This window comes from Strix uralensis, chromosome 3 (assembly GCF_047716275.1).
Source record: "Strix uralensis isolate ZFMK-TIS-50842 chromosome 3, bStrUra1, whole genome shotgun sequence".
Classification (NCBI taxonomy): Eukaryota; Metazoa; Chordata; class Aves; order Strigiformes; family Strigidae; genus Strix; species Strix uralensis.
This window is the reverse complement of record NC_133974.1, coordinates 130,920,731-131,497,446: the sequence shown is the minus strand read 5'-3', so window position 1 is coordinate 131,497,446 and position 576,716 is coordinate 130,920,731. Positions and strand designations below refer to the sequence as shown.

The following is a 576,716-nucleotide window of genomic DNA, read 5'->3' as shown; positions in this document are numbered from 1 at the left end:
CCAGTTCTAAGACTGTGTGAAGTTGTGTTGCCTTAGCTTCAGTATTGTCTTAGATTCAGGTGAATGGGAGGTTAATTTTAATTATGCCCACTACAGTGCAACATAACTTGTCAATGAAGAACTTAGAGAAAGGAGGCTAGGCTAATAAGAACAGTTGATTTCCTTGAGTGAACTTAGGCTTGATTAAATTTTTGAAAATATAATGAAACACTAATAAAAAATTTAAACTTTGACTGAGGTTAGCTCTTTAATTTCCATTGGAATAAAAGCAAACAGATGTCTCTAGAGTAAAATGAACAAAATAAAAAATATTTTAAAATTGTACCAAAAGTCCAAATCTCAGTAGAGAAGCTGTACATGCAGTCCCCATTCATATTAATTGTAAGCATTTGTCTAAGAAAACATATGTGTGATCAGCTGCTACAGCTCAGCTGATCACTGGCAACTTGATGACGTGATTGACACCAAAATCTATCTAGAGTCAGCCTCTTGTGCTGGCGGACAGAGCTGCCTGAAGTTTCAAAGAATGTTCATTTCAATTCATATTGAGGGTGTTCAGGTTAAAGAGCAAATATTAAAAATGAAAGCTGATAAAACTCAAGATACAATCGTTTCAGGGAGGAGAGTCCTCCCCACCTTTTCTATTTTGGGTAAAACTGCTCTGATTACTGGTAAGGCTTTTCATGACAATGATGTAAGAATCCCAGGTCTGGTCTCTCTATAACATAGAAATGAGTTACTTGAATTCAAACAATCTAGTCCTATCTAAACTCAGACTAATATTAAAGAGAGACATTTCAGTCACTCCCAGACAGTTCAGACTAACACGTATTAACAAATTTGGGGACCAAGGGAAGGCAAAAAGGCTTATACAATGCCTTGACTGAGTCAATATTACTATTTAACTTTCAGACTCGTAACAAAAGTCAACCAAAAAACCCAAACCACTAAATGGCCAGATTCTCTTCTGGTGTGAATCAGTGTAACAACAGCTCAGGTACAAGGTGTTTGAGATCTGACTCCTTGTTCCAGGTAAGTATTAGATCCATATTACCATATCCCTACAATATTTTTTTTTTTTATTTTAAAAATGTCACAAGATTTTGGCCCAAGTGAAAAAAGAAAAAAACCACTTATTTTATTTTAAAACCTCCATGCTATTTTTCTGGTCATAACTTTGTGGTTTTAACATGACATTTATTCCTAGATATCAGATGTTAAGAAATATCAGATCATATTAAGAGGCAAATTAACTTGATTTTCTTTCCAGGTCTAGATCACCCGACTTGGGCCACAACTACTGAAGCTCATATCCTGTTCTATCATAAAGGTCAGTATTTGCTGATTCCGCCGCTTTTTGTCGTACTCAGCCTACAAAGCTTGCTTGAAAATTTCTGAGAAAATACATGGTTTGTTTGGAAACACATAGAAATAGCATACTTGGGTGTTACTTCTCTGAACCTAATTTATAGATTAATTTAAATATTCTGGACTTGTTCTTGCTTAAAATCCTTCCCCAACAGAGCACAGCAATAGTGCAGGAGGCCTTGGGGTGGGACCCACACCATGGTGCACTATGGTGCAACTGAGCTACTGGGAGCAACACAGGGTTACTGTTGGGAGCAGGGAAAGTTTAGTCCAGAAAGGGAATGGAGGGCAGCCTGGAACAGAGATCAGTGTCAAGGGGGAATCCTGCTGCGAGGAATTTACTGAGCCCAGAAACTGTCTCTGTTTTTATTACTATTTATAATTATAAATAAGTGCTGGTAATTTTTAAAACTTTCCTTTCACAGCAAAATCCCGAGGTCATGGGAATCACTAGCGCCACAAATAGATGATTGAGATGAAGATATGAAAACCTGCAGCTGCAGATGGTCTGTCAGCTACAGGCTTCCATTCCTTCTCCACCTCACCTCCACTGCCCGGACTCACTGTGCACTGTAAGGTAAGTGCTACCTCAATACTAGACTCGTGCAACACCGGCAAATTTAAGAGTAACTCCAGGTTCACAACATGCCAGGACACCCCTCTTGGTGCTTCCCTGCGGGATCCTTTTGGGTTAATCCAGGCATTCATTTGACCTCTGCTCTCTCCGCTTGATGGTAATGTCACTAGGATTGCCACAAGGCCCTTGGTCGTCAGTAGGGGCTGGGATTAGACCCCAGTCCAGACAGCACGTCCTGAGTAACAGCCGTGCCTGGAAGAGCACTTTAGCTGAGACCGTAGCAGTTTCAGGAGAGAAAGGGAGTAGACCAGGAGAAAAAGCCACATCTGCTTTGAGTGATGTCAAGAAAAGAGCATAAGGAGAAAACAGCCATGATTATTATGGCAGTCAGGCTTCCCTGATAGACTGGCTTCTTCCCTGCCCCTCACCTTCCAAATTTTTTTTCCTGCAGATCCCAACCTTTTAAAATCTTCACATCTTTCATCATTTCTACTCCAACACTTCCCCAGACAACCAGACCAACCCAAGAGAAGATTGTCCTGCCATGTACTGTTTGCTAGTATCTTAGTCACATTACTTTCACAGCCACTGGAGTTCACCATCCTCTTTCTCTGCTGAAGGGAGGTTCAGCTGCCATTCAAACTACCCAGCTCCTGGTCTTTATCAGTACTCAAATGTAAAAAAATATTCTGCTGGAAAGTTAGGAGCCGTTTCACTTTGAGTGAGAGTGAAAGCCCACAAACTACCTTCAAATCATCACTAGTAGAGCGTGCAGAACCTCACATAAACTTGCTATGAATCAGTTTCATTATTTGCAAAAAAACAGTAGCACTTTCTTTGCTGCAGGTCCTAGCAATCATGGCTGTTAGATCACATAGCTCAATACAACACCTCACATTACAGAAGTTACGAAAACGAGGTGTTTTGTGGCTGCTCCTGCACAATGCAAAGAGTCTTGGAACAAAAGTTACTTGTCTTAAAAGTAACTTGAAGCTGGACAGCTTGCAATGAACACAGCCCTATGCCAATCCCAGGACGTTCTGCCTGCATGAGACCTACTGGAATAGCTTCACTGTCACACTAGGGAAGCTCATTCAGAAACAGTTTCTTTCAAATGTGTGGAGCTGGTGGTAGGAAATCCTTCCACCTAAAGCTATCTGCCCGTCAGAACAGTTCCTTCCAAATGGAAGCTTTGCTTTCTGTAGAAAACTGCAATTTTTCATCAGAAGAGCTAAGATCCACTCAGCAAAATGATTTTCAGCTTTTTAGAAAGGCAAAAGTTCCCTCAAAAAATAAAACATCTCCAACATCAGCACCATGTACAAATTGCCTGGAAGCCCAAGACTAATTGGGCCACTGTTTTCCTCTGTAGTGATTCCCTGGGTGTCTCTCTATAGCTCTAATCCCCAGCTGAGCCTCCAGCTAAGAAATCATAACATAACACCCACCATGAGTAAGCATTACAGTTCAGTGATAATTTCCCTCAGCATTTGTTCCTTTGTACATGACTAATCAGGGTATAACTCTAAGGTATTTTCCCTACCCTCTCTTTTTAAAATACAGGCAGTACAGTTATAGTGGAAACATTACTCCAGCAACTACTCTTACCAGTAGACACACACATTCTCCTTTCCTCCTATCTGTCCTGAATGTAACCACTTACTAGCAGGTGCCACTGATTATTTAGTGCTTACAGAAGAGCCTACATCCAGCTACGAACCAACAACTGACAAAAGTACCATCACAACCAGCATTTCTTAATTTTGTTTTACCTTCTTTCAGGCTCTGTTTTCCTAGTCTGCCTTGCAAACAAGCCTTGCTTCCATGAGCACCATGACATAGCTTTTCATGTCCCAGTAAATCAGAGTATCACCTTTTAAACCCCACCACCTGGGATGGCAAAACCCCCACTCCTGTTTCTTAAAAGTGAGCCAGATCATACTCACCTGCAATGTTTCACTGATACTATTGCTTATGCGGCTGTCTGAAAGTAGGAAAAAAATATTTTGTGTGTATTTATAAATCTTTTCAAGTTGCACAACTACTGCATTTTATTTGGCTTATAAAATACAGGGGGAAAGGTACCAGATTTCCACTAATCAGCAAATATATCTCTGTGAGCAATTTCAAGGAAGACAAGAAGACAGCTAAATCTGAGAAAGACCAGAACAATATTAGTCCGGGTATTTTTTATGTTACTACAGAACAATGTAAATGAAGCAGAGAGAAATTCAGGATCAGCTTCAAAACTGTCTAAGAACACATAGGCACCTAGTAGGGTTTTTCCCTATAGAGGTTAAGGTTCTAACTCCCTTTAATAACACAAACATTTAGCACATCTACATTTCCGCTGAAACACCAGTGAGGCCATGAAAGCATTCAGAAAGACATATACCTTTTCCTGCAACTCCTTAATGCAATGTTACATAATCCCATGTAATGATTTAATGTAGTAAAAAAAAAAATAATGTAGATGCCATTTCCACAGGAAGAAGAAACATGTATCTACTGTAATCTTGACAGGGCAATGATGTTCAAACCCTTACACTGAAAAAGTGTACTGTGATCTAACAAGGCTAAGAGCCTACACAAGCTGTAACTCTGAAGATATGGAAGGTGGTATGTGCTGTAAAACTGCTGTAGAATAAGAGTTTATGAGAATTTTTTTTGGTTTCTGTGGCTACAATAAAGCAGATTTTAAAATGTGAACTGAGCTCAGAAAAGTTTTTCATTTTGTCAGGACTCCAAATTTTGCTGTTTAATTCCATGTTCTAGGTCCAGTTGTAGCCAGAGTAACAATGGTGTATCTTACTATCTGTGGGAACATGCACAAAGCAGTGAGCTATCTCTGTTTTTTTCTATATCTGATGTGTTTACTTCAGAGGTGCCATTTTATTTTACAGTTAAAAACTCTAAGATTTCCCCCCCGTCTCTTAAAGCAGAGTTTGGAAAAGAAAACCCCTAACGTGTCACCTGCAATGGATATGCCATCTCATGTCTAACCGACTGTTGCAGCAGACATCTAGCTACACTCAGGCCAGGTGACAAACACCACCTAAATGCTCCGTCTTCGAACATCTCACAGTCTATTCAGGGAGCCTTTTGCTCACACCAGATAAAATTCTACGCACAGAAAGGACCTGGCTGAGGGAGGGAAGGAGAAATAATATGGGATTTCCCATTCCTTTTTCAGTCACTAAGAAAATATCTTTTGAAATAACAATCTTTAAGGTGAAAAAACATTTTTACTGCTCCAAGATGTGATTTTTACTTTTTTTTTTTTTTTTTTTTAAAAAAAGCAGAACAAGAATCATGAATGCTTTGGTCATTTGTGAGCCCTGACAGGTTTCAGAGAGGTTTGAAACTGCGATATACAGTTCTGTTCCTTCATCTGCAGACTTGCTACAGGGAGACCCTTGACAGCTGAAGAGATCTCTCCTGTGCCTCTCTACAGGGTCCTAGCACTGGAGCACCAGGGGACTTTGAATGGTAGCACCATCAAGACTGACCCTTTTCAGCCCAAACGTGCAGTTTAGAGGTACCATTAAATCCAGTTCTCACTTCCCAGACACACAAAACCCAGCCATGTCACAGCTGAACAGCTAGAATAATATCTGCCCTTCCCTTATCCTTCTGGCAGACAAATCAGTCCCCAAATCAGCAGCAAACAGCAAGTTGCAGAGGCAACATCAAATCCAAGGAATTCAAGTTCAAATGTGTAAGTGATGGGTAACTGCATGGACCATACTGTTCACATACCTGCTCAGAGACAGGAAAGGTAAAGCTCTGCTAATGCACCCCACTGAGATCCCAGCTCCAAGTTCCTCCATGCCCTTCCAGGGAACTCTGGTGCTCACACAATTATGTTTCCATCTTAACATGGGCAGGGAGAATTCCCTATTTACTCATCCTTATTTTTACATGGGGCATGATGGGACCCTGACATCAGCTGGGGTTTTTTGCTTCTATTGCAACACTTACAGCTTTCATTTTTAAAGGATGTCATTTTTTTCAGTTGAAGTGATCCTGAGGCTGATTTCCCGTTCACTACAGAGAACAGAAGACAAGTCCCAAAGTCTTAGTAGTGACCTGTCTTTTTTTTTTTTTCTTCATGTCAGCCGAGAAATAACCCATCCCTGTTACCACACAAGGGCACTTGTTGAATATTGACGGAGAAGGAAGTGTACCACCTACTGAGTCACCAATGCCACATCCTAAACACCTGGCTTTTGCCTTGCTGGGCTTCCATTTAAGCATGAATCCACCCTGAGTGGAGCTGTAGAAAAAGTCTATCATAAAACCTCAAACCACACAACACTTTCCTGGATGGGAGGTATATTGTGATCTGCTAAAGTTCACAGACTTCCAGAAGAAAACTGAAAGCCTTTCCAAAACAGATCCATCTGCTTTGCTTTTGTCCAAATTTCAGAGATAACAGCTGTGCACGTCACATCCCAAAGCAAGGTATAAAATTAAGTTTTCTTGAAGTTGGAAATAAAATCACAGCTACATTTTTTTTTTGTTTTTAAAGTGACTGCACAAAGTTATGGCGAAATCTGCCAAGGTTTTCGATGCCTAATCTCCCACTTAACCACCTTTGTGAAAGCTCATCCAAATTCTTATAATTCTCACAAAACTTCTGTACAAAAAATGCAGATCTCTTAAAGCCAAAGTAAATACATTTCTTACAAATTAAGTTCTCATCTGTTAGGCAATGAATCATTTGCCATCCACAGTACATCCCATAGCTAACAAAGCAGTAGTTGCCACTCTATTGCAAAACAGAGTACGACATATTTTAGGAAACGATTCTTCATTAAAAACCATCATCTGGGGCAGTACAATGCTGCAGGAGTCACACAAATGTGCTACATCCTGTGACTTGCTCTGAAGTAAGCATGAAAATGGTTACAAAACATTTTGGGGGCAGGAGGAAGCACACTCTTTTCTATGGGACATCAGCTCACAGATGGGCTCGCTCACCTTTGGTTTGTCCTGAGTCAGACCGCAATCCCTTTAACCCGCGGGCTGAGGAGCTCAGCCTCTTGGCAGCTCTCCCACAGGCAGGATGATCTAGCCAACACCCTTCCAAGGCACTTTCTGCAACGTGCTGCCACAAGGCAGTGCCTGGTTTCCACAACAAAATGAGTATTTATCTACCTAAAGCTTTGCTTCCTTCCATATCTGCTACCTGAAGAAATGAAACAACTCTGTGGTCAAGCTCAGAGACCAAAACCATAAATGAACAGCTTGAAGGGAGGAAGAGGTAAGCTAAGGAAGACAGTATTGACAAGGAGGGACATTTCTGTAATTTGCATCCTTTTTAAATCCAGATTTCTTATCTCTTTTAAACTAATGCTTGCAACGTGTAATTTTGAGAAAACTGTATGTGCTGCAGGATGTATTTGCAACAGCTGTGCTTTTTTATATATAAAGTATATCAGGAGCATCACCCAGGTTAGTGCATCACTGCACACAAGGGAAAGAACCCAAGTGCATGCAGACAGTTCCAAAAGCAAGATCACCTCAGTACATAGCGCCAATAAAATTGCCAATAATGCTTCAGTGAGATGTCCCAGCACAGACTGAATAAGGGAAACCACTCCTCAACAAGAATACAGACTTGAGCTGTTAATGCCAGTAACAATGCATTTTCTTTTCTGAATGCATATCCTTTTCCAATTGATAGCACTGTACTTAAGTAGTAATAGGCCCCTGCATCAGCAGGAATACAGTATTGCCTCTCTCAAGAAGTACCCAGCAAACCACAGCAGAAAATTGTTCTCCAGGAGAAATACCACTGACAGAATATCCTAACAGAACAAATCAACTTAATCAAGACTTAGCTTATGTGCATGCCAGGAAAATAAGAATCCCCTAGTAGCATAAGAATTCTCTATATTGATATTTCCCTGAGGAAAATGCATCAAAAATTAAGTCATCATAGCAACTTCCTATTTGCTTTGTTTCTTTATTTTGTTTTTGTACATAATTTTAAAACAAAGGTAAAAAATCCCACCCCACCCCCCTTTTTTTTTCTTCATTTTGTCAAAATAAACTTCTGTTATCTAGGAGACTTACTGAATTTTCCATAACTGTCCAATTTTCTCATAGAATAAATCTTTTTATTGTCACTCAGACTCAGTCTAAAGCCATATTCTGAAATCTAAAAATGCCAATTTAAACAAATTATTTGTCTTTTGTGCAGAGCTCAGCTTCTCCAGACCCTGCACATGAGAAGCCACTGCAGGGAACCATCCTTTCACAGTCCAATTCCTAGCTCCTCAAACATCTTGGAGTAGAGATATGGACAGCCACATCAGAAGAGGGCAGAAAAACCACCTCACAGCCACCTTATCCTGCAAAAGGAACACCAGCACCCATTCCCACACAGATACGAACTCCTAATCTGCATCATACATACAACAAATCCAAGAATGATGGAAAAGATGAGATTACGTCACAGGTTTTGTCTGAGCCATAGCAGGACCCTCCAGCTGGGCTGCAGGCCCTGACACCATTTGAGGCTGCTTCACCTCCGCAGCACCCTCTTTCTTTCTTGCATGAAATCCACCTTTTCTCTGCTAAATCAAAATAAAGACTACAGCAGAGACCTTAAATTTTGTGTTTGTAATAGGAATAGGCCCCTTAAACAGTTACATTTTCCCTAGGTTACAGACTAACTTCCAACTCCAGCAGCTTTAGATGCAAAGCCAGAGCAACCTGGCTTTAGGGGAACTACTTCACATTTCAACCTGACAATTCGAGTTGTGGGGAAAAGGCTATCACGTCAGCACTCTTGCTTAACATTTTGAGTCACATATTACGTTAGTCACAAGACACAGTAATTGTCTTTCCATCCTTTTTCCCTCACTGAGATGAATAACTCCTCTTAGGGGGCAGGTTTTCCTAGGTGCTTTTGGTTGGAAACAAATGGGTCACCTTCCAAAAAGGCAAAAAGACAATAAAAAACCCAAACCCAGAAACCTCCATACACACCCCTGACTCACAATTGTCAACTAATCCTACAGACAAAAGAAAAGCTGCAGATTGCCATTTACTTGTGCCCCTGGTGCAAACAGCTCCATCTCCAGTAAGGCCCCTCCACTCCGTGCCAGATCCCTCCACTTGCTCCCCTGCTGTCTGGTAAATCATGCACAAGTTATCCTTCTTGTTCTTTTTGATTTGTTGTTTTGATTTTTTTTTTTTTTTTTTTTTAATAAAAGAAACTGAGGGCCTTCTCACGTGCAACCTCCGCACTGAAATAACTTCCACGTTTTGGATTACAGCAATGAAAAGACAGAGAGCAGCCGGGCTTCGCCTCTGTCCTCAGCTCACTCTGCTGCAGTTCAGTGCCAGAGGGATCAGGGAACAGGCTCAGATCTCCAAGCGTGTTGTTGCTCTTCCCTTCCGCTGCTGTGATATTAAGCCATCCAAAAAACGGGGGGGAAAAAGTTCAATTTACACAGAATGCCCCAAGCGCCCATAAGCGGGAGACGCCAGTACTCCCGGCACATCCCTTGCTTTTCAAATCATTTTTCAACTTTACAGCTCGGTGGTATAACAAAAACAGCTGCGCAACATTGTCGGGTCCCTCCCCAAGCATATTTCTCCCTGTCCTTGCTGCTGCTGCCTGCTGGTTAGCAGCTCCTCGACCCCTTCTCCTCATGGCACACCATCGGTTCACAGAGCACCTGGCTGGCAGGCAGGGACAATCTCACAAATAAATGGCAAACATTTTGAGAACTTACCTTTTTCCACAGGGGAGGGGAAAAATAACCCATTGCACCCACGCCGGTCCTGGTTTACGCCGCCATGTTTTGCAGAGCCCTTCCTGCACGTAAACACGTCCTGTCTTCTCATGGTGCACTGTGTGTGTTTCTGCACCTCGATCCAAACTTCCCCTTTACCTCTGTTGCCCTTTTTAGGGGGGTTTTTCCTCAGTATTTTCACCCCACAGGCTGGAGACAGGTGGTGGAGGCAGCAGTTGGGTCGTCTGTTTCCCTCAGACAAGAAGCGCCAGAAGCTTCTGGAGCTCTGGGCCATGCTGACAGTAGAGCTGCAGCGCTAGGCACAAATTCACCACTTTTTGGGGGTTTTTTTGAGGTATTTTTAAAATTTTTGTGGAAAATTAGGCCTTTCCCTGTGTCCCAAGCACCTCCACTCCAAGTTGCGGGCACAAATCCAGCACCAACAAAAGCGCTGAGAGGGAGTAAGCCATGGCCGCCCTCTCTGAGGGGCACCTGCCAAACTGAGACGTGCTGACGGGCAAACGCCTCACTGTGGGGAAGGCTGAGCTGGGCAAAGTGCCGGGGGATCATGGCTGTCTTGCCCTCCCCACATCTCTCCCCAACCACCCCTGAGGAAAGGCACGCACCTTCCCCTCACCCCATCACCCTCCGCACCCTCATGGCCACCCCATCTTGCTGCTGCGTGAGGGAAGATCAATCCTAAAGGCCCTTCTGCATCAGAAATGTTTGGAAAGAAGGAGGAGTGGGACGTTCATCCTCCGGGGTGGGGGACAGAGCTGCACCGTCTGCAACCGCACATTTCTGACAGGGCCTGGGGGAGTGTTTTGCCTCAGGGGTTGGGGCTGGTGAGGGGCAGCCCCTAGTACATCCGTCCCAAGTTTTTCCCGCCCAGGGAAATAAATACTCGATGTATTGCAGCACCATCTGCTGGTGTCTGTAAATTAGACACGTGGGCATTTCCCCTGAGGGCGGGAAGCAGCAGAAGGGCTTTGCAAGTGGCTTTCATGGGGTGCAAGGCCCTTGTGGTTTCTTGCACATAGACATTTCCTGAAGGTTTTCCTCCTTGTAAAGGAATTAAGGTACCTCTAAATAAACAGTCTAAGAAAAGCCGCCTCCCAGAGAAACAACAGACAAATTGGTGCTGAGTTTAGGAGTATCACTGAAGAAGCACATAAGGCAAAATCTAGGCTTTTCCCTACTCCTCTAAAGCAGAGCCTGGTAAAATTTGCAGAGCCCTTTGGGAATGATTTTCTGAAGTGACCAACTGATTCTGGGCACTTCTATTCTTTCGATATATCTAACTGAGGCTGCCTGCCTTATAGGCGCTTGCATTTCATGAAGTCCCTGTGGTCCTGTGAAGGCTCAGCTGGGCCACCCGCAGCCGACCATTACTTCAGTAAGCTCTAGCTGACTTTCAGCAGTTACTTATTTCAGCCGGTTTCCTTCCTGGGCTTGATTCATCCCAACAGTGAAGTCATGTTCACGAACTTTATTGAAAATTTCTCCTTGCTGTTAATTTACAGCCTGCTGAAGGCAAAGGGAAGAGATTTGGATTTTTTTTCCCCTCCATGAGTGACTTGAGATAACACAAATATGAAGAAATACGTTAACTTTGAAATCATGTTAGAGGAAGGACACTCACCTCTTTTGCTTCCTTAAAATTCAAGTGCAGTACTAACTAAACCAGTAACACTGGAGACTGCTGATACATGCAGAAATTATTGGGGAACTAATGTCTTGCAAAAAACAGCATAACTTCCATTTTAACCAAATATTTATTGCCTGCAGCAGTTAAATGCAACCAGTGTTTGTGCTGAGGATTTGTGCAAAGAAGAAAGCATAGCTGGCTTTTAATCTTTCCCAGCTCTGTGCCCAAATAAAATTTGCATTTCCCCTCATCTCTGCTTATCAATAGCTGTGCAGCAACTTGTGGGACAGATGTTTGGTTTCAAGTGTGTTCCTGGCACAGGGGATGAGCCTTCAGACCCCACCACAGCTGGGCACAGTCAAGCACTACAGGTCAGTTCAATAATGACACCTCCAGTTTAACCCTTTCCATACCTGTTACTTTAGTCTGCCTTGCAGCACCACCTCAATACCCATGCCACCCTGTAAGCACTTCACATTCCTGCCTGGCCCCCTGTTTTCCTAATGATGAGATCCTGTTCTACAATTAGTGCCATCGCAGCAACGACTAAACAAAATAAAACTGGTTAGCTTTGTAGCGTGTTTGATTTGAAGGAAAAAAAGTTTCCCTTTACAGGGCCCAGCAAATGTCCAAGGTTCAAACAAAGTACGAGGTGCTAACGAACAGAGTCTTGACAAACCTTGTTTTCCTGCACAGGGGCTCAGTACATAATGATTTCATTCAGCAGCTACTGTTCAAGCATGGAAAGTGTTGGTAAAGAAATCCCACAGAGTTCAGACAACCATTTTCCTAACTTAAGCTTCTCCCTCTACTCCTCCCCCCGTCTGCCTTTCGGGCCTCTGCCAGTCATAACATAAATATTCATCAGCTGATATTTGCAGTAGCTGTGAAGTTATGAATGAGGCCAAACGCCTTCCCTCCTGCCCCATCTGCAAAATGGCAGCTTCTGGTCTTAGCTCATGGCCAAATGACACTTTCCAAAATCCCCAAAGTGCACTTGCAGGCTTTTCAAATTCAGTCGGGGTTTTAATGTGCAAAGCAGAAATGCTGTCTACCTAATATTTACCCTGGGATTACTGAAAAAAATATGTATATTACTTTGCTATGCTTTAAACTGTGCGATGCCTTGACGTAATAGACAGAAGTGTTGGCAGCTCAAAATGTTGGTTGGTTCATTTCAGGGGACATGACTGCTGCAGGTTTCCTTTCTGAATCAAATACCAGACACTTGAACCATTTGTTGTGCAGAAAAGAGAAACAGCTTTTATTCTTAATGCTGGTTTCTTAACCACCTGGGTGCTGTCAGAAGGAGCCGCATGCACTGGAAAACACTTTTAATAAGACTCCTTTAAGCCTGTCTTAAACCCTGGATCCTGAAAAATGGAATCCCCACTGCCTGTCATATGTTCTTTCTCTCTGCAGATTAGCGAGGGACTGCTGCTTTACAAATGTTCCGTTCTCACAAAGCCTGGAATTATGCTCTCAAATCTACCGGGGGTCAGCAAGACAGCGAGATGTCTGACGTATCCACACCAGCAAAGTCAAAAGCCGAGATGACAGAGAAACAAGACATAATTAAGCAGAGCCTTAATGAGTCTAATTCAGCAAGGTACCACTCCAGCCAAAGCACTGTACTCAGGGACCCAGGCAGGGACCTTAAGCCAAAGTATCACTGGATTTTAGACACTTAAAACTCCTAAATGCCTAGAGTCATTGGGAAGTTCTGATAAAGAGGCTCAGCACCATTCACAGTCAGAGATCTGGTACACCTCTTCGTAGCTTGGCTCACACAAATCAATCATGCAAACCGCCCTATCTTGCCTGATTTACCACAACCACAAATAAAAAACCAAACACCAAAAGCATCAAAAGGGAAGTGATAGTAAGTTTTAGGGATGTTGCAATCATCTAATTTGATTTTCACCATGAACAAAACAGAACATTTCACCCAACAAGTCTCCAATATTTTGTGGCTAAAATAGAGCATAATCTTCTCAAAAACCATCTATTTTTCATTTAAATACTACAAAGGACAATTTACCACATCTCTAGGAACATTGCATAACACTTGCTGCTAAAAAAAAACGCAACCACAATGTGTTTTTAATACCTTCAGCTTTCAGCCACTAGATTCTGTATACCTTTGTTTTGAGAAGAGCGAGCCCCAAAATCATCTCGCTGGTACCTCTAGACCAAGATCAGGTATTCTCTCCACCTTCTTAACAACCAGCTATGTACACTTCTTGATATATTTGCACTGACACAAAGGCTGCAAAGGTGTTAGGTCCTGCATGGCTTCCACTTACAGGAAAAACGCAGGCTTTATCTCTGTGAAATCAGACCCGAGTTCAGCAGGTTCAAGTGAGGACCTCAGGCAGCCTTTAGCTCATGTGTCTCAAGAGCAGTAAAACCAGTAAGCCCAAGGATCTGCACATTGGCTAGGGCTTTAGTCCTTAGAGCCGCTCAGCTACGGACATAAATGAATTCCAAAAAGTCACGATCAGGGCAGAGAAAATTACAAGGCAGATGTCAGGTACATACCTTAGCATGGCTCCTCTGCTTCCACATACAAGTAACCACTTTGTGTGTGGACATGTCTGGGATGCATTTACACATGTAAGATCAAAAGGCAGCTCCTTAGCCAGACACATGCAAAGTTTGGTTTTGCAGACTTAAATCACCTGCTGGAATTGACTTAGGATCACTTGATTTGGAAGATTTTAGTTCACAAAGAGAAAATAACGTATCAGGAATTGCTCCTTTTGACACTAAATGCCCTGTAAAGTTACATACTGACTGTTTTCGTGCAGCAAGTTACACCACACCCAAAAATCCAAAGTTCTTACTAAGTTGATGACCCTTTTTTTATCAGCTGTTTACATACTATTGTGCTGCTTAAAAGCATCTTGTTGGGGTAATGGAAGTGTCTGTGACAGCATAAATGAACAGTAATTAATTGACACACTTCACTGAACATACTAATATTGAAATGAGCTGTTCTGGCATTTACCATGATGACACTGCACCACAGGATGGTCTAACTATTGCCAGCACTAGAAACAAAAACAAGGAAAAAAAGATTTATCACAGCAACACCTTCCCACAGCCAATGAAGCAGTGGGGAAAGAAGTGTACGCCAATTCCGAGTAGAAAAGGAAAGAGAAACTTCGAGGAATTTCACCTTAGCCATTTTCTCAAGAGGGTGAGAAGGTGAGGCTGAAAAAGGCTAACTGTGAAGAAAAGAACATAACAGGACTGTTTCCTCTGCAAAGACACCTTTATTTTGATGCATTACGTTATATGGCATGCAGACGCTTTGCTTTTTAAAGATTTCAAACTCTTTGGAAAACGTCAATCAGTCACTGCACTTTTCTAACCATCAGAAGGAACACAGCTCCAGATACTGTCTCCTGGGTTCCCATGTAGTAACATACATATTACTTTTCCTGTATTAATAACCAAAAAGCTTCTGATAGAGGCAATAAAAATCCCCCAAGGTCAGTTAGCCAGTGCGTTGCAGGGCAGATTCAGTCAGAATGGAAACTTTCTCCGTGACTGTGCTGCAATCACAGCTCTAGGGATCGTGGCAGCAGCGCGCAGTGTTGGCTTCGAGATGCTTTACGTTGCAGCCAACATCTTTTCTCATCATATAGTAATGAAGATTTCCAAACACATCAGAAAACAGCAACACAAATTAATAAACGGGCTTATGGGTTGGATGTACTCTGTAGTTCCTTGTTCTTTGAATGCACTCTATAATAACTGACAATTCAACTCCTATCCATATCAGAGAAATAATGGAAAAAGGATTGAAAATCAAAGGGAATACTTTTTTATCTTTTTATCTTTATGGTAAAAGGGCCTTTCTGTGATAGATCAAAAGTATGTTTTTATGCTTGCTAGGGGGACACATACACCCAAACCCAACACACTTGAAACTGATAAAAAGCAGAGCATGCAGATGGTTGAACTGTCTGGGTTTACTGTTCATTAGCATGCCAGCAAATTATTTAAGTCGTGTGTGGTTTTGTAGTCTGTTATGCAGCAGTTACGAACCTATGCATAACTACTTGCAAGTGACTATCCATAGACTAAAACACGAGAAGACACTGTTAATGATTCACCACAAGGTCTTCTGAGTTTCTCTGGCACCACTGCATAGCCAGAAAATAAGCTGGAGCTAGAACTATCAGAGACGTCTTTTAGGCCTGCTGTACAGCTGTGGCAGTCTTCCAGGTTAAGAGTGAGCACATAAAAAGGAAAGGTTGGGAGACTGAATCCAGTTAAGTTATAGGTTATGGATAGATAACATGGAGAGTGAAGTACAGAAGTCATAAGGCACTTGTTTATTTATACATTAAAATGTGCATGTCATGCACCAGCGCTGTTCATTTTTCCATTTGCACAAGATGGTCTGATATTCAGTATCAAATCTGTAATGGTTCAACCTTGGCTGGGAAATATCAGCAGCACTGAGAAGGTATCTGTCTGTACAAGCCTTGCCAAACTAAGAACAATCATGATGGCCTTGCCGCGGAACTTGCTGCTTTCCTCCAGCTGTTCTCAAAATTCCTGATAAAAATGGCAATCACGCACCTCACGTGACAGCTGCAAGTCCCACAAACTCCAATACTATGGGCCTGATGGGATGCACACAAAACTTCCAGTGAAACCGATGAAAACTTTAGTGTTTCTTGGGAGGGTAGAGAGAGATGGTTCAGATTCTCAGACGACAGAGATCAGTACAACTCCACAGATTGCAACAGAGCTATGCTAGCTCACAGTTTGGCCCTAAACATTTTGGACAAAGATCGTATCAGCATCTAAACAGATGAAGATGAAGTGGAAAGAATGTTGTAATGGTAGTGGGCTTCTTTATTTACTCAAATGCATGACCCTTAGAGAAGTAGTTCTGTAATAGCAAGCCCTAACCTCCCTGGCCCCAGGACAATACTGAGCAAGTAACATGAGCACTTTAAGGTCTCTGCTAGCCTCCTTTTTAACTTCTTTGCCATGGCTATAGGTGGTGTGTAGCCTGGGAGCCAGGGACTGGGTTCCTCTGCCTTGAGGAGTTACTCGGCACTTTCTCAATAGATGTAAAGTGCTGCTGAAGCACTATAGGCCACCTATGGCTTACACCAAACTCCCACCTATGCAGGTTCCCTCATCCCATCTGGCAAACCACTATAACTAGACTTCAACTTTAATCCTGGGTAGGGGGCTCTTGAGAAATGAAAAAAAGCTCTTACCTTCTGGCCAAAAACCCTTCACCAACACCCACCCCTGTCCACACCTCATTTCAAAGTATTGCCAAAAGGGAAAGACTCTGCTCAAAGGTCCCAGGCACCTCTCTTATCCCAGCTTTCCAGTGAGATGAAAACCAAGGACTTCGCAGCAAAGGCTGGTGCAGACACGGCAGCAATATGCAGGATGTGATGAGACACAATGCCACAACAAAGCAGAGATGGATACTGGCACCCCTGGACCCACAGCCATGGATTAGCAGCTGTGGAACAAACTCATCAGTAGGCAGTAAGGAAATGAGGTGGATTATTGCCAACTCTTATTCTTTATTTGCAGATATATTCTGTTGTTGTGCTTTCCTGAGACTGTGACCGAGTTTTCTTTTCCTAATATAAATCTCTCTGTAACTCTGAAAGAGAGCTTGCCAGTGGAGTTTCTTGTATGAAGGGCACATTTTTACTTTTTCCACGTTCCTGGGTAGAGACATAAGCTTGTCAAAGTGAATTTGCTTATACCAAATCCAGTATTTTTTTGCTGCTCTTAACTACCTGATGGGAAGGCTGCAGATGTGTAACTCTGGAGTCAGTAACAGTTTGTAACAAAATTATAATAGAGACCCCACCTATACTCTTCAACACACCGGGCTAGCTTATCTTTGATAGAGCATGCACGCAGACTCAGAGGAAAGCTTAGCTATGTGAGATGATCCTGCTGTTCAGATTTCCATCTCTGATCAGCATTCAGGTCTCACCTGTTATGAAGATTGTTTCTCTCACATATTGCTGGACTTCTGGGTCCAAGCAACGATACATGCTGAACTTATTTGCTAACCACACCAAGTAGAAATGTGTACAATACACATCCTGAAGTTGTGTAAGAGCTAACTTTATGCCACATTGCCTTATTGAAGGATCCTTGCACCTTCTTTTGAAGTCTTTGTGACCATTCTTGAAGATTAGGCAAATCTCATGTGAAATGAACTTAACCATGAGTACCTGGTCTCCAGGATCCTTTTTAATAACAACTAAGTGGTTTAAATCCAATAATTTCAGTCCTCCTAACAAGAAAATCTAATAAAACACAGTATACAGAACTAAAGGGGTTAGTATACTGAGGGGCTTGGGGAGAACCCAAATAAAATCATGTTATGCCATTGAATTATAGATAAACAGCAAGAAATAAGAGGCTTCCCATTCCCATACTGCAAAGCCACCACAATCAGATTTTGCTTAGCAACCTGGCAGAGCGTAAGCTACAGTCCCAGTTGTATAAGGGGCTCCACCTTCTGCAAGAAAAAAATACACAGATTAAAGGCTTGGCTGTGGCCCAGCTCTACTTCTGCTCTGTAGTTCATCAGTGGACCTTCCCCATGGTTGTTGAGTATTTGTGATATGTGATGTCCACCCCAGAGTTATCTGCCTTAGGGAGAACAGCATGATTTATAATTAAAGCAGTAGAAGGGGAATTTGAGGGACCTAACTGGGGAAATCCATTTGTTTCTACCCCCATTTTGGAGAGGGAGACTTTCTCTTCCTGTGTCTGTCAACTTACACTTACAACTCTGTTGGGTAGAGACTGCTGCTTGCAGAAAAGCATCTTTGCAGTGCACAAAGCCATCTTGACCTTGACTGGAACTTACAGCTGCTGTTGTCATAAAATAACCTTCAATATTAATCATTGTCAGTCTAGTTCTATGAATGTCTTCCTCTTGGCTGAACAAACCATCTGTATGCATCTACCAGCCTTCCATACCATAAAGGTGCTGCCAGAACAATTGATGACTCAGTATGGTTAATGACCTGAGCACCCTGCAGGACTGGGACAGAGGAGATATATTGATGTTCTTGAGACATTCCTATCAGGGTGCTCCTGGACAGGTCATCCTGCTCATCTGAAATGATAACTTAGGAGCTGGAAATCCCTAAGGGGGAATCAGATCTGGGAAGTTCAGCTGGGACAGCCTCTGGGTGCCCCTTCAAGAGCTCCAGGCCCTGGAGAAACATGGGGCTGGCCCTCAAGGGCATTCTTATATTGGCATCTAACCAACATACCTATGCAAAGAAAGAAGCTGAACTACAACACAAAGACATTTTGCATCTGGAGGACATGTTCTCAAAGCAGCAAAACATCTTTGTTATGAGTGTAACATATGTGGTACTCTCCCTCTGTTTGGCAGAAGATAAGAAAAACAGAAGCAAGGCAAAAATGAAAACAAAATGGAGTGTATAGGCATCGTGAAACAATTACAGTGCTGTGTCTCATTAGCATCTAAATCTGGGATTGCCAGTCTTGTTTTAAAAACAGTTTTGTTGAACACTCAGTGACAGAATTTAAAAGCTGACATATCTTGCTGTATTGTGGGCCACAGTCACAGCTGGTGTAAATCAGTATAAACTAATGAAGTCAATGGAGCTTCTCTGATTTACACTAGCTGAGGTTATGGCTCAATAAGGTTATACTTGCTTTCTAGGAGTGTTCAAGGAAGCCAACTTCTGTGTGTCCTGTGATGAAGTGGTTATTTATAATGGCCTTCAGTGTGGTTTAGAGCCAAATTTCCACATCAAAAGTAGCTTTATAAGAGATATCCTTACAGTGAGATTCAGTGCAAAATCATGACTTCAGAAGCCAGCTTTCCTCGTGCTCTTAAGTGTTTGATTTCAGCCTGAAAACCATTTGAGAAGCCAAGAAAAGCAGAGCCATTCCTGCCTACTTCCCCAACTCTGCTTCATCTTTGAGTTGCCTGCATATCCAGCAGGCCCCGACCCACACTGCCCATTTATCAAAGGGAGTTACTCTAAGTGTCTGTTTATTTATGTTCAGAAATTCCCAGTAAGACAGACAAGTTTCACGCTTAACCTGAAAAACTGGGAATGGAGGTGGAGTTCTTACCAGTTCCAGAGCTATTTGTTTGACTTGGCCACTAGTAAAATAAAACACAATAACGTGTCCCATAGTCACAGTGAGAGGTGGAGGTCACAAGAAAACAGATCATGTCTTTCACAGCTCTTCAGCTTCAGAGCACTGAATTATGACTCCTAGTATTTACTTACTGGATTCTGCACCCTGTGCGTGGGCTCCAAGCATTCAAAAAGCAGCAGGTCTCTGCTTCAAAGAGCTAACAGGCTAAACAAGAGCGTAAAATCTGTCCCAAAGCTACACTAACCTCTGCATCCACTTTTTATCTGAAAGGTCAGATGGTCTCACAACCCTTGGCTGATTTCTGCCATCTTCTGCTCATCAGACTGCCATGCCTGCAGCCCTGCACCTCTGCGCTCTTCTCTGCTGCATGAAACTGCCAGGCTCTTGTGGCATATACATTCCCAATGCAGACAAACTTGTTCTCTGGGCACGAACCACCTGTGTCCTTCATCTCAAGGTGGTCTTTTTCAGAAGCGTGCTGGATTTTTCTTAGGAGACCCCTGCTCCCTGCATCTCCAGCCTTGATGTGCTCTATCATATGTCCAGACAATGTCACAGGCTCTTTCACTGACCTTGTCACTTTGAAATAGATTGTCTTCAGAAATGGGTCTCTTGAGTCCAGTTACTGAGATCCCAAATCAGGGCTGAAGCCTCTCCAAATCTCCCGAGTGGTTTCTACACATCCTCTGTAGAGTGCTAGGCTCTTCCATATTCTCTTCAGTGGGTTTAATCCTTTGTGTGCTCACTGGGACTAAGGAGACAACTTTGTGGGGATGCTTCCAAAAAGGGGATCTTCTAAACTGACAGCACCAGAGAAATCCACGTTGGCTGAATATGAAACATCAGTATGTAAAAGCCTGCCTCACATCTTAGCCTCTTGGGAGGTACCACTTTCTCCCAAAAAGTACAGGATCCTCCTCTTCTTTCATACTTTCAGGTTTTGCTTTTGGTCTCTTCTCTCTCCACAAAAAATTTGCTAAATATTCTCTCATTAACAGTTGCAATCTTCTTTTCCAGGGAATGTTCCTGGTCTACCTCAGAGGTGGTTAGGGAGCCCCATTCAGTTACTGTTCAGTCACCAGCCTCCCAAATGGGTTGTTTTTTCCTAGGCATCCAAGCACACCAGTTGAGTGCTCTTTCTGGGTTCATAAATATCATTCACTGTTCCTCCCTTATTAGATTTTTTTCTATGTAGACATTTTTTCTTGTTATCTATGACTTAATATGGAGCCAAGGTAAAAGTCAGAAAATAATTTCACAATTAAAACCATCAAGACATTATGTTTGTTCTTTGACATGTGAATAGGGAGATATACTAAAGCATCAGATATGCAAAACACATATTCTGTGTTGTGTTCCCCCCTCCTTTTTGCCTTGATCTGAGGACTGTGACTAATTGTTCCAAAGAGTTTGTTGGGTTCACTTGTTATTTTAGAGGCAAATATTGTATTTTCTACTTAGCATATCTCAAAGACTTATCCTTTTTTCTGTTATATGGCTTATATTCTCCTCAGAAACACCCTCACAAACTGCAGAAAAATCTACACCACCACCACCTGTTATGTGTGCTATGTCTTCTTCTCAGCTTCTCCCGGTGAAGCAACTGTGAGGCAGATTTTTTTCTTAGCCTGGGCATTGTTCAGCTTTTAAAATGGTTGAGGGCATTCAGTCTTTCTGCTTTCTAACCCAAAACAAAAACCAAACAGATTTCCTACCTTTTTTTGATAATTTCCAGAAGCAGTTCTGTTTGGTTGTATCAAAATCAAGGGAATTTCTCTTCACTGTGGAATATTTTGAAGACAGAAGTCTACCAGGCAAATGAATTTCATTTCTGCTAACACTGTCTCACAGCCTTTCAGTATTTGGCTCTAATTTCAGTTTTTAATCCATGTCTGTTCCTATTAGGGTTGAACTGAAGGCAGTCAGACAATTCTCAGATAATAAGCAGGAAAAAACAACATAAACCCACGATCCCAAAGGAACCAGGAATAGTTTATTACGCACAAGTAACGAAACTGGTTTCCTCACCATCAGAATTTATCCTGGACCAGAGAGTTACAGAATTTTCCTTGAATCTGGTTGGGGCAAAGACAGGAAACTGCATCTTCTAAACTTTAGAAATAGATCTTAGACATGTAAACATGAGATATTATGCCCCTATCTTTTAAGTAACATTTATATTATCTAAAATAAACAGTCTTTCTGCAGTCATTCTGTAATTGACATCTGACACAGTCCACATTGCAACAGATATGATAAGTGCAGTAAACCACAGAAATTATGCTCCTCTGTGCTCTGAGAAACATTCATATTTCCTTACACAGATAAACTTTACTTTGTTGCTATGCAACCCTCACACAACACACTACATTCTGCAGTAAATAAGAGTACAAATTTTACAACCGAAGGGCAAGCATTTGGCCTTTTGGGTTTTCTCCCCATTTTGAGTTCCAGCCCCAGCTTTAGTTCACATTGTAATATTCCATCATTTTATTACAAAGCTGCCTCTAAAGCTCAGTAAGGGATATTTCAAACAGAGCAAAAAGGGAGAGTCAGAATGCAAGAGTCCTTCTGACGCTGATGGGAAACAAATGGTGGAGCCAGTGATGTCAGTGACAGTGGAACAATGAAATCAAGGCTTTTTTTTTTTTTTTTTTTAATCCTCCTTAAAAATGAACATTAAATTTCCACAAGATTTTCAAAACCTTTCTGCAGTGGCCTCTCCCTGCTCTCAGTAACATTGCTATACCTGCAACAGAAGTGAGACAGATAGAAAAGCCACTCTTAGTTTTACCCAAGATGAGATTAGTAGGTCTTACCTCCTCTGCCTGCTCACTTTGGGAAAGGTTACTTTGCAGCATGAAGCTATTCCTTTGCTCTTTAGAGTTGCAAAATTTCTCTGAATTCAGTGGGTATTTGGATTGTTCAGAGAATAGAGGAGCAGATCCTGTATGTCTCTGTATACTCGTCATAAGCAGAGTGAATAACACTAAGATTTATCTGTCTGAAGGACGATCATGGAAACTGAATAGAGCCACTAGGATCTTCCCAAGTTATGGATTAATACCTCAATTATTCAAGTTTTGCTTTTTTGCACATGGCCGCAAATCCTACAAACTCTCCCAGGTAGCATCAGCCTTCGCTTGCCACTGTCAGCAAATTAATCCAGGTGAAAAACATGACTCAGGGCTCCAGCTGGGTGCAACTGGCACAGTTTGGCCAAGGCAACAGGGCTACAAGGATTTGTACCAGGCAAGGATACCTGATGTACATACATAAGGGTTGTCTGATTGCAAAAGGGTTTGTGTCACTGAAACGGCAGAACTTCCCCAGTTTTGCTTTGCTGTTCATTTCTTTACAACTACGAGTCCTCTGAGATACATGCTGCAAGCCCACACGCTTATAAAGGAATAGCACATAGTCACTAGGGAAATGGCACCACGTTCATAAGAAAGCAAGATTTAATCTCTATGATCTACAATGTAGTTTCTCTAAACAGTGAGCAAGAAATATCTTTTAAATTTTAAATTTCTACATTTTGATAGCTGTTTGCTATCAAAACATTTCTGCTTATAGTTTCATTTTAACAGCTAACTTACAGGCACTTAAGTTAATATTAGCATTTGTTGCAAAACACCTCCAAGTTTCTATGTTGGTCTTGTATAAAGGCCCGTCTCTAATCAACTCCCAGTAGAGCAGCTTTCCTTGAGAGCCCAGGAGAATACTGAAACAGCTGTAAAATTCGTTTCAAGTACTTTCTTCAATAAGAAATCTCCTGCAGACTACCCCTTGTCAGCCAGGATTGCAGGATAAGGCCCAAAGAGTGAAGGCAGTTGTTTTTTGACTGGTAGCACGCTTTCTGCACAGCAGGCAACACATGAGGCAATGGTCTTCAGACCTAAATCCTGGAAAACAGTACTTGATGTCTTCGTATCAGTGTCCTGCCAATTTCTTCTACTCTCTGGCATCCTGGAGGAGAAGCTACATATCAGTTGAAAGCCCTGCTTTCCCACTCTAAGCCTTTTCTTTTTCTATCCCATAGAAATGTACATTCTGTCCGACGAAATCCACCCCTTAGTGACCAAGGATTTGCCACTACATTTTACAGATTTATTGCTCTCCTTGGGAAAAACATTTTTACTTGTTTTTACTTAATCTACTCAGTTCCCCATCTATAAGACAGGGATATCAACAAATCCCTTTCCCATCTCTCCATAGCCTAATCTGTTTATATCGCAAACATTTCCATCTCCCTTCTCTAGGTTACAATAGCATCCTGCCCAGGGCAAATGAAAGCTATGAGGAAACGTGAGACAGAGGTAGTTATTGCTGAAAGAAAATGTTGATGTCTCACCTGTCAGTGCCATTGCCAGGCGAAACTCTTCCTTCAGCATCTGAAGAACTTCTTTTGCTCCTTCTTCACCCTGGGAGATTAGGTGACAATATGCACTATTATGTGTACATATAGCTCATGTGTGTAGATACAGACATGTATACATGGGCCTAAGTTTTACATACAACCAGAACTCCCCAGTACTTGTCATAGCAAATTTTAGATTAGATGGTCTGGGTACACACAGACACACTCAGATACCATCACACACGCAAACCCTATGTGCACACATACACGCATACACTAAGCGTAAGCAACAAGTCTAGGTATCTAAAAACAGAAATTTGACCTTTTTTTTTATAACTTACTTGATAAACCAAGCCCCAGATGAGAGGTCTTCCAATGAATACAGCTTTGGCACCAAGAGCTAATGCTTTGAGAATATCTGTGCCTTTTCTTACACCTCCGTCTAGGAACACCTCTGCCTTCCCCTCCACAGCTTCCACAATTTCAGGCAAGACATCAATCTAAAAGAGTGAAACCAGGAATACACCTTGTCCGCTTCTGTAACCCTATGTATTTTTTGAATGAGTTTCTACATATAGGATCCAAGCTTTAAATAAGCTAAATGAGCAATTGCATGCCTAACTGTATGCATAAATTACACAGCTTGGTATTGAAAACCAGCAGTGACTTAGCACATTAGCAGATACATACAAAGGTCAAGTTTATTTGGAGAGTCACATATAGAATGAGAATCAGCAGGGTCACGCCAAATGGCCCTCTGATCCCATGACATGTCTCCAACACAAGCCAGTATCAGATACCCGTGAAGAATATAAGAAACAGCAAGCACAGAGGAGGTCTTTCCTTGATATTACCCCCCAAACTTCCAGCGTTCACTAGTCTGGGGATGAAATTGAATCACTGTCACTTTTTAAATAACCATCTCCACTTTCTTGTTTGAATTTATTATTCATTTATACTAAAGGCCAAGCTAGCATCCAGGTACCCAGAGGCAGGTGTTGTATGTATAGACATGGAGTAAGAGAAAGATGTGCCCTGAGGAACTGCGAGTTGGCTGAAAAATTTTAATGAATGTATTTTTCCTTTTAGAAAATGCATCTTGATTACAGGAATAATTGCAAAGGAAATGTCTTCCTATAAGAAAAAAATCAGCTTTCCTCCAAGTCTTGAGCAAGATGGGAAATGCTTTCTTTTAATGCATACACATGTTACTTTCACCAACCTCTAATTATCCCTACACCAGCGATAAAGGTAAGGGGGAAAAGGATTTTTACTGTTCCTAAGTTGCAAGTAATTAACCAGCGAGCTAAGTAATATGTCCACACCACACAAGAGGTCCCAATGAAGAGATGAGCCTCCTGAATTCAAGCCTCAAACATCAGTTACAGGGCAACCATTCCTAGAATGCCTAAATAGTTCCTATACCTGAAAATCAGGAAAGACACAAAACTGGTAGCCAAATACTAAGGAGACTGGAAACAGTGTGTGGTAGTAAGACGAAAGGCACACAAATTCATATCTTTCAAATACGGATATAATTCATTTCCTTTCTAATGAATAAAAAATGACTAGGAGATGAGGGGAAAAAACTTGAAAGTACAGTTTGTTTTTAGATTTGGAGTAAAATTTTCTTGAAGTTTGGCACTTGCTGTGATTTTTTCCCCTCCCTTTGGTTTTGCTCTCTTGCCAAACATATCTATTTCCATATACAGAGACTGCTTTCTACATCCTGACAAACTGTACCAGCACTGAAGTGCTATAATAACTAAAGTATGATGCAAACCATAATTAAAACATAGATTTCCTCGATGGGTAACTAGACACTAGAAATATTAACCAGCTTGGGTTCAGCTCACATTCTGAAAACCCATGAAATTAAAGCAAATTATTATGTTTCTAAAACAGAAACATTTAGCATGATCCGACACAGATATTTACATTGTGAAAACTGCATTGTGAAATGTAGTTCTTTGTACGATGAAATCCAGTGAACACATCAGCCTTTAGTGCCTTCTCTTCTGCACTGTTGTGTTGCAAAGGAATAATTCATAAGAAGTAGTTTGCAAGTTTAATTTCTGTTCTATTGCAGTTGGTAAAAAAATAATTCATAGTTCTTGAGCTTTCCGATTTCTCAAAATGATCTTTTTAATATCCTCATACATTCTTCCTGTTGGACTACCTCACACAAAGACTTGCCCAGGATTTTCAAATACTCTTAGTGAAATTAGGGAATACATTCTTAAAAGGAGACAAGAAGATAAAGAGCACAGAAGTTAAAGAAGAAAAATTCATTTCAGAAGTATTAGGCACCCACATTCTGAAAATTCAGTTCTCCTTAAGGTGTCTAAAACTGAATGGCTGCACACTCTCCAACAGCACAAAACCACGTTTGAAAAAGAAAACTGTCAGTCTCTTTTGAAACTGGAGAAGTCCTGACGTCAGGGGGTGTTTTTCCTACCAGTACCCAGAAGTACCTGGAGACAGCCTGGCAAGAACATCTCAGAGGATCATGCCTCAACTTCATTAACCATTTAGAACACCATTTGTGCTGGCATTTGGCTCCCCAGGGCAGGACTTGGCTGGTGAAGGACCAGCCAACACAACCAGGAGACCAGTGGGTCCACGTGAACACCTCAGAAAATCAGCAGGTGAAGGAATTTGGCTGGGGAAATCCTCAGCTGCCCCTGAGGAGATGAGCAGAGGGTGAAAGTGTTCCAGGGGAGGGGGACACACACCAGTGGGACAACAGAGCTGAGCAGATAAGACACTCTGCAGCAAAAAAAGGCTTACCTGTCCCCCTCTCCCTTCACAAAATCATCATGGAAACCGGGAGGTTTTTCATCAAGGACACATTAGGAAAGAGTCACAACTGGGCTTTGATTCTCCTCCCTTTCATTTTCTTTTCACTTGTGCAGCTTTCCCACACCAAATGAAGCAACATGAGTGATGACTGGAATTTTGGGGTTTTCCTTCAGCCTGAACACATATTTTTTCATTTTCCTTTACTTCTTTCTTTTCTGCCAGTTGAGAACTTCTCAAATCCCTTTCACCTTTGGAAAAGGCATGGGGTAGCACGACAAGGAAAAGGAAAAAGGAAAAAACCTGTAATTTAACCACTCTGTACCTTTTCCAAAGGTGAAAGGGATTTGAAAGGAGAAAAAGGGAGAGTTTCTTTATGCCTTTAAGCTGTTCTGTAACTCTGTCATTTTTCAGAAGTCTCTGAAGAATATTAAAAGGGAAAAACAACTCTAGAACAACCTTCAGTGAACTGCAAACAGCAACAGGGGGTTTTCAAAAAAGGATGAGAAAGGAGAAATAAAAGAGAAGACTGGAAAAAGTTTCTTAAAGACTTTCCAATTTCTAAACATTTAACTGACAATAATACACTATCTGAAATTGCTCTTCTAGATTTCCATGCAGGGTGCTGCAGCCAAGGAGAGGGTGCCTAGGTATCTTGAAGAAACATGAACCCTCGTGTGTTTTTTTGAAGGGGAGGCTGTGTCTAACTCAAAATATGATGTGACATACATAGAGAAGTGGAGACAGATTACTGCTCATGGGTTAAGACACACACATGTATTTACGGGTTTTTCCTCCAGCTGCCATGTGTTCAGAGAAAGCAAACAAGAAGCCAAAAGGTAGAGAAAACCAGACTATTGGTGCATATTGGCACCAGTACTTACAGTTGCAGGGACCCCATCAAGCTGTCGTGCTCCGTGATTTGACACCAGGATACCATTTATCCCAATCTTTACAGCTTCTTTAGCATCATCAGCTAGGAAAAAAACCCCCAAAACCCAAACAAGATATGTCCTTCCATAACTGGGATCTCATTGTCACCGTCATGAAGGAAATTTTAGCATCACTTAAACATTGCCAGCTAATTCAAAGCCACCCAAGGGCTTCATCCTTCCAAAGCCCCATCTCAACACAGAAAAAAGTTTTATCTTTAAGCAATAAGACCGGAAAAGTCATTTGGAATGTTGAAGCAGAATGTTTTACCACTTTGGATTAGCAGCCACTTTGGTTGCTAGCCTTTATTTTCTCTACCATGTCCCACAACCCATCACTAAGAAATTATTTTGCTAAATTATTTTCTCCCAGCCAGAATTATCAGCATGATTACAGTAATAGCCCATACTTAATGAAACCACTTCACTGTGTTCAGTACTCTTTTGACAAAATGGAAATCCAGCTTTCCTTTCAGTAGCATACAACCTCGATCAGAGTTAGACTTTACAATGGACAGAGCACGTTCAATCTCCCTGGCTGCATCTGATTTCAGCTCTTACTGCTGTGACTGAAGGCTACCAACTGACTGGTGAGCAGTGGCTCTGGTCCCTACCTACTGAACATCGAGGTAAACACACCCAGCTGCACAGCCACACAAACCATCTGACAGCTCCAGGTATTTCTATTAAGCAGTTGCTTAAATAAGCTGTCTTGGTTGCTGGGTTCCTAACCATGCATGAGGAAGAGAAGGTTTTTCCCCTTTGCTTGCTTTTGGGTCTGGTTTTGGCAAATCTTCCCTATTTAGCACAAAAATACAAACGTGCATCCCACCATATTCCATATCAGCGAGGCAGATGCTTGCTATTAAAAAGTAACGCAATTTTATGCAGTACTACAGAAATTTCCCCATCATTTCCTTCTCTGGTGCCTCTGTGAGAAAGGACGCCTTGCCTCCCCCAGGGGAAACGGCAGAGCTACGCACCCCTGAGGATTCCTTTCGCGACGATGGGCAGCGAGGTCAGCCCTCGAAGCCATTTGATGTCCTCCCAGTTGACACTTGCATCAATCGCCTCAGCTACGTACACAGCCAGTCCGCTATTTTCGCCGAAGTCTTTCCCTGAGGAGAATGCCAGGTCGTTGCTTGAAAAGTTTTTTAATCTAAACCAACAAAAGACATAGAAAAATAGTCACAAATCAGTCCCTAATACCAACATTCAATATACCTGTGTTAAAGCTTTGCCGGACTGCAGGACAGGAACAAAAAAAGCCCATCACTGCATGTCAGATCACAGTCCTTACTAAGCCGAAACCTTCAGCTAGCAAAGCGCTTGATAACATTGGTGCAACTTTCTCTGCCCAAGGCAACAGTCCCAGTTATTTCAAAAGAACTAGGATAAAGTCCAAAATCTAAATGTTCACCATCAAATCTGCAATCAGGAGGAAAACCCAGCAGTGAGAGCACTACTCTGGGCTCAAGCATCTGTCCTCCCGTAGACCTCCCACGTGACATTGGGCACAACACTTAACCACTCCTTGTGCCTCCATAAAATAGGAACAACGGTATCTGCCAGCAGCAGTGTGAGGTTAAATGCATCAGAGGCTGTGGACATTCAGACCCTAGAGTGGTACAGGCTGCATGTGAGAAGAGAATATCAATCTTGCTTGACACAACCCAGGACCTGCTGAAGTCAAAAGGTGCACCTCTACTTAACAGTAAAAATCCCCAAAAATCCCCTTAGCTTTCATGCAGCAAATTTGGTTTTGCTTTTTTTTTTTTTTTTTTTTTTTTTCCCCCCAAATCCAGGGGATTCAGCTAGTGGAGGAATAGTGGATCACGTAGGTGGGAGGAGAGAAGAAAGAAGGGAAATTTTGTTAAGCTCCATGAATTTTCGGGATCTGCATGAAGCCTTGCAAAGAATTCAGAATTTTCATCTGTCCAACAAGGCCAACATCCAGTCAGTTCACCTTCTGTCTTTTTGCCTGTTTCCTTGTAAATTGTGGGGGTGGGGAATGAAGTTCATATAAAACATTAGCTATTACTTGCTCTTTAGCACCAAATCAACCTTAGCAGTTCTAGGAACTGAATGGCAAGTGACAGCCCCTGCACCAAAGAGTTCACAGACTTACTAGACAAAGCAGAAGGGAAAAGTAGGGAAAACAGAGAAATTCAGGCTGTGCTTGTATTGGAAAGCTGAAGCAGCCCAAGTGCTCACAATCATTAAACCACCATTGGTGACACCAGTACCGCCAAGGACACCCACATCCCCCCCAAGGCTGACTGCTCTTCTTCAGAAACCGTCTCTCATTGCACATTGCATTATTTTATACTTATATTCCACATTTTGGGAAATGCACAGGGTTTTTTGCACAGAAACTGGCTCCTTTCACTGTCGCTTTCATGCCTGCAACAAGCAGCATTTCACATGGCTTTTCTGTTCAACTTCAGGCCCAGAAGAAAATGAGAAAGGAGCAGGCACTCAGCAAGATCCAGCTTTTCAGCTGTTGGTTTGTGGAGGGTGGGGTACCCAGAGAAAAACAGAACCATGGATAAGATTATATAAATAACTGTTGTTTTTCTTGGCCTGGGAAATGCAGATCAACACTTGAATGAATGTTGCCTTACATACATTTCTGAGCACAATGCCACCTTGTTGTTGCTTTGAAACTTTGTTGAAAACCTGAAGCCAAGAAAAAGTTATCACATAACTGAGCAGAGCCCCGCGCTAGGAGAGTTTCACCGCCGACTCTGCAACAAAACACTGTCCAAGTGTCATTCTGAAATCTGAAGTGATTAATTCAAACCTTTAAAGATTATTGCAAGTTCATATTATTTCATATGGTTCACTCCAACAAAACGTTGTTGCTGTTCCATCAGCGGGGTCAAAGTGTTTCAGAAAGGCTCTATCGCTTTCCTTGAATATTTTTGGGTTATTTGACTCACATTCAAAAACTCTTTAACCCCAGGTCTTAAAATGATACTGCCCCTAAAAAAAGCTATTTAAAGATTTATTCTTTTTTAGGTAAAATGACAGTGTGTATTGACAATGTTTTGTCAATCACAGATCTATAGCAGGATTACTATATGGGGCATATGTGTACCAGTGTACTATATTTTCATCTTAGATGTGTCCAGGATTTTTTGTTTTCTGGTGCTTTCCTCATAAGACTGTTCTTCAACACAGAAATCATAGGCAGAGTTAAGGTTGTTCTGTCAACCTTCATCATATCATCTATTAGCTTCAAGTACAAGCATATGGGGGAGATCCAACACCCCAAGCTCTGGAGGGTTTTTTTTGCCTGCAAGGTGAAGAATCAGATTCATTGCACAGTCCCATGGCTTAACTTTCAATTTGAATATTATGAAAAAGAAGACTGACCTGAGGATGTGATATTATATTTCTTGATATGTACAAGTTACATATGGTATGTACATAGTATAACGTAACAGTCTTAGGAGACATAGGAAGAGCACTTCAGATCCATTGATAATATTCAAAACTAGCTTTCACCCAGAACTCAAATCAAAGTTAATCTGTTTCAAAATACGTTCAACTATCCTTTATTTTTTATTTTTGTGTTCATTTGCAGCCTCTGAATAAGAGCAAACACAGCAGTCCTAATATATGCTGTGGCAGACTACGGCCACTACCAAGACTTCCTTGCAAGATTCTCTCAAGATTTTTATCTCCATTTTGCAAACCCAAGTCCTGGATATTCCATCCACTAAGTACTCTTCCAGCCAGTCCGTGGCTGCTAACACTGTGCCAGCACTTTGGCATATGTTTATCAGGGTGGTCTCTACAGTCTACCAGTTTATATTTGCAAAAGGCTAGTGATATCCGTGTCCTTACAACACCACTGGGTAGCTCTGTTAAAATTAAATGCTGCAGAGGCCCTGCAGTAGAGAGGAACTAGAATTAGTGCTGAAGTCAATCATGAGACAACAAATTCTTCCAAGATACAGAAAATGTCCCAAAACACACTTGAAGTTAGAAATTGCCCTCGTGGAGAACTTAGAAAGACTGATACCCGTGTGTTTCTCAAGTTGAGTAAAAGAAGAGTTGAAGTTGCTTGGAAAGGGGCTCTGTGGTTGGTAGCAACATGGCCCTGGACCCCAGAGCAGTGTCATAGGATAACATAGGTTAGAAGGGACCATAACACCATTTGGAAGGGACCTTTGCTCCACTTATTTCAGGCCCCCGTTCAGAGCACAGCCAACTCTGCAGCTAGATCCAAGTTCAAAGGCAGAGCAGGGTGCGCACGGGGCTGCGTCCAGCTGAGTTTTGAAGGCATCCAAGGATATATTGACAGATGTACAAAGAAATACCCCATCGCTCTAGCTTCATCGCCTGCAGCCTCGTGTTGCCTGGCACACAGAGCCTTCCACAATCTGCAAAGAGCCAAGAAAGCTTAGTTTTGACCCAAAGCAGATCACAGCCCAAGCGCAGCAAGAGATATGTGCTCAGTTCCCAGATATTATCGCCCAGTACAGTGTGTGGCACCTGGAAGAAATTCCTTGTGCCACAGACAAGTTTCTGACACAGCAGGTCATAGTGACCATGGCATTGCCACACGCCCACACCACACCCCATCATCAAGCATCTACCTGAGGTGGGGAGGAAGCTGGAACTTGTTGCGCACATCGTCGAAGCGTCTGCCGAGGAACGGTGTGTCCACCGTCACGAAGATCCCTTTGTAGCCTGCTCTCTCCGCACGCTTCACGAGGGATTTGGTAACCTCCCGGTCCTTGTACACGTAAAGCTGCAGCCAGTGAAGGCCAGCTGGAGCTGCTTCAGCCACTTCTTCAATGGAAGAGGTGGCCCAGGAGCTCAGCATCATCCCTGTCCCCATTGCCTGGCAGGCTGGAGGAACACAAGGTTATATTTGAGATTATCCAAACCAGAGACTTCTCTAAACAGGAGCACTTGGCTCACCAGAGTGTGTTGGTGCACGTAATTTCATCCTGCCTTTCCTCAGTGTTAATGCATTTTCAGCCTTCGAGGGAATGCTACGTTAATAGCAGTTACTAACAGCGGTGGGCTGCTGCGAGCGCTTTACGGCTTATTTTCTCTCTTTATAGGCAAATTTCTGGTGACTGCTGTCTGCATGCTCTTTGGGATGATCCCTGCTCCAATACTGGAAATAAAAAGATATTATGATCAAACTAAGCCTAACCCATATTAATAATTCTTTATCCTATGGGGAAGCCTGTTTATAAGCCCCTAGCATCTGGCTTGTCAGAAACTCACCACTTGTCAGAAATTTTGGCACATACATTCAAGGACATATATGCACATGCAGTTTTAAATAATCGAAAAAAATATATATGTGTGTATATATATATACACATATATAAGGCTTCCAACTTTCTGAACACTGCCACATTGCTGCAGATCGGTGTTTCAGGTCTGTCATTCTCGACATTGCTCTTCAGTCCTCCTCACCACTACCGCACGCGCTCCCTTGAGCATTTTGATCATGGCATTTTGGCTGCTTTCTCCCACCCCCAAAATTTTCACTAGCATTAAGCCTATGTTTCTTGATGTGCTCTTCTAGTAAATGCCTGTTGTCATCCCTACAGGGGTATTTTGGGGTTTAATAAAAACAGAAGGACACAGTCCAGCAGAAAACCTCTTTTAAAGACTCAAGGGGGAAGCTCCACTGTTCTTTGCTTCAACACTTTGGCTGTCTGTCTCATGACCTGAAGGAAAGGAACGCCACATCCATTGTGTGATCCCACACATAAAGCTTGACACTTCCATCAGTAAAAAAAAAAAAAAAAAGTTCTGATCTTACTGAGAGTTGGAGAAACACATCCCAAGTGGCAGTCCTGACCAGAACACCCCAAAAGTAGATACAAATATGAGCAGGTACAACAGACAAGTGGTCCCCAAAGTCTTCGCTGGGGCCAAAGGGATGGGTTCTCATGCCCAATGTGTTTTGACCTCTCCTCCTTTACCTTCAAAAAGCTGTGGAGTGAAATCACCCCCAAGGTATGGGCAGCCCCAAGGTTAAATGTCATTGAACAATCCCAGATGGGGTCAAGCAGCCGGAGGCTCTGTGCTGGCTGCCTCCCCCGGGGTGATTTCCAACCCAGGCTGCACTACAAACCAGCTAACCTCATACAATTATACTTTTATGAATCTATCAGTTATGCTTTTTGGAGCAATCTGTCACTTAATGTAAAATAAAGGAAAACACACTGTAAAGCTAAAAAATATTATATAAAGCCTTATTTTTCTTGGTCTACTGCAGTATGCATATTTTTAATGTAAATGGACCTCTGTTTCAAAACGTCATCTCCAGCCCATCGAGGAATTAAAAATTGGTCTTTATGACAACATTTTGTTAAATAAGGATTACAAGTCTCTTAGAGTGGAAACTTATGAACAGCTTATTCAAATAAACTGGTTACGCCCTCCCAGGGCCACTATGCAGCTTTCAATCATTGGAAATACAGTAGCAATGACCCAAAACTCTCTACGTTGTAGTCATTTCATTTCTCCCCTTAAAATTATTGAAAATAGTTCCCTCTCACAGATTAAGTACCTAGAAATTAGCTTCTTCCGAAGAACCTATACATACTCTGAATGCTTAAAGTCCTGTTAAAATCAGCTGTGGTGGGTTATCTCAAATCCCGTAAGTGATTTGCCAAATCAAGTCTATTAAGTGATGCTAAGAAATAAGGGATCCACATTCCTGTTGCTCTGTCAAATACGAGTTCATGAATGAGAGGGAGGGTTGCTAACCCAGCAATTGCAAAACCCTCAGATCAGATAAGGGAAAAATGTAAATGTTATGGTTCAATCTGCCTTTAGGTATCCATTTATTTCCATGCTTTCTTTTATTCTCAAGTCTACTTCTACAGCCCTACGGACACAAGAATAGTTGCAAAAATAAAAATTAAAATAGAAACTGCGCAATAAAATATATCCCTTGAGTAGAAGATTTAAAACCCAAAATACCACCATATCCTTTCGACTTATCTGCATATGTAGCAATAGAGAAAATAATGCTTTAATCTTATTTCAGATCAGATTTAAGCGGTTTGGTTCAATCAGAGTTCAACTATCCCAAACTGGGTTAGGGCATTTTCACAAAAGCATACTCACAAAACTCGCCTCATCTGTCCTGTAAAGTTAACAGCTCTCTGGTAAAGCACCAGCTCAACACGCGTATTTCGGATCTGCACAGCCAAATTCAAAGTTCACACACAGAGAATTTTTCAAATTTTAGAGATTTCAAGTTCCAGTTTTGGTTGATCTGTGCTTTATCTTCATAATTTTAAAGCTTATTATGACAATTTTTTAGACTTTCAAAAACAGATGATGCATGGTCCTCAAGTGTTGCCAGGTTCTTTTTTTTTTTTCCTACCTCAAATCAGGTTTTGCTAAAAATATTCTCCCACTTCTTGCCCATTTAGCTGCAGTTGAAGAAAACAGAAGCAATTCATTTCCTCCAACAAGTATATTTTACACTTCAATTTTGGGGTGCTGTAAGTATGTCTATTTATTATTACAAATCAGTACTACTAGATCCAGATTCCCACGGGATGCTCTTGCAGCAATATGTGACATTTGCCAGAGTTTAAACATCAGGTTTTTGTAAACCAGCCTTTCCTCATGCCATTTCAGATTGCTTTTAGCCTTTTTTTTTAATTTTTTTTTTTCCTCCCCAGGTCTTCTTGTAATCCCGAGCATTGCCCAAAGCATACATTTACCTTTGTACACACTGCAGGCTCCCATCGAGGTCACTGACAGTGCAGAGAGCATGGCATTAGCTGCACACAGCAGGCTGGGGAAGTTTTCAATACCAGGATAATAGAGCTTTGAGTTGTTTGTACCCCACCTTGTTTCAGGGCCAAATGCAACCAGAATTGGGTTATGGTGGGGTGCCTAGGAAAGGGGAGCATCACAGCCTTTGCTCCTCGGCTGCCTTGAGTGGGCACAGGTTTTTCAGCCCCACTGCTATCTGCTTGTACTTAGCCCAGGGAAGCCAGGAACAAGGACAAACCTCATCAGGGAACATAAACCTCTATAAAATGGGACTTTCTTCATTCTTGGGGAATTCAACTAAAATATTTTACATATCAACAAATCAAGGCTGACCATGGCACAGCACCCACTTGGGAAGTCCACAGGAGAACAGAGCAATAACGTTTTTTAACCCTTTTTTTATCCTGAAACCTCAGAGTCTCCTTTCCCCATCTGATGGAGCATCACTTCATTAAGTGGCTTGGGAAGGGTACGGAGTTTGTCCCTGCGGGCAACCCAGAGGCAACATACTTCAGGAGAGGACACTGGAGAAGAGCCCAGTTTAAGCTTGCATATTTTGTCAGGGTTACCTTGTATGGGAATGGGAACTTGCTATTTTTCTCTAGCTGTGTAAATTCCCATCATTTCCCTTTTAGGGGCATCTCCAAAGCACAGCAGCCAGACTGCCCCAATGTGGTCATTTTTCCCTGAATCTACCAGTGAATCCACTGTCCCCAAGTCAGGGGCCAGAGGACGTTCCTTGGGATCAACACAATGTCCTTTTGGCAGGGTGGTATTTCTCAAGAGAAGTAGCTATGTTCTTGGAGCTGCATCTCCTAAGAAACAGTTGTTTAAAGTACTTAACATTACTCTCTTGACAAAACACACTTGGCTGAGAAATCCCCTGCCCAGCCTTACCTCACTCACCGCTTACAAAATGCTGCGTGCGAGTTGTGCCTATAATGTTTTTGTTGACCCAATGCATTTTGTCAGCTGTGCAGGAAGGCTGGAGACAGAAAATGGGTCTGGCTGGTCTTGGAGGGCTGTCGTGCCACAGTGCCTGCCCACACTTGCATCAGAAAGTCCCCTGGACATGCTGGTCTCTGAGGGGAGTCAGGGCCAGGTCAGTCCAGGCCATGTTGTTGCACATGAATATTGTCCTCTCGATGACTCTGGAGTAGTAATACCTCAAAATTAACATTTTTTGTGGAACACCACATAGTTATCAGGTGGAAGATGGATGCAAAGTCCTGCTATTTTCACTGTGGCTGAGCACAAAAAGCAAGAAACTGCAAAATCCCTCCCTCACAGTCACAAGAACATCCAATGAGCACAAGAGACCTGAACTCAGATGTTCAGCAGCAAAGCAATCAAAAAGCCCAGTAGAAGTCTGTTAAGAGCCAAAGGAACAAAGGTGTTGCTCCCTCTCTAGTGGAAATGATAGACCTGCCAGGAACTCAGCTAAAACAGGGGAAGAAAAAAATATCTTTTCAGTCAATATTCCTATTCTCTATTTGGCAAAGCAAACTGTGCAGTCACATCACAGGTGATGGTGAAACCCTTCTTGCGTCAGCAGTAACCCAGAAAGTCGTTTGAGAGCAATTGTAGAGGGTAAACATAAAATCGCCGGATCTGAGCAGCTAGGATTCAAAGTTTTCAAAAGATCTGGCCAAGAAAAGAGTCAAACTGTTCCGCCTGACTTCAAGCAAGTCAGAGAGAAGTCAGGTATCGCAATAGCCCTTCTGGGTTAAAACAAGAGAACGTAAGGTAGTTGGGCAGTAAGAGAGCATTATGTAATTAGCAGCATTATAAACACAATAGAAATCTCAATAAAATAATGCTACATATCTGTTTATAATCCTTTAAGGTTTGAAAAGTATTGCTACTTCTTGCTCAGCAGCTGGATGGTGCACCAGATTTTTTTCTCGGTGTACTTGAAGGTGGGTCCTATTTAGAGGAGCACGAGTAGCGCTGCACTGCCAGGGAGATGACATGGGGATCACATCGGTTCGCAAGCACGGCCTGCAGTTGGGACAGCAAACAAATGTCTTTGCGTGGAGGAATAGTGAATCTTCTGATGGACAAGCAGAAAAAAAAAACCTTGTAGAATCAGAAATGTTCTGTTGAAAAGTGTTTAGAGAACAGCCCTTTGCTCTTTAATGGTGGCTAAGATTATTCATCAAATCTGGCAAATATTTTTAGTTAAAGAGGTTGAAATTGGAGTGGGAAGGATGAGAAAAATTCACCTAAGTCAAAATGTCATGTGTTGATATTTTCAAAATGGAAATGTTTTCTTCTGTGCTAACACTTTTGTTTCAAAACAGAACTATGGCTAAAAGCATTAGCTAGTAGGAAAATGAAATAAAACATTCTGGTTTGGATCAAATTAAACATTTCAGTTAATCCAAAACAATTTTCCTCCCAATTTTTCAGTTTCTACTGAACAGAAAATCCATTATTTGGAAAATTGCCACATACACTGATGAACTACAACTAAAATGCTAGGGAATATACTTCAATAAAGACCTGGAGAGACTGGGACAACTGCCAAGGTCCATGAAATTGTTTCAAGGACAAGAGAGCTTTCTCTGTAAGGAAGGACTCCAGGTCCATTTAAATGTGACAAAGAAAACTGAGGAGCAACCTTATTGCAGCCTATACGGACAATATTTTTTCTTTTTTTTTTTTTTTTTTAATCTAGCTAATAGAAGCATAAGTAAAACCAACATCTGGATTTGAAGCTGTACAAGTCTTGACCATGATTACAGCTTCTTCTGCTCAGAGTGGAGTTAGTTAACCCTTGGAATAACTTGTGTTGGGTGGTCTGTCACCAGCAACTTTTAAGGTTACAATTTAACATTTGTCCCCAAAAAGAGCCTTTACTATAGAAACAGAATTGTCAGTGAAGGTGTGTTTAAGGCAAGCTGCCACACTTTGCCCTGTTTCAGGTAAGATGCATTCTCCTTTCCACCAGCTTGATTGCTGCAGGAGAGCATCCCTCAAGGAGCAGCAGCAGCGAGGGGTAGCAGCTCCCAAACCGCTGACAAGCCCCAAAGCAAGGGGTTGCGAGGGCAGTGAGTTTTACCTAACGAGACATGACATGCCCTTGTCCTTAGAGAGGACGTTTACACCACGAGGTGCTGGCAAACCTGCTGGAAGAGCGGAGCAGTTCAAAGCAAAATGCTGTCGATTAAGGGAATTGCTTGAGGGTATCAGACATCGCTCTCAAAATAGAAAAAGTTAGGGGAAGGAGTTGTTATTGCTACCTGCACTGCCCTGCTCTGCAGGTCAGGATGGTGCGAACCCAAGATCATCTCTTGAGGTTTAACCCCAACCAGGCAGACATGTGGCTTGTGGCAGGGCTGAGAGGTGCCCGGGCACACACACGTGCACACTGCTGGTGCTCTGTGGGCAGCTGCCATGCCCCCCGACGCGAGCCAGGGCACTCACTGCTTCCCTGGCTGGGAAGGGGCAAGCCTCAGACCACGCCGTGCTTTTCAAGGATTGTCACAACAGCAGAGGCACCACCCCACACGTTGCTTCCAAGACACCTGAGCCAAAAGTCAAGTTGACAAAAGATGCCAGGCTTTGCAAAAGCCACAAGACTATGGATCGGACTTTCTTGGCTTGTGTAAATTGGTGGAGCTGAAACAAAAGCTGATTTAAAGCAACCAACAATCTTCTCACTTATATTTCAGAGGTATCGCAGAGTTTAAGAGAAGTTGGATGTAGCAAACCCCCTGATCCCGAATATCTCAAGTCTAAGGGAACCTTTAAGCCAAACAAGTACTTTACAGCTAATCCCTGTCATCTTATAAGGTCAAAGAAAAAGCTTGGCACTGAATGTCCCACTCCACCTCTAACAGAGCACAAAACCAAAGCCGGATTTTTGCTACAAGAAACGCTAATGCAATACAGAGGGTGTGATTTTAATTACGCTCCGCTTTGAAAGTGATGAAAAATTTACCAACTCCCATGGATATGTTTATCTGACCGCACATTCAAACTGTTGCCAGTACACCAAGCTCTCCTAGCTTGAAAACCCAAGAACATTAAATGCAATAGTCATATGTTAAAGTTCGAAAATGTAAGTGCCCAAAAGTCAGGAAATTCCAAAATTAAGTTATCTACCACAACCATAACTCAGCGCTGGTAGTCAGCCTTATTGTACTACTCAACTTTACATGCCATTATAGATTTATGTCTTAAAACGTGGCCGGGCCATAGCATCAGTGGGAATTTTTGCTAAGGAACATGCTGAATTCTGTGTGTTTCGAATCTCGCTCTTAACATCGCATTAATATGTTTGCACTTAACAGTATAATGCTTCAGAGTTTCCTCCCAGCATAACCTGGGCCAGAAATAATCTGCAAGAGCTGCCAAAGGACAGGGCAGCACCAAGGCGTCCCACCAGACGCTGCTTCGCAAACCAATTCAAGGTATTCGAGCTCCATCGTGTGGAACGCGCCTGCACATACAATAGGCACAAAATCTTCGGCTTCCTAATAAATCTCTTGGGAAGCGGGGGGGGGGGGGGGGGGGGGGGGGGGGAAAACGTATCCCCAAACATACTATAAAATTTGAGAAATCTGCTTTTATGGAGATTGCTGCCGGAGCTGTGCTGCAGCCCGTCACGGTGCACATCGCAGCAACACGGCTTTTTAACGAGACCTGAGGCCAGCTCCCACTGCAGGGCAGATAATTAGACTCACTTCACACCAGCATTTGCTGCATTGGTCATGGAAACACTGTTCGATGAATAGCTCAACCATGCACAGGATTTTTTTTTTTTTTTAAATATTGCCTATTCAGGATTTGTATCCTTTTTCATTCAGTGCTGAGTACTGAAACACACAGCCCGATCCAGTTTCCATGCAACAGGCACACCGTGTGACCTTCCTCAGATTTTGTGTCATCCTGCAGCACGTGTTAAAGGAGTTAGAAGCCATTTCACATCTGAATTCTGGTTAACATCCCATTTCTTGTAGCCTTTTAGGCTGCAGCTTCCACGCTGGCAACATCTTCGTGCAGCATCTAGCCCAGAGGGGCCCTTATCTCCCTGGCTCCCTGGGATGCTCTCAGAGAGCTCTCTTCAAAGCAAATATTTTTTCCCAGCCAAGCAAAGACTTCTGAATTTCTAGAAGCAGTTCTGTAACAGGAAGAACACTGCCGTGACAATATACGTAGTTACATTTATAGAATGTATAGAGACATATATATAGTTTTCAATTTTGTATTTCTTACAAATGATTCCCCTCTTACATACTGCATTTCTCATCCCTGTTTCATCATGAGGGAGAACCCGCAGACAAAACAGGCAAAGGAAAACAGTAAAAAACAAACCCAAAAATAGACCCAATTATCTGAGCAGCAACTCAAACCTAACCTGGCCACAGCATCAGGAGCAAGGAACCAAGGTGGGCTGCACCCCCAGCAGGCACAGGATTACTCTGCTCATCTCGAACTCACTGCGGGGGGGCTCTTTGCATGGTTTACCCTTAGCAGTAGCCGTCTCTCCATCAGCATGAGCCATGCGCTGCATAGCGGTCGCTCCGACGCAGACTGGCATGCTGATTTTCTGCCCCAAGACTGAGGTTGACAGGTCCATCACCGACACATCCCTGAGCACCCGGGGGTACAACTTCCATCTACACAAAGAACGAGAATAAAAAGCCAGCATCATCAGGGTTATTTACAGTTCCCAATGGACAAGCGCAGATTTTCCTGCTGTCAAGAGAATCATGGTGAAAGCTGTGCTGGGGCTGGAACATCGTTGTGTGACCCAGAGCTGCAGCAGGACCCATGAAATGCACAAAGCCAGGAGGGAGTGGGCAAGGAGGGACCAAAGTCTGCGGAGCGTGAAAGAGGCAAAGAGCCTTTGAATATTATTGGTGGGTATCATTTGAAAGAAACGACAGAGACTGCAAAATAATAATGTTCATGGTGAGTCTCAGACTCCTTGAAAGCCCTGGGCAGAACTGGATGACAGCGGGCGTGCGGGAACAGGAGAAGTCATCAGCCCTCCTCAGTTATTCCTTCTATGGACTAGGGAGCCAAAAGACATGGGATTTTTGCATAAAACTAGCCTGGCCAGCATGCTTAGCCTTCCCTGTGCCTGTGCTCCAGGTCTCTGCAGTGAGACTACAGAGAAACGAGTTGCCACGTGGGAAGCAGGATGGTTGCTCTGGCTTTCCTCAGCTCCAGGGTGTGTGGAAATCCACTGCACCGCATCTCTGCTGGCACAGAGACCGAGTTGCTTTGCTCGGAGAGGTCCCGTCTCCGGCAGCCACCAGCCACTGCACAACACCTAGTCCCTGCAAGTACAGCTGCAGCCCCAGGGACAGCCCATTGTACCGCAGGGACTCCAGACTTCCAGGAAAAGAGCAAACGCGGCCACTGTAATTTGGTGCAGGAGAAGACCAAGTAGTACAGCTGCCTTCCCAATAGGGAAAATTATGGTCTAGTCCTTGAATGACGTGGCCCAGCATCTGCTCGACTCTTCCCAACATTGCTTTGCCTCCAACGTGTCTGCCAAAACCCATGTCAGCCCAGAGGTGGCCTTATTCTCCACTGGGGTCTTCAGCTTGGGTACAAATGAAAGCTGTCTCCAAAACAGAGCAAACTAAAACACACTTAATCTGAATTGCAATTCATTGTAGTCAGGCTGGACACCACATGCTTGCACACACAGAAATGTATCTTCCCCCCCCCCCCCCCCCCCCCCGCACAACAGCAGCACAACAGTATCACAATCCCTCTTATGGGGTCACATAGATGACACTGCAATATCCAAACCTCGGGATAGGGTCACATTCCTGAGGGTACCTGTGAAATTGGACTTTTTCTGACGATCCAGGCAATGCTGCAGCCAGCAACAGTTACTACAAGCCACAAGAGGGTGTGCATTAGCAGGGACATGGGTGTGCATGGAGCCAGGCCAGACCCTCTCTGCAAGCAGGAGTAGGGTACACATTAACCTCTCCCTAAGGCATCCCTCCCTCTGAAAGGACTCTGATGGCTATTGAATTTTAATTACAGAAAATAATTAAAAGCTTAAGCTCTAGTACTGCTGAACCTGACTACCTGCTCAGCACTAGAATGTCTGAGACTGATAATATTGTTATTATTAGCATGGAGATAGCAACCAGAGCCACTGTTACCCTCAAACTATGCTCTGACAGCAAGTACTGATCAGCTTAAGTTTGCATATTAAGCTGACAGGTTAGGGGAACAAAAAAAAAAAAAAAAAAAGGAAGCACACAATCTCTTCATTTTATAGAAAGATCAAGAGACATTTCCATAAGAAGCCTGGGACAGAGCCAGGACAAGACCCAAATTTCTGAAGCCCTAGAGCAGGGGGCAGTGCCAGCTCTCCAGAAAGCTCTCCCCAGGAAGGAGAAGGACAGTTATGATGCTTGGAAGGAGACATGTAGTTGTGGGAGTCAGCTGTATTATTCAACGCCAAGACACACACTGCAAGTATGTCTCCTCAGACTTGTTTTCACGTTATTGTATCGGTTTGTTATTTTTCAGGGGAGGATGGGCTGAGGGTGGGACAAAGAAAACATGACTTTTTTCTCCCCCTTTCTTCCTAATCCTCATTCCAAAGGCTTTCTCCCAGCTCTAAGACATCTTTTCCCAACAAATATAAAGAAAACAGAAGAACCTTTAATAACCTGGCTCATTTTTACAGTCAAACTCAAAGACATAAGAATGTGAAGTATCTCCCTCTTCCCCAGCCTCCTAGTTTCTCTGCTGTCCCAGACCTGTCAGATTTTTGCCCGGTGCAAACCACTGCCATCTCAAAGCACACACGTGAGGGTCAGCCCTGAAGTACCAACATTTCTGTAACGGTTTTAGCAGGGAAAAGAAACAGAAAGAGCAAAAATCCTCCCAAGAGTGTATGCAAGAAAAATGATGCTGTTTCAAGCAGCGATAAACAGCCTCCTTCTCACTCACATTTATGTACCATCCGATTACTCCATCCATGAGCTATTTGGGGTCCTCAGGCTCATTAGCCCCAGACTTTCAATGTAAATGAATCGTCCAATGTCTTCTATGGTTTCTCTTCCCCTTGCACCTTATCAGGTTGCATCCTCTAGACCAACATCAAGTCAATACTCATAACTGAGCATTTATTGGGTCCCACAAAAAACACCAAACGGGATCACTACCTTAACATTATACTCTTTAAATAAAACCTGACCTTGCTTTGGAAACATGGGTGTTTTCAGCTGTGACTTTGCTGGACTCTTGAAGCCAGTCATTTTCTGGACAAGCCGTAGGGAAATGCCCTTAACATCAGCAAGCAAAACCCAAGAGCAGGATTTCTCAGTAACCGGAGTGTGCATTCGTTAGGCTGCCACACACCACCTGCTTCCTCCAAATTCTTGAGTTAAAAGATTTCCTGAATGTTTTGTAAAAATCTTGGGGTTTTTTTTGACTTGCCTTCTCCTCATCATCCACATATTTCCTAGCCAACTCCACACTCACATGCTGCAATCAGCAATTGCAAGTGAGTACATCTTTCTTCCTAGTTGGAAGCAGGGAGATGCTGCAGCGGGGCAGGCAGCGAGCACCCCAATTTAGGCAGCTTCAGCTAACTGCCGTTTGGAAAGAAGGATGAAAGGGAAGAAGAGGGGATTAGTATTTTTTGGGTGTTCTTTGGGTTTTTTTTTTTTTCCTTTTCCCTCCTTGCTCAAAAATTTCAGAATGTAAATTATCTTACAGTTGGGTAAGAGGGAAGCACTTGCTGTTTCCCCCCCCACTCATTCTCAGCTGTGAAAAATGCTGAATTTTTAAAACTGCAACACATTTTGAAGCAGCTCCTCTTGTTTCCCTTCCAAGTCCGTGCTAAATAATCCCTTCATGCTGCATCGCAAGTGGCACACTTGGGCAAGGACACACCATTCAGGCAGTCTCCATCCCAACTCCAATCCACTTTGCTGCCTTAATCTCCCCTACAGCTTCACTTCCCATCAGAAGGGGCAGGTCCTAGTGCTGTACAAGGCTCTGCAAGCTGTGCAAAACAGCTGCTTTTGCTTGAGGAAAATCCTTTTTCTCTCCCAGGGTGTCTTGCCATCCACATAGCAACTCTCTTCGCAGCACTCTGCGAATCCAAGGTGAAAGACATAGCAGAAATGTAGCTAACTTATTATTATAAGCATTCCTTTCCTTCTCTCTCCCCTACAACTCCACATGCTTGTTTGACCCCAACCACATTCTCAGCCTTGCTTTTTTAACCAATATTTAAATTATTTATACACCCAGTCGATTTTACACCCTTAATACCTATCTATGAAATGACGCTATGTTTGCAGAAAATACGCATTGATGCTGTCCCTGATAAACAAACGACTGCTGTTTCTTGTGCACGACAACAAAATGCATCTTCTCCACAGGCCGCCAGGGAGTCAGTGGCAGAACGTGTCACGGCAGATTAGCAGAAATGTGTTCCTACACACACAGACACCCCCCTTCATTAAAATGCCGAAAGGGGAGATTTCAGATTGATTTCTTGAATGCCATCAAGCTAAAGGCATGCCGACCTTGTCATAAAATCTAATCTCTATTCAGGCCCCTTGGTTCTTTGACAACTTGAGAGTGAATTTAATCACCAGACGACACGGTGCTGGAAGGACACGTGGTGTTTCGGGACACAGAGCAAATGCAAGGTGAATGCAGCCAGACGCCATAGGGAGCAACGCATGCTCTGACATCCCAAATCATCATCTTTGGCCTTAATGCCTCACGCCAATGTCATCTCCACGTCATTTGAAAACCATGAATAAAAAAATAATTATCTGGCCTCAGCAGGAACACACTGATCTTGAAACACGAGCTCCGGTTCTCTGCGCCAACCTCAATCCCAGAAGAGCTGGAAGCTAGAGGAGAGTCACCGTCCCTCGTGTTAACCTCATCTTAAACACTGGCCTTTTGGAGACATTTTGTACTCTGGTATCTGATTGCAGGTTCAAAGTACTTTAAGATCCTATGCTGTCAAAAGGCCAAGACATGCATTTTATAATCTAACAAGTATGGATTGTGCCGCTCCCAAAATTTCATGGGCCATTCCAAAGGTATTGCAGCATCTATCAAAACTACCATTTGTTTGCCAGATCAGTCCTTAATAATAATCTATTTATTTCTCTGTAAATGCAACCATTCAGTTGCCAAAATAATAAAGAGCTCACGGACAAATCCAACACTGATTTTTCTCCAAATACCATGTGGCCCAGCAGTCTCGCTCACCTGAGTAATTTTGCACCACAAAGGTATGGGCAAACAATTTATGCTCCTGGTGCAGTTTCATGCTTTCTTCTCTTCCATTTAAACATAAACACTTACACCTATATCTATAAATATTTAAATAAACTGTAAACATTTTTAATCAGGCCGGGCCCTGCAACTGAGCTTCTGACTGTGGAAATCAATGGGAGATGAAGCTGAACATACTTGTTTCTTTCACAAGCTCTTGTGATCTTTGTGGTTCAGGGGTGTAAAGTCCATCTTACTTTATATTTACCCACAAGCTGTGCTCAGGAACAGGGAGGAAACCAGTAACATGCTCAGGGACACACAAGGACTGTGTGAGATTCAGAGTGAGCAGTCCTGCGTCCTTGACGATTAGGCCGTGCTCCTCCCAACAGCATCAAAGAAAATAAAGAAAATAGGAATCTGCCATCATGTGTTCTGTCTCAGCAGTGACAAGTGGGAAATAGGTAGCTATTGAGATTGAGCCCACAGAGCCCTGTGCTCAACATGCTTCCAAAAAGGTTCAAAGGCCCATTAAAGGGGCTCACCTTTGCAGAGAGGAAAGTCCATCTGGCTGCAGGCAGCAAGTGCACGCTGCTTAATGGAAATATTTTGATTTGCAAATAGACAGGAAGGCACTAGAAACATTGAGAATGATTTAACTTATGCTTTAATGTGTTATATAAGTGCTATTTTTAACTATGACCGCCTTTACAGAATCATCTAGGTTGGAGAAGACCTTGAAGATCATCCAGTCCAACCATTAACCTCACACTGACAGTTCCCAACTCCACCAGATCCCTCAGCGCTGGGTCAACCCGACTCTTAAACCCCTCCAGGGATGGGGACTCCACCACTTTACTATCATCTCCCTCTTGTTATGGACAGATAAAAGAGCACATTTGTCCACAAAGCTGTAAATGACTATATCCATGCTCCAGCCCTGCATCCTCTCCACTTCATACAGGTAAAGCTGGTAAGCCCCAGCAGGTGACTTCAGCTGCGATGCCCAGCCCCACAGTGGCCAGAAAGGAGGGGGCTGCGTGTCTCACCAGGGGAGTTGGGTTTCAGGCTTTGACCCCAGCTCTCCCACTGCCCTGCTGGGTGACCCCCAGCACCATCACCCCACTTGTCTGCGCTTTGATGGACAGCCAGAAAGAGACGTAGATGTAGAACAATGGAAAGGTAACAAGCAAAGCTTTGACTTCAGTATTTCTATCACGTGACCTCTCTCTTTGGCTGTCAACAAGTTCAGTTGTTTGATGGTTTAATAGAATAAACCCCGTTGTCAAGTCTTTTAGATTTTGTAACTGCCTTTTTAGAAGACGCTTAAGTGGCCTAAAGCTATTGCGGAAATCAGATCTTGGTTCCTTTAAGACAAATATACAAAGGAAGAGGTAGCAAACACAGAAACACAGCTTCCATCCCCATTCGTACCTTCACTCTCGAGGGGCAGGAATCCAGCATCGAGGGCCTTTCAGCCACATCAGGACCTGGCAAATTTAATTTGCCTTTTTTTTAATGTCTCAGGCTGTTCAAGCACAATTAATATTTCCTTCAGTTCCAGGCTGCCTGCAAGCTCCTCAGTTTTGAATGCCTAAAACTGGGGGCTTTTATTAAAAATATGATAGAAGGTGGCCGGAAAGAGGAGGTGAGCCTGAACCAGCCCGATGCAAGGAGGTTGTCTTATCAGAGGAATCTGCCCCTGCGGTGGGAAACAGCTTCAGAGCAGAGCTGCTCTTATCTCACCACTAACATATAGCTTCGCTGATACCAAAACAGCAAGTGGACATACCCAGCTTTTTGTTGGCCTGTCTCTGGGCAGATTAGACCCAACTTTTGCTTGATCACAATCAGCTCTAGCAGTTCGCAGTAAAAAGTTCACTACTTCCACAGATTATTGTCTCTGAGCACTTTCTTTTGAGTGTCCTTTCCTTAACACCTCATTTTGTTTTTAAGAGGACAAATAACATCATAGCATCCGGAAGCGTTAAAAAAATAAAATTAAAAAATAAGTATTAGGTGAGCACTACTATATCCCCTCCTGCTCCTATTTATCCCTTGAAGCCAGAACAGCCCTTTGGCTTATGTTCGAGTAGCCCCAAGTGCAAGAGGATTTACAGTCTGCGATGGGGGCTTCTGCAAAGAGCTAAGACATCTGGAATAAGTGGTCACAGGGGAGGTTTGTCATTCTCTTCTCCTGACATTATAAAGCTTTTTTATAGTGTCCCTAAAATTAAGGTTCTGAGCCGATTTCTGTGATTCGACCTTTGAAATCCCGCGAAGTGAATTACCACCGAGTTTCCTCCAGCCTTAAAGCTGTGTGGGATTTCCAGCTGAGTTGCTCATAGCCTATGGAAAAGCAACTGGAGCAGTAAGTAGGATTGCTGCTCTGGAGCAGAAAAGCAAAGCGGGGAGAGAGAAAGACTAAAAAGAAATCGGAAAAAAACCCCTAACTTGTTTTGGTTTGTTAGTCTCTGAGGGATCTAATACAAAGCCTTTAGAGATTAGCAAAGACAAGTGCAGGGGGGTTAAATGTCTGCACCAACACAGCACCTGAAGGAAAGAGAAGCCACCAGCTGTTTAAGCAGCTTGACTGGGCTCATCCAGCTGAGGTGATCAGCCTCCAGCTGCCTTCTTTCCTCCGCAGTGCTCAGGCTGATCTCCAGGGGCAGAGCAGCAGCAGAGATTCAAGAGGTGAGGAACCAACTGACCTGACGAGAGTTTTGACACTCTTCCACCGAATCTGACAGCAAAAGCCGACTTACTTTGTGTTGACCTTGTACTTCTGAGAGAAAGCGTGACCCGGGTCCAGCTTTTGACAACAGTTCAGGGGGCCAATCTAAGTCAAAACTGGTTTATAACAGTCCCCATCATTTACAAGATTTCCCGATGAAGTGCTGACCTTCTGCTGGAACACCCCTGAGCACGGCTTGGCCACCCAGGACTGAACTCTGGCTTTCAGGGCTCGCTGCAGAGCTAGGATACACAACTCCTTTTTGCTAGGCTATGCGGCTTTGACCTAGCAATGCTGCACAAGCACTTACTGGGGAAGGCTGCGTAACTAATTCGGTTCAGGAAGAACAAGCAAAAGGCAAAACTGACTCAAGACATAAGTAGAACCCCATCGCAAGAATCCCTTGCCAGCATTCTAGCCCAAAATGTAGAAATTACAGTTTTATCAGCTGATTAAACGTTGGAGCTGAAAGGACTCTTTAGAGAATTTATGGTAACAAAAGCAGCAAAAACGCAGGCAAAGCTAGAGATTCTAATGGATTTTAGGGACTGGTTTTTGGCTGAAAATGTTGGGTGGAGGAGTGAAAGGGAAGAGACAGTTTTTCTGAAAGTTATCTGAGTCTTTTTGTTAAAAAAGAAAGAAGTTGCAGAAAAATTAAGTTTTGTTCACACAGAAAAATTTAACGTTGCACCACATCTACTAATAAAGCAGAATTTACACCCCCTACCTCCCACCCCAGGCCTTAAATCATCCTCCTACCTTGAAAATGCTGCTATGTTATCTGCTAGCGTTTCCTGGTCATCTGCTCCGGATCGGTAATAATCATACACTGATTTGGGGAGAAATTTTTTAGCATACTCTTCAAAATCAGCAATGCAAACTGGTTTTCCAGACATGTTTGCAGATGTCACTGGGTTAGTTTATTTCTACTTCCCTCTCTTTTAAGCTCTGTATTTTTGTCTGTAAATCATTAATAGGTGACTTCCATCAGGATTCAACTTACCTACATACCAAAAAAAAATAGACCAACTTCTTGTGTCATTTGGACTTCAGCACCATGCTTTATTTCATGTGGTCAAGGCCAACCTAAAACATAATGGAATAGATTATGGTAAAAAGAAAGAAAATCGATCAGCAAGGGAAGAAATATGTAGGTGCAGCATGCATGACTTAAATCTGCAATAACAGGAATGAGAGTCTCTCATGTATGCCTTTATCATCCAGAATATCCAGGAGACTGAAACGAGAAAGATACTTTTTACTCCCAAAAAGCAAAATCTTGATTTAGATTACTTATAAAAGCATGTTCCGACCTGGACATTTAGGACAACACCTAACACAAGCAGGTTTCCAGTTATTTTCATTAAAATCCTGGATACTGAGACAGGTTGCAGGGATCCAGGTGCCAGGCAGCTCGGGCATCTAAAACATCCTCAGGCAAATGGCTCCTGATTTTAAGGTAATTACACCTCCACAACCCAGAGAGCTCTAGTTACTCTTAAAATGTTACGAAGTCAGATGCATCCACCAGGTGGAAATAAAACTAGTTTATCAAAGGGATGACAGTCAAAGTGTAACAGACTTGGTTAAGATTTTGTGATCGAATCTTGACTTTAAATTTAACAAATCTACACCATTTGCGGCAGTTATACCTATTTGTTTGACAGGGAAAAATTACAATTTGGGGAAAAATTACGTGTATATAATTCGGTTTTCCAGCTGTGCACATTTCAATTAACACCACCATTTTATTAAAACCAGATTTGGGGGAGAGAAGGGAGAAATTGATACCTTAATTGGAAACAAATCCCCAAAGCACAGAGCAAGGCGTGGCAGACTTTGCAGCGTGTGCAGGAGCAAAGCGGCGTGCTCACCGCACACCCCTCTGGTGCAAGCAAACCAGGGAGCCTGTATTTTGCTCACTGTTCATTATTTGTGGTGCACCGAGACAAAGAGATGCAATGCAATACAAGCACAGCCGTGCCTCCCTCCCTCCAATAATCTGGGGCTTTAATTGACTTGATTTTTTCATTCTTCAGCAAGGCTGAAGAATTCAGATAACGTCTAGTTAAATATACATGTACCTCTGAAAACCACAGCCATCTTCCTTGCTGCTGGTTTATAAATAACAACTAGGAACACAATATTCTGCAAAGAGCGAGAAAAATGCTTAAGATTCAAAGGAGATTGTCAAATATTTTTGGAGGGATATCTCAGGGGCTGAGGGAGGAAGGATGATGCCAGCTGTAAGCTCAGTCTCAGGAATCATTTAAAGGGAACGATGGCACTAAGATTTGCAGCTATTTCTCTAACGGCTTTTCCAATGAGAGCGTCTCAGATTAAGTTGTACAGGGTGTGCAGGGGGTCAATTTTCTAGCTGCTCAGGATATTCATGGGAGGAATTACTGGAAATTAATATCAATATACATACAATTGCACCACGAGGCACTTATCGCACATCAGTGCCAGATATATTTTAAATGCAATTTAATGGCTTAACATTGACGTTTCTCGGCACTCTCAGCACAAAACTGGGGACACATCTGCTTTCATTTATTTAAAGTTTGCATCGCCTGTGCTAAAAACAGGTATTTATCCCAGAGCATGAGACAGTAAGCACTACGGGATAGCTAGACATTCTAATACGTACAGATGAAATCAACCTTAATGAACTCAAAAGCTTTTAATGTTGGAAAGTTGCACAAAAATTGCTGAAGGTAATGATATTGTTTCACCACTGGTGTGTGTCTTCCTCCCCTGCCCTTTTTCTAATGTTCACTTAAAAAAAAGAGGTAAGCTCTTCAAAATCCTTCCCACCTTGATCTTTCTCTCCATTTATATGTTCATTTGCCACATTTGCATGGTATCAGTGATTTACTTTACTGGTAGTTATTTGCCACTCGGGCTAAAAGTCCCTCTCCCTCCCCTATCGTGAAGCTGCTCACACGTCACCCTTCACGGATCCCCCACAATGTGCCAAGCACGCACCAAAGCCCAACTGGCGTCACCGACTTCTCGCTGCCACCCAGCCAACACGCCCTGAGAAACTCCACAGACCAGGAGCCCACCAGGAGCTGGAGACTCTTCTACGCCAGCAGGACCCCCCCATCCTTCCCACTGCTGGCCAGTTTGTGAACTGGGGTGCAGTGGGAGGTGCCAATGTCAGGACCAAGGAAGGAAAAAGAGAAGTTTAATCTGCTGCTGAACTAGGACTACTTGGTCTCTCGTGGGTGTAATCTCTAGGAGAGTGCAACCAGCATCTCCCCAGTGCACCTGACACCGACACGGCTCTGACACAGCTCCCCTCCAAGTAATTGGCTCCTCGTTTTAATGAATCTCTCTGGATGAGAGATTTCCTCCGGCCGCTTAACGAGACATCAGCTGTCTGAACTTTAACCTTGAAACAAAAGAACAGCATCTGACTTAACAGCAAAGAGTTTGCCCAGGCACCCACGGCAAACCTCACTGATAAAAGTCAATGTGTGATTCAACTGAAATGTTCAGATGTGATTAGGGCAGAGAGGAAAAAAAAAAGCCCAACCAACCAAATCCAAACACGATCAGGGTAGCGTTACAATCCTTTCCCATATCTACTGCTTCTCACTTGTTCCTTTGGCAGGTCACTGGAGGATTACCAACGGAGAAGGGTGTCACATAACTGGAGCTCAGCTGAACCAGGCTCTGCAAAGGAAACCTGAGTTTCCTTTGAGTTCAAAAAGGGGTATCACAAATTCTAGAAGAAAATCACCACAGAGGGCTATGAAACACAGAGATACAATTTCTGGCTTAGAAAGCGCTCCCATCAAAAACCAAGAGAGTTCTAAGAAATATCACAAGGTGCTTGTTATTTGCTAGGGAGGGAGATCACTACACAGCATTGTAGTCCGAACCACTGTGTCCCACTGCAGGATCAGACAGACAATGTCGATGGTCTCCTGTCAACACGCAAAAACCTCCATAGGGGAAGGATGAGACAGCTGGGATTTTCTTACTGCAGTTAACTGCAGTAAAGATTAACTAGAAAAGTTAACTGCAGTACATAATTAAAATATTTCAATGTCCCAGTGATCACCTATTTCTCAAGACTGTTGTGCAAAGTTGTTTTATCAAGTCACTTACATCAGTCAATGGTTATTGTGACTTCCAAATTCTCCATGAACATTTATGAATTTCTCCAAATAAAGTCAGAAAATACCTATTTACAGATTGTGTTTTCAGTGAGTATCTCGTATCAGAGCTGAACCAATTTACTTTGATCCCTCTGTGTCAGTCAGAAGAATCCACAGAAAATTTGTGGCTCTTTTTCCCAGCAGCCACCTGCGACTTCAGCATGAGACCGAGTCAAAAATGATGGGCCCATTGCAGGGATGAGGACAGTTTCTTGGCCATTCCACATAGCCAGTGAGCAGGTGGCCCTAACAGGCCCCTGAATGTCTATTTTGGGAAGCCAGCTGGGAAGTCTGGGGACTGCTGGGGTAGAGGGAGAGTGGAGCCCCAAATGGAGGACCAGCTCTCCCGGGAGGATCTGGATGACTGAGTACAATGAAGACAATCCAGAGACGGACAAAGAGGTTCTCAGAGCCCTTTATGGCCCCCCAACTGCACAGCAGACAAAAAGTGCCCTTCTCAAGCATGTTCATGTCCTTGATGCAGGACCAAAGGTCAAACACTTTGAATGACCACCGTCGTTTCTGCATCCTCTGCAAGCGTGAGAGCTACTGGCGAGATGATCGGCGGCGTCTTATGTTCAGCCCTCACACCCCACTGGAATTCAGATTAACTGAAGTACTAGCAGGCACTGAGAAATTCTAATGAGCCAAGAAAAATGGCCTTTCCATATAAAATGGAGATTTAAAGGAAAATATTTGATTGCTAAATCCCCATTTGTTCCCTGTATGTTTAAATATGGAACTTTCTTTTCTCCTCAGCAAAGACAAAGTAAAAGTAGAGTACACAGAGTTTTTAAAGTGTTTTTCTACTGGGAAAGAAATGAAGATGTTTGGTTAAAAGTATTCACTACAGTTTTCATTAAAGTAAAACACACTTTTTTCTTCTGTAGGGAAGGGAATGAAAGAAAGGGATCAGCAGACTTGGCTCCCTGGCAAGTGAGCTTACAACTGAACCACTGCTGTGTGATGGGTTAGGAGTGGAAGGGTAAGCAGAAAATTGGGAGAAAAGGCAGGCAGCTCCAGGGAAAAGCTGAAAAAAACATCACAGGGTAAATGTATTGTTTCCTCCCAGGCAGCCCTTCACAGCCAAGCATCCTGGTGTTTGGTGTGTGTGTGCATGGGGGGTGTTTAATACTCAGAAAAGGGAAAAGGAGAGGATCCATTCCATTCCCACAACCACACTGCAGCCAGAAGACCTCCTGCAAAGAGGCCAGCAGCAGCCATCCAGCTTTCAGTTTTTAATGTGTGACCAGCTCCGAGGAAGAGGCACACGCTACTTGGCAGCCCCACTGCCGGAGCTGGGAGTTACCACTGGTCCAGTTCAAACCTCTAAGGTAGAAACTCAAGTTTTTCTACCGCTCCAGTACACCCACCAGAGAGGTATCTTCGTATTTCCTCTATAAAAATACACTTATGTTTGTCTGATTGCTTAAACAAAGTAATTTTCAAAACCTGTAGTATTCCACCTGAAAATTTCATATTCTCACATCATGAGACAGAACAAGAAGCAGCTGATTAAACAGTAAAACAAAGCACTTGCAAGGCCTGCATTTGATACCATTCTGCCTTCAACTTTAACATGAGGAAATCAACACGAGGGGAAAGAAGAATAAGCCAAGTGAATGACAAATCACCCGACCCACACAGCAGCTCCGTTCAGGGTCAAAGGCAGTTTGGGGAACTCACCTGATGAGAATGAAGCTGTGTACTGGGTCCAGCCGTCGTTCACGTCATCCAAACACGCTGCAGCAACGGCTCCTGGGAGTCACTTCTCCCTCCAGCACACCTGGCCCGAAGGCCTGCTGCTTTAACAGCGACTGCTTGCTGGGAACTATAATCAGAAGACATGCTGTTCAGATCTGTACATGTCTTTTGGACCACATCACACAGAATCACCTAGGTTGGAAAAGACCTTGAAGATCATCCAGTCCAACCATTAACCTCACACTGACCGTTCTCAACTCCACCAGATCCCTCAGCGCTGGGTCAACCCGACTCTTAAACCCCTCCAGGGATGGGGACTCCACCCCCGCCCTGGGCAGCCCATTCCAACGCCCAACAACCCCTTCTGGAAAGAAATACTTCCTAAGAGCCAGTCTAAACCTTCCCTGGTGCAACTTGAGGCCATTACCTCTTGCCCTATCGCTTGTTACTTGGTTCAAGAGACTCATTCCCCCTCTCTGCACCCTCCTTTCAGGTAGTTGTAGAGGGCGATGAGGTCTCCCCTCAGCCTCCTCTTCTCCAGACTAAACCCCCCCAGTTCCCTCAGCCGCTCCCCATCAGACCTGTGCTCCAGACCCTGCACCAGCTCCGTTGCCCTTCTCTGGACACGCTCGAGTCATTCAATGACCTTTTTGTAGTGAGGGGCCCAAAACTGAACCCGGTAATCGAGGAGCAGCCTCACCAGTGCTGAGTACAGGGGTAAGATCCCTTCCCTGTCCCTGCTGGCCACGCTATTGCTGATACAAGTCAGGACACCACTGGCCTTCTTGACCACCTGGGCCATCAGTAGGGAGAAATATGCTGCTGTCCTCCAAATCCCAGAGAGCCAGCACATGATCTGCAGAATTAGTGGATTTCTCAGGAGAGGGGCGGGGAGGGGGGGGAACTAACCTAACATAAAGGTACAGAGGTAAAGCCCTCAAGGGTTCAGAGTTACACTTTTTGAGCCGCAGCTTCATTTTACACCTTTGAGAGCACACTGCTCAGCCCAGAGCACCTACAGGGAACTCTCAATCTAGGTATGCTTCTTCCAAGTGTTTTTTCACTCATGTAAGAAGGAAGCAAGTCATTTATGTACAGGCTAGTTTTAAAGAGTTTAAGGAATCTTCACAAATCACCACCTCTTATTAACTGGAAGATTGGTATTAAAAAAAAAATCTTTTGTTAACTACACAGATGAGCCATCTGCACACTGAGAAAATGAAAACTAGCTACAAGATGATAATAAATACAAAATTTATATGGAATTTAAGTAAAAATAGCCATAGTATAAATTTGCAACACTTTCATATAAAAGACAATCCTGTATAACATCTCCATGAAGAAAGCCCACATAAGTGCTGCCCAACACGGGTGCAGCACATACAGAGTATTCCAAGACGCGCATACAAGTTTCACACAAATCTCAAGGACAGTAGTTTTGAAAGGCTGTATGTATTTCTAGCCTCTTTAAAAAGTAACCCAGCGCATTTTCTGAATGACTTGCTTTTAAGCATTCATGTTCAGATCCATCAGGGACTGGTTTTCAGAGTAGCATGCATCCCATTTGAAATTTAAATTGGTTCTCAAAAAAAAAATCTTAAGTCATTTTTGACATACAGCTCTAGTTTACAAGTCTTACAGCCCTATCCTTAATCAAAACATTTTGAACAGTGTTAGCAGCAGCTTCTCCAAGGACATTTTGTCTATACTGAGGTTGCAAGAACAAGTTCCATCTTTTAAAATTAATCACAACAGAACAGAGAGAACACTCAGATTGCACCAAAGGTTGATAATGACTTTTTTTTTTTGGAAACACACCAAGTTTAATACTATTGTAATAGTCTAATTAGGACTATACTTGCATAATTCAATTAAAATGTGTTTTAGTAGGAAAAAACCTGATTCTGGGAAGTAGAGTAACATTACACTTCTACTGCATAGCTAGTGATCTTTCTGTTAAACACATATTTAGCCTTTACAGTGTTTGCTACTTGTTGTTTGCTGCATAAACATTACTCAGAGTTGAGTATCTCCAGTATCACACTATGATATTTTTCCTACAAATGTAAAACTAAGTTGGAGATATCAATGGTTGCATAGCACCTTTTTTCCTAAAGTCCTTATCACAATTTAGTGTTCTTTGTAACAAGATATTCCAATACATGTCAAATACAGTCAAACCCAAGTTAGCACTATTATTCCCTACTTTATTAATGAAAACACAGGAGCAATGACATACACATTATGTTCAAGAAACCTTAAAAGCCTCGTATAGCTCATTTCCAGATTCACAAGACAGATCTATGAAGAGATGAGCTGCGGTCACTTGGTGCCTGCTTACTTAATCCCTGCTCATCAGACAGCGATCCTACAGTTAAGTATTCTGCATCATCATAGACCTAATATCTTCATTTTAAATAATCTGCATTTAACAGGTGACATACAAAAACTGAGGAAACGTAAGCAGAGACTTCAGAGAATCACCACACAAAAGAGCTTCTGACATTTCTCACAGCATCTCATAAACCACGTATTCTGTAGGACAAAGTGTGGTTTTGTTTGTTTTTAAATTCAAAGACCATACTGAAATCCACCTCTTGTGAGAACGCCTTATTTGCCTAAACATTCAGAAAGCCCAAATACCTCCTCTTGAGCACTGAAAAGCGGTACACTTGACTTTTTAATGCTTCATAGTCCCAACAGCATACAAGACAACACTGTGAGGTGTAAGGATGTTCTGTATCTTTGAAAGTTAAAACCTCTTTAAACAGCTGAAGAGGATATTAGAAGACTGGCTCTGCAATAGTACAAAAGTGAATAGAAATTGAATCAGAATTTAATACCAACGTGCTCCTTCCTACACACTGAGCATCACAAGACCCTGTACAGAGTAAAAAATATCCTCTTTGGTACACAACCAAAGTCATCACTGCCCTCAATCTGTGCTGGACACAGCCCCACATATTTTTCAGTGTCTGGTAGTTTTGGATCCATGACTGAGGGGATATGCCTATTCTTACCCTTATCCAAGTTCATGTACCTGAATATACACACTGACTCCTGCCTCTCTCATGAAATATGGTTAAATTTTTGTTTTTCTTTTAGACTTTTATGAGGTCCTGATGCACAGATAATGAAAAAAGCAAATACATCACGGAAACAACAAATCTGTACTCTGAGCTTTTAGGTGCACAGTTCTTCCCTCAGAACTACAGTGGCCGAAAAGTTTTCTTAATTTTTTCAACCAAAAGCTTAGCTTGAGTTTGGGGTGGTTTGGGTTTTGTTTTTTAAAAAAGCTGCTACGTACCTCAACTGTTACTGAGTTCTGCTGTCTGTAAGCTTCTAAATTGCTCATTTACGTGGGACAATGCCCAATTAACACAAGACAAACTGTTCTCATTATAGTGCAATATATATATTATCAACTGCATGCTTTCGCATACGTGGAAGCATATTTACATGTGTCCACTATATGAAATTCAAGCTCCAGACTGAGAACGTTCCTTAAGAAAATTAATATTCAATATATGCAGTGTAATTTTGTTCTTTACACAGCTGTAACAGACAAATGCAAAGTTTCTACCATACACTTCCAAGACACAATATGCAACAGGACACTGACAGGAAAAAGTTAAGCTTTCTTAGTAAATATGCTCTTTATGAGCATTTAACAAAAAAAAACCAAACAACTTTCAACGCAAATTGGCCCTATTAATCTCAGTCTCAAAGGAAACCAGCATTTTGCACTTGCAACTTGTCTCTTCTAATGAGAGATGACTTCATCTCTGATTACTCTTTATTCTTGAGGAACAAGATGAAATTCATGCATGTTAGCAAGGTTTATGCAATATATATATATAAAAATCAAGATTAAGACACATCTTATGCACATGAACACACGTCAACAGAACAGGAACACACAGGATCTCCCTGTAGGTATTCCTTACCAAAAAAAAATCCTTATATATTAACCAAGTCAAAGGAGGGAAATAACGATAACCTTTAAGGACTTAAGTCTTCTAACCACACCTAACGCTGCCTACCTGGCATGTAATTTTCACTTTACACAGTTCAACAGACACACGTTTATCTTGACATAAGTAGCAAAAACCAAAAGCTTCTCCCCACTACCCACCCATGCCCCTCTTTTCCTAACGTGCCAATTCCAGTGACAAAAAGTAGGAAAGCAATCAAAGGTAAAACCTTACGTGCCTCTTCAGTTAATATTACTAAAGCAGTTTGAGTTCTGCCAAAAGCATTCTGAGTTGGAAATGGCAGAACTGCACTGCATATGACAAGCCTGTATTGGCAAGAAATATATAACTTACTGACTGCAAAGTGAATACTTCTTGCTACAATCTCCTGAAGTGGGGAAAAAAAAGAAGTCATGCTTTGGCAAAAATCCCCCCTGACCAAAATAATTTCCTTTAAACCTTTTAAAAGTTCAAACTTATTTTAAAACATCTAGCTGCCACTCTTTCTTGGCCTGAGGTTTTCAATTACTCAAACTCCTTGGGTCAAAAAACTCAGCTGACAAGCTTGAGCTGTGCAGCATGCCTCCGAATTACCAAAAACTGAAAAATCTGGGGGTGTGCTGTATCCTAAACTTTCAAAACAAACATTAATAAGAATGAAAGAGAAAGGTGCTTCAGTTGAAAGTGATAGAAATAAACCCATCATACATAACATTTTAATAGAAGACTAGTAAGGTGCCTTCTTTCACTACTGCATCACTTATCCGGTGCTTCTGTGGCATTTGGAAACCACAAATGTTTAGACAGAAAAGTCACAGTCCTGCCAAGATACTATAAAGAGTTAAAAGTCCTGATCTTGCTTAGGTCGATACTTAAAGGAAGACAAGCACAGATGACCGTTTTACAGCTGGTGAACTGGGACTGTTACACCCCTTTTCTCTTAAAAGACTTCAAACAGATAAGATACACTTATTTTGATTGTCATGGCTAAAGTTATACAACACACAGCGTACGTGCTTATAAAACAAACTAAGCAAGTATTAGCTTAAAAAAAAAAAAGAAAAGCCTGCTGACAGAACAGAGGTTTTGTGTAAACACAAATGACAAATCAAGTGTAAGCTTCAGTTTCAGACCCAGGGTCTGATACTTCTTTGGTCCAAGTGTATAAGCTACACCACCGAGAAAAGCTATAGTCCATTATCAGCCACCTGACTTTTACGCTGTCTTACTGAGCTTTCAGTCTCTGAATCAGCTACAGGCCGTTCACTTAAGTCTTCAATTTCTTCTTCCCCTGATTCCTTTCCAAGTGGTAAATCCTCCTCTGAGTCATCAACACTTGAATTTGCTGCATCTTCTCCATCCGAGAGATCTTTTACGCCTGCAGTCTCCTCCACATCATCTGCGGAAAGGTCTGCAGCCTCCTCTGGTTCTTCTAATGCTGCATTCTCCACGTTATCCTTTGTAATTGCTTCTTCTAAACAAAGGAAGAGTTTCAAATACTGAAGTTAGATTGAATCTCAGAACAATGTCTTCTACAGTTACATCACCACATAAGTATTCTGCAATATTCACGAACATTATTATTGAAAACTTGTAGGGGACTGTATTTTCCTTATTTTTCAATTATTTCAAATAAATCTTCTGTAGTATTTCTCCTCCATTTTCATTTGTTTTTCTTGCATATCAGGCACAGATAGCTTTCATTTTGTTCCACCAAGTTACAAACTAAAGACAGACCAATTATAATTCTACCTTTTCAAGGAGTCAAGTATCAAACAAATCATTGGGAAGTGGTATGATACCGGTAAGCTCTGTCGGGTAACAGCTGCCGTTGAGTCAACCAGCCAGCTGGATAGCACACTGCACAAGTAGGCAGAGGTGCGTTTTATTTTTGATAGTGAGGAACAACTAAGATTTTGAAGATGGTAATTTTGCACACTTATGAATTCTAGATCTGGCAAAAGTCTTATTGGCAAGGGTCACAGATGCATCTTCATCTTCAACAGCAAACCAATACACAAAAATGTACCCAACTTAAAAATAAATTTTTCATTACAGTTAAGTTTTGACTCCACTTAACAGCACAAATGTACCAAAAGGTGTTCTGGAACTTAACACACATCTGGTGCTGACAAGATACTTTATTTCGTGTGCAAGTTTTTGCCTCTCATGTTCATAGGGAGCAGAGTACTATTCAGAAGACTTCTCACTAAGGATCAGGAAGATGTATGTTTTCTTCTTTTGTTTGAAGGAGATGCAACACCTTCCCCCATCCCCAGATTCATTTGATTCCCTCTATCTCCTCCTTTCCCCAATCAAGTTACACAGAGAATTTTACAGGTTCAGAATACTGCATCTCCTAAGGCAATATATAGAGTGCATATTAGCATGTGGAAGTGTCCTGCTAAAGCAAATTCCTTTCTATAGTTAAGCAACAGGTTTAGTGATTGTGCACCTGCATAAAATACACAAACCCCACTATCTTTCTTCAAGACTTCCTCATTTTGAATGCATTTAGCCTCTTCACAGTTGTGGAAGCTAGAAAAAATTTCTTGTTGTGTGTTTTTTTTTTTTTCCCTTCTGCTTTGTTATCAATATTTTAGAGCCAAACACATCCATCTTTGTCAGTGGGACTAAAATGAATACCTGGATTACTGGTTCACATCTAAGTTCTTGTATTTCCCTCCCTCCTTCCTACAAGTTTACATTTAAATCTACAGTGTCTCACCCACTTAAAGAATTCTTACCAGGTGTTTCAGCTCTGTATCTTGACTTGGATGGGCAAAGGCAGTCTGAAATCAAAACCAGTATCTATGTAAAAGAAAAAAAGGATTTTATTAGCAAATCATCCCAGGAGCCCCTGCACTATTAAGTATTTTCCTACTCATGCTTTTTAAATAGACATACAATAAAATTTAAAAATTGTATTATCTTCCTCAGAGATAAGAGCTAAATAAATATATGGAAAAAAGTGCATTCTCAGTGTACACCAACCAACATTCTCTGCTTTCTACTCCAAATTTTCTGCCTACTACTTCCCCAAATTTATTCGGTATTGAAACGACTTGCATCTTAAGAAGAAAGGCCCAGAACACAGTTGAGGAATTTTTATTTATTTAAAGTTTCTTGGTCAAGATTTTCTGTATTTTGGGATGTTATTCAATTCCTACCCCAGACTCCCCAATACACAATGTGAACTTCCACCTTTTGTGCTTGATTTTGTCTTTTAGGTTTTTCTGTTCTTCTTATTCAAAGCAGCCTAGTGTAGAACACATACAATCAAAATGCAAAAAAGATTATTTGTGTCTCATTGTCATGTGCTAAGAGCAATGCAGAAGAAAGAACAGACAGATGATACCATCTTAAAAAAGTACATTTCAATCACTGAAAAGCTTTTTAGAAAAATCTGAGTGATTAACTTTACTTTTTTTTTCAGGTTTGTTTTTTTTTTTAGTGAAGGAGGGAAGTTTTTTTTTTTTTCAATCATCATATTCATTTGCTCCTAGTTACACTAACTTGATTTGCACTCATTTGGTGATGAAAATCTACCATCTAGAAAAATACAGCTGTTTAAATTGTACAACGAAAGACATTTGCTCATATATACCAGTTCTGTACACATACTACGTATAAAAATGTGGTTTTGCCTAAATACACACACACGCTGCTTTGAAATCACTTTCCTGTACTACTGAGACACACCCTCATGCATTTTTTTCTCTTTATTTCACTAACACTAATATTTTGGCTGAAGGGCAGAGATCCAAGTGCCAGAAACAACCTTTACACTTCCTACATGGAATAGCAATTTAGCAGCTAGTTAAACCAGTTAACAGCATAACTGTTTTAAACTGTCTTTGCAATTGCAGAGTATGCTTGTGGACCAAGCAACTAGTCTGAAAGAACTTCTACTCCCATCTTTATGTCCTTTTCCAGCTCAGTCTCTCATCTAATATTGATATTGAAGAGGTCATAGAGCCACATCATTCAAATATTCTGAGAGAAAATAATCCCAGCTCCACAGGTAAAGCAACTTCGAACTGTTTCCACTGATGAAGCAACATAAAGCTCAGGATATGGTGCTTAACATTCACATACATAGCTAACAGGTTTGTGTGAATAACCTTCCTGATGTTTTGGAGATTGATATATGAACACACCAGTTCTGGTTACTAATAAGGGAGGTCAGATTTTTTTTCAATTACTAATGAGAACTCAAATCAAAAGATCATGGGGGAAAAAGAAGTGAGATCAGATTTTATTAAAACCAAGCTGTAACCACAAAGCTATGCTCTGTAATAGAGTAAATCAATTAAACCCCCAAATCAAAGCCTTTAAAAAAAATATTTTCATCCTTTCATTTTGAGTAACAGTGCAGCAGCACACTTATGTTGCTAACTCCCACATATACAATCCCACTCCAGCTAATAAAAATCTCTATAAAGTCTGTGTTTTTAGAAAGTTGGGAGTCTTTACACAATTCTGACCACACACATTCAATCCTTAAGTAGAAAAGTCTTAGATACAAAAGGCCAATATAAAAATCGCTTGTTTAGTGGACGGACTAAAATCTAAATTAAAGCACGTTTTCCATAAAAAGGTTAACTTACTTGAGTGAACCAGTATTAACCTTTACCAGAAGTAGGTAACAACACTAGAGAGTGGATCTGCAGTACTGAATACTTAAGGATTTTAATAGAAGAGAACAGAATAGCCTGTTTCAGTTGGAAGGGATCTATAATGATCATCTAGTCCAACTTCCTGATCAGTTCAGGGCTGACCAAGTTAAAGCATGTTGTTCAGGGCACTGTCCAAATGCCTCTTAAACACTGACAGGCACAGGGCAGTGACCAGCTCTCTAAAAAGCCTGTTCCAGTGTTTGACCACCCTCTCGGTAAAGAAATGCTTCCTAATGTCCAGTCTAAACCTCCCCTGGCGCAGCTCTGAACCGTTCCCATGTCTCCTATCACTGGATACCAGGGAGAAGAGATACATCATTCAAATAAGGTATTTCAGTATATCTTTATGAGTGAAATTTATTCTGTTTTTCACAAGTTAATGCAAAGCAAAAGTCCTAGGTAACTGAGAAAAAGAAAGTAATGTGCTTTCTTACCAAACCCAGGAACAGGCCAATCAGTAAGGTAGCTAAAATGAAGATTGCGTAAGAAATCCAAACATGAATTCCAAGAGTGCCAGTGAGGTAGCTATGAATTTGCTGGAAATGAGAAGACGATACTTAATAACTTCATACCTAACACCACATATAATTTATACTGCCTTCACCATTACATAAATTAATAGCTAATTAAGACCTTCCATTTAACAGTATTTATACTAAAGCCTTCCCCCTCAAGCCCTAGTCATCCTTCAATGTCATACTAGAACTGTTTTGATACCATTAAACCTTGTTTTTCTTTACCGAGTTGTTCACATTAAAAGCCTTTTTAAGCAAAGGATGCACAATTCCTTCTTCCTAAGATACTCAACATTAGAGATGCCATACGGAATCTCACTGCAGATAAACGTATGAGGAAGCTTCAGCACAACATTCTTGATCTTTCTACTCTGAAAGAAGGTGGCAACTGTGAGAGACAGACTGTAGATGAACCCACAGCATGAAGCTGTATGTTCATTCTTATGAAATCTGTCACAGGAAGGAGACCATAGAGCCAGCATCCCTGATAGTGACAGTCATAGCACCAACAGAAGTCTATGAAGCTGATTATTTACAATAACTTAGAATTTAAACATTTCAGAACCAAAAAAGTAACCAAGTCGGGTTAAAAGCAAGCGTCCTCTTACATCCACTTCACAGGCACACCATCAAGTGAAAAAAAATGCAACTGCATGCAGAGCTTTATCCCCATAATTACATCTGGGAAGCAGAATGGTAGACATTTAAAGTTGCACAAGATGCAAATACATACTTAAATTTGGCAATTAATTTATTAACTAAAATTGAGCCATTTAGTTCTTACACAAGCTCTTTAGCTCTCAAAAGGAGCCACCCATTCTAAGCAGGTACCGAATAAATTATTTCACTTATAAGTGTAAAGAGAATAATCTAAATACAATATTAAGATTTCTTTGAAACTGAAGCCTGTTATTCAAACCAACAAATTCAACTGACTGAACCAAGCATCACATCAAGTCAGATAGTCTGGTAGGAAGTAAATTATGACATTAGATCTCTTCCAAGAGTGTATCCATTAGAAAACAAACCACAATCAACATTTACAAAAGTTTAAATATTGAAATTCCAGGGTCGTGGGTTTTTTTTAAATGTTAGAACAGCTTCCAAAATTTATTAAAGCATATGCAAGGACAGCACGGCAAGAAGAGTGAGGAAATGTACAGTTGAAATATTCACCAAAGCAAAAAGCAAATTAGAGAAGGTTCCTTCCCAGAGCATTTAATCTTTCAGGAAGGAAACTAGACAGAGGCAACATCATTACACAGCAACCATGGAAGAGAAACACCAGAAGGCTAGAACAACTTAAAGTACCCAGTGAAAGAAAGAATCAAAGATAGCTTGCACAGGAAACCTAATAACTCAAAGTTTGGTTTGATTCTGGGTTAGTTAGAGGCTTACTGGAAGTGATACAAACTCTGTTCAAACTCCCTACTACATTTATTTTTTGTAGCACGTTACAACATTAAGACCTTTTGCTACAATCAAATACAGTCTTTCAATCTTGGCTATACTTGCAAAGATTTTAAGGAAGCACGTTTCCTAACCAGAACTGAAAGGTCTGAAAATTTTCAGCATTTGCATGCTACAGGAAAAACTTTGATAGCTCCCAAATGAAAGTGTCTTGAAAGATTTTAAAGTTCAGAGCATATTGCAGAGTACATGAAGCATTTCTCCTTTACTTCTGATAATTACTCTACTGTCCAAATTTGTTGTGCTCCTATAAAAAGCGTTGACAGTTTGAAATCCAGATGCAGAAATTCTTCCTAAAAAATAAAACCATTACCCTCTCTTCTCCTGTACAGTACAGCAGATGTCAATGAACTGCAAACCAGCATGACTTACAATGCTGAAAATGAACCTGGATATAATCTTTAGGAATCGTGTTAAGTGAGAGAACCTGGTAGATACTAAATTATGTTTACAACTATTTTTGCAGCAGCTCTCAAAAAACTACTTTATCGTGTTAGCACACTGTGATAGAACATTTTAACTATACCAAGATGATAAGAACAGTAAGTTTTTTCAGCACTGATGATAATCTTTACAATCAAACTGCCATTTTTGGCATAGTCTACAAAATTTATAGTGCAAAGTCTACACCCAATGTACAGTAGATGTAAGGAAAATTTCTCGTAAAAGGATAATAGAACTATTCAGTTAGGTTTTGACTTCTAAACAGATTATTATTCTAAGCATAAAAAGGGGTATGGAAAACACTACCACGTAGTTACTTACCCTGATCCATCCAGAGAAGTGAAATAGCCCCGCCATACCATGCATCCTAGAAAACAAAGAAAAGGAAGGAACAGGTTCTCAGACAGACAGGAGTTGAAATACACAGCACACTGCCCAGAAACCAGAAAAAGATTCTATCTATAGAGTTTCAATACCATTCAGTCCCTAGTAATTATCAGATAAATACATTTTCCCTGTACTATGTTCATTTAAAGCCAGCTGATTGCAAAGCACTGAAACAGTGCCTCTAAAGATGACATCTGAGCGTAATCAAGAAATACCAATTCCAGTCCTGTAGCTCCTCTCCACCTTACTAAATATCATATAGCTCTTCCTCATTCTCAGATGAAACGTAAGGACACCCCCTGGATCTTTGACATGAACTTACACATAATAGCTTTAGCCAGAATGAAATGCAGGTCATTCACATCTTTGGTTCATCCTTTATATCATGCAAACACTCTACACTACTTCAAAGTAAATTCAGTGCTCTGAATACGATCTGTGATATATTGTGTAAGCACTACACCATTTCCTATTTTAAAGGAGGATGCAAGACTTCCTTGTAAACAAATAAACAAGAAATCCTTAAAGCTAAAGGCTGCCTTGCCCCAAGTGGCCAGAAGTCACGAAGTAATAATCTGTAGAAACACACATTTGATTCCAGCACTCAGCAGATATTGACACTGACACTTATATAATGCTCAGTGGCTGTACATTTTTCTTTATATATTTTCAAAGATTATATAAACAAGCCTCAGTAGGCATGAACAAAAGCAAGTGCAAAAAATAAACTGCTTTTAAAGGTGAGAAACTGAAAAGCAGGTTGTCAATACAGATTGCTTCTGCAAAACCTACATGTCTAGGGAATTAAAGGCCTTTGGTCTCTAAGTTGTCAACATAGCACCCTTAATGAATAATGAGCTATAAAACATGTTTCTTGTTAATAAAAACAAAGTGTTACATTATAGAAGATGGAGACTTCCATCCTGCTACAGGCTCCACAGCTTCCCATTTTCTCTCCAAAACATAACCTTGAAGATCTTCCAATGTCCGTGAGCCTCGGTATCTGCGAAATACTCCATCGTTTGCACTAAAAACCAGAAATATGCATTAACAGTCACCCCTTAAACCGTATCTGTGGTAAAAAAAAACAACCAAAAAGCCCATATACATAATAGATTTGACTTGCTCAGAAAGTTGAACGCCTAATCATTTTCAATATGTTTTGAAACTGTAATCCATGATGGAAGGTGCCAGTTTAAACAGCATGAGCTTTTGCCATTTATTAAAACTGCTAATTTTCTTAAATATTCACTTGCATCACAGCAAACACAAAGCACATGAGGTTAACCACCAAACCATTTTTTAGACACAACTCAGAATTAAAAGTGTGCATCTATGTATATGTGTGTGTGTGTATATATGCTCGACTCACAATACCATGACTTAATATAGGGTTCAATATTTAAAAGATGACATCGTTTTATTGGAGAAGAGATACAGCAAATGTCTTTCCTGATCCATTTTTAACAGGGGAAATTAGTAAAGTCACTTAAACTAAAGAAAAGCCTCAGATGAGTACTATATCAGTGCAATCAAAGCTCTAAACAATAACCTGAACTTAAACCAAAAATCAGTATTCATTCATTTTTACCTGCATTTCAAAGTTACAGTTTAAAACAAGTGACAGGTGGGAGTAAACAGCTACATATTGATACTGAGTCAACAGACGAGGGATTCTAGTAAATAAGAGAAGCAGTACAACAAACAGTGGAAAATTTCTGTACTGGTTTATCTGCAACCTATGCAGTCAGTTATTCAAATGAGAAATTTTAGTGACACTTACTTAAGGTCAAGTATGTCTGCTCACATACGGTCAGGTTTCTAGAAGCCAATACCAATTCTTGCATCATTTTTTACAAGCGCTATCAAATGACGTTTCCAGAGTGAAAAAGCATGGCTTTTATCTAGGTACAAAACTGTTTGGAGGAGAGCCTTCCACCACAAGTTAAAAATACATCCTTTATGTTCATTTAGTGCACTGAGCTCCCAAGAAATGTTTTACATATTGACAAAAGTGAAATAAGCCAGGTGTTCATTACATCTTCCATGCCACTGTTCAAACCGGACAGGAAAAAAAGAAAATATACCGAAACAGACAACTGTTTCTAGTATGACGCACTTACTGGTAAATTGTGGGAAGTGTTGTGACAAAGAAACGACCACTCAAGCCTGGAAAGGGAAGAAAAAACCACATCAAACGGTTAAGCTAAACTGGAATTTCTCAGCATTCTGACTTATCTATAAATATCTACAGATCTGTATTTGTAGACTAGAAAGCAGCAGACTGCAGAGCTTTTACCACTGTTTTGTAAATACAGCTTTACAGTTTGTCTTCAGAAATGCTACAAACAGTAACAGATACTAAATAAATGCTGGCAAATTAGGGAAAAATGCTTACCTTGAAGAAAGCTTACTACAAGGTAGTATTTCTACATGGATTTCACTAACCAATATTTGCACACTGCTTAAGTTTTTGACCAGACTGGCAGCGTGCACCTCCAACTAAGAGACAGAAGAGCCACACAAATGCACCCACATTCTAGGAGGCTGTGTGCTTGTGTCTGCGCATCCAGACAACCTTTGTTTCATCTAGAAAGCTGGGCCACTAACGATAGCAATGACAACAATGGCTTACAAACTCTGGCCCCTGATTTTAATTCATCCTCTAGCTGATTTTAAATGATTTAGAGCCGCACATTTCAGATCTCAGGTACTTCAAGTCATTAACTAAATTAACCTCCATATTTGCTTGTTTGCTTCTCCAAATAATCCATGTACGCTGCACAATCAGTCTGTTCTTATGTCCTGTAGGAAAGCTCAATGTTTTGGATGTTTCTAGGTTCTTATCATACATCATTCCTCTCTCGTTAAGTACAAATGGTATGCAAACAGATTGATTATAAAGCTTGGGATGTCTCAGCACTATGTTTCATAAAATATTGCAAATTTAAGCCATGAGAATAATTTTTTACACCATCCAGAAGGGTGAGTCATGTCAGCATTTTGAGCATCAGACGGAAGACCACAGAAAGGACAAAGAAAGGTTGAAGTAGGCCTTCAAGAAGCTGACTTGAATTGATCCCCACACTGAAAGCGAGTGTTTCACTGACTGGCAAATACATAATAATCTTCTTACAAGTATCACCCTAGACAGTGACAACATAGTGCAACTTATAGGACAGAGAAATTATCCAAGTCATCAAAAAGCAGCTTGTGAGGGAAAAGGGGTTTGAAGTTCTCCAGCCTCGCACTTCATAGTGCTACAGAGTAATATGTGCAAAGTGCTTCCAGCTTCATTGCTGTGCCAAGTACACCAACAAAGATCTCCCAGCGTATGGTTTCATCGCAAACGAGTTGGTGCTGAAGCAAAAAACTCCCAAACATCTCATAAGCAGGCTGTCTGTATGACTCAACTAGCTAAGCTGTCAGGTGAAGACATCGCTCTTTCCCCTCTGCTCCCAAATCTGAGGAAAGTCAGGGCTACTTGACACGACCACCTCCTGACAATCACAAAACCTGCAAGTGAGAGGAAGATCTCACCTTAGTGCTTCATAATATTATTTACTATTCAACACATCCAACTTAAAAGACTGCAGAAATGAAAAATGTGCTATTAATGCAGTCCATTTTGGAAAAAAAATACAGCAGACTTCAGAGATTATCAACCCCTAGACAGGCAGTCTAACTCCATTAGTAACGGCTACGTTCCTCTAGTAGCAATTGCCATTCATGTAAAGTACCAGTGCAAAGAATACAAATCAGTTATTCAATTTTTCCTTTTATGAAGTTCTGTGATAATCTTTTGGGGAACCAAGTCTTTATTCAGCCTTCAATAAAGTAAACAACTTTCTGCATCAGGAAGCTAGCCATGGAAAAGTACTATAGCAAGAGAGTTGCTGCCTTTGGAGACAGAGATGTGTCAGACTGAACTAAGCCAGGTATTTCTGAAAGTTTCAGTAGTAACAATTTTCCGTGTGTGAATTTCCCTATGGAATAGGCAAAAAAGCATTGTGTGGTTTTTTTGTTGTTTGGGGGTTTTTTTGAAGATGTTTCAATCAAACCAAGTGCAAGCATCTTTAAAGTTCCAAAATGGAAGTCTTCTTGATTTCAACTTTTCAGCTTTCTGCCTTTATTGCTATGAGAGACAGGGTGGTGGAAAACTTTATAGAACAGCTAAAAGCTGTGCCAGCACAGGAAGATATAAAGTAAACAAACACACAAGTGTAACAGTAGAATTAATCAAGCAGAAAGCACAGCTTCACAAGAAAAACTAGGTGGAGAGCCATAAAACACATAAGCAGCTTAAGAGCAGAGAAAGTCATGGGAACACTGAAAGACTCTCTGAAATCTTACTTGTATTTCTTACAAATGCTAGTCAAGCAAACAGAAAACAAAATAGCTAGTCTAAGTCTCTCTTACCAGTAGCCTGCCCTAGAGCAAGTACCAACAGTCTCAGAATGAACAATGAAATCTATAAAATATAAAATCTGTTACCAAAATGCATCTAAGCATCCCTAAAGCTCTAGTTGAAGGTTCATTGCTTATCTAAGGCACCTCCTTAGAACAGTAAAACCATATGCGAGTCAGCTACGAAAAGCTAAGAACAGACACGAAATTGTTTTGGTGCCTGTTTAATACGAACTTGAACTGGCTAGTAGTTTAACCTGAAACACAGTTAAGCATCTGTCTTTGGAAATCAAAACCTGACATACATCCATTATGAAGTCAACAGCTATTCAACAACAGGAAAAACTTCAGTATTTGCACACACACACACACACCCCCAATACACAGAGAATATGCCATCTAAAAATACAGCTGCTTTCATCAAACTACTACTCAAAGAAGACTACAGAAGACCCAAGAAGTCTTATTATAAATCACAGGTAAATGTTGTGATTGGGAGCTTAAAGGCACCACAAATACATAGAACTTTGAGATCCAGAAGCATCCCCGTTACTTGAAATACTGAACGTTTCAATACAAAGGATAAGGAAAGAATAAACACTTTAAGACTAGTACATCAAGTCACTGAAATATGCTGTAAATCCATTAGGGCTCTGGTGGATTTATTCTTTGGGCATGTGCTGTAATTAAGCAACATGAACACCTACTTTCTCCTGCAGGTTTTGGAAGTGTAATTTTACACAAGTCTGCACTCATCTAGTGGTTTTCCCTGAATTTAACACATTTTGACTACTTCCAATTTGATGAAGGGGTTACATAACCAAAGCTAATTAAGGTACCATCGTGCAAGCAAGAACAGGAGATAGAGCGCTTAATCACACCAACTGAAAGGCTAAAGCATAAGCCTATAGTAAAAATACCTCAATAACTTTGGAAAGATTCCAAAGGAGCTCACATACCTTCAAAATCACATCAGCACCAAAGGTCAAATACGTAATAAATCTTTGTTTTCCAGTTGACTATTCATTAGTTTTAGAAGTGGCTACAGTTTCCATGCTTTGTGCTGAACTGGATATTGTAGGTTTATTACTCATGCTTTGGTACAAATTCAACATTCTGGGTCAGTCCTTTGACTTGCATAAGTCAAACATCCTCAGAGGTCAAGACTCTTGCCATTAGAAATTCAAATATTTAAGGAACTTCTGGTTAAAAGTCACATCGAAGGTCTTAAGAATCTGGCATCACTCAGCAGTCAGAAAAATTTATACCAAAAGAATCCCTGTCTAATCAGGAGAAAATAACAGGATAGGATTATAATGGTTCCCCATTTGCAGCCTTAACTCCAGAGTAACCATTACTTTGTTAGTGTGAAGAAGCTGGCTTTAGGTTCACACCTATGAAAAAAGTTTTAATATTCAAACTCATCTGTTTAATAAACTGTTAATGATTAATACATGCACTAAAGGAATGCCCCACATCAGCAGCTTTTTGGCATAAGAGTTTTTGTATACCTGAAACTTTTAAGAAAACATTAACCTACTCAAGGTCTAGAACAGCTGGCATTTTCTTGTGAACTTAAATCACTGTATCTGAGACCAGAGTTTAAGTAATTTCCCTGCTGTTAATTTAATACTGTTAACTTGTTTGGCACATTTTCAATTAACAAAACAGACACATTTTCCACATGCTTTATAAGGAAAAAAAAAAGATCAGTAAAGCTTAGCCTTTTTATTCTAGTAACATCTCTTCCTAACTTTGTCAGTCTTTTGATACCGCTGATCAAATCTTTCATCCCCTCAAAGCCAAAACAAACACGAAGCATTCCCAGGAGATGCAGAGGTTTAAACAATATTGGTACTGCTTACACAAACACACGTTCAGAACTCTGAAGGGAGTCACTAAAGGAATAAATAAGATGGTATTCACGCTTCTGTGGATAGTTAGGAAACTCTTTTTGTAAACAGATTTGCATATGCACATCACCAACAGAAAACAATAACATCTATACTTCAAAGCACTAGTACAGTTAAACAAGTCAATAACCCAGCATCATCATGGAAACAGTTAAGAACTTACTAAAACGGTCTCACACTGTGGTAATGCTACCACACCCTGAAACTCTCAGTAACTGGAGGCTACAGAACTGGATTCTTCTGCAGACAGTTTGGAGGAGAGAGGAATTAGACAGGCAACAGCTTTCAGTGAAGTAGATTAAAATAGAGAATAAGCCCCTTTTAATACAGTGTTAAGCCAGATCACTCCCCCAATTCTTTAATCCTTCAAATTGAGTTTATAAACTTAGGCTCACAGATATGAACTATAAGGAGAAATAAAATGTGGATAACGTTATTTTGATTTAGAAACCTGTTTTCTGACTTGGCTGGTATCCCAGGTACTCCAGTAGAATAACACACACTCCCAGACACTAAGTGGTGCTTAGACTGAATAAATCCTTTTACTCAAACAGTCTATTTCATACTATACCTGGTTCTTGAGTGACATCCACCTTTCCCACAGTGACATCTAGATGTTCGCTTTCCTTTGCAAAGCTCTCCCATGTCAATTCAATCTGTTGACAAGCTGGACACCAAGGAGCATAGCTAAAGGGGGAAAACAGGTTAAATATTTTAATATTCTTACATTTATAGACATTCAAACTGGTTTACTGTACAGAGAAAATACAAACACATCAATAACACAGGAAAAAAACTCTGCAGTTTTTCTTAATCAAGTCTACTGAATAAGATAATCAAGTAGTCTTGTATCAATCCTTACATTCGTCCTCATGTTATTAAAACAAAGCAAATCTCCACAGATTTGAGAAATTCATATCCAAACCCCTCACCACTCATGATTACATATGAAATAAATCCATTTCCATGGCAGCTATCTGAATTACTGAAGTCAGGCTGTCCTCTGAAGCCGTATACTTCAATGTAACATTTTGTATTGATTTTCCACACCTCAGAACTTCCAGAAATTACATTTGCCTTAGCCCACTACTCAATACATCAAAGCATGACCTTTTTGTGAGCGCTCTCTTTAGAGATTTAAAAAGAGTGCACATAAAATTCCTACTGCTCATATTGCCTGTTCTTCTCAAGTCTTGTATTTTCTCAGAATTTAAGAAAAATAAGAAAGCATGGTTCAAGAGCTGAGTTTTCTATACCACCAATTGGAATAATCAATTTTGCCATTATTATTAATAATATCAACATGGAGAGCAAACAGCTAATATGAAAGAATAATATTAGGTAACACTTAAATGCTGATAAAATCCTATTTGCCATCTTTATGCATTTTACCCTAACTTGGTTGACAAGGTCTGTGTCAAACTTTTGCAGGTTGCAATGGTCTGTCATATCTCACAGAACAGCAAGGTACAGCATGTAACTGAGCCATGGCACTTGCCCATGAACAGACTTACCCTTTTACAAATCAAAAGAGACCCTGACATGGCTTAACTTAATTTACTGGGTGGGTGGGGGGAGGTGGAAATGTATATAGTAGCAGAAGTAGTGGGTGTAGAGACACACCACTTCTCACAGTACTCCATATATGCTACCATGCTCCTCATCCATTGTTAACAACAGATTTCTTCATGGGCAAAGGCCAATATCCTTAATAGCCCACATAAACACTACACTCTAACTGGGAACCTCTACAAGGAATCCCTTACTTCTTCAGTTTGTCTGCCAGAACTACTATCTGGCCTAAAAGTGGCACTCCCTACTCTCTGGCTGTCTTCTGGTCAGGAATACTTACTTAGTGGCTGAGGACAGAGATCTCCCCAGCTACATGCAGATGTTTCATGTAAATAAGACTGAATCTAAACCAGGTAATTTCTCACAGAAGCAGCAGAATCAAATTTACCCTGTATGGTAGCTTTGAAACCCAAGTATTTAAAAAAGGAAATCTTGTCACTGGAAGTTAAAAGGATACAATTTAAAAATATGTGTTGTATTTTACCGTACTAGGAATTTTTGATTTTAAGTATGAACGTTATTACTGTGGTTTTTTGAATCAACAGCACTTCACGTGAAACTATCTGAAAACAATACATAAATCTTACCCTTCAAAGAATCAGCCCCTCAGTATCTTTTAAAAAGATGCTGGAAACAAGTCTCGCATGCAGAGTTGTTTCCCATTGTGCTGGCCTATAGAGGGCTTTTAACAATAGTTTGACAGATACTGTACTTGAGTATTTTATTACAGTAGTTTGACTGGTAGGTAAGAAACTGCACTCATCCATCAGATAACGTCGCTGATGTTGCTCTAAAATTAAAGACAAGTCAAAATGTTTTCTAAATCCAGCCTCTCTAGATGTGTCAAACTCACGCCACGAGATTTTGAAGATTAATATACCCTTTGGCCTGTTTAAGGTACTATGTGATCTTGAAATAGAAATTTGGCCCACATCAATATTTATGTTTACATTTTGCATTCATAAGCCTTTCTTCTAAATGAAATTAAGTGGAATATTCAACACACATGGCTAACATTCATATGATTATAAACATTTTCTTTAGCCTAAAGCAGCATTAAAACACACTCATATCACAGTGTTGCAGTGACAGAACATAACAATGAACTTCACAAAAAGCCTTAGTTGTTGGCTTCCAAGTTTTTATTACCAATATTGGATGTGGGATGGCAGCAGTCACATATGATACTACAAGATCCAGCCACTCAAGCTGAACACTGGCACAGACTTAAAATATTTGCTTATTAAAATATTTAAAATCAGGCTTAATATTTGCTTTACATTCCTGAAATTACACATTCAGTTTTTGCCAGCCAGGAAACACCCTGTCCCCACATATACAAGAAAGAACTTGCAATAGACATCAGAGTTTTGCAAGAGTTATCACTGCTGTTTACTTCAACATCCTCACTTTTCTGAAGCTTTAATGACTGCATGTTATGCAGCATTTGAAGCACTAAGGAATTCAGGAGTGCCTCCCGGAAATCAAAAAACATTCTGTTGCCAAAGCCTTATTGTGCCTCCCTCTCAGTCTTAAAATACTTCCCCTTACACTTTCAGTAAGACACAGAAGAGTAAGATACTCAGGTCACCTTTATTAAAAGTTTCAAAAAACTTTTTGCACCCTGAAGAACTGAAGCTTAAGGAGGTACTTTATTTCAACGCAGGCTTCTAATGACTCCTCTAGAACTGCGGCTGATTTCTGTTTCTACAGGAGTCACAGCACAACTACCATTCTTACATTCTCCAGAAAAAAAAAAAAATAAGTCTGTCAGAGCAGGAAAGCAGATCCATATGTGTGCTGTGAACACAGTTTTCATTACTTTTCATCAAGTCATAATATCCAAGACCTCGTCACTTAAAAAGCAGATGTAGCCAAATTTCTTCTGCCATACTCCACAGACAGACCAGGAAATAATCCTCAACACCACCACCAAATTTTGGGCTGTTACTCCTCTAGCTTTTCCCTCTGCGCAGGGTGTACCTTTAGCTGTTAACGTGTTGCCCTATGCCCTCCAAGTGTGCCAAGAAACAGGACTCAGGTCTTTCCAATTCAAAAAAAAAAAAAAAAATCTAAGTCCACTTCAATTTAAATCAAGAGTTCAGCAGTTGGTTAAGGAAAGAAAATTTTCAGTACCCCATTACAGATTAAAAAGCAATTTACCGATCTCCAACATTTAAGGATCAGACTGAAAACACCGCATACCTATAAATTACACGTTGCCAAGTTATTCACCGCAAGCAGGTAACACACATCTCTCAAAATACACCTCATCCGTGGCATTGCCAGACCTCTTACATAGCACAAAGTTTCACAAATGAAATATCCTCATGCACTGTCGACCCTCCGTAAATAAGGCAACTAACATCTATCTACTGGTCAGGTCCACTGCAAGAACAATTGACTTCAGTGGATTAAAATCACTATTTCAAAGCAGCCAGACATTTTCCAGTTCCTACTCCCATCCATTACAGTATCTGAAGCTTTTTCAGAGGGCATCAAGAAAGCAATCCAAAAGCAAAATTTTAAGCTCTTAAAAAGTCAAAAGCAAAGTCTGTGTCTATCTCTGATCTAAAAAACAAAAGACCAAGCTTTGGCTTTCAAATATCAGCAACTTCACTGATGACTGCAATACAAAAAGAAAAAAAAAAACCAAAACAAAACTTAAATTAAAACCAGTTTGAGCAACCATGCCATTCAGCCATATCACTACAGAGTTGATCAGTAAACACAGAATGACTTTACTAAGATTTACTGATACACAGTTTCAAACTCCAAGCCACTAATCTCTCCTCTTGTAACTGCTTGGCTAGAGAATTCACCAATTCACTCATTTTCAAATGAATCTAACTGCCTCCTTTTATCTGTTTTTTCACTACCATTATCAGTAACTATCAGCGTTGAACAAACGTAACCTCGAATAGCATTCTACACTTCTGCTCTGATGGCAATTTCACAAAGTTGCAAGAATCTAGGAACAAAGGAGAAACAGCTTACAGATACAGGCTTGAGAGGATTTCCTGAAGAGAAAACAGCAAAATAGGTGAGATGAAAGTTTCCCCGTTTAGTCTAGTTTTTCTCAATTCAAGACACACAACTTTTTATAAAAGGTACTGCTTACAGTAAACCAAGCTATTTGCTGGATTTCAGATTGGGAGTACTATTAAAATTAGAGGTGCAAATGCTGAGACAGTACCTAATAGAATGGTAGAAACAATACTGGAATGAAAAAATTATTACTTTAAGTAGTTTTGCCTTATTGCTACAGACTTCATAAACATACAAAAAAAGGACAGTGCCTGATGTCTTTGGTTGTTACCTTAAGACTATCAGTTGATTCATTCTCGTTTCTAAATACAAATAGTTCTTGAGGAAGGATATGCAACTTTGTAATTTCAACAAAAGATAAGCTTCAGAAGAACAACTACATGGTTTTAGTCTACTTTTCAAGTGAGCAGGTGGTAGTCAAAGATAGAGAAGTTAGTCCCTGTAATCTACCAAGACCTGTATCACAATAGTACATGCCCTGGAAGCTGACAAGAAGTTTCCTCCAGGGTGCTAAACCCCCTCCAAAACAGACAGGGAAGATTTCCCAACACAAAAACTGTTGCTCCACAGAAGCTAAACACGTTGGTTTTGGTTTTGTTTTTTTTTTTTTTTACAAATTGCTGAAGCACCAGCTACCTCAAAGAGCAAACAGAGGAGGTTTCTTCCCTGGATTCTCCTGACAAGCTTCACTCAAATGCCTTAGATCACAGATGGGCCCACTGAAGTGACAATACACTGAGACACTGCTTTGGGGACTTTGTTTCAGGGTGCAAGCTCAACCTTGCAAATTCCCATTCTGCTGTATTTACTTCAGTAACCTGACATCCATCTCTTTTTCCAATAATACCTGAATAAAGGGGAAAAGTAACTGCATACCATTGTGGTGTGATGCTCTACAAGCCAAAGAAATTGTACTCTCTGAGATAACATTTCAAGTGCTACTTTCCACTTGTTCTACAGCTCAGTAATGAAATACATTTTAAACTTCCAAGAACAAGACAAGAAGCAAAGCAGGGTATACCGTAATTATTCCGCTCCCTAGTTTCAAAAACAGGAAAAGGATGAGTACCATCTGCAATTAAAAAAAAACCAAAAAGACCCCAACAACTTTCCATTCACACGCTTTTATTTTTAAAGATTGAGAAATTATTTTTAAAATAGAACGCAAATCAGTCATTCCAAAATTATGTGAAATCTTCTAGAACTTCAGCGGATTAAGTTCCATCATTCTACATGGTTCTGTCCCCTTCTAGAATAGTAAAACATCTGCTACCAAGGATATTTCAGTTTCACACTTTCTCAGCTTCTGTTCAGCCAATGCTCAGCACAGTAATTTGACGCACATTCAGTTATTAAATAAGAGTCCATAGATAATTCGGTCACTTCCTCTGAACTCAGTCAGGAGGGCTACAGAAGCTTCAGAACTAAACCAGAGTTTTGGTAACTTGATTTTCATTTCCCCCTTTTTGTGGTTTTTTTGAAGAATAGGACAAAGAATAACCTGGATATTACAAGTCAAGAACAAGTAACAGCCTATCCTCTTACAAGTGACAGAAACTTCGCAATCTTATTGAACTCTCAATCTAAGTTACAGCAATTGTTAAATAATTTATGGAATTATTCAGGAGTTTATTGAAACAAAGTGTTTTATGCCAACTGTTTAAAACCATGTAAATACTAAAACATTCAGCTAGATTTTTAGCCCAATCTCTTGAAACTACAGACAAAAGTGCTAGTGGAACGGCTGAACCCTTGTGATAATCCGGCCTACTAGACAGTGGGACAATGTTTAACGATAAATGACAATGAGAAATTAAAGTATGGGCCTATACTATAGGTATGAGAAGTCTTGAAAACATGACTAATTACTTACACTATTCTCTTAATTTTCTATTTTAATTCTAGCCAGGTGAAAATCAAGACATTCTTTTTCCAGTACACACAAGCACTAAGTCTGTGCCAAAACAAATGGGAACAAACCATTTAACAACCTGTGTGGGAACTAAACTATAGATTTTCCCAACAGGCAAGTACCTCAAGGACTGTAGATGCAATAGGAGCATATGAAATATAGTCATTTGTAACCAGAGGCATAAAGACAACAAGTTTATTGTTGGTGGGGTTTTGTGTTTGTTTTAATCTATCTCAATAAGAAGAGGCTGTTAAATTAAGATCAATCAAGCTTGGAACAAGCTATGTTTACAAATGCAAAATGCACTCTTAAACAGACCAGAAATTAACTTTCTATATTTTTAACATTGTGTCTGTTAGGAATAAAGACAAAAAGGAAACTCTTCATATTAACGAATCATTATCTTGCAGCCACAGACTAGAAATAAGTCAATAAGGAAACCTTTTTTAAAACAGCTCGTTCCAGCATCACACTCGCAGCACTTCAGCCCGGATCTGTGCGCTGCGATAGTAACAGTAAGCCAAAAGTGTTGCAGTGTCTTTCAGAGACACAAAGTTACCCAGAACATTTTTATCAATGAAATGCAGCAGTGCTTCCAGCGCCTGCAATTTTGCCAGCTATGAATAACCAAGTATTTAGTCAATCAAGTACACAGACTTCTGCTAGGAAGGATGAAGGAAGAAAAATCCTATTGCACTATAAATCCTGTAGACAAGTAATTTTTGACTTCATTTTCTTTATTTGTGCACCTGAGAACAACAAAAAGGTAGTAACATACAGTAACTCGCCTATACTACTCTCACAAATAGAAAAACCTGACATTAAACAGAAGTAGTAGTACACATTCCTACCAGGGCAGAAGGCTCCAAGGCAGTAACCTAGAGCAGGTAACAAGAATAAATATTTTTTTCATAGAGATCACAGAATCATCCAGGTTGGAAAGGACCTTGAAGATCATCTAGTCCAACCGTTGAGATCCTATAACAATATTTGCATTAAAAAAAAAAAAAAGTACTGCTTGGAAAACAAAGGTCTTCTAAACAAACAGGAAGTTCTTCAAGCAAATGAGGGTTTGATGAACAATACTGCGTTCTTGCCAACAGCATGGAAGGAATCAATGAACTGACATGCAGGACTCCTGTCCGGATCACCAGTTCTAAACCAGATAAAAATCAGTAGAAGCTGAAATCCATCACCATGAAAACAGCTGCAAGAATCATAAGAAATCAATACTAGATCTCAAACTCCTGTTTAGACACAACTGGGAACCTCAAACTCCCACTAATTCAAGAACAGCAGCACTGAGTTAGCACCCTCGATAAAGACAAAGGTTCCTTCTCAGTTAGGAGAAAAGCAGAAAGCACTAGAAATGTACCACAGGAAGTAGCATGGAGAACCAAGGATCTTTCACACATCAAACACTGTATATAAAATAAAAGTGTAATTCCAGCAATGCAGCATATTCAGCTAGCACTAAAGCTAACTTTGCCACCATTGCTATTGGCAGCTACCTGCAACTCCAAACCAGAGTGCAATGTTTCAAGTGGAGTAAAGACTCACAACGAATTTTAACTATTTGCTATTCCAACCACTTCCAATTTCAGTCAGTTCCTCTCTTCTTTCTTCCTCAGGGGCATACACCACTAACTATTTAAATATTTTCTCTTAGAAATAAAAACTTTGAATCACCATAAATAACTTTTTTCCTCCTTAAGATATGAACTCACATATGAATCAATAACTTTCATACAATAGCTTCCACATAGGACTAGGATGTCGGAAGTGGAAAAATTTCAATTTAAAAAATAAATTTATTTTCTCCCACCTCAAGATCATCCCTTCCCCCACCTTTTAGAACACAATAAATGACAAGGGAAAAAAGGAAACTCAAAAATCAAACCTCAATCCTTAGCCACAACAGGGGGCATATCCCCAGGTCTCTCTCAATCAGCTGTTTCAGGATTGTTCCCATCTATTTGCTGATTAAAACCAGGTGTCCAGTAGGATCCTGAGCCGTAAAGCCCTAGGGAAAGTGATAGTCCCTCCCCCTAATAAGAGACTGGAGGTAATTCAAATTCAATACTAAAACAAAACTTAAAGCAGCTGAGCAAGTATTCATGAGGGAGTACAAGTTCAGATGTTGATGGGCAACCTAGTCCGTTTCAGAGGCTACCTAGTCTGTTTCAAACTGTTCCAGCTCAAGCACTTCCACAGAGGAACAGCACATGTTGCAATAAAATCCTATTTCATAGCTGCACAGCACACAGGTATCACTTGAGCATACACCCTACTTAAACTACTTTCTTTTGGTAAGTGCTGTCTTAAAAAAACCCTCAAGTTACTTTTCCCCCTTCTAAATACAAGCAGATGAGCAAGCCTCCAAGAACAAAACGTCACGTGCATTTCAGGAATAGTATCATGTCACAAGCAACGCCGTGACACCACTACAGTTAATGAGAAGCACTTAAAACCCCAGCCAGCAATAGGCAAGCCGCTCTTTAGCTGTCACCAGGAGAAAGCAACAGCAGCACTGAAAAGTTCATGAAATCTGATGCATCTTCCTTGAACACCACGATCTCTAGAGCAAGGCGGCTGCAAGCGAGGGCGTACCAGGGTGTTATGTAACACTTACCACTTTGGAAAACTACTCCTGCTAAAATATTGCCCACCAAATTCAGCCTTCCTAGCTTGCACAGAATCCAAGGAAAGTCCCAGTCGGGTAAGCAGTGCAAGGGGCAGTGCCTGACACTCTTCCCCAGCTGGCCGTTACCGTGGGGTCACCGCTGACACGCGCCCACTTTAACCTTGGGGCACTCGAGGGGCTGTGCCCGCGCAGGACGAGAACCTGAGGGAAAGCTACTTTTAGCAGATCGCGATATAAGGCGAGCGTGTGCCTGCAGGCTCAGGGCCGACAACACTCGGTGTTAGAAGGGATCAACGGCATTAAGCGTCCCTCTGTGGCCGTCCTCCCCTCCCCGGGCGGGGGGAGGGAGAGCTCCCGCTCTTCCCTTCAGGGGTCGAGAAGGCCGGCACCGCCCGGCCCCCCTCTCCCCGCACCAGAACAGGCGTTACGGGCCGTGCCCGCTCCCCGGGGCAGGCGCTGAGGCGGGAGACGCCGGCCCCCCCACCCACCCCGGCTCGTTACCCCTGAGGCGGGGAGAGGGGACACACAGCGGCCGTTACTCACAACTCCAACATCCACTGGCCCTGCAACACCAGGCTCCAGTTGGAGCCGCCCAGCACTTGCACGCGGCTCCGCGGCTCGCCGGGGCTGCCTGCCCGGGGGGAGGAGAAGGAAGAAGAGGAGGAGGAGGAAGCGGCGGGAACCAGCACGGCCACGAAGAGCAGCAGAGCGGCCGCGGCGCAGAGGAGCCGCCGCCCGCCCCAGCCGCCCGCCGCCATGTTCAACCCGCCCGCCCCAGGAAGTGGGAGCGCGAGCGGGCGCCGCGGGGGCGGGGCCTGCGCGGGGCGGGCGGGGAGCGCGCGGCGCGGCCGTTGGGCGCGAGGCAGTTTGGGCGGGAACCGGCCGGCGCCTCCTGAGGGGAAGGGGAGGGCGGTGCCGCGGCTCTTCGTCTCTCACAGGGAGCAGCTCACTCGGCTCAAGCCCCAGCTCCCGCTCGACAGCAGAGCCACCGGGCAAGGACTCCGGCCCCGCCATCGCTGCGGTTTCAGTGCACTCGCTCAAGGTTCATGAGTCTTTCTTGTATTGGGGCGCCCCGTATTCAAGGTGCGGGATCATGTTTAAGCAGGTGCCCACTCAGCCCCCAAGGGACTGTTTGCCCCAGCCACACAGCCTCTCTATCCCAGTGCATTGTTGAGCCCATCCCTGACGCAAGACTTTGTGTTTTTCCATCACTTGAATGAGATTCCCATCAGCCCCATTCCTTTGGCTTGCCCAGGTCCCTCTCTGAACGACAGCCCTGTCCTCGAATGGAAAGATTGCACTCTCAATTAACAGTAATTAGGACAGTAAACTTCCTTAGTTAGCCCGGTAAATTGATCAGAAAAAATAAGAAGAGATCACTGTACAGGTCTGAGCTGCCTTCCTGTCTGATACACAAATTAGTTCTTGTTTGGCTGGAGACTATCCTAATTTGGAAGTATCTTGTGATAAAGAATTTTCTAAGTCACACCAAAAGTAGAAAAGCCTTGTTGTTAAAACATTTACACTCTTTTTTTCCCCTCAGTAAACAGTAGGACTTACTACCTCTGGATTTTGTCACACTTTGCTCATTTATGAGGCTCCTTTACATTGCTCCCATGTTTCTCCATTGGAATCTGGGCTTTGATCAAACCATTCCTTAAAGCCTGAGTATATGTCTGGCCTTTATTTATTGACACTTAAGTGGACTCAGCAGTAGCATCTGGGGACAGAAGCAAAAGTTTGCTCCTAGTCAGAAGGAGTTTAGCAGCAGCTATGGGCTTCCACTGTTCCTCCAACACTGAGCAAGCAGGGAGACAGGCCCGCCCATAGCACCACTCACACTATCCAGAAATGAAACAGCAACAGCAATTTTTTTCATTTGCTACTTCTCAAGAGTAGGTCACCTCTCCCAATGACTCAGTGATATTCTCTCCTCACTAGGTATTCAAATAGTACCAAAGAAGATTTTTGTCAACAGCTTCGCAGCATGTTAGAGATCCCTGCCTTTCTGAGCTGTGAGCTGCTTGCCACCACAACTAATGTCAGCTGAGGATTAAGTAAGTAAGAGCCTCACAGAACACATATATCTTCTATGTCTACTAATATCTTCCACGGGATACATATAGACTGAACTCAAAGTCTCCACATGACAATTTTTCTAATCCTTTAGCTATTCTTGTGGTTTGTAAAAAAAAAAAAAAAAAAAAACCACCAAAATAATCTTTAATTTATCAGTGTCCATCCTGAATGGATAGTTTGAAAATTGGATGTGGTATTTTAGCAATGTTTAGACCTGAGATATGCAATGAACAGAAAGAAATAGAGCAGTAGAGATTATTTGACAACACACACACTTGACTGAAGGTCCCTTGTGAGGAGATAGTACAGAAACGACTTTTTTCTGCTACTCAGAACTGGGGAAACCTGAGGGAAACATGCTAGTTTGTCTATAGGTTCTTTGGGCACTGGCGGGGGGAAGTGATTGGCCAACACCAAGAGAGGTCTGAGATCTGGTGGAACCAAATTAGGAGAATTTATGTGATAAAGAGCTGATGTGCAAAAGGGAACGTTGAGGAACATTTTATTGTGTGGGACAATGTGCTAAATAATTATATTTGTGTCCTCAAAGAATATGCAAATGAAGGGGGTGGGAAAAACAGATCTCCATGAAGTGGCTGAGGAACATGTAAAATGATGGCTCCAAATATAAGGGGGTGTTCCTGTGAATTCAAAAGGACCAGGAAAGAAAGACTTGAGGATTAAAAGAGTAAAAGACTTACTTTATAAGTCATTTATAAGTAATTTCTAGCCACATTAAACACAGAGGAGGTTTGCAGTTCAGACAAAGTCTACTCGGAAACAAGGCAGAGTTGCTTCATTCCTAAAGCACAACAGAGTGTTCCTAAAACAGGGGAGACATGTCACGGTGCTGCTAATCCCTCTGAAGTAGGTCAGGCTTGCAAAAATGGAGAAGATACACCTCATTTGAACCTGATTAGGAGCATGAATTGAGAAATGGACAAAAAGAGAAAACAAGGAGGGACAGTTAGAGAAGACAACTGCCTGGGCCAGGCCATTTATTGCTTTTGTGATTACTTCAGTTACTCTGTCCCTTGCAAAACTTACTTTCCTTTAGCTTCATTGGGCTTCTGTTAAATCTGTACATCTTCAAATTTTACCCTATATGTGTGTGTTGCTCTGCTGGCTTTGCATAAATCTTGAGAGCCTTCTAACTTCCATACTCCCACTACTGTTACAAAAAAGGTTTAGGAATCAAGCTGTCAGTTTAGATTTCAACAGCTGTTGATGGAAACTGTATCCATTAACCACAGCTAAGTTTTGGACAGAATTTGGAAAAAATGATTTATGAGTTCAATTCTGTAGCTGTTTGTTTTAATCTTGATTACAAAATGGAAAGTTCAACTCTAATATGGAAAGAACAGGTAACTGTAGCAGACCCTAATGAAAGGAGAGATGCCAACAACATATCTTTCTCCTGTCCTGGGATACTGCAGGCACTCATGGCACAAATATTTCAATAGCAGCATCATAATTTACTGTGGTGACCAGTCCCTGCTCTGCACAGAGGACACCACCAGAACACAGTTTCCTAGACTTCTCTAGCAGTAATTTCAGTGTTTCTCTTGAAGGACACAAGGAAGACCGTGCTTTGCACTCCATGAGTATTTTCTCTGTGTCAAGTCTTTATGGTCACTGAACTAAAATTTAGCCTTCTGTGAGAGTGTGGCTTTCCACCGGAAAAAGAAGGGAATTAAACTCATTGATTTTAGGTGTGTGGTGTAGAGGGTATAGTTAGAAAACTTTTCTTTGTAAGTTTGTTTCCATTAGGTTTATGTGTGGGTGTCTCGTGGTGAAGAAAGGTATTCCAGCATTCTTGATGTGTTTTCTTTCACCGTGTGCCATGATGGATTCATGATGCTGCCTAGAGCAGAGTAAATTACTGTAATACGTGTTTTCCTAAAATATGTCTAATAACACCATCTATGTCTTTTTTTAGTCCTATACTGAATTTCCAGAACCACCCTCCTAAACTTTTGGAATTTGTTTTTGATGGACTGTTTGTAAAACTAGAAAATAAGATTATTATCACACAGACAATAGCAATTTCGATATTTCAAATTTTCATTTAATCCATACATGTGCCTAACGAAATAATAGTTGCAATATATTTTTCACTATGTGAACGGTAAGAGTTTGAAACTTGGTTTATAACTTAAGACAAATAATGTAGTAGAGAATAAAGAATATATGGCCAGAAATAAGTATTCCATGTGTGTTCTAACATGGATTTGTTGACCTTAAAGCTTGTTATATTTAAGGAAAATAGTGTAGTTTAAAACAAATAGATCAGTAAATACACAGCACTGTAACTAACTGTTGGAAACTCACCATAGCTCAGCCTTTGATATCTACTTAAAAACAAACAAAACCTTTTATACAAGGGTTTGACTTTTGACCAGGAATGTTCGTATCTGTCCTTCATAAATAAGTCTTAAAATAAATATACATAATACATAAAGAGCTTTCTTGTTCTTATGAATCAAGTTCATATGAACCTAATGACTACCCACCAAAGGGTGGGTATATAATGACAAGAGGAAATCATATTTTGCACCTTCATAAAGCAAGCCAGTGAGGGTACTGTGCCCATAATACTTCTAGTTAAATGTCATTTTCAAGAACATCTCTGACTAACTTTGAGTTTTGCTGTCCTGCGTAAATGTGAAGAACTAGAGTTGTCCTGTCAAACCCTACAATTTGAAGATAAGTTATCAAAAGTATTCAGCATTGAGAAATGTATCTTATCAAAAAACCTCACCGCTCATCTGTTGTTTATGTTTCTTATACAGGGAGGTTCATGTGCATCACTGTAGGCACATTAGTGTGCACTGACAGTTCTGCTCTACCTTCCTGCACAGCTGCTCTTGATCTTGTATTATTAAATAACATAAAAAATATGCTTCTTCATCTTGCCTGCACGTTGAACTACAGAAGACACTCGACTACCAAGGTGAAGTTCATCATACAAAGACAGGAACAGGAGCACACCAGAGTACAGCAGGGCTCAGTGTGCTTCCTGCAGCCAGAGCCATCCACACCCTCCAGGGAGCAGAGGTGCCCTAGAGCACCTGGTTCAGGAAGCATACATGGGAGCTAGAGGAAGAACTTGCTGGCTGCCTTTGAAAAGATGACTGCTCAGCAGGGGAGCCGGGACAGAAAGAATGAGATTTGGAACCGGAAGGGCAGCCTGTTTCTGGTGAAATATCTTTGTATTGGTATCTTTATTTGTCTTCCAAGGTACAAAATGGAGGGACAGGAAGTCATTTGCAAGCCTTATGCAATATCCAGTCCTATAAAGAGGTGCATGCTGGGGGATTCCTGTACCCACACAGCTCTCCGCCATGCTGGCATGCCTCCGCATCCTTATCTTTGCATAACTCAAGCATAGACCTCCTACAAGATCATCTCCCACCTCTAATGTGCATCTGTTCATTTTCTGCCTGTCAAGTCTCTTCAGAATTTAAAAGATGTTGCAAGAGATAGGAGAACAAGCTTTCAAGTTTGAATGCATCAGGACAGATCTGATAAGAAATGTGAATTTTTATTGCCTGACTTACTTTTCTTTCTTTTTTATTTTTCCAAAGTGGAAAGGAGAAAGAAGAACTGCTGTGTAAGGAACTGTTTCTTCCAATATATTTTCCCTTAGCAATAAAAATATCTCTAAGGCAGAAGTAACAATTCTCTTTTTAGACCTGACACCTCCAAAGCCCGATATATGTGGCTGAGTTAGATGAAAAGGTATTATTAGGTTTTTATTAGATTATGATGCAAGCTCAAGCTGGCTAGGCTCATCAGAAAGTAAATCTAGTGCAAACACCTGTGGCCAAATTCTGCTCTCATAGATGTTGCTGTCTGTGGTCAGTATTCCTCACTACTGTGATAATGGTTCCCTCTGTCAGTTGTGAGAAGGGCATGATTTACAATGGAAACAGTCACCGACATAAAATAATTCTGATTGTGCTCCCAAATTAAATCATAAATAATGCTATTAAAGGCAAAGGAGTTATTCTTCCTTACACAATACACAAATCCAAAATTCAGGCCTTTATCACAAGACTAAGATTTGTTAGACATGGCATGGGTGTTTATTTATACATGGCTTTTTACCATCACTGACTTCTTGTTTCAAAAATAACCCTTCTCCAGCTCCTTTCTGGCAGTTGCACGTTGTGTTAAAGTGAATCAAACTCTGTTAAAGTCAGGTAGACATGGAGATCTTCTATTGACTTCAGCAGGGACTGCACAGGAATTGGGTATCCAAAAGCCACGCTGGGTACTGTGAACACAGCAAGCACTTTTTTCCTTTCCAGGCAGAGTGATAGTCTCACTAACAGTAGGCAACTCTCTTCACAGTATGTCATACTCGTTTTAAACCTGCTCAGAGTTCTACAGGAGCTCAGCAGTGAAGCAGCCTGCCCAAAGGCACAGATGTAAACCCAGGCTAAGGTCACAGATGTTATATGGCAGAGTATCTACTGTGCACTCTAACACACAACACAGATGCTGTAGGTTTTGTTTTTTTGTTTTTTTGTTTTTTTTTTTAAAGGTCTCAATACTTCAAGACTTCCAATGAAAAGAATAAAAGCTCACCTGAAAAGATGGCATGTTTGAGAAAATGAAAACTATCATATCAAAAGCTAAGTTCCTGCTTGTAGTCAATTTTTGGATAAGTGTCTCAAAGACATATTGCAGCAGAGCCACAAATCCAGATGCCGTTGCATGTAATTCTCAAGCCAAGCTTCCACAAATTCCAGCCTTTGCAAATATCTTCGTATATTAATCTGAATTTAGTGCTGAGATAAGCAACAAGAAAGCAGCAAGAGATACATGAAACAATAAAGAAATCTTTTCCGATATATCTGCACTACCTTTTCAGAGTTTGTAGTCATTCTCTCCCACAGTAAGAAAATATGTCTTCATCTAAATGCAGTGAAAAATAATATTTCTGGCCCCGTCTGAAGAGTTAATGGGTATGTTGGCTTGATATGTATGCCAGTATTTCTGAGACTTCTGTGGGACTTGTCTTCTCTAATAATTTAAGTTTTAATAAAGTAATGTTCATCTCTCTCCTTCAGTATTTCAAAACACGTATAAAATCCTTATTCTGGACCTCCTGTTTAACCAGTGATTACCTACAACTCTGGGCATGTTTTTCCTGTTCCTTTCCCACTGACCTGTGCGTTATGTAGACCAAGGGCAATGGACAAGTAATGCTCAGTCTTTTTTTTTTTTTTTTTCCTCCTTTTTTTCCTGACAGCCATTTACAGAGGGTAAACAATTAAACTAGACATTGCAAGGCACAAAAAAAAAGAAAAAATCTACGTATACAGAGAAACTTACTGAAATGCACAATGAATGTAAGAAATGTAATTATGTAACTATATTCTACCATAGCTTTGCCACAGTAATTGTCCTTGCTCTCCCTTTCCTGGGGACACTTTAAAATAAGTTACTTGAAAGAAGAATTACATTGCAACACAATCTGAGTTTATCTCATCACTCATCGTGCATCACTTGTGTCCAATAGACATTTCAGGCCATTTGTTCGTTGGACAATGATCTCAAATTGTTCCTGGAATATTAAGAACAAGATCACTTTCAATCACAGTCATAAAATCACCCCACTGATTTTAGAGAGGTTAGTTACTTGAATGAAAATAAGATTTGATCCAACAAGTTTTCTGTATTCAAACGTAAAGCAGGCTGAGTTCAAAATTCTTGGTCCCACCAGTGTCTTTTTCATAACCAAAAATCCAGATGAAGAGCCAGCTGAAACAAGGCAATTTTATCACCATTGACAGGCTGGACTGTCTCTGCAGCATTGCTACAAAATAGAATGAGAAGACTGCTTACATTTTACAGTAATTTATGTGGCCATAGAAATATTTCCCTCTGCTCCAAAAAGAGGTAGCATATAGATCAATAAGCCTCTGCAAGGACACATTTATGAATGGGCCTCTGCTGGTGGTGACTTAAATGCTCTTACAGGTGCCAAAGAAAATGGGCCACCCAGGTAACTGCTTTCAGCCTGGTCTCCATCTGGTACAGAACATCCCCGTAGCTCACCGTGCCGCCTCTTGCGTGTGACAGTTGCCAGAGGCCCACACGCTGGTGCTGTCAAAAGACCCTTTTAGGGAGTTTGTCATCTGGGGGTTGCAGTTGCCTTTCAGGTAGTGGGACCGTGATCACGAGCCTGCAGTGGTAATCCCTGTTTGGGCAAAACTGTTAGATTTGGCAGGAATTTTCCTTGAAGAGTTACTGCTGGATTAGGCTACAGATTGTTATACTGAGAAGTTGTATCTTGTTGCTGGGACATAGGAAAGCAGAAGTCTTTTTAAATGCAAATCATCTGAGAAAAAGACTACTCAAGCTTCCAGGAAGCTGAAATTCTGGTCTTTTATTTGCCAAGGCCACAAAAACCTTCAAATATACCATCAGCAACCAGTTATCGTCCCGTGATTAAATGAAACTTCCAAAGTGTCCATAAATATTTAAGCCTATTGCAACTTTCAGACATGTGATTTGATAACTAAGGTGATCAGTGTAAAGAAAATTACTGATTTTTCTCTGGGGGGTTCCTGTGCACTTGTGTGATCCAGCCCTAGAATACAAGGGTGTCAGGCACAAAGTCAAGCTAATATTTTCCTTTTGAAAGAAAGAAGAACAACTGTAGGGGGTGCACATTTATCTGAAGTGTGGGCTGATGATAGGGCTTATTTAAAAGTTTATTTCAGAGCTACCCTTTTGCCAAAGAATGCATTAGCAGATATCTAGAAATAGCATGTTTTGTGTGGAATATGAATGTTGAAGTTGGTAAGTGCTCAAAGCCTTATTTGCCAGCCTGTTCCTATTAAGTGGACAATGAAAAACAGATATGATCAATAAGTGGCTTATGTATGGTAACAATCTAAAGGGTGCTTTAAGAATATAAACATGTAGTCTTAAAATGGCTCATTCCAGAAGAGCCCTGTACTGAAAGTTCATTTTTATTGCTGAAATATTCCTAGCCATAGTGCAGCTCTGTAAGTGGCTACTGTTTCATGTTCCTGGTCTTTCAGCTTCATCCATAAACTCTTAAGCCTGACTTTCCTGGGCACCTTTTCCCCTTGAGAGAAACCCAAAACATATTGTGCACTTAGAAAGGTTTACATATCTTGAAACATCTTTTTTCCATCTGTAGTATCTGATTGAGTAAGAACCAAGTTACCGTGCTTTGCAAATGGCATGTATTTTTTTATATCAAAATTACTGAAGAGTAGTTTTCAGGGACCCAGACCTGACTCTGTTGGTGTACGCTTAAGCACGGAGAAATGATGCAATTTGCAAAGTAGAGACCTTCTAAGTGGCAACTGCTGAAGCAAGTCCTCTTGGGTTTTAGGCCCCCCTGTCTCTGGCAAGAAGAGTGTAGATCTAATCCCTGCATTCTAGTCCTGTGGCTCTCTGGTCACTCGCAGAGAGCCCTGTCCCTGAAGCACATATACCATTTGGCATACTTGACCCTAATTATAGCTCATGTTGCAGCTCCTACCCAGCAAGAATGTAACTGTCCCACTGCTCAAAACACTGTGAGAGGGTGGAATTCCTATTTCTGTGCCTCGCCCAGCAGAACAGCTTTTGATCCAAGTGCTTCTGTAGCACAAGTGATGGATATTATTTTAGCTGATATTTTACATTTTGTTCTCCCATTTCTGTGATTTTTTTCTGTGATAAATGAATATGTGAAAATGGGAAAGCACAAGACAATGATGACCTTCTAATATGACTTCTCAGTTTATAACTAAAACCCCACCAGCAGGCATTTTTCTTCTGTCTCAGAGATGCATTAATCTAAGAAAACCACCAAGACTATAAACCTGAAGGCAACTGAAGCCAAAGGCATCTTGAAACAACCACGTTAAATGGCTGAGCAGACATTTGTACTTGTAACACTGACAGAGCCTTGGCCATAATAATAGGAAGATTACTTTGATTTGGCTTCAGAGAGAGTTATACTTTTGGCAAACCGTTAGGATATAGCTATAAATTACCTATTTCATTTTGATCTAAATACAGATCCGTATGCGTAGAATATGTCCTGCTAAATCACAGCTTCTAACACAACAGCACTCTTGCTCCTCCTTTCACCCATCTTTATGAAGAAGCTGAATTACATGCCTCATTGAGGTAGAAGAAAAAAAATGCTTTTTTTGCACTTTAGAAAATAGTAAAAATTATTTTAAATTATTGAACCCTCCAAGCAATTTCTTAAATACAAGCCTATGATTTCTGTTACAGAAGGCAGAAAAAAGCTGTAAGAATATGCAGGGAGTCACCTAAATCACACCACACCCTAAGAAATGAGTTCTGCTGACACTCTCTAAAACAGAGGGCTGCCATTTAGAAACGTAACAGATATTTTTTTGAGTTGTCTTAACTATCTGCCTACCATTTGCTGCTGCTTGTGGTTCAGTTATTTCCCAGTAAAATCTGTTCTGTGAACAAGAGGCCAGACAAGTAGGACAACTTTTTGGTTACTAACAGGTGCTGACTGCTTCCTCTGCCTAAGAAGAGTTGTGGGGTTTATGCCCAAAATTTTTTTGGAGACTTAGTACTATCACTTCATGTACATATCAAACAAAATATCAAATCTTAGTAGTGCTTGGGGACTGCAGAGAAGGTGTAGCCCCTCCCTTGAGGTTACTGTAGCACTAATCTTCTACTGTTTTCACATTCTACACTTGTTTTCCAAGGGGCTCTGGTAGAAATCCAAACAACTTTGAAATGGCCAGTCCTCATGCTTATCAGCAAAGTAACCACCAGAACCTTCCTTAAGCAGGAAAAAGGTATATTACAGAAGGGGCTTAAGAACAAACAAATCCACCTGCTACTTTTAGCTTTCTTAAAGTCTATTTGATTAGCTAGAGAATCTTAGAATTACAGGCTCCAAATGTGCAGAGCATTATCAGCTAATCCAGGCTCTGTAGAAAGGCAGAGACCATTGTAGTAGGTGGACAAGCTAAAAACACCCTAATGTTAAAAGCCCTTGCAGTAGATAGAGTGAAGAACCATGGCATTTAAAAAATAGCATTCTCCTACTCAGAGTTATAAAATTAATTACATGTTCATATAACCAACAGTGAGAACTAAGATTGTTGGCAAAAGTTCATAGCTACTAGCATTAGTAAAAGTTTGCTGGATGCAGTAGTGAACACAGCTATGAAAAAACAAACCTCAATTATATTTTAACACAACATACAAAAGCCTGTTGTGAGCTACGGCCCACCACACACCAGAGTCTCTCTCCCCAGATAAAAAGTATCTTTCAGGTCTATGTACTTACAAACTCAGATGATAATTAACTACTCCAGAACCATCTTCTTACAGACAGCTATCTCAGAACCCTGAGGGCACTCATAAACCCTGTTGGCCCTGATCAGCCTCACCTGGGGCCCCTGCCACACCCCTTCCCATAGGCCCTTGGGTCCCATTTAAGCTGAGGCCAAGGCACTGTATGCTGAGTTGTAGGAGTGCTGGTGTCTTTAGTGCTTTTGTTTCAGTATTGTTTCCTGTTCTTGTTTGGGCTACCTGGATGATCTCTGGGCCTGGTTCATTCTCTTCCTATGTCTGGGGCTGTTGATGGGTTTTGGTGCCTGCACATTGTACCATGTGCCTTGTTCAGGTTCAGCAGGATGGTGTGGTTCTTGGGTCTGTGTTATGCTCATCTTCAGGTCCTGGCTCAGCTCTACTTGTGGGCTTTTGCTGTTTTTTGCTGTTACCCAATGTGCTAAATAGGCAGATGGGCAGACTAGGACTGGAATGAAACTATAGAGAGCAAAAGTTAGTGTCATTTTTTTAAAGTTGAGCTTAGTTTTCTGAGATTTTTAGTAACACTAAGAAGCATCTATTCTTACTTTGAAAGTCTTTAGAAATGGGTAATCCACTGTTCCCCTCACTTAAATTTTCTAGAGTTTGATTTGCCATAGCAAGAGAAGAAAGTTTCTGAAGTGGTAAATACTGTGTGGTATTTTGTACAATAGGATGCATGCTCATCACAGACTCTTGTCAATGAAACCAACAGGATTAGAGAGTGTGATTTGCTTCTGTAGTTCAGAATAGACTGTTCAGAGAAACAGATTACTGGATGCTAAAGTAATCTTTTGAAAGAACCTATTTACTCTCAGCCTGGAGAGGAATGAAGATTGCTGACAGTTTCTCAAGAGAAGTGAGATGTTTAATGTTGTCTACAGCTAGAGCTTTTTGTATATTTTGAATGTTTGACCAGAAAGTATGAATACAAATGTCATATTCAGATCAAACATCCATTTGAGGAGTATCTAATCTCTGCCCAGCATGTTCCTGGAGAAATCAGTTAAGGAATGAGTCTCTATCACTCTACCTAGGCCAGATGCAGTTAAAGCTTTTGAAAGTATTGTAGTTGGAGTACTCATTGAGTTGGATTCCAGTTAGCATCACTGTATTTTTCTGCAGGGTAGCATAGCAAACCTGGCATACTTAGTAAGATTGCCATGCTGCTTTCACAGCTTTAACTGTCAACCTACTTTTGTTCTGAAGAAATGGAAAGACTGTTAAAACACAAGCTGGAAGGAGGAAGAAAGTTAGAGGGGATGTTTGGACTTCCAAGCTTTCCTGAGGCCTGAGAAAACAATGGGAGTGTGTAAGTCTCCTCTGCTTTCTAAGGATGACTGCCCAGTAAAAACGTCTCTTCAGATCAAAATTTCCTTCCTCTCTGACTTGAAACAAATGTATTTCCCTCTGCTAGCACATTGCTGTTTTGTGGCAGTTTGCAGTATGTCTTGCTACCTCGGAGCTGCTTTGCAGTCTCTGTTCTGTTGTCTGTTTCTCAAGTCATCCAGGTGAGAGTAGCATTGTGAGGTACTTAATGTTAATGAAAACAAAGGGGCAAATCAAACAGTTTCCTTTGTAGCTTCTGGTTTTAAGAGGCTTGAAAAGGTCTGTGTAAGCCCTCTTACACATAATGCTGTGTGCACACCCTAAATATATTTTTATCCTGAATATCTCAGTAAGGTTAGTGAAGCTTGTGCAGATTGAGAATGACTGATGTAGCCCAAGGTCACCAAGCTCATCTGAGTAGAACAGAGTTAAATGTGCTTCCTTCATTGTATTCTTCTAACAACTCAGTTGTGTTTTCTGCATGTCTTCTCAGTACTTTATTTATTTGGACAAACAAATACCTACTACTCTTCAGTTTCCAAATAGCCATTCATCATGCAAAGACAAATGTTGCATTGTGTTTGCTAATAGGATTTTTGCAGCTTATTTTTCATTTTGTCCTCAGGAAAGATTTTTCCTGATGCATGTAGGAGTTTGGTTTGAGATACACTGGCTTTTTTTGGGTGGTGTTCTTCCTCTATGTTCAGATGTACTTGACAAGCTGTTTAATATTAAAAGTGAACTAAAGGTTTTATCCAATACCTCCCCTTCATTCCTACTGGTCCCTAACACTTTGTACAGGTGACTGCCTTTAAAAACACTTGTGTGTCAGAATACCCTAGTGAGGGATGTTAATATTATTGCTGTACTTGCTTACAAATTGGAAATTATAGCAAATACCATGTGGCAACTCATCCTGAATCTATGGAGTTGAAAGAAAAAAGTTACTAAGATTAAGTGGATTTGTGGCATTTCCCTTAGTTACCTGTTTATGAACTCTGAGACTGTGTCTGTCTTTCTCATCCAACTAAAGCTATGTATAAGAATTGCAAGGCTGGATCAGACAAATTTCTGTCAAACCAAGGGTCCTGTCTCAATGTTGGGCAGTGACAAATTCCTAAGGCAAGAGTACAAGTTCAGGCTGTGCATACCATCTTTGTTATCTTGGAAACACCTGGTACTAATAAGGGTTTCTGGAGCATTTGATTTACCTTTAATTGTCAGCAATGGACTTCTGTGAATTTGCTTATCCCCTCTTTGAACTCATTCATTGTTCTTGGATCCTTTAGCAGTAGGTTCCACAGCTTAACGATGTATTGTAAAAGTAGTACCTTTATTTGCTTAAGACCTGTGGTGTCATAACCAGTGAGTTGCCTCTTTGATCCAGTACTGTAAGAAATAAATAACAATTGTTTCCTTCGCCCTCCTTTTTAGCATTCTGTAGACAGAGTGCTGCTCCACTGACTGTGGTGGAATCTGAGCTGCTGATTTTATGAAGTGAAAGCACATGCCTGCTCTAGATGCAAATGCAACTTGCATTTCCTACCTCTCTCCCAGTTACTTGGCATTGTAGTATGTTAATGACAGCTTGAAGCAGGTGTGATTTCCATTTCTGTGTGATGAACCAGTTGTGTACTTATCTTTTGAAAACGTGATGACAGATTGGGAATGCATCCAGTTAGACAACCCATGTCCTCCTCAACACTTGCCTGTGTTGGTGGATGCTGTGCTCAGTCAATTAACAGTTTGTCAACAGCTGATTACAGGATAGCAAAATTAAGATAGCACCTCCTGCTAAGTAGATTTTGCTTCTCTTAGGATATCGGCACCTTGGTAATGACATTCTGTTTTCAGGCTGAGCTCGGTTTCCTTGCTGGTACTGCTAGCCTCTCTTGCTGTGCAAGAGCCTCAGTCTGAGCAGCAGCTTTGTTGCAGTTTCTGAGACTCTGCAGATTTTCTCAATTTTCCTTCACAATGTCAAGGAGTTAACACTGCCTCTGAAATGTCTTAGCAACAAATCAAACCTTAAGTCACTGTAAGACTGTGGAAAAATACTCTGCTCGCAGAAGGTGAAGGGACTATTTTAATCACGGAGTCATAGAACAGCCCAAGTTGGAAAGGAGCTCAGAAGATCACCTGGCCCAGACTTTCATGGAAAAGGGAGCATAGATGAGATTATCTAGCACCCTGTGCAGCTGCATCAAAAACCTCCAGTGATGGTGACTCCACCACATCCCTGGGGAGGTTTGGTCTTGACTGAGCATTCTTGTGTGGTGTAAGCTTATACAGGAATGTCCTGTGTGCTTTCTCTTTAGCAGAACCGTGGGTTTTGAGTATTTCTACTTGTCCTTGTTGCCACAAGGCTTTACTCCCCGGTGTTCAGCTGTCTCTTTAAGATGCACCTGAGGTGTCTATTACAGCAAGTAGAATGACTGGCTCTCCCTTCATTGTGAATGCTCACTGCCAGATCTCTGTTAAGAAATATCTGTATTTCTAGACACCTTTTACATTTTCTTTTAGGTGTTTTCTGATGTTAAGCTGATACTTGTTTTTTCCAGTCTGTGCTCCAGTGTGGCCAGACTGTTCTAGCATCTTCTATTTATTTGTAGTATTTTAGAGTGTATACTTACAGATCCAATTCTCTGCAGAGTACAGGTACCAGGCAATTGATTACGCATTTCCTTAGCTTATAATAACAGACAAATAGAAGCATGGAGTGCTTTAAGGATAAATAGTAATAAACTCTCTTGAAATTTCTGTTTCTGCACTTAGTGCAAGGCAACGAGAGCTGTATGGGCTAATGGTATGGCCAATATTTCCATTAATGTAGAGTGTGGGGAAAAAAAACCCCTATCAAATGGGAAAGGCAGCATTTAGTGCTCACTTTTTTCCAGGGGTATATAAGTGTCTGGGCCTCTCCTGGGAGGGTAATCAGTCCCTGTGAGAACATCATTATCTGATTGTGTGTACAAATTAAAGATGGCTTCCACTGTCTAGAAATTGTAGGTCACTAGCATAAATAGAATTTGTGGGCTCAAAATGAGACCACTGCCTTTCTGTTCTGCCTATTCTGTGTTGCCAGAGTAGAAATGGGAGGGGACAAACTTTCTTAAGCCTGGAACTGAGATGGCAGCTGCAAGGCTGCCATGGAGACTCTCTTCATATGCTGCACTGTAAAAAGAAGCATCACAGGTTGGAGGCAGAATACTGAACTTTAACTGAGCATCTCTGCAACTCATCTCCAAACCCATGGTTTGGAGAGCCTGTTGGAGTTTAGGCTCGCTCTCAAGACCAAGTTGCCTAGAGATCCTTTTCACATCCATCCTTCCATCTCTGCATATGCACACAACTCTGCATGACTGAGGGCAGAAGCAGGAGTTACCATCTTTGTGATTTCTTTTTTTTTTACTATTCATGCTGCTTATCTCCTTTACCTGCCTTGCTATGCACAACTTGCATTCTGCTTTTGTTAGGGAATAGTATGGGTAAGAGTGTGGAAGGAATGTTGAAGGGGAAATATGCTAAGAGTTCGTTTATAGTAGTTCACGTCTGACCCAAAAGGTTTCAAGACTTATTCAGAAAGCTTAGCATGAAGCAATTGAAAGTGTAAACTTTCAGTATGCCCGCATGAAAGCATATTGAACTGATGTTAGTGTACTCTCCTTCAGGGATAAAATAATCCCTAATACAGCCCTAAATCTCTTGCAAGATCCATCAATTCCAGAAAATACAATATCATTCTAAGCATTGAGATCTGACTTGAGCTTTTTAATGTTTTGAAATTGTCTGTCTTGACTTTGCTTTTGTGAGAGAAATGTGGTGGTGAACCTTGTTTCAAGTCACTGCAGAAGACTGCAACACAGTGAAACCTTTATTGAATACTTTATTGATGTTTTTTCCCCTCCTTTCCCTCTCTTCCCCAGTCCTTTATGGCAGAAATCACTTCTGCAATTTACTTTAATGGGACTTTTCCAGTTCAGGGAGAATTGCTACAGGACAGGTATAAACTTGAATGATCTTTGTGTCATGCTGAGTGCTTGATGAACCTCATGTTCAGAAACACTTTACCTTGATAGAGCTCCACTGATTGCAGTGGACTGGTTTCTAACATTCCCATTTTTAATGGCATCAGAGCAATGGAGTCAGTATCATTAGGTCCTATAGATCTGAATTTTCATATGGACCACAAACATTCCTTTGACTTTTTTCTCATTTATCTACTTGTGTGTTCTGGAGAGTAGAAACTGTAGGGGACAGTTCCATGTAGGTCTTGCATTGCAGTTAAACTATACTGACTTAAATCATAGAAATGGATGTAAGAATCTTATTAAAACTAAATAGTGTTGTTTCTTCTTGGGACATTGTGAGCTCATTATTGGACTTCTGATGGATGTTACTCCAGTGTATGTTTAGAAAATTCTTTTGCTGCCTCTACAGAAGTAATGAACTTGTTTCACCTTGTGGCCTTGTACACATTGTAAATGACAATCCCAACTAAAAGTAAGACCAATAAAATAACACAAACTAAATTATCTGCCTGCATGTTCAGCAACATTTTTTCTTATTTTAAAAACAAGGGGCATAAATTGAATATAGCAAAATGTGCTGTGTCTGGATTTTGCAGCTCCCAGCTTTTGACAGTCAGTCTACATTCTCTGCCCTGGAGAAAATTCAGCTACACATAAAGATAGGAAATCAAATTACTTCTTGGAGGCCTTGGTGTTAAACAGTCTATGTTGGCTGAAACCTGGCAGAATGCTCACAAGCCTCCTCAACTTTATAGAAAACAAGATCTGTCATTATACTCTATGAAAAATGAGTCCTCTTTCTGGAATCATCTCCATTAATTACCAGGTTAAAGCTCAGATTTCCTTGCTAAAATGAATTTGGACTTTGATAATTACTTTAAAAGGAACAGTTTCATAGTCTTGTCTTGATTTTTCTTGTCAAAACATTGCTTCTTAATGCATTACTTCCATTACAATAAATTGAAGGAAAAGAAAAACGGATGCTAAAAAAGCAACATTAAAACTCTGCAAGGCATGGTGACAGATTGAGACTTCAATTATTGCAGAGTCTTGGAAGGAGTGAAAATGCCCCCTTCACTCTCTGCCACCAGCTTCTTCCACTGTGTGCCTGGAAGCATGGCAAGAAACATACTTGCCTGTTTCTTTTCCTTTGAGGTGACCAGCCAGGAATGTGGAGATAATGGTAAAAGGCAGACCTTCAAATTCCTCTCGCATACTCTGGCCTAAGAGTGGGTGAGCCACCAGGAAGCTTTTATGGATATAATCTGTGGTCTTAAAAATCTCAGTAAATATTGAGCACTTTGTATCCTGCATCTTATTGAAACCCAAGAGAATTAGGCTCTTTGCCAGGTTTAAAAAGGTACTCAGGCTGAGCATTTGAAATGAAGCTTTTTCCTGTGTGAATTTTGATTCTTAATTTTAAATTACTTTTTTTAAAATCAAACAGAGTTGACTTTGAATATGTTACACAAAGACATAAAGGGTAAGATGGAGCAAAAAAAATATTGGGGATTACAGTAAGGTCTGAGCTGAAAAGCTTCTGCAGGCTACTTTTGAGGCACGTTCCAGCTGTAAAATAACCGATACTAAAAATATCTTAAGATCACTGTGTAATTTAGTCAGCTTTGAATGTCAGATCATACAATGGAACACATGTACATATCTTATTTTAAGAGGACTGATAAAATTAGCCCATTTCTTCTATTACTTGAACAGATGCTTGCTTTGAGCTGGCATCGTCTCAAGTGTGTAGCAGTGGGGATCAAGCTACCAGCTGGGTGAGGAGAATGGGTTCTGGTCCCTTCCCTGCCACTCTCAACAATTCACCTCACCTCCTGGTGCATTTGCTTCCCTGTCTGCAAATGGACTGCAGAGCACAGATAAAAAGCTCTTTGTAAAAGATACATGAGAGAATAATGATACACTCCCAAAGGTTTTACTACTGTTATGCTTGGATCTTGTATTTTTCATTTAAGAAAGAGTATAGTTAACTAGCAATGACACAGTCACTTGGCATTTTCAAGATAAATACACAGTATGTTCTTTAAGTAGTGTAATAGTCTATGGACAGTATCCTAATTTAACTCTCATTGTTCTTGAAATACTTTAATGAGAAATTATTTTTAAAAGCTTCAGTACAGAGTAACTTTATTCAAATACTAAAAAAACCTATGTATTCATGTTTTGTTGCCATACAAATGCTTAAACCATCCTATAGAAATTCATCATTTCTTAAAAACAGCTTTCTCTGAAAATTGCCAACAACCTTTTGGATGAATGTAAAAGTGCACTTACTGAATGACAGTGTGCTAGGCCCTTCATCTTCTGCAAACCAGAAACTCTTTTTACAAAGTAATGAGTTCCTGCTGCTTTCGTCTTGGAAATGGATGGCACAATTCATCCCCTATTGCTCCATGCTATCCAATTTTCATTGTTATTAAATAAAGACAAATAGTCACTAGTTCCCTTAGCGGTATGTTCTTACACAAGCAATCTGGGACTGATAGTCATGGCAAAATGCTGGGTTCATGGTAGAAAAATAGAGAAATATCCACGCTAGTGAAACATTGTATGCAGATGTTGAAATGGAGTACTGAAAAATGCTAATCTTTTCATTTTAGTTTCCTTTTTTGCATATTCACTACTATCAGTTCAACTTGATTTGCTGATGTACACAAGTTCCTGCATTACAAACTGTTGAGAGGTGCTTAAAAATGAATAAGAGGTGGAAAGAAGAGTGGTGTTGCCTTTGAACATCCAAGGAGAAATGACAGCCCGCAGTGAAAATCTCTCCTGTCACAGGCCTTTCTGTAGAAACAATAGCTCTTCTTAATATATCACATTATCTTTGGAGAAGGGCAGTGGAACAGAGGATACTGTTTTAACTTTGTATTAATTTATGTGCAGAAAGCAATTATTTAGCCCATACAAATGGGAATATGAAAGTATTAATTGTTGCCAAACTTAAGTGAATAAATGCTTGTTTTTAATTAAAGGATTTGATCCCAACCCTACTCTGGCAAGACTGCCATTTATTTTAGGAAAAGGAGAAATAGACTCAAATTGTGTAGGAAAAATCAAAACTCTGAGCACATGAGTAATACAGGTTTTTTTAATTGTTTGGATATTGGATACTTTTGAAGTTTTGGGTGGGAGAAATGCATTTGAGGGGAAGAATTAGAAGAATTAATTTAAAATGTGTTTTACAAATGTACCCTTGAGGGCTAATGCAGCGTACAGTGCACTAGCATGGGCAAGTTTACAACTCTTGACTTTCAAGGCTTTGCTTATACTATTTTTTTTCCTTTTTGCAGCATGCGTCTTCAATTTCTTGTGTATTGGGAGTACATTAGCAGTGTGTAGGCATAAGGAGTGGCCTAAGATTTCCAGCAGGAAAAATAGAGAAGGAGCCTAAAAATCACAAATGGCTTATCCTTTCGCCAATGTTAAAGTTGAAGCATGTTATGAGCCTTCCAAGCTGGTGCGGGGGAGCAGCAAGAACTGGCTGGTCTGCAGAGAGAGAGGAGCCAGGAGTGGAGCATGATGACAATGCAGGCAGGAAGGGTGACCAGGAGGGATCAGGGTCATATGTAGACCAGTGACCATCAGCAGTGAGGAAGCAGGTCTGAGGCCAAGCCAGGAAACCTGGGCAGAGTCAGGGAGGCAGGAGCTTGGGCACAGATGCACAACTGTGATGGAGCAGAGGCAGGGGCTGACACTAAAGCCTCCAATTAAAATCACTTTCCAAGGAAAAGAGCGACAGGCCCTCATTTCTAGCTTTCTTCGCAGCAGCCGTTATCAGCAAAGGAACTGACCTTGCACTTAGACAGCTAAACAACTTAATTCCCCCAGTATGCACTCCTAGGACGGGAATGTGCTCTGGGCTGACAGCTGAGTCCTTCATTTCCAAATTATGTTAACTGGGAAGCTGTTTCATGTACTTTGCCACAAGCTCAGAACACAGATGACTACAGCAGAATCAGATTAACACAGCATTCTGCTTACTGCCTTCTGCTATATTTTTAATATTCTTTGCTGTGAATGGTGCTTGGGATCCAATTCAGAGTCGGTTGAAACCAGTGGAATTGATGTCATTGACTTTTCCAAACACTGTATAAATACTGTAGGTGTGATAATATTCAAAAAGCTCAGAATTGTATTTTTTAGAACTGAAACATATTCTGGCTGCTTTTATTCCTGCCTTCTTTGGTTTTGTGTCCACAAACACCAATTTAAATTCTTAGCAATTGCTACATTAGGATAAGAAGAGTTTTCAAACACTTTAATATTTTGGACATCACTGGCAGAAACTGGGCAACAGTTGCCGCACAGAAATTGGCCATTGCCCTGCCAGCGTTTTAGATTACAGTTCTCCTAAACTTGCACAACGTCTGAAAGGATTAAAAACTGGCATTTAAGATTGCTGTGCTCCGAGGCTTTGAACCTGTAGTCAATTAGAACAAAAATTAAAAAAAAAAAAAATTCTCGCAATTAATAGAATGTTCTGTGGGGCTTGGGGGAGTGAGTTTTATCGGTTTATTTGGTTCATGCAGAGATGATGATGAACTTTTTAAAGTTTAAAGATTACTTCATAGAAAATGTAGTGGCCAAAGCCATAATGATTTAAATTAGTGCTTTGAAGGTCAGTAAATTAGGCATATCTTCACAAGTGAGGTAGAGATTTTCTAAAAACTTTTCATCCCTAAATAATGTATTTCAGCTATGAATTGTCATCGAAGTGACTCAGTCATTTCTCCCTTTCTGGTCTTTTATATGATTGAAGCTGTGTAGTGAAACTTTCTCTTGTATTTTCATTTTGGGCTAATATTTACCATATTTCAGGCATTCAGTGTTTATTTGGAAACTGACATTTCTGCCAAAAAAAGTCTTCATGAAAGATTTTAAAGATCTGGATTTCCCTTGAAAAATTTACTTTCTGATAAATTTTCTGTCAGCTCATGAGTCATAGCAGATCTATTCCGTCTGAATAGTGTGACTATTCAATGTTGTATGTTTTTCTGATGCAATGTGGATTTTTAACTACTTAAGCCACTGCAGTTGTAGTTCTAGTTGGAGGACTGTCCTACCTGGAAATAGGAGACGTTTGATTCCATATGTATGATAACAATTAGAAAGTGTTTTTCCAGAGCCTCATAAAACTCTCTTAAGAAATGCAGTACAGAATTGGATCTAAATGCCTAGACTGGCTCAAATTGAAAATACTGGGGGCAAGGTAGTTATGTGTGCCCCCAGTAGAAGAGGGGCCACTGAAAATGTCTTTTAATGGGGGATTCCCCACAAGGAAAACCTGTTGTTATGGGTGTGTGTGTAGCAACTCCAAAGGACAATGAGTGGTTCAGTCAGGCCAAGAAAAAGACAAAGGGAATTAGAACTGGAAGCAGGCCGGCAGAATGATGGATAGCTAGTGGATTAGTCAGTCCATGGAAACTTTATTTGGCATTCATGTAGTTTTCAGTCTCAAAGAACCACAATGTTCCCTTGGGAGATTATTTTAAGATCCCAAAGAATGTATGTGCTGTTCTTTAGTGTCGAGCAATTTCGTGACGTGCTCATCCAGCCGTGTTTTTTTTAATTCAGAAGTAAAAGTGCAGAGCATCCCCTGGATGTATAGTTACTGCTGTTCTACTGGGAAAAAAAGGAGGGGGAAAAAAAAAAGTATTCTAGTTTCCAGCTCCACAGTAAGTTATTAGCTTCCCCCAGGATCCATTTTGCAGCACACTACAGCCTTTGATTCTCTCACTTATTTTACAGTCATGAGTTCTCTGCCACTAGAAAGGCAATAGAGATTGCATTTGGCATAATGCCATTTATGGGAAATTATTTTAGCAGCTAAATAGAAATCCAGTTCAAATTAATTGTAAAACTGTTTTCAAGGTTAACTTTCAAGCAGAATTCTTGAGTCTCACTCTTAAAAAGTGGGCATTTCACTGGTTTTGTTGTGTTAGTATTAAATAGTTTGAGTTACCGAACCAAAATGGATTTGAATTGCAGCTGTACGTAATATTGGCATTTGGACTTGAAGATCCAAGTAGTTATGATATCTGAAAAGTCACTTTCTTGTGAAATACACTTTTACCAACATTACAGCTAAATTACGGTTATGCCAACAATATTAGTTTGTTATTAGAATATCAAAACTATAGGTTATTGTGGAGATGATGCACAAAAATAAATAGAAGTTTCACTAAGGAACATCAAGCCTAAAAAGTCTTGTCCTTATGCCTGATCAGAGGTTAAAATAAAGCATGATTTACTACCAAAAACTGGGTGACAGATATGTGCTGATTCAAGCAGATTAAATGAGAAAGGGGTGTTTTTTGAATGCTGGAACAAGAAAGACTTAATGATAACACATACTCATCTGCTTGCACTTGTTAGCTGATCTGTATAATCAGATTACCTATGAAGTCACATCCATGAGGGCAAAGTTGTATGTACTGTCATATAACATTGCTGCTTGTTTCTCCTTATAAACATTGAGTAAAGCTGAATATATATGAGTCTGAAAAACAATTTGAAACCTGTTGTAAAGAACTTTGGCAAGTATTGATTTGTCAAAATAAGATATTAACTCAGAGTTTTACTAAAAGGAACAATTCCAGTTCACTCTCCTGTCGGTGTTGACTACTGTCAGTGGCCGAGAGGTAGGCACAGGCAAGAGAAAGATTCAATACATCTTTCATTCTGGCAGAGAAGCTTAACTGAGATCCAAAATACAATTCCATTAAAATTAACTGCTTAATACTGCATAGATGTCAACCTTGAGGTTAGTAATGTCACAAGACATCACCCTTTCTTTTTTTTCCCCCTCTATCCTTATGTACATGTGCATCAGAACCCAGACCTGAAAGGAACAAAACTACTTGGGACCTGGGCTCTGGCCTTCTCTCACACTGATCTGGAAGAATTAAAGCTGTGCTCAGGGTAGACCTAAAAAATAGATGTTATTGCAGTTTTGTTGATGGTGTAATATGGAATGTGAGAGTACAGCTGAGAGCAGCTTGCTAATGGACTAGGATATTTGTAGTCTGTCAAAAAAAGACGAGGTCCATGTAAGCTACCTGTAATGTTATAGGATGAGGGTGTGCAGGCTAGCAATGGTCAAGGTATAGCACTTAAAAATATACAGCATTAATTAAATACATGGTTGTACTACCAGTGATTGTGAGTAGGCTTACTGTTTGGGTGGAGTAACTGAACTACGAGGAGGTATGTGACAGTAGCTGGTAGAAGAGTATAAGGAGAGAAAATGTAAAAGTAAGTGGTTGACTGTGTACCTAAGGGAGAGAACATGGATTTTTTTTTTTAATTTGGCTTTCCAATGACTGGACTCCATTGTGCCTGCTGTTTGGCCATTGTGCGTAGTGTTATGCTTCGGGGGATTACGGTCTCTGGGATGTTGACAGTGCCTAGTGGGACAGAGCAGCCAGTGTAACAGACTCAGTGGCAACAGCCATGAGGGGCCAGTTCTGGAGACAGCAGGACTTTCTTAGTCTGCCACAGCCTAGGATAGGGCTTTTTCCTTTGTTTCTGTCATTGCAATAATGGACAAAGCCAGCTGACCTCGCCCTGTGGCAGAACATGCTGGAGGTGCTCAACATTCCTCTATCTCCCATACCTTTAAATTCACATCTCTAATAGATTGCTGGAAAAGCAAGGCATATGTCAGAAACTTGGCAAGAGTGTGCAGTGTGTTTCTCTGTTGCCTGACGTAAGGGGAGAATGCTGTAACTAGGCGATCCTGTCACTAGAGGACATGCTGGACAGAACAGTCTAAAGGGACTGAGTGACGACTTCCAGAAGCCGTGCAAGACCAGTAGAATTGGTTATAACTGAAGTAAACAAATCCTACTACCTCCAAGTTGGGGCTGTGACTAGCATTCTACTTGAAGCCCATGCCAGCTTTGGAAGCCAAGTTCTTGTTTTGCACAGTACTGCACTCGTACTAAAGGATCATGCTGAACCTGAGCTGGGCCTACCCAGAGACAAATCTCATGTCTGCATCAGGACCTATGTGCAATAGATGGCACTGTTAGTTTATAGCTTGGGCGAACCACCCACAGACAAGTGGGAGTTGATGGTAACCGCAGTCCAAAAATAAATTTATGTATGCTGGGCTGAACAGCAAGTGAAAACTGCTATTGCAGGTCAGGGGATTGATTGACAAGCATGTTCAGCTTCTTGCAAAAGTCAGATGAGATGTGTAGAAGCAAGCATCAAGTGATCCTCTGAGCCATGGATGTTATAAACCTAGTTCTCCCTTCAAATACCACCTGTGTGATTCCTCAAAAAAGATTAGCAAAACTTTCAGTGCCTGACATAATGCAGAGCTTCAGGTTCGGATTTTTGCTTTTAAGTTCAAATCTGGCAAATATTCATGCTTTGTTCCCTCTCCTTCTTCCACTATTTTCTTCTGCAGCTTTAATAACTGCTTATGCCCCCTGTTCATCTCTCCAGAAAGGGAGGTTTTTGAAGTGTGCTGTGATTCTCTGTTTCTAAGTGACTGTATTTTAAATTTTCCACTGCTGTGAATGACGTAAATGACTTGAGCAGAGGAATTGTGTTGCTCTAGATAGCCAGTATACTCATCAAATGCCATGTATGATTGAGATACGTAGATATTATGATTTCAGGACAGCTGTGCTAAGTTCTACGTGCTGAATAAACTTCACACTCTACATTTCAGTAGGTGAAAGCTCTCTATGCAGGACGGATACCCAGTGGAGACAGACTGTTCCAATTTTTAAAACCATGAAAGGCTTTTGACACTTGCTCTATTAATTTTCCACCAAGAACAGAGAGTCCTTAAAATAACTGTTTAGCTAACCTCTGTATGAACGGGCTCTGCTTGTTACTACTAAAATTGGAAGTACTCATTGTACTAATGGATTTTGGTGGTTCTCTGCTGCTTTATCTTTTAAGCATAGATGTTATTATTTGAACATTGGTTTTCTGAGTAAAAAGATAAAATGTGCATTTTAAATTAATCCTCCTTATCCTCTTTGCTGCCCTCTCCCCTTAGAATTTCCTCTTAGAAGCTCGGAACTACTGAACAACAGTGCCATTGCTAATGTGCAGCCTTGCCAGCTAAACCAACACCACTGAGACTTTGCCTAGCTTTTCTAGTGTGCCTGTTCCTAGGCAGTGGCATTTTTTAGCCTGGCTTCTGTGGAGTCTTCACTCTCAGGACATGACATTACTAACCCAGTTAATAAAGCTAGAGTCCTCTATTGTGAATTACGTAGAGGTGTGTTGACTCAAAGCTTTGTGCTGTCAGTGTATTCCCAACTATTTCTATGCATTAAGTATTTCATCCTATTTTGATTCTCCACTCCACAAGTTTTAAAAGCTCAGTGTGAAGGCTTAGGGCTGTTTTGATGGACAAAGTTAATCACTGAGGTGATTAAAGCCCCCTGCCTGATATATCAAGCCTCAAAGATGTATTTCCTTGCTAACCTCAAATCCTAAAATCCCAACTGAAGTATTAGCAGCAGGCTTCAAACTGATTTCCTGACTACCTAGAAGGGGACAAAAATCAGCTGCAGCTGTATACAAGGGGGCTGAGCTGAATCTTGGAGTTGCATCAAACATTTGCATGCAATTAATTTTCATCTGATTTAAGATATCAAAATCTTTGAAAAGAAAAAAGATTGCTCTTCAGAGACTTTCTGTAAAATTGCTTATCTTCCATATGTCTTTTTGGGAGGCAGAGAAAGCTTGTTCTAGAACTTGAAGTGTATTCTGTGAAAAACGTAGATGTAGCCATCCTAACATAAGACTGTTCATTGACTACATTCAAGAAAAGTTAGATAAAAATATAGAGTATGAATCTGCAGTATTTGAATTAATGGTTAAGTAAATTTTATTTGAACATCACCCATTTGGAATCAATAATTCCCAAGATGTAGCACATTTAGCAACTAATAAAAATTCTGAAATGAAATTATCCCTTTAGTTCCTGGTGCATGCTCTGAGGACTGTCTCAAACATTTTTAATACTTTTTTTCTCAAAGATATCCAATCAGAAGGTGCTCTCAGATTAACATTAGGTCTGACATTTTGTTCTCTCTTTTTAATGAGCCTTTAGTGCAAACAGTGCCTTGAAAAATATTGCTGTCTTTGCTTGTGTTGAGGCTCCATTTTTTCATTTCTCTGTCATGTCACTATTGAATTGCTGTGGTGTCTTCTAGCCTGAATCTTTTCAGCACTTACACAATCAACCTGTGATTGCTGCCTGATGTATTTCAAAGTGTCGATATTAATCTCTTGAGGTTGTCTTGGCCTGTTTCTAGCAGCACTGGTTGGCCCTTGCCCAGTATTGTGGCCAGGACATCCCCCGGCTTGTGTGGATCATGTGGTGAAGGCCTAGTAACTGAGGAATTTGCATTCCTCTTCTGGCATCCACGGTGACTTTCACAGCACAGCTCTTGCACCTCTAAGTGTTTATTCAGATCTGTCTCTAACAGACTGAGTGTGGAGGTGACAGAAGAGTACATCTAGTACTTGTTGAAACTCATGAAGACCTTTCCATGAGCTTCAGCGGGTGTTACATTAGAATCAAACTTTAACATCCTTTCACTGAAATTCAGGCTACCTATTCAGATGCCTGTATATGATTTAGCAATATATCCTCTGTGGTTTAAAGAGGATCAGTGCTATAAAACAGGGCTTGTCAAGCTGAGTTTGACAGGATTGCTGCTGATAAAGTCCAATATACCATTCAGCAATTGCTGCAGCAATTGGCCCTCGTTTCCCCTCTAACTGGAGAAGTGACTCCCTTCAGTCTAGCAGCCATCACCATTCAGACACTGGTGAGTGCCTGCAGATGTTTCATTTTGACATGAGTGGCTGCCAGTGATCAGACCCTGCTCCTGGGTAGGTGCTAACCAGAGCCACAGGGTGAGGGGCTGTAAGAGGCAAAGACAGTGCCTGTGTGCAGGCACTAACAGTGACTCAAACAATGCCTGCACAGAGGCAGCAGGGAGCAGTTACAGTATAGATTGTTCACTCTCTATGGTGTGGGTGCCTCGGCCATCAATTGTGTAAGTGTCATTAAGAAGCAAAGAACTGAAAAAGCAGGTCGCTTTTGAGCAAACTGCTACACTGACTGTTGAGAGGTGTCATCTAGCCCTGCACTGAGTGGGAACAAATGCATGAATAGGAATTTAGCTGGTGTTCTCTGAAGGACTATGAGGATATTGACTATTTTAGATGTGGAATAAGCACTTGAGTTTCCAAAGTGAATTAAAGGGTGTTCCAGCAGCGATAGGCAGTTCCTTAGACACTATTTACAGAGCCTGCAGCTTCTGTGATACTCTCCACCATTGACCCTTCCTTTTTATTGTGTTTTCCCAGCTAGACTGTGATAGGAGAGATCTGAATGTCCACTGTTCTTTCGAGGAGTAGAAATAATTTGAGAAGGTTGCAAGCTAACTGCCTAAATCTGTTAGCTGGAGAAAAAGTACTGTTGGCATTAGGTAAAGGACTGATTGATTTTTTTTTTTTTTCCTTCTGCAAAACATGCCTTGAGTAACTGTGTTTCTGTTAGAAAGGCAAACAGAAATGGCCCCATTAATGTCTTGTCCATTCTGAAAACTCTGCTGTGACCCTGTTGTACCAGGAGTGTGCTATTTTAGAGTGTCTTGGCCACTCACAACTAAAGCTGACGTAAAGATAATTTCCTCTAGAATAGAACTGCTTTTGTCTGCAGTTAGGATGGTTGATGGGATGGAGGTTATGTTTTGACTGTAAATCACAATAGGTTTCAACTGGAAACAATAAACCCCAGCCTCCATAATTTTTTTAGTGATAGGAAATAATTTTGAGTCCTTCATATGAAGGTATGAAGAAACTGAGAGTTGTAACTGGGTTACTAATTCACTACTGAAGTTTAAAATATCAGCTAAAAAAGATACATGTCCCTGCCCCTTAGGAAACTATGTATGTCTGTGTTGGGTGCTTTTTAGTTCTCTTGCTTCCAGCTTATTTTTTGAGAGATTTAAGAAATGTGTACTTCCCAGTACTTAAAAGAAGTCACACAGTTGTTAAATACTAAGTATCAGGGTGCGGGGTGGACTGATACTGGCTGGGGAACCAGGAGCCGCAGGGGATTCCTGGGCATTCCTTGTCAGTTAGGGCCTGTCCCACTGTCCCCAGGGCAGAGCAGGGGGTAGCCCCTGGCCCAGGACAACAGGCACCTCTGGGACAGGCCAAGGTCAGCTGGGAAATCAGTCCATGGATCTGTGTCTGGATCAAGGGATCCATGACCAGGCATGGGCATGGCTGGGTGATACAGCTGAGACATAGCTCAGGCAGGGGACAAGGGTGAAAGCTTCAGCTTGGAAGAGAAGAACAGGGGAACCCCCCCAAGATATCTTAGCAGAACTACTGAGGCAGCCCCTAGCTTTCTTCACAGAGCTTACCAGCTCACTAGCCTTTTGAAGTTTAGGGGGGAGAGAGATGCTCTAGGCCCTGACATCAAAAGCCTGTGTAAATAGGCTGAAAATAAAAAGGGAGAAAATCCCTGGGATTCCACTGTGCTGCTAACTCGCTGCATGCTTGCTCCTTGCATGTTGTGCAGAGTAGTCATCAATCCAGTAGTATATACATTAGGTCTGCAGGATTTTGCTTTGCTAGTATTTAATGTATACAAATCATTGTTTTAGTTGCACTGATGAAAACTTAATGTGGCTGAAGAAAGCTTTTGAATTGAATTTTCTATGTCTTACAGTACTAAATAAACCATTTATTAGAAGGAAAAACATATGGGGGGAAAGGAAGTTTCACACTGCTTCTGTGGTGTGAATGCTATTCTTTTCTTGCTAATTTCTTTTGGTGGTTGTTATTACCCCTTTCAGCCCATGCACATGATATTTTTAAAAAGACATACCCCTTAGTTGACAAATTTTAATGGAAATATTTTCACTAGAACATTCATCACTGCTGAGAGCTCTGAGCTGGTGCCAGTCTATGGTGGCAGCTCACGTGGCCAGGGCAGCACATTAGCTTCCAAGAAAACAATCCCATTTCCTTCAGCGATTGTCATAGTTGGGGAAGCTGGAGTGCAGCTAAGAAGAATGGCAGTGATTCATAACCAATACTAGTAGGTATGAGCAGGGAGAGTGGATTAAGATGGTTTATGCTGTCATATCGGAATTAGCACACTTGATGACCGGTTGGTGATAGTTATTGGGTATGCTGAATAGCTAATTTCAGTGGGACTGTGCTGGGGTAAGGTACTTGGAGCCAGCAAGAGTACTGGAGTCCATTTTATCTATATTATCTACTGGATAATTTTATCTATGTTTGTTTATTGTATAATTTTATCTATATTTATCTACTGGAGATGCATTTTATCTACATTTCCCACCATATTAAGACTATTGTGTGTTTGTAGACCACACAGTTGTTTGACAAGCATGTTCTCAGGCAGTACATCTGAAAGTACGCTACTTTATAAATAAATCTGCCATATGGTTTGTCAGGTAGGTCTTTGACGCCTTTCACACTTGCTTAGTCAGAAGTGTATTACATACAAGCCTTTGCACATGACAGAATAAGCATCTGTTTTGTGACAGGACGACATGTGAAATGTAAGTAAATCACTTATAGTTTGTATTACTGGAATACTCATCAGCCCTATTTGTGTATTGGAACTGCTCTCTGCCAGGCACTGCGCAAACAGAACAAAGACAGTCCCAGCTCCAAGAGCTTTAAAAGTCTCAGCATGCTGGATTTGAAAATGTACTAATATGAAAATCTATGTAAGGAAGAGCCTCTCACATTATTACATTGAGATCAGCTCAGACTACTATAAAATATTCAAATATTCTGATCTGCTGCAAACCTGGCATAATTCAATTGAAAGAGAAGTTATCACAGCAAGGTTGATCTTGCTAAGATAAATGCTTTGTTCTAATATAACAGCTCAGTCCAACCTCCTCTGTTGCAGCCAGAGAGTCTGCAAAAAAAAAAAAAAAAATTTAAGAATCAGTCTTTCCTTAGTAAGCCTTAAGATTGCAGCTCAGTTGTTTTAGATGTTATTTATTAAATATTGTTTAATTAAAACCTGGTTTAACTGATTTGGAGCCTGAAATAATTCCCATTAATGCCTTTGAGAATATTTTATTCAACTTTATTAGCTATTAGATCTAGCCCTTAACCCTTTGGAAACTGCCACAAATGCATATTCAGGAAAAGCAGCTAAGTATTAATTTGGTTGGCTGTCTAGAGACTGCAAATGTTCCAAGGATTAAATAGATGATTTTTTTTTTTTTTGCCACTGGGCAAAGTTGTCTGCCAAGTTCTCACCAGATGCATGTTAATAAAGCTGGGTTTTATAAACCGTTCTGATGCAGAGCTCAGCGCAATCCGAGTGACTCAGCTGCTAACAGGGTAAGCAGAGTTCTCCAATACCTCTCTTATCTCTGGTTTGAACTAAGATGCAAGCTGTAAGCAAATCAAATTATTATTTGATGGTCTTTCCTGAAAACAGTGAGAATCAAGCCCATTCTCTTAGCTGGCAAGTGGCATATCTCAGAAGAGCTGTGTATTTGGCATTACCTGACATTTTGGGAAACCCTCAGAGAGGACAAGGACCAAATAATCATGAAAGATTAATTGTCTTCATGACTGTCCTGGGTTTGAGTGAGTGGTGGGGTTTTTGGTAGCAGAGGAGGGGCTACAGTGGTGGTCCCCTGTGAGAAGCTTCTCGAACCTCCCCAGATCTCAGCTGGACCCGCCTCTGCGCCAAGGCCAAGCCAGTTAGCTGCGCCTCTGCAATAACATATTTAAGAAGTGAAACCTGGGAGGAGTTGTGGGAATTGTGGGGCAAAGCTGCAAGGAGAACACCTGAACACCGAGGTCAGTGGAAGGAAGGAGGAGAAGGTGTGGAGGTCCACTGGTGCAGAGACTCTCCTGTACCCCCTGGTGAGACAACAGAGCCCCCCCCCACCACCACCACCACCACCACTCGTGAGGGTCTGCGGTGGAGCAGAGGCCGACCTGTGGCCTGTGGAGCAGGTGACTGTGCCCGAGGAAGGCCAGGAGCCTGTGGGAAGAAGCCCTGCTGTTGTAGTTTGGCACTAGGAGGATTGCAACGTGCAGGGGTGACTCACACTGGAGCAGCTCAGGAAATGCTGTAGCCCGTGGGAGGGACTCGTATCAGAGAAAGTTTCTGGAGAATTGTCCCCTGTGAGAGGGGGCCACGCTGGAGTGCCAAAAGTTCTGCCCACCCACCTCGAGGTGGAAGAAGCAGCAGGCAGGACTGACTGCACCCCCCATTCCTTGTCCCCCGTGCCACTTGTAGGGAGGAGGTAGAGATATCGGAAGCAAAGCTGAGCCCAGGAAGGAGGGAGGGATGGGGGAAGTGTTTTCAAGATGTGGTAATGCTTTTCACAGCCCTACTCTGTTTGTTAAGTGTTGTTGTTAGTGTCTGAAATAAATTTGTGTTCTTTTTTCTTACCCTAACAAGTCCGCCTTTTGCCCATGACTGTAATGGGTGAGTCAGCCCTCCCCATCCTCATCTCGATTCCAGAGCCTTTTGCTTTACTTTCTCCTTCCCAGCACTGGGGGAAAAGGGGGGAGTGAGCAGCTGTGTGGTGCTCAGTTTTCCTCTGAGCTCAAACCACAACAATGGCAAGCAGCAGTGTCCAGGTCAGAGTGCATGCATTGTCAGAAGACGGTGGGAAAGGTGATGTTCCTGTCCGCAGAAGGTGTTTTGGGCGGTTGGTGAGACGCTAAGAGGATCAGTGCTCTTTCCTGAGCACAGGAGTCAGATCGGAGTGACGCTCACTTCGCCAGATGCGTTGACAAGCTCAGGCAAAGGTTTAAGAGCTGTAGACAGACTGAGGCCAGCTTGCAAGTAGCACCAGTCCATCTGTAGTTCAGAAAGGGCCTGACACTGGGTTGTCTAAATCAATTACATCCTGCTCTTAAGGTTTAACACCCTCAGTCTAAGCATGTAGCAGCTGTTAATTACAGTAACAAACTCAGAGGTGGGGACTAATGAGCGGAGAAGCCTAGGAGGCTTGCAGTTTCATTTCCAATCCATTTCTGCTAATAGGACAGCAAATGGGCAAGTGGCTTTTTCTTGTTCTCTTATGTTTACAAGCTCAGGTAGTGTGCATGCAGGTATGAGAGTGTAAGGTTGGGAGGAGGATTCCTATCTCCTGTTCTTCCTTTTCAAGGACTCAGAATTACTTGCTCCCTGAAAATCATAAGATGTTGAGTTTCAGTGGCAAAGATGACAAGAGCCTTCTATCACCTTGTGCTTTGTTACAACTAGTGTGGGTGAGAGTCCTAAAGAACTACCAGTCACTGAAGCAAACCCAGAGCTGAAGCTGAGTCAGGATAATCTCTCCCAGAATTTACTAGCAGTGCTAGCTGCCCAAGAAGAGAAATTTAAGTTGGCTGAGGAAATATATATACCTCCTGTGTGGCTCCACAAATGTCTGGGTCTTATTTTAGAAACTAAGAGTCCCTTCCAGAAGCCAGAGTCCTTATTGTCTGCAACTATAAACACAAAAGTTACTGTGCATGATTGAGGCACCAGATTTTCTTGTTATGTAAGTGAAATAAAATCAGGGCTTCCAAGACTATGCTGCTTCTCTTCCACAACTGCTTTTCCTGACTGGTCTTGACAATCCAGGGAGTTTACTGTTAGGGACATCTTTCCACAAATGTTTATGTTTCTGTTGCAAATTCAGACTGGTGTGTTTTGACTCATTTACCTCTCTCCTACTACATTGTCTGCTTTTTAAAATACTAATAGCTACTTCCTTCGCAGTTATGTATCTCCATGTGACTGTTCTGGAGATTTTAATTCTTGACAAATAACAAGATAAAACAATAGCTATATCAGAAAGGAAATCCTTTGATAAGACAGAGCTGGAGGTGTGACTGCTAACCAACAATTTAGGAGATTGACCAAGTTTTCTAGCTCAGTCTGGCCCTTATTTCATCTCGGGCAATTAATTTAATTCACTTCATCCTTTTCTTTTGTTCTTTGTAAACATGGGGATGATACTCTTTATAAGGATGTTATAATTGTTAACTTCTATAAAGCTCTCAAACTGCATTGCTATATGGTATCTAAGTACAATTTACTCATGTAATCAGAACAACATTATTACTCCTTCACTATTGTTGCATTTTATCCAAACTGAATGAATGCCAATTTAATTTTGTTGCATGTGAACCTTTCATAACTCATACTATATTAAAGAAACAACTTTTATTACCATACTAACAGCAATCAAAGATGGGGGAGAATAAAGATACATATTTTACAATCTATTAATTCTGGACCATTTTAGAGAGCAAAATACTTAGTGGATTACTTAGGCTAATATCCTTTCTCTAGGCTGCTCAAGGTCATGTATAATGGATGATGTACCTTTTTGTGTACATATGCATTATGCATGGTTTTTGGACAAGTTGTAATCAGGTCTAGGAATTATGCCAATTTGTTATTGGAAAAATTTATGGTATTTAGCACTTATGTAGCCCTTTACGTTTTTCAAGGGGAATTATAACTAGTTAACCCTTGCACATCTACAGAGCACAATTGTTATCACAAATGTGAAATACAGGTACAAGAAGTGATTTTTCAGAGTTAATACTAAAGTCAGAATTAAGCATCAAATTGCTTATTTGTTTTGCGATCAATTTAATAGGTATTCCTTTATCTCCAATAAAGAGTTGCTAAAACAAGGACTGGATTAGTAGAATCCAAGAGTCTTCTGGCTTATTTGAGGGCTTGACTCCCTCAATATTACAATCTGATGACAGAGATGAGCAAGTAAATATCAAATGGAAGTATCCTGTCATCAGGTCTTACACTAACATCTTGCTGTTGCTTAGCAAGGACCCAGTGCTGCCAGGGGAGTGGGGTTTTATTTCTTCTTTATAAATTTACCCCACTTGGTTGACTTTTGTACTCCCCAAACACACGAGACAAGCACTTGCAGGTGACCAAGTAAAAAGTTGAACGCTACACAGAATGTAAGAGAAAGGAGAGACTGAAAAAGTATAGGAAAAGCTTCTGGGCTAAAAAAAAATTGTTGTTGTAAGTCATTATTGCCTGGACTTGCCCAAATCTTCTGACAGTTTTCTGTTTGCTAATTACCCAGGACTGTAGGAATGTACCTCTTATAAAGCCAGTTTCTCTTCTCTTTCTTGGGAAAAAAACAGTTACGGTTTTAATGAACAAACCTGTAGCCCTATACCACAGAAGTGAGAAATAACAGCTTTAGATGAAGATCCTAGATGCCTCTATTTTCTTTGTGCTTGCCACCAGCAGATGTGCCTTTTTCAGGGAGAGGGTAGAGTGTCCTTTTTGAAAACCCTCTAAAGTGTTTTACTTAAAAACAATGCATTTCTCAAAATTGCCATGCTGTAGGCTCTGAACTGTCATGGGTATAAAAATCTCTGACTTTTTTCCTCTTTCTGTGTGATTCCACTGACTCGATTGCAATGCAACTGGTATTCTCATTTTCTATTTCAATGTTGCAGGGTGTCTTTTCAGTGTAAGGTAGAACTGAATGAATGCAATTAGACCCGATGGCACAGATTTGTCTGATCTAACCCATATCTAAATCCCACTGTTTCCCAAGCTCCTGTGGAGCACTAGAGCCAACCAGGAAGAAACGTCAGACACAATAAATTAAGCGGCATCTAGCCCTTAGTTATGTTCTCTGCACTGCTCATACAACCTGAGTTCCTTTGTGACTTCTGTTAATCAGGCTGGAACACCGTTTAATGCTAGGCTTTGCATCCTTCTTATGAAGGATTTCAATATGCTAGTAGTATATGATAGGTAAGCATACTGTTTTGTTGTTATTTTTCATGACTTCCAACTCTGTATTCAGAGGGGCTCTTTCCTGCATGTTCTTAGTTCAAACCTTCTCCCCGTTGGCATGTATTGATCTGTCACGTTTGTGTATCAGCACGTAGTGGTTCTCTCCTTGTTCAAAGGATTTAGCTGTCAAATGCCCACCTGCTAAGGTTCTGCTGCTGCATGCCACAAACTGTCACGGGTTCCTTTCTCAGCATTTGTACATGTCAAAATTTGCACGTATGTACCTATCTCTGACCTGTCTATTCTTTGCATGTCTGAGCTTGCAGGGATAGAGGTAATCACTTGCCTGTCCTTTGTATACTGTTGTATCTGTTTCTTTTGCTGAGCTGTCTAGAATTGCCCGATTGTTTTTTTTCACCAGTGTCTTTCTGCCTTCAGGAAGCAGAAAGTTTGTTTTCCCTCAGGGGTTTAATTTGGTTTGATTTTTAATTTAAAAAACTCTAAGATCTTGATTTGCATGGATTCTTCTGACCTTATTATTGCTTTTTAAGAGATTATATATACTGTCATTCTCTTTCTCTCATGGTTTCTACTTATTTGTAAACATTGGTAAGTGTTATGATAACATTTGTGCCTGCTCCTTTAAACTTTCCTCTTCTTTTTTCATCTATGAGATTGTGAAAAAAGAGCTTTTCAGGAAGTCTTTCTTTCAGTCCATATTTTGCTTTTAAGTCAGTGTATCTTTTGAAAAATGGGTGGGATGTTCTTATCTTATCTCCCATACCAAGCAACCAGCAGATACTCCAGAGGAAGATGAAGAAAAAAAAAAATCACAACAAAAAAACAAAAATAAAAACAAACCAGAACAAATCTTGTCCTCAGCTTCTGCAATTAAAAAAAAATCAATAAAGGCAGAAATACTAGCCCAAGTGGATAAATTGTGCTTTGTTTAGCTTGCCAATTTATTTTCTCTGGCCTGGTATGGTCAGAGGTAAGTTGAAGTAGTCAACCTAGTATAGCTGTTGCTTGGCCTTTGCTCATAGACCCAGAGGAAGTTGAAAATCCTGGCCAGACTCCAGCATGGCCTTGCAGGAGTGCAGTTGTCCCTCTCTACCTAGGTGCTGCTTTGTGCATTTTAAGAATGCTACAAAGGGGTAGTTTTTCTCCTCTTGAAGCATAAGCTGACTATATTGGGATCTACCTTAACATTTTATCTTCACCCCGAGAGGACACTGGCTGTTCTAAAGGATGAATGTCTTGTCTTCATAAATGCTATTTATTCTAGTCAACATTGCTGTGGCTATTCATATTCACATTAAAGTCCAATTCCTGTTTCCTAACAGATTAGATTTGAGAATAAGTTGTGTCTGCAGAATAAACCAAGTTATAATGAAAGCTAAAAGGACCTCAAAATGGCTTAGGATCTGATGTGCATTTGAGGTCACCCTAAGTACTGTTTTAAAGTTGTAACAATGAGAGAATGACAGTATAACGTTACCGTGAAAGCATAATTCATCTGGATGTCTTTTGGTTCCCCACACTATTAGGCCTATTAAGAATCTGAAACACTCTGAAGAGGCATTAAAAATTGTTGATGAGAGAAGTTCCCATCAAAGTCCATTAGCATAAATGAGTGGTCACAGTAGCTGGGGCTGGCATATTTCATATTATTTTCCTATAAGAGTAAGTCTGAACTTCTGAAGAGCTTTCAGGCTCAATCTTATTCAAAGATGATCTCACATGCCACTTAGCATTCCCATCATTTTTCATGCACTTTTGTGTGAAGAGCAAGCCTTCTGAGCACAAGGCATACATTCATTTTAGTAGATAAAATACAGGTGGGAGGAGGGGAAAGAATTAAAGCATGGGAAGACAGTTTCCTGGATCCTCAGCTCTGCGTATCTGTGGACTGTCAAACCTCAAAGTGGTCACTAGGTATTCTATAGAAAAGAAAGAAAAACTCAAATTCTGTTGTCAGGAACAATATCAGATCCTTGGAAACTAAAACACCATGTGGATGCAGGAGTCACCATAACTTTGATTATGATGATACTAAACCTGATACTAAGTATGGTGATACTTAGCATTTCAAAACAGGCTGAGCTACATAGAAAGGTCACTGAGCAAAATCTGTAGCTTTTTATCAAAAACTGAAACTAATCAATCATAATTTCCCCCGTTCTTGCCTGTAGCAGAAGCCACCTCAACTAATTTGGGTTTGTTTGTAAATGTTCATATCCATAAAAATTAAAAGGACGCAGTGTGCTGGCTCAGCCTGCTCGTGGCAAACAGCCTGGATAACACCACCTGCCAAGGTAGGAGCAGCAGCGTAAATGGGGTGTGTGGCTGGGCTTCACAAAAAGGCTGTGAGCACCTTTGTCCAAAATCACTCCTGTGAAAGTGGAAGACAACCATCAGTCAGAATTACCAAGAGACTTCTAAAACAAAGAAGCCATCAGCTTGAAAAGTCCTGTTAAAAAAAAAAAAAAAAAAGCATAAAAACTTGCAACAATGGGGAAGAGACCTTGAAGCAGAAACAGCAGCTGCCAGAACTGGGTTTGGCACTGCCAGAAGTTTTCCTGTGGCATCAAGACCTCCCCATCTGGGCCTGGCCGAGCATCCTCTGTGGTGGACACCAGGAGTAGCCTGCGCCAAGGTAGGACACCGTCAGTACAGAGGGCAGCAAGTAGGGGACCCTGCCTCGGGAAGGGGTGTGCATGTTGGTGTGTGTGTTGAGTGCTGTATTGTGTTTTCTATTGTATTACTAATGAAAATACAGCCAGTGGAAAAGTCATGAAAAGTTTTCTAGAACACAGAGAGCTTTAAAGAAAATTTAAGTTGAATTATAGCTTCTTGCTCCCATCCTTGAGGCAGGTAGGATGTTAAAGCAGAGATGCTGAATAGTTTATTGAGCTTCATTTTCAAAAAATAGCTCAGCATCCAAATCGGAGCCAAATTTCTCCATACAGGCTAGACAGTTAAATACCTGGCCACGTTTTCCAACGGACATTTTGTCACTGAGTGTTCATGAAGATATGGACTTCTTAGGGAATGCCTAACTGGGTATCAGAGGTCTTCTGAAAATCTCGATCCAATTACAAGCACAGAGCATGTGCAGATCTGGTCTAGTGCTTACTTAATCTCACTTAACTACACACAGGCAGATCATTATTTTTAGCTGTCTTACAGTAATTACAGCAGGTTTTGTGCTTATTTAAACCGTGCCATGTGAACAAATTTTAGAGGAAACATTTTTGTGTCTCCTTAAATAACATTGAAATTCATTAGGAAACGGAATTTTGTTTTACTTTTTGTGATAAGTTCAGAAGTATCTAATGTAAAGAAACATTAAGCATTTTATTTGTGTATTTATACATTTAAACTGTTTATACTCTAAGCAAATTTTGAATGTTTATTTGTTATTATGTCTTAAAATGATTTGCTTAAGGAGAAAGCTTAAATCACTTGTATATTAGAAGGCATTGCTTATTCATGTCAGCATAAACATGTAAAGTAAGGAATAAAATTAGTATCCTTAATTGCTGACAGTAGAACAGGAATATCTGTAATCATGCTTATGTTTCTTTGCCAGTTGGTCATATTGTTCTGATAAATGGCATTAAACAGAAACAGAATTTTATAGAATTAGCCACTGACTAATGCCTTGATATTCCATGCAAGCATGGATCCTTGAGAGGCATATACTGCATTTTTTATTTGTCATCTTCATGACATCTCTCTGAAAAAACTGTACCAGTTACCAAATGCTGTTCCAAATAAGATGGTTTATATAGGTATCTTCCTTTCTCCCTGTTTATATATAAGTTTATAGCTTTAGGATACTGTACAAATTGTCCTTTAGGTAATTATATGCCCTTCAGTGTGTGTCGTTCTTCCAAATGTAATAAATGAGATAGGCTAGAATTTGTCATAATAGCATTGTGGTCCTTCTACTGTCCTTGTCCCAATAACAGATGGTGTTTCTATTTATATGATTCATATGTTGATCACAATTCTTTAATAATTTTTCCAAATTATTGCTATAAATGTTAAGTCTCAGGTTCTGCCTTTTTTTAACCGTCATGTTTTGTCTCAGAAGTTGGTTCTGTGTTGGGACTAGTCTGTTTGCAAGAATATTAGCTTTTCTTGACTAAAATGAGTTGGATTTTATTCTGGATCTCTGGGGGTTATGAATTAGTGTTGCTCTGTTGCTTTGTACCAGTTCATATCACTTGAGGATCTTGGTTTACTTCTAAGTGGCAAATTAATTTTAATGGAGAAAGACCTAAAATATTTACTATTTATTTAATCTTTATCTAAAATATTTACTGGAAGAAGGCTTGTGGTAAATACTTATACTCTCACCTCTTGCTTTCCTCTCTGAAGTTTTGAAGGCTGTATGTGCTTTATATATGTCAGCAGGCCCTTACTATGCATGCTTTTACTATATGTTTTTATAGTCAGTTCTTTCAGTATCCCTTTGGGGTTTTGTTCTTGCCATTTTCTTATAATCTTGCAAATTGCCGAAGCTACTGTTCTAAAGTTGGTCCTTTTGCACAAGTTCTGGCAACACCATTTTTGCACTTTTCCCATGCTTCTCAAGATAATACATTTGTCACGAGTTTCAGTCATGCGAAGCCACAAAACTTGGGGTACAGCCTGATTAAACAGCTGGGAAACTTGTCCTGTTAATGGAGACAAGCTCTGGTTATCTACCTTTTCTTTCACACATCACAGTTCTCCTCTGGAAAAGACTTGTTCACCATAAATGCCTGTTGACTGGCAAGTTATCCAGAGCAAATATGCATTAGCTTCTGATTTTATTGTCATTAAGGAAGCTCTCAGCTGAAAGACTGACTTATGAAAATAATTAAGACTAAACCTGGAGTAGAGTAAACATGTATTATAAGTGCAATCTAAAAATAATATATGCCAGAATTAAACTACAAAGACTTTGATCATTTGAGAATAAGTTTAATTTAAATCCAAGTGCCAGTGCTAGGAGCCTTATTTCTGAAATATAAAGGAATTATTATCGCTGTATTTTAGAAGTATTCTGTAATGAGTAAGGATCTTTCTCTTTTAATCTGATATATTGTACTCCACTGGTTATATTTCTAATACAATACTTCTTGAATATTCATATGTAACTCCTCATAAAGTTCTCTTAAAATCAATACTAAAGGCTAGAATTATTTGAGATGTGGCAATTACTGACTGCAAGAAAATTGTTCTCTACTGAACAGTTACAACAAGCAAATCACTGCCAAAATACTACTGTTAGAAAGAGTGTTAAATAGTAAGTGTAAATCATAAAGCTATTATGGTGTTTTATATAAAATAGTTCACTAACGGATCACAAACTGTGGCAGTTATATTTATAACAAGCAGATTCCTGAATTTAGACAAATACTAGGGTGTTTTATTGCATGAGGATTTGAAGATCACGATGTTCCTTAATCACTGGGCTATTTAACAGTTTACAAGTAAGCCTGTGAATTAGCTTCATTGGGTGACAACTCTCATGCTTCAGAGTGTATATTTGACTATGTTGCCAAATCAGGCACATTTTTAAGACCTAGCTCTTTAGGTTTTGATGCAGCAGTGTCAGCTGGATGCATTTTAGGAGCGCACCAGAGCTGTTTTGGCACAGCCAACCAGGATGGTTTAGAAGGCCTTTGGAGCAGTTTAAGCTTAGCTTGTAAGAGTGTAAGGGCTCCCCTTGCATGCAACCTCCCCTTTATCTGTGAGTATCTAAACCGGTTTCTGCATACTGTGGTGGGTTATACTCATTGCTGCAGAAGAACAAGTTTTTTCTTGCTTACTGATGTGGGGATGGGCAGATGGAGGTGTAGAGGTACCATCAATTTCATTTGGATATTCTGGCTGCACTCCATATGTACTTTGCTTGGTAACCTCTTTTTATTCCATGTGGGCTATAACTGACCAGAATGGCTGGCTTTTAAATTACAAATGGAGGGGGTATGTGAGTATATTTTTGCAGACACCTCACTAATATTTATCTATCCACAAAGTTTCTTGTGAGAAATATGTAACAAATTTTTGACTCAAATGTGTGATACAGGTAAAGCAAGCAGAGCTAATCAAGAATGAATAGTAATCCCATGGAAAATGATCACGAATGCAATGTAGCAATTTCCTACTGTATCTGGGGAGACTCATTTGTATGCTATGGCACAGACGAAGCACCCCTGTTTGCCACTGTGTCAAACCTAGTTAGCCCTAGAGAGTCTTCACAGATTAAATACTGCAGTATAACAAATCCACTAGAGAGCAAAAGAGTCTCTATGCATGTAGCACGCCCATTTCTGAACGCCTGACTTCAGGAAAGGCAGAAAAATGTCATGCCAAAGGGTGTTTATTGCAGACAACTAAACACCCAAGATCAGAAAGTTAGAATGAAAATATGTTCAAAGACCTAAGTACAGCAACTGTATTACAGTTACACAATATCTTCAGTAGATACAGTTCACTTTGATAATGTCATTATTTTTCATGCACAGCTGATCTTGCATCATTTGTATTAAGGGACACACATAATATCCTTTTAAATATTTAATAGTATTTTCATATACTGAAATCTGTCAGTGATATTATATATTATACATAAAACAACCTTTCATTTTTCATTTTCTGCCTATAAAGATGTGTTGTATGTGTTTTCCTCTCTCAAATTTATAACAGAGACGATAGGTTTCTTTCGGAGTAGCTGTAGATATAAAACACCTAGCAGCAAAATGGCTTTTAACTCATTTTTATAGCACTGTAAGGCAGTATCTTCCTAATAGCCTTTTCTCAGACCATAGAAATGCTACCATTAGAGGCGGGCTGTGGCTGTCTGTATCTGTTAGAAAGAAGGAAGTCTTCCACAGAGGTTAAGACTCTTCATTAGTGTACACAACTTTATATATTCAAGCAAAAATCTAAGTCCTGTTTTTTAAGCTTTGAGACATTTTAAAAAAAAGAAAGTTATGCAGAAAAGTCTGTTGAAGCTAAACTGTTGGAAGCAGTACGGGCCAAATTCAAATAGCTATTATATGTAGTATGTGCTACCCAAGTATGAATCTTCCCCTTTTGCCAAAATGTCAAGTTTCTCCAAATACATTCCCCAGTTATCGTAACAGGCATCCTCTCACTCAAACTTTAACTGGATTTCTCTGCAGTAAAGCAGCACTTTTTTAGCAGCATTCTGTGACGCAATTAGATATTAATTACAACTTGCAAGATACTTATCAGGTAATACCCGTGTCCATTTTTTTAGATCAGTAATTTGAGGTAGGAGGAGGCTTTCACCGAAGAACAGTGGTAGAGAAAGGAAAGAGGCAGGGAGCTCTGACTCTGAAATGCCTGCTTCACAGAATATAGAGCCTACCTTTGTGCAAATACAGTCATATTAGCATCTTGCATCTCCTAACAAAAATAGATGCCCATCATTAACTTGCGTGTAAAATTCAGGATTTTTAAATCCAGAGCATCCATGCTCAAGGCCTCTTGAGTTCCCATGTCTCATTTCTATCTGTGAAAATCACCTTTTATGAACTGATCCCAAGAAGAAATCAGCTCAGTGGAAATCAGTGAGGGCCAAGGAAGATCTGTGCTGTGTACGATCAGGCACTTGGATTTGAAGCTCTCAAAGCAGGACAGACACGGCTCCGGCTTTGGAGCGATGAGCTCACATTATTGAATTTTTGGTGACTTTGTTTGAAATGACAAGCTGAAATCACATTTCTGTTTCTCCTCTGCTTTCTTTTATGCACTTTTCCTGAACTACTCTGCAAGGCAGCTATGCTTTAATTGAAATACTTCAAGAATAACTTCTATTATGTTAGCTTTAAGAGAGTATCAATGGTTAGAATTTTATTGACAAACTTGGTACCAAATAATATTAAATGCTAACCATTGATTGATGTTTATACAGCATTAATCACAAGATCCTTTCCCCCACCCTATACTGCTGTTAGTTCTTGCTATTGCATCATATCTAAAACATCTGTGTTTTTTTGTCAGTGCTGTGAGGCATGTAGGAGAACAGAGAAACAGTATTTGATTAGGGTTTCTTGGAAATCTGGACTCAGCTTGTCTAAGACTTCTTCTGAGATCGTGGTCTCTTAGGGGAGTGATAAGACGCACCCTGAGCACACTTCCTCTCTTGGTCTACGTTGCAGACTTAGATAGTAATAAACAGCCCTTGTCCAAACAGCTAACAATGTGTATGTGCAAAATGCTATACTCATGGTTGAATTCTTGGTGTATTACAAGATTTTAAAGAAGTGAATGTATTCTTGGCCCTGTAAAAGCAAATAAAGTCTATTGTTCTTGGTTCTTCTGTTGAATAAATAAAAAATATACTTTCTTTAATTGGTATTTGCATTCAGATTAATTTTGTAAGCAGACAGTCTGTTTGCAGATGATCTGTGAAATACTGGCAACACAGATGGTGGGAATATTAATTCAAATCAGTGCCTGTGCCAGGTATTACCTGTGACTACTGCAAATCTCGCTGAGTTTAGAGAAGTCAAGAGATAGTCTGTGATGTTCACTTGTAGCTTTGTTTTGCTCGCAGTTCTGTATCTGTTGGCTGCTCTTAAACATGAGATTTCTTTACAATAATTGCTCTTTCTTATTTGAAATTATATGTCATGACCTTTTATATATTTACAAGACTACTGGGAAAATGAATGTTGAATCCTAAATTAATCATCAGCTGCTTCATCAAAACTGTGTTGCATAATCTCATAAAAAGATAATTGCAGGATAATTTATGTTATTTGCTTTCAAAGGGCCTGTTTGAACTCCCATCAAAGCTGATGGAATGACTTCAGCTGAAATGTGATCAGGCCCTTCAGTTTGACCTACTAGTCCTCTTCATCTCTCTTCCTGGAACAAGAGGACTTTGGGTATTGTGCGGCTTCATGTCTAATAGAAAATGTGAAGAGAAAATGGGAGTAAGGCGACCAGCACTGTTTGGTGATCTTGTACTGCTATGGAATAGGCATTGCCTGTTTTTCCCTCTCCTCTTCCTGCTAGCTATGTTTTGCTCATAAATACCAAGATGTAGCCTGTGGTGGTCTTTAAAAAAGGCATTTTTCCTCCTCCATTTAACCTCCTACCTTTCTCTGACAATGCCTTTATGCTTCTAACAATGTCTTCTGGTTGGGAGGTTGGTAAATGTTATTTCTGATTGCTCAGCAGGCATCCTGTTAGAGCAGATTGCCTCCCAGACAGCCAAGTGCTTTACCTGTTAGTGCTTTTCCTTGCCACAGAGTGACAGTACCATCAACTGAACCTGTATTTCTAGCTTCATAGCTTTTACCTAAATCCTAAACAACTGCAGCAGCTACTGTTAGTTCCTGGTGAATGGGGCTCTATTTTATTCAGGAGAACGCACTAAATCTTGAAAAATCCTTACTGAAATTATTAATGATTAGGCAGCATAAGAGTTTGGATAGGCCACAATAGCTTTTAGCTTATTTGGTTCAGCTTGAGCTTTATGGTCATGGAGGATATTGGCATCCTTAGTTAGTCTGACTTCAGAAGTTGTGCTTAAACTGCTATTAGATTGTAGGAGACTAACTAGTCCTCTCTTCCATTAGATGGTTATCAGTGACCAGAGTTTTTTTTAGATTAGCAATGTTAACTGAATGAAATTTGAATCAGCTTCTCTGAAATGTAGCTGGGAGTTGGTTTTTTGCCAGTAAGAGTTACGATTCATTCTAAGAGATACCGTGGCTCAAGATTTACATCACAACACAATTGGTCCAAGTCTTAGAAATATAGTTTAGAACAACTGTTTTCAACTACGTAAATGGTGTTCTGTTGCTTTGTGACTAATGGTTTGTCAGTTGTGGAATTTCACCCTTTACAACTGCAAGTTCTGTAAAATAGCCAGAATGGGAATGAGAGTGTGATGATTCAGAATAGTGTATTACAAGAATACTTCTGAAAAGAGAATAGAGAAAATTGTTAGTGGATTATAGCAAGACACAGTATTTTGAATTAGCTGCTTTACTTCAAGGTAAGGTATACCATCAAAATCTTTTTGGCTTAATTAGCGATGAGTATCAAAAGACACAACAGCACTAGGGAAATCTAAAAAAAAAAAAAAAAAAATTGGAACTATGTCAAATTGCCAATGCAACAAACTCAACACAAAATTTCTCCTTAACTTTTTATCATCTGAAAGAATTGTAAAACCCATTCTATAACTGTTTAATGGAAATGAAGTATGCCCGCTGGTTTACAGACCCTTAAGTTTTAGGCTACTTAAACCAAGCCCTGTGCTATGGTGGTCTCTAGTAATCCAGGGCATGTATATGCTGGGCTGCTTGCCTTTAGGAACTAAGTGGGTAACAGATCGTCTAGAGGGACCTGAAAGATGACGTAATTCATTTTAGTTTAAGGAAAGAAGATTGGGGCAGATATGAGAACATGATTCACTTTTTCAGATTTATAATCTGACATCCTTTCTAAAGAGAAACCATCCTGCCTCCAGCTTTAATATATTAATTTTTCTAAAACTGTATCAAACTTGTAACCTAGGCCTAAATTCATTAGCTTCCATGGGACATGACTCCATGGTGGTAAGGGGAAATACAGCTGAGGGCTATTTTCCCTTTTCCTAGAAGCAGAATATTGTTCTGTCATAGCAATACATATAATAGTTTTGTGGGAATTAGAGGGGAATCCGGAGAAAGTGTACACTAACTCTCTATGCTTCTAAAACATACCATGAGAGGATTTCTGTAATTTTAAGGGACTACAAGAAAAGCATAAACCAGGCAGTCTCCTCTTTGCATGAAGCACAGAGATCCCATTAATTTGGCAGCTAGAGACTCCAGAGCACGTAATTTTTGGGTTCTAAAAGAGTTGGGGACTTTTTCAAGGCAATTTGTGCTTTGCAACCCATTTGATGTTTTTGTCTTTTAGTCCAACTCACAGCTAAACTTGGATGTAAATAAAAGCAGGTGAGACAGTCTGCTTTCCAGCTGGTTCTAATCTGACCATATAGATGGGACACTAGTTAAGAGCTAGAAGAAAAAAAAGGCAAAGGTGCAGACATTACACTGGTATAAAAAAATGCACAGCTTTGAAGTCAGTGGACCTTTGACAGTTTACACCAGCTGTGATTTAACAAACCTGGTAGGCCGTGAAGTCTTTCACAGTTAACTTCAGCATTCTTAAATGTGTTGTATGTTTTATGGACTGGTTTTAACAACCTGCAAAAAATGTATTATGCTATAAACTTAACAGGGAAGCAAGAACAAGCTGTATTACATTAAAAAGGGTGAATTAACACTTTCTAGGGAACGCACCTACTGACTTTTTGACTTGTGATTCTAACGGTGCAAGTACTGCATTAATTTAGTGTTCTTCTGGTAATAGCTTTTTTAAGATGTAGAGGTTATATAGGTAGGGAATGTCAGGGCACCACAAGGGCCAGCATCTCGCTGGAGGCCAGGATGCTGGGAGCCATGGGGGGGTCCTATGGGATGGAGGGGCAGCAGAGAAGGACCTTGCCAGCCCGAGCCCGTCCCACCATCCCCAGCAAAAGAGCAGGGCAGGCTGAGGGGACAGCCCCAGCCCAGGGCATCTGGCACCTCCGTGGGGGCTGGGGCAGGATGTCAGCCTGTGGGTAGGGCTCAGGGTCAGGCCCAGTGAGGAGAAGTGGGGTCAGACACAGCCCCAGGACAGCAGGACCATGGGGCTGGGCGGAGGCCAGGCCAGGATGTCAGTCCATGGGCTGGGCCCGGGTCGGTGGGCCCCTGGCTTGGGCAGGCCTGTGGTGGAGCTGCAATGTCGCCAGAGCAGGGACTAATGGCCCTAGGTTGAGATGAAATGGTGTCCTAGGCCATGGGACAGCCCCCAGGGAGGAACTGACCAGGGCCATTATAGCCTGTTAGTGCCCTCAGGGCTGTGAAGGGGTGAGGGAGAGAAAAGTTTGAGTAACAGTTAAGCATTTCCATCCAGAGCAGTTTCAGCTTCTGATTCTGCATATGAAATGCACCTGTGAAAAGCATGTGCACAGAGCTTTGCTAGTTGCCACAGTAATGGATTAATCCGACCATGACATGAAAAGTGTCATGGTGGAGGTCTCAGGTGCCAGTGGGTGAGGAATTCTGTCTGGCAGCATCTTCTGTCCAACCATCAGGGGTTTGTTATTCCTCAGGTAGGGTGCTGTACGGAGAAATGTGGACTGTTCCCTGTGGCACAGAGATCCAGAGGTGCCAGCTGTGTATCAGGTCAATCCATCCAGAGTAAAATACAGTCCCAGTGAGTGTAGCAGTGACTGGGTCATTTCATATACACAAAGACACTATTTGTGTCATAATTTCAAACATTGTGCATTAATCTTTATCCTCCCAGTATTTTAAAGACATTTGTGATGCTGATATGAAGGAAAAAAAAATTTGAAATTATTTTGACAGGAAATGGACTTTTGTACAAGATTCCCCCTCCCCTACCAGTTTCTTTTTGTGCAGCAGCTGCTGTTGCCAGGCTGTCTTTGTTGCTATGGTGGTGTTTTGTGTGCCAGAATTTTATATTCACTCTTGAAGAGTCACCTGATTGAGTGGCTGTGCCACATAAGTTATCAGTCTCACTCATAAAGGATATATCTGACTGCTGTTGTTATGTACATATGACATCTAGTAAATGGATCAAATTAAATATAAACATATTCCAATGGCTGCTGGCTGTGAGTTTATGGAAGTCTTCATTTAACAGGTGAATTCTTTTAGTAAATGAGTGACAAAGAAAATATTTATGATCTCTCTTGGGACTACTGCATTTGGTAGGTTTCGTTTCTTAACACGACAGTCACACACAAGGCAGTTTGTTGGCATTGGTAAGATTAGAGTTCTACCATCTGAGTTATTTGAAAGGTGCTTTTCTCAGAATGACTGAGCTTTTATCAGAAAGATAGGGTCAAATTTTCTATATTTCTTTTCTGTAGAGTTAGTTGTTCTGTAGAACTTAATGATCATGCTCCTGCTGATAATAAAAGTATAATTTGGCCCACTTTAAAATGAAATTAGGATGATATACTTCTGGTGAAGATGAGTTTATCTTTAATCCCAAATCCTGCAAACACTGCCCCTTATGTTTAACTCTTAGTACGTTAGGTGCACCATTGCACTGAAGCATTTTCAAGGCTGAGGCTGTAGACTTACACCAGTGAACTCAGGATAGCAAGTGACACCGAGATATTTCATACATATTTCTCTGAAATCAAATTTAAAAGAGTACATTTTATTTGTAGGGCATTTCTCATAGCCCTTCGGTATAGCTTTTGCCATTTCTTCATTTGACCTGACTTTGATCAACATCATCTGTTATTTAAATCAGTTATTGCTGCTTTCTCTTGTTTGTTGACATACATTTCCACACGTGTATCTAAAACATACTGTGTATTCAGTTTATTCCCCTGGAAAGGAAATATTCGTACCTAAGCATTATGTAAGAAATAATGTTTTAGATGTAAATTGCAGTCAGATAACTTGTATTATTTACACAGGGCAACCATTTTACTGTCCAGGCTGAGAGTTTTGAGCCTACACCAATGAAAACATCCAGAAATCAGTTCCTGCAGCAATATAAGACCAGCATGTATTGCATCTGATGTGTACAATTTTGAATAACTATGTGAATAAGCCCACTGCCGAGTCTATTCCTAACAGTGCATCTTTCCTTTGATTTCATGGAACTAAAAGGGGCTAAGTCAAGAAGAAATGGAAGATATACATAATACTTCAGATATTTAGTGAGGTTTACTGCACATTTGGAGAAAGGTGTCTGGTTCTTCTTTTGCCAGACTTGGTCCAATCATCTGAGGATATGATGCTCGTACTTTTTCTGGGTGTAGCGATCCTGCTGTGTGTAGCCGGTTTCCAGGTCACTGATCCCATGCTTTGTGGAAAAGCAAGCTTGAATCTACACATGCACTGAATTTAAGTGTGTACTACGCACCAAGAAATGTATTCTTAGCTGGAGCAGATGCTAATTAAGCAGTAGCGATAATGCATAAGCTAGCTATCTGGGTTGAAGCTAAAATTCCCACTGATTTCACTAAGCCCAGGATTTCAGCAAAGGCTGAATCATAAGCACTGTCCAGAATTGTTGTTTAAAAGGCACAGTCATAGCACCATTTCCTTTTGTGCTTCTTCCTTTTGATGCAAAATCCATTAGATACCTGCCATATAAAAGGCATGGTTCTCTTCAGCCAAATACCATCAGATTAAAATACTCCAGTCTGAAAAGCCACAAAATTGATCAAACAATATTTCATATCTAAAATACTGGATACCAGGAGCAGCCTATACTGTTCTATAGGATCACCTCTTCCGTGTTCACACTAACGGATTGACAGGAGTCTGTGGTGTCATCAGATACCATCGTGAATTGTGATTGCTTTTCCCTAACAAAGACTGTAAATGTGGCCAGGCCAAGTGAAAATGTATTATGGACTTGTGGAGAAAACTGCCACAGAGGTGCCACCATCCCCGGTACTTCTCCTAAACAGTTGATTTCAGTAGACTGCTGTGAAATCAAGTGCTTTAAGGGATTACAGCTAAATACTGCAGCATCAGTCCTTTTTTGCTCTTATTTTCTGGGGGATTTTAATATTAGTATTTTATTTTTATTCCTTTACATACTGGGATGAAAAGGCCATTGTGAAAACGGTACTGAAAATCCCTCTCCCCTACCCCCTATCACAGAGCAATCCTGTTTGACTGCAATCCTGTCAGTGCAGTCAAAGCCAGAATTTGTTATTGTTTCTTTAAGTCGTGGCAAATGAACGGAAATGAAAGCACAGCAGTGAGAGAGCAGACTTTCATCCTGACCAATGTGACACCTGCATTTGCATGGAAGGTTGGTAAGAATAAAAAATAGATCAAATGGATTAATTGGCCTTGGAACGTGTACGCTGCCTGCACGGACTATCATAAAGGAGCAGATTCAGCTCCCACTAAAGGCAATTAAATGTTTCTTACTGAAGGGGAAGAAGTTGGAAGAGGCCCAGAGGAAGAGCTTTAACAACTCTGTAACTAACAGTAAGAGCAAATCAGGAGTCCAATACGCCAGTTTTGTAGCTTTTTAATTAAAAAAAAGAACATCTCCCCGCTCAGATTGTATATACTTTTACCTAGTAATTTTTTGAAATATCATTCCCCTGAAATGGAATCAATTTTTCTTCAAAGACATTCTACATTGTTTGCTTTGTCTGTAGTAGAAGTTTGGCCTGCTGCCCCAGAATCATAAGGGTCAGTTGGAAACCTCTGCAGAGAAATTAGAAATCTCATATGCTGTGTCATCTGATGCTTTATCTCTGCTACGACCGCACAGCGGCTCTCACAGAGGGCAGGTCATCTGTGGAGCGCATCGAACTTTGTTCTTCAAAAACCTTTCCTTAGAAACGCTGGCTTCAGGATTTCGCTGGGCGAGAGGGCGTTTTGCCATCGTTATGCCGATCGAGTTTAGTATACCTAAAACTGAATTAAGGTCACGCTCTGAGGAAGCCCCTTCATCTCATGAGAGCAAAACGCTTTGCTAAAGCAATCCCTGCGCATTGAATGCGGGAAGTCTAGACGGGGATTGGCTGTGCCGCTCGCTTTACATTTTGGGCATCCCATTCCTCTCTTCGCCTGCCCTTCCCCTCTGCTTTTTCCCACATTTCTCGGGAGGAAAATAGACTTGGAAGAAGGCTGGGATAGGCCTCCCCCCCCCCCCCCCCCCACCCCGCTCCCGCCTTGTGCGGAGCCCACGGTCCGGCGCGGCCGGTCCCGCGGCGATCGCCAGCAGGTGGCGCCGCGGTGCTGCCGGCGCGGCGCGGGGGCACCTCGGGGGGCCGAGCCTGGCGGGGAGGAGGGAGGAAGAGGAGGAGGAGGGGCGGGAGGGGAGCGGAGCGGAGCGGGCAGAGCCGTTCGCTCCGTGCCCCTGCGTGTGCGTGGCGAGCCGGGTGTATATAGAGGATGTGCCGCTGCACGGCTCGCCCCGGCCGCTGCCGCGTCAGGTCCTTCCACGGCCGGCGGTGAAGCCTTCCTCGCCTTCGCCGCCTGGGCAAGCCGCTTCGCCGCCCGCTCCAGGCGCGGCTGAGCCCAGCTACCGGCCTCTTTCCCGGGGCCGTGTTCGGCGCTCCGGCGTCCCCCTCCTGAAGCGGCCGCCTCCCGCGGCTTCTCCGCTCCGGGGGGAGAGCGCGTCAATGCGGTGCAAATGGCCGGGGCACAGCCAGGGGTGCACGCTCTCCAGCTCAAGCCCGTCTGCGTCTCCGACACGCTGAAGAAAGGCATCAAATTCGTCAAGTGGGACGATGTGAGTGGCTTCCCCCGCGCCTCCCCCCCACCCCCCCCGCCCCTTCTCTGCTTTCCCTCGGGTTATGCAACGCGCGGGGCACATCGATCGGGCAGGAGGGCTCCAGCACACATGTTGCGGTCGCCCGGGCCCGGCCCCGGCCCCGGGAGGCAGCGGGGAGCCGCGGCGGGCCGGCCCTTGGGGCACCGAGCGCCCCTCGCCCCGGGGAGGAGGAGGGCAGGTGCGGGGCGGTGGGGCCGGGAGTTGGAGGCCGGTCGGGAAGGGTCGCGATGGGTCTCCCTGCCCGAGGCGGGCGGTCGCCCCGTGGGGGCCGGGCCGGGCCGAAAGGCGTTGTTACACCGCCGGCCGGCTGCCGGGCAAACTTTCTCCGAAGGTTCTCCCGGCGCTCGGCCGGTGCGAGCTGTGTGGAGCTGGCGCCTGCCGCGGGCGCCGTCCTCTCCTGACTCCCTCGTTCTATCGTGCACGTTGCCACCTCTGTCGCCGTAACGTAGTTGTTTCGACTCGTGCCTTGTCTTTCTTGTTCCATCTCCTGTTTCCTCCTCCCAAACTCCTTCCTTCTGGCTCCTGCCCGCCTTGTTGTCTCTCTGGTGGGGTTGTCAAGCTCTGGACACGCTCTCCCAGGGCTCGCTGTTTCAGTATCCCCGCTCATCTTCCTTCCTCTACAGAAGGCACATCTTTTTTTCTTGGCTCATTAGGGCATGAGACTTCCCTTAAAATCGCATCCACTTCCCCCTTACCACTTGCTGCTTCCCACCCCTTTACCCTTGTATTGCCTCATAGAGGAGAGGAGCGTGGTTTTCACTTCACCTTTGGCAGCACAACTCGCAGGCTATGCCCGGGACCGTCTCAGAGAAAGGTAGCCTTTCTCTGTTTAGCTTTCCTTTTCTCAGTGCACGAAAGTAAGCCTGCTGTGCTGCACAGAAGGAAAACGGAAAGGACAAGACCTCTGCTAGCCTTTGCGTCTACAGTACACTGGGTGTTTGTGTCTCAGCTGTGTGTGGAGGAACGGGTGCCCCAAAAAGTCTCTGCGAATGGTGTCTGGAGGCAGAGGGGCATAGGAAGACTCGAGCTGTGGTGGAGGAGTGGTTGGGAGGGAAAGCAGGTAGTTCGAATGTCAGAATTGTTGAGGATAACTTGTTTTGAGAACCTTAACGTGGCTCTTACTTTGTTGTGGATTTGGTTGTGCTAAAGACATCTGCAGCAACAACTGGAAGGACAACAGAGAGGGAGAAGGAGCAGTTCATGTGTCTAACAACTGTTCTTGTCTTCTTATGTATCACTGTTTTGCCGATGCTTTCAGCCTGTCCAGCAGCCCAATGTATGAGCCTGACCTCTATAAACCTGTGCTAAACATTCAAGGAGGGAAAGAACACAGAAAAACTGAACAGCTTGTAGTGTGAAATTTTATTTACAATAATAAGCTAATATATTTTTATAAGCTCAGCAACCTGACCTTGTCCGTGGTAGTAAACATTGGCTTGACACAGGTTATCCATGTTCGGGAACTAAGCTTGAATGACGTGCCTGAGAAAATGTTTTCCTTGGTTTGGTGTTTTCCTTAGTATAGGAAAAGGCAGCACAACCTCAGCGTTGTCATTGCAGTTGTTGTTTTATTTCTGGTAAACTACCAAGAAATTTCCACAGGTATATGTAGAGGTCAAGTTAACAGTGATTTAAGTCTCCAGACTGAAAGTCCAAACAATTAGGCAACAGTTTAAATTACTAGCTTAAGTGTTATTTCCCAAGTAGTATATTGTATACGTAGAATTTGAAGAAGAGGTGTTCTTCATGCACAGTGTATGTTCAGTGGCTGACCTGTCTGCTATGGACTAACTGGAAGACAGGTTTTCAGTTGTAAACCTGAAGGCTGCAGTAATAAAATACAGCTAAATTCTGGCAAAAGATGGGCATTTCAGGTTAAAGGTGTTACTCAGCGATACACAGGTATTACCTGGACTGTGTGACTGAGATGAGAGAGAGTCCGGTTGTGTTAGTGAGTGCTTTCATTAGCAACCTTGTGAAAGTTGATGCCTATTTAGCCACGCTGTGTGATGAAGAATACTACATTAACTCATTGTTGACTGTGCATTGTGTGGATATGTATGCATTTCCCACCCCCAGCCCCTCTATCTTGCCCAGAGTGTTTCTTTTCAGCAGTGGAAGCCCCACAGAATCCAAGATTTCAAGGGAAATGAATCTCCTTTGGCAGTCTGGCTGTAAGAAGGTCTTCGGACGAATGCACGTTCGGTGACTTTGAAAAGTGTTTGCCATTGAGTAGCCAATAACCACTTCAGAGACTTTGTTTTCTATCAAATTAATCTGCCTGAAGGGTTTGTAAAAATGATGATTATTAATCTGAACCTCTGTGGTCTCTCATGTAAATAGGCATGCACAAACTCTCTAGTGAAACAATAGGCTGTAATGAGAAATAGTAAACTACAAAATGTAACAGTAAAATAGAATAGACCATAATGAGTACTTTGGCTCTGCTGTGCTAACAGGGCTGTTGAGAGGAGCGAGGCTCACATACTGATGTTTATTGCACACCATTTTCTGTTTACCGTTTCTGAGGGAGAACGGGAGTTCAGTTCTTCTGCTCCGCCTGTGCACCAGGGCAGCATTCATTCCCGGCCAAGGCATACCCTTGTAGTACACTCCCTGCTGTTCTGTTTTGCAGTTTAAAGACAGCTCTATTGACTTTGCCTCGCGTTTCATAAAGCAAAAGAGTGTTTTTGGTGAATTCCTATGACTTGTACCAAGTTTCAGCCCAAAGCAAAATTTTTCCAGCTGAGTTATAGACCACTGAAAAGTAGTGGGTTTTTTAAATGGGAACGCTGGAAGGATTTAAACCAGAGCGTGAGAGGCTTGTAAGGAATTTCATGGTGTATAGAGTAACAGTTGTTAAATAACGTATTTGCCAGCTTTTAGAAGGATGCTGCAGCGTGGTCTGCAGCACAGTCTGACAAAAGCTGTAATGATACAGACTTTAAAACCGATCTACCCATGCACTTCCCATCCTGAGCTTCTAGTAGCTCTGTGCCTAATTAGTAACTCGGAGGCTGCTGATCAGTAGGTGTGGTACTGACATTATATGGACCTCCTCTCCGAGGAACCGCAGTGAAGTCTGCTACATGCTACACATGAACCTCACACAATGCCTGCTCCCCCCTTTGCCTGAGTGACGATGATCCAGTTTGAAAGAGAAACGCCTTGCCTGAGCTTTGCTAAGAGGAGAGGAAGAGGTTACATCAACCGCTCAAGATCACATACAGGCAGGAGGTGGAAGGCAGGCAGCTCGGGAGCCTTTTAATTCCATTTCCTCTGCGGACCATCTTCAGTTTCTAAATTGTAAAAGCATTAAGATCAATTAAAAAGTTCCGGCTTTGCAAGACAAGTCGCAGTTTTGTGCATCAGGATCGGCTGCAGTATCACTTACCCCATCCAATGCCTAATACAGTCTAGTCACGAATTCTGTTTTGGATCAGGATATAAAGCACTAAAGTCAAACAGATGATTGTGGTCCTGTAACTGCTTTTCCTCACACTGTTTCTGTTTTATTCTAGAACAGTGTACAGGTCGGAAAACAAGTTTTAGAGTTAACTCGTGTTGTTGATGTGTAGATTAGGTTCACAAGGCACGTAACAGAACTAGCTGATGTTTGAATAGGTGAAAGATAAAAGTGCCTGGTTGCTTGGGTGGGTTTTTTTGTGGACGTGTGCGTGTGTGTGTCTGGTTTAAGATGCTGGTTGGCTGAGCACTTGCTTCTTCAAGTCATGTTTCTTCATGCTGCCTTCAGTTGGGCCTTAATAACCACTTCTTCCTTACTACTGGGAAGAGACTCTGAGTCTCTTAAGTACTGGTCTGGTCTTTGAACAGATGCACTCTCATTCCTAGAGAGAAGTGATAGCTGTGAGAGAGGGGGAAGGCTTAAAGAACAACTGACTTGATCCACTCTACTCTAGTGAAACACAGGTTATAATAGCTTTTCCTGATGAGAGTTTTAAAACAGTTTAATAAATAAATAAAAAGAATGCAATTAAGTTCATGGGTGAAGCTTTTTTGTAGGGGATTAAACTTAATGTAGCAGAATGTGTTGCTAACTGAGAAGGTTAATGAAACCTGAGTATAAAGGGCAACTTCTCTCAGGACTGATCTGATGTCTGAAGGGGCTGAAACCTGCCTTGGCTGTCTTTTTTTTCTTTATTTTTCTCTGGCCTGTAGTGGGAACAAGCTAGACATAACTGAGTTAACAAATAGCTCAGCAGCTAGAGCACAGCTGAACCGATGTTTTCTAAAAGCAGTAATTGGCACACTGAAGCAAGTTAATATGATGGTGTATATTCAAAAATAGATTTGTTTTCAGTTCTTGCTTAAAGGCTTTCTTATCTTCCCTAGTGATAATATGTACTTTGCATAAAGAATTTGACTGATCTCTCTGTGGCTTACACTATTTACTTTTACTTGCAAGTTAACTATATCAGTAAGGTAATGTAACTCTACCTAAATTGAGGGACATGATTCCAATTTTACAGCCTTTTTTTTTTTTTTTCCTGAAAACTTTAGTGATGTAAACAAACCTCTTGATAGGTAATGTTCAGTGGCTACAGCACCTCACCAGGTCTTCCAGTGAGCAGCAAAAATGAACGTAGGTCTTTCAAGTTCTATTTTAATGCCTTTCTCTTAGAACACTTCATCGTATTTATAAAACATTTTTGAGCTCAGGCGGTGAGTGCTATGTAAAGTTTTGGGGCTTCTTTATTTGTTTAGAATCTTTTAAAGAAGATTATCAAGAGTATGAGATACATCCCCTTTAACCTTACAAGTAAATATAACATCAGAGTATCATTATTATGGATAAGCTGAGATCAAACAAAGAAAAAACCTAGAAATTTTTGGAAGTGATTTTAAGATGTTGATGCTCAAGTAACTTGGGCTTTTTCCTGCCTTTTTTTGGTTGTTTTTAAACTCTGCTCAAGTCTGTCACTACAGTACATGACTGAGGCCATGAAAAATGAACAATCATTGTTCTGTGCATATAAAACAATAAACTGAAAAGAGTTTGTTTTTTCTGAATGTTTTCAGTCTGGAGGGAAGAAGTTAGTCAAACATTCTAGAGGTTTTGTTGCTTTTTCTTTCTTTGTTGCTAATCTTTATGGAGTAAACAAATATCAGCTCTGTGCTATATAAAAATATTTTATCTAAATGAGTAGACGTTGTGGTTTTGTTTTTTTGCAACGTAGGAAAGTAATCAGATTGAGTTTAGAATCTCCCAACAGTTAACATTTAGTAAAGAGGAAAGCCTGAACTTGGTTAACTGCATTGGAAAGCTCTTGCTAACTTTATCTTGGGGGGGAGAAAAGATTTGGATCCCCTACAGAATGGTTAGATGCCTGCCTTAGAAGATCTGGTGAAGACTTCACATGTTTAAGTTGCAGATAACATCTGTGTTATTGTAGTGTCTGAGCCCTCTGAAGTGTTAGTAGATAGTAGGGAAACTGAAAACCAGAAAACGACTCTTAAGTAAATGAGGAATTCTTTGTGAAAGGGAAGGTAATGGTGAATTTAAGTTGTGCACTGTATGCTTTCTTCACTTTAATGTTTCAATGCTGAAGACTTTTTTTTAAATAGTGAAATAGAGTTAACTAATCATTATGGAGTCTTTTATCTATTATAAAGTAAATGCTTCATAAGCTCTTTTATTTTATTTTCACAAGAACAGTGAGGTGACAAAACGTGTTCCCAGTTGTACTGTTACAGGTCCAGAAAAAGAGACCAACATAAAAAATGACTAATTTTAAATCTGTGATTAGATGCCTTGGACCTAATTTTCAGACTGCACAGCATTATACAGTCAGATGTTCAGAATGCCTCCTTAGTGACTTCAGATGAATTTGGGCTCAGCATCTCTGAAAATTAGAAAATGAAATGTGGAAATGCAATTCCAGTAATCCCTCAAAATCAGAATATAGCATTTATGCCCATGAACAGACTGGTTTAAATGATTTGCTCAGCATCACATGAGAACTCTCTGGCAGAGATAAAAATCTTCCTGGTTGGCATTTGGCTACTTTTGCTGTAAAGATCTCCCTTTATTCCTTCTTTCTTGACTGCATAATTTGCAACATCTACAACAAATAAGGACTTGTGCAGACAAATCAAGACTACATGTGGCAAGGCTATAATGAGCCCAAGAGTACGGACATCCTGAGAAATGACAGGGTAGTCTGCTTCTGAGAAACAAATCCTGCTCAAAGTAGCTCTTTTAAACTTGCAGGAAGTTAGTCTTTAGCAGAATGAGGACTTCTGTCTTGTGGTTGCCATCATCAGAGTTTTTCCAGGGTTTAACCACTCTAATAGTGAAGAATATTTTCTTGCATGTTCTTATTGAACAAGTGGGATTTCATTTTATGGGTCCTGTAAACTCAATTCTTGTTTTGATTTTTTTTTTATTTATTTTTTTTTTCCCCTGCTTCCAACCTTCAGCACTCCTTTCACCTTCTCCAACATTTCCTTCTTGCAGCCTGATCCTTTACATGGCAGATTTGGTTCTTCTGCGCTCAGTGAAAGAGGGCATCTTTACCCTTCCAGATTATTTCAGGGCTTCATTGCAAAACCAGGGGATGGATACTCTCGCCCTCTCACTCGAGTTCAGCTGTCAGCCTAAAGAAATTCATAGTGCTAATTGTTCGGGTAATCCTGCTTAGTTCCAGTCTGAGTACACCCGGCTGTTATGGAATTTAACAGCTAATCTATCTGCTGACCATGTGCAAACTGTGGTTTTGCTATCCCTTCTCCTTTACTCCTTCTCCACTCCTCCAAGCCTGCAATCCCCCTGGCTTGTGGGGTGGCAGGAAAACTCTTTGCAGGGACTCTCCCCACACCTGTCCCACAGCCTTACACCCTTCCCTAACCATAATTCAAGCCTTTTTGCTAAAGTGAAAGAAAAGTTTCAGAATATTTTGCCTGTGCCAGAAATAATCTGTATTTCTTAGCTTTGTGTTGGAAAGCAGTTTGGCAGAAATTTTCCAGGAGAAGGTTCAAGCAAATGAAATAATGATGTGTGTAAAAGTTTTCAGGTTATATTTGGGGATGTTTGATGTCTCTCAAAATCTGAGGCAAAACCAGGAAACAACAGTCTGGTTTAATAAGACAGTGCCCTGTTGTAAGGGCTGAAGATAAAGGCTTGGTCTGCTTTTCTTTTAAAAATCTGTTGACATGAAATTTTGACTGCAGCTGTTTCTAAGAAACATCCTCATTATCTATATATGATTTATTAAAACACATATTCGTCTGACTCATGGTCTTGCTAGTTGACAAGGTACGTGTAGATTTTCATTCCCCTGTAGGTACTTTAAGATCCATTAGGAACTTTTCATCTATGGCAGGACTGACCTGCTACTTGCACTGCAGGCACACTAGTCCTAGCCTGTGACATTCTCTGATCATTTTAACACTGAACTGTGCTTGGCACAACACACAGCGGCAGTAGTGTTATGCCCTTGCCTTAATGCACACTGAATAAAGTACAGAGAGAGTTCTGGGAGCAACGACCAAAGCCTGGGGTGTAGGTGGCAGAGTGGTGAGCCCTTACGGAGCCGTTCTTTCTTAATTGTGTCTCTTCAGGTCTTACCAGTGGCGGTTGAGGAGTAGGGTAGAAGGCTCCATCTCTTGTGGCTGGATGCACAGCCTGGTCGTGGGGGTGCTCTGAGGACTAGGAAGCATGGGCGTACAGTCAGAAAGGAACTAAACCAAGGTTTCCACTCTCTTCACTGTTTGGCTTTGTATGATAGTCTTTATTGGTCAGTAATAGCAAAATGAAGGTGGCACTTTTCGCTCGCTGATGTAAGGTGTAGTCTAGGGGACCCACACTTAAAATCAAATGTTGAAACGGTTACCTAGCAGGAACTTAAATATGGATTTGTCCATTGATCTTCTGTGCCTGTGTTCTGCTTTGCCTCATTGGTAAGGATCCCAGAGTTCTCTGTGGCACTTTGTGGGCATAAATTTGAAGCCTTTTTGTTTAAAAGTACGAAATAAAGCATATTGCTGATGCAGGATCTGAGGTCGTACAGCCAATTAGGAGGCAACTTAACAGAATAAGCATAGAACAACCACGTTACTTATTTGAGGCTGGAGGAAAATAGAAGATTGGCCCTAAGTCAGCAAATAAAAAGGTGAGGAGCTTTTGAAGGTGAAATTAAAAGCCCCTTAGAAAAAGTATTCACTTAAGTTTAGACTGGTGTGATACGCTGCACACTGGGACTGCCAGGTAGTCTTTCTGTTCAAGGAATTTGCAATAACAATCTGTCGAAAACCAACCCACAAGCACCCACGGGTGGCATTTCAAAAGCCTGATAACCCACAATCATTTGCATTACTGACTGGGACACTGTCTTTCTCTTCTTCCTCTCCCCTTTCTGGTCACAGGTGATTTTTGCCTTGGTCACCTCCTCCTTCTTTTCTTAAATACTTGGAAGTGTCTCAAGAATCTGGGGCTCCTACCCAAAGGGCTGCTTGCTTTGTTGACATCCAGAGGATTGCAAGAGCTGTGCCCCAACTAGACATTTAAATAAGTATTAATTTCAAAACCCATCAGCTTTAGAGATGCACAATGCTGACACTTCCCCCCCCCCCTCTGTTTTACTCTCAAGTTCTGTATCGGAGCGGGTTAGGGAAGAAATGACCATCTGCTCCCTATTAGTTTGTCCTTCAAGTTTTGTTTGGTTATTTTTTCCCTTTATATATTGTGTCCTGTCTGTTACCCTCTTCAGAGTTGTGTATGGTTAGTAAATCTCTTCAGGGAAGTTAAAAGATAGGTCAGCTCTTGGGTGAGGAAATTGAATTAATAGGCTTCAGGGTACTCTCATGAATGGCTGCAGGTGTGTCTTCTGGGTAGTAAACCACAGTTACTCCCATATAGTACAATAGTTCTTGTAAATAAATGTACCAGACAATTGGCATTTGAAACAAGTTTCTATTTCAGACCCTTGAATTGCTCTTCTTCTTGAATGTGTACTGTAGAAAGGGTTTTTCATGTATCTTTTTGATTGTTGCCTGCCTTTGCAAGCCCTGATTGCAGAGCGGTATTAAAAGCAGCAGACCTGTTCCACGTGAGAAAGGACTCCATGTTACCGTGAGCTGGGGAGAAGGGCTTGCAGAGCTGACTAGAGAAGTTTATTTCCATTTCTCTACACCCAGAACTAAGAAGTGTGGCTTTTGGTGGCAGGGACTTACAAGAGTTATAGTTAGCTTGTAGAATATATAAAACATTGTGCACATGCTGCTGTTAACTGTGTGGAAGAGTTCCTAAGACACATTACACAGTTACACATACAAAGTTAGTCTCAGATCCTACATTTGTATACAGCATGACAGTGTGGGGTTCTTGTGTTCGTCAGCACGTTAATTGTGCTATGCTTAATGTCACAGTAATATAGTTAATTTAGAAAAGAGGCATTATCCACAACTGCCTTTTTTTAATTTAAAAAACCAAACAACTTCTGGAGCACAGAAGATCTTAAATTAAAGCTCATCATTATTCCTGTCATGATGAGGTTTCTTTTACGTCACCTGATAGATACTGAAGGCTCTTTCCCCTCATCATCTCCTTCTTTGAGTCTGATTATAGTCAACCTTTTACAATCCACACCTACAAAAGTATTACTTCGATAACTGTATGTCATCAGCACAGGCAAATCCAAACAGCTTTTGGGTTGAAGCAACTGATTTGAAGTTATTAACCAGCAAAAATTGTTTATTCCTAGACATAATCACTTCATGCTTCTTTTTTTCCCATCACTTCCTTTTCTTCCCCCTAAAAGTTGTGTATATCTCATCCGACGGCAGAAGGTCACTTAGTCTTTTTCTTTCCTCATTTTACATACTTACACACAGGCTGCATGGGACATAATGAAATAAACTGAAAAGGAGAGTTATACCTCCAGAGCAGGTTTTTTTTTTCCCTCTTTTTGAATGGCAGAGGTTTAAGAACAGTTTTGTAGGAGCTTTTGGATATAGGCAGCCAGTCAACATCTCTTCGGGGCCTGGTGTATTTTAAAAATAAATTTGCCTGTTGCACTCAAACAATACCTGACTCTCAGGTGTACAAGAGGCTAGAAACTATGGAGAAACAGGCAAAAAAAAAAAAGTACAAATTCTGTATGTCTTTTCTCTTAGGGGAAGTGCATACAACACTGTTTTCTTGTAATGAGGAAAAGGGTCAGTGGTGTGTTGTGAACGAGCTCTGATCCCAGCTGGGGTGTTCCTGTAGCAGTGTCTGGCACAGGTACAGCCGCACTTGTTCCCAGCCTCTGAAAGCTCACGTGGCACCCATTTGGGTGTCAGTGTACCTGTGGCACAGTTAATCCACAGCCCAGATCTTCCAGTTATAAAGAGAACTTTTGCACTCATTTGTTTATTCTTCTACTTTTTCCCCCTCAGGCTTCTGACTGGTGCTGGGCCTGTCACTTAGCTTCTTTGAGTCTTTTTTTTTTTTTCTAGCTGTAAACTGGGAATAGTTCAACTTCCCTGTTTCACAGATGCCCGTTGCTGGGAGGTTGGTACTCTGTCACAAAGGACTGTACTGGTGGCATGATATAGACAAGTGTTGCTGTCTTGCATTGGAAATGGCACTTGCATAAGTTAGTTTTTATTTATGTATGATAATGTCACTTCTATCAACATTATTTGCACTTGAAAAAACCCCACACTTTGGTTTAAATTTGAGCCTATTAGAGCCCATTTTTTCCTTAAAGGAATATAGACTGACCTCACATACTGCTGCTTTGGAAATAGGTGAATGCTAAAGCTGTAAAATACCTGTAACACTTCAACAGAAATATGCATCCTTTTTGAGGAGGAATTGTGTGTTTAGCCTGGGTTCCTGTGGAGATAGGGCTTAGGCAATTTTTCTGTCTGCCTGTCTTCCTCCTCCTTACTGTGCTCCCTCCATAACTTTTAAATTGAGTTTGGCAAACAGGTAGAGGTCTCAAGACAACAGCATTTTTACAGTTGTCATGAAAAATAGTGGAGGAAAGAGCAGAAGAATCCTATTAGGACCAGGCTGCACTGATGTCAATTATTGTTAGGCACCAGGGAATCCTGATGGGTAAGCAATGTCACGAACGCCCACCTACAGAAAAGGCTTCAGTTAGAGGTTGTATCTCCCAAGTCAGGTACCTGCTGTCAGTCAGAAGGCAGGAATATGTAGGTAACAGGCTGCTTTACTTACAGTACTTACAAATGTGCTTGGTTTTAAATGACCTGAGTTACCCGAGTAGACAGGTTTTCAACTGATTTGAAGGTAGGGTGGAATATATATATAGTCCCAGTAGTAAAATCTTCATAGTTTGGTTGTAGAAGAAATAGAAGAATACTAGTGGAAAACAATTGTCAGAGGTCTTAATGTAGTGGATGCTATTCCAGGTCTTTTAGGCAAATTCAGTCTTTGTATGTTAAAGTCAAGCTTACAGGCATTTAGCTCTTGTCTATATCTGAAGGTTAATTTGGATCAAGGTGGGCAGTGGACTTCTTATATCTATAGTATTTTCCTGTGTGGGCTCTAGTTTGACAGTTAGTGTGTTATGTTTGTTTAACTTCATCTACTTCCAGCTTTTCTGGAGTAACTCCATGTGTTGACAAGTCTGGAGTTACTTAGTGCTGTCTTCTCAGTAATGGAAATACATTATGTCAGAAAAATGGAGATTAGGCAGGTGATATTAAATTCTTTTAGTGACATCTTGCTAGTGATACCTTCAGGGTAATTTCTAGATGTTGCAACTCATTAATATAGGTGGCAAAGCAGCTGGTGCATAATTGTGTGTTCTGTGTGCTGACATGGATTTTTTTGTTTGTCCTTTTTTTCTTCCAGGACTCCACTGTTGTGACTCCAATTATTCTCAGAACAGATCCACAGGGATTTTTCTTTTATTGGACAGATCAAAACAAGGTAAGAGAAAAGCTTCCTGCTCCAGAATGGTTCTTTCTGTTTTCTGTGGTGTGACAGGCAGGCATCAGGAGGCTTTGCGTGCCGGTCCTGGCACAGCAGACAAGCATTACATCAGCATACGTTCCTCCGCTCTTCTGGGGAGCAAATACAACAGGCCTGTGGCTCATCCCTGGTGCACAAAACGTGGAGAGTTGGATGGTAATGTCTTGAAAATTTCCAGCCATGTTAATGATCTGATGACTGGTGAGGTGTATAATTGTGCTGGTTTACAGGCAAGGATCCATTTGGGATGCTTTTGTGGTTCGTAGTTGGCTTGTGGTTTCTCTGTCTTGCCTTCTGTACACTGAGGATGTTGCTGTGGTGCATGGCAGACCCAGGATTCCCAGAGGCCAGAGCTCCTTTTGAATTCTTCCTCCTGAACTGCTGTGTGCTCCCTGGCCGTGCCTGGTGGGCCACGTCACAAAGTTCTTACTAATCCTCGCTGGACACTTACTTTCTTTCAAAAACATTCCGGTATGCTTAGATCACTCTTACGGCTGGGGAGCTGTTGGGAAAGCTCACGGCCTGATTCATTGCTGCGTTACTCCAGTTTCACATCCGTGTCACCCCTTGAAATCAGCACTGTCATGTTTCCAGCTGTTGGAGACTGTAGAGCTGAGCTGGGGTGAGAGAGTGTCAGTACCCTGAGCAATTTGGTGCAGTTTGTTTCATATACCGTATCAGACATATAATAGAAAATTATTGGTGCAATTGTTATAGCAAAATACTGTATCAAAACTAGGAACTGAACGAGCTTCCTCCTTCTTTACAGATGAAATTTCAAGTGCTTATGAAGTAAGTGCTTGTACCGGTTCCCTGTTGAAAACGGTGTTAGAACTTGGTAGTGCTTGAGCTTTGGCCTTGTGTTGGAGTATATGCCAAAATGAGTAAATACCTACTTGTAGTATTCTGGCTACGGAAACCTGGTTTACCAGTTGTGTAGCTGTTTTTCAGGAGTTCCTGTTGATTTTATGTTTAGACACCAGTGCAAAAATTGCTTGAGGAGGTGGCAACCATTAAATGTGCAGACGGAACAGGCAATTTGCTATTACATTAGATCATATTTATCTTCCTATGTTTGCTTTTTAGAGGAGATGGAGCGCAGTTTTGAGTCAGTGTATTTGGAAATCATATCATGGAGTTATAATAAAAATCTTGTCTTTGCTTGTGCTGGTACAAGGTTGTGGTGGGTAATAGTGGGTTCATCATTGATAGTCCAGAGATGTTAAATTACTGCCCAAAGAAGTGAAGTGAATGCCCTCAGAAGTTGAAGGCTATGACTGATTTACACCAACCCAGTAGCTGTGCCAGAACACAGTACAGTCTTCTGTTTTGTTCCTTCCCTTGCATAAACTAATTGTATAAGCCAAAAAATAACGGTGAACTTTGTAATAATAAATGGAAACCCAGAGTTGATTGGAGAGTTTATTTCACTTTTAATATGTTTGGCACTAAGACCTCCTTCAGTTTCCTACTGTCGTCTGTAAAAACAATGTCTTGAAGCAGTTCTGTGAAGAATAGCTATTTATAGAATTGTTGTTCTCCTATTGGTGAAAAAATGTATTTGTAATGCTCAGAGCATTTTCTAAAAGGTTGGGTATTTGTACGAGACACGTAAGTGTCAGTTTGATTTTTAAACTTGCAGATCAAGCCTCTGCAAAGAGGCAACAAGAGGGATTTTTTCTGGTTAATAATTCATGACAACTAGGTGAAGCTTGTTGCTAAACCCCATCCTAGCAGTGTCTATCTAAAGAAAGAAAATTATTTTTATTGGGGTGCTGATAGTGCAAGGACCAGGAAGGAAATGCCACTTTCTGCTTTTGCAGAGAATGGTTGGGTTCATGTTTATTGTGAAATTACAAATATATTAAAATGGAGGTTATATAGGAAATTCTCTTCATTTTCTTCTCTTTGTGTAAAGTGATCCTGTGATGACAGTGGGACTACATGAAGAAATAATAGCAGGGCAATGTAAACTCTGTGATTGCTTTCTCTTTTTTTTCCCCTAATTATTATTTTTTTTAAGCATTTTCTTTTATCATAACCAGGGCCTGTTATTTTCTGCCTATGGAAGGATAGGCCTTGCTAAACAAAGGGATGAACCCAGAGAAGCCTGCCTGCCAGCATCCTTGGTCAGACACATTTTCCTGGGAGCTGACTACGAACAGGTGTAGAGATGAGGCACGAGTAGCAGTCATTTTTCTAGCCATTTAACTGTCCCATGTGCCAGTTGCTGTGCAAAGCAGTAAATTACTGCTGGATGATGATATGGCTTTTAAATTAGGAATCTGGCTCCTTTGGTTGCTGCTGCCTTATCAGTAAAGTTACACAAAAATGACGTGAATCACTGGAGGGGAAAAAACAAACAAAACAAAAAACCCCACTCCCCTGTGCTAAGTTTTTATTTAGCTTAAGGAAGTGGTGGTTGTAGCTCTGCAGCTTTCTCTAACTTATTGGCTGGTTGAGCTGCTTCTTGCATTGTTTTCTTATTCCCTTCCTTTTCTTTCTTCTTTGTTGCAGAGAAAGGAAAATAATATGTAGCGTCTGTTGTCCAGCAGGATACCTGGACAGTCTTTTAGATTGTGCTTTGTGCAGTCAGAGCTCAAAGTTCCTGGTAAAGATGCATGTTGACTGCAGCCCTCCATCAGTGTAACTGACCCCATCTTGTAGTTCTCCATGAATCAGCAACCCTTGCAGGGTTTCCAGCCCAACTGGCGAGTCTGGATAATGCTGGAGTCGAACAGATGATGGGTCAGAAAGGCTGCCAGTGAAGTCATTCTTACCAAGAAGTTTTATATATGTGACCAGTGTGGACTCTTAACTTACTGTCCCCTGTAGCTTTCTGATAAATTAGTAGCAAATTTCATACTTTGCTTGCAGGAGCCATATGCTCCTAATAAATCATCCTAGGTCTGTGGTTTCAGCCCTGTGAAGATCCATCCCACTTAACGTTATGCTGAACGGGAAGACTGTAAGGGCGGCCACTCTAGTGGTATCAGTGGCAGTCAGTGGCAGCTGGGCTTAGTGGTGCCATCTTCTCGTCATTTGCTTCTAAGAGCAGGAACAGAACTTTAAAAGAAGGCAAACTGAAGAGGGAGAGAGCCCCCAGAAGCCTGTTTTGCAGCAGAGTGGCCATCTGACCACTTACAGGCAAGGCAAAGAGTAGACTAATTGCTCAAGACTCCTTCACTGCAAAATAAGTATCCATGTGTCTTGCTCGTTTCTTCATGACTGTGTGTGATTTGACCATTGAATTATGTTTGGGCTGGCTCCAATGAGTCCTGCCAGGTACCCAGGTCCAGCACAACTGCTTTTTGACATTAACAAGAGCTGTATTCAAGTGGTTGATCAGACTTCTCTGTTTGATGACTTTATCAGCAGAGTAAACAGTATCCTGTGATGGAAATGTATACAGGTTCTTCTGACCACGTGCCATTTCTTTTTGATTTTTATGTGCTCAGTTCACTTTCGGTGCCCATCTTAGTATGGTCATAGCTGCAGAGAAGGTCTGTTGAGCAAGTTCATTTAAGCTCAGATCTTACAATTTGGTAATAGTAATGTGGTAGCCTGCAGTTCACAATGCTTACTGTGTATTTGCATATTTAAGTATATTTTGCTGTCACCAGTAAAGATAATCCTCCAAAATAAAGTTGTACATAGCATTTTGCTATCTTCTGATAACAAAAAGGAAATTTAAAACCTTTTGTTTTAAACAGATGGCAGGACAGCTTTCCAATTTTAATTGTATTTTTCAGTATGAAATTCTTTTATTGCTGAAGGTTCTGGAATATTTTCTTCATCTGTATGCAGAGTGCTGGGTGATTTCATATTATTACTTGAATGATTCTCAACATGAGTTTTAAAAAAGAAAAATTAATTAATGTGACAAGCTAGCATCTGTTACATATCTTATTGTTTCTGTAATGTTTCTTAACTATAGCAAAACCAGACAGTATTCATTGCATTGTCTTATTTTTATGACCCGACTAAAACATATCTCAATTTCTTGCTACTTTTTTTTTTTTTTTTAAATGGAATGCCATTTCTTCCACTTGTTCTTATTCTGGTCATGAGTGTTGAAGAAAGATAAATCACAACTCGACCAGGTGAACAGAAAGTCTGCTAGAATAGGAAGGAGTGATAATAAAAAGCGTTTCTCAGGAGATGAGAAGAGACTGGAAGCATTTGGTGTGTTTAACCTAGCTAGCAAAGCAAAGCCAGAGAAAGACTGTGATTCTGTCTGTGAATAAATGTATCAATGGATGCACGGGCAGAGTAGGAGAAGAAATATGTATTGTCAGACAGTTTGTGCGTTATTATTCTTGCATCCTTTAGCTGGAAGTTATGTTGCACAATCAAATGGATGTCAGGAGAAGACACTTAGCTGTTGACTCAGTGTGGTTCTGACACTGCCCGAGTAAAGGAGTAAAAGGAGAAAAGCAACTAACTGCTTTTATGGTGGAGCCATTTAGTTTTTTAAAAGGCTGAGGATGGTGTAGTATGCTGTCCTCTTCATCTCAGTAGCACATACTCATTTATTCCAATTTATTTTTAGAGCTAGGTAACTACACTGACATGGCAGCATGCTGAAAACACAGAGGATGCAGACCCAGTCTCTTCCACAGCACTATGGAAAGAGATCAGCTAACAGTCTGTGTCATGAAACTAAGCATAAGCATCCAGTCCTGGGGACTGAACAGTGATTTCTCATACCTTCTGCAGAAATGCTGTTGTAAACAGATGGTGATCCCATTTGTCCGAAGGAAGTTTTGTGCTGAGAAACTACTGTGAGTGCTGAGGTGATACCTGCTCCGTAGGAGGAGACGTTGTGGCTGAAGCTTCCCTCCTCTGCTGGTTGCAATTAGAGCAGTAGCACAGCCCAATTGAATGGTTTAGTGAGAAGGAGTCCTTGCTTCAGAGGCTTGCTTGCACAATTCATACCTCAAGCTTTTATGTATATATGTGAGAAGGTGGGGTGGTGAGACCACAGTGGTACAGAAGTACCTACAGGCAGCTGTTTCCCCCAGCTCTGGCTTGCTCAGACTGACAGGCTGGGGATGTCTGAAGACAGAGAGACTCATCTTGTACAGCTTTTTAGTAATGACAGTTTTGCAGTTTTCAAGGGAAGGAGTGTAGGGGTAGTTTCTCCTGATACAGGGACAGGCTTGCATTTATGTGTGAACATCACTGGCAGAACTGGTACTAACGCACTGTAGCTTAGCCACAGAATGTGAGCTTGCTATATGAGCCTGTAGCAATAATTCTGTGCCTTGAGCTGGAGCTTTTTCATTTAGTGAGGCTACATGAAGTGGTTCCTTAGGATAAAAGAGAAGAGGATTTTTCTGATCTGGAAGGTCCTTTTCCCTCTTGTGTCATGAGGTGATCATGAGTTTCTTGGGGCCTGAAAACCCAACACAGACCGCAGAGCGAATGTGTGAAGTGGAGCTGAGGGCTGCAGGTAGAATTCTGTAGGATTAGGCTTGGCTTCAGTACGTTTATAAATTCTCTGTCAATCCCATTGCCCTCATCCAAATGAAAGATGATGTGGCATTTTTCCAGCTGCTGGAGATTTTGGCTGTGTTATTTAAGGGAGTTCTTTTGTGTCTGTTTTGAATCAGGGCTTTAAAACAATTGGGTCAATATTTGTCCTGCCCTATGGATCAAAGATCTTTTCATTACATCTGTATAGTTTTTACAGTGCATTTGACAAGCACACAATAAAGGCTGAAGTTAATATATCAATATTTAAAATATAGCTAATAATTTAATGAGAAAAATGTAATATTTAATAGTACTAGGTTTAAAAATACCTGCTCCAAACCCCAACTGTTTGGCTTAATTTCTTCAAGAGCAAGGTTACTCAGTGATGCATCTCACAGCTGAAAACATCCAAGAAGTGCATCATTAAACATGTATTCACGCTTCCCTTTCCAGCATGTAAAAGGGGAAAAAAAAAGCTGAATAACTAGACCCTTTGAAGAACTGAGATTGTAAATATCGTTAATTGAATGAAAAAAGATGGTGCATGTCTCTTCACATAAGAGATTATTTTAACATGTACAATGAATAACTTGCTCTTTTTCCTCATTCTTTTATCATTTCAGCAGTCAACATCTCTTATTGTTAATTCTGTTTGATAATGGATATTGGATACATGGGCCTCTACCACATGGTTTGTTATACAGATGGATTTGCCTTTGCTTTCGGTGCAAAACACAGGAGTCAGAACGACTTAGATCCATGTACCACACGGGCATTCTACTGGGCATTGAACAAGACTTGTATATATTGAGGTCTTTTTGTAGTGGAGTTTTTTTGCTGATTAGTAGCAAATTCTGTATTAGACGACTTGTGTTCTTAGTGCTCTAGTACTTGTGGTGCTTCTTCATGGACTCCTGTAAAAACATTCTGTATAATCTACATATGCACATTCTCTAGTGTCAAACGGGCATGAACAGAAATAATACCAAAGGGAGGAAAGTTTGTTACCAGAAGGACCCTTTTGATAGCCAATTATAATCCTTTCCTGCGGAAGGGGAAGTTAAATTCATTCCATGAATGATGTTGCTCAAGACTTGCTCCCTGTGGCACTGTTCCTTTATGCATTTACTTGCATGTGTGAACTGAGTGCGAAGCTACAGATGGATTGCCTTTGATTTTTGAGGGTGGGGATTACTCACTATATTTCAGTTGGAAATTGAAGGCGTGTGAGGGGTTTCAGGCTCTTGAAGGTGGAGGAGGTCCCGTGGAGGTGATGGTAGTCTTTTGGCACAGTTAGATGGAGTTGGGATGGTATCTGTTTTTCAAAACAAGTCACATGGTGGAAGAGGTGACACAGAGTAGTTTTCACTGGAAAGCTGGATCTGGACTCCCCTGGGACAAGGAGTTGGGGTGATGCGAGGTTTTGCTTCTCAATGACACTGGAAACTGGGAGTAAACCTGAAGCAGCTAGTAAAATAATAGTGGTGGCACAGCAAATAATCTGGGCCTTCTCCTGGGTTTTGCAGTCTTTTTGGTTGATGTGGTGTAATGTTAGGAGCCACCATAGTGGCATTAGAAACTTGAGACCAGGGATGATGTTGCTGGAATGCAAACGGAATTTTTGGGGGTAAGAAAATGACCCGTAAATATTGACATCCAAAGTTGTGTGGCTATCAGGGTTTTAATGGGAAACAGAATAGAATCTCTTCAAGGATGCAACTGCTTGCTAAGGGACTGTTGTAACCATTAGGCTAAGCAGTGCAGAATTGGGAGGTGAAATCCTAAAGGCGAGTTCTTCCCCCCAGTGAAGATGCAGTTATGCGATATGCAGCATAAAAGTCAACTTGGCAGAAGTAGAGAAGCTAACTGATCTGTAACAGGAGTTCTCAGCTTGGAGGTCCTGACGCTGGCTTGGAGGAGCTGAGGGTAAAAAGTATTCAAAGGTTGAGCTTCTACCTCTGATAGCAGCCCGAGTAGTAATCCTGGAAAGTTCACCTGTGTGCATTTGCTTTCTCTTTAATATAGAAATAACTCCTCACCTGTATCTGTAAAGGCAGTACCTAGGAGTTCAGGAATAAATACCAGTACATGAGCTAACACCCATACTGATAGGTACATGCTGGAAATGGTGTGCCAGTGGCCTTTTCAGTGAAGAACACTGCCTCCTTGCTGGCTTTCTGACAACAGAAAATGTTGTATTTTGAAGTGAGGAAAATTTCTGGCTCCACAGTTAACACAGTAGGGGAGTCAGTCTAGCAACAGTTCATGGTCACCTGAAGGTTGCAGCCCATATTTTTTCACAACTGCTTAAAAATCGGCATGTGAGTGGAATGAAAGAAGACAGGGAAAGTGGTAGGGGATTGCCACAGGTAGCGAAAATGGGAGGAAATATTTCGTGGAAGTCAACTTCCCATCAGACTGCTGATTTCATTTTTAAAAGGAAGTCTCTCTGCTTTCAAAACATGGAAATTGTTCAAGGCCCATTAGGGAAATGGTACTACATCAAACACGGAAGATCTCTAATAAGCATTTCCCACTGCTAAATATCTCCCTTATTGTTGTGAGGGAGGCAGGAATAGAAAATTAGTTTTGGGTTTAATCCACAACATAGATCCGGTTTCTGAAATGAGGAAGCCAAAAAACTTCAAAAAGGGAAGATGACTCTGGAGTCAGCCACATTTAGAATGGTTGAATTATCAGGTACTAAGAACAGTCCTAACATATTTTGTGGTATGCAAGAATCTTATCCTTGCTGTCGAATTCAAAGTGGGCTGTGACTTTCCTATGAAGATGCGATTGTAGGTCATCTTTTGTTTTGATGGGCTAAGACTTCGTAAGCTTTGGTTGTAGATAGCTGTAAATGTTAAATGCTCCAAAAATTGGAAACTTGAGGTTTTGTGTAAGAGACCTTTATGATCTGGCTGCTGGAAGCTGTTTTGTTGTTACAATTTTCAGCTTAAATATTTCAGGGAAGAAAACTTGTGGCCAAGTCAACTAGCACACATTCAAGTGACTTCTTCAGTGGGTGTCTGTCAAGCTTTCAAATGCTGTGTGACTTAAGTAAGAGTTTTCTTACAATTTGCATCTCATCAGGTCGTAATATCATTTCGTGCAGCAGTAGATACTAGGCCTTAGCTAACAGGAATGTGTGCTTTTAGGAAACAGCTGGGAGTCGGGAGACCTGGGTACTTGCCTCCTCTTGGTCGTGATTTGCCATAGTTCAGCACTGGGCTGCTCCACCTTCCTGTGCCTGTTTCCCCTTCTACCCTGACTTGGTCTGTTGGAGAAGCCCTCTGTGAGTAGGGCTGCACCAGGGACAGCCTGTTACTGCCTCATTATCACCTGGTACAGCGTGGTTCCAACCTCCGGCAGCAGGAGTGCTTTGGTGTTGGAGATGTTAATGTCTTCTAGCTGAGAAGGGCTCCTGGTAAAAGAAGACAGCGGTGTGTAATGAGCTAGCCTTTCAGTCTCTTTTCTCCTCCTTAATTAAAAAAGTCTTTTGTGTTCATGCCTGCAGCTTGTAGATAGATTTGGTTGAATATGTAGCATCAGCTTTGCTGACTGACCTATTATTAGCACGGTTCAAAAATTGGCTGCTAGGACATCAGCTCTCCTGATCGTTGGGAGGATAACTGATCTCTCGGCGTGCCTGTCAGATTGCCTTCTCTGCTGAAGCTCTGCCAGTTCCGATACTTCTCTTTAATGCTTCATATCCTAGCTGTTTCCCCTCCCCACTATACTTTTAGGCTTTTGTGGTTATTTTCGTTTTTAAAAGTCTGTTTAAGAGATAGTACACTGAAAATAATGACCTTTAAATAGCATATATGCTGTCTCCATACATGTGATATTCCTGTGTGAGCGTATGCACTCCGCTAGTAATTGGTGTTATGTGATAAAGGTGTTTGGAAGTTTTGGTTTGGTGGCTTTGCTTGCTTGCTTGCTTGCTTTGTTTTTAAGGAGTTTGAGAAAAGTTCTTGAAGTACAAGTGACTGGTAAATAAGGCAAGTGTTAGTGCAAAACTGACATTTACTTGCTTTAAGACTTTTTAACATTAAAAATGTGGACTTGACCCTTCTTTCCTCTCCTGCCTTTTGCTTACCCCTGCAGTCTTTGTATTTTACAGCAGCTCTGCACACTTGGCAGCTGGCATCACACAGAGCAGAAATGATAAAGCCCTTGGTCTGTATGTACAGTAACAATGTACTCCATAGTTCAACAGTGCCTTCCTGTTTGATTTGGGGTTAGTGTGTAAGGACAGAAGATGCTCTGTAGGATCCTTTCCTAGAGAATCTTCTTTCAAGTCCCATCTTCTTGGCTTTAATGACAACTTTTATTATATATCCCAGTACTGGGAAGACACACAAACCACCTCATGCTACAAATCATAGGAGTTTTAGGTTCACTGTGTGTGGCTGTGTGGCTGTTATTTTTGAGCATTTCTAACTATACAGATGCTGTTTACATCGCCAGTCTCCTCCAAATATTCTGCTGGATTAGAAGGTCTGTAAAATCTGCAGACAGCCTCTGCCAGTGGTGGGTATATTATCTTGTCTGCAGCCTGGCTTTCCGTTTTCCTGATTTTTTTTGTGCTGCTGTATGTCCTCCAAAGGCAGCAGTTTTGCTGTGAAAATTCTGAACTAGCTCTGGAGGACGTGAAACCCCCAAAAGAGGGGAGTCTGTATCTGAAGCAGGTGTGCCTTCCCCTGGCTGTGTGTTGTGTACGTGTGCATGTGCATGTGCTGTCAGTAGGCAAACATCCTTTTTCACCTTTTCAGAGTTAGGGCTCTTCACCAGGCAGGAAATGAGTATTCACCTTCATTACTTCTTCTAATTAATCTTTCTGTGTAGGCACGTTTTCCAGTTTATTATGACTTCTTGACGTCATTGTCGATCACTTGCTTATTAGCAAAACCCAATAATGAGCGTATGTTCTCCTCGCTGATACCTAGTTTATGACATTGTAGCTCTACTGATGTCAAGTCCTTCCTCATGCACTGGTGCTGGGGGGAGGGGGTAGGGCCTGTGATGTAGAGTATTTAGGTTTCTGTTTTCATTCATATCGCAGGAAAAGTAATTTCCAGTATCTGAATTTCTTAGTGTGGAGATTGAGCCTGCTTTTAAGACTGGCACGTGCCTTTATCCAAGATGCATTCCTGTGAGAGGAACAAGATGTACTATTGTACAAGAGAATTGTTAGTGGTTGAAGAACATATTTAAATTCTGAATCTCCGGGGCATGTTAAACCCTTGGATGTCCAATTAGCCCAATAACAATTTTCTCTGGGGCGGTATATATAACATTGCTATTTCAAGGCTGCAGTTATACACCAAAAGTGAAATTCTACCCCTGTACCACATCCCAAAGAGCTCTTGTACTGTCTGGGGGCTGGGGATTACCAGAACCTACCCTTGATTTCAAGGCCGGTCACAGTGCGTCTGTAGAGCTTTACTGAGCCTTTTGCGACCGCGGTGGCTGCAACCGATGCAGACCCCATCAGACTGGTGGTGTGCTGCTGACTGGTTAGCACTACATCTCTGCCTGCTCCAGATGACAGAGTCTGCCTCAAAACCAGACAAGTCCATGGGTTGTTAGCTGATACCGCACAGCTGTGCTGCCAGCTATTTCAAGTACTGTTTATGGAAAGCTAACTCGCAGCTGACCTAGGCGAATGCTGTCTTGCTGATGGCAGTATGTTGAATAAACTGTGTGAATTGTAAAGTATTTACTTGTACAATTGTCCTCTTAAGAGGACTATGGATAATTTGGAGAGGTGGTTTACTACCCAGGGAGCTGATTATCTCCGATTGATAAACAGCAGTAAATGCTGTTTAACAAAAGTAATAATAAAAATATTGATTAGCGGCGTACAGCTCTCTGGTACTAAGTGATGCTCACTGAAGCCCCTGTTAAAACGGTAATGAAATTCTGAAGGAAGATTTTGTCTTTTCTTCTAGCTGCTCTGGGTTTACTCATGACAGTTAGACATAAGGCCTTATTTAATAAAAAGTACTATGAAGTGGAACACTAATGCCTGAAAGTTAGGAATATGGCCAAAAAATATTCAGGGAGTGCCATTAGAGAAACTTAGGTAATTTATCTTAGGCACTTTCAATGTTGAGACTGGGAAAAATAAGGAATATATGTATAAGGGAACTTTAAGAACAATATGGTATCTTACAAAAAGTGTCTTTATTCTGTAATTTCCCCCAAAATAAAATAAAATGGAGGTGTTTTTTCTGCTTTTAATCCAAATTTGCTTTGGTAAATAATAAAATAAGCATAGAACTACATTGTTCTTGAAGGAAATCCTTCTAAATGAAGGCAAGACTTAGGACTTCCTGAGCTGTTTTTCCCCTTGCTGCTGAAGTTCGTGTTGCGGTGGTGCCTCTTGCAGTAATCTGCCAGGCGCTTCTGCCAGCCAGTCTTCCATAACCAGATCTTCACTCCGTCACTAGCCCATGCTGTAATTAAAATTTCCCAAATGTGCTTGAAGGGAAGCTGGCATCACACGTGTTAAGCAGCAGCAGTGCTGTTCCAAGGACAGTGAGTCTTGCAGTTGTCGGCCCCTTCTTAGCAGTCACATACCGCAGTAGAGGACTAGACTAGATCATTAAATATCATATATGCTTCCCCTGCCCCAGGAAAATACCTGGTTGCTGGGATACTTTGGGGATTGGAAGATAGCCCCTAGCTTGGGGCTTTTCCCCTGAAGATGAGTTGTCCTTAGTTGAGGATCCAGATGGCTTTTTACTAGCATTGTCTTAAACTTAGTGTGTGATTGGTTATAATAATACAATCATCGAGAATTCAGTGAAGAGGCTAATAAGTAACTGATACTTGACAGCAAATAAAAACGCTTTAGCAATTGTGTTTTAAATAATATGTGTCTACTGGTGCCCTGTAAACATTGTATTCAAAGGAACTCAGTAGACAGTGTGCTTTCTGTAGGTGCAAAGTACATCCTCTCCTCAGTGCGTGGTTTTGAGTTGGTTGTAAACTACTTGGATGCAGAGTAAGTTGGCTTATTCACATAGAATGTTATCAGTAAGTGTCATAGTCTAAAATTACCTCAGATAAATCTCTGGCTTTTCATTGTACCCTTTTGCACACATACCGAAAGACCCAAACCTGTAGACATTTTTGCCAGTGAGAGTTGCAGGGAAGAGCCTGTCAGAGTGCTGCAGTAGTACTCTTTGAGCATAATGATGTCATACATACTAGCTGGATGAGGTGAAAAAGCTTCTCTCATTAGTCTTGCATACAGTATATTTTAAAATGTGGAAAATCAGTTTGAAAAGTGCCACTGCTTTGCTGCTGCCAGAAGTAGGTTTTCAGTGTACTGACTGCAGATGTATCTTGTCACTGACAACTCATACCAGTGTCTTTTGCATATCAGTGTGTTGCATATCCAGATTTAGATCCCTTTTTCACATATGTTGAACTTTCAATCAATATTTTTACTGAAATCAAGAAGGGTACACAGGAAGAGGGCGTAGGTAAGATAAAGAACGCTGGAGGTCGAGTCAGCCATTCTGACTTGCAGATTGAAATATTTGCACTCATCTCTATAGTGTTCCTACATTTCACTGACAAAAGTAATTTTGGCTTCACAGCCTTTGTGTGAGGGGAGAATTATCTACCCTTTTGTAGTACAGTGACGGGGGAAGTATCTTAGCCTCTTCAGAAGCCCTGTTGCAAAGCTGGTTGTTGAAAGAAGATCTCTTAATTCCTTGAAAATGCCTTTTCTCTTGATTGAGAAGCAGCATAAGGCATTTCATAATTCAGAGTGAACCACCCTCCGCCCCCAGTGTTTCATTCAGGATTTACTGGAGTTCAGGCTAAAATTGCATGTCCTTCTTCCTCTCATTGCTCCTCTTGCCTCAAATTCTGCTTTGTGCAGAACCGGTAGGATCTGTACGCTCAGCTCTGATTGGATTCGTATCTGAGTTTCCTGGGCTTGTCCTGTTCTGTCATTTTTTGAGGACATTTTGCCTGTGCAGAAGGATAGCTTTTGCCATTTCTTTCCCGGTTCTTGGGTGGGCTGTACAGTGCACATGGGCTGTGCAACTCTGATACATTCATGTTATGTTAAAACAGCTCTTCACAGATTGTCTTCAGAGTAGGTTTAAACTGTGAAAGAGACTTCCATATCCTTGGACTGGCAATTAGAAACATAATTGTATATGACATGTCACTTTGTGTCACCTTCTTTACAGTGCTCAAACACATGTATAATATTGTAGCTAAAAATGTGAGCCTGGAAATAACAATGTAAGGCTCCTACCAGTGAAGAATGCAGGCATTTAGCTGCAGCCGTCCATCTAAATCCTTTGGATTTAGGCTGGTACTTGGTCATGGCCACTCAGCAACTTCCCTGGATTTATGCCAGGAAGATGGCTAATGGAACAATCTTTTTATGATCTGTTTAGCTAAATGGCTATAATAATGTGGGATATTAGAGTAACAGATGCTGTTGACCATCCTGCAGTAGATCAAAGTTTGTGTATACAGGAACTATGCACTTCCTTTCAGAGTCACGGGTATAATTTGGAGCTTCTCATTTGTTGCTATGGTATTATATTATCAGAACAATGAGAAACAGAAGTGGTAATTTTAATGAATTAAGTCAAAAGTGCCAGTCTGCAGCAGTCTCGGCTCAGGGCCTAAGGAATAGTTCATTGCTATCAGTAGTAACACAAAAGGGTGCTCTATAGATGACACTCAGACATTGGTGGTATCTGAGGATTTCAAAGACTTGAAATACAAGTCCAAACTTTCTAAAATGGTCCTGTGTCATAAGACTTGGGACATGTTTGGCTCACATCGTCATTGCAATTTTGTGTGGCCTCAGACGTAGCCCCTGAAGCACAGATGACCAACACCTGGAGTTGGCATTCGCCTCCTGGGATTCTCAGGCTTGAGTCCAGCATTCAGCTTTAACTGCACAGTGCAGAGCATGGTGGTGGCTGGTAGGTCACACCTCCTGCTTCCAGAGTGGGTTGGCAGGGGAACAGAAAAAGGGAGAGATGGCAATGAAGCATCCAGCTGGTGACTGATTCGAGTTTATTCTGTGAACCTTTTCTTAAAGAGAGAGAGCAGCGTACTTTACATTTCCCGTTGTATAAAATAAAAGAGCGACTGACCAATACGAGATCTCTCAGGGTCTAGAGAGACTTACAGCCCGATCTCACTCTGCCTGATTCAAAAGAGGGATTTGAAGCATGGAGCTTGAACAGCTGTATCTGAGATCGGTGAAACTGAGCTGTTTCAGCTCTGTATTAATTTTGTACATTTGAATTTAATCTACATGATGATGACACCAGTGTGAGAGTAATCTCTGAATCATGAGGGTGTTATGAATTGGCTTGGCTTTATGTTTGGAATATACGTTGTTGGGTGGTCTGCATGTTCATATATGGATATCATTAATTATGCTGTTAATGATTTACAGAATTAGCCTGAGAAGATGGGAACAGGCATGTTATGAGCCGTGGAGTCATATGCCAAACAAAATAGCACCATTTCAAGTCAAACACTCAAACTGAAAAGGCTACTTTTGTCCCTGTTGCAGGTCTAATAAATATAAGACACAAATGTTGAATCGTTTGAGAAAACATTTGCCTTGTGGCTTGCTGAATAAAAGCCCCTTTTTCTCACGTCTGTGTTTTTTATCTGCAAAGGTGGAGAGCTTTCCTTTTGCTGGCTAGGCGATGAGATCTTCATAAACACTGTTCGCATGCATGGAGTTTGATTGAATATACCAGTAATGAGTTTCTGCATAAAAGGGGTGTGTGCAAGGAGAAGGTACCAGGCTTTGAAGCTCAATAACATCTGGGAAATGACAAAGCTCAATTTAACCAGGGTGTTTCAGCAGAATGGAGATTGGACTGAATAGAATTACCTGTGAGCATCAAAAGGACTCCACTTAAGGGTCAAGGGGGTTATTACCGGTTAGTTGATACTGTTCACTTCAGCATTTTGTTTTCTTTTTTTCCCCTTCTGCCGGCTTGCAAGCGATAATTTTCTATGCGAGCGTAGCTCTCACGGGCAGTGACAGATGATCGCTTGCTATCATCTGTCATTGCCCCCTGCCATCAGATGCACTAGGTTGGAAAGAGCTCTCGGAGGGAATCTTGCCAGTCGACCTACGAATGCATCCTGCTAACACCGAGAACTGATTGCTGCCTAAGGATGCAACTTGCCGCAGCTGTGGCTTTGCTATTTATTATGGAAGGAAAACTGTCTGACCTGTCAACTGGGGGTGGTATTGTAAGGGCCATGCTGCACATGGCCGAGGAATGGATATGGGCTTTCTGAGTGGGACTGGTAGTTGCCCTGATGGTTGTGGTAGGGAAATTGTAGTTACCTCTTGTTTAATCAAGGAGGCCCAGGGGTTACTGTGACGTGTACCCCCACAAGTTGTATGGGCACTGGAGGAGATTGGACGACTACTTATAGCTCAGGCTCCCACCTGCCCTGATTGTTAGGGGTGTGGGGGAGCTCTTCCTTCTTGAGAGTGGGTCTTGTCTCAGGAATGTTTGCAAAGCAGATATACTCCCTCATTTTGATAGCTGGGGTTTTTTTAAATTATTTTTTCATACTTGATTCTGTAGCTGTATATAAAATTAAATAGGCTAACTTGCAGAATCAGACTCATTACTTCCAGTGTAAGGAAGCCTCCTTGCACAGAACGGAATGCTTTTGGAAATCTTGAATGTCATGTTTGACTTCAGTTATAGTCATGGGGAGTAGGAATAGACATTAGTATCTGCTTACTGTCATGTAAGGCAGAATGAACAATTCTGGTTTAAGTCCAAACTTTTTTGGATTTTGTTAAAGACAGATATTATGGTGTTATTTCTATCTACATCTGTACTTTTCCCTGCACGTGTTAGTTGAGGTGAAGATGCAGTATTCTCACCTGGATTTGCTTGAAGACATAGACCGTATTCTAATGTGGATTAATAAAGTTATGTTCTGTTTAGTTTGGAGATAGATCTAGACACAGGAGATATGATTTGCCTGGTTTTTTTTTCCAAGAGATTGTCTAAAAGGATATTCTGGAGTTCTAAGTGTGCTGCAAACACAGACCTGTGTGCATGTGCTTTGCTTTTTTTTTTTTTTCCTCACTCCCACACCAACTAACAAGAAGTTAATATATCTGTGAAATGAATGATCTCCCAGAACAGACTTGAGAATCTTTCGCTATTATGATACGGATGGCAATATTTGCTCCAGAGACTTAATTCCAGTCAGACAGCTACTAATTAATAAACCATTGTGTAAATCAACAAGATAAGAAAATATACGATATATTGCAAGATACTGTATGATCTGGAAGTCTTTTTTTAACAATGTATTCTGTCAAAGTGATGTATCAAGAAGTGAATGAGATGTATTACTTGATACATTTGCAGAATGTAGAAAAGCCTTTTCCTATTGCATAAAGTGTTGTTTTGGCCTGTCCTCTTCTTGAATGTCTTCTGCATCCTCTAGTCTTTTTTCTATCTTACTTATAGAGCAAGTGACTTAGTAATGGTGTATGAGAGATGCTTCAGTAAGTCAGAAACGTGTTGTGGAGTGACATGGTGCAGTGTTGGGCTGCTGACCGTAGTCAAAGTGCTGGTGTGCAGGGGTGAGAAGCGGAATTGGGGGTGGAGGGAGTACTGGTTGTTATCTAGCAGTCTCAGCTATAAGCTGGCTTTTGGTTTGCATCCACTTCAAAATGTTATGCTGCTGCTGATAAACAGCTTTTGGAATTGAAACCTTAGATTGGGAGGCAAATAAAAACACAACCCCCCCGTCCCCCCCAAACCAAACCAAACCCACCAAAACCTCCCTTTGTTAACCATGGGGAGATAGAGTGTTTTCTTTGAACTCCAAAATCTTTTTCAATTAGACCATTTTCTAAGTAGTCAAGCTACACTGTGTGGTTTTTAAACTTCAGAGTAAGATGAAGATGTATAGATGTACAGTTGCACAACTGGGCACTGGAAAGGTCCTTCACTGAAGTAGGGAAACATGTTTGGGGTTTTTTTTGGATTTCTTTGTTTGTTTGTGGGTTTTTGTTTTGGTTTGGGTTATTTTAAGCAAGAAGTGTAAATTTCTGTGCCTCTGAAAAGTGAAAGTCATGCAGTATTTTTTAAGTGGGCTCCTGTTACACATGCTGTCAAGATAGAAAGACAGTAATAAGGCTTCGTCTTTGAAGCTTAATTGATTTCCAGAGATGATCTTTCTTTGTTGTCTTAGATTTGTGCCCAGAGATTTCTTCCTTGCAAGGGAACTTCTTAATAGAAGATAACTTAAGTGATAATTTGCAAGTATCCCCATCACCAACACACACTGAGGTGGAAGTTCCTGCTGTCTGGCCCTTGAACGCTGTCCAGCCTGCTGTGTAAAATGAGGGGTCGTGTTCAGAGGCTTCTGGCTTTTGCTGAATTTGCAGGGCTTGATTTGGTGTCCTAGTATACCAGGAGTGTTCTTATTTTATGGTGGTCAATTTTTGTAACGCGTACATGGGCTGACCAGCTTCCAAGCCCTTGTTCAAGTACTGCATACTGTGAGGTATTGCTTACAAGCTGCAAACCCTTCAGTTACAGTTCACCTGTGCAAAATAATTCCTGTGGCTTAAGGGAGGCCACCAAATGCTCCCATCTAGCAGGCTTTGCTTGAAGATGTAGGTGACACTGAGGCCCAAACAACTCCCTACAAACTCACCTGGGGCATTAGACCTGGCAGAGGGAGAGTAGCCTGGGTGGATGTTGGCTCCAAAGAAGGTGGCATGTGGGAGCAAGGATGAAACATGCTGATAGGACTGTGTGTGTGGCAAAATTACCGTGGCAGTACCCTGAATAAACCAAGGGGCTCACATTGAAAGTTGGGGCAGCCTTGGTTCTGTGACTGTGTCTAGATGTGCAAGTATCACATCCCCAGAGGGTGTCTAACATAGCTGTTACACTCTGAAATACATTTATTTTCTTGTAGATAAAAGTCATAGGCAAACTGTTTAAGGGTTTTCTAGTATCAGACAGGTGCAGATTTTTATGAAGCATCGTGGCTATGCTGTGCCACACGCTGCAGGCACACATGAGCACATGGGCTAGCTCTGATCCAAAAGCTAGTCCTGGGACATGGGGCTGAGCTGCAGTTAGTAAACTCTCCTGAGCATCCTTATTCTTGATGATAGGGAAAAGTAATTCATTTAGTGTACAGCTGTATCATTAATGCAGGATTCACTGCACCTCATGAGTTTGGGGAGGGAAGAAGGCTTTGCTTTTTTCTTTTTTTTCTTTTTTTCTTTATTTAAATCCTGCTTCTCTTGGCATTCTCTCTGCAGCCTGCTTACCCTGTATGTGAGTAAGGCTTCTTGTTGACTGATATCATAGCTGTTGGCTTAACTCCTGCCTCTCCCAGCTGGCTGCCATCAGACAGGGTCTTCTCTTGGAATCAGTCCTCCTGGCAACAGCATTTCATTCTTTGACAATTTAAAAGTCAATGAAAGCGATGCAGGTATTGATGCAGATTTCCTCATGACCTGTAGCTGTTTAGTCCTGGAGCGACAGATCAAGTGCTGGCCCGAATAATTCGAACCTTTCTTGCAAAACTCTCGAAGCAGTGGACGAAACTTATTTCCTTCCTCATAATTCTACAGTAGATGTAGGAAGGGGTCTGGTGAGGCAATGTGGAACATATTAAATATTGATAGATTATTTCAACCCTGACTATATTTTTGCTAGGCTTTTTTGAGTCTTCCGTAGTTAAATTAAGCTTGGCTTCATCTGTCATTTGCCCTTTGGTAGAAAGGCAACATGGGCCACCAGGCAGCCTCTAACAGAAGCCTGAAATTCTCACCCAGAAGCTAAATGTAGTTGTTTCCCAGTGGCGTCTTCTGGGAGACAGTGCTTATCTTCCTACCCAAGAATAATTTCTGCAGAGGGAAGGCCTTGTTGTACGGTCTCCTGGCTGTGCAGAGAGCATTACAGGCTCCTGGGACTGAGAGATCAGATTTTCCTATCTGAGATCTTGGCACAAAGTAACTCTTCGGTGTCACCGAAGATATGGCTGTACCACTGCTGCAGGAGCAGTCTGGCATGAGCACGTTTGCTTCAAGCCCTTGAAGGGTGGGTATAAATGCACTTTTAGAAAGTGGAAAGAAAGTGTGTGCTTGGGTAAGGCTAGTCTGAAACCATCTGAACCACTGATATCTTCATAAGGGTGTGTCTTGTTTGGCAGGGTATGTTTTCTGCCTGTATCACACCTGTGTGGATAATCATTAGCTCTGTGTCTGAATCTTCTCCCGAGGGCATTGGGCTTCCTGTTTCTGCAGGTGAATAGCAATGAGGCATAGTTTAGCAGAGGAAAGGATTTCTGCCAGCTGTATATAATCCACACCTGTAACTATGAGTGTAATCATTAACTTGGCCTTTTAAAGTAACTGGAAATAATTATCTGCGCAGAGGATATTAGGTGCTAACAAAACTCCCAGGCATGTTGACTTCTTTTATGGCTGATTGTGTGTAACCCTTGAGACTTGTTGAAGTTTTGTGCTTAATGACGCTGAACTTCTCTAGCAGTGTAAAAGCGAAACTAGAAAACTTGTAATCCAGAGAATGACTTAATTTGCTGCTTTCTTTGTTATTACTGCTATTACAGCTTTCTCTGCAGTTCAGATGATTCCATTGTGTAAGTCTTTGCACTCTTGTGGAAAGTGGAGTTGGGAAAACTACAAAACACATGAACTGCTGTTGCATGAGTGTTGTTTGCAGCAACCAAAGTTAAAGGGTTGCACATGTGGTACTGCAGCCACGTCAACACACCCGTGGAGTTGCATTTGCTAGTAAATCATGTGCTGAAGTTACGCCTTTTGAGTCCTCAGGATAGCATAGATACTAATGTTTTGTCCAATTAAGTAATGCTGTAGTTTAAAAAAAGCAAACAACAAGTCAAAATTTTAAAACTAAAAGTAGAACTATAATGGAAAATGCAGTAATTGTAGCTTTTCTGGTATTGTCATTGTCTCTGGAGAAATAAAGAGAGACACTGGAGATATGAATGATTTTTTTAAAATTTTTTTTGGCTGGCACGTAGAATTATTTAAACTTTCTTGAAAATGGGAAGAACAGTCTTAGGTTTAAATCTCATTCATAATTCATCCTCTGTTAAGTGTGAAGGGAAAATGACTTCATTGTGTGGTTACAGAAGCAGTCTCATTTGCTGTGTGAGCTGGTACAACTTCCAAAGCTCAGGGTGCAGCTCACTCCACCAATTGAAGAAGAATTCTGTAATAAATTAATGAATATATTTGCTTACTTTTAGGATGAATGACCTGTTAGTTTGCATGGGTAGGGAGATTCAAACTGAGGCTGGGTCCAGCTAAGAGGGAAAGCCATGAATTGATCTGTGGAAGATGGGAGAGGAGTCGCGTGAACGAGGTACATCTTGCTGGATTGCTGCCTTTTCATGTCAGTTTGGGAGAGAATCATTCTGATAACCAAATCCTAATTCTGTACAGTGTCCTGACATGTAGGTCATAAATCTCACTGTGAGATCGGTGGTTCATGTTAGCTTTTGTGTATTTGGAGGCAGTAATTTCACTTTGAAAGGTTCTTAGCAAATTGGGCCACTGCTGCAATCTGTGTGTTCAATGAAGAAAAGGAGAAATATTAGGTGGAAAAGTTGACTTTCTTCTTTATGATTGACTAGAGTAATTAATGAAAATAAATTAATATCATTAAAACTGACAGAAACATAATTTGATGTCAAGTTCATTGGCATTACATTGCAAGAGACTGAGTGAAAGTTCTGGGGAAAAAAACCCTGTAATTGTATTCCTAGTAAACCTACAGCATTTGTCTTTAACTCATCAAACAGTGCTTATTGAAAACGTCCCAACATGCTTTCTATTAGCCTTAATATTGCAAAGCTTTGTATTTTTAAGGCAAAATGTCCATTTAAAAATTTTTCTTAACTTGGACACGCAAAAGTGAGATAATTCATGGCTACAGCTGAATGAAGGAAACTTACATTCTTCAAGATGTTTACAGACTACAGCTATTGTGGCAGATGTTACTGTGTCCTTTTGAGATACTAAAGCTTTTATAGATGGATCTATAAGAGCTAGACCAATAGAATTCAAATCCTTCGCTTTTTGAGTATTAGTTTTATATTAGCAGGTGCTTCAGTAGGTAGAAAATACTCCTAAGACCTCACCTTTAAATTCAGTGTGAGTCAATGGACATATTCTATTACTTTGTGTTGGCTGCTACCTGAGATTTGGGAAATGCTGGGCTGTACTGTTTGTTTAGTTTGTGAAAATATGCAGTTCAGGTGAAGCAGTAAAAAGTTGTTTAATCATACAACATTGAAGAGTTAAATATAGACACTTTAGGATATTTTTAATAGAAATCAGAGGGGAATCTTGTTTTATAATGTCCACTTTGATATTTGTGTTCATTCGCAATGCTGATACTCTGATATGGTGTCATGTACTGTAAAATTCCAGGATTTTTAATGCAGTCCGTGAAAATTCATAGCTAACCTTTACTCAGCAGAGTAAGATTGAGCCTGTCCCTAATAGAGGTTCTGTCCTTCAGATGAAATATTAAACCAAGGTCCTCTTTGCTGTGAAGAAATAGTTCCTTCAGAAAGGGCAGGTTATAACCTTGGCAGATGGGCCAAGAGTCCCTCTCTGTCAGGTTGTAATGTTCAAGGCTGCATGACAAATAATATAGTGCTGTTCTCCTGCTCTCTTCCAGTCCCAGCTGTAAACTAATTGCATACTTGGGAGAATGGGATCCTGACCTGTGACTGGGCATCCTGCGCCACTGCAGTGCAAATAATCTATTTTTTTTTTTTTAAGCAATCTCTAGTGTATGTTTAATATTTGAAGCCTCAAGCCAAATGTAAAAAGGCCCTTTAATAGTTGTCAGTTGATTGCTTTTTTGTTAGCTATTATGCTGTTTCTCACTAGACATTTAGAAACCAGTGGACGTTTAGGATGAGAGGTTTTATTTAAAATGCCTACCTGAAAGAAATTCAGTAAGTAGTTGGAAGGTGTAGTAGTGTATGGTGTTGGGGAGAAACCTTGGAACTCATCCAGCATTTCCATGTAATCATTACCTAAATGATACCCTTTCAAGAATGAAAACATTTTTCTAGTTGATGCAACATTTTTGCTTTTTCCCTTATGTCAGCTTTTCCATTAGATTCAATATATATTTCTGATTATAAAGCATGCTATCGTATTTTGCATAGAGAATAATAGTAAACAAATTACTGTTGCCTTCTGTTATGTATCATCTCTAGAAATTTCAGCCATTTGAGCCCTCAGCTTGTTTTACTGTGTGTATTTGCTTGTATTGAATGCGTTCCAGTTCTTCATTTCCCAGGGCATATAAAATTGGTGAAATTCCATGGGAAAGGATTGTTTTGGGTACATAAACATACTGTCAAGTGTTTTTAGAGCTCAGGAAGAGCAGGCGCTTAAAAGTTGTGGGAGTCAAACACATCCATATAGCATGCTCATGCACCTTCCTCTAGGCACTGTATTGTGTTGGGACATCAGAAGACTCATTTTTTCAGAGATTAACTCTTCCCCATGTTGATGAAGTCAGGGGAAAACAACTCTGCTGTTATTTCCTGGATGATATGTATTTACCTCCTAGAGAAGTTATGCAATAAATAAAGCAAGACTTGGCCTGGCCAAGGTTGGTGGAAAGTTCCAAAGGAAACGTCTGTGTATGGTTAGTGTTTTTGTTGAAGTTTTTGTTGCACTTGCTAAAAAGAGAAGTAGACATGTAAACAAACAAGAAAAGCTTAAGTCAGGCTAAACATAGAGATTTATTTTCCAATTAATCAGATATTTATTATGAAATGTGTAATTTGCAAGTACTTCTTGGAAGATAAACAATAGCTGCCGGGGAAAACAGCAAATTTAAATGTATTCACTGCTGTCCCAAACATTCAGTTTTCCAACTTGCATGTTGTCCTTAAGCCAGTAACCAAACCTTAACATGGCATGCTAATTTAAAGAATATGTTTTGTCTTTTCTGTGTTTAGCAGTTGCTCAGTTTGGCCAAGCCAGCCCAATTTTTTCCTGTGCGCCTTCTGCATGTGGCTGTCAGGCCAACCTCTGTCTCCAGCTGGTCCCGTCAGACATCAGCAGGTGTCCGATGGTGTATTGGGTGTGTTGTGCTGGGAGCATTGGCTGGGGAGGATGGCTCTCAAATGGAGCGGGCTGAGTGGCTCCCCACCCAGTCAGTCTTCTGAACATGCTTACCGGGAGATCCTCCAGCATGCATGAGTCTCTCCCTCTCTTCACCAGGATACGGTGAAGCAAGCAGAGATTTCCGTCAAAGTTCCCAGTCCCAAATACTGAGTGATCAGAGAGGGGAGGATCTGTGTGCCCTGAAGACTGGATCTGTGACCAACAAGCAGAAAAATTTAGCTCGTTGGCTCTTTGTGTGTTGTGAGGGCTGCCAAATCCCTGCAAGAACAGAGGTGTTTTTCTGATTTTGTGGGGATTGTGTTTGAAGGTGGTGGTGGGCACAGAGGCTGTTTACTCGTTTGCTTTTAATAGTGGTAAAAGGGTTTTGCAGAAAGGCAGTTAGTCTTACAAAAACTTGCTTTTGCTAAGAACCTTGTAAGAAATTACCATAAAAGTCAGTGTGCTGTTAAGTCCTCCTTCTTCCCACCATCCTGCTGCCACTTTCTTATTTATAGAGCCGTTCCCAAGAAACTTCTTGTAGTCCCACCCTTATATGTCTTGTATGTGTAAAAGTGCTGGAGAAGCAGTGCACACTGTCCAAAGCACAGTGCTTTTTGCTTCTTCCAGTCTTTACCATCCTGAGCGAGAAAAGGAGTCACCTTTTATGGGGCTTTTGATAAGCTTTAGGAAGCTTTTGTCCTCACTGATGTCCTTTAATTTTTTTTTCTTCCAAAAGAATGAACTTTGAGATAATTGGACCTTGAAAATTAAGTGATTATCTTCCAGATAGCATGTCTGAAATGTATGTGTCTGTGTTCAGAGAGCAATGCCTCAGATGCTTAACATTTTAAAATGCCATTGTAAATAAACAGTCTTTGGAAGTGTTCGCTGGAGATGTCACCGCCAAATTAAGGTAAAAATCATGTAACAAGATGTCTGATGTGAGTGGCAGGGAGAATGAAAAGTTCTGCATTTTTGTGGCTTTTTTGGAGACCTGGAAGACTTGCATCAGTTCTCAGACAGGAAAAGGATTTGGCTCCATGCACCAAAATACCCACAAATAGCAAATTTACTGCATGCTAGAAGAGGGAAGGCAAAAAGGATATGGTCCCTATCTCAGAGATGCTCGTCTCTTTGCAGTTTTTGAGATAAGCACTTGAACTGGAACTCCTGGGGTACTATGAATAGGGTAATCCTTCTGGAATATTTTCAGAGGGTTGAATAGGCTGCATAGGAATTTTCTGGGGGAAAAAAAGGTGTTTTTTTTAACAAGTAGAATAGCATTAAAAAACAATATAGAGAAAGGCAGAATGCATATAAATAGAGAGGAGAGAAGCCTGGGATGATCACTGGAAAAGGCAACTGCTGCTGGTGTAATTTTCTCAGGTGACAAGGGCGGGAAGTGTAGTGACAGAATGTTGACATTTGCAAGAACTTCCATCTTTTTGACCAGCAGAAAATGCTGTCTGTCTCTTGAGTGGTTTAGGTGGGTTTCAGATATTTTTAAAGTAATTTCAGCAGGTGTTTTTAAAACAGCCACAGCAATTGATGGAACAGGTTTTACTTGGAGATTTCCAGGTAGCTTTCCAAGTCAAAATGGTAGAAATAATTGTTTACTTTAACGTAAATTTGTTGACGTTCTGTTGACAGCCTAGTCATGAACATTTTCAGTGATTTGATAGTTCAGGCTAGAAATACCAAGGCTTACAAAGCTCTCTTACTCCTTTGAGCAGCACGCTGTATCTTTTGTATGTGTAATCCTCAACAGTGCCAGAACCAAGTTTATAATATGCATCCTCAAGTACTTTGAACAGTGAGTTCTTATTTACTGGAAGATAAGTGCTCCTTGAGTGTCTACAAACTTGGAATGGATGTGGAGTACCAAATTTAATGTGGCCTTGTACTGACACTAATAATATTGTTGAGCTATTGGGCATCAGTGTAGCTCAAATGCTTCCTTGCTCCTTTTCTGCACGCTCTCCCTACAGCACAGTAAATATCAGTAATTATCCCCACATTATTTTAAATGTCATTGCTAAGGCCAAGTGTTTTGAAATGCCAGTTCTACTTAAACTTAAAGATACTGTAGTTGTGTTTAGGCTAGAAGGAATTGTAAGGAAATAAATGACCGGTGGCTTCATGAAAGTTTAAATAAGCAATTTCCTTTGCCAGCAACCAGAATCTTGTTTATCCTCATGCGTGCTTTCAAAGAAATATTAATACTTGGAATACAATTTTTGTACCTTTATTAAGATGTCTATTTTATATAAGAGAAAATAATGATTTAGAATGGTGAAATCAAATCCTCAGGGGTTTGTAGAAGTTACTTTCAAGTTTACCATTCTAACTTTTTTTAAAATAAAACTTCTGGTTTTGAGGACAAAACAAGCTAGTAAAAATTCTGAGCAGACTTATCTGGAAAGCAAGCCACTGGCTATGCTCAGTCATCTGTCTGGTTTCATCAACAGCATGTTGCTTGAATATTTCCAGATTCTGGAAGTGTCCTGGTGATAGTAGGTCTCATTCTACACAGAACATGCACAGATACGCTCATCTCTGTGTGTAGCTCTTCACCAGCCTTCATTGGGATGGTCAAAGTGGGAATGACCTTTTTCACTGCTCCCTGGTATCTTGGGTGATCTCATGTGATGTGTGTGTTCATATTTAGGAGAAAGCGCTTTTAGGGAGGAAAGACAGGTAGGGTATTAGTTTTCTTTGGGAAACTGCAAGGACTGGGAGCATGTGCCAGGTGAGCTGATGGTTCAGTCAGAAAAGAAACCCCCATTTCTGAGGAGCAGTGGGGATGGAAGGGCGTGTTTTGTTGACTGTCAAGAACAGTAAGATCTGCAAACTGTTGTCAGTTGGAGCAGCGTCATCAAAATGCACATGGAAAATGATGTTGGAATTTTTGCTTCATAATAACAAGCTGGAGTGCTTCTTCTTTGCTCTCAATTAGTAGTTAGATGTTTTTGTCAGAATAAAATAACTTTTCTGTCATTAACATTGTGGACTAAATATGTCCTCAACAGCAAGCACTTTCAGATTTCTTTTTTTTTTTCCTATATACAGCCTAGGTGACATGGTAGAAGAGGAAGGAAAGGAAAAATCAGGGAGAGATGTGGAGTATTTTGGTGACTGTCTGCTAGCAATGTAGGAGATGACTACTGCATCTTAACGGATGAGTTTCTGTCTCCTGACTGTCACAGATACTCTCTAGGCCAGTTTACAGTTGAGTTTCAGTTCATGTTCTAGCAACTACTCTTTCACTCAGGATACAGACCAATCTTAGCCTTTTAAGTGTAGCAATTTTATCTTTAGAAAGTGAATTTTCTTCCTTTTTTTTTTTTTTTTTTCCTTTCTATCTGTTCCTGGCCTGCCTGACACTTCTAAGCCATAATTTAGTTCTTTCCTGTTTTAAGAAAAGCAGCTCAAAAGAACATGGGTCATTGTTTTCTGGATGCAACTATAATATTACTAACACAAAGTCTTCAAATATATCAGATTAGTGAATCCAGTTCCATGATATCATAATTCTAGATTAGTCTGATGCCCAAAGGAAGGACTTGACAGTTTTGCAAATCCAGTGTCTAGTCATTGTGTTCAGGGGGATGAAGTAAAAGCGTTGTCATAATTTGTGAGGTTTTAGTTGGGGGGTGTGTGGGGGGGTGGTTGTTGTGTATGGTTTTTCTTGGGTTGGTTTTGCTTGTTCCCCTAAGGTGTTCAGAGCAGCCACTTCGCTCATAATGGGTCCTGGGTATCATCAGTTCATCACCCTAGAAATGTCTTAAATGCCATTTTGGATATGGACTGATGGCAGAGATCTAGTCCAGCAGTGTAGCAAGAACTAGATTAGAGCCTGACCTAATCTAGTTTTAAGCACCAGAGTTACTCCACTTGAAGCTAATACTACAGTATTTGTGTCCAGTGCTTCCTGGGATTGGTGAAAAGTGACAAGCTCCTGGTATTTACTCACATAAGCTATTTGCTCCGGTGACTTACACAGTAACCTTCCCGATGCTTCTGCAGGGAGCTGCTGTACCCGTACAGGGTTCAGCATCTCACTGCCAGAGCTCGACACTACCCACTGTCACGTTCAGTGCTCTTCTGAAGCTGATTTCTACAGTGGTATTTGGTTCAGAAAAGGGAAACCCACTGAGTTTCTTCACTGCACCTAAACTCCATGCTTCAAGGCGTCTGGTGTTCAGTCCAGTTGCTTCAATGGCATGGTATGTCCTTATCAAATTATATTGTCTGATAGCTTCTGAATTACTAGTTTCAGAGGGAAGGAAACTACTCAGTTGCACAAATACAGGGCTACTTCCACAAATACCCTTCCTAATAGTGTGCATTGATATTCCTTCTGTGTTTGCATCATTCTGAGAAGTGACAGTCTTCCGAGCCACATGCATATCCGTACTTGAACTAAAATAAAATGTTATTTCCAGAATGTCTACTGTACTCGCAAGGTTTCACATCACTGGAAAAAGAAGTTTGCATCCACAGACCTTAAAACTAATATTTGGTTTTCACATCAGTTACATGACATGTGTGATGTAAATGGTTTTATGCACTGAAATTTCTTCATCCTGTTCTGCTCCTTGATGCTGACAACTTAAAAGACCATTTCATGAGGTTATCTAAATCACTTATCCCTGTTGTCTGTCCACAGCAGATGTGCATTCTCTTGCTAAAATAGTGTGCATAAAGGTGTTAGGGGGGACTTTAAAAAAGGCTGGAAGAATGATTTATGCTGGTAACCTAGACTACAACTGCACTATCTACCTTTCTATCTGTTTGCCATTGGCTAAATTGACAGGCAACAGTCAGTCAGCCACCTCAGCCAGCTAATAAATATTGTACAGTTAACAAAAGCTGAACTTCTCAATCAAAAGTTTCAATTTCATCTAACGTCAGCATGGAATTTGCTGTTGTCGTTTATAAGGTTGAGTGTACCGTGGGTTTCAGAAGGTACTGGCAGTAAGTGATCGTCAGAGGTGAATTTTGAGAATATTTTTGAAATGTGATTGAATATCACATGCCAAAGGCATTTCTGTTAGTTTGTGGCACTTCTGATCTCTGCTTAATTAGAAATATTGGTTTGTTCTGGCGTATTTACAAACAGACTTTCAGCGCACAAGTCCTTTTCTCTGATATCCATGTTCCAGTTAGTGCTGTTGTCTCTGTAACATACGGTAACTGAGTGTGATAGTGGAACTAGGTTTCAGAGTCTTTCCACTTTCTACTGTCTGAGGCATGTTACTCACTGAGGTACGTAATAACAGTCACAGTCCACATAGCTCAAGAGATTAAGTGGTGTATCAGCCATTAATCTAGAATTGCGGTTGAGACGTTAATTGCCAACTATGAGGACAATATAGGGTATGTCTTTTAAGTGCATTTAATACATGTAATATTGTCCTGATTTGGCAGGAAAGACATTTTTCCTTTCTACTTTACACAGCCTCTGTAGCTGCAAGGACAGTGTAAAATCACATCTTTGAAATTTGCTTTATGTTCTTTAAATTCTGTAGCTTGCACATGCAAGGCTTTCTGGTATACTTGCTGTGGAAAGCATCTGTCACACTAAAATTAATTTGTCAATGACATGATTATTAGAATGTCCTGTTCAATTAAAGACATTCTGTTTTCAGATCAATGTTAGGGGCCTTGTAAGAGTAGGTCTTAGGTATGGAGCTGCTTCAAGAGCAAGAAATATAAGACCAGAGTTGGTTTGTGAGAAGCTGACCTGAGTAATTGTTTATTTCTGTGAAAACTGCTTTTTATATCCAGTAGACAGAATTAAAGCTGCAATTACTGGAATGAACAGCCTCACTGCCATACAGGTAGAAGACAGATTATAAAGATGTATGGGATATTGTAGTAGAACCCCTGAGAATGAATGGTCTAATCAGGATTAAATCAAATTGTCTGGGTGCTGTAATGAGAGGACTCAGGTTTGCTTTTATCCCTCCAGCTAGCTGGGAAAACTCTCCAGTGCAATTTGCAATGAGAGATTGTGCTATCATTTGGAGATCATAATAGTAGCAACAAAGAGAATGCAACCTATCTCCAATTTATTTTGTCCCACTTAGTCCAGCATTTGATGTATCTGATATATTGTTTACACTGTGAAGTTAAATATTTCATCTGTTACATTTAAATGAAAATAAACAGAACCTACAATGAGGAAAAAGGCATGATAAGTAAATACTTGGGGAAAAATATTCCTCTGTACTTACAACACTTTAACAGGGAAGGAAAAAAAAATGCCTGTAATGCATTTTTGTGATGTTTCTTTTAGTTTTTGTTAGCTAGTGAGTTAACGCAGTGCCTTATTCTAGAACCCGTGCTGCCTCATGGGTTATGGAAGTACAGGATTTTCCGTGCTCTCAAATGGATTTAACCTATAGCTGTGAAAGTCCTGTGGCAGACAAATACAGGCCTTTAGAAATGTGACTGCCAGGCAGATCTCCTCTCTGCTGTGATTCATGTGAGCACCATTAGGAGGCTCTGCAGGTTGGGTGCCATCCATTTGGCCTTGGTTTGGCAGATGGGCGAAGAGAGGAGGGCGGTGATACCTTCTTAAGCTGGTTGAAGCCACAGGATTCTGCTTTTTGCTCATGGCTTTCGACATCCTTCCCGTGATTCCAGTGACTGGCCAAGCTCTGGGACCTCCATTTGGCCTGCTCAGCTTCTGTCCCCAGGCAAGGCCATTGACCACACACGGCCAGTCCTGCTGTGTTGTTCAGCTTCTGCTCTAAGCCAGGACGGATGATTTTCAATCGTTTGCTGTTAACTCTGTAGGAACTACTGTTTAATGGATATCATTATATGAATATAAAGAGAACTCCTGGAGAATCTAGATGCATGTTGCTGGTTTTCTGAGCTATGAAAGTTGTAATTTTCAAACAAGTTCCTTTCCTCCATGAAATATGGTCGATGCATTGAGCAACACCGAATTCATGTGTTTATGTATGGTGATGTAAAAGGAAAACTTTCCCCCATATATTGCAGAGAGGGATATTATACTTAACTCTTATTTGTAACTTTGATAAATATTTTTAGCATGAGGAAGCTGACATTTAATGCTTTTATGTCTGTTATGTCAGAAAATGTCATTATCAGTGCTGGTGGCTGCATTTTCTAATGGCAAGCTCTCCTTTTAAAACTCTACATGGTGTTGCTGCTGGTTTTTCATCTTTGCTGTCTTTCACCAAACAGTGAGGCTACTCCAGGGGTCCCAACATCCCAGCTGGTGTCTTGTCACATCAGACAAAAAAAATGTATTAGTTACCTGTAAACACACTAAAACCTGATATCTGACATTGTGGCATTTCATATTCAAAGACCAGCATGATGTTTCATTTATAACTGTGGTACAGAGCTGGGGCTCACTTGCTGCAAAGCAGGTGTGAGCACTAGCCAGGTGGGGTGACCAAATATCTTGGGTCTTCTGGTGATGTCTCCCAAAAGCTGCATTAATTAAAAGAATTAAAATTAACAAGTGTAACTTTTAACTTGTAACACAATCATTTACAGTGCAGGGGTGGAACAGGTATGAATGCCATAAAAAGTTAGGGCAAAGTTTGTCCAGCCTGCTTATTTTTCGAAGAAAATTCTCTGAAGTTTAAATTGGTTATACTTGGTAGAAAAGGGACTGGGATCCACCTTCAAAAGTATTCTCCATGCAAACGAGGACGACATCTGGATGAGTTGCCTTCCTAGCTACAGAAACAAGAGCATTTCTGCCCTGCCCAGACCTGTGGGTATTGAGGTTGATTAAAACATAGGACAGTTGTCTTTCATATGCTCTAATAAAAAGTTAAGTTTAACCTGTAGCAAGTAAATATTTTTTCTGAATACATGAAAACCACCTGAGTAGATCTTCTGGTTGACATACTTTTTTCTGCTAGAAGTACCTCCAGCAGTAATGTACAACCAAATTCAGTGCTTTCAATGGGATAGCCAGAAACGGACAAAAAACATGTGATAGTGTTCCGGCTACTGTTGCTGAGACGGGAAAAAATAATTCTGAAACTTGGCAGCTTCAGCCATTCAGTTGCCAAGCGTATTTTACACATGACTCTGGGTATTAGCTTCACTGCGGAGGAGGATAAAGGAAAGAAGGTGTGAAGGGATCAAATTCATTTATAGTTCATTGTCTCCTTCTACCATGGGCAATGTTAAATAGCTTATACTCAGTCTGTGTCAAAGTGGTGTTTGCTATGGCATTAGTAACAAAAAAAGACAGATTTGTTTCTAGAGGAACACTATCTGTTCTCTTGCATCTGGGGATTTGTAGTGAGATCCGTTAAAAGAGCTGTGAAGATTTGAAGGTGAGAAGATAATAAATTATTAAAAAAAAGCCATTCCACCTTAGTGTTCATGCAGCACATTAGCAAAAACTTAAGCATTCAAAACCATACAGGATTCTCATACTGAGGTTTCTCCTTTAACACTGAAAATATTAATCTATTAACCTTGTTTGTTACTGTTTTTCATCTATGCTGTGAACACACAAAAGCATGCACTTAAGAAACAAAATGAAGAGTGGATCATGAGGTTATATGGATCTGAGACTGCAGTTTAACATTTTAAGATAAAATGTTACTATTTTTGGAGACACTTCACTTCCTCAGAAGCAGAACTTATTTAGTAAACCAGGGAGCCAGCAGATTTATAAGGTTATCCAATTCCAACTCCACTATGAAGTTTTTAAGTGTGCTGTTTGTACAGCTAGAAAGGCTTCACACTACTGGGTATACTGGCAGTGGGTGGGCATGGGGGGAGGTTGGCCTGGTTACTTTAGACATGACTTGAAACCCCTCTTAGGTTTCATTTGCTCATTCATTGCCCTTAGAATCTGTTCAGTTTACTGCTGTCAAGTTCTCTAACTGGTCTGGTGGAGTCCTTCATACCAGGCTTCTGGAAAACAACATGATGTTTCACAGCAAATTTCATAAATGTGTAAGTAGTATCTTTGTTTGCTGATGAGATACCGCTGCTGTCTGTAGAAATGTCTGCCTGCTTTTCTGAGCAAAAATGCATGATAATCTTCAGAACCCATGCACCCCTTAAGCTTGGAAATAAATAGCTAATTGCAGCTCTGGGCTTTGCCACCCGCTGCTTGGTAGCTACTAAAACTTCTAAATACCTGCAGGTGTCCCACGTTACAGCTTCTCCTGCTGAAAATACCTGGAGCCAAACCCTTGTAAGTCATTCCACATTCTCTCCTCAGTGAATTTAGCTTGCTTTCCTTTTTAAGAACTCAACATCTGCCATTACAGACAATCAAGTGTGTACTTTTCAACGTATTGAATGGATAACTTCTTCAATGACTGTTAATGAGTAAAGTGTGCTTAACATCCGACCCTCAGGCTGTATTGGATGTTTAGGACCTCCATTATGTAGCTGTTCTCCCTCTTGATGGTAACTTCTGATACAGCCAGGGTTTCAGTTCAAAGACTAGGACTTGTAAGTTCAGATCTCATTTCCGAGAATCTTCAGTAATATCACTTGAATTCAAGATTTCCATTAACTTCAAGCTGTATAAATTGTTCTCCTAAAGTGCTCTTGGAAAAGACAATGAAGGCAAGCCAAGCCTGGTCCTCTGAGCTTGAGAGAAGGCTGAAGGAGTGCATTCCTGTCATCTGTGCCGCTGAGCACTTGAAATGAGTTAGAATGAAGCTATACAGCATGGAGTTTCAAACTATTTCTGAGAAAATGCCTCTGTCATAAACACTAAAATTTTGTGGTGCAGCTCTGGCAAGGCATATCTATTCAGTATTCGGTGAGTTGGTATCAGAAGGCTTGAGACTTACGCTGCAATTAGTTTGTGCTGAGCCTGAGCTAATCAGCTTCTCCATGGCCTTGCCTGGGCTGGGTCTAGTGCTGACAGAAGCACAGAGGATGGCCTCTTAGAAACTGTGGAGGCTGTGTAGGCATCCCCTTAGCACTCACCTTTCAGGAGGGAAGAAGGAACACAGGGGGGATGTAAGACACCTTTGTGCTCCTTGCTCCTAAAGTTTAGCAGAACTGTTTAGTGGAAATTAATGTTATATTCTGGAAGACCTTAAACGACTCGCCTAAGAAATTTATTTCGTCGATGGCATTACATAAGGGTTGGTAGGACTTTGAATGTGGCTTCGTCTGATCGTGGCTCAATTATATGCAAATGCAGAAGGTGTTTTTTTAAAACATTTTGTTCATTTTTAGCTGACATTCTTATAAAATATTTACAGCTACATTTGTATACTTGGTGACTAATTCTTGCGATGCTGTAACATTAGAGCAGGGTTGTTTTCTAGTTTTTTTCTATATCTACATGGTGATTGGAATTATTTGCATAGTCTTCTTTTTAATCTGAAGTTCCCAAGAAACCGTAGTTAATCTCCTACAAAAACATTGTCTTTACTCATACTCCGAGGGACTTTACTGTCATGACTTTAAAACGTGCTTATGCTGTGACCAGCTGGTGATGCTTGTTTTCAAAGATTCTGCATTTATTTTGCATCCATTCCTATCTTAGCTTCAAGCACTTTGAAAGACTGCAGAACAGGTCACAACTATATAGGGTGACCCTGTGAATTTTATGGTGTGGAAGTCTGTCGTATACTTGCTGGTTGTAGTAACAGTGGTGTTATTCATGTTCATTATTAATCATGGTTCCTAGATTTTTACACATGAAAGCAACTCTCCAAAGCAGAACATTTCTTTCTTATGGTCAGGATACAGTAAGACCAGTTAATATGCACATGAAATAATTTACCTCTGGAAAGATCTCGCTGGCTGAAGCGAAGCTTCAGGTGCATATATGATGACCATTTGATGAGCCTCTTCCCACCTGCACTTTATTGCTTAATAATAATTAAAATGCCCAAGCAGGTGTATAATGTTTTCTGAGGAACAACTAGTATCTTAAACACAAGATCTAGGGAGCTTTCATCCCACGGAGTGATTTATGAGCTGACACTGGCTAGGAGGCACTACTTGAATACAAGAAATCCAGTGTGAGAAACAATATGAAGGGAAGAAAAGACAAGTGCTGATACACCTGCTGGTGTTTGACAGACTGCATCGTTTTCCTTCAGTCTCTTAATGCCTGCAAAGGGGAAGAAAATAAAGACAACGTCAGAAATGGGCAGAATGGCAGAGGAGCGAGCGGGTGGTGTCTGTGATACCGATGCACATCTTGAACTTATTTATTTATAGCTTACATGTCTCATGTATTTGGAAATAGAAGAGCTATTTGGTCACAGTCCTGCAGTATGCATGCTTGGTAAGGTGGAATAATTTAGGGTTTGTTTGGGTTTTTTTTTTGTTTTTGTATTACTAACAGTTTATAACAGTTTATTAATTTGTTTCTTTTAAGGTGCATGTGTTTCTCCTGAGACTGACAGATGCGTACTGTTTCAGAATCGTATAAAGACAGAGCTCTTATCTTAGTTTTCTGGTCTAAACTTCAGATGTGTTTTCATGTTGGCAAAGGGATAATTTTTGGACTGTGTTCAAGGTCTCAAGATTTTACCATATCTGGATGTCCATTTGCCTGCGTTTGTTCCCCTTTGGCTTTCATCTTTCAACAGCTTACTGGCAGCAACACTGAAGGAAAGAGCCAATTTAGAGTGACAGACATGGAGTATTCTCAGTAAGGGCTCCCTGAACGAGCGAGTACAACTATTCACATCAGAAGTTTAATTCCCAGAATTTCTCTTCTTCATTTGGAGAACAAGAAGGATGGTTTAATGGCTGTGCAGCTGATTAAAACTAACCGGGGCTATACAAATTCAGAGTTGTAGACAGCTATCAGTTGCCAACTGAGCTAAAACAGATTGTTAGCCAGCTCTGTTGATTTGATTAATGACCTGAATCGGTTGTTTTTGAGCATATCGCTGCCAAAGCGTGCTAAACAATGAAAACGGGAAAGTTGTGTGTCTTGAATCTCTTTGCTACCGTGGTGTCACCAGACGTGATGAAATAGAGGCTTTGCTGTGCATGGGCTGAACAGCGTGGAGAGGAAAAGGATATTTTAAGGACTGATTATACCTCTGCTACACCCAGGCCATGGACCGCTCTGAGATGAGGGAACTGGCAATGATCTGTGAGGAACCACCTGCTTCCTTGAGATTGCAGGGATATATCTCAGCATTTGCTCTCTGCCCCAACATATGTTTCCTGCTCTTGAGTTTGGGACTGTGAAGAGAGTGTGGCTGTAGGAAAAGGAATTTCAGAGTTGTCCTTGGAGCATCTTGGAGCTGCATATCAAATGTGCAGGGCAGCAGGACTTCCTTCTCTTTCTGTTGTGCCAACAGAGAGGTAGAAGGGGAGTAGGACACAACAGAGAATGTGTCCTAGTTATGGCAGATACTGGGACTGAGTGGCAGAGAGGAGGAAGAATTCAAGTTTGTCGATTGGAAAAACTCCTTATAATTTTGGTTGTGACTGTTACGAAGTTAGCACCGGTTCTTGTGCAGGCAAACCTCTTCTGAAGCATCCCAATATTCCCAGGAAAGCTAAGGGTGTTTGCCTTCTCCTGTAGTTGCTTCAAAACAGAGTATGTTCAGCATTTGCTAAAAACTTTTACCACTGTATAAGTGACTTAAGACTGAAGTTGCCGATGTCCATGGCTGCATTTTTCACAGATAGCTTTTGCAAGGCTGGTAGAGCAGAAATGAGTAAACGTGAGATAACCATTCTGATCCCTGTGGCTGAATGTTGTACGAGTGACTAGTAATGTTTCTTACCAGTGTAAGTTGAAGGTGCTGTGAGTAGAAGGCAGAGGATATAGTAGGTGTGAGTGGGTCCTTCTTTATCTCCTGTGATACCCCCTTTCATTTTCATCTGTGTGTAAAATGTTATCACCAGCTTCTATAAAATACTTTGTATTAAAGCACAGTACTAAATGCAGCAGTGATGATTAAGTAATTTCTAAGGTTATTACAAGTCTAAACCCTGAGAAGGTTTAAAATGCTTTTTATGTCTAATAAACAAACATACTAAATTAATAAATTATTCTTATGTAAACATCTGAGGGTAAGACAAATACAAGTCTGCCTGCTGATAAGCCAGGACCAATTACTTCATGAAAGAACTGGTCAGCCTGTTAGTATAAATACATTGAGCACTTTCTTTTCCCAGAGGAGCTTTTTTGTGAAATCAGTTCCCTGGCAGACATGACCAGCATCTGTTTTTCCACGCGTAGTGTGGTAGCAAGCAAGATAGTTGAGTTATTCTTTCCAGTACCAGGCTACAACACAACCAGGTTAGAACAGTTCCATTTCCAGGCTTTTAAGCAAAAGACTCCTCAATTTTAGGTTTTAATTAAGTATTTTCTTCTATTAAGCTGTAATGGTCTTAATGGTAATTTTTTTCCTTTGAATAAACTGGCAGTTTGTATTGTTAGTTTACTCAGATGCACGTGGCTTAAATTAATGAACCTTTCCTGGTGTTCTTGTAGGAACCAAGAGCAGTCAGGCAATAAAGTAAATTGTTGTACAGGATCAGGTGGAGAAGACTTCCCCTGCCACCATTCCAAGCACATGTACTCACAATTCTCCTGGTAGATGTTTTACAGCTGTGTAAATATTCGATTATTATGTGCTGCTGCTTATCTAGCTTGCTTGCTTAATTTCTAAAACTATAATACTGATCTTAATTCTGTGTATGTTTCCCCTACCAACTCAAACAACTCTTTCCCTTGAGTTCATGTTGTTAATTGCAGCTTTAGATTAACTCTCTCCTTTTTAATGTAACATTTCTTTCCTTTTGATCTTGATACCTACTTCAAACATGTTGTAATTAAGTATGCATCTGCCACATCCTAAACATTCAGTCTGAAAAACTGCTGTAAAGCTGAAATTACTGCCTGTTCCTCATTCAGTGAGCCAGGAAGGTCTAAAGAAAAGGGAGTCTACAAACCACTGATTTTTTTTTTTTTTCACTGTTATTTTGGGTGTTATATTTTTAAGCCCACTACTTCTAGTTTACTTGTTATAAGCGCTGCTGACTTCTGTCAGACTCCAGAGGGCAGTTGTCAAAGCACTCAAAATAGCTTGCAGATCCATCCGATAGCTTAGTTTTGAATGTGGCTATTATGGGAATATTTAAAGAAAATGCAGATTTCTGTGAGGTACCCAATTATGTGCTGTTGTGCCCCATTTCTTCATGACGCATGAGCATGTAACTACGTGATCTTATTCATCCCAGTAATGGTGGGTCTGGCCATGTTCTGCTGAGAGCTGGATGTCCTGTCGCAAGCTGTGTCTGACTTGTTCAGGAGTGCAAGGGCTAGCTGAGAGTACTTTATTATTACTAGCTTATCTCTGATAGGAAACCTGAATGTCTCTAAAACACATGACACGTTCTGGTGCACGGACTGACAGATGTGTGTGTTGTAACAAGGTACTATAAAAATGCATGTATGTGCCCTGCATGTTTAAAAACTCTTTGGTGAAGAGATGTTTCTTTTATAGATCTACTGAGAAACCTTCTCCACCTTTAGTGTCATGGTGTCTGCAGACCTTCCGTGCAAACGTGACCGAAGGGAAAGTATTTGACTGAAGTTTAAAATGGTCTAGGAAAGAAAGCAAGCGGTACTTTTGGAGTGTTAGAGATTACCTTTGCGCTCATTTTGGATTCATCTTCCCTTGTTCTTTCTCTGTCAACAGGAGTTATAAAATACAGTAACCACTGGGCCAGTACTCTTGAGATAGTACATGTCAAATCATCCTTTCAGCCTTACTTAACTGCCTTGTCTTTTCCTCTGAGCTGTTTGATAATGATTTAACCATTATTATTTGACTTCCCTGAATTAGTCTGCGTGGAAGGCTATATAAGATGCTAGTCTTATTATAGCTGGAAACATGCTTTGTGTTTCTAGATATGGAACGTGCTCTCTGCTAATGAAGTTACTCTGCCTTAAAGCAAAACCAAAATGTACTTCAAACCCCTCTTCCTACCCCCTGAAATACCGTACTAGATGTCACTCATCAAATTCTAAAAAAGGGTGAGTGCTTTTGTAGTCCTTTAGCATAACTCACTGAAGTACCACAGCAAAAATATTGTTTCCTCTGAAGCTTGATGACTTTTCTAGGGAGCTCACATTAATATTTAGTGATTTCTTCACACTAGCAAGTGGAATTGTACAGTTTGATAAAGTGATATTTCATTTAATCAGATTAATAGTTTGAAAACTATAGTGTTCCTAAAGGATTTGTCAATGAATGGACCCATGGGAAAACTAATATGAGTTAATTTTTAAAGCAGCTTGTTGCACTGCATCAAAACTCTGTGTGGATGCTTTTCTTCACTATTAAAGTGGCCTAATTCAATTTAGTTTACTTCACTTCCAAACTTAAGTAACGAAATCATATTAAAGTCACTTTAATTCTGAAGGAAAGCATCCACATAGAGTTCAACTAATCTTCTTTAGGTCCTATGTTAAACTAATGCCAGTTGACTTCCCTGAGCATCCCTGTGAAGTCATGCCCTGAGAGCTGCAGAACTTGTCTGAGAGCTTCCATCAACTTCAGTGACAATTTTATTGCAGTTAAAGGTGGCAGTCAGGCCCAACTGTATAATGTTATAGTGTGACTAAAATGCAAATATGTCATTAATTTCTACCCTGTAGATATGCTTGCTGTATCCTAATTTGGTTTAATACTGAGTTAATGAAGCTCTAAGGAAATGTTTTTCAACTAGTATGTTACAATAATTTGTTTCATCATTATGCGTGTTGGGTATTGCATCCCTTTGAAATAAAAATACATCCAAGGTATTTAAAGTATGCTTCACATTTCTGTTACAGGTGAGACAGAGTACCTGTTGGCATGTATTACTGGTTTGAATGTAAACATTAGGGATTGGTTGCAGTAAAGTAGCTGTAACCCATTTCTATAGTTGATTTGTAGGTTTTAAAAAATGAAAAATCAGGCTTTATATAAGTGCTTATTCTTTCTTTGATTGGCAGGATCTGAAAAAGACAAATGCAGATGTGTGTTTCCAGGCCACTGGAACCACCTCGTTGCTCTAACACAGCGCCACCCCAATAGCATGCAGTCACAGTGGGTATTTTATGGAGAGGCTATGACCCAGCTTTCAGCGTATTTTGTATGTTGGGGGGGGGGGTGGGGGGTGTGGGTGGAGGAGCACGCAAAAGGTAATGAACAAGTCACAGGTTATGAAAGGCTCCATGTAGAATCCAGGGGATGGTTGTGTCCATCGCATGGGTCATTCGGTCATGACTAATCCCCTGTGGAGAGGGTAAGCTCTGCTCAGTACCAACATCAGTTATTCTGTATTGTTTGGCCTGTGGCCAGGGATCACTCCTGAAAATGGGTGCCTTTTGGAGTACCAGTGCAGCAGCCATGATGTATAGGGAGGGTCCTTTTACACTCGCCTGCCCAGTATAATCAGTACAACATCAGCTGAGATCTTAACATCCAGAAAACAAGAAAAAGTTGAAAACATAAGGCACACCACTTAGTAAGTGCATTCATAAATGTCTTCTATTGGTAGGTAATCATGTGATCGAATGCGAGAAGATTTTCTAAGTCTTGGTAGTGATGTCCCAGGAATGTTTAGCAGAGGACAGGCACAGGTTTGTTCAAGAAGTTGTATCCAAGTGTTAAATTTTCTTTCTTTTTGTGTTTGTCCTAAAAGGCTGAAGCTGGAGCTTTAACAAAGACTTGCATTGACCTCAGTGGTATTTTTGAAGCAGACCTCAAACCTCAAGAAAAATCCTTATGTTTTGATATATTCCTGTCAGGACGCTCCAGAAAGAAATAACTTGAAAATATTTTGGCAGATAAAAATGTTAGAAGTACGTGAATGAAGCCTCCAAGGGATCCTGCTCTAGCCAAGCTGGCCCTCTGTTTGGCAAGCAGAAATCCGAGGAGATGCACACCATACTACGTGCACCCTGATCCCGACCATTTCTGACAGCAGCTCTAGTCGGTCTGTTTTTTTTGTTTTGCATCATCATGTTTTACAGTGCCCCACTTTAAGGCAAAGCAGTGTTGAAAATGATCATCAGAGAAAGGGGGGAATGCTGAATTCCCAGGTTCAAAATGTTTACAGGAATGTTGGCTTTGACTTTGGCATCCTGTGATTGGGACTGTGTGTGGAAACCAGTGTTTGCAAGGCATCGATAGAATTGGGACACGAGCTACAAGAGCTCAGTGTACTTCTGTTAACTTCCTAAATGTGCAGGGGAAGTGCTGGCATAAGAATCGGTAAACTTGAGTCCTAATTTACCATACAGGCAGTCTGAAAAATGCCATGGCAGGGAGGGCTTGTGCCTTACTTCATTGGTTAATTTGTGAGATGAGGAGTTGTTTGCAATAGTGAGATACTGCCCCGGAGATTTGTCTGTGGCTACTGTGTGCTGCAGCCTTTCCCAGTTTAGAGACAATCCTTGCAGTTGATCTCTGGCCTGAGAGGAGAATTTATAGCCTGTAGTATGTGCTAATTGCAACCATCAGCAATCACAGTCCCATCCATAGGTGACATGGTGGCCTTGAAATCCTGAAATGGGTCAAAAGCTGTGTCACTTCAAATTGCCTTTGCAAGTGCAGAGCTGTCTGGCAAGATTTACCAGGCAAGTGGGACAGAGTTAGCATCTCCTCCTGATTTAACCCACCCTTGCACCTGGTTATGGGTTATAAAAGTCTTTGCTCTTTTAGTAGGACGGTTACCCAGGATTCTGGCATGTTCTCTTGGCCAGACCAGACCAGATCCAGTGTAGCCCTGTCTGGCAGCTACTCGTGCTGACAGTCTTGTCATCTCTTTGAAGACAATCATCTATTTCTTGTCATGATGGGGATCCTCCTCCCTGCATTACCCCATCTGTTCATCGCACTCTCACCCACTAATAGAATCAGGTCCTGGATTTTTCTGTTTGCTTGTTAAAAAATTGTTCCAGAGCTGTCAGTGGAGAATTCACTTGTTTATTGCATTTCTTGGAGTTGGTCAGTGTTTCATGATGCGGATGATCTGATAATGGGGACTCTTCCAGGCTAATACAAGTCTCCCATCTCTCCAGATTCTGTTTTCTGTGTGTTTGTGCTTGTTGTGTTTGAAATATATGCTCTTTTGTTTCCCTGGGTTGTTAACAGTGCCGTTGGCACGACTAGATGCTAGTGTGAAACACATTGCCATTAGCGTAAACGTGCATGATACTGATATTTTGACTTCTAGGAAAGTTGGGTTTCCAGATGAAATAGTAAAGGAGAAGAATGTTTTGCAAGTGATTCATCATTTGCTGAGATGATTATATATCTTCCTTTCTTCAGGCTGTGTGAATGAATGTCATGTATTCCTCTTGATAAAAGAGGAACCTTCCTAAAATAAAAGGTACAAAGCTAAAATTGTACACCTTTAAAATTGCACTCTGATAGTATAAAGAGATTAGGTCTTGTGGATCAATATCTGAGGAAGCTGAACGGATAGTCTTGTTTTCATTTCAGCTACAGAGCTTTGGCTTCACCTTGGGCAGTTGACTTCATCTGTGGCCACATTCCCAAGAGTGGAGTGAAAGTAATACTTTCTTTTTCCTTCTGTAATTCTTGATGTAATTTGTAAGGTTTCAGGGTAGGGACTGCTCCTTACCCCGCCCCCAGTCAGCACTCACTACTTTTGTCTCATGGCAGTAAGAGGCAGGAGAGCGCAAGGATCTTTAACTCTGTTTTCATCACCTTATACTGATGAAAGCCCTGACATAAACATTGCCATACCAGCATAAAGATGTTTTGTTTAGTTTTTCTTGATATAGCTCATTTTGTTTTGCTGAGTTTGACAAAGCTGAACTATGAATAGTTACAGTAAGTTTGTCTATAATAAGCATATTTCCTGATGAGGTGTTGTGGCAGAGTTTATTAAATATAGACTTCATCCTAGTGCGTACACAAAGCTGAATGCAATTAAGCTGTGTCACGGGTGAAGCCTTATTATACTAACAGATAAAATCCTGAAGCTGGTCTTGCCTTTAAAATTGCACAGCCATGCTGAGCGACAAATAATGCAGTACTTCACTCCAGCTGAGGTGTTTATCCAACCATCTTCTCTTCTCCATGAGGAACTTTTTAAGGTAGATGTGCTTTGCAGTCTATCGCCAGAATTGATACAAGCAGGAGGTCTCCCGTGGCATGAAATGCAGAGTTAGTGGATTCCCCCCGAGAGCATCGTGCTGGCAGCACTCTCCCCTCTCTGTCACACTGCAGTCCAACTTGGTGACCTTTGGTTTTGCACAGACAGGAGTTTAATCACATCTAGACTGGTACCAGCTGGTTAGATCTCTAAATAGTTGCATAGCGCTTGACTGGAAATAGTGTGGTTCAAAAAGGAAAAGTTGTTTTTTTGTCAGTTCAGTAGGATACTGCTCTTGCTGAGACATCAGCCAGATTGTGCGCCAGAGGCAGCTGCTGGGAACAAGACCCTTGGGTCAGGCCAGCCTCTGCTGCTTCAGTGCATTCCCTAGGCAGCACTTCCTAGCTGTAGCCCAAAAGTTACTGTGCAGACCTGAAATGGAGGCGAATAATATAAACCTTGCTCCTCTGCACTTACGGGGTGAATCTGAGACCGCAGCCTCTGCGAGTACAGAGCATGCAGGTAGCATGTGTTGTACTGGTAGGAAGCACGAACGTGGCTGGTCGGTCAGCATAATGCAACAGAAGACTCTTGTTAGAGGCAAACAATCTCATGTGTCAGTTTGAGCCGTCACACGTTTTATTTGTCAATACTTACGTGAGAGAGAAAAGTGCCATAGTTTGCTCTCCCATATAGCAGAGTGAAGGTGGAGTAATTCTGTGGGCTTCCTCGGAGTTGCTCCTTATTTGAGTGGGTGATGTAGACAAAAAAGCTGGTTTTGAGGTATTTTAAATGCTTTGGTTGTACTTTGTTTCTTTGCATCCAAATCAGAGAGAGAAGCGTTGGTTAAGAAGGTGGGAGGCTGTTGCTTTCACTGGAAGAACAAGCAGTTTTTCATAGGGTTTCAGTGCTTTTTGTCTGCTAACTTCTTTTCAGCACTGGACCTGCTTATAGCATACTGAATTCTCCAGCAGAAGTTTGTAATGGTACGCTGAGGTAGGGATGTCGGTATTTTTGTTAGATAACATTATCATTCCTCACCTTACAAAACCCTTTGGTTTTAGTTCTGAATTTTCTGCTGTGCTTATCTACTGCATTTAGCTCACCAGAGTGATCCCATGCTCTTGTTTCTAAAATTGGGCTTCACTGACATACCTTGGAGTTCCTCTGTACACTGCACAGTTAGTTCAACAAATACCCAGTCCTTTCACTGGGAGTATTTTCTTTGCAAGTAAAGACCTGACGAGATCTTTTTTTTTTTTTTTTTCCAAGCCACAAACCACTATCTGTTTATTCATTAAAAAATGAACAGAAAAGATTGAGGATGAAGCCTTTGCTATGTGACAAAACATCCCTTAGGATGAAGGTAGTGCCTGGAGCATCTGCGAATTTATTGGGAAGAGCTGGAGTACTAAATGCCCTGGGGCTGTTTATCAGTCTCCTGAAACCCCTGGCTTTCTGAGGGGCTGGGCTAACCCACTTTGAAGGAAACGAATCCCTGACCTGGTGACTTGAAGAAACGCCGTGAGCTGGCTCTCAGATGTTCCCCCCGCATTACGGCATTTTCTCATCTAACTGAACACCTAACTACGGCGAGGCTGTCTCTCTTAACCCAGTTTGTCAAACAGAAATAGGCATAAACTGTCTTTTTTTTTAAAGTACTTACAAATTTATAGTTTTGAGGGGCTAAATAATTTCCGTGGCTTAGACACAGGGTTTTTGTCGTGGTAACTACACTGATTGGAAATACTGACAGTCTGACAATGAGCATACCAAGCGTACAGCCACTATGCCATACAGGCGCTGCATTTTCATGGCCATGGTGTTGACTTCTCCTTGAATGGGAATCTCAAAATGAGCATTATAATATTTCACAGTCTTTGAAAAATATTTATTTGAACTTAAACTTCCAAATAGTACCTCTATGAGTGCAATACATTTATACAATAGCTTTAGTTTATTGAGAGTTTGATTAATGCTAAATTTGTAGAAGTAAAAGAATTTCTTCCAGTGACTTAACTGTGATAACTGGGAAGAATAAATGTCCTAATTTAATATTTACGTAGGTGTCCTAGTAATAGGCATCCTACGTCCTAATTATATAAGAAAGAAAAGTATCAGTGCTGACATGAGATCATATATACTCACAGGATAAGAAGCACAGATAGATTATCTATCCCTTATTTTACCTCCTTGCATTAACACATCATGAAATGAACAAAACCTTGTGATACATTAAATTACAGCTGGTTGATAATGATACACAGTTTCGTATTTTGTTATATAAGAGACTGTTGCTATCGTACTCAGCATTTCTCAGCTTACAGATTGCATTGCCTTTCTTCCCCCTCTCCCCCAAAAGATATCACTAGGGTCATTGGAGAAAATATTTATTCATAAGGCATTTGTACTTTAACACATCTTAATTTTCCAGCTCTGATATCTTTGGAGTTTTGATATTTGATCTATTTCTTCTGATTTTCTTAATTTTACAAAGTGTAGCTCTGATAGGCAGAAAATAACTCCGTCCTGTATTTATGGATAAACCAGAAAATAATTAGCTGATTTCTGCTGTTTGGTCTTGTTATCTAATTTTGAGATATATTGGGCCCATTCATTTATGGGAAAACTTGTGAGAGAGGAATGTTACCAACTTCAGTGTATTTAAATCCAGTAAATTGGAGGGAGTGAGCATGTTTAGGATTACAGTGCTAGCTGTAACCTGACATGAATTTTTAAGTCGTTCAAAACCAGAGGTCTTTCTAACTTCATTCATTGTGGCCACTTCTTTTAGGGAGAAGTTTTTAAAGGCACACATGGCTGTTTTCTAGGCAGTGTAGGCTGCTTAAATGTCCTTTTGTGCCTTTGAAACCTCTGCTAAAGTTTTTATGAAACATAAAACAGAGGGAATGCAATTAATTAGTGCAGCCTCTTATCATTCAGCAGCAAAGAGGAACTGTTAAATGCTTTTAGAGCACTATGTTATAATAGAAAATTATTGTTATTCTTTAATACCAAGCTGACAAATCAGGGAATACAGGGTTTAATTATGAAGGATGGAAAACAATCACACTTTACAAAGGCTTTGTTTACAGCACAAGTTTGCCTGTCAAAGCAGACAGGATAAAGCGACTAAATGATGTAGAATCTCATGTACTCCTAAAGTCACTGGTTTTTTTTAGTTGGGAATTAATGCTTCTTTGTGACTTAGATAAATCCTGTAAATCTCAGGTGCTTTAAAACAATTGTCTTCCTTTTAAGCAGTGCTCTCTGCTTTGCAAATTAAAGTCTACCCAGTGGTATAGAGCAGCTAAAGGTTTTGCTGCGTTTAATGAAAATAAACAGAAATTTTAATCAGGGCAGGATCTTTGTCTGAATAAGGATTGATGGTTTGGTTCAATTTGATGTTTTTAGTGACTGTAATGTCCTGATTTGGAAATGCTTTCCAATGTCAGGACGTAGCGTTAGAACACAAGTTATGTTATGTGCTTAACCTGTTCCTGGGTAGGGATGGAAGCTGTTGTGTTCATATATGTTTCCCTGGGTATAGTTGAGAATGAATGAAAGCCAGTTTGATTAAACAGGTCTGGGTAGTAAGATGACTGCGAGTCATACCTAATGGCTCAAATGCATCTAACCATTTTTATCCATGGCAAAATTACAATGTGAAAAGAACAAGCTAATTTCACACAACGTTCTTTAGCGGTAACAGCAGCCTGACAGTTGCTTTGTAAACCATTTCAATCTGTTTATTTTGAAGGAGCTTTTGGGGCGGTAAGAGATGATCAAATGTTGCTTTGTAGGTTGTAAGTCTGATGCAGCCCAAGTCCTTGTCAGTGCTGAGAGGTGCCTGAACATGTAATAAATGTACTCATCTTTCATGAATACTTTTAGCGTACCTTGACTGCAAGGTTAACACTTGAGGTTGGAGGGCAACCTGAATGCTAATAAAAGGAAACTGGATAATGTGGATTCAATAGGGGAAGACTCAGGCTCTATTAATGTTGGTACTAAAATTCCCACGAGCTGTGACAGGGCGGGCTTTTTGTTCATGGTACTTCATGTGTATCGTGATATAACAAAACTTTGGGCTGGGACTGGAGTTTTCATATTTTAAATAATTTGTGACCAAGTGGAGCTTTTCAGTTTAAAAACGCAGTGGAAATATATCATCAAAGTCAATATTACATCTGAAGGGCAGTATTTTTTCATAGTGAAAGGAAGTCTTGCACAGCTGTTCTTCGTGTGGATCTCATTTTGTCCTCCCACACAGCTCTAGCATGTACATACCCACTCCCTAACACACTCACTGTGAAATCGGTGCTGTAGATCAGCTGAAGAATACTGTTAAGTGTATTTTACAAGGTTTCCAATTCAGCTTTACATTGTCATAGTAATTGACTCTACACAGAGAATACTTTTCCTCTCAGGATCTTAAAATGCTTCAGAATAAACCTTATGCTGCACTAATGTGTTATGTTATACTGGCACACGCTGACTTTCATAAGAAAAAGCTCCTGCTATCAAACATCAATTTGCTCTATGCTTCACTTATTTGCAAGATTATTCGTATGGTACATTGCAGATGTGATCGCCTCCGTTACCGTAGTGAGGGCTGGTGGCTGTTATTGTCAAGTCATTTGTAATTTCTGCTATGCCTTTTTTTAAAAATAAAATAATAAAAAGAGAGGGAGAGAGAGAGAAAGAGAGAAACAGTCTGCATCTAGCTTAGGTTAATGCAGCCTTGCTAGTCAGTGCAGCTCCACGGAATCAATGAGGCTGTGGTTCAGAGATAGCCCAGATAAGCTCTGTGTCACAGTGGCTGCAAAAGAAATAATGTTTTAAATGTTTTGCTCCAGATCATTGCTTAAAACAATTTTGCCTTTTGAACCAGCTATAATCCTAGCCTGGATGTACCGTGAAATGTACAGATACATACATGTATCTATGCACATACATGTGTATGTGTGTGTATATATATGTGCTTGTGTACACAGACACATAAATCCACACACACAGAGTGTGCTGGAGTTAATACTGCTGCGTTGGCATTATACCATATGCCGTGACTCCAGCAATAACTGCATATTTTAGTTGTAGTCTCTCCTGACTAATTCTTGTTTCTGAATGTGATCTTCTGTGCATTTGAAGAGCTTTACTGTGAGGTTACTCCTTTTTTTCTTAAGTAGAGTTGGTAGAGCATGTTCTCTCCAAATGTTTGAGATGGCAAATTTTTTTAACAGAGATTGCTTAGTTCATCAGATAGACAGCTTTTATAAAACACTTCTGTTTTCATAAGAAATATGTACGGTTACACTGGAAAACATGGAACTGTTCCTTTTTTTGGGCCACCAAAGTGAAAATGTTTCCTTTTTCAGCAAGAAAATATTTATTTATTTTTTTTTTTAGAAAAGTCTGGCAACATGTTGTTTTTCATCAAAATTTCTTGTGAGAAAAATTTTTTGCTTACTTGTCAACTCTTCCCCTAACCTGGGGAAAGGGCTTCTTGTGTTGCAGCTTCTCCTCTGTTAGGTGCAGCCTGATCAGAAATACAGGCATTCCGTGGCCTGATGAACAGATGGCGATGTCCTCCTTGGGCAAACAGGCATGCACTCTGGCAAGGCGATTGGTGGGAAGAGACAAGCTTTGGGGGTACACAGTCCCTTCGTCAGGTCCGTCCTGTCCGTGCCCACTGGCTTGAATAACTTACTAAAAGCCATTTCCTCTCCTGCATCCTTAAATCATCACCAGTGCAACATCACTACTCCTATAGCAGTGAGGATGTGCATCGTTTTTACTGTCAGTGGGCAAGGGCAGTGTTTTATTACCTGCCTTCAGTTGACCTCACCTATTTTAACTTAACGATGTGTCTTTGCTTGCTTTTCACAAGGTGGTGTCTGTATGCTACCTACCCCTGGCAGAAAGGTACCTTCCGTGGCAGAGAAGATAACCCGTGTAGGTGTAAAGCTGCCAGCACTGCAGGCAGTAAATGACTTGGGAAGTGACATGCTGATTGTGTGGGTGGTGGAGGCAGGTCTGCAGCGCCATGTGCCTGTGTAAGGAACGGGTACGCTGAAAAGCCACGGCGAAAGTTGTGGGTTGGTTTAGGATGTGTTTGGTTTGTTTTAATCTTTAGCGTTTTCTGATCTGAAATGTCCTTTCTCTCTGTTTAAAAAGAGCGAGGGGGAGAGAAAGTAACTCACCACAAAATAATATTTTCCATCCAGAAAAATCTATTCTTGCTCTGACTTCCTGTTTATTTATTTGAGAAAATAAATACGGGAAATCACTATGGCAAGTACAAAACAGACTATGTTTTTCAGATGGGTACTAGCAGGTTATTGTTGGGTGGTGTTGTTGGCAATAAATACTTAAAATGTAGAAATAATTAATTTAAAAAAAATGCACTAAAAGTTTTATGTTCTAGTTTTTATTTGACTTTAAAAGGCCTTTTGAGGAGGAAGCAATCTTACCCAGGGTATGCTGGTTTGGGCTGCGGAGAGACGGGGAGAATTGTGAGGACAAGGCTGGTGCTGATTTTCCTGAAGTTTTTTTTTGGGTTTTGTGCATTCATGTCGCTGACAAGATAGTTACCTCCTCTTGGTATTAGACTTGCATTTCACATTGATGTGTTCTGGGTATAAGTGCTATTAAAAGCACTTAGAGCTCACCATAGTCATTCTTTCATGTGCTGCCTATAAATCTAGGTATTAACAAAATAGTAGAGCATCTCTGATGAATGGTTGTAGGACGAGGGCTTTTTCTCAGCCCCCTCCAAGTCTCTCCTGCTGCCAGGAGAGAGGGACTAAGAAAGAGGCCCAGGTCGGTGGGGCTGGAGAGTGATTTTTCTGCTTTTGTTTGCTAGCAGAAAGATTATTGCCCTTTTTTAATTCACCCAGTATGAATTACCTTAAACTCATTTTATTGTCCTGCTCATTTGCTGTTGTTTTTAAAGAACGCTCTTGTGAGTGGGCCTGAAGAGCTGATGCAGGGAGGCTCTGGCTGATGCTCGGTGTGTTGGACAAGTCCTGCTGGTTTGAAAGGACTGAGTGTAGCCGACAGCGCAGGTGAACTGAATCTCTCTTATTTTCAGGCAAAGTTGCATTTTTCTGCATGTTGAACTATTTATTAAATCTGTTTAATGAAACTAGCTAATGTTATGAAAAACACTCTGATCAAGATGCACTTCAGGGTTTATTTGTTGTTTGTTTGGTGAAGAAGTCCTGAAGGGGTGGGGAGAGGTAGAGAGGGAGAGAAACTGATGGCTGTGGTGATACTGGGGAATTCTTGATGAATGTGATGTCATGAGGCCTAAATACCCTCTGTTCTTAAAACAAGGAATTTCATGGGCGATTCTAGATTCCTGTTGGAATTCAAATCATCGTAGTTACTTGGATGTTGCAAAACAGTTTTCAGTAATAAGCCACCTCACTGAATGAACCATTTAGTTCCTTTATATTTTGAGTATCTTTTCAAAGTACTTCCATGTCAAGTACATGGTTACTTTTTCGTGTTCTCCATTGCTCCATATCTTTTAGCTACTCCTTCTATTCAAAAGCAGACACTGGGACTGAGATCATCGTTAAATAAGCAGCAGACATGAACTTCCTTTCAGCCAGTGCCTGTCAATAAGTCCATTTATTAGTAGACTATTTGAAACTGCAGAATTTCAGAGATTACAGTACTTCTGTCTATTCCTTTTCTTCTTTTTTTTTTCTTTCTTCAGTGTACAGTAGAGCTTGTTGGTGTTTATTGGCTTTTTATAGTTTTCTTTTTTTCTTTTAAATGCACTTAACAGTTTTTTTAGAGAAGTGTAAGGGAGTACATGCAGTGAAATTGCCTGAGTGTTTGGAGCTTTTATTAACATGCTCCATCCCACAGACGAGAACATGTCTTCAAGTTCTTGAGTTCAAGTTTTGTCTGGGCATGAGACCAAGGACTGCGAATTTACGTCCAAATTTTATATCTGATCCTATGTTAAACACATCCAGATGGTAGGTGATATTCTAATGTTAACAATCTGCTTCTCCTCCCTCTGCTGCCTTTCCAAGAAGTTGCTGACAAGTCTTTCTGACAGTCTTTTTTTAAGTAAATGAGATCAAGTATATTGAAGGTCTTTTATAGCAACAACCCCTGAGAAAGATTAGGCTTTGCAGTAGTGCTGCAGAACATGTATTTGTTTATACTCTCTCCCTGCACAAAACTTGCAGCTTGGACTGGTCTGTGCCGTAAACTCTGGCCACCCGGACTGAAGGAGCAGGGATTTGCAAGCCCTGTAAACTGCTACCTGCTGTGAGCATTTGCTTTTTCCCAGTTGTGATGTGAAGCCAGGACTAGACGCTCTTGCTCACGCGCTGTGCCTGCGTACTGCACCCACGGCCCCGCCGTGCGTGCCAGCGCTCTTTTGGGTCCTGACCTTAGCGTTGCACACTTAGCAGCAGCATGGGTTAGAGACGGTTGTGTAGGTGTTTCAAGGCACTTCTGGCATCTCACATCGAGTCCAGCAGTCTGCGCGGACGCGGCTGTGAGACATACCGTGGTAGAGAAGGCCAAATGGGATAACATCAAGATCTTACTTGGCCCTACTCTCCCTGCTTTGCAGATCTCAAATCCTCAGGACCCGCTGTGTGTGTTTTGGGGGACCGTGGCAGAGCTGGCTCTTGAGGGGATCGTGGGTGGCACAGCTCAACCCAGGGCTCCTAATCTTAAGGCTTGCTCTGGTCCTTCCACTCTGTAGATTCCATGCAAACAGATACCATTCACACACTTTATTGATAATAAGTTGTAAGGTTTTTAATAGATAAACACGTTTCTGCATAAAGCTGTACAGATTTTCATCCGCTCTGTTGAAGAGCACTTTTTTCCCTACTTCATTTGATTTTGGTTTGTCCTGAATATAAACTCTTGTATCTAAATTATGCAGATTAGGTGATGTTATTCTAGTTCATTTGAAGGGTACGGAAATTAAACATTTTTCCTTTATGACCAGAATATAAAAGAGACGGTCTCTCTTTGACAAGGATAATTTTGTTTGTTTTCATTTAATGATTGTCCTGATCTTACTGCATTTCAGCTCTTTAACTCCTTATGTCTCTGAAGTTAATACAGCAGTATGTTAGCTTTTGTGCTTACCATAGTCTGATATTTAGGTGTATGTTAGAAGAGCTGCATTTAAATTACTCGTCATCATTGATACCTAACCATTCACAAAGAGATGCTGTCCTTGGTAACACGCGTTTCTTCACTTGGTTTATTCTGCATGTAGGGTAGGTCTGCCCCCCGTTGCAGTTCTACCCTGCTATGCAATTACAAAGCCTTACATACCCTGAACCTCCATTTAAGTCTTCCATGTCTAGTTTTCTGCTCTGAAAGTCTTCAGGGATAATTGGCCAAGAGGAAAATGGTGCTTTGGTGGAAGTTAGGCTAGGTGAGCCCTTGCCTTTACTTGCTCTTTGACCAACCTGATGGAAAAATGCATCAAACCCCACTATGATTCCATGCCAAGTTTTTAACAGAGCTGATATCCTCTGCCTTCACTGAAACCACCTGTAATCCTGAATGCTGCATATTTTAAAATTAGCCAGTTTGTATACTCTGAGGTGGCATAAAAGCCCTTATTTACCTCCTATGAACCTAGTGTGCAGTGGTGTGAAAGCAGTTCCTTTCCTGCACTGATTGGCTGGGTAGCCATTGTATGTCTGTTGCCTTTATTTCTTTTTGAAAGAAATACATGGTAACTAATCTGTAAAAGTACGGGTGAACAAATCCTCCATGGGAACATTTAAAGTGTGTTTCCTGATGTGTAAGATTTGTTTTGTTTTGAAGGTTTAGAATTCTCAAGGAGTTTTATAGAAATGTTTAGAAGTGTTTAGAATTATTCATTTTAAAATGGCACTTGAATACCATGGGCTCTGACTTGAACTTTACAAATGGTGATGCCTGAAAGTCTGCAAATGATGTTCACTGCTGTTGGACTATGTCCAGCTATTATTCTGACTAGGTCAAGGGTTTCCATCCAACCGGAGAAACAAACGTTGCTGACGGGACAGGAGCAGAGCTCAGAAGCTCTTTGGAATACACACTGACTTGGCAGGACTCACTGACCACTTTCAGGTATGCAGCAGCTCCTGAGCAGTTGCCATAACAGATGCATTCCCCTGTCAGAGTGTACAATGTGCTTTTATAATCCAAGCGTAGGCATTTTCATGGGCAAAAATATTATTTTGTAACTTGATGGTGTATTCTGCATATATAAATAGACATCAACGCGTAGGGAAATATTCTCAAAACGCTGCACAGGACTGTAAATGTGTCATATCAGCAGTAATTAGAGACGTACATCAGGCGAGTGGTAGGTGTCAGCATTGCCAGCTGTCACCTTCACAGCCCGAGCGCTGTACCCAGACTGACTCCTGATGGACTTTGAAAGGCTTGCTGCAAACTGTGATGTCAGGTCAACAAAGGGTTAAACCTCTATATGTTTTCTGGAAATACGCTACATGCAACTCTTTTTGTCAAACTTGAGCTATGATGTATTGACAGGGGTGAGTCATCTCTCTGACAGGGAGACTCAAAGCAAAGGAATACGGGTTTATTCATTTCTGTCCTCTCAGGGTGAAATAGCTTCGCCTGTCAACTAATAGCAACTTTTCACTTTAGAACTAATTCGTATTGATTTAATTCCAACCTGGCTCTGCAGTTTCCTCGTAAAGCTCAAACCCGTATGTGCTTTCACGATGGGGATTACAGACAATATATAATGCACAGTAACTTTTATTTAGGTTAAGGTGAACCTTGCAGCTTCCAGGCTGCAGAGCTATCTGTGACGGCTGATCAGCTCCTGAGAAGGTAGCTGCACTTCAGCAGCTCCCTGTAAGCTCCTCAGATTAATTCACATTACTGCAATCATCTGTCTAATTGTCTTTCCTTTAAGCCGTTCATTTAGTGGGTTTTGCATCACTCCGTTTGTGTCCCTGAACAAAGATAAAGATAAATGCACTAGAGTTACAACAGTGCAGCAAGTGAAACAAGCCGCGTGTACATTCTGTGGATAGATGATAATTTATTTGCCCGTGTGGTGGCAGGAGAGGGTGGGTCGGGGAAAGGCCAGAAAAAAATGCTTAAAAAGAAGATCTAAAATAGCATTTTTATCTACTCCTTTTTTTCTGTGTACATCTGTGCTCTGTCTCCTGCTATGAAAGATTTACTGATTTGCCTGTGTGCAAACGTTGAACTAAAATTCCTGTAAGCCTTTGTTAGTTGGAAGGAAGTCTGGTTTGTGGCTAAAAGGCTGGACTGGAAATTAGGAGACTTGGACTTGTTTTCCAGGCTAGATACAGACTTCCTGGGTAAACAAGAAAGGTTCACTTAACCTTGCTTTGCTTCAGGTCTTGACCCTCCAGTATGGGGATTAATAGTACTTCCTTTCCCTCTTCCTTAATGTCTTGTCTCCATTGATACCTCTTTGAGACAGCACTTAAATTGATGCAATCTGGGTCTCATGGAGACCCTGTAGTCATAACTTTTAACAAAAATAAGTTATGTGCAAAAGGCAGAGAAGCCGCTGACTTTCTTGGAGAGCAGACTCTGTTAAAAAGTTTATACTTATTTGACTGCCAGTAAAAAAACAACTTCAGCTTTTCATAAGATGTGGGAGTACCATATGCCAAACTAAATCTCATCATTTGTATATGCCAGAAAGTATCTCCTAGGTTGTTTCTACTTTGTGGCTTTTTATTTGTGTTTTTGTGTTTCCCGTTTAATCAGCTGGTGGCCAGTTGGCATGAATGCTGGTCTGGGCTGCTGACAGATTTCTCCTTGTCTTTGGTTTGTTTGCTTAACGCTACTTGCACAGTTGGGTGTTTCTGTTAGAAATGGTCGCTATTTGAATTTAGCAAATGGAGTTTTCTGACAGGTTCTTCACTGGTTTTGCTACTTTTGATGATATAATTGAAAATATGTGGGGTTTTTTTGTTGTTGTGTGTGGTTTGTTTTTTTTTTTTTTATTCCATAGTCATAGGAAATAATTGTTCTTCAGTTGTTGCTGAGAGGTAGAAAATTAAAGCAGCAGCAAAACAATCTGCAAACACTGCTGTGCTCTGAGCAGTACCACGCAGAGCTGTGGCTTGCCGGGCCCTGTGACAGGGATTGACACATACTTCATTGATTACAATTTTGTCAAACACTGGCCCTTCCTCATTTTAATGCACCAGCAATGTTGCATTTAGTCTAACACTCAGAGCACCATGTGATTGAAATAGGATGTAGTTAATTGTAAAGCCTCCAAGTAATAGGACCTTAATTACTGGTTTACTGGTAAAACACAGAAAATGGTTCTTTAAAATTGGATAAGTAATGACAAGTGAATTTCAGGTGTGATACCATGACCAGCTAAAAAGTGATTTGGAGCAGATGCTTTTCATCTGCAAAACATTTGAAAAAGCCTTCAGAAAGTTTTGAGGATGTAACATGATAAATGTAAGGGGCTGATGCTGGGCTTTAACGGGTCATTGACATCTGTGAGAGGAAGAGAGTGAAAGGCTTCAGTTGCTACTGGTGAAAGTTCTTTGGCAAATACTGGCAGCTCACAGAGCAACGTATCTGGGAATATGCAGAGCAGATAAAGACAAATAGGGTATTTTGGCATCCTGCATGGAGAGTAGTGTGATGCCAAGCCTGAACTTGTGCCCTCTGCAGCATGCAAAATTCAGATTAGTAACTTTCTCAGCAAGGTTCGAGTGTGGCTGGAGTCTGCATGATGATGCAAATGGCCTAAATAGCTTTTAATGTGGTAAACTAACTCATTGCTGGTTAACCGTTGACGTTCTAGCCTGGCTCTGTGTTGATGCTGCAGTTTCAAAGCTTCATCATGTTGCACTTCTCCCTGTGTTGAGCTTTCCTGCCTTCAGAGTAAGGTGTGTGAAGTTGATGTTAGACAAGCTTTGCCAGAGACTACATTCCCTTTGTCAAAAGTCACAATGTGTAAATGAGCAGTCCTGCCTGGTTTAAACGAATACATGTGGAGAGGAAAGTACGTCTCCCGCCGATGGTCCTGCCTGCAGCTGTTCTAATAAGAATGGGGAGGCTCCAGAGGAGGCTGGTGAGTAACCATTTAATAAAAATCACTAGCAGGTAACAACAGGGTTTGCTGTCAACTACCCAGGCTGGATTAGCATTGACTGCCTGCAAGCAGAAAGCTCATTGTCCGTCTTCTGAGCCTTCCGATTTCCTCAAAATGTTTCTTGAAGTTGGGCTTAAACTAACTATTCATAATTATCTCAGGATCTTTCCTGCCTGTTAAAGCTTTCTTAACTCTGCAAACACACAGAGTTAAGTTTGTTAAACAAACAGCCCTGTGTCTCCAGAATATTCTCCAGTTTACTGGAGAGAAAAAAGGTGATTCAAAGGTTTTACTTTAAATTCTTTCACTGATGCTACTCAAAGCATTATTTTTGTCTTTACAGCGTGCGTTTTCTCAAATCCTTCTGCTGAAACTTAGAGGAATCTGCCCAGTGTTTAATTTCCCTTCTGGTTCTGAGTCTGAGGTGAAATAAGACTCACTTAGGCGCAAACTAGTGGTAAGGGGGGAAAAAATAAATACTAACCAGAATCAACCTCTGTTCCCATCTGTCTGATCTACAAACTAGTCCATTCTGAATTCACCATGAAATATTCCTGCTTCCTTTTCATCTGGGATAACACTTCATGGTCACTGTTACCAGGTGCATTAAATAGAGTCCTGTAAGTGAGCCCACCTCAGGAGAGGGGTTATGTGTGACTAATAAATACCAACTGGAAGCCAAAGACAGAGCTGGTTGATTCAAGGACAAAGAGCCATGACCGGAAATACTTGAGTTTCTCACAGTATGCAAACAACCCCGATTAACTGGGACATTTGTCAGCCAAGGTCATCCATCTGACCCTGACTTTGCACACTTATCTCCTTCTTTAGACTCTATCAAAGTGCTGGCATAATACTTCAGAAATACTTTACACTGTGATCAGCAAGATTGAGGAAAAGCTGTCTGCCGGGAGCATTTCTTGTCCTCTCGTGTCCTTTTTCACCTGTCACAAGCAATCAGTATGCTACAGTGATGAAGTCAGGACTGAAGATGCCGAGAGGCCTGTTGTACCAATTGTCGAGGAATAGACACTGGATAACGTGCATCCTGTCAGGTTGCTCTTGCTCTCTCCTACTGGCTGAACTAAGTCTTTCTCCAGACCTCTCACGCCATGACAGAGGAATCTTAATGGTTTAGGAATTGAAACATAACATCTTTTTCTTTCCCCCACTTCTTTTTTCTTTAAATACCTCCTTTTAATTCTCCCTTTGTGTCCTACCTGAATTTCTACTAAAGCATTTATTAATTTTGTGGAGTGTGCACGAACTTGAGAGATGATACTTCATTACACATTTGCAAAATGAGATTCTCTTCATGGACTAACAGATCTTGCGGTTTACTTGAGGCTAGGGTAGTCGCTGGATTTGCTGAAAATTTTTTTCCTTCTTTATTTAATTTCTGATGTCATCATGGCTACATTCCTTCTATTCATAAAAGCAGCGTGTTGCTCTTCAGTTTGCAAAAATTGCATAACGTATGTATTGGTGATTAAACAGGAAATAGCTGAGAGGGAAAGAGGTTTGGAGAAAGCTTGTGGCACCAAATGAACATTGTGTATTTCAAGAGTTTTGCTTTCCAAAATATCTAGGCTTCACATCTGTTTGTGATGCATCAGTCTGACGGTATGTTTGACTGTGTATAGGAATTTGGTTGATGTATAATGGTGCTGAGTCAATACAACAGTTTCTCCATTGCCCAGTAAAATTTGTGGGTTTTTTTAAAAAAAATAGAGGAGGAAGACTCCTCTCATGGTCCAGATTATTTACTGTCCTAGAGAATCAAGGTATGAATCTACAGTCTCAGAGGATGTGCAGATCTGGGCATCCTTGTTGGGGTGGCAGTTTCTCATTCATCACCAGGGAGTTCAGCTCGCAGTAGCGGGGTGCTTGTGACCCCAGGCTTCACGTATATGTGGCAGGACACAATTAGATTTGGAGCAGACAGTGATGGGAACTGGCTGGTAAAGCTGGTAACTGTTCAATGTGGGCAGACCACCTTTGACACTGGTGGCAGAGGCGCAGAGTTACAGGTTGTTACCAAGTAGGCTCAGGCAGACTGGTCACCTCTAGAAATCATGGAGGAATGCTGAGACGGAGAGCAGAGATGGCACCAGCAGCCAACATCTTGTGCTTGGCTCCCTTGTACAGTTATACTCCTAAAAGTCTGGGAAAAGCAGACGTGGTAGTAACACAGGAGCCCCGAGGCTTGCTTTGTTTGGTGTTCATTAAACATCACACTTTAATTTATGTACTCCGTGTGGTTTTCCAGAGAGGAGGTTTGTGCTGTTTTTTCTCAGAACTGCTCTTTCTCAGAAGCTGGAGGCAGCTCCCCTCTCCCAGTGAGTCTTCGCTTGCTCCTGCTGCGTTTCCCCAGCTTGCAGATGCCTGTAGTTACCTTCCTTTGGACTGAAAAGTGCTAGAAGGGCTGCTCCAAAAAATTGTCTTTTTTTTATATCTGTGTGGGACAACACAGAGTAGCATCGCAGTTTGCTTGGTCCCCAGTCCTCAAATGCCCTATTTTGACAGTGCAACTTGCAGTTTTTGAGGGGAAGGAGAGTCAGAAGGCCAGAGCTCCACCTCTGCTTTCCCCGGTGGCTTTTCACTGTTGTTCTGCTCTGTGGCCCTGTTACAACCTCCTGACAACTTTAAAAATGAGTCAGATAGTGCTGCAATCTAGTGATTTATGAGTAAAGCCATCCGCTAACAATAAGTGGCTGGCCATCAGTGTAGTCACATCTGGTTTCAACTCGTGTTCTGTCAGTAGCCCAAACATAGACAAGTAGCTCCTCCACCAGTTGCACAGGGGTGAGATGAAAGACTCCATCTTGGCTGTGGTGTGTGGCAAGCCCTCAGTGTTGTTAATGGAAGCTGACAGTATAACATCTTGCTCCATCTGCTCCCAATTTATACCTTGAGATTTATTGTCTCTTGAAAAGATAAAATAAAGACTTTGCGAAACAGAATTATTGGTTCTGAAAGCTGTAGGGGAAGTGTAGCGTATCTCCCCTTCTGTACCTTCAAAGCTAGAAGGCAGAAGAAAGCATTTTTAAACGAAAGCAAAGCTCTTTGACAAGGTCTGCTAGGGATGGACCATTGCCTGTCCCTCACTCAGGGTTTGTGGTTGTCGTTTGGCTGATTGGCTTCAGGAACAGGAACTTTCAGGTCTCTTGTGTTTCTACAGCCTGAACTTGAGAATGTCATTCATTTACAGCTGTAAGAGATGCACCCAGTATCCTGGCCAGACCCAGAAGCCCAGATATTCTGGGGAGGATGCCAAAGCTCTTGTTTCTTTGGCATTTTTTTCCCTAGAAAGGGTTGACCCCTGTAGGTACAGAGCAACATAACATCATCATGGTCCTTTATGTCAGTGAGAGCCAGTGCCCATGTTCAGGGCAGAAGGGAAACCCCGCCGAGGTTTCAGTTGGGAGATGGCAGTGAGCTCCTCTCTGCTTCGAGTCTGGCTCCTGTCACTTGGGAGCAGAGCCCATCCCAGGCTAGGGACATTGTGTCAGGAAAAAGTCGATGGGACCTCAGCAACAGGGTGAGTTCTTCGGCAAGCAAAGCAGCTGTGGCCAGGAAGGCTGGAGGCAGCAGAGACCACTTCAGGCTCATGCTGGAGCTGTTTGTGGGACTTGAGGAAAATGTTCAGGAGCTGGAAGTCTGCCAGAAGGCTTTATACGCTCTTGTCAAGTTTATACAGCTGCAGGTAACCTAATGCTGGTTCAGCTGTGGATCGAAGTCCCCAGCTTACAGCTGTGGGAAGTGCTGGCATTTGCAAAGTGGGTGAAGCTCTCACGTGGTGGGCTTGAAGGAGTCTTGCTGAGCTGCTCCAAATTCTGCCTTTCCAGTGGTGCAGAGGGAGGGGAGGGCAACATTAATCACTGAGGACAACGGACGTAATAAATGAAGCAGCAGTTGGGGTGTGAAAGGAAAAGGTGACATGAGAAAAGTAATTGCCAAAGTTCTCATAAATATCACCTCCATTTTACCTCCTTTTCCGTATGGTTGTGTTTGAAAGTTTGATTTGATGTGCCTTTATAACAGGAGAAACAGCTTGAAAAAGAAAAAAAGTCTATCAAAGCCAAAAAGCGCGGGGGGGGGGGGGGGGGGGGAAGAAGAAATTGTTGCAGTAACCACTTCTGTGTTTTTCTCTAAAATCTAAAAGAAAAAAATGTAATCCAAAAAGTAGCATCTGGGTATAGCTATTTCAAAGTAACAGCTGTAGATTTTGCAACCTTGTGGGATAGTGCATAGACAAAGAATTAATGACATGGGTATGACAAACATCAGTTGTATAGAATGAAGCTGAGAAATTTCATGTTTATTGCTACTGTGCCTAGAAGTTAATATATTCACACCCATCTGAAACACCCAACACTATCTCCCCTTACTGCAAGATTTAGGCATTTGAAAAAAAAAAAAAAAACCCTCAGTAAAATTACTAATCTAGAATTGCCTAATGACCAGGGAGGAAAAATAGCCACAAGGGAGAACAAGTGCTTGTCAAAATTTTTGATTTGTGGAAGTGTCAGATTGTTTTAGGAGAACGTGCTGTTTCTATTAGAACAGTGTGTATTCAGCTCCATTGAGTTGCTTGTATTAACGTGTAATTTGTTTATACTACTTAATTGCCCATTATTAAATGACACAATTTAAAGTTTATCTGTTCTGCTGTAGGAAGTGAGCAAAGTTTCTATAAATAAAATGTTAGCATTTTTATTGGCAGAACAACTTTAAACTTTTTTTTCTAGAGGTCTGAGTCTTAAATGTGCAGAACTCTTTTCAAAACCTTAGAACAAAAATCTGCGTTAAAAACGGATAAAAGATTTTTCACGGTCCTGGTCACAGCTGGTTGATAGCTTTTCCCCAATCTCCGTGGCATTCCAGGTGAGACCGATGTGTTTAGTATGTTTCCTTGCAAAAAAATCTAGACTTTCTGACTTGACTTACTTTGCAAATGTAAATAGCAAATCTGAAGTCATAGAAAGTTTGTTATCCTTAGCCATGTACTTTTAGTAATGGGAAAAATACCTGAAAAAATTTTAGTTAAACTGGGACATTTGCTACAGAACACGCTTTCTTATCATTAAAGAGATTTTAAAGAAGTGATGTTTTTGGAATATAAATAATACAATGATACTTTATATATTTTCATATTCTTCTTGTTGATGACCAAGATCATCCCAATTACACCTCATGTACACCACTTAAATGGAAAGTAAAGAGAGTGCTCGGCTTCTGCTGACCAGGCAACTAAATTTTTTCATGAGCCTCTCAGCTGGGCAGCTCTTAGCCAAATAAGTGCTACTTCTGTGTCTCAGATCTGTGAATTACAGAATATGGGAACCTTGGGCTGATAAATGCTGAAATCACCTTCCGTTGTCTTCAGGGAAGGTTTGAATCAGTCTTATAGTGAGAGCAAAACAGGAAATCACTGATTCAAAAAGCCAGATTTGTTGAGTAATTATTGAAATTTTGCCATTGGTCATTTCAGTAGAATTCTGTATACTGTATAAATAGAAATGGTTAAAGGTGTCCTGTTGCAGTTAAATAAACATGTTGTTAGAGAATTTTAGGAGAAGGGCTCAGGAATGTAGCTGAAGTGGCAGCATCCCCCTTTTCTTTTGGGTTTTGGTGAAAGGCTCCTTGGTTGTTTTGGTTTTGTTTTGGGTTTTTTTGGGGGGTTTTTTTGGTGCTGTTTGAAGGGTTATGATTTAAAAAGAAAGAGGAACGGGGGACACGCACCTCATTCACAGAAGGGGAGGTTTTCACATGAACAGATACTCATTAGGGACCAGATTATGAAAATGCCTCAATTCTCTGGATTTCAAATCTTAGGTCTTCTAACCACTACCTGTGCACTTTGGGGTTTCCCCCCTCCCACCCTCTCTTTTGTGGTTCATTCTCAACACTTGCTCCAGGTAACCTCTGCAGCAGGTACTGTAGCTGCAGGGTTTCTGGGTGTTTGCCGCACAGAAGAGCGTGTCAAGTGTGCTGCCGCGCAGCATTTATTTTCCTCTGTAGAGCCTGGTAGTGGTACAGAGCCAGTGTCTGGCTTCATAACCTCAGGCAATTTTTCTTGCTGCTACTCAGCTTGGGTGTCTTGGTTCTTGGGGTATTCAAGATGAAAAGCCCTGGGAAGAATTTTTTTTTTTAGGGGGGTGGTGGTGTTTCATTTTGGTTTGGTTTTAAGGGAAAAAAATCCCATGTTTTCTTTGCCTCTCATTTTGAAGATTCAGAATATTACAAATGTCCTTTGGAACTTGAAAACAGTAAATATCTTCAGTGGGACTTCAAATATATATGCATCATCTAATTTAAGGCAGAGTTTTCAAAAACAAAAAGCTAAGTCTTTTAGAAATTCTCACCACCTTACAATAGTGCTGGTAAAATAGTAGTGAAATACTTAGGAGAGGTGTTAAATGGCTAATTTCTCCGATATTTTTGGCATGCGTGTTTGTTAACAGTTGACTAGTTACAAGATTATCAAACATTACAAAATAAATAAGGCTAGAAAACCTTGATTGATGCAACCCTCACAGCCCATTGAGCTCAGAGGGAATTTGTAATGTTTTCTATAATGCAAGTCGCACTGTACAGTTGCGCTGTGACAGATGTCTGGCAGTAAACTTTGGTGGTTTTAGACCTCACTGACGGCAGAATGAGCAGAAAGGCTGCTGCAGGTCAGTCTGGCACGATAGCTAAAATTTATCTCCGCTTCTGGTTTAAGGCCTTGGGTTGTGCCTTGAGTGTGGCACCTCACTCCTCTCCCCTACCCAGCGCCCTGTTATCTTCCAACGGGGCAGACGTCTGTGGAGAGTGCAGCACGTTTCACCGGAGAACATCTGGCAGGGCCTTTGCCTGCCTCTTGAGCATATGTTGCCTCTTTTTTCTTCTCACTTCATCTCTATTATATTCACCTCTCTCCCATTCTGAGCTGATAGCGTTCAACACTTGCTCTGCAATGCCGCGAGTGATCAGAAGCGATGCCGAGGAGCAGGCTTCCCTGAAGTCTTTGGTTAGATGTCACAGAGACCTGCGGGAGAGAGAAGCAGATGTTTGCATCTGCACGGAGCTAGAGGGGGAGGCTGTCCTGCTTGCAGCTCAGCACGCTGGGGAAGCAGTCGTTTGCAGATTTGTTAAGATTCCTACCAGCTTGTGCTTGGAAACAAGTGGTTTGTCTGTTGCTATTAAAGTTAGAAAGTGCAGTAGAACAATACACAGGGGCTGCTCTATTTTCTTTTTCTGGGAAACAAAAGGGAAAGAAAACAATATGCAGCTGTTTAGGTTGTATTGCATGGAAAAGTGTAAAATTACAAACTGTAGAAAGTAAGTAGAAATGACTATAGAAATGAAGAGATAAAGCTAAAGCTGAATCCTTTATTTCCCCCGACTGCCGGTCGTGCCATTGCCCTTTTGTTATCTGGCCAGGCAAGTGATAACATGGTAGCTAATGATGAAGCAACAAATTTCTGTCCTGATTTTTAAATAACATATTGCAGTATTAATCTGAGCTGCCCTGTGAAATGCAATCTATTTAAGTAATCCTGCTGACAGCTGTTTTCCTCAGCCCTTGATTCACTGCTCATCTGGTGACTGCCTATCGCCCTTACCACCGCCCTGGTATTTCTCTGTTTCCATGGCACTGCTTTGCATATGGAAGCAATGCTGGAGTGAGTGCCTAGCACGTTTTTACTGTGTTAATTGGTCTCATCTGGGAGAGAAATATCAGGTCAACTGGTTAAATGAAGTTTGCCAGAAATGAGGTACAAATCAGTAACTTCAACTTCCCAGCACCCTGATGCCAGGGACTGAAGACTTGCTATGGTATCTCTAAAAAATGTGAAAGTAGTTTTGTCTTAGAACAGGCTTTGCTTTGCTCTTTCCTACAGTTTGGGGTTTAAGCTGTAAGTTTAGGGTAAAAATTTCAAGAATCTTAATGATTTAGAAGATTAAATTCCTATTTTAAAAGTTGGGGTTTTTTCCCCAGTGATTTAGAGTCCTGAGTTTCAATTTCAGCAATCCATTTGATGGCACAATACTGCGAGTGTTGGCTCTGGTGCTTCGATGAGAACAGCTGCTGTGCTGGTGGGCACATGCAGCAGACAGGAGGGGATTAAAACATCCTAAATTGAGAGAAGTATTTGCCATGGATGCTTTGTGGCTTGGAAGTGTACCCCAGATCTTTCCTGAAAAGAATGATGACTGCCTGACTATTTACAAGTGTACACAAACTCTTTCACTTACACTCTCCAATTAAAAGAAAAAAACCCCAAAACTCTTGAAATGGCATAAGAAGATTATTCAGTCAGTAAATTGAAAGCTTAGAAATGCCAGAAGTTGAAGTTACTTTGAGAACCTACCTATAGGCTTCTTATATGTGTGCATTATGTTACAGTCTTTAATTATGTGTTTCTGCATTAGCTTTTCTATGGGTTCTACCTCCTCGTCCAGAGCAACAAGTAGGCGATATTCATCAAACGGACAGAGATTATCTGACATTTTGTTTTCATCTCATTGCTCAGTGTCCAGTATCCATCTATTATACAGGACATTACAGTAAAGCACAGATGACAGCAGTGTTAATTGTCTTGTGATACGGTATATGGCATACATCACTCTGTGGTATCAAAGAGAACCTTCACAAAGAACTGATCTCTGTTTACTGTTCCACTGTCACACAGGAAATGTTTTCACCTCAGTTATATTAAGAAATTAGGGCACAGAGTAAGGAGGCAAAATATGTCCCTTGACTTTGAGACATGTAGGTAGGATTATTTTACAGGCTTCTTGAAATTAGGCAGCATTTTGTATGCTCCCAGCACAGCTCCCATTGGCTTTGGTTGGAACTAAAGATAATGGCCCTGCAGCAAATCAGTTGTACAGCTTCCCACAATGCATCCTCTCCCTTTCCCCTGAAATGGGGAATGCATCATCGACAGCCTTTTATGCAAGATTAAAAATACGCCTTACTGCAAAGTTTCTGGGGCATTTGGCGCCCAGTCTGCAGGGCTCAGGTGTGCTGAAAACCCATGTCTTAAGGACTGTGCCCCCTGAGGTTCTCCATGCAGTGGTAAGCTGAGCTGCCATATGATTCTTGCCCATGAATGATAGGATAAACGCTTGCCTTTCCTAAATACCAGGGAGACTGGGATAGCATTGGAGATCAGCAGCACTCGGGAGGGCTAATGGATGTCTCTGCTGCGGGGAGGACCGAGTACGAGCCAAAATACAAATGGATTCTTGGCATGTGCCCATCGTGCTACCCAGCCAGCTCACCAAGGTCACGCAAGAGTTGTGTTTGTAGATGAAAAGGGCTTATGACCAACCTCTGCACACTGGACTGAAATAGCTTGGCTATGCAGGGCTGCCCAGGGAGGTTGGCCTGGTACCTGCAAGAAACTGGAGAAAAGAGGGCTGCTGACAGCAAAACTGAACTGATTTTGACCATAAGACTTCTGCCTGTCTTCCTGCATTTCCCAGCGTCATTTACCTGTTCTCTTTCAATTCCTCCCAAAATAAAGCAGAGATCAGCAGGCAGTAGCCTCTGTCCCTGCACACCCTGCAGTTGTTCTCCCTGTTGTTCATGCCCTGGGCGAAGCGGATCTTTCTTGGGATGGCTCCAGTTGGCAGAGCCTCCGGTGCAACCTGTGCCTCTCAGGCCAGGCGAAGCAGAGACACGGAGATGAGCTACCATAGGATTTATGGGACTGGAGAGGAAATCTTTAGCATTGCAGTAAGGGTTTGCAGTTACCAAAAAAAGGAATTACTAGAGAAAACTGTAAGTAGTGTTCTCTTCTCCAATCAAAAGTACTAATTTCGCATTAAAAATATATTAAAAAAAAAAAAAAGGCATTTGAAATGCCTTGTTCTCCTTGTGAGATCACCCTATAGATACAGTCCACTTAATTGCAGTGTGCTTAATTGAGACAGCCACTTTTACTGGGACATCTCCCAGGGAACCATCTTAGCCTAATGATTATCAATGCCAATGGTTGTTGCCTAATCAGGTCAGTGCCATAAATCCCTCTTAACAAGAATGTGGGAGTATCAAGTGATTAAACAGTCTTTAAAGAGGTGTTAAGTAAGTGTGGGATGCCATGTTTAAACGCAGGAAAAACCAAAATAAAATGGAAAGCAATAGGTGTGAACCTAAAAAATAGTAAGTGCTATCTTTGTCCTTTCTTTTCATTTAGTATAGGACTTTCTCTGATGAGTCCCAAATCTCATTTGAAATTTTTCATCTTTCATCATGGGGTGAGTGGTCCTGTGAATGAAAGCCAGCCTGATGCTTGGGGAATTGGCACTAGCTCCTGACTGTTCTGATTAGGTTTACCACTCACATAGGACTTCCCAAAGATCCTTAAATACTGCAGGAATTTATGTATCTTCTTTTTTGGGGGTGGGGTGGGGGTGGGGGTGGAGGGGGTACGTTGCTGAAAATATGTAGCTGTAAAATAGATAGAGATGCTATTGGAATAGCTGAATCCTTCTGCCACTATTGATTTGAGAGTCCTAGAATAATGCAGAAAGCCAATAGTGTGTAGTGCTGGTATGGACTGACAGAATACTTGTGGTTTATGTTCTGCTGCTGCCTCCTTGTCGTGAATACAAATGGCATTTGCTGTCCGCCTTTGTCCCCCTGTACAAATCCAAGCTGGCCAGAAGTGCACCTCCTTTTCCCATGGCACAGCCTACCCCTTAATGGGGAGGTTTATTGTATCAGGATCCTGCTGTGCCCATTGTGTTCTCCATTTTTGATCTGATTATGTACCCTATAATCCCTGTTGATTTATAACAAAATACAATTGTGACATATTTTGTGAGTATGCAGTACTAAATTAAATTTGGGAGAGAAGCTTAATCAGCTCTCTCTGTAAAGATTAGGAACAAGAGGTGTGTATTTTCCAAGAGAAAACTACTATTCAATATCTGATCAAAATTCTACGACATTGAACTGAAACCTCTGGAGCGTGGGGAACTTCATGGCAGCCCTGGAGGCAGTAAGTCCATCCCTCTGATGTCACATGAAATGTATACAAGTCTCCATGTGCGTCTAAACAAACCACCTACCCACATCTGCCTTTCTTCATCTTAGTCTTCTAAGAAACAGGTCTCTTTTTTCTGAGCATTTTCATGTCCCTTATTGCTCTAACATTTTGTTTGAGGACTTCTAGGTTTTCTCAGTTGTTTTCCTAGCAACCATGCCAGCTTTGAGAGTAGTCATTTTGCATTTGTTCAATTGCAGTACAGGAAGAATCTTTGGAATTATGGGGGGAAACTGCACCATTGCTTCAGATTGAAAGGCAAATTTTATTATTTTTATTTTGACATGAGGTTAGATCCTGGTGCAAAACAACTGCAGTTCAAGGAAGTACCAGCTGTCCTGTCTTGATGCAGTTCCTGGTATTTATTAGTCAGTGACTGTAGTTCTGGTCCTTTTGTGAAAGTTTATTTTACCTTTGAGTCAGATTTTATTTTCTCTTTGGTCTTCAGTAATGTAACGACTTTAGAAGATCAGTGAAAATTTTCATCTTTTACTCCAGAACAATTTTTATGCATCGAATACCTCCACTGTAGTAGAATGACTTTTTAAATATTCACAAAAATGACATTTGAAATTTGACGTAAGGTTTACAAAACTTTTTTTTAAATTACACTATAACTCATATTGATGTTTATTAAAAAAAACCCCAAACAAAACACAACATCTTTCCCACCTCCTTCCCTCCTCATGCCACACACTAATTTAATGGATCATTAGGAGTTTTAAATAGAAATAACTCTATTTTGTTACACGGCAAATGGTGTCAGAAGATATTTTGGAACTCACAGGAAGCATGGCTGGCATTATGGCAGCGACTTTATTTTTGCTGTGCTTCTCTAGCTTTGTGGTACGCAGCCACCAGATGCAAAGGGACAGGTTGTGATAAATCTTTAATCAGAGCCTTATTTAATATTGCAGAACTAAAAACTTGCATAGGAATGGCAGAGATGTTACTGGCACATATTCACAGCATTGAGGTATGTTCCTGAACTGGGTGAATTTCCATTCTGGCACAAAAATGAAATCTCTGTCACTTAAAGTGTTGTTCTTGTGAAGTACTGAGTTATGCAGCTTCTTTAGATATATTTTTAAAATATCATATTATTTTTATTTCATTTGTAGATGTTCCAAACAAGCATAGAATTTAGTCATTATTCTGGAAAACCAAACAGGCCAACTCTTAAATGACAAAGCAAAGTCTGGAATGGAAAACAATATTATTTTCATCCTGTAAAAATGTGTCTGAAACACAGTGCGACTTAGCGGTCTGGTGGCAGCCCTACCACGGGTTTAGCAAAGACAGAAAATGAATGTTAATCTCCTGAATCTTAGTCTAGTGCTGTAAGTATAAACCTAGAGCTCCTTTTTAACAGAAGGTCAGTGAGAGTTAAGGATGTGAGTGTCCCAGAAGACCTTGTCTTCTACGAGGTTGGCAACTGCCACCAGCCAGTTGCTGTTCAGCAATTACAGCTGGAGGAGGAGAGGCCATCAAAATTCATCTTCGGGTTTTCTTGCAGTTGTCTCATCCATGGGGGCTGGCTGCTGCAGCTTGCAAGCCAAGCAGCCTCCTTGCCAAACTTTCAAGTGGCGCTCTGTCTTTCCCGTCCACAGTAGTCTCCCCAAGGCAGGCATCCTTTGCCTTCCTCTCTTTGTTTGCACCAGAGCCCGTCATGCCTCAGGCTCCCCGGGAAGGTGGGAAGGACGCTTGCAGAACTCAGTGCTACCTACAGGCAGTCCCGTATTTTTCTGTTCTCTCTCATTTTACTCCCCAATTTTCCCCACTCCTTCAGCTGGGGCCTAGGTCTTTCCTAGCAGAACATCATTCACAGTCCACTCCAGTGTAATGCAGTTATTCTTTATGCATCACATCAAAATACTTCTTTCCCTGTTTAGTCCTGCGGTGTTTCCGTGTAACAGGAATAGGCTGGGTTAGACCTATTGCGTTCATTGATTATGAGCTGACCACTGAGGGGCCGTATTATAGGAGAGGTCAGGATGTGGGAAAGACAACACAAATCTATGAACTCTGCTGTGTTATTTGCACAAGCCACAATATAACCTCTTAAAATATTCAAACAGGTCACTGAGATAATGGAAGGGCCATGAAGATCATCAGGGGGCTGGAGCACCTCCCCTGTGAGGAAAGGCCGAGATAGTTGGGGGTGTTCAGCTGGAGAAGAGAAGGCTCTGGGGAGACCTTAGAGCGGCCTCCCAGGACTTAAAGGGGGCTACAGGAGAGCTGGGGAGGGACTCTTCATCAGGGAGGGTAGTGACAGGACGAGGGGTAATGGTTTTAAACTGAAAGAGGGTAGATGTAGATTAGATATAAGGAAGAAATTCTTCCCTGTGAGGCTGGTGAGGCACTGGAACAGGTTGCCCAGAGAAGCTGTGGCTGCTCCCTTCCTGGCAGGGTTCAAGGCCAGGCTGGACGGGGCTTTGGGCGACCTGGGCTAGTGGAAGGTGTCCCTGCCTGTGGTGGTCTTTAAGGTCCCTTCCAACGCAAACCATTCTGTGATTCTGTGATTTTACTACCTGGGCACCAGAGGCCGTGTTCCATTAAACAGGAAATACGGAGAGATGTGTGCATGTGCAGCTAGCCTTGGCTTGTTTCCAGAGTCAAAACACATGTGAATGGGCAAAGGAGAGAGCAATGCTAGTAATTTGGAGAATAATGACTGAGGATGTGAGACTAGAAGTGAAACATCTGCGAAGGAGCTAACAGAAAGGAAAAGTTTAACCGAGTGGATGTTGAACATACCTTAAAGATGAGGTGAATCAGCAAACTCAGGAGAGCTGCAGAGTCATGAGAGAAATATATAGTAACACCAGATTCTTCTAAATAGATATTAGAGTAGCTCACTGCCAGATGTTGAGTTCTTTGAAAAATTTGGCTACTTTTTTTCCCAAATGAGAATTAACAACCCTTTTTGAAATTTTGGTCCCAATGGTGGGTGTTGAATGCTTTGGAAGTGCTGGCCTTGGGTGGAATCAAAATCCTGAAATTTATTCCAAGTCTGAATTCTTTCTGTGGCAGCAGCCATCATAGCTGGCTTGCTTTATTCCCTCCCATCATGCTGGTACAGCTGCCTTTCTGTATTAATGACTGTCTTCCTTTGTAACTTATTTTAAGGGCTTTGTTGGGCTGTTGTTTGGTTCCCATCCTAGAGGACTGATGCCGTTCAGTTAATCCAGAGATCAAAAACTATTTTTGCCTGGCCTTTCCGCTTTGATTTTTTTTTTTTTTTTTTTTTTTTTCCGGCTTGAGAAATCCAAATGTACTCTCATTGACAGAGATCTGATCACACAGGTCCCCCACAGCAACACTCTGCTTCTAGAGCAGGAGAGAGGTGATTGAAGACAAAACCCAAATAAACCAAAGAAAACAAGAACAAATCCTCTGCCCCTAAACCTTGCTGTTGTTCAGACCTGTATGTTTCGGGACTGTGTGGATAAGAGAGAAAGGGCACTTTTTGATTAAAGGAAGGAAATCAGCTGTTCATATGACTAAAATAATGCCAAAGAAAGCAGATGAAAAGGTAAACAGAAGAAATAAAGAATAGGTGCAATTAACGTGTAGAAGTAACAAATCATGGGAACAGGAGGCCAGAGGTGCTTGCTGGAAGCAAACACAGAATGAGAGGCAAATGGAGGAAAAGATAACTCTTCCTTCCCACCAGCTTGATGTACCTTCCAGTGGGTCACCTGCCTTTCAGAAAAGCTGGAAGGATTTTGGCACCCAAAAATAGGGCTGGATTTTCAGTGTTTCCCCCATGGCATCTTCCCTGGCTGGCCCACCAGCAGTGGCTGGACATGAAAGGTGTGCTGAATCAAATGCTGGCTTTAGTCTGCTGGATTCAATCCCTTTTTTTCTTTTTTTTCAGGGAGAGGAAATTGTTGACTTGCACTTGTGAATTTAATTGCCTTTGATAGAATAGTTGTAGCTGTATTTTCTTGCCAAGATGCCTTTTTTGCATATGCTTTATAAACTGAAAGCTGAGAAAATCAACTGGAGACGTACTGAATGCCTCAGGAGTATCAGTGTCACACAGGAGGGAAGGTTTATGGCAGGACAGAGCTGAAGCCTGGTCTTCCTGCTGACAGTGCCACATTTGGAGGGAACGTAGAAAGGTGTGCGAGAAAAGGATTGGGGAAAAAATGAGAAAATAGCTTTCTGGGCTAAAAGTGAGAATTATGAGGAGAAGGCAGGAGCAGAAAGGCTCACTGCGGGAGCCAGTGGCCAGAATCCGCTTTCATAAGGCGCAGACTCATCTTTGCAGCGTTTCAATCCAGAGCAGAGATCTGAACACCTTGTTAGATATAACTGTAGATGCAGGCGAAGCAGTCCTCTTTAATCGGTTAAACCGCAAATAGGAATCGGCTGTCTTTTTGGTGGATCCTTAAAGTTCTGCCTTCCAGAGAGCCTTTTCATACTTCTGATAGCACGTACAGCTTGTTCTTAGCCATAGAAACACAGAATTGGGAGTCTGATGTCACCATTTCTGTGGTTCTTTCTGTATCCGGTTTCCTACTTTTTCAGGTCTGTTTCCATCCTGTCTGTCTCCAGATACTTCTTAATAAAATAATTCTTTGTGAAGTGACAGGCACATGAAGACCTGAAAAAGAAAGCAAGCTGGGGATGACTGAAGGTGCTGATAAAAGGCAATCAGCTGGAGAGAGCAAAGCAAGAAGCATCAGATGTGATCTGTCTGGCATGTGCCTAATTAGCATGTGCCTTCAGGCATGCAGCCGGGCAGGAGCTGGGAGGTTCACTGAGCAAGTTCACTTGGTTTCTCTGCGCTGCTTTTCGCACACAGAAAGAAAAGGTGAAAAAAATATTCCCTAGAATAAGCAATAGGACCCTGAAAGGCGATGTAGAAAACAAAAAGGCTTGACTGGAGTAGTGAAGCAGATAATAACGTAATTAGAACTGTGAAAAGTTGACAAAGCACCAGACCAAGATGAATTGCATCCCCAAATCCTACAGGAAATGGGCAAGGAACTAGAGCAGCCTCCTGAAATGAACTTCTGACACCCAACCCTCATTTACTGGAACAGAAGTTGCACCTATGCCACGGGAAAAGTTTCTGTCCTTTTAAAGTGCAGAACTTCCCAAGGGCTGGGAAGGGGGTTGGCATAGTGCAGAAGTTTACAAGGAAAACAAGAAGGAGTAAAAATAATAGAGATGTCTTTGCTAGCAATGAGGAAAACTAGGGAGGGAGGAAGTTGCTCAGAGTTGGTGACCAGATTTATTTGCTGGGAGTGGTAGAGCTGCCACTGAAGTAGCTAAAAGTCAACAGTTAAGTAAAAAATATTTTCATTCCACATCTATATCCAATTGGTAGCTATTAAACTAGCATCACTCTGATTTGTGTTCTTGTGAGCAGGATCTGTCTTGCAGCGCGTTTGCCTTGGACCTAGCCAAAGACAGCACTGAGCGGGGCATGAGTTTCCAGGCACTGCTGTGGTACAAATAATAGCAATAACAGCTTTTCCTGACATGCTTCTGGTTTGATGCAGCCCTCCTTTCCTGCCCATCACCTTGCCATTATTTAGTATAAAACCAAAAAAAAGCTATAAAAGAAACTTGGAAGAATTTATCGATGTAGATGCTGTGACTTGCTGCCCTTAAACGAGGGTAAAAGGAGAACACAGGAATCCTTTGTTGGAGTCAGAATCCATACTCCATTTCTGCCTTCCCTGAAAATCGTTTATGTACTTGTTAAAATACATCATTTGCAGAACTTATGCAGAGGAGACCGTTGTTTTCCTGTGTTTTTTCATGTGAGTGCGTGCTTGAAACTAATCGGGTTGTTTATGTTTGGAAAAAATGAGGCAGTTTCTTTAGCTTTTTTTAAAATACTGTGTTTTATTTTCCTCACATTCATAATATGAACACTGCTTTATATGAAAATGCAAGACGCTGCTGCACTTTAGTTCTCTGCACGTATCCCACATACGCACATTACTTCTTGGTCAGTACCTTCTGAGGTTTTTCAGATCGAGTTTAAGCATACATGATTCATTTAGTATGAAGATAACCCTGAAAAAAAAGTAGGGTAAGGCTAATATGTAGATATTTCCTTATAGATATACATTCTTTTCTGACCTGATTTGACTATCTTTGGTGTGGTAAAATTGTCCTTAGACTCCTGAAAATAGCAGATACCTTCTGTGAGGCAGAATGAGTGAAGGGTTTTGCATTCTAGCGTTATAAAAGTTGATTCAGCCTCATTAAGATGAATGCAAAGACTCCCATTGATTTCAGTAGAGTTGAATCAGCCTCATATCCTCAATTTAATGAAAAACATTATCCACATGACTCTCATTAACTCTGTTTGCAAAACAGACAGCAAGATATGACTCCAGATTTCTTCCGAGACATACTATGATGATGATGATGATGATGATTATCCTGTAGAGCAGACAAATGTACCTTGTGTTTACAGGAGGATCATTTAGTGCCTGAAATTTGCCATGCATTTTTTCCCCTTTACACCTGCTTTCTGCTTAGGCTTGTTTCATGCGGCGAAGGCATCTTCGGGGCAGCTGCTCTGGAGCACCCATGTGAAAATACAGATGGTGAGATGTTAATGTAGCCGTCATTTTGTGGGTCAGAGCATCTCCCTGGCGGAGGGCTGTGCTGCTGCGGGTTGCAGTGAAAGGCGAATGAGTCACCTGTCGGATTTTATTTTTAACGTTTTCTGATCGGAAGAGTGACCAATATGCACTTGTGGGAAGGCTACTGTAATACTTCATTGTGATTTTTGTTTAGTGGTAGGAAATCTCATTTTCTTACACTTTTTTTTAACCTTGAAAACTCATTTACAAATTGTGACTCGCAACAGGAGGGCAAGATGCCAAGTCATAATCGACTAACACGAAAGAAATGAAATCTGGGCAGGCAATGTGAAGAACCTAGTACTATTGAAATCAGTGGTGCCGTTCCTGTTGATGGCAGAAGTGCTGTCCTTTTTACCTGTGGTTTCACCTGTTCCTTCAGATGTTCATAGATCCTGTGAGGTTATACTATAGCATAAGGCTCATCGTATTTAGTGTTTTGTTTAAAGTCCTAATTTCTGCAGTCCCATGATTATGTAAGTCAGATTTTCAATTGTTTTGAGAAAGGAATTTTCTTTCCATTGTAGGTGAAAAGAAAACTTTTAAATAGTTAAAAAAACCCAAAAGCAAATAACAGAGAAGCTTAAATGCATCATTTAAAAATAATCATATCATATGTGAGCTTGTTTAAAGATTTTCTTGGATCACTGGATACAACTATCAAATACAAAGTGTCATGTAGATGGAGCCCTGGATGTATATTTTTTGGTGGTGGGGAGAATATCCAAACCATTACTATTTCTCCAGCTAATTTACATGACATTCTCGAAAATTTAGAAGATGTCACTTGTCAACTTTAAATAGTGAGCTACAATTCAAATAAGATTAAACGTCTTTGAAGATGACAGAATCAACCAATACCGTAGGTCTGCTGACCTCAGTCTTTGCAGACACACACACACACATGCAAAAGCCCCACTGGGTTTTTTTGATGATGGATCTCTTAAGTGTCACAGGATTTCTCAATTTATTTTTGCAAAGGGAGGAGATATGATATGGGTTGCATGTCCCCATTTATTGTTTTGAAGTGCTTGCCAAATGTTCTCTTCAAAGGTGATATGTTTTAAGGAATTTCTTGGCTATTTGTTTTTTTAATGTTGATTTCCTCTGGGGCTTTTGTTTGTTTGGTTTTGGGTCCTCTGGGGGCGGGGTGTGTGTGTGTGAGGAGTAGTGGGTTTGGAGGAGTGGAAGGGGGTTGTTTATTTTTCTTTTCTACCACGAAAAGAAATAACTTCCTCTTCTCCCTTGTGGCTAAACAGCAAACTATCAAAGGCCAGGAGAAGTTGAAGCTGCTGGTCCATGACATACACCACTGGTTCAAACAAACCAAAAGTATTTTTTCATACATGTTTTTAAACACATGTGCAATTTAAAATTAACCCTCAAATTATTTTGTCTTGCCTGGTCATGGGAGGACAAACGTGGTTTCCTTTTTTTCCAGAATTCAAGTACAGCCACATGCTGTACGTTACTAAAGACAAGTTCAGATGCTGATAGCAAGAGATTTCTGAGGAAATACATAATATTTGTGCAAAATAGCAACCGGAAGGAAATTAGCTGCTTTGGAGAAGCAGAAAGGAGAAAACAGGGTTAATTCTCTTCTCGTAGAAGATGTTCAGTCAGCATTAAAAGAGAATGTCTCCTTAAGATTTTTATTTAAAATGGAAATCTGCTTTTTCCTTGCCCTGCCTGTTTCCCAAGTGAATGTTCTGAAATAAACTTAATTTCCTTCTTGCTCCAAACCCCACAAAAGTATGTAGAAATTGCAGGAGAGGGCAGGTACGGCAGATGGTGTTTTAACAGCCTCGTCTTTCCGTCTCTTGCTCGTGTGTGCTGGTCAGTTAAAAGATGTGCTTGCTACACCTGAATGGGTAACATAAACTGGTGCTACATAAACCTGGGGCACTTCATTATGGTCAGAGTAGGCATTTTGAGCCTGAAATAACCATACGTTTGGCTTTGTGTGAGGGAGGGAGATTTTATTTGCGTGAAGGGTCGTTTCTGAAATCCTACCTTGTGCAGACGGATCCAGCACTGGCTCTGTGCAGCCCAAATTGCTGACAGAGAAAGTTACTGTGGTGTATCGAGTGACATGAATGGTGGCCAGCCAATCTGTTTGGCTGCTGCAGCTACTTTAAAGTGAAATTGAACCTTGGAGCATCACCACCCAGATGGAAACTCTACAGCTGCTTCAGGGTCTCCTTTTGGAAAAAAAAAAAAAAAAAAAAGGCAACACCAAAACCACCCCACTGCAACAGTGCTACTACTGCGAAGCTTCCTGAAGCCAGCAAGGGTGGAGAAGATGTTGAAAGGTCTGTTCACTGGGGACAAGAGAGGTCTCTTGCCCACTTTCAGGCATTGTGAGGGATTGCTCCTGGAGTAGGGACAGTCTCCAAGTGACCCGGTGAGGATGGGGGGTGAAGGTGGGCTCCAGCTGCTGACAGTGTGAAGCAGATGTGCCGTGCCCTGCTCACAACTCAGTCTTAGGGCACCTTTCTGCTCTCGTGAGACAGGAATCTTTCTGTCTCTGAGCACAGCTACCGCTAGCCTGACCACTTACACTCGATAGTCCAGAATTGAGAATATTAAGAGGGAGGGGAAACTGCAGCAAGAAAGGGGCAGGTAAATGGAAGCAGAAACTCCAGAGTGCAAGCTGTAACGTTGCATGCTCCCACACGTCCTCAGCACAGCTATTTTGCTCTGCAAAGTGCCAGGCTGTTACTTACAACAAATGTCTGTTTCTAAATTTCCCATGTAACCTTTGGAGGTTTTTTAGACCCTACCCATATATAGGCTGGCACAGCATCTAGTATTAAATTATGTAAATATATTCTTAGTGTTATGCTTATGTTTAGTGCTGACTTAAAACAGTTCTTGTGTTTCTTAAGAAGAGAATGGCCCTAGAAGTAACACTTTTACTCTCTTGCTGGTTTTGGAGCAGATTTTAACAAATACCTGAAGTATCAGAAATAGAAATTGGGTCTTAAAATTCCCCTTCCTTCTTGCCTACCACTGCACCCTCAGAGCCTTGCGCTGTGTTAGCAGTGTGCTGAGGGGAAGGCTCTGTTAGCTGTGACAATTAGCTATGGTAATAACTTCTAGCTTTCTGCTTAAGGAGTGAATGGCTGAAAGCATTGGCTGAAGAGCTTTGGAAATTCGAACCCAAGGGAGTCTGCTGGGACTTAGCGCTCTTCTCGTTGCCATTCTTGCGCACTGAAAAAGCTGCTGCTTGGCCACTGCGTGAGACTGAGGCCTTTTGCTTTGTACCGGTGAGGTTGACCCATGAATGATGTCCCTACCTGCACTCAGATGATTTAACTTCCAGGCAGGGCTTGCCTCTGGCTTACTCTGGTCATGCGAGAAGCCATCACTGAGTTGTGCACAACCTTCCCTTAACCCCCACAGGCAGCAGCTGAATCCACCAACCAGTGCCGTGTGGGGACAGAGGACACTAGTGAGCTGCAGTCACTAGCTCAGGGAAGAAGAGGCCCAGCGAGTCAGGCTGATGCTACATGCAGCATGCACGGAGGAGAAGTGTGTGCTTGTCTTCTGGCTGTCCATTTGATGTGTTATAAAAGTGACTTTTACAAGAGGTCATGCTGTCACGTTTGTAAAAGCACAAAAAACTTGGAATAGACAAGCAGTGGCTTGGCAGGGTTAGGAAATGGTGAGCCTGAGGAGGGGATGCCAAGAAAAACTTCTTCTGGAGGGATGAGAGGAAAGGAATGAAGGGGAGGAAATCAAACAGCAGCTCCAGTGAGAGATGAGCAGTTCCTGCCTGTAGAAGTACAGGCAGCATCTTAGGTAGGGATGCTGTTAGCCAGGAGGCAGGGCTGGCAGGGCTTCCGGAGATGGATACGGAATTTAGCCTTTTTGATCCTTAGCATTTCCTCAACCTTCAGCCTACCTGCAACAAGCTAGGAGTAAGTATTTTACGTTTTCCTTTCTTTTAACAAATTCAGAGACTTCTTAACTACAGACAGCAAAAATTAAATGAAAGGAAATGATGGGATCTATCGGCTTGGCATGCCAACAAGAGCCTGCTCAAATGCTCTCCAGATTGTGTGAACTGTTATTTCTCCCGTTGGAGTGGGACTGAGATCATCAGGTTACGTTGCCTGTGGAAGCAGGGACAAGGACTGGTGGGTGCTCTCAGCCGAGCTTTGATGCATAACTGGCAGTCTGTGGGTGTGCGGCGGCTTCTTTCCCGGAGAAGCCGTGAGCTGTCCTGCTTGCCTGGAGTAGGTGTCTTGCAGCCCGATTTAGCGGGAACATCAACCTGGTTCTGCCATGGCTAGAGGAGCTGCTCAGGCTTGGCATCAGCGAGACATACGTGAATAAACTAGCAGTACATTTCCTTCCATCACCTGTTCAAGTTAGGAGAAGCAGAACTTATACAGGGTTTGTTGAGGAATCTCTAGCACTACTCTAGTCCGTTCACATGCCTGCTGTGGAGCAGTTTTTTCTTCCAGTTTTGATTCCTATAATCCCTGCATGAACACTGTAGGAGGTACTGAACTCTGCGGTCACTTTTGATCGTGTAGCAATGGTAAAGTTATTTGTGTTGCAGTGTGTCAACCTGCAATGTTTTGCTCAAGGATTGCAAAAACTGGGCAATATCTGACCCCTCATCTTTAGAAGGGATGTGCAAAGAAGAGTGTTAAAGTTTAAAAGTGATCCTTTGCTTTTTGTTAGAGGTGCATTTCAGAACAGAATGCAAACATTTGTACTATAGTGCACAGAAAAATTAAATTACTGAAGCTTTTTTTGGTCTGCCATTATTCATTTACACTAATTTTGTTGCTATGTTAGCTTAGAAAGAGATCTTCAAAGTGCAGCTTTGCCAAAGCGCCTCTGTTCTCCAAGAGTCCTAGCAGGATAGGTAATTCATACAAGCTCATGTCTCAGAGGAATTACTCTTGGCCGCTTTCCTCCATTAGCAGTGCTAGCTCTGATACCATTTATTCCAGGGGGAGTTGAGCAACTCCCACACTCGGTGCATTTGCAAATTCCAGCCCGAAGCTCACTCTTATCACTAGCTAGAACATGCTTGCAAAAAGGAGCGTGTCATGAGTGAAAGCAAGGGAGATGCATCAAGATGTGGTTACTTGCAAAGAGCCCTGAAAGCAAGTACAGACGGAGTGTATTTCATGTTGTGTATTTGATATTGAAACTGCTTTGGCCTCCTCCTATCCCTTCTTTTCACCTTTCTGTAGAAAAGAGTTTGGCTGTCTCAGGAGCAGAAGAGAGAAGCACGGATGTAGCTGGATAATGAACTGTTATCTGCCTAATCTGCCCTCAGCTAACCAGAGGGAAAGTTCAGGATGTGTTGCCATTAGATGGCTTTGTCATATGACAAACGCTATCAGCTTATTACAAGTTTGTCACCCTGCTGAAATGTCACGTCAAAGATTTGTCAGCTGTGACTCCATAACTTCCTGCTCAGTTGAATTGAGTCAAGCTGAGTTTAACTTTTGAACTTTTTCGGAGGCAGCAGATCCATGCGTATGCTGGGTCCTCAGTAGGCAGCCGGTGCTGTGCCCTGTCTCCCTGGTGCAGAGCATGGGCTTTTTCTTCTGGGGCTCTTTATTCTAGCAGGTGGCCAAGGAGCCTCCTCACTGCCTTGTCATTGGTGTATTGCTCTTGGGCAGCAGGCTCATAGGCTTTGTCATCTTGGTCTGAAAAGGAAAGAGGGGTTTGGCTGTAGGTATATGTATTTTTTTAATTTCAAAGGACAACATGAATTTTTAAAGACTTTTTTTTTCACTTTCATCCAAAAGCACTGAATTTTTTTTAGCAAGTAATACCTTAAAAACTATTAATGATATTAAGGTTTTTTTTTTCCTGTTGATGTTTGTTTGGGTTTTTTCACCAGAGAAGTTCTGGGAGTAAGTAACAAAATAATGTATGTTCTGCCAGCCACTTCTCCCTCTCTTCCCTGGACTCTTTTGCTTCCTCCTGGTCCTTGCTTGTCCCCCAGTCCAGGATTGTTCCCAAACCAGGAGTGACTTTCCCTTTGAAGGCAGAGCTGTTCCTGCAGCATTGGGCAGCGTGTGTATAACAGTACCATCCTGTCAGTAACACGCCAGCAAGTTGCTCGGAGCAAATAGACCACCAAGAAAGCAGAGGAGAGTTCCTATCCACTTCCCCCCTCTCCGTTTCTGGGGTCTCGGATGTTACTTGCAACAGCTCTGCCTAAAACATGGGCGTCAGGGACTCCAGTCACATCGTGGGTTTTTTCCTAAGCAAGATCCGTGATGTCAGTTCTGTGTTGCGTGGTGGTAGAAGTGAGATTTTGCAAGTGCAGGTCCAGACAGTTGCTGGTCACTATAGATCAGGAAAACAAAGGATGTTGAATTACTGAAGGAAACATGAAAAAAGGGTCTCGAGCCCACATAGAGGTTTTTTTAGTGCTAGCTTGCTGTCTGCTTTCTGCTTAGAGAGATACATTGCAGAAGTGCTGTTAGGAATGTAATTTCATCCTGATTGGTATTATTCTCCTCCTCTATCTTGCATCTGCATCACTTACTAAATGAACTTTGAATAATTATATGATGAAGTCTTATCTGGACTTGACAATTAGACAGAGATACTGCAGCAGAAACACACACACACAGAAAAGCATAATTGTAAATAATGGATATTGGCTGGATCTGCCAAAAGTTGCAATAAAAAAGTCTTGCCTTGGGTCAGTTGTTCCTGGCATATAGATGAAAAAAAGGAATCCAGCAGTGTGCAGTATAATTTGAGCTGCTATACATCAGCATTTGCCAGCTAGACTTTTTTTTTTTTTCTTTTTCTTTTTTTCCCATCATGGAGCTCATATCTATCCCAAAGGTAGAGACAAGCTTTTGAAAGCATTCAAACCCCACAGATCACGGCCAGCACTTCTACATGCCATAGAAGTCCTGGTTGCCTGTATTTTATTTTATTTTTTAAATAATACAGTGTGAGATAATATAGGTAACCAAGCTAACACTTGCTGTTTATCCCTCTCCTGAATATCAGTGCTTTGGTTTTACTGACTGTTGTTGAACAGGGCTTGTGAGTCACCCAGAAGGTTACATCTGAATAGAGTAAGCAGCTGCAGTAAGGAGAGGATCTCTCCATGATGGACCTCTGTCAAATTCTGCGGTAGCTGGGGTAGGGACGCTTTCCATTTCTCATCTCTTTAACCAGGTGTGGTCCCACAGCCAGTCCTTTTCCATGACAACTGCAGCCCAAAGACCTGACTGCTCTCAGCTGCCTGCAGGGGCTGAATTACAAGCTGGAATCAGAAGGTTTTCTAATGAGAAGCTATCCTGTTATTTCTTAGGAATCGGTCTTCGGCTTCTGCTCAAACTATTGATGTAGTAAAAGAAGAACAAAACATCAAGGAGTCTCACTGACTGTGCAGACTGTGCTGTGGATTAAGGCTATCAGGATCTAGAGGAGGTTTTGCAATTGTTTATGCCAGTCCTTGGAGAGTAAGTGTGAAATGAAGATCACGGTTTGGTTTATATATATAATTTCTGCACTGTACTTCCCTGATGCTGCAGAGCTAATTATAGATAACTATAAATATGCTATTGAGAACCATTTATTTTAGTGCTTTTGAGGAAGCCAGTACTAAGTTTAGTAGACTGTGGTGAATTATTGACCTAACAAATTACAACCATGGACTACAGTACAGTATTGACATTACAGATTGTACTGTCGTCTTTAGAAGTCATTACAGAATTTAATTCGGGGCGTGCTGAACTTTGAGATTTACATTGGGTGGGATATTGACTACATAATATATAACACATATGTTAACCTGCGTGCATAGTAGACAATTGTTAAAATGTCTTCCATAAAAGCCGTAGAAATTACACAATAAATTAAAATCAGATTTTTTTTTTCCATCTCCTTGTACTCCAGGAGCTGGACATGCAGATGCATGAAGGCCTCTGGTGAGTGGCAGTTACTACCATAATTCTTAAAAATAAATCTATTTTCCCACCAGGTGTCAGAAACAAGATTTTTTTTTTCCTGTTTGTATAACCTTTAGCATTCTGGAAGCAATCTAATTTTGAGGCTGGAAGAGAAACAGGGACTTGCTAGATACACATATAAAGGGAGAAGTGATGATTCTGCAGGCACGCATTTTATTACCAAGTGCGTGGTCAGTTCCCAGACTTGTAAGCAGAGAAAGACACGGGCTGCATTTCTTTTAACAGCCTCCGAGGCTGTCCAAAGGTTTGGGGCACTGCAGTAAGTCCCAGCAGTAGTGAACTGAGGAGCATAGTGCAGCACTCAAAGCGTACATTTACTAGCATGTGCCGTGTATTGCAGTGTTTGAGATGCGCTTCCCTCACGCCCAGGGCACGCGTTGATGTTTTACACAGGATAGCTCAGGAGGAATCGCTGCATCTGGTCCTGAAGTGAAACCCTTCTTGCAGCAGCTGCCAAATGCAGAAATATGCTAAGACAGTCCTGGGGAGGATTTGTGTATGCCAGGGAAACTCTAGGAGGATTTACGTAGCCAAAGTAAATGGTAATTCTCTGGCTATTTCTAAAGTTTCCCTTTTAAATCTATTCAGGAAGCGAGTCTTTCCTGTTTCTTCATACTGCCTGGTGTTTAGTTTGCCTCAGATTCTGACAGAGCAAGAAACCCCTTCAGAAACACAATCGATCTGGCAGTAGAGGATGTTGAAAAATATTCTCTATGTTGCTGTTGTCTTTCCTTGCGATTTATTGCTGGGGGGGAAGACAATGTGCAGATTCCCATCCCTTTATGGCGAGTATACAGAAAACCAAAGAAATATCTCCAATACTTCTGAAATGAATAGAGTCGATATGCCCAGCCTGCAGTTTTATTTAACTCTGAATTTTGGAGAAGGGGAAACTATACACCATCAATGGAATAATAATATTACATTATTTAGGCATTTTCTTGATAATGGGTCATTCAGAATCTTCTGAGAATCAGAGATGAAGAATAATTTATGAGATGATCAAATGTAGATACTCTATCCAGGGCAATAAAAGTCTAGATCAGTTGATTTATTTGGTGAAGGTTAGACATGCTACTCAAATATTAATAGGATCTTTCTAAAGCACAAATTGGTTTGTTAAACTCATAACAAAAATTATTCAAAATAATGAAAAAATATTAAAATACCATTCCTACTGGTGCTAAAACAGCTCTGTGGTTTTAAACATTTGTGCTTTCACAACACCTGATGATCTGTATTCCTCCTTCAGGGCTGTAATGACAAGGATACACTGGATTGTGTAAAACAGACTGCTGAAGAGATCTGCCATCTTGGGCACATACGTCTTCAAGAAATTAATCTCATGTTTAATCTGGTTTGATACTGTATCTTAATTTGGCTTGCTGCTGCAATAATTGGCTAAGGTTTGTTTATCCATAAGGATAGTTGCAATTGTAGTTTGACGGTAATTTCAAGTTTAATAGAAAGCCCCAGCTCCTTCATCTTTTTAATTGGCCGTGCTGTTCTGTTCTCCTTTAATTGAGGTGGTAAATAATCCCTTTGAAAAGACTGAGACTACTGAGAGTGATTAAGCCTCTACCAACCTGATTAAAACCTTATTTTAAAGAACAGATAAACACCATTAGAATTTAAGAGGCCTTTCTGTATTGAAAAAAGTAAATTCTGGTCTGGACTGACATGTGAAGCCAGATTTTCAGAGAAGTTAAAGCTGTTTCTGCAAATTTTTGTGAATGGAAATTGTATTTGCTTTAGGAAAGGAAACTGGCATGACATTACATCTTTGTATACTCACAGTTCAATAGCTGTTGCTATGCAGATTAGTTTTTAGAGTCAGGTTTGGAAGATCCTGGAGACTGTAATCCAAACTGAAAAAGAAGTATAAAGTTTTACAGCATCATGTGTCTGCATGGGGGATTTTCTTTGTTATAGAAGAGGCAAGTTTCGTAACAGGAATACATGTAGAAGACATGGAAGAAAGAGGGATGCAAGCCCCTCTTTTTTGTTTGTTTTTAAGACAATTGCTACATTTATAGCAAAGCTCTTAAAACTCTTCATACATGGGAACAATATCAGAAGACAGTAAGAGCCATGTTTATGTTAGGAAGTTTTTTAATTGGGGTTTAGGGCATATCAGCTGGTGCCATCAAAGAGTCACGGCCAAAATATCTTTTTTAAGTTTGGCTTTGTGCTAGCTAATTGCTCTGCAAAAGCTCTGCAGTGGAATTTAGAGTTGCACAAACTTCTGAAATATTAGTCATTGGCTTGAGTAAACGAATACGGTTACTTAACACTTCATACATAATAGGAAAAACTCTTCCGTGGCAGCATAGACTTGGATTCTCTTAGTCGTATTGACTAATACCTCCAGGTCTGGTCCAGCGAGGCCAAAAACAGGGTTACTGGAAAGCAGCTGTTTCACATACCCAACGATCATGTTGCATATTTTTACCCGTTATTAAGTAAAACATGTTCACCGCGGTCACCCTTGACCCTTCTGTGAGAAGCTTTATTGATTTGCCACTGGTGGTTTCATTTAAAACACCCTGCAAAAAATAAGGGAACATGATGAAATGTGGCCTGTACTTACTAGAGTTTGCTCATCAGTACCTGGGGAAGGATCGTGAAATCTGCGAGTCTGTTTGGTTTAACTGGATAAAGTATTTGCCATTGGATACACATAAAGGCCAGGAGATACATACCTAAAATCTCTACATATCACACTCCATGTTTAATCCTGTAATTCTCATACAGGAGCTTGGATTTACAAATAGTACTAAAAAAATGTCCGAATATAACCCTAAATATCACAGTTGTCATAGTAAAGCTGCAGGAGTTGACCACAAAACATACAAATAAATATGACCTTCTAGCAAGTTCCTGTTTATTTGCTCTTTCTGCTGCCACGCATCTTTTGACGGGCTTAGCTGTCAGTTTCTAATTTTTAGTATCTTGTGTCATCATCCCTACTATCCTGATTTACAGCCAGCCTGGCTACGTGTTATGGGAGGAATTTTCAAGGGTGACCAAGCTCCAATTAAAATCTCATCGATAAAATGCCTGATCTGATGTGTGCATGGATTAAAATCACTGTAGGTGATTTCACTAACCCTAGCCTCTACCCAAATGGCACTGTCTTTGTTCTCTGAAGTAGATTTGTCTTCTTTCATTGCTGGTTTTCAAACTACCATTTTTCTGGAAAGAAAAACATTGTGCTTGCTGGTTTTCCTCTGTTTACTTTCCATAACTTTAAAAGTTTCTTTGAAGATGTTGACAAAAATAGCTGTTTCTCAATCCACGTAATTACTGAAAAAGCATGCATTTTCTAAGTGAGGCTTTTTTTCTTTTTCTAACTAGCATGCTTTTACCCATTAATCGTGCATTTTGGTGTTATTCTGGAGGCAGCCTAGCCTGCTTTGAAAGACATGCTAATTCTTACACTTGATTCTTAATAATTTTATTACACGTGAAATTTTATTTAGAAAGAAATGAGACACTTGTTAAGAGATTACTTAGGCTGCAAACTTAACCACCTAGAAGTTATAAAATGCTAGAATAAACTTCATTTTATTTTTCTTATGCATTTTGAGAATAAAAATATGAGGATGAATTCTCCATGATTTTTTTATATTCCTTATGTGCAAATTGAGGATTTCTGGTGTTCTGGTTTGTCCAAACTTGGCTGTATTTTCACAGGTCTGGTGGAAAGAAACAACTTGTTGGACTGTTGAAATTCAGAAGTATTCTCCAAGCAGGAAGGCATTAGATCTTCCCACATACAAGAAGTAGTTGGTATTTTAGAGCATGCATAAAACATACTTTCCAAACTGTTTTGGCTCCCATTCATCTCCTTTGGAGAGATGTGCCTTATTTCAGAAATTGCAGCTTCATTTGAGGAAATTGGTAAAATCATCCTGGCTGCTACTTTAAGAATAAAAACAACCAACCCACTCCAGCCCAGGCAATCATCCAGCAGGATTATTTCATGCTGAATGGTTACAGTTTGGCAAAGAAATGCAGAGCTGACATCCAGGTTGTATAATGGAGGGCGCTGGACAAGTGCACGCAGCAATGCGGGTTTTTTTGATAATATGAAATATGAACGGATTCAAACCAGCGTGCCTGGGTGTTCAGTGCCCTTCAGGGTTGCAGGTTGGTTGTGCCTGTGGAAACTGCCCTCGTGGTGTTTCAGAAATGGAGACGTGGTGGTGGTGTGCTGTACATCTTAGAGGCTTGGGTATCTCAGTTGCATGGATCCACAAAGTATTTGAGTCCTAATCTTCTGTTGCGGTAGCCTGTCAGGATTGAGCCCTCTGATACTTTCTTCAAGATGTGTTTCGGTCACCTTCAAGAAGACAAGCCTTCTTTTGGCAAGCCAAGAAGTATTAGCATGCTGCTGCTGGGGGAAAGGTACTTAAAATAATTATGCTCCAGAGAACAGAACTGAGAACATTTGTGGGGGAGAGACCAGAAATTGCAATAAAACTAACCGCTAAATGAGGAAACATCATTAGACAACAGGGCTAACCTTGGGTTTGCTGCTTTGCATTTAACTCCACAAACTGGAACAAAATATAAACAGGAAAGAGCAAAGAGTGCCCTGATAGGAGAGAAAAATGTCTTTTTTGTGTCTGTGCTGTCAGCAAGTGGAGACAAGTCATAGATAGCAAAACCCCCCACCTTATAACAGCCCTCAAACTGTTAGATCGAAGCAGTGAAACAAATGCAAAATTACGAGTATGTTTACGGCATGACTGAGCGGAATGCTGAACACAACCAACTATTAGCACACTTAAGGTGTAGGCTGAAGTGAGTCCCTATTAAGAAAAGTGTGTTCTTCAGTTTGATTAAAGATAAGAAGACCTAATCATACATCTGTCTAAGTGTCACCAAGTTTTTTGCTGAATTATGGCTTGGTTTTGTGTGTGTGCCTTTCATGCTCAGAGCAGCTGGCTCCTGCAGGAGAGAGTAGCTGATAATTGAGGCTTGAGTGTGGTGTAGGGCAAAATATTTTGGGAAATGTGGCTTGGCAAGAATTCAAGGTCTTCCAACAAGTTGTCATTGACTTCATCTCTGTTGTGTTTGCAGAATGACCTGTATTTCCTCGTTCAGTGTAAATTCCAATTTCAAGTACAACAGCCAAGACTAGAAGAATTTGAGACATGCGCATACAAATACCTTAATAAAAATAATTTCCCAGATCTATATAGAGATTTATAAAATAATAATGAAGAATATTATGCATTTAGATTAATAGTAGATGAATGTAAATTAAATCTTTAGAGATTCACCCACTGATTCTGGTCTGGGGATTCTCTTTTTTTTTTTTTTTTTTTTGCATTGATTTTTAAAATGTACTTATCCATAAACCCTGGGAGCATGCAAAAATAACAGTGATTACAGCTTGTACAAAATAAATTAGCAAGAAATTCTTACTCCCCTCTAATTAATTCCCTAATAAATACTGAAAAAATAACTATGTCCTAAACTCACTTATATTTACAAAGTAAGCAGAAAATGGAGGTAATAAGGGAAATTAAAATATGAAGCAGATGAAGTGAAATGGGCTGCAGGAGGATGGAGCGAGTGTTCTCAGACAAGGAGAATCATTTGTTTTCCAGTGCAGCACAGGGAGAAGAATCCAGCTATTGAGAGTTGCTGCTGAGTTACTGCACTAGGAACTATGTACATTTGAAGAAGCAAAGTATGATTTGCCTTATGACAAACCAATGCTTTCTTAAGTGCTTGTATTGTGCCGTTGCCTAAATGTTTCTCATCTGTTTGGTGTACGTGGACATCTTCAGCTGATACAGTTTGTGTATTTCATTCTCCTTGAGAGGAGCAAACTGTCAAGGATCTGGCCGGGAAAAGCTTTTCTTTCTGCGTGTGCAACTTCTGCTGCTTTTTTCTGTTGTTCACATAACGAGCCTGGAAGTATAAATCTTCTTGGGGATAAACCTTCACTGAAATTGTTGGAGTCTCAAGACCTACAAAATAGGCCACTTATGAATTAGTATTTAATGAATTATTCTCTTACCTGTCCTGTGGTAACTTTATAGATAAAGCTGTCTCACAGTTGGAATGGTGAGAAGTCAAGGATTTAACTGTAGATAGATATGATTCCTTTAGGTCTATACTATAGAAAAAGATTTTCTGTGTTAGTTCTATGTGTTTGGATATTGTTTGGTGCATGTATTTTCATATTTAGAAACATGTCAAACTCCATTTTAAAAGTGATTTTGCTTTGAGTATCTAAAGAAAAATAGTCCTAATTTTTCCCATACTTATTAGAATCTATATAGCTCAGTTCTTATTTCTTTCTAGATTGAATAGCTCCTCTTCCTCTCAACTCGTTATACAATGCATATATTTATAGGCAATAATCATACCCCTCTTAGCCTTCCTTTTGCTGTTCTGCGGAAGCCAAGCTCTTTCAGTCTTCTCTAATAAGAGCATGCTCCCAGTTCTCTGATCACTTTTGAAACCCTCTCTATACATCCTTCAAGTTAAATTCACCTCTGAGTACTGGTGACCAGAGTTTTCGATGATGTTGTGTCAATTCTGGCTCATGTAATTAATCAAAATTCAGGCAGAGAAGATCTTCAAAGCTTCCTGTGCCAAGAAAAAAAATTATCAGCTTAGTTAGATATGATCTGGCTGGCAAGCTCATGTGGTCTCTTACTTCTTTTTTGTTTTACCTTCACATTATTATGCTCCTTTCATCATCTGATCTAAAGCTTTGCCTATCAGCCTAATGTGCCTACAGCTGCTGGGGTCATTTCCCTTCCTTTCTATTTTCTAAAATGTAGATGTTGTTTTAGGTTTTCTTCAGTCTCCAGGGTTTGATATGGATTACATGTAAGACGAGGATGATTTATTTGAAAACCCAGTGAGAAATCTGCACCTTTTAGTAACAGATATGCTAGCAAAATAACTGATCCCAAGAGATTTTTGTGTCTTGGGAAGAAGTCTTGTCAACATGTCTTTTAGTGCTGTTTCAGCTTTAAATACATCCCAGAAACCAAACCTTGGACCCTAAAAACAAAGGCCAATTCCTGAGTTTCCAGCTATTGTCTGTGGTGCTTAAGCGTCATGTTCTAGCTGGAGTCTCCAGTTGGAAGTGTGCCTGGACTGTGGATTTTCCAGTTAAGTAATGCATGCCAGGGCCTTAGCTAGAGGAGTTGGCAGGAATATACATTGTGCTTCTGTACAGTTTTCAGGTTTTATCCTTTTACCTTACCTTATTACGGAAGCCATAGGCATGTAAGTAGGGCATATATTACTATGTTGAGCCTTAACTTTTGCTATGTAGGGAGCAAAGCAATTGCAAGTTCCTAATCTCCCAGTTTTGTTAAATTTACACGTATAAAAATTATTTATAGTTTTAATATAAAGCAGTCAGAAGCTCTGGGCTTTTCTAAAAGCATATATTCAAAGCCATAAACGTGTTGGTATTCTTTCAGCTGCATCAAACTTACGCTGTGTGAATAGAAAAGGACTTTTGTAGAAGAAGTTCAAAGGCCTTGATCTTGTGCAATCTTGGAAAAATCTTCTGTTGATCAACAGGAGATTTGCCTCAGGAGGAGCTGCAATGTCAGGTGTGGTGCGGGGCAGTAGGCAGGAGTTGTACAGTGGCTCTTTCGCCTGAGATGAAAATCTCTGCTCCAGCTATTCATTATTTGGGGCACTCTGCTGAAAATAATGCACTGTACTTGCGTCAGAAGAAAATCATAATACCGGTCTATGTCGTCTGTGATCGCTTGTCAGCGTGAAATAATGGCACAAGAACATCACCCCCAAAATATGATATGGCCCTTTCTGGGAAGGCGTTTAATCATCATAATCACACATGATTATTACTTTTGATATGAAAGGAGAAGTTTCTTAATAGAAATACTCCTTTTTTTATCTGCTGCTTAAAACTTCAATTCACTGTACTTTTCCTTGTGACTCTAAAGCTAAAAACTGCCAGGTTATTCTCAGTTATTTGAATAAAAATCACTCAAGTACCATTATGAAGGCTGCCTACAATATGCTTTGTATTTTCTTTTGAAGCAGGTCCTCCCCCAGCTCCTTCCTCTTGTGAATATGGCCGCACCTCATCAGTTCTCCTTCTCCTCCTGTTGTTACCCAGTTGTGCGAGTGGGACGAGCAGCTCCATGAGAGCAATTTTAGCACAACCAAACCAATTCCAACTGCTATGTTCGAGGCACTTGTGTCCGTGCACCTCCTACTGCCAGCTGCAAGAAACCCATGTCGTTTGGGTGAGAAACATTTAGTTTTAAGGTGCAGGTGCATTTGCATTGCCCTGAACTTGAGATCTCCCATTGGCGTGGGATGTCCCGTTGTGTCGCAGCGTAGTGCAGTGGGATTCAGCTTCTGAAGGAGTCTCTGATGAGCCTTTCAAAACATATAATACAAGAAAACAGCCATACAGCTCGTCCACAACTGGCTGGCCATGGGAGGTAGCGCACTCTAATGGGAAACTAAATGACCAGGGACCCATTTCTAGCTCTGCCAAGGATTGATTTCTCACTTGGTTTATGGCACATTCCTTATAACCGGACTTGTCTGTGCAATGATTTCTCCAAAAGACATCAGGTTCCTGTCATTGTAAAGCTCCTAACTCTCCTGTAACAAGTTTATATCGAGCTGTGTCTCTCCAGGGCACGCTGCCTTTCCTGGAAAGGTAGAGCACCAGTAGTTAAGAGTCCCATGCAAAGGCAGCAGCGTGGTAAGGAGGCTGCCCGCTAATGGCTGTGGGACTAAGATATGGAGATACTTTCCCGGCTTTGACGCTGTTTTCTTCTGTGCTGCTGGGAGATGACTACTCATACTTGTTTCTCATTTCATTCGCTGATTGTCTTGTGTATTTAAGCTGTAAGGTCTTAGGGTTGTGGCTTGTTTTTGTCGATTATATACTGATACTCCAACGAACAAGGGAAGTAACTTTTTTTTTTTTTAATCTACCAAGCTGAGTTTATACCCATTCAAGCACTAGTGACTTCGGACTAGAACTGTACCTTCAGACATGGCTGAAGAGGGGGCAGACTAAAGTTTTATCTGTTGTTATGGAAACTTTCTGTTTTTCTAGTGCATTACTTTTAAAATCTGAGATGATTGCTGGTCATAGCACACTGACTCTTCGGTGTGTCCTTCACCTGTTTGTGCCAGGCAGTTTGCTGTGGCGAAGGCAGGGAGCAAATCTTTACCTCTGTGTGTTCTTCTGCTTCTCGACTCTTTCTTTGTGTTGGGAAATGTATGCACCAGTTTCTAGACTGCTTAGCCACAGCATCTGTAAATCCAAGCAAATGAAATTTTCCTTAATAAAGCAGCAAATAACTATATGCATAGATGCAGAAGGCTTGTTTTGCTTTCATTATTAAAAGGGTACTTAGCATGAAAATTCCTTCTCATTTTTTTTCGTAATAGCCCAGTGCCTCATATAAACTGCAAACTATATTCCCTGATCTAGAAAATGTTGCTGTTATGTCTCCAGGGATACATCGAGAGACTGAGCGTTATTAAAATAGAAAAAATTTTCAGTTTGTGGCTTACTCTTCTATAGGAGTGCTTGCTGTAAGGGCCTTTCAGATGGGCTGTCGGGTAACTTGGCACTTCAAGAAGAATCTGCAAGCAAAGAAACCTTGCAAAGTATTTGGAGCTTATGCCCAGAGAAGTTGAGTCAAATCATAAATACTAGTTCTTGCCTTGCAGGTGCTGAGGTCCTCTGACTCTTTTTGCGTTAAGAACAGTTAATGATCACCCAGATGAACCTTAGCTCAGGTTCAGATTTGCAGATAATTCATTTTGAGTTGTAAGAAGTCATTCTGTTCAAGCGATTTTTTTGAAAAATTTCCATTCTCTGTTGATACCAAACCCCTTGCAGTTGTTTGCTTGGAGAAGATCATCCACCATCCAGTTACAGTTGTTTGTAGCAGTGGTCACCTCACCAGGTGCTTTAACCAAGAGTGCTGGGAGAGCCACCTGGGGAGCCAGGTATCATGGGGTCCCAAGTGCATCACTCTCCTCCTTGTCTAATGAACTGTATTTATTTACTTCTAGAAAGCAGAACAGGAGAGGCTGAGAAGTGAGTCAGGGAGCTTCTCCAGAAAGGACTGGCTGGGCAGGTGGGACGGTGGGGGCCAAAGCTGTACTCTGAACCAGACAAAGCATTAAACTATTCACTTGCCTGAATCAGGGCTGAAAGCCACGAGTTGAAGAGAGGGCAAGTGTCTGCCTGAACTATTTGGTCAGAAATGCTACTCCAGACCTAAAGGTGCTCGTACAGTCGAAGCAGTACTTAAAACCATCCCTTCCTGTTGGCCAGGCTGCTGCACTGCGAAAGAGGAGCACATCTACATTCTTCCTTCCATCTCCATCACTCCCTGCCTCAGGGGATGCACCATAGGTAGCAGAAGAAATGGCAGAGCACCTCCAGCAACTCTGTGGAGAGGTGTAGTGCTGATGATGACAAAGAGCTCCCCGCTTAAAATAATTCCCAAGAGAGAAAGGTCCAGGAGCTGATTTCCCCTGTGTGTATGGTGAAATGTGCCCAGCCTCTTGCTCTGAATGGACCTGAAGTGGATGGGGCTGCGGTGATTTTCTGTCAGCGTTTATTGGCCAGAAAAGAATAGTTTGAAAAAACGCGATTTTTGAGTGAAATAGTGGAGGTGGCGAAGTGTTTTCTGTCTCTCTCGCCCCTCAGGAACAGCTGTGCCTCTCACTCTTTTTTTCATTTTGGGTGCCAGGGTGGTGGATTTGTTTGGGGCTTTGGATTTTGTAATAGATGTTTAGAAGGCAGAGAATTCAGGAGCCACTTTAACCAAGTTTAAACACACACAAAAAGTTCTAATGACTAATGGCTGATACAGAAATCCACAGTTTAACCTGAGCACTTGTTCCATTATTTGAAACCCTTGCAATGCTTCCTCATGTGTCTGTGAGGAGAACATCACCTGCAAGGACCTAGAAGAGGTCTGGTTGCTTCGGGCAGGTTGGCAAGTTCTAGCATTAAGGTAATCATTGTCAATGACTTGCTGAAAAGAGTGGGTGGGAAGGTAATAAAGTATTTTGAACTTGTGATGAACAACTCTCTGCAGAAAAAGACTTTGCTGTTGTCGGGGAGAGTTTTACTGTTGACTTCAAGGTGTACGTGCTACTGCACTGCTCGTTTATTGACACAGCCGATGATTTTGATGCCTGATAATTGAATTGTGTGCTGCCAGGAGGAAGCATGGAGACGGTTTCTTCAGGGACTGTCTCTCTCTAGTGGGATGCAGCTTATGAATTATATAATGGGACTTTCAGGGAAACACAGCACTACCTTAGCTCAGCTCCAATTAATGTCATTGACAGCCTTGCTGTTTCTTCTTGTAGCCGTCAATGCAGGTTTCTGTTAAATCAACCTCACCAGTCCTCCACAGTTTTCCTTTGGGATGAGGAGACAAATTGCTGTGTTTCATTCAATTTATTCTTAATGATAATGGGCAAAAATAGTTACGTTTTTAACAGGGGGATTATATACAACATTGCCTAGCTGTGAAAGGACCCTGTCTAAATTAGCGCTAAATGTTCATTCTCACTGTGGAGAATTTCAGTCCTGGAGTTAACCTGAGTGTGGCTGATTGATCAGAATGCTGTCAAAATCTCTGAATCCGGAGTGAACTGTATTCTATAAATGGTTGTAAGTAGCTGAGTTTGCATACGTATTTACTCTGAATCTATAGGACCAGATACTTCTTTAGCATAAGTTGTAATTGTTCCTGATCAGATTCAAATGTTGATCTTAACATTTTCTTTGTAACGTGTTGTAAGGAAATGAGTCACTTGTGTTTTTATTTTAAATAACACTTTTTAAATGCAGAATAAAAATAAAAGTAACTTAGAACTGCTAACTTGCTTCAAGAAATATTCAGTACTTTCATGTTCAGAAAACGTTAAAATGGAGTCTTTCTATGTTAAAGAAACATTTCATTGTGATTAACTATTTCCAGTAGAAGATGTTTAAGTCTCTGTTTGAAGTTTGTTTCAGCAAAATGGCCTTTTCCCTTTGAAAACTTTCACCAGATGTTGCCATCCAGTAGCACTAAATGGTGCCTGTTTACAAAACTGGCTTCATTTTTCAAAGTTTATTTTGCCAGCACTGCATCAGACAAACTTCGAAGGCAGTGTTGTGTCTTCTATTAGATGGACTGGTAATATTTATAAGAATTAGATAAGCTTTCAGGCAGACAGTTTCTCTTTCAGATTTGAAACTAGAAGCAGCGGATTTCAAAGCTGAGTGGAAAATGAGTTTTCAGAGTTTAATTAGCTGTGCATCAGTTAGACCGTATCCCTAAATGGCAACAGCTACAGCAACATGACCGTGAGAACGGCGCTCCACAGTTGCTGGCAGCATGCAGTGACACTTCATACAGTGGGAAAAACAGAGCAGCCCACCAGAAGGGATGTGGAAATGGAGGTTGAACAAACATGGGTCAGAGCAATACATGACTACTCAGCCACAGTCAGTTCTCAGAGCAGAGTGGGATTATTTTTGTTAGGCGTGTAAGTAATTAGATATCTGGACCATCTAACCCGTGCAGCTGTTGTAATGCACACCCGCTTTTGCTATGTCTCCTTGACATAGTTTTTGTGAAATTCTGTAGGACGCTTGATCCCGTGCTCAGCCTGCCGTGCTGCCGATGGCTCTTCAGCAGGGCTCTCCAGTGGGATCGATGAGGAATCCTGCTTTGTAGCTGGGGTTATGTCATGAGCAAGTTCCCAAGACGCTGTGATTCACTTGGCATCGTTTTGGGCAGTTTAAAATAGGAGTGAGCCAGATCCTCAGCTGGTATAAATTGGTGTTACTATATTAAATTCAGACGGGCCTAATTATAAGTGCTCAAGCAGTCTCTGAGGATTGCACAATCTATTGCTTTTGTGAGTGTGTGCTCACCCATAAAAGTGAGATTGCACAATCTAGCCCTATATGAATGCATCTCTGTCTCAGCTGCTAATTGAAAACAAACATGGCAGGATTAATAATTCACTTCTCTGGAATTTCTGTATTATAAATTACTGGAGGGATCTACCACTTGCATTAAGAGATATTACTCTATTGCAAGATTAGTAAGTCCCAACAGCAATGACTGGATGTCTCTAAACAGGGAAAAGTTGGACTTGCAGAGGTTTTTGGGGTTTTTTGTTTGGTTGGTTTTTTTTGTTGTTGTTGTTTGTGGGGGTTTTTTGTTTTTTTTTTTTTCCCCAGTTGCTGTGGCTTTCGTGCCTTGTGCAGCACAGAGTGCAGTGTCCAAGCCTACACGGAGGAACTCAACAGCAAAACTCCTGTTGACTTAAGCAGAGGATAGCTCAGGCTGTTCTGCTGCGCAGGAAATGGGGCATTTTTTTGTCCAGTACTGAGGTGTATATTCCCTTTACAAAAGTCTCCCCACATTTTGCAATAGGGGAATAGGAAGTCGTCATTTCTCTCATTTGGGAGGAAGTTGCTCTCTGTCCTCTAATTAGCTGTTTGAAAGATGAAAGCAAGTGCCCAGGGGTCAGGGAATTCCAGGAGCTTTGGTATTTTTGAACCAAAGAACTTCTAAGAAATGGCACATTATGAATTCTGATTTATCCAAGCCCCGTTGAATGCTGCCTGCAGAGGCACTTAGTGGATGCATATCCTGCTCTCTACTTAATTTAGAGCATAGGCTACAGCACCTATCGGGCTGGGCTGCTGCTTCTGCAGACCTGAACATATATTTCAAATGTACTTACAGAAGCTGGACCATTCCTTTCTGATACCTACTTGATGGTGGCTGAGACTTTAGACTTTATTTTCCTGTGGTTTCTGAAATTGCTGCCTAGGAGAGAATCCCCCCAAATTAAATGGTCTTATCAAACAGGGATATAAAGAATTATAGGGATAGGATTGTAAAACCTGCTTTCTACGTCAGGTAACAGTGCAGCAAGGCCCTAAGATGGATGTTCAGGGGGTCAACCTTTCCTACAGCCATTGCCCCACAAAACTCTACTCTTCCCCTATTCTTCTTACACTGTCCTTGCTAGGTCTTGGTTCCTCAGGCTATCACATTTTCTGCAAGTGGCTTGGTGGTGTGCAAGTGGCTTGAAAGTACTAGTCAAAACTCAGAACAATTCTATACCTCCTCATCCTCCTCAGTCTGGGAGGATGCAGACACGAGCAGGGTTGTTCAGGTTCCTTGTACTGTCCTTGGGGGTGCTGGTTGTTGTCTTTTCCTTTTCTATGTCTCTTTCTCATGTGTGTTACTCCATTTAAAAGAATCTTTTTATGTTTGTGTTATGGGAGGTCTAGTTGCACTTTTGTGTCTGAGTAAATGATTAATTCTGTTTGTTGGGGTTTTTTTTTAAAGCTAAAATGCCAGACCAATCCAACCACAAAAACTTCTGAAATTCACTGTGTGTGGCTCAGCATCTTTGTTTAAGATCCATTTTTCTTCAGCATCTTTCATTTCCCTCATGTGTTTGCTGTTAAAGCTTTTATTTTTAGTGCTTGTCAGTCCTTTCAGTTGGCAAAATCTTATTTTTGCAACATGTTCTGCATGTGCCTGTAGCTTCTGTAGAACATTTCACAGTGGGCTGGAGACCGCTCTGGGGTGTGAGTAGTATTTGTTGTGGTAAATAAACCCCCTGACCTCTCACCCCAAAGGCCACGTTCTTGACTGGTAACAGCAAACCTGGGCACATCTGCCCTTGCTTGGGTGAGTCTGTAAATCTGAGGTGCCGTCGTCTCCGTGCTCTGCTCTGCACGGTTTCTGCTGATGGACTTTCAGCCTCTCTCTGCCCTGCCTTGGCTTCCTTTTGCTTGATGCACACAGAATATGGTGGCTCTCAGCCCTACCCTTTTCTTTTAAATTTCTTGCCTTTTGTGCCATGTTGTCTGGTCTCCTTCTCCCCGTAATTATGTCATGACTCTTCTGTTTCCCACCTTGGTGCTTGCTCTGAGTGTGACAGACCCAAATGTAGCTCTGCTGTATTTTATTAATTTCACTTCTGCCAGTATCTAAATGGCTGCATGCATTAACTCAAAGATAAACCCTCCAGTGTGCCATTTTCCTGTTTTATTTAAAGTTGCACCTGCTGCCATACCTGCACACATGGTTGTTTCATAGCGCCTCTTTGGCTCTTTTCTCTCTGTTTTTATATACATACATATCTTTTTAAATTTTCTCTTTTCCCTGTGTTGAGCAGCAAGTTTGCCTTCCACTGCTGGTATATCCCAGGTGGTACCGTGATGTAATTGGCACTGTCATGTTTCACAGGAACAACTTGAGAGAGTAACAGAGTCATTCCCTTCTCCCACCACTTCTTTAAAAGAAAAGGGAGAGGGAACAAATTCTAGTTTAATTGACAAATAAGTTGTAGCATCTGCACAAGCACTAGGAGTATCATGCTGCATTTTGAGATACAAATGTGGCATGGACTAGATTTCAGAGGAAGTAAAATACATGGAGACAAATTTGCACTACTCCAAAATCACTGGGACTTGAGACATAAATTCCACTGAGAGGAATGATATGAATGTGAGAATGTTACCATAAAACCTAAGGACAGATCTGTGACTGGTAAAAATTAGCATTGCTTTGTCACCATTCCCATCATTTCCCTTTGGTGAGGAGCTGGCCCCATCCAGGCCTGGAGACCAGTCACGTTGGGAGATGGAGAGCTAGTGCTCACTGTCCTCTGCAATTTTCAGTTAATCCTTATGCAGCTGTCTCATTGAATAGTGAGAGATTACCCAGACTTCAGTGAATTAAGGGCTTTTTTTGCACTCAAGAGTGTTGAGCTTTGCCCTAACTCCTGGTGTCAGTTGTGCTCATGTCGGGCAGGATAAGGATCAGTGTAGTTTAGATCTGGAAGCAAGATCAGCTTCAAACTGGACCTGAGCATTGGGTTCACAAAGCATCAGGTGCTGGAACAGGGACAGCTGTAGCTGAGCTTTTATGTACAGCATCCATGTGAGAGGGTGCAGTGCTGTCGGAAGAGTGCTTGTGTCCCTGTGCCTCGTGTATTGGTGTAGTTTGGGTTATTTCCGAAGGAGGTTTACAAAATAACGCCTTTTATGACCCTGCGTATACTTCTTCCTAATCTCTGCAAGTTTTGATACCCTTCACCTCTTCCAGGCAAGTAAGAGCAAAAAATAATGATCTCAAAAGTGTCAGTTACCTCTAAATAGGCTAGATGATGAAGGAAAAAAATGCTTATGCAAGTTCAGCAGGTACTATAACAGAAGAGAATTGGGATTGATATGGGGGACAGAGAGAAATATGATGAATGTACAGTCACATGAAAATGTGGTGGTAGAGCTTATGTCATAGTAGACAACAAAGGTCTACAAGAGCTGTGAAGGACTGGGTCCCTTAAAATGGAAAAGAAGGATACAGAGTAACCCATGCCAAAATAACATGTTTATGAGAAAATAATTTTTTTTGTAAAAATGTAGTGACTTTGTCCAGCACAAAGATTTCAAATTCTCCACACAGTATTTGCAATTACTACTGGGAAGCTGAAATGCAGTGAACTGGTGTAGCTCTAATTGCAGTGTGGTCACGCTCCTGCTGAAGTACTTTTAGACTATATTTAGTATGCAATTGAGCCATGCTAGCATGGGCTATTAGACTAATGCTACTGTAAATGAGGCGGACAGTATTAAGATGTGCTTTAAGATTGTCAAGTAATGCGAAATCAGGTCAGATGTTCTTGCTGTGCCTCGCAGGACAGTTGGTGTTGCTTCTGGCAAAGCACGCGTAATGCCGTGTGGATGTGCGTGCTTGCAAGGGAGCCGGCAGCTGGGAATCGCACTGCTCCAGTCTCCAGTGTCCTTCCTCCTTCCAAATGCTCCCTGCCCATAAATGTTAAAACATTCAAGAAAGAACCAATGTGGCAACATCCGAAAATGCCCTGTTGCAGGATGAGATAAGGGGAAAATCCATATCCTGGGCTGCATCAAGAGAAGTGTGGCCCGCAGGTTGAGGGAGGGGATTCTCCCTCTCTACTCTGCTCTCATGAGACCCGCCCCCCTGCAGTGCCATGTCCAGCTCTGGGGGCACCAACATCAGAAGGACACGGACCTGCTTGAGCGGGTCCAGAGGAGGCCACGAAGATGCTCAGGGGGCTGGAGCACCTCCCACGTGAGGACGGGCTGAGAGAGTTGGGGGTGTTCAGCCCAGAGAAGAGAAGGCTCTGGGGAGACCTTAGACCAGCCTTCCAATACCTAAAGGGGGCTACAGGAGAGCTGGGGAGGGACTCTCAATCAGGGAGGGTAGGGATGGGACGAGGGGTAACTGTTTTTAGCTGAAAGAGGGGAGATTTAGATTAAGTATAAGGAAAAAATTCTTCACTGGGAGGCTGATGAGGCACTGGAACAGTTCCCCAGAGAAGCTGTGGCTGCCCCCTCCCTGGCAGGTTCAAGGCCAGGCTGGACGGGGCTTTGGGCAACCTGGGCTAGTGGAAGGTGTCCCTGCCCGTGGCAGGGGGGCTGGGACTAGATGATCTTTAAGGTCCCTTCCAACGCAAACCATTCTGTGATTCTGTGATTGTATTCTACGAAAATGATGTTGGCTGAAGGCTATAATTTGCTGCGTGTTTGGAGAGGTGAATACTCTGTGCGGATCCTGGAGGAGTGGGAGCACCGCGCTGGGCTGGCACTGGCAGGCACTCCCAGGGCACCGTGGCCTCAGCTCAGCCCCGGTCCTTGCCGTGTTGTCAGGCTCTGGCAGGGAGGGTGGAGACCCAAGAGGTTATTAGTGAAAGGAGACTCTTCAGATTACACCTGTGTAGGGGAGGACAGGAATTTGCCTAACAGAAGCTGTCATCATGTGCCAGTTTTGTTTCAAGTACGGCAGGTGTAGTGTAACCCACAACTTGAGAGTAACGTATGAACTGTGGAATGAATGTCAAAAATACATGGTTTTTATTGAGTAGTCACTAAAATAGTTGGAGCCTGTTATCATTGTAGATATAACACTTCTTGGGTTTTATGTGCACTTTTCAAAACGTTCTGGCAATAATAAAGTAGTTTTTCTATTGCAGAGGCAGGGTGTTCTGTTTGTAACATCGCCTTTTTCGCACTGTGACTAGTATCAGAATGCTAAAATTGTATTAAAAAGAAAGAAAGAAAAAAAAAAAAAGCACAGCAGCTGGTATTTAGTGATCCAGGAAATAAGCTTGACTCATATAGCTTCTGCATGTCACAAGAGACCTGCACATTTTTAAGGATACCAAGTTATGTGTCTAAGGTCTTCATATTGGTGTTAGAATAGCTTAAGTGCAACAGAGCACTCCTTGAAACTGTTTTCAGTTTGGACAGGCGTCATTGCAAACAGGCAAACCCCTGACAGATGTGGGAAGTGAGGCACTGTTAACACAACAAGGCTTTTTGACTAATGTAGTAATTATCTGTGTTGCAATTTTTCCTTCTAGGAGACTGAACTGCTAGATATCAGCCTTGTCAAAGATGCCAGATGCGGAAAACATGCCAGAGCTCCCAAGGTAGGAATTTTTGCTGTGTGCTTACATGTTACATTGATGACCTAGATAAAATAATGGGAATTATATGGAAGAATTTAAAAAAAAAAAAAAAAAAAGTTCCCTTAGCTAATAAAAAATATGTTGTCTTTTCTCCATTTACCACTGTTTCTGATGAGAAGTGTTACGATTGTTAAGCTGTTGTCGTTTGATTCTGTGTGTAAAATGCTTCTGGAAGCTCTGCTGGCAGCAAGAGAAAAAAAGTCCTGGTTTGTCAAGGTAGTTCTTGGCTTCCCTGATGGCAAGGAGCTGATAGTTGTTTAGGTCCATGTTGCTTTTTGTGCTGCCAGTTTTCCTCTTTCAGTGCCTCTTGAGGGCAGAAAGAGGATTTTTTTTTAAACTGTCATCAGAGAGGTCAGGATATCAGCTCCCTTAGGTCCACTCTGATCTATTGCATACTCCTTTGCTGTCTCTAAAGACAGTAGGTTGTAGATATATGTTCTCTCTGGTGTTTTTGTTTGGACAGACACTACATATCAGAGAAAAAACGAAAGCACTCAGCTCTGAAGCAAGATAGTGCCTCAGGGAATCACAGGAGTGATAGGAAAAAAGGAAATCTCCTTAGGGGCCTGAAAGGGTGGCCTTGCTGTGGCTTAGCCACGGTTGAACCGGTGGGTTGAAGCAGCCCAAAGAAATGCTTTTCCTACCCTCATCTCAGGGGAGGGAAACGGCTCGGTCTGGATGGCCGTGGCTTCCCCAGAGCCTCCCGCTGGGCTCCCTCTTCCTTGCACCCAGCCCTGGGTCAGGGCACGGCCCCACGGGCTCCTCAGCCCCTTTGGGGTAGGCATTAGGAATGGAAAAGGTTGTTTCTCCGTGCCACAATGCGATTGTAGTTATCTCTGAACAGACCATTCAAATCTGGTTTTCAAAGCTTTCCATGTAGTGCTGGCAGCATTTTAAAGGCTGAGTTATAATTGAAATGCAACAGAAGTACTTTATGACATCCACATTAATACCAAATGAGTTCACCATGATTAATGGTTCTATGATGAATAGCAATAAAGTATTAACAATGGCTAGAACATTATTTTAAAATGCTACCCGCTTTACAGAGGACATTCATGTTCTTCTAACAAAATGTTTTTAGCTAAAATTTATGCATAGCTATTGCCTCGGTGACTTTTATTTATTAGGTTACATAAAGGCTGTTTTTGTTATAACGTGTTACAGATTTGACAGCAGTGACATTAAATGAAGAGTATGAGAAAATCCTGACTTTTAGGGTGGTGAAATGCACCACCTGTGTGAGTGAGTTTTCTTTTTTGTCATTGATTTGTGTGTGGGCAGAATGAAAACAGCACCTGGGTTGGCTGTTGATGGGATCTTGCAAACGGTGTGAAACAAAACGCTCATTTTGGGGCCAGTCATGTCAGTTTTGCTTTGATCCATGTTGTGGGGCTGAGCAAAGGAGTGTTGACTGTATGTGAGCGAGCATTACAGAAGCCCTGTTTGTGTCATATCCATAGAAGATCTAAAAGTCATCTAGCAGCAGGAAGGCTTGGGTATAAGTTAAGCAGTAGCAGCTTGTGACTGCATGGAGGTTTCTAGTCAAAACCCTGGTATATTGGCTTAAGAGAGCAGCACCGTGCATGCATGATACTTGTCGAAGTTCCCAGCTTTCTGGAGTCTCTTTTCCACAGCGCTGCTTCCAGGTGGGAGCAACCCTTGCTCTCAGGTGAGCGTGAATAATAAACTCTGGTTAGGGGGAGTTCCTGTGTGGGAAAGCAAGCTTCCCTCGTGTACCGTGCAAAGAAATCATTCACCATCTGCTCGTTGCACGGTAAAAGTGTAATGCATGTGATGATTATGTTGTGATGATGAGTCTGAGCTGTATCCAGCAGAATGGCTCTGGTGTGGTTTACTGGTACCTACAGCACCTCTTGCCCTGTATGTAATACAGCTTACGGTATGAGCTGCAGCCATGGAACAGAATTTAGCTGCCTCAGCAACAAATACTTCTTACTGCCGTGGTACCACTTAACACAGCTTTATTAGCTGTCCCAGAAATTAATCTCATGATCTGGTGGGGTCATCACTGACTTGGGAACTTGCTTCCCCTAGTAGCCTTGCTGGGCAGGAAGGACAGCATGCTGCTGTGCGTTGATGCATCTTTCACTGTAAAACAAGAGACTGAGGTGGTTTTCTCTTCATTCCCCTGCCACCCCTCCCTCTGCCTATAGTCTTGGACAATTTTTATACTGCGTTAGGGGACTTCTGACAACTTATGCAAATTTTTTAATCTATTTTCAGAATTCTAAGAGTGGATTTTGTCTGTGGGTTGTCATTAAAAACTTAAGAAGTTAATGGGAATTTTTAAACCTCATTTAGTGTATTTCTGATCTACTGCTATCTTTTGATAGAAATAAGTGTCATCTTTAATAAGCCTTGACTTTTCTATTAAATAAAAAAAAGTAATTCATTTTTATTTTTATAGTAAACCAAATTTCCGTGTCATTAACGACACCCGTAGTAAGCTACCAGAACCTGCTAGGTGTGCTGCTACAGAAGACCATCAGCAAGTAATGACTTAGAGGACTGTAAGCAGTCATAGTCACCAAAAACCTCTCTCTTCCCCATTACCATCTGGAATACACACTTATTCCCCATATGCTGCCATATCCACCAGCGGGGACGTTTCTTTGGTAGCTTAATTAATCTGCCAAGCTTTGGGTCTTTTTGATGGCTAGAAACAGAGTCTGTTCTCATGCTGCACTCAGTGTACCTTCTGCACAACCATCACTATTCTTAGTTTCTGAAAAAGAGAAACACAAAGGGTTTTTCAGTTAGTTTCTCTTTCAGCCTTGTTGGTTGACATTCAGCTTTCACAATATTTTTCCGTAAGTCCAGACATACGTATTTTATGATTGTTCTTGCATCATTATCATAAGGGGGGGAAAAAAAAAAAAAAGCAGCTTTTTCATTCTGGAGAAGTTTTCACTGATGAAGGATAAACAGCCAAATGCTTTGTTTTTATTTAGAAGGCATTGTCGTCTTTTTGTTTTATCCTATTTCACGGTGTCCTTAAATTTGTTGAAAACGTGTTAACATTTTGCTCCAGTAATTCAGTCCAAGCTATGGATTGTCTTCTGTAATCTTTTGGCTAAGTGAGCATAGTCTGTGCTCTGGAGAAGGGTAGTATTAGGCATACTTATATTTTGTATTACTCCCTAGGCCATAGCGTGTGCAAAAAAAGGGTAACAGTAGATTCCAAAAATGGGATACGTAAATGCACGTGTGCTACCGCACACTGTTCATAAGCTCAGAGCTTTTTCTTTCTGGTTTTGTCATCCAGGAGGTCTGGTTCCTTTCTCCCTTCCCTATTATGTTCAGCCTCAAAAGTTCCCTAGAAGGCTCAAAAGTGCATTTGTCATCCTGCAGTCGTCACGTTAAGGTAGCATGAGGAATGAGCTGAGATCTCCTCAAAGTTAGTATGTTAGCACTAGGTTGCAGCTACGCAGGTGGTCAGCTCCGCTTGGCACTTTTGAGTGCAAAACCACCTCTTCTTCTCCGAGCTGCTGGTTTGTGATGATTGTTAGAGTCTCTTGAAACCTCTCTCCTGTTCTTCCCATTCACTGGTGACTGAAGAGCAAGAGCACTAACGCTGTTCCTGGCCATGACAGCAGCGTAGGGCAGTAGCTTAGAAAGGTGTCTGCAAACAAAGACCTTCCTGAGCAGAGCTCAGGAATAGTTACCCAGAAGACCTGGTGGAAACTATGTAGAGTAGCCCAACACTAGACCAAGGTCCTGGAGCCAAGGTCATGGTCTTATCAGCTGATGGTAATTATTATCTGTTCTCTCACACTTTGGAGTACTGTAATGAATTTGTGGCCGCACCTGAGAAGTGCTGTTACCATATGGACGGTGTGAAGCCTAGACCTCACCTCAGCTCCTCTGTGTCTAAGAGTGGCTTTGTGTTTATTATTCTAGGAAACTCAAAACTTGTTTTCATTCATGGCAGTGTCCACTGTTTCTTCCAAATGCTGCTCAAGGCTGGGAACATGAAACAAATTCAGGAGACTTGCACAAGTCTCTGTCCTGCTTTGGATGCTTGGCACCCAAAGGGAATTTGTAGATTTAGGGGGTTAGGTAGACCCTGTGGGTCTCGGGCAGAGAGTCAGAATGGTTTTACAGCAAAGGAAGTGGGGCACAAAGATTAGAGGTTAGATCCGTCAGAGTGTTTAGGCATCTGAAAATAAGGCTGTATGTCTTCAATAGGAACTTAGTTCCTGGTGATGCAGAAGGGAGATCTTTAATGGGTACCAAAACACTTGATGTTTGGGGGATGAGAATATCGTCCTCTGACCCAAAATCAGTAAGTAGTGTACTCAAATGACCTCTGTGTTACTGAGAAGCTTCAGCATCACCTTCTTTTTCCACATGGTCAAGGATGAGTCCTTCCATCTTCAGCTGCTATTTTCAGAAATGATACCAGAGTTTCCCATCTCAATGCAATGTACATGTAAAGGCTTATTCTTTAGAATAAATGCAAATCTCAGGCAGCACAGACCACTGCCGCAGATCTCTAAATGAGGAGAAAAATGAAAGTAACTTTCTGAAGAGAACAAGAAAAGACATTAATTGTCAGGAGTTTTTCCCAATTGATAGCAATTTTTTCCAGTTGTTAGGAATTTTTCCCAAGTGTTAGGAAAAAGTGCCTGAATTCAAAATACAATGAAATTTATACAGAAGTGAGGGAATTATAAGATGATTATCAGGACTCTGCCTTTTTAGTAAGCATCAGAATCATTTAGGAGGGGAGCAAGAGAAATTGCGAGAACGGGAGACTAACATGCAGTTCATTTTTTTTCCTCTGTAAGACACGACTGCCCGTATATTCAGCGCAGCTTTTTTGAAGTGTGGCATGCCTTTTCTCACAGCTTTCAGGAACTCAGAGCTGCTGCTGTTGTCAGCAAGGGTGCAGTGTCAGGGCTCACGTTGCTTGTATTTTGAAATGCTGAAGGAATGTGAAAATCATTAGTTGCGATGAAGCAATTATTTATTTCCTTTTATTCGCACGTTACCTGGTAGCACTCTCTCGAGCTTTGTTTTGACGTGCAGACTAACGAAGGGACGCCTTTTCCCTTGTAAAGTTTAGCAGAGAGGTCTGCAAAATAAAATAATACAATGAGCAGTGAAGAGAAACATACGCTTTTCTACAGTGAGGCATGGAAATAGCTCTGAATATTCACATACCTTCTGTGAAGTGTGGAAGTGCCACTCAAAAGAGTGTCCATGTTATTAAAAGGGAGACATAGCTGAAAATGTCTCACAGCAGTAAATATTGGTGAAAGGTTAGGTGGTGAAAATTTGGCAGCTGTGAGAATGCTTGCAGGACTAGGAAAGTCACACTTTTTACCATCTTGTATTTACTTTAGCCAATAACAGTTTCTATGGAAACTAAAATCTTAATGCAACTGTAGAAGTGTTTTTAGTAGCAAGAAGAAATACCAGGATGAGTTGGCAGGAATAAGGAAATAACCCCATGGCCAATGTTCATATTGAAAACTTTTGATGCACTTGATCAGTCTGTTTTCCCTCAAAGATACCATAAATCATTCAGCAGGAAATTAATTTCTTTAAATGGCATATGCTATGGAACCTGTAGAGATGAAATTATGAATGATGGTATCACTTTAATGCCAAAACGTTTATAGAGCGTAGTCCCCAATTTTAAAAACACTTCCAGCTCCTCTGCCCCAAATTTTCTCACTTTAACAAGAAAGTTCTACAGAGAAAAATAATTAAGCTTTTTTAATGTCAGAAATTTGCCAAGACCTCCACTACTACTATCATCATCACCAGCCTCTCTGTATTTAGTGGGTTTTCTTGAAATGCTCAAGTAGAGTGAGATGATCTCAGGAGTATCTTAACTGTAATTTAAAAACTACACGCCTCTTCCTCACTGCAGAGGGTTTAGTGATTTCTAACACATCTGTAGAGAAAAATCAACATTTCATGAACTAGACGGGCTCAAAAACTAACAAGGAAAGTCTAAATAATTATTTAACAGAAAATCTGGTGATTTTCAGGGAAATGAGGATGTGCAAGTCTGTTTGAATTGTCAGAGCTATCAAGACTGCTGTCTTCTGCGTCTGCTTCTGTACTCCGTTGCGCTGACTGAATCAGTAGGATTTTACTGACATTTGGGTAAAATTTATGCAGAGAAGCAGAAAGTAAGACTGCTGTCTGCTACGTTGTTAATAATCTCCTATTTCTTGCTTCTTTTTTTAACCTAGTGCCTGAATTTACAAATGCGGGTGAAGAATTTTTTTGTGAACCCACTCAAAGCACACATACACAAATAAATAAATTGCAGATAAAGCTTGACTGGTTTGCCTCTGAATAAGGCTCTAACTTCTAATTTACGACTCAAATGACAAAAGCCTGTCAGAATAAACGTAATTCAATCTCTTGATTTCCTTATGGTATCCGAACTTACATTTTTGCTGGCAGCCTGTGATTTTCATGGTCAGGTTGTTTGTTTTATCAGGAGAACAAGAGAGGCCTCTGTCACTTCTGAAATATTTGAAAGCCGAGGAGTTATTAATTTCTTTATGATAAAGTCTGTGCTGGGACAATTATGTTGTGTTTAATAACCACCCTGATTAGACTGCATGTGGGAAATGGCAAATAGATTTTTTTAATTTTTTTTTTTTTCCCCCTTTTTGGTCCACTCAGTAAATTCCCTGAAAAAGTCAGCTGTCTGTATGGATTGTGCAGGAGAGCAACAAGCCTGCCCTTTGCAGCACCAACTTCTGTCGCTCTGCCTGTCTCAAATGCTGCTATTGCTGTTATTTTTATCTGCTGATAAATGCATGTTGCTTTCCCTTCCACAACCTTGGTGCTAAATTAGAAACTAATGTAAATTACACCTAAGCAATGTTCTATTTCTGCCAAAAAGAAATAAAAATGGAGTATGCACCTTCTTCCCACTCACCTTAGGGATAACAGTGACATCCTCGAACATCCCCCCCAATTTGTTTGTTCTTCTACACGACTGCTTTTTTTCATAATAATGATTAAATTACATAAACATTTTCTGTAGATAGAGTTTTACTTGATTAAGGAAGGTTAAGATTTAATTTCTTCAGATGATATTTGACCAGTGTTTGAAGACCTGTTCTCCAGTCAGGTCTTCACTTCTCCATCACCTGGAGAAATGTCACCATCAGAAACATTATTCATGCTATTCTGGAAGCAAAGCAAAACTTCCTGAAAGCACAAACGAAGCCTGGGGCATTAAGTAGCAGCACAGTAGCCATTTTCTTTCTGCTTCGTCGGGTCACAAGTCATGTCTGAAACACGGTGGCTTGCTTCGCCAAGTGGATGAGCACAAGCGTTTTGCACCTGTGCTCCGAAGCCTGCAGAGATCCTTGCCTGCTGCGAGGTGCCATTCACTTGGTTGCTCATGCCTGAGGCTGAGGCCACCTCTGAGATGATCAGCATCCCGGTGCACCACCAGAACGGCCCAAATTGGTGAATGTGATTTTATTTACAGCCCTCTAATCCTTAGGGAACTGGGACCTTTTCAGAAGCTTGTCATACACTGTATAACTTAGCTTTGTCTGGGTAGTTCATCAGGTTCAGTATTTACTAACATTCAGGGTATGGTAGAAAGCACAGGGTTTTGTCCAAGGCTTTTACTATGAATCATTGCCAAAAAGATTTTTTTTTTTTTTTTTTTTTTTCCCTGCTCACTGACGGTTTCAGTTAGCCTTCTGTGCTGCTCGGTTTTATGTTTTTCTTTGTTGTATTTATAAAGCATACATCTTTTTGTTTGTATACTTTCATGCCAAAATATGCAGTACAAAGTATGTAACAAGAAATTCTGTATTTTAAGAAGCACAAAGGCATTTTATAAATGTGTTTTTAGAACTTGACATTTTAATGTGAAAAGGTAGACACTGCTCAATTAAATATGTGATATTTGAGTTGCTAAGAACACCAGAGTATCAGTAAAGCTGTGCTTTACATGCTACTGCTGAAGATGCTTTTGAATAAACCTGCGTACATTTTTTTTTTTCCTTTCATATGACTTTTTGTGTGATTTCGAAGAGAGATTGGCAGAGACAGCTTTGTGTCCTCTCAGGCATGCATAATACTCCAAAACTATTTAAAATCTGTACATAAGCCACTCTCGTGAGCTTTCAGTCTGCGGCAGTGGGCGATTAAAGTAGCACACTGGAGGGCACGGACTCATCACTTGACAGAGCATGTGATTCATGCAGATGTGCAGTTCAGTGCTACGGTAATATTTCCTGTGATAAGTGTAGCTGATTGTAATCATCTCCACACTGCTTCAGCTTGAAGGTTTAAATTCCTCCTCTTGCCTTTCCCTGCCGCAAGACAGAGCTCTCAGGAGGAGAGATGGGTTGCAAAGTGGCACCTCTCGGCTGTTAGGTGCCATCTCTGGTGAGCCTCGCTGGTGCGATGGTGGTGTGCTGTCACCAGCTCACCTCGGTGGTGAGGCCACATCCACTGTCACAGAATCACAGAATCATCTCGGTTGGAAAAGATCTTGAAGATCACCTAGTCCACCCATTAACCTCACACTGACCATTCTCAACTCCACCAGATCCCTCAGCACTGGGTCAACCCGACTCTTAAACCCCTCCAGGGATGGGGACTCCCCCCCTGCCCTGGGCAGCCCATTCCAACGCCCAATAACCCCATCTGGAAAGAAATACTTCCTAAGAGCCAGTCTAAAAGTGTCAGCAGCCTTTTGACAACATTTGTTTTGCTGATCCGTAATACGGGACATGGATGTCTTATTCCTGCCTTGACACTGATGATGCTAATGAGGTGAGAAAATGCGGCTGGGACATCATGTCCAGCCGCAGCTATCACAAACCCACACCCACTGTCAATCGTGATAAAGCTCACTTGAATCTGATAAATGGCATTTTTACAGTGTCTGGCACAAAATTTAAAAATTGTTGGGACAGTATAAAGTTATTCTGGAGGTGCTTTCTGTGATGCTAAGATGTTAATATTACTTATCAATGTCCTGTATTATCTTATTGTTATCTTGCACCCCCTGTGTGTTCATATCCACGTTACCTTTTGACTTGCACTAAGATCATAAAGATTTGGGAAAGTACAGAGCTTTTTTCCCAGTGTTGGTACAGTATCTCAAAGAGCAAAGTTCTCTTTCATGAATAGGGCTCCCAAGTGCAATACTAGTACAAAAGCTAATAAGTAAAATGTTGCTTTTCATAAAGATAAGAAATGCTGCATTCAGCCTCTGTCATGAACACTCAGTTTGGAAAGAACTTCAGAATTTTTCATTGGAAAATGCAGAGGTACTAAATGACCGAGTCATACTAGTCTTTCCTTCTGAGCAGTAATCTGCATCTACAAATATTTCATAAATATTAAAGTACAGATTTTAGCAGTAGTGTGGAGATGTGCATCCAGAGAGAGATCTGATGGCAGTGCAATACCCTCAAGCTTCAAACGTGGAATCAACAGGCTCAAGTGAAAATGCCAAAGCAAAACCATTTTTCTGCAGTTGTTTGGAACAAATGATTTAAATTTCCCTGTTCTATTGGAATCCAACTTGGTGATTTTCCATGGCATCCCTTATCCTGTAAATAACTAGTTGGAGAAAACTGTCTAGGTTTTAATTAGTTGTAGAGGTTTGATATATTTGTTACTATCTGCATATAAGTGGCTCATTCAGCATCTCCTTGTGGAACTGAGCAAAACCATTTAGGCTTAGAAAAGGGACCACTGCGAAGCAAAAGGATTAGGTGTAGATCCTGAGCAACCATGGCTGACAGAGATGCCAGATCCTTTGCAACTCCCCTAGTCAGCTCTGCAGCCAAAAGCATTTTACCGTCAACAGGACAGCAGGGTGCTGAAGAGCTGAGGAGGAGCGGAGGGTGATCCCTGTTGGTGAATCATTATCTGTGTTGGATGGGGCCGCCTGCATGCTGCAGTGGATGTCAAACCCTGGCTAGAAACCCTCAGCCAAATGGCAGGAACTGAGCAATTTGTGATGAGTTTAAGTATGAACTGCCTTTGGTCAGAGCTTGTAACTCGAGATTTGGTTTTGAGATTTAAAGCAGTTGTAAAAAAAAGTTTTCTTTAATACTGAAGTAATTTAAACTTGCTTAAACTCCATTAGAACAGCTTCCAGCTTCAAAGTTCATTATCCTACATATTATATTAGCACTTTCCCGGTCTCGCAGCTAAGCACATTTGGCTGTAAAACTGCATGTTCGCCTAACGTTTGTTAATCCCTACTTGTATGCTGTCCAGTACACATGTCTAAGAGAAAGTGATGGGAAGAAACTTGGCTCTCAGAGATAAAACTTTGATTGGAAAATAATTACAACCCCTGCCATAAATAATCCTTGTTTCATCGCTGTGGCTTTTCGGTCTGTTTGATTGTGTCCCAAGGCACGTCTGTGCTGGTCAGACACCCCAGCCGCACCTGACGGGTGATACGCACGGCAGATGTACTCCTGTGCCTTGTAGTGCCACAGGTGTCCTGCAGAGACACCTCTACCAGTATCGCAGGGAAACATTTTATTAGGAATAAAGTGGGACTGACAACAGTAACTAATGGGAGCAAATGGAAGTAGCCAAGGGTCCGGGTGAACTGTAAAGGAGCAGGAAACTATGGCTATTTCCAGTGTAATAATATCAGTATATTAATGTTAAATCCATGTTAGCATTTTTCCAAAGTGTCATGTAGAAATGAGACTCCTTTCTTTTGTTCTAGTCTGCTGTGGATATACAAGAAGGTAGGGGCAAGTGCATCCAAATACCTGATAGTTTGTTTTTTTTTAATACAGTAGGATATTTCTGAAACCAAACCAAGCCAAACATCCTTCCTATTTAATTATAAATAGGATTATGCTACCAAGTAACACATATGAATACCTCATGTTAAAATAAATCCTGGGTAGTATTTGTGTGGTGATACCAAAAAACCTTATAGCTGTATTGAGCATGAGTTGCCTCTCTCTGGCTTTCTCAGCTCCATCCCCTCCCAGCCTAATCCTAGTTAAATAAACAAAATTATCAGCTGTTGCCACCGGGGAGTTCAAACACTCTGTTCCACTCCTGGGCTGTTAATGAGCCATCCGCAGGGATGTTCCTGTAAAATGGATGGTACGACGACACTGGCTGATACGCAAGCATGTGCATGCAGGAGCAAAATGGTTATCTGTATGCCAGTGCTAAAAGGACATTTTCAGAGGGCCAAAGGTTTGCGTAATGCGTTTTTTCAACCCTTGGTGATTCACTGGAATATAGTGCAGTGTATTCAGTGTCAAGATTGGCACGCAGCTATACCTGATTTAGCAAGGTTTTTCTATCAAGTGCATCATGGATACATCCTTTCCAAGGAGAAGCATTTCTACCACTACAATGTTGAATGAGTAAACGTGCTGTAGCCCCTCCTTGCTATGGCTGATATGCACTAGTGGTGCATATAGACAGAATTAGGGGATGTTTTCTGCATGTGGCTCTTCTTTTGTATGGTTATTAGCACTATAAGTGTCCAATATCCTTCATATTTTGTCTTCAGATGACAAAAATCAGGTCTTCGTTCCTCTTGAGAAGGTCAATCTACTGAGAAGTCCCATGCATGGACCTATGTGTTGTTCTTGTTGAACAGAAATAATTTTAGGGGATGTGTAAGAAAGTAGGTGAATTACACGTTTCCAGAACTTACCTGCTCTTGAGTATGAACTTGAGCTCGTACCCCTGAAGTGTAGACTAAATTATTAACCAGCCTAAAATTTCAAGGATCTTACTGAAATACGGACAGTGTACCAGTGCTCTGGGATTGTGACATTTCCTAGAAAGGGAGTGTGCAGAAAGCACGGATTCAGTGCTGATCTTACACTAAGGTTGAGCGTAGCTCTATTTTTAGTTAGTATAACGATCTTGGTTGAATTGCCCAACTAAGCAGAAAAAACCCAAGTGTGTAATTGTAAATTACAGCAATCTATTAAAATGCAGGTTTGCTCTTTTAAAGGTGGATTCCATGTGGTTTAGGTTTGTGAGCTTCCGAGTTATGTTGTTTAATTTGGGGAATTTGGCTAAAAACCCAATTACCTTACTTTGGAGAAGTACCCTTGGCTGGGAGTTCTTGGCTGCGGTATTTTTCAGTATCCAGTTTATTTGTTGTTTTTTGGAATTAGAATGAACTTGAAAGCATGCAATTTAGGAACAGACCTAGATGGTAGCTAATATTTTTCCACCCTGTTGTGCATTGCCTCTGCATCTGGGTTCATTCCCAACAAGGGAGACCGGTTTCTGGATGCTAGACTTCCAATTATGATTAATCTCTGTAACACCTGTTAATATATTTTTTCCTCATCTTTCCAGGAGGAATCCTAAAACAGGTATCAGCATAATTTGCAAATACTAACATCATAATCTGGGTTGTTTGAATTCTCCCATATCTGCAATAGTCAGTACCTGTGCTGAAGAGCAGATGTGATGTGCAGACAGGAAGCTGAACTTCTGGGGTTACATCCTCTCCAGCAAGCCCTGAATCTGGCAAGGTTTGGCCATATGTAGGGGCTTTGGGTCTGAATTTCTTTTGTTTTCTTGCAAGAAAGTTGTATTCAGTCCTGGTCTTAGGACAGTGTTAAATGTTACAGTTTATCGCAACTGGTAAATAATTGGATTTTTTAAAAAAATAGGTCAGAATTTGCTGTGTCCAAATACAGAAAAAAGCATTACCAGCTCAGTGGTTTTTATAAGAAATTTTGTGATAGAAGGTTCTGGTAGTTCAGGGTATCTGCACTGACTGCCAGTCCGACTTGCAGTGCATCCCAAGCACTTTTTTCCTGTTTTGAAATGCATCCAATATTGATAATGCCATAACTGAAATTACACAAAGATTTTTTTGTTATTGTTGTTGCTGCTCTGAGTTAACCTCCTTCCTCCAAGACTAATGAAATACAGGAAAAAAAAATCTATATGTGAAACTGTATTCTGTAGTTGTGAATGTTTAGTATAAATGACTTCAAAATTACGTTTGCTAATAAAGTGGCAGAATCAGAACAGTTGTGTTAAGTAGGGTTACAATATAAAGGGAAAAGACAGTCACATTCATCTCAGAAATAATGGTAGCAATTTGCGTGTTGTTAAAATGTTTAAAGAAAACAACAAAACTGAATTCAGGTAAACTAAAGCAGATTCCTTGAATGGTTACCTGCATGTTGAGACAAACAGAAGAAACTAGCATGTGTCGGGATATAGCTGATAGAGCCGTGTCAACTGCTAGACTGGGTATTAGGGAGCATTTTAGACTGGCTGTTAGGAAGCATTTCTTTCCAGAAGGGGTTGTTGGGCGTTGGAATGGGCTGCCCAGGTCAGTGGTGGAGTCCCCATCCCTGGAGGGGTTTAAGGGTCAGGTTGACCCAGCGCTGAGGGATCTGGTGGAGTTGGGAACGGTCAGTGTGAGGTTAATGGTTGGACTGGATGATCTTCAAGGTCTTTTCCAACCGAGATGATTCTGTGATTCTGTAACAGATCCCAGCCCTCCAAGGCCGGTGGGAGTTTTGCTTTGGCTTTTGCTGAGACCCAGGTTCTCTTCATCATGTAAAAGAACAAAGTCAACAGGGGCTTTCTGCAGTATATTTTCAGTAAAAAATTCTAAACCACAAAGTGGTCATTTGGCAATTTGAGAAGGAAAGCTGATTTTAGCTAACCCAGTTAGTCCAGTTTTGCTGTGTTTTGCTTTGATAAGGACAACAATGCCCTTTTGCCCTTCTTCCCAAAGCTGGCCTCCGGTGATCTGCCGAGGCTGCTGCTCCGTGCCAAGAAGTAAGCCGTGAGCTGCAGCCCGCCAATCTTTTCCCCTTTCTTTCTTTGTGTTTACATGCACCTCAGACAACATTGTGGTTTTGTAGGAGAGAATATCACCTTTTTCTCCAGACATATTTATATTGAATTGTTTTTAACAGTTGTAAAGCCTTTCTTCACAGCCAAGGACTGTTGCTACCAGGGTAAACGTGAAGTTGTCAGTGGGTGAGCAGCAGGAGGAAGAGGAGAGGAGGTTGTTTATGTCTCAGAGTGTGTGTTTTACAAGTCAGTGCAGGAACAACATTTTCGGAACTGCTGCATAAGTTTGGTTTTCCTTGGGTTTAGCTGAAAAGAGGAGAATTTGAAGTTGCTTTCATGTTGTCCTTCAGAGTGGTCTCCTGCGGTGACCCTAGGCACTGGGGAGCTTCGGGACCTGAGGCTGCTTCTGGTGTAGAAATTCACTCCTGCTTTGGTCAGTGCCTTCAGGTCAGCTTTTGTCCTCATGGTCTACGCACAGATTTTGCTTTTTAGCAGTATGAACCAAACATCTTTGCTGTAGAGGTGACAGTGTTAGAGTTGTGCTAGGATGCACTAGAGCGGTTTAAGTTAAAATAAGTTTTTTCACTCCTCCTGAGTCCTATGAGAACATAGACTTGCCCTTGCAGATGGTGACCATTTATTTTGTTAAAGGGGTGAGATTTGTCCTTGATTGGAAGTCATCATAATTGACACGCTAATCGTTGCATCGTGTTTCCCACTGTAGTCAAAGTGATGACACTTCAATAGTTTCAAAGGAACTATTACTGCTGTAAATTGTTGTAGGCAACACAATATAATCTAGCTAATTTCAAAGACACCTATACGTTTGTGGCAGTATTTCAGTTGGGGGAACTAATTTTCTTTACACTGTATTTTTTACATCCTGCTAGAGTCAGGAGAGTTGCAAATGGTGGGAGGAGAAGTGGGATTATTTAACTGTTACTTACATAATGAAAAAGGAGAGTTTGAAAGCTGTGCTCAGGTCTGCTCATATTTTTGATGATGCTTGGCTTTTCCTTTTGGTTTATATTTAAAGTGATTTGTTCTCTGTAAGCATAATCACTTGATATTGCTAATTTAATCTTTTGCATATGACACCTGTAAATTATGTAATTAAAAGAAACCCTTTACTGTTTTTTAGGTATTGGATACTAGCTTGATTAAGAGCGCTGAAATACCCGTGTATTTGAAAGGGAGGTACCATGTTTCCTACTTCAATTGAAAACTGCTTTGGGCAAATTAAAAATGCCAAGGTAAAACTTATCAGGCTGTAAACAAATGTTATACAGTCTCTGTTAGCTTTCTGCCAACTGGAAAAACCCAATTACCCTCAGACATTTTTATTCTCTTTACAACAATGCCATTCTTGGCAATATGAACAATGGACATTTATAAGAAAGACTCCCACAGCTGGTAGTGCTGCCAGGGGATGAGAAGGTGTGGTGGAGGTGGTTGTGCTCGTGTCATGGGCTCTGCCACCCTGATGGAGGAGTGACAGGTTGTTCTCCGGGGGCCTCGGTCTCTCTGCCTGGACCAAAAAGAGACCTTATGCTTGTAAGTGCTGGGGTTGGGAGCTTCCCTCTCCCCTGCCCCCAGATCAGATGCCTGCTGCTGGCACTGTGGATGCCTCCATGCTGGCTTTAGGAAATTTCATATTTGTAAACTGTTTGAATATTTGGAATAATTATTCAGATTATCTGTTCAGTTATCTTCATTCCAGCACTCAGAAAGCAAACTGGAGTTTGTGTAACTCCCCAGAGTCAGGGAGCACTGGCATGAGCACCTCTCTAGCACTCCCATACCAGTTTGCTCACCCTTATTTAAGATTCCTCTTACATACTGTATCCACCGTGAACTTGCTTTGTGAAGAGAGCCGATACAGCATAGATACAGTCTGAGCTGGGTTTAGATGGCTGAACCACGCTCATCCCATTAAAAAGAAATGTATTGCTGTCCTGTCTGCTTACGGAGCTTGATTCATCAAAGCATTTAGCATATGCTTCAGGAGCCTTGTTGAAAGAAAACCTGTAATGACCAAGTATTTGTTTTGCACATCCAGGAAAGGTGTGATTGTGAAACTGGAGAACTGGGAGACAAAGCGTCGTTTAAAGAGTTTTCTATATTAAGTAGCCCAGAATTAAGATGAGTGATGAGAAAGTAAAAGTGTTGTCAGAAGCTTTCCCCGGAGCAGTTACTGTGCCTGTTAGTCATGCAGTTTATCCTGATGATAAATTCAAAACTATTTGCAGGATTATTTAGAGTGTAAGAAAAAATTGCATTTTCCTTCAGTTTTGGAGCTAGTGTCAAATGTGATATAAAACTGTTTGATATAAAGTTATTTCAATTGCAGTGAAATATGAGAGACAGACTTATAATTCTAATCTGTTTATAAACCAGGGAAAAAGATGAGGAGAGAATGCTTTTATTTGCGTGAAAATAGTGGACCCTGCTGTAGATGCAGATGGATATTTTTCTTTCTCCCCTTGGGTGCACATTGTCAATTGCTCCTGGGAGTACAGAATTGAATTGCATGAATATGTACTCCAGTCTGGCCAGATAAATGATGCACAGTTGTTCTATCTGTGGAAAATAAAGGGGCTGGAACTAGCAAAGCTAAGAAATACATGTTTTTCTGTGCCTTTCAATATGGGATTTTGCTTGAGAGTTGCAGCACCACGGGTCAAGGACTACTGTGTAAGCGTTAGTATAGGTTCTGCAGTTTCAGCAGCATGCACAAAAAAAACCAAAGGGCACATGGCTAAAGCTGTGGTTGAAATCCAAGTGCCCGGTTTTGGACAGAGGGAGCCGAGGAGTGGATTTCATGCTTGTGTGCACCACGGAGACAGTTGTTTATACAATCAAATAGGTTTAGAGTATTGTTTGTCAGAGTCTTTAAAGCGAGAGCTTATTGGTATCAATTGCCACAAAGCAGACTTACTGGGTAAAGCCAAAATCTATTTATAGGATGCTTATCAGTATGTCACACTTTTTCTAGTTTCCTTGATGGCAGATCGAGCCCACCCCAAAAAATGAAATAAGGAAAGAAATGCTTTTCTTGCTGGGACTGTGAGCATAGGCAACAGGCGCGTAAGGCTGCCTTTGCTGCCTTCAGCTCTTCGCTCTCACATCAGTGTATGATTGCAGTTTGGCGGGGGATTGATTTTGTTTGGGTTTAGGAAGTAGAGGGCTTAGAAATGTCTCCAGGAAGCGAATGGGCAATCAACAGGCAAATCACCAAAGGAAAGGAGAGAAAAAAAAAAAAAGCTGTATTTCAGTATTACTTATTCTTGAGATGTGTGGCAGGGTTCTTTAAAATTCCCATCACCCAGAGGGAGTTGATTGGCTTGCATTTAATTTTGCTTCGAATAATAAATTCTTAGCTTGAAAAGCCAACTTGAGTCAGCTCTCCACATCCAGAATCACTTTCCCAGGTTGTTCTTGCCGCTTATTAACAGATATAACAAAAAGAAACGTCATCACATTGCAGAAAAACTGGCTGACTTGTCATGCCGTTTGTGTCTGGAGAAAATAATCTACAAACTAAGAACAAAAGTGCTAATATTCGAAACTATGGCTGGGAAAGAAATACGATGGCTTATTGTGTTTGAAAAGCTTTCTTGAAATGCGAAGATGAGTGATGTGGGCAGCAGCTGTCTCTGGGTTTAAATTCTTCTGCAAAGCCTGGGATGGGAGGACAGAGCTTAGGCTGGGCACACACAGCAGAGCCAGACTTGATAATTCAACTGTTCTTGTTTGGTTTTCAGCATAATTTGATGTGTCTGTTCTGATTTCTTTGTATATATACATTAGGAGCTTAATTAAAAGTTGTATTTTAACAATCATAGAATAAATGTTATTTCTTAAGCATGAGACCAGAGTGAATGAAGTGAACAAAAAAATTCTGATAAGCGTTATTAGCAAACCACATCACAGGGGAGGCTTGGAGGAAAAATTCCGTATTTTAGAAGTGATAGCTATTTAAACTCATTAATTTAAATCTATTGCAAGTATTTCTGTTTATTTGCTCCTTTGACATAGTTGATATCAGTGGAAATCATCTACTTTTTGCTAGACTAGAGATAGTTTTATATTAAACTGAATAGATGTTTTAAATTCTAAAAATCTTTTTCTGTTCTTTATTTTTATATATATTATAGGTAGGAATCGTGTTACAAAGCATGAACTGTAGTGTCTAAAATATACTCCTTTAGAAATGTGGGAAGTGTTTTTGTTCATTTTTTTAATGTGCCTGTCTTCTGTTATAAGTGACTTTTTTTCCTGAACAGGAGGAGATGGGTGGTAATCACATGCCTTGTCTGGTAGGAATGAAGTGTCAGCATCTGACTGCAATTATCTTGGGGAGGCAACCAAAGACCAATGAGAGGACATTAAAGTTTAATGACTAGCAGCCAGGGGAGGTGAAAAATGTGAAAACAGTGGGAGAGGAGCCTGATGCAAAGCACTGCCTGTCAAGGAGTCCCAAGAGAGAGCTCCATGTGCTGTGCTGGGGAAGGTGGAGCCCACTTTTCTTTTAAAACAGAAAGACGGGTTGGGATGAACTTTAAGCTAAACATTACTTTTCTTCTCTTGAAATGCTCTACAGTCCCTGCAAGCACTAGCTAGCCATGGACCCCAAGAAGAGGGGCAGAGGTCTAAACTCACATTCAAGGCATTGTAAGGTGGCACCAGCCCCCCAGCACAGAAAGCACTACCTTAGCCCGCTCGTTTTGGCCCCATATTCTCAGCCCTGTGCCAGGACTCACTTGTAGCATCATAAGCGTTTATGCACCAAGGGATACCCTGCGCTAGGGAGCTTGCAGAGCTGAAAACCAGATGTGCTTTTCCCCCTCAGGGTCACTGCAGTTGGATGGGTTCCTTGGCTGCCTTCGCTGTGCAGCCACGCGAGCGTGCGCATTGGCACGCAGCACTGGGGAGCCCGCAGGGCTGGGCAGGGACCAGGGGATGGGACACAGGAGTGACGGCTTCTCCGAATAGCATCTGGCAAAGCCTGGTGAAGATGTGGAGGCAAAGCACACCTTGTGCAAGCTTAGCAGCTATTTAGTTTCTTTGGGAAACAGCTAAGCCAGGAAGAAGTCCGCTAAGCGGCAGTTAATAATGCTGGTACAATTTTACGGCATCGATGCGTTTGTTTCTTTATTCTTTCTACAACTATATTTACTTACTCTTACCGCGAATCAAAACAGTTTCTACTTTGAAGTGGTTTGAAGTACTGCGTGAAGCACCTTCAATTATGGCTTTCTGTTGATGTCAGTCTATTTACCTACACCCAACCCGCCAAAGTATTTATACTTAGTGTTGTTGAATTTTTAGTGTGTTTCTTTCTTTCTTTTAGAAAGTTTCTTCGTGGTTAGTCTTGCTTCTTGAAAATTGCATGTGAAATCACTCTAAACCAGGGTATCAGTCCAATGATATGCAGCCCACGCCACTACATGTCTTTGGTTAGGATCATGCATTAACCTATAATCAGTTTAAGTAGGGTTTATAATTTATTTACAATTCCATTCCTTTGTCTATGATGTTTCTTGGAAGAAGAAATTATGTTTGACAGTGCACTTCATGTTTGAGAGCTAAAATCCAATTTGTCTAACCCTAGAAAGCTGACCCCCATGTTTCTATTAATGAAAAACCTCCTGTCATCCTGTTGTCCAGATTCCACAGCAGGAATGACCATTTACTGTCCATTAACCTCTGTTAGCACATGTTAGGCAGTTAAAGCACCAGCTAGGTAGGAAGATGGATTAAACAAATCACGCGACCTCCCGCTAGTCTGATCTTTCCCTACGAAGTATTACCATCTAATTCCAAATATTTTCATGTTTTTCTTGGTATATTTAAAGACGGAACCATTTTTACTTCTGTAGCTGACTATTGTAAATTACTATTTGTTGGCATTATTTCAGTGATGAAAAAGATGACTTAAGCCAAGTGCAAGATCAGGATATGTTATCTGCAGTACTACCAATGTAGTCTTTTTGCTGTGCTTTATAATAAACTGCAGGCTAGCAGGCATGGCATAGAGAGTGTTTGCAAATGTGTATGCTTTGTTTAAAAGCCAAGGAGCAGAATAGTTATTATTTTGGGATCTGTGCCTAATGCAATTTTCCAGTAGTAACTAAATCAGACAGTGCCCTCAATATGTTCTTGCTTTTTTACGGGGAAGTAAAGATAGTATGGGTATTGTAAAGTTGGAGTGAAGCATTGAGAAGTAGAAACAGTATTTACAACAGCATACATTCACACGTTGTGTTGTTTTACTGAAGTATTTCTTCTCCATTATGCTTCATTGATGACCTTTCAAGTACTTTCCAAGTTTACATTTCTTCAGTTTTATGAATCTCATTTTTAAAAAATAAAGATCTAATTTATTCTTTTCTTCAGCAACCGTAAATTATGGAAGAGAGCACTTGTAGTTATAAGTAAATCTTTTAGGTCGGAATAGTAAAATGTTCTAAATTGATGACCTGCTGTAGAGCTTAACCTCAATTATCAGTGAGGAATTTATGTAACATCTCATCTGTTTCCATAAATCTGGGCGGACAATCCTGACAACCTCATCACATTTGATACACATGCTATTTTATTTTAATTTCCTAACCTGGAATATTTCAATCTAATTGTGCATCTCTGAATCATCAGATATTTTCTCTTGGAAAAAAAGAGATTATTGTTAACTGTCAAAGCCCAGGAAATATGAAACTGGAAAGCCAAAGGTTTCTAAAGCTATGCAGAATGCATAGCTGTGACGCTGAATAATCTTTCTTGCTATGTACATGTCTGATAATTGAAGAAAGATACACATCTGCTGCCGCTGAGTTACTGCTGTTGGTTTGCACGACTCCTTGGCTTGCCGTTCTTAATTGTTTAACATCAAATAAAGGTGTCTTGGAAAGAGTACATGCAGAAAGGCAGCTTCTTCCTAAGACAAGGCCTGACACAGAAACACTGGAGTTAATGCTGTTCTAGTTCCATCCTCTGGCTCTGAGGATTTGCAGCAGCTGAAGATAAGTAAATGATGCAGTGGTTCATGTTACGGCACTGATGAAATGAACTTTATGCAAAGTTTATATGTCACTTTATCAAGAATGTTAAATGTCCTGATAGAATGTCTTTCCTAATTGCGCTTTGCTTGTTATTTAAAATGGTATTAACACTGGGATGCTGTTTTTTTTCTGCTTAAAAAAAGGCTCAAAAGAGGCAGAGCTCAAATATATATTTTTGGAAAGGAAGTTGAATGGGAGAAACTGACTGGAGATCAGTTATCAACAGAACAGAAAACTCTTTAAATCATCAGCCTGTAAAGATGCTACACATAGCACTGTTGTATTCATTTTCCTCTCCCCCTTCAGCTTATTTGATTTTCTGTCTTGAACTTCCTCTGCTTTCCAGAGGTCTCTGCACAGGTACAGAGCAAGTTTCTTCTTCAGGCAGCTTGACTCGAGTGTTTGTGTGAATGCCACCCTTCCTTGTCAGTCTAGAAGACGTTCATTTTTTTTAATAGAAAATAGCAATGTCTTTTTAACAAGCTGTTTGAGTTGAGCTGTAATGTTTAAAACAAGATGATGAGACTGTACCTGAAAGCAAATTAGAAAGAAATGTTTCAAAAACTCTTGAGTGGAACAGTGGCTAAATATACCCTGCCCCGGGTGTAGAGTTATAGGCACGATAGTGGAGAGAGATCTTTCTGTAAATGATCTCTCTCTCTTCAGATGTCCATGGAGGAATTTCCCTTTTGTATCACAGGGTAATCTCTGACTGAGGATGCTGTTAATTAAACAGGGGCTCTCTACTCATGAAAGGATGCACAACCAAATGCTAATTGTATGGGAAATAACAGCAATGGCTGCGTAGAGGGCATATGATAAGGTTATATTGCCTTGGCAAGAAGAGAAATTGCCTGGTGCTGAGATCTGAAAACCTGATTAAGTTGTAGAGAAGTGGGTGTGGTCTGAAGGACTGCACGTGAAGATTTGATTTGCAGAGAGAGAGGATGAAACCGTAGTTTCTTCTGGAAATGATACCAGCTCTCTGCTTTTGATTAGCCATTACAGAATATGGAAGATGCAGCTGCTTGATTCCCCTCTCACATACACGCTGTTGAATCACAAGCAGCATAATTTCTCTCAGCGCAGTTACCGTTTGTGTGTTTTAAAAGCAAAAGGCACGCAAAACATCAGCAGTTTCAGCACAGCTCTGATTTCATCCCTGAATTTTCTTCTGCCACAGTCTATTGTTGGAGCGTGGTTCTGGAGCTTTGGAGTTTAGTTGCTTTTAGTTGTATCTAGAAATCTAGTTCTTAAAGTACTAGTAGGTTGAATAAGAGCTTTATTTTTCCTTTTATTTTGTTTCAAAACACTGTTTTTCCTTACTGAATTTTCATTTTAATGGTTGGTGGTCTAATGAAAAGATCTTTTCTAAGATTTACAAGCAAACCAAAGTTTATAATGAAAGTTTGGATAAGCAGCTGAGCTACAGACTTCAGATAACATGAGTGCTTACAAATCAGCTTCGTTTTGTTTCTGAGCCCCTATGCCAGCTACGAGATTTCGGCTCGTCAAAAATATTTAACAGAAATCAGAGCATGACTAATACATGGTGGGAAAGATTTGTGCAAACAAAAATGGCCAGAGGAATTCAGATCTGCAACAAAATATTTAAAAGAATAAAACCCAAAGCTTTTCATACATCAAATAACCTCTTCCCCTGAGGAATAATATTATGGCTCCAGTGTAGAAAGAGAAGCACAGCCTTTCTGAAAAACATCAGTGACCAAAATATTCTACATATTGGAGACATCTACAGGGAATGTTTTTTTGAATTGAATTATCTTACCCATGCAAGCTGCTTTCTTCCAGAGAAACAAAACCAGGCCATAAGCAGGTTATTAAAATACTGTACAATTAAAGCAAACTCTTGGAAATATGAACAATTATTCCAATTTTATATGTTCTTAGTTTAACATAAAGATTGCTAGCACAAACAATATAAACCAGGCCTTGTAAACATCTGAGTTATCAAGATTTAGTACCTAGCGTTGATTATTAAAGATTTAACCTAGCATCAGAATAAAGTTTCCATCTAAACTAAATCAAGAAGTGGGAGTTGAAGTCATTCTGCACCTAGACAGGAGCTCTTGGCATCATGCAAAATCGGCCTCTTAGTAGTCACAAGCAGCAGAGATTCTGCAAGTAAATTCCTTTTATCACAGAGATGTTAGCTGTATTTCATGCACTGTAAGGAAGTGAGGTGCAAGGAGAGCAAGTAATGTTTCTGTAAGTTATTCAGTGTCAGGCTTTGTAGCCAGCACTGTGATTTCTTTTGGAGTGGAGATAACTGATAAGAACATAGAAACAGATGGCCACTACTGCATAAGAATAATTATTGAACAATTCTAAGGACAGGAGTTAAATAGAAGATACTGTAAGCAGTGTCAGCAATGAAGAACATTCATTAATCTATAAGAAGCGTTTTCACTTTGAGGTTAGAAATTTTTCCACTGGAAAATTATACTGCCTTAATTTTATATATTGGTGACTGCAAGTCACATGGACTTGAGTTCTCAATAATTATATTAGTCAAAATCAGAAGTCATTGAGAAATCAAGGAAAAGCCTGGTTTTCAAGAAGCAGCTTTGTAATACAATAGTAGAATTAGTATATAGTTGTTTTAAACATACTAAGAGAGTATGTTATAAATTGTCATGCAGACAGAACTGCCAATTAAATAAAAAGGGTTTTTTGGTTTATGTGGGTTTTTTTGGTTTTTTTTTTGTTTTGTTTTTTTTTAGTGGAATTGGCCTTATGCAAAGAAACAAACATGAACTTTTCCAATAAATGCCTTGTACACAGCAGTTGTTAGGTTTTTTTTAATTTGGTTCCATATTGGGGTAGAGGTGTAAGGGTTTGAAGTTTGTCCCATAGCAGCTATTGCTAAATCAGCACATAGATAAATTGGGAAGCTGGCACTTTAGTGTCAAATCTACAAGTTATTGTACTGTATTAGGGAATAGAGGTACCACCAGCATTTGTAGTGGAAGTACCAAACACAGCTTTTGGTAGAGAAGTCTGGTGGAGGAAGAAGGAAGCTCCGGTTACGACCTCCACTCCATAGATTGTTGTAAGTAGATTTTATTAAATGTGATGGATTTAATTACTGGTCTTCAGGAGGTAAAAGGTTTGTGTGTGCTTGGGCACATTTACACCTGTGAGGTAATTGTATGTATACAGGCAGTGCAGAAAGCCGAGTTCCTGCCGGTAGCCACGATGCTGTTAACTTTGAAGGGTTCCAGTTGAAATGAGGATTTGGTCTAACAGAGCTGTACATCTGAAGAAGACAGTGGAGTTCAGGCTAACATGATTCTGGGTGTAGCCGACAACAAGATTATCTGTGGCTTGTTTATGTCATTCTAGCCAAATTCATCCAGTGGAAAGGGTCTACCCAAAGCATCTCTGACACTATACTCCTTTATAGCCTCATCCGTATGAGTTCATGGAAGGCGGAAAGCTCTCTCATGTGAATTTATGTTATATATAGGTGTGTCTGTAACTCTGTGGGATTTGTCCAGTTGTAGTATAAAAATATTCTCAGTTCTGTGTAGTAAGCCCATTTCTGGGGCTTTATCTAGGTCTCTGTAAAGCATAGGATTGTGCTGATGCAGTTGGTTTTGTTGCTTGATTTTGGTTTTAATATATACAGAAAATTTAGGCTTTGTTTTGGCTGAATGCATGTATCTGCTTATGCTGTCCTTTCCTTCAAAAGAGTTAGTTTAATCCATGTTTGCCATGTTTTCAGGACTTTGTTCTAACTACTATTGCTTCTTGCCATACCATTATTCCCACCTGCTGGGAAGTGCAGGCCGTATGACTCCACAGCGAGTCTCCACGAGTAGCTGCACTTCATATAAACGGGGAAGTGTATGTGCCGATGCCTTCATATAACACTTCCCTGAAAAGGAGTTAATACGTCCCTGCGGGCACAGTAAAGGAGCCATGGAGTTATGTTTGCCGAGAGCTCTGGGCTTGTAAAAATTCCCCCTCGGGCCTCCATAGCTATCAGCCCAACAACTCACCTGAAAGCACGGCTCAGCAGAAACGGTATAGGAGGTTCAGCTCCTTCAAGACTGATGCACTTTTAGAGTTTTTGCTAGAAAAACTTTGATAGTAAAAGCCCTATTACAACTGTAGAAGGAAACCAGTTCTTTTACTGGCAGAAGCTTATCTCCTTCGGTGAAATGGCTTTATTGACAAAATAACTTATTGCTAGCATGAAGCTATGCCTGCACCAAGATGTCCGCTGTTACCTACCAGTGAGGCTTAAAGATAGGCAGACACATGAGTTTTGTGTGACGGCCAAGTGACAGGGATTGAGAATTAGGGTCTCCGATATACAAAAGAGTAGCTTGTGATTTATTGTTGCTGTCAGTTAAATGAGGAGGAAGATTCTGCAATCCACACTAATGGAGTTGAGATACTGAAATTAAATTTAGCAGTGAAAAATGCCCTGGCCTTGGTTAAATTTAGTGGCTCATCCACTCAGTGGTAATTGTACACTTGCAATTCCTTCATCTGGACTGGACTTAAAATATGTACTTTAGTGATCAGATTAAATGAAATTTTAACGATCAACTGGGGTTAGACAAAATACTAATTAAACCCAGGGAAGTCTATTAATATAATTAGCCTCAGGGCAAGACAATTCAAGAACTGGAAACAAATTATTTGTAGCATCCTGTCATTTCCTAAGTAAAATGTTTTGAGTCTGGAGAGAAGAGACAAAAAATGCAAGTCTTTGTTTAGAAGTAAGAAGGGCCGAGTGTATTTTACATGTTTTATACCTTCTGGGTAATCTTTAGCTCGCTCGTGACTTCTGGCACCAATATGATGTGCACCTGTACATTTAAACTGCGTAAGAAGGAACGCTTATGGCTTGGTTTCAAGAAGTGCCCTCTTCACCAGCCTCATTAACCAGCAGAAAAGTCTGGAAGTTGAATGAGCATTGAAAACCAAAAAAAAAGTCCATGAAAAACAGTTGGGTTTATGTTTAGCTCTTCTCCTTTCAAGTTGTATGCTCGAAAACGAGCTTTGTGGAGTATGAGGAGAACTGTTCGTGCTTTTTCTGGGCCTCTGTTTTTAATGGTGTTTGGATTTTTTTTCCTTGTAGGACTCTTTGAAAACAGATTTTTAGGCAGTGCTTTTATCTTTCATAGTTAGGCACGTTTGATATGTCAGACTGAGAATGTGAAAGGTGGGAGTAACTCGGGTGCCATTCATTTCTGACAGTTTTGGCCAAGGTCCATAGGTTGTCAGTAAATGCTCAGTTTATTCAGTATGGTGGTGCAGGATATCTTGTTAAAATACTGTGGTCTCTTCAGAGCGCGCCTTGAAATGTCCCTTAACCTTGAATTTGAGGAATACTAAGTACTGTGTTGCGATGCCTGGGTCTTACTATATTGAGCATGGTGGCACTGGCAAAGGAGACATGTTCTTCTTCCTTTCCTGACCCACCAGCAGCCCTGCTGGCATGCACTAGAATTGCTGCTGAGATGATTCCACCAAACAGAAAAATAACAAATGCAGCAACAAATTTGTTTGTTTTGGTGGTCTGGCCTAACATTTAAAAGCAACTACATAAGCTTGCTGGAAATAGAGACACTTGCTGCACTGCAAGAGATAACCAAGCTTTCACTCACTTTTAAATAATTTCAGTTACATCAGCCTCTGATCAGGTTGAGGCCTGGACACTTGAGATCTGTATTTACTTTGCCCTGTGTTTTAGAGAATGTGTAACTTTAAACTTTCTGCAGAAATTAAGAGAAGAAAATGTTGGATTCCTTGTTTACTATTATTTTGGAGGCATGGTGGAAGATGAATAATTTCTCTTTTTGGCTTTCAGTAGTCTAACAAAGGCTCTTTGGCATTAAAAAAAAAAAAAAAAATCATTAAAAGGATTGTAAGACCTCATAGTCTCTAGATGTCCCAGGCAGCACCAATGGCAACGCTTGTATACATGTTACAAAGTTGAAGTTTAAACATGTAAATAAATTTTTTTTCTTCTATAATTGACAGATTTAAGGTCATGCATCTTGTGACTGGGCAGGCATTTTTTCTGTAGGATCAATACCACTATAAAAGTACTCATGTACCATCTTTAAACCTCTTTGGGGTCTTTTTCTGGCTCTTTGGTGCAAGGGGCAAATGCATGAGGCGTCTTATCTGATCTACAGGAGATAATTACAAAACATTTTAGTTTAGAGCTATGAAATGTTGTGTCCTTAAATATATGTGAATCATACTTAGGCAGTTACAATCTCAGTTTTTAAATTTAGATGCTGCAAATTAGAAAATACCATTTTAGGAATTTAAGATACAGTTTAAAAACCATCAGAATTACTTGTCTGGAATTCACATTTTTGAAACAACAGAATGTAAATATTATGGGCATTTTAAATCTCAGATCTATTATTCTATGATTAATGTTATGAATTCAAAACAAAATATAAGTGAGAAATGCTGCTTTTGCAGCATTTTGCATATTTAGCCATTTAGCTAGGTACTTCCATTTGGCCTCACAAAGTTAGTTTAAGAATCTTGTCTTTGTAAAACAACTCAAAATGTGTTTTGAAGAGTGAAAAACTGAATTTTGGTTACTATTACAGGCTAACTTCAAGCCCTCTGATCTCTGTAAGCCTTTGCTTTGTCATTAGTGGATGTAGGATTAGCCCTCAGCAGAAGAGCTGTTTCGTGGTCCTCTGGGGAATAGTGTTGGACAGGCAGCACAGAGATCTTTCTTTCGCCAGGCTTTGTAAACAAAGTCGTGGCTTTAATAGAGATGCTTGATCTGTGGCTAGCTGACAATTAATCATTTAAAAGTAATTAAAGTTGAACCTCAAAGGTAAGCAGTCTGTTTAGAAAGAGGGCTGAAACAGCCACAGAATCAAAAATTCACCAGAAGTTTTCACAACAGGATGAAAAAATGTGCAAAAATGGGCTCTTGTGGAAGATTTTTATGCTCCTTACTGCTCAACCTCACCAGGAAATACTTAATATTTCTTAACTGTTATTAATGGATATGTATGAAGAAATGAAGAAAGTTTAAAACCAAACAGAAAAGTAATAAAAAGGAATCTCCTGAACCAAATGATGTCTCTATATTGCAATTGCTTGGTGAAGGATCATGAATTAATATAGGTTCAGTTCTTAATATAGTATTCTTTTCTTAAATTTGTCCTTTGTCAAATTTATTTCTAAGAGAGGAGGAAAAAAAAATATTCCGTGCTCATCCTCTCTGATATCACAAAAGCAACAGTTTCAGCTGTCAGGATATCTGTCTGTACCTGATATATATGATGGGTCACCAAAACTTACACATAATTTTTTTTTAATGTAGTTTTACTATGTATGAAGAAGAAACCACTGGCACAAGAAAACTAAGGCATCTGTTCTGCAGGGACTATGCTGTGTATTGTGATGCTTTGGGTTTATTTTATTAAGCACGGAGCTTGCGAAGGGTTTGTTACCTTTCCACTGGTCTCCTGAAGGTTTGAAGCTGCTACTGTGATCAAGCCAAGAATAATGGATGGATGAAGTTGGGTACCAAGAAGGTTTTTCATGCTTTATCTTCAAAGCACAGATTGGCATTTGCAGTTACACAAAACTTTACTATGTTTGTTCTGCAGAAGCTAAATATAGAACAAGATATTTAAAACTGGAGAAAACCCACCAATTTCTCATGTAGGTATAAGTGTAGTTACTGGTCAGCATAAAAAATTAGTGATACCAGGATGAGTTTAAGCATGTCTCTGAAATTAGAGTTGTAATTTTTTCTTTGTACTAGTTATAATGACTTACTGTTAAATTTGTTGTTTAAAAAGGATGTCAGAGAGCAGTAATTCTGAGAAGAATCTAGAGGCTACATGCACAATATTGCAAATAATATGTATGTGCATGTAAATTATATATAATGTATAAATATATACACATTGTGTGCATGCACACACACTGTATACTGCAAATTAAAGGGAGTTTGGTGAAGAACAATACAAACTGTTACGACATTGCAATCACTGATTTATGCACAAAGCAGGAAATACTTGTTTTTCACTTGGCTGAATAATGGCCAAGAGATGTAACAGAGCTGGAGTTTATAAAACAAGCAGAAGAAAAAACAATATCCTCTCCAGCAGAAAGAATCCAAACACACCTTATCTTCCCCTCCTGTTTGCTGGGGGAGAACAAGTGGCAGCAACCCCAGTCATCAAAGTAGGCAGCACTTGCTGTGGACAGGATATGGTTGATGAAGCGATAATTAAATCTTTTTCTCTGGCTGCCTGAGCCTGCTTTCAACTCCATAACACAGATAAAAATGTCTTTCCTTTGCAGCAGCTCTCAGTCTGGTCTCTGCTATATGTAAAACCAAAACTTTGTCAGTGTGAAAGCTTTTCATGAAAGCATTCATGAAAAGTCTCCCAAGTCATTCTGGTTTCCCTGGCTCTGGATTCAGGATGCAAGCTCAGTGGTGTTTTTCACAAAGCTTAGTTTCTGGCTACCACATGTTCAAGAGAGTCAACAGGTGCCACTTTTTTCCTGTGGCAAGTGCCCAGTGACCTGAAAGTCCTTTACACAGATTAGCCTGTTACCTAGAGATGCCCCAGACATCTTCTTTTCCTGCTCATCCAAGTGAGCTCTTCTCTAAGAAGTGAGGCCATGCTAGAAAGGCACAAGTTATTCTGGGAATTAAGAGATATCAGTGTGTTCCACTGCACTATATAAAACATGATAAGTTAACATTTGGTTATGCAGAAATGCAATAAAGAACACAATTTTTCTATCTGACATAGATTTATTTAATTAACTGGCACTACTCTAATCATCAATTAATTGCCTGAATTTTGGACGGTACTTCATTGACTCAGGCCAGCATAATGCTGTTTTTTATGTTACAAATGTAATTCAAGTCATCTGTTTTATTATGCAGGACTTCTTGTTTTCTGCAAGGGAGCATCAGGCTGTGTGCTAAGCTTTCTCCCCTGACATCTGTCCTGAGAGACTTTCCCTGGGGTGTCTGTCCTGAGTCACTGCAGTGTGTTGTGAATGCTCTTAGGCCCCCATCCAGGAAAGCTCTCGGGCATGTATATAGCTTGACGATCATAGCTTCAATTGTTCATTGACATCAGTGGGAATACTGACGTAACAAAAATTATGCACATGATTAAGCGCTTGGCTGGGCAAAGGCCTGAGCTAATTCTCTTTTGTAAGCAGATTTGGACACAAATTGACACTACATTTCTGCTTTCTTTTATTTATTATAGAATTTTAGGGTGAAGGTAATTTAATCTCCCATCAAAGACTTTGGCAAACACAAGCATTAGAACAAAACATTTAAATGTAATTATAATAGAGCTTGTCAAAAACACTTAGTGTCGTGTAGTTAAGATGTTACTGGGCCTAAACTCTGTTAGCTTTTGAGGTACCTGAGAACTTCAGGCAGTGTTTAAAAATAGGTGATTAAATATAAAAAAGCAGCAGAAGAAAATGTGTTCTTCCTTCTGGTTAATAAACCTAAGGAATAACGTGTCTGTATGAAGCAAACAGAAAACTCCAGGTATATTCAGCATAAAGAACAACTCGTTTAGCTGGTGCTGGGTTTCTTTTTGGTTGTTGTTCCTTTTTTTATTTTGGTGTAGAATATTATTTTCACTATTCCATAAAATGTGCTATACCAAAGCTCCTACAAAGTTAAAGTTAATAAAAGTAAAACGTGCCTGGTAGTGGGTGCATAATTGAGAGGTGCCGTCAGTGCTCTCTACTGATTTTTATCGGCCTCTCTGGGCAAGAAGTATTTGCTTGTACTTTGATAATCATCTCCAAAATATTACCAGGTGAGCTCAGTTGCAGTCTCATCTTTATATTCTCTTCCTATACCAGACAATATTTTATCTCCATAGGAAAAAAAAAAGGATATGCAAATACATGTGTGTGTTTAAATGTATTTTCACATGCTTAATGTGACTAACTGTATTCAAATCATCATCCATCTGCATCGTGGCAAGTGTCTTTGTACCTTCATGTTCAAATAATCTTTCCTGTTTCAAGATTAGGTGTAAAACTAACCCACCACTTTGGAGGGCCCCCTGTGGCTTTAAGCTCGCTGAGGATGTGCTATATATATTCTTTACCTCTGTCTATGAAACTGGTGTGCTATATGAAATTGTTGATGTCTGAGTGAAATGTTGATACCCACATTTGAGCTGATTGCGTTTTGCTCCATATGTATTCATGTGTCAAGGTGCTGTTGGTGGAGGGAAGGGGAGAGAATGCATGTGTGTTGGATTCAGTGCTTCGTAAAATGACCACGTTCCTGTGTCTGATTGCTTCGTGCAAGGTTATGATTATCTCTGAGATGCTTGCATTTATTAAATGGGCTTTTGTTTAAAAAAAAATATCTGTACGACAGGCTCAATTTTCAAGACATACGGGCAATAATTCTGTACTAAACAAAAGGCTGGCATAGCTGACGTGGGTAAATGCCTATTACTAGAAAATACTAAGTGAACTGGCTGGCTTTCTTTCAAAACTTAAAAGCTGTAGTGCTTTCTATTGGAACTGAACACTTGCTAAATGAATTTTTTTCCCTTAGCCATTTTCCTCTGTTTCACTGATGGCAAGAGAAAAAAGAGCTGTATTTGTCTTCACATCATTTTTGTGAAGCTTATGGTACTATTTCAATAAGATGTTTTCTAAAAACAGAGCAATTGAGGCTTTCTTTTATTTTTGAAATAAATGTATATTTACATTGCCTTTATTCATGGTATCGTTTTTTATGTGTCATACTTCCAAGTAGTAAGTTGTCTTCATGCAATAGCACAAAGTCCTCTGGCTAGATGAAGTGGTTGGAGCTGCTGACGTTACTGTCACAAGCACCAAGCATGTGCCTCATTTAGCTGTTCGCTCCTTTTATCCTCTCGTCCCTCTGCCTTTTCTGGTAGCTGTCTCCAAACTATTAGGAACAACACTGAATTTAATACACTTAATTCAGAGTGGTGAGCTGACCTGCAGCTGCTAGCAGTGGTGTTGAAAGTTCTGTTGGGGTTGTTTATTATTATTTTTAATTTTTTATGTTGCATGTTGCTGGAAGGGATATTTGAGAAATACTAGCGCTTTATGACTCCGTGCTATTCGTGACTATGTATTACTTCAGGGTTCTTCTAATGGTTTAGTAGTATCGCTTCGTCATACACCATAGGTTTTGTGAGAAGAGGACATAAAAAAATCTATTTCCCAATAGTTTTGTAAAGAGAAGTGTAGAGGAAAAAGAAAAGCTATTGACAATTTCTACCCTCTAAAATACATTATTGAGCTTTATACCCTAGGAGGTTCATGCCATTCGGTTGTAATGTCTGCTTTACTGCCCCAGGAGAGCTCGCTCTCTCCAGAGTGCTATCGAACACGTCGGTTCTGGCTCACCAGGTCAGCCTCAGTTTTGTGGCCTGACAAGGTGCTCAGCTCTTGCGAGCGCCTCCGTGGTGCGTGTGTACACACGAAGAACCTGGTTGCTCTGCTCTCCTGCCCAGGGAGAGCTGTGGAAGTTCACCCCGTGATTCCTGAGCCAAACCCAGCTCAGGTTGGGGTGGTTGAGGTGGGTAAGGTATTTGAAAATTAGTCTCAAGCTGCATTAACTCAATAGCAAAATTGCCTATCAATATTACACTGAGAAAGTTATTCAGTCTTTCTGCTTGAGGAATGGATCGAATCCCTGAATAAGTCACTCTGATGGTTAATTGCCTGCAGAAGTAAAGAGATGTGACCTTTTCCAGGTCTGAGGATAACTTCACTTTTCAGACGGTAGCTCTTGTTCCACGTTTCTGTTTGGACAGCTCTTGCATTTTCTCCCCATTGATTCCCATCCGGATTGCTGGAAGTAATAAATTCAGATTTTGGAAAACCAAACTATATTAGTCTTTTGGGGAGGAATGAATAAAGTGAGGTGGTTATCAGTGGTGCAGCTTTACAATCCAATTTACTATCTTATCTCCTGCTCTCTGGCAGATGAAAGAATTAGCAGACAAAACCACATTTTTCAGTGTAGCCTTGTAAGACACATTTAACCTGAATATATGAACTTGATGGTCCCAGAAGTTTTGGGAAAGGAAAGGTGTCCGCTCACCTTCAGTTTAGCAGTGCCTATTAGTCAAAATATAACCAGGTCCAGAGCTCGGGTCAGTGCCGCTGGTTTTCATTTCATGTAGCAAAAGCAATGTGCATATTCCCTTGGGATTTTTAGGAAAATGTTCTGTGCGTAGTACTGTGCAGTCATGATTGCTTTTTTACATGTATTATGAGAAATTGCAAATAGCCACATTCTATCTGTGAAATCTTTCTGTTCCTTTCTGCTTCTTCAAAAATTTTTTCATTGTGTCATCTCCTAAAGATTTAGTTGCTATTGACAGTCAGCAGGACACAGCTTTAGTGTTACTTGGGTGATGTTGAAAATGAGATTCATTTTTTTAAAAAGCAAAACACTTTTCTAGCTGAAGTCAGTACCAGATGCAGAGTTTACTTGCCACTTCAATACAGAAACAGTTGCTGTGTTTGCCAGAGGACAAGATACATCTCAGAGATGACACTTGCTGATTGTGAGTGAGAAGGACATCTTTTTAAATCAGGGAATGTTTATTTGCTGATGGAAATATTATACACTGCTGTCAGTGGGAGGGGAGACAGTTTGTGTGAGAGAAGGAATATCGAGTAATAGCTTGAATCCCCTTGGGGTCAGTTGGAATATTTTACAGTGAAGAGGTGCCGACCCTATCATGAAAGCCTCAGGTTATACTGACTTCTGCTCATACTGCTCAGCAGTAGTGCACAGAGGTCAAAATATGAGATGCTGACCTAATTCTTGAAGAACAATATTAAATTTTCCATGAGGTGCCTCAGGGTCAGCTATGAAGATTTTAATGCGCAAATATTCCAAAAGAAATGTAAAGAGATGTTAAGTTATAAGCTCGTTACTTTTTTGTTTTAAAAAAAAGCTTTCACACTGCTTAAGTTGGGGGCTTCCAGGTACCTAAAATTGGTCTTTAATTGGTGTACTGGCAAAATTTGCCTGTGGTTCAGGGGGATGTGCCATTGGATTCTGTGGCTGTGGATAAAGTTCCGCCAGCATTTTAGTTTCCTTCTTTGTGTCATCACCTCTACTAGTGTAACCACTACTTTGCATATCCAGAAGTGTGGTTATGGTGTACGTATTGGCAACTTTAAAACTATGTACTTTGTTATCCTGGATCCAACTTAAATAATCGAAATTGTGCCATTTGATACAAGACTATAGGAATAAATTGTCATAGCTCTTTTGGAGTGAAAACCTCCCAATGATTTCTAAAAAGAATGCCAGAAAAACTGGAATGTGCTTTTTGTCAGGTATAAGGCCTGTTTAATATTGCAACACAGTTTGTGTGGGTATCAGATGATCTCCATTGTCCTGCAAAATATAGCACCCTCCTAATTTGTAAACAAACCCACAAGCAAACAAAAACCACCACCGCTACCTCTTTTTTTAAATATAGCTGTAATTCTGTGGCGAATCATGAAAGGTTTTCCTGTGGTACCTAAGGAAACGAGTGGTTTCTCATCGCCAGCCTTCTGTGTGCTCCTGGTCATGTGGTGGAGGCAGAGGTGGGTACATCTCAGTTTACACACTTATCTCATCAGAGTCATGAGTCCCTCCAGCCTTGCCACAAATATGGACACAGAGTCCTTTCTGGATGGAGTACAACACTGTCAAATTCTGTACAAACAGCCTTAATGAATGTGAGTCACTTTATTCTTGGAATTCATTTCTGCACTGCAAATGGACATAATTATGTGGCTAAACTGAAAGGAGCCATAAACAAAACAGAACTGTCAACCAAGTCCTGCAGGAAGCGATCGGCTAAGAGCCTCGCCATCGCCGGCTTGTGGAAAAAGCAAGTGCTATGAGGAGAGTCAGGGAAACAAAAAAAGGATGGTGAAATATCAGCTTGGGCTTTACATGCAAGGACAGCAAGTAGGAGTTGGGGCGACAGCAGCTGCGATGGTCACAGGGCTTCAGTCCCTGTAGGAGCATGGTGGGCCCCCTGCGAGGCCGGCAGCGCCCTGTGCACCACTCACCTAGCTGTTTTTTCTTGCCTTCCCCGGGCAAGTTGTGCCATGGGACTCTCCTAGTGATGGGATTCTGCCTTCCACGTTATGGGGGCTTGCTGGGCATGTTGTCCTTGGTGGGAAGCCTTGGAAGTGGCTGAGGCATTTAGAAGTACAAATGCTGTTTGTTCATTTCGGTTTATTTGCTTTACCTGAGCACAGAGGTTGTTTTTTTAATTGCATCCTTGGTAGTAGGCTGTGTTATTCGTGGAACAGAGGAATTGGGTTTGGTGATCTTGCTTCAGGTTGCTACGTCCCTCCACTCCTGTACAGTGTAAGGTGGCTTCAGCCCGTTTATGAACCTTCAGGGTGGCATCACAGTTGCTCAGTGTGGACTGTGGGAGACTGTTAAACCCATCTGTCTATTCATCTGATAAATGCAGGAGGACAGAGGGCGGGAAGGTGTGATAGAAGGCAAAAAAGCAGGGAGAGCTGAAATACAGGTTAAAAGTCATGAGCTTTTCTCCATGTGCAAAGTTTTATACTCGAGGATCAGAAGAAAAAGGAGATTTGTTATTCTTTAAAGCAGCCAAGCCCAGGTGTGCCTCTAAAGAGAGAAGGCAATGCTGCTGAAGCGGACTGTCCTGCTCAGCGGTGGGTGTCGGCAGTTTATCTCCATCAGAAGAGACTTCCTCTCCCAAGTTCCTCCAGTATTTGAAAGGCGGTGAGGCCGGAGCGTGGCATTTGTCCATGCATTTATCTTAGCGTGGCCTCTTTCTTCATTCCCTCAGATCAACATATTGGCAGCAGCTGTGAGTCATGTTACCCTGAACTGGCACTGGCAGCAGTAGGAGGGCAAAGAGGCGATTGTGCTCCCTCCTTCGCACCAGTTCCCCTGCCAATACGGCATTCAGAGCACTACAATGGGATATTGTGCCGCCGGGATTGCGTGCTACTGTTTTGATGGGGTGGGGAAGGGGTCATTATTTTTGTACAGTGGGAGCTAGCAATCTGGAACAAATTGCTTTAGAAAGCGCCCAACTTTCCTTTCATTATTACCAAAATAAGAAATGCATTATGTGGCAAAAGGACTCCATGCAGCTTATGTTGTGGAGGGTTTTTTTTTTCCACCCTTGTCAGATATTTTTACCAAGCAAAAAAGACTCAGGAAACCCCTTAAGGAGTGTTAGTGTTCAGCCTTTTGTGGGGGGAAGGATGTGCTACTAATGGTTGGTAATTATACCTCTTTTTTTTTTTTTTTTCAAGGAAAATCACAAATCTGACATTTTTTTTTTTCTTTGGGAAGGAAGAAATCCCTTTGTGTGTGGTTAAAAGGCTGGTGTGGTTCAGAGCAAGCCTGCAGATGCATTGTTTGGAACCAGAACGAAGTGGAAGGTGGCAGCCAAATTACTGAGCTGAGACAGCTCTAGAGACAAGTAAGGTCCCCACGTCCGTGTGTGGCTTGCTTAGGAAAACAGCCAGTTCAGCTCCAGGAACTCTTAGGAACCCTCAATAAAAACAGATATCCAAGAGTTAGAAGTTTTAGCAAACAGAAGAGGAAAATCAATGTTATGTATTAAGGGCACGATCATTATTAGCAGCGAATAGACATGTCAGAGCTTGCTGTGCGCAGCGTTCCCGTGTCAGCCAGGCTTTGACTGGGATGCTGAAGTGTCTGTGTTGGGGTTTCCACCTCCCAGAATTACCTTTTTCTTAGGAGCGTGAAGAGCCGATGGTGCCGATGACCCTCATCCTCCCCTTCCACCCCCTCACCATCCCCACTTGCAATTGTCTCAGATTTCCTTCAGTCAACTACAAAGACAAAGCGATAAAACAGATCCTGTACACCTTGACCCTTGATGGTCATACAGTACAAATTTATTATTGGAGTTTTGTCTTAATAATTGGTCTGAAGTTTTGCAGTAATTCTTGTAATACAGAATGTTCTGTTTTTTAAACAGTGATGTTCCAGATGCGTAAAGCAAATGCCTGGGGATTTTTTTCTCCTCAGATTTTGGGGATATTTGTGAGCTCACCATAGTTTTGAATAATCTTCCTAACAGTGTGGTATGTATATCTCTGGCTAGTTATTGAGTCTATTGAGATTTGAGAGATGTTCTTCAACATAAGCAGCACTTCAGATACTTGTTTGTGCTGTGGCAGTTTAGGAATGCTGTAGTGCCATTTCACCAATCTTTTACATATGTTAATAAAATTACAAGTCTCCTAAATATCCCGAATTGTGGCAAGTTAATGGTTCGTTGTTTGTCAAGATTGCAGACAGGTGTCAAAAGCTCTTTAGGCTTTTAGGAGCCAGGTTACACTTCAGGGCAGTTGAAGCTGTCCTGTTCTCCAGCAGCACTGTGCTGCCCATCCCACAAGAAGCCAGGAAGGGCCAGAGCTGGGTGCACGTCTCCCAGCCAAGGGCTTTGGTGGTGGATGCTCAAGGGAGACTCTTCTCCCTCCTGTCCTGTAGCCCAAGGCAAAATATTGTTACAAATTAATTTGAGACACAGGGAAGGAAGTAGTCTTGGAAAGTAAAGGAAACAGAAATACAGAATTTTATCATGTTTTTGACATGTTACATAAAATAATGTGCTCCCACATGTGCTGCCACATTACAGTTTGTATTTCCTCTGTTTTCTCCATATTCAGCTCTTGTCATAAAGTGCAACTAAACATAGCTGAATGCACAACTATTGCTGCCACTTGTTCATGGGAGTCTTTTACTTTGCCTGTGCATTCATGCCTTTGCTCACGTACGTAAACCAAAGTGGCTATGCCTGTATGCACACATCAGTTCCCGCTACCACAGTCACCCTTAAACATCAACGCTTGCAACAGGCTATTTTTTATAGCTGGCACACATTTCTTTTATGTTTGGGTAAGGGAACTTGTTGTAATTCCAGGTGTCAGGTGTCACCGGTTCTTGGCTAAGACACCTCAGAGTTGAATACTGCTTGGCTTTTATCAGTGCCTTGGTTCACTGCTCATTCTGTTGTTCTCCAGAGTGCTCCCATTGTACGTCCGACTGCATTGTTTCTGTAGCCAGCAGCCTGTGCCGCACAGGTACGCTTCGCTAGCTCCTTTCCTGCCAAAAGATTTGTCCACACTAGTGCTTTCGGAGTGTGCTTTGAAGCAAATCTCCCGTTTCATGTTGCAGAGTGGGCTTGGCATATACAAACAGGATGAAACAAAATTAGGAGCTGTGCCCCAGATGCATACCTGATGTCTTCCCACCATTAGTGAGTGTTCATCTACAGTGCTAAAGCAGATCCCCTCCTCAGCCCTGTCATATATAAGGATGAAACATCAGGTTTTCAGCACCAGCAGGGACTCTGCACTACAGATCTGCTCCTAGCACCCTCACTGCTTGGTAATGTACAGATAGCCAGGGATATCTCAAGCTTTTTCCCTCCTGTTTTAAGTTAAGGCATCCTGTGCTGGACTTCTGTAATAAGTGATGTTAATGTCACTGACAGAGTCCATTTTTCTTGCTGGCGGTATTAGACATACTCAACTTGTAGTCACTGGACTTTTCATTTATGGCTGCTTCAGGATTCATTGTGCTTGACCTGTGCCTGCATAGAAAGGTAGAGCTGGGAGAGATTTACCAGGTCTTTAGGTCCTGGACCCCCTGGTTTCATAAGCTTTGTCCTAATATCCTATTGAAAGACTTCTTAAATTCCTTTGATTCCTGAGTTTCTCTATGAAAGTATTATAGGTTGAGCCACCGACTTCTCCATTCCAACCTCAACTGGCACTGAAGTCTGTGGACATGCTGTTGTGTCCAGCAACAGCTGAATCATTCAAACCTTAGGCAGGAATGGGAGGAGAGCTGCCGAGTGGTTCCCATGGATGTGAAGTGCAAGGGAAAGTGGCCCTTGATTTTTCTACGTGAAAGAGACATTCGACATCTTTTCTCCTTTAAGCGTTTGTCTTTCGCTCCATAAGCATTGCCTCTTTTGAGGAAACATGGTAGGGAAATAAATAAAGCATTCAGTTGGAAATCTAGGTTATGTTGCTGGATGGGTAAGCTCTCCTGAATGCCAGAGCTTAACCAGGTCCCTCTTCTAATCAGATGTTCCTATTTGCCTGTGAGGATGTGTGTTGGTTTGTGTACGAAAGACACTTAACCTCTTGCATCTTACTAGGCAGTATTTGCCAAGTTAATAAACTGGTACCTGATAAACATAGAAATTCTGCATAAGATGGCAGGCTAAATTTGAGGTCACTCTTACCTCTCAGATTTCTTTTTCTGCTTGGATGAGCCCCATCTGATTGTCATTTGTATGTTTGATATATACCCTGTCTCTTAGGGTACTCTTAAATAATGTTAGCATCATATCTCAATTTAGAGAGACTAAGTGCTGCAAAACATCTGGCTGATAGGTAATCATAAAAGCATAAAAATTGCCAACATTTGGCAAGGGATGTACAAAACCACACTGGACTTTCTGTAAGAAAATAAGACTATTGCACAGTAACGCAGGTTCTGCACAACCGCTTCTGCCTCACTTCCGTGCCTGATGCCATTTCAGGCTTTCTTATGTACATGTTGATACCCTTGTAACCTTACACTGGCCAGTCTTGGAGTAGTGGGAAAATAATTTTCCTTTACTCAGTCTCTTTTGCTTGTCTGTTGGTACTGAGGAGGGGTAGATCATAAGGGTATCAGATTTTTTAATTTTGTGGGAGGGATCTGGCGCCATTTGAGTCATGAAGATGACATTGTCTTTTCATGGATTTACACTGACATGGGTGAGAACTTCTGGGATAATCCTGTAGTCTTTTCTCTATGAAACACCCCTTGTCTTCAGAAGTTCTTCCCTGAAGAAGCCCAACTTCACCCCAAGGAGTTCTGTGAGCTCACCAGCCACTCTTGTCTCCCTGTAAATTTTCCATTTTCCCATGGGTTTAGAACAGCTTTTCTTCCTCCGTTTCCCAGTATGAAATAATAGGATTGCTCCAGTGGGAAAGGAAATGTGTTTTGACACCATTGTGTCAGAATGTCACTTTGAAGGTGATTTGTTTAACTTTTGCTAAGTTCCTGTTGGCGTTTCTTTGGGGTTATTATCATTTTGTAAACATTACAGAGTAGGCTGCAGAGTGCCAACTGCTTTATGTTTTCTGTTAAATAAAACATACAGTATAGCCCATTTACATGAACTAATCTTTGGTGCCCACGTTGTTTTGCATCTTTGGGACCAGCATCTACAAAAAAAACCAAATTTGGAATAAGGAGCCGTGAGGCTGTGGTCACCCCAGCGGAAGGGCAAGTCCTGACACCCAGGGTGACTCAGGTTGGAAGAGGAACTATTTCTTATTCCACGCAGATCTGTGGTTCCAAGTTGTAAAAAAAAAAATAAATAAAAAAAAAAAAATAAATAAAAAAAAATTGAGGAGTCAGGGAATCCTTGGTTTTGCCTTGTCCTACCCACTACAGGCTGCTAACTTCAGATGTTATCTCAGAGTAAGAAAATCCCTAATTTTTTAATTTTAATACACCTTGTCCATATACTTCCTTTCCCCCCCCTCCCCAATAAACACATCCAGCTTACATCTGTGTCTAGCAGGTGATAGGGATCCCTAAGGATTCCTTTTCACGCCCTGTGACACAACGGCAGCAGCACAGCAGCTCCCCCGGCTGCGCAGGAGCTGCACAATGCTGGGCCAGCTCCTGGGTGGGCTCGCTAGCCCTAGGCTGTCCTGGCCCACGGAAGGACCCAGAACAGGCTGTACAGCACCTTGCTCACTCCTGGAGGGTCAGGGCTCCTGAGACGCATGGGAAGGTCAGCATGTGTCCCTTCGTTGTGCGCTGCGCAGAGATCACGTGCCGCTACAATTATGACCCTGTCAAGTACCTGTCAAGAGAGCAGGATCAGTAAATGAACCGTACGTAAGTTATTGAACATCAAAGGATTTACGAGTTGCCGCATTTTCCATTTGAAAGCTAATGTATCATAAGGAATGACGACAGGCAGGAGGAGGTTATTTTAGTTCTGGGTTTTTAACAGCTGTCCTGTCTGTCTTTTGGTGATGGTCAACCTTGCCAGCCAGATGGACCATGCGGCCCCTTCCAGACGCAGGGACATCCCATGCTTTCTTTTGTCCCCTCTAACTAGGTACATGAGGCTGATGCTGAATCTAGTGCTTCTGGGAAGCTTTGAACTGAGATGTATTACAGGCTGGTTAATTCATTCTGCCTCCCCCCTGCTTTATGTCATATAATGGTGACAGAAAAAATGGCAGTAGGAAAAGGCTGCTATTGTTAAAATAATTAATCTGGCTGATAGCCTCTTCCTAAAGGGCCCTTGGGAAAGAGGACTGCCAAAAGTAGGCTGCAGGCTGGGTGTGAAAGGTGGGACATTTAATAATAAATATGTATTTGTTATCTTGGCCTTTTACAATGAAATGGAAGTGCCACCAGCGCTTTGATGTCCTGAGTAAATACCCTACAGTATTTACTAGAGTAGGCTAAAATGGGCTTTGGGGGGGGGGGGGGGGGGGGGAGGTTAAAATAAAAATTACAATGAGAAAGAAAAAGGCATTAAAGCAGGGTATTGTGGAGTGGTTTTGAAATGCTGAAAATCGTGAGTTTCTCTGGTTTTGGTTTCTGGAAGTCTTGAAGAGATTAGCATAAATTTGGTTACGTGAGGGATAAAGACTGTTGTTAAAAGTGGTGACAGTGAATCCAGAACAGTATAAATTTAATAATCTGCTTCTGCTAGTTCTCGTTTTCATAATGTTTCCTTGACAGAATTATCTGCTCTGAATTTAAGTCCAAATCACCTCCCTCCACAGATTTTACATCTGTCACTGCTTTTTGAGCATAAGTGGCCCTTTAAAAAGGTACCTAAACTTAAAGATGCTTAGTGGTGGCAAATCCATTGTGTCTCAGGGATGTGACTAACTACTCCCATACATTCAGTATCACATCATTTATCACCTGTAAATTAAGGCTTCATCTCTGGGTAAATGGTAATTACTGATTATGTCATGTAATTAGAAGTTATTCTTTACCAGTAGTTGGGCTACTCATTTTAATGGCTTTTGTATCTAACAAGTGACATATTCCAAGCAGTGAAAGTTTATAGTTTTAAAAGGCAGTGTTGCCCAGCTAGGTTGGTGTCGTTCATGTCTGCAAATATCATGCGACAGCTCCAGTCTTTTTTCCCTGTAAACGAAGCAGCAGGACGGTTATTGTCAGCGGCGTAGCTGCGGTCAGTGCAGGAAAAGGTAAGTCTTCAGGATGCAAAAAGATACTGCTTATGAGGGTGATACAAGGAAACTTTTTTTCCCTCACCTCTTGTCTCTGAATTTACTGAAACATTGCATGTAATGCTGGGGAAGGTGTTTTGTTTCAAACTGTAGCTGGCTGATCTCTCCAGTACTCTCTCCTACGCGTGTGATGATTTTGAAGCTGCTCTGTTACAGTCTATTAACACCATATCAAGTGCGGGCTTTGTGGCTGGTTTAGCGCGTGACTGTATTGGGTTACACCAACCAAGGTTATGGGAAAAACAAGCAGAAAATGAAACAATGGCTCAGGATGCCGCCCCCCCCCCCCAGTAAGTAAATCCAGATCCATGGGAGAGTGCCCCAGTTATTAACAGGGACGGGCTGATTTCCAGCCTTCCACCAGACTGCGCAACGCTCAGTGCCACGCGGGCAGAAGCCAATCAAGCGTGGCACACGGAGCAGGGCGACACGCTACCCAGACGTCAAGGAGGCAGCTTCAGAAACGCTGGCTAGACTTGTTGAGCCAAGATGCACATGAAAATTACTATCTTACAATCTTTGTCTGTAAATGTTTTATCCCACTGTTCAGAATAACCATTGTTTTGATTTCAGCAGTGCGTTCACCAGCTGTCACTGGCTGCTATAGGGAGGAACCAGAGGTGCTGACTCAGCCCAGATGCTTAAGCAGAATTAATATACGGGATCTGCAGCACAGGGTTTAGAAGGGAGGGTTGTAACACAGATTTCAGTGCAGTATTGTCGTACCTAGAGAGTTACCAGTATTGCTTTTCTGCTTTCCCACTCGTTGTTTTATTCGCTGTGACTTTCTTCATCCTTTGCATATCCCCCGACCCTGTAATTGTCCAACATGTTGTAAGTCTCTTGTCATTATTTAGAATCAATGCCTTTCCATATACATGTCTGTGGTTCCCTGGCCGGCTTCACTGACAGATGCTTAGGGGCAAATCTACAGCTGATAAAAATAGAGCTCCATGCAACAGTGATAATTTACACCAGCCGAGGATTGGCCACTTCTGCTCTATCTTAAAATAACCATCTCTGAGAAGCAATTTGTTACTTAATGAAGAAAATGCTCTTACTCATCTACTTCTCATTTCAAAACACCATGAACGTGGTTGGGTTTGGGTTTTTTTTGACTCGTCTTTGTTTTTAATAGAAGCAGTGTTATGTAATCTGGACTATAACACATGCTCATGAAAGAGTATTTGAAATATGTGTTTTATTTCTTCTTAAAATATTTTAAGAAAAACGTTCTGCATTTTGCTATGAAATATGTAAATGGTTCATACCTGCCAAATCTTTCTGGTTGGGAAGTATCCCTTCCACGTTTTGGCAGGAGAAGTGTAGTTTTCCCTAGCCATTTTCCAAAATCCTCCCCAGAACCAACTTATTTATCTGCCTTTCAACATGTTCTCCATTTTAAAATGTCGGTGGGTGGGATAATTTTGTACTGTACCTGTAATCTCTCATCACAGAAATTAATGGATAAAAATACAATTCTCATCCCTATCTTTATAAGCCTGCAGTGTGAAGGACCCAGTCTGTGTGATAGCTGGAAGATCATCCTCCTGTACTGTGTGGTGGTGCCTGAGTAGCAGGTGGGCTCCCTGCTCTTGCAGATGCTGGTGACTGCTCTGGGCCTCAGGATGTCTCATGTCATGACTACCCAAGGGCTGGTGACTCTGGAGAAGGGCAAGTCACCGCTGGGTTTGATGTACTGAGGTTTCTTGGTTCAGAAGACCCAAACAATTCCAACTTATCCAGGCTTTTAATACTTTGAGGAGTCTGAAGTTGGTTGTACAAATTGGAAGCCATGGGCTAATAACTTTTGTCTGGTGTAGTCTCAGATTGTCTGGGTGTTTTAAGTCTAAATATCTATGCAGTTGGTCTCCTGTCATGGTAACGCGTGCGTACTCCTCCTTGTATGTCTACTTCTTGTTCATGAACCTCCTGTGGAGGTTTACATGTTCACACCTACTGCTACACCAACTACACCAAACTGTAGTTCTTATTTATGTAGAATAAAAAGACCTATTTTTACTGTCTTCTTCAAAGGATTAAATGTTTGTTTAGTGCTGCTGCTTTCCTTTCCTAAACTTTGTTTGAGGAAGCTTTAAGGAGTGAGAGAAGTTGAGTTTTAATGTTCAAAGTCATGCAGACTCCTGAGGCTGACCTTTATTTAGCTTTTCAGATCTTACAATGCTTGAAGTTATATACCCTCCAGATTATGCAGTGGTGTTCCCAGAAATGCCCTAGCTCTGTATTAATTTGTAATCTGTGTAAATATGAAACTATCATGGGTTTCTTTTAATACCCCTCTTGCACAATCATATCAAACATCTTTAAAAAGAAAAAAAATAGAGGCCTATTTTAAGTGGGAAAGCTGAAGAGTGAGATGGTAGAGAGATGGAAACAGGGAGATTTGGTACTGTTCAGGATGCTGTTATTGCATTAGGTGAAGTCTGGCTTCTTGCATAATACATTAGAGCTGACAGGCTTGCTGTTCTTTTGGAGGCATCTAAATTGTATTTCAATTGCCCCGTGAAGATAGAAGAGTTTGTACAAGTGGGCAAAGGTCCATTGGTTTCATTACAGGTTAATTTTGGCGTTGTGTTGTTTGGTTTTCTGTGGGTCTTTTCGTTTGGATGATGTTTTGCTTTTTGTTTTGGTTTTGTTGTTTTCTCCACAGCAGTGAATTGCATCCCTCCATTAAGAAACAGAAAAAAAAAAGCAAGAGCAAATGCAAACATCTCAATGCTGGACTCCTCATATAGATGAGATAAAGAAGCTGATGCTTTCTCAGCAGTGTAGCTCCGTAGAAGTAATACTAGGAATCATGCTGGTGGGATATGAAAGGAGAGGAAGTTATTGTCACTTCTGAGTACAATCAGTGACAATTGAGCGTGACTCTTGTATCACTTTCTAACTGTTACTGCTGGTTCCAACTCATTCAGACCTACTTAATAATCGTATTTTATCCTAACAGACAACCACCCGGGCTATTACAGTATGCGGGAGCTGATGAACTCACAGCGCAAACCTTGTCTTAGAGCCTTCTTGTATTAATTCAGTTAATCTTTGGATTTAGGATGCAGGTGGGAATCTGTTTCTTTGTTTTAAAAGCTTCCAGGATTGACTGCTTCATTTTATACACGTTTCAAACAGTAGTTAATACAAATCATTCACACAATGAGCTACAGCACCTATGACTTTTTAGAAATGACTAGAAATTGGAAACAGAAGAAACCTATTACAAAGAAATGCAGCATGGGCAGCTTTCCTTTCTGGCTCTGATACCTGCCGCCTGTCAGGCATATACCATAGCAGGTATGTAGCCCAAAGCATACGTGAGCTCCTGACTGATTACAGAGATGGAGGAAAAGATGAAGTTACCAGAACAGAATGTCCACACTTCAGTACGAAGTAAGGTATAGGCAATTGTACAAACACTCTCTCCACTCTAAAGCGAGGAGAGACCCCATAGGAAAGATTGTGTGTTTCTCCTCTTCCTTTCCTTTGTTACACTTGCTAGAATTTGTGTCCAGGTTTTCCACAAGAGGTTAGCTCATTTCTTTCCAGTGTTCATGCAATTTTATTTGCTGGGGAAAAATTACTTAAAGGCTTTGTTTTGCTGAAACTTAGAAGTCTTCTGGTCTTATGGTCTGACTGTGTTTGGACTGCAAAGGAAACAGAGAGAATAGTCCATAAGGCCTGGATCCTGTCCCCACATGCAATGCCAGCTTGCATCAACAGCCCAAATATTAGCTTTGTGGTCAGGCAAGTGGATTAGAAATCAAGTCGTTAAGGAGTCAGTGGAAGTATAAGTTTTATCTAACAATCCCATCTTGGTATTATTTTGATAGGCATCATTAGCATGCCAGCTGAGAACTTGGAGGCAGATGGAGAGCGTTAATGGGTAGCACGCAGTCATCCAGCAAAGTAGCAGCAAGTTCTGAATGGAAAATGACAACGTATAATCCATTTTGTCTGAATTGTCCAGCGTATGAGAATGTCTGACAGAGCAGGCAAGACATGATGTCATTTTCCCTGGAGAAGATGTTTGCAAAGTGCACTGCATCTCTTGCATTCAGTATCTCTTCTGCTCTTCTGCTAAATGTTTTTGTTACAGCATCCTGTTAAAGTCAGTTATTTGGCGACATAATTCTGAGAACACAGTAAATTCCAGGTACTTAAATGAAAACTTTTTCTTTGTCTCCCAGAGAATACATACGATTTTCTCTAATCAATGCTGAACAAATCAACCTTTAGGCATTAGTATACCAATAAATCTACTAGTGTATGTGCTCTTTTCAGGTATGTGCAATTATAAATTGGCTAACCGGGCTTATTAATTCATACAATCACAGAATCATCTTGGTTGGAAAAGACCTTGAAGATCACCTCGTCCAACCATTAACCTCACATTGACAGTTCCCAACTACACCATATCCCTAAGTGCTATGTCAACCCGACTCTAATTCATAGATTCAGTATGTGCAAAACCTCACAAAGTCAGAGAAATGGCTAGTTTTGCAGCCTGTTGAAAATACATGTAAGTCAATGCCTGGGTGGGTGTGCAAATCAGTTGCCCAATACATGTGACCCAGACAATTTTCCTCAGTATTTTTTTACCTGATGGGTAGTATAAATGATCACATTCTTAGCTTAAAAGTTGCCCAGGACAAGTTGGTGAGACATGATTGAAAATGGATTCTCTAAAGATTAACAGTGGTTAAAATATTAGAATAAAAAAACGTAGTTAATGCCGTTTTTCTAATTTGTTTGGTTGGTATCTACGTTTCTCAATCCTTTGCTTCTTACATTAACACTTGTCCCCAGGTCACCGCCAATTACGAATAGTAGTAAATAACTACCTAACGGTTTCACCAGTGTATGGAACCCACAAATTTTAGATCACATTCAGATGGGACATCCAATATCAATACGATGCTTGCTCTGAGGGCTTTAGTGCTAAGTCAGTTTAAAGCTGTGTTATCTAATGTAAAACTGAGAGTCTTGACTGAATCTAAAACTACTGGTTTGCATCTTGTGAAATGTTGCACAGACACAAGTAGCCTGCAGGTGAGATTGTATAACTAGGCATCTGCACCTCCTCTTGGCATTGTATCTAAATATGCCTGTATGAGAGAACATGCCCATTTAAGTAGTGTATTGGCCAGATACTGCCTGCTGCAATAAGTACCGAAATGCTCTCAAAATGTAGCTGACTCCTGTCATGATTTAAGGAATGAGGCTACAATTTCCTACTGGTGGCCCATCTCCCATCCCAGCGAGGAGGATCCAGGCAAGGATCTAGAATGAAGAATTTGCAGGCACCACAGCTGGTAGTCGTGTTCATGCAGAATGCAGCTGCAAACCTCTACTTGATTTGTGTTAAGTTGATTCAGCCCGGCTCACTGCAGCAGCATGACTTAAAATAAAAAATGTATGCTGCACTGTATAGGATTAAGTTGTTTCCTCTGTATCTTTTGTTGTGGGAATAATTGTCACCTACTTGTCTTCTCTGTGCTGTTCTGTGATTTTATCAACCACTCTCCTAACAGTTATTTCACTTCCAAGCTGGAGAATTCCAGCCTGTGACTGCCTCACCAGTCATAAAAGCTTATTTTTGACCATCATCTCTGTTCCCCTTCTTTTTACCTTTCCTTGTCATGCCTTTACAAAATGGCTGGAACTTCAGCAGTACCCAAGGCGTGGCTGCTGCATGGATTGTTACCGTAACCTAGTGATTCATTTGTTACATTCATGAACTGTTAGCTTGTCTGTTGTATTCTTAGGTATATGGTAAAGCATGTGCATGTCTTCAGATCTTTCCTTACACACCACCTCTTCTATATATCTTATCTCAGACTTTTCCTTCTTGTTGTAGTGGGGAGTCTTTTAATTTTAGTCTTTAATTATTTAATCTCTTAATTTTAAAATGCATCATCTTTATTTCTTGATCTTTTAGTTGACAGTGCTTTGAGTTCCCCCTTTTCTTTCAGAAAGGAAAACTATTCATTTGCCTTGTGAATATGAAAAATATGTCTTACGGGTTACACAAAAGGGGAACTTATTGGAAGAAACGCTGCAACTTTCTTTTAAAATTCCTTCATTTGTATTTTAGTATTGATATTAAATGGTATCATAAATTATACTGCAACCTTTTTTCTTTTCTTGCCCACACAGAGTATTTAATAAAAGAAAAGAAAATGTCACTGAATCTGTGAAAGTGTCTATATATATTTGTCAGGAAAATACAGTAGAGTGGCATTATGTTCAGGACCCAGTCACAGTGGTAATTATTCTTTCAGCAGTTTAAGACTGTACCTGTTCCCTGCATTTCAAGTGGCTGCTGAAGAACAAGGCACCGCAAATTGATTAAATATTAATTGTGACATTGAAAATTTCTGTCTTGTATTGTTTAACTGCATTGATCCGTAACCTGCATTTAAACAGTCTGATGCAACTGCTTAAATGTGATGAAAGTATACAAGGCGGCATTTTATGTGAAGTCCATCTACAATTGTATGGAAAAACAAATTTTTGCCTTTAAGTGTGCCTTGGGAAATTGTTCCGTGTTAGTTCTGCACACAAAAGTAGTGGTGAGGTCAAATGAAAATTTCCGTACTACAGGATTTATTTTGTAGCTTAGTGGACTTTTTGTGGACAAAGCAGAAGGATATTATTTTGATAAAGAATATGGGTCAGTGCAAGGCTTATGCAATAAACAGTATGTAGACTTCACGGCTTGCCTTAGCAGATCTCCGGCACACCCGGAGATGCCTCTTTGATTTAAGCCATTTCTCTCACTACTGAGACACAGTTTAATCAATAAAGAATATTAACAGGGTTTGTGCTGTATTTACAAATCTCCACAGTTTATCTCTGATGTTTAACACACCACAAGTCAAGTCACATACTAAAGGATATATTTGCTACCTCAGGTAACATGATGGGGCTGAGTTGTCGTGCTCCTCTCCCAGGGAGGTTGAGTGAAGCTGGGCAGCTTTAGGGCACAACCTCCTTGCTTTCTGTAGCCTGCAAGGGGTTTGTGCTCCATACCACCTACATGTGTCTCTGCCGGACACACACTTTTCCTTTTCTTTAAAGAAATCGTACAAGTGCTCAGTAATTGCAATGAAGGGTGTGATGCAGTGGCGTGGGCCTCCTCTGTGCTGCGTCGCTGCCAGGTCGCTTCAGGCAGTCTGGGTCTGCATGGACGGGCAACTTACTCCTCCACCATGGCTGCTGTCAACCAGCAGCCACGTCGGTGAGCTTCAGGTGTAAAACTCTGTCCATCCATCACTAAGGCATTGTGCCCAGGCTCTCCAAGGGTGTTTCGGATTAATTTTTGATATGTACTTTTCAGAAGTTGGCAAAGTGCATATTTAAACTATAGCAATCATTGGTAATCAGTTTACTATAGATTTTAATGGATGTTAATACAGTTTTCCCTCCAAGTTCAATAAAATTACTCCTAATTTGATTTTGCCATCAAAAAGCTTTCCTATTCTTTGGTTTTATTTGGTACATTTTTACTCACTTCTCATTTCAAAGCGCATAATTTTGTGTTAATATACTACTGGGGAACTTGTTCCGTCCTAAAAACATTAGTTGTTTTAATATCAAAGTGTTTCACTTGGTATATTTCCACCACTGGAGATTAAGACATTTCCCCAGGTCTGGCATGTTTCGTACTTTGAAAATATTTACCTCAAGCTCCTTTTCCTGCATTTTTCTGTCCTGAAGCGTTTCACGTGATGAAAGGAGTCTATGTTTTGTGAATTTTAAAATGCTTTGTGAAGATTTGGTTTTGAAGCTCTGAGACATTTTATAACCATAGGACAAATTACAAGTGTGTGTGTGTGTGTGTGTGTAAATGTTTCATACACTTCAATCTTTTTGATTTAACGTTTAATAATTATACAGGCTAATGACACAATATAGCTATAAGAAAGAAGTGCAGAAATTCAGTGCTTACTTGACAGTATCAGCTTCTGATTTGGAGTGCCAACCCTTCAGCCATGGAATGCCTGGCCCTCTGCTTCGCCGAGGTACCGTCTGTTCTGCAGCCACAGCTCCCTTACCCAGATCAGCTCTCCAAACCCTTATTCCCAGTATTCCACTGGTTTGCTTCCACCCTTTTTCCACTTGGTTAAGCTACTCTTTTTAATTTCATAGTTGAAGTCTTAAAAGCCTGCCCTGTTACCTTGTTTGTCATCCGCATTGCTAGAGTCTCACATTTATCCTCCCACTTTCTCCCTAGCAATTATTTTGTTCTGAGGCAATGCCTTTACAGTCAGCTCACTCTTCTAAAACTGGCAACAAAATCCTTAGGTATTTTTCCCCCCAAGCTAGTTGCTTATTTGAAGTCACTTTTCAATTGTTAGTGTCTAAAGCCAAGTACCTAGGTCTCGGACAGACTATCTGAAGGGGAGGAGGGAAGCTGGGTTCTCAGCTAATATGGAGAATTTTTTACTGGAATACACGGTGGTTTACAGCAGCTGAACATGGCAGGGAGGAACACCATGCTGATAGAAAGCTGCAGAGATGGTGTGATTGTTCTGTGCTGCCTATTTGTTCAACCCAGGCATAATGCAGAGGAGAACACGACTGAGATGTTGCAAGTTAAGAGGGGGACAGAGAGGTCTCCAAGGTGACAGAATAAAATTTTGGTGTGCCTCCTAGCTGCATAGAAAGAGTGTGGTTTATAGAGGGGCTGACCTGGTGAGCTTTTCTATGTGGCTGTATAATCAAGGGATACAGCAGAGTCAGGTTTGGGTATCTGAGAGTAGAAGGTAATTATCACGTGTATATTTGTAGTATTTATTCTAAGTATCCTGTATTTTTTTGCGCATCATACTTTCCATTGGAAAGGAAGCCATCATTTATCTTCATAAGCAATTTTATTCTTATTTTTGCTTGTTAACTTTTTTCCTCTGTTAATCTACTATTCATCACTGAAACATATTATTGCAATCCTCGGTAATCACCTATTCATGGCCCATCAGTCTAGTGGTCATTATTTTTTAATATTATTAATATAAAGTTGATGTTATATCGATTCATCAACAGCTGGTTAAAAGTGATTCACTTTCACTGTTTAAACAGCATTTCCCAAACTTGCTGTGGTTGAATAGTGTTGAATAGCTGCAAGCCAATTCTTTGCATGTATTTCTCTGTATTTAAAAACTGCTCAGTCACAGTAGCCTGCTCCTCAAAAAGATCTATCTCGTTGCTATTAAGTAATTACAAAGAGCCGTAAACATTCAAAGTGCTCCACAGACATATACAGGGCTTGGTCTGTGAGCCAAGGCAAGGATGCTCCAAATTAGACATGGCACAGCATGAAATTGCTGTGAATAGACCCGGCTTTTCTCTGTATACGTTGTATGGCACTTGCTGTAAAGGTATATGAACATTTCACAGGAGCTGCTGGGTTTTATTCCCTCCGTGTCACATGCAGTGGTGCATCTGCACCACTTCTGCATCTTCCTCTTGAAGATGTGCCTCCACGCTGGTACTGCTGTAGCTTTGTCGGTTTTTAAAATAATTCATCAGAGGCCCTGGTGGGAGGTGATGAGATTTAGGGGGAATCAGACAAAACACCCCTTCACACTCCCATGCCATGTCTCTCTCTTTCCTCAGCTTCCCATTCTCCACTATGTTCCCTCTGCCCGGCGGTCGCCTTAAGCATTGGCCAGCTCTCGAGTGGGGAGTAAAGGTGTGAATAATGCGGTGCCAGCTGAGCTCCTGAGGTGAGGGCTGTTGCACTTTCAACAGCTGGGGCTCGCAGGACTTGCCTTTTTTATAACTTGATTTTGTACTTTCTGTAAATAAAGCTCTGTCCAGTTGGTCTGCCAGCTTCACTCCTTCCTTCTTGAGATGACCTCCAGTTTTCAACTGTCCTAGCTCATCCTGGCGCATGGTAGCTGATGGTTATTTTGTCATCACTTAGGGCCAATATTTTTCTGTTGACCATTAAGAAACCCTAGAATTTCTTCTAAATGACTATTTTGTATGGCTTCTCTAAATGACATATTTTGTATGGCTTTTGTATGGAGTATTACAACTAGATGACTATTTTGTATGGCTTCTCGGCTGCCTAGCGGTAACCTGTGAAAGTTAATACTCTATTTAATAACTAAAATCCCACTTTCTAGGATGCGATTCTCACAGGTCGGTGGTGATACTGAAGTCATCACTAAAGCTCTGTTGTAGTCTCAACTGGTACAGACGAAACACAGCTTCTGATTTAAAAAAAAAAAAGACAAAAAACAAAACAGGCTCACTACTTTTCCTTTTTCTTATAATCTCTTTTTTATTTAAATAAAACTGGTCGTTGTCATCCCATGTTTTCACCTATGTGAATAATTGGTTTGTAGTGTGTTATATAAAATTGCAAGCTTTTTGTGACAAACTTATGCTTTTAATTTTAACCTCCATCTGCCACACTCTCTGTTCTCTTTGGAACAACAAAAAAAAAAAAAGAAAAAAGAAAAAAATTAGAGAGGAACTAAATTTGACAAGAAAATCTTTGTCTAGCTCCTATCCTCCCTGCAGCGGAGGTCTCTTCCCAAATCTCCAGCAGGGATTTTGTGCAGGTCGGGTGCACCCACCTGCAGATTTGGCAGGGTGGGTGCTGGCTGCTGCTAGGTCCCAGCCCTCGGCTTTGCTGGGTTACCTGATCCTGGTGTTGGGGTAGGTGCTGTGCTCCACACAGGGAGCCAGATGGGGCACGTGGGACATGACGAACGGGAAGGGGAGCATGCAGGAGGGGGAGTGGGCAAATAGGAAAGCGGTATCTTTTGCACAGAGGCAAATCTTTAATTCACATGAAGCAAACAGCCTTGGGGTGCAGAAATGAGTGAGGCTCTATGCTTTATGAATGTTTCTCTGTGCTTTGTAGTTCTTTACCCATCACCGTTCTTCCATAAATAGAGAGTTACAGCCCATGTTTTCCTTTTTTTGCAGTAGTGAAATAGTGGAAATTGTGTTTTAAATGCGATACAGAGGGTGGAGGGGAAACCAAACGGGTTTGGCTGTGATCTTCCTAGCTCTTTGTCCTTCAGAAATGACAGTCTGCAAGGGACAGGGTGCATCGAGGACCAGGGGCTCCCTTGGGCAGCCGGGGGGAAGCCCCTGCCCAGGGGCATCGGGTACCTTCATGGGGATGGGCCAAGGTCAGGCCGGGGTGTCAGCCCCCAAGCTGGGCAGGGCTGGAGACCGACATCCTACAGCATTACTGGGGCAGGGACTGATGGCCCCAGGCTAGGCAGAAATAGGGTCGTGAGCCATAGGGAAAGAATATTAAGGTATTCATTTAAATACCCTGCTTTGCTTCTGCTCTACCAAAACCCTCCTCAAATAAACTAAATAAAAATGTCTTGCCAAAACAGGATGGAGCTTTTATTGAATATAGACCTGAGAGATTAATTTAGTGTTCCCAGGAGCCAAGAGCATGAGAATATCAGCAAATAAAACTGTGGTTTGGGATCCAAATTGGATAATGAAGTCGCTCCCATATTGGCTTGTCTTAATTGAACCAAATGGTTTACCTAGTTTGCTTCCCATATTGCAGAATATATAGTGTACTTTCTAATCTGTTCTATTTTTTGAGCCTGTTCATTTTTCTTTGTTCTTGAGGTGGTTACAGGAGAAAAGGCCCTGCAAGCCTAACAATGAGCTGGTTTTATTCCAGATGCTGAGTTACTGGTCAGAAGTCTTTGCAGTCAGTGGGAGGTCCAGCTTTCAGTGCTGTAACCTCAGCCTAATCAGGGAGAGAGCCCATTAACATGCAATCACAGTTTTTCAGTGTAGGGTAATGAGTATACTCTTGTCACTGACTATGCGGGGTATGAAATTACAGATATTGCACAGAAACATCTATGCTAAACTAATTCTTCCTTCAGTTGGTTTTCATCTGGTTTCTTTCTAACTTTTTTTTTTTTTCCCCAACCTCTTGAGGAAAATACATGCAGGAGTACTTTTAACACCCTTCCTCCCCTCCCACAATGCCCACTTCTGCCTCTGCTGTAGCAGTTTGAAAATAAGTAATTTCTGGAGTTTTCTTCCGACTGCAAAGCAAAAAGGAAATTCTGCTCCCCTTTAAAACAGATTGAAAACTTCTGCTGTATCATCCATAGGCTAGGCTAATGTCGAGCAGGAAATGGGCCCCTGTCTGTTCAGCCCAACTTGTTCATCCACAGGATCATCCCTTTTGACTGCTCCCTGGAGAAGAAGCTGCTTCTGTAGATCTACCCCTAACGTGCTGCCCTGCTGAAGGTAGGGAGAAGACTAGGAGGAGACTATGAATAAGAAGAGTAGTGTCTGTGTGTAGCTTAGAAGGACTCCCTGATAAATACGAAGTGCTTCCTGACTTTTCTGTTGGCATATATGGAATAGCTTAGAAATTGCAGTGTAAGCTGCAAAATAAAGATATTTTTAAAAAATGCTGTTTTAGAAATAGTAGTGCATGCTGCATGTAAAACTGAATTAGCCTTACTTTCTAGACTGATATTTGTGGATTATGCTTTAATGGCTCAATCCTGCAAGCTACCGAGCAAATCTGGCTTTATCCACTTACGGGCAGGCTTTGCTTTAGTGTGTGCGTGGTCTCCAGAAGAATAGGGCTGTTTGCACACTCATATGTAAGCTTCTGTGGAGTGTTTTTTTGATCTACTTAAGGCCTGAACATTGAGCCGTGAAGCTGAAATGCTTTAGTTATTTACCTCTTGCACTGCTTCTTTTCTCCTGCCCAAAGGGAAAATGAGCCACCTCACTAGACATAGGGACATCTAATATGATGTTGAGTTTGAAGTTTAACAGTAAGTCTTGATTACTGTTATTTCTAGCACTTTCTGAAATATTTCCAGCAGTCCCAGGATCAAGTAGGTGAGAGTTGGAGCTCTCACAGCTGCCTTTGTGTGCATCTATTTTACAGAGTCTGCCTCCTCTTCTTGGGATGTCTCGTGATTCTTGAGACATCAGTTAAAGTTTCTCTGCTGCCTTGAGCTTAGTGGCTATGGCCAGCTCCAGTCCTTGCCTGGAGCTTGAGGTCTGTAGTACCTTCTCTCCAGTCTGTCCCTCCCACCGCGCTGGTCTCACAGGCAGTCGTTTCAGACCTGTGTGGGGTACATTGAGACCAGACTCTGGACCAGTTTTCTGTAAAGTCTTGATGTCTTTGTCCTCAAAGTCTTATGTAACACTGCAAGACTCATCATTTTGTAATGCCCGAGATTATAGTATCAACTGAGCGATTTGATTCATTTAGACTTATCTTCCAAACAAACTTAAAACCCAAAGGGTGTATTTTAGGAGAGAGATTGCGTAAAGCACCTGTCTGAATGCCTTCAGCCAAAGGAAGAGAGTAGTCAGCAAAGGCTTGTTTCTGCCTAGGACGACTCCAAAGGTTCTTCTGAAGTGCAGCACAAATCTCAAATCTTTGCTTTTGTAGTTTGTGTTTACTCCTTCTTGCTTTGCTCGTCATGTATGAGGAGAAAAATTACTCCTTTCTCTGTTTATTCAGAAAAATTACTCCTTTCTCTGTTTAAAACCCCTTTTTATTCAGTTTGCGTTTCATGTGTCTCTGCTTTTGTCTCTCCTTTAACATTAATATCTTTGGTCCATATCTTCAAGTGCACTAATCCAGCTGATACTTAAGAAAGGTCGGTGGTTAGCCCTTGTTTTGCGGAGGCTGAGGTCCTACGTGTATGTTCCAGTACGGTGTTTTCTCTCTTTGCAAACAGCACAATAATGTTCAGTTCATGACACGTTTAATAAATGATAAAATACTGAGCCCCCACCCCGGTGAGGTTCCTGAGAGATGTAAGGTGTGGGAGGGGGACTGCAAGACTCAAGAGGACACTGAGTGTGGGCAGTGAAGCTGTTTCAGGTGCTAATCCTCCAGCTTTAGCACCTCCAGAGATGCCGAATACCCTTGCCCCAGCAGATGTAAATAAAAGCATTTCTTGGAGAAGAAAATATCAGCAGCTTGAGAGAGGGTAGGCTGGTCGGACTCTGCCCCCCATCTGTAGTTGGCAATTGGTAAACATATTGTATTAAAAAAAAATAGAAAAAAGTAAAAAAACTGAATTTGAAACAAAACTCTGCCTTTTATACTTGCACTAAGCCCCTCCTGAAGGCCCTTAAGGTACTCACCAGGGTGGTATTCAGCACAACCCCCCTCCAGGCAAGCCCCGGGCCCTCACAGCCTTCCCCGGCAAGCATGGCATCCTGGGGCTACACAGTAAATTCCTCCCCTGCAAAACCTGCGGCTTTATTTTGGCACAAGAATCCAAAAGTGGCAACCCAGGGGGAAGAAGAATTCAAATTCAAACTTCCCACACAGCAATACAGAGACTTACCACTGAGTCACCGAAGCTGCTTAAGAACATCATTATAATATTTGCTGAAAACAACATTCCTACCTGATAAAGCTGAAAAGTGTTCAGGCCATATAAAATTCAATTCTCTGTTTAAAGTGTCCATTTTCAGCCTTTTTTTTCCTCACTGGATTTAAGAGACATCTTGTATCTCCAGAAAAAGGGTTTTCAGCCAGGAGATGTAACTCAGATTTAGTTCATTTTTCAAGTAGGGTTATATTCTAGCTTCGGATGCTTGAGAAGAAAGAGTTACAAAGGGGAGCAAAAGGCTCTGTTTAACCAGAGGACCCTTAGTGCATATGTTCTTTTGAGAAGAAAAAATACTAGAGAGTGTTTTGTTCGCATAGGGTGAGATAGGATGTTCACATACATCCTATCTCATCCTATTATCACTGAATGAACTTCATATGAATCTAAAGGAAACATTTAAATGCTTAATTTCATTGTCTCTGAAGTTCTCTCTCAGGGGCTTGATTTATTTAACATGTTGGTTTTGTGTTTTGCTGTAAGAGACAAAATACAAAAATGGAGCAACATCAAGCATTCGCTGTTTTTCAGTAGTTTAATTGTGTTGTGCTAGAAGATCTGGGATGGTAATGAGTGATAATACTGAATTTACACTTATAAGTATCACTTGGGTGTTTGGGGAAAGAGCCAGTAGATCAGGAGACAATCACAAGTCAAAAAAAAGAAGAAAATTCAGTTTCATTCATACATTCAATGCATCTATGGCTAAAAGTCATCTGATATGAGTATTATCTGATCTGATTTGGAGATGTTATATCGTTAGTGCTTGAGGACTGACTTTTGATTAACTACTGATTATTCAGGCTCTGCAAAGTGTTATGCAGGGCACATGCAGTCCTCTTGATGCAACCAGAACTGTTGACCATGAGGATGAAACATGGCTGAATGCTACAGCTTCTGATAAATGCAGCGTGTGTGTGGCGTTTGGTGCTGCTCCTATGAATTAGGACTATCTATTACAATATAAAGAAAATTATCAAATAAATTATGAAATACTTTCATAATATCATAAGTACTTCTTCAAGAATTAAAGACTAAAATGTTCACAGGACTGATACTTTAGCTTTTAGGAAAAGTTCATTAATATGCCTATTTATTTTTCAGGTATGTATCTCTGAACATTAGAATACATAACACAGGAACTCAGGATTCTTAGTCTTAAGCCCTGGCTCAGCAAATTTTGATGTAGCTTTACAGATTTGCATTGTTGGCGTAACCCTGTATCACCACGCGAATAAAATCAAGCAAGGAAAAAGGAAAAGAAAAAAAAGGAAATGTCAAGGAATATTTTGACTAAAAGCATTAAGTATCAGTGTTCCAGGATTTGTGTGTTACTTTTTTTAAACTAGAATTACTATTACTGTCAACTTTGCTTGCTAGAAAAGCCCTTACATGTTAGTAGAGAGCTTTCTCCTGTTAATTGCCCAGTGAAGTTAATTCTGACTTACATGACTGACCTTTATATCTGAGGACAAAGACATCCAGAATTTGCATTCCACTTAGGACCGGATTCATTGAATCAGACTGAGACCTAATTGCACTCTGAATTGCAAAATACAGTCCTGTCTATGAGATGCTTTCATATCGCGGCCTCTTTATAATAACGTGTTAATGGCACGGTGCATTGAATTGATCTTGGTAATTATATTTCTGCAACTCCACAGAATCTTGCTGACTTTTTAGGTGATGCAAGGAGAGCTAATAGTGAGTAAATTTAAACTGTGTAGTAATAATTACATTGTTCCTGTATGCACCCGATATTTGTACTTTATATTTTTAAAACTGAAGCTCTGCAGTATTTTGTTCCTATCTTTTACCCCATGATTTCATATAATCTTCCATTGCAATAATGCTGGCAATTATACAAGTCTCTCCAGATCCCTAACTACGATCCCTACCTTTCCTAGGTACTGTCTTTTCTAAATGATTTCTGAAAATTTAAAGAGAATGTGTTAATAAAGCTTGGCATCAAATAACTGAATTTATTTTAAAAAATAAATTAGATCCATATTTCCTTGGATGTCTTGATAACAGGAATCATTCTCAGTTTGACAGAAGCAATGCAGCTGCAGGTGTGAAAACAGCTGCTCTGATTGGGTTTGATTTGGTCTGTTACTCCAAACTGTTGAGCAAATTCTTTCCTATTTAATATTTTGACAGCTGACCTACAGAGGACACAAAACCTCTGAGCATTTTGAATTTTTGAGTATGGAGATGAATGGTCTAATTACAGCAGAATTGTGATGGAAGTTGACTTTCCAAGTCATTAATTCTTAATTCTTTAAATTCTTTATCATCTATGTATTCTGTTACTAAAGAAAAAAGTAAGAGTTTATGTAGGTCACAAAACAAGTGTGAAAGCTAGAAGTGTCATTTTTATGTTGCTCGTTTAGCTACAATGCTGACATTTTCCCAAGAAGCAAAATGAGAATTATTTTTAGTACTTCATAATGTAACTAAATCGCATTGAAATTCCATAGAAAAAGTGTAAAACATTTTTGTAATGTAAGGAACATCTCCTTATTTCCTATGAAAAGCTTTTTGCAAGCGATGGAGAGCATCAGTACCTGGAGTAGATTCCTCTAATTCGCAAAATAGGCTTTGTCTCAAATTGGGGAGAATTTGGCATGCTCCCTCGTGATTTGGCTCTGTCTGTAATTCTGCAAGAGCTGGCTTTTGCAGCAGCTAAATTCAAGGAAAATTGTTACTCTGAAAAGTTGCATTAAAAAAATAAAATCAGTTGAACTGTGAAGAAGAAAAACCAGGTCCTATGTGGTATTAAATTAATGAATCTCCCTTGATTTCAGGGGTTATATTGTTGTTTATACCATCCGAGGGATTTCAGCCTGCAGTTTTTAGTTAGCAAACATTGAAATTTTTCTTATAATGGTATTATCTTAATCAAGCCATACATCTGTGAGAGGGGTGGTGCTCACACAGGGAGTAGCGGTAGTTGGGTTGACAATAATAGTGTTTTTATTGTTGAGGAACTGGATGCTTGTGTATCTCAAAACTCCTAAAGTAATTGCTCTTTGAATTATAAAATGATTGGTTTTATTTTTAAAGTGTCTTGCCTGTGCAACTCTTTGGTTGCTTTTTCTAAGAGACTCTCCCTTTTCTGTGTGAGAGAGAGAAATCAGTCTTCTCTTTTTTAGGGATTTACTGCAGTAACTATGATTTTATGTTTCTCATTCCTTTCCCAAAACCGTGTTTCTCCTTCTCTGTTAGAAACTATACTTTTGTGTGCTCCAGTACAAAATAAATTAGTGAACAAAACAAACCAGAAATTACCTAGAGGCTGGGCATTTTTATTTTTTATAAGTGTACTTGTAAACAAATCTTGTCTTCTGATGGAGAGACTTCTCGGGCAGCCCTGAGGAACTGCAGGTGCTGAGATGTCTCTGACCATACCGGACTGGTAGGGAAGGCACTGAGCTTGAAAAAAGTTATTTAGTAGTAGCAGTAGTACCGTTATTATCATTATGTTTTGGAGTGTGAGACCAGGATCTGATTGTCCTAAATTATGTCTAAAATGGTCAACTGTAGTACAGTGAATGTGTGCGGGAAGCGAACAAAATACCTGGAAGTTTTTAAGCTAGCAAATAGGATGCACTTTTTTCCCAGGGAGTTTCCTTGTAGATGTGTAGATATATTAGATGAAAGCAGTGCATGTTTAAAAGACTGTAGGTAGCTTGTTTTAGATAAATTTTGTCGAACTCAAGCTGCATTAGGGCATGTTCTTGGCAAGACAGTTGCCCTGCAACTGCTTCTATCCACCATAAATCTCCTGATGGACATTTCTATGGCATCCTGCAGTTAGTGACACTAACACGTGTTTCTCTATCAAATCTGAACATCAGTGAAGGGAAACACCTCTGGGTGAAATAGGCCATCAGCCACAGGGTGAGCTAATGTTACCTCCTTAGTGGTTTTTGGCTGTATAATGTTTGTATTAGGGAAAGAGCTGTTTAAATGTTCTGTTTGGTTTGCTTTGTCTTAGCTGTGAGAGTTATTTATACTGTTTTATGTACATTTGAAGGAAAGTATAATCTGTAAAGATAACCATAAAGGCAGCTTTAAAATAGCTGAAATATGGGAGGTGCCTATGCTCCTGTTGAAGCTCTACAAGTTTTCATCCTCCCCGTGATATATGATCAGGAAGTTAGATGTAGCTCTTAGACATAATTTGCTTCCTCTCAGACTAGGCAGATATCTATATAGATGAATTGTAATACACAATTTTCCTTAATCTATAACTTTTAGGGGAAAATCTTCAATCTTCAGTCAAGGTTAGAAAGGTCATATTTGTAGAGATTCGTCAGAAAATCCGTCAGTGGAAAAGTGACAGTCCATTAAGGCAGAATTAGAATTACAAAACCAGTAACACCGCTAAGAAAGTTTATCTCAACAGGAAAGTGCCACTCCTAGCACAGGCTAACAATAATAAATTCATTTTGTAGAAGAGGATCAAGAATTCACTACAGCTTAAGAGAATTGCTGTGTTGAGGCCATAAGACACATCATCCTGATTGCCATTTTGCCTCCTGCCTTTATTTTCTTTTGTTACAAGTTTCTTTACTAAGAACAATTAAAAATTGAACCCACTGCTTAGACTCTTGTTTTTCAATGGTTGAAAACAGAATAGATCTGTAGAAGCCGATGAGACAATATGGTAATAAGGAAGAAGTCATGTAATTGCATAGGTTTCTTCTGCTTTTATTACATGATTTAAATACTAAATTTGCAGTTCTGGCTCCCCTTGAATATCAAAATACTAGTAGCGGCAAGCAGATGCATTTCACATTTTGCCAGAATACAGTGCTACAGCAGAGGGGCAAATAGAAGTTTTCCTTTGTTTAATAACCCTAATGAAGTTTTACTCGAGGGAAAGAAATCAGTTACAACAGAAAGAATTATAAATATTTTTAAAAACTCAGAACATTAACTGGCACTCTTTTTTAAGGTACAAATTGGCACACAACATAAAAAACCTAAAATTGGTAAGGAGATACTAATTTTTTACAGCAAAGGGATGAACCCTGCCCTGGTAGTTTGGAGACCATATGTATTTTATATGAAAACTTCAGATAGCTAATTTGGAGCTTTTTTATTTGCTCATTTCAAATCGGTATTGTAGCACTGAATTCTGTTAAACTGCTTTGCAGTAGATCTTCCAAGAGGTTTTATTGATAACGGGTATTTTTTTCATCTCATTCACCATATGCTCCTGCTTTGCAGTTGCTGATTCAGCTATCTTTTGAGCTTAACATGTATCTGCTGTTCAGAATGGTCCTTCAACACAGAGCCATTGTAAGTAAGTAAATTTACAGCTGACAGTCTTGAAAGACAGCAGTAGTCTTCATTTTGAATGTGCAGAATAGGAACATAATGATTTAGCTTCCCTCTCATGCTCAGCATTGTGTTATGTTCTTCATGCTGCCTTACCCTCCTGTCTTATTAAAAATTGCCTGGTCAACTCGTCTATTTACTATAGTTCAAATAATCTATAAATTATCCTTTTTAATACTCTTGCGTCTCTTCAAAATTACTCCTTCAAGCTGTTTCCATAACCATTATGATGCACGATCAAAACTGCAACCCTTAAGGAATTAAACGAGTCTTGGTTAGGCAGTTTTGCACTGAAGAGGAGAATGGCTTGCATGCAATAAAGGGGAGAAGAATTATCCTGAATTACTGAAGCTTAAAACCAAGTTCTCCCCTAAGTTCGAAAATGTCTCATCATTTCTTTTGTGAAGGAAATAAGTTTCTGGACTCTCTCAGTCCAGTGAAGTTTAATTTTGAAGGTTGTGAAGTATTCTTGTTGATTGGGGATTTTGGCAAGCTGGTGCTCATATGGCATCAGATGGCACTTTTATAAGCACTTTGGAAGTAGACCTTGCAAAAATAAGCACCAAAATATGACCTAGTCAATCCCCCTCCAGGCAAATTACATGGGAAAAAGACGTTTTCCTGGGTCTGTTAAGGTTTCTGTGGGGTAGGACGCCAAATCTGTTAATTGTCACTGCAGGATTCTCCTAACTAGCAGCTGTTACCATATTCATTGATCCAAAACTTCAAATATCTGAATTCTGAGTAGGTACAAACTTTCCACTTCAGGCTCCTCTCAAACAATGTGTTTTCTTTTTTTTCCAAATTGTTTATACCTGTATATGGGATGCAGATTTTGAAAAAGTATGCTATGAAATTTGGTGGTTTAGATTCAGTTTGGAAGTAATTTCTTGCACCTAGGTTTCTAATTTGAAGATCGTAATTACAGAAAATAGGGTCATCTCTTGTAGAACATCTTTCGGGTTTGTGTAAGCAACAAGGTTGGACGAAGCATCTGCTGGTGGGTTTTTTTGCTGCCTTCAAAATTTACAATCTGAATTTTAAACTCTTTCACCTTTTTATTACTACTGCTAGAGCTCAGTAAGTCTGTACTTCAAGCTTTCTTCCTCTACTCAAAGTTATTTACTTTAATTCTTAAAATTAATGTAAAGGCTGTGAAGGAACTGGGGAAGATAAATATCTTATATTTTAAAACCTAGATCCACTGATATCAGAAGATACAAGAGAGTGTTGCTTACACCTTACATGTGTGCTCCTTTAGTAAAAATGCTGTCAATTTTGCAGGAGGTTTTTGTTACTGGTGATATTCAGATGTCTAAACAGGATAGTTTGTCAGTTATTCTCTTTTTTATTTTTAAACTTCAGCCCTGGACAGGTGACAGAGGTTATGTAGTTTTAATTGGTGTGAATTGTCAGTATGGTCAGGTAAGTAATGTGAAAATTAATTCTGCTTTCTTAGTTGCTTTGTATTGAAATGTTTGAAAATTTGAAGCTTGTGGAAAACAAAATGACTGAATGTTCCTGAGATGGGATAATTAAGAGGTCTTCAGCACGCTCCTTCTGTATTTATTTGCCAGATAGATGAGCAGCCGTGTAATCAATAGAGCTGTGTTGAGCTATTCTGCCTGAAGGACTGGCCCTCATGGTTTTGAATTTAATACGAACTGGTGAATCCTTTCAGTGTCCACAAAACTCAGATGTACAGAGCTTTCTGTAAATGCTGTCAGTCTAAAAATACTTCTGAAGAATCGCTCAGAAGATAATGTTACAAATATACACATGCCAACAATATTTAAATATTCTTTGTGTAGAAACTGAACTCCAGATTACACAGATCAGATCAGCTTTACCACAATTTAGGAAAATTTAAAATTTAAATTTTAAAAGCTAATTTAAAATTTAAAAGCTAATCGATTGAAATGGTTCAAAGTTTCAGTTTTGCATGTAATCATTAGAGTTAAGTTCTAGTGTCTGATAGTTTGAGAGCTTTGAATAATCTTGTGTGGATAGAAATACTTCCAACAGACATATAGGTAATTAAGAGAGAATCTTTGCACTTTCAGTACAGAAAGAAATTAAGCTCATTTCTTAGAAATTTGGGAGATCATTTGAAAGCAGGAATAACTTCTGGGAACTGGGAAGTAGTATTTCTGTGTTATTAAAATGAATGTACGTGGAGTGTTCTGTATTTTAGAGCCAGATAACCAAAGAAGTTGAGCTGGATTTGGATCTTCTTAATGTGTTATTCTTCTGGAGAGAAGGCTGTTGCTCAGAGCCATTGTCACGACACGTTTCTTATGAGTTACATCGGCCGTGATACTGAGGGTTTTGGGAAAAGGAAGAAAACAACAAGGCAGTTTTACCTGGCTCATGGTGCTAGAAAAAGGGGATTCTCCTAGAGCAGGTTGCTCTTCTACCGGGTGAGCAACTTCAGCAGGAGCCGGTGGGGGGGAATGTGTTTCTGTGTTAGCAGAAAGTGTCCTGGTGACTATGGGCTGGTCTGTATAATAGCAAGTTTTCCAGCTGTAGCAACTTTATGGTGTCGTTCAACAGGATTTACCCCCCTGATGCACACAAACACAGGTTTAGCCATGGTTTTATCTTGTCTTTTCTTATAGCTGTGATTGCTTTGAAATAGCGCAAGTTTTTATCTGTCTCACTCTGCCAAGGAAGTTTGAACTGAAAATCTGTTAGCTGAAATCTATAATTTTCTCTTTTTCCTTCACCCTCTCCCCCCTTTTTTGATTTCCCACATTTGACAATGCTGTGTATATCATCACTTTGAATATTTTACCGATAATGAGGCAATTTCTGCCTTGTTGGAAAGCTGTAATCATCTAGACACATCTTTAAAGGAATACATAGATGACACAGTGCAGAATGTGCTGTATCAGAAATTTATCTCTTTTCCAACCGCCTCAATTATTCTAATAAAAGATTTTACTGTCCCTGCAGACCTTGCATCCCTCATATCTATCATGGCTATAATTATATTAAATTTTCACACAATGTAGAAAAAATAATTCCCTTGTTCCCCAAGACCGTCTCTACCAGCAAATATAAAGGCGCTCTAGATACAGTCATGGATTTGTGTGCCCTAAGTCATAGGCTAAATCCTGAACTATAAGAATATAAAATATAGATGACCATACATGATTCAGCTTTAAATATCAGCCTTGTGTCAGCATGGGGCTGTGGGCAGTGTTGCTAGAGATACTATATTTGGATGAAGTGCAAAAATAAAGTTAATTTTTTTTCCAAGCCATGTTTATCTTTTCTCCCAAGAAATGAACAGAATTGTTCTCATAAGCTCACATCATAATATTTGAAAATCATCCATCATAAATATTTCTTCCTTGTGCAGTGGTTTCAGTTTGGTTTAAATTGCAAGCTTTTTAGAAAGATGACGGTAAAAGGGACAGTAAAAGAAGTAACATACTTCAAAGCAGTTTCATAAACACATTTAGTTAGTTTTAAATGTTACTGTAGAGATCTGAAACTGAAGCACCTTAAAGAATATTTTAAAGAGATGTGTTAATAGAAACAGCATAAAAATGGTTTCAGATATTGCATTCAGCCTGCTTAAAATTCTACCCGTGGTTTCAATTTTACCGTGTTATTTTCTTCCTATCTAAACTGTATCATCATCTGCTATTCCTATGTGTGCAGCACCATCAATATTGTTTTCTGCAGTATTATGCTTTAGCTCAATCCTGGCCCCATGGCGTAAAATTGTTGATTGTTTTTCAGAGCATGGAGCGAAAACTATGAAGAGTTTTCAAGGTATAAATAAAACATGCTGCTCATTCTTAGTTAAATGCCTCAGAAAGCCTCTTTCCAGTAGGCAAAGGGACAGGAGACTTCCTGAAACTTTAACTACTTTGATAACCAAAATGTCACTTTGATAGCATGTGAATTAGGTGGCTTTTCAGTTTGACAGTGATTCCCAGTTTCCTTTGTTTGAGGATCCCTAAACATTTTTCAGAGGAGTAGCATCCCACTTTGGAAACTGCTCCATCGTAAGTTAATATTTGACATGTGCTGCTTTTCGGTCACCATTTGCAGACATTTTGGAGACTGCCTTTAGTACTAGATGAGTCAGACGAACACCAGTAAGAAAGAAAACAAATCTTTTAGAGACTAGCTCTTTTGTTTTGCCATTCACATTCCTGGAGAAGTGTTATACAGTCTAGTACTTTTTTGTTTCATACAGAACTTTCTTTTTTATCTAAATAAAATAGTTGGATTTTTTTCCTATCGGTGAGTCACAGAAAACAGAAAAGAAGTTACCTAAAATGATACAAATATTGATGTGATTTTACTATTTTGATAGTCCATCTCTAGATCTTGAAATACCGTTTCTTAAATTGTATAAAAATCTTACAAATTTCTTGAAATTTTTCATGCACGGGAATTTTTCCCTATTTCTCTTTTTTTCCTGGAATTGGCTTGATAGGCAGACCCGTACTGCAGATGGAGGAGGGACTAGAAATTGGTTCCATTTGAGCGTGGTCAGCTCCTGTTACAACACGTCCTGCTTACTCCATGGCTGACCATGCTCTTAAGAGCTTTATCAACATGAACCTGTCACTTGAAGTCCATTATAGTCAATTGGTATGAGGCAAGTAGAAGAATTTCATTTACTTTAATCTTAAAACTCTTGATTTCTCATTTATTTTCTTATTCCAGTGTTGTCACTGTTTTAAACATGAGGCAGAGTTCTCCTATGAAGTTGTTTATTCCATCTGATTAACTGTTAATATCTTGGTTTTAAAAGCACTTTTTGAAGAGTAGTGCTTTGGTGCTCAGGAATGAAGAACACGACATAATTAGTGGTTATATAAAAACATATAAAGTTTGTTCTTATGATTAGTCACATAATTAATTTGGTAGACTATTCTTTTCCTTTCAAAATGCTTAACTGTAGAATATTTTCATTCCAACTTCTAATATTTTATTTACAAACTAAAAAGACAAATCCAGAAATGCAAAGAATGATCTTCATATTAAATTATGCTCTTTAGAGAACAAACAAACAAAAAAAACAAACTGAAGAATTACTTTGCTTGGTGATTCTTTAATGAGCTTGTAATATATACAGTACAAGTGATATTAATGAAATGTCATGTTACAGCTCCATAGCTATTTCTTTTCAGAAACCTAACAAGTCATTTTGTTTTCTTTTGGTTTTGTCAGTGGCAGTAATATCCTGATAAGGCATTTGTCTGGAAGCCCAGAGACTTCTCAAGGCTCGGTTTAAGTCATGGGCAGTGTTGCTGAGAGCTTTTGTCTTCCCACAGTCCCCATGATAAAAACCAACGGGCATAGTCTGTAAATTTGAACAGAGTAAAAGTGGGAGGCAAATAAATCAATTTTTGCCGGATGAAAAAGGATTTACAACTAGTAGAGAAATGTGCATTTTATTTCCAAGCTCCTTAAAAGCTGCTACAAATAATGAACGAACCCATCGTCGATGGGGCAGGATTTGACACCAGCTATGGTTTAGGAATGCTCAGTGGGGAGGGACTGCTGCTTTGAGGGACTCGCATCCCCTTAATTAAAGTGTTGTATCCTGACACTGCCATCCCTTTCCAATTAGGTAATAAGGGGACATGGTGAATTGTTGCCCACTCTTCATCTTGCTGGCGATGGAGGAACAATGCTAAGGCAGATCTGTAGGCTGGGAAGCTTATCATCCCCATGGCTGGTGAAAATCCTTTCACACGCTGCTGTTTGTAACAGAGACGGGCCTTTCCCTGTGTTTTTGAGACTAAATGCCAAATTCTTATTAGTGCTTTGTGGGTATTCAAATCTAGCTGCCGCCTGTTTTCCAGTTGCTAGACAGTTGAATAGAATAAGCTCTGAGTTTATTATCTGTTAGCAAAACCTGTGTTTTTACTTGTATTTCTATTGTTGCAGTTGCATAAACAGGACACAAGTATCTTACTAGGCTCTGTGTTGGCAAAGGAAGATAAACAGAAGTTTTATAATTTGTGGGGTCAAATATCAGAGGAAAGTCAGCCTTTCACTGCCTCTGCTGCTAATGCCTGGGCCAGATTCTTGACCTGCTGACTACATATAACTGGCCTGATAATTCAGAAGAAAACAGAGAGCCTGAGTGTTGCTCTGACTTTGTTCTCTTAGAAATTCCTCTCTGAGAACAGTAGCTCTTCCAGGACAGAAAACTAACACCCCTAGGTCCCTGCCAAAGCATTTCCCTCAATTACCATCCAGCCCATAGCAGTATGCAACCAGTTAACAGCAACATCAGCACAATACCTTGTAATGATGATATCTTTTTCTTTGGTAACATCAGCTTTCTTACATCTACCTCAAAAAAGAAGACCAGAACCTATCCAAAAGAGGGAGATATTTTTACTGTTGATATAATTAAGACAGGCTCAAAACAACTGTCCTAAATGGAGACTGGGACTTGAGGATCAAGTAGCGTTTCTAGCATTGCCAACGGAGGATGCTTTCGGAGCTCTGTATTTCAGTAGAGAGTCCAGGTGTTCACACACTGTACTTAGATATGTGATACATCCTGAAAGGTGTGATTCAGAGTGCCTAATTCTGGAAGGGTAAGTTCTCCATGTGTCCAAGAGTGCACGTAACCTAGGGACAATCTAGGTTATGTGCCTAAAACCAAGGCAGGATGAATTATCCCACCCCAACACAGAAGCTAGAAAATACATTGACTGTTCATTGGTTATTTAGTTGCTTGGAGAATTAACAGAACTTGCCACACATCTATATTTGAAAAATATTTCCAAGTAGTCTGGGTTTTCTTCTGAAGTAATTTCTGTTTAACTGTTTTCCTTTTGTAGTCGTCTTAAGCTAATTTTCAAATACCTATTTGGAAAGAAAAACAGCAACTGCAAAAACTCCCAAAAAATGCTAATCAGAAAAAAGCCTTCCAATCCTTATAAATAACATTTTTTTTGCAGAAGCAATATTCCTCAATGTGCGAACAACGGATCTTTTCTGCTCTTGAAGTGGTACACAGAGAAAGCAGGAAATAAGAAGTGCAGGTACAGTGGAGGGAGAGAGGAAAGACATTAAAATAAAATCAAAGAGATTATAGGAATAGCCAAGTTGTGAGCTGGGGCAGTAGTTCAGGGTCTGGGAGCAGAACTGTTTATTATCAGGTTGCAATGGCACAGGGGCAACTGAGAAGGTTGCATTTTGCGTAAGGCGAGGAAGAGGGAAGAGAAAAGCTTGCAGGGGTGTTTGGCAGCCAGGCAAGAGCTTATAATTGTTTTTGCCAATTGATCTGATAGGATTTTGGAAAGGATGTTGGAGAAAAGGCAAAAGACATTGAGTCTGGCTGTGAGAGTAACTGCGAGAAAAACTCAGCTGATGAAGCTCTGAGGCTAAATTCGGGACTGGGGATCGGGCTGCGGAAGGGTGTTGCTGCAGGGTGCTGCAAGAAAGAGACAGCGTCTGAAACCAAGAGCAGGAGAATTGGTGGTTTGTAACAGGGTGAGGAAGGAAAGCTGAGTGCACCTTTCAGTTTTTGTTGGCAGAAAAATATCCATATTGAGATGGCATAGGCGCAGTCAGGGAACTCTCACTCTGTGTTTTTTCCCTTTGCCTTCTGTAATCGTTGCTCTTTCCGCTGCAGCGAGTCTCTCCTACCTCAGAACTAGAACCTTTACCATCTTTGTAATGTACTGATATTCTCTCAGAGCTTACCATGTATGGAAACGATGCCTGTAGAAACCCTGTTTTTTCATACTAATCTTGACATTTTTATGTCTTCATACATTTTGTCTGACTCCAGTGTAATTGTCAGGAATGTTCCCAGTATCGCTTTATTTACACATGTATTTGAAATGTCTGAATTAATTTAAATCTGAAAGATCCTTCTGTATCATACACTTCTGGAAATGAGCCCTAAAATGTGTTTTTTTAAAAAAATCCCCAATGGAACGCCGTGGATTCATCCCGCAGTTGATAAGGTATATCCTGCAAGGCATTTAAGGCCCTCAGTTCAAATACATTTAATTGCACTATACATTATTATTACGTTACTAAGTATCAGCATCTTTATTATTGTCCAGTGACCTTCAAGTTTCCACAGTTTGGCATATATGGTCCTATTAAGTCCATAGGGAAACACGGGCCATATTTTCTGTTCCCATAGCCACTGATTTGCCAGCAAGTTTCCGGGCTGCACGTAGCCAGGATTTTAGTGTCCTTTGGGACACAAAGAGCCAGGGTGCTCCTCTGCTTGGAGAATTCAGCCATAAGTCACTGACTAAATTACTTTTTGCTTGATCCCCGTAAACCTCATGGCATTATGAAGGAGCTGCCATTCCTTTCACCACCTCTGCACCTATTCTAGCACCTCATTATGGGAAGAAAAAGCCCAGAGAACTGTATATAGCCCCTGCAGGTGTGAGGGACTGGAGGAGGGAGAGGAGAGGGAGGTGTTGAGATGTATGTGTTTATAAAACTAGTCCTTGGGAGGTGCTGAAGACTTTCTGTGGTGGGCATCCCATACATACGTGAGAAGAAACCAAAATGCACTGCTGAGATGTGCAGACCAGGAGAGAGGCAGCAGGCACAGCTCAGCAAAACGGACCCTGAGGGTGCCTGACCTCTTGGTTTATGTGCCCTTGTCTGATTTTCTCCACTGCTTCCCTGGTAGGAGTTTTGCGCTGTGCAATTAAGGAACAAGAGAGGAAACGCTTGTGCTGTGCTGACAGATCTGCAGTGCCTGATGGCGGGTAGGCTGCTTCCTTCTGCCCTAAACGCTTTTAATGACCTTCCAACATGAGGTCGTTAGCTGCAGGGAAGAGAGACGCACCAATGACTGCGTTCCTGTGGATCAGTTCAGCAGCACATATGGCACAAAGAGACTTTTGGAAAAAACCACACGGGTATCATTAGCACAAGCTTTAGAAATACCTTCATCAGCCTGCAGCTCTGCTGGGTATTTCATTGAGGCTGTGCACAGCAAAACTCCTCTCCTGGTTGTCACAAGCTGTCAGAGGTTGCTGGTGAGGAGAAGGTACAATTCACCCTTGCCCAGCCAGACTGCGCTGCTCATTTCTTCCTGGCAGCAGGCAGAGACATCCATTCCCTTTCCCGCCTTCACTAAGTGACAGCCGAAGCAGTATGAAAAGTGAAGGGATGTATTTAGTGGATATTTTCTGTAGAATGAAGTTGTGCAAGCTTTGCTTTATATTTTTCTTCAGGAGATCAAAAATTACTACTTCTTAAAGGTCTCTGTACTAATAGTATTTATTTTTTGTTTTGGCAGCATCGTGTCCTGCAGATTCAATATTACCACTTTGTGGCACTTCCTTGGTAGTTTGCACCCCTTCTAACTGCTGGCAACCATAACGCTTTCAATATATAATAACTAAGCAAGGTAGTTTTCTAAAAGAAAATAAGCAGATGTCAAGGTTACGGTTGATCTTGGGACGACAAGTCCCTGGTAATAAGCACTTTGTTCAAAAAGACACTCAATAGTTCCGCAGGAAATTTTAGCATTAAGGCTTCTGTCGTGAGTCACAAAAGCTATTGTTTTATCTGAGGCAGTCAATCTCAAAGCCGTGTTATTTCCAGGGCACGGCACAATTGGGCTGTAGTTTATTTGAGCGTTTCGGACTCGGTGCAGTTGAGAGGGCTGAGGACTCCTTACGGTTGTCATTTCTAACTGCCACCTTCTCCGCAGTCGTTATTTGCTGCATCACTTTTTCTCTTGCACCGAACCTTTCATTCATGTAAACTAGCGTGATTTTTGTAGGTACAATTTTTTTTTATGTCTTGTGTCTTTTTTTATGTCATTATATTGCAGCCATTTTTATTACATTCAGAAGTGCCCAGGCTGGTGTTTGGGGGGTATATGCGTGCACACTCAGAGCCAGGAAAGCTTTCACCTCCCCTGCAATTCAGAAGCAGGACAGACACTCTCAGCAGTTACCTTGGAAGAGCCTCCTCGTTGTCTCTCCATTTCTTCCCACACATTCACCCATGAGCTGCCTCCTCTCCGTGTCTTCTTCCCACTCCCAGCCCAGAAAACTTGTCATGCTGTGTGCATCTCAACTCCCACACAGCCACAGCTGCCAGCTCCGCGTCCCCTGCACTGCCGACGGCAGCATCCCATCCTTCCTCCGGCTTCCAGAGCGGGATCATTCCTTTGCAAACAGAGCAGTCTCTTCTGCTAGTCACAAGCTGCGCAGCCTCCCACCCTCCAAACACACTAATGCTGGCATATATATTTTGTTGGGGTATTTATGAAGTTTGTTTGATCTGTCAGAATCAAAAAGAAACGTGAAACAAGCATTATTTGTCTTCTTAGGAAACATCTACAAAACATTTTCCATGTTTTGAAAGCAAATATTTAACAAGACACAGTTTGTTTTGCTTATTTGATTTTAATGAAGAATTAAATCCTGAAAATTCAATAAAAACTATGAGAATTTAGAAAAAACACCAAAAGGATAAAAAGACATTTTTCATTTAAATAACTTTTGGACAAAGCATTTCAGCCAGTAGCAGTTTAATGTGTTTTCCCAGATTTGGGTATGGAGCTATGACAGAAGAATGGGGTTTTAAAACCCTCAACTGGGTGTCGTAGGAAAGCTAATTTTAGGAGAGTAGACAATTAGGTATAAACAGATGGGGTACACACTGTTTTCTAACGGATGATTTGGCAGTCAAGAAGGTGGCATTTTATAATATTCTCTGGGTTGGAGTAGCTCTTTTTTAGTATAAGAACCCTGTGCATGAGTGTCCATCTTTAACTTAACCACCAGATTCTCACCTGTCCTGTAATGGTATAAATCCAAAACCTGAATATAACTGGATTTGCTTTGGATGTAATCAGTGTGATGGGAAACTGTTGGACTCCTGTCAGAGTATGACAATTCGCCTTTACCTCTGTCCCCTTCTTGTTCCTCTGAATTATCCCTGAAACAAACTTAATGAAGATCCTCATTCCCATATCCCTAAAACAAACTTTTTATGAAGATTCCACATTTCTCCATGAACTTTATCTGTGCTTTGCTGTCCTTATTATGTTTTTCTTTCCTAATGCCCCATCTGGACCTTCCCAGTAGCCCTGCAAGCTCATCTCTCCCTTTCTGTCCCCAGTGAACCTGGAAAATGTGCTGCTCCTTCCTCTCTGCAGCTGCCTTCCCTGTCACTAAAGTCATTGCTCCTTAGGCTAGAGACTCCCAGTTAACTCAGATTTGCTTTATAGACCATGTCTTTTAGACCTTGATTCATTCTTCTTGTTGTGCTTGGACTGTCTCCTGTTGGTCCCCATCTCCTTTGAAGGCAGTGCCCAAAAGCAGATGCAGGTTTCCTGTCAAGCTCTTTTACCTAGAGCTGAGTGGGACCAGATCTTTCAGTCTCATCGGGCATGCTGATGCACACATGCCTTACTGTGTACATTCATACAAATAGATATTGTCTGGCTTTTCACAGCAATGTGATTACCTCTGATCTCTGATCCACGTTTTTTTTTTTTTTTCCCCCATTCTGTATTCCTGCGATTGTCAAGCCTAAATGTATCACTTTTCAGTGCCCTGTGAGTAGCACCCTAACTCTCCAGACCATATCCCTAGTTACTAAGGATGGGTTTGAGTCTACTCCATGCCTCAGGCCGCTCACCATCCCTTCAGGCTTCATGGCACCTGCAAATCAAATAAACATATTCTGTATTCTGCCATCCCCATCATTAGGAGGTGGCTGTTGCTTAACAGTAGCAAAACATCCTTCTGAAGGAAGAGGAGATCTGAGAATTTAAAAACAAATAGGCAGCACAGTCTGTTCAGAAGTGATCGCTGCAGATTTGTCATTAACCATGTTGGTTTAGGGAATCGTTCTGAGGAAATAACTCAAAAATCTGCCATCCATTTATTTACAGCGATTTGCTATAGGTGTACCTGTGGCAGATGAACTGTGAGAAAACTGGATTAGGATTGTCTTTTAAAAGTTAGTGAAATATCAGATTTGCTATTCTGTGGGGAGTTAGGCAAATCTGATTCTTTTTCCATCTTGACTGGAGGAAAAATGTAAGAATGTATATATTAAATTTTCATATAGAAAGTTGAACTACTTTGTCTTTGCAGTCTCAGTTTATTAGATAGATTATTTCACCATTGACTGATCTGAACATGGAGCTTTAGTCTGCTAAAATGAATCAAACTGTTTAAACTTAATTTGTTATGAAATTATACCTTAGGAAAAAAAATATTTCTGGAGCCATAGTGATGTTAGGGGTTACCAGCATGCTCTCAGATAATATCATAAAATGATTCATTCTGAGTTTCTTCTGCTATTAAGGCAAAAAAATAGCCCACTGATATAACCCTGTTTCCCACACAGATGGATTTATGTGTTTGGGGTTTCCTACAAAGTCCACTGAACGAAATAGATACCTTTTGAGATAAGTAGTCTGAGAGTAGGGCCTCTAGTTGAAAATGTTGAGACCATTAGTGAAGTACGGATTTATTTGACTATGGGTGTTTATGATGAGAAAAAGCTGCATCCAGCACTTCTTTTTCCCCATTTTTGTTTCTCTGATTCAGACTTCAAACTAAAATTGATGAGAGAAGGTGACCAACTGTGCTTGAACATAGCTTTGTAACTCAAATTAACATCTGGTTGTTTCTTTGTCCACCATGCCATTTATCTAAGACACTGTCAACAACAGAGCCATTAAAATGCTAAGAGGCTAGTGAAAACTAATTATTTTGGCAGTGCTGAGATTGGAAAGGTTAGTTTTGCAGAAAACCTCCGGTATGCAGAACCAGGAGCAATTGCCCATTTCCCAGGTGAATTCACAATATGCTGTTGCTGCATTAGCTCTTTAAAAGAGTTGCCTTCACCCGAGCAGGTACCACCATCTGCTTTGTTTCCTGTGAACCCGTACGCACACTGCTTTCATTTTTACAATATGATATGTGTTATGGAATAGTTAATGACTAGTTTGTATACTGATTGCTGCAACTGGTGAGCAAGAGCAGGTTTACAGTTCATTGCTCGCTGCGCGGGGAGCTGCGAGGCACTGGGGAGGCTGGTACGCCCGCTGCCCACGAACCGAGGCGAGAGAAATAGTCTTCTCATTTGGCACTGTGTCCCCCCGCTGACTACTTTCCCACTTGCAAAGGGCCTTGAGTGTTTCATACATTTCTCTAAGTACGTTGTTTATTTTGCTGATTTGACAGTGTAAGAACAGGCAGTGGGGATGCTTTCCATTAGTAATAATTTTAATTATCTTGGCAAAACTTTTCTTTGTTTAATAGCAGATTATACAACATAGTTTGCCAGATTACGTAGTGATGTTTTCGCTTTTGAACTATACTTTAAATTTCCCTGCTTCTAAGCAGCCAGTATATGTGTTGAATTGTTTCTGGCCCATGTGGAAATTAAGCTTAATGCTTGTGTACATCAAAAACATACTAAAATGAGGTACCTTCGCATCTCTCGTGCAGTTTATTTTGGAGTTGGCTAACCACAATTTTGCGTAAAGTTACATTTAACATATTAGGGCTTTTCAGTTGTAATTTCAAAGTGTGTCAGTCTTGCTGACCTTTTGTCAGATTTAGGATGTAAAGGATGTAAATGTTGCTGCCATTTGGGTTGACTAATCATTGTATTTGGTGGAAAATTGACGGGAGCTAGTTTTGCAAAGCTGTCAGTTGCGTGCTTACGCAGAGAGAAATCTGTGAAGCTTTACCCAGGGAGTACAATATTGCAGTTAGTGCCTTGTCTGGACTATCCTGGGACAAAGATTTCACTTGAATTTTCACTGTCTGCTCATAGCAGAGGGACATATGATGCATTACCGCTGTTAGGAAGCCAGACATAAAGAAGAATTTGATTTTAAAACTTACTGGGGTGTGCTTGCAAGTTTGAAATAAAGGTATTGATTCATTTATGCACTGAGACTGGAGACTTAAACTTACAAATGTTTTCCAGTGAAGCAAAAAAAAGTCCTACTTCTCACTCCAGATGAGAAGACTGAGAAGATATCTATTGTCTAAGTTTCAAGGTTCTACATGCGTCGATTTTTACTGTCTCAACTTTCTGAACAGAACTTGAGATTTCTTAATGGGGCCACGGGGTTTCAAACAACAATGATGTATAGAGAGACCAAAGTTGAAAAGTTCCATTGGGAAGAATTACACTACTCCGTTCAAACCAGAGGGTTTCACTCTTGAGGGTTTAAAATTATGCCAATTAGTTGAGGAGTGGTTCTCCATGTAGAGCATATGGTGGAGTTGCACAATCAGTAGGAACAAATTGCAAGTACTGTGTGCGGTTTGAAAAACTCCCTTAGCATGCTGAAATCTGGCCCCCTCCCATTGCTCTTCAGTGGGAGATAACCCTCTCACTTCTTTAGTTTGTGAGCATATCTTCATAACGCTGCTGCACATTTATCTGTAATGTACCAACTGAATTTTTGTTAAACCTTGAGTCATATACGATACCCTTCCTATCTCAGTTTGGGTTTGTGTGGTTTTTTTTAACTCCATGTGAAGTAAATTCTTGAAGAAGCTGGTAGGATGCAAGTAAGCAGAATGAAGAGATTTTGTTTAATTGGTTTAGCTACCTCCTTATAGGTACTTTTATGAATGATGCTTAATGAGATTGATTGTGTAAAGAACTTAAATTTGAAGGATAGAGGTCAAGTTTCTGTGACTGATGTATATTTAATGGAGAGATTTGGGTCAATCTTCTTCTTCCTGCCATCTGAACTCCAATGCGCAGTGTGACATTTCATCAGGTGGTAAGATTTAAGACAAAAAATGTCATCAGTCTGTGCTCAGAAATATCAAAAGCAAGATGAAAAATACAGTTAATAAGAAAAGGTTAATGTGCATCAAAGATCGGCTAGTTTTAGGGAGGAACCTCTCCTCCTAGCCTCCCTGCTTTGCTTCACAGGCAGAAGACTCACCTGAAGGCAGCAGAAAGCAATGCAACAACATGCACAAAGAACTGAGTCTTGTACTGCATGGTCAAATGAGCTTTGAATAGTCTTGGGAGATGTAAGCCAGGTTTCTGTGTCTTCAGAGCTGCTTTGCCCATGGGAGAGGGTGTTAGACACGAAGGGGTTTTGGTGTTTGCTTGCAGCAGCGCTGTTGCCTGCAGTGGAGCTGTCACACCAACATTGTAATTCTGTGCCTCTACCCGATTCCCAGGTCTCATTTTTTCTGAAACAAGTGACAGAGCCATAATGTAACTTTAAGTAACTTCAAAGAGTATTTTCAAGACTTTTTAATAACACAGTAGAACTTATTTAATGCTCTGGTTATAGAGGAGTTACTATAATAAGAACTCTTCAAATGTGATTGTGTTCTGTGAAGTATCATCCCTCTTAAATAAGTGGTGTTATTATGGAAAAGGCTTGTTCACACACCCGGTACATTATTGAAAATTGCTTTTGTAATTCAGGTTACGAAGAAGCCTACTAGTATTGAAGAAAATTGTTACAAATTTCTTCGTCATAAACACCAGAAAGCAGTAGGATTTAGATTTTTATGGCAAAATTATATTCATCTTACCTGACTAGTTCTATAGAAGTCCATGGAATTACTTGGGTAGGTAATCAGAATAGAGTTTGATATCAAGTCTTCAATACTCTCTTAGAAATGACCAACTTGGCCAACCTTGTCATGTGGTCTAAAGAGTGTGTCAATATTCTCAATAGATTAAGTAAAGGAAGTAGAAAACAAGTTCAAATTTCTGTTTACTTCCCAGATTTTAGAAACCAGAGCTACCACGATACAGCCCAGTGTGGACGTCTGCTGCTTCACAGTGTTATAAATCCCACTGCTACCAGTGATGCTTGAGCCAAGCCATCACTACCTAGTCTAAGGCAGCCGTGCTGCGGTGTGTCACTGTGTGCAAGCTGCTTGTGTGCTGCTTTCCGCTATCTCTTGCCAAGGTGGTGTTCCTGTATCTCACAGCATTCTAAAAGTTGTTGCTTTTGATTTAGATACAAGTAGGCTTTTCTCGTATCTGCTCTTCACTGCCTTGCCCTCCAGATGAACATGGACCGCTTGCTGTGGTTCCCCTCCTCCTACCTTGCCACGTCCGGTATCATAGGGGGAGCGTGTGAAGTCATTTCACATGTCTGTCTTCTTTTCTTCTTCCTGAAAAAATAAAAATAGGATGTCTTTGAGAAAATCTGTGGCAGGAATTGAAAGACTGTAGACCTACCAACAGCACTTGTCACAGAAGTTCAGTTGTTTTATTACTTTTTTCCTAGATTGTCTCTTTTAATAGATTGTTATATCTCTTTCCTTTAATAAATTGAGAGGTCGATAAATCTGCCCTGATTTCAGAAGACATCGCTGCTGATCATGCCAAGACTGGCTGTTAATCTAACGGTGTTCAATAGCCTGCAGTAGCTGTGTAGACATACCCAAAGCTTCTGGAGTCACCCAGGGGCAGGTACAAAGGAGCTGTCTGCCAAACAGAGCCTCAGGACACTTTGGCAGAGCTTCCTTAAATGTCTTTATCAGGTGCCATCCCTGTTAGGTTTCAAATGATTTGATTAGACAGGCCAGAATGGTTTCATTTCAATATTTTATTCTGGCTGTCCTTCAGTTACTTGTGATTTGTGGGGTTGTAATTTTGTGTGACTTGTGTTAAACTTTCTAAGTATCCATTGAAGTTGAACGAAGCCTACCACAAAAGCATTGCTGTGATCGGCACTTAGTGTTGTGATCTGTTGTTTTGGTTTATCTTGAAAATGATAAGGAAAAGAACGTCATCCATCTTCAAACTTCACTTGGATAAGTGTTAATCTTCATTTCATTTGAAACTCATGAATAAATAAATATATTTTGGTGGTGTTGCAAAGAGCATACGGGATTATTGGAGCAGTGATTTTTAAGTTGGAGGGCATTGTTATTTGTCAGTGATGTGTGTTACATGTTATATCTATTGTGAATTTTGTCAGCAAAGCTTATGCAGGCCATTAAAAAGTCAGGTTTTGTCAACAGCTGCCAGAAAGTAGTCTGAAGGAAAAAAAAAAAAAAGTAGTAGGGATTTTATGTAGGAGTGAAGCTGTGGTATTTTGTAACTTGCAGTATTTGCAGAATTTACCAAAAGCTGACCTTCTCATTGCTTCTGGGATTTTTTCCCTGTTATGTTCAAAAATGTTTCACGAAACAATCTACAGGTAAGTATAGGGCCCACTTCTCTGACTGGAATCAGCTCTAAGACATATGTTTGAGATATTTCCTTCTCAAAAAAATTCTTAGAAACTCCAATTTCTAAATTTTTTTTATTTGCATTTTAATCTACAGGAGACCTGGTATTAAAGTTATGATCATGTTTATACAAAGATTATTCTAGGTGATGTAATTTAATAATGAGGTGAATATTCTTTATGTGCATTGCTGAAACTTTGTATTTTTGGGTTTACAAACTTTGCATGATGGAAACTGCTGAGAAGAAATAGCTATAATTGATAAACTGAGTTGCCAGATTGACAGAGTACATAAAAATCACTGCGTGAACATAATTGTAAGAGACAAGATAAACTTTTTATTAGTAGAACAAAATATCATTTGATTGTCTGATTGGCTCCATCGCTAGGACCTTTTTTACTTCCCAAGACATATTTAAATTGTTTTTACTCCATTGCTAAAATGTCTTGTAACTTGATAGCTCTCAAGGTCAACGTGACCTTTTGCATCAAGCCTAATACTTTATTCATAGCCGAGCAGTCAAAAGATTCAATTATAAATGCATTAAGCTCATTGGGTGAACATTAAACTGAACAAATGACTGTACTGACAAGAAAAACTCCAATTATCACTGTAGAAAAGAGCTTTGTCTGTGATATGATGGGCTTTTGCTGTTCTTGTTTGCGTGCTCATTAAAAAGTTATTAGTCATTCTTATGTTTCAGATGTTATAATAAATGCATCATTTATATAGACAGGTTAGGCTGGTGGCTGGTGGCAGGACATTCCAGTTAAACGGAGCCCTGAGGGAAAATAACCTGGTAGTTTAAGCAAGGCATCAGGGAAGGAGGAGGAGATGGGTTATGTTTTGTTCCCGCTCAGACTGGTATAAAGGCCCTCACTGATTTTCTTCCTCCTCAGCTTCTCCAGCCACGAGAAGTGCTGCATCTGATGTAGCCTCAACAGTGGCTTTCTTTGCTGCAATGGGTTTCTGTAGCCTTTGATGGGTTTCATTGTCTGAAGAATGGCAAGAAGGAAGAGAAACCAAGGAGAAAAGGAAGTTCCCTGGGAGGTGTCCAAAAAGAGGGGAGAAAAACATAGTGTGGGCTGGATGTAGGAGGTGATCTACCTAGGTATCTTGTGAGAGGGGGATCAGTAGAACATGGAGTCATGGTCCAGAAGCAACAGGAAAAGGAAGAAACGAAGAGATAGAGGGAAGTGAGAGTGAAACAAGGTGTTGTGGAAAAGTCTGAGTTGCTTTATAATGGCCCACAGCAAAATAAATAAATATAAATAAATGGGATTTTTTTCTCTTTTTTTGACATGGAATACCTGGAAAGAGAAGAACAATTTCCTAACAGCAGTGCACACATTGTCTCTTGATACAACGTACAGGGATTTATGATTTTTGCAGTACCACTGTCCATCTTTGTCAGTGTCAGAGTATGAAAGCAGAGAGTTGAGCTGCACAGGGGCAGAGAGGAGAGAATAAGAAAGTTCACTTTCCTTACCGATTGGCTACCTTCAAACATTGCATTTTGAAAGATAAGAAAATATTTAATCATTTTTGGTTTCCTGCACATTTCCCAAAACACTTCTTATGCTCTTCCAGCTCAAATAAGGTTGATCACATGAAAAAAGGTGAAGTAGAATTGTTTTATTATAGCTTCTTTACTAATTTGTGAAGTAAAAAAACATGGTAAGAGCAACTGAAATACTAGCTTAAATTCCTGTTTGTTCTTGGCCTGACGTTATTTACAGGAGGAGTTGTGATGTTCCTTTCTCTGTGTTCTGGTAACTATTATGCTGAAGAATCATAGACCTCAATTAATATTTGCAAATTCCTGGTAGTAGGTAAAAATAGCCAAAAGATATTACTGTCCTCGAAAAACAAGGTTATTGACGTCAATAAAATATGTAATAACATTATCCAGGAGAAATATAATGTTCCATAGACAGAATGTCAGTGGTGTGAGCAAGCACCACGTGTGAATGTCTGTGTATCTGTCTATGTGTAAACAGTAGCTTAGGCATCCTCAGCACATGTGCACACACAAATTTAGTTGGTATAATAGTTGTTATGGCTTGAAACCCCTATCAGAAAGGGGTTTTAATGGAGTTAGAACTGCTGTAGCAGTTATATTTTTGGATAAATTTTTATTTTTATGCAGAAAAAGTACATTTTTTCAACCATTTTAATAAAATAAATAAAATTTGTGCACTAAAAAACTGCCCTCATGAGTGTCAAGCTGGCATAAGCAGCACTCATTCTTTTAGAAAATGACCACTCTGATTTTCATCTGGATAGCCAAATTTTCCCAGTAGTTCCCTGTAAACCTACTGCCTTCTTTGCAACTTTAAAGAAGACCTGAGCTGCTTTTAAATCTATTCCTGAGGTGCTTCCTCCGTAGGCTGCTGTATATACCTGTGAAGTGGTCTGATGCATGTTTGGCTCCTCTAAGTACTCTGCCAAAAGAACGAGGGTTTCAGAATGGGGTTCAGAGAGTGTGGTTTATTGCTCTGGCCCAGATAAAGATTGCTCCTCCATTCCTGCTCAAATAGAGCTTTTACAGGAGAGCTGCCCAGGTTGTAGCTAAAACCACTCCACTTGCTAAGCGACTTCTCTAGATCTCTCCCACTGACACTGGAATTGACAGCATCGGATAAACCATCTGTGAGAAAACCCATCAGTCTTAACAGTTATGCTAGGCAAAATATTCCCCAAATCATATGAGAAATTGATAAAATATGCTTTTATAACATCAAAGTGGAAAAGAAGGGCTTCACAGGTGGTATTTATACACTACTGTTGGATAGCTTAAGTTGCAAGATGTTGTTTTGGACCCATATCTTACTTGGTGGGTTGGTGCTTTTATTTTTCTTCCCATTTTTATTTTCCATTTTCAGTTTGACTGACACTGCTGTATTTTTAGACAATACCAATTTCAAAGATATATTTACACTTTATATTTATTAAATTGTGGCAGCTTATGTACCCTGATAGTTCAACTCCATCTTGGATATCAGAAGAAATTATTGCATTACTGTTTGCTTCTGTTGGGATTTCATGGCACAGTCTTTGCTATTTGGCAAGTTCTCACTTTTTTTGTGGGGGGGAGAACTGTATGTGAGTTGACATTTATTATTAACAAGTGCATAACAGCCTTTCCCATAGAATATTTCCTTTGTCCTTTTTTTTATTTAACTTCCATCATTGTATGTGTTTTAATGGCTATACGCCTCTTAATGTAGATGTGAGCTCTTAATTCCAGCTATTACACATATATGGAGCTATACTTTATTTTGTCAGCATGCAAACAGTTTTATTCAATATGCAGAACTATAAAGCGTCCATAATTACAGTGATTAACTGCAGGTTCAGTCGCGCATCTTTCTTCGGGACATCAAGTTGAAAAATAAGGAAGGAGCCAATTAAGCCTCTGCTGCCCTCCCCCAAGTTGTGGGCATTGGCCTGAAGTTATCCCAGGGACACGTTTAACTGTGGAGACCTCCTTGGCTTACACTTCAAGGGATTTTTTCCACGCAGCACTGAAAACACAGCATGTATCTTGAGTGCCACCTTCATCCATTCATGGTACGTGTAAGGTTTGAAGTGCTGCAGCCACTTGAGCATAGCAAATTTATAACGTCAGTTCCTTTAAATATTTTTCTGCTTTTATGGACAAAACCCATGAAGAAAAGGAAGACGTATCAAAATGCCGCTATCAAGATGCAGCAGGAAATGGAGAACCAAGCAATCCCGTTTGATGTCACGGGAGCATCCCTTAGCCTTTTGGCATTTGATAGACCAACAGCGAGAGGATGTTTTAAACAGGAATTCTTGTTTCTTACCAACAACACAACTGCAGAGTTTCTCTCCTATTTAAAAACACATCACGTGTAGCATTTTGTTGCTAGGCGCCTGCTTGGCCGAGTGCTGGTTTCTATGCCTGCTTTTATATTTAACTAACCCCTGCACAGCTTGCAAGTGATTTTGCCCCCACGAGTTCTAATTTTCCCTTCACTGTTTTCTGTTTTTTTGTGTAAGGAAAATTCCTTCTTTCTCTCCATAAATTTAATCAAGAGAGTGTCTCCCTGCTAAATATACGAGATTTATGTTTTCTCCTCAGAACTAGAGAAATTGTCTTCAGAAGTAGTACAGCTGGATTGCTGCTGCTGTCAGAGAGGGTCGTAAAAAAAATCAAATTAAGTGTTACCTCATTTTTAGTTCTGTAATTTTTATTTTTACATCACTTAAAGAACTTTAAAAAAAAAAAAAAAAAGTAGGGCCTTTATCTCTGTTCATGATTGATGCAAACAAATTCTGTAGAGATTCAAGGGAAAACAATGGTAGCAGAGAGGACAAAAGTCTGGGTTTCCAAGAGCAAAGGCCATACACTTTCCATTTATTTAAAAAAAAGCAGGAGTTAAATTAAAAGTTCTTTCAGTTGTTTAACTAACCTTCCTAACGGGGGTCTCACTTAAGGGAGTTGTTAGTTTGAGAATGTGTACAGAGGGTGCAAGCAGACTCAGATCCTGTGCGAGTGAAATGCTGATGGTTGGTTAATAGGGATGGAGAGCTGTGCTGGGGGCAGCCTGGCTCCTTCTAGGTCACTCTAATTTGGGGTGGGATATCACGTTTTAAGTTGCATTGCTCCCTTGTCACTCTTCTTTTGGTGGAGGGGAAGGATGTTGCCTGTATTACACATAAAGAAACTGTACTTACTCTGAAATAGCAGCTATTAAGAACTATAAAACCTCTGTCCATACCTGTCAAATTTTCTTACAAAGGTTGAAGAAAAGGCAAAATTGAGGACAAAATGCTATCACGCTACTCTTATATTGCCTAGAGCTTTTGAAGTTGTCCTGTCAGTTTTTATGTGTGATGTATAAAACAAAACTCTTTGGATCCCTGTGGGCTTTAGGGGCTGCCTTTTGAGTGTATGTGCATTACTGAACTGATCAGATAGTAGTACTTCCAGGGTATAATGGGTGATCAGAGAAATCTGTTCGTATACAGTACGATACTAAAAACAAAGCCATTTTATTGCTCTTCTGTAAAGGAAAGAAAATTTTAACAAGGGAGAAGAAAATTAAGGGACTGACCTTTCCTATTTGGAATTATCATGAAATGTTGGTTTCATTTCCCCCAACGGTGCTAATAAAATTGTGATGAAAAGTCAATTGCTATTCCTGTAGCAGGAATAGCCTGAGTAAATTGTTTTGCTAAAATTCTACTAAAAGAATTTCAAATAAAAGCAGATACTTACTCTCTGGAGTTTGTCGTGGTGAGGTTCTCATTTAAGGATAAAAAGCGGTACTAATTATGCAGTGGGGGATACATCTGCCTGACTGTCGATGTGATGTACTCTGGAAATACTCACCAGAGTGTCCCAGGTTATAAATACTGCAGGCAACTAATTCTTACGCTTTACTGTATGTAACGTTGTACAAAGACTGCCTTTTCCTCGCTCTGGTCCAGATCAGAGGCAGCAAACTGTAGCAACTGTAAAATTAAATGTGAGCACAAATTTAAACTGAATTTACCTTTTCTTCTATCTCCCCTGGTTTTGGTACAGCATGGAAAGGTAGGCTTGATTTTCTGGTCACATTACAATGGTTTCCCTGATGTTTATGGAGATAGGCTGATTTAAACTAGCTCAAAATAATCTTTTAAGATCATTTGCTTGCATTTGTCATTGAAAGCTTATGCTCATTCTCCATCTCTCTTATGATTATGTTTTGTAAACTTTGACTCTTTCTGATGACGTTATAAGATATGCTGCGTAGTTACTAAAGGATGTAGCTCACTGACATCTTAGGTACTGCTCTGGAAGAGAGAAACCTGCTGTTCAGAATGAGATATATAATAATAATGATATTCCTTATTTTCTCTTATTCTCTTATTTTTTCTCTTATTTTCACTCTTATTACTCTTATATTTTAAAGTATGACCATGCCTCCATTACATTTCACTTTTTTCTAATCAGAAATCGTGTATGCGGGGAATCAAAAGTGAAATCTGGGCCTCACTGATGGCAGAAGCAGCTGCGTTTTGTTGGCATAAGCAGGACTAGAATTTTACCTCAACGGGCCACTTGCCTGCCATTTTATTTGACCGCCCAGTGTCAGACATACACTTTACGAGTATACTTTATCAGCTAAGCCAAAATCTGTGTAAAATACACAATAAACGTGAATGAGGAGTTAAGGAAGAAGAGGAAGCCTTCTTTTAAAATGCTCAGCTTTTATAACTTGAATAAATTTTTATTATTGGGACACTAATTTTAACAGATCCTTGCTTCCCTGTTCCCTCCTGAGAAGGATGTTATTTTTCTCAGTTTTTAGTGGAAGTAAAGCCATGAGTGCTCCGCACAGCATTACCATCGGAAGATGTTTTGAGGCTGTGAATACTTGGAAAGCCTGGATTTAGCTGGTAGGCTCCCAGATCCTGCTCCAAAGCATGAGCTGCTTACGCATCTCTGCAACCATTGTGGGGATGGTCTTGACTGTGGACCGTGCACCACAGAGCACGGGGCTTTCTCTTGCTGGAGACTGGACCAAGGCTGCCTTCGCAAAAGGCATTACAAGGTTTTACTTGCAATTTCTCTTAAAAGCCTGAAACGTGTCTGGAAACATGAGGGCATCTAAGTCTGTAGCCTTTACTCACGTAAGAGTCTCATTCTAAGGTTAAAAGAACATTTTTGGAAAGAGAGATAAAGCTTTTGGTGGGTCTGCATGCCAGTTAGAAAACTGGAGCCAAGTCCCTGAGCAATATAAACATTAAGCTGAAATCAGCGGAGTTCCTTTTTACTAGGAGAATATTTGGCTGATTTTTCTGTGTTTCCCAAGGCCGTAGCTGCAGGGATTAACTCACTTTAAGATTTTGTGCTTTGGCCCTCGCTCAGCTCCTGCTCATGCATAAAAATACTTAACTCGGGAGGGCGAAGCCTGAGATAACCTGTGTGAAAGTGGATTGCCTGCTTCATTACAGAGGCTTACGGGCACATTCAGACACATCTCAGTTCATCAGCGGCTAATACGATCACCACACACCATGGGTTTAGGCACCTTCACTGGATTTAAGCTAATTCTAGGAAAGGCCACTTGAATTTAAGATGTTAACAAGGACAAGTGGGTATTTAGAAAGAATTGTGCCTTACCTGGTCCTGACCATAGTCCTCCAAAGACATGGAGCAGGCATGAGGAAAATTCTTTCATTTTCTGGAAGGAAAAGCTGGTTTTTTCTTCCTTTTCTTTCAGCTGTTTGTGTATTACAGAGGTTTTCTCAGTTTCCCTTGGGCAATTTTGTAGCATTTTGGGGGGTTAAGTAATACAGTACTATTATCTAGGCAAACTTTGCAAAGAAAGATTGTGTAACAACTGAGCACATGTGCTCTTTTGGTAGAGGTGCATCTAAACCCTAATCTCTCAGTCCCAGTTACCTACTACATTACTACCTAAGTAATGTAGGATACTTTCCAACTTGCATCACTCTTCCTTATTTAAACTGAGGAGAGTTTGGGGCTGAGAGTAATAGTGATAGGAGCAAGTGATATAAGAACATAGGAACAGACAGCAGTTCTCGATAGGTGAAGATTCATCACCGTTGGCTACTCCTGACAAAGCTGCTGTATGTTCGTACAGCATTAGAATTTAATCTCTCATATTTCCCAAGACTCTGCTCTTTCCAAAACTTATAGCTGTACTACTTGTAAAGTATTAGGAAGAATGAAATGTTGTATTTAAGACAGTTTGGGCGTAGAGAAGAAGAGAAAACATCGTTTATAACCATAAAATAATGCTCACTTTTAATTCATTGTAAGATTTGTTTTCACATGTAAATTAGAGCCAAGATGAATTTCAGACTTCTATTTCTATTCTGATCCTGCGTGCTGCAAGCAGTAGATGCAAGAACTGCTCGTGTCCACTCTGCTTAAGAGCACCAAGTTTTAAACATAAAAATCAAACAGTTTTGTCACAGCAAGTAAGAGGAAAATCTTTAGAAAATTGTATTTGCATGTCTTTACAGATGCCTGGTGAGCTAGCTGCTAGGATGTCATATCATACGGTTTATATTTGCATTGAATGGATAACGCAAAATGCACTTTTCCTTGATTCTGAGTGCCACAGACCAGCCACAGGATGGCCTGATGCTGGGAAGCGGGGATATTTATTTGGTTTTAAGTAGTACCATCTCCAGCCAGGTGACATTCTGTGATGAGTGTGGTTCAGCATGGGGCTTCACCCTCAATCTCCAATCATGAATGTAAACCTTTCTATTGTATGAAATACTCATGAGGATTTTGTATCAATCTGCAAATAAAGAAAGATAAAGTATACAACTTGATGCTACAAGGTAGGTGGGTGCCCTTCCAGTGGTAATGAAAAAATAATACTTGACTTGCCCATTGCTCTCACTGAGCCAGTTCTAGGTAGACAAACAATCTCAAGGCTTATCAGAGATGTTCATACCTGATTCCTATGCATGTTTCTATATCTTTGTCTTGATTATTTCAGTTCTGTTGCGCAGAGATCATTTCCACAGTCCCTTTGGTGATAAATCCCAAATGTTGATCTCCTATGATTGTTGTTTAATTTGTTGTTACACATTTTCTGAAGTGTAGCTTTGGTAGGAGTCAAAGCAGTGCTAAGATGTATTTTCTGTAGTGGTATGTATAGTATGAGAGGTGATACAGGCTTTGAAGATTAATCTGGTTTTAATGTGACTTCATTTGGCTAAATCCAGAGGAAACAGTAATGCCATCTACATCAGAACCAGCAGAAGGCTGAGGTTTCAGCTCTCTTCAGAAGACAGATTCTGCTGAATCTGTTCTACAGCTGCTTGCAGTTTTCAATCCAGTAAGGCGCAGCCATTTCCTTAAAAATATTCTGTACACAAAAGTGTGGTTCAGCTAGATGATGGAGAGCTCATCCTGCAAATTCAGCAAGATTAATCAGGATTACATATGTTTTATGCTCTTCAATTAGACAGACATAACACTTGCTACAAGAAGCTTCATCAAAATTAATAAACCATCCATTGTATTTTTAAACCAAAACGCTGCTGTATTCACAGCATGCTTCCTTCTTCCTTCCCCTGAGATGTTAAGCCATTAAAAAAGTTCAAGATCTATTTTCTTGTATTCCTTTAGACTTTTTATTGTTCTTCTATGTAAGCCATCATGTCTCTGCAGTCAGACAATTGATCACAATTGCAACATTACTCCTTAAAAATGTATTAATATTTATTATTTGTCTGGCCAGAAGGATTATTGTCAAATGGGACCAAGCACTGTAAATGCCTGGAGAGCTGTCAGACCCTGCTTTAAATGTACCCTTGAATCCACAGCCATTCAAAAAGCAAGTGGAGAATCACAGAGAGGTGGATGGTCCTGAAAAGGCTGTTGAGATGCAAAACCTAACCAGAGCCATCTATCTGGCTGGCCTTCAGAACTACATGGCTGTCAGATGTGTCATGGTCTGACGTGCAAGAGGAAAAGAGTTTGAGAGGAATGGGAAAGTGGGGTACAGGGAAGAGATGATGTGAGGGGATGGATCATGATCTGTTTGCCCATAGCCTCAGAATCATAGAATCATCTCGGTTGGAAAAGACCTTGAAGATCATCCAGTCCAACCATTAACCTCACACTGACAGTTCTCAACTCCACCAGATCCCTCAGCGCTGGGTCAACCCGACTCTTAAACCCCTCCAGGGATGGGGACTCCACCCCTGCCCTGGGCAGCCCATTCCAACGCCCAACAACCCCTTTTGGAAAGAAATACTTCCTAATATCCAGTCTAAACCTTCCCTGGTGCAGCTTGAGGCCATTCCCTCTTGTCCTATCGCTTGTTACTTGGTTAAAGAGACTCATCCCCAGCTCTCTGCAACCTCCTTTCAGGTAGTTGTAGAGGGTGATGAGGTCTCCCCTCAGCCTCCTCCAGACTAGACAACCCCAGTTCCCTCAGCCGCTCCTCATAAGACCTGGCTTCCTTCTTGGTGAGGTGGTGTTGATGTGCTCCAACTCAGAACAATCAGAGATAACACAAAGCAGTTGAACTGTGGCATCTAGCAAAACAAAATAATGCAAAAGGCAGTAGCCAAGCAACTTGCTCTGCTTGTTTATCTTCCAAGCTCGTGCCCGAGAAAAACAAGATGTAATTTTTCTGCTGTCCTGTGGGTCTCTTTTCTGTGTACAATGTGTGCCTGTCTTCAGCATAAAAACTACCATCGCAGTAACACACTGACCCAGTTTAGCCTCAAGTCCTTTTTATGCATGTAGGTGTAAAACACACACCTGCATGTGTTTGTAAAAGTATATTGCAGTAAAGGGGACTAGATCCGAGCATTTGTGCATGCAATCCTTGCTGAGAGGGTTGCCCTTTAAAAATGTTAAATATAGGGAACAGGATATTACTAATCATGAATCTGACTTTTCTGGCTTTCCTCTAAGGTTTTGCAGGCCTGTTATTATGTTAGTCTCCTGAAAATCTTGTGCACAATTATTTAGGCTTCGTAACTATACAAATTTTGTAACTTCTACCTACACTGGTTAACTTTTACACAGCGTAAACATATTTCTGTGTTTCTAAACAGATGACACCTGGGTGAAGTCTGGTCTAGGCACTCCTTAAAATCTTGTCTTTAGTAAATGGTTTTCCAGCTTGAAGTAAAATCTCAGTGGAGACCAAGCTGTTTATAGACTGAGCATGTATTGGCCATTCAAAATAAACAGCTAGACTGTCCTATACTATGGAAGAGATTAAACATGTGAAAAGTAGAAACTTTCCCATCTTTATTAGACTTTGATCCTAAATCAATTACCATGTATTAGTGAGCTGTGTAAAGAGTGCTCCTTTTAGTGCAGATATTTATTCCAGTTTGCCATTGTGCATGATTTACTCAAGGAATAAGTAAATTAGATAGTTAATTTGGTACTTAACTTTACTTAGATAAGTTAAACACAGGAAATAGTCTTAGAAGTTAATATTCAAAAATTAGTTCCTCAGAAGTGTAGAAAAGGCAGAGCTAAGGTTGCCTGTGATATCCAGGCACATACAAGAGCTGGGAGGAGATGGATCATGTTTGATGTGGTGTGTGCTCTACCCCTTGCCCTGTCAGCATGATACCTCTTAGCTTGCTCAACAAGAAGGGGAGCCTCAAGAAACACCACTGCTAAAGTTATTCACACCTTGTTAGTAAGTGCAGACTGCTGCCTCACTAAGCTCTGGCTTCATTGGGAAAAATGTTCATGGAAAGAGCTAGAAGGTGAACCCCAACTAGGTAGACCAAGACTAAAATCCCAAGCTCTAGTTAACAAATGGAGTAGGCTTGAAATGATGGCACCAATGGTATATTCTTGAGAGGGTCCCCAGATGTGACAAATTTGAGGTTTGCTTGGGAAGGAAAAAATCTTTGTGCTCAGGAGAGTTCAGGCACTTTTCCTACTACATGACGCCTTCCTCCTACCTTAGTTCCCATTACACCTCCTCACTCTGACAGACAAAACCTTTGTTGAAGTTCAGGCTTGCAAAATCTCCCACTCCTTCTAAAATTAGAAGACTGTTACTTCAATAGGGGAAAGACAAGTCTGCTAAACCACCAGGAACCCCTCTGCCAACATCAAGGTACTTGTGAAGTCCCTGGTTTCGGGTTCAGGTACGATTTCTTCCTCAGTATGTCCTACTGCTCCAGAAAAAAAATCAGTGCTGTTTTAACAGACATTCCTGGCATAAGATCGATCCTCTGAAGTTTTAGCATTTTTAGAAAAGCATAAATGAATTGCTGAATTGACAACCCCTTCTGCAGTTTTATTATTCTGCTTTCAGAAAGACAGAGAAAAAGTTGTCCAAAAAGGAAAATCTTCCATTTCCATCCAGTTCCCTGATTAAGATCCCTTAGAAATGTGTCTGCCAAAGCAATTAACTTGTTTTCTAAGCCATGTATTTGGTTTATTATATGTATGTGTGTATATATATATGCACACACATATGTGTATATGTCTGTGTGTAGTTTTAACTGGTTTTTAATCCACCATGACATTCACTTGACTGTAGAAAAATCATACAAGCTTCATATTAGGGCTGTTCTTCTTCCTTTATTATCTTTCTGGGTGTCCTTATTCTTTCATCACGTGAATTTTTGTTTCTAATTTTGAGTTTTTATTTCCAATTCTGCATCTGAATATGCAGTAGTCTATCTGTAGCCACTTCTTGCAGGAAGGACAGCATTAGACTGCAGGCTTTCTGGTTTGGGGTATACCTTGTTGTGCAAGATGTAGCGTGCCTGTGACTTTATCATGTAATACATGAGACTGCACTGTGATTACAGACCTTAAATTGAATTAATTATGTGCAGGACATTTTTATTTCAGTCAGTGGGCAACTGGCTATGTCTGTTATTTTTAATATAGAATATATTTTAGAGCTCTTCTCGCTGACAGTTTCTCCACTGGATTATTTCTTGAGTTTGCACTGTGAATACAACCAGGGCAGGAGACCTCCAATATATCATTTCTTTATTGAAAAAGGAAACTGAATTTTCTTCCAAAAGTACAGTGGAGAGCTATGTAATGTGTTTCATGCTTGGCTTTAACGCTGGCCAAGAAGTCAAAGCTTATCCACTTCTTTAAAGGAAAAGCATGTGGACATGCACTTGACACAATTTTGTTTCCTTATTAGATGTGTTTATGTAGGAACAGTGGAAGGATTGAATACATGTAGCACAAGTTGCCAGAGAGCTGCCAAGTTGTTTATCCTGTTTCCTTCAGGTGGGTTTTTTTTTTTTTGTTTGACTCAGTTATGCCAATAAATATTTGCAGATCAAAATGGTGTTTATTCAGGAAATAAGCTAAAGGTCTCAGACTTAGAACACGAAATAATTTAGGGTCAATGTTCTTATGCTGATCCACTGCTTTCAAATTCCTATGAATCATTCTGGATTTCTTCCTACTTCAGTTGGCTTCAAATATCTTTTTGAACATATCTATTCATCAGCATTGAATCAAAAGCTTGGCAGCTATTTCTTGATTAAATAATTATTCCCAAACTAATAAACATCACAGCAGGGTTTAATTAATATATGTCAGTCATATGGCTTTTTTTTTTTTTTTTTCTAAAAATACAGTGCTCTGAAATTAGTACCTGCAGAATAAAGGTATAGGCTTTTTTCTGCAGTGAGCCATGGGAAAGACAATTAAAAAGTATGTTGATTGCATCCACTTATCTTTATGGTTGGGCAGGGATGTCTCATTTTTTAAAGCTTCCTGCTAGAAAAGCTGCAAAAACCTCACTAGGAACCCTCCTTATCCCATAGGACTGTTACTGTAACAAACACAACTCTGCTGTTACTTTATTTTAGCAATGGGGTTAACCTCAGTGTATGTTGGCATGGCTGCTTAATTCTGCTACTTGATAAGCCTTTGAAGATAGCATATGCTGGAAAGATAAGGTTCAGACATTTAAAAATTATAATGAAATTGGCATCTCTTTAGGATAGGATACATGATATTGCTGATCATGCATACGTACAGCATGGTCTGCGCTTTCCTCTTCCCCAGTGCAGTATTGATCTGCGGTTGGTTTTCCTCAGGCCTGTAGGGAATGGGACCTCCTTGCCTGGCTTGGGAGGAGAGATCCTCTACTCCTCCATCAAAAGTCTTCCATTAACAATTTGTTATTATTAGCCATCTCCCTGAGAACTGACGCTGAGATTCAGTCAGCATTGAGCATACACCTTACAGTTTAGAAATATTAAACCCTGAGGTATTATACAGGATTGCATGTTCTGTAGGTATGCATTCGAAGCATCTGAGCAACTGAATGTGCTGCCTGAGGATGTCAAGCATTAGCTGTATGGTTGTGATGAAGATACACTGATATCCTTGACCCTAGATGAGATAATAGTAATTAAGAAACATACTGGATTATTTTTGTACTTTATTTTTCTCTTTGGCATCGTTGATAATGAATCTCCCTATATACATGAGATTCCAATTAACTTTAGCTGCTGAGTGGAAAGTGTGTTTTAATGTAAAAAATACACCCAAAAAAATACTTAATCTAATGAGTTCAAGTGTAGTTTTCATACCTAACAACCTGGGTGTTTTACCGTGTTCTTCATGTTCACACTAAACACAGACTTACGGAGCAATGTATAGAAATCAGGTTTTAAAATGAGCAAGTAAAGTCCTTCAAGTGTATCTCATTGCGTGACCTTGATGAAATGAATATTTCTAATGTGCAGAAGGGATGGATAACTATTACCATATTTTGCATGAAGACCGGTCTGCTTTGAAGTTGGCAGAATCCTTTCCTGGGGACTTTGTAGGATTACGGTTTCTACGTGAACAAAATTGCTTCCTTTAAGGAATGTATTTCCAGATGGAGCGATATTCAACTGGCACATACTGAGATGTAGAATGACTTCAAACAACCATGAGATATAATGAGAACTGATATTATTCATAACCTCATCAAGAATTACATTCATGGAGATTATGGAATGACCTCATCTTTTATTCGGACAGTGTCATGTATTCTGTCTTCACCAGGGGCTGTGTGAAACACTGTCTGGCTGAACTGATTAATTTATTTCCAATTTGCATAAAGACTTCCATTCCCATAAATATTTTTAGGTACATGCATAACTTTGCACTTAAGTAATCCCTTTGTAGGGAATGGGACAAATTATTAGTTCATTTTGACCAGAAAAGAGTATTCATAAAGGATTTGGAGTTTAATCTTGTTCTGCAGCTTCCTTGGTTACTGAGTCCTGCCTTCACAGTAGCCTTTCTTCAAATGGGTTTTACATGTCTAATTTTGGAAGGATCAGAATATTACTTGGCATTCTGTGTATGCTTCACTTCATATAAATGATCTGTTTTGGTATTTACTGCTTTTATGATTAATTGGGTAATTAATAGCAAATATTCAGAAAACATTAAATTTATTTCTGTGAGAAAAGTCATCTCAGGCTTTTTAAGAAGGCTGAGTTTCCCATCTCCTGTTGAATATGTATTTCCAAGTGTGCTGAATGGTTGGTTGACTGATGTGTTTTTAAATGAATACATATGCTTTACGACAATTAGACAAAATTTTGAGAGGGCAGTGATGAAACCCCATGTTCATGCTAAGAATTTGCTGCCAACCTGCGTGATGTCCTATACCGCTGGGAAAGCATCTGGGCTGCAGCAATCCCGGCGTGTCTGGCCGTGGCACGTGTGCCTTGCTGCTCAGAGGGACCTTTGCATCTCCCCGTGCCGAGGGGGGATTTCTGAGCCAGGTCTGGAGCAGCCCAGCTACAGGCAAGGCACTAGCTGCCTCGAGTGTCAGATTATTTCTTATGAGAGGGTTTCAGAGCCTCCATGTTGTTTCTTGCACATTGCTGGGAGTCTCAGACAGGTTCTTTCCTCTCCTCATTCGTTTCATTCTCCACCCATTGCCTTTTTCCTGTGTCTTGAGTGGTGCTAGTGAATTGGTTTGTTGAATAGCATACCAACTGACTCCTATGCCTCCTTATCACACCAGAACAGATGTCTACCAGCATCGTTCCCTGGAAGTGCCAGGACCCAGGAGGCAGCATCGTTCAACAGCTGCTGCTGCAGAGCGAGTGGTTTGAGCACCAGCTGTAGTATGGAAACGGAGAGGTCCACTGTCCTTAGAAAGGTCCAGGGCTTGCGTGCTTTGTAACAGCAAGGCATGTGGTGTCTTCTCCACATCCAGTTTGTGATGGGAGTTTCCTGAGTGCTCGCAAGTGGTCTAATGCTATGATGAAGTCAATGGTCAAGATTACCCCTGTTGGGCTGTGCTGAAAGTTCTGCTGTGGAGACTGGGAGAACTTTGGGGTGTATCTGCGAGGTTTATTAACTGCAGGGCCACACAAAGGAGAAACTGTGCCTGGATTTATAGACTGAGTGTTTCTAGGTCAATTGAATAAAGACATGCTGTAGCTGTAACTCACAGCAGAGAAATCCAGGAGGCCATTACAAAGCATGAAATCAGTAGTAAGTGCAGATGCAAGGGAATGAAGTTCAGGCTCTCAAACCACAGGGGTGGAGTGCTACAGCACTCCAGGCGGGGCTGCATATGTAGCTGTATGTATGAATGAGCTGATCCCCAGGAAGCAACATCTGAAGAAGTTGAGGTCTTGCTTAGCCCCAGTCCCATCCTTCCCAGGAGAGGATAAACTCCACCCTGCTGAATGCAGCATCGTTCTCCTTATGGCGAAGTTTAATGGCAAACCCCATAGGAAAGCTGACACTAGGCTGAGAACTTGGGAGATCTGTAAGCCTATCATTCCTGCTCTGAATTCCTTGATAAAACATCTCTTGGATTCTCCATACACAATTCTCAGCACCATTTTGCCGGCAGAGGAGTGAAATGGGCTGAATGTCCCAAGCTCTTGAAGCTCTTTGCAACTTAAATTCCAGGAGGTGATTTGTGCAAGTGGATAGAAATGTTTGTACTGACAGCAGGGACCCAGGATCTGAGAGCACATCTTACCTCCCAAGATTGTAGCTCTTGACTTGGTGAACAACCTCACTCTCCTGCAAACTAGTTGTACCTGGATGTAGGTGTGGATATTGTTCTGTATTTTCACTACAGTGCTGTGGGTGACTGTTCCAGCTGCGTTTGGTATCAGGCATTGCTGCTTAATGTTTGCTTGATGTGTGGCACCAGTTTTCTTTTGCTATAACCACTTACTACATAATATTAGACAAAATTCGCCAGGGTACGGTGTGTTAAAGCAGTGTGAAACCCATTGAATCCCTTTCCTCACAAAGTATAAAAATAGATACAGCTCTGCAAGCAGAGCACTTTTTCCTGGCATAGATAGAAGCAAAATATGAGGGACCTACACTGCAAAATGTTTTGGACAGCATTTAATGACCAGCAGTCATTCTTGTGCTAATCTGTCCCTCTCTAGGAAGATTTCCAGTTACTCTTGAATTGTGCAGATTCATTTTGTTTTGTTTCCTCTGCTCTCAGGCTGTTGTTTAATATCAGCTGTCAGGTGAGACCTTTCAGGGCTTGGAGGTAGCAGAAATGAATATTCCACTGGGAAGGGAGACAGATGTGTGATCACCACGTCAAGTTAAGGAGAGCCGGGAAAGAAGGTGTCGTTTATCAAATGCTGTTAATGTTAGAAGTGGTTTTTTACTCTACAGATGAATCTGGATGTTTTCATTACGTATTAGACAATGGAGTGGGTAGGCTGCATAATATAAAACATTTGAGAACACTTTAAAACTTTATCTGAAAAAAATCTTTCCCAAAAAACAGATTCAGAGAACGTTTCTATGAGCCATTCTTCTTTAAAACAAATAACATTTGCCTCTGTTAAGAGCCAGAGGAGAGAGCACTTTATTTTCTCTTTGCTGGTGGGGATTGTCTACTTTTCCCTGCTTGCAACTGTGCTGTAAAATTATGCCTTTTCTTTCAAAATCAGGAACATTACAATAGGTTATCCAGAAAAGTAATTGGCAAGCTTTCCCTGCTCAAAGCCAAACTGTGAATAAAATATGAAGGGGCTGCTTTTATAATATAATTTCCAGTTACTATTTTATTAAGCATTTAAATTTTAGTGTTAAGATTTTTTATTGTATTTTATTATCAGAAATCCCACAGATTGTCATCTGGGAATAAAAGAATAGCTATAAAACCTTAAGAAGTTTAAGAAATACTATGGGCATATAGACAAGTCTTAGTAATGGCGTGCCTTACGCTCTATGGAGTTTGTACATTAAATTTACAATTTTTATTAAAAAAATTACTTCTCCTTGCACAGGAAAAAAATCAGGTACTTATTCTGAAAACTGTAATTAAGAGAAAGGTGGGAGCTAAAACTATTAGCTGGCTCCCACCTTGTCACTGACACATATTAGTATGTTGGGTTTATTTTGCTGCTAGAAACTGGTGTCAAAAGCACCAGTTGAAGTTGGGGCAAAAAAAAAGGGCCTTAGCAGGACCGATGCAGGTGAAGTTCATGTTCACTGCATGTAAGTTCCAGGATCGAGTCAGTGAGTACGTCTGGCAGCAGGGGTATCTGGATGCAGGAAAAACGTCCACCTGCGTCCAGATTACTGCTAGAAATGCATACAAATAAGAGCAAGCGTGTGAAGGCAGGTTTGCTACATGGCATTTACACACCTGCCTGTGGTAGGTGACTGGATATGGTTAAATGTCCCTGGGGTAGGAAATGCTGGGAGCATCAGCATCAAGAAGTTACTTTATATTCAGTTACGAAGCGTGGCTTTTCTTAATTTTAATGTTTGATGGCACAGACTGAAATAGATGCATTATGTAATGCTAAAATAAGAGAGAAGGTTGAAGTAGAGTTGAGAATCCAGCCACCCCCACAACGTAGGTGTCTACAAGTCTGGGGTTGCATCTGAATCAGATGATCAGAGCCTTAAAGTTTTCCAAAATGTCAGAAGTCCCAGTACCAAAATTAAATGCAGCCACATAAAAGGGACTAAGCCAAACGTATGGAGGGGATGTGACCCTGGAAACTGCCTTCCAGCTTCTGCCCAATTTAGAGATTGAAGAGTAGACCTGTTAAGGTATTTAGGTAGTAAAGGGAGAAGGTGCTTGCAAGAGTCCCAGTGGCCACCTGTGGGCAGATTGATACTTTTGAAAAGTGGCCAAAAGTGGCTTTAGAAAATGTTTATTATTTATTTTAGAAATTAGAAATAAACATCTGTATATGAAGCCTGTCCCTGAGCTGTCACCTGAACTTTAGTGCACGAACCCACCTGAATTTAAAAAAATAGTTGCAAAAAGTGGTAAATAAAATTTTTTTATTAAAAGGTGGGGAAACAAATGTAGGATTTGTTCTTCTGGTTGTTTTTTCTTTGGGTTTTCTATTGGTTTGGTTTTTCCCAGTTTGCTCTTTTTCTGTCTCTTAACTGATATCCCACTTTCATTAACTCATGGAAAGTCAAATGCATGTTACACAGAATGAAGGTATTTTACCAACAAGATTAATTAAGTATTGAGGCAGCCAGTTAATAGCACTGACTGGTGTTCTTAAAGTCAAGTACGTAGTGCAAGAAATGGTTGCTGTGTAGGATTAAACTGAAGCACCATATCCCAAGTGAGAAACACAAACATAAAGCCTGTATCCAGCAGCTAAACCTTTCCAAAGCAGAGGTGGACGTGACTGCTGTTTGGAGAATATGTACAAGAGCAAACTCATTAAGACAGATCCATCTTGGAAAAACAAAAAATTACATTGCTTTTGTGTTGCATTTACTTATGCATCTGCTTTCGGCTTCAGCTGCGATTTTCTTCAGAAAAGTATGAATTCTGTCAAATGTTATTGTGGCTGCCTGACTGATGAAATGGTATTTTTCCTGCCTTGGAGCAATTCCCACTCAGTTCTTCTGGAGACAGTTGCTACATCCTCCTGTTCCCTGAGCGTCTAATCCTGAGTATTTAGTTAAGCCAGACTTTCAGGTCTTGATCCCTTCTCTCAGCTTCACGGGTGCTGAGGTAGCACGGCTGGCAGTCAGTGCTCTGGGATCTCGTGCCTCCCGAAGCCTGGCAGCAGTTCAGTTTAGCACCTGACGTAAATTAGGCTCACGTTTTAGTGCTGCTACTAATAGAGAAGGTCTTGACTCTGTCCTCAGCTTGTTTAAAATGTGCCAACTGCTCTGTACATCTGATGGTGCCCGAGTAGTGACGCACGGGGTGAGCGTCGCACCTGCAATGTGACTGAATTTTCCTCCCACTGAAATCTTCAGGCGTTGCTGTTAACCTCAGAGTGATTCCTCATGAGTTTGATTTCCAGTCAGCAGTGGGACTTTACTTGACCATAAACTTCAGGATTGCTTGATATTTATGCCTTTAATATGACTAAATATTGAACTGAGATTTTACACGTCACTACAGGTTGCTGTGCATCAGAATTACACCTCACTAATATAATCTCATATACCAGAACGACTGTAGGTAGAACAAATAATTTAAAATAATTTACGTATGCAGAAAGTTCATTAGGAATAAAAGCTCATTTTAAATGTTACAAAATAATTCAGTGTCATTGCTATATTGTTGTTTATACATACTTTTGAACTTCCATCAAATATTTATATTGGCCTAATTCAGAGCTGACATTCAGAAGTCTTCACTGATTTACAGTGACGAAGCCAGGTAAATAATTCTAATCTAGTTGTATGAAAACTCATTTCTGTAATTAAGTATCACTTTCACTCAGTTGTTCCAAATTGCAGCTTGGATACCAGCCTCCTTTTGCTGTCTCTTCCCTTTCCTAGGAAAAGTAAGGAGGGTGCTGTTGCCAGATATGTACATGTCCAGCACCAGCCTCTGTTTATAGTTACACTGTAATTTTAATTCCTGTGAGAAGCTCTGGCTCTGGGTGTGTCTACAGACCCTGCAGGTGTGTTTTAAGGGATGAAAGCAAAGCACTTTCTTCAGACTGCCAGCTGGCAGATTTACAGCACCCTCCCCAGTCTACCTGCCAGCTTGGAGTGGTAGCAGTCTGTATAGAAAGTCACATTATTATGCTTTTAAATAGTTATATATGTAGTTATTTTCCAAGTAAGACTAAGTTTTCAGAAAGAAGTGAAAAGAAACTTGGCAGATTGGGTGTATGCTCTTGGAGCCTTACTCCTGGTAGGACTCAGAAAGCAAAAGCCTTCCTGCAGCCCAATCTAACTTGTGGGAGTCAGGACATCACGGCTCTCCGGAGGAGACCAGAGATGCACCACCTTCACGTCCTGGCTTTTGCTGACCAGAAACCAAGGCGTGTGTGCAGAGAGGGAGCCACCCATTGCTCTGTGATGTTGGGAAGTCACGGCTGCAGTCGTGTCCTGCAGTTTGGGGACAGCCTGTCTGGTCACCCGGCTCCCCTCGGTGTCCTGCTCTCCCAGCCACAGCTGCCCAGGCACCCAAGGCGTGAAGGGCCATGGGTGTCAGAGCTGGGTGCCAGCTGCTGCCGGGATAGTTTGCTCTGAACTCAGCATCTCTCCGGAGGGGTCTGTCTGCAACTGCCGATGCGGACGCAGGGCTGGAGCTGCCGCCTTAAGCACAGTCCTGATTTTAGACTTCGAAATTCAGTGGTTTGTTGATGCGCCTGTGAGTTGCGAAACACATCTCTCTCTGCTTTATCAGTTCCCTCGGGGATCTCTGCTGCTTATCGTCCCTGCTCCCATTTCTCTTCCAATATTAATTAATCTTTGTCAAGTGAAGCCACAAATTACTTGTCAGATCAATGATTGGATTTCACCTTGCTTTCCCTTGGGCTTTCAGTAAGAAAGCCACTTACCCTGGGTGGATTACCAGAGTGGATTAGACTGTTGTGGGGGTATGCTCTGCTTTTTTCTGCCACCATGGATAAGAAAAATCTGATCTGACAGCTGCAGGTCAGTACACGCTTTACATTAAGCTATAGGTAGTGAAATGGGTTGCTAAGAGAAGATTGAGTTTGTGAGCTAAACAGGAGTCTAAAAAGTGTCTGAGATTCAAAGTGCTGACCTGAACACTGTAGGTGTGTAGGATTACAAAAGCAGGCGAGGTATGGAACGGGCTATAAATACGTGTTTGTGGAGGTTAAGAGCACAGTCTTCAGTAAATTATTTCATAACTGCTGCTGGAGGTGGCTTACGCCTTCATCCTAGGAGATGGTTTGGAGTGTCTTGGAGCAAGATATTGCAGTAGCAGAATTGCTGTGGTGTGCAAGCTTCTTAATTTATGTTTTCCTTTTTCCTTTGTTTCTCTCATCTCCATTCTTCTCCCTGTGTTTACATAAGTGCATAGTATATTCCAGTATATTCCCTTCCTTTATTATATTGTAATCCATTATAATAGAGTCCAGTGAAGTTTAGGCAGCGTAAATAAAAATAAGCAGCTTTGATGGGTTCCCTGGTGTCAGGTGCTTAGAAGTGGCATGATTGTTGTCAGCACTCGGGAGAGAAAGAAACAACCAGCAGAACCACTGTCGAGTGCATACAGATGTGCCACTGACGCAGTTCTGATGGACTGGGGCTGGGACATGAAAAGCAGCACATTTGCTTCTTTTAAGGAGGGAGAATGTGAATAAGATTAGGGTCATAATTTAAACATCACTGAATAAACATCATTTTACTGTTGTGTACTTTTTAGGCATTTATAATCAGCTGCATATATTAAGGCTTTGTCAGGCTTGGGAAGTAGGTGCTCAGGATATTGAATTTATTAAATTGGAGTTTATTGAATTTCCTTTGAATTCTTTTGGTGATGTAATGTCACTATTATGCTTATCATGTGCAGCTGGCTGCTGTACAGGGGTCTTCTGTGCAGCACTGAATAAATACATCCATTTGGTTTGGGTATGTTGTTAATAACTAGAGGTACTCTGAGCAGATAAGGACAAGATACTGATCCCAGACCTACATTTTGGTTTCCCCAAGCTAGACTGGAAAGTCCGGATTCATTTAGACCTGAAAACATAGCTATGTTCAAATTATTTTCTTCGCAGTTGCAAGCAGTCTGCGGTGTGTCTTTTCCCGAGCCCTGTCATTTGGTACATGTGCCCTCTGCTCCCCCAGAAAATGTTGTCACTTTTCATCCAACAGCATTTTCTTCACAATGTGCTTCAACCACAGCCCTTTGCTGAACAGAGTTATTCACCGATAAGTCCTCATTCCAGTCATATTCCTGATCGGCTGTGACTGAGCATGTTTTCGCTCAATCTTTTGGGTTTTGCAGCTCATGCAACATGTTCTGGGAGGTCATGATGATAAGAGAGGTTTTAGATGGTGATTGAAGCCAAAAGCTGAGAGCAGGGTTAGCTGGCTTTGAGGGACAGCACTTGTTCTCCACAGTCAAGTCATTTGGAGACGGTGTGCCTTCACAAGGCTGACGGTGGGCACAGGCTGTGGTGTGCGTTTCCTCTCATGGCAGAGGCATGATAATGGTCAGCCCGACAGAAGAGCTGGGTTTTCGGTGTGGCCGACTCTGGAGTTGCTTAGTTCAGTCTCATTGCCAGCAAAGGCGATGGCTGCGGCCAGAGCATGAGTCTCTGTGGCTTCTGCTGCTGCGCTGAGCAGGAGACCATGAGATGGCTGTAGCCACCAGGGAGAGCTCACACAGCGGCACATCCAGCAAAGCCATGGCTGCTGGGGAAAGCCAAGCCTTTCCTGGCCCACAGAAAATGAGTGGTGATAGCAGGTCCTCCGGTGAAGAACAGCCCATTCATCCTCCACTTGTCATTTGTGCACAGGAGAAGGCACTGCTGAGTACTGGGAACGTCCCATCTGTAGCCACTTGGAAAATACTCTGCTTTTCCAACTTCAAGGAGCCTCTGTGGTTGTAGGGACCTGTCATATGAAGATGAAGGAGTGTAGAGCAAGTGTGCTGCAAGCTGAAGCAAAGCCCCAGCCTTCCATGACACACATAACAGTTTACGTATCTTTGTCTTTTGACATCATCTTGGGGAGCAATTAGATGAACCTGAGGTTGCAGAGAGAAATCATGCTGTGGTTGCCAAGTCTCATTGCCACTTTGCTGACATTTCTAAGCCAAAAAACCCCATTGAGCCACTTTTGCCAGTCTTGGTTTAGAGAGGAGATTGTTCGGTATGGCTGTAGCACTGTATTGATCTCTTACGAGACTATGTCAGCAAAAAAGTCAGTCCTGAGAAGGTTTGACAGAGGATGGTAGACTTGCCTTTTTGCTGCTGATTCCATCTAATTACCCATTATACCTCAGTTAAAGAAGGAAATTGCCCAAGGCTAAAAATACCACAAAGTTTTAGATTGGAGCCTGGAACTTGCACTGGTCCCCAGTCCAGTCTGGAATTCAACTGCTGCCTAAACATTCATCTTTGGGAAGAGCTGAAGCAAAATAAATTAGAGCAAATACAAAGAAAGAAATGAATGGAGATCTGCAGAGGACTCGGCTGCAGCAACTTGGGGTTTGTTCGTGTTATTTGTAACAATGCAGCCTGGTGTTGCCCCACAGGAGGAGAACTTGGTTTGCTTTTATTATTTGAGGGCTTTGCCTGAAAGAATCAACAGGATTTTGGAAAGCTGTGAAGGCTTTGTTGCTGTTGTTGACTTTAATCATTGCAGCATAAATTTGTAGTCCCTGGGGGAGAATTTTTGTGCAAAACCTTTCTGTATTTATTACTAAAAAAAAATACTCTTAAGTTACAGGTTATTATTTCTGTCTTAGGCACTGGAGATAAATTTAGCAAAGTCTTGTCTTCGAAGTGTAATAAATGGATTTCTGCTAGATTTTATTAACCTTTCTCTGTAATTAAAAAAGTAACATCAATGAGATCTGAAAGTGAGTTTGGTTCATGTAATTCACTTTTCTGACATACAGTATTCAGGTAGTTGATTCTGGTTGGGTCTAAATTTCTCTACAGATATTTGTAGGATTCTTCCTACTCTTTCCTGGGTTTAACAAGGTGTTTGTTTATAAGGGCTTAAGGACAACCTCAGTGGAGTTGTTTGCTTAGTCCTGTTTGTACTTCTCTGCTGTGCCACTCGCTTCTTGGATTTCTGAAAGTTTTTTCCCTGAAAATAAATAAATTACACTTATTTTCTTCATGCTGCCAGGTCTTCTGGATTTCTTATGAATCTTGAAGTTCTTGATACTTGCTAAGCTAGTGTGTTTATTTTGTAATACTTTTAATTGCATTACCACTTTTTGCAAACTTTCCCCAGGAGCAGTTCAGTTTGGTGGCACAAGGTTGTAGGGGCTGCTGAAGCCTGTCTGTTTTGTTGTGTTTAAAATCGCTGCCATTGACATCAAATATTGATCTCTGTGGTTGTTGCTGACTCAGTTTAATGTGACATTATTGCCTTAAGGTCTGTTTGATTCCTCTTCCAATCCAAAGAAGTTTCTGCTCTCAGTCAGAAGTTCGAGTTTCAAATCGTTTTTTTCCCAAATAGAAATATAATACATATTTTAGAAGGAATTCAGAGATTTAAAGATCTACAAATTTTCAAAGCCAATACATTTTTAATATTTAGAAGTTACAGTGTCTCTCAGTGAGAAGCTTCTAAAGCACTAATGCTTTCACTAGCAACGATTTTCTCTGTCAAACTTCTATTCAGTAGTCCTGAATGCAGAGCACTTCCACAATTGAGCCTTAATTTCTTCGGTATCTGAATTCTGACATGCCATAACATTGCAAAAATGCTATTACATTTCAGTACCAATAGAGTATTTGAGAGAAGGTTCTTCTGCTTGCAGAAAGCAGTAATACTGTATGGTTTTTATACATTTTTTTTTTTTTTTAAAACTTTTTTTGTCCTTGCACTCAACAGTCATTCCTTGGGGAGCTGACAGTCTGCTTTGTAACCACGGGGGCAACTGCATCTGAATTGGGATTTAGTCACTGGGAGGGAAGGGAAGCAGAACAGAACGTTAACAACTGCAAAGACAAATAAACCTTATTCTCTGTGTGGGAAAGAAGTCTCTGTGAAAAATGTCCTTATTGAGCAAGTCTTCCAGATGGCCGTGCTCACTGCTTAGCTGGCTCCGCCGAATGCCGAGTCCCACAGCAGTGGCTTTGAGAGCCTGGTGAATAGTTGGAGCATCAACAACCTGGAGAGAGTTTTGACAGAGGGATCAGGCCCGCTGCATGCGAAAGTCTGGTCCCTGCTGACATTTGTGCTTTACAAATTAAAGCCTTTATTTATAGGAACAAACACTGTCTTGCATTTGAGGGTTTCCTTTAGCCACACTGAGCTGCTGAGACACTGTTTGCTTGCTTTCAGCTCTCTGATACAGAGCCCTAACCTCTGCAGCCCGGTGCCCAGATTCTTTATGTGTTGGGAGGCATTTGGTTTGAGTTTGTTTCACGTTGGTTTTGTGTGCTGTTACATCACATGAAGCAACTTCTGATCCCAGTGCTGCACATTATCCCTGGGACTGCGCTGGGGGGTGTAGGCAGATCCGTCCTGGAGAGAGCAGATCCCTGTGCTGCCTGAGCTGGAATCTCAGGGGAGGAGGGTGCTGGGTGCTGCACCCTCTGGGTAGAGTTTGAGTGTCAGGTTAGACAGGAGGGCTGGCTTCTGCTCTACTCCTTAATTCGCAGGGCACATTACAACTCCCATTACACCATGGGGGTCCTGTCTGAACTGCCTGCTTCATCCTGTCAGTCTCTAGAATTAAACAGTTTACTCGTTCTTAAAAAAGTATTAAAAAAAAAAAAAAATCCCTACTTGATCTGTGTGCTAAGGCACTACTGTCATACTGGTTTCGCTGCAAAGTTTTCAGAAATAATGTTCTAAACATTTTTATTGCTGTTTGTATTGCTTTAAAGTGCCTGATTTGTGACCAGTGGACAGTTTTATTGCCTTCTGTGGGCTTTGTATCTGAGGCAGAATGGTTTTATTATTTAATGGATACTGTTGATTTGGGGGAAGAACCTCCCTTGGATACTGTCACACTAAACCAATCTTTTAAAAAAACACAAGACTCTCATCTCTTGACCTTTAAGATTTTATGGCTGTGGGTATGTCCATCCCACACCGTGGGGCACAGGAGTGCCTGGGGACTTGAGCCACATGACAGTGCCATGCCAGGAAAATTCCAGCTCAGATCTGAAAGCATTAAGGGCACTCAGACTTTAGGGAGCTCATAAGTAAGTGTGATATCACCCAGAAGGTTATTAGCTTTTTTTGCCTTTCTCACCTCACCTTTACATGTGGAGTCACTAAAGGCACAAAGAGCTTTTTTTGGTAGTTCCAGATTGGTTTTAGTGCTCCAGTGTGGGTCTCCATCAGGCCGTAGCACGTCCACAATTAACTGACAGCCAAACTGTTGGGAAAAGGTGAGTTTTAAAGTGATCCAAGACCAAGCATGAGTCAGGTATTGCATGGGTCACGTCCGATTTTTGTTCCTCTGCATTGTCATTTAATTTACTTAAACCTGAGACAGCTAGCCAGGTTGTGTTTCTTGACACAGCTCCAGTAGCAGCCATCTCTCCCTGGAAGTGCCCATCTCTCTCCGTTGACCAAGAGAGGGTTTAGACAATGAGTGTGGACAAAATGCCTAACTCTTGATTTTGTGGAAGTTTGGTGAGTTGAGGCCCCACTGTGGATTTTCATGATGACTGTCCATCCTGTGTCCCATTTATTGTTCATATGCTCTATTTTTAACAACCAAGTCACTATTTAAGCAGACTTTAATCCTTCAATTAAGCCAGGCAAGTTCATTCCTCCATCTTTTTGCTCTCACCGCATTACTTTTGAAGAGTTCCTACTCCAGCTAGACCTTCTCTTCTCCAACCTACCCAGGAGGCCCAGGGCTTTACAGTGAAGGAAAAGGTCATCTTTCCTGTGTGACAACTAGAGAAACTTGGCTCATGCTTAGTACTAGTTACTGTGAAAAGTGAATCTGGAAAATTCGTTAAAGTCCATTTAAGCCTCTATCATTTGCAAGCACGTCTTGATAGAAGAGGTATCTCTTCATATATTTGTAGTGGTGCAACAACACTGGGTGCAAGTTGCAGCAAAAGTACATGTTTGCTGGCTGTTACCTGGTACATGCAAGTATGTTTGCATTTAATCCATGTGCCATTTTCTCTGGGCAGTTGCTTAACACGGAGTGTTGGAAGGAATTTGCTGTAGAAATGTAAGAGCGAAATGTTGATGGCACAGTGGAGGGGAGGTCTTTTGCATCTGGCCTTCTCCTACCTCTGTTATTTTTATGCTGAAGCATCATGATTATCAAGGGGCTTTTTTATCTGCTGGAAAGCTTCTTAAGCAGGGGTCATTCTCTGTGAATCTTTGCTATTTACAATACGCGTCATTAGACCATGTTTAGAATTTAAATGAATTACTTTAGTGCAATCAGCTACTGTAATTGCACAGGGAGCAGCCCCGGTACTGCTGCTTGTCATACCTGAGGATCAAGACACTGGGAAATTATCTCTCCACACCTTTTCTCTGGTAGCTTTAATTAGCTTGGGTTTTATATCCTGGGCTGAGCTAGCTGGGCTCACAATTAATAAAATCAGCAGAATAAAAAAAGAGAAATCTGGTGAAGCATAAGTGTGGAGCCCTGAGCTTCATGTATCATGGAAACATCATGCTACTGCTAAATCCAAGCACAAAGCCTTGGATATAAAATCTGCAGTTAGTTCAGATGCCAATATGTTTTATTGGCATGTGCCATTTAAGTTTAATGAGCATGAGATTAGCAAAATGTGAATTAAGTTATGAAGTTGAAATAGAAGTGGATTTGTAAACTTGGAAAAAGTAGAAGGGAAATAAACTTCAGTCAGAAGCAGAAGTGATGTCAGGATTTTCACGTCAATCTGCATGGCCAGGAATGCCATGTAGATTTTAAAATTATTTTAAAAAATGCGTTATTAGGAGCATAGTTGGAGGAGCAGAAGTGTTATTTTGCGTACCATGGGGTTATGAAATGAACATCCAGGGACAGAGCGAGTCCGTAGGGAGTGGCAGGTTATCTCTGGGATTCCTGAATGGATCAAACATGTGTTAAACTAGAATACTTTACAGATGCTGCTTGCTGAGAATCCTGCTGATGTATTCAGCATGATTTAATCAGTAAGAACTGAAATTAATAACAAGGAAAGTTACTATAGGCTAATAGTGAATCTGATTTTGTTTTTAATACCAAAGCCTCTTCTTGTCCAAATCGGTGTCGCGTTATTTCAGGAGATACTGTGATCCAAAAAAGATGAGATTCTTTGATGATAGATGTCCTCATCATTTAAAATGAGGTTAATATAATCATGGATTAGGATGCAATCATACAGTATCGCATGACTTTTTAAAATAAACCATAAAACCAGCTAAAGACATTCTGAATTAATGAAAATTTCCAAACCAGATATTGCAAATTTGCATTCATTTTCACTCAAATCAAAAACCTACAGAAACTTTGTTTAAAAAAAAAAAAAAAAGTATTGTCCATTTTTTTCCTGTTTCCGAAAAGTTGCTAACCTGCTATGAATTGTGGGTTATCTCACAGAGACGCACCCCTCTGCGGGGACAGGATTGCCAGGACTGCGGTGTTTGGGATGAGGCTATAGAGGATGGCTTACTTTTCCATGCTAGTAATCTCATCATTGCTTCTGATGGGTTTTGCTTCTCATTACATATCATTTGCACTACTCATAATTTACAAATATTTATCACATCTCTGCAGAAATATTGCTGTCCTTTAGCTCTATGTCTGTATGAGAGACTTCACAAGATGGTAAGAAAAGTGATCTCCCAACACATGAACCAATGAAACATTAAAAAAAAAAAGTGATTTCTTTCAGGAAATGGAGTTTCTTCTGGGTTTGTTTGTTTGTCTTGGGTTTGCTGTTGTTTTGTTAGGGGATTTGATTTTGTTTTCTTAGGGTAGCAAGACAGCTTCTTCTGATAGCAAGGATTTTGTAAGCTGGAAGTTGAAGAAAAATCTTAGTTGGGGCATTTGTGACTCCGTTGATCAAAAGCTGATGATTTTGGTGGGATTTTTCAGGGGTTGTTAGTCAGAGTTTGCTTAGTAGACAGCTTTGTCTCAACGTGAAGCCAGGAGAAGCCTTTTGGAAGCAGAGGTACCTGTTATGCTCTTGAAGATCTGAGTCTGTGAGCAGGCGTGCAGGAGTGCTGGCAGAAGCACACAAGCTTTGCCCAGGCTGGGCCATCCACACAACTGCCAACAGGCAGGATCATCTCTTGACCAACATTCACACTGAAATGGTTAAAACCGGACTTATTAATTCAGCAGTAACTACACTTTTTGTAGCTCCCTTCAGACACTTTTGGGACAAATTATATCAGCTTGCTTGAGAAGTTTTCTCTTCCTTTCATCTTCTTTTTAATACTTCACCATGTAGTTGGTTGGGCGTGATGCCATGAGAATCCAGGATTTTATTTTTGGCAAAGTATGTACAATGAAACATGTCAATATAGGCACTAATGCATATGTAAGTAGCTTCGTATTAATGTGACTATATAGACACCAACCTATTTCAGTACAGCTCCCCAATTTATCTTATTTGATGTCAGTGAAAGCTGTTGAATTACTGACACGGATAAGCGCAGGATCAACCTTCACAAGCCTGCACAGCTCGAGGAAGATTAAACTATAAAAGCAATAAAGAAGCCATGTCAAAAGTATGATGGCTTGAATTAGACATTACTATGGATGATGAAGTTAAACTGAGTTTAACAAGGTGTCAAACTGTTTTGATTATTGACTTTTGGCCTGAATTCAACAGGAAGCCTTGCTTAGGTTCTTGCACTGTTTTTTCAGTTCTTAAAGCATGGCAGTATATGAAAACTCTAGTAAAATCTCTGCATGAGATGGTATTTGAAAACTCTCCAGACAGCTTAGGCAGTGCGGTAGTGTTTTGCAATTTCAGTGCAGAAATTCAGTGGGATGGAAGTGCCTTGAAAATAAAGCCAATATATTTAAAGAAAATCTAAACCGTCCACTAATTAAAAAAAAAAAAAACCACCAACAACAAAACACCAACATGGAAATTAAGTAATCGACTGAACTACTTTAGCAAGTTATTTTGTAAATACTGTCAGGTACTTAAAGGACTCCATTTTCCAAAGCATCTCCTGTCTGCGTTGGAAAATGTATTCCAGAGACGTGGCAATCAAAGTCTGTCTTAATTTTCTTAATTAAGGGAATTTGTTTGATCTTTCTTGTTTTAACCCTAGCTGCGCTTCTGCTGTGTTTTATTTATTTACAATAGTTACTTCTTCTGCAATTCTGTTTGGAGAAATGTAAATTTTTATTATTTGTTTTCTAGCTTTTTGTGGTTGAGAAATTTGTGTTAAATGTCCAGACATTGCTAAGAAAGCAGCATTGACAAAGGCAAACATTTTGACCAAACGTTCCTCATCAGTGGTGAACACTTTGACAAGCAGAGCCTGCAGGATGAGAAGCGTTGGCAAAACGATCCAGATGTAATGACCCAGATACTCATTTCGTCATTCTTCTCCATCCAGTGGGACTGCAAGAACTGTAGCAATTTTACCCATGCTGTCAAACCTGCCAGATAGCTCATGCTTGATGCCATGGGAAGCTGCAGAGATCAGGAACATAGAAATAGTGCAGATTTAGACACTAACAGGGAAGCCGTGGAGTTATCAATGCACAGAAGAAATAAAAATCTAAAGTTATTGTTGTGAAGTTAGTGTGCTACACAGAAATTGGAAATAGTCAAATGGGAATTGGAGAGAAGCAGCTGAGCTACCAGCGCAGCAGCAGCAGCGTGCACTTTAGGGCTACTTATAGTGCTGAGGTGCTCTTCTGTGCCTGCAGAAATCTGAGAAGGGGAGCAGAAGCGGATAGAGCAGCAGCTTGAGGAGCTGTAACCACCTCTGCATTTGCATTGGAATTAGCATAACCAGCGCAGTATGGAAACCTTTTAAGGAGTGCACTGTTACCCTTTAGATGATAGGAGAAACATTGCCATCCTTCCGCTTTACTGAGGCAAAGACAGCAATTTTAGGATTTATGAGATGTTATACAAGCTTTGTGTGAGAAACGCTCGTGAATTCTGGGTTGCTTGGTAAAATAGTCATGAGGGTCATCATTGCTAAGATTTTCAGAGGGGAAAAAAATCCCAACCAACAACAGAAGAAAATAATACAATCAGATTTCTGTAGGCTTTCAGGGCATAATGTATTCCTGTTTTCTAACAAAAGTGAGTTTTTAAATACTTTGGTTTAATCCTGAGATTTTTTTTTTTTTTTTTTTTTATTTCTCGTTTGTCTCAGGAATGTGTTTAGCAATAGCAGGACAGACTTTTTAGTATTTAAAAACCAGCAATCAAACGCAAAGGCATCCTGCCAAAGGGAAGGGAGGCAGCATATAGGCTCTGCAGAAAACCTTTTCACCATTCAGTAGTTTAAAGGTATTCTTACAGTTTGATCTCAAGATACGGCAGTGTGTTAACATGGGAACAATATTGTGTCAGGGATAAATATTCCTGTACTGCTCACTGGACCATTTTTGCTGACAAAAAAATTAAAAGTCAGCTTTTGCCTACCTATAAAAGAATAGCCTGTGCTGTGCCAGATGCTGATGAGAAGTTAATCAGCTTTTTGTATGGCTGCATTCATTGCTAAAAATATGAGATTAGAGTACAATGGAGGTATAATTGGTATGCTGTGTAAGAAAGCATGAGAACTGCACCTTGTATAATTTGGTGGTAGGCCAGATATTTTTAGGAACGTATGGTTTGCTGAATGAAAAGTTTTCTATTCTTGTGCTTATGTTACAGGTTGTCTAACGGGGAGTTCCACTGCTTAGTTTTAATGATGTTTCTCACACTGGAGAGACCTTTGAATTCCCTTTGAAAGACTAAATTACACACTTCTATTATTTAATATGTATCTGCTCTTGCACATATAGAAAAAGTAGCTATTTCTGTAAGATGTCAAAAGCAACCACAGAATTCACAGAATTTTGGGATGGATCCCCAAATGTCTATATGCAGAATCCGAACAGCAAGTAATTGCAGTAAAATTGCTGCAAAAAATGATTGCTGTGTTCTCAAAGATTTATTACCTGACTTTTTCACGTTTGGTGTTCATATTTGGCTTTCCAGTTCGGCGTTTTCTGTAAGTGGGGGCAAAATTGTACAGGTATGTGCCTATTTCTGATCTGCAGATTGGTCCTACTGAGTCAAGAGTTACTTTGTGTTTTAAAGTTTCTGTTCCTGAGGTCATTAAACATTTGAGAACCTCAGTTATCCATACGGTTCCATGAAATTAAGTTCCTTTCCCATAATTTTAGCTATCCAGCAGCTAAATATTGAGCCCAAGGTAATCATCCAGGCTGTTACATTATTATTGTTATTGCTGTTATTGAATCTCCTGGATTTTAAGTAGCTGCTTTCATTGAAAGGGAGGTGACTCATGGCTTTTGAATACTTGGGGTTGACAGTGTTGTGAATATGCAACTACAGTAGTATTAAACAAAGACTGAGGTGCAGTAACATGTGGATAAATAATAGTAAATGACATTCTAACAACTTGGTATACTTTGATCAAGTACTTTAAAATTCATATTCTCCTTTTAGAACTTCAATAAATACACTAATTTAATCTGATAGTGACTAGAAGCACTCAGCTGCTGAACTCTTCTTGATTCCACTTAATAGCTGTACACTTAACTCCTCTGGCTTGTATTTTTATGTATTTCTGTTTTGCAGAGCTGAACAAACATTGCATTATTTTATCAAAAACAATTACATGCCTGTTAACAGCAAATAAAGGCCAGGCTATTATACCCTAACAGCGTAAAGGAAAACTGTAGCATACGTAGGCTGATTAAATGGTGTATATTTAATTTTCCTTTCAACCAAAGAAAGTCAAGGATGTCAGCTGCTGAAATTCACAGAATATAATGAGAGAAACATGGGCTGAAACAATGATCCAGGCAAATTAAGTATGTAGTGGCTCAAAAGAAACTTGAAAAAAGAACTGAAATACAGCATCGAGTAGGAAATTCTTGGCACAAAAGAGAAAAAATACCACCCTGAAAGCTTTAACTTTCTAATATTTATGTCTGTGGTGCCATAGATGATAATGTTATCTAAGATGCTACCATTTTCTCTCATAAAATGAATTAAAAATCAATGCCTTCTGGCAAACGTTGGCTTTTTAAATTGGAACTATGTCATAGCATATATAGTCACGTGCGTTCTCATTGTGTATATAAATGCTGGTGTACCTGGAAATGAACCAGTGCCAGAGCTAGTGACAAAAGTCTCCATCCAACTGCATGGCAGGTGTATTCCTTCTTTATTTTGGAAGTGCACAGGTATGGAGTATGGCTATAGCTGTGTTTGACAGGAGCCAGCCTGCCTGGATTTTCCCATTAAAGGTTTTCCCGAGTGTGTAGAGTGTATTGGTTAAAATACACAAACACGAAGTAGGGAAATGGAAAGAATAATGGGCAGAAAAGGTCCAGACAGATCAGGAAAGACATTCGGATGAGTGACTGGCAGCCGCTGCTCAGGGTAGGTGCTAAAGCCCCGATGAAACCGTAGTGATTGCAGAACAAGGGCTCCCCTTTGCTTCCACACAATCTCCATGAGGCTGATGGTCAGTAGAAGTCCACAGAGACAGGTCCTGCCCTGTTAATCTTAATTTTTACCAAGGAGTCAGAGCTAATATTTGTATCTTGCAGTATTGTGACATAACAGGGAGTGAGTTAGGGGCATAGCTTCAGACCCACGACCCTTATTTTCTGAAAAACCTTTTGTCCAGTCACTGGTGTCTGGACAGTAATCTTATACATGTATAGCATTTCTTTATTGTCCACAAAGTATGCTGGCCAAATTCTTGAATCTTAGTGCAGAAATTAGTTCTTCTCTAAGAATTAATCTTTCTTAAATATTGTTTCTTTCCTTCTAGAAAATGGCCTGTATTAATTCCAAGAACAAACCCCTGGTGAGAGCAGGTCTGGGTCTCGGGTTTATCTGAGTCAAGTTAAAAGTCTATTAAAAAATTATACTTGAAAAATGTCTTAATTGGAAAAACTGTCTCAGGCATGTGAGCCATCCTCCCCATCCCCTTTTCCACTGCTTTCTCCCCAGACAGAAAACCTTTCTGCTTCTCTTATGAAATACTTCATTCTTTCTGTCTAAAAACACAGCGAGGCTTCTTGCTACTTTCAAATCTAAATATTTAAAATAAGGCTTGGAAAGGGAAAAGAAAGTGACATTGTCTTATAAATATCAAAGCCACTTACTTGTTTCTTCTACTGCCTGAAAAATAATCAGTTTTCTCAGTATTTTGTACCTGAGCAATATAATTCTTCGAAGATTTTAAGGGCTTATTTTCAGCTCCTTTTAAATTAGAACTCTTACAAAAATATATACCTTTCTCTAAATAGCATTTGTTTTTTCATAAGCCCATGTTAAAATGTCACACCTTTGAAAAAGAAATATATCAGAAACAGGTACATTCAAACAAGAAAATAAAGCGGGTTTCTTTATATGAAAGCCCGTTCAAGCCACACTGGAAATGTAAAGAGTTCTTACAGTAAATGTAAATGCAATTGAAGTCCTTTAAAAAAACCAAACCCAAAGTGAACTTTCTGGGCATCTTACTTGTGAATCTGCAGTAAACTGATTTTAACAGGACTACTCAGGCGCTTCAGTCAAGCATCTGCTCACTGTTTTGCCAGACTGGACAGCCCGGTTACACTCTGAGTGCCTGCACAGCTCCCACCATCAACAGGAGGTAAACGAGAAATTTAGGGGTAAACCGCAATTTATAATATTTACCTCTTGCCTTGTTCTGGACTCATTCTCCTCTTCTGCGAAGCTCCCACTAAAGATCGTGAGAGAAATCAGCACCGTTAAAGCAAAAGGAGGAAAGGGCAGACATTTTGTTTCTTCATGGCTTGATTCAGTGTTGCCTAATTACTCTTGTGTCGGTGGGAAGCCATTGCCCTACGACTATTTTATTCTAAGAACATCACATTAAAGCAGCCCACACCTACCTAACTCTTTCCTGTGTTCTGTGGGCATTTGCTTTTCTTTATTGTCATGTGAATGTGGGACTTACTCATTCAGGCTTTCATGTTGAAATCAATGGGATTATTCACAAAAGCAAGCATTAATACGGTTTGTTCCCCGTGGTACAGCTTCATTTCTGAAAGAGTACCAGCATAGTTCATCCCAAATGCTCTTTTATTCTCCAGGTCCATCAGTCACTACACTGAAGTCCTGAACACAGCCCTTCCCGTTCACTGGGTAGGATGGCACCACATTTGCGTGTACAACACCTGGATGTCACTAGAACTGGTGTCCTAAAGCCATGCCTGTTTTGCAGGATGGCTGGGCACGCACAGCTACGTTCCCTGTACTTTCAAGGTGAAATTTAAGAGCAGATCCTTGCTTTGAAAGCAGACTGAACCTGTAGGCGTGGTGGGAGCTGTGTTGGGCTCCAGCAGCTCCTTTATCCTGATGGCTTGGGGGTTTGGAGGACAAGGTGAACCCTAGAGCTGTCCTTCAATGCATGCTGAACATAAATAGATACTTGAGCCACACAGTATACTAATATTTGAGCTAGCTTTTGAGCAAAGCTTTAAATTCACATTTTATTCTGTAATTTTGCTGCATTACCTTGTAAATGTTTTATACCACTTCTGTCTAGACACAGCAAAATGAACCAGAAGGTAGATGGATATGGCTACAGCGTGGGCTGCTCACGCCGCAGACGATCAGCCAGTCCCTAGGCTATATTTGTGTGTTATATTCAGCATCTCTTAGGTCCACTTGCATAGTGCTTCCATTAATGTCATTAATTTAGTTCTTTGGAAGTTTTTTTAAGCAATCTTCATAGAAATCCACCAAGAAAAGTCCTTCCTATTTTGCTTTTCTTGTTTTCCTTTTTTTATGTGTGGCTGTGTTTTTTTTAATGGCAAAAAAGAATTTGCCTGACAGTTGATCTAATAAAATATGCTATGGTCAGGTATTTGCTCAACTGCTGCTGGCACTTGATCTGAGGGGAAAAAGCATGTAGAGCTACTCTGAGCTTTTGAAAAATAGGAACTTGTTTTTCAATAGACATTTGTTTTCCTTTGAAACAGTAAGCATACTTCATTGTCTGGAAAGGATCTTGGAGGATGTCTCAAGAGAAGCAGCAGAAAACTCATGTCAGTGTGTCTAAGAAAGTCTTTTTCTTTTCCTTATTTTTTAAGGTGTGAGATTTCAATTTTCCCCTTGTCACAGAATTAGCTAAGATCTGTTGAGTTCATTAGTTTCTCTTCCTGGTTCATGAAGTCAGCGGGCATCCTTCTGGAGAAGCTTGCTCATCTCAAAGGCGCTGGCTTGCATATGGGTAGAGGTTGTACTGGGTGCAGTAAAAAGCAAGGAAGTTTGTTGTGTTCCATGCTTTCATTATCCATTTATTTCATTGCTTTCACTGGAGCATGAACTTGCTGTGACATTTACAGGTTTCTGAAAGAAGGTGCAGAATCTCCGTGTGTGGCATCTCTGATCTAAGCCAAGTCTTCTGACTCCAATGGAATGTCCAAGGAATTGAGGGCATTTGAATATCATCATACAACACTAAATAACTGATCTAGGAGAAGCGTCTCTCTTGTAACCTCTCTGGGATTACATGCCTAGTGTAGGTTGTATGAATATTCCTCTCACGGGCTTAGAGCAACCGTGGCCAGAGGCTAAGAATTTGGCCATGATTTTCCTTGACTTCTAAGAAGAATGATGTAGATTGATTTGTTATACCAAGCTTCATAAAGGCTGAGTAAGGTCCAAAGAACAAAACCTAAAGAAATGAAAAGAGATTTTGAGAAGAGGCACTGTCAGGAAGATGGAGGAGATTATTAGATGTTATGCACTTCAGATCTGTCAAGAAGACTGGAGCCTTTCATTGGAAGGCACCAAATGAATCAAGAGTTTAGACAGCACTTTCCAGCTTTGTAGATCACAGAACCCTTGACAGAAGACATGGGTATCATTAAATGTGTTTTACAGATAGAAGAAGCAAACAAAAATTCAAATGGCTTGCAAAATGACAGTAGAGTCAGGCACTGAGCCAAAAACTGACCCAATACTCTTCTCAAAAATGTCGTCTTGGATTGCTGTGGACTTGCTATTTGCAAGTGCTTTTTTTAAAAATGGAAATGTTAAAAAAAAAACCCCAACATTTTTTCTTATTTATTCCAACATAGTGTTAATTTTAATCTGTTTATTTTCTGTGTATCACTCTTTATTCTGTGAGACCATCCAGTGAGGCAATAGAGTGGCTTTACAGATCGTATGGAGAGTTGATGGTGCAGTTGCTGTGAGGGGTGATGTTGGTATTGCATGCAATTGCTCTTTAGACAGCTGAATCAGACTCTCTGTACTACACTTGTTTTCAGAAAATGACAAGCCAGGCATGGTGTCAAAAAAATAAAGATCAAGTTTCCAGAGTTTGAAGGCTGAGCAAAGATAAAATGAAGGACATGAAAAATCCATTTTATTTAGGGCTGGCAGAGAAGAGTTGTATCAGATTAGATTGTAACCTGCCTGATGGTGCTAAATGATGGAAAATATCAAGAAACTAAATCTGTGACATTAAGATGTGTTTGCTAAAGGTTCCAGCCAAGTAGTAAGCTGTAGCAAACTGGTTTGGGGGCAGTAGTAAGTTTATTTGTGTCAATCATCCTAACTTTCTGTAATTCAAATTTTCTCCATTATAATTTAAATTTCTCCATTCTTTTGTATTAATACTGAAAATACCAGTGGTGGTAGGTTGGGAGGGGGGTTGTCTGAGGTTTTAAAAAAATTTTTAAATCTATCTGAAACATTAGTATGATTCTGATTTTGGACAAGCTACTGTAGTATCTCATTAGAATTGCAGTTAAAGGACTCGGATATCTGGGTAGATAAGACCCACTGTAGTCTAAAAGTTTCTGTCCCTATAGTGAGATCCATATTGTTCAGGAGATTTATACCTATTCAGTAGCCTGGTTTAAAAAGCAGATCAGAAACTTGATAAGCCAAAAATAAATTTCTTCTTGGAATTCCGCCCAGAACTTTACTCAAGTGTACTTCCATTCACCGTTTGTTTTATCGGGCACAATATTTTTCCACGGGAAGGTGTAAGGCTGTACTTCTTTTCCTGCCCAAATAATAAGTTTCCCAATGTTACATTTAGCCCTCTTTCAAAGCCTATTGTTGTTCCCTTCCTCTAGTAGCTTAGTTATGAGACAGGATTAAAACCAAAATCTAAATAGACATTTAAAAATTTACTGAGATTTTACTCTGTGTTGTTACATGTGCTTGCACAGTGAGTAGCCACTTTCAGTCAGTCACAGAAAGTGATGCCACAATCACCACTATGGTGTGTGAAGATTAAAAACAGATCATGGTGCCAATATAAATTATGTTATATTGATATAAATATGTATATATTTTATTACATAAATATTTTAAAAATACAATATTCTCAAAGGATTCCAGATTGCCAAAGACATGAATTCAGGTCTTTTTTTCAAAAAAAACAGCCAAACAAATAAAACAAACCCTAACCTATTTAAGTATCTAAATGGGATGGAAAATATGGAAAAGGGAAGAAAAGGTCCCTGGATGACTTTGACCCTGTAGTGCTCACACTCTGTAGTCTCAAGTAGGTGCCAACATGTGCCACATGGCCTTGTATTACTGCTATTTTGGGGAGACATTAATTTAAGCATTCAGGCTGACTCCAGGCACTATTGATCTCTCTATTTATAATATCAATCCATCACATACAAGAGTTTTATCTGTAGGGGGGTTGTTTTGCTTGTGGGGTAAGTCACCCATTTTGCGTGTGTGAGTGGTTGGGAGTCACTGTCATTCCAGGTAGCCTTGTTTGCGAGGCTGCTGTAAAGATCCAATTTCACAGACTTAGAAGAGTTTTTCGAAGTACTGTTGAGATTCAGTTTTCTATAATAAGTCTCCCTTAAAGAGTTAAATGCACCAGAAAATTACTGGAAGCTTCCATAGACTTTTTGTAGTTATAAAAAAATAACAAAACACCAAGTTTTTTCTTATCTGCTGTAAAACAACAGGGTAGTATTGTATACTGCATACACATTGCAAAGAATAGAAATGCAGTGCACCGCATTAGCTCTTAGGATCTGTTTATGTACAATAATAATGCTAGACCAGAGCAGTCCAACTGTGCAATTCAATATTGAAGTGATGTGAGGCCCTGACCTGGGGCAAACAGATGTCATTATTTCACACCAGCAGAGCATTTGCTCCAGAGTTTTCTCTCCACACCGCATTCAGCAGTTGCATATGTCTCCACAGAATTGAAATTGTCACATTCATAAATCTTCAAAGGGTACTTAAATGTTTAGCAGACCTAAGACATGTTACTTCTGTCTCATAGTAGAGGGATACAGATGTCAATTCTGTGTCGTCTTTGGAGACATTATACATTGAAATCTGGAAAGAAAAATAATATAGTCAGGCCTCCATCACCAGAGAGGAGAAAATAGTGACAACGCTGCAAGGAAAGGCTGCACTGGAGGAGGAGGAAATAAAGAAATAAAAATATATATATATACATATATAAGATGACACCACCCCTCCAGCTGCTTGGTGGGGAATGGCTAAACTACAGCATCCCCTTCCAAACCCTTTACACGACGAGGGGGCCTCGGATGTAGTCAGTGGGAAGCATTACCATGCTGACAGAATTATTAACCAGACGTATCTTGATGCTTTTAATTTCTAGGGGGTATAAATATATAAAGGGCATGGTGCCATTTTCTGTTGCAAGGTATACTCCTACTGTAAGCCAATACAGAGATGGGTTCTTTGGGCTTTGCAAAGTAGCATTCTCAGCTACATAATCATGCAAGAAAGGAAACGTCTTAACTCGATTCCTATTAATGCAATGAGGTTATATGCTTTATCACTTCAGAGTCTATTTAGATGTGTAAGTATGAAGCATACATTTATTTCTCTTTCTAAAAATGTTTTAAAGAAAAAAAAGACTTCTGCTGTGTTAACACTTTCAGTGAGGCAAGAGCTGTTGATGGAATATAAGAAAAATGAAATTCAGTAGATTTTAAGAGAAGCAAAAGAGAGAAAAACTCAATTTACAGAGGGAGGAAGCGAAGACACTGAAATTCAGTATTTTTCACCTCTGTTACAACCAGAAATGTCCAGGTTTTGTGTTTGTTTCCTTATTTCCTGTTAAAGGATAGGGAAAAAATGAGGGGAAAAAAAGAACTCAAGAAATGCAAGGTATTAATGCATTTTAATAATGTGTGCTGTAAAACATAAGAACTGTGTGGTAGAGCCGAATTACAATTACTGTTGGAGGTCAGGGTCAGGCTGTCTTTCCTTGATCCTCCAGCCTGTTGCACAGCGAAAGAGTTGTATGGGTTTCTGGATAACCAATTTTAGCAAGTTGCAGCATCAGGGATTTAACCATGCATCTCATTCCCCAACAGTCTGATCCAAAACCCTTAAATCTTTTCAGCTTTAGACTAAACCCTGGCTTCATCAATCTTCCTACAAGTGCTGCACTTTCAGCCGATCTTCTTGTCTCCTGCTCCTTGCTGGCGGTTGATCACTGTTGAAATTGGCTTTGTGCTGCGAATACAACAGCTCCCCACCTTAGCTGGAGAGACAAAAGAGTGTTGAGAAACACAAAGGTCTTCCAGAGCAAAGGCCACGTCTTACCTGATCTGGTATATTTAAATCTCATGTTAAATTGTCTACAGACTAGCATTCGTGTCGTGAGCGAGTGTAGTCTGGTATTACACCTCACTGGTTCGTTGTGTCGAAAGGACCATTTGCCTTTCACTAAAGTTTTCTGTGGGCAAATGCTTTACGCAATTTGGTTTGTCTGAAAAGACTGAATTAAAAAAAAAATAAATTACTGCATAAGCACCAGGCTACTGTTTTAAAATAGCTGAAAACCTAGCTCCAACAACAGAAATATTTTAGAGAAGCTTTTAAATTCTGTCTTGAAGTTAATATCCACTTAAGATACATCTTTATTCAAACTACACTTTAAAACCCATAGTGTCAAATGATGTTGTTTTGGGGAAGTGACATGTAGGATATACTCTTATTTGCAGAATATTCTCTTATTTGCAGAATATTCCTTTCCTAATTGCATACATTCTAACTATTTGTTTTTCCTAAGATGTGTTGGAAAGGATCCAACTGGATAAAGTGTACCCTCAGTGCCATAATCTTATGTGTACAAAATATTTTTAATTCCTTTTTCAAAAAGCATTGGACTTCATAACCTTTCAGAAATATTTTGGTCAAACCCTGGAGTGCATAGTTTTGCTCAGTGAAATACTCCACTGGGGATCCCTGGGAAATACGGCAAAGTGGGGAGCACAAAGTGTGACCTGGAGTTTTTGCAGGACTTGCCAGCCTCCCGTGCGCTCTTCTGGTCCACAGCCTGCATGCCAAGCCTATTTACTCAACTTCCCCCAGCTAAAATGTGATTTTTAGAATTAACTAACTGCTTGGGTAGTTTATACACATCAAAATGTGTTTTATTTTCCACTGCCTTGAAGGCTGTTTTATCCTTTAAGTTGGAAAGCCTCTTATCTAAATGAAACAGCCTTAAATTGTTGGATGTAGTTCATTAAATTCTTGGATAACCAGAAGTCTCTCTGGCACTTAGCAAGTGATATTAGGAAAAGAAGTGCTGATCCACCTTCTAAATGTAAGAAATTGAATTCTTTCCAAGCTGCCATGGTTTGTACAAGGCACGTTTAAAAATAATTAATATCTGTTAAACTTCCTCTGCCAATTTTTACCCTTTCTCAGCTACTGTAAATCCAGGTTAACCTCTTTGAATTGGAGAGTTGTTAAGGATGTAAGTTAGTGCAGAATTCCAGTTACCTCTTAATTTCAGTTCATCAGCTGATATTGGTACTTAGACAAGGGGTTTCAAAGTTCACAAAATCGTGAGCGGTTTTGAGGTGGCAAATACCCTTTGCCTCCTCGCACTTTCCCAAACTGCCATTTAATTATTTCTGCTGTGGCAACGAACCGTCGATGGATATCAAGGATGCAGTTGTGTTTTTAACTGAAGAGATGTTCACCGAGTATTGTCTGGTTTTTACAGAGCAACAGCTATTGTCCCTGTTGGTTTTCCTATGAACCATGAGAAAAACTAAGAAAAATGGAGAAGCTTGAAGGAACAGGTTGGGTCTAACTGCTGACACTACTTCTAAGTGTAGTTGTCTTAATACTTCATACCTGCAGATGTACAGGCAGAGACATCAATTTATGAGTAGTTTTGGGGTTTATAACACATGTATAATTCAGATGCACAAAGTTGCTCACTGCTCCAAATATCCGCATCTGGATTTTTTCTTCGTGTAGACCTCATGCCATATAGTCCTATTTTCTTTTGGGACCATTTCCATCACTTTCTTCTTGCACTGATTTTCCATCATCCTTATCTTGGTATTCTCACATTGTTTGGCTGCTCACAAGTATGTAGTACTTGGGATATCCATCAGGACTCTTCTCCAAGTTGATGTGTTATGTTCTTCTTCGAGTCTGATCTCAAATCGATCCAGCCACCCTTTTTATATCCCCTTCATCGATTATTTCTCAAAACCATAGAGTACAAAACCAACGGCTTAAAATAAGGTCCATGGCATCCCTTGAAGAATTCCTTCTCTCTGCAGCTGCTTGCCAAACACATTAGTGTTTGGATGTTCTTTTCCTAGCAAAGACTGAACATGTTTCCTGTACTTTCACAGGTAGTAAAATTAAGCTGTCATACAACCACCCGAATCCAGTTTCTGCATTTATTCATTGTTTTCTCTCTCTCCTCCGCCAAAAAAACATATTTGTAGTTCTTACTCATACTTTGTAGATTTTACTTCTTTTTTTCAGTAGTCATGTTGTCTCCTAAAACAGGAATCCGTTTCTAGTCTTTTTCTGTTACATACCTATATAAAAAGTTAAAATGTACTTACAGAAGATCATCTTCTCTGCAGTAAATTGAAGCCAACCAACTTTTAAAAAGCAATCTTAAATAATTTGTTTTGATTATACATTACTTCCTCTCTCTTAACTTTACTATCTGAAGCAGTGCCATCTGCTGTATGATTTTGCCATGGGTGTTTTTTAGCTGGTTTTATGGTTGTAGTTCTGTTTTCAGAGTCAAGGCACCATTCAGCCAATAAGCGCTCCCTTGCCTTTGTGGTACCCTGGCTCTGATTCCCATTGAGCTGAACAGTCACCATGAGCCAGGACAACTCTCTTGAGATCTGCAGGAAGTAAGTTCATCTGTACTGGCCAATTTTGCACCAGTTTTCAAATGTCAAGAGTCTAAATATATTCTACTTCTGAATTATCGTTACTGATATGTAATAAGATGTAGTGAAGGTTTTGTGACAAGTGACAGTGCAGGAGAACGTGTTGTTGGCAGTCAGTAGATAAATAGATGTGCTATTAAGAGTCTGTTGTAAGCTTGTGGTCTGATTTGCAGGAGCTGAGTATCTGGTATGGTCCAAGAAGGAAAAAATTATGATTTGGTGCATCATCATTGAAATGGTTTATTTTTCTTTGCTATACTGCAAATGAGTTTCCTAGAATGAAATACTTAAAGGTAATGGGAATAGTGTTTGTAATAAGTAAAATCAGGTAAATTGAAACCTTTAGCAGTAAGCATCCCATATGACTTTGTAATTGAAAAAAATTATAGCAAAACATGTCCTCACAAACAGATAAGATAGAGCAAAATAATGCTAGCATGGCCAAACAGGATATCTCCTTTTTTTTTTCTTCTTTTTTTTCTGCTGATGAGTGTGTCTGAAATGTTGCAATAATAAACAGCTCGTTAGTGAGATGTTTTCAATTATAGCTTTCTGTGTTTCATCTGTTATTTTTATACAGGGTGGGTAGTTGGTGCATTCAGCAGTACAGACCTTCTGGATGTACATACTTCCACCAGCTAAAAAAACGCATTAAAATGCAAGTGGTCGTACTCCAGCCCTTATGGAGCACTCCAAAAAGCGTAGTGGGCATTCATGCAATACCTCTCATTCAGCTCATTCCAAGCGTCTTAGATTTTTACAGACGATGTATAAATGAATAGCTGATTGTACCTCAACCTCTGAAGTAACCCTATTAAAATAACTGTACGCATCAATTCAGAATTGGAAGAACAATGTGTACAAGATTTATAGATAAGTGAAAATTAAGCTGCTGTTCAGCTATTCCTGCCCTTATGTGCTGTGCAACCTGCTGTAGAAATCATCTCATTCTAAGACTTTTTATAGTTCAAATAGTCTCATACAGACCAAAGAAAATGAGTTAACAAAAGTAACATGAAAATGAGAGAAGTTCCTTTTCTCCACTCTCTCTTCATCTCTTCCTTTAAAATTATACTGAAGAAAATCTCAAAGTATTTTGAGAAAGGGAAAGCAGTGAAAGGAAATGTGCGTGCTTAAAGGTCATTTTTAAAATCATGAACCATCCGCAGCTAATAAAAATTGATAAAAATGTTCTTGAGTTAGAAAACATCTAGAGGAAGATTGTGCATGGTTGTAGCTTCCAGGTATTTTGCCTTTTTTAAATTGTCATTTAAATTAAGATTTGCACTGTGAGATAAAGAGTACCTTCATATTAATCACAACCACATCCAAAAGGACTGAAAAATACCCCATTTGGCCTGGTTTTACTTAGATGGTTTATACTGTCACTTGGGGTTTTTTTAGAAAACACAGTCTTGCAACCAATTTGAAACTAAAAACCCCCTGAAAAAAGTAAAATCTGAGAAATATGAACATTAAGAAGAAGAACTAAACAAATATGCAGGCTGAATATTTGCTTAGTGTTCTGTCATGGGAGCATGAGAGCGCCAGGGAAGCTGGATTTGGATCACTTGAACTGTGAGAAAGGTCAGAAAAAGAGGAATGAGGTGGCCCTATTTTTGTCCCCGGACTTTTCCTTGGCACGTACAATTCATTCTGTTTGTATTTTATATAAAATCCTGTTTTCACTGAATACGGCATTGAAGTTGACTTCATTTGCATATATCCCTCCCTTTCCCCCAGAAGTCAATCTGATTTTATCCTATAAGGAGCAATAGCATCTTCGGCAATTTCTTCGACTGAATATCTATCAGTAAGTTTATAGTGTTGTCTCCAGCAAATTCTTGTAACACAGGTGGTCCCATCTGGTACAGAAATCATGGTGTAATAGAAAATTGTACGTTGGAGGGGACCTATCAGCCTTCCTTCCCAGCACCTCAGCTTCTCCCTCCAACTTGGTGTCGTCTGTGAACTTGCTAAGGGTGCATCTGTCCCCTTGACCTGGTTGCTGGCATAACACTCAACATTTTTTCAGGGGGTCCATAAGTATTATAAAAATACCGATTAATAACATGTTTTTAAAAATCCTGTGTCTTGCACTGTGGTTATTGTAGAAATTCAACATGAAATCTCAGAACTCATCCCACATTTTCAGAACTCAAAGTTAGAATTATATTTGGAAATGCATATTGACACAGACCTCTCCTTTCTGAAGTTAAATATTATTTGTACAGGTATATATTTGCTTACGTCTTATTTCTCTACCAAAGAAAAGTATGTTTTATGCAGGCACATACTCTCTCTTCCTCAAAAGTTTTACATCATAGGAAAAGAAGTAGCTTTACTATTCTTCATAACCTCTTCCTGGTAAAGATGTATTGATGTTCTTACTTCAAGCATGGAATTAGATTAAGCTATTTGGGGAAGCGCAATTATTGTTCTGGAGTAAGTGTTTCACAGAGAGAGTTAATCAGGGTTGACTGTTTGATGTATGGTTTACGGTATCCTTTCATCCCTGGTAATTTCTGTGGGAAGAACAGCCCTTGGATTTTAGTTGCATCTGAGGCATTCAGTATTGCTGCATGTACCACGCAAGATCTGTCCTAGAAGTCAGTGGATGTCTCAGATCTCCTTCCCCAGGGTCTGACTCTTTGTCTAAAGCATTTCTGTTTCCTTTTACCTAATACTGTGTTATACTCTAGAAATATACCACCGTATTAACTGAGCAGATGGTCAACTCAAGACCAGTTTAGATTATTGAGAGTAATTTTTTAAGAAACATCCTTTTGTTTTGTACACACTGACTTAGTTTGCATAAAAATGGTGTCTTGATGACTCGGGTGCTTAAACAAGATACTGGCTCTATTTCTGTGCATAGGTAGCTATGGTGATATCATGCAAAATTTGGAATCCATTCTGAAAACCTAGAAATGAGAAGAAATTTCAGAGAAGTACTTGCAAATATTTTCTTCATATATTGATCTGATACACTTTTGTGAAATGTATGAAGACATATTTGTAATAAAAGCATAGTGCAGTTTTTATCTTTATTGGGCTAAATGTATTTCTGGTTTAATGATAATGAATTTGGTAAGAATGACTTGATATAAATGATTATATTTAAATATCAAACTTCCTGTGAATTCTGTGTAATAATGGAAAAGAGAGTTTGGAGAACACTGTTTTGAGTATCTTTGATGTAGTAATTGGAGTATATTCATTTCACATGACTGTCATTAAGGAAGGCAGACAAAATCCTGTCACTGAGTTTTGTAGGTGTGATTCCCACGTATGGACATTCTCTTTAATCAGTGAAAGGGATTGCTGAAATATAAACTTGATAGTTTTGACTTTGGTCTCAACAAAGGAAGGAGAGAGAGAAGAAAAACGTGTTTCTTTGAAGGATGAGTCTGTCAATCCACTTGATGGGGAGTTCTTAGTCCTGTACTGTTGCTAGGTGATATGTGACAGAAAGGCTATTTGAACCAGCTTTGAAATCTATATTGGGATTGTTAACAGTAAATTTAAGCCAGTTAGCAAGAGCATTTTGTTTCGGTGGGTCACACAGGTGCACCACAGCAGTTCACAGCTGCTTAAGAGGCAATGCAGAGTGATGGTCCCTTTGCAAGGAGAGGTTTGGGGTGTGACACTTGTGGTGGGATTGTCTCACCGCCAGAAGTTAAACATCTCCTGTAAAGGGCTTGCACCTGCACCTTGTGTACTCACTAGGTAGAGAACAGACGGTATTTGATTTCTCTCTGAGGCAGGAGGGGGAAACACCTGCCTAGGGAGGTGCTTCACGTCTTGCTTGACTGTAGATGCAGATGGAGTGACTGGACAAGAGGAGACACTTAACTAGTAGAGACGAAGATAAGCAGCAACTCTCAAGTATCATCATGGACTCAAGAATTCTTATAGACCAGAACTGTGTGCTTTAGCAACCACAGACACTACAACATCATTTCAGCAGAGTGCTGGAAAGCAATTCCTACCCTTATTTGGTCTTCTCTGCTGGGCAGCGTGAGCTGCAGAGTTCAGTTGGATCACTTCAGTGGAGCTGGGGCTTGGGAAGTCTGCTGAAGCCCTTAGCTAGCCGTAGGGGTATAAAACTGTAGGATTTTAAGAGACACTTAGTGTTTCTTATTTATACTGCCCCTACAACTGCAACTTACCTAGTGCTTAAAGTGTTAAGAACTGATATTCTGAAATCTGGGTCAAATATATGAAATACACATGCTATATATATATGTGTATGCGTATACATTTTTGTTGATAAACACTCTGTGATAAGGCATTCCTGAAGATAAGATGTTCTTCTATGTGAAGAAAATCTGTGGGAGTTTTGCCTTTGACAAAGTCACAATGTAAGGTCCTATTTTAGCAAGGTTCTTCATTTAATTTAAGCACAAACTTGAGTGTTTCCTGGAAAACTCTTTGCATATGTAACTGTCTAATTATGCTTCTTTGCCCCCCATCTCCCCTCTCCTGGGATACACAAAGAGCTAGAAAATTATAAATGCACTTTTGAATGTTTGGAAATCTTATCCTGATGAGCATGAAACTTAAGATGAAAGTCTGTTGCTATTTTTGTTTCAAATCTCTCCTCAAGTTATCAGGACACAAATATAACAATTTGGGATTATGTTATAGAATCTAGGGAATTCTGAAGTACCCTTATAGCTACATAATATAGTTGAAAAATCTACAGCAAAATGTATAATTCTGTCCAACCCTGCTTTACTGAAAGAAACTTTTGCTTCATTATATACAGTGTTTTAAGTAAGGAGTATGGCATGTATTTAGTACCAGAAACAGAAAAAATTTGGAATTCACGAGTCAGATTGACAAATGAAAATAATCAAAATAGTTGATAACCACTGAGTTTGTGTATAGGGTTTGGTGGGGGTTTGGCTTGGGATTTTTGTTGAGTTTTCTTAGGCATCTACTTTCTGGAGGCTCTGAGACAGACCCCTTTCATGCCTACAGCTTCAGTAGGACTCCAGTATTTAATTGGCATGTTAAAGGCAAAGTTTTACTGCATGAGATGGATGAGAAAATAATTTCAGTTGATAGCTGTTAGGGGACTGGGAGGGTATGGCATTTTATATGCACAGGAGTGAATGTTGTATAGAAAATATAGTACACACTGTATGTAGTCTACGCGTAGTGTAGTCTATAATGACTCCTTTAGATTTTTTACACTGTAAAGTGATGTCTTCAAACATGAAAAAATTCTCTATACTTTAATTGCACAACTGTTCTAGCAACCCAGAAGTTCTGGCTGAGTCTTTTGATAATCACCCAGTTTGGCCATCACATTGTCTGTAACTACTAAACTCCGAGGAAAGTCTTTAGCATAGGACAGATTCTTTCACTGTTTAATGTAGGTCTGGGATCAGAGACAGCTGCTCTCAGAGATGGTCCTCCAGCTTTGAGAAGGATTCATAACAAAAAGTGGTGCATTACACTTGAGGTGAAACCTTGGCTGACCTGCTGCCCATTGGTGTGTTTAAAACAGTGTGTTTTGTGTTCTACAGAACTGCAGGGCAGCCTTTTATATATATGTATGGCAATGTATTAAAAAAAAAAAAACAGAAAATTTTCACAGACAGATGGTGTGTTGCAAGTTGTCAGAAAAAAGTTTAAAGAGCTGGAGATACTATTAAACGATGTTACAGCATTTGCTGTAGTATGCAGAGCACACACTAATTGGGATTTCAGTGTTTAGAGCTACATTTTAATAACACCAACTACAGCTGAAGGCAGTCTTCATGGAGATTGTCATAAAGTGGCTGAGTAGCCTCTTTAAATTTACATTATTTTTATGACTTCCAGCGAAAGGAAAATAAAACAGGAGAAAGTTTTGGAAGTCTGATTAAAATCTATTTTTATCCATCTGTCTACAGGATCCTGGTTTCTAACAAAACAACATTATTCAGCATTTGTTCATGAAAGCTGTAGAAATTCCATAAGCTTTTATTTTTTTTTCATGCTTCTGGCTATTTTTTTCTGTTTTCTGTTTTTGTTTCAGATTGATTTAAGGTGTATTTTCTTTCGATAGTTTTGTCGAGATAGCAGAACCAAATAGGGAAGGCTTTTTACCAAATAAGCGGATAATCCTCTGGCCAACTCTTGCCTCAACTGACATGATTAATCTGATTTTTAATGGATTCTAAAGCTGTCTGTGCTGCCAATACCATCCTTGTCACCTCCTCTGCATTTGCCTGCCCACAATTTACATCTCCCTCTGGAAATCTGTCAGCCCTTTAACCACAGGGGTGAGTTAAGAAGCACTGGCTCTCCTGACCTGGATTCAGGGCAAGTCTTCAGACAGCTCCAGTCCTTGAGCTGAAGCTCCTGCTAGACTTTAGTGGAAGGGAAAAAGCAAGCTGACACCTTAGACCTTTTGAATAAAAGAGGCAAAAGGATGGTCCTTTGTCCAAAAACAGCAAAGCAGACTTAAATCATTGTGCTACGAAGGGAACTTTGATGAGTTACACGGGCATTGTCAATAGCCTGATGTTTACTGAGGATCCCATGGGCACGTTCCCTGACATGACAGAGCTTCAGTAGCTCAGGTGTTCAAAAAAAAACCTCTAATCAATATTCAATAGGAATAATTCTTCTGAATGTCTCTCAAAGAGCTCAATATGTCATAATACGGCCCCGGTCTAGCAAAGAGCTTACACCAAAACCTGTCTGTCCGCTCGTGAGCTAGTATATCAAATGCAGCTCCAAACAGCAGCTGACTTTCAGTCTTGTTCCTCAAAATGGAATTATCAAAATAATCCGGTTTACATAAAAGAAGCTAAATTTGGTCTTGCTGCTTGGTCTTTTTTCATGTGCTTTCCTATCATCTCCACAGGAAAACTTGCTGACATTTTAAAAAGTGCTTTGATTCATAGCGCTTTGATAGTCTTCAAGATTTTGATAAAGGATATTTTGCTCATCTCCTTAGTAGTGTTTGCAGCTAAGTGTGGTAATAAGGGAGCAGAGCTGTTCATGAGGGATGTGAAGAGCTGACAGTCTGTTTTGGTATCTGAGTTTGAGAACCTCAGATCTAAGGACCAAATAATATGACCTAGATCATCAGCTAGGGGCTAAAGTGTCACTGACAAGTGGAAATGCATCTGTCACCCTTAAAGGGCAAATACACCCATGACAGGAGTCAAAACAGTGTGAATCCTGTTAGTATCAAAATTACTCTCTTTTACCGAACTTATAATAAAAATACCTATTTTAAGCCTGTGGAGCACATTGCAGGTTACACTGAGATAGCCCAGGATGCACAGTGTATGGCTTTTATAATAGGTGCTGGATGGCAGCCAGATGATGTATTGCTGTGTGCCTCAGACTTTGTTAGACAAGTCTTAAACGGAATAGAAGAATTCAACATTTTACTCGTCCAAACCCAGCAACCCACAGAGGATGGTCTGTCTAATTTCTTGCCTTTAAAACTGGGAGAAAAATCCTGTTATTTGGGAAGCCCAAATTCATACTCACGTTGCCTGATTTCCCACTTACAAAACCTTACTGAGCTAGACCCAGATAACTTCTATTTTGATGAATTTGCTTTGTAAAAGCATCTCATTTGAAATATGCTTCTTTTTTATTCTGTGATGCGTGGCTAATGTGTATCTTAGACTAACTAGAGTATGATCCATCACAGAGACCGTCCTATAGTTGACTATAAATGCAAAGGAAAAAGGTTATCTTCTTTCTTCTTTTGTTGATTTGATTGCAGTTCATCACCAAGAGTGAAACTGTGAGCAAGAGGTTCAGGGAAAGGAAGAAAGGAATGACAAATTATGTGAAAGAGAATAAAACCAGATAGAAAATCCCGTTCAGTTTGAGTTCAGAAAGAATGATGCTCTTCCCAGACAGGCCCTTGAGCAGAAGCATTTATCAGTCTGATTTTGGGTTTGAAATGGTAGAGAGTAAAAAGCAGATGAGTTCTCATCTCGCAGAGAACTTAAACAAAGCTTTGTAACATTCAGCCTGTAAATAAAAAAGAAAGTAACCCCTCTAGTAATACACCACCACTAACTTAGCATCTTCAGGGCATTTCTCTAGCTTTTGTCCTAGATGTGAATTATTCAATTTCTTTGTCTTTCTCCTTCAAATCCTCATCTGTGAAACGCAACTACTATTTTTATAGCCTTCTTCTGTTTTTCTCTTATGTAAAAGCCTGTCATTAACTTGTTTACCCATGAAATCATCTTTGTCTCAGAGCACAATCATATTCCTTCTTTACAGAGCCCTCAAATAGGATTATTCTGTCTGTTTTCCTGCAACACTTGCCATCATACCCAGTATTTAATGAGGTTCAGCATTTTATGATAGACAGCTGTGTACTTTCTTTCCAGCTAATATGCCATACTTCAAAATGCTCTCCTAAACCTTGTGAAGTGTTTGGTGAACATCTGCATAACTCCATTGTCTACAAGCAGATACAATACCAGTCAGGAGATGCCCTTTAGACCGAGGTCTTGTTGATACAGGATTTCCTGCAAGATCCATGAAAAATGGCCCTTTTTATCATTCTAAGCTTATCATCCTGTTATACTAAATTTAATTTGTATTAGTTGGTGGAGGTTTAGATTCTTATTCAAAAGATATTAAATATTAAGAAGTACCATAAATACTAAATATATTTAGACAGTGGGGGGAGAAGGGTATACATGAGAGTGAAATGTAAGCTGCAGTATATATTTGTGTCAATTTTGAAATAATTTGCTCTCTACACACAATCTGTCATCCCACAGTGATACTATTTACTGGCCATTTTTTAGTATTTGTACCAGACTGAAAAATCTTGCCTTTTAGGAAACCTGAGCTTTCAAATTATACTGGCCCTATTCAGAGGATTGAATTCAGTCATGTAGGGCTTCTTTTCCTCTGTCTTTACCTTTATAAACTTTATCTTGAGGCCAAGGACCAAGCAGTTTTCTTCGTTTGAAAAACAGTGAGTGCATTTCTTGGAAATGCTGCAGCCTAATAGAAACTAGAAGAGTTACAAAATAACCAGAAATTTTTTCTCACATGCTTATACTACCAGTGAAGCTGAGGTTCAGCCTATTTACTAGCTGATAAAAATCATTGAATATGTCTTTCCTTCACAGAAATGTTAAGTAGTCATTTCTGTATTAAGCATTGGAGCAGGCTGCCCAGAGAAGTGGTGGAGTCACCATCCCTGGAGTTATTTAAAAGATGTGTAGATGTGGGACTTAGGAACATGGTTTAGTGATGGACTTGGCAGTGTTAGGTTAGCAGTTGGACTCGATGATCTGAAAAGTCTTTTCCAACCTAAACGGTTCTGTGATTCTATGATTCTATATTGGATATAAACCTGAAAAAAACCACTAAAAACTAAATATAAATGGAATATATCTAATAATTTGAATAATAGATGACCTTTTGAATACGAAGAAGAAAGATGAGGGCATCACCAAAATTCCATTATTCATTTCATAGTGTTTAAGACAGTTAATTCCAGACAGTCTTCTTAATTCCTTAGGAAAAAACTAAATTCTCATTTTAAGCTTTATCTAAAATCCATTAAAATCACAGAGAATCTCTCTACTGAGGCCAGTACCCTTTGGACAGATTGTGTTATTTTGACAAGCAAAACAGTTTACATATGCTTAACTTCTGAGGCAAAATAACTGAGGAGTGTGAAGCCATTAAGTGGACAACTTTTAGTCTGTACTGTACCACTACAGACTTCAAAGGCTTTGAAGGATTTACAGTAGTGATTTTATTCTGGATTAATAACTTTAAATATTTTAATGAATAATTAACCCAATCAGAACCTAGTGTCATCATGTTTAAAATGTTCAAAATAACACAAGTTTCCAAAATTGAAGAATTTGCAGAAATCATCACCTCTTTTGGTATAAGTATTTGCAAAAGATTTTTAACTAGTTTGTACTGTATTTACCTGCAGGATCCAAAACTGCGTGAACTGTTGGATGCTGGGAACCTAGGAGGTCGACTGGAAAATCGAATGATAACTGTTGTCTATGGTCCAGACCTGGTCAATATATCATACTTGAACTTGGTGGCATTCCAAGAGGATATAGCGAAGGTAACATACGTTGATATGTGCATGTACAAGTAATATTTTTAAAGTATTGAGATATGGATAAATGAGATAAAAGTGGAGATTGCTATAAAATTAACCTCAGTTCTGTTATAGAGCTTTGCCGCTCAGTACCCAAGAAGAAATGTACAATCATTTTTTTTCAGGGAGTTTATTCAGCAAAGTTTAGGCCCCTGATATGTGTGCTCATCTCCAGAACATTGCCTGTAACACCCAAACAAGCATTGTGAAAATAGTGGTACACACAGATTTTTACTCAGCTGTAAGATGTATACTCTGACTCTCCAAACACGTACCATTATCTTTCAGTAGTTATCACCCTTCTATGCTTGTTCTAAGTGTGTGCAAATTATGGATCGTCTGTGAGAGCAAAGTTTGTAAACAGTTGACTTTTTAAGGTTGGCCTATATCGGAGTAGTGGGAATCTACAGCTCTACCTTGTATGCTCAAGTATGTCAGCAATCAGACACCTTGTTTAACTTGCACACGTGAACGTTTCTGTTCACGTTCAAAGGTCAATTTTAAGCATCCCATTTTGCCTACTGGTAGCCCTTGGTAAGAATTGTGTAGTCAACGTCATTACCTTAGCAAAGTATTTTTTCCATGGAGGTGTTCCATGCATTCTCTTCATTTCTTTCCAACACACCACATAAAACACAGTTGCGTGTGCCAAGCAAGTTACAATTGACATTAGTACACGTTCTGGGGATTTTTTTTCCTTCTTTCCTCCAATTTCTATATGACTCAATTGTGTTTAATGAAGTGGGAGCTCTTTGCTTTATCTATTCTAAATTGACATTCGAAAGCTACTTCTGTTTTCCAGTTCTGTTCATATGGGTAGACTCTGATGACAGCCTCCAGATAACCGCGCACAGAACACACTTTCATACAGTCTGAATCCTCAAGTCCACTACATTGTGCTAAAAAGATAGTTTCTCTGTAGACTGCTGTTATTTAACAACAGTAAGTAGTTATTTTGTCACCTCACAGACAACAAGAATGTTCAGATCAGGTGAAAAAAAGTCATAGGATGAAAGCCTTAAGCTAGGAGGATATATTTTTGCTTGCCAGGTTTCTGTCTCTGCTAATCTTCATTAGCCCATTGGTCAGCTTGGCAAAAATACAATTTTCACTGTTTCTTTGATATGAAAGAATAGAAACAAAAGGAGTTTGTGGTGGTCCATGGACTCCTGAGTGGAAAGTATTGTCCTCGGACTTGAAAACACACAGCAATACTCTTCAGGGGTGGTTAAGAAATCTTAACACTGCAAAAGCGAAAGCGATTGAAACAACTCTTAAGGAAAAAAAGCCCTAAGCATATGATGGAAAATGAAAAGGTATGCTAAGGCTTTAGCAGCAAAAATTGTGTGAGCCCTTACCCAGGAAGAGGGAAAATCACCCAAATCAGAAGCTTATGTCCTTCTTATTTGCTTTCCTGTCTAGCCAGCAATCAGTGAACCATAATCTGTTTGATGCAACAGTACAGAAATTGGTATTTTAGGGCTATTTTCTGTTTGATAATGGAATTTTAAAACACAGTAGATGAAAGTATGTTTTAGAAAAGCTTGGCTGCTCTAAATCCTGAGTAACTCCTGCAATCTGAGTAACTAAGAATCAAAGTCTTCCTTGTTATTTGGAAATGCGATAGACCAAATAAATTAATATTTTTTCAATCAGGTACTGTGGCCTGGGGATGTGATTTTCAAAGCACTGCAGATTAGCTGTGCTTGCCCTGAAATCATGCTAAATATCCTGATTGTTTCGGTGAGAGCAGAGTTTGATCACTGTTGCATGCCTCTAAAAATTCTTCCTTCTTTAACATGTTTTCCAACTCTATATGAGCCGGACCACAGAATCTGGTCCTTATTATCTCCAGGACCCTAGGTAGTGACTCAGAGGAGTCGTTACAAGCATAAGGTCATTATAAGTCATTATGAGCTCATTGGGGAGCTCTGAGAAGGCATGTAAATACAAGACGTTTACAATATCACATGCATAAATATTGACCCTTCCTCTCACTGATGTTCCAGGGAAAGCTAGCGCCAATGAAAAACTCCCCCACCCTTTCCTTTTCAGTGCATTAACGTTTTTGAGATTAACCCTTCATTTGTGATACCTTATTTTTAAAGTTGTGTGACAAGTATCAGTGAGTCCTCCCTTGGAGGAGAAAGGCAAAGAAAACTGTAATGGTCTTAGTGAGGCAGTTAAAATTATCCAATTATGGGGGTTTCTTCCTTTGCAGAAGTCTGCTTATTCTGCTACAAACTGTTCATCACATCCACTGCCCAAGTTGTAGGAAAATTATGCAAATATGAGTCTTGGTCTATTCAACTTGCTTAAGTGAACTAAATAAAGAGCTAGAAATGACAATGTAGTTGGAATGTACTGTTTTATGTGCATTCCTCCAGGAGAAAGTAACTACCGTTTAAAGTACATTAGTGATGTGCTGAAGAGCACTGAGCAGCTGGTTTGTTCAGAGAATGCAGCTTGAAATTCATTAGGTAATGGTCTAAAAAGCAGATTGCTAGACAGGTCTTGATGATGAAGAGAAGTAGTACTGATCTGCATTTGCTTATTTTCAGACGGGTCTGCCTGGGCTTGCCTTGGGATAGGATTTGTGAGCATACACACACACAGTGCTACGGAAGCCAGAATAAAGGAAGCAGTTTAGTCTCAAACCTATTCTGAGCCAATGCTCTTTTTCTGTCTCTGTTCCCAACATGAAGAAGTCCAACCTGTGAACCTCTCTGTATGCTCTACAGTATCTCATTCTCTTCCCAAATCCAGTAACTTCAGGAGTTAACATCCCATCTTTCCCATCTCTTTCGCTCTCTTCTGTGCCTCTCATGCCAACTCTGTTCTCGCCACGCTAGTCCATCCTGACCATACAGACACCTATCCAGAGCCCAAGGAAATTTGTTTCTTCTTGGTTTGATGGGCTTTGGATAAGATCCATCACTAAGAGCTGATTAGTTCCTCCATAGGTAAAATGATGTCATCAAAGATGGTTCACAAGTTGTGCTATACTAGGCTTTCCAGCATACATCTTTATTTTTCCAGCCTCCCCAGCATACATAAGAGCTTGATCAGTATAATAGAATGATAAAGTAAACCATAGAAATTCACATCCATTTGATATATTTTTTTTAAATAAAATTCATAAGAATGCTGAAAGTGTAGAATTTCAGCAGCTTGCTTTGTTAACCTCCCACCAAAAACAAATGTGTGAGAAACATTGCCTTCACACGTAGTCAGTTCTGATTTGAAGGAAGTGTTTTCAAGGATGTGTGCTGTCTTTTCTTATGAAAAAAGTCTCATCTCTTCTGTTGAGATAAATGTCTTACGGTATGTATCCTGATGCATGTAATAGAGGAAAGAAATCACTTCACTGAGCAACAGATTTCCAAATGAACTGCTGCGTATACGCTACCTGTCAAAGCATAGAACAGCTAAATAATTTGTTAGTAAAGTTCACAGAAATTATATAAATGTGAATTAGTGTAACAGGACGTAGCCAAGAGGAGATGGAGTTCAGGGAGCTCTTATCTTGATGGATGTGACTTGATTGGAGTTGAATGTCGGAAGGCTGGATTCTTCCGCTACCAAACGGGATCAGAGGCTTCCAGTCTGCAACAGTTTGTTGGCACTAGTACAGTCCTATTTCAAAATACCTAAATTTATATTTTCCTTTTGTATTGCATCTGTACAGGAGTCTGCAGCTACCGCAGTGATTCAGAGGCTGTTATAACCTTTCCGCAGTAGGCTGTTTTCTTTCTACACATAACAGCTTTCTACCCTGCGGAGTGCTCTCACCGAGCGCTGCCTTCTGGAATCGCTGCTGCTGGTGAAGACGTCTGCCGAGTGCATCATGCACGGAGTTAGAGTATGGGCTTTACTCTGTACCATGCAGCAAAACCAAGGAAACGGAGCCATTTGGTAGCTAAAGCGGTGAGACGCGTCTTGGCTCACAGCTTGATGCAAGCCCATCAAAGTCAGTCCACAGCATCTCACTTTATTTCTTCGGGTCTGTGCTCAGGGCTGTTGTTTCCCCTCCTGCTGAGGGTTCAGAGCAGTGACTGGAAAGATGATGTGATCCTTGGCATATTTTCTGATCTTGGTTTTTTGGCTGTGGCTCTGGGGTGGCTGGAACGGGAGAGGCAATGCGCAAGATTTGCTTGTGACTTGTTGGCTTGGCACCTGCATCCTTAGAAGCGTCTCAGCCTGCAGGTACCCCTTAGAATATTTGGCAAGAGCAATGTGATCACTTTGAAGAGCTGGGAAAAGCTAGCAAAGGAACATGGCAAGACTGTTTATATAAATAATGCTTGTGACAGGCACGCAATAACTGAGTTCCCCCTACATTTCTGTCAACAAACACTCGGACAAAGAGAAGGAAAAGCTGAGGTGTGGGATACTCCTGAAGTGCCCTACTTCTGTTTTCTACAAAATTCTTCAGTTTTAAGTCCAGCAGAATCAGTGAGATCAAAACAAAGTCTATCAAGATCTGTTAAAAGCCAATGTATTTTCAATTTCTAAATAATATTTTATGTTGCCATTAATCTTTGCAGCTGTTAGTGTCACAGGGAGAGGTTTTAACTGCTATTATTAATGCCTAAGCAAAGCAGTGTTTACAAGATGAGCCTATTTTGAGCCTGGAAAAATGAGTTGCCAAGAAGAAAAAAAGATGCTGCACTTAATACATTTTCTGTTCCAAGAGTCACAGCAAAGCAATTGTGTCACTAACGAACCCAACTCCTTCTCTTGTTCTTTCTCACACCCCTGTTTTTTTCAAATTAGACCTAAGAAGGAAAAACAATTAAAGAAGAAAAATGGAAGTGGTCATGAGGGGTGGAGGGAAGCACTATCTGAGCAACAGTGGTTTGCCTCCAGAACAAGTCTGTGTCTGAGGGAGGCAGGTTTCTCTGCCAGAAATACCAGTCGTGGAGAGATGTGTTGTCTCAGCTGCGTAGTGGTGAGGTTGTAAATGGGGTGGACTTAAGGATCTGATGGCTGAAGGAGATCAAAGGCCCGTATAACAGTAGGCATATAGGTAGCTTTATCTCTTCCTCTCTGGGAGCGACTGCACGAGACCCGTTTCAGGAACAAGGTCTGATAACTTTAGGGAAAAAAAACTTAGCATGTTAAAAAAAAAGACAGAAAAATTATAACTTCTGAACCTTTCTCAAATCAGTCACCTAGTCACGTGGAAACCTGAGGCTTTTTAGGTAAAACAAGCTCCAAAGTGATGTAGCAACATTTATTTCATTGGAAGTCAATGATACTTTTTGTCATTATCAATTTTTGTCAGAATGAAATCCCCCTTTTTTTGTATTTTTCCTCAAGAAAAAGAAGAGCCAAGGAGAGGGAATACCTCCCAAAGAGTGTGTATCTGAGAGGCTGTATCACAATGGGAATTTTGCATCTGGACTGATATGAAAGGAAACTCAATTTTAGTTTCAAAGAAAGCTCAGAAAACTTCATCAAATTAAAAAAAAATCACATTGTTTGCAAAGGCATTATTTATTTTCTGCCCTTTAAAAGAAAGCGGTGAAACAAAGCCAGTCCAAAACCACAGTTGTGATTAAAAAGAATTGCAATTAAAGATTGTGAGTAAGCACCAAGTTAGCAAGGGAAAATGCGCTGAAGTTGTCAATGAAAAGTTGCAGGAGAGACCTGCAAGGGAGGAGAGCAACAGGACAAACTGGAATCTAAGCTTCAGATTATAATTGTGGATCAGCCTGGCTGAGAACCTGGGAAGGGTCTGAGACCTAAGGGAAGGGCTTTGGCTACACACGAAGAAATGAGAAAAACAAGTCAGGAAAATAAAGAGAGGAAAAATGAGGGAGAGCCATGGGACGAGCAGTGCCTGCAGGTGGAGATGGGAGGTTTCCCGTGAGCAGCTGGAGGACATTTCTTCCCTACATCAGGGTAGTAAGAGGCAAAAATAATGTAATGAGAGATAGGACCACAGTGTAAGGAAGTACAGTAGGGGGAAGAGGAGCTTTTCTATTTGGAGTTGCATCTTCTTCCTTGTATAACTGAATATTTTAAATTTATTGCTATATATTTCTGCTGGTTTGGTTTTTTAAGCACATTTCTTACATTGGCTGGTAAGATCTTGGCTAGAGTCAATACTTATACTTTTTAATTCGGTATTCGCCATACAAGATAAGTCATGATGTTTGTTGTCTGAATTACTTCATGATCTGTAGAGAGAGTGATGCGCAGGCTCTCGCAACAAGCTCTTAGAAGAGGGGACATTGAAGCAAGAGACTTGCTATGGTATGGTCTGTATCCCACCATGTCGGGTCTGTCTGTCTTCAGAGGGATTCAAGCCCATTTCAGCTTCATTGTGTAAGAATGGTGGTATAGAAGCTCCTATTTTAATACTTAGTGTGTTAACAAGAACAGTGTCCAACACACCAGAAAATGTATTTTTCTGGGGCATTTGTTGCACATCTTCCAGGAACTTAAAGGTATTTTGCATCAGAGATTCATCGATACGACTATTTTTTTTCAATTCAGTGGAATAATATATCTTTAAAAAAATATTTGTAACAGTTTTCATTTTTTTTTCAGCATGAGAAAATCAGGTCTCACAGATGAGGAAGGAAGCTGTAATTGGAAAAATCAAGTTCAGACTTTAATTAGGCCCTTTATACTAAGGATATAATTTTCAAAAATATTTTGCATTGTGTAAGTAAACATCTAAACTAAGCCTCATTTAATCAAATTTTCTCTCTATAGGAATGGTCAGATGAAGTGTTCAGTTTGGCAACAAATTTGTTGGCACAGAACATGTCAAGGGACGCGTTTCTGGAAAAAGCGTAAGTGGCCGTCGCATTTAATGCTGTGGGTGTTGCTCTTTTCTCTGCGTCATTTTCCTCTTTGCTTGTTAGTCACATTGTCATCTATTGTTTCTGCTTTGATGAGTTGTCACTTTTGTAAACACAGGCTGTCCTTTCTCATGGTTTTAAAAAGCCTGTATCTAAACATCATTTAAACAAAAATCTTGTTAGGGTTCTTGCAAACTGCTAAGTCGTAGCAAAACCAACAGAATTAAGTGCTGTCTTCCCCTTGTATACCCAAGTAGTAGCTTCAGCTGTATTCTGAACATCCCCATTTAAAATGAAAGAATATTCTTGCTTGCTTCCGGTTTATTTTCCCCTTTTTCTGTTACTGATCAAAAAGCGAGAAATGCAAGAAGTCCATTTTCCTCAGTCTAATCTCTCTGGTTTTCATGTGGTTCAGGGGGAAGCTGTGAATCCATTCAACATTTGTACAGTGTGCAGATTCTGAGTTTCTTTCAACTAAGTAGAAAAGCTGTTTATGAGAACGTTTGGGGTGTAAAAACACACCTCTAAAAGGAAAGAGAACTAAATCTGAGACTAGCGATTCTCAGCCAGGTGATAAGTGCACCTGCTGAGGGAGTTTTGCCTAAGTGATAGCATTGAGAACAGCATGGCAAAGCCTACCAGAGAGTGATGGCAATGAATTGGGGTACTTGCTGGCCTTTTGGGATTCCAAAATAGGAGATATACCCTCCCCAGTCTAAGAGCTGGCTGGTTATATTCAGCTTTGTGTCTCTCCAAAACACCTTCTAATTTCTGCTCGCAGACAGAGGCTCAGCCCAGCTAAACACCAAGCTGGGGCTTAGGTTCCTAAAACTTACCTCCATCCAAGAAGCAAGTTAACCCACTTTTTTTTCTGGAATTTCTACGGCTGTGGATGCCTAATTTCATTAGATGCACCCGTATGTAGTCAGAAGGTTTCCAGCTGCTTAACTTTAACCCATGTTCATATTCATAGTTGTCCATTCTGGGAAGGGGTGTGTGTGTGTGTGTTTCCTTCCCATGGTGTTTGTTGTGCAGCTGCCAAAGCCAGCAGAAATCCTTGAAGAAACTCTGAACGTTGGACATTGCAGGCACTACAGCTTTGTGTCTGATAATGCTGTGTTGGAACAGCAATGATATATTAGGCAAACAAAATCCCAAATGGATGGAAATGTTTAACATTTCCTTTTGGCTCCACGTATTGACAGTGGAGAAAGCACTCTGCTAACCTGAGCAGATCCAGGTGGCATAGCAAGAGCAGAGATGACTTCCTTCAGCTCCGTAGGTTGTAGATGAGTTACGGGAGTGATTTGATATTAGCATTTCCATGCCCCTTCCCACTCGAATACCCAGGTGACCAGTGGACTTTGCTGACAGGTCTGTAGTGGGGAGGACTGTGGCTGTTACCTAATGGGCGTTTTCATATCAGATTCAAAGGAGGAACATGTTATCACACAGAATAGTAAAGCCAGTCTTATTTGGAGCCATTTTTCAGTGGTTGTTTAAGCGATATTAATTAAAGATGAAGTCACTGGACATGTTGTGTAGATTCAGTAGCAGGCAAGCATGACTTTCCTGTGTGTTTTTCTTTTTCCACTAATTAATAAATCACTTGGGAACTGTAAGGTTTCCAGGGTCCTCAGCATGGATGCCAAATCAGAGTCACTTAAGAAATCTTTGACTTTGAAGATTAAAAATATTTCCCCATTATAATTACTATACTAAGCAAGGGGTTGGTTGCAGTCCTATCAGAACGCTTTTGTCGAAATAGAAAAGCAAATTGCCTTAGAGCAGAATTAAGGTTTTTTTTCTTTGTGGCATTCAGTCCCTCAAAGCAGTGGAAGTGCAATCGTAAACAGCTTGAGCAGCTTTCCTGTGGTTTGGTCAGGTGAGAAAAATAGGGTTAATTTGGAACAAGGGGTGGTTAATAAAAACTGCCATTTTGGTTACATTCCTCTGTTGTAACCATGCATTGTATTTTTGTGTTGGGGTGCAAAAATGGGCACTGGAGTACATTACTACTGAAATACTGACCAGGGCAGTAATGAGCAAAGGGTGAGTGCACTGTGGAAACCTGGGGTCAGCGTTACGTCCAGCATTTGTTGTTCTTGGACTCAGCACCATGCTACTGAAATGAGTCCCTTTGGCTGCTATGATGGGAGTATCTCCTAGCAAGCTTTTTAACAGGAATAAAATGCTTGGTTTTCTTAGATGGGTGGATAATGGCTGCAGGGGAAAAAATAGCGTCCCATGTGTAGCAAAGAATTTGGGAGGAAAAAGGTGGCAAGTACTGTGGAGGTTGACTGTTCTTCAGACACACATTTTTAGTTTGCTTTATCTGAAGTTCAGAATTCTTTTTTTTTTTTTTTTCCCATTTTATTTTATTTCTAGCTTTCTTGGCTGTAGAGGAAAATATTAAATGTGACCAGAATGTGCTCAAAAGTTGTTTTTTTTTAAAAAAAAAAAAAAGGCAAAATAAACCTTTTTTTACTAACCGTTGTGGTTTTTCATTTTTAATCTAGCTCAGTGCTGGGATATGGGGCAGAGGTAATGATAATTTTGTTTGGTGACACAGTAGCACAAGAAATTTCAGTTTCCAGGAGATGCATACCAGGAGACAAGGATTTGTGAAAATGTTCCTATCCTAGTTAGGGATATTAGCACGTACTTTGTTTTTGAAGCGGTTCCTAATGGCATTTTTGGTTGGGAAGAAAAAGAAAGTTTATTAGAACCATGCCTTTTCATTTTTTTGGTAGGCCAGTGGGTAAAGTGAAAAAGTGGGGATTTTTTTAAACAACAAAAAGGTTTCTCTTAAATACTTAAGTGTTGCCACATTTTTTCACCAGATCATATACTGCAAAACTCATTTATAGTTTTAATTATATTCAAGTGGAAGAGATGAAGCACTCAAAAAGTTGTGCTCTTCGCAGTCTGCTGCTGGTAGGCATTATGCTGGTAACCAGTGGTCCTTGCATACCAGGAGGACCATCGGATAGGCCCAACTGCTTCTCATTAAAGCTACTGGATGACTTCAGTAGACTTTGAATCAGTATGTTGAAAGAAATGGAGAAAGAAAGACAAGTCATCATCCTGCTGCCTTAATGAACGTGTGAGAGAAGTCACGGGGGGCCTGAAATATTGAGGTGCTCTAAATATTTGGTTCAAAAGCTGGATAGTTGCCTGCCTGTAGATGTAATTTTTATATTGCTTCATACTGGAGATGTCTTGGGCTTGCCGAGGGCTGCCAAATATGCTGACACTCTTGCTGGTGCAGAGACATTTCAGTTGCCAGCGATTTGACTTCCTTATAGCTGAGGAGTGACAACATTTAGGGTCAAATGAAAAAACCTTCACAGATGTATTTTGGGGAGGGCTTAGGGAGGCAGGGATGTTGGTATGCAACATCTAGGGACAATTTCAGCCTCTGGAAGAGGAGTACAGCCACCTTTCCAGTCAAGTTGTACAGCCTGTGTGCCACAATTCAGTCTGCTGATAGACTGGCAGGCAGCCTGGGTGAGAAGGAGCTTGGGGGGATGACAAATGTGTGCATTAATGGTACTTGCAATGTCCTGTTGCAAGTCAGACAGTGTTTGACAGTACAGGTGCATTACTGTTGAAGGAGAAGCATTTACATATTAATGATATCCCAACAGGTTTTCATAATGGGCAAAAGAGCTGACTGGAACTTGCCACGTGAGCAGAGCACTAGCACTGAGCTATAAAGTTGGCAGAGAGGTACTTGAAAATTCTGTAAAAATAAAACAAGATGCTTTTCTCTCCACAGTTACACAAAACTTAAGCTGCAGGTGACTCCAGAAGGACGCATTCCTCTGAAGAAGTAAGTCCTGTTCCCTTTCCCTACCATGTAGTCTCTTCTGACTCATGAGTGAGAATATATGTTTGGGATGAACATGTGACCCCTGTGTCTAGAATAGTAAATTTATCATCCATTTATAACACATATTGCAGGAAAGAGTGGCCCATGATGCTCAGGATGTCTCTGTTCAAATACCCTTTGGGTGTAGATTGCCCTTGCGATCTTGAGCAAGACATTTGGCCTCTCTGCCCTTGTTCATTTCACTTGTGTAAAATAAAAAAAAAAATCAACATAATTTCTTTACCTCAGAGACATGACGTGAGGGTAAATATGTTCAAGTTGCATGTTGCTGGGGTAATACGAAGAGCGCAGTGGTGACTTTCTCAAATAACTATGTGCTGTAATCGGGGCTTGTGTGAGGTAGAGTCAGACTCATTGTGGGCACCATTAAACTCGTGTGTGTTACTGAGCAGCCAGCAAATGGCAATAAATAGCTAAAGGTGTGATAGACTGGGAAGCGATACTGTCTTTAAGCCTCATGGGCCGACAAGGCATATCTTTAAGCCAGATCCCTTTGTTTTGCAGCATATACCGCTTGTTTTCCGCTGACAGAAAACGGGTAGAAACTGCGCTAGAAGCTTGTAATCTTCCATCTTCCAGGGTAAGCATCTGAATTTATTCCTGGCCCTTACAAAGTGTTTCTTGTGTTTACTTTCTACTGAGTTGAGGACAGTTTGTTCAAGGCTGGTCATGCTGTGCTGCCTTTGCTGCTGGGTAGGTCCTCAGCAGCAGGCCTGTTTTTACCACACAGAAGTTCCTGATACCTCTCTGCAAATCTTAGTACCTTTGATTTGAAATTGTGTAGGGACCAGGAGCGCCTGGAAGAAGTACAAATGGATTAAAGGAAAGGGCAGGGGGTTGTGTGACCTGTCCTGGAGAGATCCTGTGAGAATATTTTAAGAATTGGTGACTGTTGTGCAATTTTCAAGGCATGATTTCAGAGCAGTGTTAGCTCGAGGTGTAGCTAATGATGTAATCTGTTTCCTTCTCACCAAAAAAAAAAAAAAAATTCTGTAGCGTAAGTGACAGTTTAAACTCACTGTAACTTATCTAAAAGGTACATGGAGGAAATATAGAAATACTATAGTGTCAAAGCTGTTAGTGCTGTGGGGATGCAGCCGTTGTATGCTGCTAATCCAGGAGCTCTCCTCAACCCAGAGCATTTGTAGGATGGTACCTCACCCTCAAGAAGGCTTTTTTCATGCCTTCTTTCTAGATAATGCTGGAGTGAAGATGTCCTTAGTCTTTCCTCCCAGGTGGAGGTTCTCCTCCAAGAAGCTTCTTGCAGGGTAATTCCTACATTCAGAGGTCCAAGAGGTGGGGCAGAACCGGTCTGTAGCAGAGGAGAGCCTGCATCTCCTGTTCCCTTGTTCTTGTAGAAAACTCTGTGCTGTGACGTTTGCTTAACGTTTGCTTCCCCAGTGGTTTAACAGAGCCAATTCCTACAGCTCCAAAAGAGCAATGTAGCAAAATCTTCACAAGCCAAACCTCAGATACCCCTCGCCAGTGAGACCTTCCTTAATAGGTTTGGGAGCTTAGTTCTGTAAAATTCCAAGAAATGTCTGCAAAGTAGGTATAAAAGATTATTATAATCTTATTTAAAGGTAAGATTGTGAGGTTAGAAACATGGAAAGAATAGTTTTAAAGATGGGTTTTCATTTAAGTGTTAGCAAACAAGACAAGATGTGCAGAAAATCTCTGAAGCACTGCTTTTTAAATCAGTTGATTTATTACTTCTGTTTACTACATATCTCTGAAAAAGAAATCTAAACATCACTGGAGTCCTTGAAAGAAACTGCAACATTTTTCTGCTGTTTATTTAAGTAGAGCCAATTTTACATATGCATTGCTGGATACTTGTTGCTGGGATACCATCTTGAAAATTATTCACGGCATAAAGTAGATCCTTTCTTTGGTTGGGACAAAAGAGAAATATGCTTCATGCAACAAAGAAAACTGTGTTGATCATATCTGAAAAAAAATATTTTAGAAGCTGAGTGCTTAAGAAGCATAAAACTCTGAATCTTGTAGAGCTAATGGTGTAGAAGAAAATCAGTACTTCAGCTACGGCTCTTTTCCTTTGTGTTTCTGTTTATTTGAACAAGTAAAATTCTTAGCTTCAACTTTCAGCCTTTCTGCACCATTGTACTGCAGGACAAATGGTATTCCTTTAAAGCCTTGGAAGAGCACTGGACTCCAGCAGCGTGCAAGACATGAGTATCAGGGAATCTTGCTCAGCAAAATCACACCAAATTATTCAGAGAATTCATGGAAGTCTCTCATGGATAGCTTAGGGTTTATGGTTTTTTGTATTCATGCCTCATGAAGATCCCTCTAAAGATTTTCTCCCCAAGTTTCCACACCTGTCATTGCTCTAGGAAGATACGGGGCTTGTTGGCCATGAGTTTCACAAGATGTTTTGTTGCACCTCTCAGAACCTGTGGTTGACCCTAAAACACAAAATGAAATTCAGAGTCATGGGTAAGAGGATTGCCAGTCAGCATTTATCACTCTCTTCCTGATTCACGGCTTTAAGGTTGGGACATTTCCTTGTCTGTCTTATGCAGTGACGTGAGCATAGGGCTACTGCTGCCGGGGTATGGTATCACTGCATGGACCTGTCTGTGACAGTACAAACTTCATCATCTGTGAGCCCTGCTCTCCATCGAATTCCCTATGTGCGTGCTCGTGGGACAACATGTAGGCACTGTATTTAGTGTGAGAGGAGGAAGAGTTCTCATTGCCTGGATAATTGCCTTCATCCTGCTGTAGAAGAATAGCACCAAAGAGGCTCCCCAGAAGTGCCAAAAATACAAATTTCATATTAGGAACCTTAATAAGGGATCGATTCTCTGCGGCGTTGAGCACTCCAGCCCTGATTTGGCCGAGCAGTTGAGCATGACTGCAGCGGGATGACCCATGGACTTCAAGTCAGGCACATCTTGAAAGCATGGATTTATTTATTTATGTGTTTCTGGGTTGGACCTGGCATGAGTAGAGTCTTGCAGGACCAAGCCCTGTGTGATCTGATTTTTGGCAGCATCCGTCATCCAGCAGATCTGAAAGCAGAGGAATGTTCAAATACATGTTTAAATGAAGTTTTGAAATATGCCAGTGAGTTTCTGAGTTTGGCATCTGATTCCCTTATGATTTTTTTAAATCTTGGCTACTTTTTGGGGAAGGAGGGGTGCTTTTTGTTATTGTTGGGTATTTTTGTTTGTTTTGCTTTTAGTCAAAGGTGCCTTAAATAGAATTTGAAGAGCTTTATTTTAGCCGCCTGTTTGGCTGTGAAGACTGCTTCCTGACTTCCAGTTAATGTAGAGGTTCACAATGAAGCACCAGTGAGCTTGACTGTTAACTTCAAATAAAACAATCAGCTATTGAGTCCTCTCCGTGCAAATAATCTGTATTAGTTGTGCTGCCAGATATATAACAGAATAGATACAGATGTTATAAAAGCAGGCAGGTTACCAGACAAATCATAAATCAGCAGTGCTTGAAATTAGTAGAGTGTCTTAATCACAGAATAAAATTGAATACCAATATTTAGCAAAGCTGGAAATTAGGAATGCTTTCATGTGGTACAGAAAGTTTGTGATTTGTGCATTGGTCTCAAAAAAGAGATGAGTGCATAAGGTGTGTGGGTGGTTCCACTGAAATGTGGATGGCTCAGACCAGGCTGAGGAAAGGGGCAGCGTATTTTAATCCGTTTCGGCACGCAGGCTTTTGGAATCCAAATATAGTTGTCTGAGATTGTGCCTGGGGTGGCAAATGCTTGCAGCAGGGCTTTCATCTTCCATCTAGATCTTTATGTTTTGTAGCCCCCTTATTGTGTTACTAGTAGGAAATAATTATTAAAAGGTTCTGTACTTAACGCCTGAAGACTTGTGTTGGTTATCCTCTTTGTTGACAGGTGTTTGGAGATACATATTGGGAAACTGAGGTATATTCTCTTAATTGGAACCAAGTGGCAAATAAAAGTCTGGATCTCAGGTTATTGGAAGAGACCATTTTGTTCAGTGTTGAGCACCTTCAAATCCCCTGTAAAGGAAAAAATATAGTAGGTCAATGGCAGACTGTAATTCTGTGGTAATTACAGCATCGTTTAAAATGCCCTTAGGAGAAGCTCTGGCTGAGAAGCAGTACCCTGCTGAAAATGGATTATAGGGGGAGGGAACAGAGGAAAGTGGGGTGCCAGCTTTAACAAGAAAATTCACAAGCTTTATGAGTCCTGGCCTTTAGGAAAACACAGGTATCGGCAGTCCTGCTCCCAACTGAGAACACCGCAGCTCAAATTTATCAAAGTGTAGTGGGTGCAGTTTCGCATGTAGTTCAGTGTCACTGGCTGTCACTGAAAGGAGCTATTTCAATCCTCCAACTTCAGATTTCAAGCTTCTTCATCCACCCTTGCACCAGATTTAGCAGTTGTGCCATTGGCGAGTTGACTGGCCCGGTGAGCCGATCCCACGTTAAAGTGCACGGGGTAGTTCTGGCCGGGTAAGCTTTGAACCAGCTCACCCTGCAAACACTCGTGCTGTCTGCCAAAAAAAGGAAGGCACAAAGGTCTAATGGCTGGTGACCTTAAACCATTGGAGCCTGGAGATGCGTACCCAGGCGGAGCAGCAAAACAGCCCCACTCAGTCGGAGTGTGAGCTGGGTCAGGTTCAATCTGCACTCGGGGACAGAAACGCTGAGTGATGGTCATGGTCCAAAACTCTCTCCGGCCTCTGCAGGTTTCATAGATGAAAGGAGAGATAAAGTGATGCCTGTGGCATTCATTTAATTATTTATTTTCACCTAAAGCAGGAAAAATATGGAAAAGTTTCCTCTCGTCTAACAAAGGCTTGAATCGACGCTTTCGGTTCCCTTGGCAACAGCATTAAACAGGCGGAATAAGTAAAAGCAACGATTTCCTCTATCAGCAGCTTGCTTCTGAGACAACCAGGTTCAATGGCTATTAAAAGAAAACAGCTTTGTGTCCAAGTTACAGTTTTCCTCCTCCAGTTCATCAGATTTGGGCATTGTTTTGGAGCCATGGAGAGGCATCACATGGGCCCGTGGTGCTCCTGGAGACTGCATGTCATAGCTTTTGATAAAGGTAGCTTGCGTGGAGGAAACTCAAAATTCAGATTTTCAGTATTTGGATTTCACAGGTTTTGTGTTTTCCTGGGGTTTTTTTGTTCCTTTATAAGGTTGCCTCTGCACAAAATACAAGCTTCTGTGCCATTTTCCTTTCTCGGTGCACTGACGCAAAGGCAGAGGCAGTGAGCACACCGTTACTGTTCTGTGCTTAGAAAAGCTTTGCACCTTCCTTGGGGTCCTCATTTCTTCCCAGCCCCGCTGTCTTCTGCAAGAACTCTGGAGCTTGAAGGCAGCGGGTGCAAGTGGGAGGAGGGCTCTTGAGCTTCGTGCAAAGCTTTCCTTATCCAGTCCAGTAATTCCGTCCAGTTAAAACAGTGATTCTGTTTTTTCAGAGAAAAGCCAGGAGGTATAATGGCGATGATGAAAGTGTCATCTAGAAGCAGGATTAAATGTACATTATTCTAAATTTTAGAAAATGTAAGAAAAAAATGCTGGTATATTTTCTACAGGAGATCATTTCTATCAATTTCTGTAAAAGAAATCTGATCGCCAAATGTGTTACACTGAGTGTTTAGGACAAAGATTGTGTGGAAAAGCTACACTGCATGAGCCTTGCTCAGATTTGTGTTATCTTGAACATGTAGCTTCAGGAAGGAAAAGGAAACATTTCTGCTGCTGTCAGAGAACAAGTATATTCATAATGACTCGGTGACCCAGTTTCTTCCCTGGTTCTTTGAAAGCTTTGGAAAGATGAGAGACGTGCTAGTCCTCTGTAACGCTGCCATTTTACAGCACCACTGGCCAGCCGCCCTGCTGGGAGTGAGCTCAGAGGCTTCACCGGGATGGATATACCTATCTGTGCTATAGATAAGGGGGTTAGATGGGGAGATGTCCCTTCCTTCTTCTTCACAGGTACTCAGAGAAACAGATAACTTTGCCTTATGGAAACTAAGATGATAGATGCATTTGTATTTTTCTTAAAGGTGTACTCTTTAAGCTGCTCTGTTATTCAGGGGAATTTATTATTCTGCAAAACCTGGGCTCCTCTAGGTTGCAGGAAGGAAATCAAAAGAAGCACGGTAGTGAGTGATCTGTTTACAAAGAACGTTGAAAAGTGCTGTAGCGTTCTTTCACTATTTTTTTTTCCCCATTTCACAGAATGATTCAATCCCTCAAGATGACTTCACGCCAGACGTGTACAGGGTGTTCTTAAACAACCTCTGCCCTCGGCCTGAGATCGACCACATCTTTTCTGAGTTGTAAGAAAAGACGCTCTTTTATTTATTTATTTATTTCCTCTTCACTGATTTCCTGGGCTGGGGATGGCAAAGTAGGTTATTTAGACTACAGCAGTGTGCAGCGATTGCCAAGAACAGATTTCAATGTCAAGCAGGGCTGTTATTTAACCTTGGATCGAGGGTTCCTTCTCCCACAAGCTTTTGCTTCCATTTCCAGTGGCCAGAGCTTTTAAAGTAATTTGTTGCTAGAGGAGCAGAACTGCCGGATCTTGTTTTTCTGTATGGATTAGGATAGTTTAGGTTTCCATGAAAGTAAAGGAAGAAGAATAATAAGCAATAACAGCATGCAATAGGCATGAGAATATGTATAATCACCCCCAAAAGCTTAATTAGGAGTTTCAAAAAACGCAGTAACTTCTAGGGTTTGTGCATCATGAATTCACACCGTGAAATTAAATTAGCAGCCAGCTACAACTGATTTCATGCATTCGGTTACAAGCTATATCACTCGTGTTGCTACTACCCCTTGCAGCAAGTCATTGCACTTCTCAGTTTCAGCAGAGCCTGATCAGTGGAGTCAGAACATGAAGCAACATGAAAACATTTTCTGAAATATATCCAAGACCACCAGAGCAATTGGCGAACGTATCTTTGCAACATGGGTGTACTCGTTTTGTGCTTATTTCCTTCAAGGCTGAGGTTTGAGAGGAACACAGCCTCGGCCTAGTTTGCTCCTGTTGAACCCGGGGATAGGCTTTCCATTGCTGTCTTGCAGAGTGGAATTAGGCCAGTCCTGAGGGCTGTAGACAACCCTAAGCACGTCACCTGGCTCGGAGGCTTCGTGGAGCTCCATCTGGGTACAAATTGTACCCAAGCTCTGCTCTTTTTACTAGCTCTCTAAATAGGCATCTTTTTGCTTGCTTTGCGAGTGCCTAGCATTTTTTAGCAAGTTTATAAAAAAAACCCCAAACAACACCCAAGCAAATACTAGAATAATGAAATCAGGGCTGCTGTTATTCAGCAGTAAAACTGAGTAGTTGGGCCAGGAAAGCCAACAAAGTGTTTGTGGCAAGCTCAGGATTGAATTCCACATCGTTTTCTCCCTTACTTTTTAAAATTGCTTAGTTCCAGGAATTCAGAGGAATTAATTAAAAAAACCCCACAACTTTCAGCATTGCTCTAACTCTTCCCATTGATGTCAGTAATGCTGAATGCTTTTAAAAATCTTACTCTTAGATGTTTGATGAAGAATGTTTGTTGTTGCATGCTGGCAAAGTAAATTAGTCCAGAGACACAGTGGGAAGATGTTTTTGTTGTACGATAGTTTGAATCTTGTTTCGGTTTCCCTGGGAAGTTACAGAACTTTGAACAAGATTTCAAGGAAATATATTTTAATGGCTTTGCTGTTGCTTTAATTTTTCTCTAGTGGTGCCAAGAGCAAACCATACCTTACTGTTGATCAGATGATGGAATTTATAAATTTTAAGCAACGTGATCCACGATTAAATGAAATCCTTTATCCACCGTTAAAACAAGAACAAGTTCAACAGCTGATTGAGAAGTATGAACCCAACAGTAATCTAGCAAAGAAAGGTCAGTGGTTTTTATATTCTCGCTGTACTCGGTTTCTGGTTTGAAACAATGACTCAATTATCCTACAGCGCATGCTAAAGCAAAATTTGGTTCAGAATCAAACTGCATTTCCAACTGTCTGCTTTTGGATCGTACAAGCCTATGAGACATCGTGTGGTGCATTTTTAAATGTATTCGGTTGGGATCAGTTTAGGAAGGATGTGGCTGGTTTCAGTATTTACTCTTCAGTATGTGCAATTGATAGTTTAGAACAGTTGCTCATGTATGCAAACTTCAGCAGAAACCTTACTATCACAGTGACTATTTACCAGCATCTGAAATGTAAAATCTAAAGAAAGAATCGGTCATGATGAAACTAAGATGATAATATTGTCGTTTAATATTAGTAATAAGTTCAGCCCTCTGCTTTCTGATAGTGGTACACAAAGTAAGATGTGAGAGTAGCTGAGTGTGTTTCGTGCTATAATCACAGAAAATTCCCCTTTGAAAATCTAAAGTGTTGTCAGGGCTTAACTGGGCATTTCGCCAAAACCAGCGAGAGAACTCCTGCTCAAATCTCTGCAGATTTTTGCTACCACCACAAGTCTTAAAATAACATTGAATTTGTCTGCATCCTGTTTTATTCCAATCCACATATCCTAATGATTACCCCAGCTTTTAATGTGTTTATACCTTAGAAATTTTAGGGGCATGGGAATATCCTGAAAAACAGATCTAATATGAAAAAAAATATTTGGTCCAGAGATTTCGGATCCAGAGGAAACACAAAAGCATCTTTCCCAAAAGTCTAGAGGTTAACTGAAGGCACTCCCGCCCCTCTCCCTGGAAGCCTTCTGACCTCGATGTCTTCCTGAAGGAAACCTGTGGCTCTCAATGCCTCAATCAACGTTGCCTCAAGGCAAAACACTTGTAATTTTTCACATAAGGCTTCTTATTTTTCCAGTTCAATCAAATTTAGTGTTTCCAAAGCTTTTGATGGAGGGTTAAATCCTGCTGCTTTGTCATGCTTATGCCAACTCTCTTTTGACGTCAGTGAGAATACTAGCATGGGTAGATGAGAACACATTGTGACCTCCTCTCTCATCCGTGCAAATATTAGAATATTGCTCGGTGCTTACCTTATTTCACATCAGCGACAGGGAAGTCTGGTACCTAAAAGATCATTCTTATTACCCAAATATTGGCATTTCATATAAACCAAAATAAGGATTTATTAGAAGGAGGTGTGCTAGCAGAACACCAAAGCCAAAATGAAATCACCTTCTGACTAGCAATAGGAGAAAGTATGAAACAGGCTTCAGAAAGAAGGGTGTTGTGATGGTGTTTGCTGCACCCTCCAAGTGGGATTTGTGGGGCACCTCCAGCGTACCCTGATTTGTGTTGATGCACACATTTGCTACAGGCACTTGCTCTTCCGTAGGTGCCTCTCTTCCTGGGTACACTTTGCATTGCTCTTACAGAATCAGTTCTAGCAGAAAATGCTAACTTTAACGAGGGAAAGACAGGTCAGAGAGAGCTAATTCCTTTTGTGGGTTTTTTTGTTTTTTTTCTCTTCAAACTTGTTCACTGAGGTCCAGCAAACTGACAGAGCTGCACAACCTGCAGGCCACCTCTGTGCTGCAGATACCACGTGCTAAGCTGCAGCAACTGGCACGTGCTGCTAACCATGTGCTACTGCAAATCCCAAGCTTACTGCCTTAAAATTACAGGAATTGGCTAATCAGGAATGATGTAGGGACACAATATTTTCTGTACATCTGCTCCGAGTTAGGAATGCAATTCACTGTATATTAAATAAAGTGTAGGTGTGCTCTCAATCCTACACTCATAGAATAATTGCAAACAAATGCTGCATGTCTGTAAAATGTCACCAAAATATAACAGTGCATAGTCAAAGTGATGATTTAACCTTTTAATATGGAGTTTTGTAAAAGGGATTGTCACTGTTGGAAAGGACTGTTCATAGCTGAATTGCAGGGATGGCAGCCCGAAGTGACACGCTTCAGTGATACTTTCCCTGCCACTGAGACTATACTAACTTGGGCCACCGAGCAGAGATGTTATTTTCAGTAGGCCTGTGGGTGTTCAAACCAGTTAGATGTGGTCCACTGTTACACACCCGTGAACTTGGTGGCCTTAACTTTGCACCTCTGCTGCTCAGATACTCTGCTACACACCTTGTGGTGGCATTGCTTATGTCCCCTTATTTGCCAGGGCCAAAGTCAGATGAGAGATAGGGATGGAAGTAGGATGCTTGGCATGGCCAAGCTGTCAGCAAGAACAGGTAGAAACCTTAAGGCACCCAGACCAGCAGCTAAAATAGGCAAGAAGGTAACAGAAGCCTTCATCCAGCATAGTTCTCAAAGAAAACGGGCCCAACAGCTCCATGAAGAGAGACGGGTTTAGGATTGTTGTCCACATGCTCCTTTGCGGTCCTGCATTTCAAAGTGAGCTGGAAGAGGGCCCAACTAACCAACTTCTCAGGATTAATGGGGTACACCAAAACACAGAAGAGCAGCGCAGGGAAGAGAGGAGTAGCGTAACAAGGCACATGAGGCAGAGGTAATGACGTGAGAGAATTACATGATAAACAGCAGGGTGGGAAACGGAGTTACAGGTAGCCTAAGGATGACTTCATCTCTGTTGCACCAGAGCAATGCAATTAAATAATTGGACTTCTGGAGCAGTTTTGCAGAGTTTTGGTTCAAGAAGCAAGCCAGAAGCTGTGACAACATGGTATATGTATTTGTTCTTTCTTGGCAATGAGAAGTTACTCCTTTGAAGTAAATCACAGATACGGGTCCAGAACAGAAGAAAATACCATAAAGAAATTTAAAAGTTGCGATTAACCGCTTCTTGTGAGTAATGAGTGAAGTACTTTGTGATGGTAGAGACTTTAGAGGCTTGTTTGCAAGAATTGGGTGATATAAATTGCCAGCCTTCGTGCCAGTTAAATCCCTTTTCCTCAGATTGTTATAGAGCTTGAACATTTGCAGCTGCTCAGCATGTGTTTGTGCACACTTGCCACACGCAGGTATTTGTGTTTGTAAAACATGTTTTGTTTCTGTAAGCTGCCTCTCTGACTGGCTCCCTTCATTATCTTGTTTCATTATAACAACATCAGATTGCAGAGGGTTTAGGGACAAACATACACATAAATGGTAAAGGTCTGTCCACTTTCATGTTTGTTTCTGTAGTATCTCTATGTTTAATTATTTAAATGATCTATACAATGTTCAGATATCCCACTGAAATAAAGGGATTCATGTTCAGCATCCTCATGAAGTAAGTCAAGCTTTTCTGTTTAATTTGAACTTCAAAGCCTGCACAGTCCTTGTTTAAGCTGCCAGAGAAAATTACTTTTGCAAAAGCCTGAAACAAAGTTAGTGGCAAGTGTCCTTATTTTTCAGGTATTCTGTAAGGCCACAAGGCCTAGATTTCTAATCATCTTTCACAAAGTTAGACAAAATAAATACTGTCTTTTTTTTTTTTTTTCCTGGGAACAGTTACACACATATCAATATGCAAAGTTAAACTGAATACTTGCAATTCAAGGATTAAAAGCATTTTCTAAAAGCATTTATGCTGTGGGAGTGAGATTGCATGTTTGCAACATGCAGAACATCCTGGCCTTGATGTAATAAATCACTTAAGCATATGCTTAAGTTTATGGGTGGTGTGGGAAGAGAGTATAGTTACATAAAAATCTCTTACGCTTCATTTCCTTTAACATTATTTTAATTCTCTTTTAAAGCTCAGTTCCCAAGGTTGTTGAAGTGAAATTTCTGGGCAGTTCTGGCCAGAACCATGAATACAGGTACCTGGACAACTTCTGAGAGTGTGATGCACATGCTTCTTAGCAAACAAAATTTTATGCATTAAAAAGTTCTTTTAAACAGAATTAGGATTTTTTCCCTGAAAACTTAAATCCGAAGTCATAAAATAGAAACTGTGTGCCTTTGTACAGCAGCCTGACTCCTTCCTCTCCCTACCCTGTTTGGACAGTTCTAGACCTTCACTCATCTTGATGATTATATTTTCTTCTAATTTCCCATCTGACTGTACTCATTATCTGTGCACATCCACTGTACAACAATTCTCTTTCAAGTTTTCTTCTCTCATAGCTAATTAAATGAATTTCTAAAGAATGGTTGTACTGTCTCTCAACTTCGACAGCACTAGTCAAATGCTTTTGACATCTCGTAGCTCTCCATTTCTCTGATCACCATTATAGCCCTTTTTTTTTGTACCTGTTGCAGCTAAACTACAGTATTTTGAACACAGTAAGCAAGAGCTGTCCATAATATTTTAAACTTTTATAACATGGCTCCTCAGGTACCTGATAAAATCAAATGCCAGGGTTCTTACTGGATAAGGGCCTTAGTTTTGATTTAAAAAGCTGCCTGTGTTCCTGCTCGTCACTAACGTATTTTTAGGTATTGTATTACTCGGTTGTGCTTGAGCTTTTGCAACATCAGCAGATACATGGGTTTGCTTGACACCTACATAGGTTAAGCATCTGGAGTAGTATTTTACTGTGGTTGAAGCAAGCTGTTGTGATTAATGCTTTGTGTCATACAGTGAAGGAGATTAATGCGCTATGTATAGCATGTTTCCTTATCAAGTGGAAGCAGAAGGAAGTTCCTGGTACCGCTGAGCAGCCTCTCTCTGTTAGCAGAAGCGTGCTGGGGGGCTCTTAGGCCTGGTTAGGTAGCATCTTGTAGTTTGGTATTTTCAGGCTGTAAAGCATTTGCATAGGGTGGCTGGCATCACTGCTAAACGTAATCTTATCATGTTGATAATAGGATGTGTGATAAATCACTTGCCAAGGGGTTGATTTGGAGTTTCTTTATGTGCTTTTATTTTTAAGAAGGCTTGTATAAAAGAAAGTTGTTCAGGGTCTCATTACATTATGGATGGGAGGTGGGATATTGATTCTGAGTTTCAGATGTCTCTGCTTGCAGTGTCCAGGCTCCTGGGAGCGATAGTCCTGGTTTCTAGAATTATGTGATATTTACCATATAAATCCGGTGCAAATTCTGCCGAAATGTGCTGGTTCTTCCTGACTTAATGATGCAATTCATTTCTAAAAGTTTCTAAGTTCAAAAGGACCATGGAGCTTTGAGAGGTCAAGTCCCATTGTCTCAGTTTAAACCTTCCCTTTTGAAACCAGTGTTTTGAAAACCACCAAGTAACAGTCTTGGCTCTAGGGGCATTCTGTGTCTCTTACAGACTCTAAGCATGCAAGAAGAGCTGTACCCATGTACCAGACTAGCAGTGAAGAATACAAACCCAAGGCCTGCTAGGGAAAGGAGACGTGGAAAAGCTGGAGTCGTGCAATAGCAATGAAATAAATATATGCTTCCCACCATCCCCGTTGGTGGGAGCAAGACAAGGGTTAGGTTATTATTAGCCATTATTTTTAGAGTGTTTTTTATTGAGAGAGATGGTCTTGACTGTAGTATAAGCTTTAAAAATAGAGTCTGGAAGAGCTTTGGAGATTTTGCTGGCCAATGGATCTACACACCAGATTGTACTAACTAGAAGGCATCTTTGAGGCAACTAATGGCATAACAATGTTAATTTTTTTCTCTTAAGTATGCATTCATTTAGATTCTATGTCTGCCTGTTTAATTTTAAAGGGGCAAACCTTAGATCTACACGGAAGAGCTTTCCTCTTACATTTCACAGCGTTTCTTTCTCCAGATTTTCTCAACTGTACCTATTTGGAAATACTGTATGTCAGTTTTAGTTAGACTTGTATTTAGAAGGATTGTAGGGGAGCTGGTTCTAGGACTCTCTTTGAATTCCAGTATTAATTCTGTTTTGCTAATGAACATTTATTGGTAGTTGTTGTGCTGGGTTTTTCTTGGGTAATAAAATAAATTAAATAATTAACATTAGATTAAGACATATTTAATTTTATACAGCATTTACTACATGTGTTTTTCTCATGGCAGCCTTAACACCAGGCATTATTCACTTCAGCACAAATGTGTTCTTCCTCCCTTAAATATCAGTACATTTTAAACATTTTCATCCCACCACATTAAATTCACCTTTTAGTAACTGCATAAGAATAATTACACATTGGAGTCTTTCGATGGCAGAAGGGGGTCATTTCCTAGGCAACACAATTTAATGTCAAAAACAAGTACCATGCAGTCGTGGCTACACTTCTAAGACATACTTCATAATATTTAAAGCATAAATACTGATGTATAAACCGTTCAGGCAAATGGTGGGGTTTTCTGGCACTGAAACATTTGTATGAAGGGTTACAAAATGGTTGAAATCCTTTAGCTTCCTAACTGTAAGATTGGAAATTAAGAATACTTACCATAAAAAACATTATTTTCGGCATTTTCAGTGCTTTCCAGCATGCCAGTTGTACAAGAGAAGAGCTCTCAGCGTTCTCATTCTCAAATGATGACAGAACAGTAGATCCCAGTCACAGTTTATTACTCTCTAAAATTCATACGCCACACAAAAGTCATAGCCTATCCCATGCTGTCAGCAACAAGTGCTAAGTTAGGTAGCTTGCCAGAAAGCCTTTTTAAAAATTATTTAAAAAAATATATATGCAGCAAATGTTAATATGAATAATGTATCACCATAAATAAGTTAATGAGAACTATACTTGTCAAAATGAATTTGCAAAATATATTTCTGTAATGCACTGTATTTTCTTTTTGGTTGCTTGTTTTTTGGTTACTAGTTAAGCTGTAAAAATCGTTTCAGATCTTGCAGTTATGTGGAAGATTGCATCTCAAGTAAAAGACTAAGTGTAAAAATCTTTTAGAATGGAAAATCCTTAATTATGAGGATTTTTTGCATCTGCTTTACAGGTAAAATGCTTCGTCTTTCTAACTTAACTATAACAACTTGATAACAAAATGGAAGTGATGTGGACTAGTAATAATGGATTTTGTAACAGTGAACAAAGACGCAGTAGTATCTGGCTTAGTGAAAAAGCAAATGTTTTTACCTTTTATTCTTTGGTTGAATTTTAAAAGTGTAGGAAGTGGCTTTGGATCCGAGACCCGTGTGCTTATGCATAGAGTTAGCTTTTGCTTTTGGCACTAGAACTAATGAAAACATCAAAAATATGTTCAAGGTTCCAGGGAGGGCAAGTTTCCTAATCTTCTGTGTATAATACAGATGCTTTGAAAGAAGCATGAGCTTTGCAGAAATGCATTTTGGGACTGGTATCTGGTACCAGGAATAGCTCCGCTGATACCAGTGAAACTGCCGGACATAAAATGGTCAGACTTCCCATGGAATTTTCATCTTCAGAGCTGCAGAGCATAAACTAATCGTGATAAAGTTAAGTTCAGCACTCAGACCAGACCTGTGCTAACTAATATGGAAGCTGACCATACCAGTGACTCTTGTCCCACATCCTGGAAGCCTGGTAGACCACCTGATGGACCCCAGGCTTGAGCCCTCCAGGCAGACTTAAACCCTATGTCGTAACATTGGAAAGGGATGAAAGAACCTGGGGTGACAGGACCACAAAGCAAACACGAGTCAAGGTTTTGGAGTATACGTATATCGTTCCCTTCAGCTGGAGCTTTTGCTCAGCGATAAGTAAAGAGAGTCTTACATCAATACTGCCTTTCAAGGGTTATGGAGACACATTTTTCCGCTGCTACCTGCCTGTATTGTGTTTGACTATCAGAGCCCAAAAAATCAAAAACTTACTCTAAACCAGCTTCTTTGTGGTTGTTGCTGTTTTACTGTCTCTTTTATGGAACACAGGGAGGTATTCAATTTTAGCAGCAGGATTTATTATTTGAAGATGAATATCAGATAAAGTTTACTTCTGAAAACACAAAGCAGCATGGACTCAAGTGCTGAAGGAAACAAATGTAGATAAAGTTTGAATAAACATTGTGGGGTTTGCCTCTTCATTATGACTACTATAAATGTAGTGCTTTGCAGCTGCAGAGGGCCCCCGAGGACAAAGGGAGCGAAGACTGCTGTGAACCAGTGGGTGACACCCAGAACTGGTGGCAGAAGAACGGGGATTTCCTGGCTCTACCATAAATGCGCTCGCTGACATCTGGCCACCCCCTTTTATCTGCCATTTTGGTTTTTTGCCTCATCCTTTGGTCGAGTTGGCTAAATAAACAGTCAGTCTCTGCCTTGAGGAGCTAGCAATGATCTGTGCATCTTTTGGTATGTATGGTATCTGTCATAACAGGGCTGTTAACATAGTTGGAATATGTGCACTGCTATAATACAATGACCATACGAGGAAGTTTCCCTTATAATGTCAGATGTAATCATCTAACAATATCCTTTAGCTGGAATATGACTGTTGCCTATAAATACATCAGGGTTAAATGCTGGGGAGGTAGAAAGTAGTGGTAAGCGAAAGGACAATGTTGGCAGAAGAACACAGAGGTATCAAGTGGCCTTGAATAAATTTAGTCTGGAAATGAAGAGAAGTTTCCTAACAATATGGTTCTGGCACAGCCTACCAGAGGTAGTAAAGAGGGAAAAAAAAAGCAATTGTTACTAAGATAGAATGCAGTGCCTGCAGCTGCAGAACCAGGTCTAAAGAATGGACAAGGAAGTGCCTTCAGAGGGGCTGAAGTCCCTTCTTTTTAGTTTATTTGAACCGTCTTTGCAGAGCCATGCCTTTATTCTTTTCCACTTCTCTGTAGTATTAATCTCTTCTTCACCTGGAGAAGTTTCTGGAAGTAAAAATATTAGCCGCGATGGAAGGCTTTTCCTAGGTTTTTTCCCACCTATAGCATGCTCGCACTCTACTCTTATCTCTTCCCATTATACTGCAGAACAGTCTTTTTGGCAAGTGCATTAATAGCTTATGTAGAGAAGTATCGCTTAAGAGAAAAAAAGGATGTATTTTTAGATGTCTTTTAATGCAATTTAGCAGTTGGAAGTAAGCCAACATTTAACATTATTACATCTCCCAGGATCACTCTGAGGCATTCTACAGAGCATGTTGTTCAGAGGTTTTGGAGGACAATGACATATTCTAGTAGTGGCCCGCTTTCAAGTCTGTCAGAAATAACTTAGTATTACTGGGATTAATCTGTCTGATTTAAAATTTTTCAGCTTATCTAGTTGTCTGCCTGTCTTAGAAATCTGCCATGTTGTAAAGCGCTCATTCCGCTGCTAGCTAGGAACTAGTGTGAAGGTGGTTTTGTAGTGTTTTTATAGCTTTAATTGGATCTAAACTATCTGTCATCTCGTATCCTGTAAGGGATATCCTGTCAGGAACAATTTCTTACTACATCTGTGCTGAAAAGTCAAGAGCAGCTAGAGAATGGGCTTGTGTCTGTAAAACTCTGCAATGCCACAGCCTTTCCACAGTAATTTTAGTAGGTGGTTGATGTCTGGGCTCAAAGTGTTCAGAAATACCAAGCTTAAGATGTCTGCTGGGAGACTTGGCTGTAGTTCACTGTGTTTGCCTTTGCTTAATTTGGCCTGATGTAATGAATGAGACTGCCCAGGTGCTAGTGCCCTTAGCACCTCCTTCTCCTGGATCGCGTGCCAGACCTCAACTGAAGTCCAGAGCAGCAGGTGTGTTTACGTGTAGACAGAAGTTATGGTGGGAAAGTGGGTCCTGAGGACGGAGTTCCTTGACACTGCAAGAGCGTCATTTACATCGCTGTGTTGCTCCGCATTGTCTTGCAACGTCAGCTGAAATGATCAAGTTGTAGATTCACGGGGGTTTTTAGTAGCCAAGGCCCCACTCTTGGATGAGAACCTGGAAGACGGTAGCTGAGGCTTGCTAATGTAAAGACTGCACAAACCAGGCCAGCCCAGCGCTTTTAAGCAAAATTGAATTTGGACAGGGAACAAAAAAGAAAAAAGCAGAAAAGTAAATGCCTGCCAAGGAATAAGCTGCAGTCCCATGTGGTTCTCTAGCTAACTTTAGATACAGTATTTCTTCAGAGTCCAACTTGGAGATAATGCTGATCACCCTGCTTCAGTCTTTAGACTTAGGAGATGGTGTTTGCTTACCTACACCAGAGTGGGGTTTTCCCCCACTCCTTAAAAATGACAAAATATTCAGATTTGTATATACATGTCTGCTAATGTTTTAGAAACTGGTTTGGTTTAAAGAAAGACCTATCTAGCTGAAAAGAGAGGATGATAACCTGTAAGAAACTGCTTGATACTACATATAGGGATCTGGTTAAATGTGAACTGAGAGACAAACGTGCTTGATTCAAGATGCTGGACACTTGTGCGTTAGAAGTTGTGGGCGTATGCTATATATATATATTTATACACACACACTATTTGCTATTAATAAAACACTGTTTTACAGTATAACAGGTTCCATGAATTGTGCTCCTTACCACACCACCTCTGCTTACCAGAATCTCTGAACTGTGGCCATGCTTTGTTACAGTAGAGGCTTTTAAAGCTGTTGTGGAGATTTAGATGATCAATGTCCATTAAAATAAATGTGTTTCCAACATTTACATTTTGAGGAAGTGAAAATATTGAGTGTTTAAAATCTTCCTTGCCTATATGTGTGTTTTACTGTTTTCTAGCACTACTAGAGAAAAGCATATACATTTCACAGGCTGTAGCCCCTGTGGGTCAGAGCCCTTATTTCTTGGGTGGTTGAAAAGGGCTGAAAGAAACTTGTGATTTCCAATAAAATAAATAAATAAATAGCACATTCAACGTTGCACAGTGACTTTAAGATCTTGTTAAAATGGATGTCTCATGCCAATGGACACAAATGAGATTTGGAAACTTCTGTTTCCTGTTCCAGGTGACACTCCATCTTCCTTTCCCTTTTGAGATGGCAGTGTCCTTGGACTTCTCCCAAAGTTTTCATTCTGATTGGAAATGTTCTTTCTCATAAAAATATGAGGTTTGCTATTTGGTATGGCTTGCCTAGAAGCTTATGGGAAATATCTCCTCCCTGAAGTGAACTAAGTGTCCTGAGCTGCAGTACCTCTTCTGAAACCCATTCAGAACAGTGGTTTTCCATTTGCAAACATTTTCTTGGGGAAAAAAAAAAAAAAAAAAAGTATCAAATGTTAGTTTTCTCTGTGCACTTGTACAGATGATAAAATGGATACGATAGCTTCATTAGAATGGCAAGCGTTTCTGATTTAAACATACTGAATTCTGCTTTTCCTGGTTGATGATCCTTGCTCTGCAAAATATTCTGGATCTGTGTCCTTGGGCATGTGGTATTTCTGCATGGATTAACTGATACTGAGCAAGTTCTTTTATGTACGCTACTTAAGCACAACATGTTCACCTTCCCATGTTTTCCCTCACTGACTGCTTGTCATTCGGTAAGCATTTATTTCTGATACTGTTTAGGAGTTACCATTCTCTGTTTGTTTATATTCAGATTTTCCTGTGTCCTGTTACAATATACCCATTCAAGGGTAGAGCAATGAAGCTAGCTCTATTCCTTTCTAATGGAGGAAGTTTTCTGTTTCTTTTTTCTTTTCTGTTTCTTTTCTGTATACAGACGCATTTCTGATACTAAGTAGTCAAAAACCAGAGTGGTGAGACTGGGTGGTGTCAGTGGTCCCATTAAGATCCTTGATGTTGTCAGTAGTTACGTGTGACCTGTGTCCATTAAATCTATAGGATTGCCTGCATGGGTGGGTTTAGTTATGGATACCTATGTCGATACATTTGCTGCCATGCACGTTTACATTTTTCATCAATGACTTGATAGTAAAATGTCTTGCCAATCAATTCCATTTTTTTCCACCCACTTTTTTGATGCAGCTACATACAGATGCATTGCTGGTCTCTGCATCTCATCTGCTTTTCAGGATGATGTATTTCTAGACATGTATTTCTAGACATCTTCTTCCCAATTCAGCTCTGTATTTTGGATTTTTCTTTGCTTGAATGATTAGCTACCTAGTTTGAATTACTATTTGTGTGTTCTCATTTGATTTCTGTCCCATTCACCTGGTTCATTACAACTTTACCATCTTACTTTGATAACAGCTTCCGGAGAACTGTCCTTTAAACCTTGTGTTGTTGATTCTACTTTTTCAGATTATTAAAGACTGTGTGAAACCAGACCTACTGCTGATCAGTGTGGCAGCCTCCGGGCTTCTTTCATGCAGTTCAGCTTTCAAATTCAAAGAAACCCGAATCTTCTAGTCTGACCTCAGTTTATTTCTATCTGTGCTTTCTGCAGATTAGTTTTTCTGATAAGGAAAAATTTGAATTTAGAAACTCTATTAAATGCTTCACTAATATTCAGATACAGCGATTCAGATGTATTGCCCCTTCTCTTCTTACTTACTAATTTGATAGAACTGTCTGACTAGTATGAATTTTTCCTCTTGCTGATCATTGAGAAAATTGCTAAAATGCAGGAGTTACTGGCGACTTCTGCTTGTGGTGTGTAAGTGGTAGTTGGTACGTAGATATTTTGAAGTATCTGCGGATCCTGACCTGAGGCCTTGAAAGTCCTTTCTGGCCCTAGTGTTTTTTCTAAAATAGAGCAGCACTGACATTCCTGGGATAAAGTCCAGTAACGCAACGGTAGGGTTGTGGCATTTTCAGTCTGGGCTGATCTTGCACCATACTCTCTCCTTGTGATGACTTTACTCTTAAGAGTATGATTCCTGGATGATGCAGTCCTGTCCTGCCCTAGCTTACAAAACTGAATACAGACAGAATTTCCAGTTACACCATAGTAATAGCCCACATGTCTGAAAAGCCGAACGGGTTTCAGCATCGCTTCCAAAATCACTTGGATGCAAAATGCTGCAAGCGTCATCAGGGTGACTCTGGCACCTCGTGTCCCACCCACACAGTGTGAATTTTATGTAAATTCATCCCTGTGAACTTCTCTGCTGTCTCACAAAGCTAGAAAGCATAGAGTAGCTAATGTGTGCCCGGTGTCAAGAGACACACTGGGGGTATATGGGTATATGCAGCTTAGTCCACACCATGCATGAAAATGTTAATACCTAATGAGCTGTGAATTGCAGTGCTGGTTTGTGAAATAGAATTCCCACGGGGCATATAATGCAGATTTCTCACAGGATTACAAAATATCTGCTTTACTTGGCGGTGAGAGGACTGCTCAGTTGTATGGGATTACAGTGAATGTGATTAATGTTACAGATTGCATTGGAATAGACCTGATTTTGCTGTCAGACAAAATACTAATGTAATTCTGTGTTGCTGGCTGGGAGATACGAGGTGCCAATTAATTGTCTCTTTTTTGTTTGTTTGTTTTCTTTTTTACTTTAATAACATCTCCTGGCAGAATTGTGCCTTCCAGTTACATTATAACTGAGTGGATAACAGCATGGGCGTAAACAAATGGAAGGCTTTATTAAGTTTGCAAATACATGGGAAAGAAATGTTTAAGATGCATGCAGCAAAACCTGTTGACTGCTTGCAAGCAAATGCATTTTAATTGTCATACAACATGTCCACAGATTTTTAAGAGACAAGCAAAGGCTGATGTTAAAGTTGCAAGACTGAAGTGAAAAAAAAAAAAAAAAAAAGTGAGCAAATAAGCGGGTTTTTTTCTGCTGTCAGTTGTGTGTCTCTTCTTTTCTGGCCTACTCTTTCCCAAGATTTTGCCCAAAGGACTGGAAGGCTCCTTAGAGCAGGCTAGGCAGACCCCGGGACAAATCAAGTAGCTGCGCATACAGCTTACCTGCTGAAATAAAGGGGAGAGAGTTTAGATCAAGCAGTTGGGTTGAGAAGTTTGCAGGATGAGTCTGTATTTCCTCCAGACTACTACACTGCTGGGGGTTTGACCTTTATCCTGGGCCTCTGCAGAGGACAGTGAACTGGTGAGGAAACTTCTTTTAGAAGCTCAGCCCTCCTTTTAACCCCCATGTCTCTTATCTTGCGCTTGGCACAGTGCTGAAGGTGTAGAGTGAGCAGGGGGTTGTTTACATCCTCGAGTTGATGAGCTGGCAAGCTCCCAGGGACCCACAAGCTTTTCCACATCCAGAATAATATGCCGGTCATGCTGGCATGCTAGAGGGCTTAAGAAAGCAGGAACTTGTCGAGTTACCTGTGTCTCATTAAGCAGCAAGAAAAGGATTGTAGTGTCAAAAGCAGCCTGTGCTTTTGCCAGCCCTAGAAACTGCGTGAGAACAGTTCTGTATGAGGATGTTACCTATGCCTGCACTTGCACAGGAAACTGCATAGTGCCCTGGCTCTGCACAAGGACTGTCACAGGCCCCGAGGAGAAAAATATGCTACGTTCTTTAGATCTAGTCAAAGAGGATTGTGAAGACCTTGTGATAACACACTAAGTCGTCAAATAGAGGAGCCTCTGAGAAGTATATATTCACAGAGTACAGTCTATCCTGTCAACCAGTTCAGCTGACTGGCTGGAATTCTTGTTTCATGGCAAATTTGCGACCACCATCTCCAGGAATGGGGAGATTCCAGATCTCTCAAACTGCAGAAGAAAACATTTTGATTGATGAATGCTGACAATATCTAAGAACCATAGAAGAGAGGATTCACTTCATTACCCCTATAGATTTTGTGAATTTTCAACAGGTCCTTTGCCTGCTTTATGCCACCTGCCTGTAGACAGTTTCCAAGAAGAAGGATTTGGGATGATGGAAATGACTTCTGTTGTGTTTTAGAGCTGACAAATGTTGACCACAAAGGAGCCCTGTTTCTTACAGGCAAAGTAACAGTTACATTTTTATGCGCTTTTTTTTTAAACTGCCATCCAGGAACATTTATGTCTTTGATCTAGTGTAATAGATCTCAAAAGGTATGGGATCATGTAGCTGTAGCTAATAAGGAAATACTGTGAAATACTCAGAACTTCCCATTTCACTTGTGCTCTTTTTTTTTCTCCCTTGTAACTGTTTTGGAGCAATCAGGTGGAGTCAGAGATGCAGAAAAAGATCAAGCTACTGTAGAAACACTTGCCATGTTTCACATAATAAAGCTGATCACTGCGAAATTCAATAGAACCTCTCAGCATCTCTATTAAATATATTACTCTTCTAGTAGGAAATTACTTCTCCTTTCTACCAAATTTTAGTGAAAAACTACCAGATTTGTTTGACTTCACTTGACTGTCAGTCTGGTGGTTGTTCTTTGATCTCTGCATGAATTTCACCACCCTGCAGGTGATATGGAGCTGCCATTCAAGGTGTCCTGTGGAACCACTTGCTAAGAAGCTGCTTCACGCTTTGCTGCAGGTGAAACGCTGAACGCTGGGGACGTTTTTGCAGTCCCCTATATGGGCTTCCTCTTCCTTTCTGCAATAAAGGATGAGATTTGGAGGCAGCAGGTGGGACAGTCACTGACAAAATCCCCGCCAAGCAACCGGCAGATGAAGCTCAGCTTCCAAATTAAAAGTGCAGGGGAGAAAGGGAATTATGAGCATGCCACAAAAGGACTGTTGGCATGTGCAACTAAAGTGAAAGCAGAGCTTAGATCCACAGTGTAGAAAAGCAGTGCAGGGGTAAAGCCAGAACCTGATTCGGACAGGTCTGTATGAGTTTGGACTAGATTTCTCTTGTGAAATGATAGCATGGGAACTTCATAGTGTGAATAACATTTCACGTGGGCAAGTGAGGGTACTTTGCCATGCAGTTCATACCTAGAAGGTAAAATGTTCAAAAGACATGAAGGGACTCAAGGTCCCCTTCTTTTAGAAGCTTCCTTCATGTTTGGAGAATGGATTTTGGAAGGTATGCAGATGTATAAATTTGGAGAGAGGCATAGAAAGGCATTTCCAGACTTTCCAGTGCCTCTAACTCTTGTAAGTTTTTAATTCAGATACGTTTTTAGAATTGCATAAAATTTTATATGATTTATAGACAAGTGTTCAGCTACATATTTATTATTTTGAGGTATTGTGAATGTCTGCCAGTAAGACTACATTAGATCATAGAGTAATAGAATGGTTTGGGTTGGAATGGTCCTTGAAGATCATCTAGTTCCACCCCCCCCTCCATGGGCAGGGACACCTTCCACTAGATCAGGTTGCTCAAAGCCCTGTCCAGCCTGTCTTGAACCCTTCCATGGAGGGGGCATCTATGACTTCGTATTTCAAAATGCTTTCATATTTCTCCTCAATACTTGCTCTTTTGTTTTACAGACCTGTTCCATTGTACAATAAAGACATTAAAACTGATCTGTTAGTTATCAGGCTTGCACAAAACTTCAGCCCTTCTCTTATGTGTGCTTTTGGCAATCAAATATCCTGCAGCTGACATTCATCACAGATTTCTTCAGTGTAGTGAGTGCAGAGAAGAAAAATATGCCCATGTTAATCATCAAACACAGCATATGAGCATCTTCCGTTCTGTGTAGGAGCTGGGTGGTTTATGACAAACTTTGCAAGTCATCCAGCTGTGGCACATTATGCGGTCGCTTCTTGGCGAGATGTGCTGAGACAGCACTCGTCCTGTGAGTAGAAGTGGATTTGCATTAAGTCAAAAATGGAACAATTGATTAGAATAGCCTTAATTTTTGCTTTCGCATTGAATTGGCTGTCAGTGCCTGGGCACTGGCAGTGAGGGCTGCGGGGGCCGCTGTGAGGGCAGGCCGGGCCCCATTCCAGGTGGCTCCAGCCACCCCACCACAGGGCACGGCCTAGCCCCACAGCCACACTGGCGGTGCCTCAGACAAAGTGGGTTTAAGAAAGGACAAAACGTTGCTGGCAGTGAGGAGTGAGGGGAAAAGTGTGAGGTAAAAAGTGTGAGGAGTGGCCCTGTGAGCCCTTGGGAAGAGGAGGAGGAGGAGGAGGAGGAGGAGGAGGAGGAGTGCAGGCCCGGGTCAGGCATTGCCCTGTTCAGCAGAAGGTGTTCCAGTGGCGCTGTGGGAAAGAGTTAAGTGTTGGACGTTTAAATAGGCCAGACACCGCAGGAAAAAGGAGGCATTTTTATGTTTGTGCTGTTTAAGTGTTTTAACAAAGCACTACTGAGTGACCCCATAGGGAAATTCTAATTAATCACATAAATTAGAGAAGAGATATTTGAAGGGAAAAAAAAAAAATCTCTTGTGCTAGTAAACTCCAAACGCCGCAGAGAAAAGCATCTTCACTGAGTACTATAGCTGTTGACATAGCTTCTGTTATGGTTACATCTGTGTTTGCTCTTCTCGATCTGGCTTTGCCAACATAGATAAAAGTCATCTGGAGTCTCATCTTTCTTTGCATTGCACTTAAGATTATTTAGTAAGGTCTTGAACCAAATGTTACTGAAGTTGATGGTAGCATTTCAACAAACACCAGTGAGCTTTGGGTTTGCCTGTCCTAATAAGTGACATCAGATCAAATTGAACACTGCAATGGTGAGTGAAAAAGACAAGCCAGTTAACTCCACAATTTTAAGTATATAAAGCACACCAGTTATTTTGAGACTTTCATCAAAGACCTAGGGTTCAGATGATTTTAAAGTAATTATGTGCAAGCAAAATAAAAGAAAAAAAAAATGTCAATCTGTCTTGTCCCTGTGTTTTTGCCTGGTGTGTTTCTTTTCCCTCTAACTTTTTATATCTAATCATATCAATAAATCTTCCTAATATATATGTGAAGATAAAAGGTGACAGCTGTAATGGAAAAAACTGATCACAAATTATTTTTTTCTTGGCAATGTCTGCAGTAAATTTGTAATATGCTTAAGAAAACAGAGAACAAATCTTACCAATAAATTGAGGCCATTTCATTTTGGATGACTGTTCACTGCAGATCGTTCTCACTGCAGTTGGCCTCAGAATATCACTGATGTTGGTCACAAACAATCTACTCTTTGATATCCAGGATACAAAGTCCCTTTGACATCTGCCATCTCTGTTCCACAGTCAAACTCTCACTGGTGCAATATCGGCTGTAATTGAACTTGCAAATTGCTTCACTTTCTGAAATGCTGACTGCTTAATTATGATGGGGAAAATAGCATTCTACAGCCATAAGTTTAGATAGCTGTGTAACTCAGAAACTATGTAATTATACATATGAATAATACTTGCTGTGATTTATGTTAATACCAGTGGCAATACGCAGAAGGACCACTCTGCAGACCTTGTCTTACTTCAGTGTGGAAGGGACCAAAGAAGCAGAATGAACCACAAAATAGAGAGAAGGGAGGAAATGCAGGCCTGGCCCTTGCTTCCTTTTATCCCAAAGGTGTTCAAGTTCACCCAAACAGGCTTCAAGAGACTGTGCAGTTCAACTCCCACCTTAACCCACGGGTTTTCCATGGGGTACTGTCCAGTCAGTTAATTTATCCTCAGCTCCAGATTTCCATCTGAAAAACAAGGACTGCAAGGACCCTGTTTTTCAGATATGCTCTGAGGAGTAAACACCGAGATCATTTTGAGATGCTTCAATACTATGTCTACATGAATCAACCTGAGTATCTGTATAACAAAATGGAAGCCTTTCTTTCTGAACACTGCATGATTATGATGTGACAGTTTTTTTGAGGAATCACATGTATGAAGACTGCTATGTTTCATTTTAGCCTGGAGCAGGAATGACAAAGCAACTTTAAACCTCCTAGTCTGACTGAAAGGAGCACATTCAAAACAACACAGAGATACTGAAGATGGCTCTGAATTTTCTATCTGAAACTTCAGAAGCTCCAAACCACTGTAACATGACATGGTGTTGCTGGTTCCCCATGTAGCAGCTATCCCATTCAGATCTTACCCATTTTTTCCTGTATGATGTTGCTTCTGTGGTATGCATGTACACCACAGACCACATCTATATCCCAGTGAACTTGGTGGAGACTGTTTCTCTTAAGTGAATTTTAGCTCAAGCTAACTCCATGGTAGCATAATGCCTGATACTGTTTGCATTCATAATGTCTCTCTGGTAGATTCACGCAGCAGGTAGGTTGTTCATAAATCTTTAGTTCCATGAAAAACCTCAGTGGTCGGTTTTTTCCTGATTTTCTCCATCTTACATTTTTTCTTGTGAAAAGGAAAGTACATAGGCCTCTGTCTGTGGATGATTAATTACTCTATAACAAAGCAGCTGTGAAGCCTGACAAGATTGCACTCAGATTACAGTCTTAAAATAGTGGATGGACTTGATGATTTTCCTTCCAACCATCCTACAATTGTTGTTGTAAGAATGAATGATAATTGCATTGCTCTGTATTGTCACTACATTTTTTGTCATATGAATAGGTTCATTTAGTGACACCATCTTGGGTTGTTATGAAAATGAGGTGTCTGAACTTAAGATGGTTATCTCTTTTCCTCTCTGATCAAGACCCAAATCCTAGGTCCAAGCATGGATTTTAAGTAAATGCTTTATATGCCATATTTGCATCATGTGGTTACAAGCTTTACAAATTGTTGCAGGGTTGCCCGTTGCTTTTTCATATGCTAGACAATTATGTGTAAGATTATATGTTTTAGGATAAAAAGGGATTGACCCTAAAAGGAGAGAGTAGCAGAGTTAGGAGGAGAACTGAAGTCTTCCATTTTTCAGCACCATAGTCAGTTGACTAAGTTTTTTTAATAGAGGTGCTATGCAGAATATTTTGTGCTGGGGACAAGAGGTAAGAAATACTCGTCGCTGGGAGTCACCAGGCATGTAGCTGCTTCGAGGTTCTTCAGAGATACAGAAGATCTGTTTGCTATAGGCTGAATTAACTAAAGCTGTGTGGTTGAATAAATCTACAGATGAAATGTAGTCAAAATAACAAAAATACCAGGCAAAGAAGAATATCTCAAATTCGTTCAGTTAAGTGTTAATCTCCAAATATAGAATACTGGATTATTTTTTTTAAAATCTAAATATACAAATTGACACCCTAACATCAACTTTATGCAGAAGGCTTGACAGAGAAATTAATCCTGATATAATAAGCACAGCTCCGCTGAGATCAATGGTGATATTTAAGCTGAAGATAGGACTCAGCTTTCTAATTTGCGAGCAGCATATGAAATGATCATTTATGCTGGCACTCCAGTGAGAGATGAATTGGAAGACAAATATAAAAATTACAAAGCAAAGCTTAGTTCCCACTTGAAAGGGGGTTCATTTAGCTTGCTTTGCAGTTTGGTTGCATTCATATACACACACTGAATCATATTCAAAAGAGGTCAAAGTTACCTGTTTCTCTGTGTGGCTCTGTTTACTGGTTTTTGGTTTCCTCTGGAAAGCATGCTTTTTTTTTGTCCCCAGAAGACCCTTTTCCTTGATAGGCTTTGATTTATTTTCTCTGTTCTTACAGCCCTCTGTAACTCTGATTCCCCTGTGCCCTTGAACATCTGTAGACACTGATTATAATATGATGTATCTTTGGTACAGGTAAAGGGATGTGTATTACCTGCAACTTACATGGCTGAAAATGAGGTAGTAGTAACAAAAGAGAATACGAATAACTAGATGCTGGCCAATCTGATGATTATATGGTCTGTCACACACACCTTTGTGCAAGTGTATATTGAATATAACATTGGTATGTCGCAAAATCTGTGCTTGAAATTAATTGGTGCTTTCCCTGGATCTGTGTTTCTCTCAGGACAGATATCAGTGGATGGATTTATGCGATATCTGAGTGGAGAAGAAAACGGCGTTGTTCCACCTGAGAAACTGGATTTAAATGAAGATATGTCTCAACCACTGTCACACTATTTCATCAATTCCTCACACAACACCTACCTCACAGGTACAGTGTTGGAGAGATCTGGTTTCTTATCTTACAAAAATTTATAGCATGTTTACAGTGATAACCAGAAAATACACTAAAATCAGCAGCAAATGATGATGGAGCTTAGTCTTCAGGGAAGCAAGGTTAGCACTTGGTTGTTGTTCTATCTGCTACACACACATCTCAGATATACTTTTATGAACAGGTGAGCAGCAGTTGCGTTGTTCAGATAAAGTCTGGTCTGAAGCCCAGTGAAGTCCCTGGAAGGTTTCCCTCAACTTAGATAGGATTCCAGATTAAGGTCCTTATTTGGGGAGGAGAGGGAACAATGTACTGTTTATGACAACCAAGGACAGCCAAACAAGTATGCAAAGCAGAATATGGGAAACATCTCTGTAGCTAATAAATTTGCCCCTCAATATTAAATCTGACAGTTTGTTGAGCTCCATGAAATTTGCTTTGATTCAGAGATTAGAGAGGTTCCAACATGGCACATAACTTTCTGACAGTCCATTCATATCTGCAAGGAATGGAAATTTGGTCTGTGACCTTATCTAATGTCTGAGCTGAAATTTTTAGGTGCTATCATGTTTTTAAAAAGGCTGAGCCCCCAGAAGCTCCTGTTAATTTGAATTAATGGGTCTGAACTGTATTTGCACAGCGAAGTCAACAATGCTTTAAGATTCTGAAAAAACTAAGACAGTTTAGGAATCCCAACTGTTGGCACTCATTTTCTTGTCTAAGATGCTGTTAACTTGTGAGAAAATAATTGTAAATTTACTATTTTAGTTTATGTAGGAACAAATGTTTTTGACAAGCAAATGTGCACAGGGAGTTCTCTCCTATTTGATTTGACGTTTGCTTTGTCTTGTCATGTTTGCTAATGACAGCGTTATGTTAAAAAAAAGAAGTAATGCTACAATGTGTGCTAAAAATGTGGCTCATGGACATCGCAGGCTTTTTAGTGTTATTTACAGACTTGCCTTAACTGACCAAGTTCTTCAGAATGCCAGTATGCCAAAACATAAACAAAACCATACAGTGGTGATGCCCAGTTTAAACAGACCATGTGGTAGTTACTTTCATCTGTTTTGTGTTTGTTACAGCACTTTCTACAGCACCTTCTAGTGCTTTCATAAAGTGAATGAACTGTCATTGTTTCCATTACACACCATTTTTCAGAGGTTTATATCTTGGCTGTAAAATGCAGTTTGTGCTAAAGTTTGTCATATAAGTATTTGGCTTGACAGCTATTTTGTTTCTCCAAATTAAAAGAAATGAAAATCAGTGTGGCCACTTTTAAGTTATGATTCCAATATGCAGAAATTTATGCTCTTTGGAAGAGTGCGGACATGGCCAAAGCAAAAGCAATTTTTAATTATGATATTTTGCAGGCCTCTTACCTCCAGTATGGACTTTGTTCTGTCAGTGAGGATTAAGACCCACTTAAGCCAAATGCTGCAGCTTTAAACAGATTTTCTGGAAGAAAACAGTAAAGCTGTTGTACAAATGTGGGAAGCATAGGCCCACAGGGAGGACAGACGGTGCAGTTTTAAAGTTGGTCTGAAGAGACAAAATACTGCTCTCCCCTCTACCAGCATGAATTTATAGCCAGTACCATACCACAGCTTTTTTATCAGGACTGATCAGGACAGAGTCATGTTCTAAAGGTCTAGAAGCGCAGAAGCCAAAGAACAAAGAATTAAGGGTGGGAAATCGTGATTAGTCCAACCTATTCTAAATTTTTTAACTGCACCACAAGTGACCTAACATATTTAATTATTTTAGGAGAAAGAAAGTTGGCCTTGAAAGTTTCCAAATTCACTTTGACTCACATGTGAAAGTCTGCAAATCATCTCAGATTGCATCTACAGGTTTCTTTGTCTGCATTTCTAAATAATTTCAGAAGGCGCATTTGGAAGTATGATCCTCAGTCTTAATTTATCATAATATCCCTCAATTAGTAAATTGCAGGGAGTAAATCAGACTAAACTTGGGGGGATAGTGCAAAATAGGTTAGAATCTCTTTCAAATTCCGTTTAAGTGTCTGTATTTTCACACTTACAGGCACAAAACACGTGCTCTTCCCTTTTAGTGGGTTCATTATGTTCAAGTAAATGTGTGGCAGCTGGCCGACAATGGGATTATTGATTTGATTTTTTATCTGCATATTCCAAAAACTGACAGCCTTAGATTTTGCTTTGAGGCTAAACCAGATACAGCAATCCCATTTCTATTTGCTTTCTTCCAAGAAGGACGTAGTAAAATTAATGGTGGCAGATTATTCTTTTTACCAAGAAGATATCGAAGGGTCTGCTCATGTGCTCGTGGCTTTGGAAGGGAAGCTTCAGCAGCACCTCTGCCCTCATTGGAGCTGTGACATAGCAACTAGTCATGTAATAATTATTAGGACAATAAGAAAACTGTTCAGTCTAGCAATACTTTATGATTACTGTGCTTAATGCCCTACCAATTATCTCTCCCTTTGTTAGTTTTTTTAAACCCAGAAAAAGCGTGCACAAAGAAACAACATTATAACATAAAAAGAAACATGTGCACACTCTGAATTTATTTTTAATTACGCTGATCATTTTCCTAGCCTTTAGTAGAAACCCTTGGCAGTACATCAAGTCCTTATTATTTATTTAGAAGTGTTACTGCTTTCTTTTTCTTAGGGAAATGTAATTTTTAAGAACAAAGGTAAAAATCCATGAAGAAAGAAGTGATTTATAGTGAACCTAGGCTAGCTTAAAGAAACGTCATCTTTTGGAAACTTTTTTTTTACTGTCTCTCATCTTTTTTTCTCACTGGTACCATATTTATTTACTCCTTTGAACCCTTAATGTGCAGCTCTGTTTTTTTCTGGTTTCTCACCAGTCTTACCTCAGGTTACTGCTGTTGTCACAGTGGGGAGTGACTTTGCAGCATTTCCCTCAGCAGCACCACAAGTCAAAGACAAATGATTACCTATCGTTATCAGCGCTGCACACTTTGATGGCTATGCAACTTGCTGTTGTATATGTGAAATGCAAAATACAAAAATCACAGGCCTTTAGCACATGTTTTGTCTTTGGCTAAAAGGAAAATAATAACAGCAGTAGGTTGCAGAGCTATCAGTTTAGCGTGCATAGCCAACGTGGGACTATCCCATTCACCCTCAGCATCTGCTTCCCTGCTTACAGTTCAGTACTTTCAGTTCTTTCTAGAAAAATGTCTCATGAGGGGCATGTTCTCTTTTTTATTGCTGCTGTGGCCTCTCCTCTGCCATCCTCCAGCTTTTCTGTTCTCGATGATTCCTCGGTCCTAAGTGTTGTTGCTTATTATCTGCATTCAACACTTCCTAGAAACCTTCTTCACCTTCAAAGCCTCCGAAGCAGTACCTTCACAGTTTCCAAGATGACAGCACCACGTGCAAGGGAAGGAAAGCTGGGTGATGCCTGCTCTGAGCATGAGTTTGTCATACCACCAGGATCGGTTTTTGGCTGGCTGCTACGTTTAGCTCAGGTGATTGGCTGGCAAGACCCAAGGCTCCGCTCTCTTCCAGCCACCCCACGTCCTTCCTGATGGACTAGAGGATAGGAAAGCTCAGAGAGCTCCTGCAGCAGAGAAGAGCTGAGCTGAGGAGGAGCTGTAGCTGTCCTCCTGCCAGCAGACCCAGCTAATCCTGTCCAGCAGTCTAAGGCACATAAATGAGGTTCTTCATGGCACTGGAGTCACAGTTTATCTTAGCATGAGGGCTAACGGGTTAAAAGAAGGATTAGTGGTTGTTGTGCAGCTTTTTCATCCATCAGCAGTTCATGGGGGTATTTTTTTACCTTTCAGCTGTCCTTATTTTTCATGATTCCCCTCCAGAATATCGTAAAACCTTGTGTGACACTGAGGAAAAAGTGAGTTTTCAGAGATGACATTAATTTGAACATGATGACCTCACCTCACAGGAAGCAAGCTACAGACCACTATCTGGGCCCTGTGGCCTGTTCAGTTGAATTGACTATAGCCATTAAAAAAAAATAAAATCAGTGGAGGGAAAGCTGTGGTTGCTTCACAAAGTGGAAAGATAGTCTGTGTGGAAGGTCTTAGGTAGAACTTTATGAGATACCAGTTCGATGCCCTGCTCTCAAAATAAATCCTATGTATAAAAAATAGCTTCAATAGGATGGTGATTCCCATCTGCCTGACTTTCTGCATCTTCCTCTGTGGCAGTTTGTCTTTTGTGAGAAGATGACTACTCAATTAAGCAGACTCTGAGTAAAAATTTCTCTGTGATGTTTTTACATGACTGCTCTAATTTTGACAGCTGAGTGTTCATACTGGTGCTGTTAAACCTCAGTTTGCCTTTTTCTTCTCTGAAAGGGTACCTGCCCTGCCTTACCAGCTTCACCCATGCCAGTTCCCTCTTCCTTGAGCCATACTCTGAGTGAAGAAATTTCTACTTTTAAAAGTCAGTGGAAACTTGTAAAAGGGAGGGAAAAAAATCATATAGATTGCATCCTTAAGGCAAAATTAATTATTCTAATACAAATCAGCGACTAACACCAAAATTTCTAGAGGAAACTTGCCTCCAGTAGCAGCAGAAGTGAACATAAAGAGTTTAAAAAAAAAATTGTTTGGTCTGTTCTGAGATAACTGCATTCTCAAGAAGGAGAAGAAAAGTTAAGACCATGAAAGTGTTTTATTTCCTTTAAGTAATATTCACTACTGCTTAGTGAGTTTTCAAGATCCTCTGTGCCTTCTCTTACTTGCCTCTTTAGGCCAACCAGTTGAAGCATATTGAAATAAGAGATGTTACTTGAAGCATATTGAAAGAAGAGATATGTTATTTTCTAAACGCTCTCTTTAAGGAGGATAAAACCATGTTGGGGATTGGGTAACCTCTCTGCCTCCAACAGCAGCGTCTGAAGATCTTCAAATAGCTGAAATCTGTAAGACAAAGATACAGAGAGCTGGCAGCAGGGGAAGGGCTCTGTAAGTGGGTCCTGGTGGGTGCCACTCCCTCACTGCAGTTGGAGAGGCTCAGCTGGTCATGCAGTGTGTCTTTCTCAGGTGGGTCCCACAGCTAGGACGAGTGTTACCCCATGTAACCCGTGCTAGATAGTGTCTGTCACGTAGCCTGACCGCAGCGTGGGAGCTGCCCGGGCACTGCTAGTGGCTCAGCAGAAATGCAAACTCAGAGGCTGGCCAGCCCCAGCCCTCCTGGCACACACAAGTGTTGCATCTTCTGCTTGGGTGGGCCTGAATCAATACTGACAGCGAATGTATTCCTGCTGCTGGCTGGAGCAAGCCTGACCGCACGTCCTGCTTTGGTCCGATGTAAAGTGTTAAAAATAACAGCCATAGGGTGAGAGCCTTATTTTGACTTACATACAAGCAGTAGCAGAATATGTCACAGCGTGGGGTCTAAGCTGCTTGCCCTGTGCATGGCAAAATACCTCGGAAGGGAAATAAATTCAAATAAATGTACTGCATCTAAAAAAATCTTAGCCACCAGCACCTGCTGTTGCTGCTAGAGTCAGGAGCCAGGCTTCCAGCAGTACAGGGCTCTGAGTTTGCACACTGCAAACCACAGCGTATGATCAGAGCACCAATTGCTTTTCCAGGACTTGCCCGAAGAGAGGAGGTTTAGCAGCTCATGTCTGCGCACAGCAAAGGGACTATACAGGCACTTCTGCCTGCCGGGAGAAGGTGGTGCCGTGGCGGGGCGAGGGGGCAGAAGCAGCCTCTGTTTCTAGAGTGGTGAAGAGTCAGGTGGCTCCAAACACCTGGATCCAAATATCCCCCAGTTTTGGGAGGGTATGTATCTTAAAATGGTGACCAAATTTTAAGTCCATGTGTTGAAATAACTTTCACTTGGAAAAACAGTGATGAACGAACCCGACAAGGATGCACTCGCTGAGAAATGCGCAGCTTAAAGTTATGGAAGTGTGGAACTGATCTCTGTGGGGAAACGTGGGTCATATCCTCAGCTTGTATCAATTAACACAGGCTCATTTTTCTTAGTGTCCTGTCAGGTTGTGATTTGACTGATTATATTTTTTAGAAAAGCGAGTTTTTGGTTTTGTTTCTGTTTCTCCTTATACAATATAGGGTGATGGGATAGAAATATTATGGTATTACCGTAGATGCTGTATGCATTATAGAAGGGAATACGTAATGCCTTCAATTTCCAGTATTAAAAAATTGATCTGTACTCAGGATATTAAAAATATCATACTGGAAGTATTCCCTTTAGTGTCTGTGTTAGCACATTTTAGAATGCATCTATTAAAGGGATCGTTTGGAATGGATGCAAATAGAGACTCACACAACAGAAATTTATAAATAATATATGCAAAAAACATTTGAGGGAACATTCCTAATATTCTGTATTTCAGAAAAATAAGCTATTGACACTATTAAAACACTTGCTAGCATTTTGCACTCTGACCAGCAGTCTTTCTGCAGATTGAATGTTTTGGAGGTTGACTATCCTCTTAACCTTAGCAGGAATCCTTCCAAACGTCTGAGCCTTATTAATAAGGTAGTGTGGAGAAGTGTCATACAGCAAGCAATGCATGTCATGATTTACTTAAGCACTTTTGAAGGTTAAGGATCTTGTAGTCCAAAACGCTTAGCAAGAATAACGGCCAGTAGTCTCTCAGGAAGTACAGTACAGGGTTTTTAATCATAAAAGAGTTTGTTAATCCAAATTCAATATGTTTTGAGGAGAAAGAAAGACAACATGAAAACAGTTTTCTAAGTGAATGTAGTTTTTTAGGCAGCAGAGCTCAACGGATCCATGTAATGACAGCCAAATTTTCATAAGCAGATGCTTAGGGATGAGTACACAGAAATGTGTACTGTTATACCCTGACCCACACTCATGCTTGTTTGCATCCTGAAAAAAAAAAAAGAGCCACTGCTTACCGCAGACATTGAGATTGCACCAGAAAGGCTTTTGTGTGAGTAAAGATAACCTGCGATAATCAAAGGGGAAACACAGGAAAAAGTTAAGTAAAAAAAAAAAAAAAAAACGACACACATTGTCACTTTGCTGACTCTGGATTTTCAGACCCTTCCAGCACTGGCCAATTTCTTCTGTTATTAACATGTATTTCCCATTGGTTCCAGCAGGAGCTGAGAAGTCTTACAGATTTCAGTAGGAGTAATGCTAATACCTTGTGGAGTATTTATGATTGCTCCAGCTCATGTATCAGATGCAAATGGTAAACAGAAATTTTCCAAATAGAAGGGGTTTTCTGTTACAGTTTTAAGTGGAAGGTAAAAATACAGAGAAGGCAGACAATGCTATTTAGTGAAGCAAACCAAGACGTGTAGTTCCCAGCGTAAAACCTAAACACAGAACCACAGAGACAATAAAATGAGAATTGGAGTAATCTGCATTGTATTATGTGTCAGTCTCAATGAAGTATTTATGTGCCCCCCATCAGTGAAGAATCTTTAACGTAAATGAACTCACTGCCTCCTTAAAAAAGCAAGTGAATTCCTTCAGGAAATCCAGGAAGGTCTTCTCAGGAAGTCTGCTAGAAAGCAGGAAGCTGCATCCATTTTCTTCACAGCTAAAACAAGCACTAAGCCATTCTTCCATTATCTTTACCTCTCTGCTCTGAGAAATTTGTACCCATATGACTGGAATAAAACCTGTCGCAGCAGATGAAGACACCCTGGTTGGATATCATTCCCTGATTATAACTGGATTTCTTTGTTGGGGTTTTTTGGGTTTGGTTTTTGGTGTGGGTTTTTTTTTTTAAATACTTTTTGAGTTTGTGAAAGGCTGGGTTTTCCTTGTTTATTTTTAGATTTATATTATGTCATTGTTGGAAACTGGTAGTTTAATTAAATTTCTCTCTGCATAATGCAGTATCACATCAGGAAATTTAACTGACCAACTCAGTGCGATGATTAGCATATTAAATATTGATTTGAGACCTAGTAATGGTACCATTAGTGACTGTGCAGGAGCTTTGTTTTATCTAGTATTAAACTGCATTGCATATTATGAGAAAATGTGATCTTGCTGTCCTGAGTCGCCTCTGAATTTTGCAGTGCTTGTCAAAGGATAGCAAAGTCTTTTAAAACTAAGCTATTTTATTTTATTTTATTTTATTTTATTTTATTTTATTTTATTTTATTTTATTTTATTTTGGTTTTATTTTATTTTGATTTTATTTGATTTTGATTTTATTATGGTTTTATTTTATTATGATTTTATTTTATGTATTCGACACTGTCTATCAGAAGTTTTGAATTGGCTTCAGTTTGGTTATTTCTCCTCACTCACAACAGTTTAACTGAGGGCAGAATCCAAACCAGGCCATTGACTCTGCCTAAGTTACTTCTATCATGTTCTTATGCTTCTTGTATGCCTTTGAGTGTTATTCCTCTCAGCCAAGGGTAAAAGATGCTGTTAACTCTTGATTATGATTAGATTATTTGTGTTTATTCCCGAGGGCTGAAATGACTTCCCCTTTTTCACATTCCCATGCTCTTGCAGCTGGACAGCTGGCCGGTAACTCATCGGTGGAGATGTATCGGCAAGTGCTTTTGTCAGGCTGCCGCTGTGTGGAGCTGGACTGCTGGAAAGGACGAACAGCTGAAGAAGAGCCGGTCATTACACACGGATTCACTATGACAACTGAAATATCCTTCAAGGTACAGCAACACAGCACACTGGTGTCGTTGGCTTTAGCTGGGGTGGTTTCTTTCATGTAAAATGCATCGCAAATGCATTGCTAGAACATTACTGCGTAGGTGAAAGGGAAGAGATATGTGAGGGCAAAAAGATGTTTTAAGGGGTGATTTCAGAGCATGTGCAGGATCATTGGAAGGGAAGAGTTGCTGTATTTGTACCTTGCACAAGAAGAGGTTCTTGGTCATCATGGCAGTTGGAGGAAAAGGGATTATATGGTGTGATAGTCTGGGGCATCTTGGGGCTGAGCTCAGTGCCCAGGTCCATGCTCCTGTGCATGTCCTGCAGCAGATCTCACAGGGAGAGAAATAGGATAGACCACAGCCAGGGCTGAAAGACCAGGTATTGCCACCACAACTGGTTTTACACTGTGTAAAATAGGCCTGCGGATGAATCTGGAGCCAGGAGGATGGGGAGGAAAGACTGGTTTGTGTTACAGCTCCATAGCGTGTGGCAGGGAGGAGAGCTGAGATGAAGGCCGTAAGGATTTGAACAGCAGCAAACAATGTGTCAGTATACTCTTTTTCTCTTCTCTGCCTGGTAAGTGGGAGTGGGAGACAAAAGTGCTGAACTGAGGCAGGAAACAGCAGCTATTGTGGAAATCTCAACAATTTGCAAGCCTTTAAATTCCTGTGAGCAGAGAACAGGCTACCCATGCCCAGATGGGCAGGTTCCATCCACAGGGTCCTGATACTCGGCATTACATTCACAATTTTAAAACTGAATATTGGTGTGAGCAATGTTACCCTTACGCCTGATACTTGGGATCAGATCTAAAGCACTGGAGGATGAAAAAGAAAAATTAGTATCTTTGGAGAATGTGAGGGGATATTTCTGCCATTCAAACTCTAAACATATCATTTGTGTTACCGAATTTCATCTTCCATTTACTTTTTCTATAATAAAAGGTAGATACTATACCCTTAGCAATAACCCTAAATTGTTATCATCTTGTTATTCTTAAAAATGTTTTTGATCAAAGATGTTAGATGAGCACGATGGAGGTGTTTTCCTATAGTATTAAGATTGGTAGTAGCACAGCTTATGATGGTACATCAGGATATCGTTTTTGAAGTGTGAAGAAATAATTCCTGTTCATCCGAGACACTAACTCACCAAGGAAATACGTTTCTAGACTTAAACTTGTGTGCAAGAAGATGTGGAAAAATGTTCATTACTGAATTTGGTTATGTTACTGATGTTAGGTATGGCTTCCCTGCTAGCTACAGCTTTGAAGCCTGTCTCCCACACTTGAAGCATAAGTTGTTGTGGGGTTTTTTTGTTTTCTATTGCCTTTAGGACAAAAAGCAAACAATACTGCCACGCAGACAAAACACCAAATTTCACTTGCACCAGAATACTCCTTCCTTTTTTTTCAATTTGTTTTCTCTAACTCTTCACTGATTGAGTTAATCACAGGAAAACTTAAAACAACCTTCTTGCATGTTTTGTTATTAACTTTCTGGTTATATGAAGCCAATTATGTTTATAGGCATAGAGTTTGATTGCTGGAAGTCCTTTAATTAAGGAAGATAGCTCTCAACTCCTTTGGTCATGAGCAGGAATTTAAAACAAAGTTAATCTGATTCTTAAAAGGATCATTAGCAGGAATGAGGATTATCCCTGGTTATTTAGACATTCAACCCTAGGCATTGTGTTTGCAGGAGAGATACTGGAAAGTGTTTTAAACCTACTCAGGAATATTTCATCTGTCACTTCAGGGCAAGTATTTTTTCTCTACACACAAAAATGTAAAAATTTATCAACTGCTGGTTTCTTTTCAACACTCAAAGTGTGCTGCTTGTCTGAGGAGGAGCAAAATGATAGTGAAATAATGCCAGAAGTGTGTGAATCAATTCAGAGTGATCACTGGGTCTTGAATGCTGAATCATTTATCAGCTCACGCTTTTGGCGTGACCACAGCACACAATGCTTCTGTTCAGTCTGTCAGTTTTCACTGCCTCAGATAGGCTTCCTGAAGTGCGGAGGCAGAAACAATATATACTTCCCATCCTTATGGTGCTGGGCGTTTGGGGTTTTTTGTGTTTGCTTGGTTTTTACCTTGCTTCATACCATACAGAAATCAGTAAGGTTTTTCTCAGCTGCAGATTGTGAGCTGCTGCCAGGGTGAGATGTTATAGGGAACCAACAATATTTTTCATGCCATAACCAGGCGTGTGTACTTTATATACACCTTGGAGACCTGTTTCAGGTGAGTCATTCTGCAGCTGGAGTAAAGTGTGGAACTTATCATAGTGTTCATCTCTGACCACGGAGAATTTGCATTTACATTTGAATGCAGTGCAAGACTGAATCACCAGCATACCTGTTTCTCCACTGAACCAACGCCTGAGCTTCTCATCCTCAGATTTCATCTGTGTAATCCTGATTTTACTCTTTAAAGTTATTTTCCCGACGCGTGCTGGATTTCGTCCCTTTTTACAGTTGAGAAGGCAGTTGAAAATAAATGTACGGATTTACTCCACAGCTTGAGCAGTGTGTAGGAGCAAGAAGGGCCTCAGGACTGCTTTTGGCAGTACCTCTTTAATCCAGCCTCAGGTGTTCTTAAACTCTGCATGATGCTCCATAGCCAAGGGAAGGGTGCAGCTGGGTGGTGACCAAGCCAGTGCTAGTGATCTGGGTGGAAAACATCAAGATGGGAGGACTCAATATTTGTAGCCTGGTTCTCAGCACCGCTGTTCCCTTGTAACGGCAAAATTGTTTTCGATGGTTTTGAGAATCCCAGCAGTTCTGAACAGCGTTGGGGTGGTACCAGCACTTAGTGACTTACTGGAGCTGGAAAGAAAGCATGCAGCAGGAATACCTCGACCATACATTGCCCCGTGGGAGACCCACTGCTGTGAAACTGCAGCTTCCTACCTGCCTTCACCCAGCCTTCTGCACCATTTAATATTCTTCCCATAAACGCTTTGCTTTTCTGCTTTCTCTAAAGACTAGAAGTGGTCTTAGTTTTGAAGCACATGAATGGTTAGTGAAGTATTTAAATATTTGATGATTGCAGTTCGTTAAATATAGTCATTCACCACCTGTGTGGCTGAGAGAGCTATTTTCTCATCTTCTAAGAGATACTACAACAATTTGTGCATGAGCTGTGTATTTTTCTACTTACATGAAGACGGTAAATTTTATTTGTATCCTAGCTCATATCAGCAAATCTTGAGACGGCTTGTGCTTTCCTTCTAGCCCTGGATTCTGCAACCCAACATCAGAAGAATATACCAGAAGCTCAGCTTTCATTTTAGGAAGTGAATTTCTTACTGTTATGCTTCTCAACTGAGCCTTTAAAAGTATAGAAAATGAACAAAAGGAATCCTCAGAGGAGGCTTGTTCAAAATCAATAAATCTTTTAGGTTTTAGTCATTCTTATGATTTGGGAGAGAACATGCTTATGGGTTCTTATAAACCCCAGAGTTTGAGGTTCTTATAAACTCCAGAGTTTGACAGCAATGCATATGGAAAGTCTTCAGTGTTTTATGAGTTCTTTTGAAAAGTTTTATAAATTCTTTTGAAAAAAGATTTGTGTTCCAATAGAGAAACATTGAATAATTTGTAACAGTGAGTGCATTTCTCTATTGTGCACCCCACTAAAATCAGCGTTATCAAATGATTCCTCTACTAGATTTACAGTTGTCATTTTCCATCAGAGCTGAAAGGAAACTTCTACAAAAGTTTCAGTTTCTGAGCCCTCTTGTTTGATGATTACTACGCAGCCAACTGTTTTAACAGAGTAGTATGTCTTCTTTTTTTCTTTCTTTTGCCTTAAAGGGATTTCTCTCATCAAAAAAAGAGGGAACTAAAACTTGTGAGTCAGAGTAACTAAGGATTTTATGGATACATGCTTGTGCTGCTGATGTTTAGAAGATATGCATTTGTCAGAGCATGTTTATTACTATGCAAAATAGTTCATGAAAGTCATAGCTTCAGGCATGGAACAAATCCACACAAAGACAAAGTTTTACATTTAAACTATTGATTTAGGCAGACATAAGTAATTTCTTGAGAAATGCAGTGCTTGAGGCTCATCAGACGTTTTGGAGATGTGATTACAGTTCAGGTTGAAAAATTTGGTTGCTGCAAAAGCACATCCAGAGCTTTCTGGGATGTGTAGAATGGGAGGTCTGATTTCAGTCAGTTTGGGTATGATTTCAGACTTCGCTGAGTCTTTTCTGTCTTCAAAGACCAAAACGTTGTTTCTTTGGAGACATAAATTTGTAACTGTATGTATTTTGATTCTTTAGGAAGTAATAGAAGCTATTGCTGAATGTGCATTTAAGACATCGCCCTTTCCAATCCTCCTTTCCTTTGAAAATCATGTGGATTCGTAAGTAATTACTATGTTTTCCTGTATGGTGTTATATTTTTTATAAGGTCTGAGCACAGAACTATGTATGCACTTGTGGCAGTTTTATTATATGACACAATCAACAGCTCGTACCTTAAAAAAACCTATCAGCCTAAGTAACCAAGATGATCAGAATGAATCAGGCATGTTCTTAAAAACCTTCCTGAATTAGAACCTTCTGTATGACAGAGGAAGTCTTAATGATTGTGAGACAAATTGTGTTAACTTTACAGTCTCAGTAAGTCCCGCTGGAATGTAGCGGTACTTCATCAAAGAAAAATAAGCAATATTTCACCTGCTTTTGACCCTATTCTGTGCTATAAGCATATTCTGTGCACAGAATTTGGTCTGTTTCTCATGTGTTAGAAGTAGAGGCCAGAACCATAGACTAGCTAGGTTTGCAAAACAGGTGGTGTGCATGGACAGGAACTGTTCTGTTTCTGCCAAAAAATACCACTTTGCCTAAACTGTTTTTTTTTAGTTACAAAGAAAGGACAATTTTTCTGTGTAAGAAAAGAAAAAAATAAGTGAGAACACTTCTAAATTTGTCCCAGTGATCTATTTTTTTATTATCATTATTTAGTTCTGATTTTTATTTTTTTAAGTTTGACATTAACTTTGGTTTTGAATGTAGAGACCACATGGTTCAAAGTGAGGTGGCATTGACACGTAAAATGTGCCTTAACTTCAGTTGCCTTTTCCCCTTTTGTTTTCTGCTGTGAAAACATTTTCAACGCTTCTGGGGCCAGTTTGGACTGAGAAACTTTTTTTTTTCTTTTTAATGTGAAATAAAAAATAATCTTTGGGGCAGCTATGAATGATTTAATACAAATCAGAAAAGGTGTTGGCACTTGTGCTTCTTGAAGAGGAGAAGGGTGAGGGCTAACTGCTTTTCCATTGTTTTAGGAAGAACATTCTCATCATAAGGGAAGGAACTGGTAGAAGCAGCTATGTAAGAATGTTTTTAAGAACAGATGTGACAATACTGATCAAAAATGATGTAGGTAGAAAAATTTAAAATCTGAGAGCTGACCTACACTACCTGTGTACCTTTTTGTGGGCAAATATGTGCTTGCTCTGCACATTTAAAGGCCACATGGTTATGATTCAGACAGCTGCCTGTTAAATCCTGCTTTGTTGGTTCTGTCTTCCTCTGAAAGACCACACAGATCCTGTATTTAATTTCTTTCTCTAATCAGTCCCCTCACTCCTTTCTTTTTGGCGTAAGTTACATCACTTTGGAATTGCTTATGCTCACTTACTGCTGTAGGTTTTAACTCACAGTGCTTTTCTCATTGCTTCCAAATGCAACCTCTGGTCTAAAGTTCTCAACCATCATTCTTCAGTGTATTATATTTTGTATTCATTCTTCTGTATTTGTTAAAATATACATTCCCTGTGTTACTATGAGGCAGAGAAAAAGCAACATCGAATTTGTTTTAACCAGAAGGGTTACATTTTTCTTCCTTTAAAGTCATTAAGACTTAAATCTTCAGCTAGTCGAGGGTCATCTGTTCTATTTTAGGAAAGTAAAGAAGTAAATAATTGTATAATATAAACTCCTGTCAGATGTAAGTTACGTACAAAAGTGGCTTTAAAACTATAAAATGAAACAGTGTCAAAATTAAAGGTGGAGTGATACTGCAGGAACATGTCAAAAAGGAAACAGAGTCACTGCTGCATTACTGCAACCTTTAGAATTTGCCCCACAGAAACCATTGGACCTTTCTCTTCAGAAAACTCCTGTCATGGAATAAAGAGTTATCCCTAAGTGTATTATTTTATGTCCTTTTCCATGCATTGCTATGACATAGACTTTTAGCAAAGCAAGTCTGAGAAACCGATATCAAGTATTTTCTCTTTCTGAGGCTTTATTGCTATTTATTATTTTTTGCTGCAGCAAATCATCAGACTTAATGTGTATGATTTCTGATTTTGCTTTGGCTGAAAATAATTTCTAGTTATTTTACCAACTGCTACAATTATCTCTTCATTTCTTCACTAGTTGCTAGAGAAATCTGCAATTAGTCATGCCACTCACTGAAACCTTCACCTAATTTCATGGAATCCTCCTTTTGTCTTTTCATTTACTTGGAATGTTGTTTTTCTCCTAGATCTTAAAAGATGGACGTTGCCCTGAGTATTAACAAAAAATGCTATGTGTTTTTATCGAACTGCTGTCAAACAAATCCTATAACATCAATTCCTGCTTTTGGGTGACCAAATTTTTCTTCCGATTTTCAAGTTACAAGAGTCAGTATTCATGTATGAAATGCTGGTCCCATACAAATCAGTGGAAATTTTCGCATTGGCTTAAACAGAAATACAGTTTTAGCCTGTCTTCTGTATTCCTGGCTTTTAAACAGACTAGTAAATAAGTTTTACATCACCACCATAGATGTGACAGCCTTAATCACCACTGGACTTAAAATTTTTCTTCCTTCTGGTTTATGTTCATGAGAATACTTTTAACACTTTTTGTCCACCTAGGAAACAAATCACGTGTTAGCACATCATGTTAATCATCTTGGTTTGCCTTTTTTCAATGCTTTGGACTCCTCTCTAATACCTTTATACCATGTGAAGAATTCTAATTTCCTTTAACTCCACTGTGTAGTATATTTCTTCTTGCCTGTTTTTATACAATAAAAAGTCTAGAAAAAGAGGTGAGCATATAGATTTTTAGAATATATAAAATATTACATATACCATCATTTATACTGAAGTCAAAACATGCACACTGAAAAAAGACAGTACTAAGAAAAGATGTGGTTCTATCGAAAAATAGAAAAGTGCCCTCAAAAAGTTGAAAAGACCTCAAGAAGACCTTGACGTTTGAAATTGGGCTTGCAAGAAGATAAGCAATCTGCAAATCTGAAAGCAGACACTCTAATTAGAAATGCACTGATGACATAGCAAAAAGGTTAAGTGATCCTTGAGCAGTATCCATATAAGATTGCTTCCAAGATTAAATTTAATTACAGTTATTCATATTGCTGGTTTCTTGCTGGAATTGTTATTTCAAATATTAACAGGATTTTTTTCACTTTTTCTTCGTACGCTTTAAATTATTTTAGACTCTTCTGGGAAGCATCTGTGTCTTTGTCTTACACAGAAGAAATATCTCTGCAGAAGTGATAATATAATGTTAGGAGTGGTAGAGCCTGTGTGATTGACCTTCGTAACAGGCATAGTACAAACACAGTAAAACAAAGTACAAGCAATACAGTTATAGTAATGAAAACATTTCTTAATATTCTTTATATTTCCATATCTCCAGGTGTCATGTTCCGGCTTTATCTTCCCTTGCCCTGGCACATTTTGGGGGCATATATAATTAGTCTATGTGCTACCCGTCCATGTCTGCACAGCGAAAATCATAAGGCAGATAAAGTCAGCTCTTTTCAGGCAATCAATTTTCATTACAATACATGAATGCTGAGAGAATTTCCAATAACAGTAGATGTGGACCAGGAAATACCTGCCTTTTTGTTCCATAGCACAAATGGGGAAACAGGTTGATGTGGAAAAGTTGGTATTTCAATCTGTTGCTCTGGTTCATACTTTTGAAAGAAGAGAAAATAAAAAGGAACTGCTACTCCAGCTTTTAAAATACTGTAATAGTAATATTGCTAATGATTTATACTATTGCTAATGATCTATTCTTGAAACAATATATTTTTATATATATATTTGAGAGAGAGAAAACACACAAAAGATACCACTCGGGTAAATGCTGGTACTCCTAAATATTTTTTATTCCCTCTTAGGAACTTTTTAAAATATGTGTGCATATAGTCCATTTCACAAAGACAAGCAATTTTGTAATGTCAAGATTTTCCTACTTTGGCCTTGTCTACTACTGCAAGATTTATTTTTTTTTATAGTATTAAAAACCGTTAGTTTTTCACATAATTGTCCTTTTCCTTCTTTCTGCCTCCGGGATCCAGTGACATCAGAATTTATATGCTAAACCAAAATAATGTTGCATTACATTTTTCTCTTTTGCAAAAATGGAAGTTCTCACTGCACTCCCTTTGAGGTAAACATGTAATTAAACACAGAAGATCAGAATAATTTGTTCTAGCTGTGGTGATAGTTTGAGATTTATTAGATTTAACTCTTGTGGGGTTTTTTTGGATTCCTATCAAGAGTTCCTTTTGGAGTTGATGTGTCCGTTTGAAAATGCTGATGTCACATCTAATTACTACGATCTCAATAATTGTGCTTTTTTGATTCAAGGAGGTGTCCTTTGAACTTTCTGGGTTCTAAGAGCATGGGTCAATTCAAAATATACACTGATGGAGCAGACTGATATAAAATTCAGTATAATGACCCCTAGACCTATAGCAAATACCCAGTCTGCCTGCTTACTAGAGTGAGGGGCCTTTATTTTCCTTGGTAGCTGGTGGTTAGAAACAGCTAACGCACTGTCGTAGCCTGATCTGTTCTTCCCATCACCTTCTGCCTTGCGGGTTCTTAGTTCCACTGCCTTGTTTGTCTTCATCTGAAATCTCCATCCTCAGCTAGAAGTGGCTTTTAGCTTTTTTGCAGAATTGGCTGCACGCAAAAGAAAGCATTAATGAAATGCTGCAGTGATTTAAACTGCATGCAGCGCTTGCATAGCTTTGTGGAATAATTTAAAGCCTCCTCACAATATATTTTGTCAGTGACTGAGCTGATGACCGGATCACCCTGTATCTGCTTCAAGGGACATCCAGAATGCTGATCTTGGGGAAATTATATTTTTTGATTCAAATGCCACCCAGCCTTTATCTCAGCTCTGGTTTGGCCTTGCTGACCCCAGGAAGAGCTGCAGTGCCAGGTGCTCAGTTGGTAGCTAATGACAAACTAGACAGAGCGGTGGTTGTACTCTTAGTTTGCAAGAGAAAAATGAGCACTCCTTTTTCCTATACAACCAGCTCTATTTTGTCATGAAAAATAGCTCCATGGTAACAAAACCACTTATGCCATTCGTGTATCTTCCATGATATGCAGATCATGATTAACAGTAGTTGAGGAAGTTATATTAAGCACTATAAGCCTGTCCTTTAATCGAGACTTCTCAACAGAGTATCAAAAAAGGAAACTTTTAAAGATACGTAAGCCCAGTCGTTACAGATTTTAAACAGGCACATATAACAAAAATACACAGTTGACTAAAATTAGTAAGAGAGTAACCATAGCACTGAGCTGCGTTTTAAGATGATTTGAGTAATATTTCTGAGCAGTATAAGCTATCTTAAGACCCCATCACTGATATGCAGGAATTATTTCATTCTTTGGTTGCCCTTTGGGTAAATTGATTATAAGTAGAGTTTACTGAGGTTCAGTTTATTTCTAGAGGATGTCAGGAAAACCGCTGAAGTAATTTACTATGGTAAAATTTGACACTCTGTCTGATTTTAAATAAAATTTTAAAATTTTGAAAAATCTGACCACATAGCCAAGCAAGCTAAAATGATCATTGAGCAGCTCCACCTAGCAGCTTGCTATTACATCCAGATCCCCACTAACAAGGCTGTCTGGATACATTGGTCCCAGTTACAAACACATAACGTGTGTGCAGTATGTAATTATATGCATATAAAATGTAGTTACACCAGCACTTACTACAGCAATTCTCCAAACTGGCATAATACATCGTAGCAGTAGCACAATTACATCCATGCAGTGACTTCTGCCAGTGAGGATATGTCAGGGGAAGAACTTCTGAGCGAGCTGGTGAGAGCAGTGCAAGCTTTTGGTGCAAACCCAGCCCAGGAGGTCTGCGGCTGGGTCAGTGCTTCGTTGTAGAGTGCAGAGCAGAGATGCAGCTGCAGCTCCGGGCAGTGAAATCTGACAGTGCCTATAGCTGATGCAGCTTTGCTGGTTTTGAAACCCAAGTAATGTCTTCTGCCCCTTCTTCTCTATGGCTGTGCCTTATAGATGTGCTGAGGGAGGTGACAGGTACCCTTGGCTTGGGAAATTTAACAGAGACACCTGCGCAGGAGACTGCTTTCTCTGTAATTGTTTTGGGTTTTATGCCTTAGGTCAAGTATGTCAGAAAGAGAAGGAAATCCAAATGGGGTTGGGAGGTGTGTGTGTGTGAGAAGAATGCCAGGCCTGTGTATAAAGTAACGTAAGGAGGAAAACATTTAAACTTTGAATAAAAATGTTGCCTGAAAGAAGCAAATTTATGTACACTTATTTCCCTAAAGGTAGCAACTGACAGCCTCGTTTTTTTATTTTCTGCTAAGTGCATGGGAAAATATATCTCAGTGTTAAAAGTTCAGTTTCACTATTATTCAATTGACTGGTGCCTTTACTTCATGTATGATACTTTTGATAAGCTCTATCAGAGGAATCGGAGTAATTGCTAGGTCTCTCTGAAAAATTCATAGCAATTAGCTCAGGAAATTATATCTAGTTTAGGGATATTAGATAGTCCATTACTGCTGCTTTCGCTCTGTAGCATTAGTAGGACTCATTTATTTCTTTCTTTTCTCCCCTTTAGCCCTAAACAACAGGCAAAAATGGCAGAGTACTGCAGATTAATATTTGGAGATGCATTGCTTATGGATCCATTGGAAAAATACCCGGTAATGTGGTTTGGTGTTTATCAGATCCCAAATATCTGTGTGAATTTTTATTTAAGTGTTTCAGTCCCGTGTCATTCTTCATATCCAGCCTTTCAAAACAGAGTCTAAAGGAGGGGGTTAAACAATGTGAGCTGTTGGTGACTTAGGCATATAATTTCTGATGCAGAGATTGTTTTGATACAGTGAATTGTAATCTTCTAAATGCAATTGATTCTCATAGCTGCCATTTTATAATGTAGGCTTTCATATTTGAACTAATACTTACTTCAGTTATTACTGTAGACATTTCATAAAGCATTTTTCTTTTCTTCTTAAGTGCCCTCAGTAGCCCTGTTTCATTTAATGTTGAGATTACCTCGTGCAAAATACATTTCATTTTAACAGGGCTTATAGAGGTTACAAAACTATCTTGCACCATGTGAGCCCCAAGAAATTGCCATAAGCTCATTTCTTTTCTTGTTGTAACAAATTTCTCTTCCTTTTTCTGCAAGCTTGAACCTGGGGTTCCTCTTCCAAGCCCTATGGATTTAATGTACAAAATTCTGGTGAAGAATAAAAAGAAGTCGCATAAGTCAGCAGATGGAAGTGCAAAAAAGAAGCTGTCAGAGCAAGCTTCCAACACATGCAGTGATACGTCTAGTATGTTTGAACCTTCCTCCCCCGGAGCAGGTATGAATTGAATCTACAAATATATTTTTCCCTAAACCACAAATGCTTAATTGCAGCTATAATTTAATCCATTTACATTGCTCTAGCAAAGTAAAGGTACACCAGTGTGGGCCTTACTCAGTAGGAAACAACGCTCAGTGTCATTCCTCCAGGAGTCTGTGAAGGCTTGTGGCTGAGGAATCACTTACAGAGTGACCTGAAGCTCAGCGATGTGTACTAACATTTATCTGCACTGCTTAGGTTATCTGCACTGCTTAGCTGCCAACTCCTCCACCCTTGGGTGTCTTTTCTGTGTGCCCAAGCCCGAAACCAGATATAAATGTTTTCTTTTTTCCATTGCCTCTAAGATGTGCCTACCATTTGGTGCCCTTTCAGATTTAACCCACTGCACAGGAGAACTGCGGTGGTTCTGCAGTGTCTTAAGATTTAGGGTAACTGTGAATGAGAGATCTGTTCCTCAGGCAGGCAAGGCTCAACCTGCTGTTGGCTTGCATTAGTTGGGAAAAATGTCACAAACCTCTATGCAAAGTGCTGTAAGATGTTCCAGAGATGGAAACAGGCAAAAATAATACTGCAAATAGATATTTGTTACCATCAGGAATTATAGGGAATGTAGCCAGTGGAAAGCAGTGTATTACATTTAACTTGTTCATTATTAAGCAGAATTTTTAAAATCAGAAACAAAATAGAAAAGTTACTGTAATTTAGCGCATATATTCTGGTAATGCCTATGGGATCTGCAGGAGACCATTGGGAGTGTTGGTATGCAAAAATTAGTAAGAGATGGTCTTTGTTCAGAAGAGCTTAAAACCTAGACAAAGAGAAGTGGAGAGAAAAAAATAACGTGAGGATTTGCTCTAAACCACAGGAGCAGATTAACAGCAGGACAAACAACAAAATCTGTGTATCCTGATTCCCAGCCCAGTGTCTGTTCCCTGCACTCGAATTTCTTCATCCTATTAAAGACTGACATTTTGGATTGCTAAAAGCGGAGATGTTTATGCCCCCATAGTAGAATACTTATAGAGCAAATGGAAAGCTCTACTGGAATACAAGTTCATTACCATTTGCCATTAAAAAACTTTTTTCCATTGTAATTTTTTCTGAACTCTGATTAAGTGAGCTGAAAATTTTCATGCTGGCAGTTTGCCTCAAGCTGAATTTAAAAAAAAAAAAAAAAGATAATTCTGCTGTATTTGTGGATAGCATTGTTTATCCTATTAAAAGCAAAGAAAGAGTTTTCGACTATTGTGTTAAGAAACTTTGAAAAGGACATGCATTGGAGTACGCTTGGATTTCAAAGGAAGATTCATCCTGGTGTCAGGAGTGATTTAATACTGTTGTCTTGATTTGCTTTAGACAAATCCCAAGCAACAGAAAAATAAGTGTATGTTTGCCAACTGACTCCTTTCCAACACTTGAAATCAACCCTGAGTTCCTAACTCTACATTTTTGTTACCAGCACATAGTGAGAACCTAGTGGCAAAGTGGATGTCTTTTACTTTCTGAGTGCCTGATACTCATAGAGGGTGACAGCTTTGTCTTTCAGGAGCCTCTCTCTGAGCTTTTATAGGAAAAGATCTGGGCTGTGAATCTAGATGTTGATGCAAGGCAGGGGCGTCAGTCCCATAATAGGGTGTGTAATTTTACAAATTAACTGTGAATGTGGTGTCTATATTACCTATATAACAACCTCTGTTAACTGTAGGTTGTGAAGATGAACACTTACAAATTAGAAAATGCTAGAACTGAGATTGCAAAATTGATGTGGTCACTTGGTTCATCTGTGACTGCTAAAATAAATTATTTGTAATCCTTGTTTCTCCTCTAGGACCTATGTCTCTTTTGGAGAATGCAGTTAGTCAATATTTTTTCTCTCTGTCATTTAATACTTGATCCTAGATGTAGCATCCTCATCTTGCAGTGAATTTCTGTGGGAGTATCCAGGCTGCATATGAGCCCTTGACAAACAGCAGTGAATTTATCTGAACAATACCTGTGGGAAGTGAAGTAATATTAAGCCAATTTTATCTAAGGAGAGCCAAGTCTGAGAGAGTTTGAGAACAGTTTAGGGCCGACTGACAACGAACATCCAGGATCTGAGTTTTCAAGAATACTTTGAAATTTTAAATACTCAGAGCACAGCTCCAGAGATTTCAGCTACAGCTTACAGCTCTAAGTATGCAGCATTTTTGTAAATCAGAGGCCAGATTGCTGTCTGTGAACATTAAAAAAAAAATTATTCACCATTTTATAAGACCACTGTGCCAAGACCCAGTGAAGAGCATGGTTCCATGGGCTAGTGCTCAACAGTCACCATGACACTCTTCTTTTCACTACCTCAGTCCTTATGTGCATCTCACTACTGACAACATGTAATGCTGGAACACTGCAGCCATTATACTCCTCTATACCCAGTACCAATTTCTTTCTGGAGCATGAGAAGAGTAATGCAGTTAGACTCACTAAAGGAAGCCTAATTCTTAACATTTCTTAACATGAAGTGTTTCGATACTCCAACCTTAATATAACCTTTACATTTAGCAAGTTGGGCATATTATTCAAATAACTCTATCACATTGTATAGTTCCTGTCAGAATTACTGCTGATCTCCAGGAGAAAGTTGTGCTGATTTAGCCTTCTTGAGATTTTAAATTAGTTTTTTCACAGCAGTGCAAAAAATATGGAGATGCGTACTTCAGTTGATAGCAAGCTTCACTGTGTCTTACACTGTTTGAGGTCAGATTTAAACCCAAATTAAACCACGCTTTTGATATGTTTATAAAACATACCATATAAAAGCTAGCTGGTGGTGATACAGTAGCAATAATTAAAAAAACAATTCTGAAACGAACTTTGCAGAAAGGCCTGCAAGATGTTCATGAAATTGATGTAAAAAGTAACTTCAGTAGGGAATAATATCTGTCAGTGGAAAAAGCTTTCCCTAAAGGTACAGCAAAGCTGGCAAAGCAGAAAAAGAATTTCTGAGATAACACTTGTGAAATAGATTGTAATTTTGGTAAACAAGCATCTTAGACCTGGCTGTTTTAGCACAATGAATGGAAGTAAATAAGCAAGATTTTCAAACAAGTTAGATTACACTGCAGAAAGAACAGTGGCAGTCCTACAGGTACATACGTTTTACCGAAAGCAGACCTATACTGAAAGTAGCCAAAACCTGCTAATTGAACAGTATTAAAATTTTCAGGCAAATCGTTAATTTTTCATTGATAGGATAACATTTTTGTCAGAGTGGTGGGTGCTGCAAAGAAAGAGTCACAGGAAGACAGAGAGACAGAGAGGGTAGAATTGGCTCCATCATTTCATGATGACTAAATAGAAAACTGGATAAAAAGTTTTAGGCTCAGTGTATGTAAATGCATTGGTACATTGCTGCTGCATGCCAGCTAAGGCCATGGCCCCCTGCTACAAAGTAAAATGTTTTAGCAAACTGAATAATGTTCATTTTTTCCTTTTTAAAATTCAGCAAGTGCTGACGTACAGCCTGTGCATAAAACAAAAGGTGATTTCAACCCCCAAGATGCTGGTGGCTGCCTAAACGTTATAGAGCTAACAAGCTGCACCAGCAAGTACCACCTTCATAACCTGTTCTGGCTGTTATTTTAAAGGGGTCTGAGAAAGCAGATTACAAAATTTCTCTGAATTTCAAGCAATGTATAACCTTTCGTTTTATTAGGCTCTCAGTATCTGTCACGCTGCTGAGGCATGGTGAGAATGGGTAATATTTAGCACTCTGCTTTCTCAGCCCTTGGTAATAGGGATATGGCTTGTCATTCCCAGCTCTCCTCTCCTAACCATCTTCCATTCAGTATTAAGGTGTTGAAGCCCTCTACCCATCAGTTGGGATTCAGCCTCCTTTGTCCACTTGTTACCTTGCCCACTGAGCACTTTTATGCCTTCCCCATTCTGCCCCGCTTACTGGGGGCAGCTCCTTGAAAACATCCTTGAAACTGCCCCATTACTCCACTGAGGAATTTCCTGTGCTCTTCTGCCTACGAGCAGTTGACAGTATCTGCATTATAACTTACCTATTTTGGTAGAGAGCAACATCTTTTTATTTCTTGATATTCTTCTGTCTGCCTCTGTCCATGGGCAGACTCTTGTACTTGGAGGGCAAGACCTTGGAGCAGCGTGCTCTAGTTTCACTGTATTTGTGTGCCACATAGCATGCAGAGGTCCTGTCCTGAGCTGGGTTTGTAGTCCCATCTAAGTGCAAATAATTATGATGCCATTATAGCTAGTCGTCCCTTAGACAAACTCACACATCTACACTGGACTTGACCTGCAGCAGAGCTGCAGATGCCAGCCCACGTGCATTATGATACACAGGGCCTGTGCCCTCCTGGGAAGGGTTGGGGCTGATCCCACCACCACTGTGCGGAGGTGAGCATGAAGGTGTCCACAGCACAGACATCTCCTCAGTCTGGCCAAGTCTTCCTCTGCTTATGTCCCAGCAGCATAACAGGAAAAGAAGGTGGGGTGTGAGCATAGGACCATCCTGCTGGGTGAAAGGCAATGCAGATGTAGTCATACTTTTTAAAACACTTGCTAATTTTTATTCTGTGTTTGCAATCCTGTGTATTATTTGTCCTGGTTTTGCTGTCTGATGCAGAACTTGAAAATGAGATCTGATCTCCTTGGGAGTCTTCCTGTTAAATATTTTAAAATAAATGAATAATGTGTTGCATACTTTCCTCCCTGGACACTTCTAGCAAGAACAAGCTATCATCTACCTGGTATCTCAGCTGTGCAAGTTGGCTGAAATCTGCCCATGTCCCCCGTTTTGTGGGCTGTGCTGTTTTGCCAATCTGGTTAAACCAATTGAGAGCTTCCCATCCAAAGACTGTCACTGCGAATCCTGTGAGAGCGTGGCTGGCTCTTTGCAGTGTGTTGAGGTTCCCTGAGCCATCCCTTGAGCCTGTTGAGCAATCACGTTACTTTCTTCAGTGAAGCGTTCAGGAAGAAATGTGTTCGTGAATAAAAGCCTGACATTTCAACATCTGCATCTGGAAGGAAACGCAGCCTGGGTAGTCATCATTTGGTTGTGAAAGGAGCACTCATTATTTAAATCATATGTGCTCTCCATGTTCAGAAGGGGCCCACTGGGCATGATTCAAGTCCTGCTGGAACAAAGAGGAGTTTCTTTATTGACTCAGTGGACTTTGGATTAGACCCTAAATTGACAGGAGGAACTGAGACTGAATTACCGTTCTCTGGAGAGTTTGGAAATGCTGCACGGTGGTTAGATTTTTGTGCTGCCAAAATAAAATTGCCGCTGCTGAAGAAAGCTGAAAGGTCTGTGGAATAAAATCTTTGGGGAGAGTTGCTAGTCTTACAGGTGTGGATAGGTGACTGCTATCAGTATAAGTCATATATAAGTATAAGTTAAACCTTCTTTTCCAGAGTCTTCTTAAGATGCACAGTGTATAGTTCATGGCAGCCAGACCCACTAAAGAGAAAGATAAGCCTGATATTCCTTAATGGTTTAATTTCTGGTGCAACCAAATCAAAATATTTTGGAGGCGAGGGGAGGCATTTGTTAATTAACAATAAAGAATCTGTGTCTTGCCCGTAGGAATTCGATGAGTACACCGCAATTGGGAGCAAGGCACTAGATGTGTTTTATGTGGTCCCATTTACTCCATCAGTGTGTTTTCAGGGAAAGGATGAGCCTTACGCATCTTCACATTATTTGATTTGCACTGCCCTCACCCGGTGCATCTGAGCTATGCCACCGGAGTCCCAACAGTGAGGCACACCAAAGCAAGCTGTGAAGGGAATTGATGTCCAGCTATTGCAGTTAGGCTCCTGTGCCAGATCCTCCCAGCTGCGCTACCTCAGTACGCGTACTGCGATACGTTCAGAACAGATGGATTTTGCTGAACAGCCCTTGATACCACCGCGTGTGAGGATCTCCTCAATTTTCAGGGGTGATTCCTTCGCCACCGTGGTGTGCGCTTCCTGGCAGGGGTGAGGCGTTCACCCAAGGTCCTGCAGGGATCCTGAGGGAGTTTCAACTCATGTCTTCCCAAACCCCAGGGCCGTGCCTCAAGCATGGGAACAGCTCTTCAGAGTAGTTTGTGATGCTATACCTGCGCACTGTGCACACTACGCACACCACAATGTTCTCTTCTCAGTGCTGATACCTAGCCCATGATTTCCAAACACTGAGCATCCAGCAGCTGCAAAGGCAGTTGTTGTTTGGTTGAGCAATAAGAACTTATCAATGCTGAAGATGGATGAATCCCTCGAGGCAGTGTATTTGATTTGTGCTGTGACAAAAAGCACGTGTATAATTTAGTGTCCTTCAAGCAGTGCTACTTGCACACCTTTCTTGAATTTATCGCTGGTAATTATAACTATTGCTTCAGCCAGTAATTATCTTCTGCTTAAAACTTTTCAGGAGAAGCAGAGATTGAGAGCGATGATGATGATGACTATGATGATGACTGTAAAAAGTCGTCGATGGATGAAGTAAGGGTGTAGATATGTTTTATGGTGATGGGTCGGTTCCAGCAGTTGTGGGTTGGCTTGTGTTACCAGGAGTGGGACTACCATCTAGTGGAGAAAGGGAGGCAGAACACCGAGAAACATGCCACCAACTTTCTGAAGTTGGTTGTTAATCGGTTTGAAAGAGCATCTTTGCTTTGTTTATTTATATTTTCATTTACTGAAGAATAAGAATTAATAGCGCCACAGCTGATCCGTTGTAGACAACTGCTTGTGGTATATTTAGCATTGTTGGAAGAAAACCTTGACATCAAAAACGTAGAGCTATATTTATTATTTATCCACCTGTACTGATCAATGTGCTCAGCGCTATGCATGTGTAAAAGTAATGCAGTCCCTTCCCTAGGAGCCACGTAAAAAGAATGAATACAGCAGCAGTTTAATTAAACATTTAAATTTTATTGCAAATTTTCTTCTTAACTATGTGAAGCTCCCTATGTGAGGCATTGACCTCACTAAGTCAGGATCAAGGAAGGATACCACGGTTGATAGGAAACTGGGCTTTGGTGTTTGTGGCCTCTGATGAGCACCATGGAGGGATCAAAACTGCAGCATTTTCCCTTCTCTGTCCCAGGGTACTGCTGGAAGCGAGGCTATGGCCACGGAAGAGATGTCTAACCTGGTGAACTACATTCAGCCTGTGAAGTTTGAGTCATTTGAAGTGTCAAAAAGTAAGTAAGCTAAGCATGAGCAACATCTTACACTGGAAATTCCCTAGTAAGTGTTTGGAAGAAAGTTCTGGAGAAGTGCTACTTGGCTTCTTCTCAGTTAGGTACAGGCACCCGAACAGAAGATGTTCCCTTGGTATCCAGCCAAATAAATCTGTGTTTATTGTGAAACCTCTGTTAGTCTAAATATCAGACTTTATCAACAGTAAACAGGCTGCCATTTCAAAAACATTTTTGGAAGTGTTGTACTTGCATTGTCTTTGTTGTTCATGACTGAAGAGTAACTTAAGCAGTTTGAGAAAGGTGGTCATAAATATTCCTACAGATTGAGCAAGTGCTTTGTATTTCACCCCTGCTACTTTTATAGAGGACTCAGGGTAAGCAGAGCCTCCCTTCCCCATATGCCTACTGACTCTTTCCTGCCTGTCTGTGTTGCATAGAAAAGGCCATCATTTCATCCCCCGCTGGCTTTTACAGAAGATGCCTTGCTAGGAGTGCACTCAGTGGCATCCTCAGTAAACACTGCAGCATCTTTTCCTTTCTTGGTGCAGAACCCCCCACTGTTTGCCTGCCCTTTTTCACTTTGTTTTGACAGGTTTCAATATGCTCTCAGAGCTTTTTAGTTAACGAAGTGTATAGCATTTTAATTTATTATAGATTTGTGGAGACCTTGGCAGAGGACAGGTAACTGGTGCCTAAGTCCCTGTCTGTACACGAGATTTTGCATTTACTCATGATGAATAATAAACATATAAGATGTTATCTACAATGTTCATTTGTATGTGGGTATTTATACAGAAAAACACACAAGCACTCACAAAATCATGCAGCTCCCTATAATAGTGTCCCTTTGGATGTTTATAATCTTCCCTAGCTCTAATGAGAGTTACAAGAACACAGTGGGAAGGAGATATTCCTTCTGGAAAGGAAGCCATGTGAATCTTAACAGGACAAGTTGGTGCAGCTGTTAAAAAATTGGCTTCTGTAGATTTCTTCTGTTCACATGCCCGTGCCTTTCCGAGTTTGGTCTTTTGTAAAGAGCTGCTGATGTCCAGATTTTTTTTATTCTAAGTCTTGATGTCACCTTTGATCAATCATACTGTTTCTGTGAATTCCTAATGTTAAGGATTTAGTATTTCTGGTGTTTGTGTTGAAAATATCATTATGTGGTAAATGTGACCAGTTCGTTAAAGCAGCAGCCTTCTGTAGTAAATGTTGCTGGCTGGTAAAGCAGTGGGCACTATAGCATGACTTTTGGGTTCTGGTCTTAGTCCTGGCCTGGACTCAGTGCTCGACCTTCATTAAATTCAGCAAAGATGAGCTGAATAAAGAAGGATTGTTAGATGAGGCTTGGTTGTTTTAATTTGCTGCCTATCCAGTTGTTGCCCAGATTTTGTTTTTGTTCACCTGACTTCATTTCACTAAGTGTAGAGCTCCATACTTGTCTTGAATACAGTTTCATCATTTCAGTGTTGCAGCATTTTCCTAATTTAATATTTTCAGATAATAATTAATTCAGAATTTGTTTTGATTTGTGATCCTGGCCTCCATGGTGATAATAGTACCTCACTTCTTCTGTCATTCACACATTTTTAAAGTGCGTTTTCTGGTCTTGCATCCAACTTGTTAACAGAAATACTGAACAGCACTGGATCCGTAACAGTCCTCTGATTGCCCTCACTAGATATGTTCCCTCTCTCTGACAGCAAGTAGCTGTAACTGTATTTTTTCAAGTTTTTCAGACAGTTTTTCAGAGTTGTTTCTCCACTCCATAGTGACTTCCTCCTGATAAGGTGGGTGATAAGATAGCACGGTATAATGTATCACAAGAGAGGAGTGTCTCTCCTGCACACTCTTTTTTCTTTAAAGGGCAAGTTTCTTAGTCCTCTCCAGATACTACAAGGAAATAATTGTTCTTATTTTAATTAGGAGTTTGATTAAGCCCTGGACATTTAGTAACCAAATCATTTAACAGCTACCAGTTCTGCTTTCCTACAGATGCTCTACTTTAAGATAAGGCTGAGAGATACAGTATATTACTACAACAAATTCTAGCACCTATATTCTAAGTAGAAAAAAACCACTATATATGTGTGTTGCTAGTACTATCCCATTATAAGGTGGAAGGATGGAATAAGAATACTCTCAGTGCCTTTATAAGGAGCTGAGATGGAAGTGAGCTGGCTGGAACAGAGTCTGGAGAAAGAGAGGATATTGCTTGTTGGAAAGGAAAACGAGTGGTAGGAGAGCAGCCTCTAGGGAATGGCAGGAATCTTTTGCCATTAGGAGATAACAGCTATGAATAATGGCAGGAACGTGGTGGTTGCTAATTAGAAATAGGGTCCACAATAAAATCAGAGTCCCAGCTGTCCTAGAGGAAGAGAATCACTTTTAGAACACCACGGTCATCCTCTGACACTTCAACATATACTGAAAATAGTTCGTAATTAGGAGCCTGGCAGTACATTTTCCTCTCACGTTGGCCCAAACAATCTAGCTTCTCATTTCTTTGGATCTACTGCTTCCTTTTTGGCTTCCTATAAGGAAAGTGCCCACCTGTTTGTGTCCTGCTTCTCTCTGCAAGACAAGTGCTTTTGTTCAGTTTTATCCCTCTCCTGCAGCTTCACAGTTTGACTTCAAGGAGCTGGCCAGGCTGGCCTCCTGGCCATCCCTGGATTACTGCAGCACAATTACTTCTGAAAACGGATGAGGGCAAGCCTTTTCTCTGCCTTGTTGTTTGCTTTCAATAAAGTGGTGAGGCTAGAGAGTTCATGTTTCAACACAGGCACTGTTTCCCTCATATTTAAAGAGAGCAGTGCTGACATACCTAATGGATGTGACCTCCCAGCACTGTGGCCCCTTCTAGGCAATCTACACAGCTGATTGTGATGAAATAGGAAGCTGTTGTTTTACAGGAATCCTTACCTTCTGTACAAAATTGTGAAGGAAAAACTACTGAAGTTAGAAGGGTCTTGCTTAGGCTTTCCGCTACAGCATGTTGCATGGGTACGTTGAAAGGCTGTGCACACATCAGGCAAAGGTGAGTAACGAATGATACACAAATTAGAGTTTAGTCCTACTGAGTTACAAGCTTAGGAGGAGCTTTTCACCACTGTCAGGTCAGAAAGTTTGACCAAATTAAAGAGGTCATAGAAGCTCTGTATTAGTTCAGGGTTAGGTCTGAAGACCTGCTGGGATGCAGGAGTGTACCTTCAGGCTTGATTAGATAGCAGTGTTTCCGCGGCTGTTTGAGACAGATGTGACCTTAGCCCGACATACTGAACATAACGAGAACTGCTGTAAGCACAGCTAGCACACTGCTTAGTTTAATCTGATACGGACATTAGTTATTATAGCTTCAAATTGCCTCCAAGCCCTTGCATCTGTCTGCAAAGACAATCTAGAGATCCAGCAGGGCCTTCTGTGTTCCCCACAAAAGCTGCTACAATACCTCTGCATCTGTGAGCCTTGGGCTCTACCTCTCAAATTTATCAACAAAGTATTTTGCAAGCAAACCTGAGAGATCTCTGCCCCTGCACTGACTTTCTGTTGCCTGGAGCTGGTCCGGTAGCAATCTCGGGCGGTACCAAGACCCTTAATTTGGACGGTGCTAACGTGAGTTCAGATGGAGCTCTTGAGTATGTGCAGAGTGAGCTTACTGCTGTCAGCAAACGCTTGTGTATGTAAATTCTTTGAGATCAAGGTGAAATGAGCTGGTGAACAGTGGATAGGTTAAGGGGACCAAGACTAAACCAGTTCTTTGCAGCTCATGTATTATATATGATTCCATGCTCTAATGCGTCACTGTTTTTATTTCCCCTTTAAACTTTCAGAACGCAACAAAAGTTTTGAAATGTCTTCCTTTGTGGAAACCAAAGGGCTTGAGCAACTTACGAAGTCTCCTGTGGAATTTGTGGAGTATCCTTGACTTTCAGAAAGCTGCTTTCTTAGCCTTTCTATATCTGAGATCTGTTACAGGGCTTTATTGAAATTTGGAGACAGGAGCTGGGGAAATAGGGAACCCAAATGAAATTTGTAGATTTGCCTGTCTTCCTAGATGAATTAATTGGCCTGAGTTCTGATGAGCTAATTTAAAAGCTGGCATGAGTCCTTGTGCTGTGGGCTAGGACTAGAGGGAATAGCCATAAACTACATATCGGAGACCTGATACTTAGTATTCTCATTGTTAAATTTATCATCCTATATGAGGTGGTATGAGTTATGGTGAGCAAATTGTCAAAATGTGGCTGACTTGTTTTTTTGCAAAGTCATATAAGAAAGCTTGTTTTCCCATCGTACCTCTAGTTCTAAGAGCACTGAACTGTTTTATTGCCATGCAATTCTCTTTTTTTTTTTTTTTTTAACAACTTTTAAAGAAAAGCTAAGGAGCGTTCTGTTTAGACCTTTTGATGTTTCTCAGTATCTCTCATCATGGCTGCAGTTAAGAATGAATGGTCAAGATAAAATAGTGCCTCAACAAAGATTAATGGAAAGCTACTTTCACAGATAACCTGCAGCATGTTCTCATCTCTGAGATTTGTAGACTCAACTGTAAGAAGTGCACACTCATCATTTCTGTCTGTATGTAGAGGCCAATTCTAATGCTTGTTCCAGAAGAGCACTTCTTAACTGAGCACCTCTCTCCACTCCAGAGAAAGATTCACTGTTTACAGCTAATTGGCCTCCATAAAGGCAATCTTAGGAAAATCCCAAATTAGTAACCGTAATGATAAATGGAATATTATGAATGCTGTCTTTTTTATGCATATGCCTGTGCTATTTCCTTGCTTATTCCGAGTACTCTGTACAGAAACAAACAGCACCTTTAATTACCCTGTATTTATCATATCTCCTCCAAAATTGTGGACCTCTGGAAGCATTATGGTTGCAGAAATCCAATAAGGAACCCACTGCTATTCTGTAAAGAATACCTGCATTTAAATATTGCAGTTGCACCTCTCTGCAAAGTGATTTTTGCCACACGTACTCTATCTTAACTACTCACCATTTAGATACAACAAAATGCAGCTAAGCCGAATTTACCCAAAGGGAACACGTGTAGATTCTTCGAACTACATGCCACAAGTCTTTTGGAACGCCGGCTGCCAAATGGTTGCTCTTAATTTCCAAACTGTAGGTAAGTTATGCTGGTCTCTGGGTTGTGTAAGCTGTACATTTCCACTTCTCTGATACCATTTCTGATTCATAGGTAGGAGAGGCTTTATGCATCAGAAGACGTCTAGTGATTGAATGATACTACAGAGCTCTTAATTAAGATTTTTAACATGGGGTTTTTGTTGTGGGTTTTTTTTTAGCTAGGAATATTCATAATTACCATGCTGTAGCTAGTATAATATGCATACATAATGCCCTCCATATTGTCATCATTTGTAAGTGGTTACCGTTGAGCAGCATTTCAGATCTGGCAGGGTTTTTTGTCCTGTGTCTTCCAAGATCTCATTATCTCAAGACATAAGGGAGTTAAATAGCAAATTCCACTTTAAAAGTGAGTTCTTAAGAAACAAAGACATTTGGGCAGCTAGATGCACGAGTCACTTTTGAAATAGAATGAGTTGTTTTCCAAGGCTATGTCTGCTCTGAGACATACAAATATTCCCATCTACTGCATCCCAGGACATATCCTGGCCACGTTCTGTCTGTGGGCACATGGTGCCATGGTATCATTCCCTTCTTCCTTTCCAGTTGTGCCCGTGTACGCACCACCTTTCTGTGGAAAACAAAACCCCACACAGGCAGAGTAAGGAAAACCTCTTTCACACAGTTTCAACCAAGTATCAGACAGCCAGTGCCTGATGTTAGAAGGGGTTAGAAACATAAGTACTCTGCTGGATTTGACACAATAGTACAATCAGTACAACACTGAGGGATTGAAAACCTAAGTGTCAAGGCTTCTTTTAAAATTTGGAAATGTTATCTGTTGAGTAGTCTCTGAAAGATGTCTTACAGATGTCTTTTCCATGTCAAAAGAATCTAAGAGGGTGTCTGCAATCACAGCTGAAGCCTCTAAAGCAAGTGTGCCATATATAGCTGTTTACATTACAGTTTGAAATTACAGTAATTGTTATTATTTTATTGATTTTTAAAATTGTTATCTATCCAGAACATAATTCTTACCAATATTTTCTAACACCTAGATTTGTCTATGCAAATAAACATGGGAATGTACGAGTACAATGGCAAAAGTGGATACAGGTTAAAGCCAGAATTCATGAGAAGACCAGACAAACACTTTGATCCATTTACTGAGAGTATAGTGGATGGAATAGTAGCTAACACCTTGTCCGTCAAGGTATGTACGCGGCTGGTGAAAACGCTCTCATGACAATGTCAGAGCATAGATACATTTCTGTTGTGCGGTGGCCTAGCAAATGACTATACTAAGTCAAGAAAAGAAGATGGATTTCATTTCATGGAGTGACATTTAATTTTTAAATTCTGCCTCACATTTCGTATTGTAAGATAAATAAATGTATTCTTATTGTATGTATTCTTTTCCATAGAAGTAATTGGGAAGTGAATGGATTTAAGAGTAGTTTGGATGTATTTTTTTAGTGACAAAGGGCTGAATTTAAAACATGCTGTTATGAAGTGGTAGGTTGGACTGGAATAGCTAGAACACCACACTGTTTAGTACAAATAAATTTTCTGGTTCCCTGTAAGTTCTCCAGCAGAACTCTGGAACCATAAATGTCAGCTGCAATTCATTGCCAAGTTGCTTTTCTTCATTCCTTTTTAAGGACCTCTAATGAAGTTCACGGACTGCCAGGAATCTGCAAATTGAGAACTACTTCTATAAAGGTTTAGAGCGATAAATTGCATTGGCTACGACAAGATCACAAATTTATACTTAGTATATCTCTAGTTATAAAAACATAAACTTTCTGAAATCTTGTTATTCCTTTTATGGACTCATCCATTACAACAGCATCTGTATTATAGAGTCCACCTGCAAAATATCCTCCTGTTTTCGTTGAGGGAAAACAAGTATTTCCTCTCAGGCTACAGACACAAGCGTAGCAGAGCAGTGCTGGGAGGGATATGAATAAAGTAGTAATCTGATGACATGCATGATAAAAAAAGATGTGCGGGAATGACCTTTTATGGTGACCTGTAATCATGGAAGCTTTCAGTTCCTCTTGTGGCTTTAGAGGCACTTTCTTCTGCAATTTTAGTAAATGGAGGTGGAAGTCATTCAATAGCTATTAGGAGATGCACAGCATTTTTAACAGGAATGAGCATCCAGGAGTCGTCAGACAGCTGTCAGAAGTCAGCTGCTTCTGCCTGCTTGGTGAAGACTCTGCTGGTTATAATGTCAATGCCCAGGCAAGATACGGCTGAGAACAGATTAAGATTTGCTTTAGGCAAGCCTCAATTTGTTAAGGTACAGTGACACTGCTACATATTCCTGTGCCTCTTCAGTTTTCTAAAGTAATTTAAGACCTTTCTCTAACTTTTAAAAGGTAAGAGATGTGTTTCCTGTTAAAAATAAGAGCTAGAAAAGACCAGCTATTTTATAGTTGTTTAGTTTTCGTAGTGAAAGTCCTCACCCTCTGTGAAGAGCCTTTATTAGAATATTAAGTTTTTAGCTTGTTTTCTCCCTCGCAATTAAAAGTGTATGTAGTTTCTCTGCTGTTTATACCTCTTTTCTTCCAGCATGTTTTGAACCTGTGTTGAAACTGGATAGAAATTAGAGTTCTCAAAGATACCGTGTCGTGGAAACAGGCAGCCAGACTGAGGATGAGATCCAAACGAGTATTCCTGCTGAGGGAAGGGCAGCAGCATGATCTCAAACACATTATCGCTCATAGGGGAATTCAGGACCACAGGGTCACAGGAAACCAGGCCTCATAAGTTGTTTCTCTGTGTCTGCAATATTAAACAGTGGGGTTTTTTTGTTTATTGTGGCTTGCGTTTTGTTTTGGTTTTCTTTTAAACGCATACTATCTGATCATTAATGAGAATTATCCATCTGCATTTCAGCCCCTCATTTCCTAATCCACCAAAGCGGTCTCTAGTGATCCTCCTTTGTTTTGGTTTTAGATAATTTCAGGTCAGTTTCTTTCTGATAAAAAAGTCGGTACCTACGTAGAAGTCGACATGTTCGGCCTGCCTGTGGATACAAGAAGAAAAGCTTTGAAGACAAAGACTTCTCAAGGCAATGCAGTTAATCCTGTCTGGGAAGAGGAAACCATAGTTTTCAAGAAGGTCTGTGTAACACTTGCTTCCCAACCATTCATTGTGCTTGTTTTATCACTGTCCAGCGGGGTAATTCTGTGTTTTACTGAAACTTTGCATTTGTTAGAAAGAAGAAAAAGAGATTCTGAATAGTTATTTCTTGAACTCTTTATTGCTAACCACTTTTGGTGTATTTTTACTACTCTCGTCATGCCAGCTCTGACTAAAATAAATGAGTTTAAAGTCTCCTTGATTGTTTCTCTGACAGCTGGAAGCAGCAGACATGTTGATAGATTCACCGTGCCGTGCTATGAACGAGCAAGCCCGGATCCCAGCAGCAGTTTAGCTGAATTACCATGGCGTTTTGCCTCGGCTGAACAGCCCTCCCGTTAACCTGCGAGCAAGACAGTGTGAATACAGCTATAACAATCTGGCTGTCCAAGCTAGCACATTCAAAGGAATCTGTTCTCTGCGTAGCACTAGATTGTGCTATATAAATACAGCCTAGGTGATGAAACCACTTAAATCCCATCCACTTGAAATGAGATGTAAGCTCCTGAGTTACTCATGCAATTTGAACAATATTACTCAGACTCAATTCTCTAAACTTTGAGAGAGCAAAAAATACTGAGGATGTTTTAGGATTGTGCAACACGAATGTCTCACTGTGCTTCCCAGCATACTTGCAGCCAGTTTTTTAACAGAATCTCTGGGTTTTTCTTATTGGACACTGTGGCTAAGTGAATCCTGAGTCCAGGTGTTTGTAAAGCAATTTCTTTCGTATTTCTCTCAGCAAATGTAGTTGGCAGGGATGTTTATACAATTGGTACTTGCAGCCCTGCTTTCTAGGGAGTTACAGCCCTTTTCCCTGAATATTTGGCCTTCTGAATGACTTTCCTTTGGCAGCCTGCCAGAGCTTAAGTTTGGAAACATCACTAGCATTTTTGTTCTGTAATGAACTTCTAATTAGTGTACTTCATTTCTCTATTTAGTTAACAATTGTGCCTGACTGCCTGTGTGCTCAGAGAAGCATAGATTACTATTTTTAGTAATGTTGAAAATAAATTAGAGAATCTCTTAGTTTTGGATTGTTGCCTTTTTTATTTTTCTTTCGTTGTCTACATAAATTTTAACATATGCTCTGGAAAAATGCTTATCAAAAATACATGTATGTGTATTTGCATTAAGCAAGAAAATGAGATGAATTATGCTACACTTTTTTTTTTTTAAGTAATATTAAAGTTTCCTATCTTAGTAGGGTAGTTTAGTAACCTTTTCCAATTTCTTGTTTTCTTTTTTCGCTGTTTGGCCTTGTTTCTTATGTAGTGCCAAGAAAGCATCCAATGCTAGTAAACATCCTGTCTGATTATACCTTTTTAGCACAGCCAGTGAGTATGCCACAGCACTGGAAAATTCTACTGGGGTTGACATGGTTCACATAATTCATACATTCACGCTCTGCAAAACAGGTTGAGTTGCTTGTTGGGTTTTCAACAGTAATATGCCTATCAGTGGCTTTTCTTAGAAGTAAGTAATCCCGCTGGCACAAACACAAAGGAAAAAAAACATGTAGGGCTGTGAGCAATAAGCAGAAAATAGAGCAGCATTCAAGTGCGATAGGAGTTGAGCTGTTATAGTCTCTTGTATCATACTGAAAATACTGAAATTGCTGGGTTCAACATACTGTGCACACGTCCCACCTCAAGTTTCTTGATTGAAAACTGTTCCTGTGAGAGTTATTTCAACACACAGGTGTATACACCCTGACCTCTTATCTGGTAAAACCTTCCTATGGATGTGTAGATGTTACTGTCTGCTAGACCGAACTTTCTGTCTGCTGTATAGCCTGTGTCTGGAAGGAGCCGTTTCATTCAGAGCGAGAAGTTAATAATGCAACAATACTGCCTTCTAGGTCGTTTTACCTTCCCTGGCATGTTTGAGGCTAGCAGTGTATGAAGAAGGAGGGAAGTTTATTGGTCATCGGATATTGCCAGTCTCAGCAATTCGACCAGGTAAACTTTGTTCTCCATTGAGACGGACATTGTGTAGTGAAAAGAAGCAGCAAGGCAGAATCCCAGTGCTGTAAATCAGCAGCCAGTCTGCAGGTTTATAGCAACTGGGGATTTGAATAATCTCTCTCAACTTTGAACCATATTTCACCAGAAATTTAAATTTGTAATGAACCAGGAAAACCAATAGAATTAAGCATTAGAGTGGTGGTTGGCACTTACTGGTCTCCAACAGATCAACTGCATGTTCACAGTTCTATGCTAAAAAGTGCAATTGTACGCTTTTAAGAGGAAAGAGGACAGCAACGGTCAATTTTGATGTCATCTTTGTGAGAATGGGAGTGTGCTGGGAATGAAAGCAAAATATGCTCCTCTAACTTAATTTTTACATGCATGCAAGGACTGACCTATATGCAAGCTATTGTATCTCTGCAAAACCTTTAAATCAACCCAAAATGACTTTCATCTTTATTGCTGAAAATTAAAAAAAAAAAAAAAAAGAAATCGTTACTGGTCTCTTCCAAATCATATAATTATTTCTTTTATAATTAGTGGCCACTTAACTGAAAATTGTCTTGTGTGACAACTCAGCCCTAATTTTCCAGGCCAGAGACTTGTTAGAGATGATGTTTCAGAAAGATGCGGTGACATTGGCATTCTGAGCCAGAGAGAAGTGTCCGACTTCAACACCAGCTTTGCCAGCGAGGGGAGGGAAGGAAACTAAATTAGGGCAAGCATATGGGCCATAAACATTCCAGCTTCACTCCCAATGGAAAGGGAAGAATATCTGTGTCTGCCCTGTACCTTATCTAGCCAGTCCCAGCAGTAACTCACATGTCCCTGTATCTTCTTCCTGGAGACCTGATCTCAGGGAATGTATAAATCAGTCTCTTCTCTTGCCACTGGTGTTGTCAGGGCTCTTCTAAGAAGAGCTCCAAGTGGTTTTGTCTTGGCTCGTGTGGGTCACATGGCCTCTCTGCAAGCACAAACAGGCTAGCCACAGGAGGTGGCTGCTGGGCATGTCAGTGCCCCAGGACTTCCTCACCAGTTGTCACTTCTCTTTCCCTTTTTCCCTTTTCTCTACCCTGCTCTTGGCCATGCATCCCTGGCCATTCTGTTGTACCAGCTCTACCAATCTCCACACCTTTCTTGAGCCAGCTCAGCGTATCAGTCCAGCAGAAAATTCTTAATGGATATAATTGCCTCATGGAAGACCTGCCAAGCTCCAGAGGAAGATAGGTGATTGGAGAGGAGAAGGGGGATTGTGAAGGATTTCCCTCTTCTGGTGGAAGCGAGCTCTTACCAGGGCCTTAGAAGAACAGCTTCAGCCATGGTGCGGGAGGCACCAGTTTGTGAGGCAGAGGATGCAGCTTTGCAGCACTCCAATGCTCTAAGAGTTTGCTGGGTCTGGAAGTCCTTTCCTCCCATTCCTACCTGTGCACTTCCATCACTGTCTTTAAACTGGCATTAATACGTCTGACTTTATGGTGAGACATTTTGGGGAGCTAAATTGGTGGAAAACTCTTCACAGTTTCTGAAGTTTGCTTTTTCTGGAGTTTAACTTGCTGAACTGCCTATCTGTAAAGTCAGAAGAGTGTCAGTAAACAAGAGAAAGAGCAGGAGATGGTGGTAGGTAACTGGGAGAAAGGGTTTGGGGCTGCCCCATCTGTGGTGCTTCGCCATTAACTTGGCTAAGCTGCACTGTAATGTGTGCCCTCACTCTTACAAGACAGACAGCTTTCAAAACAGGCTGAAAATACTCTTTTTTCAGATATATTTCTAAGGTTGGTCACATGATGGGATTCATACACACATGCACTTTATAGACATAGTGCCATATTGTTTTTTAAATTAGATACTGTGCTGTGGGTGGACTATTACATTTCAGTTTTAATTGACTGTTCACATTCCTGAGTACTACAAGGGTCACTTTTGAAAATTAAGTAAGAGCAATGAAACTATAAAAAAATCCAGCCAAAGGTAATAAAATGGAATGTATCAAAAATTCTATAAATGACAATTTTTAACATTATTCACTGACGTAAAAATAAAGGGAAAATACTATTTTAAACTGCAGTGTCACGTGCCTTTCTAACAGTCCCTTGTCTGTGTACTTATCTCTGAAACCCTTCAGGTAAATCTTTCCCTACCAGAGGTCCCTGGGGTTGCTGGCTCAATTGGAGCCACACTATAAATAACAAATGATAACACAATTACAGTGGAAATGCCTGTGGAAGAGTTTATGCTCTGAACTGGTTGTTTCTTATTTTGCAGGCTATCACTACATCTGTTTGAGGAATGAGAGGAACCAACCTTTGACACTGCCAGCTCTCTTTGTGTACATAGAAGTCAAAGACTATGTACCTGATACTTACGCAGGTAATTCTGTGACATTTTCCTACTGGGAAATATAAAGGTTAATTAAAACACAAAGTGAGTGTGGTGTAGATGACTTGCCACATTGAGATAACAGTCCTGTGAACAAATCTTTGCATCTGGTAGATCATGATGTCTCATCACTCATACAAGATGGCTTGATTTACAGCGGCCTGCCTGAGGTTTAGGATTAAGGCCAACTCTTTTATTTTCAGCAGACCTTGTGTGACTCTAAGGAGGAAATACCCCAGGCGTTTACCATTGAAACACAAATGAAACTTTGCTTACATGACACAGTAGTATGCAATTGTTTCCTAAGCGGAGGAAATTGCTGTGCTTAATGTAAAGCGTGGAATCAGCTCTAAACAAGGATAGGTTTAAAGACCATACTGTGCATCGGCAGTGAAAAACAGTATTCTGTATAGCTATTTTTTTAAAAAACAGGATTTTTACTAATGCTCCTCTGTGCCTCATGTGAAGCAGGATCCTAGCTGGCTGATGCTGCAAGCTTTGAAAATCCAGCATAAAACACTGCGCAGAAAATTCACATCCACGAGACCCAAGCACAGGCTCAAAGAGGGTTTGCGTTAGAGTATTTGTGCATGATGGTGTACTCCCCTCTGCTGTTGTTTCTAGGACCTAGGAGTACCTATCAGCAGCAGACCTGTATGAAAAATACGGTCTCATTCTTAAAACCTGAGGAGCACTGGAACCATAACATAAGAGTTTTGAAACTGAAGTATTTGCGTTCTTTCTAGACGTGATCGAGGCCTTATCCAATCCAATCAGATATGTAAACTTGATGGAGCAGAGAGCTAAGCAACTGGCCGCACTGACTCTGGAAGATGAAGAAGAGGTAAAGAAAGAGGTAAGGGAGGTTTCAGAGTCTCTGCAAATTATGTTACAGTTTTTAAAAGCATCTACTTTGCTTAGAAAAACAAATATTGGAAGTCCCTGGGAATTGTATCTGTTGACTACTTGAACATCTGTAAACATCTCACCTAGAATGAGACCAGGGTCCATTACAGCCGAGAAGCATGGCACTGTGTGTGGTTTCACTGAAGGCAGTACGTTGTGCACGTAGCAAGATGGTGTTCAGAGCCAAAGAGGCACCAAAAGCTGTCATGTGTATGCTGATTTGCAACTTTGTAATGTAGTAAATGACATATTTGTAAGTCACAGCCTATTGTTTTCCAGTGTGGTGCTGACGTTTCCTCTACAAAAAAAGACAACTCTGTCAGTAGCTTTTCCTGAAAATACCACAGATTTTCCAGAATTTCAGACTCTGTTTCTGGAGAGGTTATTCTGTTCAGAAACATCTGTGTACCTCAGATTATGATGTCTCTATACGTTCTCCATGAGCAAACGTGCCCTAGAGACCCAGTATAATCATACAATAATTTGGATGGGAAGGGGCCTCTGGCGGTCAACTGATCCAACCCTTCATAGATCTTACAAAGAGAAGAGGGAGGAGACCATAGAGTAAATAAATGTTCAGGCCTATTCTAGTTTAGCTGAAACCTGTGGGAGCCACATTTTCAGTTTTTAGGTATCTCTTTGGGTTTATGTGGTTACCTATGGACTAACCTGTAAACACTGTTTTTCTGTATAATTGGAGGTGTTGTGCATACGAATGCATAGATGTTAGATTTTGAGCATAATTGAGAGTACTGGCAGTCCAGCTTTAGTTTCTGATCAACTCTATGCACATTCAAACATTCAGTCTCTCTGTTCCAGACATTGTCATTGGGACGTCTTCTAGCAGTGCTTGAACATATCCACCTTGTCTTTTAAAGATTGCTTGTGTCAGATGTGAGGCACATCATGTGAATCAAAAGCCACTCGGTACAGGTCTGCAGTGAAGATGGAGAAAAGCTTCGTAATCCTAAACTGCCCTCAGCTCTGGTGCCTGTCTTCTTCAATTCTCAGATGTGCAAAGCCTCATTGAACTAGATTTTGTAACCAAGAATACATTCCCAAAGCAGACCAGATGAGTGAAAGTCATTACAATTCAGTGGCCACAATTTACTCTTTGTGCAGTGTCACAAGTTCGTCTGAATGAGGACACTGTGAAATGCTCAATAGTATCTTAGACATTTATCTAGGACACTCTACACATGAGATTCTATTTTAATAGAAAAGTCTTTTTATAACATAATCCTTTAAATACCTTAGAGGTCATTTTTACTTTTGAAAAAGTACAGATTTTCCCAATCCGTACAGGCTTATTTGTCAGTTAGAAAAATTCTGTCACAGAGTGTCTTCTAAAGCAAATGGGAACAAGGAAAGATGAATTATAGTGCTGAGGTAGTGCTACCTTCTGTCAAGGAGCTTGAAAGCTCATAGGATAAAGGAGCTTGTTTTGGAGTAGCAGAGAAATATTTTTTAAAAGAAAACCGTAATGATTGTAGTGGTGCGTTTGCTAAAAATGTATAACCGTTCAGTTAGACACAGTGGCAAGGGACAGGTACAAAATTACCACTTTAAGTGGCAATCTAAATACGCCATTGTTACCTTCTATTTATAAACGCCCATTCTGGGTAAGATATTTGACAGCTGGGCTGTACCTGGAAATCTTGAATTGCCTGATGATGTTATGTGATGTTAACGTTTTCTTCATCAGTCACCCGGACTTTTGTTCACTTACATTGGCCCACGAGAATCGCATCGGTTAACAATTGCAAGTGTGTTTGCTGGCAACATAGCTAAATAAACCCAAGTATGTTTGGCAGAAATGTACACATAAGTGCACCTGGATTCAATTTTCCTATGGACAGTTTCAAATTTACGCGCTATAAATATTGGTATGCGAAGCTGTGCTGTCTCCCAGCACAGATTCCACCTCCCCACACCTCTTTCCCTCCCCTCACACACATTTATCTATCTGAACTGAGCTCTTGCAGCTGCCACAGGAAAACTGAGAGGTTTTTTCTTTGCTACCTAGAGTTCAAACTGCATCTCTGTAAGAAGTTCCGCCGGCTTCTTGCAAAACAGTAGTCAGATAAGCTACCTAATAGTGAATTGTTTTGAACAAATAAACTAGCCTTCTTCAGGCTTCAAATTACACTGCCTGTTAACTATCAGTGTAACAACATAAACGAAGAATGCTGAAGAACTGACAAAATTTACAGCACCTTTTCTGTATCTATTTGCAATGTTCCTGTCATGAGGATAACATGTATTCCTATCTTTAGCTTTCTGGTCAGTTCTTGCTTTCCAGCCTGGCCTTAGAAGAGCTATTCCTGCAGAATGAAAGCATAGTAATACCTGCAGTGTGGGTTTCACACCTTGAACTGTACTTACCTGAATACATTGTAAATTTTTAGGAGCATACATGTAGTGAAGGTTGCCTTCTCTTCCCCTGCCTGATGTCCTTTACAGACAGGAGGAATAAACCATAGAAATTTGCAGAGAGTTCCTTGGGATGAATCAATCCCAGCCTCAAGCAGATTAATGTGACTAGTTGTTACATTTTCATCCCCACAGTCATGGGAGCCAAACCGTGTAGGGGTCCAGGGAAAGGTAGCCAGAGTGAAATGTGTTTTGGCTGTGCCTGCTGGTGTACTGTCCCTGGGGCTGCACGTTAATTCCCACTGCAGAGTGCGGGAGTCAGGAAGCCTCGATGGCTCATTAATGTGTCTGACATGGAAGCAGCAGAGCGTCTGACCTGTTGTTTCTACCCATAAAACAATGTTGAAATGGAAACTGTTGTTTTGCGTGCCTGGATATAAATCAAATTAATCCAGTTGGCTTCTTTGGTTAAATGAAACGATTTTGATAGGGAAAGTAAACGAAAACATCTCTAGGGGAACAGCTGCACTTAGCATATCTGATGCCACTATTTAAAATGAAAATTCAGGCATAATTTTGCAAATAATGATCACACCAAGTTACAATAATGGAAATTAACTTGATCTGACACTTCCTGTAGGGGAGACCTTGCTTACACTTGCTTATGCTTTGCCAAGGAGGATAGAGGCAAACTGACTTAAGAACTGTCCACCTAGTCTAACAGTGCAGTACAGAGGAGATCTCCCAACCCCAAGACATTGCAGCTCCTTTTCTCTATTGAAATAAAAATAGACCATATAGATACGCACCTGTAAGGGTATATATCTTTCTACTTAGTAGATACACTGTCCTGCAAAAGACAGGGCAACATGTGGACTATAAGCCATTTTCTGTGAATATTAAAACTATAAATTGTAAGGCTGAATTACATCATGTTTTTAAAAGAGCCTAAAATATTCTCCACTAAGGAAAACTCATGTTTACTTTAGCATTGTGTCATGAATTATGTGCAGAGAAAGTGCTTTTTAATGAGATTAGATTGCTTGATGTAGTGAAAATTACTCTTTATTCACTTCCTGATCCTGTCTCACATTTCTGCTCTAGTTTCTGAAAACAGATGTTTTATGTCCAAAACTGACAGGCTATATTAATACTTTTTCAACAAGCTGTGATGCAGCATTTCGAGCCACATACAAACCTAGTCCCAAAAGAAGAAGATAATACTCACTTTCCCATGCAGTGGCTTTTGGGACACAAACTTGCCAGAAGTTAGGAATTTTAGCTTTATTTGTATTAAATGTTGATGATCTATGTAGCAAGCATTGTTTTTATTAAACTAATTAATTGCATCCTGTGAGGAGTATATTTTAAGGAGAATTGAGGGGATGACCACGTCTCTGTGTGTTTGTCACAGCTACAGCTTTTGCCAGTCACATTGTTCTACTGTCATAAAAGTTGGCTAGATCATGTTTTTCCTTATTTTATTGCAGTCATTCCTGCTTGATATAAATGAAGTTGTTGGCACTGGTTTTCAGTTGCATCATGTTTCTGACTACAGTATCTCTCTCCTATAATTTTGGTAGAAATAGGTTGTTGAGACAGGAGTCTTTTTTGCAATATACAATATGTTGTCAGGGCCAAGATGGAGGAAATCAGCAGCAGGAGCAGTACAAAACAGATCAAAATGTATTTTGCCTCTATCGATGCGGTGCAGGCTGATATTTTGCAAGTGTGGAGTAGTCAAGGGGAAAAAAACAATTGTGGTATCCTGCCTCTGCATGTAACGTGATTACCATCAAAGAATGAGATGGGAGCAGCTGAAGGAACAAATCCAAAACTACCCTGAGATACCATGGCAACTGGCCCCTTGCAGGGACAGCAGGAAGCAGGGCTTGGCCATTTCAAAATAAAAATTGCTTTGAATGACCTTCTGTTTGTTGAGTGCTGGGTGCTTGCTTAAAACCTGATGGTCACAAGGAAAATGATAAGATGTTCAGTGCATGATACAACATACGCTGTAAGCCTGAGCCTTTAGAAAACTGGAGAGAAAGAAAAGATTGTGGAAAATGCTTAAATATTTGGATACCACAGATGTATTTATGCAGCAGGATGGAGGTACTGTTTACATATTATCCTTGGAGTGTAATTACAAGAACGTAAGATCTTGGGAATCAGATGTCTCTGTTCCGTAAGAACGGTGAATAATGATAGTGCTGTGTGTATCTATGAAATTTAAAAGTAATTTTGTGTACGCGTTTTGTTCACAGCAGGGATTTGAGTAGCATTTTCATGCCAGCTTCTACGTTATTTCAAGAAAGGTTTTATGGCAGAGAACAATGCTTTTTAATAAAATACGGATTACACATCTGGTGCAGCTAATATATACTGTACTGAAAAACGTCCCTGATGAGTTATATCCACTTAAAATAAAAACACTTTTTCAGAATAATACATGCTCTATTTCTTCCTGAAATTTACCCTGCAAAAATGAACCACCTGGATTACCATGGCTCTTAAGGATATATTTTTGGTTTGTTTTCTTTTAGAATGATTTATATATAACATTTACAGAATTTTACATTTTAAAAAAGAGGCTAAACTAGACCTGCAAATAAGTAATTTTAAGTCTGCTAGTTGGGAAGAGTGATGTAGCTCATTATGTATTTTCAGATTGACCATGGAGATGCACCATCTGAAGCTAACAATGAACCTAGGCCAACACCAGCAGAAAATGGAGTAAATTGCACTGCCTCTCTTACACCGAAGCCAGCAACTCAGGTTGTCCACAGCCAACCAGCACCAGGTAAAAAAAAAAAAAGGAAAAAAAAAAAATCTCATCTTTTCAAAATAAATCTGGATAATAATTTTTCATGTGCTTTGCATTTAAAGAACAAAGGCGGGGGGGTGTTTGTTTGTTTGGTTTGTTTTTATAAAACAGGTAGAAATTTTCCCACTACTTTTGTATGCTGCTAGGGCCAGTCTTCTTCAGATATACAAATACCCTCTATTTAAGAGTTGCTTTTGTGGTGGAACTGAAGTTCATTTCAAGCAAGAAAATTTGCTGGGATTTTTTTGTGGTTGCAAGTGCAGGCATCTCTTTAAATTGTTTTTACAAATGTGCCTAGTTTATGCATGTAGTTACATCTTGTTCCACACACAGAATAGTCTTAGATTCTTACATGTTTTGTATTAACATATCTCCTATAACAAATGGTTGTTAAACCACGTTGTTTATAATTTTACGACAGCAGTCTTCATAGATTTGATCTAACTGATTTCCAAGGAGCTGGATTCATCTTGTGTACAGAAATTTTGCGCTGACATCATAATATAGGGCAGTTGTACTAACTGTCAGCCTAATACTACTTAAATGACTCGTATGAGTGGTATCAGTGAGTTAATAACATCCTCCTCAGAAGTAAAACACTAAAGCTCAGGTGGGTTTTCAGAAGGTTGCTTTTTTGTGTTGGTTCACAGCATTGGTGTTGCTACTCTTCTGCTCAAGAGATGTGTTTTCTCAAATGATTAATAAATGCCCATGTCAGTGTATGTCCTGTGTCACCTGTCATGTTTTAATATGCAGTCAAGCAGAACAATAATTCCTGTTGTTTTGAAAGAATTAGAATTAGTCGTCTCTTTTACCTCTAGGTTCGGTGAAAGCACCTGCAAAGACAGAAGATCTTATTCAGAGTGTCCTCACAGGTAATAAATACACAGTTTACACTGCATGAACGATACACGTTTTGTCAAGAGAAACACATTCTTTATAAAATAGGCCATCTGGCTTAGACATTTCTTTAAGTGATTAGGACTACAGTAACTCATAGAAAACGTACGTACCATGTTTTCTTCCTCAGCTTTGAAGTTATTAAATGTTTGAGCACATGTTTCATGAGATCATTATTGAGTGTGAACAGAGAATTTTTTTAAAATATCCCGCTGTTGTAGTTTCACAAGCACAACATTACCATCTAATGCAGACAAAAGACCAGCATTTTTATGAGAACAGAAGCTACATTTGCTCTGAATATTGTGAATAATAGTGAAACCATTTTATCTTCCTTAGCCTTGCAGTGTTCCCATTCCTCCTACAAAACTGAAATTACGATTCCATTAAGCAAACTGGCCTGTCAGTTAGATCGTGCCCTACTGTTCAATTGGGAGTCATGTCCTCCAGCTTGGAGCTAGAGTTTAGATTGCAAACCTCATAACTCAGTTTATTTTATACTCATTCTCCTATATTAGAACTATATCCAAATCTTGTGTAGACCTACATTTACGTGCATAAAATAGATAAGACACATGAAATTCAGCATGTTGGTTGTCCCTTATTCAGTCTCCCACACGTGCAGTAGAAAGAGGCTGGCCTAGATTGTGGGAGAACCTGCTGGCCTCATGCAATTCGTCTGTTGTCTGGGAAGGGGGGCTTCAGTCTGACTTTTCCAGAGCTGTTACCCCAGATCACGCAAGCCATCATTCCCTCCAGCATGTTTTTGTTTTGTTTTGTTTTTATTGCTGATTTGGAGTGAGCTCATGCAGGTCAGGCTAGCAGGCACGGAGCTCAAGCTGTGACCTGGGTTCGCAGAGCAGGACATCCTTCATAGCTGCTGTTGGAGTGACAGCACTGGAGCACAGTTCTCAGCATTTAGCTACCCATCCTTTGCTGGACTGGCAACCAGATGGCTGTGACTCCTCTGATGCAGGGTCTCCATCAAGAGAGAAGTGAAGTCTCTCCCGAGATGCCGTGACGATACTGGGACCGATGCCTCCAGCCAGTGCCCAGCTCAAGGCAGGAGAGCAGGCAGCTGAAGTGCTGTTTGTAAAGGGCATTTGGGCATCAGCATGTTATGTAGCTCATCCAGAGAGAAGAGAGACTTGAAATGTTGGTACAGTGGCTACAAAAAAGATCTGTGGTCATGTCTATGTAAAATCATGTTTTTATATGTTAGGCTGACGGGCATCTTTTGCATCTGAAAGGGGTTGAGGAAAGAAGGTACATGTTTTTTATTTTGCTACACATCTTGGTTTTCTAAATTTTCATCTCAATTCTTACTCTTATATCAGTTAAATTTGCTACAGTATTTTCAATCTGGTTAGCTTATTTCCAGATAAGTCTACTTGGTTTAAGCTAGCACGTTTCACCTACCTGCAATAAACAAGCATGCTTTGTTTCATTCCTGCTAATGGCAATTCCTGGACTCTCTGATTGAAATAGTACTTTATTATAAAACGGAAGTGGCTTTTGTTATTTTCATTGCAGAAGTGGAAGCACAGACTATAGAGGAGCTAAAACAACAGAAGTCTTTTGTTAAGCTTCAGAAGAAGCACTACAAGGAAATGAAGGACCTTGTAAAGAGGCACCACAAGAAAACCACCGACCTTATCAAAGAGCACACTGCAAAGTATAATGAAATCCAGAATGACTACCTGCGACGAAGAGCAGTTTTAGAAAAAACAGCAAAAAGAGACAGTAAGAAAAGGTATGTTGAATATAGCTTTCCCGTTCTTGGTATTGGAGATCTTTACTCAAGTCTTCTTTTATAGTAGACAACTAATATGGAGGTGACATTAGAGCACAGAAAAAAATCAAAAGCAGCAAGATTCCTAGGTAAATTGAAGTCAGGGCCTTTGATACGGAAATCGTCAGAAAAAGCCCTCTCCATGATGGGCTGCATCTCTGCTAGAAGCCAGATAAGTTGTTCACCATGTTATACCTCTTCCCCTGTACATGAGAGCACTGGTATGGGTATGGGTAGGTGACTCAGCTGTACTGGTAACAGCAGCCTATGGTTAGGTAGTGGGCTTAATCACAAACAATGAGAGGGGACATCCCCTACATACTGCGACAGTTCAGGAGCCAGACTGCAGCGTGAAAGAACTCAAACCCATCTGGATAAAGTGTTTTACTTTCCTACTCAGGTCAACTGCAGCACATTTTATCACAGCACCCCATCTTCTCCCATGCTGACCTCCTTTAGAAGAAGGAGTATCAGTTCCATGGAAACTTCTGCCCCACATTTAATAATATAACTTTAGAATATAGCTTCTTTTTCAAGCAAGAAGTTTTTGCAGCCAGCACGCATGGTCATCCTGCCCATATTAAGCAATTGGTTTACTCTGGGCCACCACAGTGTGCTGTCTGGTGGTGGAAGAAACTCAAGTGTCAAAACAAGAACACGACTTTGTCCTCTTTTATGCTATTTATGGGTAAAATGGATATTCTGAATTTGGGGATGAAGAGCAGTGTCTCCAAGTTAGAGCCCTGGGAAAAACACATGCTAGGGTAGGCAACGTCATATATATAATTAGGTGAAAGAAACCCCAAAAGTTATTAACATCTGTCTACGGATTAAATTATGATTGATCCAGACTGCTTGGGGATCACTTAGTGATTGCTTGGCTTTGCCTCTGCATGCACATCTCTTCTGTGTGATGTCTCTAAGTCTTGCATTGCCCTATCTCTTCATGTGTGCTGATATAATTTTTATATTATTTGTTTAGGTAATAATAAAAAAGGAGACTTGTATTTATCATGCTCAGTTTGAAATGCAACGACTGTTATGACTTATTAATTTTTCCACAATTATTGTCTTGTTCATATGGTAAATATATGTTAATAAAGATCAATTCTTAACTCGTGACAAAACATATGCACACATAGGTACAATCAGTGTCTGATACTGTTTCAATTTAATTTTTATTTCTCCCATTAGTGCAGCATTCTCATTTATACATAATTTATATTCTAAAGTAATCAGATAACCACAGAAGTCCTTTAACTTTTACATAAAATTGATATAGCTGCAGTTCTTAAATAAGAAGACACTGAATGAACATTAAAAAAATTACTTGATACTTTTTGGTAGGAGACCATCAGAGAAAAAGCTGCGAGCATACTCTGGCTGCCAACCTTGTTGATAGTACCTCTAAATGTAGGTGACTGGAATTCAGGCCATAATTTGTCCCTAGGAAGGAGCTTGTTCATTTATGCTCGCCTGATGACAGAATGTCACTGGGCTTTATAAGAGCTTAACACTCATATCTATCTTCAGCTGGCTTCAACTGTTGCCAATTTTCAGTCTTCTGGGCTCTACACTTGAGTTTAACAAACTCCCTTAATGCCTGGTTGTCAACTGCACACACAGTGATATTTCATCTGCTGTATTTTCCATCATCAATGTGTGTGACAGCTAGTGGCAGACAAAACGACATCATGTTTCTTTCTTTTCTCTAGCATATTCTATTCAAATTGAAGAAGAAAATCAAACTGAATAAATAAAAATGACTCATTTATCTTTGAGTAAGAAGGATTTGGGGTTTTTATTTTGTTATGATCTGACCATAAATCATTCATGATAACGGGCAATAGAACCCTGCAGTCTATTACATGGAGCTGTCACAGTGATTTCAGAGATGTGAAGTTTTATGTGTGGATACAGAGAAATCTGAAGGTTAAAAAATCTGAGGTTGAATTTTAAAAAGGCAGGAATATATTTTTAGGGAATTTCAAACTTGCAAGTACATATTATCTCAAGCAGCAGACTTCTAATAGAATACTGCAACCCAAGGAAAAGGTGATTTTTATCATTTTAAATCATTACTGAAGCTATTTGCCTGTAATTGCAAAATACAAATCACTACTTCATCAGGAGTCCCTGTAACAGATTACCAGAAAAATGTGTTGTCTCTGGTCAGAAGCAATCCATGTTTCACACCCTTGTCTAAAATTGGGCCAAGATTCAGTAAAGCCATTGTCTGTAGGAAGTTTGAAGTATTTATTTACACACATGCACAAGTGTTTTGCTGGTGTTCTTCTGAAGTTTCTTTAATGGTCATGTCCCATAAAAGACAGTCTTAGTATTTTAGCCAGCATTTAGAAACAGGCCTTATTTTTTTTTCCAAAAAATACAAAAGAAATGTCAGCTTTAAAATGTATAGCGTAATGGCATAATGTGCTGTCTTGAATATTCATTAATGCTGCCTTCCAGCTCTGTATTTAAATTATCCTCACCTATCACACTGACACCACTTAACCTCTTAGCAGAATATTCAAATACAATAAAAACAGAAGAAATAAAAAGAGGCTACCTTGGGGTTTGTATCCTCAGACCAATGCAAGCAGCTTCACATTAGTTCAGTTGAAGTAACTCTAGTTGACAGCAGCTGCAAACTTGAACCTGGAAGAGGGAAGAGAGGCAGCCAATGTAGCAAGTTCTCTGCATTGTAATCTCTGCAAATTTCTGAGTAGCAAACTCATTTTTCTCACAGTGTCGGCACTCTCTGTTCAAGGTTTGGCTGTTTTGTCCATCTCACGCACTGTTCTGAGGTTTCCCAGGCAACTGATATAACACTTGAGTACAGCAGTAAACACAGCAGCAGAACAGGGACACAGCATATTTTTTTTTTTTAATATATTTTTCTTGGGTTTAGTTTAGTGCTGACCTGAAAGTGATACTGCTTTCGCTGCTTATTTTTTTCCTTGAGCAGTTTAGTGTCATCATGTCTCCTTTCACAATTACATCTATCCTTCCTTCTGTCTTAAGAAAGGAAAACAAAACAACAAACTGTTCCTTAGTGTTGCTTTTTAGTTTCCTCCTTATAGTTTTCCTTTGCTCCTGTGTGCTGCCTTTCTGAGGTTTACTCCCCACTGGGGTGTTAACGTTCCTCCTAAAGTCAGCAGTCCATAGGGCACTTTCCTCTGTGTGTGCTACACATGGCGTTTCCTGAAGGGGGGAGAAAATACCAAGTAAAGGGATGTTCCTACCCTTTTAAGCATTTTGAAAATGCAGATGTAAAGTTATGCTCTTAAATTTATTGCTAAGAGCATGGAAGGGTGACTCAGTTTTCAATATACTTAGCATTCACTATTTCTGCTGAGGACTGTGCAACTTTGAAGTTCAAGTTACATGTCTGGAAGTGGATAAACAAGTTCATGGGCATCTGTTTATAGGAAAACTTGGCAGTTGCATTTATGGCTCATTTATACTAGGTCTGGTTCACACCGCCATGATGGGTCAGTAAAATGAGGTTTAAAAGCAATAGCCATCCCATTAATAAACAAGACTATTTTTTTCCTAAAAGATGAAATTGGATTTACTCTAGAGCTAAAATAATCTTCTGGCCCTGTATGTGGTGCTGAGAAACTTCTTAACAGGTTACATATAACCAGCTGCCTTAAAAACAGGGTTTCAATACGGAGCAGAGTGGTCATACCTAGTGACTTAGACGTTGGTGGGGTGTGTGTGTCTTTGCAGATCTGAAACGGGCAGCCCAGACCACAGTTCTTCAACTATTGAACAGGAATTAGCTGCGCTCGACTCTGAAATGACCCAGAAGCTAGTCGAGCTGAAGGAGAAGCAACAACAGCAGCTGCTAAATCTCCGACAGGAGCAGTATTACAGTGAAAAGTACCAGAAACGAGAGCACATTAAGCTGGTACGTTTGTTATGTCGTCTGCTTTTCTTTAGTGATCTCAGGGTGAGTAATGAAAGCAGCGGTGGGGCTTCCTCTTACTTGGAGTCCATTTCAGAGCTTGATTTCCCCGTGGTCTGCTGCAAGTTCAAGGGGTTGTTGTGTCACTTTGTCGCTAACACTTCTCACAACTTGGAAGGCAGAAAGGCAACGAGATTATTACTACTGCTAACGCAGAGTCCTTACATTTAGTTGTATAAGTCTCCGTTTACTGCTGCTTTGGGATGATATTCCCGTTTCGTTCTGCCACTTTTTAAATGTGCAATGCTCAAGGAGGCAGGATTAGCTGGAAAATAAATTAAAACCCCATGAAAATAAAGAAATGAAAATAGATTCAAATATTGCCCAGGGCACAGAGTTGTGCCAGTGTTCCTATTGCAGATGAATGCTTTGAGGGGATGCAGGAACTATTCTGTATACGGCGAAGAAATATTTTGCGTCCCTCGGTCGAAGCCAACTTGTGTTTTTACAGCTGGAGTTTGGCTGACAGCTACAGCAGGATCATAGGCCCTCTGAGCTGAAATAGAGGAGCTTGGGCAGATGGCAGCTGATGCTGATGGATATTCTCAGGCAGAAAAGAACATTTTTAAAGGGTGTTATGGGAGTGCAAACTGTTTCTAAACTCTGGACAATCCTCTCTCACAATTTTTTTCTATTATATGATGTTTTGCCTCATTGCTGTTGGTTCAAGTGATTTGCCTACTCTGCCCTGCTGTCCAAAAATAGCAGGTCAGAGGAGTGATATGTGTGGATATCGCTCAGCAAGGCCTTTTCACAAATCCATTCCCATGGATCATAGCACGGAGCTGCGATTCCCAAGCGGTGCCCTGTTTATCACCAGTTCTATGTGAATCCAGCTGCCCTAGTGTGGGTGCATGGACACAATTACCTGTGCCACAGGGAGAGAGTCCTGCGTTGCAAGTAACAATTGTTGGCTGCATCTCAGAGGTCTTAATTTTTATGAAAATGAACCACTTTGGACCCACATAGTTTGATTTATACTGTAACTTGTTTCTCATTTCAAAATGAGAAATGGCAGTTCTCAAAGCAAAGTTACGTTTTCAGCCTTGTCCAGTTAGGTAGTGTCAGGATAAATTCATTTTTTAGCACGGGATCTTCAGACAGTTTTTCTTCTGAGCTGTGCAGGAGTTAATATTCCAATTAAAATCTGCCTTGCAGCTGATTCTTTCTGATGTCTTTCTTTTAGAGAAAAGCCTATTGTTGGTATCTTTCCTTCTTTTATCTAAGGAATGAGAAGTTAGATCAGAATAGCTAGGCATTATTATACACTCTGGTTCATCATTCTGAGAGGATTATTTTACAGTTAGACTTAAAGTAGAGGGGGTGATCAAACCAAATTGGTTGCATTTCCCACTTTAATTCACCATTCACTGAACGTGCACACAAGCCCTGTCCATGTGTCGCTCCCATCAGCGTCACCACCACAAGCGTGCTTTTTGTTAGCAGTTTCAGCACAAATGAGATTGGACCCAACTCTGCACAACTGATCTCAAACCAACAACTCTGATATTTTGAGTCCGTGATTCTGCGATCAGAATGTAGGTTATGCTTATCTATGCTTAGCCTTCTTAGCTATCGTGCATGAATTTTCAATATCCACCAGACCACCCTGAAATCCAGGCTGTTCCCTGTAATAATGCTCAATGCAAGAGGAATGTTTTCAGCACTCACAGAAAACCTTGAATATTCAGTGACACAGGAATTCAGTTCGTAATTTATATTGTGTAAAATCAGTTTGTGACCATTTATGAATTATCATAGGCATTTTAATTCTGAGCAAAGGTAAAATCTGCAATATATATTTTGGCTTTACATTTAATATTCTGACACTATATCACTTTGATGTACAGAGAAGCAGCAGTTTCTATGTAAGTTGGACATACACAAGTCTGGCTGAACTCTACAAGTTAAGAATGCATTTACACTGATAAGAATGTTTAGTGGCTTTTGATCGTTGGTAATTAATCAGAGAATGGTATAACACTTTCATGTCTGCTACAGACTGTTGAAGAAACTTAGATGCGTGTATGATGTTTAGCTGAAAATACAGATTTTTGTTTCTTGGGATTTTTTTTTAGCTTATTCAGAAGTTGACAGATGTAGCAGAGGAGTGTCAGAACAGCCAGCTAAAGAAACTGAAAGAAACCTGTGAAAAGTAAGGTGCTATTCCTCTTATGATTGATTACTACTCTGCATGTTTTTTGTTTAGATACATTTTGAACTTGCCTTTATTTTTTATGCTTTAGAGAAAAGAAAGAGTTGAAGAAAAAAATGGACAAGAAGAGGCAGGAGAAGATCACAGAAGCAAAATCCAAGGATAAAAATCAGATGGAAGAGTAAGTATATCCCTAGATCCATATCCTTATATGTTATGAGGAGACAAGATTTTTCACAACTGGAAAGTCACAGAAAGGTCTCATCCCTGAATACAAGGGAGCTTTTTAGTTGGGCTGTAATACCTCCCCAGAGCAGTGGAGGCCTTCTTACTTCTGCTGATACTAATTTAATTTCCTGGGATTAATCTAATCTCCTGTTCTGCGAGCACTGAGAGTCTGTGGTCAGCTCCAAAGGTGCTGATGTGTGCTATGGGGATGTGCCTATGAGTGGCATGACAGAGTGATTCACCAAGATGCTGTTAATCCAGACACTATTCCTCTGAGTATAAATAGACTTAGCAGCTTCAGTTCCTGCAGGGTTTGATTTCACCTTAACTTAGATTTTATTTGTGAGTTATCTTATCTTAACTATGTTAAAGCTGCTCTCCAGAAGGAGTAGCAGCAACACAGAGAGTAGGTTTGCTCTACTTTTGTGATGAATTCCCCTCAGATGCTGTGCTACTGATTCTCTTCCAGTGACAGTATTATGCAGTGTGCAGTCACTTCGGGTGGAAGAGAGAGGAAAACTGAGCTCCGAGGGTGCAGTTTCTGTGAACAGGGACAGGAATATGAATTTCATTTATGCACCACCAGACAATACAAACTGTAGTGGTGCAAGCTGATTATATTCTTCCCAAGGGCACAGTATCTAAGTTTGTTTGTCCTCCTTCATTTGTTTTGGCAAGCAGCTCAAAAAGAAAACAGAGCATTTTAATCTTGCACTGTTTGCTGGGATATTCTTGTTACCAGTCTTTAGTAACATTTAAGGACAGTTAAAAATACAGGAGGAACAAAAACAAAGAAAAATCTAGAACATCTGAGTTTTACCAGGTAACAAAGACACAACTATGTTTGGTTTTCTACGGGTAAAGGGGTTTATACAGGTTTTGGAGCCTCTCAGCGTAGAATCTGTGTGTTTGGTAACCCTGACAGAAGGTCACACACACACTGCATCGGATAATTTAAGAATCAATATTATAGAATTTTAATAAAAATCCTAGAAAAAAGGTAAAATGAGAATAATTGATTATGAAAAAAGGAGAAATACTTAATATGCTTAGAGCTGGTCAGAGGGCGTGGAAGTCATTAGAAAATAGTAGTTAGTCATTATGAAAATGTTATAGGAGTAAAAATCAATTGCAGTAGGAAATTATTTGCTGAGAAGTTAATGAGGCACTACTGAGAGAGGCTCAGAAGCAGACAAGTAGGAATTCTTTTTTGTTTTCCTTTTTTTATTTTTTTTTCCATTTTTCCCAAGGGCTTTCCTTTGCCAGGCTTTTCAAAAGAGCCCTTGGGAAAGGTGAGATGGAAACTATATGAGAAACTCAGCTTTCCTCTGTCAAGTGACACGGTTTGTCCTCACTCTCGCAGTAGGTCAGAGAGTAGCAAGACCTCTCAGTGAATCCCATTCGAGTCATCCAGGCTAGGCTGTTTTTTATTTAAGGCTTTTACACAAATTTGTGAGAAAATATTACACGGAGATAATACATTGTATTGATTGTTCTTACTTAATTTTTGTACTTCCTACATGCACCCAGGGCTTGTGTACCTACCTAAAACCATCAGATTTTAGTGCCATGTGAACAGCAATTCACTGTTCTTGACTTAGGTAATTAGGTTTTAGAGTACTGTCCTGAATCTGGTCAACTCAGGTATCCACAGATTGTTATTTTATGTGCATTTATCCCTTTGGGGGATCTCATCTTCAGCCTTTGACCAATGGTTACCTAATAACTATCTCACAGAGTCACTTAAAGTTCAATTATTTCCTCCAAGTTCATCTTTATGTGGTTTACATAGGAGAGCTGGGGACTGGAGTCAAGTCTGTCCTGCTCTTTGTGGGAACGTTGCCGTTGTTTCTGAGATGTCACCAGCAGTATCTGTTCACTGACAGAGACTATTTCTCTACTATATAATGTGCCACAATGTGGCAGTGTGCATCTACTGATGATATTGAGCTCTCCTAGGCTGACATTTGGGCCTTAAGGAACGCCACCATCACTGTGAAGACGTGGCAGTACACTATGGGAAAAGCCTGTTGTGAAGGAGCCAGGGGTTTGTTGTGGTAGGTCATGGAGAGGTCCGAGACCTTCATAAAATAAAGATGCAGCCTGTTACAAAAGGCACGTTGGATGAAAGTTAAATAGACAGATCCCTACATTCAAAACATAGCCTTACTTATTTTTTAAGAGTTGCAGGGGGTTAAAATATATTGGTGTGGTCTTATTGACTACAATAACTTGGTGATTGCTTCTCCCCAGAGAGAAGACTGAAATGATTCGATCGTATATCCAGGAGGTGGTGCAGTACATAAAACGGGTATGTCAGGATATGTTTATTTTTCATTTTGGGGGGCAAAATGTCAGCTTTCATATTTTAGATCATATTAATCTGCAGATTCTAAGCTTCGGTATAAAGATTCTGCAAGTGCTGATTTTTAACAGATGCAGTGTAGACTTCACATTCCAGTTAAACTGGAATTTCAGACAGATCTTCATTAATTGTTAGTGTTTGGGGGTTGATGCCAAGAGGGCAGGTTTTAATTCAGTTATGATTTCATCTTTGAATATCCTGTGTTTATTCATGAAAAATGTACCAATTTTTTTTAATTGGCTTGCTGTCTCATGAACGCAAAGATTGCATAAGTGACTATGAAAGTCAGTAAACATTTAGTTGCAGAGTATATTTTAACCTTAATTGCATTTGTAGAGTTGCTGAAATGCAAAAAAAGAAAATTCTATGAGCTCTGTAAATACAAGTCAAAGAATTTCATTACAGGTGTTAGCTTTTCTGAAGCTATAAGTGGTTTAAACTGGACTGAAAGTATGCACCATGATGTTTTGATGTGTGAAATCACCATGAAACATATGGCACTATTGAATTCTCGCTTAATTTCAGTGCAGAGATAGTTCAGTTCAAAAGTTGGCCATTTTTGCTCATAGAGGCCTTGATTCAGGAAGCAACCTAAAGAATTAGCAAATTATGTACGCTTAATTCCCGTTGGAGTCAGACACATGTCTGAGTGCCTTATTAAATGAGGACCAAAATTTATCAACATGTTCATTTAGGACTCTAAGATGCAAATCCTCTTCTTCTGGGAACAGGGTCCATCTCACACAACTTGTACAATAAAAGCTAAAGCAAAATAGCATGAATTTTAAAAATGCATTATTCTTTTAATAGCATTAGAAGTCCACAGTAAGTCCTTTAGACATTTCTGATTCTGAATCCCATGTGTGAAATCTGAGATTCATTGTCCACACACAACTGTTAGAGCAGTTGTGCTCAGGGATGCTTGTGACAATGGTTTACATTAGAATTATTCATACTTTTTGACGATAACATTTTAGTTTTGATGGATGAAATATTTGTTGGGGAAGAGGTGGGAAAACGAGGGTGTGCAGTCTCTGAAAAAAGATTCTCTGCTATTTTCTTACAGCTAGAAGATGCTCAGAGTAAAAGGCAGGAGAAACTTGTAGAAAAACACAAGGAGATTCGTCAGCAAATACTGGATGAAAAGCCTAAGGTAAAGAGTTTTTGAACATAAGTTACACTGCTAAAAAAGTACTTCAGGAAGGAAAGTGTTCTTACAGCAGGTAGGCTGATGTTTGAACATGAGAAAGTCCATTCATAGCAGCACAGCCATTGTCTCTATATTCGGGATGAAAAAAGTCAAGTAGCTGACTAGTATGGAGCACCACTTCAAGCCCAGATGTCATATAATGGGGTTTATTTTTCAGTACTCATCTTGTTAAAAAGCTTTCAGTGTAAATGGTGCTTCTGACCAGCAGAGTGTGCCCTTCACTCCATTGTGCTTTAGCAGTATGAAAACAAAACACAGTTTACATTGAAAAGAAAAAGAGATATCTTTTTAGCATGCTTGCCGCAGATATTTGTGATAAATGGTGAGGATATATTTTTGTAAAGAACAATGAGTGTTTTCATAATGATAGTGCTTAATATTCTACATTGCTTGCTGGGTTTCCTCTATTTGATTTTGTGCACTGCATCTACACTTAATATTCTGAAATGCGGTTTTTGATCCTAAAGATTGCAGGCTGACTCTTGCTCCTAGTGAAGCTGGTGGTAGTTTTGCCATTGACTTCAGTGGAGAAGATTCAGAGTCCTCCACTGGTACACAATTTCCCTGTAGGAAGACCTAGGTAACTATATAATCAGAATTCTGAACAGAAGAAGGCTTGTTCTCAGCAGAGTTCATATCTAAGTATGATTCTTCACAGCCCATTGTGTCATGTCTGCTTTCATTTTTTTCTGCACTTGCTCAAATGTGTGTCCTAGGCTTCATTTCTTGTCAGTGTCCACAGTCCTAATGTTTCCGTGTTTGTATTACAGCTTGAATTCTAGCATTGGGTGTGAGCTAATGTGTGTTGTCACGTCATTTCTGTGGAATATCCAGAGAATAAATTAAGCTAAGGTCTGAATAGCTAGAAGGTCTGAATAGCTAGAAGTTTACAATAGTTTGGAAAAATAAAAATGTTTGCATTACTAACTTTCTACTCATCTTTTTAAAATTGTGTTTATGAATAAGCTGGAACTTTTCGATGTCATGGGTATGTGGGTGTAAAGACTATACACAATATTACGTTTTATATTTGGTGCTGTAGGATCATGGGCTTCTCAGGCATGCAAACTAAAAAGCTGGAATTTAAATGCTGGAATTTTAAATTTCAGAGAATAATCTGCTAGTACTTCCAACATTGGATTTTCACAAATACTTGGGCACTTGATTACTTCTCTGTCTGTGTCCTTTCTTCTTTTTTTCTTGATTTTTTTTTTTTAATTATTTATCGATTTGCTGAGAAGTAGCATAAAGCACTGAAAATTTGTCACTAAGGACTTGGGTTGCATTTTGAAAGCCTGTGCTGGACTGGTAGCGTTCGCCTCTTCCATCAGCTGTCCACATGCCAAGCATTAGGTCATGGCACAGAGCAGCTCCAGATCCCTTGCCTTCCCCTGCATCTGGCCATCGGTTAGAGCGCTGTGGTGATCAGCACTCCTCAGTCACTGCTCTCAATTTCTCCTGAGAAAACCCTCTGCAGTAATGTGCCTCACAGGGCCTGGCTGCAGCTTTTTTTTTCCTTTCCCACATACTGAAATGGGCAGACTTTGCTGAATTTATGATGGTATGTGCCTCTCGCTGGCATGAAAGGATTTAGGCAAAATATAATTACTCATTTTATTAAGTCCCTTTTTATGTTTTGCTTCATGTTCATATTTCATACCCATATTTGCTTCCTTAGTGACAGGGCATATGATATAAAATAGATGAAATGATTTCCCCGCTGCAAAGAACCAATGTATTTTATGCAAACAGCCGCCTTTCTAGGGGCAGTTTTTTTAACAGGCTTGTCTCTCATGCCTCAGTATTCAAACGCCCACTAAAATTTACGCTAGCTGTGTTAAAAGCGTTTTCTGGCAGTATCAACTCAACCCCTAAACAAAGGATTTAATATATTAAAGAGGGAAAGAATTTTTAGTATTTTTACCAATAATTCCATTGCAGACAGATTTGCCATCATCAGTCACTGTAATTTGGTTATTTATTACTGACTCACAGTTTGTTGTGTTACGACTTTGTGCACAGAGCTCTGTTATAGCCAGGAGGAATATCATTTCACAAAGTGTTGCCAACAGACTGCCACACCAGTGAGGTTTTTTTTTAATTTTTTTTTTTTTTTAAAGTATGAGTTTGCAGCTTCCTCTGTTGTGGTGTGTGTAGTTCACCAGAAGAAAATTTGCCTTAGAGTGCTGACATTTTAGACAACAGCTTTTAGAAACTGCACAAACTGGATGCAAATTAGTTCCCGGTACTGCAGGCAGAGAGCTTGCTTTTTGTTTAAAATATCATGTGTTTAGATGAAAGTACTTAACTCAGGACAGATTTACACCCTTAAACTCTGTTGCTCCTTCATATATAGAATTTCTTTTTAATGTTTGGATGTGAGACTGATTTGCAGGGCTATTGTATAAGAAAAAGCTTTTTTTCTCTTATAAGAGTTGGAGACTTTACTTCCAGAACTGATACTTTTAGGCAAAAGGTTGGAAATAGTTCTTCAGCATCTTGTGGTCCTGCTGAAGTCAGTGTAGACATTGGCTTTAATGAACCCCAAATGCCATACTGCATCTGTGTAAGTAATGAGGATATCTTTATGACAAACTAATCTCCGATGCTGTAGAAACTAGAAATCGAGTATCATCATCAAATCTCAGTGTGTGTTTATGGAAACAGGCCAGCTGCTCCCACAAACGTGTTTGGAAAAGGAGACTATCACCTAATTAAGAAGTCAAATACTGACTGACTCTAGGTCAAAAAATTTCCAACTTGCCATTTTAGTGAAAGCACACTGGAAACAAAGTTCAAATGCTCTCCTGCTGCCATCTTTTTCCTAACAGCATCATTACCAAGCAAGGCCATATGTATTTTCTTTTCTCTGACTCCCTTTTTTTTTTTTTTTCTCCTTACATTATCTCCTGGCAGCTTTATTATCAGCAACAGCTTGTATTTTCTCTTCTCCCCCATTCTAATTCTTTGTCTCCTCCTCTTAGTCATTGATACACATTAAGCTTGTCCTGTCCTTATCTTCTTCCCCTTGGGCATCTTTTCTGCATTCCATGGAGGCTGCTGTAGAAAGACATCTCTTTACACCCCAGTACTGAATTCTGTACGTTAGAGCAGTGTGTGACTTTAGATTCTCCACTACAACGTCTGTCTGGCACTCGTTATCTGAGCACAGAGGAGTGCGTCAAGGATGGGCATGGTCATTGCATCTCAATTCCTTTGTCCTTGACAGCTTGTGTATCAAATTAAACATGAATCAAGTGCATTACCTTCCCCCCCGAACCCTTGCCTCCAATCTCATTGTAATTACAAAAATCAATACACGTGAGACATGATAAGGAATTAATTATTTTTCTGAGAATCGACTCAGTTACAGTAAATAGACCCAAGCCTCCTCTAATTGAAATCAATGAGACTTTTGTTATTCATGTTCATGGATCAGAGTTACACTTAAATCTCAATATAATAGCTGAGACTCTTGTGCTCTTGCAGTCAGCTCCTGCTCCCAGACGAGTTCACTGGACTCTTTTGGCTTCCGTGGACCAAATTCTTACAACCCCAACTGTCAAGGAAGATGTAACTCAGGGTTCCTCAATTTGTAGCCCAAGTTCATATTTCTGCTCACACCTACTCTACTCTTCACAACCCCAGCTTAGCCAAGGCCTGCCAGATGGCATGGGCTCCTGCAGAGATGTGGCGATCGGCGCTCTTCAGGGGGAGGCTTTATCTGTGGGAAAAGCTCCCAACAGATCTACAGAAGCGCCATAAACTGGGCGAACTTTCTTCTAAGTGTTGCATCTCTGTGGTCTTTCAAACCAATGAAGAGAATGCAGCCTTAGGGTATAAAATCCCTTTTTCTCCTCAAAAAGTATAATGAAAACATTTTTTTAAAATTATAAATCAGTTCTTGCTAATGGAAAATACAAGCATCTGATGAATACTAACTCACTTTCAAAGAACATACATTTATTATCTCCCAATTTGACAGGTGTTATTAATTGCACCCAATGGGAGTCAACACTTCTACATCCAATCAATAATTAATATTAGCACTGTACCTGAAAAATTTATGGGGACATAAAATGATACATATTCAAGTTATGGAACAAATTAACAAGACGCTGATCCTTTACAGCACTAAGCCGCTCATAACTCCAGTGTCTTCCTTCCATTACATAGGGTTGGAAAGGACCTCCAAGGTCTTTCTTCTCAGGGCTAGCTGCTTTATAATCACATATCATGTAAGCCTACTGGTGAAAGAGTGCTGGACAATGACTCCTTCCCTCTCAGTGTTACTTAAATGAAGATATTTGAAAACCCAATGAGCGATTTCATAGATTTCAGATCGATGCTTTCTGATTTCTTAGAATATCTAAAACCACATTGATCTTTGTGAAGGTTACAGTTTGCCATACGTGCTTTAGGTAAAACTTTGTGGTCATCTTCATGCAGATAACGTTGAGATAAATGGCGCTGTTACTGACAACAGGGTCAGCAGTAGCACCGCTCTAACTTTAGAAAGAAGTCAAATACAGCAAATGTATTTTACAGCACTTTTAGATTTTATTTCAGTTAACCTCAGAGCTCAGAGCCACTGTATTAGCTCATCTGGAAGAGAAAAGCTCTTAGGAACTTTGATGACTATTCCAGTGTCGTTTCAGCTCACTGAGTAATTCACAATAACAATGCACTGTCCACCACAATCCCTTTTTCATCCTTTACACCTCTGTAGGAAGCCAGACTGTCTTTTGGGCTAGCTGCACTTAATTCAAACGCTTCCAAATGCATTCCAGCTCGACCACAGACAGCTCTTCCAAGAATTTGGGGGAAGGAGTTTGGAGGAAAAGGTTATTTTAGTTTACTGAGTTTCATGGGACTTTGCATTGCGTGGATTTGGATTGAACGGGGGAAAGATGCCCTCCTAAAGTAGTATCCAGACTCATTGCAAAAAGATGTGAAGAAAATTAGTTGATAGCCAGTGTAATATTTGAAAAGTTCTCCTTTTATTTTCTCCCTGTTTGGGTAAAAATTATTTCTTTTGTTAGTTCATTCAGTTTAAGCATTTCCAAAGTTTAAAAAGAAATCTCTCTTGAATCTGTGGCTGCTAAGCTAAAATGACTTACGGCATTATCTGCCAAAAAAGCAGAGAATTAAGAGGATTGAAATAATTTAATGTTTGTTTCACTGTTCAGCTTTGGGTTTTGGTGCTTGTATATTCATCAGAGGGGAATAATAAAATGCTTCTCTGCCTCATTAAATGGGCAACAGCATGGAGAAATGAATGGAATTTTCTTAGCCTCAGTGAACAACAAATATTTTAAAGGAACATTTTAAAAATAAAAGTAAAAATTCTAGACTGAGATTTCCAAATCTTCCTATGACTTGATCTGTCATCTTCCCACTTCTGGACCAGAGCTTGCATTTAAATTGAAGGATGTAGTTTTCATGGACTATTCATTTGAAGATCTTGGCACTTTGCTCAGCACCTCTCAGCATCAAGTCCTAAGTGACAATCAGCCTAATTATCTAGTAAGCTTTGAGTAGCTTACGCCCTGATGTTTCTTTAAACGTTTTATTAGTGCAATCGCTAAGCAGTCCCCAGTTGCAGAGTATTTTGGGGGGGAAGCTAGGGTTGTCTCTTTTTTACTGTTTCTCCCAATGGATGAACACTGCAGAATGCACTTTCAGCCTGTAAATTGAGTAGTAAATAATCTCACTTCACTCGTTAAAATGAAATTGTCTGATCTTTATCCTATGCCAGTTTTATACCAGTAAAAATCCCTTAAGTTCCGTGAAGTGACTAGCTGATCGCTAGGACTGAGATCAAAAGACTTCAGTCCAAATTTCAGGATGCTCAAAGGATTATTTTCAATTAAGACGCTGCTTGCTTGCTTGTTTATATTTTTTCTTCACAAATCCAAATTTTAAATGATTTATTTTTTCAGCAGAATAAATATTACAGTGTGCGGAATGGATATCGGGTCACAAAAGATACATCTAATAATTGGAGGTGATATTTATTGTGTTAATTAAATGTCTTCAGTGTTGATCTCGCACATACACGTGTCTTGGGAACACTAACTTTCAAATCAATAGCATCACATTTCTGGTGTGAATGTGCAAAATGCTTTTTAAATTTCTTTTAATGAATTCTGGCATCACTTTTTTTAAATAAAAATGTCACAAACCCTTTGTAGGAAGTATGTAAACATAAAGAAATATTTTAATGAATGGGACGTGAGGAAAAATATGAGAAATTTAGATTGGAGTTTATTGATAGAGGGGGCTATTTTTCTCCCGTGGATCATTCTACTGGAAGTCAGAGGAAATCTTGGGGTTGATCTGGAGCTAAAAAAATATGGAAAATAGATTGTTTGAAAGGGCAAGCTTTTTTTTCAGTTTTGTACTGGTGTAAATCTAAAGGAACATTATGAAGTTAGCAGGGTCGCTGGTGATTTAAACTGATATTAGTGAAGGCAAGAGTATGTGGTCATGTGACAGACAGATTTGATTTATGAAGGTTAGTGAGATTTTTCTGGATAACATGCTAATAAATAAGAGCTGTGAGAGGTTTTTTTAAGAAAAGGGATTTCAGAATCTGGCTACCATCTGTGGGCGAAGGGCTTCACAGAAGAAATAAAAAAAAAAAAAAAAAAAAAGGCACAAATTTGTGAATTCTTCCTGAAAAAAGAAACCTCACTGATTTTTTTTCTAATTTGCGCAAGTGATCTATCAGATAAGCACATGGCTCATGTCTCGGCCTGATGTGGTTAATTATTTAATTAGCCTTCCTGATACATATAAGAAAGACGAAACCCAAAGCGGAGCTCAGGCCATCCTTTGTCCCCAGCTCTTCCCCACCAGTGACCAGCTTTGCGTGGTACAGCCCAACACTGAGAGAGGTCTCCACCGCTCAGAAACCCCCACTTGGCTGACGGGAAAGCAGAGGTAGCTCCGTATACCCAAATTCAGCGGCAGCATCCCCCAGATTCCCTCCTCTCCTCAGTAAACAGCTGCACCCAAAACAGTCCAGTCTTGGGACAACACAGAGGTACATGTTTGAGAGATCTCTTGGACTTTGAGAGAGTCATCCACCAACAGCCACAGCAGCACAGGGCAGCGTATGGCATCCATACTGCCCCTCCAGGGCAAGCTGCATGCTTTTACCACCCTTGTTGGCATCTGCAGTGTCCCAGAGGCGTTGGATGGGAGGACAGATTAGCCCAACCCGGTATGAATAATAAACAATAAATGTGTTGTTGTTTACCATTATGCAGATAAAAATATTGCGTGTCCCTGATTCATAATGGACCACTGCAATGATCCATCAGAATGACAGAACAGACCATATTTTCTTGCAGTTGGGGCCATTGTTTCAGAACGCCATCACCACGTGCAAACAAACCTGCTTGTTAAAAGCAAGAAAAATACTTGCATTTGTACAGTAACTGATTTTACAATACTGCCCTGTTAATCTAATTCTCTTACATGCTTAATTTGAGTTAGAAAGCAGTTCAATTAAAGGGAGAAAAAGGAAGTAATAAATTGCCATTAAAATTATCAGCTATATGATAAATATCAAAAAGTTAAAACTATCTTTTCTCCCTTTGTAACATAAATTGCTAAAGTAGATCTAACTTCTAATGTTAACATTTGTAAATAGTTAATCCTTCTCAAAGCAAGGGAACTTCCTATGCAGAGAAGAGCACAGTGTGTTTTACCATAGATTGAAGAAAAAACTGGGAAAAGGATGTGAAAATTTAACATCCAGCTTCTTTCTACAAAGTCAAGTTCAGGATGATAACACCCTAGAGAGAGCACACTGTCTCTGCAGAAGGTAACTCCTCTGTGCAGGTGGCTAAGGATGACAAGAAAATACCAACCTGGAGAGAACAGTGTAACATTAAAAGGCCCCTTATCTGTTCTCTGTAACCTCTCAAAGCACTTTCATCTGCACTATCCCGTTCTCTGCTCAACTGCAGAGTGCATCTGTTAAGGTTAAAGCAAAGTGCCAGCTGTCACTCAGTAACCTGTGCCCTTGTGACCCACTCCTGCACTCACTGTGGTTCAGCATTTATCGCTTTCCACAGCAAAAATTTCTGAAAGTGTGGACAGGTGGCCAGCAAGCTGCAAGGTAGCAACTGCCTGTGAGAAAAAAGAGCATGAAACTAACTGGTGTGTTAACATTACCTCTGAAGAAAAAACAACTGGAAGTGATGTGAAAAAGTTTAAGAGGCCAGGGACTGCAAACATTTTTTGTCAGGATGTTTCGCTTGTCTAATGCAATATTTAAACCTGATGAGAGAAGTCCCTGCTAGGAAAATAATTGTGGTTCTGCAACAAGTGCTTTGCGTGCTAAATCTTTTAAATGAGCAACAGGACCCCAACAAGCTGGTGACTCTCCTTCACCTTTTCAGGAGCTAGTGTAGTACTCTATGCAAATACATTATAAAACGTGAGCTAAATTATGCATGCTGTGTACAGAGATAGTATATACGAAATGCATGGTAGCACACACACACAGGCACTTCAAATATAGTGTATATACGGCATCTTGTGCACATGTTCATCGCTCTAAATCAGAGTCAGATTGAACAAGAAATGCCACAAAGGCAAAACCACATGCTCTTATACAACTGCATTCATCATTGAGCAACAACGGCAACATATTTGTTAATTATCAGACCTTCAGTGCAACGTGACAAATGACAAGAGATTCAGTTTGACACAGCTAATGGAAAAATGTTAAAAGAAATATTAATGCTTAGTATGTGGCCTCCTTAGAGAGGTGTTTTAAAATGCATGAAATGGGGAAAAAATATGTTCCTTAATCAACAAAGAAATAAAGTCACGGTCCAGCAACGATTGTAGTATATGAACAGCTTTGTATGTGCAAGTCGTTTGTTAAGATAGCGCTTTGTCTTTGGCAGAATCAGTCTGTAAAGCAGAGCCACTAATGAAAATAATACTGCATTTCTGTAAACGAGGTAGTAGTGCACATTGCACTACACGTTAAAGGTGCAAGTTGCTTTTATTAATACACTCATGACAAGATGGGTGCTGAGTTTATCTTATTTACAGTGAGACACTAGGTCGATAAATATACTAGTAAAAAGGGTAACAGAAATAACAATAGTGTAAAAGTTTCAAAATTATACCTGGATTAAGGAGTATATTTAGAATCATGAAGCAAATCCTAATGGGGGGGGGGGGGGGGGGGGATTGGGGGGAGGGGGTGGGGTGTATATTTGTTTTTAGAAACAACAAACATTTCTGCAACAGAACAATGTTGGTTTGAGATGCAGTATCTTTCCCAGCAGTTTGAGTACTGAGCTTGGTAGGGGAGGAGAACCCTGTACATCCAGAAAGGAGAGAAAGTGCACTGCCCTCCGTGGTGACAGGGAAACCAGCATCTCAGCCACGTTTCAGCATGTACTTCCCGTGCTACGTGGGTGCAGCTTTCAAGGGTCTGGCAGCCCTCCTTAGTCAGTAGCAAAATAGCTGGGAAAGATGTTCACTGGAAAGATTACACTTCACTAAATTTCTCCTGTGACTCATTTCCAATAAATCAGCATTTTCTGACAGTAGTTGCATATAATTGCAGTAGTTGCATAATACAGTAGTTGTGGATGATGATCATATATAGGTTTGACTGTAGTGACTCCGTAAGTTCCCTATTACTCAGATGTTGTTTGGAAGGAGGTTCTTGCCAAGAGATTGTGGAGTGTGACTAAGCACATAAACTACAGCTTTGTACTTGTAAATGATCTCTTCTGTGGAGTCCTAGAGATTTGTAAGCTCTGTGTGGAATAAGTGGATGTCTCCAGGAAGGGGAAGCCTAATCCAGACATGGTTAGATACAGAGCCTGGCTCAAGGATGGGCAAGACAAAGTTTCAAACTCTTATAACATTGACTTTTCCAAGTGAGTGGTGGGTCCAGAGATCGTTTGTAGGAAAATGTCATGAGGATGGTGAAAGTTCACAATTTTTAGTTCTTTTTCTCCCCCCTAAAAAAAGGCAAGAAAAATCAGAATTTTGATGTTCATCTCATAAAATTTTTCTTTTCAAACCTACTGAGTATAGGGGAGGAAATCTCAGTCTTGGTTCATTCTATCCACTTTGCATCTCCCCAGGTTGGCCTCTGGTTTATAGAAATTAATAAAGCATTGACAAAAGAGGAAAGTGTTATCAGGCATACCGTACCATACTCATAATGGTAGGAGGTATTTTCTCAGTCTTTTTTTTTTTTTTCTTTCTGCTATTTCTCCTCTTTCCCCCTTCCTTAGTTTTACCCACTCTCCTACTTGTCCTCTGTCTTACATTGAGATTCTTTTCACAGTGTGTTGTTTCTTTCTAATAATCTTTCCATAGACTTTCTTTACATATAATTCCTATACTCTTTCCTCCCTCTTCCTGTTTGCCATCACTTGCTGCTATGAAATTGCAAGGAATATCTACAAGTACTTGTAGGAATAGTGTTTCTTTCAGATTAAAAGACAGGTTTGAAGAAGGACCCTGAAGGGAAGAGATATTAAAGACCTGACCTGACATGGTCTGCACATCTGTGAGCTTGACTGTGTATGTGGAACTTGTTCCAAAGTCTTCTATCAGATGAAAGGTATGATACACAAGTTCCAAAGATGTTTGAAAAAATAATCATTCACAAGCATCCCAAAAGTGGAGTAATAGGAAGATTAATATTTAAAGTGAAAGCAGTGAAAAAAACCTCAACCAACAGTAGAAGAAGACAACAGAAAAAAAAAATGTGATAGTGGGCCTAAAGTTCAAGATTGAGAACTAGTGAAGACTTCAGGGAGAAAATGAGAAATATAGAGGAAAGGATCTTTACTGTAAAATGAAGTATAGATTTTTCGCTCATTCTCAATTATTACAATTTTCATTTTCTATCCAGTCCAACACAGTAAAAAATACAATGGAATTGCATCTATCCAAGTGGCAATCTTGACTCCTCTGCTCAGAAGTCTGTGAGCCATCAGCCCGGTGAGCATTATTCTGACAAGCAGTGTAGTGATTCCAAGTTCATGCAACAGCGTGCAACCAGTACATTGCTGCAACCCACACGCTGCTGCACCTTACGGCTACTGCTTGGGTTCTGACTGATGATGTTCTGCTGATATAGTTACGGTCCCATGAAGAGGAAATGGGCAATTGTAGTCTTGCTTTGGAGATCAAGACCAAGGACTGATGGAGGATTAGACGTGGATTGCTTTGCAGTTGTGATAATTTCTGTCCCTGACATGGAGGTTAGTGGCAGGTTTTGTGTAAGGAGAGGGGCCGCTGGAACGTGCCGTGTGTAGGTGGACATCAGCAGCACAGGATTGGTGACAACAATCCTGTTGTCATCAGCTGGGCAGCGCTGCACTCAGTGCACTACACATGTCAAACTAATAAGAGAAATTACCAATAATTTGTCAGTTGTTCTGGATTCTCTTCTGTGTTCAGCCCCCTTTGTCAAGTTTTGCATGTATTGTTTGACATTTGCAATGCTGGAGCAAATGCAAAGGAAACTGTTAGTGAACTACAAACGTATTTCCAGAATGAGAGTCTAAAGAACAGGTACATTCTGTTTGGCTGGGCAGCCCAGTGGTGCAGAAATAGTTTTTTTGGTAAATAATGTATTCCCCCTTCCAGAATGTGGGTCCAATACATCCAGAAGTTGAATTTGCAAAATAGTGTCATATGGTGCAGAGGGAAGTGAACTGCTTACATCCATGCCCATAGCACTTCCCTCAGTCTCCTTCTTTGGCCCCTTAAATATTCCGGTTGTGGAGGAACAGTCCCAGCTCCAGAGACACTGAGCTACCTAATCCAAATCCCCCACATCAGAGTGGTTGGGCCATTTTTCTTGTACACAGAAAGGGATTGAATCTCGTTAGGCAGAGCTGAATATCATGAACACAGAAGTATTGACAAAAGGTTCATGGCATGGATTTCCCTTCTTTCCTTGGGAATAGCCTGCATACCATCTCTATTGCTGTGTTTTTGTTTGAAAGGGCCAAACAGACACAAAGATTTGAGGTTAAAGATTGTATTTCATTGAATACAAAATGAAAACTTTATAGCTTATATTTTCAGCATGAGTAAATCTAAACACATCTATATCAAAATCCTTCCCTATATGTTTGGGATTTTTTTCCTCTTTGGGACCTGATCAGCTATTCACACAGTCTTATTCGTAGTCCAAAGACAATTTACAGTAATATTCTACATTTCCTTTGATTTCTTTCACTCCTTTCTTAAAGCAAAGGTGACTGCTGACAAGCGATCGTACACCAGTTTTAGTGAAGCAAACACCCTTGATTTATAAATCAAGGAAACCTAGTAAACCTTGCTTGGCAACAGAAACAGACCTCAATTAAGATGAGATAAAACCAGGAAAGCTAATTTCTGTGATATGGTAATACTACCTGCTTGCTTTTTTTGCAAAATATGCTCTGCAAATACATATCATAGAACAAGCAAAATGTACAGATACCCTATAGCAGAATACAACAACAATATTTTACAGTGCATCTGATAGCCAGTTGCACTGTCAGTCCATCTTCAAAGCCCTGGGAACAAGGAGGCATTACCATAACTGTAGGTAGCCCACGTATAATTTAAATCTATGTAAATTCTTCCCAAGTGATGCCTTGGTTGGGGCTGTTCTGAGGTGCCGAATGGGCCCGTGGGTTTGTGATCTGAGGCTGCTGGTCTGCGACAGGGAAGATCAGCTTGTCTGCACCCTGCATCTTCTGAAGATTAATAAGTGAAGCATTGCTTATGAGTCAGGCTGTTACCTGTAACCTCACTAACGCCCTCCTGGCCGGCATGAATTTTAGTCAAGGGGAAATTATAAGAAAATTTTACATGGAGTAGATATAGTCCATTTGTTTATGTTGATGAGTATATATGTTGGTGTATATCTAATAGTAAATGCTTAATTATGTATGCATATGCATGCTCACTAGATATATTAAGAACATGCATATCCTATGTTTGTAGAGATTAGTTTGATATATACATTTGGATCCATCTGTTAAATTGCAGTTATTCATACTCTTGCAGGATGTAAAATTCATTATTATAGAATTATATTAGTGATTTTAAAACTGGCACGATCACCTTTCTGTTAATTACAGTCTTATTCAACCCTTTTTTTTTTTCTCCTGTCCTGCTTAACATTTTGGTTCCCTTCTGGAAAGTCAATAAATGGGGAGAGAGTTTTCTCCAGCCAGTGGGAACCTTCCTTAGCAGCAAACGTAGCAAAATGGCATGAGGAAAGGGACCTCGGGCAATGGGTTGATGGGAGGTAAAGGTGTCATGCCACATTGATCTGGTTTGATCAGCCCAAGAGAAGGCAAGACACAGCACTGAACATCAGTGTATGCTTTTCACAGCTTAGGAAGGAGCCTGTGCTTGAACATGTCCAGGGTAGCAGCTGATTAGCGATTCAGAGGACCCATCTCCTTCCTTTCACTCCACAGAAAACAGAATGCTAAACTTCTAGCTCCAGTGCCTAAGTTAGACAACATAAATTACCATCATCCCTGCTTATCTATATAAAATTTCCCTAATGCTCCTGAATTATATTAGGGATTTGTTAGGTTAAGCACATTTGAGATTATGAGATGTTTAGATAATAAGGGGTATTTACATGCAAATTAGGTAGTAAATATAGGAGAAAGTAATGAAAAGAGGGTTTCATTGAGAATTAGCTGCTAGATAAATTCTCTTTTCCGCAATCTCTGTGTAAACTGCAGTGACTGTTCACTCCAAGGAGTCTCTGCAGTGCTTAAGCAAGTACCTGTTTCTGAATGCTCTCGTACAGAAAGAGCTGAAACGTATTTAGATCCTCAGCCCAAAGATTAACGCATTGTGAATAATAGCAGATTGCAAACTAGAGAGATGGATTAGCAGGGGAGAAGACAAGTGAAGCATCAAAATGTCATCATGCATTCATTACGTGCATGACTTCCCAAATAATGCGTAGACTCTCTCCTCTTAATGAAATAAATCTGTACCTCTAGAGCTACATAAACCATACTGCGTAACACTGCTTCTCATGTGTTTATTTTTTCACTCCTGTTTATTGCAAATGCCTGGTTTGATAGCTTGAAAACAAATGTTCTCTTTCTTTCAATCACTTTCCTCTCCCATTTTTCTAATTGGAAATGGTATTTTTCATTTGCTCTCATGTTCATTAATCTAGCGTTCCTGCTTCCTGGGCTTATCTAGGTGCCTTGATCTCCTGACCTGCCGCATCTGGTGTGGGAGATAGGGAAAGTTCTTTCACTGAGAACTTCTTGTAACAAAGTTCACATCCAATAGTGATAGTTTCATAGTTTGACATTCTTTATTATGTTGATGCTTACAGTAGTGAAACACATTTTCTGCTTCTACACTGAGTTTTTTTCTGCTATATTCTGGTAGTCAATTTTTGCTCATGCAAACAAGATGTATGAGACTTCTTACTAACCTAATTATATAATTACTGTATATCCACCATAACTTGCTTGGTCATGTAGTTGTGTAAGTACATTTACAGGCTAATCGAGATCCTGTAGTGATTTGAACTGCATTTTTCTTTGATTTTTATCTTTTGAAGAAGAGCTGTGTCCTAACATTTTTAATCTTCTTTACACACAAAGTACAAAAGCTTCGTAATGATCACCTTGACTGCTAGTGCTGCTGTCGTCAGTGCTCATCTAGTTAGCTCCTTCCCAAGCCCATTTCAGATTAATTCGTAGTTTGTTGTATCATAAAAAATAATGTTACTTTCTAGCTCACAAAAGTACAGAAAATTATTGCGTTTAGAGTTGATAACATATTGTGAAAAAATTCTCCAACATCTTGTGTTGGTTTGTTGAGTTTATTGTCTGCCTTGCTTGCAGAGTTACTCACTATGCAGAGGGCACTTGTGACTGTCCTTTCTGTGGTGACTTACTGATTGTTTCCCTGATGGTAAATGGCTTTGCACAGCTTCCACTAAAAGCAATGATGGCTTTTCAGGTCAAGGCTTCTGTTTCTCCTTCAGATATCTGCGCAGAGTTATTGTGAGATGCATAAGCCTATGACAACATACAACATTAATAATACAGCGTGTAAAAGTGTAAGTGTATTGTTCATGTTACGTGAATAGTAACAACTTGGATTTTGGTTTTATAAGAAAAGCTGCCTTCAGAGCATTAATTGATTCCACTTCATCTATTGCCTTACTAGATTTACATTTCCCTAAGGAAGTATCTTGGTTAGGATCATCTGTACTATCCTATATTCTGTGCAATACACTATTATTGTGACATATGAACCACAAATTACCCTTATTTAATGCTCCAGTTTCCCCTCTTACGAGTTTTCCTATCAGTAAACACCGGAGTCCTCAATATTGCTCAGCTAGCCCTCCCAATCCCATTTGCAGCTATTAATGCTCTTCCTGTTTTAGCCTGTCACTCACACTTGAGCCCTTCATACATAAACTTAACGTAATTTTTGGAATGTACGGGCTGCAGTACTGGATCATTAGTTACTACAAGTGTGGCTCTTGAGACACCAGCTATCAGGGGAGGCTTCCCACAGCACAGACTGTATTGCTCTTGTCAGGCTTCCTGTCACAGCTTGGGAGGAAAGCAAGCAATATCCGGCAGCAGTTACACATTATATATTTCTTACTCATTTCACATAATAGCTTTTTAAAATGTTTTAAATACTGAGCAGCTACCATTTTAGTTATGGGTGTTTTCAATACGCAGTTAGATGCAAGCTTCTGAGGCATTCTTTGTCTCACAAACATGTTAATTTGTAAAGAAACAAAATGTCTCATCTGTCTTTTAACTGCCTCTTAGCCAACTTTTCACCCACCATTTAATCGTATCCCCCTTCTTTCTTTCCCTGCGTGTGTGTTGCACTTCCCTCTTTGTTTGGTGCAGAATACTCTATTGGAAGCCACACCAAAATGTTGTCCTTGACCTCCCTATGACTCCTTAATTCCACTGAAATTGCTTACTTTTTGTTGGGTTTGGGTTTTGTTGTTGTTATCCACCAGTAAAAAACGAGGATTCAATTCCTTGCAAGTGACGTTCGGGGATTATTTCTGTAGAGCTATGTTCAGTGTAAGTGTTGCGTGTTAATATTTGGGATCAGTTTGTGACCTGAGTAGAAAGTTACATTTTTGGGGGGCTACCAACCGAACAAACTGAGCAGAATGCGCTGGGTTCCCTTTGTCCTTGTTTTACCTGCTCTGTAGAAGTTTCTTTTCCAATGCATTTTCTTCAAGAATTTTCTGTCCCTGGCTTGCACTGTCTCAGTACATTCAGTTAGAGGCATCAGACAGTCACGGTGCAGCAGTCAAGCTCAGCATTGCTTTTTGTACACCTCCGTCTCGCTCGCAGGGCTCGAATCAGCCTGAGCTTTCCCTGGATCCTAGCCCATCAGATGAAGCAGTTTCTCTTCTCTGCTGCCAGAAGTCAGGCTTTCCCAGTTTCCACTTTTCCCTTGTTCTTCCCCAATTTGTACTTTTTCATTGCCAAACTGTCTTGGCAACTCAAGATAATGTGCAGTTGAATAGTCTTTCTCTGTTGTTGCAAAAGAGAGGCCCCTATTAAGTGGTTTGAGTTCGCCTCTGTCACAATTTAGCAGCAGAAAAATTTAACTAGTTTTCGGAGTGTTCTTGAGTATTGCAGATGGTACTTCTTGCTGTCCAGGAGACGTCTGTACAGGCAATACTTGTTTCCCAAATAACGGTAGTAGGGACTTCAGACACACATGAGGTGCCCACAGGACAAGTAGTATAAATAATTAAAAGCTGCTAGAACGAGATGACTTGGATAAACAGCTCTTAAGTGGCAACATTTTCTCCTGGATTTTCTATTTTTCATAGAATATTGGATTGCTTTTTTTTTTTTTTTTTATTTCTTTGGAGGTTAAAGTTTTTCTTAGTTTACTATAAATGACTGATTAAGAGCAATAACTTCCAAGCTGGTATCCTCTCTTTTTAATATATTGAAATTTCATGTTTATTGTTTAAGGCTACTATACTTTAAAAACATCCAACACATCAGATCAAGGGTTGGGTTTTTTTTAGAACAGTTGGATAATTGGGCTGATTTGGGGCTGACAATTTGATTTCTTAACACCATATGCTTGAGTGTGGTGTGTAGTTCACCACGTAGATCATTATGTGGTCAGAAGATTACATATAGCACTTCATTTTCCTAATGAATTCATCATAGCATACAGACCTTTAGAGCTGCTAAATAGATAAAGGTAAAATTATAAACACAAATGCCATCTTTAAAGTACTTCAGTGAGTTAATGCCCTTTTGAAAATGTTACCTATAATGACATCCAGATGTCTACATGTAGTCTTACCCCATAGATCTTCCCAGATGTTGAATATTCACCCTTTTTATAGTTTGAAATTCATCTGGTGCTGTAAACAGCTGACGGCATTTCTAAAATGTTTTATTTAATTTTACTTAGTGGCTGAAATCATGCCATCCTCTTTTTTTCCTTTTCCCTTTTTTTTTTTTTTGGCATTCCTCTGTACTGGGACAGTGATAGATATCGTCAGTGTCTTTGAAGAAAATTACTGTTACCTAGCTTGGTTTTTTGTATCAGTGATTCTTTCAGCATCCTTTCTTGAAAATAATTACTAAATTTCTTGAAAATAATTACTATCATTAGAGACAGATTAAGTTTCAGCATAAAGGTAATATTTCACTTCCTTATGGTTTTTTTGGGTCTCAGTCTCTACACATACATGGAAGTGTAGTGTGTTCTGCAGATCATTTGTTCCAAGTTTAATGCTGCTGCTAACTAGCACTCCAAAAGAGTACTGTTACCCTGAGAATATTTCATCCCTTTCACCTTTTCCTATTTTTGTGTGGATTTGTGCAAATACGATGAATAACAATTCAAGAACTGACCAAGTGCAATGCTCTAATCGTATTTCCTCAGTTTTCAAGACTCTTATTTTTCCACATTCCTGCACTGCTTTAACTGAGTTAAGTTAAATGATGAATCTTAAAGTTCTAAAAATGTTTATGAATTAAAGGGGCCATGATGTAATGTAACTGAATATTACTTCAAGGGCAGTAGGTGCAAAACTGCAGGTAAGACGCATCTCAACAGACTTTAGATATCTACAAGAAACCTGTGTACCTGTGCAAGTCCTCTAGTCCTTTGAGAGAATGAAATTGTGCTAGGAAGCAATTCACCTAATTCATTTTATATCCCTGCTCTACAAGAAGATTAACATGGAACTTGTAGAGATTCCAGTAGGACCTATGACATATATTTTGATTAAAAATTATATTGAGTGTGTGGGTTTTAAATGGTGTCAGCAGAACTAGCTCAAATGTCTCTAATTAAGGAGACAGCCATTACATTTCTTAAGCAAAGGATGAATTGAGATTAACTCCTCTGACAGGTGTGAAACTTTCTTGATGTATGTGAAAACAAATATGGGATGTTCTCAAAATTTTACTGCACCTAATTTTTGCCTGCAAAATGAATCTTTTTAGAAGAACACTTCTTGGGTTTTTATCTGTTACAGAAGATTTTTAAATGGCTCTTTAAAACAAAAAAGTGAATTATCTTAGCTATTTATTTATCTCTTAAATGAATTTAATAACCCTAGATTGCAATACTTTCAAACTTTTCCATAAACCTCACTAAAGTCTCTTACAAAGGCTCTCTGGTCTCAGCTGTCCTCTTTCTAAATGGCCACCTATACCTACCCCCAGACTGTGAATGAGGCACAGTGCATGTCCTCGGGGAATTTCCTTTCTTTCAAAACCAATGGACAGTAGGCAAATGAAACAACAGCATCTTTGCTCAGGCAGCCTAAGGTTTTAATCCTGTATAAGAAATGGAGGAAGGTTAAATGTTTAAAAAAAATATATTAGTTCTATTAGAAGATATTCTTCAGCTTCTAGGGAAAATGAAACATCAAGAATAGAAAGAAGAAAACAGTAGGAAGTGTATCAGAGAACGAGGATATGGACAGTCTGTAGGTGGTGTTGTGGAAGGGAGTGCTTAGAGATGCAGGAAGAAGATGAAATTTGGGAAGCGTGTTTAGCTCTTTTGTTGCCTGGCAGTACAAAGCAGTGCCAATATGCTCTGAGTGTTTTATGCTATTCCAGAGCAGCTTAAATTCATTAATGTAGGACTGTTGTTTGGAAAAAGTAAAATTTTAAGAGAGAAATTAAGACCTTAGTCGTGATCTTAAATTAAAGTTAACCCTGCTAAAGAGTGACATTCGACATTCTAGTAACCACTTGTCTACAGAAACAAGTGAATTTTACGTTGCATGCCATCAGCTGAAATTATTTTCTTTTCTAAGACTTACTATGGGAAGAATTATTCCATTTGCACAGAAGGGTCTTCGATATATTGATATGTATCCTGACAGACAGACAGAGGCTTGTGCTACAGATGTGCATTTTATCCCTTCACATCTGAGTTTTGCTGACAGCCATTTCTGTTGCATACCTTTAGCATGGAGCAGCTAAGTCTTCGGATCAGTCAGATATATCATTACCTTTCAAAAATTACTAAGATTTTGCATCTAAGAAATTTATAAGAGTGACTATTTAAGTAAGAAAGAGTAGGTTTTATTGTCAGGAAGAAAGACATGTCTTATTTCATCTGTCTTTTTGCTTGTGTGAACTTAAAACTAGGTATACATCCAAGTTTTGCTTTCCTGTTTTGCTCTTTAATGCAGTAAGAACAAAAGTTGAATTTCTGTTGCTCAGCGTCTGCTTAGCCTCCAAAACTGGTTGAAGAAGCTTTTACTCAGAAAAAAGAAACTCAGAAAAATTTCAACTGCCGTTGCTGTGCATCCATGGAAAATTAGGTGGTATCGCTTTACTGACAAAGCAAAGAGAGAGACGCCAGGGTATAGAAGTATAAAATGGCACATTCTCTAGAAACTTGATCACAGTCTTCAGAAAGCAGCAAGAGTTTCAGTTTCCAAGCAGAACAAGGCCATCCCTGGGGATAGCTGACAGTGAATTGGTCAGAGATGAGCTGAGACACGACGGTACGTGGGACAGTGCTGGGACCCAGCGCAGGTCCCTCTGCACTCTGCTCACTGGCCATGCGAGGGCACAAATTAAGGTCATTCTCCTTTGCTTATAAAGACAAATGTTAACTGCTTCCCCGAGTAGAGTTTCACAGAGATGATACATCACGCCAGATCACAGCTGATGGTAAATAACAAGGTGTGAGAGGGGAGGGACGTGTCTTATAGCTGGGTGATTAAGGTGAAACCTGCCTGGCACTCGCACTTCTAGGGACACAGTCACAGTGCTCTCAAGTCCTTGGGAACAGCTTCACAGACAGTGGAGACACAAAATGAGAGGAACCTTAACGTAGTGCTTTTGACTTAAAAATCTTACATAGGTGAAAAAACATGGTAGACAGATGATGTTTTTTAATTCTGGAATTTATTCTGTAATCACTTCGGAGAGAGGAAAAAAACTCTGTGCTTTTCAGTCTGTGTTGATCTTCCCCACGTGCCTTCATCCTTTACTATCCTTTCATTTTTGAGGGCTTTTTGTAGACTTACTGAACTAGACTATTCTCCAAGCACATGATTCTGGAGGCTGGTTTTGATTGTGTTCTTGTTCTACTCTCAGTCATTTCCCAATTGGGAACTGTTTGAAATTCCTGCTGCTTGGCTATGGAATTTTGGGCACTTTTTTTTTTTTTTTTTTTCTTTTGGCCCACTCTTCATTATGACCCTAAAAGCACATTTAAACTTGTGGTCAAGAGTGCAGCTCTGAAAAGAGCTGGCATCGGGTTTGACAGCTTTGAAGCAGTTGATCATTTGAGTTAATAATTGATGAACAGCTCTGTTTAGTTCCAGTATGATTAACAGAGTGATGCCATGGAGTATATGCCCAAGCAAAGGTTTTTGGATAGCATAAATTTTTTTGCTCCTATGACTTAATTTAGGCATTCCATGTGGTACTTTAAAATAAAGAATCCTCTAGTGCACCATTATGGAAACAAAGTTTGTCTTGGTCTTTGACCAATATTATATTAAGTGATCACTTTTAAGGACATCTATTGTAGCCATTGCCTAGAAAAACGACTTCAGCTGTAATAGATTGGTTGTGTACACTTTCAACAAAACTTTAAATATTTATACTTTCTAATTTATGGTGTGGGCTCTGTTCCTTAAATAAAGAGCTATCCTAAATGTGATCCATCTAGCTCTTCCAAAAAAACAAAACAGAGCACTAACCCAAACAAAGCTGTTCAATTGTATTACTATTCCTAGTTTATGCCAGTTCCATACTGTTTAAGACATTTCATCCTTTTGTGATTGCTTAGTGATTGTCTCAAACCACAGCTGAGTGGTAAAACTAATGATATTTTCTAACATGCTCTGTGCCTCATGAGAGTGTGATTAAAATATAATGTCTAATGCCCATCGAGTAACCTCAAATTATCATTGCTATCTTTATTCTGAACTCAAATATAGCAGAACATAGCACAGACCAACAGTCAGAACTCCAGCCTTGAATCCTAAATGCAGGTGGGGTTGTAAGAATAAAGGTTTTGTCTGCATCAGGGCTACAGCCAACAGTCTCCATGGCTTTGTTAAAGATCATTAGAAAGAATTCAAGTCTGCTACTTTAGTTTTGTCATTATTTCTTACAAATGACTGGGACAAAACGGAAACATTTTGAAATAATGATTCCACTCCTTTAAATTCAACAAAATTTTATCTAACCTACTTCTTTTGTTTTCTCCGTTATTAAAATTGAAATATTGCATAACTATTTGAAAAGAACGTAGGGAGTGTGTATCTGCTGGGGGAATGCGACAGAGTTCTCTTTCTCCTCAAGGCACCACACCAACAGATGTTTTGTGCTCTAGTGATAATGGGAGTGAGGGAGTGTTTGAGCTTCGCTCATAATTTGCTCATACGTTGCAGGCTTTCTTTTTCACGGTGCTGGGCATCTGCAACATCCCTGCACATGTCCATGAGTCCCTTACTGCTGCATCTTGTCAATGGATGACAGAACCCCTCAAAAGCTGTTCCACTGTACTTGACCCGTTACAGACATTGCTGTTGTTCCCTGTAAACGTGCCGGCATAGCCCATGTATAAACATTAAGCTACAGTGCACGTGGAGCAGTTGCAAACTGCTGTTTGGAGGATCTAAAGAGTAAGCAGGTATGATTTTTGCTATATTTATCTATGTTCTTGAAGACAGGCTTGCCAAAAGAAACCCCTTTTCTTCGAAGTATTGTTAACATAACCATAACAACTTGTGTTTTCTAGGAAATATAATGAATTTTTAAGTTGAGCCAAAGAGAAAAAAAATCAGTGGACTTGACAGCAAAAGCAGGATCAGGGGATATAACTTCTAATGAAGCATCTCTGTTTACTTTGTTCTCATTTAAGGATCCTCTTTTCAATTATGTTTGTTTTTTGTGGTATCTTGCTTAAAAACTGCAGGCTGTGCCAAGAGCAAACAATTTCCAAGCACAGCATAGTGTCACAGACACCTTTGCCTCTTTCCCACACAACAGCAAATTAAACAGACACTTTGCCCCATCCACAGACTTTTAAAGTCAAAAAATAATCAGACCCAGCAAAGGAGGAGGGTACTCTCTGCTAAGCAGCCCAGAGAGAGGTGTATTTCAATTCACTTAGTGTGTGCTGTTAGGACTAGGATGTGTTTATTATTCCACTGCACAGCCCTAATGGACACAAGACATTGGAAGTTTTAATCAGATGCAGTAAAGTGTTATCCACGCTATATTATATTTGGTGTCCAACAACTAAAAAAATAATAATGTGTGCTTGTAACTAGCACTGTTGTTCAATGAAGGTCAGGTCACCGCATGGTTCTTTGGGCAGGTCTCTGGCTCTGCAAAGCTGTGGGAGCTTTGCTGTGGGTTGAGGGCAGTATGCAACCTTAAATTTGTAAGAGGGTCACTGGCTAAAACAGGCTTTCTGCTCTGCATCTGGTGCCTGTAATTGAAGACATTCCATATAAAAATGTTTATGCAGAACAGAAGCTGTGGAATCAGGTCCACCAGATGGACATAGTGACAGGATCTAGACCTGTGCCACAAGGATCAGCTTTTACCAGAGTCTGAGGCTCATGCACTGCTCAGGACAAAGATACTTGTGTTTCGTATGGTAATCATGATAATTATATTATACTTCCTACAAACACTTAGTAAGTCTTTTTAAAGCAAGTTATCATTCTATGGATAGTAAAAGTTCCAATTTACACGTGAAGATTTGGCTTAAAATTTGAGTTTGGGCTTTCTTTGGTTTCAAAGGTAGAAGGGATTTATCTGATTTTTCATTTCAAAAAGGGGTGCTTGGTATTTTTTCCAGAACAATTGTACTTTCCTCAATAATTACATAAATGCTCATTTTTTGCTACTTTTTTTGGATTCTGTATGCATGTGCATTATTTTCTCTCTCAAAACTTAATTTATGGCAGAGTAACAGAACTTTAAGAGACTTTCTTTCCTGGGTACATCTTTTCTATAAAACATAAATTTAGAGAAAATAATACATACAAGCTCATAAGCATCTTTTTTTGTTTGTTTGTTTTGCTTTGTAAGATATTTCAGTTATCTCTCATCCACAACTGGAATGTTCTTTCCAGGCATCTTTCAAGTCTTAGAGGAGCAGGGAACTTCTTGGTAAAAAATAACACCAAGTCTGGCTACGTGGCAAACACCAGGTGCACAGCAGGGTCTAAGTGTTCCTATATGCACCCACCTGTGATTCTGCTGGCAAAATAACATTGCAGAGCTATGGGGAGAGGGAAAAAACTTGTGGTGCTAGAGAAAATTAGGCTCACAAGACCTGTAAATTGGAGAAAAACTTGTCACGAAATGGTCTCTTCTGCATTTAGCACGCTTCAGCCTGATTTAGTGTCTACTTTTAGGTTAGTATTCACCAGGAGAACTTGAGAATGCCAAATAATGTAATGATATATTCTGAATGTAACTCTTCACATCTTTATTCAATAATAAAACATTTGCTTAACTGGTAAAGGTTTATTTTAGTCAATGTCCTGGCAATTATTTTCATTTACTCTGTTATCTATAATCACCTCATTAGCGCTGTCTGCATTATGATGATACAACTGCTTCTCCCTGCACTTGGCTTTCCCTTCTCATTTCCCCCCGAATAAATAATATTAATATGTGATGGGATGATGTCCAACTAGCATCTACCACCTCCTCCTCAATCTATAATATAACATTAGACTTGCTTCTCTGCAGGCTTTTTGGTTTCTGCTTTCCTTTCTCATAGTCTGGAGGATTTCTATTTTAAAAACCATTCTGTTTTCATTTAGAAGAGTTACTGATTATATGTGCCTAGTGTCATATACCACGGCTAAACTCTCCTGAGGGTCTGGCCGTGAACTTTCACAAGAGGATCTGCTGAATGCTCAACGCTTTTAACAGTTCAACTTCTGTTTTATAGGTGTCAAGCCCTTGAAAATCTGTCAAAGCTAAGTAGATTCAAAATAGGATTGGAGACCACTTCAGAAACTAAATATTTTCAGAGCTGAAATTCTTGTTGACCAGTACTTTGAAAGGAACTAAAACTTTACTAAAAGGTGAACTCCAGAACTTAAGTCATTCTTTAACTACTAGAGATCAGGACCAGGAAGGCCTACTTGAAGGTGGGAATTACTTCATCTATGTCCACTCTAGAGCTCTTTTACCTCTGTACAGCATTTGGTAGTAGTCAAGGGCAGAGACGGAGTGCAGGTCTTAGTCAGCCTTCGGTCTGATTCACTCTGGTAATTATCATGTTCCTAAAGCCCCAAGCAATTTGGGGAATCTGGCCTACAATGACCAAATGCCACTTCCGGTATTCTTGCATATCTTCACATTGTAATTAAAGCAGAAATGATGTTGTCCCACTTACCCTGTAAATGTAAATGAGACTTTTGAGCACGGATGGAGAGTTTCCCAGTGACTTTCCATATATTTGATTAGAAACCCTACATGAATTTTGTATGTATCATGTCTTCATTCTTCTTTCCAAGAGCTGACATATTACTGTCGTCATTATTTGTTTCTGTGGTGCCAGCATGAGAGTGTTTGGCTCTTCATTAGTTGTCCGTATGTAAACCAATAACTTGTAATTACTTTTGAGAGTGCCTTTAGGAAATAAGGGAATGACACTTATGCATTCATATGCCCTGTTTTAGAAAGAAGTCGGAGGCATCATGCTACTGCCCTGTTGGAACAGATGTAGCTGGTATGCAAAATGTACATGCCACATGTGGGCTAACTATGAAACAAAATTAAAATTTTAATCAAAGTCTCCATGCATTTCCAAAGTATTAAACAGCAGATTGTTAGGCGTGTAAGTAGGTCACACATTGAGTTGAGCGATTGTGCTTTGTCCTTAGCCATCTGGCAACATGAATCAACGTCAGCTGGATGCAAATATAACTCTGCAAAGGTGACCTTGGTAACAGGATTGGTCCACTGAGCAGAGACTACAGGAGGTTTACCTGCAATCACAAGAATACTTCAAGGGAAAATCCAAAAGTAAGGTTTCTTGATTTTAGGAAATCTTATGACCACTGCTAGCAGTTTGGTAGTCTGCTGTTTGTCAGTGGTAGCTACATTTAGTTTCAAATCAGGAATTACTTTACTGGCAGTTCAGTGGATGACTGAAAATTCACTGAAATTCAGAGTAGGTATAAACGAGGTGGAAGACACCAAACAAAAGCAAAAATGCTTCATTATGGTCAATTCCTGCTAAAAAGAGAGATTCCAGATACTATCCAAGGAAACGTAGCTTTTGAAGCACTCAGTTTTTAAAAGTCTCTGAAGCTTAATCCAGCAAATAGAAATGACACTATCAAGACAAATTTGGCCATGAGTTTTAAATCTGTGGGTCCGAAATCTAAAGGGAAAATTCCAAAAGGAAAACAATGTATAATAAAACTTCCCTGTGTTGTTTCCAACTCAAAACAGTACAGCATTTTTCATGTATTAAAGGCTTTGCTGGAGCGCATAGTTAACTTGGCGTTTTGCTGCCTTACTTTAGGTGTCAACGTTTGAAATCTTTGGCTTAAGCATCTTTCAGAGTGACATGTCTGGATGACAAAATTAGAATCCAGTTCTGATGGTTCCCAGTCCTGTTCTGAAACCACTAATCCTACAAAGGAGTTTTGTGGTCTACTCAAGTTTTCCTAGTTGACTGCATTAACAATGAAGTCAGAGTTTCCCTTGTATGGAAAACAAAAGAATGGGGAAAGGCAGATTTATGGATTTTAAGGTTTCGTGCTATCTACAAAACGGATTTAACATATGCCAAACCTACAGCAAAGAAGTTCACTCTGCATTGTCCTGAACAGAAGAAGCATGTTTCTTCTTAAACAAAGGAAACACTGTGAAGCGTGGAAGCCATCAGGTTTCCTCAGCCTGCCTTCCTCGCGTTATGACTCATGCGGTTAAAAACGCCGCTACAAAATGAGAATACAATGCTGTTGTCTGCACACAAACATGCTAATTTAAAATGTGTGCTCACATACTGTGAACTAATTGTCTTCAAAATTCGGAGTTACGTGGTTTCTCCAGTTACGGCTAGGGCCTATTGGAGTTTCCAGATGATGATGATGATGATGAGTATTATTATTATCATTATTATTGTTATTTCTGAAAGCATTTTATGGGAACATAGAAACTACTCGCCCAGTAAATGTGTCGAACCACATTTATTTCTGTTTCTCTAGGACTAAAGCAAAGAAAACTGCTGCTTAAAAGTTCTGTGAGGCTGTTGTAAGACAGTCAGGATGTGGGCAGGAGTTAGCCATATGTTTGTGCCCACAATAAAGAATGTCTCAGGCCAACATTTAGGTGAGGGTGTAAGAAGTTGTGTTACGTTCAGTTGACTCACCTGTATGTGTCTGAGGATGAGAATTTGTCTTGCTGAAAGTCAACTGGCATTACAAAAGGAGAAGTAGCAAATGTTGATTTATAACACACATTCTCATAATTTAAAGTTGTTATTGTCCACTGAAGATCACTTTTTCAACAGACAGGAAAAAATCTGGTTTAGTACTGAAACTGTTAAGAAGTACCTTCGTCTAAATGCCTGTGTCTGAGAGAAAGTTTACAGTAACTCATAGCATATGACCACGGTGGATATGTGAAAAGTGTAACGTTTGATTTCGCTTTAAGCCAATTTTCTTTTTTATTTCACATAAGTATTATAAATTGACCTGCGACTACAGGCTGCCTTGGGTATATCTAGATTTGCAGTCAGTGTACAGCATAAGTTATTTTTAGATGTGAAATATCCTTGCATCCACAAAGAGTGTGATTATTCACTTGGTATAAATGCGCTAGGGAAATAAGCAAGTTTAGTGCTTTTAAGTGGTTTGCAATCATCTTTTTTCACTTTGTTGGATTTAAATCTTTTTCCAGTACTTGTGAACTACTCAGTTGGATTAGTCTGTTTCCAATTGATCACCAAGTCAGACACAGCAATGTGATCTCTAGGTTCCTATTCATGAGTCTGGTTTAATTTCAAAGATATAATTTGAAAGACTTCTACTAACTTCATTAAGGATTTCATTGAACCCAAGATGAAATCGTGCTCCCTCCTGAAATTGTGAAATCTTACATTGATTTCTCAAGATCTCATTCTGAATAGCAGATGTTGGAAGCAGTACAGCAGCAGACATTTCCTAGGATATTACTGGATTCTAGCACAAATTCATGAAGTTGGATCCCTGCAGAGACTCTTGTTACAGATTCATATTCAGAGCAGAACTTAAAACTCATTAAAGCCAATAGTTTTAAGTGTGTACTTCCATGTAAGTGCTTGCTTATAGCACTGTCTAACAGAAACCAAAGGGAACAATAATTCCCTAATAATGTTAGAGACTTTGGGAGCAAATGAAATTGTTTCCAAATCAGGCAAAAATGAGCAGACATTCAGAATGCCAGACAATATCTGTAACACCTGGAGATTGAAGATGGGGAACATTTCTGATCGTACTTGTGTAGGTGTATTCTCAATCATTTCCCAGGATCAGTGAATTTTGTGGTTTTAGACAATACTATTTACAGATCAATTGAGTCTAACTTTTCCTTTTAATTAAGAAAGTTAATTGGAAAATGTCCTTAGAAATTAGGTTTCTCTCGTGACATACTGTAAATAAATAAGTTATGTTGGAAAACAAGATGAAGATAAATGAAGGACTGTTTCAAGTTTTCAAAGAACGTGAACTGTTTAGTCCTCTAAACAACAAAAGTACATTTCATCTTCTAAATATCAACACATGCATTAATATTTATATTCATTTTATTATTATTAATTTGATTGCATTTTTAAATGAGAAACACAGATAAAATAAGTCCTATTGCAAATATTTGCTTGCATTCATAGCGCTTCCCATTACTTCTGCGTTTCATCAGTGGTTAGTGCTGTTGAGCAGCCTCAAAACTGACCCCAGCTGAGGCAGCTCCTCAGAGCCCTGGGACAGTTGTCATTTAAACAGCTTCAGAGGTCTACAGTGGGCAGGTAATTGCCCACTGTCACTTCACAATTCCCTTTCGTAAGAGTATCAGCACTGCTGATTTTATTGGCTCGCCGGGCGTGTTGAAGTCCTCGAATAAATTAGGTTGAAGGGAACCAAAACGTTGCTATTTGATCAGACTTCCCAGGCAATGTGTAGGTTCTCGTTCTTTGATCGCTTTGAGAACTGTATGCTGAGTCAGCTGCCCCCAACACCGACCTCAGCTTTCTGCCCTACCTGTCCCTGCAGTTGGCTGGGTGAGATAAGTAACCCCCAACTTTCTTCCTTATTTGTGGTCCTGCCTGTCAATGTAAATTCCAGTTGGCAGCCGATTACATTAATGCACTTAATTAATTTAAGCTGCAGCAACTAGCAAACAGATACAGAATTTGCTCAACCATGCCTGTAAGAATGGCGTAATCTTCAGGAGAGAAAAGGAGGATTGCTAGGGATACTATCTGCTTTAGATACACCAATTTAAGTTAGCCATAAATTTGAATTGAAGCCCTCTTTCTGAAAAAATCTGAAGCCTGAGTTAATTTGAAATACGACGAGAGTTCTTTAACCTCCTTATAATTTTGTAGATAGAGTAGGACTCCATCTCTTGAAGAAATGATAGTGTTTGTGAATTTGCAGTAGCTCAGTGTGGGAATGGAGACCCTCAAATGCTTGGTTCTGCATGGGCCTCTCACAAAAAAAGACAGTCCCTGCCCCAGTTGCTTCCTGAACACAGTTTTCAGCCAAATGAATTATATAAATGTTTGAGCAAGAATTCAACACCTGTATTATGAAAGACAACTTGAAGTACTTCTTTCTTATTAAAACTAGTGAATATACATTGAACATGATTACATTAATTATACATCTATTGTATTTCTTTGCCATGTGATTAGTATCTCCAAGCACTGTTTTTAAAAAAAAAAAATCCAACAACTAAGAAATTAATAAGAGATACACTGGGGTTGCTATTTGAATAAGTATTTTTCGGGTGTCAAAGAAAATGCTAGTAACAAAGTTGGACACTTCTAAAATTGAGTTTCTTTTGAAGCTGCACATTTTCAGGCCTTGCTTTATAAAGCATTGAGGGGTTTTGTTTGCCTTGTAAGTCTTGTAAGACACAATGCAACATTTTAAAATGTAGTGGTGGCCTAACATCAGTCATCACAGTCTTAACCTGGTGAATAAAGAGTTCTTCTACTTATTTCTGGTTTGAGAATTTTACCTGCAGGCCTACAATTGGTACAGTTTTGGTCTGGATCTTATAATTGTCTCTGAATGTTATTGCTCTGAGATAAGCATCACTGTAGCTTTTGAGAATCAGGAATCTTCCAGACTGACATTTGTTAATGTTATCTTTCATAACGTTTACTGTTTGGAGTTTAAACTCTAAAATTATCCACATGTACAATGCTTAGGCAACTAGCTTATCTGGGCACATAAAATAAAAGTGTTAGAGGAGGCTTTAAGTGAGACATATTTCTGTCTCACCAAGGATTTGCTGGACTTCGTGCAAAATAGAAGCATTTGTTGGCACCAGATTTGCCAATGTTCTGAAGACACGCCTGTTCTGAAGTCTGCAGGGTTGCTTCCTAGGAGGTTTTTACCTTTGTACATCACTTTGGCATAGCATCCTAAACTCAGACTTCTTTGTTGAAATGCAGTTCAGGCTGCTGTGATTGATTAGATCGCCCTAAGATAAGCCTAAGCAGGTCTTAGCCTTTTGCAGTCGGAATGAGGCAAAGATTTTTGGAGAAGAAAAATAAGTTGATTTACTAGTAAGCAAAAGCAATGCACACTCTTCCTGTAATTGCATGGTCTTTCAGTTTATGAGGTTTAGTGAAAAGAGACAGTGACTGTATTGCCCTTCTCCTTAGCCTCTGGAAGTTTGGTATCATGATGGAGCCCAATGGGTACTGCTTCCCTGGTAACTCTGCAGTTCAGCTCAAATCTCAGGAACATGAATTCTCAGGAGTAATGTACTGAAAGCATTGGGTGGAATCTTCCCTAATTCAGGGCTGCTCCAATACATCCATTTTTCTTAGCTGTTCCCATGCTTGTGTACTTTTCTGACATAACTGTGTTCCAGAAGTGAAAGAATTGGCCTGTATCTACCCAGCACAATCAGTTGAAAAATATTTTTGTATAGACCCGACAAAAAAAGTGGGTGGATGAGGTCAAACCCAGACGCCACCTGCAGATATCTCCTTGGCACACAACTAGACTATTATTCTTTTCAAGGCCGGAAAGGGCTGGAATTGAGACAGAAAGGCTGGGTGGTCCTCAAATTTAATGTGCCAAGAAAGAGTTCCAGCCTCCTGTGCTCTTGGCTCCTCAGGCTGGACATAAAAAACACAGTTAAGCCATTCTGCACTTCATAATGTTGAGAAGACAAATCCCTCATCACCTGACCTCACTTTGGCCGTTTTGTCATTGCTTAGAGTAGCTGTTTTTATCAACCTCAGAATTAGGTGGTAAGTCTAGACATAGTCCACCAGCTGAGTCAATAACACACCGGGTTTGTAGCTAATTTTTCAGGGTTATATGCTGTTTGGAACAGGAAATCCATGATTTTAATTAGAAATAAATAGGAAATAGTCTGCTGTGAATTGATCTTGAACAGGTACTGCTGTACTAAATTAGTTCAAAATAAGTAGGATTTACCATTGAGCAAATTGATATTAAGGCATCTTGAGTTTATTAGCAGTAGCTACGTTATCTGTCTGAGGCTAACTTTGGTTTCAGAAAAAAATTAAGCTGAAAATCTGTTCTTAGACACAAACAAATGAGCTTACCATAGAGTATGAAGCATTGGGACAGAAGGGACTTCCCCCATATAGTCATTTGAAGAACTAATTGGCATATGTATTGCATCTTACAAAATAAATGGAACTAATAACAATTTGTCAAAAAACAACATTTTCATTTGTTTATTTCACAATCATTTAATGTTTAATGAAATTCTGGGAGATGACGTTTTCTTGATTTGGTGTTTGTGTAAAAGATCCTTTTATCTGACACTTCATTAGGAAAAGGATTTGCATTTTGAACATTTGTAGGAAATAAATCTCCTTTTACTGCAGGGAAAGCTGTGCAATCTGCTATATTTAACATAGAGAAGGACTTAAAATTGCCTAAGTTATCATGCTAGCTCTGTAAGACAAGACTATGCTATTGCTTTCAGATTCTAATAGTATTAAAATTTGAACTAATAACTTATATTTCATACAGTTTTGCAGATGGTAGAGTCGAGAGCTTAGCAGTGAAATGACTTACTGAAAGTTGCGAAGGAAATCGGTTTGTCAGTTAAGACGACTAAACTATTTCACTTGTATGAGACATTGAATCAATGAGATGTCCATTTGCCTGATGCTCATCTCAATTTCACTGGCATTTGCTCATAATCACTTCAGAGATGTTATTGGTATCACTTTGAATATGTACTGGTGTGATTTAGAATGACATTTTGGGGTAGGAGAAGAATTTTCTTTAATTTGCAATTTTTCAAATTTTAGTATCATTTATGGAAAAGCAATTTCTGACTCACCGTCAAGATCAGAGCACTTGATCCTTTACATCCCCTGAAAATACTTTAAAAATCAATGTATTAACACTTTATGATAATCAAATAATGTGGTACAGTTGCTAAATTGGGGCAACGAGTGTGTTTCACTGAAAAGCTTTCGGGCTTTACTCTCTTTGACCTGTTTACTATAAGGACAGAGGGAAGACCGAGCTATCGCAGAATAATGCTGCAGGCTGTGTTCTTACAGAAATAACTAGGTTAGCTGATGCTTAACTAGGCATCAGACAAGTAGTTCCAGTTTTGGGTACTATATACCTTATGTTAAAATTATCCATTGTGCAGACAGAAAGCTACTTTTAAGCTGGAGCTAAGCTGATTTCTCCTAGTTTTGTGGTTCACCTCAGAGAACAGAGGTGCTTCCCAGTCCTTGTTAAGTTCTTAGACATATATATACATCTTTGTAACACTTGAGTTTTAAAGGATGAGTGAGAATTCAGCATCGCTTAACATGAAATATTGAGATACTTAATCTTTATCAAAGGACTATTTGAATGTGTGATCTAGTCTTTATGAGAGGAAAAGTGCCCTCAGTAATGTAGATTCTTGCATAAAGTCTTTGACAGCTTTGTATTCTCCTATGATATAACAGGTTTTGTGAACACTGATTGTTTTCTGGATAGGAACCTTGGTACTCTGACAAGAATTCAGCTTTACAGTAATAGGACCATTATGGAACGGCTTAAAAAGCTCCATTATCATGTAAGAAAGCAGGTAGTAGGCTCTTGGTGGCCATGTCACCATAGCCAGTGAAAGAATTCTTAGTTATTTTAGTGCTTACTGAATGATAACAAAAAACCATTCTGCCTAGTAAAAATACAATATGCTTCTGTGTTCCCTTTCTCTTTTAGCCCACTCCCAATGGTAATCTAAGTCTTTTTGATTCTTTCATTCCCTTTCATTGACCAGACTGGAATGCATTCTTTCATAACTCCTAATGAACCCTAAAATAATCCCTCCCCAACCTGCTGTTGTGGATTAGCTATAGCAATACTGACTCCCTTAGCATTCTTTCCATTTTTGAAGTGATTTTGACTTCTTTGTGATGAGTAGTTGATTCACAGGGGTTGTCTGACTACCTCTCAGACTAAGGCGATTTGCCAAATCCATCCATGGAGTGGGGAGCGAACTTTTCGTGTACTCTGACTGATATCAGTAGCAAAATTCAGACTGACTTCAGTGGAGCAAGCCCACGTCCTCAGTGAGTCAGTCTTTGAGACTTTCAGTTCAAGTCATCCACTGAGACCTTCACAGAATCTCATCAGCCTCATTAACGCAGTGCATTAACTAACTCATCATGCTTGACCAGAGCAACACAAACTCTGGATAAAAGAGTCCCAGATTGGACTTTTTGTATCTAACATTCATCACATTAATGGAAATACGTTTATGAGAAAGAAATTCCATTCTCTTGATCTTTATCTAGCTTGCAAGCTAATAGATGTTATTCTACATACAGTAAAGGTGATAGATAAAATGTTTTGTACCTACAGAATTTCAGTGATACTCTGCCTGGACCTTGTATTGAGGTTTGGGAGTTTTGCTGGCGAGGTGGGGGGAGTTGAGCTGAAAAATGTATATTCTGACTTAATCTTCTGGCATTTATGGACCTGTTGTAGAATAGTCGTTGATTTTTTAAAAATGTTATAATGGAAATAATCAATAGGAAGCAGAAATGGAAATGTTTTTTTCTTGAGCAGGAGGAGAAAAAGGAGTGCATATGAAGACTATTCTTGCTGCAGTTGGGTTGTGTATGTGTAACTTAAGGATGAAATTGCATAGTGATGGGTTTAATTGTTGTTAAACCAGTGATTTTCACTGGCATGCAGTAGAATTAATCTGAATTGGTTTTACTGTTCACTGAGCGAGATCAAAGCCAGGACCATTCTCTTCCTCTTGAGTTTCTTCCTCCATCTGTCTACTTCACAGTCAGCCTCGGATCGGTTAGTAAGCAAACCTACATGTGGATTGTTATTGTGATAGGGATCTCTTCTGGTCCAAGGAAGATGAGAATATAACGAGATTACACAGCTTTCAAAATACGAATACAAGTTGCTACCTTAAATGTTTTTCGTACTGTTTCTGTGTTGCCATGAGCTAGACTTTGTCCTAAGTGTCTGTTTGTGCAACCTTGCTGTAGATTACACCCATGGGAAAGTATGCCCTCTATCCTTTCTTTTCCTTTTTTGCTTGGTTTTGCTGTTCAGTCTTCTGTTTGCAGATACATATATAAAGAACGCTCTTATGTAAAACATATCTGGCACGTTATTTTCAAGATGAACTCTAAAACACACAACACAGATGGAAGCAGATTTTGAAAAGGAGTCATGGCTTAGAAATTTAGGCCAGAGCTTCTTCCATAAAGACCAAGAAACTTTTTCTTGGTCCATTGATTAACTAATGGACAGCATATACTGTTTTCCAGATGGCTTGGTTTTTTTCCCCCAGTTTAGTTGCCAGTGAGCACTGCTTGCTTCTTAGTCAGCTGGCCAGAGTTTCAGCAGAGATATGTCCCCCTAATTGCCACCAGTGAAGAGGTATCTTTTGGCTAGCTGAACCCTTGATAAGAGCAATATAATACAGAAGCAGGAGGAGCTAGAAAGTTTCATTTCTAAAAATCTTAAGTCACTTGCGTTGTACCATTGCGTAAAAGTTTTCCATTTCCCCTCAAACTGCTTTTTAAAATCTTTTCTTCTTTCTTTAACATAGTGATTTTGTGCTGCTGTGGTCTCGGAAAACACTGTAAGTGTATGCCAAAAGCAGAGCCAACAGCAACACATGTAAGTTGCTGAGTAACTGAGAGAGGTATGAATTATTAAGAGAACTAAATGATGTGCTGTGAGGCAACTCTTGTGGATAAACAGTATTCCCTTTTTCTTTTCTCTGATACAATACACTTTTCTTCACTGTATTTTTAAGAAAAATTCACTGTATTTGTAAAGAAAAGTCATATTAGCAACATTTGATTGGAGGTGTTAGGTCAGCAGTGGTGAATGACAAGATTCTGTGCCACATTCCTACGCACTAGCAAGAATATAAACCTGGACTAATTGTGGAAATAGTTCTTTATGGTAATGTCACAATAAATGAGAACATAACACAGTTTTTCACAACAACTTAGAAACCAGAAATACAAAATGCAGCCTTTTTTGTGGCCCTTTGCACAAGTGGTGAGGGCACATTCAGGATCATCAGATAAACCAGAATATATTCAGCTTCAATATTTTAAAAGCTTGAACTTGCACTGGATTGATTTCTGGACTTTCTGATGTCTGGTGTCTTCAGAAGACTGCTGGGAAGCCAGCATTATGTAGACATTGACTTTGCATAGCAGACAGTGTTTTAACACTTCCCCCTGTCATTAGTGTTCTTCTGCAGTCTAGTTCCCATGTGTGTCTTCTCTAAAATGTCTCAGCACTAATAAAAGCAATAGATATTTGGCTGTTCAGTTATGATTTGGGAAAGTACACGTATTTTCTGTATTGTATTATCTATGCATTAGAGATTTCACAAAAAGCTGCTTAATGCAATGTCTGTACGTACAGAAAGATCCTTCTCACCCTAGAATCAAGAAGTTGCTTGGGGATTTTAAAGACCAGGTAATTATGACAACTACAGTCACAACCATCAGAACAGAAAAGACCTTGAAATTTGGTGTGTGTTTTAATCCCTGTGTTTCTCTCTGACTTTCTCTTCCTTACGCTGCAAGACAATGCCTGGAGCTCCAAAACTAGTGAGCACTCCTGTGGTAAATATGTGTGCAAAATGTATGATATATGTCTGCTACACTAGCGTCATTTGGGTCGGGAGGATCCTAATGGTGCAAGTGCACAGACTATATTGGTAAAAGCTCTCTAAACAATACAGGGTTTGAGTGGTGTGTACCCCACTTACAGCTGAGTAGTTGTATCATGTAACCGTATCATTTCCAGTCGCTGTGGAATCCATGCTATCCAGATATCTCTGTTGCTTTCAGTGGACTGTGTTTTGATAAATAATCAAAGGGAAAATCCTCAGTCTGATTAAGTAGAGGGGTGCTTGTTATCATTTCTGGATGTTGCTTTTTTTGAAATGTTTACTTATTTTGAGCCTGATGTTCATCCTCCAGGTAGGTAAAATCTGCATATTGCCAAATGTGTGCCTGCTTTGCACACCCAAATCCTGGCGTGTGAGCACTAGCCAATACATACCTGCAGTCACCTGCATGCTAAGTAGACACACATTTTCACAAACCAAGATGTGTCCTTTCACAGGGAGGGTGCCTAAAAATGGTGCCAAATGTAAGGAAAAGTAATAAAGTTGCACAAACTAAGGAATTTAGCAAGAGGATGCTTAGTAATGTTTTCCAGGACTGGTTTTAAGGGAATTTCTAATCAAATCTTAACCTGCCTTCAGTAGTTACAAGCCTCACTGAAGTAACTAGGCCAACATCCACAGTAACAAAATGTTTGTGTGCTGCAAACATACATGTAATTCTGTAAGGATTGCCAGTTTTAAGTAAGGCACTTTATCTGATTTGTCTGTCAGTGGGAGCACAAAACCAGTGAAGTATATAGATCAAAGGGACAGAAAAATGAAGTGCATCAGGAGAAGTGATAAGGAACTATGCAAAACAAAGTAGCTTTCTTTTTTCACTTTACATTTCACCTTCTTGCTGCTACATTTTTTCTGCTACAAACTGTCACCTTCTGCTTCCTCAGCTAATAGTTTAGATTCCTTTTGCATGTCAAAATGGTGCAAGCTACCACAATCACTGGCACCCATTTCCTGACCATCTTATACCCAACGTGTATCTTATAACACCATTTGTGTCAGTGTTAATGCAGTAGCTTTGCAGCCCGCTGCTACCAAGGTGAGAGAGAGTTCAAGGATAAAATAAATAAAATGGTTTCATTCATTTGTTGCAACACAATATAAGAAGGTGGCATAATTTTCCTTACATTTCCTTGAATTTCAATCAAATCCAGCCACGTTGTTAGCTAATTGTATTTTTTTGCCTGCCATTGTGACTCAATTAGAAGGCATTTATGAATCTGCATGAAAGTAAAATGAGGACACAGTGCTCAAACGTATTGTTCTGCTTCTTCCCCCATTACCAAGGAATTGGCTCAAAAATTATATTCAGTTTAAGAAAATGCTTTGAGAGGAAATATTTTGTAACAAATTTTAAAAGTACTACTTCAGTTATTAAGCTAATCTTTAAAAATTAAATGAGAAAGTATTTTGTGCTATTGTCTGTTTCTACTTCTTTTTAAAGGTTTTGATTTTTAATTTTATTTGTAACAAACTTGATAGCTAAGATAAAATACAGTTTACCTCAGTGAACTTGCATGCAATTATTGCATGGCTGACTCTCACCTAATATCACCATATTATATTGGATGCCATGACAGCTCTGGCTCCTGGACAGTGTAAATACAATACTGTCTTGAATACGTGGTAGAGTATAAAGTATATGATGTGGGAAGTGTCAAGATTTTAGTGGCACCAACTGTATCACAAAAGAGCTGTGATTTAACTTCTACAAACAGAACCAAGTTCAGAAATATACTCATGCAATTACTCTCCATATGAAGCAGTAAATCACCTCATACTGAAATAACACTTATTTTAGAATAAAACAAGACAGTTACCACAATAATTTGACACAACAGAGAATGAAACACACTGCAGCCACTTGAACATGGCATGGCAATGTTGTTTAAAGACTGCATTTAGCAAGAGCCAAAAAGTCACCCATTTTTTCAGTTCCTGGGGGTAATTTTATAGCCATCTTCTATAGCACAGACTAAAACACTTGGGTCTTTTTGGTTGCTGCTGGATTACCTTCAGGACTTCTTTGATCCAGACCTTAGACCTCTTCAAGAGAAAGAGTTTAACTTCAGGGTGCTCAGAGTGGTCCGTGATGAACCACGGCTATCCCAGTGAGTCAGCTCTGAGCAGCGTGTAGCTGCCCACAGCACAGCAGAGTCTTCTAAGGTAGATGGGACAGTCTGATCATCCTGCTGCTCTTTTGAACTGTCAAACAGAAGATTCAGCTCCAGAGATAAACACCGACTCAGGACGAAGGCGAGTGAACAGTAGTAACAACTCCAACAGCAGCGTGTCCCACACCTTGTCCTGCTCAGGCGCTCGTGCAAGACTGCCCCGGAGGGAATAGGCTGTCTGGTGAAGGAGCAGCACCACCCTTGCGATGTCCTTGAAGGTTTTCCATCCAAACTGTACTGAGTTCATGGCATTAGGCATGGCAGCAGTCAGAGGCCTTCCTGCTGCAATGGCCAGAGGTATTTCTTCAAGCTCATACTTCAGGTGGCATGGCTGATGCTCATTTTTTCCTTCAGAGACATGCTTCTTTCCCCCTCCCAGAAGAAAAAGTGACACTTCTTGTGATGTGTGTAAGCTGCAACTTCAACTAAACCCGCATCTCCCACGTAACACAGTTGAAATATTGTCCTCTTTTAGTATGGAGTGACAGGTTGTGATAAATAGACTGGTTTCTCTGACTAACATGTACCTAGTCAAATATTAATGAGCCGGCACACAGAAGCATGAAGTAATCTTTTGTTTTTCATTAAGTGCATAGATTAAAGAGATGTTATTTTACTGTAATGCACAGAATTATATCATTTCAGCTTAGAGTAATTGTTAATCACATCAAATTAAAATGATCCTTGGTTTTGTTTTAAAGAGCATAGAAGAACAAGAAGTAGAGGAAAAACAGAAGTAGAAATGGAATATGAGACTATAGTGAAAGTGAGTGAAACATTCCCCTTTTTGTCTAGTAATGCTAATGTTGTTTTCATTTTACATGTCAAAACTAAGTCAGGAGTGTCCACAATTTACTGCCTGGTGGTTCTTCTGAAATCTTTGAGCAGTTATAGCCCTGCTTATTATCTGCTAGTTGCATAACATATGCTGCCACTGACCATTACATCCTTTTATACCGTGAAAGCAATTTGTGGCTTCTTCAAATCATACCCCACCCCATTGTCTCCCTGCCTGTTTTATTTATTGCTGCTTTTGCCCCACCTCAGTGCAGCGGTCAGGGGCTGTGTGTAACAGCATGATTATACAAGCTTTCTTTCCACAGCCCTTTGGGTCATCAGAATATCCTCTGTTCTCTGCTCACAGTAGCTGCAGTACTCTCAGATCAGAAAACCAGGCACTATGAAATGTCTCTCTGAAGAGGTAAAGAAGATTGATGCGGGGGGAGGATGTGGGGGTAGGAATCGAGAGCATCTGAATGTAGAGGTAGGAGATGGGGAAAGGGGTTGAAGGTAGGAATTCTGGGTACCTCTGAAGATTAAATCTACCCAGCAGATAAATTAAGGATTTGTCATCTGGGACACCAGAATATGGGATAAAGAAAGGATTAACCAGGGCATCAGAGCAGGAGGAAAAATTGGGGGACAAAGAGAAAGAATTTGTGAATGTGAGTCACTAAAACAGGATTAGTGAAGCCTAAAGGGGAAGATTTAGAGGTAATAGAGTGAGTTTTTCAGGGAGGAGGAAGGGAACAGAAGACAACTGGGGAAAGGCAGGCAAAGCCTGGAAGAAAGATGAAAGTAGATTAAAGTAAAAGAGGTTTTTTCATTGCTTTATGGAAGGGCTGATGATTAGAACATGCTGATAGAATGAAGTATTATTTCAGGTATATCTCTGCTATCAGGGACATGATTATGTATAAGCAAACTTCCTGAAACCTCCTGTATATACAGTCATGCCAGGAGGTCCTGAGCTTTCACTGTCAAGGGGGTAGCAATAAGCCACACACTTTTGTCACTGAACCAGTGAATCCTGCTTGCTTTGTATTTTTTTTTTTAATATTTCACCTTCTACTGCTATCTTCTGGAATGCTTTGATATGCTTTGCTTGTCTTTGAGAGAGAACCACCACGGCTTCTCAGTGAGGACTCGTATTTGGTAACAAAACCTGCCTTTCTGCTGCAGTTACCTGGATGCGAAGGATTTTGGTTAATTGCCAGGCAGGCAGTGTTTGCTTTTCAGTGTCCTCGGGCTCAACTCACACACGTGTGCAGGAGTAAAAGGAGCCTTCTCAAGAGAGCTGCAGCTATGGAACGTCCTTCTGTGGCTTTTCACCACCCCGCACAAGGTCTTAACAGTTGTTCTGTAATTCACAGTCCTTCCTAATGACAACCAAGGCTCAGTTTTGGGGACTATTTCTCTGCCAGTCTGTGTGGTGCTGGCACCGGTGTTGGCAGCGATGCACCTTCAGCGGTGGTGAAGGTTTGCTGTCAGTGCTGTTCTGCTCCCTGGCCAGCAGCAGTGTGGTGGTTCCTTGTGCTTTCCCTCCGGGTTGTTTTATCAGCCCGTCTAGGGTTTTTTGTTTGTTGGGGTTTTTTTTAAATACTTACCATGTATACTTCTATGGACATGTACTAGCAAGAAAGAAGGAACCAACTCAGTACGTTTGATCTGTGCCTTGCACAATACAGATTGGCTTCTATACTTTACTGAAAGGCAAATGCTAAGTAAGTCTGATTTATAAAGTGTGACTATAACTTCATCTGTCAGGCTTTTTTGCTGTGAATCACCTGTCTCTGCCAACATGGACACCAACATATTCTTTATGTAGCTATACATATCATTGCATGCTTATGGTTTATTTAAATGTTTTTATTGTTGCAAAATAAGTGATCGTTTTTCAAACACTTGTTAAAAATAACACAATAATGTGTTATTTAAAAATAAAACAACCTTAAATATTGTTTAGTTCTCTCATTGTGGTAAGGTTAGAGATTAAAACTGCTAGGTGGGGCCTTGATTTCATGAATGTTGTTTTCCTCTTGGACACAGGCAAGGCAACTAAAAGTGTACATTTCCTGAGCAAAGTAGTTGTGACAAAAGAAAGCAGAACCCATAATGAATGTGTTGGCACCTTGACAGTATTCAAAAGAGTGACTTACTGAAGATGGCAAAACTAAATTGGCAATTGCTCACTAGGGAACTAGGATTTCTTTGTTGTTTCTGACTAAGTGTCACAAGAATATTGATTTCTCTTCCTGAGGGATGTTCTGTCTTCCTTTCCTGAAAAGCAGGAGAATAGGAATAGAGCTGAGCTGCCTTGAGACAACTCAGTGAACATTTAAAAAACTAGAAAATCTTGTTTTAACTCTGTTCTCATCATACATCACTTAAATTTTAAACATTATGAGGCCAACCTCATATCACCTGCCTGGGTCAAATTAAGATATCTTGGGAGGACAGTGGGGATCTGGGCAAATCCAATTGCTCCTGCACAGTTAGACAGAAATCAGACCTCAGACAAGAACCTCCTGTGGCGTCATGTAACCACTTATGATACCACTGGAGTTATTCTTTCCTTTGCTTCATCCTGCTCTCAGGACTTCGGCCTTATAGCCCATGTAAAGGGAATTAGGAGAAGCTACGCAGGGTGGAATTACCATGCAGTGTACCCTACCTGTGCGTGAAAATTGGGAAACAGAATGGATTAGCACCAGGTACACAGGGAGCTCCAAACTGGGGTGAAGCAATCCATCGCCCTAAGGTTTACCTCACTCCAAAGCAAATATAAGAATGATGGGAGAAAACTTTCTTGTCTTCAACCCCTTTCTGTCCTAAGCTCTCACTGCTGCATCCAGAGGGCAAGACGGTTTGAATGCTTTGACTTACCTGGATAGGAGGAAGGCAGGTTGCACAGAAGGAGAGTCAATTTTTCCTGCAGGACAAAAAGGAGTGTCTCGGCTTTTGCCCCCATGTAAGAAACCACTGGCTTTGGGCTGAACAAAACTAATGACCTTAGAGAATATTTCTATGCAGGAGAGGCACATAATCCTTCTAAGGACTGTGTGGAAATCTAGAGAAATGACCTAAATTTACAACTTCATTCAGGAACTGTCCGAATCCATTAGTGACTAAATGTTAGTCATCTATAGGAGGAACTTCCATTTAATTAACAGCTATGTTTATCAACAGCAGAAACCTAAGATAAAATTTTTGAGACAGAAAAAGGGACTGTAGACTTAGAATTCTGGTCTGAACATGCAGCTCTTTTTATTGCATACGAAATGGCTTTTCCACTAGGATGTTTTGGCCAGGTAGGGATGACTCATGAGAGCTCTAAAAAGCAGGACCTAAAAGCTACTGCTACACTTCCCTCATCCTTTAAGCTGTGGTTCAAATGAACACTGAAGTGCATGATAGAGTTTTTCAGTGGGGCTTCAGCCATATGTAGGTCTTGTCTAGAACCAAGCTGGATTTTTTTCTAAACCTGGATTTTTGTAAGTCTTTTGATAGCTGTTATACACAACCAGAATTGTGTGCGGTGCAGTGTCAGCCTCCATGTTTATTTACTGGGGGAATGGTATTGCATGTGGTAGCTCACATTCTGACAGCTTTATTTTCACAAAGTAGGTGTTAATGCCTGAATAAAACATATGGTGTGGAGCTCATAGGGCAAATTATTTCACAACCTGCTGATACTGAAGGTCAGTATTTCTAGAAACTGTTAGTATATACAGTAGCTTATCTGTGGACCTTCTTGAGGTTATTTCTATTAGTATATTTAGAAGTGCCTGTTTGGATCAGTTTTATTCTGCAGGGTGTTATATAGGTCAGTGAGAGCTCAGTGTAGAATTTCCACTCTTAAAATGCTCCTTTCTGCTGAAAATTCTGCAGGTTCAGTTTTCAAAGCAGAGATCAGGTTTCAGGAATCAGTATTCCTGGTAGGATTGATGGCCTTGGTGGCAATTAAATCCTTCCCTGTCCTTTTAGTAATACACCTTATACCACATAGCTTGGATGCTGCTGAAGTTGAGGTATGATAGATATACGAGCCTGTAATGCTAAGTAGCATGGAAATTGTAGAAGCTCCTGGGAATGATAACTCACTGTCAGTCTTTTTCTCGAGGAATCATTGTAATTCTGAGCAGGGTCTCACGCTCTCCATGGCATAATGGAATAAATTCTGCAGTAACTTCTCCCCAATTCCATGTCAGGCTTAACATCTCCTCTTGGCCTGGAGTACCCTTCATTCCCATTTGTATTCAGACAGACACTACTGCGGCTCCCACTTGAAAATACTAATTGGTTGAAAATTAATTCAATTTTTTAAATTATTACTTAGCTTTTTTATTTTTTAAGTGATTTTTTTTTTTTTTAAGACTGGGGTTAATTTCTTGTAATATCAGCTGCCCTTTAATGTTTGTGACTCCCTCATAAGCAGATTTAGGTCAGTGATATAAACCATGTTTGAGGATTTTACATAGGCCAAGAACCTCTCTATTGGCTGCTGCAGGAATTGATACAGTGTGAAAAAGCAATAAACCCGCTCACAGGTCCTGATCTTTTGTGTGAAATAGGTGTCTGTTTTCACATCCAATCACCACTAAGTAGAGAGAACATACTGTAAATATGAATGGTGCCTGCTAAGAAGTTGAAGTATTCCGTGCCCTGCTGTATTCCTTTTTGAAAAGTTTTCTGGGAAAGTAAGTAAGCTTCACCACCCAATCTTCCTAGTGTGATCATCTGTTATAGGTGCCCACCATGACAGTGTCCATTTTCATGTCCAATTCTGTCATTACCCAGAGGCTTTCAGCAGGTCCCTCTCTTACAATATGCTGGAGATCAGAAAAAAAATGAAGATCCTTGATAAATATCTTACCAAAGACCCTCTTTGTACCTGTCCTCCCTGAACAAACTGTGTCTTCTGTATTAATATTTCAGTAACGTGAATCATTATACAAAATCTGTGATTATGCCAGTGAAGTCACTATTTTGATATACTTAAGAATAATCAGATGCCTTCCCTTTTTCCTCTGTTTTGTGAGTATAGGCATCCACAAGCACACAGACCTGTCATGAGGATTGACACAGTATTCACCCTCATTTCCCTCCTATAATCGTTTATCAATATTAGTAGGAGCACTTTTTGAATAAACATGCATATAATAGAGAACATTTTTAGTGTCTTTTGTAAGAGTCACATACTGAGTGCAAGATACTGACATTATGAAATCTCATGGTAGCTAGGCTGAATGTTAAAGGGGATATCTCTTTTTGTGCACAGAAGTGTAAACCACTATTGTCTGAGGATAAAAAGAGCTGTGTTACATACGGAAAGGTGACTGCCCAATGCTCTGCCTTTTCTTATTTAAAAGTACAATGAAGCATAGGATACAGGAGACAGTAAGGTGAAACAGCTCTGTAGCTGCTGGTGTGGCATGCAGAGAAGACTAACAGATAGCGAGCTGGTGTGGTTTGTCTGACTTTAAAGCATCATCACTCTCAGGTGTGATCACCTCTGTCAGGCATGCTTTTCAACACAGAACATTTCAGCTGCTTTCTTTCTAATCTCTATGGCAGGAAGACACCATTCCCCAAATCTGTTTGAATCAGCTGAATGTTATCTTTGACTCCTCATTCATGCTACAGGCATAGAGGATTTGGAAAAAAACACCTATCAATTAACGGCTGCACTTTTTGAAATAATCCCACTTCCCATCATCGCTGCGGCAGAGGAAGGACAGCGGCTGCAGCCAGCAGCTGCGACTGATGTGGCAGTCCATGCTGTGTGCCTCTGACAGATGCCAGCATGAACCACCGATAATGGTACAAATGCCAAATTGTAGTTTCAGTGTATCAGGGAAGCAAAATACGACCAGACAAGAGAAATTCAGTTGTCCTAAGATCTGTTCTGCAAAGACAGCTAGACTTAAAAGAGTGGACTGAAGCCTTCTTTGAGAGCCTAGAGCTGTAACAGCAGGAGAGAGAGAAACTAAAAGTTGTGTCTTCTCCTCATGTACAGACCAGATGTTCCTCTGCAACCAGCCTCCCTCTATCTTCTAAAAGAGTCACTAAACTATTTAAATTTCCCATCCACATTTACCTTGCATTTGTAAATGATCCCGTTGCAGAATCTTCTTAATCAGCTATCCTTCAGGTTATATATCTTGCTGTTCTTCCTTTGCATAATCACCGGAGTTCTTTTCTTTTTTGTCTGAAAACAGTCATACCATGCGATCAGAAAATGAATGCAGTGAAAATGCAACACTGCAAATTAAACACGTGGATAACAGCTTGTGGCTTCAGTAGTCTGTGTTAACATGTGACAAGACAGAATAGTAAACTGAGAAAGAGTTCTCCTGTGAATTCGGTGCCCCCATTATCTTTCCTTCTTTATCCGAAGGGCTGAGGAAACCTTTTTTGTTAGCCAAGTCAGCTTGGTGCTTCGGCTTAATATTCATTGCATAATTTTAAATACAGATCGGTCTACAGTGCTGCAATTAATGAATAGCCTAAAGACTTATTATTTCAAACTAATTGATATGTAAGAAAGTTTAAATAACATAAGTGATAAGGAATTTTTAGGAATAACTTCTGTAACTAACAGAGAATACTCTTTTTGCTGTTATATAGAGTAGCAGATGACTTAATTATTCAAATCTAATGCCTGTCTGTATTTCTATAGTTCTAAATACGTTTTCATGAGATGGGGAAAAGATGACATTTTACAATCATTGTTCTAAAAGGGTTTTTTGCAAGTTAATAATCTCATTCATTTCTGATACTTGTCTACCATCATTTGGAATACTCCCAAAATTCAAGATAAACTTCTGTTATCCTCAACAAAAATGTGTATTCTACACATATTGTAAATAGAGCTTTAAACCAAGCAACCAATGTTTTTACAGTATTCTTTTGCTTCCTCAAATAACCTGATCATTTATGAAAGGCCTTTATTTTTCTAGTGTTCATTAAACTTATCTTCAACTAGATTGTGATCAGAATTGGCATCAGAGAATACACTGTAAAGTTGTAAGACCTCTCAAGAACTTTTAATGCTTTTGGAAGATGTCAAGTACCAAAATAATAATAAAACACTGATAGACCATTAAAAAGATAAGTTCTTATAATGGAAAGAGGTTTTGTTCTACTGCCAATTATTATTTTTCTTAAATAAGGTTTTGCATGGTAGGAAACTTTTCCAAGATAGAAGCTACCAGTAGTGATACACATAAATGAAATAAGATTTTAAACAATTTAGAGCTCTAAGGAGATCATCTTATACATTTTGATGGCATGTCTCTCAGTGGAAAAAAAAAAAGCAAAGGACTTAGTGAAGTTCCATGAGATTCATCTCAGTTCAGGCTTGACCCTCTGGTGAACTAAACGTCGATGAACTGCATTAACTTCAGAAAAAGAGAAGCCAGCCACCAAATCCAGCACACACTGATGTCAGTAGGAAAGCTCACTCTTACTGTAGACTTGAGATCTGAATGAGGCCCCAGCATGACTCCATGTGCTGTGGCCCACTGAGATCAGTGAGGAAAGGGGATACCAAAGAAACTGATTCTCTAAGTAGTTTTAAGCTGTAGTATCCCTTATTTTCCTGTCTCTGCTGGCTTCTAGGGAATTTGCACATCTCTTTTCCTGGCAGCAGGAAGATCTGACCACAAAACTCAACTGTGCTATTGGCAATACCATTAAGAGATCTGTTCAAGAGGACTTTAAGATGTCCAACTGCATGGCGAGATGAAAAGCATACCACAGTGCAGACTTAAACACGCAAGCGCTATGACACGCATATTTTCTATCACCATAGCTCACTGAATGATTCCACTTGAGAAGAGCTGACCTCAGGATCTGTGCTGGCTGGCTGGACTGCAGCACGATCAGGGTGGTAGTCCTTCACCCATAATAAGCATTAGGAGGGCAAAACACCTTCAGTGGTTTCCCTTCTTCATGGAGCTCAGGTGCTTAACAGAAACCCCGAGCAGGTTGTATGCAAAGAGAGAGAAAGGTGGGCAGGTCTGGATGCAAGAATGGCATCTGACCTTCTCTGTGGTCATTTGTTATTTCTACCTGTCTGTTGAAGAAGACTTGGATTTTAAGCAGCAACCTGGTCCTGTTTCCTAGACTCTTTCATGCTTTGCAGTTTGGTTAAGTTGCTAAGACAAGACAGTTGAAAATCCTGAACCTCTGAAACTTTTGCACTTGTCCTTTGTGAGTCAGTTTACCTTCCGATCTCCGCTGGGGAAGGAGTATGCACTTCGTGCCATTTTATGCCAGTGGTTCCTTCCTTTGACCTGGTTAGTTTGGGCCTGTGCTTATATTGTTGCTGGTACTGTAGATCCAAAACCCATCAAAATCTTCTTGTCGATTTAAGTGGACTTTGGGTGTGCCCCTGAACAGGCGTGAATTCAAGCTACTCTGCACAGCAGTGGGACAGGCTTTGTGTTGTTTATCTAGCTTTATGAAGTTACCTTACATGTCAATTTTTGCATTGTGGGATGCTTGCTGAACTTCATTGAAATAAAATTTTCCGCATGGTTCATTTCGACTTGATGGGTAATTAGAGAGTTGCCTGAGTTTGCAGTAGTCAGCATTAATATGACCTTTGGAAAAAATGTTTAAATAAAAAACAACTGAACTGAAATATTAATCCCTTGAACTTAATCATGAGGATGGCTCCATTAACCTCCTATTGCATAGTACTACTTAATCCAGTAATAGCAGTACAGACAAGAAGAGGAGGGTTTTTTCCTTTTAAGTTCATTGTAGTATCGGGAAGCAAAAAACTTCAGGCTATTTTTAATTGGGTTGAACCTCTGGGCGGTGCCGTTCTTACATTAAGCTATAAAGTTTTTAAGAGTTGCAGTTAAAATTCCACACTAATTTTGCTTCTCAAGTCAAAAAAAAGTATGTTGTGTAATACAGCATGAAACAACAAGAAGTGGTGGATATATGGATGAAATAATGGTGGAAGTAGAGAGATGTGAATGTAATAGTAATACATAAACATGGAGCAGCCATAAACAGTATCAGACTCTGTATCCTTAGTAGCAACGATACATCTCCATTTGATGTTCATTCTATAATGATGAACATACGCATCAATATATAAATTTGAATCAAGTCCCAACTTTTTGTCGTTGTTAAACGGCCTCAAAAACTTTGCTGACACTTGGAAGTACAGTCATTTCTGGAAGACAGAAAAAGAGGGACAGTAGCTCTGTCTCCGCTGTTAAACTTCTGCAGGTTCTCAGTGGATTTTTTTGTATTGGCTTGTTATGTTAGAAAGTAATGGATCAGTCATTAAATTGGCTCATTGTTTGGGGAGAGTCAATGCACATCACTAATAGTAAAGAGGAAGCCAGATTCATGTTGTTAATGAGTTAGGAAATATTTTGGAATAGCCTTCGTTGTTACAACAGATTACAGAACTGCAACTACTTGAAAAGATTTTTAAAGAAACTTCTAAGGCTTTGATCTCTATTCAGAGCCTGCTTGCTTTTTAGTCTAAAAACATTCATTTTTAACAGGATATTAACAGAAGGACTCACTGCTCAGTAATTTTCCAAGCAGACTTTTCAGTGAGGCTCCATCCTGCAGAGGCTTTCTGATGTGAAGAGGTATAGTCAGTGCAAGGTAAACTTCAAAGTGCAGCATAAGGCTTTATTAGTGTGATTATTTTTTGAACTAATGATAGCTTACTTCTAAACCTCCATGCAGTTCCCTGACAATTATCAATGACATGGGAATTACAGTGAGCATGTACCTTAAGAAACGTGCCGTCTCAAGATACACGGACCTTAGTGTATGTCAGGAGCTCTTTCTACTCGAAGTGGACTTGAGAGTCTGGGCTGAGTAGGGACGGCAGAGCAGGGTATCGCAGTGAAAGGAGGTGCCAGACGTAATCATGGGATGACTCTCTTCCCTTTCCATTGAGTAGCACAGCGATGCCACTAGAGAGAGACAGAGAAATAGATTATTTATTTCCTTTTCATTGTCATATTTGAGAGACATCTCTGCTCGGAGGGAATTTTTTGCGATACCGATGGGACCTGTTAGAGTTGTCCTGCCAAGAATCAGACACAGGCAACACGATAATTATCTATTAGCAAGGTGGATGTGAGAGACTGAAAAACACTCCGTTAAACTGTATTCAGAGTGCAGTTCAGGCAAGGATCCAAACACTGTGGTGCGGGTTTCACCACATTTTTTTCAGATCTGTACTTCGTCAGCTCCTGAGCCCTCACACAGGAGGCCTTAAGCACCTGAGGCTTTCTTTGCTTGTCTCTCTCCTCTTTCAAAAATAGCCAGAATCTCTTGCTCTGCGGGACAGCACCGCTTTTAGGCAAAACACGTTTTACATGAAGTGGCCCCGTGGATTCCAGGGCCCCCTGGAGACATCCTGCTCGGCTGCCGTGGTGCTGCAGAGCTCTGAGAGTCCAGCATTCTCCAGTTCACCCGGGATTTGAAATATTTCTGGAATATACTGTTGCTGTTATAACCTCAAGATGTCATTTAAAGGGAGTTTCCAAGGGACTGTTATGACCTCTTGAGCGGAGAAGTACAATACTGCTGGTCTTCCAAGGCCTGTGGGACACTCAGCTGCCTGTTTACAGGGTGCCTTGGAGGTATCATTGGAAGTGGGGAAAAATCACTTGTTAGAAGGTAATGGATGCACTGATCTTGTTTTCTTGTTTGTTTTGAAGACAGTCTCCAAAATATGGACAGCACTTCATAAAAGGACCAGTTAAGAAGCTCTTTTTGAGCTATGTCACTAAAGTTATTTACCCTGGATCCACCCCAATAAACTAAGGGCAGTATCTGATGATAGATGAGACTTCAGTGGAGTTTCTCTGGATTTATTGCATTGAAACTGAGCAGATTTTCTTTTGCTTACAGTGAAGCTAAGTTCCTCCAGTGATAATGAAAAAGAGCAGAATCTAGCCTTAAAATGCTATACATGCTCATAGAGAGGAATTTTTTTCCCATTCATACTAGCTCAAATTATCTTTATTCATATGCATTGTGAGATGCATAGGTCACGTATTTATAGAGTAATCAAAAAAAAAAAAAAAAAAACTTGACAGCTTAAGAAAGCATTTTATCCACAAAAGGAAACAATTACACAAAATAGTCATCAGAAAGAAGAGTGATTCCAAGTATGCAGCTTACAAGGCACAGAGCAGGGTTTTGCATGAGAATAAACTGCTGTACTGATGAAGAAACGGGAAACAAAAGTTATTGTGAAGAAAATCCTCCCATAGAATTCAGTACAAGCTATCTCTTGAAAGAAAATGTAAGAGGTCTGAAATTACTACTAATAATACAACTGCCAGTAGGAAAAGATCACCAGTTTAGGCTTTTGCTGTAATGACTCAAAAGTTTTCAGCAGAGGTACAGTACAGGCATATGTATATATAATACACGTATAAACTGGGCAACACTGATGGGCATCTCATCACTCAAGCATTTAGTTTTGAATTATTTCTTGGAATAGCTTTTGGTTTACCATACAATAAGAAGATACGAGTTTCTTTACGAGAGTGTTAAAATCTAGAAGCCCAGGTGCCAGGTTTCTTCACAGTCCCATTGGTTTAATTGAGGTTGCAGTTAATAAAGGTGGAGACACAGATTGATGAAGGCCCTAAGGTTACAGTCTAATGTCTTGAGACAGCAGATATTAAAGGACTCATTTATATGGGGACTTGTTGTACATTAGGGAGGCATAGCAAATCACCTTTGCTTTAATAGGAAGAGACATGAAGCTGAACCATGGAAGGGGAAGTCGAAGCAGGAGTATACAAATAAAGGAAGATGACACAGGATACAGTTTCTAGACTCCTTGGCTTGTGACATGCTTTGGGCATTTACAGTGATTTTTTCAAGCCCATCTTGGGACAATTTCTGAAGGAGAGTATCTGGACTGTGCAACCTGTTGACATGGGAAGGCAAGGGTGGCAGTAGTGGATCGGTCAAAAATACAGCAAGCATGCCTGGTCTCGGGAATAGCATGGAGACCTTGGGGGCAGGAAGATAGGCTTGGGGTGTTAGACCAGGTGTGAAGGACTGGGGGAGCTTTTTCTGAGAGAGAAAGGGTGTGAGGTGGGGCTGGCAGAGAGAAAGTCCTAGAACTGGTGTCCCTTGTGTCTGTCCATTGGTTACTGAAAAGTAACTGTTACTTGAAAACGCAGTGATGGGCATGCACTGAGACTGAGATGTCCTTGTCTGAGGACAGGAATCATTAAGGGGAGCTTTCCAGTCAGTGTAAAGACATTTCCTGTGCCGGCTGTCATTTACCTAGTGCAGTGCTGTTCCTTGCACCATCTCTGATACTGACTGCCCTTACGTTTTCTTTAATTCCACGCTCCAGCATCTTTTGAGATAAAACCTCAGCTACCTGAATAGTTTCATTTCACCCTTAGCTATTTTGTCCTCGAGTGGCTATGTTAAGCCCAAGTATTAACACGGTGGCATGTTCCTTTGTGCACTTGCTTGTAGTCAGTAGGAGAAAAAGAAAAAGAGAGCACTTAGGTGCTCTCTGCACATGTAGAGTTGTTAACTCCTTTCCCAGGCCTGGAGAAATAGCTTCCCAAGAAACTGCATCGCCCAGCTGCTTGCTTTGGGCCATTCTTCCCCATGGCAGAGGTGGGTATATCACTTTTGGAAATCTCCTGCAGAGGAATCCCGGGTCTCCTCAAACCCATCATCCTCACCTCAAGCCACCGTCTTCTGTGGGCCACCATAGCACAGTGAGTGCTGCAGAGGGACTGTGGCCATGAGGCGTGAGGACAGCTAAGCTGTGGTTATTCCTTTGCCTTCCCAGCAGAAATCTGCTTAGTGGAGGGAATAACATGGTCCTTAATAAGAAACTCCTTCTGTTTCCAATTACACAAAAATTGCTGCCTATAAATCACTTGATCCCTGAGCTCTGTTCCTCAATTTCACTCTCCCCGTTATTGAGCCTCCATCTGCTTTTAACAATTCTTGCTACTCATATATCTTTTAATGCTGTATCCCTCCAGAATGGCTTTCTAATTAAGTAAGCTCTGAAAATGAAAAGCAGCAGAACAGCAGCTTGCTTGCTCTCTGTACCCTTAATCTGGGAGTCCTCTATGTGCTATTTTGGAAGCTAAATTGAGGTCGCTGACATTATGCATATTTGTTGTCTGATGCAGTCTTAAAAGCCCCAAAGCCTCTATTCAAAATTATCTTTAGGCACATGGGTCAAACATTTGCAGGAAGAAAAATAAGTATTTGGGGCTTTAGCAGATTTAGAGAAACAGAGGAGGAGTGAGAAAGGGGCCACAAGCTCAGACCAGTATTTCTGCTGCAACGTGCTTTCGCTGTGACCAGTGAAAAGATCATTTAACAAAATAAACATTTCCAAGGACCTGTGAAAAGGAAAATGGGAGCTTTGCTAAAGAGAAATATCCTGTAGAGGTTGCAGTTCCCCCTTTTGTTAAGAATCGTGTAGTGACCAGTTATTGCCTCTTGTCAAAATACATTCTGCTGAAACTGCACAGAAGAAATTAATGCACTTGAGTTTCTCATCAGTAAAACAAAAAGAACAGGTACTGTTTATGTGGAATTAAATATTTTACTGCCATGTGGGTAGTGCCACGGTACTTACAGATACAAATTAGCATCACATTTCAATTGGTGAATAAATACAATAGTCAAATACAAAAAAAAAAAAAAAAAAAAGTCATTATTTTGATATTTTGCTGCTCTCTACCTCAAGGAGAAATAACGCAACTTCAGAATTTCTCACATTCGGAGTCAGAACCCCAAAATTATGAAAATCTTTTTAAAAGCTTGAGTATGAAGAGTCTGCTGTTGGAAGTGTCAGAGATTGTTGGAGATACCAAACTGTTTAGTTCTCAGAGTACATTTTTACCTGGATTTTTGAGCCAGGATATTTGGATTATTTTTCATTCATAGCTCACTGCATCATTCAGGGAAAGAAAGAGCGTGATCAGGGAAGCAAAGTATTTATGAATAATGCAGCATCAGATAGATTTAAAAGGAGAAAGAGAAGAAACACAAAACTCAAAAAAAAATGGCCTTACAGAAGAATTGCAAGTGGAATGGAAAATCTGAGACTTAAAAAAGTTTATATGGAGTCATATCAAATTTTTGCAGTGGAAGAACTTCATCAAAACAAATATGTCCGTAATTAATGTTTTTGATTCAACAAAATTTCATTTTGGTAGGGTTTTTTCACCAAAGCGTGTAACTAGTTGTATTTCACACATAACTTTCTCAAAACGTTTTTGCTTGAAGATTAATTCCTTACATGCTTTTTAAGTAGTGACCCTGCCGTTATTTTTGAGCTGAAAATACATTTGAAAAAAACATGTGAGCTGGAATGAATCCCAGTCCATGTGGAAGTGTGTGGGTTTTGCATCAGATAACTGCCTCTGGCAGGGCATCTTATATCAGGAGAATGATGCTACGAGGTCACACCGCTGTGCAGACCACGCATGCGGTATCTCAAGCTGTATGGGGAAGGAAGAGAGGGGGAAATTGTTTGGAAAACACTTTCATTACTAACTTCCGAAACGCCACTTTGAAGGTACAACGGGAAGGAGCAGCAGTGTTCACATGAACAGCTTCAAAGGTGTTGCTGTGGCAGGAAGGGAGATGGGTTGGACATGTTTTTCCCAACCGTTTCCCTTTCCCTTGGGCGGCCAAAGTGAGGGGCAGGAAGTCAGATGGAATCGGGGCTGCGCAGCAGCCAGCTGCGTGCCCGCCTCTTGTCTTCAAGCCATGGAGGCTGTGCAGTAGATGCAGTAGACTTTCACAAGCAGCTGGCAACAGCACCAGCCCACAAAGGCATTCCTGAATTTTCTGTGTGAGTGATAGGGTCATGTTTTAGTCCGCCAGTTGTTTTTCATGCACACAGTAAGGCCTTTGCTCCTGACGCCCGAGGTCCTAGATGGTGGTTGCCATTTATGTTTGTGCAGATACCTACTTCCCATGGCTTCAGCTACTGCAAAACTTCTCTTAACTTTGCTCTACATCTGAAACTTCTGGTAGCTCATTATTAGATTCCTATACCTCGTTAGCCGAGCTTCTTTGCTTTTCCACAGTTATCTTTAAAACAATCCTGAAATGAATATTAAAAAATAAAAGATTCTGCAGCGGAAAAGAGGGATGAGATGTATTTCAGGTAGTGAGAAGAGAGAGGAGTTCGGTATTTGAAGCTTAAACTCAGGGACAAGATAATATGAAACACCATAAATGTGGAATAATAAAGGATTAAGGGGTTTAACATACTTATTTTGTTTCCTAATTTTCTAATTTTTTTTAACCTAAACACTCCATGTGAACTTCAGCCCTCCTGGTAACTTGTGTTGGCAGCATGTTGTGCTTTTCATGTGATCGTTTTATTTTTGTTCTTGGTAGAAACAGAAGTTCATTAGATCACATTGCAAGTATGCAAAAGTCTACAGGGGCTTGATCGGGACAGTCTAAAACCACAATTTTTGCTTCTGTAATTCTTTATTGATCACAGTTACTGTTTTTAATGCACTGGTCGCTATTTTCATGCTATGTTATGCTACGTTATTTTGGCAGTTTTAATAATAACAGCTAGCTATAAATGCTATAAATAGTTTTAATAATACCACCCGTTTCCTTCTCTGAGTGCATTTTCCTTGCTTTAAGCTGAATGACCATATTCATTTTCCCCTCCCACATTCCAAGGAAGGGTTGCTGAGGCCTTTCTCTGAATGATGACCCTTTTTGGAAAGCGGTTGTAGCCAAGGATGCCGAAGAGCCCTTTGAATTGAGAGGGAATGTGAGCTGATCAGCTGGGCAGCTGGCTGGCTGCCAGGAGCTCTGCTCACTAAGGCACGGGCTTAGTCATGTAAAGCCCCACTCATTTTCTGTCCCTAGGGCTAGGGGCTGCGTTGGTTGTAGTCGAGGTTTGAAGGATATGGTGGCGTTTGTCCGGGGCACGAGGGTGCACGAGCCCAAGCCCCTCGGTTCCCCACGCTGCCTAATGTCACTGGCTGAAGTCAAAGGGACCCCTCAGGCACAGCTCCCCCGTGGAAACCCGTGTGGGGTGCCACCACCAGAGGCAGGACAGTCGCAAGCAAAGCCTCGCCATCTCTACTGTTATTTTGAGCAGGACAGCTTCGTCCACAGCCTGTTCCAAGCCCATGCTGGTGTATGTCTATTTTGATAAACGATCATATAAACAGAGTGGCAGAGAGCCCTTTCAAACCAGAGGCAGCTGAAGGTGGCACCTCCCAAGCTTTGATCCCTACCTAAGCTTAATTTCTCTCCTTCTGTAATTTGGGGATAATAGTACTTATACGTACCCATTTTCTAAAGCTGATGTGAGTATCAGCTGATGTTTTTTAACTAGCACTGTTGGGTGAAAAATAAAGGGTAAGTAGATAGAAGTATACATGCAAGAGTTAGAGCTTCTGGCCACAGCCATCAAGAGTGACTAACGCATTCATCTCCTGTCCCCAAGGACTCTGCTGCAAACAGTGATGGCTCCAAATTTTAAAGTATTAACTCATTGCCTGTAAGTAAAGTACATGGGAGCGTGATTTACCCGAACAAGAAATAATGTTTCCAACCCCTTGTGGGATAATAAAGCCACATGGAGGTGACATTAATATGTGGTTTTTGTTGGGGGTTAAAGAGAGGACAGGGGATCCATTAGAGGGCAGCTAGTGAGATAACAGAAGGAAGAAGGTTGTTATGTGTTAATGGGAACAGTGGTCCAGATAATGATCTGCCCGTCTAATCATCAGTCTTATTTTCCCCGCCTTGTCTGGGTCCAAAATCCTAAAAGCAAGTATAGGTCACCTTGTTCAGTAGCTAGAGGGCAGAGAAATCCGAGTAGGTGGACTTGTGATGGGAAGCAACCCAAGGGGACAGCAACCTGAACGCTAAGGCCACACTGGGCCGGAGTCTGGTGGGGTGCTGGTTGTGCAGAGAGGTTTTTACTTACACACACACACTGGCATGGCACTTTGTCATGCCGTCAGCAAGCCAAATGAAAGACATACATGACTACTGCTACTAATGGGAGGGCAGCTTTCCATTAGTGAATGAACTGTAATGTCCCTGTAAAGCCACAGAATATGGTTATCATTGTCTAACAGAAGCATACTGAGGCTTTTAAAAGAAAAACAGCTGGGTTTTTTGAGCCAGCTGGTTTTAAGCAGGCAACTTGTTTCTTTAACCTTGACCCACAGATGTTTGTGCCCGGGGCTGGTGGTTTAAGGAGAAACATCGCCGATGCACTGTGAGACTCTGGTGGGTTTGCAAGCCCCAGGCTTGCTGAGGAAGACTTCAGTGAGGGGCCGGGTCTGGCAGTGGGACGGCTGCGTTGCGCCTGTTGTGCTCTTCACTGCAGCTGGAGTCCTGTGTGATAGCTTTTGGGGGTCAGGGAATGGGCTCAGAGGTGCTCGTCTGAAGCCGAGCAAGGGGAAGGACTGACAGTGCCTTTGAAATCAAAAAGAAAACTAATTTTTACACACTGTTGCAGTTTTAATCAACCCTCCTTGTCTACTGTCTGCTCCTTCTCAACTAACTTCAACCTTCTCATGATTAGATATCTATATAGACTGTCTCTGGAGACACCGAAGAGAGAGAGGTAGCTCCAGATTCATGTCATTTCTATTAAACACTCAATTTAGGGGGGATTATCCACTGGAGGCGCTTTAGGAGGTGAATATTAGACACAGTTGCTATCTAACAACATGCTGATGGTTGCACTGGGTTCAGATAACGTTCAGTTTCTGAGGGATTTCGAGTATTTCTATTGCTCTTAAACCTAATTAAGCAAATCAAGGTTCTGAAGAAAGTTGAGAGCCAGGAGACTTTCTCTGATTTTTGATCTTACATCCCTCCTTCTATACCTGAGGTACCCAAAATTTACAAATTCAGTAATTCCATGTATGAAAATGAGGTGGGGAAATGCAGCAGCTCATCTCTGGCTCAGACACTGCTGTATAAAGGAACTAATATCCTTATATAAAGCTTTGTTTTCCAGTGCTCTGGACCCTTTCCCACAATTCCTAGATTTATAAAAAAAATACCGTATGCAAAGCTGCCTCTCCCTGCAGGAACTTTAACTGGCTTTGTGGGGTGCTCGGACACTGCTGCGGATCTGCATCGGCAGCCCGGAGCCCAGCTGCAAACGCTCCCCAACAGCAAAAGACAGTGGCACTTGGCCAGATTAACCCAAGGAATGTTTTGTCCCTCGTTTGGCATAAATCTCCCTCTCACTGTGATAGCATCTTTGGGTAATTATCATAAATAAAGAGAAGGACTCACCTTCCCCTCCCTGCTTCCTGTTTGTTTAAGCAGTGCGGGTGTTTAGCAGTGAACTGTAACCACAAGCGTGATTGCACCATGTTGGTAGACCTTTTGCCTAGAACGTGATTTTAGGATTTGTAGTCTGACCTATGTGAGCACCACGGTGCCATCACTCTGAAGTAGAGAGCAGTGCAGATGGAGCCTCCTGGTGGTTGAGAAGGTCACTGGGCAGCAGGAGTGGAGTCCTGGGGCTGCAGGGCCCCGGTGGTGAGCCGGGTGGTGAGGGATGATCAGCGTTGCTTGTGGGTTTTTCCTGCCAACTACAGCACTGTTCCTCTGATAATATGTGTACTCTTGGCAGCGTTATCAAAATGGAGACGAAAGGGGGATCCCTTCAAAAATTATGTGTTAATGGACATAAAGCCAGAAAACCAAGGAAAGTCAGGAAAACAGAAGGGTACCACATGGAAGAAGGGTGTTATGGTAGTGATTGTCTAATAGTTGGTAGAACTGGTTGGACATTTTAGAGGCAGGGCGTATTTAATGCAACCATTTGTGCCTCAGACTCAGTGTTTATCAGCACTGTGACACAGAGGTGGGAAACCGAGGCCAGAACAGCAGAAAAATCACCAGAAACAAAGCAGGAAAGGATCTTTAGCAGGGGAACCAAAAAGAAAAAGCCAGATCTTAGATCTTGAGGAAGAAAGGCTGCAATATTTGTCTAATTAAGGAATGTAGAACTAGACCAGGTGAGCTAAGGACGTTGATTTGCACATCAGGAGAAAGGAGAAGAGGCCTCACAAAAATAAAGTCAGAGATGCAGGATGAAAACCAGGACAGAAGCATGGGGAATGGGATTGGAAGAGCTCAGCGGGAGGGTAGTGGTAAAGTCACATGCTGTGGACAGGTCAAGGATGGCAAGACTAGTATAGGTCCTAAGGTTCAAGTGAAAATTTGTATCACCTGTTGAGGGCCATTGCAATGGGGTGAAGGAGACGTGAAATGGGGTAGATTCAAGCACAGAACTGAAGGATCAGAATCCATAGCACCTTTATGCATCATGGAAAAAAATATAGCTCAAAATATGGTTGCCCAAGAAACTATTGCAAAACTGCTGCAGCTACAGTTAGCAGAATCCGACTCCCTCTTTTTAAGAAGGTGGATGGATGGATGGATGGATGGATGGATGGATGGATGGATGGATGGATGGATGGATGGTTGGATGGTTGGAGAGGGTTTGGCTTTGGAACTCACCCCTTTTGCTTCCTGCCGTGCTCATATTGGTCATGACGAAAAAATTGGCTTTGTCTTCAGTTGAAAACTTCATGCACATTACTGTTTTTTAAATAATGGATCATGCAGATCCTAATATGGGCACTAAAAACAAAGGCTATACAAATAAATACTGGGAAAGGACCCACAGCTTCCTGAAGACTGATAGCCAGATTTCTTTCTGCATGCCTTTTGCATCCTGTTGATGATATGACACTTTTTCCCCAGTAATGTCCAAGACACGTACTGCATTAATCAGATAATGTAACTTTCCATGATCTAGCCCTAAGAAATTAACTTTTTTTACTTCCCTCTTTGACTCCCTTTGACAACTGACTTTTTCCTAATGGTTTCTCCAACCCAAGAAATCTGGCAAAAGTGATTATATTGTTCTCAGAGCAATGTTTGTGGTGTGATTAATGTGTGATTCGCTACCTGGAGCTTAATAAAGGCCTTGCTCTTTCAAAGGCTCGTCCGTGATCCATACTGCACTTGAATCGGTTCTGTGAAAGCCAGTGGGAGTATGGACACCAATACGGTCAAATCCACATATATTTTAAGGATTTGGGTACCCAAGGATGGTGCCCAAAACCAGCCTTACATACAAATAACCGCATGTTCCTTCAGCTTTGCAATGACTGCATGGAAATCAATTGGTGTATTGGATGTGTGGCGCTGGTATGAAAAAGAAGGAATATATTCTTGAATCATGCAAAACAGCGTTATTAATTTCCCCCTTGCCTCGTGTGGTACTTTCCCCATACTGTAGCACTGCTCGCATTAGATACACCTGAGGACAGCTTGTCTCTTTTGTTGTAGTTGCAGGTGGAACTTGATCAGGAATATCAAGACAAATTCAAAAGACTGCCTTTGGAAATTCTGGAGTTCGTACAGGAAGCCATGAAAGGGAAAATCAGCGAAGACGGAGACCACAGTTCTGCCCCCTCTTCCCTGGCGTCTGACAGTGGAAAATCAAATCATAAACCTCTGCAAAGTGAAGAGGAATTGGAAGAAGATAATCCAGAAAAAGTGTTTGATACTACTTTTTAACTGCCCAAGAAACACTCAGTGCGCCAGGGCGCACCCCTCCCCAGCTGCCCATCTCCGCTCTCCCGATGTGAGCTGCCACTGAAGCGCTTCGGGAGGCAGGAGGGATCTGCATTCAAGTGCACATTTCCCAAAAGGAACATTTTCTAAAAAGTATTGTGCAAAGGTCTTCATTCTCATTCTTCATCTTACTATTCTAGAGCTTAGTGCAGTTGTAATGGGAAAATTAATATGTTAACCATCCTCTCCTTTTTTTTTTTTTTTTTTTTTTTTTTGGCCAATTTACAATGGGTAATTTTCTGGCCATGTTCACTGTTAAGAATGTTTAATGAAGACCAGTGTATTGTACAGAGACAAATGTGTGCAGATTTCCTTTTGGAGTGCCAACGCAAAGTGCTCCAAACTAATACAGATCCTAGAGAATATTGTAACAGTACGTAATCATATTTGTTTCCTTCTTTATAACTGCACCTTTACAGCTGTACCATCATTTTACATTTGCACTGAAACATTTAATCCTTTTTAGCTTTGCAAGCACTGGTGGCTTGCTGTCTTGATATTATGTTTATCACATGGAAAGAAATATATTTGCTGCTGAAAATTCCTGGAACTGTGGGGACGAGAGGAAAACAAAAAGAAGAACTCTGCCTGGAGATTGTCGGTGTCTGTGTACGTCTGTGTTTGTTACACTGTGTGAGTGCATATATGTTTGTATATATATATATAGCTATATGTGCACACACATCCGTCTATATACACACACAGCATGTTTCTATTTGAAGTCGGCACGGTCTCTTGGCCAAATGAAATGTTTCAGGGATACGTGAGTAGAGAGAATCTTTATGAAAGCTAACATCTGGGTTATACTGCTATAAAACAGTCATTGAATCGTAAAATTCTTTTTGTGGTGTTAGTGTTGTAAATCAAAGTAGTTTTAGAATATAAATTTGATATATATTTTGCAGACTCAAAAGTATTGATTTTAAGTATCATATTTTAAGCTTACTGAATTTGATAGGATTATAAAATGTTTAGGACTACAGTATTTGAAATTTAACAGAATCTTCCATTATTTTTAAGACTGAGGTTCAGTTTTACTAAGGTCTGAAATTTAAAAGCAGAATATAAAAACCTGATCACTGTTATTTTAAAATGTATATTAATCCGTTTAACTGACTTCTTAAAATAAGAACAATCAAAGTTAGTGTACTGTATGATATGCATGAGAGAAGTAACAGCACATTTGTCTGTCAGACGACAGAGGGGCTTTGTGAAAGTCAGGATATTTGAAAAGGTAAAGAAATGCTATTCTCTGGTTTCCCATACTAATAGAAATAGGAATTATGAAACATTATGGACAGATTCTTATTTGTACCCAAGCCAATGCATAATGCTACAGGCCTTTCCCTCAGCCGTGTGGTGACGAGGCGTCTTAGGGCGAAGGATAAACTAGCTCAAAAGACAGTGGTTTGCATCGAGAGGCTTGATCCTGCAAACACCTTTTCCTGCGCACCACCGGGCTCAGTGCAACTGTTCTGGGCAATAATGTTCACATACATGTTTGCAAGATCGGGGCCTTACTTTGGATTAAAAAGCAATCGGAGAAAGCAGTCAATTACATAGGGAGGCATTTTAATACATCATAACAGTTAAGTTACTTTACTTCCATTCCCTCAGGATTTTAGTACTTTAAAGTAACTTATTTTATTTAAATTTAAGCAATAAAGTACAAATCAAGCTTAAGTTTTCAGTTAAATAATGGTGTATATATATATAAGTTCAAATCTTGGAAAACAGTATTTTTATGTTTCTTTTTTAAACTTAGAGCAGAAAGAAAGAAAACTTGTACGTGGTTTGGAGATCATATTTTGGATTAAACTCTCTTGGTTTATGATGATGAAATTTGTGAACATGAAATTAAAAAATCTGACTTTGATTTTAATGCTAGGAAAGGTGAATCCTCTGTTAATCCTTGTTTTGCACTTTGAAATCAATCTTAATCACTCATTGAAAACTTAGAGAGTCAAGATGTAATGCTGCATTTTTTTAAAGTAAAAATGACATATTGTCTAAATTATTAAAAGAATAAACTGATAGCAGTGTTCACAATAAAACTGAAGACTATTGCATTATAGAAACCATTGTACAGCGCAGGCTTTTTGGTAAAATCTTAGCTCCTTTGAATTTCAGCGCTATGTTCCCGTGGACTTCAGCGGAGCCAGGACTTCACCACAGTCTTCAAAGAAACTTGGGCAAATACCAGTTAACCTTTTATTTATATTTAAGAAGAAATAAATATACTGGTTGGATTAAATATACTATCAGCTGTAGTCATTTTACAGTACGTTTGTATTTGACCATTTCCTGTACTCACATTTTTTTATATCTGTACAGTGCCACTTTCTGCAGGTGTAAGGTAGTGTGTAATACTGTACATCTTGCATTGTTCAAACTATTTCGGTGAAACAGATACCATTTAATATTGATATTACTTGAACTAGAGTAAGATAATGAAAAAAGGGTCTTTATGATGTGCAAGTCTTGTGCCTTTTATGTATTTGCCTTGTTCCGTGTTGAATGTGTGGAAATGCTGTATCGTGGACTTTCTGCTGTATAGAATAGAGCTGTCTATATTAAACTAGGTCGTGCACTTCAGATATCTTTACACTACTGAAAATAGCTTGGTTTTGGCAGTATAAACAGAATTTTAAAAATTCTAATGAAGGCCAGACATTTTAGATTTAACATGTTCATAATTATGTTAATTAATGCTCATGTATTAGCTAAACATTCACTGAAAGATAACTAAAGGGACATCATTGCTTGCCTTTCTTTGAAATCAGTGTTGCTCTTGTACATTGTATTAATAGTGTCTGTGATTGATTAGTCCTTGATGATTTGCTTTCAAAGTAGGATGAAATATTTCAGTTAACATGTACATATTTTTCGGTTCCTCAATCTATGATTGTTTCAGAGGCATAATTCACATTTTTGTAAAAATTCTATGCAATTTTGTGGCATGATGTTTCTTCCACTTGTAATTTTAGTGCTTACATTACAGATCCAAAGGACAAATAAAAATTTCTTAACACAAGATGCTTGTTTTCTCTGTTCTTTGGCTCAAAAGCCTCTGTTGGCTCAGGAGACCTTGCTGACCCTTGAAGACCTTCCCCTGATCCCTTTGCTCCCGGGAAGGGCAGTGCCGCGAGGAGTCAGTGAAGTTTCCCAGCAGGCTCCTGCGTTCACAACAGCGAGAACAAGAACTTGCATGTGCCAGGGCCTCCCTCACCCCTCCCAGCAAAACGTGCATTTGCTGCCGCTCTGAAACAACGGGAAACTAAAAAGGTTCATGGACTGGTGAGAAAACTTATTGGTTTACAGGACAAGCTTTTATAGAACAGCAATTGCATGATTTTCAGCCATACTGGTAAACTACCTCAACAAATTATAGCAGCTTTACTTCTCTTTCACTGCCCCAGCTGTTTCATTAATCATCTATGCAATTATATATGTGCTGTGAAATGTACCTTTGCAGGGGCCTTCCACTGAGAGCATTGAAGAATAAACCTATTCCATTGGCTTTTGACTTTCCTTTCCCTATTTAATTTACAATGTAAAAAATTATCTCTGGGAGAAGAGATAAGCAGGTATATTAATCCAGTGTACTAAGGGATATACCTATTAAAATCAATAGTCTCCAAGGCAGCCAGACTCAAATTGCTCCCTAGAAGAGGTGTGGGGAAATGGGGCCTGGCGAGGGGGATGGACATGGCACAGGGTAGAAGCAGGCAAGGAAGGGAAGAACAGAGCTGAAATCCCAGCCCGTGAATTTGGCAGAGAGGAGTAAGACTAGGACAGAAATGGAGAGGAGGGGGCGGGAGTTGAAAGGAAAGGAAAATGGGCACATTTCCTCCCCAAAGGAGGAGCAGTAGGGTGTGAAATCAAGCGCGGGGTTTGCCAAGGCCCCGTTAAGTGAGCTGCCTGTCACGTAGCGAGGCAGGCGAGGGGAGGCAGCGTGGCAGCGAGAATTTCAGGAGGATAGGAGGGAGATGGTGACAGCGAGCACAGAAGGAAAAGCCAGGAGGCCATGGGAAGGATTGGAAACGGCTCTCAGCTCCCATGGGGCTCAGCGAGGCAAGATTCTCACAGCTGGTGCTTGTTGTACTTGGGCCATGGGGGACTAATTTGCCTGCTGAGGAGAGAGGGCGATGGGCTGGGATGTGTGGAAGAGCTATTTGGAGGCCGACCAAGGGGAACAGGGTGTCGCAGAGGCCAGGCAGCTCATGCAGCTGTGGACGCTACGCAAAGCAAGCCCGTTGGGTTGCTGAAGCTTCAAGTGGATTCCGCAGATGCTCCTGGTGATGGCCAGAAGAAAACCAGTCTCACCACAGCAGCAGAAGTCTGCTAGAACCAGCTGGGGAAGGTGACCAAGGACTTCACACTGCCCTCAAAGAGCATGCTTTGATAACTAGTGCCAGTGCCAAATTCCACCACAAGTAATTGATCCTCAGCTTTGTGAGCTTTATATCATTTCCTTCACAGTGACGCAGCTTGAAGGTGGGGACTGGAGGGTGTCGGGATCCAGCTGAGATGTTGATGTGAGCATTGGGTAACATCACTGAGCAGGGCAGGAGGAGTTTGGAGTGGGCAGGCCGGCTGAAGGGCCTCCTAAAACCTGGGCATGCACTCGAACCCTAGGAAATAATTTCCTTTGAAAGATATGAATGGGGGTTTAAACCCCAAAACACTATACCATACCCTTGGACTTCAGGAGAGCTGAGTGCAGGAGCTGCACAAGTCAAATCTGCCAGCCCTGGCTGACGTACCCGAGCTCCTGAAGTTACTAAGTTTCACCCACAAAAATCGGGTCAGCATTTCTTATTGACAGATTGGCTTCAGCAACTGCATTTGGCTTGTTTGGGCACTCATTCAAAGACCTCTTGCTTGCTCCAGTAACTGTTGAGGGAGTAGAAGAACCCTAACTCTAAATCTGGATTTCACTTCTGACATCAGGCATCAAGGAGCCAGGTAGTTTCTTTCTACAGTAGTGTTATTTAATGTGAAAACAGCTAAGTTCTCTCCTGGATTTAGCCAGAAGACACCTGAATGCCAAGTGAGACCACTTTTGTGACCCTGCCATTTCCCATGGAGTTGAAAGAGTTAATGCTGACCTCCCTTCCCAGCTCTGCCCAGACATGGAGCTTCCCTAAATACGCACAGGAGGATTTGCTTGGCCATCATTAGACCTAGTTCCTCCTCAGAGTCAGGGAACTGGCCTTACTCTTCTCTTCTTCAAGAGCTCAGTAGGAGAAGGAGTCTCTGTGGAGTGAAGAAACTTAGCAAAAGGGCCAGTGCAGGAAATTAAAGCCATGTGCAAAAAGCAGCAGGTGATGGTCACTAGTGAAGTTAAGGAAGGTGACTGCAGAAACACATTTTGGGAATAAAAAAGGTCCTCTACAGAGGGAGACTCTCCACTAGTGTGCACTGGTAGGACGGTTGGCAGGAGGAAAGGCTTGGGGGCTTGTGCTGCTTTCCACAACAGTTCTCTTCTTCTGAGTGGGAGGGTTTAAAGGTTCAGTTCTTGGCTTCCTCAGGATCCTCCTATCACAGGAGGATCTGAGAGAAAAACACTGAAGAAATAAAATAATCAAAGTGCTCAGCTTGCAGACAGTAAAGAAGAAAATATTGGAAGTAACTTCTTGACTATAGTATAACTGATACAATTTTAAAGGCCTGGGGTTTTTGGAATGGTAGGCTGCAAAATGTGGTGAGGAGACCCTGATGTAGTGAGGGGTGCTAATTGTTTTGGCTGGATCTAGACTGGAGCAGATAGAAGAGCTTTAAGTAGCACTGAAGGAGCCAAGCTCTAATTAGGGACAAATTGAAGCCAGCTTAACGCATGTGAAGGGAAGAAATTTAAAACCTGCTGCTGTATCAATGGAGGAAGCCTGGCTAATGAGCAGGAGAGCTTGGCAACTTCCATCCCCGAGAACTGTAATGTAATTAGTGTTACTGAGCTGTGGTGGGATAATTGGCCTGTTCAAATAAGTGATTGCAGCCTGTGTAATGGAGATCAAATAATTTAAAAAGAAAAAGAAAGGGGGGGGAGGGTAAATCAAACTTTGTTCTATTCTTGGGTAAGATGAAGTGTGGTTGGTAAATGTCACTGCATTGATCTAATCTACTGATGGCAGGAGCTGCAAGCAGGGCAGGTGACCTAAGGGTCTTTTAGAAACAACTTAAGGGTCATTTAGATGAGATGTTGGGGGATAAGGTGTAGGGGAGAACTTGTAGAGTAGGGCTGATGGTTGGACTCGATGATCCCAAGGGTCTTTTCCAACCTGAATGATTCTGTGATTCTGTGACTTGCCTTCAGCTGGGAAAGAGGTTACAGGTGTGAAATATTCTGTCCAGGTTTTGTAGCGGCATTTTCAGGAAGGTGCAGAGAAAAGCCGGCTCTGTACGCTCCTTGGGATGATGGCTGAAAGTTGGGCTTCACAGAAAAACCACCGGAGGGTGGTGGAAAGGCATAACACCAGCTGACAGACGGAAGCTGGAGGCAAGCAAGTTAGAGATGGAGCACCATCTTCTTTGTTGTCTTCTTTCTGCATTAGCACACCAGAGATGATTAATTCTAAGTAGCGACAGAAAACGTGGATGAAGCACTGCATAGGGTGGTGCCACATCACATTACTCGCCCCATGCGGTCTGTGTGGACGCAGCAGAGAGGAAGACGATCTCACAGTGTCTCCTGGCCATAAGGTCCATGACTCTTATCACAGTGTTCTCCTCTTGGAGGGGTTTCTTCTTCCCCAAGAGGGCACTTTCAAGTGTGACCACCCAGAGGTTGTGATTCCCTTTGGAAAGGCTTTGTAATGTCCTCTTAATTGCCAGGGTCAGTAAAGTAACCCTGAGCATGGTGTCTGCAGTTCAGCCATATGGGATGTCTCCCAGAAAACGAGCTGCCTCTCTCCAAGGGTGTAAATCAGTAAAAGTGTGGCATCCCAGGAGCCCTCAGCAATAAAGAAAGAAACTCCACCCAGTGCTCTCACAGCTCGCTGTCAGCTGAGCAGAGCAGATGAACTCCCTGGCTGGAAGCTAACCCAAGCCATAAAGTCCACGGTAAGATGCATCTCTGACTCATTGAGTGCAGCCTGTCAGCCCTGTGGAAACAGCTGGAGACAGAGTCCCAGCAAGGAGGAGGAGGAGGAGGAGGAGGCAGCTGCCGCCGTGTGCCACTATTTCCATCCAAGGGTGCAGTGATCTCAGTGGAGAGCTCAGTTCCTCGAGCTTCCCTCTCCATCTACGGGAAAAGCCTCTCCTGATGAGAAGGGACTTCCAGAAGTAGGAAATAGCCCGTATTCCCTTCAGTAAATAAATATTACACCCTGCTTTCACTTTGCTGCTGCAAAATACTCCCTCTGATCGTTAAGACCAAGACAGCAGCCCGACCATCAGCAGGGCTGTTAGCTGCCGTGATTTATGGGCTGGATGAGGCCGCAGAGGCCCCTTCACGCTGTCGCTGCCTTCTGTGCCTTGCTCAGAAACCTGCAGGCAGCTGCCAAGCCCAGCTGGAGCAGGAGGGAAGGGGGAAAGGTCCTTCCCCACTCCCCAGGGGGTATTTTCCTGCACATGCAGAAGTGCTGGGTGGACAATGGGGCTGTTACCCGACTCGGCAGGGCTGGGGGTGGTGCAGAGCTGGTGTGAGTGGCACGTGCTGTCCTGCATCACACGTGGAGTGATGCCGTGAAATGCCACGGGACCCTGGGCAGCACAGGGACCCTGGGCAGCACAGGGTCTCCACTCTGTGCACGCGGCCAAGAAAGCCTGTGTTGCCCCTCTTGCGCAGGACCCAATTTAGCCCAGTCCTTTAGAGCATTCGCCCGTGAGTGCCTCCTACATCTTGCTGCTATTAGCTCCTTTTATTATATTACGGTCCTAGAAATAGGAAGAAAACACCCTGGTATCGCCTTGATAGCAACAAAATAATTGCTCTGTTTTCCCCGAGGAAATCCAGCTTTGGGCGTGCACTCTTCCTTTGTGCTGCAGTTTTCCATGAAAAGCAACTATTTTCTATTGCCATAATTTAAAACCTGTGTCTGGCTTTACAAATTCCTGTTCCCTCAGCCAGGTGACAGATCAGGGAGCTGTGATAACTTTGTGTCTAAGTAACTAATGAGAAGGAAATTATCTGGCTCTCCATGGAAATGCTGCTTTTCTCGACTCCTTGGGGGATGTCACAGGTCCCCACCTGCAAGTCAATACCGTGACGTGCCACATAACGGCTGCGGACCGGGAGTGCCAGTGGTGCCAGACAGGGGCCAAGGCATGGGGACAAGAATTTGCCAATGTTACACATAGTGGTAAAAATCTTGGGTTTTATCTGGACCTGCTTCACTATGGGTTAAGGTGAATTTGACACAATTATCTTGCTTCATGGAGTTAATACAGCTAAATATTTTTTTACACATATTCCAATCACAAGTTGCAGCAAAGTACTATTTGACTATATCTAGCACTACCTTAAAAACAGTTGTTTGAAACCCAGCACAGGACCTGCAGGTGCAATGAGAAGGAGCTGGTTTTTACACAAACCTATTCCTCCGGCAGGTTCCTGCCCTTCTCCTGCGTCGCACTTTCATTTTTAAAACCTTTCCTGCCCGTTGGCTGATGCAGCAGCCGTGGCAGGAGCCGAGGCTGGAGGAGGCGAGGGCAGCCTTGCCATCGCAGGCAGACGACAACTTTCAGGCAGGAGCGGGCAGATTGGTGGCTGCTGGTCCTGCTCTGCCGACAGGCAGGGAATCACACTTGCGCTCTCTGCCCGACTCGCTAGTTTGCAGCCCCAATCCTCAACGGCATGAAAACCACAGATGTTTGATCTAAGGTATTTGCAATGCCCATGTGCAGTGCACGCTCTATTTTTTCCCCATTCACTTGGTTTCTGAGCACTCTGGAGCATCACCAGAAGTAAAGAACCAGCTCTACAAAACAATGCTTATAACTTTTTGTTACAGAAGGCAGTTTCTTTGATATTTCTTAAAGAAATATAGAGGGTATTTCTTGAGCAGCCTGTCTAATCCAATTTACAGACCGAGGGGGATTCAAACCATCTCTGGGTGCACAAAACACCCACCCCTCTTCCCTCCTGGGTCTCACCACAGTGCGTCATGCTTGCTGCTCCCCCCTCAGCCAGACCTCGGCCACCCACAGCCACCCCCTGGCCAGGTACGCGGGCTCCTGGGGCTCTGCCTTGTTTATTCTGGGTTGTGGTGAGATGTCCATGCAGGAACACGGGAGACTGGGCCTCTCCACCGGTGCATGTCTGCCTGCCAATAGGTAGCAGCACCTAAGGAGCATCCCCTCCACACCGCGTGCCCTCGCTCCCCTCGTTAGCTCCACAGCAATTAGTGCACAGTGTTGTGAGCTCTTTGTGCTACAAACTTCCTTAAGTGTCAGAATTTACTAACCAGGTATTAATATTGACTTTTAGCCTATCTGGAATATGGAGTGAAAAAATCCAATACTGGTTTTTATGAAGAGCTGTTTCGTACTTTCATAATAGACGTCAGAAAATTCCATCAATTACTGGGGTCTCTTCAGGGGAACTAATTATTGTGCTATGCATACTTAGTCTGAAAACTTAATAATATCTCCAGATGGTGCCAAAAGTCCTTTGGAGGTCTTACAGCCCACCAGGGAAGCCTCTGCACTGCTTTTTTCTTTTCTTTTTTTTTTTTTAAATGAACCATCAAATGTTCTGGGAGGGAGCCAGACTGGAAACCCTGCATTCAGATGAATTCAGGGTGGTATTGCTCCTTTTTGGAGGGGAGGGAGGATATTTTATTTTTTTTATTTTTTAATCCCTAGATCATCTTAGATTTGCCTTAGGTCAACTGTTTCACAGTTACTGCCCATTGCCACACGCTCAGGGAACTGCAGATAGATCCCTCCATCTCCTGTAGGAGTTGTCTTAGTTGTAGCAATTAACAGGCAGCTTTTGGGGTTTTTTGGGGGGGTGGGGGGAGGTTATCCTAGCATTAGGTAGAAGGCAAACGCCAGAGGCAAAGCTGTCTTAGTGACTCCTTGCATGAATGCAACAAGATCCTGAGGGAGCACTGGATATTTTTTTACATTGACTGCTTGACAAATGCCCAACAGAGCGGCGGGCTCCACCCCAGCATAAAAGCATTTTGGATGACTGTGATCATAATGGGTAGAGTGTTACTGGACTATTTCCACTGTTTCAGAGCTACAGGTACCGAGGGTGTTGCAGCCTATGGCAATGTGTGTCAGAAAGAAATGGGAGTGGTGCAAGTTCACAGCAGCCAAGGCATCCCGCAGCCCTCTGCAAAAGCCAAAGGTGATGTACTGCTCATGAGAAGACAAACCAGAGCTATGAAACATGCTCCTGACTTCCCCCATTTTCACATCCAGATGGCTGTTACGAAACAAGAAGACACTAAGTATGTGCCTGAGTCTGTCTCAGATGACAAAATCATGCTGGTGGATCATGCTAATCGCTTCATGCCTGGACCCCAAGTCCTCTTGGGTGCATTACTCATCCCTATGGCTCTCCAAAGAACTAGATATTCCTTTAGATGTCTGATTTTGATGAAAGATCTAAGAAGGGCTCAGGGGCATAAATTATTCTTTCCATAGCCTATGATAATGTATGATCCTTAAATTGCCACCAGATCTGCCTCCTTCAGATAGTGGAATGAAAATAATATCGTGCTCGCCCCAAGCCAAGAGGAAGATCTGGTCCAAACCACGTCATCTTTCAGCAACCCAGCAGCGTTGTGGCTGCAGATGCTATGAACACCTGGAGACATGCAAGTACTGGAGGATCAGCACTCAGCATCAGCCACTTGAATTAAGTTCTTATAACAGTCCTCAGAATTGGGGCCAGGTTTGTAAGGATGTAAGTCTGTCAGTATGGTGTAAATCAGTGTACACCAGCGGTGTCAAGTAGGGCAGGAGTTGGTTTATTCCTCAGTACTACCACTCACTAAAACCTAAACAGGGACATTCATGAAGCTTTATTTAAATAAAAAATTCATTTTCACTTGTAATTATAAGAATTATCCCCAGTAATATTACTGGTGCTTACAGCAGTTACTGGTTGCATTCTTGCACCTTCCTTGGCAAGCAGCAGAGGTGGGACTGATCCTGAGCTGTGAAATGGAAACTTTTCACATGACTCTAGGAGATGATACTTCTAAAAAAGCCGATAAACATCATAACACCTGCAGTAAAATCAGAACTAGCGACTCTAAATCAGTGAAGGCCACAAAACCACTAACACAGGGAACTGTAGAAGACAGGTAATTGATTAAAAGCATGCAGTGTTTATATAAACGGGGGGGAAAAAGGGATGGGGGATGTTTCTATACAATCATTTTGGACTATCTGGCTGGCTAGCACTCCTTAACACATCAGAAATACAGGCACCAGCCAACAACGCCAGATCCTGCTTTCCCTGGCAAAACTGCGATCTGCCACCGGTTGCAGCAGGAGTGGGACTCGTCTTACAATAAATCAATCTACCAGGCAGCTTTCCACGGGAGCCACACTGCGGCTTTGATTGCAGATGAAGCCTATTCAGGCATGCTAACAGCCAGGCACTCATGATTGCGGCGGCTGGATTCGGGCTAAATCTGTGCTCTCCCTATGGGAGACTTGTAAGGCAAGAAGCACAGGCATCGACACAGGGTTTAGGTACAGGTCTGCCAAGACCACTCCTGTTGCCACAAAGATACTTCTGCCACATGTTAGTGGAAAAAAAAAAAAAAGCATATTAATTGAATAATGAAATAGTGATTGCACCATCCTCTTTATTGTAACTGATGAAAAGGCTGTAATGCAAATTGTTGTGCGAAGGTGCTTGTTCTCGCCAACGTTTTGGCATGTTACATTCCTATATAGGCAGCTTTCAATTATTAATCATTTGAAGTGTTTTGAGAGTTGGATTTAAGTGGATTTTAACTGATGGATTATCATGGATATTAAATACTGAGCCCAAGTTTCAGTGTGAGGGTGTTGGCGCTGATCTCGTGCCGTTCTGACCAGGTGCGGCTGCAGAGATTGACAGCTGAGACTGCACATGGGCAAAACCATTTTCTTAAGGGTGTATCCACATGAGACAGGCCCTGTGGGTTCACAGTTTTGTATTGCTATCCATTACAATAATTGATTCCTAGCCAATGTCTTAGATTAAAACAAAATAAAAGCTTCTGCTTTTCCCATGTTTGCTTCTAGAGGTTTGAGATGTGCCCTACCATTCTCAAGAGTTTATTGTTGGTGGCCAAGTAAAACTTTCCGTGGACAAGAGAAGATACAACTGGAAATGCAGAGTTCCTTGTTCAGCAATCAATGATACCAGTTAACGGTTTGATTCGAAATGGGTCTCAATGTCAGTGAGCAAAGGATCACGTGCACATACCCTGAGACAGCGATTGACCTGGAAAATGATATATCCATGATGTCCTGGCACCAGAAGTGTTCACACCGACTATATTTTGAACTACTTGTCACTGAACAATACCAGCTCTAGGAGCTATCGATAGCATATGACCATTTCAAACGAGAGAGATTTTGCAAGTCTCTTGTATGTGCATTAATATTAAATCCTCTGGAAAATTTCAAAACGTGAGTTTGCAACGAGTCCCCTGTGACAGGACATCATCCCCCATGAGAAAGAACGAGAGGGGAGAACGTAGCTCAGCAAAGCTGACAGTTCAAACATCCCCAGAGAAAAATATAATCAAGGAAATTATTTTTGTGTATGTGCCGGTTTTTGGGGAGGAGGTTGGGTTTGTTTTGTTAAGCAAATGACCCATGGCACTTCTGCAGAGAAGATAGATTTTGGATAGCAAAACTGTGCATGTTACCTGGGATCAGTGGTCTATTGAAATAGTTGGAAGTTACCACTTTTTAAAAGATGCCTTGGTCCTGTGTTCAGTCCAGCTAAATGACTTGAGCAGTCAACCCTGGGACTTTAATGTGTATGGATGTACGTCGCGAGGAAGAAAAGAGCCTGGACTTATCTACAGAGACTTGGAACATTTGGGGCAAGTGTTCCAAATTAAGAATGAAAACATTCCATGATTTACGTCAAAACTATAAAAATAAGCACTTTGCACAGCTCATGCCCTGACTGAAGTCAGCACCCCTCATCCAAAACACGCAAAAATCACTTTTAATTACTCCAGTTCATGACAAATGAAACTCTTCTTGGTGTTCCACAGCTAAAATATCTGTCTTGTCTTGATTTTTCCTGTAACCATTCCCAGATGCAAGAGGTGCTGTCTAAACATTCAAAACAATGCCATGATAGCCGTGGCAGAGGACAAAGGAAAGGGGGGAGAAAGCAAAAGGCCTTATTTGTAGCTTTTACTATATTAATATTGTACAACGAGCCTCCCACAAAGCACCAACTAAGCCCATGGCCCCAGCGGACTAAGTGCTGCCTTAGAAATCTGTGGACAAAAAAAGCAAGCAAGAGAAAAGAGTTCAGTTTCTGTGGGACTGGGAGCCTGTCTCTCCATCCTTGGCAAACTGCACCAAGGTGGTGGAGACAGAGCAGAGAGTTAAAAAGGTTCTTGAGTTGCTCTGATTCTCAACGTGCCTCTGGGCTGAGCAGAGCTGCTGTGCTTCAACAAAAGCCTTTTCTCTTCTCGTAGTCCAGACTGATGTGCAAGGATAACGGCACCAGTTCAACGATGTAGTAGTACCATCCTCTACAAGCAAGATTATGTCACCCTCCTGATGGACAGAAAGTGTGTTACAGTCCTTTGTGGGGCTTGGATGAAGTCCTCTCCACCCAGGTACTCTAAAAACCACCCCCTAGGACAGGATAGCTCTCCCCATGAGGCAAAGTCAGACCTCACCCAAGGCTCCCCACAGGGCTTAAGCCCTGTGCTGTCCTGTGAGGAGTGTTCCTTAGCAAAACTGTGGCTTTCTGGAAGGCTCCAAAGAGAGCAAGTTTGGGAAGCAAGGAATTAGGGTTTACTAGCAGGTGCACATAGACTCTGAAGAACTAAACTTTGAGAACACAACTGCCAATTTTAGGCACCCTAAAACACTGAAGACACTTCTATATGGTGATGGTGCCATGAACTGAGGTTGGCATCAGCACTTGGAAGTGTGCTGTTAGAGGTGAAATGATAATGTCATTGCAAACATGCTGCTTAAGCACAGCAGAATTTATTGGTACAACTTCCCCAGCTGTACAAAGTGGGCTCGAAAGTCAAAAGTGGGCACAGAGCTTCATTCTCTACCAGACCTGCTTTAACAGCAAAATCACAGTCTTCCACCTAAGCGACATACACCCACCCCTTCAACATGCTGCAAAGGGCATCTGACCATCACGTAACAGCACAAGGCAACACAAACAAGCAGCAGATCCCTGCCAAAGCACAGCCCCCCATGGGATGAAGTTGCTGGCAGTTCTGCAGACCTGGTGGACCCTTACAGAAATGGTGGTAGAAGTGTTAACACCTGTGTGAATGAGAACACCGGGGTATGAAAGCCCCAGGAGGAGCAAGCAGCAGGGTGAGGTCAATGGGAAGGCACATGTTAGTAGGCCACGAAGAGCCAACACATATCTACAAGCAGCTTCTTAGGACACCTGGTGCAGCAAGCAGGGGAGACCGAGACAATGCTGATGACTCACAGGTGGGACACAGTGGAGGGGTTGACCCTGATCAGCTCCAAATGGGTATAAAAAGTCAGCTCCAAAGCCAGGGTGTTGTCACCATCCCAAGGAGGGGTTGGGTTGTTTTTTTAGTGGTCAACATTTATCTTCCATGGCACTATGAAAGCTCCTAGATACACAACCTAGATACACAGACATGTGTATAAATAAATGAAGAGTGCAAATGAATGAAATCATATTTTGTTTCAAATTGCAATCGCCTTCTGCTGGCATGCGGATTTGCTACAGCAGGATGCAATGTTACTTCCTACAGTTGAGTCCGTGCAACCTGATTTCCTGTGGAAGTGTTTGGTGGTGTCATTGGTTTGTAAGTGGAAGAAAGATTAAGTATGTCAGTTGGTGCAGTAGTTAAAGCTTCTCTAAACTGCCAGTGAGGGTGCCTCCTGCCAGCAGCACTCAGGTGTTGCTCCTCAGGTTGAAAACTTTCCCTTTGCTGCAAGGGCCCCTTCAGAAGAAGTGTCAGGTGCAGAGCGAAGTGCTCAAAGGCATTCCCTTGACAGAAGGGAGATGCTGATTGAGCCTCTCTTGACTGCCAGAGTGCAGCACCAATTTGCTGTGTATTGCCTAAGAGAAAAGGCACTTCAGCTGGGAGAATAATTTGCAATAATAAGGGATGAAATCTAAACTTTGCAGGATACCTCTTGTCAAACAAAAATGTACCAAAGTCACAGTGAATTTCTGGAGTACTCGACAGCCATTTCTTCTGGGTAGGGCTCCATAACACACACTTGCCTCACAAGCCATTTGTTCTGCCTTACAAACTATCACTGTTGAGCAAATGCCACCAGAAGCTGGAAGGGAGTGTGACTGGAACTCCTCCATCAGCACTTCTGCTGCTTTCCTTCCCCAAGGTAGGAGGAGTGGTAAATAAGAGAAAACTGTGTATATGTCTCTGGAGAATGCCAGAGGCAATACAAACGAGCAGGCTTGTTTGTGTTGGGTTATCAGATGGTGTTGCTACAAAGTATTATGATGTGCAGCTTAGAGGAGAAAGAAAAGAAAAAAATTTAATACTGAATTTTTGGTGTTAGAGTGGCCGGGTATATCTGCTCCCAGCACGTTGCTGGATCATGAAGACAGATCTCTAACACTCAAAGGTGTGCAGGGCAAAGAGCTTTTCTGGTGACCAACCTTTCCAGGCGATGCTGCAGGCTCCCAGAGGAGCAGAGAGGTGGGAGCCTGTGGTTTGGGTCCCAGCCGGGCTGCCTTGCTGCAGCCATGCTCTGGGCTGAGGGCATGGCTCTATTTGCTGTCACAGAGGTGGCTCCAGACTGTGTCACGCTCCTTTGAATGTGTTTTCGTATGAGAAAAGGCTTGGTCTGTACAGGATGTGACACTGTTGTTAAACCAAGAAGTGCAGCTGCTTTCACAAAACCCTCCCACTGAAGTCCTGGTGTGGATGTGCACGGCAGGTATCAGCACACAGGGACTTGGTGCCGATGGCACTCGGGGTAGGAAATCGCTGTGGCATCTCCCACAATCTGCACTATTTCACAGGGATGCAGAGTTGAAACTTCAACAGGTTGTGAGGCACTGGAATGGGCTGCCCAGGGCAGGGGGGGAGTCCCCATCTCTGGAGGGGTTGAAGAGTCGGGCTGACCCAGCACTGAGGGATCTGGTGGAGTTGGGAACGGTCAGTGTGAGGTTAATGGTTGGACTGGAGGATCTTCAAGGTCTTTTCCAATTGAGATGATTCTGTGATTCTGAGCTCGTCTGGCTTTCTTCCAAGAAGGGTACCTCAGGAAATGGCCGTTCATCCCTTCCTCTCAGCTGGGGTTGAGGTCCTCATGCTTGTATGAAAAATGAATTTTTTTCCTGGGGAAGAAAACTGCTATGAAATAAAGAGGAGATGGACTGACCAGACAGAAGTAAGAGAAGAAATGGTGGTTTTCGGGTGGACAATAACTAGCTATGGCCAGAGCAAGAACTCATTGTGTATCTCCTCTCTGGCATCTAGTCCTGTTCCTCAGTAAAAGCTGGCATATTGCAGGACAGATGATTTCCCTGACTTTTTTTACAGTGCTTTACACTTCCCAGGAGTTGTTTCTATATGACTGTAATAGAGCTGTCAAAATAACAGCTTGTGGTAGAGGATGCAATCGCACCTCTCTGCTCCATGTTGCCCCCACCTCCTGCAGCACCTGCTTCTAATGAAAGGCTTGAGGATGGGGCCAAATCAAGGTGACACAGTGCCTCTGAGTACAGGATGTGTCTTGGTGCTCATTTGGCTGGCCTTCCCCGCAGAGCCACGGCCTCGGGTTCCTCCATGATTCTCTTTGCCAAAGGTTTACAAGCCTGGCCCCAACTATGGTCTGCTTTGCTCCATGACCTGTAGAAAGTCTTTTGCACCCAACAGTGCAACTATTCTGCATCCCGCCCTTCCTGCTCAGCATTTTTGCTGTCACCACGCCATGGAGGAAACGCATGGGGCGCAGTCCCAGCAGCAGCCAGCTGATGGTGTGGGGTTTTAACTAGTAAAGACTCTTCCACTGCAACTTGACAGGGCAGTGAGAGTGAAGACGGGACAAGGTTTGGCCCCCATCTGCTGCGAAGTGGCTGTTGAGTAGTGTACCTCCAGGAGGTATTGCCTTGGGTTCATTTGGCAAGGACTGCCTGGAGCGAGGCAGCACTTGCTGCTGGGGCAGTGACGGCTCTCCCCATGCCTTACCCCACCCTGGGGAAAGAGGGGTTATCAGACAGTGTCCAGCCCTGGTCAGTCTGGAAATAATTGTGAAAAGTCAAACAGGTGGCAACATCAGAGCAAAATATTAATGAAGGGACTGGAGTCACCATCCATCAATGTCCATTAGCGTTCACTTGGAGGCATCAACCTTTTTCTCTCTTCTTTTATCAGACATCTTAAGTAACCTAGAGGTTCCTGCTTGCAAGGTCAGCATTTCCTATGCATGAGAGCATATCTCTTGCAGACTGAAGCTGTAGGTTGCGTAGGTCCAATGTACCAGCTCAATCAGATGTTTAAGTATCTCTGCAGGAATGATCGCTGTCATTTAATTTGCTGATTAGTGTTGTCATATCTATTTGTAGAATACAGTATAATTTATGGTGAGATCCCTGGAGGATCTTCAGCAAATGCTACGAGTAATTGAATCTGCTGATTTCTAAAGGTCAGGTGAAAACTGAGCATTATTATAATACAGATTATGTGATGACGACACCAGGTAGCTTTACATTTCAAATGTAAAAATTTGTATTTACTGATTTTTACTATATAACACCACTTGGAAGACGAGCAAATAATAAAACCAAGAAGCCTAACTTCTGTTTAGCAAAAACCTGAGGTGAGCTTTCAACCCTGTCAGTAAAAGCAATGTAGTTTTTGAAGAGAAGAAAGGTAGAAGGGACTTGCACTACTGTTTTTCAAGCCTAAGGGGGAGGGGAAGAATTTCAGAAAGAGGCATTTAGGGAAGCATCAGGAAATTGTTTGGGTTATTTTATTGAAGAAGTGGCTCACTGATGAACTCTGAGGTTGAGTGCTGCTATTTCCAGTCCTGGCTGTGTACGATACCATGAGCTGGCACGGCTGCTTCCCGTCTCTCTTCTAGCAAACAAGCGGATTTCCCTTATCAGCAAAACTAATTCTGTCTGGGTGGCAAGTTACAAAAATGAGGTCTTTTAATTTGGTTTGTAAAGTCTTTGGAGTTCATTTCTGTGGAAGCGGGGGAGAAACTGAAGGCAAGGGGCAGGGACAATCGACTTCTGAGGGCTACAGCAACTCAAGAAATGGTTTTCACAAAAAACAAAGCTGGTGGAGGGTACCAGTAACACAAAGCTCAAGCCAGGGTGCTGGTTTGTCTGTACCAAAAAGTCTGCTTGCTGATAATAAGTTGAGATTTCTTTACAATAAAACCAAACTTTTTCTTGTTTTAAAAAAGTAGTTTTTTGCAAAGTAGATTTTTGTTGTCAAACTTGTCTGGCCTCTTTAGAAACCTTTTCAGCCTTCTGGAATAACACTAGCTCCCATCAGCTTCCCACAAAGTAACTTCTCATGACAAAGTCAATGGAGATTTAAAAAACAAACAGAAAAAAACCCCAAACAAAAAAGAGCTTGGCATGAACCAAATCAGCAAGACCAAGCAAGACATATCTGTCCCTATAAGGCTGCTGCAAGCCCCTGCACCCTGTATGGTGTCTAACAGGCATTTTTAGGGCATGCACTACTGACTCCTGGAGCAACTCCGGCCTATTGGTGTTTTTGCACGGGGAAAATTGTGTCAAGTTCATAAATTCTGTGACCAAAGTACCTAATAAAAAGGGTAAATGAATGTTTGCTTGTAAAAGCCCTTCCCCAGAATGGATCAAGCAAGTTATTCTGTGCCTTTTCACTGCAGAAATATGTGCATGCTGCAAACTTTCTTTTTAAGCTGCTCTGTAAATCATCAACCTAGAGCACTGCAGGCTACATAATGACTGCATGAGCTGCCAGGACAGTAAACGGAAGCTTTAAGCCCACAAAAGACTTAAATACCCGCCTTACTTTACATAGCCTGGTGACAGCAATATGGATGTGCCTAAGGCTGAGTGCGTGCTCTGGTGCCCTGATGGATCAGGGCCTAAGTACACATGGACACTTCAAACAGAGGCATCTGTCAGCAAAGACTTCCTCTCCTCAGGAGGAGGCTTCGCTCACAGCTCCCATGCGGGAGCTGGGGCACATAAATCCCCCAGACTTTGTTGTTCTGCCAGCAAGCAGGAAGAGAGCAGTAAAAACCTGCCAGGTCAGTTAGAAACCAGCTGAGTGACAATGCTGCAAAAGAGCCACCTGAAAATAAACAGGCGAACAATAAAAGACAGGAACGGGCTCCTGGGGTGAAGTCGGAAGGCAGCCCGGCTCGCCGGCTGCGTGCACGCTGCGATGGCTCTGGGGCCGTGGATGCTCCCTCCTCCTTTCCTGCATCTCTGCCTTCATGCAAAACCCAGGTCATGGGCAGAGCAGGGTATCCCATCGCCCGCGGTGTCACGCAGGACCTCTGCCACGAGCACGGACCCCATGGTACCAACAGAGTGAACCTGTTTTCTCTGTTCCCAGCATCGCTCCCCTTAGGGTGACAGCAGGTACCACCGGGCACAAGGATATGCAATGGCCCACGTGTATCAAATGGGGATCTGTTAGGTTATTTTAGTGCTCTCTGGGGAGAAAGCGAGGGCACGCAAACACCAATAAATAACCGCTCCCGGTTCTGGGTCTCTTACATAAGGTGACGATTATAGAAACTGTGGTGTACGAGGGGGTGGGAAGGGATGCGAAGATCAGACTTTTTAAAAGAAAGTAGGTCTGGGTATTTAGGGGGAAATGGAAATTACCAGCCTTCCCTGAGGTTTGAAAAATTCAAAGACGACGGTGCTGTATTGTACTGATGTCTTGGCTGCAGGACAAGGCGCGAGAGTCCCGCGCTGGGGACGTGCCACTCAAAGAATTTTATATAGATCTTCTCTTTAGAGATGAGCTGATGTATGGTACCGTCAGCTGAGCACAGTACCGGGAATAAATGATTTAATAGCATAAATGGTTTCCGAAGGGAGCTAAGCAAGTATTGTCCCAAAGTATCCAACTGTTCATGTTCCTTCCCAAGCACAAATGATGCTTGAATTATCACAGCCGCACAGAAAGCAATTTTGTAGCCATCCTGGCGTTAATGTTGGTTAGTGCAGATTTTTCACTATGCATTTTCTTTTCTTTTCTTTTAATCCTATTGAAGAATGCAGGATTAATACTCAGGGCACTTTTTAATTCTAATTAGAAGGACACTGCTTATAAACTAGGTTTAGGCATCTTCACATTGAATATCAGAGAAGGACTGGGTTTGGACTGGATTAAGACAGGCTGCTATTTTATTGTACGCATAATTGTTTAGAGAAAATAGGGGAGGGTTTCACAGTGCAACCCACTCTCAGTGCAAAGCGCTAAATGTTACACACAGTTATTTGCCATCTCCTCCCCTTATAAGTACAGACCATAACTTGCCAGCTCCCTACACTGCAATTTATTTTCTTACGCCAGATTGTGAAAGCTGTGGGAATGGAAGCGATCTGTTGTTCTTATTTGTAACGCAGGTACTGAACCCCTGCTATGTCTTCAGCCTAACTGTAGTGGTAACGCGAACATTTACAGATTCAGTAGTGAATGTCTGGAGGTTGCTCTTTGCTGTGTGCCATTTGTGATCTGATCAGAGTCACGCACTAAAAAGTAGACATGTTACAGCAGTGTTATTCTGAGTTACACTTCCTGAGTTGCATTTCTGTCCCTGTTGGGTTTCCGATCCCTATATCATCGCAACTTCTTTCATAAAGTAGGTTTCTGATGCACAGTCAGTGGAAAGTCTCCTTTGGAAAAATCATTGCGCTAATGTAAGAAGCTGGGTTGAAGGAGGGCTGCAACACAGCCGGCTGGATATAGGAAAATAAACGGATAGCCAGCACACGGGATGATAGGCATATTTTCTAGATGCCATCAGTGCTTCTGTATCTCTCACTTCTATTATGTATCTATATTTGGAGTGTACTCTACAGGTAAATTCACACAAGGACACAATTCCTGCCCTGAGAATCCTCTTCGATGCTTTTGGAACATCCCTTCCTTGGGGCCAAGTCTGCTCTCATTGCAATTAGCAGGAGCTTCAGTTGCAGCTCTTGTGCGTAAGCCTTGCTCAGCTGAACAGTCTCCCTGACCCCAGCGGGGCTCCTTGCGTGCCTAATTTGGGGCTGGAATTTGTCAGCAGGTCAGCACTCACTGGGATGCTGAAAAATAAGACCTCCTCGCTCTATAGACAAGTTATTTTCAATCACCCCAAGGACCACTCCCGATGTGTATTGCCAGTGGGAGCCTCCGACTCAGACCAGATCCAGAAGATCTGCTGGATTGCCCCAGCTGTGTGATGGGCCCCAAACCATGGGTGTTTAAGGGGTCTAAGGGGAGCTCGTGCTCCTGGTGGCACCATATAATGAATGAGAGAGATGAACCTGTGTCTATGGCACAGCGTTTTTCATGAGGAAGGATTGAGAAACGAGAAGCAAAAGCCTATTTGGGAAACAGGTAAAGCTGTACTGACGTAGGTATTACAGGCTGTGGGGTGTGAGGACCCTGATTTTCTCCTCTCTCTGCTGCAAGGCTGCAAAAGGAAGAGCTAAGGCTCTTGTTTTGCCTTCCTTCACATGCCTGTTAACAGGTTGTTACATGAAAATCCTTCGGGGGCGGGGGGGGGGGTAATGCTGTGGGAGTTTGTATAAGTTCCTGTGTGTTTAGCAATTGCTTGTGTCCTTGTTTGCTCTTTCTCATAAGGTGTGTGAATGGAGACCATTGTACACAAGGACATGCAGCAGCGCCCAGGTACTCTTTGGCTATAAAGGAATATTTGTGCAATGGCAGCTGAACCATGGAGATGGTAGAAGTAGGTGCCCTGTCTACATTTTAAAGGAAAAAGGGGTAGGTTTTACTGAATAAATCAAGGCTTTGTTAGCTAGGCCACCTTATTCCTGCAGGGAATCCGTAGGAAGAACTTATATTAAGTGTTCTCTGATGATAATGATACTTTTTTAATAGAATACAGAATATTATGCCACCTAAATCTTGATAGACTGTTCCTTCAACTAAGAAATGCTAATGCATGGTGTATCTTGTACTCTGCGGCAGCTCCTATTTCTTTTCTTTTTCCACTATATATTAATGCGGAGTTAGAAGCTTTATCTACACAATTACACAGTCCCCTTCACAAGCCTCTCCAGACATACAATTTTGCAAAAAAGCTTGCTTTGTTCATCAGTGCTATACAGTGTAATTAGGAGTATGAACAGAGATGCCAGTAAGATTTATTACTTGATTTTTCAGAGATGGGGAGGGCAACTAACACGTGGTATTGCTTTCATGAGAAACTGGGGATCCTCAGGTCAGAGAAGCATCTTCCTCAACATCCAGTTCAGAAACATCACTGTAAATGGAGTTGGGTTTTTGGTAAACTAAAGGATAAATAGGCTAAATTTTCAAAACTGACTGCTTTTTTCTTTTCTAAAACAGGGGGGATATGCTTAGATATTCTAGAATGTCAGTCGGATTTGGCACTTGTAGAAAGTGCTACCCGACGTTTTAATCCATCCTTCAGAAAACCTGCCATAACCTCACTACCTCAGAAGCGCTGCTTCACTGAAACTGTTGCCAAAAGCTTTCTAGATTTCACCAATAGTTTTTTTTTTAAATTGCCTAGAAGTGCAACATTTATAGACAATCATAAAACAAACCAGAATACGGAGTTTCAGTTTCAAATCAAATTTGTAGCTGGTTTGAACAATCTCTTTCAAAAGTAAATTAAATACAGTTCTGGCTTTTTAACTATTCCAAATAGAAGTGCAACCACGTAGTGACACCTTTTTTCGGCCAGGTTTGTGATATTTCTTGAGATTAGCCTTTGGATTCAAAGGGGTGGCGAGCTGCTCTGCTCCCATCCCCGGGATGCTAACCCTGAAGTCTAATTATGCTGTTTAATATTTCCCGGTTGTTTGCTGCTTTACTGCTGACAAATTTAGCAAAAAGCTTCCAGCTGTGCTGAGACTGTGGAAGCAGTTGAGGCTTGGGGTTAGAGCTTGAAGAGCGTGTAGCCTCTTATTTTCTACTCTGTCTGGCTCTGAATGACAGCCATTTAAATTATACACATACACTATATACATATACACTACTGTAGGGTTTTTTATGGGAGTTTTCCCTTCAGTAGATGAACTTTGAACAAATAACTTTAAGCTGGTAACTTTAATCAATGTAAATTTTTCTTTTTTTCTTGTAAAACCAGCTTCTTTGACGTCATGTTAAATTCTGTTGGTTTCCTAGGAAAGATCTGCTCTTGCTTAAATCAGAGAAAGGCAAAGACAAATACAAAGCAATGAGGTCTTGTCTGACAAACGTGTTGGACGTGTGGATGAATGACTCGTAGTCAAGCTTTAAACGCAAGTTAGTCCCCATCCTTCTGTGAATTATTTGAAAGATCTGCACAAAGAATGGAGCTCTTAAAACTCCAGTTTGAAACCGGTTGCAATAAAAATCAACCACAGCTATTATAGCTCTGGATCTCTGTGCCTTCAAAAGTTAAAGCCCCCGTTCCTACTGATTTTTTTTTTTTAATTTTTTTTTTTTTTTAAATAGCAATAGCATGCATCCCTTGCCAGAAGAGGATTTATTCCTAACAAAACCACTCTTTCAGTGCAGCTCAGAGGACTTGCCCATGAGAGGTGGCTACCTCACTGTCGGATGCTACCAGACTGTAGGTTCACGGAGCATCTATCACCCTCCGGGCCCAAGTGAACCACTTGTTCTCTCCCTGGCACACGCTTTCCCAGCCCAGCCTTGCATGCCAAATCCTGGGACACCAGCACCACAGGGTGTGCTGACACTCCTCTGCTCCCCAGTCTAGCACAACCATAATGATTTCTGTGTTTTATACCAACTTTGCAAAGATATAAATAACCACTATCAGCTCCTGGATAGTGACAGGACAGCACACCAGAGTGTTAAGCAGAGCTCTGTTCATCCAGCTTTGCTGCCAGTTCAGCTCTGCGTGGGCAAATAGGTGTTAAACTGAATTTTGATCTGCTGGCAATGAACATCTTATTATATAGCTCTGCCTGAGGGCTAGGCAAGTCTGTGCACCACAACTGCATGGTTAGTGTGTTCAGGTGAAATCTGAGCTTGTAGGTGAGGATTTATGAGAAAGCAGACAAATCACAGCACATGCTTTCTGCTGAATGCCAGTTATACATACACATATCTATAGAGACTGAAGCTCTCTTTCTCCACTATCTGCAAGTCTATGTACTACTATTCTTGCTGGGACGAGCACTAGCTGGAGGATATTTCTGTCCAGAAGGAAAGGGGGGGGGGGGGGGGGGGGGGGGGGGAAGAAAGAAAGAGAAGAAATATCATCCCCCAAAAATGTGCTTTATAAAAATGCACATACAGCGAACATATGAGATGTTTGTACCACAAACTGGTGGCCCTTCTGCCAACTGTCGTTTGCCATCCCAAAGCTATCGGTTTGAAAGGAAGTTATAAGGGACACAAACCTTTCCTTTGATAGCTTTTATTGGGCTAATTTTCTTCTGCTTGCCTAAATTAGCCAGAGGTGCTGTTAGAGCTGGCAGCACCACGCTGATTTCTATGAGTAGAGCCTTGGGGCTTTCTGTCCTTTATCTGAAGAAAGGCATATTAGCATGAGATACCCTGAGTTTACTAGATACTGATACTTTCCAGCTCTCTCCCACTCCTGTCCCTTCTCCAGAGCTCCCCAGCTCTATTAGTAATCCAGTCACCAACTCCTGTCTCTCCCCTTGTTCTACAATTTCACAGACTCCTGCTATTGTGTCTGCTACCTCTCTGGTTCATAAAGCCTCTCGTTTCATCTTCAGATCACTTTTGCAGAATAACTCCTAGCATGGTGCTGGTAAGAAAATCTTTTTACCTATTTAATACGACTACGGCCAGTGCAAGAATGGGACAAGTGATGTTTATGTGGAAAGGAATAAGGAAAATAAACTAATACAAAGTGTTCCTGTCAAAGCTTCTTTAAAAGCAATTTTTAAAGTTGTTGCACAAGTGACTTTCTGTGCACATTTGTGGTCTTTTAAATTTTCTGTTAAGTTTTTGAACATTTTAATTAAAGCCTTTATTAGTGAGTGCTTCATTAGAAAGGACTGCCGATATTTTTTTATATTATTTTCTCCCTCAGAATTTTTACAAGTGACACTATATAAATGGTTTGCTCTAAAGGAGTCATTTTGGAAGAAAGCAAAAAGGAAGTGTTAAATCAGTCATGCAAAGGTGTGATGTGAGGCATAGCTTGTCTTGATGAATTTTGTTCAGTAAGTGAGTCTCATTTCTGGTCACGGCAATTTTGGTGTATTGATTTCTAACCCTGCACTTGCCTGGTAAATAAGATCTCATCACAGTTCCTAGCTTGTGTCAGTAAGTCCTTTCCTCTCAGGCAAATCAAATATTTTAATCTCCAGCTCTTGACAGCTTTCATACACAATTGCATGCAACACTCTGCATGAAGAAGCTCAGAGCTGCGGATCTGGGGCTGGGGAGGGAAAAAGCCTAAAGGTGCCCTCGTCCCCATTAATGCTCATTAGCTGACCACTCAGGCCATGCCAGCTGTTTGCAGCTGCATGTCTTCTCCCTTTCCACTGGGGCAGCATCAGCCTTGACTTGTGCCTGCCTTGCAGTCGCACAGGTGACTGGCTCTAATAAAGGGAGGCAGGAGTAAGATTGACCCAAGTGACTGGGCTGTAATACAGGGAGGCAGGAGTAAGGTTGGCTGCTAGGAGGTGCTTGGCCGCAGCAGCAGGGAGCTCAGCGCAGGCTAATGTGTGTTTTGGTACCCAGGCTACTATAAGGCTGGCTCTTGGACCTTCAGCTTGCTCTGCACTCACACAGAGACTGTCATGCTGATACAGTTTTAGACTTTACTTCTCCACAACACCCTCTCTGATAGGAGACTTTATGTGTAATTTTCAGACATAGCACTCAAGCCGCCAAGAAACTAAACTCAAAATTTTAAATTTGGGTCTGTACGGGAAGCAAAATTCTGAATACAAACTGACTGCCATTTCTCAGCTGCTTCTGGATTTAGATCGCCATCTTTAGGTATTTGCCTTTGCAGGTAACTTGCATATTAACATAAACTATTAAAAACCACTTCCATGTAATCTAAAAAATAAGAACAAGCTCATATTTCCCCCAGGTTAGCCCATTACCCCACTGCTCTTTACCATTCTTGGGTCCAGATATCCCAATGACTATACTAAGCATACCAAAGAAATGCAGATGTCTCAGCTATAAGTAACACCTAGTAAGGGAGCGCCGTATATATTTAAAGTGTGTAAGGACCCAGCAGATGTTGTGCCAAGATTAGGATATAACATCTCCTCCTTGGAGGATTTGTTCTTGAGAGTTGTGTAACACCTTTCCTTTCGCATTGACCTCTGAGATAATGTGCATCAGGAACGTCATATTATCAAGAGAGGCAGGAGGTAGCTTGGGAGTTGATACAAGGGCACATGAATAATGGTATTATTTCCAATCAGAAAACTGCTAAATATAAGCCTATTACTGAATCCAACACTGTGCAGCTTGGCACCTTATGTAGGGTGTGCACCTACATAAAATTGTGTTGATAACAGGAAGCAATAAGATTCGGAGAGAAAGCTGGAAAAAAATCTCCATGAGCACGTGGAAGGGAATACTAAATGTGTAGTGATATTTTTCTATGCTCTCTTGATCTCAAATTACTCTTTAATCTAAATATCCTTCCCCAACAAAGTGAAATGGTAAGCCACAACCTGAAAAAAACCCACAGGGGTGGTAAAAATTCTTAGCAGGTCAGAGGTGGTTTCACCTCCAGCTGAGACGTTTCATGCAGGGCAAGGTGAGCTGTTGACACCTGCTAGCTCCATACACCCATAACAAAAAGGGCTAGACATCGTGCTTAATTTGAAACTAGCCCCAGTGAGGCTATTGGTGCGAATACCAGAATGTGGAGCAGTTGTGTGCAGCTGAACATACGAGTCTTTAAAATAATCCTTATTCACACATGCGTTTAACTGCCGCCAAAAGTGTTGTCAACAAAGGAAAAAGCTTTGAGCTGGGGTGGGTTCCTGCTTTCAATATCGGTGTGAGTAAACGTGGCATCACTGGATGTGTTGTAAGCGGACTTGTTATTACCAGTAAGGTTGCTGTCTGTGCCTAAGAACACAGAAATAATAACCTTCAAAATTACGATGGTGCAAACGTAATTCTAACTTCTCCCAGGAGTGTCTGGCTTTGTGACTGTAGCAGTGCTAGTACAAGGCAGGACTTTTTTCTTTTATGGTAATACATTTGATTCAGCATTTACAGTCAGGAAGTTCTAAAAGTAACGATGCTAATTCACTACCAGGAAAAAAAAAATGGGGCTTTCCTACCCAAACAGCAGGAAGATGAGCCAAAACTAATAATGTCAGTGGTGATTCCTGTCTTGTGTTTATATGGTCAAAAACAGGAAGCTGTCTGACATTGATAAAACTGCTCTTGAAAAGTTGTCATCAAAGGTCTAAATTATTCATTTGAATGCATCGTCACTGAACGCATACTAAACAGGAGCCAGGTTCTTAAAAGATGAGCTAACAAAATACTGGGTTTGCATGTTTTCTCTTTGATTTTTTTCTTTTCAGTGGAGAGAGGAAGAGTAACGATGTGCTGGTTTTTATGGTGCATTAACTAATTATAGACATTAAAGATGAAAAACACCTATTATTTTATTTAAATCTTCCCCTAGCTATTGTCAGAGCTGACAAATCCAGTTCTTTTTAAACAGTCTTACAAACTGTTCTTTCTTTGTACAAGCATGCTTTACAGCAAAAAATACCATAAAATAATCAATGTAATTCCCTTACCTGTCCAGGCCTTGTGTCCTTCCAACTTCAAAGGTCATTGCTAGGAGTTGAGAGATCCTCTTTGAGTGAAGTTTTTATTTACTACAAGTGTAGTTTGTCTCTCACTCTTGTCCACAAGTCCATCTCCATAAGGCTTCTCTCGTAGCGTCTGCAAAACACAATGCATGTAGTGTGAGCACATGCTGTGTTGGAAAGGTGGAATCACCTGGATTTTATTAAAAGAGGAGTCAAAGTAGACTCACAGTGATAGAGCACCGTATGCGTGAATGTTTTCACTTCCATGCCTTATACACTGAGCCATTATCGGGGCAGTGGGAAAAAAGGTAATATATTTTTCACCATCATGACTGGGGTTTTAGCTCTAAAGGGAAATCATGCAAAAAGTAGGCTAGCGGAAGTCACTCATTGCACGAAGGGTATGGAATAAGCTACTCCACATACTTAATTACATCATCAAGAAAAGGCTTTTCTATGCACTAAAATCTAAAGAGGCTTTGACCTCAGTCTTAGGTCGGTGATTGGATATGAGCACAAGTCTTGTTAAATAACTGAGATCATCAATATGTGTCCAGTTATATGTTCTCAGGACACCTATGCCCAATCATGATACCTGCATGCATTTGGGGCTTCCCTGGGATATCAGGACGAGCTTGCTGTAAGCACCAAGGTAGCCCAAGAGAGCAAGGGGGATAATCTCTCAGATTATGGGTCCTTGGAGAATTGGGGATTTAAAACCCTACCAGGAGTAGGATGACACCAAGTCTTCCCCAGTTTCCCCTCTTCCTTTTCCAGTCATGGAGGATGAGTCTCTTTGTAAGGGTCAACAATATCCTAAGACCAGTTCAGACAAAAGACCTAAGATGACAGCTCCCTTAGCCTGGGGACCCATTTTTGCCTTTTTGCGAGGTCAATATGATCTCTTCGATCCATCATCTCAGGTAAGAAAGGGCTGAGCTTCACCCCATAACTGAAGCACCTGACTGCTGGCAGCCTTCAGGACTACAAAGTAGGGAGCATGTACAGAAAGCTTAAAGAAATGCAAACAGGCTGGTCTGCTTTGACAGGGAAAAGAAATCTCTGAAGTACTACTCCTGCACCTGAGGTTCATCAAAATGCTTCTTGAAACTATTTACTTGGGCAAGCATGTGGTTGCTTAAGTGAAGATGACACATCAAAGCCTAATTTTCTCAGTTCTTGACTTTTTAGTACCTAAGAACCCCCGATGAATTAATATTGCAGTAGAGGAATATGACTTCTGCAATTCCTCCTGTGATTCATTATGTTAGCATAGCATTAAAAGGAATTATTTTCTGGTTTTGATTTAGGTGTATTCCCCTGTTCCCATGTAAATCTGAGGCAGAATGGCACCATTTAATGGTTAAGAAAAGAAAGGCAACACCAGGAAAGCTGGTTTCTCACCTATGTTTTATTGCCTGGAGTTCTAAATTAATTATCCCTCTTAAGGGAAAATGGATGTTGAAGGGGGAGTAAGGCACAGCTGTTGAAGCAGGGTATAAATAGGTAAAGGTTTTAGAAGGTAAAAAAGGTGCACTTTGAGCTAGAAAGATATGTAAGGCAGTATTGATTTTGGATTTAGACTATTAGGATGAATTCAGCACTAATAAAATGGACATATCGAGGCTTGGGGTTTTGGGGGATGGGGTGGTCATGGTTCTGTTTGTGTTTCCTTGCACTGATGATAAAGCCTGGAGGAAGAGCCAAGGGCACGCTCTCACCAGGAGGGTCCCTGAGAGGGAGGGCAGCCAGGACCCTGGGGGACGCCACAGGACACCCCTGCTCTGCAGCCCACGGGATTTCTCACACAGCGCACGGGATTTCTGAGAGCGATCTGAGAACGGCAGCCTGTGCTCAACTTATCTCGAGGTGCAATAAATACTAATCTGCCTCCTCTTGTAACGTCAGAGCCTGCCTACAGAACTCAGCCTATGCACACAGCAATATCATACGTATAGCAGGTGTGCATTTGCATGCATACTTGAATTCCGATTTCTTACAATGACAGCCTTAAAGACAGGAATAAAAGCATACAGGCTCTGAAGATGTGATGAGGTTTTTGCTCTACCATAGCCATGTTCCAACAGTGTTTCGGAGGGGGTGTTTATAAGTAGGTAGGCAGGAAATAGAACCTGTCTTTTGGGACATCTTTTCCTGCCTTGCATCCATACAAGGGTTAAGTCCCATTATATCCCATCTAAACATATCTGTGTGTTTACTTTGATAACATTCTTGACAACCCTTCTGGCACTGTACTGCTCTCGTTTAAGCTTAGTCAGCACCAACCACTTAAAAGTCTGTATTGGTTTACCTGAACTGAATTAAAACAGCCCTGTGCAGACAAACCTGGAGAATTTAGAGCAGTTCAAGTTGTGTTGGCATCTCTTTAGGCGTGATGGAGTAGCATCTGGGATCGTATTGCCCTTTTTTTCACTCCGAAAATGATTTTTGCTTGTGTCTCCATGTCTCCCTAGTCATAACATCTGAATTGCTGCATGAAAAGAAAATCAAAATGTAGGCCAAGCGATTAGACAAGAGATGAGCAATGCTGGATTCTTCAATTTATGGTTCCCTAGACACGATAAAAGGAGGGGGGAGGTCTCACAAACAGTGAAAATGATATATTTTTTTATCATGTAAAGTTGGGAAAAAAAAATCTTTTAAGGCTTAAACTAGTCTATAAAAACTGTACCACTGAGTTTCATACTAACTTCTGAAGCAAATGGTAAAAGTTTTCAAAAGTGGAAAAGTTCACATTTTTTACATGTATCTCCCTTCCTCTCTGCCCCTCCAGTGGGTGCTAATCTATTACCCACGTTAAAGAAAGCTTCCTGCTGCTGCTTGGAATCTAGCAGAAAATCAATTAACTACAGTAATAATGAGGCCTGATTACAGGTTTTTCCCTGCCTGTTGTTGTTTTCACCTCCCTTTTCTGCCAATATTTAACTAGGGATTCCACACACACACAAAAATCTTATCTATTCCTTCCTTTCATCAAATATTGATGATTGGAGTTCCCACTTTTATACATTTCCTGATAAATATCATTTTAGATTAGAGTGTTTGGAATGGGCCAGCTTAACTAGGAGCTGCTAGGAGAGAATTTCATACTAGCATTGCCAGTGCTTATTGATGGTGATGACTCAGGGTTGTTTGTGCTGCAGTTAAATTCTAGATTTGGGGGGTTCCTTCTTCCTTATTGACATGCAGAATGTCTTCTGTGTTATTCCTTCACAGGATATATGAAGGAGAAGGATGAGGTTTCTCACCTTTCACAGCAGGAGGAGTATCTTAGAGTATTGAATCCAGCACAACTCAAAGCCATCTTCTGGGGTCAGATACCCAAGTTGTTCCTTTAATCCATAACGTGGTAGTGTCACTTTGTCTTTCAATGCCAGGTTGGGAGCTTGGGTTTAAAACCCTTCACTGCCTGGGCAGGAGTCGATCTCTCTTTAGGGAGCTCCTTAACCACAGTAAATTATACTGACGTTTGCAGAACCTGTTCCTGACCTTGGGACAGTGAATGAGAGCATCTCCAGGAGCCAGTGCTTGTGGAACCTGCCTGGGAGGAAGATGCCCAGGGCTGCAGTTTGCACTCAGGCTAATGGCTTTGTACCTCGATACAATTCTGGAGCTGTTCCATCTACTTCAGGCTTTCATCGATCAGCTGCAGCTGAATTATGTTTCTGTCTCTGGAGGTGTAAATCTTGCTGCTTGGCCTCCAGCCTGGCTTCTATACAATAAATTGTCTCCCATGTATAATATAATACTGGGATGATTTGGGTTACCTATCCCAGTATACAAGTTCCAGCCTGACTAGTATGAATTATCTGTACCTTATGTCTCTGGCAGTCTTTCTTCTGCTGAAGGCACAACGCAGTGCCAGCAGATCTATTCAGGTTGATCATTAAAGGCTTTTGGTACATGAGCAGGCTCTGGAGAAAGAAATGAGAGTCCTTCTGTTCTAGGTAAAGCCCTCCTTTTCCAAACTTTGTGCATGGGGCCAGATCTTTGACTGGAAAATTGCTAGAGCCTGGGCTAACAGGCAGAGATGTTAGCACAGATTTGGACTCCCTAGAAAAGCTGAACGGAGCATGAAGGAGCAGGGATGGGGAGGGAAGGGAGGCAGAGGAATGTGTACCGGTACATGAGGATTTTGGGTTGGTTTTTCATCTAGGTAGGCCAGCTAAAGGAGGATTGCTGTGTGGACTTACTCCCCAAGCCAGTCTGGCTAAACACCTCTTCTGCTATTGCTCTTGAATTCTGAGCTGAAAACCCATGGTATGTCCAAGGCCTTAATGCTGGAAAAGGATGGTTACAGGATTGAAAAAACCCAATGTGAGAAGTATTGCTCTGGTTTTGTTTGGGTCGGGAGTCGTTCAAGGCTATAACACCATCGGTGTACGAGAAGTGAAGCAGAGGGCAGGGAAACAGGGAAAATGCCTGAGCCCAGGGATGCTGGAGGAGGCTGAAGTCTGGTGCAGCGAGACTGCAGCACGAGCACTGAGCCAGGGAGACCTCATCCTGGGCAGGAATAACAACACATCCACTCACTTCCAGAGAACAAATAAACATGATTGCGATCATCCATGAATACATGCACTTTTTTTTTTTTACCGTGGTATAAAGGCCCTTTGTGTAACTCTTTAATTTAAACCAGTAAAATTGGAGCAACATAAAATTAATTTCTCTGGGTCCTGTTCTGTAAGCATCAATTATAATGTCTAATCTACATGAAGTGCTGCTAAGTTTAGTAACCAGCTCTTTATTATGCAGCACCCAAAAGCATTCAAATATATTCACATTAAGATGTAAGATCATACAAATGTTAATTGTAGAATCATCCAAATGTTAACAGTTGGTTTTTTGCCTCCTAAGGCTATAAACAGCTATTTTGATTAGGTTGCCATGTTCCACTGAAATACATTTTCAAAAAGAAATTTCTCAATTGGAGCTTTGCCTGACAGCGGGCACAAAACAATGTACTATCAGAAAGTAGACAAAGCATAGATGACTAGCTTTTATTTATGACAATGACACTGGAAATAAAGATTCGATACTTGCTGAAAGAATTTCACTGGTGGTAGAGGAAGGAGGGATGCACTGCTGTGAACATGTAAATCATTTATGCTCTCAATTAAAAATTTACTCAACACCTACGGTTTTTGCCTGAGATACGGCCGGGGAAAAAAACCCCTGAAAACTGCTGCCATCTCCTTCAAGGTCATATGTCTTGTCATTTAAAGGAATTTTGTTCTACATTTTACTTTTTTGGGGCCTCTTTATGTTTTTTGGAAAAAAATTGTATATTCTTTTGACTTCCTTTTCATTTTGCTCCTGCAGTCCAATGTTTTTCTTTTCCTTATAGCAGATTATTGTGTAGCTTTTGCTTCGGTGTTACACTTTTTTGCCATCTCTTATCTTTTACCGTGTCTTCTCTTTCTTTCTTGTCATTATTGTTTCTTCTGTGTCCTTCCACTCCTCTGCTTGTGCTGCTTTCCTTTCCACAGAAGTCATCTTTGCTGTCATAGCTGATTTGTTAGTCTCTCTCTTCCTCCACTTTAATTCACGTTCAATTCTCCTGACTCAATTTCTCATTTAGGTGCCTCAGATGGACCACTCAAAAAAACCCCCCAAAAATAACAAAAGAAAAAAGAAAACACTGGCCAGAAAAAGATGGCACAGAGCCAGAATTAGGACAAGAGACCATCCTAGTTATGGACAGCAATAAGAGAAAGGTTAAGCCTGGTATTCAAACTTTCCTGAGGCTGAAAAGGGCGGGCAGTTGGATTGGAAATTAGGAGATGTAGTCTGACTCTAGCTGGCTTTTGCCACCTCTAAGTGTGAGGTGCTGGATGAATTCATAGGTTATCGAGCAGCTGCAAGGAAGAGGTATTTTAATTCTCTTTCTCCTCCCTCCCTCATTTTCTGGAAAACCTCTTGCTTTGGGTAGAAAAGTAGACAACGTCTGTCTGTCCCCCTGAGTACTGAGTGCAAGAACCTGTAGTGGATAGAGCCTTCTCCTGCTCCCACCAGCACCAGTGACACAGTGCTGGGGACAACTGTACTGAATATAGAGCACATCTTCAATCCACTCTGCATTTTTTTCTTTTTTTTTTTTTAATTAATGGTGGGGAGAATCATATTTGAAGCATCAGATATGAAAACTAATATCAGCGTGAAAAGTAACATCAGCCTGTCCTTCTGGTTCAGGTAACATTAAAACATCCCATAAAGAAAATCCAACTTGTGTTTTACTTCTAAAAAGGCTACTGTCGGTTCTCAAATATCAATATGATATGGATATTCTTGTGATTTTTATCTAACAAACCACAGTACTGGGAAGCAATTCACCTTACAGCAGATTCTTCTGGTCTCTCACTTAGGGCATCGTCCACCGTTTCCGATGCTGGCAGGACTGACACTGATGTTCTCCATGCACAGTGTGAAGAGGAATGTGTGACGGACTATCTGAAAAAAATTGGAGGTTTTTTGAGATCAAAGCATACTCTACAATTCTTTTTTTCACTCTGATTTCTTCTTCTTTAAACAGAATTATGCAACATCCATAGACTCATATCAAGAAAGGAATAATATGGTATATAAACTCATGTCAGCAAGGATCAATAATAAAAAAAAGGGAAGGAATAACCTAATGATTTATTCAAAGCAGTTTTGATTTTGTATGAAGGCAGAGCTGGCACATACTGTAATACATAATGTACATAATGCACCTGGGCTGGGTTTATGGCATATTCCAAAGGATGTCTTTAGAAGGTGTTTTGTATCACTTTCTCTTCTCTTTTTGATGACTTGACCAATAATCTTTTTAATAGCTCATGGCTGGTGAGGCTGCTTCTGTCTCTTCCTTTGCACCCTAAGTTCAAGACCCTACCCCTCACTTACAACTTGGGAGGCAGGAGAAAAATGACATTACAAGAAACCACCATGCAAACAGCATTAGGAAGAAGTAACAGGTTGTAATGGTACGGATCGTACCTTGGCATAACCACAAACCTCACTCATCATTTGGGAATCATTTACCTTCCATAGTGGTGAATTATCCCTGCGTGAGTTGTGCCTTCATCTATTAGTTAAAACTCATGTTGTAACCTAAAAACTTTAAAATTAAGTAAATAACTAAATTACACTTACAGTACTGGAATAGCTGAATTGCAAACAAACAAATGAGCAAAAAAAGACTCCAAAGCTTTCCAGATGGCTGGTTCCCACTGATGTACATTTTTTCTCTGGAGCTTCAAAACATGTTTAAATTATGAAATTTGGTGTGACTACGAGAACTTGGCAAGCACTCATTAAGGTTTTAGTCTGAGGAGTGATACTACAGAGTTAGAGGACTGAAGATGAGCAATTGTGGAGTTGTATGGTTGTCCTTGTGTGGGCACAGCATTGTCAGCGTGGGTTGTAGGGTATGGGACTCTAGTTCCCAGGGCCTGATTTTTTCATGTGCCGCACTCCTACTGCTTCCCTTGGCCAAATCCATCCTTGGCAGAGTTGGTGAAACTGGTGAAATTGCATCAGTAATTTATTTGACTTGCTCAAAACTGCTTTCTCAGCATTCCCTGTGCTCTGTCTCCAGCTTCTGCTGAGGCCAGGTGACTTGGTAGACGTCTCCTCTGCTCCTGGCAGTGCTTGGAGAAGTGAGGCAGCCAGCAAGTACCTGTCTTTGCTGCTGCAAATCCCTTTGTGCTACTCCACAGACAGAGTCCCTTCCTTCGCTGGGCCAGCAGAACGTGGGGAAAGACTTGTGGTGGGCAGTCTGGTGTGGGAGATGGCAGCAGTAACAGATGGTGGGAAGGAAAGTGAGGGGGAGTGGAGGATGACAGAAAAGGAAACACAGAAACTGTATTTTTTACTATTTGTTTTGAATATATTCTGAGGCTGGCAATGCTGAGTTTTCAGTTCAAGCGGTGTCTCGCACCCTCCATTCAACCTGGGGTCAAGCTGGCAAGCAGAAAAGGTCTTGCACTCCAAGCACAGGGGAAGCACACCCTATTGGGACAACGGTGGGGACGAAGACTGGAGATGTGCCTCTCATGGCAGATTCATACCTGAGAGAAGTGGGAAACCTTCCTTTGCGTCTCAGCTCCTCCTGGCTGCAATCACAAGAGCCTCTCTCCAGCTCCTTCAAGCCCATCCACTGTCAGCTCTTTTGGGCCAGGGGATAAAATGCAGTTACACAGCTTGAGAAGAAAGCCAGAGCCTTCCTATTGCATGACTGATCAAGGCTGCCAGTAAGGACACCACATTTTTTTTCTCTGATGCAGCTTGTTGTCCAGGTGATGTTTGAAGTCTTTTCGTCACTGGTCTGATGATAGAGACTGCTCCCCACCCTGCAGCAAGGGCAGGTAGGTTACTGGTACCTCAAGATACAGGATTAAGGGCAGTATTAACATAGAGAAGAGAAGGCCTTCTAGTAAAAAAAATTACCCATGGAGTTAGCAAGAACATGAGACCATTGTGTGGTCCTACAGAGAGCCAAGCCCTGCTCAACACCAGACAACAGACAAATCACTCTGAATTATTCAGCTGTAGCTTAATTATTTAAGAAGAGGATGTGGCAACTATTGATGTCAAAAGGAGGGAGGAGGTGGGTAACTGCAGTTCCCTTGTGCATGCCTGGTGCACGCAGGATACCCACGGGCTGTCCATACTACATTAATGTCAAAGAGGTCCCTCAAAAGGGACCTCCTGTAATCCCCACCTCACTGGTCTCTAGGGAACAGCCCTGCCATTGGCGTTGCACTGGTGCCACATTCTTGCTGTCTGAGTAAGTAATAACGTACCCTGCAGTAAGCATGTACATAAGCACTCAAGTGACCAACCTACTCTGTACCTACCCAAGTGTGGTTTGCTGTCTCCTCCTCAGATTTACTGCCAAAAGACAGTTCCTTTGGGGCTCAACCTGCTATCTTATGCATTTGTGGACTCCTGCCATGTGTCATTGCCAGTATTTGAATTAAAAACAAATGCTGAAAGTAAGGTGAAGAGATAAATAACAGCATAGCAGGAGGAGATGTGCTTAAGCCCATGCAGTGGACATGGTGTGACTCCTTTCTAATAACTCACTGTCCATCAAGTCACTATCTTGTGTAATAACCTGCAGATGGCTCAGCGGTGGGTGGCATTAATATACTCGGGCCCCTCTGGCACACAGGTGCCCTGCACTGTCCTTCCCACCCTCTCTTTTCACCAGCAGACAGCCTTGTGCCTTGTCCCTGACTGTCAGGTGAAGTGAGCAACACGCACTCGCTGTCATACAAAACACATTTGGCTGCCTTCCAGAGGACTTGGACATCTTCCCCGGGTGGGGAGGAAAGACAGGCGAGTCTGTCCTATGTCACTGACTTTTTGCAGTGGTACCAGAGGAGAAATGTGACAAGCAGCAGCAGAATTGAAATATCAAGGATATTCAGACAGTTTGCTGATGTGATTTTTTTGTTCATTCACCATTCTACCCAGAATCTCGGTCTGATTACACACACTGCCACTTTCAAGGGTCATCTCTGATGCTGAGGCACTACAGAAAGCCTCTGGGTAGTCCACATGCACTAGGACTTGCATTGTACAGATGCACATACAGCCTCAGAAGATATCTAAATGCTTACTCCACTTTAGTAAGATCAGTGATATCATGTAACAATTTCTCAGGCAAGTTTTGAGAAAGAGAAAACAATCTGAGTCCTGGAAAAGGAAGAAGGTATGTCCATAGGAGGGTAATGTTATTAGTTAAGTTACTTAGAAGATCTGAAGGCAGATACAAACAGATTCAGAAAATGTTTACATAGGACTGGAAGGGACTTTCCACTGCAAGTGCTGTGTCATATAATCCACGATAAAAACATAAAACCCACAAACTTAAGAGTCTCTAGACTTCACTGTTTACATAGAAGGGCTAAAACTGCAAAAACTTGCCACTAACGTTAGACATCTGGATTTCCCACTTAAATTTACTGATGGTGAATTTACCTCCATTGTTATAAACCAATGACGAGTACTGAGATACTAGGAAGATGGGTGTTGAATAACATCTGATGGGACTGAAAACAAAGGACTGCTAAACTAAAAATGACACAGGAAGATGCCTGGGTTGGACCGCCTTGTCTTCTTTTCATGTTGAAGTCTTTCTTTAGAGTGAAAACCCCTAAAATGAAAAATCCTTGCATTTTACCTTAATGATTAAAGTGGAATACTTCTGAGTGAGCACAGATTTGTATAGTTGATTAATAAGTCTTCCTTTATGACTTCCAATGAGCAGTTTTTATGTAATCTGCTTGTCTTTCTATATATCATTTACAATACCGAATATTGTTGTTTCAGCCATGGTTGTGTTGACACTTGCAGGCAATGCCAAACCCCTTCAGCTTGCCTGAACACTTAGACAAAAGTCAACTTGATTTGCACCACTGCAGAGACATACTCAGTAAGCTAAGAGGGCAATACAAGCAGGTTCAAGAGCTCAGCAGGCAATCTTAGTCTTATTAGTGATGCGTAAATACACAGAGGGAGAGATTGGAGGTGAAATCCGCTCTCTCATACGTGTTGGGGGTCAGTGGGGCTTTGCTCTTCTGAAGACAGTAATGAGAAATGATCTCTCAAAAATGAGAAAAGAGCCCCAGAGCTACCTTGGGCTTCTGCCTCTAGCACATAGTAAAGTCCGGCAGCAACAAATGCTGCCCCCGTTCAGGTCACAGTAGGTGGGGATGGGGTTGCTGATGAAGGACAGAGATCCTTGTCTCACACACACAGAAGCTGACTGGCTCCTTGTCTGAAAGGCTTAATAGTACTATAATATTTTTGATACTGATGCCATTTTTTTTTTTGACAGTGGAGATACCTTAAAAGATTCAAAAGTTATTGTTCAATGTTAAATTTAATTTCTTGTCATTAAACCAGGCAAAGAAACTCAACCCCTTTTTTCTAACGTCCAAACGGAAAAACACAATCTTATTAGCAGCATTAGCCTGAAAGCTCTGTTTTCCTCCCTGCTGCATTATCCAGCTTCTGGAGGAACTCTTTCCAGCCCCATGCTTCTGTTCTGCTGCATGCGGAAGACCTGGAGCACAACCTGAAGATAAACATACCTCAGTACAATGAGGAGACTATTTACTATCCTGAATAGATCCACTATCATACTTTTGAGTAGTAATATTAACGCCTTAAAAAAAAAAAAACCCTCAAAAACAATAATTGTAATGTCATTAAGATTATATTGTAGGCAGAGGAAAAACAATCCCTTTGTTCCCACCCATTCCTATTATGTGTATCTTTGTGTGAGTGTAGCTTCCTGAAAAGCCTAGGAAGAAGCTAACACTCTGAAAAATGATCATAGATAATTTTATTTTAGAATGAATCAAGGATCCAATACTGGAAGAAATTTTGCTTGTCAAGAGAGATAGCATTTAGTAAGGTAACCTCAGCTTTTTTTTGAATCAAAGCATTTGATGGGATATAGGTCCACAACACAAAGATATCACAGCTGATACAAATGATTGGGACCATGAACAGTCTGGAACAGGATGGTATTCACAGGTGTGGAAAATGAACAGTCTTGTGAAAAAACCCTGCAAAAAAGGAAAGCGTCAAGAAGAAAATCTCTTTTACTTTGCCGTGTCCTGCCTAACCAAAATATTTGTGTAGTCGAGCATTTTGTAAGGGAGAGCTGGTAGAGACATCTAGAGTTAAAATTGCCAAGACTTTCAGTATTTTTCCAGAATTTTAACTACCAAATTAAAATATTCCGAGCTTGCTGTTTGCTTCAAGCTGTGACAAAATGGTGCAGCAATGTCCATGAAAATGGTTATGGAAAAAAAATAAAGTATTTTTAACTAAAATTATTTGCCCCAGCCATTTTTTGGAAGTAGATGAGGAATCAATGTATGTCTGCTTCAGTCTGCAATGTGCCTCGAGTGACCATTGGATTGCCTTTCGCATTAAAGATGCGCAGATTTGGCTGCAACGTTAAGACTTGAAGAATCACTGATTTAAGTGGATGCTTTGCTATTGACTTTACTGAGATCAGTATTTTACCCATCAATATCAACCGCAGTACCATTAGTGGCAGATGATAACACATCGGGTAGAGCCTTTTGGCAGAAGCAGCAGCGAAGTCCTCCCTGGGGAGCATGCAGATCAAAAGCCGTGTAGCTACACGCACTGTAGCTACTGCATGCAGCACCGAGCCCAGGTTAATAAGCCACATCGTGAGGAATATTAGCTTGAGCATCATCCTGATGCAGTTTCCAGGAAGCTCTGAGCACAGGCAGAGCAGTCTGCCCCAAAAGCCTATGTAGATGTACTACCCGTGGCACAGGAAACCGTTCTCCTGCAATGTGCAGGACGACAGAAGGTAACAATTGAAAAAGTCCTCTTAAGCTTACACATGTTGAGAACTGCGACCAAGGAAAAATGTCTTTCATTGCTAGCTCTGAAAGTACTTGTGTCACAGCACTATTGTATCTACGTACAAGAAGACCAAAACAAAAGCTGCAAAGGGGGCATTTATTCAAGTATTTTATAATGGTGCTTAATTATGCACACGAAGCTTTCCTTAGTATTCCATGTCAACATATTTAACTAGGAACACTCAGGCGTAGAAATAAAGAAATTAATGGTCCAACCAAGAGGTGGTATACATTGTTAAGAAGCACTACACATGCTAGATCAACACGGGCTGTATCAGGGATTGTCTGTCTGTGAGCTAATGGTGTAGACCCACAGCTTCAACATTCTCACTGACTTTTGCATATTCAAATTTCAAATACCTACTGTGTTTCTATGCCTGCTGCATACTTTCAATCACTACACATGCTGATGTCCAAGG

General features: G+C 40.6%; 3 protein-coding genes across 7 annotated transcripts; 1 reads left to right on the top strand and 2 right to left on the bottom strand.

Annotated features, from left to right (window-relative positions):
* Positions 1–21,796: 21,796 nt before the first annotated feature.
* On the bottom strand, positions 21,797–49,364 carry HAO1 (hydroxyacid oxidase 1). Of its 2 annotated transcripts, none has more exons than XM_074864432.1 (8): positions 49,104–49,364; positions 40,850–41,001; positions 32,206–32,461; positions 28,582–28,757; positions 27,551–27,642; positions 24,209–24,367; positions 23,862–23,931; positions 21,797–23,488 (listed from the first exon to the last, which is right to left on the bottom strand). In XM_074864432.1, the coding sequence occupies exons 1-8, from the start codon at positions 49,238–49,240 to the stop codon at positions 23,406–23,408; spliced, it is 1,125 nt and encodes a 374-aa protein (XP_074720533.1). In that variant the 5' UTR covers positions 49,241–49,364; the 3' UTR covers positions 21,797–23,405. The 2 variants fall into 2 exon arrangements, with proteins under 2 accessions (XP_074720533.1, XP_074720535.1); XM_074864434.1 differs by having other exon boundaries at positions 21,797–23,476.
* A 6,090-nt stretch (positions 49,365–55,454) lies between these two features.
* Positions 55,455–81,948, bottom strand: TMX4 (thioredoxin related transmembrane protein 4). The gene is made up of 8 exons (XM_074864431.1): positions 81,726–81,948; positions 72,578–72,693; positions 67,810–67,855; positions 66,585–66,713; positions 65,621–65,666; positions 63,305–63,406; positions 60,939–61,002; positions 55,455–59,665 (listed from the first exon to the last, which is right to left on the bottom strand). Exons 1-8 carry the CDS (start codon positions 81,938–81,940, stop codon positions 59,379–59,381), a joined length of 1,005 nt encoding a protein of 334 aa, XP_074720532.1. The 5' UTR covers positions 81,941–81,948; the 3' UTR covers positions 55,455–59,378.
* A 50,766-nt stretch (positions 81,949–132,714) lies between these two features.
* PLCB1 (phospholipase C beta 1) lies at positions 132,715–538,807 on the top strand. Of its 4 annotated transcripts, none has more exons than XM_074864429.1 (33): positions 132,715–133,112; positions 144,982–145,059; positions 245,073–245,141; positions 378,021–378,161; positions 384,924–385,003; positions 388,794–388,847; positions 389,412–389,487; positions 395,127–395,227; positions 396,633–396,799; positions 417,268–417,414; positions 425,888–426,045; positions 430,342–430,424; positions 436,942–437,026; positions 437,518–437,695; positions 444,120–444,190; positions 444,801–444,897; positions 448,728–448,812; positions 449,907–450,031; positions 451,050–451,204; positions 452,956–453,120; positions 455,003–455,102; positions 457,374–457,478; positions 458,234–458,343; positions 463,437–463,569; positions 464,415–464,468; positions 466,027–466,246; positions 470,021–470,201; positions 472,337–472,413; positions 472,505–472,594; positions 474,895–474,952; positions 476,073–476,159; positions 515,025–515,089; positions 535,486–535,717. In XM_074864429.1, exons 1-32 carry the CDS (start codon positions 133,014–133,016, stop codon positions 515,061–515,063), a joined length of 3,468 nt encoding a protein of 1,155 aa, XP_074720530.1. In that variant the 5' UTR covers positions 132,715–133,013; the 3' UTR covers positions 515,064–515,089; positions 535,486–535,717. The 4 variants fall into 4 exon arrangements, with proteins under 4 accessions (XP_074720530.1, XP_074720531.1, XP_074720529.1 ...); XM_074864430.1 differs by having other exon boundaries at positions 535,492–535,626; XM_074864428.1 differs by lacking the exon at positions 515,025–515,089 and having other exon boundaries at positions 535,492–538,807.
* Positions 538,808–576,716: the final 37,909 nt, after the last annotated feature.

What these genes read in the sequence shown, in the direction of transcription:
- HAO1 (XM_074864432.1), bottom strand. Translation starts at nt 49,240, where the DNA reads ATGTCTGGAAAACCAGTTTGCATTGCTGATTTTGAAGAGTATGCTAAA. An exon ending in TCTGGGGCTTGGTTTATCAA is followed by an intron (nt 23,932 to 24,208) that starts GTAAGTTATAAA and finishes CTAATCTCCCAG; the next exon opens with GGTGAAGAAGGAGCAAAAGA. An exon ending in CCTGGCAATGGCACTGACAG is followed by an intron (nt 23,489 to 23,861) that starts GTGAGACATCAA and finishes ACTGATATGTAG; the next exon opens with CTTCTCCTCCAGGATGCCAG.
- TMX4 (XM_074864431.1), bottom strand. Translation starts at nt 81,940, where the DNA reads ATGGCGGCGGGCGGCTGGGGCGGGCGGCGGCTCCTCTGCGCCGCGGCC. An exon ending in GGATGTCACTCAAGAACCAG is followed by an intron (nt 67,856 to 72,577) that starts GTATAGTATGAA and finishes TTCCCTTTCCAG; the next exon opens with GCTTGAGTGGTCGTTTCTTT. An exon ending in TTGGCCTGTTCCTGGGTTTG is followed by an intron (nt 61,003 to 63,304) that starts GTAAGAAAGCAC and finishes TCTTTTACATAG; the next exon opens with ATACTGGTTTTGATTTCAGA.
- PLCB1 (XM_074864427.1), top strand. Translation starts at nt 133,014, where the DNA reads ATGGCCGGGGCACAGCCAGGGGTGCACGCTCTCCAGCTCAAGCCCGTC. An exon ending in ATTGGACAGATCAAAACAAG is followed by an intron (nt 145,060 to 245,072) that starts GTAAGAGAAAAG and finishes TTTTCCTTCTAG; the next exon opens with GAGACTGAACTGCTAGATAT. An exon ending in GATAAAAATCAGATGGAAGA is followed by an intron (nt 472,595 to 474,894) that starts GTAAGTATATCC and finishes GCTTCTCCCCAG; the next exon opens with AGAGAAGACTGAAATGATTC.